Raw genomic sequence first — 498,146 nt, 5'->3', positions numbered from 1 at the left:
AAATTACGACATGTAAGCAAGACAGTATTAAACTTTCAAAGCCTGATTTTGGCTCACCCCATTCATACTCCATATCCCATATGAAAAGGGTAGTAAGATTGTCACAAAGGTAATACTTTTACTGTTGAGTGGTAATTTTAAGGTCTCTGGGAATACAGCTTTAGAGGGAACTTCTACCAGGCACCTTCACTAACACAATCTGAACTGCAGAATACACATAAAATCATCTAGACGGACTCTGCTAAGGTTTCAAGGTTATGTGTGTATATAACCACACAGGCACGTGGCATAGGTTGTGATGAAATTTAGAGAATAGGAATTTATCAAAGTCATGATCTCATTTCTATTTTTTTCATGATCTTTAATGGAACTATGATTCCGAATTTATTTCTTACGATATTCCTGATGCAGAGAGAAAAATCATCAGTGTAGGCATCACACACAACCTTTGGAATTTCTCGCCCACACCTAACTTCTCCTAGAAAAAGCAGAAGCCAAGCTTTTCTTATGATACAAAAGACCACACAGAAATTCTCAGTAATCTTTGGTTCAACTTATGGTGCTGCATTTTCAAAACCAAATGCTTTTTGCGATTTAAAATGCTTATTACAAGTTTCATGTCAAGGTCACTGTATGTCAATGGTAGCATCTGTGTGTTTCTGCACTCCAATACTGCCAACATTTCTCTAGTACTCCATTACTTCAACGCACTGGGTTAAGTTCAAACTGCAAGTTACTGTGACAACAGAGATAATTGTGGCTGCTGACCAGTGTGCTCCTCTGTAAATCACACTTTTAAGGGTAACCTTTCTAACGAAGCACTGTTTAAATTGTTTCAAAGTTACAGCAATTATGTTTCAGAGTGTAAACATCAGAGTAGAGAGAAAAGCAAGTTCAGTAACTCTAGACCAAGATTATAACAAGGCACACTACAGACAGATGCAGTTTTAGTGGGTGAGGCTCCCTGCTCCACACACACTGCTGTTGGTTCTGGGCAGAGTAATGCTGGCATCTCGTTTCAACCAGGTGTACAGAGTGGTAAAATCATCCATGCTGGTCTTGCCTTCCATTTCAACTTATTGTCATACTGTGATTTTTCAGTATGTTGCCATGGAAATGGCTTCTTTGATACAAATGAGATGGAAATAACTCATTTTCTACTATTAATTTCATCCATTCAAATGGCACAGTACTTAAAGGGTCACTTATGGTTCCAACTTCTTCTATATATTGCATGATCTCCCATGAGATTGCAGAGGAACAGGGCTGCAGTCATCTCATGGCTCAAATGGGCTGAAGGACCTGCTTCTAACATCATTCCCATCATTTCTGACAGACCGCAGTTCCTCATGGGCTGTTGGCATCCCTCAGTTCCTCTCCCATGGGCTCCTCCCCAGGACAGCTCACAGCACGGAAGCAGGCTCGCCCCGGAGCAAGTGATCCAAAGACGAGAGAGAAAGTATTCAAAAGGAGGGAAATTAAGTTCTACTTCTCGAAAATAGGAGGATCAAAGAATTTGTGGGGGCTTCCCTGGTGGTGCAGTGGTTGAGAATCTGCCTGCTAATGCAGGGCTCGGGTTCGAGCCCTGGTCTGGGAGGATCCCACATGCTGCGGGGCAACTAGGCCCGTGAGCCTGCGCGTCTGGAGCCTGTGCTCCGCAGCAAGAGAGGCCGCGATAGTGAGAGGCCAGCGCACCGCGATGAAGAGTGGCCCCCGCTTGCCACAATTAGAGAAAGCCCTCGCACAGAAACGAAGACCCAACACAGCAAAAATAAATAAATTAATTAAAAACAAAAGTACCAATGCCACCGTGGATGTGAGGATTAAATTAGTCAATGCTTTAAAAAAAAGAAAGAATTTGTGGAGATATTTTTAAAACCACATCAGAGTTATGTAAAGTGTCAACTAGTATTACCCTTCTGATACTTTTACCAAATCTATTGTGGCTAGGTAACAAATCTATTGTGGTTTTGTTGTTCTCTTGTATCTTTCCTTTTCTCTTTCTGCCATTCAACAGGTAGCTGGTTGACCGCTCGTTTCCTCTAGGGACTTACGTGGCTTGGGGAAAGCAGAACTGGCCTACCAATCTGCTTAGGCAAAGCAAAAGCATAATCCCTTAGAATATCAAATATTCTTAGACATTATTTTTTTTTTTTTTTGGCCATGCAGCTTGCAGGATCTTAGTTTTCCCAACCAGGGATGGAACACGCGCCCCCTGCCGTGGAAGCACGGAGTCTTAACCACTGGACCACCAGGGAAGTCCTCTTAGACACTTTCAAAAGGAGTGATATCTGCGGGTACAAACAAAATATTTGGGGGGAGAACACAGGAGGGAAAAAAAGAAAAGGAAGGTTCTAGGGAGGGCTAAGAAACGTTGGCACTGCACCAGGCTCTCCGAGCTACGTCATAGGCCATGAGATGTCAGAGAGAGGTGTGGCTGTGGTTCACCTGGAAGATGGCACATGGGTCACCTAAGCCATCGTACACATAAAAGATCCCCACATCATCACCAAAAGATCCCCATAGGGCTGGTGGCAGAGAAAGCTGAGGGAGCCTCCAGACCAGAAAGGGCCAAGGAGGCAAGACTAGTGATGCTGAAAAATGACCAAGAAAACTTCTCCTCCAATGCCTGCCACTCTTTGTCTCTGAAAACAAGGGAGGAGAACTGAAAACTGGAGGAGAACTGAAAACTGGCTTGAATAAACACTATGTTTGATTGTTAACTATTATAGTTACTGTCGCAATCATTACAACTAAAACCACATCACACTTAATATTAGGATCAACAGAATCAGAAACAATATACACTTAATGTGCTGTCTTTGTCTTTAGCTTCTAGGCACCCCTGAAATATTGGAGTCAAATACTGAGTCAAGGACACAATAAGAATTACCAGCAGTGTTTTAATCCCTGTGCAGTATGTGTAAGATTTTCCTTGCTTCACATCCTTTACAAACTGTAATTTCCATGATGTTCAAGTATTTTCCACTGTGACCTTTAGCATCAAGGCAGGGCCTTAGCAAATGAAAATTTATGCCATTTCATAATGTCTAGAAATGCAACAGGAATATATTAGTAATGAATCTTGTTTCAAATCTTTGAGTAATTATTACAGATTTCCTTTTCACTACATTTTCACCCAAAAGATACAGCACAGGAATAATAAAATCACCCAGAGACTCTGTAGCCAAAAAAACAACTATAAATTGGATTTCATTTATGGCATTTATCTATTTTTAATGTTGTAAATACTCAGTCTTTTTGTATTAGAAGGACTACCAGAACAGACATCTGAATGGATAGGAAAAGAGGTTCAGGACTTGTATTAAGCCATTAGTTCTGAAATAAGCAACCCCCTCAGGCAGTAGTCTCATCAGAAGGAGGCTGACGAGTGGGTGGGCTGCCCCCCACCCTTACTTGTCTATCCATTCAGAAGCTGCCATTTCTCCATTCAATAAGATATAAAGTAGGGGGACACAGGTTGATACCTGGGAGGGATAATTCCCACGAATGCTGTACTTCAGACGGAAGCAGAAAGTTTGCTATTAGTATATGCACATTTTCTTCTGTTTTATTTGCTCAGAGTACCAAATTGAAAGGAAAAAAATTCCAGAGAAAACATTCCCATCTCAGCACCCTGGAACTAGATGAATATGCCCAAACCTGGAAACTGGGTTGGAACATGCTCACGTGGACTTGGCCCCCAGCTATGGATCTGAGGGGGGTTCCGCCAGCATCCAAGGAGACTGTGAGTCACACCTAGGGGAATCCACTCACTTGCAGATGGACACTGAATCTAGAGTTCTCTCTTGTTCCAAAGGTTAATTTAAAAGCCTGCATGAAGGGTTCATCCTCAAGATTCAGAATGAGACTAAACTTTTAAAAACACGTACTTCATGAACCGAACAGTTTCCAAATTGTTTGATACCCTCGGTAGACTGCAAAAGTATTCTGCCTCTATTATATATTTTAAAAAGAACCAAAAGTCATAGGAACCAGTTGATATTAAAACAAAATTAGAAGTAAATGAAAAAGGAGATAACTGGGATAATAAAGAACTACAAGGAAACAAAATTACAATAGAATGTCTAGGGTCTGCATGTATGTGTTTTCCCCCAAATTCCTGTGTTGAAATCCTAATCCCCAAGGTTTTAGGAGGTGGGGCCTTTGGGAGGTGATTAGGTCATGCAAAGGCACAATGAAGGAATTTCTTTTGAAACTGATAAAATACCTGAATGTGAAGGTTACAGGTGTTTACTGAGATACAAGCTCAATCAATTCAACGACAGTATTACATCCTGAGTAAAACTTTCAATTACTGCCATGTAATTAGACCAAAATGTTTGTGATCCTCAGTCTTTACCACACACATTCAGCTGTTGCTTTACTTGTAATGTTCAAGTATTCATTTTGGACTGTGATGGATTCCAAGCCAAATGTTCCTCCTTCTCTAGTTCATCAGGGATTCACTGCAAAATCCCCTTCTCCATCTTGACGTAAATTCTATCAATCAGTAAGTGAAATATTGCAGTCAAAAAGACCAGTCCAGGGAGGTCATCCTTTTCTAGAAACATGATTCATCTTAAACTTCAGTCTCACTATGACTCAGAAAAACCACCCCAGCCAGAGGCCACTGGCATAAGCAATGCTTATATTAGAAACACAGCATATTAAGCTGAGGGTTGGTGAGCATATCTGGACATGAGGGCACACGTGCCTTATGTGCCCACTGCATAATATTCCTGCTGCACATATAGTCTCGTGGTATATAAATCCCTGATGAATGCTTTGGGATTTAAAGGCAAGCCAGTTCTTTAGTTTCAATACCAAAATCCAAATGAGAGTTAATGGACCAAGACTGAAAAAGAAAGGGAAAAAAATCTACAAAAGATCAAGCAGAAATTACCCATTATTTACAAATATACAAAAAAAGACGACTTAAAATGTCTCCCCAGCAAGACCAATTGGCAAAAGACAATGGAGCAATGTCTATGGAATTTAAGAGGAAAAGAATATAAACAAAGAATGTCCAGAAAGTCAGTCTCAGGTATGAAAATGCCCAGAAAGACTACACATAGGTTCTGGGGGGAAAAAAACCAAACAACTTAATAGAGTACTCCAACCAAGATGAATCAAAAATGTAAAAACTTTATAATGGCCCAGCTTTATAAAGGTCTCTTGAGACTTAACTTATTTAGTTAGAATTCCAAACTTGGAAATGCACTTGGATATGTGTTCTTAGAAGTATTCAATAGCCTGGGGACAAATCTTTATACAGTTAAACTTTCTCAAGTATTTCTCCTTTGCTTCTGGGTTGTTGGGCTTCTTCCCATAATTCTAGAAAATGTGTTTCTTGAGCCCCATTCTTCACCCCAGAGTTCAGCTGGAATCCTTTGTTTGCCATATTTAATGATCATTTGAAAGACTACTTGACAAAGTTGGGGTCCAGCAATGCTAACAGTGGCTAAATGATTTCCTGCAGTTATGACACTGACTGGGAGAAACCCATAATGGGAAGTTTCTTCTCTCCAAACTCTGTCTCCTCTCCCCTCAACACATAATCAGAATTTCCTGGAAATAAGTGGGAACTATTTTCATTGCCAAGTAAACTGAAAACTTATTTTCAATATTTTAATTCATTTTTGATGACCTAACTCATTAAGTTTTTCTATGAAAGATAAATAAACATATTATCTGTCACTACCCCCACTGCACAGCATCTTCCACCAAAGTTCTGTGATATTCCTCTGCTCATTATGCCATAAAAAATTACTATTTATTGTGTATTTTTCTTTCTTTCAGTGTTACCTGTATCTTTATTAACATGAGCCTCATCCATGATTTACATAACAATCCATTATTCATTATTAGTGTGCACTTTTAAATATACACAAATATGCAAAGAAAAAATATTATAATTAGAAGTAAACTATTGATAGTTGTTATCCCTGGGTGGGATTTGAGATTATTTTTATCTTCTTCTTTTTTTTATTTTCCAAATGTTCACTAATGTTACTACATTGCCTTCATCACCAGAAAGAGATGTTTTAAAACCAATTTATACAATTTATATGTCATACGATCCCGATTATTTCTGAATATAAACAAAATATCTGGGCCCGAATACACAGAAATAATATTAAAAGCTATTATCTCTGGGTGATGGATTATGGGTAGTCTTTCCCTCTTGTGTATTTAAAAATGTTTTTCTATAATGATAAACTATTTTATTATAGAAAAGGCTATCCTTATAAAACTTCAAGGGTACAGAATGGCTCTGAGGAACATGTAATCACCCATACCATAAAATATTTATTGTGTTTTATTTCTGTTTCACACTTAGAATTTAATAGACTGCAAGACCCTCTACAGAGAAGCCACCTGGTGCCCAACTAGCTATAATAAAACAGGCAGAAGCGGAGAGGTGACATATCAGGACTGTTTTGAGACGCTGCATATGTCACAAGAGAGCAAGCACTGCTTTAATTACTAGTCATTTGAATTTCCGATAGATATTATGGCAAAATTTAAATCTTGTTAATTTACTTTGGCAGCTTGACAAGGGGCTCATTTACAATCCTTTGAGGGAATTGCAAATGTCCCATGCTTCGATTTGGGGTGAGGTGGCATTACTCATACAGGAGCATGTGGTGGAATTAAGGGTTGAACATTACTCAGAATATATTTTTAACCCATCAGAAGCCTAAGTCATGATTTTTAATGTTTGGAAGAAATGGTACAGGAAAAAAAATCAGTTACAAGCTCATAAAAATTCAAACATGGTCCAACACTGATATTTATAACTTTTTAAATCTAAAATTTTATCATTGGAATATTTTCATAGAACTATAAGATAAATGCTAAGTTATACGGACCCCTCCCAAAAATCTTCCAAAATTCTTTTGACTAATATCTTGAGTAGTGTAGTTTCTTAAAAAAAAAACTGCACTTTTCCAATTTTAGAACTTAAACCCCACAAACACAGAAATTTTCCCTTTCTTCATGTTTACCTCCATCCAAGCCCCCCACTTCAATGCCATGAACATTTGGAATGCTAAATGAACTCTGTATCTCAGGAGTGGGGCAGAGGTGAGGCCCAGGCCAAGTTAAAGAAAAAAAATATGAAAAGATTCAAATGCAATTTGTGGATGCTTTGAGAACAGTGAAAACTTTTCATTCATAGAAGAGACTTAAAGCTTCCAGGTTTTGACTTAGAATCTTCTTCACACAGGCCAAATGTCAAAAGGGACTTGGGTTAACATTTATAAAGCAGAGGTGGAGGGGAAGATGGCGGAAGAGTAAGACGCGGAGATCACCCTCCTCCCCACAGATACACCAGAAATACATCTCCACGTGGAACAACTCCTACAGAACACCTACTGAATGCTGGCAGAAGACCTCAGACCTCCCAAAAGGCAAGAAACCCCCCACGTACCTGGGTAGGGCAAAAGAAAAAAGAAAAAACAAGACAAAAGAATACGGACGGTACCTGCACCAGCGGGAGGGAGCTGTGAAGGAGGAAAGGTGTCCACACACTAGGAAGCCTCTTCGCGGGCGGAGACTGCGGGTGGCGGAGGAGGGAGCTTCGGGGTCGCGGAGGAGAGCACAGCAACAGGGGTGCGGAGGGCAAAGCGGAGAGATTCCGGCAAAGAGGATCAAGGCCGACCGGCACTCACCAGCCCGAGAGGCTTGTCTGCTCACCCGCTGGGGCGGGCGGGGCTGGGAGCTGAGGCTCGGGCTTCGGTGGGAGCGCCGGGAGAGGACTGGGGTTGGCGGCGTGAACACAGCCTGAAGGGGTTAGTGCACCACAGCTAGCCGGGAGGGAGTCCGGGGAAAAGTCTGGACCCGCCGAAGAGGCAAGAGACTTTTTCTTTCCTCTTTGTTTCCTGGTGCACGAGGAGAGGGGATTAAGAGTTCTGCTTAAAGGAGCTCCAGAGACGGGCGCGAGCCGCGGCCAAAAGCGCGGACCCCAGAGACGGGCGTGAGACGCCAGGGCTGCTGCTGCCGCCACCAAGAAGCCTGTGCGCGAGCACAGGTCACTGTCCACACCCCGCTTCTGGGGAGCCTGTGCAGCCCGCCACTGCCAGGGTCCCGGGATCCAGGGTCAACTTCCACGGGAGAACGCACGGCGCCCCTCACGCTGGTGCAACGTCATGACGGCCTCTGCCGCAGGCCCGCCCCGCACTCCATGCCCCTCCCTTCCCCCCCCCCCCCCCCCCCCGCCCCAGGCCTGAGTGAACCACAGTCCCTGAAGCCGCTGCTCCTTTAACCCCGTCCTGTCTGAGCGAAAAACAGACGCCCTCCTGCGACCTACACGCAGAGGCGGGGCCAAATCCAAAGCTGAGCACCTGGGAGCTGTGAGAACGAAGAAGAGAAAGGGAAATCTCTCCCAGCAGCCTCAGAAGCCGCGGATTAAAGCTCCACAATCAACTTGATGTACCCTGCATCTGTGGAATACCTGAATAGACAAAGAATCATCCCAAATTGAGGAGGTGGGCTTTGAGAGCAAGATTTATGATTTTTTCCCCCTTTTCCTCTTTTTGTGAGTGTGTATGTGTATGCTTCTGTGTGAGATTTTGTCTGTATAGCTTTGCTTCCACCATTTGTCCTAGGGTTCTATCCGTCCGTTTTTTTGTTTTTTTTAATTTTTTTTCTTAATAATTTTTATTTTAATAACTTTATTATATTTTATCTTTATTTTATTTTACTATATCTTCTTTCTTTCTTTTTTGCCTTCCTTCCCTCCTTCCTTCCTTTCTTCCTTTCTCTTTCTATCTTTCTTTCTTTCTTTCCTTCTACTTCTACTAATTCTTTGTTTCTACTTTTTCTCTCTTTTATTCTGAGCCGTGTGGATGAAAGGCTTTTAGTGCTGCAGCCAGGAGTCAGTGCTGTGCCTCTGAGGTGGGTGAGTCAAGTTCAGGACACTGGTCCACAAGAGACCTCCCAGCTCCACATAATATCAAACGGGGAAAATCGCCGAGAGATCTCCATCTCAACACCAGCACCCAGCTTCACTCAACGACCAGCAAGCTACAGTGCTGGACACCCTATGCCAAACAACTAGCAAGACAGGAACATAACCCCACCCATTAGCAGGGAGGCTGCCTAAAATCATAATAAGTCCACAGACACCCCAAAACACACCACCAGACGTGGACCTGCCCACCAGAAAGACAAGATCCAACCTCATCCACCAAAACACAGGCACTAGTCCCCTCCACCAGGAAGCCTACACAACACACTGAACCAACCTTAGCCACTGGGGACAGACACCAAAAACAACGGGAACTACAAACCTGCAGCCTGCAAAAAGGAGACCCCAAACACAGTAAGGTAAGCAAAATGAGAAGACAGAAAAACCCACAGAAGATGAAGGAGCAAGATAAAAACCCACCAGACCTAACAAATGAAGAGGAAATAGGCAGTCTACCTGAAAAAGAATTCAGAATATTGATAGTAAAGATAATCCAAAATCTTGGAAATAGAATAGAAAAAAATGCAAGAAACATTTAAAAAGGACCTAGAAGAACTAAAGATGAAACAAGCAACGATGAACAACACAATAAGTGAAATTAAAAATATTCTAGATGGGATCAATAGCAGAATAACTGAGGCAGAAGAACGGATAAGTGACCTGGAAGATAAAATAGTGGAAATAACTACTGCAGAGCAGAATAAAGAAAAAAGAATGAAGAGAACTGAGGACAGTCTCAGAGACCTCTGGGACAACATTAAACGCACCAACATTCGAATTATAGGGGTTCCAGAAGAAGAAGAGAAAAAGAAAGAAAATATTTGAGAAAATATTTGAAGAGATTATAGTTGAAAACTTCCCTAATATGGAAAGGAAATAGTTAATCAAGTCCAGGAAGCACAGAGAGTCCCATACAGCATAAATCCAAGGAGAAACACGCCAAGACACATATTAATCAAACTATCAAAAATTAAATACAAAGAAAACATATTAAAAGCAGCAAGGAGAAAAACAACAAATAACACACAAGGGAATCCCCATAAGGTTAACAGCTGATCTTTCAGCAGAAACTCTGCAAGCCAGAAGGGACTGGCAGGACATATTTAAAGTGATGAAGGAGAAAAACCTGCAACCAAGATGACTCTACCCAGCAAGGATCTCATTCAGATTTGATGGAGAAATTAAAAGCTTTACAGACAAGCAAAAGCTGAGAGAGTTCAGCACCACCAAACCAGCTTTACAACAAATGCTAAAGGAACTTCTCTAGGCAGGAAACACAAGAGAAGGAAAAGACCTACAATAACGAACCCAAAACAATTAAGAAAATTAGAATAGGAACATACATATCGATAATTACCTTAAATGTAAATGGACTAAATGCTCCCACCAAAAGACACAGACTGGCTGAATGGATACAAAAACAAGACCCATATATAGGCTGTCTACAAGAGACACACTTCAGACCTAGGGACACATACAGACTGAAAGTAAGGAGATGGAAAAAGATATTCCATGCAAATGGAAACCAAAAGAAAGCTGGAGTAGCAATTCTCATATAAGACAAAATACACTTTAAAATAAAGACTAATAGAAGAGATAAAGAAGGACACTACATAATGATCAAGGAATCGATCCAAGAAGAAGATATAACAATTGTAAATATTTATGCACCCAACATAGGAGCACCTCAATACATAAGGCAAATGCTAACAGCCATAAAAGGGGAAATTGACAGTAACAGATTCATGGTAGGGGACTTTAACATCCCACTTTCACCCATGGACAGATCATCCGAAATGAAAATAAATAAGAAAACACAAGCTTTAAATGATACATTAAACAAGATGGACTTAATTGATATTTATAGGACATTCCATCCAAAAACAACAGAATACACATTTTTCTCAAGTGCTCATGGAACATTCTCGAGGATAGATCATATCTTGGGTCACAAATCAAGCCTTGGCAAGTTTAAGAAAATTGAAATCATATCAAGTATCTTTTCTTACCACAACACTATGAGATTAGATATCAATTACAGGTAAAGATCTGTAAAAAATACAAACACATGGAGGCTAAACAATACACTACTTAATAAGGAAGTGATCACTGAAGAAATCAAAGAGGAAATCAAAAAATACCTAGAAACAAATGACAATGGAGACACGACAACCCAAAACCTATGGGATGCAGCAAAAGTAGTTCTAAGAGGGAAGTTTATAGCAATACAATCCTATATTAAGAAAGAACAAAAATCTCAAATAAACAACCTAACCTTACACCTAAAGCAATTAGAGAAAGAAGAACAAAAAAACTCAAAAGTTAGCAGAAGGAAAGAAATCATAAAGATCAGATCAGAAATAAATGAAAAAGAAATGAAGGAAACAATAGCAAAGATCAATAAAACTAAAACCTGGCTCTTTGAGAAGATAAACAAAATTGATAAACCATTAGCCAGACTCATCAAGAAAAAAAGGGAGAAGACTCAAATCAATAGAATTAGAAATGAAAAAGGAGAAGTAACAACTGACACTGCAGAAATACAAAAGATCACAAGAGATTACTACAAGCAACTCTATGCCAATAAAATGGACAACATTGGAAGAAATGGACAAATTCTTAGAAAGGCACAACCTGCCAAGACTGAATCAGGAAGAAAGAGAAAATATGAACAGACCAATCACAAGCACTGAAATTGAAACTCTGATTAAAAATCTTCCAACAAACAAAAGCCCAGGACCAGATGACTTCACAGGTGAATTCTATCAAACATTCAGAGAAGAGCTAACACCTATCCTTCTCAAACTCTTCCAAAATATAGCAGAGGGAGGAACACTCCCAAACTCATTCTACGAGGCCACCATCACCTTCATACCAAAACCAGACAAGGATGTCACAAAGAAATAAAACTACAGGCCAATATCACTGAGGAACATAGATGCAAAAATCGTAAACAAAATACTAACAAACAGAATCCAACAGAACATTAAAAGGATCATACACCATGATCAAGTGGGGTATATTCCAGGAATGCAAGGATTCTTCAATATACGCAAATCAATCAACGTGATACACCATATTAACAAACTGAAGGAGAAAAACCATATGATCATCTCAATAGATACAGAGAAAGCTTTCGACAAAATTCAACACCCATTTATGATAAAAACCCTGCAGAAAGTAGGCATAGAGGGAACTTCCCTCAACATAATAAAGGCCATATATGACAAACCCACAGGCAACATTGTCCTCAATGGTGAAAAACTGAAAGCATTTCCACTAAGATCAGGAACAAGACAAGGTTGCCCACTCTCACCACTCTTATTCAACATCGTTTTGGAAGTTTTAGCTACAGCAATCAGAGAAGAAAGGGAAATAAAAGGAATCCAAATCAGAAAAGAAGAAGTAAAGCTGTCACTGTTTGCAGATGACATGATACTATACATAGAGAATCATAAAGATGCTACCAGAAAACTACTAGAGCTAATCAATGAATTTGGTAAAGTAGCAGGATACAAAATTAATGCACAGAAATCTCTGGCATTCCTATATACTAATGATGAAAAATCTGAAAGGGAAATTAAGAAAACACGCCCATTTACCATTGCAGCAAAAAGAATAAAATATCTAGGAATAAACCTACCTAAGGAGACAGAAGACCTGTATGCAGAAAATTATAAGACACTGATGAAAGAAATTAAAGATGATACAAATAGATGGAGAGATATACCATGTTCTTGGATTGGAAGAATCAACATTGTGAAAATGACTCTCCTACCCAAAGCAATCTACAGATTCAATACAATCCCTATCAAACTACCACTGGCATTTTTCACAGAACTAGAAAAAAATTTTCACAATTTGTATGGAAACACAAAAGACCCCGAATAGCCAAAGCAATCTTGAGAACAAAAAACGGAGCTGGAAGAATCAGGCTCCCTGACTTCAGACTATACTACAAAGCTACAGTAATCAAGACAGTATGGTACTGGCACAAAACCAGAAAGATAGATCAATGGAACAGGATAGAAAGCCCAGAGATAAGCCCATGCACATATGGTCACCTTATCTTTGATAAAGGAGGCAGGAATATACAGTGGAGAAAGGACAGCCTCTTCAATAAGTGGTGCTGGGAAAACTGGACAGGTACATGTAAAAGTATGAGATTAGATCACTACCTAACACCATACCCAAAAAGAAGCTCAAAATGGATTAAAGACCTAAATGTAAGGCCAGAAACTATCAAACTCTTAGAGGAAAACATAGGCAGAACACTCTATGACATAAATCACAGCAAGATCCTTTTTGACCCACCTCCTAGAGAAATGGAAATAAAACCAAAAATAAACAAATGAGACCTAATGAAACTCCAAAGCTTTTGCACAGCAAAGGGAACCATAAACAAGACCAGAAAACAACCCTCAGAATGGGAGAAAATATTTGCAAATGAAGCAACTGACAAAGGATTAATCTCCAAAATTTATAATCAGCTCATGCAGCTCAATAACAAAAAAACAAAAAACCCAATCCAAAAATGGGCAGAAGACCTAAATAGACATTTCTCCAAAGAAGATATACAGACTGCCAACAAACACATGAAAGAATGCTCAACATCATTAATCATTAGAGAAATGCAAATCAAAACTACAATGAGATATCATCTCACACCGGTCAGAATGGCCATCATCAAAAAATCTGGAAACAATAAATGCTGGAGGGGGTGTGGAGAAAAGGGAACACTCTTACACTGCTGGTGGGAATGTGAATTGGTACAGTTACTATGGAGAACAGTATGGAGGTTCCTTAAAAAACTACAAATAGAACTACCATATGACCCAGCAATCCCACTACTGGGCGTATACCCTGAGAAAACCATAATTCAAAAAGAGTCATGTACCACAATGTTCATTGCAGCTCTATTTACAATAGCCCAGAGATGGAAACAACCTACGTGTCCATCATTGGGTGAATGGATAAAGAAGATGTGGCACATATATACAATGGAATGTTACTCAGCCATAAAAAGAAACGAAATTGAGCTATTTGTAATGAGGTGGATAGACCTAGAGTCTGTCATACAGAGTGAAGTCAGAAAGAGAAAGACAAATACCGTATGCTAACACATATATATGGAATTTAAGGGAAAAAAATGTCATGAAGAACCTAGACGTAAGGCAGGAATAAAGACACAGACCTACTAGAGAATGGACTTGAGGATATGGGGAGGGGGAAGGGTAAGTTGTGACAAAGCGAGAGAGAGGCATGGACATATATACACTACGAAACGTAAGGTAGATAGCTAGTGGGAAGCAGCCACATAGCACAGAGAGATCAGCTCGGTGCTTTGTGACCGCCTGGAGGGGTAGGGAGGGTGGGAGGGAGGGAGACGCAAGAGGGAAGAGATATGGGAACATATGTATATGTCTAACTGATTCACTTTGTTATAAAGCAGAAACTAACACACCATTGTAAAGCAATTATACTGCAATAAAGATGTAAAAGAAAAATATTTATAAAGCATGTTTATTCATCTCAAGGGGAAAACTTTCAAAGCAAAAGACGATTTAGATATTTTTCTTTTTCAAAATGCAAATTCATCTTTTTCCTGGCTTTTTCGTCCATGGATGGTCAGTACTTGATTCTTTTCTTAAAAATCAATAAAGCACAAGTTCATAGGATGATAAAAGTAGGCAATAAATTTAGAATGATCGTATTTCTACCTTTAAGTTTTTGGATCACAAGAAAATCAACCCATTAAACCTAAGATCAGAAGAAGAATTAGCTCAGTACCTAAATATATGTTGGAACAAGATATTAGCTCTCTGATGAGAGTGTTTTCAACTTGATCATCATTCTCTCTGATTTCCAGGCACCTCTTGATGTAGTAAACTGTGTGCACACGCTGTACATTATTCAAAATCGACGACCTGCATACGGGAATAAATATGGATTGGTGCATTACTTTTGTTCATTTCTTCTTCTGAGTCTCTTATCTCAGTGGACTTTCATCTAACCTAGGAAGACAAAGCTAAGAAAGTATCGACCTTTAGCTTCTTAATAAGTAACTGAAAAGCAAAGACAAATGCAATTAAATAATACATTTTCATTATTTAGACATCAGTATTCTCATGCGATCAACTTTAAATATGCAAAGTTTAACTTCAATCTGCCAGCTTTGAAATTTGTTGTAGGTTTTGAAGAATGCCTTTTACTTCATTTTATTTTACTTTGGTATTTGGGGTCCTTGATTTAACAGCAGTTACCCAATTGCCACCTCGTTTCTTTGATGCTGTAAATGCCCTGGTCTGAAGACTCAGCCCTCTTTTCTCTAACTCCTGAGACTTGCAAAGTCCCTGCCATCAGGCATCTTTTCATCTTCTCTCTGAACATCAGTCTCAATTGGAGAGTTCAACACTGTGTAATACAAAAGAGTCAATTAGTTGTTATTGGTATAGACACTTAATGCTTCAGCAACCCAGACCCGTGAAATGATTTCCCCAATATCCCCCAGCGGCTGCAGATCGAGGGATTGAACACAGCCTCTCTAATGGGGACAGCAACGCTATTTCCTCTTTGATGTAGATCTGTGATAAAAACAAAAACAGAAACAAAACAAGTCTTATGCAGAAATAGAAAAAAAAGCCCCTACACAAATGTAAAGAGAGCTCTAATAAAATTAAGGGCTACCATTTATTAAGCTGGCATTGCTCTAACCCCTTTGATAGATTGAATGGATGCATTGTAATCCACATAGCAACCTTCTAAGAGAGGATCTATTCTTATCTCCATTCCACACATGAGGAGAGCAAGGCACTGAACACACTGTTCAGTTGCACACAGCTAAAAAGGCAGCATCAAGAGCCTGGACTCCAAACCAGATCTGGCCCAGACCCCATCCTCTTAACCACTGAGTACATGACCTTCCCATGACTGGCCTTATACAAACATTTTTTTTTAATGTTAAGTCATACATTGTCAATGTTTCCCGAATCCCAAATGAAAACACATACCTGGTTAAGTGACTTTTTTTAATTTCTGGATTTGCTTGAATAAAAATGAGTTTACTTATATTTTTAAAAGCCATAAAAACTAAGTTGCTCAGTTACATGATTAATGAATCACCTTAACTTGAAATGAATCAAGTAACATGAAAAGTTAAATGTCTGGTTGCCAGAGTCCAATGAAGGCATAAATTTGTAAATTAAAATGTATGTCAGCAATATAGCCCTAAATTTTGTTCACGGTTGGCCTTCTTTCCTTTTTTTGAAAAAAAAATAGGTCAAGCATGTTATCAGCGGGCATGTCTAAGTTTAAAGCATCTCAGTGCATTTGCCCTCTTTCTATTAGACCCAATTAAGTGCTAACATCTTCATTGTCCATCATTTTCTTTGCCCTTGGCTCAGTCACTTAATGGCTCTGATCCTTAGTACCTGTAGGGTTGTGGAACAGCTCTGAGATAATGTGTGTAAAGGGCTCAGACTGTACCTGCATAACAAATCTCAGTTATTATCAATGTTGTCATTTTCATGATTAATAATGCTTCTCTCTAGATGATATGTGGAATTTTTCTGCTCTGTTTGCCTCCCTTCTTACTTCTCCTGGCATCTGCACCTCCCACTCCCTTCACCTGAGCGATTCTCCCCAGCTCTGCAGGGTTTGGAGGGGCTGTCAGTCACAATGCCCACTCATTCTGGCTACAAGGGTGGGCTATGATTCATAGTGATCCAGTTGAAGGCTTACCTGGAATTCCCAAATGGGAGCTGAAGCCAAGTTCTTCTTTTACTTTGAATTAAAAGCTCTAAGGATGTAACTACAAAGCTGTCTAGGGTCACATTCATGTGACATACCTGTAAAGGAGCCAGAGAGACTCTGAAGCCAATTCATGGGCAGCTAAGCAAAGGGAAAATATACCTGAGTCCAGTTTAACCCTCAACCTTCCAGGTACAATAATCAATACTGCCCTATTTATATTCAGTTTTCAGAAACTTGCAATTGAAAAACTCCTGGCCGAATATATTCATGCCTTCACTCATTCTTTCTTGCATGTATTCGTCAGATGTTTATTAGATGTCTACCACATGTTGGATTTAAACGGAAAATCATATATCCTGTTCGTTTTTTTTAATATTTATATATTTATTTATATGTATATAAATATTTTAAATTAATTAATTAAAATATTTTAAATAAATATTTTGTTTATATTTATATATTTATAAGAACCTGAGCAGTTGGACAGTTTTCAGAGGAAAATTACAATTCTGGGTCTGTTTGAATTTTTTTAAGGTCTTAGGCTTTAGGGATGGTTTATGGCTTTCTGAAGCAGGGCTCTGAGCCTCAGTTCCATGTTGAAAGTAGGACCCTAAAGGCCAGGCTACCCTATCTCTCCTTTTTTAAAAATCTGAGTCCAAAAGTAATATATATTATGTTTTAGAATACAGAAAGTACAGGAAAACACAGATAAGAAAATAAAAACCATCTATAGACTAACCACCAAGAAGTAACCTCTGTTAATATACTGGTATATCTGTTTCCAGTAAGGAAATGTTTGCTTATTTTGTGAACAAATTCATGGGTCGGTATGTTGGAATTATTTTGACCCATCAAGATATTCTATTCATTTTCTTCCCTCTTCTGTCACAATGAAATTAGATGGCTGTTTAGGGTATAATAAAAACGCTTCAACTTGATAATCAGGGCAGCAGTTAGCTGTGCCTTCCCATTAGGGGACCAAGTCCTGCCTAACTGACAACCGTCCGCGGTCAGTTGGCTGTCTTCAGCAGGAGATAATTAGAAAAGCTGCCTGCAGCCGCCACTCGGGCGGCGAAGCATGAACTGGATGACACATGTGAAAATTTGTCCATCCTGGGAGGCCAAAGAGGAGGCAGCAGAAACCTGGAACATCTAAGTTTTGAGGCTTAATGAGAGCTCCAGCATCCTCTCTCCACATACAGAGAACACCAGTGGACCCGTTAGTCTGCCCATAAATGAGCTCCATAGAAACTGAGCCATTAGTTTCCTCATAGGATTTAAGGTCACCCAGTCCTGGCTGATGTTTTGACAAACTGTACAACTCACTGCAGGAAAAAAAGTGAACTTTCCCCTCCAGCTTAGGGATGAGTGGAATCTGTGACACCACATTCACCCAAATCCTCCTCAGAAGAGGCCTTGCTTCTCCAGAAGCATCAAGGGTGGATATGACCAGCCCGTTGCAGGTTTGGACTAATTCGCAGGCAGAGTGCACAACTTCCCCTTTCACATGGCATCCTTAGTCCTCAAGTGCTCATCCCAGTGAGGTGTTCCTGATAGTGAAATGAGCAGGCTCTACAGGTAGGTCCCTGGGTTCAAATTCCTGAAGCTGCTACTAATTTGATCCACTTTCTCTTTTGTTAATATTAAAAGAGCTCATACTATAAAGCTTTTATTATAGTACCTGGCACATAATAAGTGCTCAAGCAATGTTAACTGTTCTCACTATTTATCCAGCAACTATCACCATGGTAGTTACATGTTTAGAAGTATATATTACGAAGAATTTGATGTTTTTAAAACAAAGTACAAAATTAAAATGACCAGAAAGATATAGGATTTTCTCCTTAGGTAGTTGAAGAACTATTCTTACGATCCTATTGATAATATTCATTTCCTTAAAGAAATTACAGCTAAAGTTCTGTCTGAATTATCACAAATTCTGAAGTGATGGTATCTTAATTATTGATTCTGAACCTCTTTCTTAATGCTTATCTTTCACACTCATATAATGTTATTATGAAGTCTTGACTCTGGTAATGGTAGTATCTTCTTTCAGACTAACCCTCCTACCAACTACGTTATATATATATATATATATATATATATATATATATATATATATATATATATTCACACACACACACACACACACACACACACATATATATATATATATTACATATTCTAGACAAAATGTAAAGAGCAAACATTTAAAGTCACTGGAAAGTGACCCAAAGGAGGCAGAATTGGGAAGGCATTCAACGCTTAAAAGAGGCAACTAAAGTAAGACCCACGTTATTCTTTTTTTTCTGGTGGGCACACTCTGATCCTGGGCATGGAAGATAAGCTCCAGTAGAGAGCCTTAATATTACTAGCCTGAGTATTTGTGGACTACCATAGTAGCTAGAAATTCTAAGAAATCTCAGAAGGGAGTCACAATAGTGGGAGCCCCCAAATCTGTGCATTAACTACTCCCAAGTTCTCTGTTAACTTTTGAACTGTACTTGTGCAGGGTAAGATTCTAAGGACTCAGGAGGGAAGTGATAGCTGGAAAGCTGAAAGACCTGTGCATAGATTTCAGTGGCCACTCACCACAGGGGATACAGAGTTTGAAGTTCAAGACCCATCAAATTAGAAGGATTTGGTAAATGTCTTTGGCGTCAATTAAAACTCCAGAATGGCCATGCCCTAAGGACAAAGATTTCTTCTCAATTTCTAAAGTGAAAGAACCTAGATGCAAAAGCCACATATTTTATGATTCTATTTATATGAATGGTTAGAGAAGGTAAGTTTATAAACACAGAAAGCAGATCAGTGGTTGCCTAGGGCTGGGGGAGAGAGTGGGGATTAACTGCAAGCAGGCATAAGGGAGTTTTTGGAGTGATGGAAATGTTCTAAAACTGAGCTGTGGATAAACAAAATGGGGTATATATACACAATGCAATATTATTTAGCCTCAAAAAAAAGGAAAGTCTGACACATGCTACAACATAGATGAAACTTGAAGCCATTAGTATATTAAGTGAAACAAGCCAGTCACAAAAGGACAAATACTATATGATTCAACTTATATAGGTACCTAGTGTAGTCAAATTCACAGAGACAGAAAGTAGAATGGTGGTTTTCGTGGCTGGAAAGAACAGGGAATGGGTAGTTATTGTTTAACAGGCATAGAGTTTCAGTTTAGCAAAATACAAAGGAGTTCTGGAGATGGCTGCAGTAATAGTTGCCCAACAGTGTGAATTACTTAATGCCAATGAACTATACATTTAAAAATAGTTATGGTAATTTTATTTTATCTGTATTTTACAATTTAAAAACACTGTATTGTGATTATAGTTGCACAACTCTATAAATTTACCAAAAATCATTGAATTATATACTCACAATGGGTGAATGTTATGGTATGTAAACTGTGCTCCAACTAAGCTATTAAAAAGACCCTGAAAGAAAAATAAAGACCTTATCCCCAGGCTGAGAGATTTGCCTTAGGAATAATGACAACACTAAAACAAACCTACTCTGAGAAAGACTAGAACCAAGATTTCCCAGGCTCAAGGTGACCTTCCTGCAGTACAACTACCTGTTAGAACAAAATTACACACTCTTCAGAGGAAGATAACAGAATTCCCCACTGTCTATAATTTATTATTACTGTAGCAAGTATGTATGCAATTCAATCTCACTACATGTGGGAAAAATAGAAAAATGTGACTCATAGTCAAGAAAAAAAATTAGTTAATAAAAACAGGCCAGGAGATGGTCCAGATGTTGGAATTAGAAGAAAGAGACTTTGAAATCACTAAAAATATTTAAGGACTCTACAGGAAAAGATTAGTAGGAGAGATGAGAAGACACAGAATTTTAGAAGCTATATAGAATTTGTAGAAAATTTGAGAAAGAAAAGAATCAAATGAAAATATTAGAACTAAAAAATATAATATCTGAAATAAAATATTCAGTGGATCGCTCTAAAAGAAGATTGGCCATAACAGAGAAAATAATTGATGAATTTGAATGCAGCTCAATAGAAGTCATCCAAACAGAAGTGCAGAAAAAGAACATATTTTTAAAAAATAAACAGAACATGAATTATCTGTGGAATAGCATAAAGCAGCCTAAGACACATGTCATTGCAGTCCCGGAAGGAAAGAAGAGAAAGCACTGGGCAGAAAATATAGTTAAAGAAATAAGGACCAAAATTTTTCTAAAGTTGATCTCAACCCACAGATCCAGGAAGCTCAGTGAAACCCAAGCAGGATTAAAAACAAATAAAACCACACCTGGTAACCTCAAAGGAAACTTCTAAAAACAAAAGATGAAAGAAAAACCTTTAAAGCAACCAGAGTTTAAAAAGACTCATCCCATAAAGGGAACAAGAACAACAATTAGGGCTTTTATCAAAAAGAATAGAATTCAGAAGACAATGGAACCACATCTTTAAAAAACTGAAAAAAACCCCAAAACTGTCAAACATTCTATACCTAGCAAAAACATCTTTCAAAAATGGAGGTGAGTCTATACTACAAAGCTACAGTAATCAAGACAGTATGGTACTGGCACAAAAACAGAAATATAGATCAATGGAACAGGATAGAAAGCCCAGAGATAAACCCACGCACATATGGTCACCTTATCTTTGATAAAGGAGGCAGGAATATACAGTGGAGAAAAGACAGCCTCGTCAATAAGTGGTGCTGGGAAAACGGGACAGCTACATGTAAAACTATGAAATTAGAACACTCCCTAACACCATACCCAAAATTAAACTCAAAATGGATTAAAGACCTAAATGTAAGGCCAGACACTATCAAACTCTTAGAGGAAAACATAGGCAGAACACTCTATGACATTAATCACAGCAAGATCCTTTTTGACCCACCTCCTAGAGAAATGGAAATAAAAACAAAAATAAACAAATGGGACCTAATGAAACTTAAAAGCTTTTCCACAGCAAAGGAAGCCATAAACAAGACCAAAAGACAACCCTCAGAATGGGAGAAAATATTTGCAAATGAAGCAACTGACAAAGGATTAATCTCTAAAATATACAAGCAGCTCAATATCAAATAAACAAACAACCCAATCCAAAAATGGGCAGAAGACCTAAATAGACATTTCTCCAAAGAAGATATACAGATTGCCAACAAACACATGAAAGGATGCTCAACATCACTAATCATTAGAGAAATGCAAATCAAAACTACAATGAGATATCATCTCACACCGGTCAGAATGGCCATCATCAAAAAATCTAGAAACAATAAATGCTGGAGAGGGTGTGGAGAAAAGAGAACTCTTTGCACTGCTGGTGGGAATATAAATTGATACAGCCACTATGGAGAACAGTATGGAGGTTCCTTAAAAAACTAAAAATAGAACTACCATACGACCAGCAATTCCACTACTGGGCATATACCCTGAGAAAACCTAATTCAAAAAGAGTCATGTACCAAAATGTTCATTGCAGCTCTATTTACAATAGCCAGGACATGGAAGCAACCTAAGTGTCCATCGACAGATGAATGGATAAAGAAGATGTGGCACATATATACAATGGAATATTACTCAGCCATAAAAAGAAACAAAATTGAGTTATTTGTAGTGAGGTGGATGGACCTAGAGTCTGTCATACAGAGTGAAGTAAGTCAGAGAGAGAAAAACGAATATCATATGCTAAGACATATATATGGAATCTAAAAAAAAAAAAAAAGTTTCTGAAGAACTTAGGGGCAGGACAGAAATAAAGACACAGACGTAGAGAATGGACTTGAGGACACGGGGCAGGGGAAGGGTAAGCTGAGACGAAGTGAGAGAGAGGCATGGACATATATACACTACCAAATGTAAAATAGATAGCTAGTGGGAAGCAGTCGCATAGCACGGGGAGATCAGCTCGGTGGTTTGTGTCCACCTAGACGGGTGGGATATGGAGGCAGGGAGGGAGACACAAGAGGGAGGGGATATGGGGATATATGTATATGTATAGCTGATTCAGTTTGTTATACAGCAGAAACAAACACACCATTGTAAAGCAATTACACTCCAATAAATATGTTAAAAAGAAAAAAAGTCGGGCAAGATTAAGAGAAAATTTTCATACTTTTCCATTTTACAATGTGATTTGGAGATTCATCCCCACCAGTGCATAGAGGTGTTTACATTCCCTTTTTTATTCATCTTTTTTTTTTTTTTAGAAAATTTTCAAAAGATCTCCATTGGCCCAGATTGGTTGGTATTCTACCTTGTATTCTGTAAGTTATTTTACATTCTAAATAAAATTATCTTTCTACTGTTCTGCATCTTTCATGTGCTCACAAGGCACTGTTCAGGATCCCCTGCACTCCACTCCAGTTACAACTTTATTCTCTATCTCCTTGTCTACAGTACTAGCATTATAATGTTTGTGAATCTTCTCCAATAAGATGAAAATGCAACTCTTACATTGTCTGCCCAGTCCAAGACTTCCCCTGATCAGAGAGCTGCCTACATTTAGGTGAGCCTCTTATATTCACAGAGAACTCAATCATTCAACAAATATTTATTAAGCACATTCCATCTGCAGGGAGTGTTACAAGAGCTAGAAATCAGCAGTGAACAAGACAGAAAATAGCCTATTCTAATCCGGTTTTGGAGATAGACAGTCAGGAAGCAAGCAATAAATGCATGTTCTTATATATGGCAAAAATAAAATGGAATAATTGGATAGGGCGTACAAAAGTAAAAGGTACTTTATATTAGATGTCTATAGAAAGTGTCTCTGAGGTGCCGTTATAACTGACACTTGGAAGGTGAAAGAAAACCAGACACATGGGTACCCGGAGTAGAATATTCCAGGCACAGGAAACCATTGGACAAGGGAATGACTGGCCTAGCTCAGTAACAGAGAGAGTCAGAATGGCCAGAGATGGGGAGAGAACTGTGAGGTCTACGAGATCCCCTCCCAATAATGTGGAGCTAAGACCTACGAGAAACTAAGACTAGGGGTCCTATGAGCAAAATCATTAACTGCCCAACCTTTTGTGTTCTCCTAGACCTATCTTAGAATTGTCAGGTCACCAGAAAGCGTAGTCCCAGAATCACTTTATGTCAGTTTCTCAGTAATGGACATTCACCAGGTTTACAAACAATTATAAGACACACTATTTCGCTTCGGTTTTTTCTGTCCTGTCATGTCCTGTCCAACATAGTAACATCTCCGGAGGTAGAAATAAAAAAGCAAGCATAGAAATTAATTCTATGACACCAGATAATGGTGTTAGGGAATTAAATATTGTTATTGATGATTAAGTAACATCAGAAGAAGCCAGAAACACTGTATAAGCCCCCTTCAGCCCTGGGATAGAGAGAAGAGAGAGAAAGGATCCTCCAGGGAACCAGCATCAGATCCTGCAAGAATATTAGGGCCTTAACTCAGGAAAGGGTGTTGTTTAGAGGACTAGAGGGAAAGAGGACAAACTTGGTCACTCCCTGTTTCCCTTGGGTCAGTCTTTCCACTGGAGAAGAGAAATGAGTGTCAAGCATTTTTGTTGGAAGCATTTTTGCTGAAGACGTTAAAGCTGACTCTGGGTCTCAAACAACTAAATTAGCTGGAGAAGATAGAATGCTCTTTTCGTATTTTTATTTGTTGTTAAGTATTAACCAGCAAGCAAATTTTAAAACCAGAAATTATTGACCCCATAATTCTATCTTTTTAATAAAATTTAATTCAATAAAAATTTTAATTTTTTCAATCTCCATTTCCAGTCTTTTTTCTTAGACTCACTTATAGGTAACATTGTAGTAATGGTTTTATAGGTACAATCTCATGATTTTTAGTGCTGGGGGGTATTTTGAAAGGAGGAAATTGGCTCCATTTCTGGTCATCTGAGAAGAAGTAGGCTGGATGGTCTGGGTGGAACACAACTCTGGTTTTTCAATTTTCACAACAGAATGACAACTTTGCCTTCTGTGCATCTGGTCTCTAAGCATGTGGTTCTCACTTTTATCAGTAACATAAACTGCATGTAGAATAAGCACTTGTCAGAGAAATTGATTGTCATCCAAAAGCTCTTATATCCAATAGGACAGAATCGAATGGACAAGCACACCACCTATTTCTTTTAGATTTACCAAGCTCTATCTTGGTATTGTTAGATCAATAGAAAGTACAGGTCCAGAATCACACTATCTCAGCTCTTCATTTCACACTGTATTCTTTATAAAGGGTTGATACTGGAAGATTTCATGCAAGAAGTACCTTTGTCCCCTTTTCACTGTGAACTAGATTTACCTATGAAAAAAGATGCACACTGTAAATCAATTGTGAGTTTTCGTTCCAGAAAAATGTTGCTTTCTGCGGAGCTTTCTCATATGCTTCCCTTTTCTAAAAATTAAACCATAAAACGAGGATGATGTGACCCAATGCACCTCGTGGTTTGGCTCAGCTGCTTGGAAAGTCAGCCACGTTTGTGACCCAGTAGAGCAAACATTTCACCTCAGATTATCTGTTAACACCTCTTCCTGCTCTTTATAAACAGTTTTAGTTTTCATCATTAATTTTGCGCTGTGCTAACTTTTACGAGTCATATCGAATCTTCTATAATATATTTAATACGTACCAAAGGAGTGGACATACTCAAAGTCTAAAGGAATCGTTCAGGGAGTCAGGACAATTCTGTGGACCAAAGGCGCCAAGCTTTCAGTGACCTCATTGCAACTCTATGACTAGAGAAAGGAGGACATTCCTGCAGGAGTATTGCTTAAACAAATACAGTGAAAAAATATTCTCTGTAGCAGTGAATACATGCCTGACCACAGTGAAGGACTGGTGGGGGGAAATATTGAAGCAGGAAGCTGGAAGGGCATCAGGGTCGATCTGTAGAATGCTTTGAACATCAAGTTTATGAGTTTAATTTCCCGTAAGTAATTTTTGAGCAGGAAGGAGACTGATGAAATTACCTTGACGATTTTGACCAAGATGGCACCATTAATAGATCTACATCCCTCTGGAGGATAGGTTGTTTGTTTTATGGGATGTTGAGAGTTTATTTTTAGATATTAAATTTTACATCCCAGTAGGATATCTTGGTGGAAATGCCCAATAAACTCTGAGATAGGCATCTGAACTTGCTATCAATGTCAGAAAGACAGATTTAGGAATTATCTGTATAGAGGAGCATTAGAGAAGCAGTGAGAAGAGATGAGTGCTCTGGGCGCATTCTCCTTCAATAACCATTTTAAATAACCCCAGAGAGCTACCACATCCAAAAAGAAGACTAGACTCTGCTCAATTAGAGGGCAGGTGGTGACAATAGGGCACTCGAATGCCCTCAAAATGACGCCTCCTCTCAGTCCAACAGATAGGCTAAATTTAGAACAGTCTTTAGTTGCTTCATTACTAGGATTAAAGAGTTCATGAACAATTTTTTTTTTTGCAAGGGGGTAATAAATAATGAAGCTGAGATGCTGAATGAAGAAGAAAATGTATGCTGTCTATAAACTGAGAAAACAAATTCTTTAGAGAATAACAAAAAAGCAATACTGCCAACTCAGCTGGGGGAAAATGAATAGGAGGCAGTGCCTCAAGGTTGGTCAGTGACACCCTTAAATTGCAAATATTACCTAATGTCAAGGGAAATAAGCTCACACTCTGAGAAGCCACAGCCTGCTGTTAAAATCACTTGAGAGAATAGGAGCAAAGAGAAAAATAAAGGTAACACTGGCACCTTTATAGCAAATGTAAGACCTTTGGGAAGTGGGACTCAGGCATTATAAATGAGCAATGTAAGTTAAATTCAAAAATAGCCTGGTTCTAATTGTATATTGTCAGAACTGGTTAGCCTGAAGTTGGCCATGTGTAAAAGAGAATGTTGCAGAATGGGAAGCTCAGTGTGACCTACGGGGAGGTGAGCATTAGCGTGTGGAGATGAGGCTATAGGAGATGAAACTGGAGAATTAAGGGACACAATGACAGGTCAAAGAATTTGGCCGCCACCCTGAAGGTAATGGGATTTATCAGAAATTTGTAAGGAAGGGGAACAACAGATTCCCATTTATGTTGGAAAAGGGGACTCCAGTGCAGGTGCATACAACTGCCTGGAGTGGGCCAGAGACCAGCAGAGGGAGGCCAGCTAGAGGTCTTGCAATAAGCACTGCTGAGGACTTGCCCTAGGAAACCACTGGGAAACAAGCGTGGTGTGGGAAGAAGGGGTAAGTGACCATTATCCTTTTAGTAGAGTCATGGCTTTAGAAAGCCATTCTCTAAGTCATCTTTTTAATCACCATCCCTCTTATCCTACATGCTTTTTTACAGATCAGTCTTCCAGGCAATACAACTTTCTTGGAAGTGAGGAGAAAGGGCGTATAGAAGCAATAACACCTCACTTAGCAAAATATACTATAGAATCTTCAGGGTTATTGTAGAGCTCAAGAAAGGATGCTGATGCATGAAGTGTTGTCCTCAATTTCCTCTTCCTTTTGAGAGTTTTTCTTTTGATTCTCATGTTCCCAATACATGGATCCCAAAGGATGTGGAGTCTACCTTCAAGCTCTGATTATACCGGACAAAGCTCTTCCCAGGTTTCCTCTTAGCACTGCCAAGAAATGCTATGACGATGGAGATCCAAAATGGAAATCTGGAGAGAGACACCAGATCTTCTAAGCTCAGCCCCTGGAGCAAGCCTTCAGGTCAGATCACAAGTGTATTGGAAACTTTAGCACTTGAATGCATACAGACCTGAGTTAAGCTCAAATCCTAACTCTCCTAAATATTCTTATGACCTTAGCCAGGTCCTCAAATGCTCTAAATCAGTAATATATGACTCAAAGGGCAGTTGAGACAACTTAGAGATAGATACCATTTAAAAAGCAACTGACACTACAAGGGCATGTGTATAAGTTAGTAGTTTAATTTGGCTGCTGGCAAAAGAGATCCAACTCCAGTGGATTAAACACGCAAGGGTTTATTCTCCTACAGAAAAGAAGCCCAGGGGTAGGAAGTCCAAGGCTGGTATGACAGATCCAGAAGTCTTTAGGAGCCCAGACACCTCCTATTTTCAATCTCTTAAGTCAAGATGAAAGTCACATAGTCAAGATGGCTGCTGGGCACAGTGGAGGGGAATAATTCAACCCTCCCTTCTGGGAGCCTGTCCAGAAGTAACTGTCACTTACATCTCCGACCAGAAATTAGTCACACAGCGATACCTAACTGCAAAGTAGACTGGAAAACCTAGTTTTTCAGCTGGGCACACTGCCCTGGGTTCTTTTACAAAAAAGGAAGAATTGGCATTTGATAGGTTCTGTCTGCTACAACTTTCATTAAATGTTAGTCCCCTTCACTTTCAATATAAAAACATTCAATGTAGAATTTAATATCACATCCTTAATTTTTACTGATCAGTGACACACTAAATGGTCAAAGAATATTTCTGCATCTTTCAAGAAATTCTTAATATATCATCCAAAGTGTTCACTGTTCCTTGACTTAGGCAATAAATTAGTGCCAGATCAAAAATCCATTTCTTCTGATTGAAGAGATTTTCTGGTTTGTTTTTCTTTTTATCAGATAAGAGCTACATTTTGTATTTTCTTATATTTTGCTTTGGCTTACCATTGTGCACTTCCTTTTAACACAAACCTTAGTCTAAATTCCAGATACAATCATCTCCAATTACTTTCTTAATTGATTCTCAAACTTTTACTCTTATTTGAATAATTCTTAGAGAATTTGCATGTCGGATTCTTTTGAAAGTTTAAGGAGGCTGAGGTAACAAATCTGAAGATTTGGCACTTGTTCAGAGTTCCTTTGAAGTGTTCTTCAGCTCCAGCGCTTAAATAATTAATAGATAGTTGAAAACTTGGTTTCCAAGGCACTTTATGAAGAGAATTACCATTAAACTAATGCCAATAATGTCTTAAGATCTGGGAGTACAATTGTTTTCATTCATTTCAAATCTGATGTTACTGAGTAGGCAACAAACTATAGTGAAATCCATTTTAAGGAACATTAAAGCCTCATACAGTTTTCCAGAACTAGAACTCTGGTGATGGCCAAATACTTTTAAGGAACTAAGTCTAAGATGACAAGAAACAAGAATTGCTACATGACAGCACTGAATAAAATGGACATTTCAGAGAGGAAAGAAGATCACAAGAGAAATGGAAAAATTCATAAGATAAAAAGCAGAATGTGCCGTATGATGCTACTTAGAGGGCAAAATGCTGAAAAGTTAACAAATGAAGATTATTCAATGGCCCTGGCTTTAAAATAACAAAACACAAAAAAGTACGATTCATCTGCTTAGGACAACTGGAGACATTTCTTTTTTTCTCAGCTGCCCACTGTAAGAGAGCATATATTAAGAGATGAAGGAATAAGCTGAGACCAAAAAAAAAAAAAAAATGAGTTCTGATGATCTTCAACTAGAAAGAAAGCGGATTTTAAAAAATGAATCCGCTGTCCTTTCTCCTCACCTCACATGTCTCACCTGATTTCCCATGATGCACTCTAACTCCCTATCCTCTCCAAATTGACCTGTTTCCTCCCAGAGCCCCAGCCAAGCTGTGCACCTCTTTAATGTGCCCTATACATCCCTGTCTTCATGTCTTTCCTCAACATCTTCCTCCTCAGGAAATTCTCACGTAGCTATATCTTAACCACCCTTTCGGGACCAGCTAAAAACCTATGTTTTCTGACAGTTTCTGCCCTCATTATAATCTTTTCTCTAAATTCTCCTGCACTTGGGTCTGCCATAGAACACAGCCTGTGTACGGACTAATAGTTTTGAGGTTCTTTTACATACGCTGGTCTTTTTTAGAGGGGAGGCCACACATGGTATGGAAACCACATCCCATGTTCTGATGACGTAACTGTGCCTGACGCAAAGCTGAGCACAGATAGTGCTACTATAGAGAGGGCAATGCAGAATTCAGTGTTTTCTGGATGCATTTTCTCCTTCTCTCTCTGCATGCAATTATTAACTCTCCCAGTTAACAGTCTACCATTAGCACCTGATCATCTTTTGACTTCCTTGGTCTCCTCCTTGAGAACCAAAGCATCAGGGAGAGAGAGGTGAGTTGAGGGGTTTAAATTTCAAAGACTGAACTGGCTTTGTTCTAAAGTACTTTGCCCTTTGACACCCCCGAAGGATCCTCTGTCTCATCCTATAGGATTCTAACAGCCACACTGCCACCGTATTTGGTATTTGCCAGGAAGTCCAGGGATCACTGTATTTTATGGCCTTTTTTCCTTTATATCATTCCACAAATATTTATTGAGCACCCACTATATCTTCAAGGAATCATCCTATATACTAGAGATACAGCACTGATTAATATAGTTAAGCCCCTGCAGTGGGGTAAATAGTGGCCCTCCGAAAGATATGTCCATCTGGAACCTATAAATTCAATCTTATTAGGGAAAGGAACCTTTGCAAAGGTAATTAGGTGAAGGCTTTTGAGATAAGATCATCCTGGATTAGGATGGGTCCTAAATCCCACGATAAGTCTTTAGAAGGGAAGGGGAAACAGAGACACAGACACAGAGAAGCACAGGGGAGCAGGCCATGTGAACACGGAGGCAGAGATTGAGGTGATGTGCCTAGGAGCCACGCAATGCCAGGATTGCCAGCAGTCACCAGAAGCTGGGAGAGGCAAGCAGGCACTCTCCACCAGAGCCCTCAGAGGGAACTCAGCACTGCTGACACCTCGGGCTCAGCCCTCTGGCCTCAGAACTCTGTGAGAACACATTTCTGTTGTTTTAAACCACCAGGTCCGTTATCATTTGTTTCAGCAGTCCTAGACAACGAATGCATCCTCTCATGGTACTTATCATTACAGCGAAAAGACAAAATAAACTAACAAGGAAGTGCAATACAGTGAAAGGTAAGTGCATAAAGAGAACAAAGCAGGACAAAGTGAAAGATGTCACCAAGAGCTACTTTAGGGATGAGGAAGAATGACTGAATCTCTTCTAGTACTTCCTGGGAAATAATATTTGGAAAGAAAATTTATGAAGTCCAAATTAATTAACTTGTTAAGTAATTTTTCCATGGGATTTCTCGAGTATTTTCTTCTGGTCATTTTAAGGCATAAGTGAGGTGTTAGTTTTTCCAGATACCTGGTCTAGGGCACCATTAACACTTATCTAATGACCTGGAATGGACAGTACAGGTTACTCTGAGTGGTGGCCATATCATGTAACTTAAGACTAAAATAAATGATGAAATAAATCACTTATTCAGGAAATAGATAACAAATGTCATCACAATTAAACATCATCCACATTATATTTCTTCATATAACAATTAGTTGAGTACCCATTGTTTTCATGGTATTATGAAAATGTTGGGGATACAGAAAATACAGTAATATAGACGTGATCTTGTGCTAGGGGAGTCTGCAGTCTATGGGGAAATACTGACACTGAATAAGTAATTTCAAGTAAAAAAGGATGTTTAAATATACATTCCTTTTTTCATATATATATTCTTTTCCATTATGGTTTATCATAGGATACATACTTCAATTTTAAAAAAAAGAATGTTTAAAAATAAGACAAGTGGGAATTCCCTGGCAGTCCAGTGGTTAAGACTCTGAGCTTTCACTGCCAGGGCCTGGGTTCAATCCCTGGCCGGGGAACTAAGATCCTGCAAGCCCTTGTGGGATACCCATGGTGCGGCCAAAAAGAAAAAGAAAAAAAGAAATGATTTTAAAAAATAAATAAAAAATAAAAATGAGACAAGTATAGGATAAGGCAGGGGGTGGGGGTCATACAGAGAGGCGGACAGTAAAGACCTCCCTGGCTTGTATGTTTCCTGAATTCAGCAAATATTTCCTAAGGGCAACTACACCCCAGGCACTGTTTTAGTCATCTGGGATACATCAATGAACAAAACAAGCCAAGATCCCTGTTCTCATATGGATCCACCTACCAGGGGAGACAGGCAATAACAGACCCAGTACATGGATTACTTAGTGTTGTACAATAGGTAAATGCCACGGGGAAAGGAAAAAGTAGAGCAGGGTAAGTAATGTTGGGAGTGAGAGGTAGCAGACAGGCTTGCCATGTATATAGGACAGCAGGAAGAGTGTCATTGAGAAGGGGACATTTGAGCAAAGATTTGAAGGAAAGGATGAAGTTAGCCCAGCAGACATGTGAGCAAAAAGAATTCCAGCAGGAGAAACAGCCAGTGCAAAGGCCCTGCGGCAGAGTGTACCAGGCTTGTCCAAGGAACAACCAGGAAGCCCGTGTGGCCAAAGTGGAGGAAATGAGAAGAGAGTAGTGGGAGGCGAGATCAGAGATGTAACCTGGGACCAGATCCTTTAGGACCCTGAAAGCTATTGTGACACTTAATTCTCTCATGATGAACGGAGCGCCACCATGAGAAGTGCTCTTTCCTTATCTTCGTATAGTCTCAGTGACCTCACGGCTCAACTTTAATGTGACTCCTAACTTGACTATCAGAGATATTTGCTGTTGTCGACAGAAAGTTTGTAATTCCTTCCAGTAACAGCCACATATATTCTTCTCCTCCCCCCGGTGCTACCCACACGCAACTAGGAAAATTGCACCCCGATGAATAGAAGGGCTTGCCAGGACTCTGACAGGAAAATGGCATGAGTGCATTTATTACAGGTGAAAGAATAAAGCCCATTCATAAATCAAAGGGAGCTAATTTTCAAATGTCACCTAGCCCACCGTCACTCTGGGAAGGTGTGGGAGCAAAGATGAACGGTCTTCCAATTGACATGCGGGTCCGGGACATCTAAGCACCAAGTCACACGCCAGAGTGTTTTTCATCCTGTCAACAGTATGATAGAACTGGGCCAAGGGAACGTTTTTCACTTTCAACAGGACAATGAGAAAAGTGTACGCTGAAATACGAAGAAAAGAGGAGAATTTCTCCTCGTTTGGAAAACCATTCAAAAGCATGGCCCAACAAGAAAACAAAGTGACCCAGGAGACAACCAGGCTTTGATGTTGTTCTTCAGATGAAAGTTCTGAGAGAAACAGGACTGCCCTACTTGCCCAGAGGAGCGCTATTAGATGAGCCACAAGGAAAAGAGGAATCCTGCACAACAAGTTCTATTCTCCACGTAGAGGACCCACCTTGAACCAGAAACCGTGATGCAGTTTTCTTCTTCAAATAAAATAAAGGTCCAGAGTCTCTACAATGACATAATTGCAAGCCAGGAAAACTCCGGGGTAGGAACAGGACTTGCAGAAGTGGATCTCAGGCGAGGAGCCCCTTACACCTAGAACAAGCAACCCAGGTACCGTGCCCTAGGTATCAGCCACATAGCCCCACTACATTTCCAAAACAGGCTCAAATGTCTTCAGATACCGTGTTTGGCTTCCGGTTATAAATAAATAAGTCCTGGGGATATAATGTTCAGCATGGTGACTGTAGTTAAAAACACTGTATTATATGTTTGAAAGTTGCTAACAAAGTAAATCTTAAAAGTTCTGATCGCAAAAAGAAGAAGGTGTGACTGTGTAGTGATGGATGTTAGTTAGATCTATTGTGGTGGTTATTTCACAGTATATACAAATATTGAATCATTATGTTATACACCTGAAATAAACATAATGTTATATATCAATTGTATCTAAGTATTTTTAAAAATTACCCTTTGTATTTTTAGAGAAATTCCTTATAAATTCTTAACCTTGTCGGGGGCAGGGCAGTGGAGAAGGGGACGTTGTGCTTTGCTTTTATCTGAACTACAACTCCTATAACTGCGAACAATAAAAAACACATCAATCCCCATAAATATAGACTCTTCTAAGCAAAACGTCCTGGAGATTATCTTAGACAATACCATCGTTTTACTGAGGAAACTGAGTTCATTAAACAGTATATAAAAGAGTTCCATGTCTCTGTCAACTGGCTGGTGTTTTTAAGAGGTGAATTTTGAAGCTTTGAAGAAGTCAAAGTGCTAGAAACTCTGCTTAATTTGTTTCTCCTCATGTTAAAGTCAATTCAGTTCCAAACAGGGGTAATTGTACCATGGAACTCCAGGAGGTATCATTCATACTGTAGCCAACAGCAAAGCTCCTTCTGGAATTATGCAGTGCAGAGTCTGGGCAGATCTACTCAATGGTCCTTCCCCGAGATTCCCTTAGTTATTAGTCTTGGGTTAGGTAAAAGGATGCTTTGACTTTCAGTGCAGATTTTGAAATGAGCTGCTTTGACTTCATTCTTTCAGAAGTCGGTTAAGTGCAAAGTTTGACTAAAATAAAATAAGAAGAGCTATTCAGAAGACATTGCCTCTGTAGGGGAGGAAAAAAACTCTTCCTCTACCTTACTAGGTTCTCTGGCTGGGGCCCTAGAAATTAAACTGACAAAAGACAGATTAATAAGAGAAAAACAGTTAATACGTGCGGCACACATACACTCAGAAGAAACTGACAAGTAACTCAAAGGGGTGGTTATAACTTGGGGCTTATATAGCATCTTAACAAAGAACAGTGCATTTGTAGAGAAGTGACAAGACAGAGAAAAGGGGTTCAGCTTTTAGGGGCCAGAAACTGTGGAAAAATAAGTGTATGGGAGGAACTAATGGAAGATAAGGGTTATTTTAGTAAGGTTTGTTATGTAGATTCCTCTTGTTCTTCTCTGGGCTGATTAAGAGTCTAGAGTTGTCTCCCTTGACTAAGAACCTAAGAGGTGTCCTCTTCCTGGTATGAGAGGGTGAGACACCTTTACAAATGGAAATTTATGTCCTGCTTTTAGGCAAATGAGAGGAAAGAGGAGAGTTTTTTGAAATCTGCTGTTTCTCAATTGTCTTCAGCTCAAAATAACCTTTATACCAAAGCGGCGTATTTCTAGCTGAACAGTCGACAGCCACTGTGAATAGGAGATCATGGTCTCCCCAGGCAGAAATGATCTCCTCTTCTATTTCCACCGTCCCTATTCAGGCTGTCCTTAGACAGAGCTATTGCTATGGGTTCTTCAACGCGATACAGAGTTGCCTCAGCCTCATCCCCGGGCTGCTTTGCTGTTCTTACTTTATTAACACCAAATTGTAGCTCTCTGGAACCACCTTCCTGTTTTCTGCCTCTAAACTTTGCTCATATTGTTTCCTTTGCTTAGAACCCCTCCCACTCATGCATCACCTGGCCAACTCTCACGCATCTTTCAGGACTAAGTTCAGATCTGACCCTTCAGAAAGTCTTCTCAGGCATCTTCTCCTCAAACCACTGGCTATGAGAAGTGATCCTCCTTTAAGCAGAAGTACTCCATGCATTAAAATTTCTTGTTTCCTTCTACTAAGTCACAAGCTTCTTCAAATCATAGTTACAGAAATTGCGGAGATTAGCCAACACATTGTGTCTTTATATCCTGCTCCTGGTCAAGCTTTCATGCCCAAGCAACTGGGGAGTTAATCCTCAGATAGCATTCACCATTGGCTATACTCACTACCCCGGAACATCCCCAAGTAGGTTATAATCACATCATCTGATCGTTTCTTGTGGGCAATGAGTTGCATATTCTGACTCATTCCCTGATCCCCTAATATCTTTAACCCTGAGATTCCATGGCCAGTCAGAGAATCCATTTGGGGAAGTGAGTAAGCCAAATATTTAAAGTACCCAAGGGGTAAAGATGGCCTTGCTTATAGGTGTGGTCAGCCATTGCTCACCTATCTGGGTGACTTTGATTGTGATAACTGCCTTGGAGACTGAAAGACCATTATTAGAGATAAATCCCTGAATCAACGGTCAACTGATTCAGGGAGGACTAGTTCACGTTGCCCTAATTTTTACAAGTCTGGCTGTTACCAGAAAAGAAATATGTATTAAATTCCACTGGTCTTGCATGGTTTCAAAGGCTATTCGGAGAGCCAGATCAATAATAGTTCATGAATCATTCTCACATAGAAGGATGTTTGCTGACCAGGAGAGAAGACTCTCCCCGAGTCAAGTCTAAAGAAATATTGAAAATTTTGTGCCTATAACTGAAAGTTGTTTGTCATGGTTAGATAGAATATACTATGCAAAATTACTCAGAAAACTTTAAAGCAGTATATAATTATAATAATTAAATTCTTTCTCTCCAATTCCCCTTTCTCCAGATTTCTTGGTATATAGAAAAAATTATCCATCTTCTTTATTTCTTTAATATATTAGACATTGATTGGCATAGAGAAGGCATTCAAAATATATTTATGGGGTAAATGAAGTGACGAAAGAGCAAGAAAGATACAAATTAAAAACGACTGAATTACCTCCTTCTAAGAAACACCAGGAAAGCAGTGAGCACCATGGCTCTCAGTATCCTCATCTTTATCACGAAGGGGTTGAACTAGTGTAACTGAAAGTGGAGGCTAGCTGCTCGCCACTCAAAAGCCCAAAAGCCAACAAAGAGGCAAGCTTGGTGGAAAGGAAAGTTTGCTTTATTTCGGACGCCAGCAACCAGGGCGGGAGGGCGGGCTCCTGTCCAAAGGCCGACTCCCCCCGCCTGCCACTATCAGGGGACAAGAGTTTTTATAGGCAGAGGAAGGGGGCTACATGTAGAAACAGCACAGTCAGCTCTGACAGTCATCTTGAAATTGGTCATGTGGTGGTCTGACCAGTGTCATCGAGAGAGATTGTTTTAGGTACAGCTAATTTTCAGTTCCAGGGTCAGTTTGTTCCCATTTCTTTGAGGTCAGCTCTCGGAATTGTGGCAGCTTATGTCATGGCTACAGTCTGGTCATGATGTAGTTAACTTCTTCTGCCTGGTGGGGATTTCAGTATCTACAAGACAGCTCAAAGGACATGGCTCACAATATTATCTATAGCCCTTGAAGAGGAACTAAGGGTCCTTGACTATGCTTGATGATTAAACTATTATTATTTAGTCTTGTTGGACTGTTTTCCTCTGCTTCTGCATTTTCTCACTTCTCTGATTAAAATTATTCTTTGGCTAAAGTTCTTCCATAGACAAAAGGCAGACAGAGGACATGTGGGGAGGACCATAGCATCCTGCTCTGTTTCACTAGGTGATCTTGAAAGCTCTCTTCAAGAGCTTTGTGACCCTGGACCTAGCTTCTATGTTAACCATCTACTTTTTATTTATATTTGTTATTGTGAGGCCCCTTTCTTCTTTCAAGTTGCTTTCAGAAAATGCTAACATGCCTATGTTTACAGATGATTTTTCATTGGGAACACTTAAGGTAGGCTGTTTCCTAATAGCATCTAGACAATTACAGCTCTCTCATCAGTAAATTGAATTTACGCCTTACTATAAGTGAGTTTCCTCCAAAGAGTTAATATTGTTCAACAGATAAAGATTCATGGCAACTTCAACCAATGGAGATGGCACTGACTGACTTAAAAGATGGATACTATCCCATTCTCATATATACTCTGTTTCAAGTCCATTTCCATTCAACAAGTATTTCTTTAGGACTGATCGTGTGTCAGGCATTGTGCAAAGCACTGTCCCCTTGGTCCACAGCCTGTATTTAGTTTGCATTACATACACAAATTTAAAAAAATAAATTAATTTCCTGCATGTAAATAAACCTCCAGATAGTCTAAGAAACTAAGCTTTAAAGTGCTTTTTGTCAAATATATAATTACCTTGGAGCGGCCTTATAAGTCTTAAGAGGCCAACAACCCAAGTCACAGAGGACCATAGGCTCACTGCAGTGTCCCCTAATCTACCACGATTACCAACAATGATGCCTATCTTCCCTACACATTATGTGGACTGTGTACCGGACAGGGTATGTGTACCCAAAAGAATCTCGAAGCACAGCCTGGCCTTCAAGGATTTTATGACACTGTAAAGAATTCTTTGTTTAGTCAAACCTCAGCTCTGTTGAAGGTCAGCAATCTACACAACATGACAAAGGAAGAGCACCCACATATCCACGGTCTGCAAAGAGAAAACACACAATGGCTATCAAGAAGAAGCTGGAATGAGACAGGAGAGAAACTGGAAAGTGAGCTAGAGAGCTAATGATTCCACAATTAACAGAAGATTAAAATGCCTCAAAGAAATTTTTGCTTAGGGCATCCCAAATATCTACACTGCTGTCAGTCACCATTCCACGAGTTGTGAATTTTTGCACTTAAAACAGGATGTCCAAAGACACCATAAAATACTATGAGGGGCTTGTGGTATAGTCACTTAATTGTATCTGAAACAGAAAGTGACTAATCCTTATTAATGTTTCAGAAGGAAAACATTCATACCATCACATTTGTAATGTCAATATTTAATGCCTCACTTTTAATTTATTTATTTATATCTTTATTGGAATATAATTGCTTTACAATGGTGTGTTAGTTTCTGCTGTACAACAAAGTGAATCAGCTGTATGTATACATATACCCCCGTATCCCTTCCCTCTTGAGCCTCCCTCCCACTCTCCCTATCCCACCCCTCTAGGTGGTCACACAGCACCGAGCTGATCTCCCTGTGCTATGCTGCAGCTTCCCACTAGCTATCTTTTTTACATTTGGTAGTGTATATATGTCCATGCTGCTCTCTCACTTCGTCCCAGCTTCCCCTTCCCCTGCTGTGTCCTCAAGTCCGTTCTCTAGGTCTGTCTTTATTCCTGCCCTGCCACTAGGTTCATCAGTACTGTTTTTTTAGATTCCATATATGTACGTTATAATGTCTCACTTTAAAAAAAATCTTCTTAAAAATAATCTTCTTATGGGGAAAAATCCTTGCTACTTATTTGGTATACTATTGATGAAGAAAGAGAACGTAATTGGGGGAAGTTTAAGGAAAAGTGAGCAGAGAAAGAAAAGGTGTCAAATATTAAAGAAAAGTCTACCAGCTGTTCTTTCATAAAAGAATCTAGCTCTGGTCATTGTAAAGCTAGTTGACAACAGTTACAGTTGTATAACAGTCAAGTCTCATTAGTTTGGAATCCAGCAAGTCGGAGAAATAAAATCAACTTTCAGCCCTGGTGTGAATAATCCAGGGCGTCTTTTACCTGCTCTATAACAAAGAACCCACTAAGCCCTTCTTCAGCTGGGAAACTTTTGAATAAGACAAGCTGACAGTGAGAAGAATTAAATTATTCTGCTGTTTACACTCCCCTCCTATTGGCAAACCATGATCATTATTCATCGAACTTTCTTTTTCTAGTCTTGGCACTGATGCTACACTTATAAAAGCAGGCAGTTCTAAATACCTGTCATGCAGAAACTCAGGACCCTTTCCTGTTGGCTGTGAGATGCTTTCGGCTTTCAAGAAGGCATCACTGAACCCATCAAATATATGCCGCTAAGGCAATACGGGGATATAATAAATACTTTCAGGGGGTAGAGGGAGGAGAAAAAGAGAGAATGAGAAATAGAAGGGGGAAAAGGAAGAATATAGTGTCTTACATAAGCATTAAGATAATCAGGATGTAAAACACTTCTTTCTCCTGGATTCTAATACATCAACCTTTCTAACTCACTTAACTCGTGTAAACGGTTGTCACGAATTTCCAAACTCAGCTGGAAACAAGTAAAGGAAAACCCAGAAGGCACTCAAGTAATGTGTAGTCACCTCAGATATACTTTTACTCACCCACTTTTTTCAGGGAAGGCTTTTGTGAAGCCAGGAAGTTTAATGTGGCAGCAGATACCATACGGGAGAGTACGGAGATTTAAATGCTATTCCTGATTCTCTTCCCAATGCCCTGTCTGACCTTCACCTTTCCTTGATTCAGGTTTTCGCATTTATAACTGAACTTCTGAGACAGCCTTGAACTAGCCTCCCCGGCTCCAGTCTGTTCTCTGCTCAGTCATCCTCCATGCAGTGCCACGGTTATCTTTCTGTCACATATACCCACTCATGCTGCTACCATGATTGAAACATCTGCTACCGCCTCAAACAGATAGGATAAAATCTGGCTTCTTAGCAGGCCCTTGGCAATCTAATGCTACCAATATTTCCATCTTTATCTGCCACCTCTCCCCTTGTCCCATCCTTAAGCCACCCCATGTATCCATCCTTCCCTGAACACACCACACTTTTACTTTCATATGTGCTGTTCCCACTTCCTGGATCCCCTCCTTCACCCCCGACATCTCCATGGTAACATCACAGTCACGTGACACTCAAGGTCCTTTCAAACCCTAGATTTCACTGGGGACGCTTTCTCCAAGCTTACAGGGCAGCGTAGCCCATTGTTTTAAAATGCAGGTTTTAGTATTATTCAGGTAAGGCCAAACAGACCAGGAGATGATTGCTATTGAAAAGATAGCTTGAGAGAGGAGCTTTAAGATGGCGGAAGAGTAGACGAGGAGATCACCTTCCTCCCCACAAATACATCAGAAATACACCTACACGTGGAACAACATCGACAGAACACCTACTGAACGCTGGCAGAAGACCTCAGACATCCCAAAAGGCAAGAAACCCCCCATGTACCTGGGTAGGGCAAAAGAAAAAAGAAAAAACAGAGACAAAAGAATAGGGACGGCACCTGCACCAGTGGGAGGGAGCTGTGAATGAGAAAAGGTTTCCACACACTAGGAAGCCCCTTCACTGGCGGAGACTGCGGGAGGCAGAGGGGGGAGCTTCGGAGCTGCGGAGGAGAGCACAGCAACAGGGGTGCGGGGGGCAAAGCGGAGAGATTCCAGTACAGAGGGTCGGTGCCAACCGGCACTCACCAGCCCGAGAGGCTTGTCTGCTCACCCGCCGGGGCGGGCGGGGCTGGGAGCTGAGGCTCGGGCTTCGGAGCTTAGATCCCAGGGAGAGGACTGGGGTTGGTGGCGTGAACACAGCCTGAAGGTGTTAGTGCACCACAGCTAGGCGGGAGGGAGTCAGGGAAAAAGTCTGGACCTGCCTAAGAGGCAAGATACCATTGTCTCTTGGTGCTCGAGGACAGGGGATTCAGAGCACCGCCTAAACGAGCTCCAGAGATGGGCGCAAGCCACGGATATCAGTGCGGACACCAGAGACGGGCACAAGACGCTAAGGCTGCTGCTACAGCCACCAAGAAGCCTGTGTGCGAGCACAGGTCACTATCCACACCTCCCCTCCCGGGAGCCTGTGCAGCCCGCCACTGCCAGGGTCCCGTGATCGAGGGACAACTTCCCCGGGAGAACGCACGGTGTGCCTCAGGCTGGTGCAATGTCATGCCGGCCTCTGCCGCCGCAGGCTCGCCCCGCACTCCGTACCCCTCCCTCCCCCCGGCCTGAGTGAGCCAGAGCCTCCGAATCAGCTGCTCCTTTAACCCCGTTCTGTTTGAGCGAAGAACAGACGCCCTCAGGCGACCTACACGCAGAGGCGGGGCCAAATCCAAAGCTGAACCCCGGGAGCCGTGAGACCAAAGGAAAGAAAGAAGAGAAAATCTCTCCCAGCAGCCGCAGGAGCAACGGATTTAATCTCCACAATCAACTTGATGTACCTGCATCGGTGGAATACCTGAATAGACAACGAATCATACCAAATTGAGGAGGTGGACTTTGGGAGCAACGAAATATATATTTTTTTCCCTTTTTCTCTTCTTGTGAGTGTGTATGTGTATGCTTCTGTGTGTGATTTTGTCTGTATAGCTTTGCTTCCACCATTTATCATAGGGTTCTGTCTGTCCGTTTTTGTTTGTTTGTTTGTTTAGTATAGTTTTTAGCACTTCTTATCGTTGGAGGATTTGTTTATTGGTTTGGTTGCTCTCTTTGTTTTTTTTTAATTACTTAAAAGATTTTTTTTACTTATTTTAATAACTTTATTTTATTTCATTTTATTTTATTTTACTTTATTTTATCTTCTTCTTTCTTTCTTTCTTTCTTTTTTTCTCCCTTTTATTCTGAGCCGTGTGGAGGACAGTCTCTTGGTGCTCCAGCAAGGCACGAGGGCTGTGCCTCTGAGGTGGGAGAGCCAAGTTCAGGACACTAGTCCACAAGAGACGTCCCAGCTCCACGTAATATGAAATGGCAGAAATCTCCCAGAGATCTCCATCTCAACGCCAAGACCCAGCTCCACTCAAAGACCAGCAAGCTACAGCGCTGGACACCCTATGCCAGACAACTAGCAAGACAGGCACACAACCCCATCCATTAGCAGAGAGGCTGCCTAAAATCATAATAAGGTCACAGATACCCAAAAAAAAAACAGACGTGGACCTGCCCACCAGAAAGACAAGATCCAGACTCACCCATCAGAACACAGGCACTAGTCCCCTCCACCAGGAAGCCTACACAACCCACTGAACCAACCTTAGCCACTGGGGACAGACACCAAAAACAACGGGAACTACGAACTTGCAGCCTGCGAAAAGGAGACCCCAAACACAGTAAGTTAAGCAAAATGAGAAGACAGAGAAACACACAGCAGATGAAGCAGCAAGGCAAAAACCCACCAGACCTAACAAATGAAGAGGAAACAGGCAGTAAACCTGAAAAAGAATTCATAATAATGATAGTAAACATGATCCAAAATCTTGGAAATAGAGTGGAAAAAATACAAGAAACGTTTAACAAGGACCTAGAAGAACTAAAGAGCAAACAAACAGTGATGAACAACACAATAAATGAAATTAAAAATTCTCTAGAAGGGGTCAATAGCAGAATAACTGAGGCAGAAGAATGGATAAGTGACCTGGAAGATAAAATAGTGGAAATAACTACTGCAGAGCAGAATAAAGAAAAAAGAATGAAAGGAATTGACGACAGTCTCAGAGACCTCTGGAAAAACATTAAATACACCAACATTTGAATTATAGGGGTCCCAGAAGAAGAAGACAAAAAGAAAGGGACTGAGAAAATATTTGAAGAGATTATAGTTGAAAACTTCCCTAATATGGGAAATGAAAGAGTTAATCAAGTCCAGGAAGCACAGAGAGTCCCATACAGGATAAATCCAAAGAGAAACATGCCAAGACACATATTAATCAAACTATCAAAAATTAAATACAAAGAAAACAATATTAAAAGCAGCAAGGAGAAAAACAACAAATAACACACAAGGGAATCCCCATAAGGTTAACAGCTGATCTTGCAGCAGAAACTCTGCAAGCCAGAAGGGACTGGCAGGACATATTTAAAGTGATGAAGGAGAAAAACCTACAACCAAGATGACTCTACCCAGCAAGGATCTCATTCAGATTTGACGGAGAAATTAAAACCTTTACAGACAAGCAAAAGCTGAGAGAATTCACCACCACCAAACCAGCTTTACAACAAATGCTAAAGGAACTTCTCTAGGCAGGAAACACAAGAGAAGGAAAAGACCTACAATAACAAACCTAGGGATTCCCTGGTGGCGCAGTGGTTGAGAGTCCATGTGCTGATGCAGGGGACACAGGTTCGTGTCCCGGTCCTGGAAGATCCCACATGCCGTGGAGCAGTTAGGCCCGTGAGCCATGGCCACTGAGCCTGCGCATCTGGATCCTGTGCTCCACAACGGGAGAGGCCACAACAGTGAGAGGCCTGCGTACCGCAAAAAAAAATAAAATAAAATAAAATAAAAATAACAAACCCAAAACAATTAAGAAAATGGTAATAGGAACATACATATCGATAATTACCTTAAATGTAAATGGATTAAATGCTCCAACCAAAAGACATAGACTGGCTGAATGGATACAAGAACAAGACCCGTATGTATGCTATCTACAAGAGACCCACTTCAGACCTAGGGACACATACAGACTGAAAGTGAGGGTATGGAAAAAGATATTCCATGCAAATGGAAATCAAAAGGAAGCTGGAGTAGCAATTCTCATATCAGACAAAATAGACTTTAAAACAAAGACTATTACAAGAGACAAAGAAGTACACTACATAATGATCAAGGGATCAAGCCAAGAAGAAGATATAACAATTGTAAATATTCATGCACCCAACATAGGAGCACCTCAATACCTAAGGGAAATACTAACAGCCATAAAATGGGAAACTGACATTAACACAATCATAGTAGGGAACATTAACACACCACTTTCACCAATGGACAGATCATCCGAAATGAAAATAAATAAGGAAACACAAGCTTTAAATGATACATTAAACAAGATGGATTTAATTGACATTTATAGGACATTCCATCCAAAAACAACAGACTACAGTTTCTTCTCAAGTGTTCATGGAACATTCTCCAAGATAGATCATATCTTGGGTCACAAATCAAGCCTTGGTAAATTTAAGAAAATTGAAATCGTATCAAGTATCTTTTCCGACCACAATGCTATGAGACTAGATATCAATTACAGGAAAAAATCTGTAAAAAATACAGACACATGGAAGCTAAACAATACAATACTTAATAACCAAGAGATCACTGAAGAAATCAAAGAGGAAATCAAAAAATACCTAGAAGCAAATGACAATGAAAACAGGATGACCCAAAACCTATGGGATGCAGCAAAAGCAGTCCTAAGAGGAAAGTTTATAGCAATACAATCCTATATTAAGAAAGAACAAAGATCTCAGATAAACAACCTAACCTTACACCTAAAGCAATTAGAGAAAGATGAACAAAAAAAGCCAAAAGTTAGCGAAGGAAAGAAATCATAAAGATCAGATCAGAAATAAATGAAAAAGAAATGAAGGAAACGATAGCAAAGATCAATAAAACTAAAAGCTGGTTCTTTGAGAAGATAAACAAAATTGATAAACCATTAGCCAGACTCATCAAGAAAAAAAGGGGAGAAGACTGAAATCAATAGAATTAGAAATGAAAAAGGAGAAGTCACAACTGACACTGCTGAAATACAAAGGATCGTGAGCGATTACTACAAGCAACTCTATGCCAATAAAATGGACAACCTGGAAGAAATGGACATATTCTTAGAAATGCACAACCTTCTGAGACTGAACCAGGAAGAAAGAAAATATGAACAGACCAATCACAAGCACTGAAATTGAAACTGTGATTAAAAATCTTCCAACAAACAAAGCCCAGGACCAGATGACTTCACAGGTGAATTCTATCAAACATTTAGAGAAGAGCTAACACCTATCCTTCTCAAACTCTTCCAAAATATAGCAGAGGGAGGAACACTCCCAAACTCATTCTACGAGGCCACCATTACCCTGATACCAAAACCAGGCAAAGATGTCACAAAGAAAGAAAACTATAGGCCAATAGCACTGATGAACATAGATGCAAAAATCCTCAACAAAATACTAGGAAACAGAATCCAACAGCACATTAAAAGGATCATACACCATGATCCAGTGGGACCCAGTGGGATTATCCCAGGAATGCAAGGATTCTTCAATAAACACAAATTGATCAACATGATACAGCATATTAACAAACTGAAGGAGAAAAACCATATGATCATCTCAATGGATGCAGAGAAAGCTTTCAACAAATTTCAACACCCATTTATGATAAGAACCCTGAGAAAGTAGGCATAGAGGGAACTTTCCTCAACATAATAAAGGCCATATATGACAAACCCACAGCCAACATCGTTCTCAATGGTGAAAAACTGAAAGCATTTCCACTAAGATCAGGAACAAGACAAGGTTGCCCACTCTAACCACTCTTATTCAACATCGTTTTGGAAGTTTTAGCCACAGCAATCATAGAAGAAAAAGAAATAAAAGGAATCCAAATCAGAAAAGAAGAAGTAAAGCTGTCACTGTTTGCAGATGACATGATACTATACATAGAGCATCCTAAAGATGCCACCAGAAAACTACTAGAGCTAATCAATGAATTTGGTAAAGTAGAAGGATACAAAATTAATGCACAGAAATCTCTTGCATTCCTATACACTAATGATGAAAAATCTGAAAGAGATATTAAGGAAACACTGCCATTTACCATCGCAACAAAAAGAATAAAATATCTAGGAATAAACCTACCTAAGGAGAAAAGACCTGTATGCAGAAAATTATGACACTGATGACACAAATTAAAGATGATACAAATAGATGGACAGTTATACCATGTTCTTGGATTGGAAGAATCCACATTGTGAAAATGACTATACTACCCAAAGCAATCTACAGATTCAATGCAATCCCTATCAACCTACCACTGGCATTTTTCACAGAACTAGAAAAAAAAATTCACAATTTGTATGGAAACACAAAAGACCCCGAATAGCCAAAGCAATCTTGAGAAAGAAAAACGGAGCTGGAGGAATCAGGCTCCCAGACTTCAGACTGTACTACAAAGCTACAGTAATCAAGACAGTATGGTACTGGCACAAAAACAGAAATATAGATCAATGGAACAGGACAGAAAGCCCAGAGATAAACCCACGTACATATGGTCACCTTATCTTTGATAAAGGAGGCAGGAATACACAGGGGAGAAAAGACAGCCTCTTCAATAAGTGGTGCTGGGAAAACTGGACAGCTACATGTGAAAGAATGAAATTAGAACACTCCCTAACACCATACACAAAAATAAACTCAAAATGGATCAAAGACCTAAATGTAAGGCCAGACACTACCAAACTCTCAGAATAAAACATAGGCAGAACACTCTATGACATAAATCACAGCAAGATCCTTTTTGACCCACCTCCTAGAGAAATGGAAATAAAACCAAAAATAAACAAATGAGATCTAATGAAACTTAAAAGCTTTTGCACAGCAAAGGAAACCATAAAGAAGACGAAAAGACAACCTTCAGAATGGGAGAAAATATTTGCAAATGAAGCAAGTGACAAAGGATTATTCTCCAAAATATACAAGCAGCTCATGCAGCTCAATATCAAAAAAACAAACAACCCAATCCAAAATTGGGCAGAAGACCTAAATAGACATTTCTCCAAAGAAGATATACAGATTGCCAACAAACACATGAAAGAATGCTCAACATCATTAATCATTAGAGAAATGCAAATCAAAACTACAATGAGATATCATCTCACATCGGTCAGAATGGCCATCATCAAAAAATCTACAAACAATAAATGCTGGAGAGGGTGCGGAGAAAAGGGAACCCTCTTGCACTGTTGGTGGGAATGTAAGTTGATACAGCCACTATGGAGAACCGTATGGAGGTTCCTTAAAAAACTAAAAATAGAACTGCCATATGACCCAGCAATCCCTCTATTGGGCATATACCCTGAGAAAACCATAATTCAAAAATAGTCATGTACCAAAATGTTCATTGCAGCTCTATTTACAATAGCCAGGACATGGAAGCAACCTAAGTGTCCATCGATAGATGAACGGATAAAGAAGATGTGGCACATATATACAATGGAATATTACTCAGCCATAAAAAGAAACGAAATTGTGTTATTTGTAGTGAGGTGGATGGACCTAGAGTCTGTCATACAGAATGAAGTAAGTCAGAAAGAGAAAAACAAATACCGTATGCTAACACATATATATGGAATCAAAAAAAAAAAAGTCATGAAGAACCTAGGGGCAAGATGGGAATAAAGACACACACCTACTAAAGAATGGACTTGAGGATATGGGGAGGTGGAAAGTTAAGCTGGGAGAAAGTGAGAGAGTGGCATGGACATATATACACTACCAAATTTAAAACAGATATCTAGTGGGAAGCAGCCACATAGCACAGGGAGATCAGCTCGGTGCTTTGTGACCACCTAGAGGGGTGGGATAGGGAGGGTGGGAGGGAGGGAGACGCAAGAGGGAAGAGATGTGGGGACATATGTATATGTATAACTGATTCCTTTTGTTATAAAGCAGAAACTAACACACCATTGTAAAGCAATTATACTCCAATAAAGATGTTAAAAAAAGATAAATGAAGGCCCTAAAAAAAAAAAAAAAAAGAAGAAAAGATAGCTTGTTATTCACAGTTACCAAGTGAAGGAGGCAAGCCATGCCACACAGGGCCACACAGGGAAGCACGAGGGTCAGCTGGAAAGCAGAAGAATGAGGGAAAAATGTGAACAAGAGCCTTTATTGTCCTTTCTGCCAGAAAGGCAAGCCAGGGCAAGGTAAGAAGGCTTAGTGTTGGTTACCTTGAATAACTTCAGCAGGCTCTGGCGTATAGGGGATGTTTCTAGCTGTCTAGTACCCGGCCCTGGAGTGCTTAGGGCAGAGGAATATTATTAGCCCTGAGTCTGAACACCCAGTAGAGGAGAGTTGTGTGATCTCTGGATTGGTGAGTTTACATATGAAAGGCATGCTCTCTGGTAGTGAAGTTGTTTACTATTTCTAGGAATTGGCTATCTCTGGGAAGAGCAGCCTTTCCCAGCATCAGCAAGGCTCCAAGATGTCAAAGCACTAAAATTACAGAAAATAGGGCTTCCCTGGTGGCGCAGTGGTTGAGAGTCCGCCTGCCGATGCAGGGGACACGGGTTCGTGCCCCGGTCCGGGAAGATCCCACATGCCGCGGAGCGGCTGGGCCCGTGAGCCATGGCCGCTGAGCCTGCACGTCCGGAGCCTGTACTCTGCAACGGGAGAGGCCACAGCAGTGAGAGGCCTGCGTACCGCAAAAAAAAAAAAAAAAAAATACAGAAAATAAAAAGGCATGATTAATATCCCCCTCCCCACTGCAGTTTGTTCAGTACCTTTATAACATTTTATATTTAAATTGTTTGCTCCTCAAGAAGAGAGGTCTCACTTTTGGAGCTTGGATACATGAAGATCTAAATGTAAAGAAGCAAAAAAGTGAAGCAGATTGTCCTTGACAAAAAACCAGAGATGAATATTTTAAATAGTCTCCTAATGTTGAACTGCCCAGGGTTTTCAAAATCAAAACGTTTAAAGTGATGACTTTGCACTGGGAATATCTGTATATAAAGTCTACATAGTCAGCCATTGGAAGATAGCACCTGCCAAGTCCCAGGATCCAATGAGCTCTCCTTGAGATATGACTTCTATAGGCCTATGGGCCTGGCCCTCCATCACGTGTATGCACTGAGTGTACCTTATATCTATTCTATTTCTTCAATACAGGTTAAATCAATCACAATAGAAAACATAATATTCTTCTCTTACGTTGTTCACTTAATCCCCCATATGAATATCCATTAGCCCAGACTCAGTTTTTTCTTTTTTTTTTTTGCGGTACACAGGCCTCTCACCGTCGTGGCCTCTCCCGTTGTGGAGCCCAGGCTCCGGACACGCAGGCTCAGCGGCCATGGCTCACGGGCCCAGCCGCTCCGCGGCATGTGGGATCCTCCGGGACCGGGGTATGAACCCGTGTCCCCTGCATCGGCAGGCGGACTCTCAACCACTGCGCCACCAGGGAAGCCCCCAGACTCAGTTTTAACAAGAATAATAAACCAGGAGAGAGGATGAAACAGAGATTCCTGTTTTTCTGTGAAGCTATTTCTACTTTAAGAAACAAAAGGAAAAACATGCAAAAATAATTGCAGAATAGATCTCTCTTAATGATCTTGATTGAAGCCCATTAAATAAAAACCCCAGAGAGCCTCTGATGGAGCCCTGATTGGAGGAGAGCCTTGTATAACAAATGAGGTCTGAGGGCTTGGAGACACAGCAGGTTACCGATACATGATGTTAACCAGAAATAAAGAGAGAAGGGGTAAAGCAGATCAAGAAAATCAGCAGGGGGAAAGAAAACAGAACCAGGACGAGTAGGTGAAAAAAGAAAGAAAACATGTACTAATGAATGAGGTCATTTATTTAAGACCATCATTCACTGTGATTTGCAACTAGAAAAATATAGTCAAGCCTAAGTGAAATTCATTACTTCCATCCAGCAAAACCTGTAACAGAAACATCCAACTCGTCCCTTCTGCCAATGACAACATCTTCCTCTTTAGGTCAAATGGAACAATTTAAGGATTGTTTTAAATGAGACAATGTGTGTGAAGGCATCAGATGTTCTGGAGAGCAAACAGGGCTATTCAATAAGTGTTACTGTTTCATTCCCTTCCCTGCGCGCAATCTGAGAAGTGGCCGCAAGGCATCAAGTTTGTGGTCAGTGGATAAGTGTAGTGCTTATCCCATCAAAATTAAATTTCATGGTTGGCGAGAAATTAAAGACTTCAGAGTCATTAGCTCACAAAGGGACTCCATGTGTGGTCCTTTCCTACTATTACTCTGGCATTTTCTGGCATTGTCCTTGGCTCTTCCTCCCTGACAGCTGACAGCTGACAGCCTCACCCTTTTTCTTCGTGGCCAGAAGCTAAGTGAGTGCATGTTCATCCACTTGGCAAATGTGCTGTTTCCTTTGTGTCTTAGCCAACCAAAACATGCCATTAATGGAAGACATCAGCCAAAGATTTTCAGTGTCCGGCTCCCACAGGTCCCCTCACACCTGCCTTAGCATGTGGTAAATATACCTAATTTTCTACCTTTGATCTCCTTTGGGCTTTTTTCCACAGGAGAAACCATGCAACTGAGATTTAAATGACTCTAGTGAAGACCTCCTTAATTTCTCCCTCCAACGTTAATTTCACAATTAGTACTCATGCGTCTTATACTCATTGGAGGATATTAAGTCTATGTTTATCTCCTGGAAATATGTCAAATTATACAGAAACAGACTGCCCTAAAAGTAAAGAGGTCATCAGAGAGCTACCATGGCAGGTTGTACAAATAGTGCCCTGTACAAGGACTCCTGACCCAGGTGAGTGGGTTACGATGCAGGCTTTGCTCTGTTGCCAAGCAATGCTCAGATGGGGAGAATTTCCCTAATTTATGCAAAGATACCATATTGAACAGAGTGATCCTGGACATGTCAATATTAATGTAAAAAAAGAATTGAGTAAACATACCAAGCTAGGTGGACAAATAGATTATGCCAACAAGAATATCAATGAACATTCACATTTTCTTCCAAATTATCCCTATGCAAATTCATTTTCCATCCAATTTATTTATTGACTAATTAAAAAAGAATAATCTCACCTAATAAAAATATCTGGACCTAAAAAGCTAAAATGGTATAAAGAGCAAAATTCATAAAATCCATTTTATTTCTGAAGTATAAATACCTAAAGGTAGAAAGGCAATACCAATTCTTCTCCCTAAAGGACAAAATTAATTGTGAAAAAAGATTAGAGACGTGAACCGAGTTCAAGGGCCACTATAAATAATGTAACACCAAGTACAGTCTTTGTATTCCTCTCCCACCCAACTGACTTACAGCAAATCTGAAAACATACATTGACAGGATATATTTTTAATAAGACAGAAAATATTTTTGCCCACAGAACATTTCCAAACATTAAACTCCAAAATGGCCTACCAAAAAGAATAAATATTAAATGCAAAACACTCTACTTGGTAATAGGAAGGACAAGAAGATATTAAAAGAAACCATCCTCTACCCTCCAGGGACTAAAATCTTAAACAGAAACAGATTTTAAAACCCTAATATTGCTGTCATAGAAGTACACATGTATTGTGAAGGGAATGGGTGGGAAGGAAAAAGGATGGTCCTTGAGGGGTCAGAGAAAGGTTTTGTGACGTTTGAGCTGGTACCTGAAGATGAGAGAGACTGAAGGAGGGTTTACTTCTAAAGCTCCAATGTTCTACAGTCACAACACACTCAGGAAATGATGGCATTTGTGTGGCACATTGGAGTAAACTGAGGATGCTGATTCCTGCTGGGGCAAGGGCTCTAAGACTGGCTGTCCCCAGGGATGAATAGGTCTGTGACTCAGGACACCTGTAAGCCATTTTGGTCACACCAGGTTACCAAGGAACACATTGTTGGTAAGTTCTGTAGAGTTTTGAGAGTAAACTGGTAGTTCTCAATTTTTTGTGACACCTTATAATCACCTGAGAGCTTTAAAAACAATCCATGCCATTTAAGTCAGAATCACCAAAGGAGCAGCCTGAACATGGGAATGTTTTAGAAGCTCTCAAATAAGGCTAATGGGAGACAGGTTGAGAACCACTGGACAAAATTTTCCTTCTCTTACCAGAACAAAACTGGCTAAGTCACACATCAAGTTTTGAAATAAAAATAAATTAATAATAATAATAAACTGGTAGATAATTAGAAATTAAATAGTGTCTACTTCTGTTTCTGGCCATGAAGGAGTAACAGGATGCAGAATTACCCTCCTGTTGTAAACTAGGAAACTTGATAAAACACAGAAAAAGCTATTTTCAAACACTGGACAGTAGAGGATTGTGATCCTTACAAGTAGGGTAAAAAATAAGGTGAGTCCTACCATTACCCAGGTTTTCTGCTGAAAGACAGTCTCTAGATTGCAGGACAGGGAGGGTGAACCCAAACAGAGCCTAAGAGTTTAAGATTAAGAGACTGGGAATTGGGGAGGACAAGGCAGCTGGAATTTGCAGAGCAGAGTCCCCAAGAGGAAAGAGCTAAGCAGAGAAACAGTTTCAAAAATCTGCCTAGGAATCCTCTTGAGTCATTTGTCCAACACAAATGTATGCATGCAAGATTGAAAGCGTGAGAAACTAAGCAGAATAACTTCCAAGGAAAGAACATTTATTACTTATTCAGTATTGTACTACAGGCCTTAGCCAGTGCAATTAAGCAAGAAAAAGAAATAAGCATGCAAATTAAAAAAAATTTTTTTTAAAAGAGGTAAAATTCTCTTTACGTACACATGACACATAAAAACCCCTGAGAAATTTACCAAAAAACAAAACAACAACAAAAAACCTCTTAAAGCTTACAAGCAAGTTTAGAAAGGTTTTAAGATATAGGGTCAAAAAAATTAATTAATTAAAAATTAATTAATTAATTAAAAAATTAACTGTATTTCTATATACTAGCATCAAACAATTGGAAGTGGAATTTTTTTAAACTCCATTTATAATAGCATCCAAAACATGACATATTTAGGAATAAATAAAATAAAATATATGCAAACCTTTACTCTGAAAACCACAAAAGATTACTGAGAGAACATTCAAAAGGTTAAATAAATGGAAATATAGACCATATTTATGAACTGGAAGGCTCAATACTACAAAGATTGTCATTCTATCCAAATTGATCTGTAGATTCAACACAATTCCAATCAAAATCTCAGCCAGTTTTTTTTTTTTTTTTTTTGTAAATGTGTTTCTAAAATTTTTTGGAAAAGAAAAGGACTTAGAATAGTCAAATGATTCAAAATTGGGTGACTTACACTTCCTGATTTCAAGACTTACTGTAAAGCTACAGTAAGTCATCAAGAGAATGTGGTGTTGGCAGAAGAACAGACCTACAGATCAATGGAATAGAACAGAGAATTAGAAATAGACCCCCAAATATATAGTCAATTGATTTTCAGTAAAAATTAAAACGCCAATTTAATTCAACGGAGAAAGGAAAGTCTCTTCAACAAATGTTGCTTGGGGAAAAAAATGAACCTTGACCCTTACCTCAGGCAGTATAAAAATTTAATTCAAAATGGATCACAGACTTAAATGCAATGTTTAGAACTACTAAACTTCTAGAAAAAACACAGAATTCCATCCCTGGTCAGGAAACTAAGATCCTGCAAGCTATGTGGCACAGCCAAAAAACCCAATAAAACAAAACAAACAAACAAAAAACCATAGGAGAAAATTATTATGATTTTAGTGTAGGCAAAGATTTCTTCTATAAAACACAAAAAGTGTGAAATAACAAATTAAGTTAAAATGAAAGTTTAAATGAAATAACATTTAAAAAATAATTTAAAAAACATTAAAAAAATAATAATTTAAATCACATTTAAAAAATAATTTAAGTTAAATGAAAAGTTAAAATGAAATAACAAATTAATCATCAAAATTTGAAACTTAAGCCCCTTGAAAGACATTACTAAGAAAATTAAAAGACATACTACAAAATGGGAGAAAATATTCACAATACAAATATCTGACAAGGGACTTTTGTGCATAAATTATAAAGAATTTAGTTATAACTCATTAAGAAGGCAACACAATAAAAATATAGGCAAAAAATTTGAACAATTTACAAAAGAAGCTATATGAATGGCCAATACACACATAAAAAATGCTCAACATCATTAGTCATTAGGGGTATTAATCATGCCTTTTTATTCTATATTATTAGGGGTATTAATCATGCCTTTTTATTCTATATTTTTTATGTTTTAGTATTTTAGGTCCTTGCTGACCCTTATAGCAATCATTTCCTGATCTATTGACCTTGTTATACCTGAATAATAATAAAACCTATATTTTAAAACACAGGGAAATTCAAATTAAATGCATAATGAAATAGGACTCCCTACTCATTAGCATAGATAAAAATGTTTTAAGATGTCAATACCTAGTGTTGGTGAGAATGAGGAAAAATTAGAATCCTCCTCCTTCATTGCTAGTGAGATTGTGAAATGGCATAATCATTTTGGAAGGCCGTGTGATAGTTTCTTATAAGGTTAAACATACATTTACCATAAGACCCAGAAATTCTGTTCTTATTCAAATCTGTACTTACTCAAGAGAAATGAAAAGATAGGTCCACACAAAGACAAGTACACAAATTTATTCATAATAGCTAAAAATTGGAAATCAAATGTCCATCTACAGGTGAATGGATAAACAAATTATGGCATATCCATAGTGATACAGAACAGATATGGACTGAAATACTACTCACCAATAAAGAGGAATCAATTACTGAAAAATGCAACAGTGTGGATGAATGATGCTAAGCAAAAAAGTCAGACACAAAAGCATACATACTGTAAGACTCCATTTCTATGAAACTGTAGAAACGGTCAATTTAATCTACACTGACAGATGATCAGAGGTTGCCTGGTGTTGGGGTAGTGAAGACTGACCAGGAAGGGCCACAAGAACAATTTGGGGGACCGACGGAAATATTCTATATCTTGATTGTGGTGATGATTCCATGAGTATGTGAATGTGTCAAAACACATTGAAATATAGACTTAAATGGGCAGAATTTAATGTGTGTGAACTATACCTCAATAAAGTGGATTTTTTTAAAACAGTGTCCTTGAAATAGAATCAAATTTATGTCAATCTTATTTATTATTCTTTTACCCATAATGAGGTAATATGTCTGATTTTTCTGAAGACATCATGAAAAGAAAAAAATTATATTTGGAAGCAATTACTGAGACCAGATGGTTTCCTGTTCTTTCAGGAGTTAAGACATTATTAACAGTATTGCTTTATATGTCTGTAAAGAGCCTTATCTCTGTGTACACTGTATTATTATGCATCTATAAAATACCACTTTATAGCAGTAGCTGTACTTTACAAATCTCTTTCTACGTGGCTTAACTGATAACTCTGACATACAGGCTCTCTTATACATCCCTCCCAATTCCGAAATTAGGGGGCTTTGGCTCACCAGCTTCAACACAAAAACCATGTGCCAGTTCAAGAATTCACTGTCTGGATGGGTATCTGCCCTGCATTCCCCAAGAAGAGGGCTGGGAACTCTGAGCAGCTGGATGGACGCCCAGGAAAAGACTGTTCCCATCACTGCTTTTTTTAGGGGCAATGGGCAAGATAAAATAGGACTGCCAGATGGCTACAACTCATTACTGCCTGGCAGCAGTCAGGGTGAAATGAGAGTAAATTAATCAGCATTCAGAAGGAATGAATGGCAAAGGGGTGATGTGTATTGATGCTATTTTAGCGCAAGTCAAATTAAACCTGTATAACTGACAACATGCATTAATCTCCCTATTGCCTCCAATAGCTGTGCAAATGAGCTCCTAGTTTCTTTATACAAACAGCTGTTATTTTCCTGTTACCACCTTGGCCAAAAGTTCTAGTAATGGCCTTCTAGGTTACCCTTAGTGATTAATACAAACTTGTGCATTATACCGACTCTGCTAAGGAAAGAATTTCGCCTATGTTGTAGCAGTGAATCTCTAAACTGCAGCTCTCCGACAGAAAGCAGGGCTTGTGCAAAACGATAGATTTGTCAGTCATCTGCAAACTCTCAGACTTAAATGAACACTGGATTTACTGTTTGGATATTGCAGAAGTCACAAGGATTTTTTTTTTAAGGGAAATAGAAACAAAATTGTGGGGTTTTTCTCAAAGAAAATTTAGATTTAGATTTCAAAGGTCAGCTATAAACCTGTGTAATGGCATTACACTGGATTATCTTCTCGAGGATGTATATTTAAGCATAATGTTATATTGCAGGAAAGGCTGAGTCTTAATTTACAAAAAAAACCCCATAAAATCAATTGATGATATCTGGGTTAAATTTAATTCTTGCTTGGGTAAAGCTCGTCTCTGACATAGAGTCTGCAGAACCACTTTCACCACCTCCCCCTAAATTAGAACTGCCTTTAAGAGCCTCCAAATAGCCAGAGAGACCAATGAGAAGCTGTCAGCCTTCTGAAATTATGGCAAGAAGCATAAACTAGAGAAATTAGAGCAATGTTCTCCAGTACTTGTCTCAGGCTTTATTCTTCTGGAACGTTTCTCTTCTTACCCAGCAGCAGACCCAGGTAATACAGATCTGAAGCTTATACATTTTGAAGGTCCCTATTTCAGAGAAAAAATACAAAATTGAAAACACAAAAAACTGGATGAAAGTGAATATTTACGTAGACTGAGAAAAGAAGTAAATTACAAATTTTAAAAAGCTGACAAGCAAATTTTTTTACATTCTGGAGTTTCTGTCAATCCTTCAGTTTTTTATTTTGGCCTCCACTGGGAAATTTCCCTCTCATCATATTTGAATTTTGGTATAATCCATCATTTTGAAACACACAAGAAATAACCTGAAATTAAGGAATTCCAAGAAGAATTAAATGTGCTTTTAATTGCCATTATATTATGTTGTGCTATATAACCATATAATCAAATTTCCCTTATATTACACACTCGGAACTTTCAGAAATACATGTAGTTTTGTTATTGGAACACGGGTTTCCTCAGGTCCCAATTCAGTACTCTCTTATGTCCAGAACTGCCACACTTTGTCATGACAAGATCTATCATACACCCTAAAACGTAACCCGGTGCTTTGGGATCTTTAAAATGTGCAACATTACACAATGATGCACTTACTGTTTGTAGTATTATTGCTGATGGTTTTTATCCTCAGACACAGGAGTTCTGACAAATTCTATTCTACTCCATTAACACCAAAATGCATATTGTGTTTATAACTGTATACACTGCAGGAGAGAACCTTCCTCTTGACTGAGCAGGAATAAAAATCAAATCTTCCACTTATAATTCTACATGCATGAGATTTGGAAGAATTTTCCACAGCAGCTTCTGGCCTCATACATTTCAAATCCTATTTCTCTCCCACTTCCCACATACTTCCGAAGTTAAGTGCATAGGACATGTTCAAATTGTGATACCGCCTTTTGCCCCTGAAAATTCGGGTCACAATGCAAAGAATTACAGCACAGGGGCTTGTAGGAGTACCCCTGAAAGTCATTGCTACACCAAGACAGCTAACTACAACTTAACTATATACAGAAATAACTGCAAAACACATAAACTTTCCACCAACCCAAATTAAATGTGTCCCCAACTCATCTTCCCCCTAGAGCTGTCCCCAAAATTTCCATGGCTGCTCCAACACTTCCTGCCATAAAGAGTGTGAAAGATGGGAATCTGGAGTGGAGATATATCTATTGCAGCTAATACATCTTTTGTTTGCAAACTCTACAAAAACTAACACCACGTGTATATATTTTCGGTATCCCTCCCTGGGTCTTGGAAGGGTCCAGGCAAATGAGGGGTGCTGAAATTTAAACTTCATTAACTCAAATTAGCATATATCAGTCTCTGTTCTTATCTCTTATTTATATGAGAGATATAAAATAAGAGGTTATTTTATATCTTATTTGGTCATGTTGATTGACAAAAGCATAATGGGTGAATGGAGAGAAAAGCTGAATTGAACAGAATTTCCATCTCTGATGTTCTAAACAAGGAATTTTTGGTTTGTCTAAGTGCCCTCCCCTCCCTGGAGACCCTGGGGTGCAAACATTCATCCTTATACTACTCCCAGAGAGCTACCCTCTCCTGTCACAGCCCATTGCTAATGAAGAGAAACAGCTAATTTGTACCACCACCCCAAATAAGACAGGATTACAAAGAAACTGTCAGGTGGGCATGTTCCAATGACCATTTTCCCATGAACAAAATAAACTTGCAAAGAGTTTCATGAATGAGACAAGATCATTTTCCTATAAACAAAATAACTTTGTAAAGTGAGATGGGCTGAGACTTGAAGAATTTAATGAATCAGACAATGTTCATGCTTCTTGAATTGTTGGGGCCAGTCTGTGCTAGTACAATTCACAAAAACTGAAGTAAAAAAGCCCCGTAATTTCTCAGAATAACTTGATTCCTATCCACCATTCCCTACCTAAGAATACCAATCCTATACTTTGATACTTAGGGTTAGGGTTGATACTCAGAGCACCAAGACAAATCTTATTACCTAAGGGCCGATACCCAAAAGCATGTTCTGCAGACCGTGATCTCCTGAGATTCTCCTGGCAACAAGGACTCAATGGTCCAGCAAGTTTGGGAAAGACTCATGCTGTATTCCTCTTGGGGATTCACAATGCGCCCTACCAAATTATAGGCTCTAAGAAACCTTGCAGTAAAGAAATCATCTTACCCCAGTATTCTCTACATTTATTTAACCATTTTCCAAGCAATGCCTAATAAAATGCAGTAGAATTAGTTTCACAGACCACCCTGTGGGCACATTTTCTTGAGCAACTGTCAGTGTTGTCATGTTTCTAGATCAGAGTTTCTCAAAAGTGTATTTTCTACCAATTTTCCCCTTTCTCAATGTGCTCCAGCCACAGTAGGCCTCCTTCTGCATCTCCTATCACACCAAAAATTTTCCTATCTCAGGAATTTTGTACTTGCTGTTCTCTCTGCCTAAAACTCCATTCTTCTAAATATGCTCATGGCTCCATCTTTCTTCTCATTCAAGACTCTGCTCAAAAGTCTGCTTTTCAGAGAAATCTTCTGTAATGGACTGAATTGATTACTCCACCAAAATTCGTATGTTGAAGCCCTAACCCCCAATATGAGTATATTTGAAGATAGGGCCTTTTAGGGAGGTAATTAAGGTTAAATGTGGTCATAAGGGTGGGACCCTAATCCAGTACAATTGGTACCCTTATAAGGAAAGGAAGAGAACCAGGGGTGCCCGAGCACAGAGAAGAGGCCATGTGAGGTAACAGCAAGAAGAAAACCAGCCATCTACAAGCCGAAGAGAGAAAAAGTCTAAACAGAAACCAGCCCTGCTAGCACCTCAGTTTTGGATGTCCAGTCTTCAGAACTGTGAGAAAATTAATTTCAGTTGTTTAAGCTACCCAGTCTGTAGTATTTTGTTACAGCAGTTCTATCAGGCTAGTACTCCTTCCCTGACCACCCACCTAAAAGTAACACTTCCTGTTAGTCTCTTCTCTCCTTGCCCTTTTTTTTTTTTTTTTTTTCCTGCAGAGCACTTATCATGACTTGACACTATATCTCTAGGAGGTTGAGAGGCAGTAGAATATAATGGATAAGTGTTTGGGGTCTGGGTTCAAATTCCAACTGTGTCACTTTCTAGTGGTGTGATCACTGATGAGTTATGAAAGCTCCGTGGGCTTTATAGAATTGGTACTTACTTCAAAGGCATTGTTATAAGACCATAATGAGATAGAATATGGGAAGTGTTTATACTACTCCCTGGGGTGTATACTACTACACTCCACTGGAATGTAAGTTCCATAAAGACAGGGACTTTGTCATCCATGATTATGTTCACAGCCCCAAATCAGTGCCTCCAGGGCACATGTTAAACCCTCAATAAATATTTGTTACTTGAAATATGAATAAATGAAGGCCTGTAGACCTTTTCTCAAAGTTCACAAAGAATTTAAATTCTTCATTGTCACTTCCATGTCTCTTTTTATTGAAATAGTACCTTATAGGGCTTCCCTGGTGGCGCAGTGGTTGAGAGTCTGCCTGCCGATGCAGGGGACACGGGTTCGTGCCCCGGTCCGGGAGGATCCCACATGCCGCAGAGCGGTTGGGCCCGTGAGCCATGGCCGCCGAGCCTGCGCGTCCAGAGCCTGTGCTCCGCAGCGGGAGAGGCCACAGCAGTGAGAGGCCCGTGTACCACAAAAACAAACAAAAAAAGAGTACCTTATAACCTACCACTGCCACACGATTTCAGAGCCCTTATTTTTGTGTTGACTGTAACACTGGTGCCAAGTGATACTACTTTAATTGACATGGGCTAATGAGCCAAGTTCAGAAGGGCAGGTAACAAGGGTCAGAGAATATAGACTTTCCTACCCCAAAGGCCCACACTGGAGCAGTCCTTACTACACTTACAGTGAGCAGTACTTCATCAGCAAAGCATCACCCATATAATTAAATCAGAGCATTCATTTAAAATTTGTTAGTTTCATTTGTATTTATTCTTCTGTGTTGGTTTTGCAGCTGCACACGAGTTGATCCTCCAGATATCAGTCAACAGCCCTTTGGCACCTTCCACTGACGGACTTCAGAACCTTCACTGCTCTGCGCCATGTCATTGGAATGAGTCATCCTTTATGGCTTATTCAGATGAATACAGAATCCAAATCAGAGGCCTGGTGGGTTTGGTATCACCTTCCATAGGTCACAGTTATCTAAAAAAGGCTTTTGTCCAGCTGTCACTAAGAGCATAATAGGTGGTATAAGAGTAGTTCCCTAGGGACTCACATCAACATCTGCAATCACTTGTGCCATAAACTGTCATGTAAATCAACAGTGGGCTCATTCACTACTAAGGAAGTCAACAGGAGAATTTAACCCCAGATGGAACATGTCCCTCTATTTTCACAGATGTACATTTTCCAGTGACATTAATGATTACACCCACCACATGGTAAAAAGCTAGGTAAAGAATCTGCTGTCATTATGGTAACGTATTGCACACTCTATGGAACCCCACCCCAAATTCTGGTCAATCAAATAGACTGATTACCAGTGTTTCAAACATCTCTATCCTTCTACCTGCCAGGCCTACTTAACCCAAGCAACCAGTGTGAATTTGGAAAAGAGTCTTTATTGATAAAAGCTCTTAAGCTCTAAAGGTGTTTAACAAATCCTAATATGTAATCTTCTAAAAGTTCCCAGTGATGTGATATATTTAATAAATTAAGAAAACCTTTAATACCAGCAACAAACAATCAGGAATTGAAATTTTAAAAGCAACGCTCTTTACAACAGCATAAAATATGAAATACGTAGGGGCAGATCGGACAGAAATCTATTTGCTGTTTACTGCTTAGGAAGCCAGCTGGGCATCCCAGAGACCCTCCCCATTCTTATTGTTTTATAGATTAGGGTGCTGACTTTACAGCTGGGACTAAGACTCTGCATGGCCATGCAGAACCCTTGATGGAAAAACGCAGGAGGCATTGACAGCAGCACGCCCTTCATAGGGCAGCCACTCACCCAAGTGGCCATGGGGAACTGGGTGACAACATGAGAAGAGAAATCAGCCCAAGGAGGTGGCTGCCAAGCTCCCTCCCCAAGTTTTCCAAATCCCCCAGGAGGCCTTTTAATGATAGAAAGGATTTTTCAGTTGGTTTTAGTTTAGTAGACCAGTATCTTCAAAATGTTTTCACTAAAGCAGTGGATGGCAACTCAACTCAGTTTATAAACCAGCATCAACATAGTCTATTGTCCTTTTAATCTTTTCCCAGAAACTTGGTGGTTACCACACCAGCCACATCACTATCGTTCAGGGGGCACCTTCTACTGCTAAGGGTGGGCCACAGGACCGTGTGAGCAGGAAACAGCTGAGAGTACCAGCTACTAAAGCAGCAAGCACAAACTGATGCACTGGGGCAAGAAGGAACAGGGCCCGTATTACCATCCATTCCACCATTATGTCTTATGGCCATTCTCTCTCTCTCTCTGTCTGCCTCCACTCTCAGAGGGAAGGTACCATGACTTTTTCTTGTACATCCAGCATCTAGTCAAGAGGTTGGGTTGTAGTAGAATTAAATTTTTGTTGAATAACTGAATAAACGAGTATACCTCTCAGAAAAGCATTCGGAGTAGGACATATTAGGAAGAGATTTTATATATGGAAAGAAAATTGTTTCTCCTTCCTTGCTATTAGTTGTATAAACTATGTATGAAGGAAAATTCACTTTTTCTCAATACAGGTACATTAACATAGCTACTAATTAATATTTTCTCTGAAATTTAGAAAATGTAGGAAAAATTCTTCCTACGTCTGGGCATATATTGGTAGAATATATACAACAAGGAGGTTTGCTTAAAGTCAGGTACTTTTCATATCAGATAAACTGAATACAAAGAAATTTAGGTCTCCTGGTGTCATTCCCAACCTTGCCAGATAAATACTCATCTCTGGAATGGCCTGGGAGAATCACCTTTCAATTCCTCGACACTTTGTAGCTGAGTTACAGAGTAACCTGCCAGCAATCCTCTCAGAATTCATGGGGCTGTTTAAATAGAGCAAAGTCCACAAAAAGTTCCACTGAGATGTGCTGAGCAAAGGCCAGAGCCCCAGAAGAAAACAAGTGTGGACTCAGCGAAGCTGCCCTCATCTGAGGGCGAACCCCACCACCAGCCCGGGGTTGGGGGGGGGATCGGTGGTCTGTGTGATATGGCAATGAGCCCCGTACTGTCGGAGTTCCTGAGAGAGCTCCCAGGCTGGCTCCTGCTCTCTGGCATCTTCCTGCCCGTGACTTTGCTGCTGTTCCTTCTCATTGCCTACTTCAGGATCAAGCTGATGGAGGGTAAGTGAGAAGCCACACACGGCAGGGGTTAGAGTCCTTTCCCATGGCACACGTTTGGAACAAGTCCGTGTACCGTCCATTTTTCTGGGAGGCCTGGAGCCACACACCTTTTTGATATGTAGGTGCTTCTCAATACGCACCCCTCTTAAGATATCTTCCGTGGTGAACGTGGCAAAATTTGATCTTTCCAGCAATGTGGATGACGTGCTAGGCTCTGAAGGCCCGCCGTGGGCACCCTTAACTGCAGCCCCTCGCAGACAGGCGAACTGTGAATCAGCAATTGGGACAATTGCAATTGGGACAATTGGACAAAATTGTCCAATAAAAGCTCTTAAGCTCTAAAGGTGTTTAACAAATCCTAATATGTAATCTTCTAAAAGTTCCCAGTGATGTGATATATTTAATAAATTAAGAAAACCTTTAATACCAGCAACAAACAATCAGGAATTGAAATTTTAAAAGCAACGCTCTTTACAACAGCATAAAATATGAAATACGTAGGGGCAGATCGGACAGAAATCTATTTGCTGTTTACTGCTTAGGAAGCCAGCTGGGCATCCCAGAGACCCTCCCCATTCTTATTGTTTTATAGATTAGGGTGCTGACTTTACAGCTGGGACTAAGACTCTGCATGGCCATGCAGAACCCAATTGGGACAATTGGACAAAAAGCAATCAGTGATTGCTTGTCTGTGTCTCTCAGGCCGATAGATTCACAAACATTACAACGTGTTTCTTGGTCTGCCATCTCAACCTGACAGGTGTGTGTGTGTGTGTGTGTGCGCGCACGTGCCCGTGTGTTCCTGTGTGTGTGCACACAGTCCTCATCCGCTGAACTTCTACTAAGGAAATGTGCCAACATTGTGCTATCACAGTGTTTGGCAAATGTCAAGCCTTAATGCGTATTTGATGGCTTGATGTAAATTTACCATGAAAATGGGGTCTTAAGGTTGAAAGAAAAAAAACAAAGCCAAACCAAACCAAAACAAAACCAAACCCTCAGGAAGTTTAAAGTGACTGGGACAGGAGAAGCTGGGTCCTGGATTGAGCCTGTTTATTCCGCTGTAATTGAAATGAATGAAACTGCACTGTGATTTGATAGACTATGTGTTAATAAGGTACCCAGCAAATGTTAGATTAATATGAGAGGTTAATAGCTATTTTAGCAATATCAAAAACCAGTAATATTTCTTAAGTTGGATGATGTCATTAAAGTACTAAAAACAAATTTGAAAACCCCTCCTCAAACCATCCTTTGCTTATATTTCCCTCCTCTCCCAATGGGATCTGTGTATCCTTTTTCCTGATTACATTTTCCAGTGTTAGCAGATTGACTAGACATGTTTTCATTTTTATGTGGATGTGATCCCTTTAATTCCAAATTTTCCTTTCTTATTAAAAAACCCCTGAGAACATGTGGTTTTTAAAATTATAGTTCTTTCTGTAGCTGCTTTCCTAAGGGCAAGTAATAATATCTTCTCTCCAGTTTGAGGGCAAATGAGAACACTTGGCCCCAAATAAGATATCACCAGTTTGAATCTCTATTTAGCAGCTCTCACTTAAAAACTGTAAACAGATGGTCAAATGTCATGTCATTAATCTTGCAACCAGGGTTATGGCAAGTGTGATCATTCCTATTTTGTCCCTGTAAAGAAAGGGACGTTGACAGATAAACTAGTGTGTTCACAGAACCCCCGATTCCTGCGTCCTGAAACAGGAAGTCATGTTGCCTACCTCATAACCCTAGTCCATCAGACAAGAGAGGCATTTTAAGATGTGATGGAAAGCATGTGACGGTATCATAATCATTCATCATTAATCCCCATACTTCAAGGCTTAGGAGGTAATGGTGCATGTAAATTTAATTAGTATGTAGAGAACATCAATCTTCTCGCAAAGGAAGAAAGAAAATTCTTTAACATCCTGCACTCTTCAGTCTGTGTCAGTTGCCTTGAGGAGTAGCTCTTAAGGTGGAGGTCTGAGTGTTGAACTTTCCATCACCAAACCCTTCATCAACCACTGCCAGGGACATGTCACCTCTCCTCGGGTGGAAGTTTTGATTATCTTATCTCCCCAAGTCCTGAGATTCCTAAACTGCTACTTCCGGTGCCGCTCAAAATACTATCACCCCGATCATGAACAAATTGCTTGCTAAGATAACCAACATTGCCAAAAATAGTCACTATGGAAAAGAAATTGTGTCTCTTGAATGCCTGAAAGTTTTTGTATGAAGCCAGATGTAAGATAAAATAAAATAAGGCCAGGTAAGTGATCAGGTTCTGGACTTCAGCAACTGACATTCTGAAACAGTTAACTAAAGTATGGAAAACGTACAGCGTGGCTAGGCATCTCTCACCGAACTTTATACATAGGTTTTGATAGTCAGCAATCCAAAAGGAACCAGATAAGCATTTCTAAAAGTCAAGAGTAAGTTAAGGGTTAGCAGAGTGAAATTGTTAAGATCTCAGATGACAGAGTCAAACCAGATGGAGGTTTGAATTCCAGGTCTGTAACAATGGCCACGCTACCTAATCTCCTGAAGCTTCAGTTTCTTCACTTGTGAGATAGAAATAATAGCAGGACACAGCTGTAGGGTTGGTGCGGAGATTAAGTGAGACAATACACGTAAGGTTCCTAACAGTGCCTGTTCTGAACAACCGTTGGTCATTATGACCCCTGCTGACTTATAAATTCTAAGAAGGCAGTGTTTGTGTCATTATAATAACTATTATTAAAATATATCTAGTAGCTATTATTAAACTTAAAGATAAAATTATTGATCTTTATTTAGAAATAAAATTAATTATATAAAATTTACTTAAAATTAAGTCAATTACCCAAGGTCACTCACCGAGAAAATGGTAGAGACAGGATTTGAACCCTGGCTGTCTGGCTCCAGAGCTAGCTCTCTCAGCCAAAACACTACTCCTGGAGTATTGAACACAGAGTAGGTGTTCAGTAGTATCTGCTGAATGGAGGAATCCTCTTGGCCCAGGCAAATAAAACATCACCAACATGAGAGCCAACAGTGTGAGAATTGAACAAGGCAAGAATTTGATAAAAGTTTTGAAGGGACTCGATCAATCTCTTTCTGTAACAGGGCTAATTACTGATGATGGTGATTCCTCTGCATAAAGACTTAGCTCTGAGTCAAGAAGATTACATTTCTTCACCTGTGGCCCAAGAAGGAAAACTTCATGGCCTGCAGAATATTCTACAGTTACAAACTCAGATGTTTTCATGGCCATCTGGCTAATCTCACCTGTCTAGTCTCTGCACTGTCCTTAACAGACCCATTAAAATGAAATGATGGACAAATTGCAAGCTCTTTCAGGAGAAGGATAAATTATTTCTCTAGCTCTCTTCATTGCGCCTAGCACAGACATTTGGTTCACTTGGTAGATATAACTCATTGAGGAATGATGGGTTTTCTCTTGCTTTCTCTCCTAGTTTTCCATTTTCTAGTTCTCTTCTTTCAACGTCATTATTCAGGTCACCCATTTTCACTCTAGAATTTGTATCCTGGCTCCTCATTCAAAGCATTTGTTGTGCAGTTAGCCTTCAGTAATTAAGAATAAGAGAGAAGAAGTTACTCATATTTCAGTGAGTCTATAATCTAAGGCATGAGCTATCTCAAGCAATACCTTTGAATGAGCAATAACCTACGTGGAAAGGCAGTGAAACTGAGTGGCTGAGCGTGTGGGCTCTGGAGTCAGACTGCCTGGGATTGAATCCTGACTCCCTCAGTTTCTATGATGTTGGGCAAATTGCCTCATTTTGATTTCTCTATGCCTCTGTTTGCTCACCTGTAAAGTAAGGATAATAATGGTGACTACAACATAATTTCATTGCAAGAATTAAATGAGAAAAGGCTTTTCACGGTGTCTGGCACATAAGTGATCAAGAAACATTAGCTGTTAAGTCTTGAGCCTCATGTAACCTAAGACCTGTTACCATGCAATGCATATATACCCTCTCTCAATTGAGATGACAAGCAGTGTGGAATCAGAAAAGAATAGTTCAGAGAGAGTGCTCATGTCCTAGAGTACATGGCATATAAAGTGCCTGGCAAAGAATGAATTGCTGGGACTTGACGTGGGGACCAAAAAGAACATTTTCAGGTTCAATTCTATAAAATACATTATCTCCTATGAGATTATGAACTCCTTGTCTCCGGCTTGGATAATTTGATTAATTATAATTCTGAAAATAAACTTTTAAGAATAAAAAATAGTTTCAGTTATGCATGTTGGTGGTGGTGAAGAAGAGAATTTTTTTTTGGATGTACCAGGAAGATCTCAAAGGATAATTGTCAGGATTTCAGGGCTAAAGTTCAAATTTGCTATTGCCAGAGAGGTAACAGGTGAAGCTACAGGAGCAGATAAGAATACACAGAAAGATGATACATAATAAAAGCCAAAGGGAGGAGTGTGATTGGGGGTGGGTGTCACGGAAAGGGGGCTCGTGTCAAATGCTACAGCGGAGAAAACTGCGGGTTGGAAAATGCCACCAGATTTAGTAATTAGGACATCATTGATAAGGTTTAATATTTCAATAGCTTTAACTGAAGCTGTATTTTAAGGGGATAAGGAGTATGTAAGAGGCGAAAAGTTGACACTCAGTTTTCAGTCAAAGATGCCAAAAGGTAAAAAGGAGACTGATTTGACTCGTCTAAACACTTACAAACACCCAAACACATTTTTGGCAGGGAGGAACAGGACAGAGTCCCTGTCTTACTCATTTGCATATCCCCGGGTCTTGGGTAATAGACATGTTTAATAAATGCTTATTGAATGTGGGAGCCTTAATACATTTAATCAACACAATCTACTGAATATAAAATATACTTAGCATGTAACACCTTTTATTACAGTAGTAGGTTGCCCTCTCTAACCAGGACCACTCCTTAGAAATCAGCATTTATATTTCTTTTGGGAGTGGTTGAGGAGGAAAGGAGAGATGCTGCAGTAGGACTTGCTCTGATGACGATGACTTCTGTAACTTGCTGGGGCCACCAGGGTAGAAATGCTGGCCAATAATGCCTGAGGAGTTGTAAATGACCAGTGGCACTCAGCTGCCTCCACAGTATTAACTGGTATTTTTCCTTTCAGTTAATGAAGAACTGTCACAGACTCCTGACCACCAACACAATCGTAAGGCTAGCTCTTCCTGGTACCAGAGAGAGAAACGGACGTGACCGTTGGGGACTGATCAATGGCTGACCAATGGCTAAAGCACAGTCAATTTCTACTGGTCAGAGAGCGAAGGTCAATGGCTTAGCAAATAGTTAATAAACTATAACCACAGCAAGACAAAAAGAATACCAAGATGCTTGTTCTGAAAAGTGGTTCAAGAGGACCGCTCTGAGACTCGACTTAAATAGCAGTTCTTTGGCGAGTCCCAAGAATGTAAGATTTTGTTGGATGTGCTCTATGGACTAGGCACATTGTAACTTTTTAACTTTTATAGGACTATGTCTACTCTGAAGGGCACTGTTTTCAAACTAAAATTCTTAAGCATCATTATTCTATAATGCCATGGAAGCCCGCATTATTCTGACTTTGGAGGTGAAGATACTCTGGTAGAAATCAAATAAATAGCAGAAGATGAGCACCTGTGGATTCCTGCTGTGAGAGTTCCCACTTCCTCCCTTGAAGTTCGGCAACACTGAAATGACACCTTTTAAGGCATCATTTCTGGCCCTTGGTTTGCTTCTCCCCTTTTCCCAATTGCTTTCACAAATCGCATCATCATTGTGAGAACCCATAAAACAAGCAGAGCCTCTCAATACTCGGTATGGATCACCATGAAAGTAGTTTTCAGCATGACATGACTTGGAAGTATCGGCAATTTGGTGGGAAAAGGAAAGAACACAAAGTTCATGGGACTCATGTGGAGAATGACTCAAGACTTTGCCTCTAAAACCAAAACATCGGAGACCTACTCCTAAATATGGAAAGAAGTCAACATTTCACTAGCGCAATTCTTCTTTCAGTGGGAACCCCAATAGCCAACCTAGATAACTGAAAAGAAACATTTAATTCAAAGGAGTTCAAATAGATTGTGATTACTCCCGGGCTCTTCAGTTTTCCTAGCTAACATTAACAAAAGACACTTAACATGTCCTAAGTGTAAGTCTCATTGTATTCTTATGTTTGCATAGGAATCCAACAGGCTATTAGACTGATTAACTTTATAAAACATAATGAATTTGTTCACCTGTAAGAAATGCACCAATTTCTGCAGTGACATACAAACATGCAAAAGACTGGCCGACCCAAAGCAAGAATGTGCCACTAGTGCCAGATATTTTGTTTCTCTCCCCCACCCCAGTCTCAAATTCTTCACATGCATCCAGTGAATTATTAGTCTCCATTTGCACTTCTTACATAACATAAAACTCACTGTTCTACTGGAGACACTCGTTTCTGTATTTTACTGCATTTGATTACGATGAAAATGTCTCCTGGGGCTTCCAGACTGAGGTAATTTAGAATAAATGTGCATGCCATATGGAAGGAATGACAATATCCTTTCAATTCTGAGAGGGATCTCTTTTTAGCCTCTGGTGGAAATCAGCTTACGTAAAATGCTTTCTTGGACAGAAGGTGTGGAAAGGATGCATCATACTGCCAGCTGCCAGCCCAATCTGTGGCTCAGCCACCAGGGTTTGCTCCACCTTCTTCTGGAAACAGGCACAACAGAAGCCTGACTGATGACTCTGGTGGACGCATTCCACCACCTCTGCCTTACCAGGGAAAATGCATCTCAGCTACTATGGTAACAGAGGAGCTCGAAACATACACGTTCTCAACATAAACAAGCTGTATAAAGCAAGACCTGACTCCTTTGTTGCTGCTGAACGAGATGAGTACAAAGAATGTCCGCTGAGATCATGAGTAGAGTCATGAATGTTCTTTACATGTAGAGAGGAACAGAAACGTTCGTTTTCCTACAGAGAGACCAAGTCCAAGGGTTTTTCTACCACTTGCTTGAAGGCACTGTACTGGATTTGACTAGTCCCTCACAGAGCGCAGCCAACCAGCTGCCCGGTCATATCTTTGCTCTCCACCTGCTTAGAGTACAGGGGAAGAGTTCCTTCTGGTTTGGACTGCCTGCTTCCTTGTCATCGCTGCTGCCACCTAGACCAGGCTGGTGGTCTCCTTACTTATCCCATACTCTGTTTCCTCCTGTGCTCCAAAGCCTTTCATCAGGGGCCAAAAATGTTCCTAAGTGGTTTCACCTCAACAGTTCCTAACCTTATTTCTAATGTTCTAGTATCTGAACGAACTCCCAATTCTGTTTCCCCAACATGAGACCTTCAATAAAATACTTTAATGGGTGTTTTAAGTTGTTACATTGCCACTTATTCAATGAAAAAAAAACTTTTTTTACAGAGCTAACCTAAAATTGTTAATAACATCTCTCTCTCTCTCCTTAACTGTGTTGGTAATTTGGAAATGTGGCATTGGGACACTACAAGTCCATGACTGCTTCTTCACATTCTGAGCTTATACACGTTGATAAAACAAAACGGAGCAAGGAAGGGCACACATCATGTTCTCTGCAGTATTATTTACACCCCTTAAAAAAAAAAAAAAAAAACTTCCAAGTAATCTGACCAGGTAACAGCCACCAGTATTTTCTAGATATAACTTAGTAGCAACTGGAAAATTGAGAACAGATAAGCAAGTTCACACATCCAACAACAGCTTTTCCTTGAAATCTTAAGTTCTTTGGCAGAACTGTATCTCAGAATAAGAGCTCATAATGGTTAAAAACATTTTGGAAATCGATTTTCTGACTTGTTTATAAAAAGTTAGAATTTTCCAAACAAATGCTCTTGAGTCTTGCTTTCCGACCTTATAATTAGTGTGCTAATCAGAAGAGGCCTCTGCGTTTATCAGAATTTACGCAAAGGCATCCACCCTGGCAGAACATAAACAGGAAATATATATTCAAGAAATTTTATTTATAACTAACACCAGATTGAAATTCTTTCCATTAAAAAAATTTTCAAATCCATATTCCAAAACCCAGATTCTTAAGAGCAGAGAGTCCTAGCCTTTATTTAGGTAATAAAGAAACCTTTTGAGAATTTAATTAAAGATACGAATCATCATTTTTTCTGTAGGAAAAATGCATATACCCATGATTTTGTACATACTGTGGGAAAGCCTAGCCCCTTGAAGTCCATCAAGGAATCTGTGGTTAGGAAGCCTGCAGCCAGTCTTAGGAAAGGATTGTGCTGTCTTACACTAGCCACCTTAGTTGCCATACAGCACAGAATGAGTAGACCATAAGCGGTTCCTGACACTGCAGGGCTCACAAGGAAGTTGGGTCCACACAACTTCAAAGCCAAAACCTTCCCCACAGGCTTCCCAAGTAACCTAGTTCCTAGGGTAGAGGTCTATTCTGCAAGGTTCTCACAAGAACACAGATCAGACTGGCAGTATCTCGCATAATTTGCCTTTGGTGGGTTAACTCATGCACAGTGGTGCTGTTAGTACTCATAGCGATCACTTTTCTGGAGGGCATTATTGTGCCAGGAGCTCCACCAGGCACTTTATACATTTTTACTTCATCTAACCGTGAGAATACCCCTACACTGGGATGTATTACCACCTTCCCTTTATAGATGTTTAAGTACCTTCACTGAAGTCACATGGTTCAGTTACTCAGAGTAGGGCAAACACCCATCTGTAGGAGTCTGAAGCCAGTTTGTTCTTTGTTTTTTTGACATCTTTATTGGAGTGTAATTGCTTTACAATGGTGTGTTACTTTCTGCTTTATAACAAAGTGAATCAGCTATACATATACATATATCCCCATATCTCTTCCCTCTGGCGTCTCCCTCCCACCCGCCCTATCCCACCCCTCTAGGTGGTCACGAAGTTACTGAAGCCAGTGTTTTTGAAGCAAAATACTTTATACAACTTGAAGTTACTATAAACCTAACTGGGTATCATGACTATACAGAGGGTCAGTGTTTTTGACCCTGTGGCCAAGGGTCAGGAGTTTGACACCTCAGATTTGCCAGCCGACCGTGTTCTCTTCCGGGGCCAGCTCCGCATCGTGGCCTAATTCCGGCAAATACGTGAACAGGTGCACGCGCATGCAAGGATCCATGTGAGCCCTCGTAGACCCCGGTCCTATTCTCTAGTGCAAGTGCGTTAAGACTCTGCTGGAAACTGACCAGAGCACCATACCCGGAAGAGCAATGTACTACCTCACAGTACACGGAGACGGGACCTTTTTACAAAATTAACGGGCTTTATGGCATTTTTTAGTCTTTTACCATGGAATATTCTAACGGAATGATATCACGAACCCCCATTTACCGCTGCCTGGCTTCAGCAATCATCAACTCATGGCCAATCTTGTTTCACCTAAACCACGACTCACTCCTCCTTATCCTATTATTTTTAATTCTCAATTTACGATGTTCTCAGACACTATATAATTTTAGCCATGAGTAAGGGGAAAACATAATGAAGCCCATGCTGGGCAGCCATTATGCTACAGTTTGCTTCACTGCCAGAGTCCTGGGGACGCTCACTCCATGAACTGTGGTCTATGCAGTGAGGAATGCTATGTGCATCATAAAGGAAAACGGAAGCTGCTCACAACAGTGAAATACCAAAAATTCACCGACGCTATACATTTTTTTTTAACCACATCATTTTTTATCCTGCTGTGGCCTGTGGAAAAGGCACTGCTCTGTTTCCTGTGTTCCACACGGGATCGCTGGAAGGTTTATGTGAAATACTCATAAAAACCCCATACAACTAAAAGGAATTATTGCTTATCACCCCCAAATTATATTGCTTTTGACTTAAGATAAACAATTAGCGCCTGGACGTCTCACGGCAGTGAACCCTGTTGACCTATTTTCTTATTCTATCACTTGGGGTTTTGAACGCTCAGTTCAAGGAATGAGATGATAACATCATGAGAATTATTTTGCAGGAAATACAAAATACTAAAATAGACAGTCTTGCTGCCACAGTCACGGGTGGCGTGACCAACACTGTTTTCAGCTGCTCTTCAGGTACCAAGACCCCACAGATACTTCAGATGTCTCTGGGACCCCAAACTCTGTCCTTGCCATCTCAGCTGATAAAACCGAGCCCTGCCTGAACAATGCATTTCCTCTTCCACTGGAGCTGCTATAGACATACTTACCTCCTATCACTTCCTTCCATGTGGGAGGATATGGTTCTCAAAAAAGCCTGACAGATCAACCTCTGCTTTAAATACAAATGTTATACATACACACTTTCTGATGAAAATTATATTTACAGAGTCACATTTGGTTCCATAATATTTCTAAGGCTTGGCTTGCTGAGATATGCTTCCCCAGAGAGGAGCTGTTTTGTAATAATTCTAGAGAAGATGAGAAAGATCTTGCACAAGGTGAGAGATAATTCAGTGGGAACCGATCCCAAAGAAGAGAGTCATCATATTATATTAACATGCTCACTTTAAACAACTAGGGAAAGACATTCTACAGAACGTTTTAGATGGAATATACCACACCCTGTTGGTCATTTGCTATATAATGCTTTTAACGTTTGACAGAAAATCCAGCACTTCGTCTGATGTGTCTGGGCAAAAGCTTCACAATGAACCGTCCTGATGAGACACGGACGCAGCCCTCAGCAGAGCCCGTTCTGCCTGAGGCACTAAGACCCACTGGACTGTTACGCAAAACTGAAGCAGAGGACCAGGTTTCACATGGTGCAGCTAAGATATTTCCTGAAACAAAACAAAAAATACACAAAGAAAACAAGCAAAAATATGCCTTGGAGAACTTGTACAAGCTGGGGTGGATTACGTAACCAGGCAGAAGGAACTGGCATTCTAAACAGCAGACTTACGAACATGTGACACTGGTTTAGCCACTTGAAATCGGTGATGCTGGCAGCAGCATGAATTATAAAAGATCTAAACAACAGATTTTAAAAATGCTACGTCCCACAAAATACTAGAACTCTGACAGTATGACTTGAGCTTATCTTTTTAAACCTTCATAAAAAGAGAAGTGACAAGTTTAGAGAATAAACAAACTTTATTTTATAACAGTATTACAGAAAGCAAAATATCTTTTAATACAACTGGAAGCTGCTAGGCATCTAATCTGGCGTCATAACTATACATAGGGCCAAAGCAAAGCAAAGACTGTTCAATACAGTTAATAAGTCCCTATCAGGTCTCTGGTGTCAGCTTTAAATGGTGTAGCCTTCTTACAACCGTCAAAAAACCACCAAGGCCCTAACTCCTCACCCTGGCAACCTCACACCTGTGTGGATCATCACGCTATCTGAAAGAGATACACCTGCTCGATAACAAAAGGTCAGTTTTACATGGAGACAAGGAGGTTTAATACAAAGTGTTCTACACGAGTGTTCAAATAATGGAAAGCACTGAAATTTGGACATGTTAAGAAAGAAAGCACTACGGTTTTTAAGCTGCCTGAATATTTTAGTAGGAGGGAAGACACTGCTTTCTCTCCCCTCCTATTTCTGGAATGCTGCCGAAGAGCCCGTGTCTGAGAAGCATCGGCACTGTGGTGCAACAGGGCCTCTAAACACAGTGCGTGGTCAGTGAACTTCATCATAATTCTCCAGTTTGGAGATTCCCGGACTTTCTGCTACAAGTAAAAAGTCACGGTACTGGAAAGTCAAAAGGGTTCAATATCAAAAAATAGCCCCAATGAAATTCTCAAACATTAGGAAATTTTCACGATGTAAGAAACGCCTTTAATCTGCATTAATATTTTCTCATACAAGTATATTTACTGCAAACTGAGAACTCTGTAAATATTGACTTGTACGAACTCAATGGGAAGCATCCGGAAGAAGGAAAGCCACTATCGAAATTAGTCACAGAGTCTCCTTTCCGCACAACAGCACCTGTTCCAGTGAACAGCACCTTACCAGCTGGGGCTGGCTTTGTTCACTATCATTTGATCAAAATGAGTCACAGAAAGCAGGTAGTTGTACACAAAGTAAACAGGAAACAAAAAACGAAACTCTCTAACTAAAAAAAAAAACAAACAAAGAAAAGAAATAACCAAGAGTATTTAGAAGTGGTTATAAAACAAAATAATATATTAAAATGCGGGGGAACGGTATAGACCAGAGCTGTTAAGGTAAGGTTTGGTGTTGGCATTTTAATTCTTCAGGCTTCTGGCCATTGTTACCAGTCGTAGTATAAATTCGCTGGAGCAGTGGTGTGGCATTAAGACTTGGAATGGTCAAAATTTTTCAGGTTCACAAAGTTGAATGTTGTCTATAAAATGAATTTCTAGGAGGAAAAAAAAGAGACAAGGCTTAAATATTCCAAAGACAGGCTTGGGAAAAAAATGTAAGTAAGATTCACCAAATTCCAAATCAAGTAATCAACAGTTCCCATCTGCCTGGTTCTACAGTAAACAGTATTTTACCAGAAGACAAGCATGAGAGCCTGATCCACCCTTGAGGGCCTTAAAATACCTGAAGGATTGACTAGCACACGAGAAACAAGTGGCAAATAAGAATCTGACCAAAAAGTTAACTATAAAACAGAGGTAATTCATATAATAAAAATCTAAAAAAAAGAGAAAGCAATGTAGGTTTTAAAGTTAGATTCAAAGAAGAAGAAAAAGTAATTTTGACTTCACTGAAATGAATAAAAGCTGCCTCAGGTTGGGAGAAAAGAATGAGGAAAGATGCAAGGAAGTGAGAAAGTGCCTGATAGGTAAGATGAGTATACAGATGTACGGCGTGGAGGACAGGAATGAATGGGGTGGGGACACAGATTTCTGGATTCTTTGTCAATGCAAATTGACAGATATTAATTATTATTATTGTAATTAATTCAACCTACTTTCGACAGTGTCATCATTCACCTCGAGTTTGGATATGGTTATAGCTGTTAAGTATGAGTTATACTTTATGTTATCAGAATTTTGGTCAAGTAAACAAACAAACAAAAAAACCCCAAACCACTAATTCCTTGCTTCAGTTTCCCACCCCCAGACTATACGATGTCACTGAACATTTCTAACTACTAAAGTCACGTTCCTTAGCTTGTGTCCCCCTCTTTTGGCCAATGTGAGAACAGGTCAATGTAGCTGTTTCATCTAATCACAGGTCTAATTCTACGTCTAAATTTTTCAAGGATACATGCTGGTTGCCTACTTTGCCTTAAGTCTTTACAGAGTGTCCAGGGCAGTCTTCAATTTATCTTTCTCAGTGTGCCTGGTGAGCCGTGGGGAATCAGTCAAGCTCAAGCACAGTTCTATGAAGTCATCTGAAAAGCACAACCTCGGAGTTTCCAGAGACAGGGGCTCACATGGTCTCAATCTGGAGCGTGCTCTACTCCAGAAACTGATTTGGCGAACAGCAAATGTGCACTTAAAAAAAAATCATCCTCATGACAAGTGGTAAAGCACTCATCCAGAGGGGAGTCTCAATAAAAATGCAAAGCTGTGGCTTTTATCTGAAATAATTAAAATAATGAAGAAAACATACCCTTTCAGATTAATGAAGATTCAATTACCACAGGGCAGTAATATAGCCTGAGATTTTGAAAACGTGAGTAAATTATTTATGTAAGGCACAACGCAACTATTTCCTAAATAAATATGAGGTCCGTGTACTGCGGTGTGAAATTCGGCTTTAAATATGATAGTTTATGAATTTCAGTTATTTCTAAACTTTCATTTTATTCTCCCTTGGCTCTCAATTTGCATATTTAATTTTAAAACAGAATTTTCATTGTAAGAATATAAAATCCTAGAGCCAAAAATGCAAGTATGATAAATGTCTATGTGGTTAGACCAGGAAATAGTCAATTCTTACAATGTTTGTATTACCACTATAATTTAGACCCACCAGTTCTCAAATTGTGGTCTGTAGACCTTGGGGGTCACCATGACTCTTGCAGGGGGTTATAAAGTCAAAACTATTTCATAATCATCCTAAGACACTATCTGCCCTTGTCAGGTGTGGACATTTTCCCTGATGATGCAGAAACAATGGTGAGTAAACCTGTTGGCATCTTAGCACACACGGGTCAAGGCAGTGACACTAAACTGTACCTGAAGTCACCGCATTCTTTACCACCACGCACTCACAGTGAAATAAAAAGCAAGCAAGAAAGCAAGCCAGTTTCACTTAAGGATGTCCTGGATGAAACAGAAAAAAATATTAATTTTCTTACATCTCTACCCTGGAGTACATCTTTTTAGTATTCTGTGTGATGAAATGGAAAGTACGCGTAACACATTCCTGCTGCATACAGAGAAGTACAGGAGATGTCTAGGAGGAAAGTGAATTTGTATGAATGTTTGAATTGTGAGTTGAAGCTGCTGTTTTCATTAAAACTTGAGAGGATTACTGACAAACTACGCTGCTCAATTTGGGTATCTGGCAGGCATTTTCTTGAAAATGAGATGAGCCTCTCACTTCAAGGCAAACAATTGACAGAACTTGTTGCCAACGATAAAATTCAAGCTTTCGTGTGAAAATTATAACTCTTGGAAACTGTATTTTGGCCACCTTGAGCTTGACAGCTTCCCAATGTTTAGAGACTCTTCTAGTGGGGTCAGTGGCAACCACAGATCTTTTTACTGTCTTAGTCATTTTGCCTTTTCCAGGATGGCACAGAGTTAGAATCATACAGTACATGATACCTTTTCAGACAGGCTTCTTTCACTAGGTGATTATTTTTAACTGAATAAATATCTTGAAAATTATTTGACTTATAATAGAAATAGATCAAATTTCAATTAATAAAATTCACATAAACATAAAACTCTTTGGGCTCTTCAGTAAGTTTTAAGTGTTCCTGAGACCATTAAGCTTGAGAACTGCTTCTATGGAATCTGCTCCCTAACCTACTGGCGTTTCCTGCTCTCACAGATATTTGTGTGGCTTCTGAATACAGAAGGAAAAATGAAATCTAGTGTTTTTTCCTTTTCGGTCAAATGGCACTCAAAATCTCTTCTACAAATAATTCAGCAAAATGGTTTTGTATCCCTTGGTTTGCCTGGATATATTAATGCTCTTTTGGGGGTTGCTCTTTTCTTAGGAGGCTCTCATGTGGGCCCTTTTGAGGCTCATGTCTCAGATTTAGGTCTTTCAGGACAAGCTTGGCCCCCTGATCTCTGTCCCCTCTGAGTGCCAGATATATTGTGCTTGTTAACATACATGCCAACACAATTTCACTTCAAAGACAAAAATTCCGTTCAAAGTTTGCTAGCACCACAAGTCAATTAAGTATTTTTGCTTCCAGGAGAGTCAATTTTGAGATGTTTTCCCTGAAATTCCATTTGTTCTAAAACAAAACAAAACGAAACAAAAAAGGCTTGTCTCAGTTCTGAAGAACCTAGGGGCAGGACAGGAATGAAGACGCAGATGTACAGAATGGACTTGAGGACATGGGGTGGGGGGGAAGCTGGGACGAAGTGAGAGAGAGGCATGGACATATATACACTACCAAACGTAAAATAGCTAGTGGGAAGCAGCCGCATAGCACAGGGAGATCAGCTTGGGGCTTTGTGACCACCTAGAGGTAGAGGGGTGGGATAGGGAGGGTGGGAGGGAGACGCAAGAGGGAGGAGATATGGGGATATATGTATACGTATAGCTGATTCACTTTGCTATACAGCAGAAACTAACACACCATTGGAAAGCAATTATACTCCAATAAAGATGTTTCTTAAAAAAAAAAAAAAGGCTTGTCTCTGCCTCTCTTAGCTGCAGTTATTTCCCCTCCAGAGGGCGTTTTAGGAAGAGCATCTCCTTTTCCTCCCACCCTGTAATCATCAAAACTCTTTCCATTTTTAAGACAGTCATGCTCCCTTACCTCTGAGGAAAGGGTGAGCTGTCAGTGATCTCGGCAGGCCAATTAAATGGGTTTTCTTTAAAGCTAACAGTCATCTTTGTGTTAGAGCCTTTATGCACATTCCAGTCACTCCACCTAAAGAATTACTACACATACCGCAATTTCGGAATATCCTGTCAAATGAAAGCATCATCCATTTTGCCTCATTTTTAAACATGATTATTTTATAAAATAATGGTTTTATTGTTCATTTAGCTACATATCGTAGCTGCAATCTCAAAGACATTCTGTCCAAAATAAATTTTTCTACAATGAAGTGTGTTTCAACTACATCAGTGGGAGTTTGTTACTTGAAAGATTCCCATCATGAATCCCTCAGCAAAGCAATACGCAGTGTGGATTCAGACTGACGGACCGTCAACTCTGGCTCTGCTACTCACGGACTGTGTGACTGGGGGAGGGACTTAACCTCTCCAGGCCTCTGTGTTGTCATCTGCATCCTAAATGACTGTGAGAACTAACTGAAATAAATGGCAAAGTTCTCCAACAAAGCTCAGCACAGAGTAGGCACTCATTAAATGTGAGCTGATACTATTATTATGGATTTTCACATATGATATTTCATTCCTGGTTTTACTTCCAAACCCAATTCAACTCTACTCTTAAAGACAGAGATGGCCAGTTCAGTTTCCCCATTAATAATTGCATGAACCAGTATAATGGTTTCTTTACAGGGTACTTCATCCAATCAAGCATCCTTTCCATCAATCCTGCACACCACTGATAAATTAATCTTACTGAAGGATGGTGCTGAAAATGCTCTTCCCTTACGCAGATGACCTACAGAGCAAAGCCTAAACTAAGGTGCTAACACGGAATGTAATTCCCTTTGCAATTCGCCTCTGACAAATCTTTCCAGCCCCTGCTGGAATTCAACACACAGACACAACGTAGGATTTGCTTCTCCTGACGTCCAGCGCGTGGTTTTCCTATGTGCCCTCTCCTCTCTGCCCCTCTCTGTATGTTCAAATCCTCCCCGCGCTCTGCACACAGGAGCTTTCTGCTCCTTTTCGGGGAAGTCTTCCCTGATCTGCCAACCAGGAACAGTTTCTCCTGTTGACTTTCATAGCCCTTTAGCTAGGCTTCTATCTATCTATCTATCTATCTATCAATCTATCTATCATCTATCGCTGTGTTGGGTCTTCATTGCCCTACGTGGGCTTTCTCTAGTTGCGAGAGGGTGTTACTCTTCGTTGTGGTGCACGGGCTTCTTCTCACTGCGGTGGCTTCTCTTGTTGCAGAGCATGGGCTCTAGGCGTGCAGGCTCTAGAGCGCAAGCTCAGTAGCTGTGGCGCATGAGCTTAGTTGCTCCGTGGCATGTGGGATCTTCCCGGACCAGGGATCAAACCTGTGTCTCCTGCATTGGCAGGAGGATTCTTAACCACTGTGCAACCAGGGAAGTCCTAGGTTCTCTTTAAACACTATTTTTTTCCCTATATGTTATTTGTACACTTGTTCCTATGCATTTACCTTTCTCACAACTACCGTAGTCCCTTGAACGCAGTATGTTCCCAATATACATTAATGAATCCATGAATGAAGTAATAGCGACTAATCTGCAAGGCAAGGCCAGGCTGAAAAGCAAAGGCTTGGGAGGGGAAAAATAAACAGAATTGTATTCTAGGAACAAAGCACTACTGCCTGTCCTCACCATTAGTTTCATCTGCTGATTTAAGTGGAAAAAATTTCAGGTTCATTTTTCTGTTCTCTTTTGTTGAATAACTACTTCTGTGATATCCCAGGAGGACTCTTAGTTCTTTAAAAAACTGGTTTTCCCGAATCTCCCACATCTGAAGCTTTGAGAAAGATTTCTAATAGTAGTTAGTATTTGGCCGTAAAGCTAGAGGAAGGTCTTCTCATTCACCCTGCTGAGTTCAAATTTTGTGAGAACTTGATATGAAAGCATTCGACAAAATCTTAAAGCTTCTTTTAAATAACAAATGGACTACAGTAAGGCACACTCGGTATACTTTATTCTAGCTAAGCTTTTGTCAATCTTAGGTTCATGAGTAGAGATGAGAAAAATTTCTCTGTAGTATCAAATAAAAGTTGTGCTTTAAAAAAACAGTAACAAAACCCTTATCTTTTAGAAAAACGTCTTTGAACTATGTATGAATAGAACTCACTTAGTGTTCGTTTCGTATTTTCATTAAATAGGAAGGTTAGTGGGAATCAAAACAACTCATCTCCAGACCCAACTCCGTCACTTATTAGTTAACAATGTTTTCTGACCTCTTCAGCATCCAGTACGTTATTTTATACCTGCAGGACATCTCAATTTGGAATAGCATTTCAATGCTCAATTTGGAATACATTTCAAATGCTCAAGAGCCACACGTGAGTACTGGCTACCATGCCGAACAGAACAAGGCTAGATTCTCACTTGCTCTAATACTAACCATTTTGATGCATGAGAGTTAAAGAAACATAGGGCCAACATGTTCTGGCACTATAATCCTCATGAGCACAGGAGTATCTTAAAAACACACACACATACACTCAGACTTATTAATTCGTTCCCCCCGCAAAATTCTGTCCTAACCTACCCACAAGTTTACATTGAAATTTAAAATTACTATTTAAAAGCTAGTATCTGAGATATCTAACATTAGACAAGTTCTTGAAACAAATGAAACTATACTCAGCTCTACACATGGATGGTATTTGATGGTTCTTATAGAAAAGGGACCTATGGCAAATCTCTAGGATGCTATTTCCTCATAAAAAGGCGGATGGCGAGGAGAGAAGAAGATGGTCTATATGCAGTTTTAAATTAAATATTCTTTTAATTCCCATACTCTTAAATACACCCTGCACTAGGGTACAGTAAAGTCATAACCACCACCTCCACACTCCTCAGAGACTGGCTGGGTAACATGTAAGTAGGGAGACAGGGTACCGGGACCTCAACATGAAGAGATGGGAAGGAAGAGACACTGGGGACTTGGAGAGCCCCTCCTTCCCCTTAAGTGGCCGCACCTACTGAGCCACTGCAGCCTTGAGAGAAAGGAGGCTCGGTGTTAGAGCTTCTGATGTTTCTCGAATCGCTAGATATCTTCCCATTTTAAGCATTAATAATTAACTCAAATTCCGTGACATACTGTTTGGGCTGAAAAACAAACCAAAACTCTGGATACGGCCTGCCTGTGTCCTGTTGGTCAATTTTGTCTTGCTCTCTCCCCCCCTTTTTGGTGCCACTTTAAATTCCCCAAAATAATGAAAAACTGGAGAAAACATCCAGCATTTGTGACTAAGAGATTAATAACCTTAACTCTGTAAAAGATAAAAGATGATAAACACCTGAATAGATAAGTGGACAAAGGATACAAACTGGCAATTCAAAGAAATGCAAATTGTGTTTGTGTGCACATATGTGTGAATATGTGTACTGTGACCTCCTTAGCAATGAACAATAGTAACGATTAAAAAATGCTCTTTCCTCACAATTTAAAAAAAGGGGGGGAGGGGACAAATGCTCTTTCCTCACCAGGTTGGCAAAGACTTTTCAAATGTCGTATAATCTTTAGTGTTGGCAAGGATGTGGGGAAACGGGGATATTCTTAAACTGCTAGTGGGCGTCTAACTTTGTAGAACCTCGAAGGAGGGCAGGTGGGCAATATGTCAAAAAGAAACCTTTAGCACACCAACTCTAATTTTTAAAAATATCTGTCCTAGAGAAACAATGAAGTTAATGCCCCCCAAATGTACACACAAGTGTAATCTTTGCAGCTGTGAATTTACTTGTGAAAACTGAGGAACAGCCTAAATGCCCATTAATAGGGCTCAAGTAAACCATCCTGCATCTATTCGATGGCTGTTGGAAAATGAGATAATGATGGGCAAACTTATCTACAAGGTACTGTGAAGCGGAGGAAAAAGCCGGATATGTGATAGAATCAACAGGCTCAGCCTATATAAACAGAGGTGTGAGAACACATGGGAGTGCATCTGAGTATGTGCTCACAAGTATATACACTGTGAAAGGGATCATCTATCTCTAGCAGCAGAGCAATTATGGGCCACTTACATTTTCTACCATCTTTCCCTTTCAAAAAACTATGACCGCCTCTGCTTTTTTGTTGCCAGAAAAAATACATATGGTTTCATTTGTAAAAACAACAGTCGATAATGATTCTGTCCAAGAGCAAACTCCGGGGAATCAGTGACTCCCAGGTGCTAACGAATGGACAATGGCAGGGGCATCTGGCGCCTCTTCTGTTGGGTAGTTCAAATATACTGTGACTCACTGATAGCACCTGCCAGATTTATAAATGTTACACAGAGCATGCCCCAGCATTCCAGAGTGGAAACTCGCAGTGCCTAAAACTCACTAAATCCAAAATGGCTTTTCATTTCTATGTAAAAGTCTTCATTTTATGTTTGATTAACTTATATTGAAAACTAAGCTGTAATAAAATGCTAATTTCTGGTACAAGAGTAGTACAACTAGGCAAACTTATAAAATAAAAATGCAACACAACTGGAACCGACATGCCTGAAACATCCCTAAATTGAAAATCGGCATCTGGATGCCAACAGGCTGGTGCTTTTCTTTCAAGGACAGGGAGACGCTCGCATGTAAATGAGTAGCTCGTGATCGGCTAGAGCTCCGTTCGGCCAACGCCGTTCTTCTCTCCTGTCAAGGTAGTTAGACAGCTGATGCTCATTTCCTGTTGTTTTTGCGAGTTCATTTTGAAACCGTGAACATCACCCTGACTTTGAAATGTTGGTTGGTTGAAATGTTGGTTGGAACACAATATGATCTTGTTTAGAAACTGGTGTTCATAGATGCAGGCTAGCACAGACAGCAACACAACTAACTGAGAGTTATTTATTGTGGGTTGGGGACTGGAACTCAGGGTCCACCTAACAGTCTCCAAGGAATGATGGATGTACCAGGTTTTTAGTAATCACTGCACCAGCTCCAGTGGCTCTGTCAGACCAATGCTCTGTCTTCTCAGATGAAGGCAGGCAAGGCGGATGGAAAAGCAAAAGGCCAATTACTGAGTGTTCCTGCTTCTCGAAAGCACTCTGTGTAAACCCTATTTCCTCAACCTGTTACAGGCTCCATCTCCACTACTTGACTGAAGGAGCTGTGACAAAGCTCCCAGGTCGATTCTGTACCGACAATTCCAGAGGACACAGGCACCTGATTTCTTTGCCATATTTAAGGCTGATTATGCTCTCCTTGGAGCTAGCTTCTCTTGGAGCTTTCGTGGCCGCCTTATCTCCCTGTTTTCTATCTTCTTGCCCTTCTCACTCCTCCTGTAGCTCCTCTGTTCCCCAGGCCCCGACTCTCTGACCTGGTCCTGGGTAGGCTTCATCAGTGGATGACACATTCAGGTGTGTCTACCTCCTGCTCTGAAGCCTGCCGTTCTCTCTGTCTGTCTGTCTCTCTCTTTCTTCCTCTCGCTCTCTCTCTCAAAGCTCTTGGCTACTTCCTGGACCTCTTCATGAAGACATTTCACGTGCATCTCAAGCTCAACATCTCTGGGGTAGAAGTTTTTATTTGACTTTTAAGAGCAAAAAGGGTTCATGGCTGGCCTTCTATGTTATAAAAAGTTCTTACAACATGCCTTATTAACAAACCCTCTGTAGATTCTATTATCACCTCCAGTTCACGAGGCACAGAGAAATGAAATAAACGGCACACATCACGCAACTAAGAAGTAGATTTGAACCCAGCAAATCTGCTGTTACACTTCCTCTTAACACTCATACTATCTGGTAAGTTTCCAATTAACCATGTCGTGTGTGTGTGTGTGTGTGTGTGTGTGTGTGTGTAAGACAGAGCCTTATACATTCACTTCCAAGCTTCCACTATAATTCCCATGACAGTTGGTCTCTCCTATAGTACCAGAGAACAAAAAATGCATCTTTGCTTTAAGACAGCTAAACTGAAAGGACTGGCCACATTGCACATGACATGTGAAAAATGAAATCCATGTGTTCCACGACTGAAATTACAGGTATCACCATTGACCCGTTTGTCCAAGCCAGAAACCTGGGCGTTATCTGGCATTTTTCCCCACTCCTCTGTCCTCCCAACTCACTAACTTCCGTATCCTCATGCAAACGGTCAAAAAGTCACAAGCCTTTATCTCCTCACCATCTCTCAAATACAAAGGAGCACCCCTACAGCTCTTCAGGATAAATTTCAGCCTCCTGCTTGGCTTCTAAGACTCTTTGTGATCGGGCCTCTGCCCCTCTGCGCCCTCATCTCCCATGACTCTGCTACAAGTGCCCTGCGAGGCAGCTGCACCTGATTTGCCCTGTTCCTGGAGTGTCTGGTGCACAATACCAGATCCTGCCTGAATCGCCCCCTTTCCACGCCTTCCTTCCCTGGGCTCACTCCAACTCGCCGTGAAGCTCCCATGAGAAGCCATCTCTGATGCCCCATCCTGATTCAGAGATCTCGCCTTTTTGTTCCCACGAAACTCAGTCCAGAACCTCTGATGAAACTGGAGACTCCATGCTGCTACCACTGCTTTATTGTCTGTGAGTACAGACCTTGATTTGAAATCTCAGTGGTAAAACAGTAGATGATACCTAATGAGACTTCCATAATACCTGTATAATGAACAGTAACGACAAAAAGGAATAAAATGAGTGAATGGGTGAGAGGCTGCTCTTGCATCATGTGATCCTTGGGCCGCTCACTGCTTTCCGATGAAAAGGAGGCGTCCTTCACTTTTTCATGCAACGTCAATGATTACTCCAGGAGTCTGAGAGGTTCGTCTGAAGTCTGCGTTCACAGAGCTTACGGCACCAGCTGAAGCAGGGTCGCACATTCCCCCTGCTGGGGCTCCTTCCTTCTCGGGCCGTGCAGACCACACCCCCAAGCCTGGGCTCTTCTACCTTTTCATCAGGACCAGCGGGGAAACCATTCTAGTGGTGACGAGGTCAGTAACATTTTGTGTCCACTCAAGGGCTCATAAATATGCATTCAGAATAAAATAGCAGGAGGGAGTAGCCCTTAAGAGGAAATAAAAACGATACAGAGATCAAGGCAAGTGCTCCTCTAAGCGTTTTCTTGTTCGTGGAGCTGCACGCAGCCCCTCTGCCTCACCGCTGGCAACCGCCCAGCATGGGGAAGCAGACCGGGACTTCAGTCCTCGGCGCATTGTTCTTTGACCGTCTTTCTGTTTCCCTGCCTGCCACGCTCAATGCTTGATCGAGAGGTCAGAGCTACTCCAAAGGAAGAGGTCAGGTCAGACCAGGAGGAGAGCTTTTCACGCCCGAAAAGGGAGACGGGACCGATACATCACAAATAGTTCTTTCTTCTTCTTTTCTGACGTTGGAACACCGTCCTGGTCCTGCTCTTTGCCTTGAGCCACTGCTGCCTCTGTGGGATTCTGGCAGGGCAGCCAGAGGGTAGCTGCAACAGTGGAAACACATTCTTCCCAGCCCTGACGGGCATCAGCAAAGGAAATTTTTCAAGAACAAGTGCGGCCAATCAGGAGCGGAGATGCTAAAATGACTGTGAGAAGACACTGAGGTAGCTCCCATCTGTCCTTCAGATTGCAACTCAAATTCTATTTCTCAAGTAACAGGTTAAATTGATAACAGTTCAAGCCCCCCATCTGGTTCTCTCATCTCACATTATTTCCTTCGGAGCATTTATCAGATATGCAATTACATTCTATTTGTTAATACTGACACCTCCCCTCCTGGAGTGGATCCTTCCTGAGAAAGGGGACCGGGACTGTGCTGTCTACCAATGTGACCATCCGAATCCTCACTGCCTAAGCTGGCCTAGCATGCTGTGGCACTTGCTAAATATTTTTCAATGAATAAATGAATCTTTCCAAATTTATCCAGTTTGCTCATCTTACACGTGAATTTACACTTTAACCTCCTAAATTTGTTTAACAAGGCTGCTTATAAAAGATGGCCTCCGAGACAGGCAAACTTCAAAGGCTGTGTGTGTGTGTGTGTGTGTGTCCACTGAACAAATGAATATAAGGTGTTAAGAATCAATGACATAACTAATTTATTTTAAAGCTTATTAAAATACCACAAATGAAGGTGAAGTGCTGGTAATGCTAGTGGTCACTAATTTTTGTCTCATATTCCTGATTAAGTAACTGATTCATAGAATTTAGAGAGAAATACGCATTATTTTTACATTTGTACAACACTCAATTTTCCCATTCATTGTCATATTATATATAAGCAGAAAAGGTAGATTGTACCAGCCCCACTGACTTACCCAACGTCCCATTGTTTGAGATCTGGCAAGATTAAAACACAGTACTTGATCTTCTGACTCCTAGCTAAGAATGTTCTCAGACTTGCATGTAACATAGCACATTAATTCAGGTAAAACAGATACTGTGCTTGTGCTAAAACTTTAAGTGATTTCTGCTCATAGGCCCTTTATACACCCTGTGTTGAAAACGTCATCTAAAACATAAAGAGTAAGGTTGCTAGATATAAGAGCAGTATTGAAAAGTTAGTTGTATCTCCCTATGCCAGCAACAGCTTCTGGGGAAGAAAATTATACAATTTTATTGAAAGACATTAAAGAAGATCTCTATAAATGGAAAGATGTTAATATTTGTGGAAAACAAGACAATATCATAAAGACGTAATTCTCAGTATACTGAGCTACAGAGCAGATGCAATTCCAATCAAAATACCACAGGATATCTTAGAACCTAACACTCTGATTCTGAAATTTATATGTAACAGAAGGAGCCCAGAACAGCCAAGACATTCTTGAAGAGAAAGAACTGGGGAGTGTTGTGTTCCTAGATACCAATTCTCATTTTAAAGCTATATGGCACTGGGGCAGGGACAGACACACAGACTGATAGAAATGAATGTGCTCAGAGACACACCCACGCATGTAAGAAACTTGATGTCTGACCCGCAGACTAGACGGGGCAAGGACGGGCTCTTCAATAAACAGGGCTGGAACGCTGGCTGCTTATACGGGAAACAAACAAATCACTGTTTCTAATCACACAGAAAAAATTTCTGATAGATTGAGGATTGATCCATGAAAGGCAACATTAAAATTTCCAGATTGAAAATATCTTTAACACCTCAGGATATGGAAAAAGCATAAGCCATAAAGAAAAGCTTGATAACTCAACTATATTAATATATTAAATACTACATTCAATATATTAATATATTGCCCTATATTGATAATAAAAGACAAACCACAAACAAAGATATCTGCAACACATAAAACTGACCAAGGATTAGTATCCAGAATCTATCAAGAATCTGTATGACCAAGAAAGTTATATGGCACTAAGTTACATGTCATATGTCTTAAGTTGTACGCCATTTCATATCTGTCAGATTGGCAAACGTTAGTAAGTCAGAGGGGAGGCTGTGCACTGGTAGGACCCCTCACGCCCTACGACGGGAGAGCACTTAGCCTTGCCACAAGGAGGAAGACGGGTTATGTGACCAGCCCCTCCAGTGGGGATCTATCTATCAACTGACCAATGTACGGATCATTTTAAAAACAAAAATGCAATATTAAGTATATGTGCTGTGTGATAAAACCTGCTTTTTAAAACCCTAATACGTACATGATCAGGAACACTTACTCAGTTTTTAAGAACCCTTTAACGCAACTTTTAAAGGCTATCTGTACTTCGCCATCACATGGAAGCAGCATAATGTATAACCACTCCCTACCGCTGGCCATTTAGATTGTTTCAAATTTCTTGCTAGTATATATAAACATGTGATACTCTTGTAGGTAAATCTTTGTATCCGTCTCTGATTATTTAAGATAAATTTCTCACAGTGGTTTAAACGGTAAGCATGTCTGACGTGGGTTTTTGCCAAGTTGCCCTCCAGGAAATATTACTAATTGATACAGCAGCATAAGTATATTCCCCGCCCCCCCCACCTTCCCGACCCTGGCTAAAAACGTAAACTTTGCCAGATTCAGCAGTGAATTTTTCATTTGTATTGATGTAAACAATATGAGGCTGAATACTTTTTGCTCATTATTCACTTAGTTTCTACATGGTTTACTTGCTTAATCCTCTACTTAAGTGTTTACATTTTCTGATGACACATAAGAGCTTCTTAATATAATATATTCAGGATATTAATCCTGTCTCTGCCAGGTACGTTGAACTTTATCACTTACCTTTTACTTTTGTTTTTGTTGGTTTGGCTCAAATTTTTACCTCTTTATACAGTCAAAGCAATCTTTTCCTTTATGGTTCCTTCTCTGATACAGAGTTCTTAATGTCTCCATTTAAAAGATTAACTCATCTCCCCTTTGGGCCCCTACGACAAAAATCCCTCATCTAAACGAAAGCAATAGCACCTTCCTAACAGGCTCTTTGTGAACATTGAGATAACTTATATTAATGCGCTTTACAAATAGTAAAGTAACATATAAATGTTGATTATTAGCGGCTCTCAATACATGGCAGTTATTAACACCACACGATGCCCGTGGGTCCACAGAGTTTATAGTTAACTATATACAGGTCACCCGAGCAGATGTACTTGGAGATGAAAAAGTCTGAAAGATCAGATGAACTGTAGGAGACAGGCACCATGATGCAGACGTGCCTTTCACATCGCTCGGCAGGTTCAGGAATACAGAACAGTCATGAGAAAGGCCCCGATGACGAGGCTCTTACCTTACTCTTCCCCCTCGTCCAGCTCGGTTTCTTTGTGCACCACAACCCTCGTGACCGACATGTCGGGGTGCTGCTCCCTGGCTTCCCTGATGGCCTGGGCCAGCGCCTGCGGGGTCAGGAGAGAGCACTGTGAGTAGAGGAAGAGGCTCTTTCTCGGGATGGCTGTACACGAGCATAGCCATCACCTGGGATCCATCCCTCCTCCTGCCAAGACAGTTTCACTGCTGTATTTGAGGAAGCAAGAGATTTGAAATGGGCTCCTTTTTCATTTTAGAGAATGCATCTCATTTCCCCAGGTTTCCCATTTCTCCAGTCCACTGCCAAATAATGATACACGTAGGAGAAACACGCTGGCTCTGAATCCCACTCAGCCTGGCACGCACTGTGAGACGCGGAGAAAACAGAACTTCTCTGACCTTAGGACTCTCATCTGCAACCTGAGACTTATGCTAAGATTATAAAGATAATGTTAAGGTTCGATGTATGGACTGAAAGAACGATGTGAAGCCTCCAGGGTGGTGTATGCCCTCCACACTCGAATGATACCTGAAATTACCCAGTTGCCTCAAAACTCATGGTGCAAGAAATCTCTGGCATTCCTATACACTAATGATGAAAAATCTGAAAGAGAAATTAAGGAAACACTCCCATTTACCATTGCAACAAAAAGAATAAAATACCTAGGAATAAACCTACCTAAGGAGACAAAAGACCTGTATGCAGAAAACTATAAGACACTCATGAAAGAAATTAAAGATGATACAAATAGATGGAGAGATATACCATGTTCTCAGATTGGAAGAATCAACATTGTGAAAATGACTACACTACCCAAAGCAATCTACAGATTCAATGCAATCCCTATCAAACAACCATTGGCATTTTTCACAGAACTAGAAAAAATTTTTTCACAATTTGTATGGAAACACAAAAGACCCCAAATAGCCAAAGCAATCTTGAGAAAGAAAAATGGAGCTGGAGGAATCAGGCTCCCAGACTTCAGACTATACTACAAAGCTACAGTAATCAAGACAGTATGGTACTGGCACAAAAACAGAAATATAGATCAATGGAACAGGATAGAAAGCCCAGAGATAAACCCACGCACATATGGTCACCTGATTTTTGGTAAAGGAGGCAAGAATATACAATGGAGAAAAGACAGCCTCTTCAATAAGTGGTGCTGGGAAAACTGGACAGCTACATCTAACAGAATGAAATTAGAACACTCCCTAACACCATACACAAAAATAAACTCAAAATGGATTAAAGACCTAAATGTAAGGCCAGACACTACCAAACTCTTCGAGGAAAACATAGGTAGAACACTCTATGACATAAATCACAGCAAGATCCTTTTTTGACCCACCTCCTAGAGTAATGGAAATAAAAACAAAAATAAACAAATGGGACCTAATGAAACTTAAAAGCTTTTGCACAGCAAAGGAAACCATAAACAAGATGAAAAGAAAACCCTCAGAATGGGAGAAAATATTTGCAGACGAAGCAACTGACAAAGGATTTATCTCCAAAATTTACAAGCAGCTCATGCAGCTCAGTATCAACAAAACAAAAACCCAGTCCAAAAATGGGCAGAAGACCTAAACAGACATTTCTCCAAAGAAGATATACAGATTGCTAACAAACACATGAAAGAATGCTCAACATCATTAATCATTAGAGAAATACAAATCAAAACTACAATGATACAATGAGGTATCACCTCACACCAGTCAGAATGGCCATCATCAAAAAATCTACAAACAATAAGTGCTGGAGAGGGTGTGGAGAAAAGGGAACCCTCTTGCACTGTTGATGGGAATGTAAATTGATACAGCCACTATGGAGAACAGTATGGAATTTCCTTAAAACACTAAAAATAGAACTACCACACAACCAGCAATTCCACTACTGGGCATATACCCTGAGAAAACCATAATTCAAAAAGACTCATGTACCACAATGTTCATTGCAGCTCTATTTACAACAGCCAGGACATGGAAGCAACCTAAGTGTCCATCCATAGATGAATGGATAAAGAAGATGTGGCACATATATACAATGGAATATTACTCAGTCATGAAAAGAAACGAAATTGAGTTATTTGTAGTGAGGTGGATGGACCTAGAGTCTGTCATCCAGAGTGAAGCAAGTCAGAAAGAGAAAAACAAATACCCTATGCTAACATATATATATATATATATATGTGGAATCTAAAAAAAAAAAAGAAAAAAAATGGTCATGAAGAACCTAGGGGCAGGACGGGAATAAAGATGCAGACCTACTAGAGAATGGACTTGAGGACACAGGGAGGGGAAGGGTAAGCTGGGACAAAGTGAGAGAGTGGCATGGACATATATACATTACCAAATGTAAAATCGATAGCTAGTGGGAAGCAGCCGCACAGCACAGGGAGATCAGCTCGGTGCTTTGTAACCACCTAGAGGGGTGGAATAGGATGGGTGGGAGGGAGACGCAAGAGGGAAAAGATATGGGGATATATGTATAGCTGATTCACTTTGTTATAAAGCAGAAACTAACACACCACTGTAAAGCAATTATACTCCAATAAAGATGTTAACAAAAATAAAATTAAAAAAAAAAAAAACTCACAGTGCAAGACCAGGCTCTGCTCATCTTTGCCCTCTTAGGCTCTCAGTAATTGCTTGAGGAATGTTGCAGGAAAAATATCTATTAGCTTCTAGGACATAGAACAATTAAAACCACAAGCAACAATGACAACAAACAATCAGTAAAGCTAAAGAAAAGAGAGAGACTAATCTTTTAGATAATAAAATACAGCTCCCTATTTTACAGGTGGAAACAGTGAAGGCAAAAAGGTTAATGGGTCTTCCTCAGGACCATCCTGCCAGGGGGCTACAGGGCAGGAGAGGGCTGCCCCTCCACTGATTCATGGGCGTTTCCCTGGATGTGGCTGTGAGAAAGCAGACAAGATTTCTCTGAGTTTGATCAGAAAGTAAACTGTACACAAGGATTATGGCAAAGTGGAAAGATCCTGTTTTTCAGAGGGAAAGATGTTTAAAGAGGTCTCGGGGGAAAAAGTAAAAGAAAACTGCACGGAACAACACTCAAAATCTAGGAAAGAACTTGAAAACAAAAAAGAAATCCTACTAGGAGAGAGATTGCTGTATCTCATAAGGAAAACATACATTTGAAAAAAGCAGCACAATTTTCCTGCTGCGTTGTCACCTGCCTTTGGGGACAACTGCATTTCTTGTTTGCAATATCATTTCCGTCAGCTGGAAGGTTACTGAGCAAAACCCTGAGCCGCATTCCACAAAGAAAGATAAAACTACCCCCCAGAATTATTTTTACGCCAAAGACTTTTCACTCAGAAGCTTGGAAGACACTTGAGGGTGCTTACATTTCCACTGGGGAACAAACTCTGGCAACCTACCTGTGTTGGGACAAGAGAGGATCAGACAGGGGACCAGGCTTCCACTTAAGCATCAGCACAACTGCTTGCCACGTGGGGAGAGCAGGCAGCCCAGTGGGCAGGAGCAGAGTGGGGACCTCGTCTCAGAGCAGGACAGCAAGTGCTGCCGTGTACTAACTGCAGTGTGAGTGGGGAAGGCGACCAAGTACATCAGGGAGGCTCTAAGTCTGCGTTCAGAGGCAAGAGGGAGATTGGAACAATCAACACGGTCTAGTCCCTGCTGGTTTCTGGAATCCAATTTGAGAAAGGACAGCTCTGATGGGAGCCAACGTGGCTACAGAACAACGTCTCAGCTACTTTGAATTTATGTTCATTACAAAGACCTGCCTACATTAAACCCTGCACCTGTCAAAGAGGAAACATACATGATACCCAAGGGAAGGTAGCAGGCGTGAAACATGCTTTAGTTAGCAGAAAAGTAGGGAAAATGGAAAACTGCTATTATCATCTTCAAACATATTTGAAGTCAGTTTCCCCTTAGTTCCTTTCCTTCCATAATATCGGTACACGTAATTAAATACCGTAAAATGTTAACTTACTGCGGCAACAGTAAAGACTGTGAGAAAACTATCACATCGCACGGCCAAATTGAGAAGTTATTTTATTAGAAAGAAATACACTTTTCCGTGTTGTTTATGCCTCCCGGGTACGGAGCTGAGAGCCACAACTAGCACCGGGTGTAGAACCTGCAAAGCCTCTTTTATTTGCCAGCACAAAAAGAGATTCCTTCTTTTCCTATCCTGCTCAGATGAAGGGTTTCCTTCCACTATTAAAATTCTTTTAATGTAGGCAAGGAACTGAAAAGATGTCAATGACATTAAAGTCACTGCATGATCAACATCAGTTTGTGGCAGGGAACTAATTTCCCTCCTTTACTTTTAAATAGCTCCACCATCTCATTTACAGGCTTTAAGGGGAAAGCGAACTCATCGTGAGCTCCTGGTGACAAGCATACCAGAAGCCACAATTACATTTACTCAAAAACGTTTATGACATCTTATAAATAAACATGAAAAAGGTAAATATCTGTTCTCTTCATTTGGATATCTAACCTCAGTTTTGGGGTTTTTTTTTTGTTTTTTTTTTTAATCGTAGTTGACTTACAATGTTGTGTTAGTTTCAGGTGTACAGCAAAATGATTCAGTTATACATATATTCTTTTTCAGATTCTTTACCCTTATAGGTTATTACAAGATATTGACTATAGTTCCCTGTGCTATACAGTAGGTCCTTGTTGTTTATCTATTTTATACATAGTGGTGTGTGCACTTGTTAATCCCAAACTCCCAATTTATCCCTCCCCCCGCCCCCTCGCCCCACTTCAGTTTTAAAATGGGCTGAAGGTGTGCGTCCTCACAGCAACAGCTAAAGCTGCAGCGTCATGATTTTCTTCTAATGGGAGAGTTAGGAATTTTGTTATTTTGTGTTATTTTGGAACTTACGTTTCAGACTGTGTTTTTAATATCTGCCGTTCAGAAGCATTACTATCTAGATTTGAGTTTTCAGGAAAAACGGGACGAAAGAATACACATAAAATAAAGCCTGCAAGTAACCCCTCAAGGGAAAAAGTGGCATTTGAAACCCTAAAAGGGCCTTGTTTGGTGGAGACAGAGGGCAGACGAAACAAAGGCTGGGAGAGGACCCCGATTTTCACCTTCTACCAGGCCAAAGAATGTGGGTTCCTACCCAGCACACTGTAGAAATTCAATAAATGCTGAGCGAGAGTCCCAGAGGGAAAAAGAGTAAGAATACGGTTTGCTCCAACTTAAGGTCAGAGCAACTCAAAACTGCCCCAGTGAAGAGAAGTAGAATAAATCCTCTGTATGCGAAACCAGACGCTTGGTTTCCACACAGGTAATTCATTTTCTAGTGGTGAACAGACACATGTATAGTCATCTACTAGGAAGCTCTATTACTAAGTCAAAATTCAGAGTCACGCAACCTTTTAACCTATAATAACTGTCAAGGAATTTTTAAAAATACATTATGAGGGCTTCCCTTGTGGCACAGTGGTTGAGAGTCCGCCTGCCGACGCAGGGGACATGGGTTCGTGCCCCGGTTCAGGAAGATCCCACGTGCCGCGGAGTGGCTGGGCCCGTGAGCCATGGCCGCTGAGCCTGCGCGTCCAGAGCCTGTGCTCCGCAACGGAAGAGGCCACAACAGTGAGGGGCCCGCGTACCGCAAAAAAAAAAAAAAAAATAATTATGAAATATGTAAGTAAAATTATATATACAGGAGTTTTAAAAAACAGTAATTTTCTTTTTAGGCATGGAAGAAAATCTATTCTTGTTTGGCCTTTCTTACAGCAAGCCTTTCTTAAACGAGAAATTTTGTTCTCTAAAATTTCTGTGTTCAAAGCTGGGTGACTATCATTTGTTCCTACTCCCCAGCTGAGGACAACTGAACATTTGGTCAACTGAACATTTCCATTTCTTCAAATTATTGTAAAAGGAAAAGAGCTTGGTCTCCTTTAGAGCTGAGTTAAAATCACTCAGAAAATAACAAAACAAAAAATTCTCATCATCACTTGGGACTGCAGTCTAAAATTAAAGCTACTCTCCAAGTCTCCAGCGGTTCCATTCGTCACCTGTTCAGCTTAACAGTAGAATGGAAGTACAATTATTTAAAAAATCTTTTCTGAATACACATAAACTTTCACTTTGTAAGAGACCTTATACTACCTTTTCTTATCCTTCAATAATAGTAATAACTAGGAGAAAACATCTAGAAGTGAATAGCCCAACTTTTCTAATGCTATAAAAAAATACTTGATAAGTTCCTGAAAGCAGGCATAAGTCAAACTTAGTGGCTTTCCTTATTTTTTTGGAAGCCAGTGTCGTTTAACTGCCATTTATTCGTCAGTAACTGATGACTTGCCTTTAAACCAGGCCCACGTGAATGCCTGACGGTTGCCAAAAATCCTCTTGATTATCGTGAGCCAAAGGTGCATGTACAGCTAGTGTGAAATGAAAAACCACCCACATTTTGTGCTAATTCAGTGCTAGGAAGGCTGAAAGGACAGGTTGTGTCTAGACTGTGAAGGGTCTTTATGCCAAGCTTAGGAGGTGCATTCATCTAGGAAGGAGGTACTGAGAGAAGCGGTTTGATACAGGGACGTGACATGATGACAGAAACTTAGAAAATAAACGCGGCCAGTTTCAGAACCAGAAGCTCAAGTCTTTACCTGGTCGTGATCAATATCTGCATCTCCCGTGATCACTATGCGCTTTTCAATTCTTGTTTCAGATATTCCACCTTTTACAGTCTAAAGGTCATAAAGAAACAGAAGGGAGGGAGGATTAGCAATCACTAAAACATGTTTACACATAATCAGAGAAAACAGAGATGGCGCACACCCAGACCTTCCGATCATCCTTAAGCAATTCACACTGGGTGGGGAAGACTGATGTTCTAGAAATTTCTTTTATTTTTAAGCTCCATAGAGAAACCGATCGTTCAAAGTGTAGCATCATCTGTAAGCACTCCTAAACTGAAAGCAACCTTAAAAACTATCTTATCAAGATTCAGGTGAGATTAAGATGCAACAGATGCCATTTAATCCAAACAACTCCACTGGAACATTCCGTTACAGTTTCCTGAGTTTCTTCACTTCCAATTGGCCAATTTTTGAAAAGAAGCGAGCAAAGGAGAAGTAGTTGTTTGTTTTATGTAGAGTTTATAAGGAATGCTAATAATTTAGGCATCTAGTTTAGGTTTGGGAAATTGACTGGCATCATACAGATCCAATTGGTGATTTTCTTCATTTGGTTTAGTGCAATAATAAAAAAAGAAAAGAAGACTTGGACTTGGTTTAAGATAGGTAAGATGTGTGAGGGCGATATAAAGATTTTCATCCAGTGTTTGATTTGATTCTGCACGTGGCTGTGACATGGACACGGAATGTGGCTGAACAAAGGCTGTGAGGAGACCCGGGGGTAGGAGCTCCTGGGTGAACTGCCCACAGAGTTACAGAGTTACTGGCTTGGAGCGAGGTGACAGAAGCCTGGGGCATGATAGAGGCTGAGAGATCTTATGCCTGTGACACTCTAAACAATGAGCAAATACCAGTCCTGAGAAAGTGCACACTCAACCTCTACTACACTGATAAATTTACACACGGTCACAGGTATCGCACTTCACCCTAAGAAACAAGGCTGATCGCTAAGATCATTAGGTCTTAATAACTTGATATGCTTTAAAATGAACACCAATACCATCTTGCACTTATGGGACATTTTTTAATTCACAAAATTTTTTTTGTTGTTGAAATGTGGCGTGAGGAGGGCACAAGGGATACATTTGAGACCTTCAAGCACTAACCAAACGTGAGAAGCAGAAGCAAAAAGGAACGACTGGAAAATAATGCTGGGTTAGAAAGGTGATGACCATGTCACGCACTGGAATCACGTGGAGGGCTTCCTAAACACTCCTGGGGTTTCAGAAGATCCAGAGTGGGGTCACAGTATTCACACTGCGAACAAGTCCCTGGGTGAGACTGCCGCTGACAGTGCAGAGACCACACTTTGAGGATCGCTGGTCATCAGGTGTTAAACATTTAGAGAGTGATCTGGAGAAATGCTCCAAATCGACACACTAGTATCTTAAATCAATGGGGGAAATGTATATTATTTGAACAACTCGGTGAAAATTTTCAATGGCAGTCTTCACTTCCTTGCTTCAGTCAGGAGAGCTGACTTGTACTTACCAAAGCTAGGCTTCCAATTTTATTAGGTTCCCTCTGCTCCTACAGCTGTCTTAAGTATAGCTATTTAGAACGTATTTTTACCCCCTTGTACTTTACAAATTTGCAATTTGGATTTGGTTTAAATACAAATGTCAGTAGAGCCCAGTTTCTTGCACACTTTAAATCTAGGCATTTTTATTCCACTGGCACTGTGCGTAATAATTGGAAGTGTGAATAGGAACAAAGAAACCATTCAGAAAAGATTTTGTTGGCAGTGTACATTCCCCTGGATTGCTTTACCTTGGTGATGTGTGTGGTTGTCGTCGTCGACACGGACTCGGATGTGACGGTCTGTGCAGTCAGTAACGTGCCCGAGTCACCACCAGCCCCGCCATCAATCTTTGAAGAGTTGGGGGGAAAACACAAAGCAAAGCTTAACTTCCGTTACGTTGTCAGAAGACCCCTCCCCATTGAACATGCAGCTTTTAAGACCTAAGGAGTCCGCAGAAGACGCTAGCTGCCTATCCTCTGCATGTCTGTAGTGGTGATTTACTGATCAGAGATTGGCTGGCATTTATAACCAGAGTCAGGTCAAGGGCTAAATGCACATGGAGAAGCCAACCCTGGGCGGAGAGAGAAAAAACAAAGAACGGACGTAGAAGGTGGGACTGAGATCTACAGGGGAGTCGTGAGAAAATCTGGCTGAGGGCCATTTACAGAAGCTAGAAGAAGAAAGCAGAGAACCAAGCAGAGAAGTTTCCACAGTGACCAGAAGTGCTGAGTTTGTTGTTTTTTTAAGCGCAGGTGGGTAAAAATAAACGTTTTCTCAGATTACTAAGCAACAGAACCTGACCAGGATAGACTAAGCTTAAGCGATTTGGTTAATTGCTTATCTCTAGATTTTTTTTTTAATGACATGGTTCCTGTAATAGTTTGTGCGTATACACGGCTACATGTATTTCAATACGTATGCACACGTGTGCGCACATGTGCACACACTCTCTATATAAGTGTGTATATATATAGCTTATATATAAATCTTATACTATGTCTATATAGGGTTTAACTTCTTTACTTTGATACTAGAAGGTTCTAGAGTTTACCAAGGGAAATAATGAAGCACATTAATAGGCTAGGAGTTTATGCTAAGATCATCAAACACATTTATCTCCAGTTTCCTGACACTGACAGGAAATAACTGGAAAGTGCAGAGTCTTTCTTACTGTAAGTTAGGAGGAGATCTCTCGAACTTGGGTCACGCATCTCTACTTCTTTACAAGGGCACTTACCACAACAGAAACACGTGAGTACACGCTCTCCTACCACACCTGTTCATAAGAAACCTATTTGTGCTTATGTGGGATCTACGCACATTTACGGAGAGCATATCTAAAATGATTTCAAGGAATGTTTCACACATGAACGCATTACACCTTTAAAAAATATTTCGAGAGGACAGTAATCTGCCATCCTCCACCACGGTACAATCCTACTAGAACACTAAATTTCTCAGTTGAGAAAAGAGTTGTCCCAGTTTCTAAACGGTTCCATTTCGAAATGATGACTACTTTCCCCTTTTTTGTTACCCTTAAGGTTAAATATCATATTTCAAATCTTTACAGAATCAATGTGTGAATACCTAAAATCAAACACACGAATCTGATCATTATTTAGACGCACAGTATCACATTTACATAAGAATGGCGACATATGTTATTCAGAAAATAATCCCACATGAGGAGAAGAACAGGTGTGTGTGCATTGTGCGTGTACCTGTAAACAAGAGTGAGTTGAATGGCTCTGTCTTCGTGGAGTTGGAGGAGGGGATAAAAGCCTAAATTAAATCCTACGAATCCATAAATTAAATCAGATCCAACAAACTTTGTAAGATGATCTGTTTCCCAAGTGTACATAAACACTCCTGGATACATCAAGCCAGAGATGGCTCATAAGAATAATAAGAACAACATTGGTACTGCCTGTCCTAAAAAATCACATGTATGCTTCCCCCCATAATCAATGGGTCACCAATTTTATTGTAGCAAGTTACGTTGCTGAAGTAGTTATAAAATGGAGATATAAAAAGCTACGTCAAAGTCAGAAACATAAACTAGGAGAAGACAGAACGAAAACAGAAAGACTAAGTAAAAAAGAACTCAAACAGTCCAAGTCTAGAGACTTTGTACCTGTGGAGACTCATATGTGATGGTTTTGGTCTCAGTTTGGACAATAGGGACTTCCTTGGTGGAGATTTCTGTCCTTTGTGAGGCATCAGAAATTGTTACCATCTCTGTTTTTACCACTGGTGGCTGAAGTGAAAAGGAAGGGAAACATAAATTCTAGAGGTAATAAAATAAAAGTGCTTAATGGAGGCTTCAAAAATAACTGTAAGAAATATATCCAAACACACACTCATGAACAAAAGAAAAGAGTAAAAGGAAATCATCTAAAACAAAAGAAAAACACTTTCCTTCAAATAACATATATATGTGTATAGATATATATAAAGAATAAGCTAGTATAATGGCTCCCTAAATCGTGGCGGGCTTCAGATTATGATGGTCCCAAATTACTTACGTGTCAAGCCTGGCGTACAGTGATATGGAAACTTTAGCTTTAAGCAAGTAATGATAAAATTGAAAAGAAAACAAAACAGAATGAGCGATGAGAAGTGACCTGCCTCAATTTTTATTACAGTTTAAAGAAGCATATAGTTTGTGTGAAGGCTGTAAGGTTTGCGTGTGTGCCTTTAATTGGCACACTTGGTCAGTAGGCTAAGATTTGCTCTTTTCCCAAAAAGCCTTTTCTGCCCTACTGACAAGGAGATCCCATTTTCAGAAAGAATACCTTCATGCAGGATTGTTTTCAGTTATACCTGTCTAAATCTTGCAGTGTTTCTTCTGTATTACATAAGTTAAAACGTTATATACCTGTAGAGTCACTCCACCATTGTTGCATTAATGCTCTGAACCATTTAAAACATTCAAGGAGATGCCTGTTAACATTGCCTGGTAACATTGCCTGTTAACACTGCAGTCTGCTGAGCGTGTATCTTTAATACACCATCAGACTATACTACTACCAAAGCACTACAGTGCTTTCCTTGAGAGAAAATTCCCAAGTGTAATTATTTAAAGAGGAATAACCTGTATATTAAATGCAGAAAATAATAGTTCAAGGCATTCAAAGACTTTCAAAATGTCTTCTCTGAAGTGAAATCGGAAGTTTAAAAGTAACATAAATCCAGTTAATTATTATTTCAAGACAAAGTCACTTCAAGATTTTCTACCCCATGAAAGAGAGCAAATATGGATAATCCCTCTACTGTCGGCACTGAATTTTAATCAAGGAACACTCACATGGAAGTAAATCCTCCCTCAGCATAACTTTGACTCCCAAATCAGAGACACTGCACCTAGTGACCAAGACTTAAGCTAAGAGGAGTATGGAAAGTTCTCTTTCTTGAAGAGAAAAAGGAAAAGACCCAAACCCAATGGAGACGACTCACAAAACACGTGATCAAACTTGCAAACAATCCAGAATTGGTGAGAGGACAGAACGAGAAGAGAAGGGTATCCTGTTAGCTTCTCGCTGCCCAGAAGGAAAGCTACGTCTCCTGACCAGACCGTACAATCCCTGGCATCTGAAACCTGAAATGCCACGGGTATTCAAGAAATAATGTTTTCATCAGGCTAGATGCTGAATTCAGAGCATCGTGGTAATCGGAGCCCGCTGCCATTCTGAAAATCTTAAACTGGAGAGAGAGTGAGCCAGAAAGTCAAACCCAGTCGTGACACCAGCAACACACACACTGCCCGTTTTTCAACAATACATACACCATTTTCTAATGCACAAAAAGGCATTGAGTATGAGGAGACAGTGCAACTGAAGATAAACCATCAAAAACATCCAAAAACATGCAAAGAAAAACTTCAACGTGAAATGAGAAGGGAAAAAATGACACGGCTGCTGTCGGAAAGTTTATCGGGTGATCCAGTTGTGGTAAAGACGCCAGAAACCGTGACCCGAGAGGGCAGAAAATCGACAGAGCAGGGCCTTCCCCCTTCCTCCCGTGAGAGATCAAAATCAGAATCCTGTCGGAAAAGCTGAAGGAGACCTGGGAGGACAGGAGAAGAGAGGCAGGTGTGGCTCCGCCTGAGAGACAGCTCTAGCGTTGAGCTCCCGCTTGGGTCTCCCATTTACCTCTGAACAACAGATAATCTGTGGCAAAACATCAATGTCAACGGGAGCCACGTCTCCGTTAACTTTCTGTTGCTCGTCCTCCGCTTCTTCGCTCACGTCTTGCTTAACAGCGCCTTCGTTTACACTCTTCTCGGCAGGGATCTGGGGGCCCGCTCCCTTTTCCTGGGTCACTGTTTCTACTGTGCCGACACTGGCACCTGCTTGCGTGACCGCGCTGGCTGCTGGCACCGGGTCCTGCCTCTCTACTACCTTGGCTGCTGGGCCGGGTGCCTCGTCCACCTCTTCTTCGTACTCTCCCTGCTCCTCCCTGATGGCGCCCTCAGGCGCTCGGCGGTGGGGCCGGTACTCCCCCACGTCCTCCGCCTCCTCCTCGCTCTCGCTGCTGCTCTCAGAAGACAGGGGGGTGGGGTCTTTCTGCGTCCCCGGCTCCACCTTCCGCATCTCCCCAGGACCATGCCCAGGGGACGGCTCTTTACCGTTCATCTCTGCCGGGGTTACTCTTTCGTCTTTCCCAACCTCTGCCTGCTTCTTCTCCTCCACTATATTCAGAGTCTCAAGTGAACTCTGCACAGAAACAAAAATGGATGAGGGGGAAACAAAAATAGATGAATAAATCAAAACGACGGCAAGCAAAATTAACCGATGGCAGGTTCATGTCATGGAGGAAAGCAAAGATGATGATGATGATGGTGGACTGAAAGGGAAGCGGGTGAAAACGTGAGCGGGATTGGAAACGTCGGGCAATGGTGTTAACATGGAAAAGGGAAGAACCTTAACAGCATCACTGGCTCCGGCGCAAGGCCCTTCCGACTCAGGAGCGCATTTCTGCGGAACAAAAAGCAACCGAGGACACAGAATCAATAAAGGTTTACCTCGACACCCACCAAAACAAACATCCGACACCGCAAAGACAGAACAGCAAGAATCAACAGCTACAAAAACCTTTGCCCGAGGTCACATGAAGGACAATCCAGACAAATGCAAGAAGCTTAGGGAAGGAAACAAAAACACAAAAACTGCTAGCATCGTCCCAAAGAGACGAAATGGTTTTATTATACTTATATCTATAAGCTCCTTCTTGTTGAAAAGGTAGGGGGAAAAAATGGAATTATACCAGAGCTCACTCATTATTTTAAAGTTTAAATGTTAAGACTTTTAAAATCTATTCGACAGTTTGATTTTAATCAGACCAAAAAAAAAAAAAAAAAATCCTGGCCTGAACCCCTAATTCCTAAATGAATATAGTATTAATAAGATGATGCCTTTGTTTTTTGCTGGCTTGTTTAAAAATCAGCTTTAATTGGCAAAATTATAATTGTCTCAGACAGTTATTAACATAAAAATGTTGTCATTTCAGAAATGGTTATTAACATCCCAAACTGTGCGACAGATTAGCAAAAGGGATATTATAAATTAGGATGGATGTCAGTTATGGCTCCAAGTGTGTTCTCTTAGAATTTAGCTCCTCCATTTGAAAACTGAAATGGACCCAGTTTATCATTTGAGATGCACATTGCTAGCCTCTGCAGGCATCTACTTTGGGGGGACTAGATTTACTCCAGTTAAGTACAGGACCTAAATGTTCAATAAATGCCTGAAGACGAAATACATTAGTAAATAACTTCCTATGCTATAGTATTGATAATCAGGGTAGAAACTTTCTTACAAAGGAGTCTGTTTTTAAAGATTAAAATTTTCCTTATTTTTTTTTAAAAGGCTACTTTACATAAAGCCTAGCCAACTTTTTGACATTCGGGTAGCACTAATGCCTTGTGCTCTAACTTTAAAAATTCAGCTAGAGATAGTAGCCCTACTTATTCAAGAAAGTATCTCGATGCTGAATGAAGAGCACTGCACCCCTGAACCCTCTGGGCAGAAACAGGCCTTGCTGTGAAGTTGCCAAGACACTAACTGGGCTGGAGCTGTTTCCCAGAACGGATAACACGACCTCATGTTTATGTGCTCCAGCAACATGGACAACCATGAGCAAAAGGTCCTGAAAGGGCACCTATCAACATATACTCATACACTGTGTTTGATCTGCCCTGTTATTCTTTTTTTTTTTTTTTTTTTTTTTTGCAGTATGCGGGCCTCTCACTGCTGTGGCCTCTCCCACTGCGGAGCACAGGCTACAGACGCTCAGGCTTAGCGGCCATGGCTCACGGGCCCAGCCGCTCCGCGACATGTGAGATCTTCCCGGACCGGGGCACGAACCTGTGTCCCCTGCATCGGCAGGCGGACTCTCAACCATTGTGCCACCAGGGAAGCCCCATGATCTGCCCTGTTATTCTTAAAGGCATGGTAAGGGCATGTTTTCATTGCTCAAAATTAATACCATGTAAATCACGTTACTGACAGGCCAAGAGAGCCATCCTTCCAAATTTATTGAAAGCCCAGAGGTTTCAGATGTTAAACTGAAAATCTCTAAATCTATTTTGGTAAATGGATAACATTTAACTGTACCTACTTATAAACTTCTTTATAAATAAAGATATCCAGTGATCAGAACATTTCTAAAGGAGACATTTCATTATCATTATTTTTATTACTTAACCTCAGATGGCCAGATGGGTTCTGCCCAAGTTCAGGGAATCACTTAGGGGTCATTCCAAAAAAATGAAAATAATTATTTCATTGAGTATGGCAAGCACTTCAAATTTTCCATATAAGCAGGATTTTAAAAATAATAAACCATCAGAAGATGTTTAAAAGACATTTAGGCTTTGAAAACTTTTCTGCAAAAAATACTTAGCTTCTACTTGGTTGAAGGTTTCCCTCCACATAACAACTCAGACTCTGGGCCTTAGTGGTTTAAATGATTCTCTGAATTTAGGCAGATTGGGGTGGAGGGAAAGGAAGCAAGAGAAACATCCAATCAGTATCTTTTCCTCGAGTCCAAATTCTGTCGTCATTTCTTGAATGTTTCTCCCAGGAAGAGTTAATTGCACCAGTGAAAGAACTGGAGGAAGGGGTTCCTTAATACTCAAAAAATAAAAATCACTCTTATACGTGGCTTTTAAAAACAGGGGAAACAAAGTAAAATGCACCTCAGGCAACTGTGAGAAGGGCGAGGAAGAAAGCTTTTCAGAAGGCGCACTAGAGTTCACAACAGTGCCCTCTGCTGTCCAAGTGGTGGCTGAGGTGAAGGAGGCTTTCACGCTATCAGAAAAGCCCTTTTCACTAAACAAAATTGATGTTATCTCCTCTTCTAGGCTCTAGAGAGGTCAGAAAAGGAAGAGCAAAGAGTTAACAATAAGTCAGAACAGACAGCAGTGATCTATTGAAAGGAAAGGTTACGCAAGGAAGAATCACAGAGCAGCATAAACTGAAAGAAAGGCAAGGATTCTAAAAGATTCTGCAGCAGGCATCTGTGGCCACTGGCCTGAATGACAGCTTTCCACCCTGCTTGAGAATCGTTGATAGCTCTAACCTACAGAAACAAGCTAAAACTCTTTAGTGTCTCACTGAAACTTTATCACAAGCTGAGCATGACCAACCCACTCATCCGTCAAACGCTGCTCTGTATATTCTCGAGGGAGCTTCTCGGCGCGGGCCTTTCTGCACAGAACAGCCTCTTCGGTGGCCCCTGCACTTGCTACACTTGTTTCTGTGTTAGAGCTTGGGTGTCCCTAACCCCTTGCCTCCAATGCCCTTCCCCAGGCACTCTGGGCCTTACCAATCTTGTCATCTCTGAGGTCCACTTAATTATTCCACGTTTTGTGTATGGCCTTCACTAACCACTTCAGCTCCTACGACCTCTCCCCTGCCCCATACCACTCTGTCTGCACGGAAAGCGCTTTGACGGTAACCCACTGAAATTCCCTCAGACATGCTAAATATGCCATGGAATGAAGAAACAGTATCTTTTTTTTTTTTCAACAAGAAACAGGTAAAGAAAAAAAAACTCTAAACAGGAAGACAAACTCAGAGGGGGAAACTCTGAGCAATGTGAAAATCATCTATCCCTGAAAGGCTATTAAGGCGAATTTAATCTTCATATTTCTGGCCCTTAAATGACAGTCCTTAATCTGCCTGAGGGCACAACAGGTAAGCTGGGGACTATCCCAGGTACCTAGAATGCCAATGGTTAAGAGTCACCATGAAGCTCCCCCTCACGTCAGATGTGTGCCAGAATACTTCCTAATAAAACCCACTGCTCAGAGATCTTAAAGATAGATAAATGAATGAATAACTGAATGGCATTCTGGGATGCCCCTTGGGACAGTGCACTAACTGGGGTGAAGGGAAGGTACGACCAGATGAGGAAGGCGAGGTGCGTAAGCACAGTACTCAGGAGAGAAAATAAGCTTCTGGACAATTTCAGCTTAATTACAATCTCCAATAATTACATCATCCCTAGGGTCTGGTGGGTGGAGATGGTGTCCTAGCTGGTCAGAGATCACTGGAGAGTTAAAATAAGTGCCATGCATCTAATTATTCAATAAAATATCTCCAAAATTACCTTAAAAGTCCAGTGTATGTAATCTCTACTAGACTCAGGAGTTTCTATATAAAATATAAACTCATATTTTATACAAGTTCAAGTGTGTCATAATTCTCACAATACATAAGAGGATATACAATAGTTATTTGCCTATTAAAGACTAAATGATTTGGTTTCCAATTTTCTGCTCTACTCTCAAAATTATTCATAATGTACTGAAACCATTTTGAAAGTTTGATGTATTGATTTCTAAACAAGAAACTATTACTGTTCTTTTTTTTAATCTATAAAACACATATTACAGACATTTGGAAAACTTGGTCAAATTATACTCTTATGCGTAATTTTTTATTTTACATTTTTTTAAGGACTGCAATTTAAAGATAATCAGGACACCCTGAAAAATCAAGTAGCAAAATGAAGATGTAACAAAGACAGAAATTTAAAAGATATTCTGTTAAAAGTCAAAACACTCCAGCAGACTTAACTTTCAACTAATAGCAATGATGTGTTATTTGGCACAGGGCGGGTACAGTGTAAGTGGTCAAAAAATGTTTGTTGGGTGAATGGATGATTGCAGTTACAACAGTCCATATGTGTGTTAAGTACATACGTACGTATTTTCCTGCATGTGCTGGAGAGGAAAAGAATAAGAAAAAAGCAGTAACTTCAAGCGTAGATAAACTGTTTAGGAGCTTAACAGTGGATAAATTCCAGATTTAAATTTCACATAACATCATTTTAATGTTAACTTCTACAATAACGAATGGATGGTTTTCATTGTACATGGTTTATATTGTACACTCCCCTAAACGATGACATCCAGAAAAAATGATCATTTTAAACACTGTCACCAAAATCCCAAAGTTTCCTACTGCAAGGACATCACTTTAAATTGATCAAATGATGTCATCTGACTCGCTTCTAGGAGGATAGATTTTCAAAACTATGTAATATTTCAAAGCATATGATATTAAAGTCATCATTTTACACGCAGAGTCTGATTGGCTTTGGATTTCAAGCTAACCTTTAAAGTATATAAAGATGTCACTTGGTTTAGCTTTATGACGTTATGTTTCTCATTTGCAGTGTTCCAGAAATATTTCATCTCAACCAGATCTCAGATTCTCTTAGCGCAAGGCTTCATCTTCCACTTAATCTGCCTCCCCCACCATCCCACTGTATGTTCTGATGAGTAATACTCTCTACCAACTAACAAAATCAGACTTGGTGGAAGGGAAACACTTCCTCCTTATTCCAATCTGTGCTCTCGTTCCCATCCCCTATAATCCGTTCCTCAACCAGCACCAGAGGGGTCTTTGTCATAGACGTGGGATTATAGCACTACTCAGCTTAAAGCTCTCCAATAGTTTCCCATCACTCCTATAATGTAACTCCAAATTGTTAATATGTTCTTGAAGATCCTGCCAAGATCTGGAGTCTGACCTCTATGACTTTTCTCAGACCTTGTCATTTGGCCTTTCAGTCCTTTAAATTAATTCCTGTCTTGGGGCTGCATCTGCTCTTCCTTACACATGGAAAAAACTTCACACGTCCACCTCCTTCTCATCACTAAGGCCTCAACTCAAATGCTATCTCTTCCCAAGCCTTCCCAATCACCTTCTAACTCGACAAGTATTTCATCTCCTTAACACTTCTTAGCGCTCCAAATTTTCTAGTTACTAATTTGCATGTCTGCTATCTCCTCCACTAGACTCTAAGCATTCTAGTCCCAACAAACAATAAGCTGACCAGCTGGCTAAGCAAAATCACTAGAAATAGAATAACAATGTAAAAGCAACGGAAAGCTAACTTCCCTAGTAATGCCAGATATTTCATATACGCAGGAGCACAGAGAGATCCGAGGGGCTGCTTGCATACACCAAAATCTTTTAGCCCGTTGCAAATCTCAAAAAATAAAAATTCAAAAGGTTTCCAAATGCAATTAGTAGAACAGTAACCTAAATCACACGTAATTCTTTACTCTAACACCACCACAGTGTGCGTGGTACAAACAGTGCATTTTCGTGTGAAATCATGGTTTCCCAACTGCCAGCCACATCCATCAAAATAAGGGGCCATTTATCACCTACATCGGTTGAGATGTCTGCATTTCAAATTGTGGATTCTCAAATAAAGTACTTTTGCAATATGGTGCTTCTCATCTAATGATCCTATGTTTCTATTTTACTTTTTAAGCACTCAAAAGTTTATTTTAAAAAATTTAGGTTGATACACAAGGAAAAAGGAGTATCTTATGGCTGTGGACAGAAATAAAGGAAGAGGGGAAAAAGCAAGAGTAGATCCAAGGATGCAAGGTGAACACCTTGTCTGCCTCCTGGGCTGATTTCTCTTCAACTGTCCATGCGGCCGCCATCTGATGCTTCTCCGTCATGGATAAAATATCCTTGAAAAGATGGTCTCCTTTGCTCTATTGTTTTAAACAGTAGACATGATCAACAAATAAGACAAGTACAATTACATCTATAGCACCACAGACATAAAACGACTGTGTGGGTCAGCGGAACAAACCAGATGAAGCGGCACATAAAGAGAGGACACAATCCCAGCACGTCATCAGACACTGTTTCCCCAGAAAAGACAACGCTCTAGAGTTGATTCTGAAATACGGACATTAATATCTTCAGAAAAGCTGAAAATAAGAATTAAAGTTGTATACAACTTCAGAAGACCCTGCTATGGTGTTTTAAATCTTAATATTGTCAAAAGCTTTTTCAGTTTTTAGCAATCACTTTTGCTCATCTGCTTTAAAGAGCTGTTTTCCTCTCACTGTCACAAACTTAGAAATGTAAAGTAACCAACAGCTTTGCTTTTTAAGAAAAGGTGAATAAAAATAGCCTAAGAATATATAAATCAAACGCCTACAATTTGGTAACATTCAAGTCAGACTAGATAATGAATTTAAGGAGAAGAGAGGGGTGAAAGGAAAAGAGGAAAGAGGAAATTGTAGGGCAACACCTGAGCACACTTTTTAAGACTGCATAGTAAATACAGTACGATCACTGTCTCCCTCAAGTAAAGTGAACGAGCCCATGAATCTTGGCTGACAACAGGAGACATTTTGGAGCACAAAAAGAGCAGATAGACGAGAGTGAAGAGATATTTTGAGAACATATTCTAAAGGCAATGCTCATAGTGGTGGCGGAGAGAAATAAACCATGGAAAGAAAAAGAATGAGTTTGGAGAGACGTTATGGATGAAAATGTCCTTGAAGTACTAATCTACATTTCATTACTAAGAAGTTTCAGTATTAAGTTGTATAATTAACATTTTACAAGTTTTCAACAGGGCTCATCAGTCTTTAAAGCTAAATTTAGCTCTTTATCTTCACAGTAATTACCTTAAACCATTCTAAATATGGTCTACATTCCTACATCCCTTTAATCACTAACTCTTTAATTATTAAACAAACGCTCTTATTTCAGAAGTCAATAATTAACTTACTAAATACAATATACATCAGTTTCTAGGTCGCCCTATGTAATAATTCATCACTACCAATTTACTTGAGTAAAATAGTGAAACTATTCTAAAGGTATTTCGAAACCCATACAATTTACCCAAGAACTACATCAATAAGTATTACACATTATTAATAAATATTTAGTATTTTAAAAATTATTAGCAGTTACATTTTTTTAAAAAAAGGGAACATTTTGTAACGTCTTGAGAATCAACATAATAGATTAGCAACCTAAGTTTTACTGAACAGCTGGATTGAGACATACAGCCAACAAATAGCTAGTGACATACCCCTTGTGTCTGTAGGGACAGAGGTGTGATACGTCGTTTTTCCCATTCATTAGGGCGTGGTTCGGGTGTGGATTCCATAAAATTGCGCTTGAGTTCACTAATGCTAGCCTGGTGTTTCAGTATTTCTTCCTGGGCCTTATCCAGGTCCTAGCAATATGTAACGTAATAAAGGGGAAAAAATCCAAAAGGAAAAAAACACAAAAAACAAAAAAAAAACCCAATAGGATAAAAATAAAAAATGAAACCAAAAAATAAGACAAAGTAAACTTATGATTAAAAAAACATAGTAAAGCAAGAAAAATGCCAAGTCTCAAAAGCCATATCATCACCTAGGAATATGAGTTTGTCCAAATTTGAAAATAAAACCAATGTGCATTTTTTTTTATGATTCCTGTCTTAAAGGGTTCTGACTTCTTCTCTGTTTAGAATTGTTTAAGAAATCAGTAGAAGGAGGCTATGGAACTAATACTCAACATGGCCAATAACCCTTCTTTCTAATAGTTGGATTTGAAATGCAGCCCATGACTTTGTTCCTGCAAATTTACCTTTCTGATTAGGGTTACTACTAGAGTTGCACTCTGTAATATAATGAAGCAAGTGAAAATAGAGAAAGGTGGACTCAGAGCCCATTTGGCCTGACAGGAATCCAGTTCAGGATCATCCCAAAAAAGGGGGGTAGGGGGACCAACGGTTGGCTTTTTTCAGGAAATTCAGCAATGGTTTTTAATCCTTACGGAATAAACGGAACAGCTTCCAGAGGCTGCTTCTGTTTGGCCTTTCTCTAAAATAAATGAACGTCGTATTGGTTTCACGTACTTGCCAAGCACAAAAGCCACCCACATACCAAACAGTCCTTATAAAAAGATGCGAGGAAAACTACCAGGTCAATTTTCACTGAAATAGGCCCTGACAAATGTCACGTGTGGGATTTTTTAGATTGGCCCTGAGAAATGATACTTGTGGAAATAAAAGGCAGTATTCAGAAAACAGTTTTAACTGAATTTTAAATGTTTTCTTGTATTTCAAAAATCATGGGGCCACCTGTGGATTATAGCTTTCAATCCCACTACTCCCAGAGAAACAGGTCATGCATCTGATTAAATTAGATATTCCATATGCATGCACAAGCATAGTAGCTCATCTATGAGCTGCTATCGCCATTTGCAAAATCTCATGAAAATCTAAAAATCTTTGCATGGCATGGAAAAATGACTGTGGCTTGAGATCAGGCACATTTCTTGCACTTGTTCAAAGCAATGTTATGTATTACACTTCAGAGCATTTTAGTAAGTTATGCAAAAATACATTTCCAACAGTTATCAAAGCTGCTGAAAGCAACCGAACAGATTAGTCAAATTACTGAGGATTGCAGTTCTCCACTGAATACACTGCCATGTACTACCCAAAAAGAAGGGGGAAAAAGAAACAAAAAACCGTTCTCGTGTGACACGGGGAATACAATACATTTTACATTCCTAATTGGGTGGCTAGGTTTTTTTTTCCTCCTCTTTTCTTTCTTACTTTCTTTCATTTATTCTTTCTTTTTAATCAAAACAAACCCATTAATTAGCATACTCCCAAATGGAAGATTTTAAGTGGACCACATTCCTAATTGCATGGATTTTGGCACTCTCTCGCACCACCAAAAAAAAAAAAAAAATTGTGGACACAGGGCCAAATGACTTAATGCCAGATCAACAAATATTTGTTCTGGTGAACGTGCATTAAGGATGGGATCATGTTACTTCAGACTCTAAACCCTGGAGATAACCCATTAGGAGAAAATAGGTTTACTTGCAGAACTTCAAGATTAATGAATAAAAAGTTTATTCATTTGATTACACAGAATTTTTTTTTCCCAGTTGTCACTTTGAGAACTTATAGTAGATATATTCCTACCTAAGCCACTTTAGAAGAACAAAGCTGGACTGGTAACATGCACTCCCAAGGTGAACTTCCCCCATGCATTTCGTGCACTGTGCTTGAAAGGTGCCAGCCAGCCTGTGCGTGACCCCCCCGTTCACAGCAGCCTGGCAGCCATTAGGACAGAGTTGTTTTCTTAAATTATACAAACCTCCAACATTAAATTGCTATGTCTGACATAAATATTATCCCCTTCTACTCTCAAGGAATTTTTCTGTGAAATTAAATCACACACAGGGGGGGGGGAAAGGCAAATAAACATAAGTGTATCAATCAGCAAGCACCAGAAATGACTCAGAGTTGGATAGTCTAAGACATTAAAATAAAAGAGGAATAAAAATCTTAAGAACCTAAAGCCACAGCGAGCAAAACTCACAAATAAACCCTAAAAGTGCTCCACCCCCCGCACAAATGATAATGGCAGGCAGCAGCTACCAGGTATGTAACTTTGGGGGGGAAATATCCACCTCCTCCAGTTGTGTTTCCTCCTCTTCCGTCTTCGCCTGGAAGTCACCCAGCAAGCAGCCGGAGAGAAGGGGAGTATTAGTGGAAATGCTACCATCAGTGCAAAGAAGCTGTATTGAACTTAAATGGTGAACCAGCATTACCAACCTTTACTGTCTGGCCCTCAGAAGATGCAGACTATTAAGCCACTTTGGTCTTTCTTCACCTACAGTGTTGCACAAATGATGGAAATGGTCTTTTGCAAAGGTGGAATGGAGAATGGAAGCTTCACTCTTTCTCAGTCCCTAGATTATGCGCTGCTTTTTAATATGTTTTGACTCAGGAATGAAAACATGAGAGTGTAAAGATGGCATAATTCAATCTGTTCTAACTTGAAACATCTAAATCAACTAGTGGTGAGGGCAAAGTGTCATGATGTAAATTTTGGCTTTCACTTTCTATCAGGGACAAATGTTCACCCTATTATTTAGTTTTTTAACACAGATTTCTTTCCTTGGGGGGAAACTGGTTTATTTTGCTACTTTCATATAAAATGGTGGGTAGTTAAAAACACTCTTATATTTTATAGCCACTTTTCTTTCATAAAATTCTTTAAGCAAGAATACTTTTTCATAGTTGGACAGTTATCTAATGACCCGAAGAATTAACCTGTACATTTCAAACTAACATAAATACTGATGACTACTGACTCATAGAAGGGAATAGCATAAAAGAAAAATATTGGTTCGGATACCAAAGGAAAAGAGTTTAACCTTTACATGTTCATTTATAGCAGGATTATACATATTCTTTTTCTCCTTTACTGTAATAGACAGTGTCAAATCTGAGAGTTCAAAAGTGCTTTTATTTTTCTTAAACTATTCAAGCATTTTTGAGAGGTAAGCAGGGAACTCAGAGTATCTTTTGATCAGCAGGGAAAAATTAGACACACCCACTCAACAATTTGCTAGGAATCATCTTCCAATTCCTTGGTCAGCACTTAATTCTCGAAAATGTCGATCTGGCATTCTTCAGGTAACCTTCAGGAATCGTGGATTCTCCCACTATGCCTAATTATCTTCACATTTTCCTTTAGATTTGCTCTAAATTTTGTGACTTATTTTACGTATTAATAGTAACCACAGGATATGGGACACTAAGTCCCCAGACCACATTTAGCAAAACAAATCAAAAAGTACTACACATGTAAGCACTGCTTAGTACTGCAGAGGTAGCCCTATATTGGGGCAAAAATCCTCGGATCAAACCAGACACCTAACTTTAAATAAAAGAACACTAAGAGGTCCAGTCCAACCTTAGTACTACAGAGTCTAAATTTTCAAAATACTATGGTTCATTTTTCATACATATCTGTTAGAGAAAAGATAACAGAATAGTATCTTCCTTACAGAATACATGACGGTGACTCTTACATGATTTTGAGTTAAAAAAAGAAAACAAACTATCTGAACTTCATCTGGGCTCCAAAAGCTACAATAATAGGGAGACAAGGAGTTTCTGAGATTAGACCTATGCATGTCAGGAGTAAAGGTCACAGATGCATCCTCAAAAATGCAAGAACGAGCTTGGCTTTCTACCAGAGAAATAATAACACTAAGGAATTCTACTAATACATATCGATTACAGTTATGTCCAGTGCATCCTAAGTTCTATATCAAAATAAAGTTTCCATCCTAAAGGAACAGCATTAACATTTATCTGCAAAATGGACAGACCCAAAACAGATTATTAAGGGCAACATAGGTCCCCCTCTCCTTGTTTTTATGGCCTAGTACGGTTCAGGTATTTATAAAATAATCCTACAACTTTGCTCTTAACTTAGAATGTGTGGACCTAGTCAATTAATATCAGTGGAGGGGAAGTGTTTAATTACACTTATTTCTCATGTACTAAAAGGATGTGTGTGAAAGTGTAGAGATCACACTAATTTGAGGTTAACCAGTGATGGAATTTATGCACATGTTCACACTCTACATTACGAAGGGTATAAGATGAAGTGGAGTGTGGTTGACCGCACAGATTTAAAGCTCATGTAGGAGAGCCAGCAACTGCTTCCTCTTCCTCCGTTTTGTCATTCAAGTCACAGTCATAAGAAACAGTCAAGGAAGCAGCTTTTGCCTCCAGATAGTAGAGGGATAGAGCCAGAGGAAGGGAAAAGGTGAGAGAAAAAGGCACTGACTGAGACGCAGAGAGAAGGAGTCCAAAAATGAGGATGAGGGAGGGAAGGAACAAAGGGGAGGTGATGGGAACACGGTGCTGGATGTCGGTGGGGAGGAAGGAGACCCAGGCCTTGGGGAGGCTGGGGAAGGCACCATCCCACCATCATCGAGCAGTGAGGGGAAGCGAGGTGGAAAGCGTCTGCAGAAACTGAAGAAGCGCCCAAACTCTGAACCCTTGTGCTCAGCCTCTTTCAGAGGCTTCTCGTGGGCGGGAGGACAGTCAGTCTCAGGAGGGGCTTCAAGAGGATCCAAGCCAGAATCACAAGCCCCCCGCTCTGATGTTTCGCCCGGGGAAGGGAGCTCTAAGCTGTCTAGTGTGATCTGATCGGCCTCCCCAAAGGGGTCTCCCTCCCAAATGTCTGAAAGCAAGTCCATTTCAGGGGCTGGCAATACGTGTGGGGAAAGAGATGAAGCACAGCGGATGAGTGGTGAAGGTGGGCACGTGGAAATAAGCTATTCTCAAAGCAAACCCATGGTTGAATGTGAAATTACACAGCGGATACATTCAAAGGAGAACCGAAAGCAAGAGAGAGAAAGAGGAGAGAAGAAGTGCGTTGTTAGTGAAAATGTTTACTCAGAAGGACTGTATTAACACAGTGTCATTAGAAACTGAATTAAATGATCCATTTATAAAACAGGAAAACTGGACTACTTTTATCACATACAACTTATAGGTAATAGGCTGATTTAATTATTAATTTTCAACTGGTTGCAAACGGATCCTATGCAACTCAAATAGCATTATTACTTTTGAACCTGGTCGCTGACAAACCCTGAACGCATTAGTGAAAAGGCCAGTCGTTTACCAAAAGCAGGCAGAATTTCCCTTGGAATTTAAAGGAACTTTTCTTTTGTATCACATTATCTAGGCAGAATGGAACACAGACTTTCTGAGATTCTCAGCTCTCCTATTTCTGATGTAAGTAGCCACTCCTGGGTGTCTTGGTAGCATAATCATAACCTATCCTGACAACTTTTCCGTTACTGATAGATACCTTGTTTGCTGTGATTCCTGTTATTCTAAACTAATTTTTAATCAAATCCTTTGTGGAATATAATATTCACAAATTTTTTAACAAAGGAATGAAGAGGATCTAATGGCACGTGCTACCAGAAGCATCTGTCCTTGTAGCATAAGACAGGGCCCCCAGGGTGCCTGAGCCCTCCTCTCTGCTGGGTTTGGGGGCTGTCAGTGCAGGAAATCCTGAGACACTGGCAGTTACCTCATCTAGCAAGTTCTTTATAAATTCATGTTGCACATCTTTAAATTTTTCAAAGTTAAAATTTTGAAAACATTATAAATCCACAGGATGATTTCATTTCTTTTTCATGTTTACTTCCAATGTTACCCATTCAAAAGTTGCTTTGTGCAGACATGGAAAAGAGATCTGAAGAACTCAAAGCCACTTCAAATCAACTTCTAAGTGACTATACTTGCCCAAGGTAATATAAAATAACCCCGGCAAGTTTGAAAACACAATATAGATTACTTCTCTGTTCACTATGGTATACACACCAAAGAAGACTGAAAGCAACACACCATCTTCTCACTCAGTATTCAAAAAACAATTACTTAAAACTTTCTTCTTCATCAGTGGTAGATTATTAATGAAAAATCGTATTTTTCATAAAGACCACCTTTCTTCTTTTAAAAAATTCAAGTCAATACTACAATAAAATAATCAAGACATAGGCTACACATTAAAATTTACTTGAAACAAACCAAATATGAATTTCAAATCATCACAGCTTTTATAATTGGGGGCTTAATTAAATAGGATGATTATAAGGATGGACAAGAGATCAATAAATTACTTGCTTGTATTAAGGTAATTTACGCTGAAATATTTTGCTTTGAACACCAACCAGAAGACGGTTAGAGACTCAGTCCAAACCGGCAAGAGCATACACATACTTGAAAAGTGGGAAATTTTATCAACACAGAACATACAATGGCTGATTTTAAGATAAGTGAGTTCTGAAACAACAAATGCAATAGACAGCCTCTTGTCTAAATACACATTTAAAGCCACGTATTCAACTAATTAACCATACCTTTCCTTCAGTGAGTTGCACATGTGGGGTTTTAGCTGGGCTTCTAATGTCCCTGCTGCCATCACCATCTTGTACCACAGCAGGGCTCACAGCTCCAGGGCCACGTGCTGAAACCTCCCCAGCAGGGCCAGGAAAATCCTTCGTAAGACTTCGGTCCACACCACCAATCAGAGCTAGTTGAGAATGATCACACAGATTGCTTTAGGACACTTAAGCGATAAAATTTGATGAACGCCCTGCCTTCCCAGATAAACAGGCACCTTATAGACAATTAACAGAAATGGGAACACTGTTTGATCATGAAAATAATGTATCAAATAAACACATGTTTAAACTTTTAATAAACTCTGTAAGTATTCTGAATTGTAACCCAATAAATTAGACCGAGCTCTCAAGTCACAGATTTTTGAAGGATAAGACACTGATCATAGAATTGGCCAGTAGAAGGAGCTCTAAGACCAGAGGAAACACCAGAGTCAGCGTACTATGTCAGAATTACAAGGTGAGCAGTATTTTAATTCTCTGGAGTCTCTTTAATCTTACCTGAACTTATTTCTGAATCTACCTATTGCAACAAATAATTACCTAGTTATTAAAATGATTTGCTTCAATAAGTTTTCAGAATTCCTCCATAAAGGAACCTTTAATTAGAACACCAGTCGAAACTGCAACAAGACAGTAAGAGTAGATTTTAGAGAATCAAGTTCTATGTTTATGTTAATATTCTTCATTTTTTCTAACCTCTCTCCTGAATGCCTCAGCCTGACCTACAGTAAGTCTAATACATAGAAACCCTCTGCCTTAGCAAATCTGGCCTTATGTGTTCCCTTCATCTATCCTACAGATGTGCAGGAACATATATCGTGTTGACATTTCTGTCATATGGTAGATCAATCCAAGACGGCTTCAAATCTCAACAAGGCAAAGTGAGTAGCAACCCGCAAAAGCCTCTGTCCATCTGTAGTTTCTTCCCCAAAGAAGAAACCATTGAGGTCATTTCACCAGCATGAAACGTTCTTTCCGGACACAGTGTGGCTTGCTCTGGCCCCATGCCCCTAGGGAAGCCCACTGTTTAACTTTAGGCTGCAAGCTCTTGGAGGGCAGAGACTGTGTGTGACCCACCATACTGAACTTGGGCAACACCTAGACCTCTAATCCATGTGTTACTAGAAGCCTCTTAATCCACACCCCTCACCTGCCCTGTCCAAAACTTCCTTCTTCTCAGTCTTGACTTTTTGCCAAATACACTCTCATGCTTGCACCCAGTTACTCAAGTCAGATACCCTGAAGTCTCTTCCTTTACCCCTCAACAACCAGCAAGTCCAATAGAGCCCTTGGATGTATTTCTAAATGTGGCCGCTTGCTTCCATCTCTACTTTACCACCCGGGTCCCTTTTAAGGCTTTCACGGCTCTTAACACTCATACTTTGGAAAGCCCACAACAAATCATATCAAACATTAAAATGAAGTCACATCATACATTAAATATAATTATTTTCTAGGCTTTTAACTTTTAAAAAGACTTTAACAATTTTTCCTTGGAAAGTATATGAGTAACTCTTTAACCTATGATTATGGTTTCTAAGCGCCCATCATGCATACGCAGAGATTTACTGCAAAATGAGAAACTCTGACCTAGAAATGGCTTCAAATGTAATGATATCAAAATTTTAATGAATATCCAATTTAAAGTTACCTAATGAAGTTGGCAAAATATTGACCAATATTTTTATTTTTAACAGTAATACTTTTGTTAAACACTTAATGATTTCAGTTTGCAGCTAATAATTTTTGTCAGGTCTTAAACCGTGTAGAACCCTGAGAAGTTTATAAGCCCAAGGCACAGAACCTATGGTGCCAATGACTAATAGGTCTACTACCATTTGAGACAAAACCACCAGGACTCTCACACCAGGAGTATTCCTGACAAGTCGGCCTGAGCTTCCTCTCTCATCCTCTCTAATTGTTCTGGACATGGCATCAAGTGATTTTTGTTTTTTTTAAAGATAGATAGCACTGTACACATATGTGCCTCTATAAGTGTGTACACATGTGTATGTATGTACAACACACACCCTTCAATGGTTTCCTAGAATAAAAACCACGTTCGGCACCAAGAGAATGTGACGTGCAAGGCCCTGTGTGACCTGCTCCCAGCCTACCTCTCCCTATCACTAGTCAGTTCTGACTGCACTTGCCTTCTTTCTGCTCCTAGAATGTATCAAGCTGTCCCTAAACTTTTGATCTTCAGACCTGCTACTCCTGCCACAGAATGCTTTATCTCCTGTTCTACTCACGGCTGCTTCCTTCTCATCCTTCAAGTCTCAACTGAAATGGTTCTTCCTCAGATATGCCTTCCTTCCCTGATGACCCAATCTGTAATGCCCGATTATACTTTCCACTTCCAGGAAATCATCAGTTCCCCTGCTCTCACATGCATCTGGGGTGTTAATGCTCTCAATGACTGATTTGCCTCCTTTCTGGCTTGAATAGCAATCTTGGAATCTCACTGTTCTAAAATAGCTATCCTAGATTAATTTTTATTTTGACATTTGATCTTTAGATATCACATTGATTTTTACTTTCTACATAATCACTAAAAGACTTAACTTGTCAAATCTTAAAGTGAAGAATATTTATGTATTTAAATAGCCTGTTTAAAAACAGGAGAAAGAAAACATAACACATATCAACAACAACAACAAAAGGTATATGGATGGTGTGGTGGGGAAAATAGAGCTCAGTACCAGGTTACAGCCTAGCTTTGCTCTGGGGGAATAAAAGAACATAAGCTCTATCCAAATAGTTCCCTGTCTGGTCATGTATTGGCATGAAAAGCCTCCTATTTCTCACAACAACACAATAATCCTTTTGAATGGCTGGCCCATCTGATGAATTACAGTGTCCAAAACACAAAAGGAAAAATAATGGATTACTGTGCCATGTTTGTTGCTTTTACTTGTGAAAATCATTGTTTTCAGATACGGACCCACTATAACCCTCTGCGCTAACTGTGCATACAAGATGGTGGGCTTCCTTGAGCACAGTTTATATACCTCAAAGAAAAAGCAGTAGTTTACTGCTCTTTTTAAGCCCTAAAATTCGCAACATGAGAGTTATAAAAACCTCATAGTTTAAAACAAAGGCTAAAAAGGACAGTGTTCCAGAAAGAGGAATGATTTCTCTCAGGCATTAAATGACACTGATCACATTTATTCAGCACTTGTATAAATTCTCTGTGACAAGGGGCAAGACTTGTGAAATATTTACATAACCGGGCACATTTTTTGGATTTACTTGGAAAAAGTACTCAGTTGTTGATGAGCTAAAAGATACTCTGACAACTATCACGCAGTACTAATTCACTAAATTTAAATCACTGCATTTGGGAACGTGGACATTTATTTGAACCACAATTTATGATTCTGTTGCACATTTTTTTCTGTGGTCTCATAAAACTATATGAAAGATTCTCCAGAAGCAAGATTCAATAACTATATGTACCAAAATGCCCACCAACAAAACTTGGGAAGTATCTATGTGTCTGGCTGGATCTGTTTTCTAAGTTTATTCCAGGAAAAATAGATCAAGGCCAAGGAGTGTCAATTCTTCACTACTGAGAGAAGATTTTTATCTATTAGCATATCCAATCTGTTCAGTTCAGCTGATTATTTGAAACATAAGTTGTTCAAGTTCGTATTTCAGAAAGATATCAGTAATAACAATCAAAACCAGGTTTTTGCTGATAAACAGTAGTAAAATAGAAAATTTCCAATTTAGCATTACTACTTTTGTGTATATGTTTTGAGATTCATCAGCCAAAAAATGTTGGAGAACTACTTCTGGTAGAAAGGTATCCATACCAATTACTTGCTATTAGGTAGAAAGAAAAAAAAATTTTAAAGCATTCTAATATAAAATTAACCTCAGCTCTTTTATAGGAAATCTGCTATTAACCCAAAATTAGACAGGTAATAAGATATATATATAAAATGAAGGGAAGCAACATCAATTTATTTCCATGTGTAATTTATTTAAAAACTACATATATGTAGCTAAATGAGAATTCTAATAGAAAAAAGTTATACATGTCTCCCCTTGGATGTAAGAACAGATGAACACACTATATTTCCTTTTTGTTAAGCACTGTATTTAAACTAATCCTTGGAAGCTGTGAATGGTTTCCGGTATGCTAGAATGTCTGTTAAGCTTTAGTAAGGGTTTTTAAATTCAAAAATGTGATGATGCAATGGATGTTTTACGTTCCTTTGAATAAAAGTTCTATATATGCTATCACACCAAAACCCCTTGGAATTACATGTTTGCCATTACTTAACAAGTTCAAGAAATTAAGTCACATAACATATATCACGATTAAGTCAGACCAGTAAAAACATCTGTCCAACATCTCATCGACAAGAACTCAACTGATATTTGTGTGTATTTACAGTGCCAAGAAAATTTACGTTCAGAATGACAACTTCAAAACACTATAAAATTATTTTCTTATGAGTGTAAGTAACAGTATTTTATTTACTCAGGAAAAAAGAATGGTTCTCCCTCTAGGGTATTTCTGGGGATCTTATTAATAAGTAGATCAACATTTTCTGATCCCACTGGATTAGAGAAAGATTAATGGAATCCAGAATCCTAATAAGTGTGTTTACCTCCATCTAGGCTCCTGGAGACCCGCTTACTAGAAGTGCGTTCAAAGTGCGGTGCCGGCCTATCAATGAGGGTGCTGGCCTGGCGGGTCTGCACTTGGGTACGGCCACTGTAGCGGAACTTGGACCCCAAGGTCAGGAACTTGGCCTTTGGTGGCTGCTCTGGAGACACGAGCCTGTGGTGGAAAAAGGGAACAAAATTAGACTTTATGGATTTTTTTTTAACTTTGAAACTATATATTTTAATATCTCATTTCATTAAGTATGATTATTTGGTCCAAAAAATGCTGCCTAAACTTCCTAATAGAAATCAACATTATTTATAAACCCTCCTATATACAGAGCTTTATGACAATGATAAGATGAATAAATCCTCATTCACATATTCATGAATAATGTTTTCCTCAACCAGAGCAAAAACGCAGCTGTTTTCAGTGTATATCAAAGGTTATTTATTTGTATTAACTTAAATCATTTATATAAACACATATGTCTGAATTCTTGCTCCAAGCCAGAAGTGCCAAGCAGCAATCCATTGCCATTAGTAATTCTTAATATTTATGTCTATTTCTCTGGGAAAGAACGTCTAACTCAGGAATCTGTCCCATCAAGTGACGCTGTCCCATGAAGAACACCGCACAGTGGATCTGTAGGGATGACGAACACCCTTTCTTGCCAGCACAATTCTCCTGCTTAAACCCCAGGTCCGTAATGAATGAAGTACAACTCCTGATGGCAAGTACTTCCAGACTTACGTGAAAGCACGGTTTCAGTAAGTGAGCCAATCTTGTCTGGTATACAACTGAACTTATCTTGCCTTCACTGCCTGATGAAGAGCTGGCAAAACATCTTAACAAAAAAGATAATCCCAGAGCTCTTAGAGAATGTATTAAATAAGAAGACTGCAGTTGACAATTCCAGAATATGGAGAACTCCACCAAAATTTTTCCTATCATTATCCAAAGAGTGGTTTCTTAAAGAGTTCTTTACCGTTCCGAGTATTACTAGCATTTCTGCTCAACTTTTAGAAACCTTCTGCTTAACGAGCAATGAAAAGAGATTCAAGTCAAGGTAAAGCTACATGGTAATACAAGAGGTGCTCCCCCATCAGTTCAGGATTCTCCATCGTATCAACCCAGGAAAACAACGTGTTAGAATGAGACTGATGTAAAAAGAACTAATACGCTCTTGGCTTTAGTCTTGTCATAGAGGCTAGCAGAAGTGTTCCTTGAAAACTTCCATTTTCTGCCAATAGATTTTCAAAGGAGACAGAGATGATGTTGCTGAGAAAGCATAATCTGAAGACGTCAGTGCCTCAAACTGTACTTTGGAAAAAGCTCTATATTCTTAAATTAGAAAGCCGGAATACTAGACATTTAGACCAGAAATTAACTCTCGTCTGTGCTCTGTAATCTCTTTCTCTAACAGTGAATGAACCTGGGACGCTGAAAGATTAAATGTCTCGGCACACTCATAACGAGCACCAGGGGCAGGGTGAGAAATGTGGTCATTTACCATGCACTGTCTCCTGATGGACTGAATATGGTGGGTTTCCCTACCTTGCAATCCAGCTAGCTATGGTCTAAGAATGCCGTGTAAGAAAGCAATGATGTATAGAAAAAAGGGTCATTGGCAAGCTTATCAGTGCAGTAATTAAGAAATGCTCATTCTCCTTGAAAAACAAGTTGGCTAAATCACATTTATTTTATCATGCATTCATGAAGCATGCCCTGTAGGTACTGGGAGATCAACAAGTGGACAAAAAGAGACATTTCTAAAAAATATCTCACAGGAGAAACATGCATCATGACCCAAAAGGAAATACCCCCTCCTCCACAAAATTTTAAAAACTAAACAAAAGACAACAAGTGCTGGCGAGAATGTGGAGAAACTGAGACCCCTGCATACTATTGGTGGGAATACAAAATGGTACAGAAGCTATGTGAGACAGTAAGGAGGCTCCTCAAAAAATTCAAAATAGAACCACCACATGAGCCATCAGTCCCACATCTGGGTTTTTTTCCAAAAGATCTGAAATCAGGATCTCAAAGAGATATTAGCATTCCCATGTTCATTATACCACGAGTCACAATAACTAAGATATGGAAACAACCTCACCATCCATCTACAAATGAATGGATAAAGGAAATACAGGATATACATACAATGGAATACTATTCAGCCTTTAAAAAAGAAGGATATTCTGCAGTATGTAACAGAATGGACCTGTTACATTCTGGAATGTAACATCCTTGAGATGGAATGGCCCATCTCAAGGAGAGACCTTGAGAACATTACGCTAAGTGAAACAAGCCAGACACAGAAAGCCAAGTACTACATAATTCTACCTATATGATGTATCCAAAAGAGTCAAAATTCACAGAATCAATGACTGGAATGGTGGTTACCAGGGGCTGGAGGGAGGGTACGACGGGGAGTTGTTAATCACCAGGCAAAAAATTTCAATTAAATAAGATAAATAAGCTCTAGAAAGCTGCTATACAACACTGTACCTACAGTCAATAATAATATATTATACATTTAAAATTTGTTAAGTGATCTTGCCACAATAAAATAAAATTATTTAAAAGAAAAAAAAAAAGACTAGAGGCAAACAGGAGAGCGAGACTGGGTTATCTGCTACCCTTCTGCAGGTACACTTCAGTTGACTATATCTCAACCAAAGGCCACATCTTCCCAGAATGAGCAGCTCCATATGAGGATTTTCTCTTACTTCCAGTTTAAAAAAAATATAAATCCAAGAAGTGCAAGGAAAATATTTTAAAGGCAGATTTAAGTCATAATGCAAAAGAGGGAAAATCATTAACTAGAGGATTTTTATTCTGTTTATGTCAAACTGAGATAAAGTGCTTTCTTGCCCAACTGGCACTGGTGACCACATACACAAAGTATTAGATTACAGATTAATTTTCTGATCACAAAGAAATCCTTAAGCAATTAAGCTACAATTAAACAGAAACTAGTACCAAAACAAAAAAGTGTTGACCACAAACATTTATGAGTTCTCTCTAAAAGAATCTTTTTGGTGATTTAAGTCAATGGTAATATGACTCCTCTGAAATGAGTATATTAGAGCAGTTTTGAAAATAAATAGCACACTATGCTACAAAACTAAGAATAATGATGATAATGATAAACATTATTTCATACCAGAAATGGTTCTAAGTTTGTTTCACGTGAGCTATATCATTTAGTTTTCAAAACAACCCTGTAATATAGGCACTATTATCATTACCACCATCACACAAATGATGAAAGGGAGAGACTCACAAAGGTTGAGTAACTTACCTACAATCACACATCTAGTATGTGGAGGGGCAGCATTAGACCTTAAGGGTGCAAAGCAAAAACTTTAAAGATGAAGGGTCTAGATATCACAGCTATCTAGACTGCAGTAATAGGAAACTGAGGAAACAGAGAAAAGGAAGATCAGCAAACCACACTTTGCTAAGAAAAGCAATGTTAGTAAGTATGCCCCTGAATAAAAGTATGAAAGGAGACAGGACAAAAGCTATAGGAGGCTAAAAGGTCTAAGGAGATCTTCTGGGTTTTTTTGGTTTTTCAGGGAGCAGGACATGGACATGTTTATTGGCCAAAGAACTCATCGAAGCCACCCACTGGGGGCACATGATTTACAAAGCACAATCCTACGTGAGGCATGAAACAAGGGATCAAGGTAGAGGAATAAAAGTTCTATATATGCTCTTTCTTGAAACAGGAGAGGAAGAAAAGAATGAATGAAGGGAGAGGGAAACGATGCTAAATTATAGACAAAAAGAGAAAAGGAGAAGATGCATGAAACCAAGAATGCTCACGACCCACAGCATCTACTATCACCTTCCAATGAAGGGCATCTGAGCAGAGGGGCCAGGGTGCCCTGGGGCTCAAGAAGACCAGGAATACTTGTGATGGTGGCACTAGGATCCAGCTGACGTGGGAAATGATCTCTCTGTAACTGCACCAACCCAAAGCGCTGTGTGAGTGTGTCTGTCTGGATAGTTATGCTATTGAAAGCAACACGTGGTAGCACAGGTATAGAAATGGTGAGGTCGGGACACAGGACTCATCCAGGACCAGAAGAGTGGAGGCTGATGCGCAAAAAGGGACAGGGACTTAGCAGGGAGAACACTCCTAACACAGTAGCAAAGGGACAGAGCACAGGGCTCAGGGTTGGTCTGGCTGGGAAAGAAGTAAGACAGGAGGGAGCTGATAAGAGCAACTAAGTGAAGCCTAAGGTGAGTGACAGTGAAAGAGCGGCAGCTGGGGTGGGAGGGTATGCTGGTGAAGGGCAACTAGAGTGAGGGACCACTGCAGAGGCAGAGCAGTTCTGAGCCAGGACTAGCACGGCATGGTGACAGAAACAGATACACGAAGAGGGAGAGCAAAGAACCATAAAGCAGTTGTAGCTGCGTCTGCCACGCTATCCACTGCCCCCTCCTAGGATCTAGAGGGTACCAAGATCTGTTTTCATGAATCCCAAGCTGTTTTCTCAAAATTACCTGTAGAAAGTATGATGTTCCACGCACACTTTCCATAACCTTTTCGCTGCCCGATGGTTTGGCAGTTTAAAGCCAATGGTGCTCTCAAACTGTTCCAGCTAGAATAAATCCATAAAACAAATTAGCATATCTCCTAAGAGCTGATTAGAAGCTACTGAAAAACATGGATTATTCAGATATTTCACTAAGAAGTAATTGTTCTTCTTGAAAAAGGGCAAATATCAACTACTGACATAAATCAGCTATCCCTCAATGTCCACTAATTCATTTTACCACCTTCCTATCGATCTTGACCACTTAGCTGATGCAAAGATAAAAGAAAAATGAGCCCCCCCCAGATGTGGCAGGCACTGACTACTTTTCCTTTTCTGTGAAATTGTGGCTGTTGCTTGTTTTGTTTTGTTTTGTTTTATCAACAGGAATACATATATGCAAGTTTATCATCCAAAACCCTCTTTTTTTTTTTTTACCATGGAGGAATAAATAATAGTTCATTTTCTTAACATTCAATGGAAAAGAATTCTGGTAGTTCGTGGCCATAAAGGAGAACACTGACAAAGCCCGATTAGATATGCCAAGGGCTACGTGACTCTGCTTACCTCTGCTGGCCTAACTTTTATGTAGAAGTTACTGCGCTTATAGGAGATTTTCAGGATTTTCGGCCAAGCAAAACGATTGATTCTCAGTCTGTCTTTGTAGATGAGAAGCCCATTAGCACACACACCCAGCTTGATGTCCACGCCTTCTGAGTCCTGCCAACCATAAGCCATTTGACCATGGTTAGAGCTGTGAAAGTTATATAGGTAGGGAAGTCAATGATGCCCCTCAAACCATGATCAGGAACGCCAATTTAACAGGTCTGTATTTCAACTGCAGTGATCGTACACAAGTTAATAGAAACAGTAGGACATACAATACATCTTAAACCTAGATATTCCTCTTGAGGGGTCAGATTTGAGATATGGCAACATGACTACAGGACACAACATTCTTCAAAAGGCCTAACTAATATGTCCTCGAGCTCGGCTGTAAGAGCTAAAAGGGAGGAAAGGAAATAGACCTCAATTTAGACATCCTGAAGATACAGGAGATAAAACATGTTTCCTAGAGGCTATTCCAGCCCCTGGGGACAGTCTGTCGGCTTACCCTAAGGTGCAGTCAGCCATTTTACTGTAGGCAAATTTATCTCAGAGGATTATGCTAGCTAACAGCTGTTAAGTAACATCTATATGCTGGAGAACACCAACTCCTCATAGAAAATTTCTCTTCTAGGCTGACGGTGTTGAAATCTTTGAATTCTTCCAAGCAGTTTTTCAATAACACTAACTGCTGACATCCCGTTCTCATTGCAACGTTCCTTTGGCTGGCATATTTCAAACAGACTACAGACTATTCTTGAACTTATTGTTTTCTTTCCTCGGCGTTTTAATTTGGAAAAGATGACAATCTAGAATAATCGCCAGCCTGAAAGATTTTTTTTAAAAATCAAATAGGGCTTCCCTGGTGGTGCAGTGGTTGAGAGTCCGCCTGCCGATGCAGGGCATACGGGTTCGTGCCCTGGTCTGGGGGGATCCCGCATGCGCGGAGCGGCTGGGCCCGTGCGCCCGCTGAGCCTGCGCGTCCGGAGCCTGTGCTCCGCAACGGGAGAGGCCACAGCAGTGAGAGGCCCACGTACCGGAAAAAAAAAAAAAAAAAAAAAAAAAAAAATCAAATACATTTACAGACAAAAGTAAAAATCTGCCTCCTCACATTTCAAGTAGTGGTTGAAGATCTAATATGTACAATATTCAAATATCTTTAAGAGAAGAACTAGATCTCATTCAAGATATGGAAAATTGAAGATTATTATTCAGGGATATTCACATTTTTAGAAATCATTAACAACATGGAACAAATTCTCACAAAATATGCTGAAACAAACCCCACATAGTCTAGGTTCGAGTCAATAAAACTAAAACATTTCAACTGCCTTGTTACTGAGAACCATTTAACGCAATTTATTTCAGTTTTTTAAAAATAGAAATACAGTACTAGGTAACTGATGCCAATGGCATTCACTGCTGTGATATGTGAACAACTCATATACAAATAAAATTACATTAGACCGGGGCTTCCCTGGTGGCGCAGTGGTTGAGAGTCCGCCTGCCGATGCAGGGGACACGGGTTCGTGCCCCGGTCCGGGAGGATCCCACATGCTGCGGAGCGGCTGGGCCCGTGAGCCATGGCCGCTGGGCCTGCGCGTCCGGAGCCTGTGCTCCGCAACGGGAGAGGCTACAGCAGTGAGAGGCCCGCGTACCGCAAAAAAAAAAAAAAATTACATTAGACCATCTGAGCAGGTTTAAAAATCTCATCTACAAAGGTGCTTTATTCACCCATATCCTGACAGCCACAGTTCTCTCTAGAAACAGAGTAAAAAGCCAGAGTGAACCAGGCACAGGTGCCTAAGCAATTTGGCACCAGACACAAATGACGTGTTTGCCCAAAATATCACTGGCCAGGGACACAGGGAGCAGGCCGGAAGATTACCCAAGACAGCATGTTCTCAGCACAAATAAGGAGGCAACCCTCATTTGAAACATTAAACAAAGCTATCTCTAGTGTGAGGCAATCTTTCAACAGGACATTGAACCTATTTTATCTGACTGAAAAATAAACACAATCTGGATCCAAGTAAATCAGCTGAGGTTCGATTGTTCCACATATTGTTTTACAATTATCAGTATTTGTGTGAATAGAAATTACAGATTAAGGGAAAGAAGTTAAAGGGAAAAAAAAGCATGCCTTAGTTCTCCATATTTGACTTCTGCCATTCAGCAACAAAGTCAGAAAAATAAACTAATAAAAAAGGAGCATCTTGGGCTTCCCTGGTGGCGCAGTGGTTGAGAGTCCGTCTGCTGATGCAGGGGACACGGGTTTGTGCCCCGGTCCGGGAGGATCCCACATGCCGCGGAGCGGCTGGGCCCGTGAGCCATGGCCGCTGAGCCTGTGCGTCCGGAGCCTGTGCTCCGCAACAGGAGAGGCCACAGCAGTGAGAGGCCCGCGTACCGCAAAAAAAAAAAAAAAAGGTGGGGGGGGCATCTTCTCCACCTTGCTCACTGCCTTAGGAAGCTACCCCATATGGACATCAACAGGATCCCGCTCCCACTGACTTCAGCCAATGGAAAGTTCTTGAAGAAGATCAGAGACAGGGAGGAGGGCAAGGAGGTCAGGGTTTTTAATACCCAGACTCCTTCCTTGTGTGGTCACATCACGGTGGCTATCTCCTGGACCATCGCAGCTCCTCTCAAGACAGCCCTCTCCACACAGATCGCCCCCCCTGGGTTCTGGCAACTACTCTTTGCCTCACCCCCCGCCCCCCCACCCAGAGGGGTTAGGAGAGCTGCTGTTACCAGCTCATGGGCATCATTCTATTCTTGTGGTTTCCTTCTATCTTTGTCAAGAGCCCTTTTAGTCAACACCCTCACCTTGTCCTAACATAAGTGTGCCATTAAGGACTCTTCTGACGATAAAATATTAATTAAAAAATAATTTTTAAATATGATCTCAAGGTAATGAAAAACGTATACAGGCACAAAACTTTTAAATACATGAAAAGTTCTCTTACATTGCTACAGATTTTTTTCCCATGAGCTGCAAATATCTTGTGCATCAGATATTATCTAAGTCCACCAGATGATAAGTTGAATGAATGCGCGTTATTCTGATTTTTTCTAAGTGATCTACTCCTAACCACACAGCAAGAACTGAAATTACACTTATAACAAAACCAGCAACTTTTTAACTTTTCTAACATACAACTTCAAAAACAAGAATCCCGAAACCTTCCAGGACTGTCATCTAAGGACTGCGTTCTCACTAATGATCAACAAAAGCAGCAGATGTAAGATTCACGTGTGGCAAGAATAACAGGGTTTAGAGGAGAGGTGGGCTCTGGGCGTCTTTCTGATACCAAATCTGCTCTGTCCTCCCTCCCTTATTTCTGTTTGCCTGCTGACCCAGCCTATCCCCATCATACAGAGAAATGAGCTACAAGACACTCAAGTGTGGAGAAGATCTGTTTTACCTCCCAGTAGGATTTATCAGCAGACATCACACAGATGGGACTACTTTACACTGTGTGGCTTGAGGCAACAAGCCAGATAGTGTAACAAGCCATATGCATTCTGTTTTATGTAGTTTTCGTAAAAACAAAAACATCCGACCCTTAAATGAGATAGTGTAAGTGAAAGTACTTTTAAAAATTAAGTGTATACAGCACGTAGCAGTTAAAAAAGGTTGCTGCCAAAGACTATTTACTACCATGGAGAAGTGTTTATAAGAGCAAGTTTAAAAAAAAAAATTTATGAAATAATACTCATGGTATAATCTCATTTTTAAAATGTGAGTTCAACTGCTCAGAGATTTTTTTTTTAAATAAAACAAGAAAATACTAACAGTGCTTGTTTCTGCATAAAGACATTTCAGTCTTTTTATATTTTTCTGTTCACCTCTATTTTCTAGGATGAAGATGTATTACTTTTGTAATAAGGAAAAGTATTTAAAGAATAAAAAGGAAGGCACAGAGGCAAAAGGGGTGCTTTGCAAATATGAAGTACTATTAACACAAAAGCAAGAATTAGTAATCTGAGGCCAAGGGAAGGAAGATACCTTTGGGTGATAGGCCTTCCTAGGGATTTCTCACCAAGGGACGGACGGGTCCTTTAAACGCAGGCAACAATAGGTTCCCTCTGCATGTTGAGCCGACTCTGGACATGTTTTTCAAAACCAAGTGCATCTTTCATCTTGTCTCTTGTACTCCCCACCTACTGCTCCCGCCCCGACTCTCCCCACTACCTGATCATCCAAACAAGGATCATGAAGTAGGTGATGTTTGTTGCTGGCATCTTCCTCACCAAACCCTGCCTCTCCTATCAGCTACCTCCATGATTCCATTCTTTTCCATTCTTGCTCACATGGGACAGGTCTAATTGCCTGGAGCCTGGGCCAGCACAGTGTATCTTACAAGAAGTACAACAGACCTGTAGGGAAAAGCCCAACTCTAGGGCTCCTTCACCGGCAGTTTTTCGGAAAGTGGTCATATCCATGCTGCCTTGCCCTTTCATGGTGGCTAAGAGCTGCTCTCCTCTCCCAGGACACAGGTGGGAGACGGGGCTGGGACAGAGGCAGCACTTGCAAGAGCAAAAGCTGGGACAGAATAAAGGTAGGACGAGGGGTAAAGAAGGCTGATAAGGTGAGTCTTACCGTAAGTATATGTGAAAGGGTATCAACTTAAAAGACCAGGAAAAGAAGAAAGAATAAGAGGGAGAATCAATGATCCCTCCCCACAACCATAAACCCCCCCAATTAGAAACCCCAAAGAAATACAGTCCCTTGGGTGAGGGTGAGGATCCTTTTCTGAAAGTGAACTAGGCTAGTCTACAACTGGAGTCCTCTCAAAACTTCAGCCAACAGACCGGAAAGAGGCCCCCTTTCCGTTCCACGCACAGTACCTTGGCATGATGCAGGTCGACTCCATACATGGAAAGCCTCTTGGCATTTTCTAAGAACTGAGAATCAGCTTGTGCTGGAGATAAACCCCTAAGAATCAAAAGAAACAATATTATCTTACTGGTGGATGCAAAGCAAATGTAACCAAACTAGAGAAAGGGGTGCATGAGCTTGGAGAGTTTGGAGTGGAGGGAGTAGCCCAGCTAAATGTGCAGACAAGGAGGAATCAGGGAAGAAGGCTCAACTCTCAACCTCCAGCATTTTTCTCTTAAGATCCTCCGATATGAACCTACTCACTGCAAGGATGTGTCCCTCCACACTTACCCTTTTTATCTTAGAAAGTTGCTTTCACTTTTTTCCACTACGGAAAAAGCCCCAGCAATAGTGGGTACAACATAAATTCATTTTAAAAATAAAAGAATAAAAAAATAGAAAGTCATTTCATCTTTCTGAAATAGACAAATTCTCTCCTTAACCTAATTTCATTACGACTGACGACACTAAAGATGAGAAGTACTTGTGCTTGATGTTACACCTGACATGTCCCAACAAAACAAATTTTAAGCTCCTAGGAAGCAGGGCCCCGTTAATTTTCATATTCCCCAAGGCATTCCCCACGGCATCTACTGAACAGACCTGGAATGAAGTTAATAAGAAAATATTTAAAGTCAAATACTGCATTTTTTTTTTTTAAAGAAAAGTCAGTGAAGGCAGTCTGTTTAAAAACCTCTAATCTCTGAAAGTTCCTTTCAAATCATTTCAGTCAAAATTTTTGAAAACTTCAATTCTGCCATATGGGACAAGTTAGAATTTCGTAGCTGGGAGTGTTAAAAACTCATGCTTAAGAGAACCATTTGTTTTCACAGATATAAAAGTTCTCGAAGTGTAACACGGTATTTAAGTAATTAATAACCCTCAGTTAAACCAAAAGTCATCTTCTGAGGATAGAGAAACCACCTGTAGATTTACTACCCTTAACGCCCATTACCACTCACATTTCTGACTCAAATCCTGATGCCTCAGTATCTCCCTGGCTTTCTTATCAAATATGGTAATAAAAATAATTAAAAGGCAGAAGAAATGTATAATCAATGCCAAACAAGTACGTGGGTATGTTTGTTTCAGGTGTGTGTATGTGTATATGTGTGCACGTGTGTGTACGAAGGGAGAGGACTGGAAGTAGGGCACAGGAGATACCACAGGGAAAAGTAAATTTTTTTATTTTTTTTTTTGCTGTATGTGGGCCTCTCACTGTTGCGGCCTCTCCCGTTGCGGAGCACAGGCTCTGGATGCACAGGCTCAGCGGCCATGGCTCACGGGCCCAGCCGCTCCGTGGCATGTGTGATCCTCCCGGACTGGGGCACGAACCCGTGTCCCCTGCATCGGCAGGTGGACTCTCAACCACTGCGCCACCAGGGAAGCCCAGTAAATTTTTTTAATAAATGAAAACATTTAGTCTCATGAGCACAGTTCCTCATATTACAGTCATAAAGACAATGGAAGGCTGTCTCAATGACTCCAAGTTATCTTGACTAGCACTAGGTGAAGCTCCACAGGGCAAACTGAATAATCCCATCAACTATGGTCAAATGTCCAGCAAATGCTATAAGGGAAGCCATTTAAACCCACCACGGTCACTCTCTCCAGTAAGCAAGTCTACAGACCTGTGAGTCTTATGCAGCTCTGCCACTTTCTCTTCCAGTTCCTTCGTCTGTGTAGGGGCAAACTGGAAGTCACTGAGGTCATGACTGCCATGCTCTTCTGGGTCATAGTCCCCAAGTTCAGCCTGCAGTGTGTACGATCCCAGGAGGGCATGTGTCACAAAAGAGCAGGGCAGGCGGCCTGAGGCAATGTCCTCCCGGAGCTGAAGGCACAAGAAGTATCTGTGAGGAACAGGGGACAAAAGGGTGGGAGAACAGTTAGTTAAGATTGTAGCGCTCATAAATATGATTCTGATGTCTCTCTGAAACAAATATATAATATAGGCACTCTTCAAATGCAGAACAAAAGAAGTGTTTTGTAATAAGAAGGCCACCTTCCTCCATGGACTCCTAAACTTGTGACTTATTTATAAAAAATGCATCTAGAGGGCAAAGTAATAGAGAAATTCTGGAAATTCTGAATTGCTATTCAGGCAACAGTGTATTTTTACTATTACAAAAAAAGAGTTTTGTGACTGCAGGTGAAATTCTCATCACTTAGTCTCCTTGGCTTTAAAACTGTAATCAAGATTAGTATGCTCTTCAAAAGTTATAAAGACTAATAAAATTTAAGAAATAGCTACAGTTCTTCATTCAGGATTTACGTGAAAAGCTAAGGTCACCCACCCTTTATCCTCTCTATGCTTTTCATAGTAATTTCTTTTCCTGAGACCCTTTAACAACAATCTTAAGTCAGTCTCTACTTGGAAGCCCTTACTTGCCCATTTACCCCATCTATAGAGGCAGCTAATTCAGTTTACAGTAGAAAAATCATGGGCTTCAGAGCCTGGCAGAGCTGACCATGTGACCTTGAGTAAGCTAATTTACTTGCCTAAGTCTAACTTCCCACCTGTAAAATGGGAACAACTCTATTTCCCTTTAAAGATGAGGATAAAAAATTAGATAACATAAATAAAAGACATTGCGTGGTACCTGGCAATCGATAACTAGTAGCCATAATCATAATAGTGTTATTATTAGTTATAATAACAATCATTCAGTGTTCCAAGTGGATTATTACAGTTATAAAAGATTCTAGCTTTTATTAAATAACGTGCAAAAACACGTTACTTATATTTTATGAGGGTTGGGGGGGTCCCCCATCAACTCTTTTTGTTAACATTTGAAAACCTAATTTCTAGTCGTGAATTGAACCACTTGCTAAGGTTACCACTGACTCCTCCCAAGAAAATGGCAGCACCCTCCCCCCTTCTTGAAGAGACTGCCATTCCTGTTAGCTGGTGGCTTCTTCCTGTGGATGCTTTTGCCTGGCGGGGTTGTCATGGCTCCGCCCTCCTTTTGCCTCTACCTCCACCATGTTCAAAGGGGCACGCTGCCTGTGGTCCAGGGCTCTTGCTGTTGCATCAGAGAGCGTGTCCCAGAACATGGCATCAGCCATCCCCCAGTTACACCTGTATTACCACCCAAATCTCCTGTCAGGCAGGGCAGGGATTCTGTTTATCATCATCATAAGCCCACAGTTATTAGCAAAGTACTTGCCACATGAGGAGTGCTCCAGAATTTTCTAAGAATGAAACTCATCTCACTATCACTACAGTCTGAGTATTTTTAAGCACTGCAGTAGCTCTCTTTCCAAGGAGAAATATGTGTTTCCTTGACCCCTAGAACAACATGAGCATCACTGCTTTATTTTAGCAAACTAAATTTTAAACTACGATTCCACGTTATCCTCAAATTCTCTAGGTCTAATCAAGAATATCACTAGGTCTCCACATTTTACAGCACTGTTAAGACCTAAACACAAAGATTCCATCTATTACTAAAATCTTCTTGCTCCTCCTCCTATTAGTATATCTACTTTTCACATTGATCCTTTCTTCTGTTTTAAAGCCTATGGCTACGGCCCGAAAACTTCAAACAAAAGCCGCAACAGCCTCCTGAGTTTCCCAAGTCCATCTCCTTCATACGGCAGGACAGATCATTCTTCAGACATAATTCTGAACTGTGTTCTTGCCCTCCTCAAAAGCCTATCCCACCTTCTAGATGTTCACTCAAGTCATAGTGAAGATTTCAATCGTAATATTTAGGCTGCAAAGCTACAGGCTGATCTCAGGCTTTTAGTTAGCTCACTAGACTACTATTTCATTCTTCCCCAAACGCGCAGGGAGACTGTTCAAGGTCCCTCTAAAAAGAAAACCAAAGCACTTTACCTATGCTATAAAGTTGCAATCACCAAAGGATTATCATCCCCAAACGAATCACTGCAAGGAGGAATGTATGCACAAAGAGGGCGCTGGGTCACAAAGCCCCAGTTATGTGCACTGTTCAAAGGCCCTCCCGCAGTGAGGCCTACGTGCATATCCTACGCACGGCAACCTGTCAAGTTTCATGCTCTAAGCAGCTCACTGCGTAGTTACAAAAGCTGCTATTTATTATTTACTAGCTGAAGCTAATTCAATCAAAACTTAATTAGTATCAGTAAATCCTTATTCAGCAATAACCAGTAAAGGGCGGGGCGGGGGGGAAGGCCTGTCATTTACCCAATCTTGGAAAAAAATCTCCATTATTCCTAGTTCACATGGATATCACGCACTTGCTTAAATATCTACCCAACTTCACATCTGATGACAAAACTGGCCTAGCAGAAAACGTCAAGGACACAGGAACCACTGGAATCAAAAACAGAGTCTTTAGCTAACACCCTGTTAATTTTCCAAAAGTATATATACAGAATGCAGTTTTCCTTGGCCAGGTAAATAATCTTTTAAAAATATATACAAATCACTCTATAGACCTACTCTTACCAGAGCTAAGAATTCCAATCGCTGATACCCAGTTTAAATAGGGCTAAGATATCAAGGTACTCGTGGACTCTAAATGTTCCTTGTTCCCATTCAAACACTTAGTCACTCTCAAAATCAATAAATGCTCTCTTGCTCCTAAACTGAAACTTTTATTTGCAATTTAAGCATGTGTCTGTATTGTCCAGATAATCTCAGAGGAGATGGAAATGAAACAGCTACTGACTCTTACATAAGAAAGCCTACCTTATTAGTTTTTTATCCTGGGGAGCAGGGGTGTGTGTGTAAAACTTACAGTTCAAGAGACTTCCAAAAATTAACTTTTAAAAAGTTTTTCATTTTTCTACCTTTATATAACATTTGTAAGCTGAGATTAGTACACAGGCACATATGGGTTACACGATAAAAACTATCTTAGTATGAAAATCTGAAATATTAAATACCAGTGATTTTTGAAAGTATAACATAGGAAACAAAGCTGCTGCATTTTTTTTTAATATTTATTTATTTATTTGGCTGCGCCAGGTCTTAGTTGCGGCACGTGGGATCTAGTTCCCTGACCAGGGACAGAACCCGGGCCCCCTGCATTGGGAGCACGGAGTCTTAACCACTGGACTACCAGGGAAGTCCCTGCCGCAATTTTTAAAAAATATTCCATTACTTCAATATAAATGGGAAGTTAAAGAAAAGTGAATAAAATTTCTGAAACCAGAAACATTTCAAACTATTTTGGAATATCCACTTCCAAGGAAACTTCTAAAACTCAGCTTAAGAAAAAATGTTTTGGTTTTAATCCTAAAATTACCATCATTCCCCCCCCAGGACACTGAAATAAATGAGAGCTGTAAGTAAAGAATCATTTTTAGGGGCTTCCCTGGTGGCGCAGTGGTTGGGAGTCCGCCTGCCGATGCAGGGGACACGGGTTCGTGCCCCGGTCCGGGAAGATCCCACATGCCGCAGAGCGGCTGGACCCGTGAGCCATGGCCGCTGAGCCTGTGCGTCCGGAGCCTGTGCTCCGCAACGGGAGAGGCCCGCATACCGCAAAAAAAAAAAAAAAGAATCATTTTTAGTATAAATGTAAAGTACCTGGTGATATCTTCAGTCAACTGAGAAGGATCAGGAGGATAAAACTTCACATTAAAGCTGAAGAGCCAAGGAAGATCTGTAATTATTAAAGATCATGATTATTTATGCAACCAACACAATCACCATTTATACTGATAAAACTTAAAGGTCAATGTTCAAACAGTATAGATCAGTCCTGCTATAAATCAATTTAGAGAATTTTTTTAATTTAAAGAAAATATCATTTACAAAACAAAAATGAAGTGAAAAATAAAGTAAAAATCAATTCCATAAATAACCCATCATCAAAGAATAACAGGTTCACTTTTTTATAAACATTTACTGGTATGTCAACAAATGTTTTATATGGTGATCTAGTACGCAAACATTTTAATATAAACTTCATGTAATAGTTCTGAGATAAAATTTTTTAACCATAGGATCTCTAGATGCCAAATATTCTCCACACTTTAAAAACAACCAAAAAAGAGGGCTTCCCTGGTGGTGCAGTGATTAAGAGTCTGCCTGCCAATGCAGGGGACACGGGTTTGAGCCCTGGTCCAGGAAGATCCCACAAGCCGCGGAGCAACTAAGCCCGTATGCCACAACTACTGAGCCTGCGCTCTAGAGCCCATGCGCCACAACTACTGAGCCCATGCGCCACAACTACTGAAGCCCGCATGCTTAGAACGCATGCTCCGCAACAAGAAAAGCCACTACAATGAGAAGCCCGTGCACCGCAATGAAGAGTAGCCCCTGCCCGCCGCAACTAGAGAAAAGCCCGCACTCAGCAACAAAGACCCAACACAGCCAAAAATAAAATATATATTTTTTTAAAAAAGCAATTTAGGATTTTTATACTGTTAGGGGAAGAGGAGTAATGATCAAATGATCACTATAACTATTCAAGAAATGATGGGCTTCCCTGGTGGCACAGTGATTGAAAGTCCGCCTGCCGATGCAGGGGACACGGGTTCGTGCCCCGGTCCGGGAAGATCCCACAGGGCAGGTATTATTTTCGTAAAGGGATCAAAATAATTCCAATAGTCTGAATTCAGAGTTATACTCAAAGTTCATGGTATTTCCAAATAAAAACATAAAAACTGTGTGTGTGTGTGTTATTTCATTTCACACATATTTGAAGGCCTCACAGTTGCTTTCATTTAGGGAGTTGAAGAAAAATTTCTTGAATCCCATTCTCTTGCTCAATGGATCATTTTGTTCTTTTCTCACCATAGACACGCTAACTTTTCTCCTACTCAGAAGTCAATGAAGAGTTATTGAATAGCTACTGTGAATACACAGAACTCTTGCTGGATTTTGGCTCAATACATCATTCTTCTACTAATAACACAAACCCGCCAAATTTAATAAACAGATTTAAGTTCCCTCTATACATTTAAAACATCATAAAAAAGATACAGAACTTTCCTGAGTATTAAGAGACATGCCATTTCTTGGCCAGTAGCACCAGGGTGGCTGGATGCATATGTACTTCCTCAAGGTAATTACTAACCCATAATTAAGCAAAGTCATCACAGGATTATCATATCACTTCTTAATGGATCTTTATTTATTTGTTTCCTAGGTATTAACACCAGCACATGCTTACCTGGATACGACAACAGGGATAAGTTTCTGATAGAACACATATTTCAGGTTCTATTTCCAATTCTAAAGTTGATAAAGTTGTACTGATAATGCTAAACTTTTTATTTAGTTATGTAGTATCATTTTTACCTAGCTATATAAACAGTCTATCTAGCTATGGATTGTTTATATATTAATACAGGCAAGCCTAAGATATATAGCCTTATATATCTATATAGTCTTATTTGCGTACATTTGAGAAAATAGAGATTTTTAGGCAACTTTTACACAGAAACTGATAGGCTGTCAGCTGTCAAACGGAACTCAGAAAAGATTAATGTTTACCTCTGTTAACTGAATGACAATAAATCGCTGCAGAGGTTGGGCTAAGACAGAACAAACAGTTCTTTCACCCATTGTAACACAAGCAGAAAGGAAGAGGTAAAATGCAACAGCTAAAACTTCGTTTCCTCAGCCTACTTTCATGATCAGGACGGCACAGGATTCCATTTAGGGAACTAGTTCCAATAGTTTGAAAATGCCAAATCCTGTGTTACTGTTATTCCTCTTGCCAAACCACAAGGGCAAAAGTCCTGAAATAACTCTAAAAAAAACTTCACAAATAATCAAAACGTAAGACCGTGATTCATAATCAGCAAGAAAGAGTCTTGCCTTCCAAAAGTTAGGATGGCTCCATGACTCTGAAGTGAGAAGCACAGAAACATAATGCAACAAAAGCCAAAGCAAAACTATAGGAAACAAATTCAATGGAACATCAATCATGTTTCACAGGTTATCCTGTTCCGTCCATGGTTTGGGTCACTTGGCAAGTAGGGTTTCAGAGAAAGTGAAAGAACCAAGCATCCATACCTTTTTGGATTCATGCACTTTGCAGAGTTTTAACAACCGCAGAAGGGACTAGAAAAAGTTCCGAAGCTTTCTGGTACAGTTTCTTCCATAATATAAGCATAATGTATCTCTGTCTAATTACTCCTTTTCGCTACTTTCCCCCTTTTCTATTATGAAGCAAACATGAATGGATGAAACACCAAGATAAAAATGCAGGGCAGAGGGGTGAGGGAGGGAGGGAAGGATGGAAAGCCAGGGATAACAGTTAAAAGATAGGGTGACCAACCACCCCAGTTAGCACTAAAAGTCCCACATCCTCACAGTCCTGGGCAAATCAGGAAGGTCACTCTAATCAAAGATATTTTAAAAATGAAAAGAAAGATGAGTCTACAAGGAGAGGAAATAGGAAAAATAAGGTATACACTCAGTAAAAAAGAAAAAAAAAAAAAGGAGAGTAGAGAAGGAAAGAAATGATAGGAAAACTCCCAAAATTATTAATAATCTGAGAGAGAAAGAAAGAGAAATAAAGAAAATGTGGAGAATTAAAAATGAGATGGAAGGTAGACAGAAAGGAACCGAAGGGAAAAGCATAGATGTGTTCCAGTGTTTTAACGTTGGGAATAAATAAGCTGGGAATAATAAATAAGTAGGGAAATGAAACCAACAGCACAGAGAGCATCCTGCTCCCTGGACAGCTTCTCCCTGGCCAGCTCTGGGGCCCACCGTCCAAAGGGCTGGTGAGAATTTTGTTCTCTTGTCTGAACAGTCCAGCTGTTTGTGGCTCCCTCCCTTTTCTGCTTAAGTCATTCACAGACCCTGCAGTAATTTAAGTAGCCAGATCCCCTATCAGAGGTTGTTCTGAGGTGATAATGATTCGTGATGCAGATATCACAAAACCAGCCACAGGAGGGAACTGAAGCTGGTTAGATAGAGTGGGACACATAAGTCACTTAGGGAGACAACAGTAAGAACAAATGGGGAAATGGAAGAAAGGGACAAACAGAACTAAGAACAAACCCAGACTCAGAGCACAAAAAGTGGCCAAAGGAGGAGAGAAGGCAAACACCTCAGAGGACTCCAAGGATCATTTTGCAATCCCTTCACTCCTCAAACCCTCACTCCAGGACATCCAGCAGCAGTGCGTCCATATGCCTCTGGAGCCAGAGGCATGCTTACTAATTAAACTAACTGGACACACAGCCAAAATCAAGTAGACAAAGCAAGAGTAATAGGGCTCTCTTGGGTACATTTCATATAAAAAGGGAAAGTTACAGAAAAGCAGCTTCTCATACTTTCCCCCAGAGACAAAGATCAGGTGTTGCTTCACAGTGGTAGACACTGTGAGGGACTATTTAAGAAGAGTCGTCTACAACCTCTTGACCAGGAGTCCCTAAGCCATGACCAAAATAAACAGTCATGATTCTACAGAAATATTGTTGAGTCTCAACTTCCTATATGATATGAATGCAAAACAGAGCTGATGATTCTATCACTATCTTATTCTAGTTTACATTCCGGTGAATTTTAGTAAAGATAGAAAAACACAGATGTAAAGATTAACTTGATAACTTCAAAGTATGATGATTTAATACTCACTTCGCAGCTGTCTCTTCATTTCTTTTGCGGGATCTAGCCAGTTCTGCAGGGGGTGAAAAAAAAGGTTAATTAACCCATAAGAAGTAGTCCAGAGTCCAAAATGGAACAGTTTACAGTTCACATACTTATTTAAGTGTAAACATTTTAACAAAGTCCTACGCAAAGAGCTACTAGCATTCCACTGGGCTCAGTACTGATTTGTTTTTGAATGCGTGTTTGTGTGTGTTATAAATAAAATATTAAAACACTTTAAGGTGGGTCTCTTGGGCCTCATTTTCCTGGATGTGAAATCAAACATCTACCCAAATGACGAGACGTAATACATCTACGTCTAGTCTTTATTCTATAGTAGTACTGCCAGCAAAGAGCCCCTGTGGACACTGAAATGAGAGCTCAGTCAAGGACAATCATTGGCTCTTATTCATGGATAAAATGTGAATTGGAAACTATTGGTTAAAAGTACACATACCCCAATCAAACACAATTATCTCAACTCCTAAAGCCAATTCCTCCTTAAACTCTGTTTCTGCCTGCAACTGTACAACGCCATGGAGAAGTACTGTCAGATTGCAGCCAGTATTTTCCTTCCTGGAAGATCTAAACATCCTTTTAAAACTTCATTCCAAGTTGAAAGTCAATCATAAGGAACTCCCTTTCACTTTTCCTTTATTTCCACCCTTTGAGAAAGTTAAAAAAGATTCTAGGAAACCACTACAATATCTTAAAGCAAAAAAGATCAAATTTGAACTACTAGGGCTTCCCCTGGTGGCGCAGTGGTTGAGTCTGCCTGCTGATGCAGGGGACACGGGTTCGTGCCCCGGTCCGGGAAGATCCCACATGTCGCGGAGCGGCTGGGCCCGTGAGCCATGGCTGCTGAGCCTGTGCGTCCGGAGCCTGTGCTCCACAATGGGAGAGGCCACAACAGTGAGAGGCCCGCGTACCACAAAAAAAAAAAAAAAAAAATTTGAACTACTAGGTTCAAACCCTCTAAGGACATTAAATATTTGTTTTTTAAAGCTACAGGCAAAAGATGTATCCATTAAAAAAAATTTGCATATGTGTGTGTGTTTTATGTATATGCTATATATATGTTTATTTTTTTATACTTCTACCTTATCCTCAAGTCATTATTAAAGTTCACTTTATCTTCACCAATAGAACAATTACATTTTTGAGATATATTAAACTGACTCAAATAACTGGCTTCAGAATAAGTTTCACTCATTCTAAAAGCATCCCAAATCATGTATTGTAACATCTGTGTTTAAACAGAATTTTATTCAGATACATAAAGCAAACAATTAAAATGTTTACTGCTACATAGAAAATTATAACCTACTATCTTAACAATATGTTGAATGGGTACAACAGAACATTAACTTACACACTATTAAGAAACAGTAACAACAGGATGCTTTGAAAGCAAAGCTGCACAGACCCCCACGGGTCTTACTAAACCATTCAGGGCTTATACTGAGGGCAGCAAGGATCCAAGGTGTGCATGGCTCTGTTCTAACACTGGTTATATTCAACCCTCTCAACAAAGAGTTACCAGAGCTTGGTCTAAGTTTCATAGCACTGGTGGCCCAGCTGCATGGCCCACTGATGTGAAGGGCCAATGGGACCCTCTCACGGTACCTCCAGTGCTGTGTCAAGGAGTAGCTCTAATTCTCCCCCGAGAAGAGAGCCTGGCATTCAGCTTCCCGGCCCTGCAGCAGCTGTCCATGCAACAGCTGGCTCCCAAATGGCGGGCTATCATGAGGCACAAGAATGAGAAAAACACATCATTCAGCCTCTGGCCCAGACAGGGGAGTGGCTGGGGGAGAGGGACGGAGAGTCAAAAGTGTTTTGGTATTTCGTCCAAGGATGTAACAACCACAGTAAGAAAAACTGAATCAGACACAACTCATGCCAAACTGAAAAGGAAAAATATCCCTCAGAACATAAGCACAGAAGAAAGAAGAGAGGGGAGGAGAAACTACTGGTCTTATTAAAGGCCTAGACACACCCCTTCCAAATCCCCAGTTTCACTGTGTGACAATTGGTATAGAGGTCTCTCACAGAACAGCAAAAAAAAAAAAAAAAAAAAAAAAGACCTCTCTGTTCTCCGAGTAAGAGGGTGGAAGCAGCAGCATCTTCTGTAACCCCAAGAAGTAACCCTGTGTCCCAGCCACCCGGCACTGTCCATTCTCACATGAAGCACCAAAGCCTCATACAAGTCACCTGACAGTTTCTGCACAGCATGCAGAGAGTCAATCTGGCTCTGCAGACCCAGGAGTATGAGTAATAAGTTTCTGTGCACCAGCCAACCACATTCAGACTCGCTGTCATTCTCGGGCCACTTTCCACGACATTGCCAGGCACAATATCAAGACCAAAGCGGCTTATTCTCTTTATTTCAGAGCCCATCCAAAAACTGAGCGGGCAGAGTTTACCTGATATGATCAAACAGCGGCAGCAGAGAGGATTTGTTGCATCCACTGACCTGGTTTGCCCTTTGGTACCCATCTGCTAACCACACCCACTTCCACACTGTGAACTCCATTCCCACCCAAGAGTAAGGAGGTCTTTGCAAGGCCAGGATAGACCATTATTCCCTGCGTCCTTCACAGGACTTGGCAGTTCTAGGCAACCAGTGTAAGTACTAAATTAATACCTGTTGGCTGGTGGCCCACTGCTTGTCTCCTCCCTTTCCATGCTATGATCAATTTAAAAGACCCCAGGTTATAGTATTTGTCTTAGGTTTATTTTTATTTGAATAATTAGCTCCAATGAGCACTCAGATCATGAGTGGGATACAATTTTATTGCCTAGGGTCATAAATTCCTAAGTAAAAAAACCAAAAATGCCTTAACATGACTTTTAAAAGAAATATCAGTCTATTATCCGCATTATCAATTATAAGTAAATAGTAGACATAAAACTTTTTAACAGATAAATAATAAAAATGAATTTCTTGGTTCTGACACTTGAGCAGTGCTGGGTGGATCAAGCAGACACAAAAAGATGGAAAAAGCCATCAGAGAATGACGTAAGTGCACACACTCACACACACCATGACAGCTTAGAGCGCACCATTCCCATTTTTTAAAGATTTGGCTGCCACATACATAGACTTTGGAATCAGAACTACATGGAGTCAAATTCTGGCTTTCCACCGACTCTGTGACCTTGGGCTCATTCCCTGTCTTCTTTCAGCCTCGGTTTCCTCACCCTCAAGATGAAGATCATATCATCTACCCCATGGGGTTGTTCTCTTCAAACATTCATTCAAACGCTTCCTGAGGAGTAAGTACACATGCAATGGACTTTATCTAGTGCCTTAATGGTAGATGTTTTTTGGTAATGATAAAATTAAATTGTTCTATCACCTTTCAGTATATATCCCTTCTTCACATAATTTTTTATTTCCAAAGGAGATACATTATATATATTAAGGAAGTTATTATTTATGTGACTACTTCTACCCACAAAAAGTTAATAAATCAGACTCTGGATTCAAAAACTACGCTCACGGTAGTCATGGGCCAGATGAGATTAAAAATCAGACCCCTTTCTCCTTAAAGAATCCTATCACAGGCTTCCAACAAAAGTAAATTAAAATTAAAATGTGGTCCTAGAATGTCAGTGTTATTAAATCACCTTAGAACATGAAATCAAGAGTCTGTGAATCAGTTGGGGGGAAAAAATGTCACCTCTTTATCTTCATTAACCTTTAGCTGAAATTTAGCATTACTATTAATTATGAATGTAGGGGGAAAAACAAAAAAAACCTGGCTAGTATCAGCAGTGCCTTTAGCTTCGTCACTCACAGGAATCAAAACTATTTCCACAGCACATGAGAGTAGCTGCAGATCTTAAAATATCATTTATACTAATCGATATTTTTGAAATCACAGTAGGGATTAGCTATTGATGATGAATTTATCCCAATTTTTTAAATTAATATGTTGAGAATGTTATTTATTGGCTTCCTTTATAGGCCTGTTTTTTTATAATCATACATTTCAAACACTGTTCTGAGAAGCAGCCCACAGAATTCACTAGACTGTCAAAGGAATCTAGGCACAAAGAAAAAGTTAAAACCAAAAACCTGCCTTGGAAGGTTAGAGAAAAAATTTTTAACTAAGCAGCAAATAGCTATACACATTTTTTTTTTCCCACACTTAAGCCTTTCTGTCAGTTAATTAGAGAAGCTCCTTAATTCTGCTCTCTTACCCACTGTAAACCCGAGAGCGGAACAGTCTTGGTTAACACCAAGTCTTCTGGCATTTCCCTATAATATTTTCAATACTGGTCCTCAGAAAGTGTTAAATAAAGGTGATTCTCAATTATCTTACAACAACAGAAACATCTAGAAAAATACAAAAGTTTGATTATGAATCACTGTATTTATATTCATAGGATGTTGGTGTTAGAAAAAACCTCAGAGACTATGGTCCAAATGTCCAGGCTGACTGCAAAGAGCCTCACTCCCACGTAAGAGGCTATGAGTACCAGAACATTCCTGCCACCCGTGAGGACCTGGAATTCCTCACTGCTAACAAGCTTCTGAGTGGTGACAACGCTGCTGGGCCCGGCACCACCATTTGAGTAGTAGAACCAGAGATTTTTTTTGTGTGCAGAAATTCCTGTCTTTAGTGGAAGTCAAATGTAGAGAGACGTTTTTCAAGTCCTTCAACTGGCTTGTCAGGAAGACCTCCAGTCTTCACTGGTTAAATATTCTAATTGTTGACGGCCTCCTGCAGAAAGCCTGAGCAGGTGACTGCTTCCTCCCCATCACACTGAACAGCTGTATCAAATAATGTCAGGACCCACAGTCTTTACTCCACAGAAGTGCTAACCACTTTCACCTGGCAGACGTGAGCGCTCAGGCCCATCCACAAGCAGCATCTCATCAGCAGTCTGAACATGCAGCCAGCTGCCTGTCTTGGGCCACTGACCACACTGGATTTAGAAAACAACTCAAGATACAGTCACAAAATCTATCTTTTAATTCCCTCCCTCCCCAAAATATCTATCTCACCTAATTCTCCTTCAGGGTAGATGCTAAGACCCCAGAGTTAGAAGTTTTTAAAATGCCTAGCCCTGCCTTCAAAATTGGTGCTTGTCAATTTTGCCAGGTGAGAGAAATTAAACTTAATCCAACACACACCCTATTACCAAATGTTAAAAGTAAAGAATAATTTTGTCTAAAATCTGCATTTTCCTTTAAGAATTTATAGCACTGGGGCTTCCCTTGTGGCGCAGTGGTTGAGAGTCCGCCTGCCGATGCAGGGGACGTGGGTTTGTGCCCCGGTCCAGGAGGATCCCACGTGCCGCGAGCGGCTGGGCCTGTGAGCCATGGCCGCTGAGCCTGCGCTTCCGGAGCCTGTGCTCCACAATGGGAGAGGCCACAACAGTGAGAGGCCAGTGTACCGCAAAAAAAAAAAAAAAAAGAATTTATAGCACTGAAGCAGATCCCCTTTATTATACCTCTGTCTAAATTAAGTCTAAGAACACTGCCATCACGTTGGTGTTAGCAGAAACCTTACAGGCCCTCTGTTACATTGAAACATTCACTATGCATCTGGGAGAACATGATTCCAACACCTGTCTGCGGTATTATAAGGTGTAACTGGATTGGATATAGAATTTTATTAAAGAATAGTTTATATGTGACAAACAGTTTAATACGAGAGTTTTTAATTCTAGTTTCTGGGGGAGGAAATGGTCAGAGAAATGCGTTAACCAGTTTTCATAAAGTTAGCTGTGGATATCAACTACACTTCAAACAAGCTCCCCTTTCAATATGACTTGAAGCAAAATGACATTAAAATCCCTGGGCCAGATGCCAAACTCTGTTAACATCAAAAATTCAAGACAATATTTTCCCTTTAAAGATAGTCCAAAATCCTTAATGATGGTTCCATTTAGACATGAATACAAGAACTACATGGACTGGGAATTCTGTGTATAAAAGAAAAACAGGTTGCTTGATGTCACATATTTCTAACAAAATTTTCCATAGTAAAGTTTACATGAGTTCTCTACAGACATTAAAAAGTTCTAACACTAATAATGATAGATGTTCATACTCAAGAGTAAAGTGGAAGGCTTCCAAGCATGAGAGACACACAGCACTACACTAAAATAAGATGAGATATTCCTTTCCATGGAAAATTTTCATACAAATAACCATGGCTTTACATTATAATATCTTGAAATGATCAGTGACTGAAAACATCCATAAATACAGATAATATTCAGCATTTTATAAAGCAGTTTAAATTCCTATTTCCTATAGTATCCTATTGTTGAAATTGCATGAGCTGAGTTGGTGCAATAGTAATAATTTTCTATGGAAAAAAAGGACACGATACAAATCTATATTTGAAAAATAAGAGTTCTTTAGCCCAGACATCTTGAGGACTGGATTTTGTCTACATAAGCAAGAAGGAATAAAACAAAATATATACAACACAAAAGTTACAAAGGCAAATCAGATTATATATGAATGATTAAATATATTGCCAATCACATGTGAGCACTGATTTCCTGAAAAGTGAGTATTTCAGAAAGGACACCCTGCTGTTTATTCTCCCACTGTTCTATAGTTAAAGCCTAGATAACAAAGTGTGTGCCTAATTTTCTGAGCATTTTCATCTCGAATTTTGTAAGAGAAACTACAGAGTAAAATAAGGAATTATGAGTTCCCTGTTTAGTATTAGCTTTTTTGTCAATGAGAACCCCTCCAAACTTAACCTTATCTTAATAGTCTCTGCCCTAATGACCTTAGCCTCTCCTTGACCTCAGCCATCCCTTTTCATAGCTGAACACTCAGTCATGTCACCACACAGAGTTCTCCACCTCATTAGATGTCACTGTTCCATTCTCAGATGCAATCATTTCCTCTTTTAAGTCTTCTAGCCAGTTATTCTCACTGTACCTGCCTGTCGACTTCTTTGGACTTTCATCCCTTGGTCCCAGCCATTTTCACCCAGCCTATCAGCCCATTTCAGCTTCAGTTATGTTCCTGTGATCCTATGAATAATCAGCTTGACAACCTGTGCATCAGGATCTCCAGTTTTCTCAATCTTTTGCCCTCTTAACCATAACCACCGTGAACATAACCAACTCCCCTTTAATACCCCACTTCTCCACTGTTATACCCAGCGTGCAGAGAGCAATTAGAGAAGCACACAACAATGTATTCTGCTGCCACCACAGTTCTATGATCTCCAGTCTCAGCCGGATGGTCAACAGCAATCCACATCTCTCCTAAATCATGGGCTCGTCTACTTTCACTACCACAACCTCAACTGAGGCTACTTTTGTGCTTTGGGTGAGCAGACCTGCTCATATTCCCTCTCTCAGACCTTTTTAAAGGCAAGACTGGTTGTCTTACATCACTGTGTCAGCCTATCAGTGACTAATCATTTTCCTTAGGATAAAGGAGATCTCCCAAGCCTTGAAATATAGACATATAGCCTAGATAGCCCTGCATAATCTGACCCCTTATCAACACCCAGTCTCCCCCCATTAACCACAACAGATGTCTTTCCATTTAGCAAGCGGTCAGCTATTCCTGCCCAGGGCCCTGTGTGTGTGCTTCCCATGTCCCTTCGCCCAAAGCCCACTCACGCTTCAGATCTCTCTTTAAGCATCATTTCTCTCCTAAGAAGTCTTCCCCGTTAATAACCTGAATCTTTCCTGTAGAACAGTAATCAAAGTTTAGTAACTGTGTAATTCAGGTTTTTTTACTCCGTCTTCTCAACTAGGACTAAGTGGGGACATCCATGAAGGCAGGGTCTGTGTCTTAATTATTTACTGCTAGAGTTGCAGAAGTACACTGGTTTGCACACAGGTAGTATTTTTTTTAATTGTGGTAAAAAACACGTAACATAAAAATTTACCCTCTTAACCAATTGTTTGTGTACAGTTCAGTAGCGCTAACTATATCACATTGTTATGCAACAGATTCTAGAACTTCTTCATCTTGCAAAACAAACTATACCTATTGAACAACAACTTCCCATTTTCTCCTCCCCCCACTCCCAGGCAACCACAATTTTACTTTGTTTCCATGGGTTTGACTAAGGATACCTCAGATAAAGGACTCATACAGTACTTGTCTTTTTGTGACTAACTTCACTCAATATAATATCCTCTAGGTTCATCCATGTTATAGGATGAACAAGATTTCCTTCTTTTGCGGGCCTCTCACTGTTGTGGCCTCTCCCGTTGCGGAGCACAGGCTCTGGACACGCAGGCTCAGCGGCCATGGCTCACGGGCCCAGCCGCTCCGCGGCATGTGGAATCCTCCCGGACCAGGGCACGAACCCGTGTCCCCTGCATCAGCAGGCAGACTCTCAACCACTGCGCCACCAGGGAAGCCCAAGATTTCCTTCTTTAAGGCTCAATAACATTCCATTCACCACACCTTGTATATGCCACATTTCGTTTATCCAATTCATCCATCAAGAAACATTTGGGTTGCTTCTATCTCTTGGCTATTGTAATACTGCAATGAACACAGGTGTGCAAATGTCTCTTCAAGATCCTGCTTTCAATTCTTTTGGATATATACCCAGAAGTAAGACTGCTAGATCATTTGGTAATTCTATTTATAATTTTTTGAGTAACCTCTATACTGTTTTCCTAATAGCTGCACCATACTACTTCCCATCACCAGTGCATAGGGATTCCAATTTTTTCACATCCTCGGCAACATTTGTTATTTTCTGGGGTTTTTGTTTTGTTCTTTTATAGTGGCCATCTTAATGGGTGTGAGATGGCACACAGGTGGTATTTTAAAAATATTTGATAATGTCTAGATATACAGATGTTACACAGATAAAAGGTAAGGCCTCTACCCTCAAGAAGTTCCTAGAGCAATGGAGAGAAAGACTGATAAACAAATAAGGTTTGTGCTAAATGTCTACATGACTGAACTGTCAACTCAATCCTTGAGTTGGGGGCAGGAGGGATGGTGATGGAAAACAGTCAAGGAAAATCTCACAGGGTAGGATACCTAAGTTGGATCTTAAGGAAGAGTAGACATTCAGATACCAAAAAAATGAGAAGGATATTCCAAATGTAGGGGATAGTATGTTCAAGCAGGTATAGTACGGACTGGCAAAGCTCCCCTTAGGAGAGAAATTTGGAGTGTGTTCAATACGGACTGTATGTGAGAGGTTACTGAGAAATGGAGGTAAAGAAGTAGACACAAGTCACATGACCAGGACTGTAATTCACACTAAGAGGGTTAGACTGTATCCATTAAATGGTTTAAAGCCAATGAGTGCCAAGATGGGATATGCCTTCTCTCGAGTTCAATCTAGCAGCAAGGTGAAGAATGATCACAGAGGCCTGAGACTGGACAGTTAGACCAGTTAGGAGTCTAATAAAATACTCAAAGCAAGAGATGACAGGAGCCTAAACCAAAGCAAGAACTGTGCACAAAGAGAACCAGAAGAGGGATGTTAGCAGGTAGAAAAGACAGAACTTGTATAAAAAGTAGAAGGAACCTCTCCTCACTCTTCAGGGAACAAATGAAGTTTAAGAGGAAGATGAGGCGTTTGCTTTAAGACAACTGAGTGTAGTGTCCAGTAGGCAGTGAAGTATATGAGTCTGAGATTCAGGTGAAAGATACGTATTAGACATATAAGAGTCAGCAAAATAAAAAATAGTGAATCCTTCTATCTAAGCACCGCTTTCTCACGCAAATCTACTGTTCCAGAAATACCGTATGTCTTAATATAGCATATCCTATTTCTACTAACAGAACATGTTATTCTACATATTCTACAACATATTAGATGGTCTTCCTTTTTTAAAAAGATTAAATGCTCCTGTGAATGTACCAAAATGTAATCGCAGAAAAAGTGGGTAATGACAGCCAAATTTCCATCACTTTCTCTTTTGCAGCTCTGAGGGCCAACAGAAGGGCACATGGTTGCAAACATTATCAAGACTACCTTGTAATTTAAAGTCTAAAAAGAGCACCCAGTTTATTTAGTCGAATGTCTACTATGTTATTACTTCTAAGAAAAGTGCTCTAAACAGAGCTCTGATGAGAACGCTCACACACTATTCAGCAGGCCCGCATGCAATTTAATGGTCTTTAGTTTAATTGTAGAATTAAACCACCAATTAGGTATCAAAGGTTTCAAACTAAGTAAGTTGAGAAAATTTAATTTATATATAATTATCACTCTTAGTACCCTACATTTCATTACCAGGATGTATAAATACAAATAATGATGGCATGCGGGCAAATAAAATTTACAGCCTATATCCATCTACCAACTGACTGTGATGTGAATGTTAGGCGCTGGAAAGTGCACTGTGACCAAGTGCCCTGTGCATCCTCAGACAGAACGATCACAGTGCGTCTGCCCACAGCCACCATCTAACAGACTTAAAAGGGCTTCACTTTAGGGTGCAACCCTCCTTCCACCATGTGAGGACACCATGAGAAGGCCCTGTCCACGAGCCGGGAAGGGGGCCCTCACCAGACACTGAATTGGCTGGCACCTTGATTTTGACCGTCCGAGGCTCCCCAGCTATGAGAAACACATGTGTGCTGTTTATAAGCCACTCAGTCTATGGTACTTTATTACAAAAGCCCAAACTGACTAAGACACAAGGCGAGAGGTTAAAGTCTGGTTAATTGCCAGAACTGGTAAATATTTCTCTCTTTAATATGTTTATGAAACGGAGAAGCCCTGAAGGTCCCTGGAATTAGCATCAAGCATTAGAGCACTCTGATGATCCTGCTTAGTAGTAACTTGGGAAATTCCTGGAGCAGAAACAATCTCAACACGCTCCCAGTGCCAGGCAGATCTCCACAGGGTCCTGGCTGGTCAACTCTACCACCTGAGTCAGGCGGGGCCCTGCCTTTCTTTTGGCCCCCAATAACCCACACCACAGGGCAAGGAACACCTTCACCCCACACAACCACTAATCTGTTCAGCAAGGCAAACACTCTCTCCAGACAAGTACAAATGGGTTTCCCGTGACATTTCTTCCAATATGCCTCCTTCCCTGCTTTTCAGACAAGCTTAATTCCTAGCATACAGGGGAATTCAAGAGCTAAAAATTCAACATAAAAATTTTAAAACCGGTTCTTTCAGTTTCTAACAATTAACGTAGTATAAGATATTCCATTCTGTCTGCTTACGATATAAGTAGAAAAGCATACAAACACACAATAGCAAAAAGTTATACATGAAAACACAAGTTTTCAATCTTTCCAAATTTCTCCCATGAACATAAGATATGTCATAGTAAAAACATAAAGTAAGTTATTTGAAAGCTAAATTTTACACAGGTTACCCACAGTATTTTTCTAAGATGATATAAACAAACTTGAAATAACTCCACTTACTTTCTGCTCAGGGTTCTCCTGAAACACAAGTCCAAAGTAGTCCTTCTCCAAGAGATTGAGATGTTCACACACTCTGTCAAATAACACTTGTCCCTTAGCACGTTTCTGAGGAAAAAGAACAATATCTTTACTCTTCAAGCACTAATGAGTCTGTGAGTACTATAAACCAAGGGCATCATATCAGATAACATTATTTAGCATAAATTAATATGAAATATTTATATTCCAATCCTCTTTTATAACAATACCGAAGTGATTCATAACTTTTTCACTTTAGACTCCCCCAACACACACATAAAGCATAAATTCTAAAACAGAAGCACGATCAGCCTCTATGCTTTACTGTTACTCCATGTCAATATTTCAAAAACTAAAAGAAGTAAAATGCTAAGAGTTCACTTATTCGTTTTCAAATAGTTCAAAAATATGTCCAAGCTGCCTCCCTCAGTTCCTCAAGATGGCTCATGTCACGTCTACAAGGTATACTCTCCCCAGGAAAATCATTTAGCTCCATTCCTCAATGTATCCTAACACGATTCATCCCATCAGCACTTAGGTTTGATTTTTTTTTTTTTGCGGTACGCGGGCCTCTCACTGTCGTGGCCTCTCCCGTTGCGGAGCACAGGCTCCGGACGCGCAGGCTCAGCGGCCATGGCTCACGGGCCCAGCCGCTCCGCGGCATGTGGGATCTTCCCGGACCGGGGCACGAACCCGTGTCCCCTGCATCGGCAGGCGGACTCTCAACCACTGCGCCACCAGGGAAGCCCCTAGGTTTGATTTTTGTTCCAAGATATTTGTAGAGTAGAAATTATGTTTTTCAATACAAGCTACACTCTTTCTCAAGATGATTCACTCTTTAGAACAAATCTTAAAAATATAAGGGAAAGTGACTGAGACAATAAATCAGCTGTCTCTAAGGATTTAACCTATTTTTGCCTTGCTTTGTTGTGTTTTATTTTTTTTTTAATTGAAGCAGCTGCTATCAACAGAGATACAAAAGCCTGTGACAGCCATAGAAGAAAAGCTCATTATTTAATCAATGGCAAAACATAAAGTGGTGACTCCAACTGAGATGCGTGGCCCTGGGAACCCCCAACTGCAACGTCAGGTTAGACACACGCCTTCCTGCCCTGCGTGGATATAAGCAACCCCTGGACTGAGAGTGAGAAAGGAACAAGCCAGCAGACGTGTTCATCTTCAAGACGAATGCCCTCACACTATCAAAATGTCTACTAGTTAGTTCATCCAGTGTGTGAAAATGAATGTTTCCCACACAAACATCTTTAAAAATGGAACAAGATATAAAAGACATTTCATTTTCAAATCAGGACAACTCTGATAAGGGGTTTCAAAAGATAAAGTCTTCACAGAAACTCAATTCAAGAGTGTGTTTCTCTCCTCTAATCTTGTCTACCTCCTCTTGTTAAACCACAGGTAAGAAATCCATGCCTGAAGGACCTGTGAGGGAGAATCTGCAACTTTTATTATCAAACATTTTATATAGTAACTTTTTTTTATTAAAAGGTAGAATTACATTAAATAGTAGAGGGAAAAGGGAGAATGCCACACAGATTACATTATTTCAACATTTCAAGAAACGTGCTATCCACACCACTACAGATTCATGACTAAGTACATGTAAAACAGATATGTGTTCATGTGTCCACATATTTAAGTACGTGCAAATAATACTGTAGTAAATAAGAGTACTGGGCTCCGGATTCCAAATACCAATGTTTTAAATACCTTTCCATTATTTATAATCTATGTGACCAGGGGCAAGACACTTAACTTCTATTTGCCTTAATTTGTACATCTGTGAAATGGGGATAACAGAATATACCACACAGGATGTGGTAAGTACTCAATGAGTTATAATACATAATGAGAGCTTAGAACAGTGTGTGGCACACAGTAAGGGTTTAACCAATATTGACTCTTATTATTATAAGCTGGAGAGTTTTATAACGTGAAAAATGACTAACTCCACTTACCTGAAATTTTGTGTTGAACTTTTAAAATGAAAGGTTCTGAATTTCACTATCTGGTCTGCATGCAATGATTAATCTAAATAATTAAGAATGAGTTTGGAGGTATTTTAAATTAACTTTATGAGGAGAAGGTGACTCGTATCATGGTTGTTACTTTCTTAAATGTGCAGTAAAATCCATTATCTCTTCTTCATAAGAGCCTGGAGTAGACGTGAGGAGATTTGGTTGCAAACAACAGCAAAGAATGTTTCAAAGGTAATCAATAATCTACGATAGACTTCACTTTCTCTGACATTAATTTCAACAACATTGTTCACGCCTCAATCTCCAGTGAGAAGAATACCCAGCATAATAGGTGCTTGTTGAATCTCCTAAAAATACAATATTACAGTGTACTCTGTGGGACATACTTATTTCAAATGAGGTGACATTTACCTACTCAGCCTCATAGTGACTGACCATAGTTATAATTTCAGTGCCTACTTTGTAATTAGGAAGTGTCCTTGTCTAAGATAACAAAGGGAGAAAACTATTACAGCTCTTGTCGCATCTATCTATTTGTTCATCACACACTATGCATTTATAATGAGGTATAAAGGAGTCACAGAAGATATTCTATCTACTATAAAGCAGAGATTATCTTCTTATTTAGAAAGACACTAAGAACTCGATGGAAGCTTATATAAGAAGTTGGCCTTTAATCAGATATAGTTTCCAAACAAACTTATTACTTCTAGGAAACCTCTGACTAAACGACAACTACTTTCAAATAAGCTAACTACCGAAACTGATTCGCCGTAGAAATCATGGAGAAACAAGACAGCGTCGAAGGAGATTCATGCTATTTTGTTTGGTTGTAGTGCTGTTTGAAATTAGGGTAAAAAGGAGAGTCAAAACAACTTATGTCTATACATACATACCTCAGTTCAAAGAGAAAAACACATTCTGACATTGGCTTACAGTCGATTTTTATTAATAAATCATACTTTCTCACTGGTTTCCATTTCAAAAATAGAAACATGCTCTCATGGACAGCATTTCCCTAAAAGATGAAAACATCCGCAAAGCTCACCATCGCAATCTGGTGCTGGTACCGCTAGGCAGCAGAGGGAGGATGCGTCCGCATGGGGCTGCAGTCAGACTCAGTCCCTCCCTCATTCGACGTTGTGTAAGCTGTTTACTATTACTGGACGAGTGTGACCATGGGCGAACCACTTAGTCTCCTTAACCGTAAGATGAGATTGCAGCTCTCTCACAGCTCACTGTGAGGGTCAAATTAACCCAGTAAGAGAGTGTATGTCAAAGTGCCACACCAAGGGCTTCCCTGGTGGAGCAGTGGTTGAGAGTCCGCCTGCCGATGCAGGGGACACGGGTTCGTGCCCCAGTCCGGGAATATCCCACATGCCGTGGAGCGGCTGGACCTGTGAGCCATGGCCGCTGAGCCTGCGCGTCCAGAGCCTGTGCTCCGCAACGGGAGAGGCCACAACAGTTAGAGGTCCAAACACCGCAAAAAAAAAAAAAGTGCCTCACTCAATCACAGCTGAATTCTCTTCCCAACTGACTTTCATTAGCCCACATCTAACACACACCAAAGTATCTTCTAGATGCTCAGACTGCCCCTCTATGATTCCCTCCTTCCCTTCTCCAGGAAATAGATATTTTAAATGCTTGATAAGATCTTAACTACACACACGTATTACTTAAGCTTCCATTCAGCATCTCCACCCTCAATGAACTCAGAGACTGGCTGGGAAGACAAAAAAGCAACAATACTATGAGGCGTGTACTGAAAGATGCACGTACAAAGTGCATGGAGGAACACCAAGCATGGAACAGTAACAGCATCTGAGAAATATCATAGCTTTGGGTGTACGCAACTTTTCTATAAGCCTAAATTTATTTTTAAATAAAAAGTTATCCAAAAAAAAAGAAATATCATAGCTTCACCAAGACTGTGGCATCTGAAATGAATCTTAAACAAGGAAATGATCTTTTAAGATAAAGTAATAGCATATTCAAAAGAACTTACTTTTCACTTTGGATGTTTATAAAGTCTGACAGAACCAGTTTCTATTCAAAAGATACTGGAGGTTACAGAACGATGAACTCTCAGATGACCACAAGGGCTTGCCAGGCTAAAAAGCTCCACATACACTAATTCTGTGTCTAATATATATCAGTTCCTATGTTAAGACATTGAGGAAAGAACCATAAATAAGACACATATGGTCTCAGGAAGTTTACATTAGAATGGTAGACACAGAAAATAAAAAGGAAATCTACCCCCCCCCCCACGAAAAAAAAGTCATATGAATCTACCCCTCTAGACTGAACTAGGTACCTGGTCCAACTTGTCCAAAGAACACTGACCAGTGGCCTATGAGATATAAGAGCTCTACCCAACGACAATGTCTTACTCTGGGGATAAAGATTACCAGATACAACCACATCTTCCTTCAGGGAGTTTAAATACAAGATAGATACACACACACACACACACACACAGAGCCACAGCGTGTGTAAACACAGAGGCAGAGCCAGTGAGAAGGCAGTATGCAGAAGCCAAGGGTATCAGGGGGCAGACTTATATTTGCCAAAGTATGCTCTATTGTTCCCATTGGTCCCATGAGATGCTTCACATATATACCCAAATCCCCCAAAAAGGGAGTAGAGTGAGACAAGGAAAATTCTGCCTAATGTACACATCTACTGAGCATCAAAACTCCTATTTGCATATAAGATACCCCGAGAAGCTCTATGGTGGAAAAAAAAAAACAACTTGTTTATCATCATTCAACCTGTTTACCAAAATTATTTGGCTAAATAAACTACTATCTTTCTTTAATACAACACTTATTAACTTATTCCACAGCAGAATTACTGATCTACAGACACTACCTCAAGAAACGAGAGAGAGAAAAATTACCATGACATGGCCCTCAAGCAGATTTGGAGACTACTGTTAATCACATTATCTTTTTTATTCCAAAATGACACAAGAGAGAATTCAGTTTAAACTGGTCTAGGATTGGAGTACCCACATGACTGGCTAAAGCAAATGATTCCCATAGATAAAATCTCAACAAGTACAATCAAAAAAATCAAAAACACATAAGAAAACCAGTTACTATTATTGAACATTAGACACGATATCAGAATCAGATATTCAGAGACTGCAGACAATGGAATTATCAACTACAGAACACAAAATTAGTATGTCTTTATATGCTGAAAGAAATAAATGAATATTTTAAAATATCAAGGAAAAAGCAACTATCTAAAAGCAGATTCTGAAAAAAACCAATTAGAACATCTGGAAATAAAGCTATACTAATTAAATTATAATCCAAATGGACAGGGCTTGATACAGTTAAAGAGAAAACTGGTAGATCTGAAAAAGTTATCCAGAATATAGCACAGACAAACACTATGAAAGAAATTCACAGACATGTAAGATAGAAGAAGCGGTCCATATATACCTCCCCAGAAGTCTACACGAAGACAACAGAATAAGGGAGGGGCAATGTTAAAAGAGTAATGGCTGATAAATGCTGAAAGTCTCAAATTAAGAAAACCCAATGGACTTCTAGCCAGATAAAATAAAATCCATTAACCTACAATCACTTTATTCCATTAACTATTTACACACATTAACATTCAAAAGATTTTGGCATGCATTATTTTAAAATAATAGACATTATAAAGCCATCAAGACAAGAAGGAAAGAAACATGAGATAGGGAATAACAAGGAGTAGAGAAAGAAAATTGTAACAGAAAACCCAGAGAAGTTATTCTTTAAAAACCTAAAACTGATCTGCCTTGTAAGCTAATTCAGAAAGGCTAACAAAATAGTACATTTCTCCTTATCTCATAAAGAAAACACATCAGGGCTTCCCTGGTGGCGCAGTGGTTGAGAGTCCGCCTGCCGATGCAGGGGACACGGGTTCATGCCCCGGTCCGGGAAGATCCCACATGCCGCGGAGCGGCTGGGCCCATGAGCCATGGCCGCTGAGTCTGCGCGTCTGGAGCCTGTGCTCCGCAACGGGAGAGGCCACAACAGTGAGAGGCCCGCGTACCGCAAAAAAAAAACAAAAAAAAAACAAACAAACAAACATCAAATACTCAGGAGGCATATTAAATGATATACATTAAATGGACCAAGTTATTACATTTTATAAGTATTAATCTGTAATCAAACTTGCCTGAGTGTGCTCTGACAGCAATAAGACCCAGTGGCTCACAACTTCTTTTCTGCCTTCATGCTGTTCACAACTCACTCCATAAATAAAAATTCTCATCATTTGGGAAAGAGGAACCAAGACACAAATCATCATGCAAGTACATAAAAATATGTGTGTGTTGCTGGGGGGGGGGCGGTAATCCCCCCTGGTGGCAGTGGTGAGGACTCCACGCTTCCACTGCAGGGGGTATGAACTAAGATCCCACATGCTGTGCAGTGTGGCAAAAAAAAAATGTGTCGGGGCATGCATGTGAAATTGTTCCTTCTCCTCTCCCAGATTCTGGTATGTACCACCTTTCACAAGAATCTTCAAGTCTCAACAGTTTCCTAGAAAGGTACCACAGCAGAATGGTAGTAACATAGATCTGAACGCCAGCCCCACCTCTTAACAGCTCTGTAACCTCAGGCAAGTTACTTAACTTCATTTTGTCTCAGTTTCCTCTCTTTAAAATAAAAATATTCACCTTATGATGATGATCAGAGAATTACATGAAGTATATTTAAAGTACTTTAAAATGTCTGGAACATTACATGAATGCACTAAAAGGCAGCTGAAAGCACAGGACCTTTCTGAGCTGTTCTAAAATAATAACTGATTTTAAATATCATTATAAAGAGCTTTCACAGTTATTTCATCCAATCTCATTTCACAATAAGAACACTGAGGTTAGAGAGAGCTTAACTGCTCTAACTTTTCAGTCTCATTCGCTGAATTTCTCTTAAAGCAGGCATCCCCAACTCCGGGCCACACAGCAGGAGGTAAGCAGCAGGCAAGGGAGCAAAGCTTCATCTGCCGCTCCCCATTTCATGCATTGCCACCTGAACCATCCGCACCCCCATCCCCGACCCTGTTTGTGGAAAAACTGTCTTCCACAAAACTGAGCCCTGCTGCCAAACAGGTTGTGGACCACTGTTTCAAAGAACTGAATTCTTATCTGCAATATACATAAACATTAGTACTCTACATTTCTATCCAAGAAGGCAATTTTCTTCTATTATCATTGCTTTGATTTTTTATAAACAGCTTGAATTCTAAGGCATGGAAGGACTACAAACACACATTTGTCAACCAAGCAGAATACACAGATATTTTGCTTTACAATGTGCACCTAAGATACCAGTATATGTAGCTAGTTCTTTAGTTGTCATAGCTGCCTGTCCCAGATAAAAAGGTCTACTAACTCGCCAAGGTATACTCTAAATTTCTTTCCTACCTTTATTTCCAACTGTTGAAACCTGACCTCTAGACAAATCTCCAAATTCTCCTTCTCTGTGAAGCCTATTCCAAGCTCCCAATATTCACCTTTCTCCTTCAGGCACTTTATTTCACATGTATGTTGCTTAGTCTTAAATTCTACTCCTTTTTTTTTTTTTAAACTCTTAATTGGAAGTATTATTGTTTTATAATAGTGTGTTAGTTTCTGCTGTATAACAAAGTCAATCAGTTATACCTATACATATATCCCCATATCTCCTCCCTCTTGCGTCTCCCTCCCACCCTCCCTGTCCCACCCTTCTAGGTGGACACAAAGCACGGAACTGATCTCCCTGTGCTATGTGGCTGCTTCCCGCTAGTTACCTATTTTACATTTGGTAGTGTATATACGTCCATGCCACTCTCTCACTTCATCCCAGCTTACCTTTCGCCCTCCCCATATCCTCATGTCCATTCTCTACATCTGTGTCTTTATTCCTGTCCTGCCCTTAGGTACTTCAGAACCATTCTTTTTTTAGATTGCATATATATGTGTTAGCATACGGGACTTGTATTGCTCTTTCTGATCGACTTCACTCTGTATGACAGTCTCTAGGTCCATCCACCTCACTACAAATAACTCAATTTCATTTCTTTTTTATGGCCGAGTAATATACGATTGTATGGATGTGCCACATCTTCCTTATCCATTCATCTGTCAATGGACACTTAGGTTGCTTCCATGTCCTGGCTATTGTAAACAGAGCTGCAATGAACATTGTGGTACATGACTCTTTTTGAATTATGGTTTTCTCTCTGCTGGGTCATATGGTAGTTCTATTTTTAGTTTTTTAAGGAACCTCCATACTGTTCTCCATAGTGGCTGTATCAACTTACATTCCCACCAACAGTGCAAGAGGGTTCCCTTTTCTCCACACACTCCCCAGCATTTATTGTTTGTAGATTTTTTAACGATGACCATACTGAGAGGTGTGAGGAGATAGCTCATTGTAGTTTTGATTTGCATTTCTTTCATGATTAGTGATGTTGAGCATCCTTTCATGTGTTTGTTGGCAATCTGTATATCTTCTTTGGAGAAATGTCTGTTTAGGTCTTCTTCCCGTTTTTGGATTGGGTTGTTTTTTTGATACTGAGCTGCATGAGCTGCTTGTAAATTTTGGAGATAAATCCTTTGTCAGTTGCTTCATTTGGAAATATTTTCTCCCATTCTGAGGGTTGTCTTTTCGTCTTATGGTTTCCTTTGCTGTGCAAAAGCTTGTAAGTTTCATTAGGTCCCATTTGTTTATTTTTGCCTTTACTTCCATTTATCTAGGAGGTAGGTCAAAAAGGATCTTGCTGTAACTTATATCAGAGTGTTCTGCCTATGTTTTCCTCTAAGAGTTTGATACTGTCTGGCCTTACATTTAGGTCTTGAATCCATTTTGAGTTTACTTTTGTGTATGGTGTTAGGGAGTGTTCTAATTTCATTCTTTTACATGTAGCTGTCTACTTCTCCCAGCACCACTTACTGAAGAGGCTGTCTTTTCTCCCTTGAATATTCTTGCCTCCTTTATCAAAGATAAGGTGACCATATGTGTGTGGATTTATTTCTGCGCTCTATCCTGTTCCATTGATCTATATTTCTGTTTTTGTGTCAGTACTATACTGTCTTGATTACTGTAGCTTTGTAGTATAGTCTGAAGTCTGGGAGCCTGATTCCTCCAGCTCCGTTTTTCTTTCTCAAGATTGCTTTGGCTATTCGAGGTCTTTTTGTGTTTCCATACAAATTGTACAATTTTTTGTTCTAGTTCTGTGAAAAATGCCATTGGTAGTTTCACAGGGATTGCATTGAAGCTGTAGATTGCTTTGGGTAGTATAGTCATTTTCACAATGTTGATTCTGCCAATCCAAGAACATGGTATATCTCTCCATCTGTTTGTACCATCTTTAATTTCTTTATCAGTGTCTTATAGTTTTCTGCATACAGGTCTTTTGTCTCCTTAGGTAGGTTTATTCCTAGGTATTTTATTCTTTTGGTTGCAATAGTAAATGGGAGTGTTTCCTTAATTTCCCTTTCAGAGTTTTCACCATAAGGAATACAAGAGATTTCCGTGCATTAATTTTGTATCCTGCTACTTTACCAAATTCATTGCTTAGCTCTAGTAGTTTCCTGGTAACATATTTAGGATTCTCTATGTATATAGTATCATGTCACCTGCAAAGTGACAGCTGTACTTCTTCTTTTCCAATTTGGATTCCTTTTATTTCTTTTCAGTCTCTGATTGCTGTGGCTAGAACTTCCAAAACTATGTTGAATAACAGTTGTGAGAGTGGGCAAACTTGTCTTGTTCCTGATCTTAGTGGAAAGAGTTTCAGTTTTTCATCATTGACAGCGATGTTGGCTGTGGGTTTGTCACATATGGCCGTTATTATGCTAACGTAATTTCCCTCTATGCATACCTTCTGGAGGGTTTTTATCATAAACGGGTGTTGAATTGTGTCGAAAGCTTTCCCTGCATCTATTGAGATGTATGATCGTATGGTTTTTCTCCTTCAATTTGTTAGTATGGTTTATCATATTGACTGATTTGCATATATTGAAGAATCCTTGAATTCCTGGGATAAATCCCACTTGATCATGGTGTATGATCCTTTTAATGTGCTGTTGGATTCTGTTTGCTAGTATTTTGTTGAGGATTTTCACATCTATGTTCATCAGTGATACTGGCCTATAGTTTTCTTTTTTTTGTGACATCTTTGGTTTTGGTATCAGGGTGACAGTGGCCTTGTAGAATGAGTTTGGGAGTGTTCCTCCCTCTACTATATTTTGGAAGAGTTTGAGAAGGATATGTGTTAGCTCTTCTGTAAATGTTTCACAGAATTCACCTGTGAAGCCATCTGGTCCTGAGCTTTTGTTTGTTGGAAGATTTCTTTGTTTTTTTAAAATTTATTTTTGGCTGCATTCGGTCTTTGTTGCTGTGTGCGGCCTTTCTCTAGTTGAAGTGAGTGGGGGCTACTCTTCATTGCGGTGTGCGGGCTTCTCATTTCAGTGGTTTCCCTTGTTGCAGAGCACGGGCTCTAGGCCTGTGGGCTTCAGTGCTTGTGGCATGTGAGCTCAGTAGCTGTGGCTCGCAGGCTCTAGAGCGCAGGCTCAGTAGTTGTGGCACGTGGGCTTCACTGCTCCACGTCATGTGAGATCATCCTGGACCAGGGCTCAAACCCATGTCCCCTGCATTAGCAGCCGGATTCTTAATCACTGCACCACCAGGGAAGCCCTGTTGCAAGATTTTTAATCACAGTTTCAATTTCAGTGCTTGTGACTGGTCTGTTTATATTTTCTATTTCTCCCTGGTTCAGTCTCGGAAGGTTGTGCTTTTCTAAGAACTTCTCCACTTCTTCCAGGTTGTCCATTTTATTGGCATAGAGTTGCTTGTAGTAATCTCTCATGATCCTTTGTATTTCTTCAGTGTCAGTTGTTACTTCTCCTTTTTTATTTCTAATTCTGTTGATTTGAGTCTTCTCCCTTTATTCTTGATGAGTCTGACTAATGGTTTATCAATTTTGTTTATCTTCTCAAAGAACCAGTTTTTAGTTTTACTGATCTTTGCTACTGTTTCCTTCATTTCTGTCACATTTATTTCTGATCTGATCTTTATGATTTCTTCCCTTCTGCTAACTTTTGGGTTTTTTTATTCTTCTTTCTCTAATTGCTTTAGGTGTAAGGTTAGGTTGTTTATTTGAGATTTGTTTTCTTTCTTGAAGCAGGATTGTATTGCTATAAGCTTCCCTCTTAGAATGGCTTTTGCTGCATCCCATAGGGTTTGGGTCATCATGTTTTCACTGTCATTTGTTTCTAGGTATTTTTTGATTTCCTCTTTGATTTCTTCAGTGATCTCTTGGTTATTAAGTAGTGTATTGCTTAGCCTCCATGTGTTTGTATTTCTTCCAGATTTTTTCCTGTAACTGATATCTAGTCTCATAGCCTTGTGGTCAAAAAAGACACTTGATACGATTTCAATTGCCTTAAATTTACTAAGGCTTGATATGTAACCCAAGATATGATCTATCCTGGAAATGCTGCATGAGCACTTGAACGTGTATTCTGTTGTTTTTGGATGGAGTGTCCTATAAATATCAATTAAATCCATCTTGTCTAATGTGTCTTTTAAAGCTTCGGTTTCCTTATTTATTTTCATTTTGGATGATCTGTCCATTGGTGGAAGTGCGGTGTTGAGGTCCCCTAGTGTTGCTGTGTTACTGTTGATTTCCCCTTTTATGGCTGTTAGCATTTGCCTTAAGTATTGAGGTGCTCCTATGTTAGGTGCATAAATATTTACGATTGTTACATCTTCTTCTTGGATTGATCCCTTGATCATTATGTAGTATCCTTCTTTGTCTCTTGTCCTTCTTTGTCTCTTAAAGTCTGTTTTGTCTGATAGGATAATTGCTACTCCAGCTTTCTTTTGATTTCCATTTGCATGGAAAATCTTTTTCCATCCCCTCACTTTCAGTCTATATGTGTCCCTAGGTCTGAAGTGGGTCTCTCGTAGACAGCATATATACGGGTCTTGTTTTTGTATCCATTCATCCAGTCTATGTCTTTTGGTTGGAGCATTTAATCCATTTACATTTAAGGTAATTATCGATATGTATGTTCCTATTACCATTTTCTTAATTCTTTTGTAGGTCTTTTCCTTCTGTTGTATTTCCTGTCTAGAGAAGTTCCTTTAGCATTTGTTGTAAAGCTGGTTTGGTGGTGCTGAAGTCTCTTGGCTTTTGCTTGTCTGTAAAGGTTTTAATTTCTCTGTCAAATGTGAATGAGATCCTTGCTGGGTAGAGTAATCTTGGTTGTAGGGTTTTCCCTTTCATCACTTTAAATATGTCCTGCCACTCCCTTCTGGCTTGCAGAGTTTCTGCTGAAAGATCAGCTGTTAACCTTATGAGGATTCCTTTGTATGTTATTTGTTGCTTTTCCTCTTCTGTTTTTAATATTTTTTCTTTGTATTTTACAAGTTTTGATAGTTTGATTAATACGTGTCTCAGTGTGTTTCTCCTTGGACTTATCCTGTATGGGACTCTCTGAGCTTCCTGGACTTGACTATTTCTTTTTCCATGTTAGGGAAGTTTTCAATGATAATCTCTTCAAATATTTTCTCAGATCTTTTCTTTTTCTCTTATTCTGGGACCCTTATAATTCGAATGTTGCTGCATTTAATTTTGTCCCAGACGTCTCTGAGACTGTCCTCAATTCTCTTCATTGTTTTTTCATTTTTCTCCTCTGTGGTAGTTATTTCCACTATTGTATCTTCCAGGTCAGTTATCCATTCTTTGCCTCAGTTATTCTGCCACTGATTCCTTCTAGAGAATTTTTAATTTCAGTTACTGTGTCGTTCATCATTGTTTCTTTGCTCTTTAGTTCTTCTAGGTCCTTGTTAAACGTTTCTTGTATTTTCTCCACTCTATTTCCAAGATTTGGGATCATCTTTACTATCATCACTCTGAATTCTTTTTCAGGTAGACTGCCTATTTCCTCTTCATTTGTTTGGTCTGGTGGGTTTTTACCTTGCTCCCTCAACTGCTGCATATTTCTCTATCTTCTCATTTTGTTTAACTTACTGTGTTTGGGGTCTCCTATTCACAGGCTGCAGGTTCGTAGTTCCCGTTGTTTTTGGTGTCTGCCCCCAATGGGTGAGGTTGGTTCAGTGTCTTGTGTAGGCTTCCTGGTGGAGGGGACTGGTGCCTGTGTTCTGGTGGGTGGGGCTGGATCTTGTCTTTCTGGTGGGCAGGACCACGTCTGGTAGTATGTTTTGGGGTGTCTGTGAACTTATTACGATTTTAGGCAGCCTCTCTGCTAATGGGTGGGGCTGTGTTCCTGTCTTGCTAGTTGTTTGGCATGGGGCATCCAGCACTGGAGCTTGCTGGCCTTTGGGTGGAGCTGGGTCTTAGCGTTGAGACAGAGATCTCTGTAAGAGCTCTCACCATTTGATATTACATGAGGCTGGGAGGTCTCTGGTGGACCAGTGTCCTGAATTCGGCTCTCCCACCTCAGAGGCTCAGGTCTGACACATGGCCGGAGCACCAAGACCCTGCCAGCCACACAGCTACTAGAGCTGAAGGACTCCTGCAGAGGCTGGGGGAGCACAGTTGGGGCTCACCGCGGGGACAAGGACACTGGCAGCAAAAGTTCTGGGAAGTACTCCTTTGTGTGAGCTCTCCCGGAGTCCGCCATTAGCCCCACCAAAGGGCCTGTCGTTCTACTCCTTTTGATACTTATTACTTTTGAAGACTGGGTTCTTTAAGCAAAAGTTATGTCTGACTCATTTCAATGTCTCCCACAGCAGCTCCTCACTGAGTCACTTCACTCACTCGTGGGCCAAAAGATATGCTGGATGCAACAGCTTGGTGCTATAATGCCAGCCAAAAAGTTGGCAGAGTTGAGTCTAGAAATCAGGTCTTCTGGCTCTCAGTCTTATGCAATCCCCTGGCTCTAGCTCATGGACTACCAACCCACAGATATCCAAGGAACTAAGCCAAACACACACTGCCAACTAGATTCTAGGAGAAGAACAGCCAGAGTCCTGAATTTTATTTTCACAATTCTACATTGTACTTAGACTCGTCCTTAGTAATTAGAGCATTTCCAAATACTTCTTGGGAACCAGAGGGAAGACGTCAGCAGAAAAGCCAATCTGCCCCTTTCTCTTAAGAACTGACCACGAACCACCTTTATGCAAAAGGGGACAGTGGGATTTTGCAGTCTTTACACAGTCCTGCCCTAAGACATCAGTCGCTGTTATTTCTTCTTGCTATCTGAAGCATGCTTTTGCTTTACATCCCATCTTACACTAGAATCTTTAGAGAGTACAAACTGTGTTCATCTCTATTCTGATAATGTAGGACCAGTTAATTAAACAATTAAAACCATACAACAGTTAATCAACTTGCCAAGTACACTTCAAAAAGAAATCTTACATTCTATATTAAACGCCAACAAGCTTTACAATCTACTTTGCCCCTGTCTGCCTCTTCCTAACCTCACTTACACCATTGAACAGTAGTATAAAATCAATGGGCTGAAATTTTCAACAAGAAAACAAAGAGAGACAAAACAAGATAATTTAGGTGGATTTAATATATATTATTCAAGGATTGGAAGGCTAGCTTTGGGGAACTTTCTTTGGGAGGAAAGCAATTTATAGCAAACTGAGCGGAAGAAAGGCAGCCTGGAATCTGAGACGCTGAGCGAAGTTCCCGTGCCTGTGCTGTTATTTGTGGCATTCATTACTGAGGCCAAAACATGACATTTCTGGAGGCCTCTCAACTTGGAGGAATTTGTGCAACTGCTTACCCGGCGGATTGCAGTCAACACCACACACCATTGGCGTTTTATAAAACACCATCACTGTCTCCGTGTAGGCCCCTCCACACTGCCGTTATTGTGCACTGAGAGGACAGTGCTGGGAAGCGTACAATGCAATCCATACAGCACAGCCCTTGAGCTATGTATTTTGCACTAGCTCTAAACTACACTGTGCAAGTATAAAAGGCCAAGGAAAGAAAGGTATGCACAGAGCAAACACCACAACTGAGACACTGTCATGGGAGGTGGAGGAAATCAAAGATAACCAAACAGAAGGGGAAAGGAGTGTCTTAAAAAGTCTCAGGTCATCATTTATCGGATCATTATTTTCCTACCAATCTGAATGACACAACTCTGTCCCAAAATTCATTCAAATCCTGGCAAAAAGGAAGAAAGAAACCACATCCAGTGACTGTGTATATGTGTATTCAAAATGTAACTCCAGAAGTAAATGAGACATTTATACTAAAGGAAGATTTTAAAGTTCCCTGATTATTATTAAGTTTGAAAAAGTTTTTCTGACTGCTCAAAAAAAAAGTGTATTATATAAAAAATATATAAGCATACACACATAGATATGGTATATATAAATAAATATGTGTTTATATACACACATACACATGTATACACATACACACACCTATTGTTTTTTCTTTGAGTAGTTGAAAAAAATTTTCCAAACTTAATTTTCTTTAACGATCAGGAAAAATTTGTATATATGTATATCAACAGATAGACAGACATGCATTATCAAAATTACATAAGCATGTAGGTTTCTTAAAAGACACTACAAAGAATGATAAAAAGAAATCTTTCTTATATATAGTATTCCTTCAAGACCAGCCTCTAAAAGAAGAGGGAAGAAAAAGAAAAATCCTCTCATAGTTCATTACAGACTCTCTATTTCTTTCCATTCCACAGGATTCAAGGGATTATGCTTCAACACTGAGGAAATTCTGCAGTGCTGTTGACATGAATGACATAAAATACTATTCAATATAGTTTTAGGTACTAGAAATAAAAATGAAAAAGCTGCTACAAAACAAAACACACACTAGACCAGAACGCACTGCACAATACCCTCCAGTAACTGTGTCCTGCAATATTAAAGGAAACCCTAGTGTAGCTAGATGCATACATGCTCACCTTTAATAAAATCACATGCATACCTTAATTAACTCCTGAAGAACAGAGGAGCTTGCCTTTCTTCTATATTATAAAACCCTATTTCATGAGCTCAATGATTCCCATTCTATCCAAGTCTAAATGCAGTACTGAGATGGCATGCTTTTCTACCCCAGTCTGCTGGTGTTTGAAGTGTTTCATAATTCTTAACTGAGTACACAATTCATCTCATAAGCAACGAGGTAAGTTTAGATCGCAAACAAGATAGAAAAATATGTTTCACCTTTATGGTATATGGAAAATGGCAAACATATGCTAGTTTTATTTTTAATAAATAAAACATCAAACTTTTACTGTTTCATCCACAGCCACAACCTTCATTTCTAAGGTGGTTATAGTTTTTATTTTCCACAAACCAGAGGTTTTCATCTGTTTTCAGGACACAAGAATCAGCTAGCTAACCAAAGGGTGTCCTCTTGGAGGACTTCTATCTCCAGCTGCAGGACCGGCCTGCCGACGGCTATTCCAGAAGCCAAGTCTACTCCTCTCACCAATATGCTCGCTCCAGGGTAATCTGAAAGCCCAGCTCTAGAATGGAGCTTCAGAAAAATCTCACATAACCTCCAGAGCGATGGATCGTAAAGCCTGTTAAGCAGACTATTTATTGATGAAATGTAAATATCCGCACACACATTTTACACAAGGAATTATACTTATTTTTTCGCTTTAACTAAACGATAAGGAATAATAAACACCTCTGTCAGTTCTAATATGTGTCGGTTGCTCAGCTGTTTATAAAATGTGGTCCCTTAAATGCCTTCTCTTGGTAACAAAAGTTTAATGTAATGGTATTGTAGCGTCTGAGGAAAAAATCATCCAAATCTTCATTTGCTCTAAGCGAACAGCTGCCAAGGAGCCTGCGATTTCTCAGACGCAAAATCCAACTGTATTTCTATTCCTAGAGCTTAAAGTAGATAAATTGATCTTTGATGTTGTTTTCTTAATCCAGCTGGCTATGGCCAACGTTCCTCTTCTGACTCTCCAACAAGAGGATTAAGTCCTTGGACAGCAGAGATGGGTTTATTCAAAATTTTCAATACAAGATATACTGTTTTCAAATCTTGTTTTTTCCTCCTGCTTATAAAAATACTAACGTTTGATTTTTGAATCGAAGCAAGTTCTTTTAATTACAAAGTGAACATGATTATTGAAGTGGTATATGTTTATATTGTGGAACTTCCAAGTCACTAGATTATTGATAAAATATAATAGCAAGATATTGAGAATTCATCCAAGGCAAAGGACGTTAGCATTCTCATCAAATGTTCAAGAAAAATAGTAAGATCCTGAGAAAAAATATAGTCAGGAGTTTAAAATATGATGATGATGATAATTGCACCTAGTATTTATCAAGCCCTTACTATATGCTGGGCATTGCTCAAAGCAAATCAGAACCAGACAATGTCAGCCAGACAGACACTTAGTAAGACTTCCTGCAGTCTTACTGTAGGAGCTCTACTCCACTCACTTCCCTACTGCTAGGGGAAAATTCCCCACCAGCCATGTTCATATTTCAAGGAGGAGCTAACTGATCAATTCACCATATACCTGGGGAGCAGGTGCTCTGCCCGGGAGTGCCTTGGTAGGCAGCATGTTATGGCCTCTCAAAGTAGTTTTTAAGTCTGCCTGCACAGATGCTCAAGTCCAGCATCAGACCCACTGAATCAGAATCTTCAAAGATAGCACCTGGGCATCTGTATTTTTTTTTAATTTTTGTATTAGACTTTATTTTGTAGAGCAGTTTTAGCTTCACAGGAAAATTGAGCAAAGGATCCAAAGATTTCCCATATACCCTCTACCCCCCGACATGCACGGCCTCCCGAATTATCAGCGTCCCCCACAGAGCGGTACATTTGTTACAACTGATGAACCTACACTGCCACATCATAATCACCCCAAGTCCATAGTCTACATTAGGGCTCACTTTTGGTCTTGTATATTCTATGGGTTTGGACAAATGTATGATGACGTGTCTCCACCATTACAGTATCCTACAGAATAGTTTCACTGCCCTAAAAAAGAAAAAAAAAAGCCTCTGTGCTCTTGTATTTTTAAAAAGCTTAACCAAGGATTCTGACCATGAGGCAAGGCCGATACCAAAGTCGGCAAACAGATCCCCTCTCCCATGGTAAGACTATCTGCCCTCACACTCAAGTCCATCAGCTTTCTGTTTTCAGTCTGGCCAGGCACCATCCAAAGGAGCATACTCATCTTTTATCCCTTTCAAAGACCCAGACACAAAAGCCAGGACCCAACGCACTAACTGATATATCAATTGCTCAACCTTTCATTTAAAATCCTTTATTAAAAAAAGACTGTTTCGGGCTTCCCTGGTGGCGCAGTGGTTGAGAGTCCGCTTGCGATGCAGGGGACGCGGGTTCGTGCCCCAGTCCGGGAAGATCCCACATGCCGCGGAGCGGCTGGGCCCGTGAGCCATGGCCGCTGAGCCTGCGCGTCCGGAGCCTGTGCTCCGCAACAGGAGAGGCCACAACAGTGAGAGGCCCGCGTACCGCAAAAAAAAAAAAAAAAAAAAAAAGACTGTTTCATATAGCCCGATAATATAAAATTTATCTGACAATCTTTAATGACAACTGTATTTGAGACTACCTTCGAGAAAGAAATCACAAGGTAGAAAAACACAAGACACCTGTTTGACTACAGATCTTATCACAAATCAGGCCCAATGAAACTATTCTTACCTCTACTGGCCAGGCGTGTTTCAAGTATTTTTTAACAACTGACCAAAGTGGAAGTCAAGTTGTAATGCAGAAAACTCTTAATCACTTAAATATTTACTTTATTACTTCATTATCGTAAAACAGAGGCAAACAGGATCTGATACAAAGAAAGAGGTCTTGAAAAGGTTCTTAAGAAATAACAGTAATTTCCTTATACCTCTGATTCTTGAACTCAATGACAAGCAACTTCTGGGTAATCTGAGGGAAAAAAGTACATTTCATTTTGAGATATCTCAATTTTTAAACACTGATCTGAGGCAGCAGTCTTTCTATTCAGCTTGACATTTTTTTCCCAGGTAAAAGTTTTTCATTCCCGGTAGATGACTAACAAACCTAAAGTAAAACAAAAGACAAAGTGGCAAGGTCTTTGTTAACCATGGGCAAGTAGGGAGCAACAGATGAGTCTTCAAGACTCTGCTTGACTTAAAACACACACAATTCAACTACTTCAACTACATAAGAAAAAGTGGGCTTCCCTGGTGGCGCAGTGGTTGAGAGTCTGCCTGCCGATGCAAAGGACACGGGTTCGTGCCCCGGTCTGGGAAGATTCCCACATGCCGCGGAGCGGCTGGGCCCGTGAGCCATGGCCGCTGAGCCTGCGCGTCCGGACCCTGTGCTCCGCAAGGGGAGAGGCCACAACAGTGAGAGGCCCGAGTACGGCAAAAAAAAAAAAGAAGAAGAAAAAGTGTGAGGCATCAGAAACATGGAGGTTCAGAAGCAAGAAAGTTAGGGAGCATTTGGGTATGCCTCCCCAAAAGGCCACCTTACCAGCAGTATGTCCACCTGATCCAAAGGCCAAAAACCCAGCCCTCTACTGCCCTCACAAACTGCTTTCATTTTTTCATTTCCCTTGGCTTCCTGAGTGAAACTCTACCACTTATGATTCTTTAACGTGAACAGGCTTCTGTTAAAATGCAAATACCTCCTAGAAGGCAAACACAAGTGATCATCCACACAGGAGTCATTCACTCAGATTGCGGATCCTTTCATGATTTAGGTGAGAGATCGGCTACATTTGAGAAATTAGAGGAATTTTAATTCTGGACAGAGAAAAAGTAAGCAGGAAGCATCGGACATCTTTTGTATTATGATACTACAAAAGAGTAACAGAATATCATCATGGAACTAGGGACAAGAAAGTCTAGGGGAAAAAGCAACAGGAAATAGGAAAAGAATATGAAAAAAAAGAAAAGGGATTTTAAATTTTGGCCTGAGTTAGAAAAGTCGGGTAGAAATTCTGTCTTTATCTACCTGCTCCAAGATTTAGCACCCAGAACTCAGTTCAAAAACTTCAGACTTTTACAAATCGACTTGAAAGTCTAATCATTTGTGCCTTATTTCCATGGGAAAACATACTCTCCAAATAACGTACTGACATATACATTTATATAACCTGTTCATAAGCTGGAAATGTCCTTTATAATGCTTCTCTGCACATATGTATTCACATATCCAGATGGTCGCCTCAAAGCCCTCCTGTATTACTTCTGCCATAAAATGCAGCGTGACGTGTGACAGACAGCTACTCGAAATTCAGAATCTTTTCCAACAGAAATAATACTTTTACATGGTAAATGGGTTTCAGGCCAGTCATTCCCCTTCCCAACTTTAACTCCCATCCCCACACCTATTAGGTCAGTAACATGCCCAAATGTAAATACTAAGGTCCATCATAAATTTTCCAGCAGAATTTGAAGTTAGTTTAACATTTACTGGGAAACCTAAGTAAAAATCAACACGTGATAGATGAAATAATCTGACTGCAGGAGACGTAAGAAAGAAAGGTCTAAAGTGTTAGGGGAAGAAAGGGTAGGTGGCTGGGTTTATGTACAGATCCAACAAGGCTTCCTGAAGGGGGAGGCATGGGGAGAACTAGAAGTGGGAAGTTAGCAGTATCACTAGGAAGAAGGGTAACCTGGTCTGAAAGCACCATTATTCTTGACCTGATGGCAGATGTATTCACCCTCCACGGTGGCTTTGGATCAAGCTACAGGAGGCTAAAGACACCTGTTACTATGTTGATATAATACCCCTTGCTCTGAATTTCATGCTCACAACGATATCCTGAGATTTAGCACCATGTGACGACTTTCTTATTATGAAGGAAAGAATTAAATGACCAATAAATCTAAATGTTTCATTCTTCCTGGCAGTTATCTATCACTGTAAATTCATTTCCTGGAATTCTTATGTCTACATTTATAGAACTGATGAGCAAGGGCACTTTTCCTCTGCCTGACTCGGGCACTGTGAGTAGAGTTAACGTACATCCCAATGCTGAGCACCAGACCCTGCACAGTGAAATTCTCCCAAGTCCGATCTTGTTGAAGAACCCAACCTCCACCAACATTATCACCAATGCTTGGCCCAGAAATGTTTGATGAACAAAGCCACAAACTTTACATAATGCATAGCTTAGGACCCAAACCAAGTGGATAAGAACTAAACTATACCTATTAATTGCAAAAAAAACAAAATAACGTATGTTAAGTAGAATAGCATTTCCATCCATTCTTTTCCTATGACCTACCTCTGCTCTGCCCAATTAAACACACATGCAAAACAAAATGGACTATCTAGACACCTGCAGGAAATAGTGAATCAAGAAAATGAAAACTAACAAAAAGCATCTGTAAGAAAACAACGAACAACGTCAAAACAGATGCTACTAAAGCTACCACAACCAATTAAAAGTCTTTTTATAATGAGGTATCCAGAAAACTTCCTGGCTATATTGAGGGAGAGGGCCCACTTCACTTTATCCTAGTGATAAAACAGGCTCACTGTCCAGATTTTCCTAAGTAGAAAGTGGACTTCTAATTAAAGATGGTAGATTGAATATACACATTTAGCTCTGCTCCCTATGGAAGCTATTCTAAAATGAAGTGCTTAAGTGCACACATGAGCACAACACGCACATATTCTTTTCCCCCCGACAATGGAAAGGAGAAAGAGAATGGAATCAGTGCCAAAAAAATTTTGGAAAGCAGACTGGAAAAGGGTAAACAATAGAGTCCATGCATTTTTTTCTATTTTATGTTTACTTTGCAACCTCTCCTATGGGTGGGAGCCCACCTCTTCTTAACATTTAGCAGAAGTGAAGAGATTGATCCATTTGAACCCCAATGGTATTCCGGCTTTGCAGGAGGAGAGGATTCCTAGTTAAAGCCAAGCCACGCAAAGTCTGGGCTGAAACTGACAGCACTGGCCAGCATGGTTTGCTCCTAACAAAGTTTACATTTTATTATGTTATCCTTGGCATATAAGGAAGTAGGCAGGGGCTTCCCTGGTGGCGCAGTGGTTGAGGGTCCGCCTGCCGATGCAGGGGACGCGGGTTCGCGCCCTGGTCCGGGAAGACCCCACATGCTGCGGAGCGGCTGGGCCCGTGAGCCATGGCCGCTGAGCCTGCGCTTCCGGAGCCTGTGCTCTGCAACAGGAGAGGCCATAACAGTGAGAGGCCATAACAGTGAGCGGCCCACGTACCACAAAAATAAATAAATAAATAAAATAAGGAAGTGGGCATTCAAGCCTTTTCTCATAACCCCAAATTTCTGCTTGGATTTTACTATTCAACCATTTTCAAACGAAAAATGTACTAGGCTAAGTATTGCCGAGTTTTCCTAAGTACATCATTCTTCAAAGTCTAAGAGTTCCTTTCTCCTCAATGAAGATTTGTTTACCAACTCCAGCCCATAATAACTTAGCACTTCCGCACTTTTATCTAAACCATAAACAGTACTTTATCAACTATATGCGTATTCTTGTTTCACAGGTAAAGTTTACCTCTGAAAGTAAAATCTGTACTCAATTTAAGAGGAAAAATTATACCTCATACTTTTCTCTTTATCTTCTCAGACAGGAAACAAATCAATATTGGGGGGCAAAAATTACTTCTAAACTCACAATATATATTTAAATGAATACTATTTTGAGGCCAAATTCATAAAATACTGTAGAAATATGACTTCTTTAACTTTCTATTTTTCTTAAAAATTATATACCATCACTAAAGAAGGTCAGTAACCAGTCACTAAAGTAATTATTAAGAAGTGAAACTCCACATTCTTTTTGTCCAGCTTTTTCTCTTATTCACTTTGAACAGCAAAACTTGGAATAAATCTGTGAAAACTATACTCTCTTAAAAAACAGCAATGACTAAAAACTGTTAGATTATATAAAGAGGCTGGTGTCAAACCTCTAGCCAGATGAGCACACACCACATTTTCTAAGTATCTTTTTAAGAAACTGCCAAATACCATTTCCATTAAAACTTAAGTAAAGAACCGTAAGCAGCAAACCTCTGTAGGTTGGCAGATTCTCTGTGAACTATTTGCCTACAATGAATTTTGACATCTGATTCAGACAAGCTTTCTGTGCTATAGCAGAAAAGCTTATTAGAGTATTACTATTTGATTCACTTTAAATTGCTGCTGAAATACAGAAAGAGATCAGTGAATATAACAAACATCATAATAAGACTCAGATTGTTTCCTATGTTAATAACTAGATGATGCACAAAATTAGACAACTCATAACAGGTTAAAATGGCATATTCTGCAAATATAGCACAGTTATGAAACGTAGTTCAGTTAGTAGTTTTGAGGCTGTCTCTCTAGAATTAAAACAAAAAAAAGAATAATATTCCTAATCATAACAGAGTTGATGTGAAACTCTGTTGCAGAATATAACAAATATAAAAATAGGAATCTGACAGATCGTTTTTCAGTACTTTCATCATGCAGCCACCTTGCATGAAGAAACTGTTTTTCTGACTAATCCAGTGCTTTTTATAGACTGTATTTTAGTATGTTATATTGCATTTGATCCCTTTAAGATTCAAATGTTAGCATATTAAAGTGCTGTAAATAGGGATGATAAATTCTGTACATGTTTCCACTAGGCCACAGAGTCCTGATCCCCTGTGGAAAGGATGGATGGAAAGAATGGCCCCAGCTCGAGCTTCCGTGAAATAAATTCAACAACGCTCACAGGTAAAGGCAAGATTCTGAAATTTCTGTTCCTCCATTCAAGTTCCTGCACACAATCTCCACAGAAACCTTGGTTGGGGGGAATAGGGAGACAGGATCAAGGAGGAGAATATTTGGCAAAATTTCCTAAGAGTTGAGAAATAAAAACTGTCAGAAACATCTTTAATTTGCTCAGGAGAAGACTGGAAAAGAGACTGGAAATAAAACAGTAACGAAAACAGAGGGATTCCCAGTGCAAGGGGTTTAACAAAAGATACTTTGTTTCTTGTTGAATGAGAGAAAAATAAAATTACGTATCATTTGATGAACTCTGAAAAGGAGTTAAAATTTTTTTAATGCCTACTTATGTTAGAGAGCAAGAAAACATATCTGAACAGATTTTAAAGTACAAATTTTATTCTGAAAATGACTTTCCCCACTATTTCAAATGTTATTCAACCTTCAAATAATTTTCATTCCAAAACAGGAAAAAAAATTCAAAGATCTGGTGCCTGTTCTACCGTCACCCTCAGGTGAGAGTAAAACTTAAGTGGCAAATTACCGAGGAGTCAGCTTGCCTGGCAGCACGTGTGAGAAAGGGGCAGGTAGAGATAGACGCTGCCTTCAAAATTACCTCAGGATGGTTACTCATAGTGAGAAGTTACTTTCAAGTGTCAATTTAATGCTTTCAAAAACCACTGATGCAAGGGCAAAAACGGCAATCCGCAGATTTTGAAACCAAAAGTGGGGAAGACAAAGGAGAACGAATGTGGTTGAATTCTTGACGGCTGAAAAATTAAAACCATATCATTCTTTATTTTGCTCAAGAGAAAAGAGGAGCATTTGAGAAAAAGAGGCAGGAAGTAAATAAGGTGTTAATTATACTCTCCTCTCCAAGCCCAGCCTACACCCAGCCAGCCAGCCATCTGACCTGTGGCAGCTCAGATCTGTGTGAAAGAACTCTTAGGCTTCTGGGAGTCCACATTCTCTCTATGCTGTGAGATCCTGAAGGGCCAAGACCACTCCTTACCCACGTCTGCATCGCTCTCACGCCTCGTCGGTTCACAGCCTTTATAGAAATTTAATAAATCATTTTCATTTATTTAAACCCATGAAGTGTTTCTACAAGAAGTTAGCCTACTGTTTCTAAGCACTTAAAAAGCAGGGCAGCTGTGGATAGAAGTAGTAATATGAGAGGGTGGAGGATTACACACACACACACACACACGCACGCACACACGCACACAAATCGTTTCTAACTGGAAAGGATGGAGAGAAGAACTGGGAACACAAACGAGCAAACACAATCATTTAGCTTAGATATGGATAAAAGTTTTATACACGTATGAGAAAGCAGAGAGAAGTCAACAATAACTTTTTATGAGTAGCGCTAAAGGCAAAGTCCTGCGTTGATGCCCTATGGGGAGACAGAAGAAAGTTCTTTTTCTCAAGGAACTAACAATCCAGGTGAAGAAACAACATAAACATGAGAAAAATCAAACAATAATACAAGAGTTTAGCTGTTGTTCAACACAACAATACAAGAGACTCTCACAAGGCAGCACATGATTGTCCAACTACTGGTGAAAACAAGTTCCGAGGAAGAAAAAACATCCGGACAGCTGGATTTAAGCTGGACATTAGAAGATTGGGCGGAATCGTGTGGACGGGGAAACTGAAATGGCAGAGATGATCTGATCAGAAACTTGAGGGAAGAAAGGCCAGACAATTCAGTGCCTTCTTAGAAGACCAATTTGGCTGGCAAGGGAAAACACAGAAAATCCTATAGTAATAGATCAAAAGACCTCCTGAGGTCATATGCAACAGCGTCCTGAATGCCCAGCTAATGAGTCTGCTCTGCTCCTGTGAACCCCTCATGTTCTTCAAGCTGGACCAAAGTATTCAACTACTCACATGGCATGGCAACCTTTTCCCATTTACTAAATAAAAATTACGTTATTGGATAGAATTATCACCTTAAACTCCTTTTTGAGCTTAAGGGATAAATGGACAGTTAACCAGAGACATTCCATCTGGACCTATGTCACTGGAATTTTAAATGGCATATAATATATGCCAATTGAATTGTTCACAGTTCTATTTAAATCATATTTAAATCTAACGCTATTTTGCAGGAGTTTAGAGGGCCACAACTTCCAGATCCCCTACAAGATGTAGACAGTTAAAACTATTTAACTCGTAAACCTAGTAAGGGTCGATTATATAGAAGTCTAAAAGAACAGCCTTGGAGGGTGACAGTAGACATAAACAATCAAGTAAGTAAATAAAACCCTCAAAAGCAATGATAACAAATTGGATTTCTGAGGCCAGTACTCTGCACAAGAAAGGCAAGAAGACCTTGACACATTCTACCGCCTGATAAATAGTTTTATCAACAGAACACTGACGAAGAGCGCCTACATTCTGACAGCCTTATTCATAGCACTGAGAAAAAATGGCACTGACATTCCTGTGTGGGCAGGAACAATGCCCTCAATTCTCAGACAAAATCAACACGTGGGAAAAACTTTCAGATGCCAGAGGAAAATGTGAGCAACTCTAACTCAGAATGCACATTCACTCATGCTTCCGAAGTCTTACAGGGACTTTCACATTTATTTTCAGACTTTAAAAATATATATACAGACTTATCAGCTGTAGTAAAGCCAGCTCAATCCTAGAAATAGAGGAAGCAAATATTTTCATTCTTACTTTGCAATCTGAGAATAGAAGAAAAGAGGAAGTGACTTCCCCAAGACATCCAAAGAGTCAAAAGAAAAGTAAACACAGATCTCCTGACTTTATATCCATGGCATCAACTAAATCTTACTGTATTTTTCCTTAGAGGAAGGAGCCCTGCTGTTTTAACACATGGAGTATGTAAATGACTTCAGTGGCAATATCACAAGAGTCCTCCTATAGCAGAGTCCCTGGAACAAGCATGCAAAATCCAGGAGACTCCCGAAAATTCTTTACCATTAAATTCTGGTACCAAAGGGGCTTGTCACATACCATTGCATATCTCAATGAGATAAAAATAGACATATCAGAGAGTAGAAATTATAAATTTTCTTCATTAAAAACAATAATCTTGGGCTTCCCTGGTGGCGCAGTGGTTGAGAGTTCGCCTGCCGATGCAGGGGACACGGGTTCGTGCCCCAGTCTGGGAAGATCCCACATGCCACAGAGCAGCTGGGCCCGTGAGCCATGGCCACTGCGCCTGCGCATCCAGAGCCTGTGCTCTGCAACGGGAGAGGCCACAACACTGAGAGGCCCGCGTACCGCAAAAAAAAAAAAAAAGAAAAAGAAAACAATAATCTTCAAAGTAAAGATTTTTTTTTCCAAAAAATATTTGAGATCTCACTTTATTATCGAGATGACAGACTAGTATACAAATGTAAATTGTAATTTTTACTAACTTTAATGAAAAAATACTTCACGCAAAGATTTGGAACAAATGCACAAGAGACTCGGCCTTGCGTCAAAATTAATGCATGGCTTAGTAATAAGCCTGTTGTCACATAAGCCAGAAATAACATTAATTAAAGTCAAGCCATTTCCATATTGTTTTTGTACTTAACTAAAATCATTCTCCAAAAATGCACCATTATCCAATATTTATGCTCATAAATACTGTGTGTGTGAAGCATTTTTTATGCACTTAGTATTAACATATACTCTCTTCAAAAGAATGCAGACTTCAAAGATAACAGTTTTTGAAAACGATGTTGCCATGGCTCCCTGGGCAGTTTTCTCCACTTAATTCCTGAGGTTTGAGAATAGGTTCAGATGGCCCACGGGAGAAAGAATGTAGAAACAGAGAGCCAGGAAAGGGCAGGGGGCTGGAAGGAGGATAAAAAAGGATATATGGAGATCGATCTATCTATTTTAAGGGAATAATCTGTGAAGCAGAGATGATATTAAGACACCAAATAAACAAAAATATCCCCAAGAATTATGTTTCTTGATTTTAAAAAAATTATTCAGTTAATACAGTAATACTGACATTAAATGGTATAAAAAGGGTATTTTTGTTGTCCAAAGGTACTGACAGATAACAAAAACAGGAATCTGCCTAACTTTCCCAATGCTCTAATCACATCGATAAAACCATATCTATAAAGACCACTGGTGTGTAGCGTAACCAAGGCAGTGGATAAAAAAAGTCCCCCTTAAATTACTGCAGCCATGTTCTAATATCGAATAGCATTCTTGACTTTGCTAGGTCTTTTATACTAATAACTTTACAACCTCTGGTCCATTTCTTCCAGCTCCTTTTTGCTCTATCGATCAGTTTTAATCATCTTATCCTGGCATTTCTCGCCTTGTAGAACTTCATCCTACTCTACAAGGTCCCTATTAAGTCAGGCTGTTCCAACTCCTCAAGACCTCCCGTACAGGCAGGCCATGCGTCCCTCTACTGTTGTAGGTGCCCTAAGTGAAGGCATTTAGGCCCTCTTCAGTGGGCATGCTACAATCTAAAAATCTAATTGAAAATTAGATACATGTACATACAGAAAGAAAAACAGCAAGCAATAACTATAGGCCTCTAAAAAGCCATGAAAGACACAATCATCATCTTTAATGACAGTGAACAGCTGGAAACAAATCTAATCTCCCCAAACCAAATAAAGTAAAAGTATTTATTTCCCACACTGTATTCACTTCCTTAAGTACTTGCAACTTCATTTATAGTCACAGTTTCCCACAACATACTTCCCCCCAAGTAGCCCTCAGACACCCGTTTCCGGTACAAAGCTACAGAACGACAGCTAAGCAGCATCAGCACATCACCCCATCTGCCTAAGGTCAGTACTGGAACTGGGAAACGAGAGCGTGCTCAAACCACGTGATGGCTGTTCTCTGGGCTCTGCTCCTGATGAGGAAGTAGCAGCAGTGTGATCAGTATCAGATCCGTTCTAATGATACTAAGAACTCAAAGAACCTAGATAGGAAGGAGAACTGGATAAAAGAGAAATTAATCAAAAGAGGAAATACCACTTATAATGCCTGCATTGTAACAACTATTGTGACACTGATGAACTACAGCCTCTGGTCAAAATATACAGTCACTGCCTAGGTTTCCAGGTGCATAAAATCTGCTGTGCAGTCACATCACTTAAGTCTACTCAAATTTTGTTCTGCTTTGTACTTGACAGGAAAAAAAAAGTTTACACAACACTTATATGCTACAAGCTTATTTCAAATGTATCTATTACCCTCAAAAGTTCATTCTTATAATGGTATATTAACTAATCACTTACTAGCTGAAAAGACAACCTGTAAATTAATACAGTCATTGAAATAAAGACTCCTCTGCTTCTCCAACCAATTTAAGTTGAACCATAAGGGAATGAGAAAATATGAAAAACTGAATGGCAACTAAAAGTACAGTATTTCAAAACTTATGCATTCAACAAGAGGTACCTGAAAGGAAAATTAGAGCCATGAAAGCATAAAGCATACATTTTTTTCCAAATATTCAACTCAAGAAACTGGGGGAAAAAACAGAATAAACTCAAGGATAAAATAAAGAACAAAATGTTACAAAACAGAAAAGAAACAAATAAAACCAAGCTGCTTCTTTGAAAGATTAAAACGGTTAACTCTATAGCAAGAATGATGAAAAAAGCACAAATAACACAAGAAATTAAAAATGAATCAAAATCAAAGATACAAGATGAGAACACTACGAACAACTTCATACCAACAGATTTGTCAAGTTAGATGAAATGGGCAGTTCCACTAAAAATACGAATTACTGAAACTTATTCAAGGAAAACCAGAAACAGCCTATTGGAAAATCAAACCCATGATTTAAAGAAAAAAAGAACACCTCCCAACAATATTCTTCCCAAGACAGTTTTTTGTTTGTTCGTTTTGTTTGTTTTTTTTAATTTGGCCATGCTGTGGGGCATGCGGGATCTTAGTTCCCTGACCAGGGATCGAACCCGTGTCCCTTGCAGTGGAAGCGTGGAGTCTTAACCACTGGACTGCCAGGGAAGTCCCTCCAAGACAGTTTTAAAGGCAAGTTTTACCAGATCTCCAAAGAACAGTTAAATCCCTAATTTACGCAAATTTTTCCAGAGAATACTAAAGGGAAGCAACTTTATGAGATTAGTATATAACCCAGATAACAACATCTGATGAAGATAATTTGATAAAAGAAAAATAAGGCAATTTATGCAAAAACCCTAAATGAAAAATACAAAATCAATGTCAAATCATCATGAACAAGTAGTATTTATATTAGGAATTCAAAGACGGCTTCATGCTAGAAAACAATGTAAATTACAACATTAATAGATTACAAAAACATATGATCCTCTCAGTTGATGCAGAAAATACATCAGATAAGATTCACTACCTATTCATGTCTTTCACCACGTATTCATGAAACTTTCTAGTCTAGTCTTAGAAACTAAGAAAAGCATATCCTTAATCTGAGAAAGAATGCCTAGTTTTAAAAATCCTAGAGCAGTCTTAGAAACCTAAACAAAACTTATGAAATGATGCTCAGTCTCCTGAGTTGTAAATTATAGGATTATTTCCATGGTTTCAATTATTTACCATGCTCTTCCTGTGACAGGATCATACTTGCCCACCTACTGTCATCAACCTTAACCACAGGACTTGCTTGGTTAATGAGATGAAAGTGCAAGTGGTACCTACTACTTCCAAGCAGAAGATTCAAGAGCCACAGGTGTGGTTCTGCCATGTTCTCTTTCCCCTCTATTGTGAGACCAACATTTCCCAGGTGGAGCATACACCTTTAATCTTGGTCCAAAACTCAAGAAGACATGGAACAGAGCCCACAGCCAACCCACCGAGGGCATATAACATGAGCAAGGAATAAACCATTGTTATTTTAAGTCCAGAAGATTTGGAGGTTGTTTGTTATTGCTATTGTTGTCTTTATTGTATAACCTAGTAAAAGTTGACAGTGATGAAATAAATGCTAATTAAAATTTTGAGACGATATTTCACACCATTATGATAGGTCAAAATTAATAATTCTAATAACAAAAAGTGCTGATGACAATGTGGAAAAACCTAACAGTGGTTGCTGGTTGGAATTTAAATTGTCACAACCACTTTGGAGACCGCTTTGCCAACATCTGGGAAAACTAAAGAAGTAAAGCAGCATCTTAGCAACCTAGCAATTCCCTTCCTAGGTGTCTCCCCTGCAGAAACTCTTGCACAAGTAGATAAAGAAACATATATAATAATGTTCACTGAAGCACTGACTGTTATACTATATAAAAGAAATTGTGCCTCAGCAGGGGAATAGATAAAATGGGTTAGTCATTCAAAGGAATACTATACGGCAGTTAAAATCAATAAAGTAGATTTACACGTGATAAAAAGGCAAATGCAGAGAAAGAGGAGAGAGGGGAATAAGACTCTAGCAATATCTTTAATGCTTTATTTCTTTTAAAAAATATCTAAAACACACAGCTAAATGGTGACATCTGGTTAAAATTTTAATGATAAATATACAGCTCTCCTATTATTTTTATATTTTTGTATTTTTTAAAATATCATGACTTTCTTTAAATGACAGAGAACAAAAATAGATTTAAACCATAAAGCACATTGGTCAACCATGAGCTTTGGTGATAGATGACAGGGGCCTTCAAGATTATCTAAGTAATCCTATATTCTAAAGATAAAGTCAATTTCTGGGCCTCAGTTTGACCCACAGAGGTTGAGTAAGTGACTCAAGGTCACATAACAAGTTATCAACAAGTTTATTCTCAAAATCTAGACTTCCTAACTTCTATCCTAACTTCTAGGATAGGAAAAATGAGGGACATGTGATCAAAAACAATGTAACTGAGTCAGGTTCAGAACACGGTTCTACTGTTTCCTTGTTGTCCCTACCCCTACTACTGAGAGATATACAGTATTATTCTCTCTCTCTGAGAGCTTTAAGGATTTTTAATCATCTTTTGTACTCCTTTTCTCAAAACAACTAACATAGCAGAACAACTGTAACTAAATGAGTAAAATTAAGTTCTACATAACTGATACAAAGGTAAACGTTAAGGACCATGAAGCAGTCATCTTAGTAGTTCAGCAGTCAGGTTCACGACCTCCACAGTTAAACTGCTGGGGTTGGAATCCTGGTTCAACCACTAACTAGCTGGGAAACTTTGGGCAAGTTATTTAACCTCTTTAAAGCCTTACATTCCCTCATTTTACAATGGGAATACCCATAATACCACCTACCTCATACAGAGTCTTATAAATATTACACGACGTAACTCATTCAAAGTTCTTCACACAGTTCTTCAGTAAACATTAGCTATTAGTATACGTCATGTAAATAAAGTAATTTAGCTATGAAAAGCAACAGGCTCTTTTGATTGTCATAAAATAAGGCATTAAATGCTTTTAAAAAATTACATTGGCTTTGGTCAGCATCGGTGCTAATCAATTATATGCTTTGCAAATCAAGAGTGTTTTTTAATTAAATGAAACTAAATTAAATAAGCTAGATTTTAAATCATTATCTGTCTCGGGATGATAACACTTGGGATTAAACTGCTGAAATTTCATTACTCTGAAATTTCAACCTAGTGCAATGTTTCTCCTCAAGTGAAACACTTATGGCCATGGGTAATATTCAAACTATTTAATGCCCATCCACAACAGACACCAGCCAATACACATGACCAGTGCAGCCTGGCAGAACATCGGCCCTGCTTACCCTTAAGGGTCAGGAACTATCGTTTCTAATGGAAAGGATGACCCTCTTCTATGTTTTCTTGTTTTGCTTTTTTTTTAATGCAGAATTGAGACAAACTATCTTATAGGAACACAAAATCTATTCACTGTGCCAGGCCACAAATGAGGGCAGACGATACTTTTACTGTCATTCCACACATCAAGATAGTTCTCCTACCAGCTCCCAGTCTCACCTCCAGGTCACAGCTGTACTCGGTGCCACCTAGGAGGGTCACTTTGCACTGAACAGTTCTGGTCTTCTTGGTGGCTTTCTGAGAGGCCTTCTCTGCTTTTAGCTCATTGGTCTGAACTTCCTTTGTCTCCCTTTTTGCTGCTTCATCTGATTTGTCCTCCTGTATTTCCTTTACCTTCTCCTCTTCTCTCTCTTTACTTACTTCTTCAACAGGCTGTGGAGGAAAAAAATTAAGTTCATACTAAAGGTGACCATTTGCAGAAGGCAACACACAGAAAAGGAAAATCTTAAGTAAGAACTGTGATTGTTATAAACACTGCGAGCCTAAAAGACTTCAAAAACTTTGCCAGAAGGGGTATTTTCCTACATTTTCTTTCCCCCAGTCCACCTCCAATTTTCTCATTTTGCCAATTTGGCAACGTCAGCATTAAATGAGTAAAAGAAACTACGTCCCAGCAACCACAATTTAAATACCATGTCAAATACTATTTCTAATTACAATTTCATACCATGGCAAAACCTAGGCTTCATCAGGCAACCAAAAGGCACACACACACAAATCTACTTCTTCCTATCCACTGAACCCCTAAATAAATCAGATACAAAAGTGCATACTATTTAAAAGGAGAGGTAGAAGGATTCTGAGAGTACCTGTCTAACCCCTGATCTGCATATACAGGGGATTTTTTTTTTTTTTGCTTTATTATTTTGAAAGTTTTAAAAGGAATAACAGGAGAGGGCTGTGGTAGACCCTCTAAGACCCATATTCCAGATACAGTAAGCCAAAGCAGTATCTTAATATAAGATCACTGAAAATGATTCAAAACAAATCCTTTTTGTTAACATGGTTACTCCATCAATGCTTTCACTTCCAATCACTTCTCAAACACACTTTGTGTCTCCAGACTGCTCACCACAGGTTTCTCTTCCTTGACGTCGACCTTGATCTCCTGTTGTTTTCTCTGGGCTGTTTCTTCAGCATCACCCTTGGCCTGCCTTTCTTCTTCAGGAAGAGATTCCTCCTTATCTAAAATCTGCTCTTCCCCAGCAGCTTGGGTAGGCTCTTTTTTATCTCCTCCGTCTTTGGCCACTACTAAGTTATAGGACTTTTGTTTCTTAAGCCACGGGGGTATGAATCGAGAAATCCCCCTGCTCTCAGATGGATCTTTCTCTTTCTTCTGGCGGCGTGGACTACTTTGGCTTTCAGCTGGAGGAGGTGGCTGGGAACCTTTTTCCTCCTCGGGATCAGATGACTGATTCTGCTGATTTTCTGCTACTTCTTTCAGTTTCTCCTTGGTCGCATCTGCTCCTAACTGGTCAGATTCTTTCTTCACTTCAGATGCGGAGCCCACTTCAGTAGTCATGGTCACAGCTTATTCTATAAACAAAACAAAATCACCAAAGGTTATTTTACAAACTCTCCCAGTTTTAGTTTGGAGGCAAGGGGCAGGGTAAGGAAGAGTGGGAAGGGGAATGGCAGAAAGATGACAGGGAGGAAACAAATTTAGAAAAAGAAGGTTCAGAAGCACAAGAGACAAAGGAGACTGCTTCCCTTAAAGTTTATAATTCTCTATCAGAATCAAAGAACCAAAACTAGCACCACAATAGAATTAACTCTCCGATTCTGTACAGAGAAAACTTCAAAACATCAAAAGCTCTAGAAAGATTCCTTTTGTTTGATTTCATCTAGCTATAAACAATAATTCACCCCAAAAATTCAACTTTTTCAGGAAAATTCGATTTTTTCAGGAAAATTACTTTTCTCTATTCTTGGTATTCCTTATTCTACAATATGAAAATGTTACTGATAATGCTAGAAAATTCTGAGACACATTTCACTGCAATTTCACACATTAAAACCAAAACTTTTGGGCTTCCCTGGTGGTGCAGTGGTTGGGAGTCCGCCTGCCAATGCAGGGGACGCGGGTTCGTGCCCCGGTCCGGGAGGATCCCGCGTGCCGTGGAGCGGCTGGGCCTGTGAGCCATGGCCGCTGAGCCTGCGCGTCCGGAGCATGTGCTCCGCAGCGGGAGAGGCCACAGCGGTGAGAGGCCCACGTACCACAAAAAAAAAAAAAACCAAAACTTTTTAAAATGTTATTATATGTTATTATAAAAATGAATTTTAAGCGTTGGGGGCTTAACTGCGAGATAACTAAATCTGGAACAAAAATATCTTCTTTTTTGTTCCAATATTAAATCCCATAATTCACCATCACTATTCTAATGCAAAAATTAGTCTTCTAAGAAAGGCACTAAAACTATAATCAAAACTCCAAACCTCCATCCCACCCAACCTCATAGACAGTTTTCCTAGTATATGTGATTATAAGAAAAGTATCTAAGGGTCCCAAACTGAACCAAATGAAGACATCATAGGGGTGGGGGGGGAAATGCATCTAATAATCAATCCTATCATAACTAATGAAAACAAAATTGAAATTAAATCTCAAAGTATCTGGCTGTCTAAATTTTACACAAGCAAAGAGGGAGTTTAGAAGAACAGTAGCACCACTGACATAAAAAAACAACAGGCAGGCACTTGAAAAGATGCTCAACATCGTTAATCGGAGAAATAAAATTAAAAACACAATGAGATATCACCTCACACCCGTGAGAATGGCTATCTTCAAAAAGAACACAAATGACGAATGCTAACGAGCATGTGGAGAAAAGGGAACTCTCGTACACTGCTGGTGGGAATGGAAATTAGTGCAGCCACTGTGGAAAACAGTAGAGAGGTTTCTCAAAAATCTAAAAGTAGAACTACCATACGATCCAGCAATTCCACTCCTGGGCATATATCCCCAAAAAGCAAAACACCAATTTGAAAAGATACATGCACCCCAATGTTCACTGCAGCATTATTTACAACTGCCAAGATGTGGAAGCAACCTAAGTGTCCATCAACAGAAGAATGGATACAGAAGATGCAGTGTATATCTACAATGGAATACTCCTCAGCCATAAAAACGAATGAAATTTTGTCATGTGCAACAACATGGATGGATTTGGAGGGTATTGAGTGAAATAAGTCAGACAGAAAAAGATAAATACTGTATGATATCACTTATATGTGAAATCTAAAAAATAAAACAGATCAGTGAATATAACAAAAAAGTAAGAGACTCATAGATATAGCAAACAGACCAGTGGTTACCAGTGGGGACAAGGAAAGGAGGAGGGGCAGGATAGGGGTAAGGGATTAAGAAGTACAAACTACTATGCATAAAATAAGTAAAGTACAAGGATATACTGTACAACACAGGGAATATCGCCAGTATTTTATAATAATTATTAATGGAATATAACCTTTAAAAATTGTGACTCACTATGTTGTACACCTGTAACTTACATAATATTGTACATCAACTATACTTCAATTAAAAAATGAAAAAAAATTTTTAATAAAAAACAATAGGGCTTCCCTGGTGGCGCTGTGGTTGAGAGTCCACCTGCCCATGCAGGGGACACGGGTTCGTGCCCCGGTCCGGGAAGATCCCACATGCCGCGGAGCGGCTAGGCCCGTGAGCCATGGCCGCTGGGCCTGCGCATCCGGAGCCTGTGCTCCGCAACGGGAGAGGCCACAACAGTGAGAGGCCTGCGTGCCGCAAAAAAAAAAAAAAAACTATAGGCAGGGACAGCAGACACAGCACACTGTCTCCTCTCTTGCCAAGGATAAAAATACTCAAAGGCCTGGCACCCTGACTAATGGGAAATTTCACAGCTATCTTCAAAAGTGGTACAAACTTGAAAAGTTCAAAAAATAAAATACACTTGATTTTTCTTTTTAAAGATTTGACATATAATTCACATTCCATAAAATTCACCCTTTTAAACTGTACAGTTAGTGATTCTAAGCATATTCAAAAGGTTGTGCAACCATCACCACTGTTTAATCCTAGAACACTTTCATCATCCCCAAAAGAAACACTGTACCATTAATAGTTACTCTCCAGCCTCTCCTTCCTGCAGCCCATGGAAATCACTAAACTACTTTCAGTCTGTATAGATTTGCCTATTTGACATTTCAAATAAATGGAATCATACAACTTGTGGCATTTTCTCTTAGCATAACATTTTCAAGGTTCATCCATGTTGTAGCATATATCAGTACTATACTTGTTTCTTAAAATATTATTCACCGTCTTTTGCAAATCATATATCTGAGGAGTCCCGTATCCAGAATATAAAAAGAACTGTTACAACTCAACAATAAAGACCAAAAAAAGAAATTTTCTTGATGGGCAAAGGATTTGAGTAGAATTTCTCCAAAGAAAAAGTGACCAATAAGAACCTGAAATGATGCTGAACATTATTAGTCATTAGGGAAATGTAAATCAAAACCACTATGAGATACCACTTCACATCCGCTAGTATGGCTATAATCAAAGGCAGACAGTGACAAGTACTGGTGAGGTTATTGGAAATTTTGGAACATTGCTGGCAAGAATGTAAAATGGTACAGCCACTCTGAAAAGCAGTTTGGCAGTTCCTCAAAAAATTAAACATAAAGTTACTGCATGACCCAGCAATTCCACTCCTAGGTATATACCCAAGAGAAATGAAAACGTATGTTTACCACAAAACTTGTAAATGAACGTTTCTAACAGCATTATTTATAACAGTCAAAAAACGTAAACAATCCAAATGCCCACCAACTAAAGGATGGACAAACAAAATGTGATATCCATACAATAGAAAATTAAGTAGTCTTGAAAAGGAAGACTACTGAACCTTGAAAACATTATGCTAAGGAAAAGCCAGATACAAAAGGCCATTTGTATAAAATTTCCAGAAGAGGCAAATCCACAGAGACAAGAAGTAGATTAGTGGTTGCAAAGGGCTGGAAGGAGGCGAGAATGGGAGCAACTGTTAATGGGTACAGGGTTTCTTTTGGGGGTGATGAAAATATTCTGGAATTTGACAGCGGTGATGGTTGAACAGCCTTGTGAATATACTTAAAACCACTGAACTGTAAACTTTAAAGGGGTGATATCTCAATTAAAAAATAGTAACTTTTAAATTGTTACATACTTGTAATAGGCAAGCATAAAAACATTCATTCAGTCAGTCAGCCTATATTTAATGGGCCCCTACAATATGCCAAGTCCTAGGCACATGAATAAAAGACTACCTTAAGGAGCTAGCAGAGTCGGGGTATAAATAAATGAAGAGCATGCTGCTTAAAAAGCACAGCACAAACCCTTAACGTGGATTAGGAGAAGAGAGTCATTAGGCAAGCCTTTCTGCAAAAGCTGACATCTGAGTTGCTTTAAAATAATAAGTATTCATTATTCAGGCAAGAGAATCAAAATGGGAAGCACGTGCCAGGCATAGGCAAGGGTGTAGAAACACGAGGATATTCCTCCTGTAGGAAACTACAAGTACTGAACAACAAAACACTGTACAAGCCAAGTGGGGGCTTGTGAGTGGGGATGTGAGGGAAGGAGGACAGTGAATTGCTGATGATGAAGTAGGAGAAGTAGACAGGAGCCAGAACATAAAAGGTTTTACATGTCACGCTGAGAAAGGTCTGGAGGTTGATTTAAAGGCAATGAGAAGTCATATAAGCACTTTAAGTAGAGGAGTAAAGTAATCCAATTCACATTTGGGATAGCCCGACCTTGCTGTAAAGTACAGGATGAGAGAAAAGAATGAAACAGAAAGGCATCCAGGAGGCTGGTGCTATAATCCAGGCATGATAAGATAATGGTCTGTACTCTGGAGGAAGCAGTGAGGTATAGGATAAGAAATGAATCAAATGGTAAAGACAAAGACTGGACATGACGTGGTGTCTAACTGAAAATAGCAAGTCAAAGAGAAGAAAGAGTCCAGGAAAAGTCCCAGGTTATGAGAGCCTGGGTGATGGTAGAACCATCATAGAAATAGGGAACCCGAGGAAAAGAAGGTCTGGTTGACACAATTAAACTTGATTTTTAGTTCACTGCGACTGAGAAGTCTGCGGCCACTTGACACACAGGTCTTAAAAGGAGACCAAATACGCACTAGAGATACAGATCTGGGAGTTGTCATCACATGAGTGATAGCTAAAAGCACAAGTGACATTGACGCCACCTAGAAAAAAAGTATAGTTCGAGCTTAGAGGGCCCTGAAGAGAACCCTTATAACCACCAACATTTAGGGGCCAGGCAGAGGGAAAAGGCATAAGGGTGAGAAGAAATACACAGTGAGACAGGGAGATCAGGGGACAGTAATGTCCTTGAGGGCAATGCTACAGAAGAGTAAACAGTTACGTAACTATAACATACACATGTCCAATCTTACATCTTATTCTTATGCACTTGAAGTTCAAAATCATGTCTTCCAGTAAGACCCTCAAGAGTACTTGAACCGGCTCCATATTGCACAGAAAATCTTTTTTCCTTCTTTAAGGTACCATTTTACAGGTACCAATTAAGCGGAAAATATTATTTACATTGATCATGAAATGACCAAAGTTGACTTTCAGCACACATTCTCTAATTGCATTTTGAGAGCTGAATCAATACCCTGGTAAAATTAAAACAAAAATGCCTCACACTTATCTGAGCTAACCAAGATAACTGGCAGCTCTCTAATTACTTTGGCTGTGAGAAACAATCTGGAGACTGATCAACTAAAGCTGATTTTGGGTCAAAACATTTCAGAAGCCATGAAATATAAAACTAAAGTTCCCACTATTATGTTAAAAGCATTAATATCTGCATTTTCATCCTAAGCTCTATCACTCACTGCTTACTGGGTCAGACATCAGGCTTAGGATTTCTGCTCCTCACAACATCCTACAGGGTAGGTATTAGTCCCATTTTGCGGTAATAAATGAAAGAGTAGAAGTTAAGTGACTTGCCCAAGGCCACTGAATGGAGGACCACACAGCTGTGCACACCTGTACTTTGTAACGCAGTCACAACTCCACTGTGTATGAAAGAAGGAATCAACCAGAGCCCTTGGCTTAGTCCTCAAAGAAGATTCATGCCAGTCTGTCAAAACAACTACAGAACAACATGAATCTACTCCGTGATTTGCTATAATTAGCCCTGCCCCTCCCCCAAATAAGAAATATACCAATGAGTTCCCACCACCAAGAAAATCATATTTAAAGGTTATTACCTGGCCATGTAATCACAACTGAGCTGATGGATCAAAACCAAAGACAAGGGCTTCCCTGGTGGCACAGTGGTTAAGAATCTGCCTGCCAATGCAGGGGACACAGGTTCGAGCCCTGGTCTGGGAAGATCCCACATGCCGCGGAGCAACTAAGCCTGTGAGCCACAACTACTGAGCCTGCACTCTAGAGCCCATGAGCCACAACTACTGAGCTCGCGTGCCACAACTACTGAAGCCCACATGCCACAACTACGGAAGCCCACGTGCCACAACTACTGAAGCCCACGTGCCTAGAGCCCATGCTCCACAACAAGAGAAGCCACCGCAATGAGAAGCCCACGCACCACAAGGAAGAGTAGCCCCCGCGCACGCAGCAACGAAGACCCAACACAGCCAAAAATAAATAAATAAAATTAAAAAAAAAAAAAAAGACAAGGTGCTACTACAGACACAAAGAGCACAGGTAAACCACACCACACCACTGAGTCTCACAAGGCAGTCCTCCTCAACCACAACTGTACTTGCAAGACTTTTAAGTTTTATGAACTTTAGAGCTGAGCAGTGCTGTCCATGCAAAGGGAAATTACAAGATAAAATACAATGGAAATGGCTAATTGGATTGTAAATATTCAACAATAAGGGTAGATACAATTTATGTAAATAAGTACATTCTTAAAATAGTTTCAAGAGATCAACAGTGTTTAAATCAAACCTAAATACCATCTTCTTTGTTGACAAAATGGTTTCTTGAACAAATTACCACCATCATGAAAACATGATTATAGCACATCAGTTTACCATAATTATCATGCCTGTAGCGCTCAGAGTTTCCAATGTGGATAAGCCTTTAAATACCACTGCCCACTAAAATGGAAACTCCTGCAGCAGAACACAAGCCCTCTACTAAAATGAAAGCCCCCTGAGGGCTCGGATCTCAGGATCTTTCTCTTTTTTTCACTGCTATGTTCCCAGCATCTAGACTGGCACATAAGGGGCACCAGAAAGATATTTACTGAATGAGTGTTGTGAGATCATCTGGCCTAATACCCTCATTTTATCTTAACAACAAGGAAACTGAGACTCAGAAAGACTAAGAGATTTGCCTGAGATCACAAAGCCAGGTGGGCAAAGCCAAAAACAGAAAGAACTACAGTTTCCCAAACTCAAGCAATGCTCATGCTCATTCCACTAAGCTTTAATTACAAATATCTAAAATGCATCGTTAGTATCGTTATATAACATACTAAGTAAAGACCTCTCTACTTATCAGCAACCAAAAAGAACACTGCTGTGAACAGCCAGCCCATTAGACAGTCATGTGGTTTTTAACACAATTACCATGTTGGCATGCTCCATCCGGATTGACAAAAGTGTTCATTATTGTAACAGCTCCATGAGAAAAAAGCATGCATCATTTAACACACAACCAAGCAGAAAACCATCATCAGTAGAGAATCAGCACTGTTTAGGTACGGAGCTGTGTTATGAGAAACTATTCTTTTTTCTGATGCTTAAAAAAGGAGGTAAGTTCCAAGGTGCTGTCACTACCACTAGCTTAAACCACCTACCCTGTAACATTGTGCTGCTGGAAAGCGCTAGCCCTTAATCAGAGCACAACAGCAAGCAAAGCCAAGCAAGAAGATACACGCACAACTCTACATACTCATACAAAGAACTTCAAGCAAGAAGTTCATGCTAATTATTGGGTCCAGATGTTTCCTTAAAACCTTGAGAGAACCAGTGCTACTCTAAGAGACCTCACTGTGAATAAAATCCCTGAACAGGGTAGGTGCTGCTGCCAGCTGAGTGGCTCCCATCCTCTGCTGAGATCACAAGCAACAGGAGGTCTTTGATTTCTATCAACAGAGCTCAATCCATTCGTTAGGGGACTGAAGATTTACAAAAGGGGGAAATACGCATTTCTAAACTTGAAAATGCAGGTATGGAGAGAGGCTTTCCTTTGAGTTTTGAGGCAGGAACAAAATTGTGTGACAAATAACAATTAAACTTAAAAAATACTGGCAACGTGTACACAGTTCCAATTCGGTCATTTTCCACTCTGACAAATCCTGTTTTTATCCGTCGTGTGACCGGGCAGAGGATATGGTGAGCCACTTTCTGATACCTACGATCACTTGCTTATGTTCATCTCCCCAAACAGACTGTAACCCAAGAAAAGGGCTTTTAATAGCCCCACGACCTTCCCTTAAAGCGCTGTGAGAGAAACAAAACAGCAACCCCAAGAAAGGAATGATTCAGCAACCACCTAACTCTGCTTAGGAAGTAATAAGAGTGATGCTTCTCAAATAACAGCCAACATGTTTTTAAAAAGGGAAGGAGGGGGGCTTCCCTGGTGGCGCAGTGGTTGAGAGTCCGCCTGCCGATGCAGGGGACACGGGTTCGCGCCCCGGTCCGGGAGGATCCCACGTGCCGCGGAGCGGCTGGGCCCGTGAGCCACGGCCGCTGAGCCTGCGCGTCCGGAGCCTGTGCTCCGCAACGGGAGAGGCCACAACAACAGTGAGAGGCCCGCGTACCGCAAAAAAAAAAAAAAAAAAAAAAAAAAGCGAAGGAGGGAAAAGGAGGAGGAGGAAAGGGAGGAAACAGGAAAAAGAAATATCTGGAGAGGGAGAAGGAATAACAAAAACAGGCAGGCTGAGAGCTGACTGCAAGTAATTCCTCTCCCTTGTAGGTTTATTTTTCTTAAGTGTCAAAAGGTCTAGAAAATACTATATCCCATATCCAAATAAGTACAACTACATTCCAAAGGGGCTGTTATGTTAGTTTAAATTATCTATATGGTGAGGATAAACAAGAGTTACTTTTTACATAATTCAATGCTGCCCACCCTAGTTACCTTAATAACACATTATATCGCTTGTTTGGTTTCTTTAAAGGGTAAAGGACCTATAAGAGAGACAGAACTATTTCTATAAAGATATAAGCAAACATCTGGTTTAAATTAAAACCACATATACAAAAGATACGAAACTGTAGCCCTTTACTAATTCAAGTCTAGGCAGGATCGGGTTACATTCAGAGCATGAATTTTCCTCCAACCTTTCTACTTTTTAACAGAACTCAAATTTTGTTCAGCTTTTCTCGCTTTTCCCGCTGCGTGCCAGTGGAGGCTGACTCCAGGTCAGGCCACAAGGTAATGGTCTGCTGGTCTAGGGCAATCATGGTAGTTCCCCTTCCCTTTGCCAAAAAGACATGTAAAAGGTCTGCTGGTGGGGGCTCCTGGGGAAAGATTCCTCCTTCTAAAAAGAGCCATGAGACGGCCCCTCTTCTTCTTCTGAAGACTGTATACATGATTCCTAGAAAGGCTGTTACCATCTTGAATAATCCATGAGACGGGAAGGTCTAAAGACAAAGTAACATATAGTAGAGGGCATTGGCGAGAGGGTCACAGAGAACAGGACCAGCCCACTGCGCGTGCTACACGTGGCCAGGTCCAGCGTTTGAGCTTCCTGTTATGTGAGATAACATACTCCCCTACGGTTTAAACGATTAAGCCGGGGGTGCGGTTACTTGCAGCCACTATTAGCCTCTGTGTAACCTGAGTAAGCATTAGAAAATAAGCCCTAAGGAACTGGGAGCACATGCAGAACCATCTCAGTTAATTATTACTCCCCACTGCGTTTTACGGCCCTCACGCCTGAGAGCCATGGTTGTCGAAATGTTCCACTTTTTTCAGATGCTCCATTTTTAAAAACCTAGTCTTTGAGTTAATGTTAGTGAGATAAACCATTAATTCTTCATCCTAACAACTCTAAATAAAAATGAAACAAATTAAACTATCTTAGAGTTCAAAGTGTAAGGTTCCCCTCCTTCATATATTGGAGAGGAGGGTATATGAAAACCAAGGCAGGGCTTCGCTGGTGGCGCAGTGGTTAAGAATCCGCCTGCCAATTCAGGAGGACGTGGGTTTGAGCCCTGGTCTGGGAAGATCCCACATGCCGCAGAGCAACTAAGCCCATGCGCCACAACTACTGAGCCTGTGCTCTAGAGCCCACAAGCCACAACTACTGAGCCAGTGTGCCACAACTACTGAAGCCCGCACACCCAAGAACCCTCGCACCGCAATGAAGAGTAGCCCCCGCTCACCACAGCTAGAGAAAGCCCGCGCGCAGCAACGAAGACCCAACACAGCCAAAAATAAGTAAAAATTTAAAAAAAAAGAAAACCAAGGCATTATTCTCTACAATGTCCAAGTCAAATAACACCCAAGATAATTGCTAACAATATTATTTGTTAATAGCAAGCCCCTGCTGTTCTCATCAAGTCAAGAAAGAAATGTGTGCCAGGCAGTCTCCTCCACAAGCAGCTAGGTCATCCTAGGAAGAGCTGCCCTTCCCTGGAGCTCAGTATACCAGAGGCTGTGCATAAATCGTCAAGGGTCACAATACTGCACATCATTCTCATAATCAAAATGCATATAAACCTTGTCATATGGGGCACTGTGACAGCACACCCTCACCAAGTGACAGAGACATCCAGAACACTGCTGGCTCTTGATTAATCAACTACGCACACTGAGTTGTATGGTCAGAATTACTGATGAACTGCATTTGCTCAAATTCCTTCTCTCAGATGGGGCCCTGATTTTTGTAAAGGCCAGAGCTGGAGCTACATTCTTTGTGTGAGAAACGAACTAATCTTTGGATAAAATAACATGATGATTTGGAGATGAAGTCTGGGAACTAAACAGACCAGGATTAGAATTCCAGCTCTGTTTCATACTAGCCACGTAACCACGGACAAGTTATTTAGCGTCACTGAGTCTCATCTTCCTCATAAGTGAAACAGGGATATTAATACATACCTGCCCGGTGACCCTAAGGATTAAATGAGATGCTACACATAAAGTGCCCGGCACATAATAAATTCATAATAAATGGCCGGCCACTGTCATCATATAGGGATTCTATAAAAGAAGGGACTGTATCTGTTTCTTCACTAATGGTAGAATCAACAGTAAGGACAGAAATAACAATAAATAATGATAATATGAGCTATCAGTTGAGCGGTATTCCAGAGACTCTGCGTGTCGCAATTCCTTTAATTCACAACCCTCTGAGGTAGGAACTAAAATTACTCCCACGTTGCAGATGAAGAAGGTAAAAGGAGGATAAATAACATGAGCAGAGCTACACAACCGATAAATGGAAGAGGCAGGACCCAGACCCAGGCCAGCCAGCTCCAGAGACTTCAGGCAATCCTGCCACCAATCCCAAACAACTTCACTGTTCTACAACCAGCACCTAGCATAATGCCTTACCGTTCATTACTTGCTGAAAAACAAAAATCAATAAGCTATTACTACCATTTGGTAGTTTACAATCCTAAGCAACATGTTCTAATTGAGCCCCTGATAAGTTTTACCCACTTTCAGGATGTGGGTTATATCACTATCTAAGCCCCTTCTTTCAAAACAAATGTTTTCTGAGGACTTTCATAGCCTAGGTACCAGAGATCAGCAATACAGATGAAAGAAGCCCACTCCCAGCCTAGTGGGGGACAGAGGTACCAATATTAGCATTAACATATATTTAAACCACTTGTCACTAATTCAGAAATTTTGGTAATTTAGATTTCGAAATTAGTTTTGAAAAGCTGACATGGTTTTCTTTAAAACTACCACTGTCATCTCTTCAGGAAGTCACACATGGGAAAGCTTGGTTAAACACTCATAAAATACAAACAGGCATCATAATTTTTAAGGAGCACTTAATTCTCACTCTCAATTGTATTTGCTAGAAACATGTTTGCTCTCTAGCAAAACTTAAGTAATTTGAATAAAAAGCCAAATAAAATAGTACTGATTATAAATTCCCTCAACATCAAAAACTCCAAAACAAATTAAGTCGGCTAGGCTGACCAACCCCCCGCAATAGGGAAAAAAGTGGCTACTGGATGAGTACAGAGTTAACAGGAAGAAAAGAAATACAAGGGACACATGAACCCATGAGAAGATGCTTCCCACACCCATAGTAAAATAAATACAAGCTAAAAATTCAGAATGGAAAAATCCAAAAGCTCAGTTATGTAATCATTGATCAAGACTATGGCAACAGAGGCATTCTCAGAGAGCTACCAGTAGAAGAGTAAAATTATGTACGGATGATTCACTCTAACACTGCCTGTAACAGCAAAAGATCAATGTCCATCAATAGGTGACATTATGCTAAATTCATACGACAGAATACTGTGCAGCTATAAAGAATTAAAAAGAGGAAGGTTTCCACTCCCGTTATAGAAGTATCTCCAAGTTACCATGTTAAGCATAGAAAGCAAGATTCAGATGGCACATATGATATGCCACACCTTGTGGGTTGAAAGCAAAGCGTGTGGGAGGTGTAAATATGTGAACCCACATGCACATGTTTGCCTGTATATGCATACAGAAAATAGCAGGGATTATGGGCAATGGCGGTTGACCCTGGGTAGATGAGATACAAAGGAGCAGATACGGAGACAAAGTTTTCACTGAGCAGAAGTCTGCACAAACTGAAGCCCATAAACACTTTAGTAGGAAGGCAATACTTACGCATTAAAATATCTTACGCATTAAGTGAACCCAGCACAAGTGGTCGGCTTCCTTGGAGACAACCCGAATGCCACACTGCCACAAGTGACGGTGTCACCTTGCCCTGTCACATAGTTCTGGCCTCAGAACAGTCTGGGTGCAAAAGCCTTCCAGTCTATTCCAGCTTAGCAGCAGCATTAAGATAACCTAAAATGAAACTCATTTCCTGGCATATGATGTTTAAGATTATCTCTATATCCTCAAAGAAACCGATTTCTGCTAACCTCCGATTCAGCATACTTCACAAACCCACCTCTTACCCTGTACAGACTGCTCTCCAAAGTGGGACAAGCTCAAAACCTAAGCTTTTAGAGCAGCCAGACACCTTTTAAGAAGTATATCAAGTATCTATTAAAAATACAACTTATAGTTTTTCCTAATAGCTCCTTAGGAAACCTTGCTAGCTTTTTATCCTTCTCCTCAGCGTGGAGTTAAAACAAAAAGCTGTCTTTTGCGAACAATACTGGTGCCTATGCAGGTAGGCCAAAAAGATTATTCCTAAATTCTCTGCTGGAGGAGTTGGAACAGGGAACTTGGAAACAGGTATCTCTGCAAGTTGAGGAAATGTTTTCAAAGGAAAGTAAAACAGAATGGGAAGATTCTTACTAAATTCCTAAGCTGGTCACACACAAACATCTCCAATCTTGGTCAGCAGTTTCCTCACTTATAGGAAAAGGCAGGAATAAAATTGGCTTGACCAGCGCAAGGATGTCATGTTTCCTGTCTACACCCCTCCCCTGGCCACCATCTGCTCCTCTGCGCCCATGAAGGGGGGAATCTTCTGTGCAGATGAGTAACTGCATGTTCCCAGTGCACTGTTGTTATGCATCCGGTGGCTTCTCGATGTCTTTTGTGATGTTTCTAGTGTTCAGTGAGCATTTCTTTGGACCACCATCATTAGATAGAACATTCTAGAGAGAAGAAAAATACACTTATGTGCAGTTTCTTCTGATAATGTCATAACCAGGCTCAAAACAGAGCAAAAACACCACCAAAATTCCCTCCTGGTGGTTACAGATACCAGGGAATATACTTTGTCTGAGCTCATCCCACAACTACCTTCTGCATGGGATTCCTACTCAGCCCCATCGGTAAACTCACTTAGTATTAAGTGGTAATCTACAACCAGTCTAATACTATTTTTCTATGAATCGAACTCTAAATTCTTTAGCTAAAAAAATGACAGCGGTTCGGCAGGCTTTTCCCAAATAAGCTAACGACAAATCCACCAAGGTTAACTGCACAGGATAAATGCACAGGCTGCAGACGCTGCACTTTAATAGGTCATAAGACAAAAGCCTGTCAGACTCAATCAACTCCCCACACTATGACAAGGCCACCAGGCTGGAGCCTACACTGATCTCGCGCTTTCAAATCCTCTTCTCCATAAGCTTTGGAATGCTGCAGTTGACAGGCGTAAATATCTAAACCTTGTCAAATATAGAATTCACTTTTTAAGTTTTGGTCATTAGCTCTTCTGCCATTTTACAATATTTACAGCACTGCCAAAGAGTTATGTCAACGCATAGCATGTATTTTTAAAATATGAGACTATAAACTGAACGATTTTTCTCGCTTAGGTAAGCAGATCCCAGTGTTGACGCCAGTCTTCCAGTTGGTCAGCAGAAGGTGCCGTAGACTGTTAGCATGTGGACCCTACAAGCCTGGTATGATAAAAGCAACTTTCACCAGGCGGGAAAAGTTGTAACTACAATGGAATTACAGACATGCCATTTGGAATGCTTAAAAACTTTTTTCCCCCAAGTAGTTCTACTGTGAGCATTGGTTTAGTTCAAAACTACTCAGCAAAAGCTTCAAATAACTACTTTTTAGGTGGGGCTGGCCAGGACAAGTTTTTACTTTGGCTAAATATATTTGTTTCTTTGGAGGTAAGATTCTCAAAATTCAACACCTGTAAACGTGATTTGGTGGAGGAGTCTGCTAGAGAATATGCCAGGCATTCAACCCTTGGAATCCACCAAAAATTTCAAGCCAACAAAATGTCAAAGTTTAAAATTTCCCTTTCCAACTTTGTGATCCAGCTATGACGTTAAACTATAGGTCATCAATATACCATACAACGTGCAATGGAACATTCCAAAGGAGATGGTCCACAGGGGAGGTGCGGGTCCTATGAATGGCTGTCCAGATCATCAGCATCAACTCCACAGTCATCTATTCCCTCACCCGAGTTGCCAATAATTTGAAAAGACAATTCTTTGTTGAACCTAAAAATAGAAAACTTAAACTTCACAAGGATACATGCACCCCCCAAAAAAATACTAGGTAATTACCTCAGTCTTATAAAAACATTCCCTGCAGTGTCAACAATAAAGAAGGAACTTACAGAGGTCATCTGGCCATCACAGTAGTACTGCTTTTCACTTTGTTAGAAAGCAGCATCAAAGCAAGGTTCTTTTTGAAGGAAGGTTGTTAGACTGGTAAAGTATATCAAGAAAAAGCATGAAGACGATTTTTTCGAAGTCTGGATGCTTGAATCTGGGCAACACGGTGAGTTTTCACATTTCTTCAATGTGACAACAGATTAAATATTCAGTAAAAGATGTTGATACCTATTATTCAATTAATATTTACTTAGGCTGTGACAGCATTAAAACAATATACAATTCTTGATAGTTCTTAATGGCCACTCATCTGCAGATTCTAAAAACAAATTCAAATCTCTGCTAGCCACAATACATTTTTTTAATCAAAGGAGTTAATTTATAAAATGCTTCATCTTCATGCTAATTAAATTGAAATCTATCATCCTTTAACATGTTAAAAAAAATAACTGTACACTATTAACCTTACATATAGTCCTCACTGTGCTTTAGGAATAATTAACTTTCATATAGTGTACTGTACCACTGAACAAATCAATTGTGAAACAGCAGGGCAAATATATAAAACCAGCTGGCTTCATTATTCTCATAGGTCAAACCTAAAAAAGCAATTATGTTAAAGACAACCTAACAAAATTCAACATTTGAATTTTGCAAATAAATGGTCTAAAAGTACATACGTACGTTTCACAGTGCTTGGTTCAAATATAACTGAATATATTCCCTTGCCAGATAGTACACATAATCAGATTCCATCTACTCTGTACATTAGTATTATCCAAATTTTCAGTCTCCTCGATACTGATAGTCCCAAAGGCAAACTTTCTTCAAAAGCAAAAACAAACAAGCATGTATCACCAAACCTAACTGCTACAACAGAAATTTCCTAAAAATCTCCCCCTTCAAATACATACTCAGCTTTTAAAAAAGTACATCGAGCCCGTTGTCTGCTGTTCCCTGTCATTAGAAGACTCGAAAGCCGATGGAAATCCAGCTTCCAACAGCTTAATGAGCAAGACCGGCCCCACCCAGGCCAGACCCTGCTGGAAAAGGGCATGCTCAGTAGAAAAGCCCAGCTAGGTTCCAAGTTACTTCATTCCTCAGCTAGAAAATCCACATGGGTCAAAGAAACAGTCATCCTCCTGCTGCCGGTTCTACCCACTAAAGGAAGAACATTTTACATAAAGAATAGTTTTAACGGTACAATTGTAATCCTATGATTATAATTGCTTACTATTCTACTACTGCTAGGAATTCTTTCCTCATTTTTTTGTATCGTGTTTACATTGCTTTGGGTTTGCACCCCTCAACTTTGTTTTTATTTCGTGTCGTTTTAATCCACCCATAAATAGACACCAAAAGTACTGATACATGTGTACCACATATAGTCTAATCAGCTTTATTTATAAACTGATATATACATTTTGGTATTGAAAAACCACTCAAATATATAGATATTTCATTTTTAAATATTGAAAACTGGATTTTGATTCATTTGTAAAAGAATTTGCTTATTCACTCACACAGTATTTAAATGGAGGCTCATTTTAATCTAGATTTATAGGTATCATCATATAGTTACAAAGGTGATAAAGCCCTGTCTTATTATTATACTGTCATCCTAAACTGAGCAATGATGGATACAAAAGGTAATCCTACATCCATTTGTCATAATACAACTACATATGGAAGCAAAAACTTAAAGTCACTAAAGGAAAATAATTTAAGATTCAGGTCAGAGAGATCTGAAAAACAACCTATCTTCCTTTATTCTACAATACCAACACACACCCCCCTTTACATTTCCGCAATTTAAATTCTGCTTGTTTTTTCCCCCAGAATAGATATTTACGTTAACAAATCAGGACCAAGATAGTCAGACCCTTTATGGCTGGATCCACGTATGCATTTGTATAACTTGACCCTGCTACTGTACCACACTGCTCCCCTAACAAGCAATTCTTAAGTCAATGAGTATTATATGTTCACATTAACCTACCATAGTCTTAAAAAAAAAAAAAGAAAGATGTTTTTTATTACCAACAAAACACATTAGATACTTAAATAAACAAGGTATCGCTCCTAGAGAAAAGGTAAGGTTTGCTTTACAGGAACTTAATGAAAATATGTTTCAGTAGCAGCTCTGAAGAGATTAACCTCTGTCAAAATGAACAAACATAAAACTTAAATTAAAAAAAAAAGACATTCTATATAATGGAAGTAAACTTCACTATCCACCCACCACAAAGTTTTCACTGGTTCACAAAAGGGCAATTTGGTGAGTTTTTTAGTAGAGCCAATTTTATTCAATTCAAAGCATCTTTTATTCAGACTGTATTCCTCCTACATTGTTTAAATGCTGTATTTTTTCAATAAAAACCGCAGTAGAATGGCAGATTTACTTCAATATGCTTACTTGGAAAAATACTGGCTCCAAACCTTTTTCTAAAATGTATTGCTCCATAGAATGCAGAAGTCTCAGAACTACTGACATGAGCACTGGATCCAGTGAAGCTGACATCGGTAGATCTCTACAATCTGTCCCAGGCATCTCTCATCACCCCTGTGCCTCCTGCCTTCCTAACTCCCCTACTTCCATCGACTGAACTGCATCCCCCCAAAATTCATGCATTGAAGCACTAACCCTCAAAGTGATAGTAGCTGGAGATGGGACCTTTGAGAGATAATTAGATTTAGATGAGGTCATAAGGGTAGAGTCATCGTGATGGAATTAGTCGCCTAAGAAGGGACACCAGACAGCTTGCTCGTTCTCTCTCGCTCTCTCTCATCTCGCCATGTGAGGACACAGAGATCAGGCAACCACCTACAAGCCAAGAAGGGGGTCCTCACCAGAAAATGACCAAGCTGGTACTTTGATCTTGGACCTCCAGCCGCCAGAAGCATGAGAAACAGACTTGCTGTTTAAGCAAGAGAATATATGGCCTTTTGTTATGGAAGCCCAAGCTGACTAAGGCAGCTACTTTCTTAATTATAGAACCCAATGCTACTGCTCAAGGTCTTCTGCTGGCTTCAATCCTGCCCATAAGACATCAGAATCTCATTGTTTGAACAAAGGTTAAGAGAATTAAGACAGAAGGTGAGTTCTGTGGCACTATGTTTTGGAAAAAGAACAAACCATTAATACAGTGGATAAAAGAGAACCCAGAGAATTTAAATGAGTTTCCAAACTCATACACCCAATAAGTGGGAGAGCCAGAATTTATACCAATTTGGTCTGCCTCAAAGCCTACTAGTGGCGCTGGTGGTATAGAGGGGAGCATAGTTACCTTCCAAAGCCAATGCACTTTTCCACCAATGCTGCATTACCTCAATTTCAACACCCTTGCTTTCCAAATGAGTAAATTAAACCCAAAGAAGTGAAATAACTTATAAATAAGGTTACTCAGTGGGTTACTGGCAGAGAAGTTACTGAATACAAACGAGGTCCAGTGTCATTTAAATTATTTCCAGTAAGATTTTAAACACATTAAAGTACATAAAATACTTATGCTGAAACATCCACAAATGTCTAAATATAAAAAAATTGTTCATATGAACGTGTATCCATTACACCTGTCTTAGAAAGATCCTAAATAGCCTCGTTTTGACACTGTTTTGTTGCTCCATTAAAAAGGGAAATTAGACGTTTATCCTCAGAATATTATATTTTAAGTATTCAAGGGAGTTGGCTGGGAGCAGTGGGGGAGGAGGGGTTTCCTACATTTGTATATGTGAGTTTGATGTGTAAACAGAATCAAACCCAGTATCATAATTTCTTGACTTTTTAAAAGTGTCCTGGGACTTCCCTGGTGGTCCAGTGGTTAAGACTCTGCGCTCCCAAGGTAGGGGGCCCGGGTTCGATCCCTGGTCAGAGAACTAGATCCTGCATGCGGTAACTAAAAGAGCCCTCACACGGCAAGGAAGATCCCACGTGCCACAACTAAGACCCAGCGCAGCCAAATAAATAAGTTAAGTAAGTAAATAAATAAATATATATGTCCTACTTCCTGCCTTAGAGGAAAAGGAATGGAACTGAATAAGATGTGGAGGATGGAATAACCTGATGGTCACTCAAAGCTCCAAAACCATAAGGGACACAAACTCTGTGCAGAAAATAAAGTTCTCAGTGTCACAGAAAGACAATGAGGAAGATGGTTCCTTTCAGTCTCCCACCTTTATTCATCCAGCCTCCATTTGAGAAGCAATCATCATCTGTCAAACCAGAAAAAAAGCAAACACAACTTTCTGGCATAACCCTAAAATAACCTAAAAAGTACTGCAAAAAATAAAAAACCACTCCTCTGTTTCTGACTCTACTGATTTTACAGAGAATCCAACCTTCCTATATACCAATCATCATGCAAGACTATCCTTCCTGAATAAACATGGAGAAAAGTTTTACGACTCTCTCAATCTGGATGAACTTCAACTGGTCTATGGAATTTTCTAACAGTCCACGTTTCGTAGGATCATTGCTATCTGGTGTCAACAAAAGAGAAAAAAACAAACCAAACAAAAAAACAAAACAACCACTACACTACTTCCACAGCTTCTATGCCGAAGTTATCTTTTGACCACACACCAGCGCAGTTTAACTTCTCTCAGGCTCTAAACCCAGAATAATTTGCACAACTGCACATGAGCCATTCACAAAGTCTCTTTCCTACCACATTTTCTAACATGTAACGTTAGAAAGTATTACAGATTTATGAGACTCTGGGAAAGAAAAGTTCTGTATGACCCCAGATTTTTACAGGGGGTTTGGAGAGAGAGCAGGAACAGGTACAGGAGGGAAGAAAAAGAATAAAGGGATGGTGGTTGGGAATCTCTAAACAAAAAGTTAATGTTTTGAAACCATCTAAAAAGTGTTAGGACAAAGCAATAACTAATCCACCCCCCCCTTTTTTTTTTTAACTTCAAAACTCAAAAGCATCACTATTAGAATTACACATTCAGACCAGTACAGTAATCCAGCATTTACTTTAAAATGTATTATTTTCATTCCACTTACATCTAAGAAACATTTGCTGAGTTCCTCCTTCACTCCAGACACTGGTCTAAGCCCTGAGGATTGGAAAGTTTTCCCCACACCAGCCCGCAGGGAAGACAGATATATAAACAAATAATTATACCACATGTGATAAGGGCTATAACAGAGGTACAGGAAAGACACAGCAAAGTGGACAATTCCCTTGGGGAGGACAAAGAAGGCATTACGGGATTACAATGTTTAGGCTCATTCGTCTCTCATTTAAGATGAACAAATGCTACAGCTAATAACGTGGCAATGACCCTCCTTGCCTTACAGATTAAAAAATAAAAGTACTTATCACAAAGCCCGTCACACGCAAAGCAGAAACAAAGATCATACTAGCACCTGTGCAACACCCTACATATGACTGAGCAAAATGGGGTTCTTATAGAATAAAGAAATATAGAACCAAAAGAGATATCAGCATTTATGTACCTCTAGTTCTTGCCTTTCATACACAGGGAACCTGAAACCCAGAAGTTAGGTTACTTGTCCAGGTTACACAGTAAGTCAGGAGCAGAACCCAGACTAGATGTCAGATTCTGCCTAATAATTCCATTGCCTTTCCCTATTGCAGACTGCCCTGCCCGGATGTGAAGGAAAGGGACGAGACACTGTTGAGGAGACAACCAGCAATAGAGACCCTTTATGGCTGTCCAAGGCCCAGAAGAAACAGAGAGCCCTGATGCTAGACATCCAGCAGACCCCAAAAGCTCCCCAACTCTGCCCCACCCTCTAGACCCAAGAAAAATCCTACACCTTCCCACTCCCCCCAAAATTACGTTTCCGAAATAAAGAGGTCGTTGCCGAGAAATTATTTACTCTTCCCAATCTGCAGCAACGTTAAATTCATGCTCCAACAGTCTGGACGTATCTCCATGTTGTCACTTAGCTAACGAAGTCTGTAAAACGAAGGTACCAGGAGATAACCTGCCTATATAATTGGATTCTTGTGAGCATCACAGGATAGCCACCACAATAGCTACCGGTAAAGTGCAAAATGCTAAATGAATGCAAATTACTATTAAACACAGAATTTCAATCATCAAAAACATTCATCTAGGCTTTCTCCTCAAAATGGTTGAATATATCATTACATTTATTCTTACAAGTCAAATATTAACCTATAGTAATCTTCGACCATTTATTTAGGTTTTTTACTCAACTTGTAGAAGGAAAACTGTTCCCCCACCCTAATCTACCCTCCATCATTTCCCTTCTTTTCTTTCTTTCCCTTTAAAATGGCCACTACGATTTCCAAGACTCCCTACTAGAACCACATAAACATCAAACCTGTCAACACAAGTTCTTTTCAAAAACATGTTGTAGAAAGTTGAACACTTGAGACAAGCCGGGGAAATGTTAAGGTGTATGCAACATGCAGTGCACAGCTACACGTCATGCCCTAGGGAGGTACAACCCCATCTAGGGGTCTCCTCCTCACTTCACCTGCATCATAGCCAACCTTCAGCCTGATATCTGCCATCTACATGGTTTGGGCACTTGTCTGAGAATCCAGTGTACTTCCAACCCTCCACACTTTTATTAGCTCCATAATTTGAAACCGTAGCTCCACTCCTTTCTTTCCGTAGCTTCATCTTTAAAACTTACCCCTCCGAACTTGGATTATGAAAGAAAACCCTAAGCACAAGTGCTAATACATTCTCAAGCCACAGCCCCTACCCATCCAAAACAATAAACCAAGATACAACATTTATATTTACAACATAAACAATAAACAACATTAAGCTAGCGTATTCACCATTACCTGTGCCTATGAGATCTTGAATTCTGTACTTTTAGGTTTTGCTAAGATTTGTTCATCCAATGAGGAACTGCTCTTTGCCTACTGATAGCTGCTGACAATACACACCTGCGTAAAACTTGGCTCCAGCAGCGCAAGAGAAGAGTATTTAAATAAATAACTATATCCCAAAGAGAATAAGAGCTAAAATATAGGCATAAACATTTCAACAGTACAACTGACTTGACGAGGGAAGCATCCTGAGGTGACATTTGAGCTGACCTTGAAGGAGAAGGGGGAGCTTACTGGGCCGATTGTAAGCGGGTAGAAGCACACCCCTCACCATTGGAACACTAAGTGAAGGGCACGGAATCATGAAAGATAAAAGCACTGCAGGGTTTCCCTGGTGGTGCAGTGGTTGAGAGTCTGCCTACCGATGCAGGGGACACGGGTTCGAGCCCTGGTCTGGGAAGATCCCACATGCCGCGGAGCAACTAGGCCCGTGAGCCACAACTACTGAGCCTGCGCTCCACAACAAGAGAGGCCACGATAGTGAGAGGCCTGCGCACCGCGATGAAGAGCGGCCCCCGCTTGCCGCAACTAGAGAAAGCCCTCGCACAGAAACGAAGACCCAACACAGCCAAAAATAAAGAAAGAATTATTTTTAAAAATAGACTACTGTGTAGATAATTTAAAAAAAAAGAAGAAGAAGAAGAAGTTCAGGTTGCGGGAAGATATATATGTACCAGAGACGTTCTGGTTGTTTTGTTTGGTGCAGGTTTTTGGTAGGAAAGACAAAGTAGGGAGAGGTTTAAGATACAAAGGAGAAAAAGGAAAATGAACGTCAGGTAGTTTAGAAGAGAAAGAAAAACGATCAAAACCTCGAGAGAAGAGTTTAGTCTTGGACAGCAGGAGGGACACCTCTAGCCTGGAGACCAAAGAGAAGGTAACTGGAAATATACATGGGCTGGAAGAGGAAGAGGTTTAAGAAAGCTAGAAAGACAGCAGTGCACCTGGAGTCCTATTCTCCTTCCCAAATAACTTTGATAACTTTGAAGCATTTAAAAGAGGGGGAAAATAAAACAAGAGAAAATATAGTCAATCTCCTAAAATACATTCATTAATAATTCTCTTAGCATTCATGTCAACACAGGATTCAAGACGGGTTAAACTGAACAATTTTCAACATGACAAGTTATTGGCATTGTAAACATTTCAAACCTTGGCGTGCCCCACATAATCTGCTGTCTTCTAATATATAAACTGATTTGTAAATCAACATCTATTAAATTACCAAGAATATAATAAAATGAGTGCTATCTTCATATCTTCTGTATAGAGGCAGAAAAAGAAGCTAAAAAAGAAGTCACTGAAATCACAAGGTTTGGAGAGGGGTATTTTGTTTTGCTTTAATTATAGCATGTGCCAAGGGCTTGGCTAAATCTATTTTACAAGATACAATAACTATAACTGTAATTCCTATTCTCAAACTGTGAAGCCTATGTCTCAATAAGATGTCAGTTTAAAAGACAAGACAATAAAGACCACGGTCACCACCAGAACCCCATAAGAATATGTGAAAGCTTATAAAACAAAACTCCTTTTATAGAGTTGAATCCTTTCCAGGGTGGGTCTTTAAGACATTCTGACAGTACACACAAATACTATCTCTGGAACAAAACCAAAAAGGCACAGCTGCAAGACATCTTCCACTGCGGTTATAACTGACTCAATAGCAGTCCTTCCTTTGAGCAAGAGAGTCTATGAAAGCCAGAAGCAGAGCTATTTTCCCCTACAAACTGCTTAGTAGAATCACTTTCTCCTGATCCAAAATTGTAGCTTTATTAAAAAGCTAAAATAGACAACATGCAAGTACAACTTCATAATAAATTTATAAAAGAAAATATAAATAAAGCTTGAAAAAAGTACCTATATATGGTTTCCATTAAGAAAAATCCCCAACTGAACCAAAACTATCCTATAATACAAGGATATACACATTTTTTAAATTACAACCCATCACCATCACAAACAGGAAATTTGGATTTGCCTTAACAGAATTTTTTCCCCAAATCTCTAAGGAGTAGCAGTGACCAAAAAAATTTAGATGATTAGTGTTAATATTCTCAATACTGACTTGAACTTTTGATATCTGGATATTTGTGACAGCTAAGAATAAAAAAGTCAAAGACCTTTTGAAATCAATTAGGTATAACCCCAACATAAGAAAAACAATTCAAGTAACCAAATCAATACTTTATTTGTGATGCTTTCCAAGCTGGAGTTTTGACTACGTTTCTATAGCAACATCAACAAAATACTCTTATACAAATATGTCTGCACCCAAGATGAAAACCACTAACCACTTCTCTAGTTCATTCTTACTGGCTTCCAACCAAAAAAAATTAAGAAAAAAAAAAGAATCAGCCTTCCTAAACTTCATTCCAGAAACTTCAAAACCTAAGGCTTAAGTATGTAACAGTTGCAGTTAACCACAACTGTGAGATATTCTCAAATTCTTCAGAAGGGAGGTTAATGACAGAAGGTATAATTTTATTACTTTTCTGACAATAACACATTAGGAACAACAACAGAGATGAGAGTGGAAGAAATTACTAACAAATGACTTACTTGGAAAATTATCTAAATTCTAGAGAAATAGAACACTGAAAACTGTGCCAAAATGTAAAGCAAAGAAGTCAATATGCTAAAGCCAAGAGATAAGCAAGTTTCTCTGTGTAAGTTTCAGATATGCTTTCAAAATCTCTTTTGTTGGAATTGTTTTGAAGTAAACAAAATATTTTACTGGGATTAACAGGCCTGCCTATTTTGTGAGCAAGCTCTCTGCTGAGTTATTTCCAAACACCCTTATTTATGCCTCAAAACATCTCTGCACAGTAATTATTATCAAGTTCATTTTATACGTCAATAAAATGAGGCTCAGAGAAATGAAATAACTTCCCTTAATAAGCATGGAATGCAAAATACTACAGTAGTTAATCGTCAGTCCTGGAGTTAGACAAACCTGAACCTGGATTGTCAATCCTGGAGGTAGACAAACCTGAACCTGGATACTGGCTTAACCTCCAATTACTATGTAGGAGACAGATGCCTCAGTTTGAAGCCAATTCTATTTTATCTTAAATAAATTAGGTACAACTCCAACACATTATACATTCTTTACATTACAACACAATGCTCATGCAAATTCCCAGGTATACTTCACTCAACACCAAAATGCAGCCTTTACATAAACAGTCTCACTACCTATGCCTCACATTTGCACGTGGGCTTCACACAGGACTTTACTCAACTGTTTCTACTCTAATACAATACACTCTCTTAAAAAATATTTTTTAGAACTACATAAGGAAAACTGTAAAGCACAAGTGAAAATTCTGCATCTTTCTTCCAAACACATACATATAACTCAACAGATACTTACCTGGCACATAATGTTAATGGCTAGGTATACCATATCATGCCTTTCTTCAAAGCTCTGAGAACTATTTGGGAAGACCAGAGAAGTGCAAATGAAAAGCCATCCCTATAAACTTGTGAGTTAACTGTAAATACATAAAGTATATGCCTATGGGCACTACAAACACATATATCAGATTTCCCAAAGCAGTTCTGATTTCAAATATTCCGTCCCATTCTTCTAAGGAAACTTACACATTCCAGATCACACATAACAACTTTTTAAGTGAGATAACATGACCATCTAATGTAGGGATTTGGGACTAAGATAACTGCAGGCTAGAATGGTAAATAGAAAAAATTTGAACAGAACTTTGCAAGAAAGGATAGATTGTCCTCGATGGGAAAGAGGGACAGGGACATTCAAAATAGGCGAGAACAGTCCTTGGGCAAGTGAAGCAGCAAGATGCCCAAGATATTCTGGAGGTCTGGGGAGGCAGTGAGCAGGGCAGTGGGTTGGGTTGACTACTATCACTGGATCAGTCACATACAAAGATAAGTCAGAGGTAATGCTGAAATATGATAGCTGAGAAGATTGTGGAGGGCTTTGAAGACCAGTATAAGGACTCTAGGCTAAAAAAGATAGGTCACCTCGCCTAAAGTTTTGTTTTGGTGGTGTTTTTTTTGGGGGGGAGGGGTGGTAATAGTTTTATTGAAATACCGTACAAGTTACCCACTTTAAGCTTACAATTCAATGTTTTTTAGGATACTCAGTTGTGCAAACATTACAACGAACAATTTTAGAACATTTCATCAACCCAAAAAGAAACCCCAAACATCCCAACTCATTCTATGAGGCCTGATACCAAAGCCAAACAAAGATGTCACACACAACAAAGATGTCACACACAAAAAAGGAAACTATAAACCAATATTCCTAATGAATATAGAGGCAAAAGTCCTCAACAAAATATTAGCAAACCAAATCCAGCAAGATATTAAAAGGATCTCACACCATGAGCAAGTGGAATTTACTCTAGGAATACAAGGGTGATTCAACATGTGAAATTCAATCAATGTAATAAATCATATTAATAGAAGGAAGAAAGAAATACATGATCATCTCAATAGAGAGAAAAAGTATTTGACAAAATCCAACATCCTTTCATGATAAAAAAACACTCAAACTAAAAAAACTAAAGTAAAAACAAATAGAAATAATAAAAATTGAAGGAAACTTCCTCAACATGACAAAGGTTATCTAAAAAAACCCCACAGCTAACGTTAATAGTAAATGGTGAAGACTGAAAGCTTTCCCCCTAAGATCAGGAACAAGACAAGATGCCCCCTCTCACCACCTTTCATCATTCTATACAATTTTGTACTTTAAAGTTCAAGCCAGGTTCCAAAAAAGAAAAGGTCAAGCCAGGGCAAATAGGCAAGAAAAATAAAAAGCATCCAAATAGGAAAGGGAGACATAAACTATCTCTATTTGCAGATGACATGACTGTATAAATAAAAAATCCTAAAGAATCTATTTTAAAAAGCTAACAGTAGTTCAGAAAAGTTTCAGGATATAAGATCAATATGCAAAAACTCAGTCACATTTCTATACATAAGCAATAAAATCCAAAAATAATAACTCCACTTAGCATCAAAAAGAATAAAATACATGGGGTAAATTTAGCCAAGGAAGCATAAAACTTGTACACTGAAAAATACATAACATTGTTCAAAGAAATCAAAGACGTAAATAAATCCATGTTTATGGATTCAAAGATTTAATATTGTTAAGATGGTAATAATCCCCAAATTGACAGATTCAACGTAATCCCTATCAAAATTCCAACGGCCCTTTTTTTTTTACAGAAATGAACAGGCTAATCCAAAAATTCATATGGAATTGCAAGAGTCCAGACAGCCAAACTAATCCTGAAACAGAAGAACAAAGTGAGAGGATTCACACTTCCTGATTTCAAAACTTACTACAAAGCTAGAGTAATCAAAACAGTATGGTACGGGCAATAAGGCTAGATACCAGTCATTGAACAGAATTGAGAGTCCAGAAATAAACCCACATATCTATAGCCAACTGATTTTGACAAGGATGCCAAGCCCATTCAGTGGGGAAAGAACAGTCTTTCCAACAAATAGTACTAGGACAACTCGACATCCAAATGTAAAAGAATGACTCTGAACCCCTACCCCACACTATATACAAAATTTAACTCAAAATGAACCGAAGACTTAAAATGTAGGAGCTAAAATTATAAAACTCTTTAAAGAAAAAGAGGTGTACATCTTCATGACTTTGAATTTGGCAACACATTCTTAAATATGATGCCTAAAAAACAAGCAACAAAAGAAAAAAACATATGAATTGGACTTCATCAAAATTAAAAACATTTGTGAGTCAGAGGACACTATCAAGAAAATGAAAAGACAATCCACAGAATGGGAGAAAATAAATGTAAACCATCTGTTCAACTAGGGTATCTAGTATGCAGAATATATAAAGCACTCTTACACCTCAACAACAAAATGACAAACAACCCAACTAAAAAATGGGCAATGGACTTGAATAAACATTACTCCAAAGGACATTTCTCCAAAGAACATATACAAATGGCCAATCACTGTAGGAAAAGACGTTCAACATCATCAGTCATTAGAAAATGGAACTAAGAACAAGGTCCTACTGTATAACACAAGGAACTATATTCGATCTTATAATAAACCATAATGGAAAAGAATATGAAAAAGTATATATAACTGAATCAGTCTGCTGTATAGCAGAAATAAATACAACATTGTAAATCAACTATACTTCAATAAAATAATTTTTTTTTTAAAAAGAAAAAGAAAATGGAACTAAGACCACATGGAGATTATCTCCTCAAATCCACTAAAATGGCTATTGAAAAAAACAAAAGAAAGAAAATAACAAGTGTTGGTGAGGATTTGAAGAAATCAGAACCCTCATTAACTGCTGCTAGCGGGAATCTAAAATGGTACAGCAGTTTCAGAAGAGGAGGGGGAATGAGGTGTGATTGCTTTAAGGGATACAGGGTCTCTTCTGGGGGGATGAAAATATTCTGAGATAGTAGTGATGGTTGCACAACATTTTGAATATAATAAAAACCACTGCACTGTATACTTTAAAATGGTGAATTTGTTATATCAATTTAATCACTTTTTTTAAAAAAAGAAAAGAAAAGAAAGAAACCTTGTACTCTTCAGAAATAAAGAAACCTTGTACTCTCAGCCCCAGGCAACCACTAATCTATTTTCTGTCTCTATAGACTTCACTATTCTAGACATTTCACATAAATGGAATCATATCATATACAGCCTTTGGTATCTGGCTTCTTTCTCTTAGCATACTATTTTCAAGGTTCATCCAAGTTGTGTATGTATGTGGTATGTATCAGTACTTCATTCCTTTGTATGCCCCAATAATATTACATTTTATGGCTATAGCACATTTTTGTTTATTCATTCATTAATTGATGGGCACTTGTATTGTTTCTGATTTTGGATTATTATGAATAATGCTGTTGTGAACATTCATGGTACAACTTTTTTTTTTTTTTTTTGCGGTACGCGGGCCTCTCACCGCTGTGGCCTCTCCCGTTGCGGAGCACAGGCTCCAGACACGCAGGCTCAGCGGCCATGGCTCACGGGCCGAGCCACTCCGCGGCACACGGGATCTTCCCGGACCGGGGCACGAACCCGTGTCCCCTGCATCACCAGGCGGACTCTCAACCACTGCGCCACCAGGGAAGCCCCCATGGTACAACTTTTTGTGTGGACATATGATTTCACTTCTCTTGGGCATATACCTAGGAGTAGAATAGCCAGGTTAAATGATAGCTCTGTGTTAAGGTTTTTGAGGAACTACCAGACTGGCTTCCAAAATGGCTGCACCATCTGACATTCCCACTTGCAGTGTACACGGGTTCCAATCCCCGAATGTTTGGCTGCGGCCAAGCAGGATAACCACTAAATGTTGCTTGAAGATAAATTTGGGGGCCCTGAATTGGAAAGGAGAGATAGTAGAAGCAGGGACAGTCTAAATGGAAGGCTACATAAAAAGGTTCATGACGGTGAGGGAAACAGGGAGAAGTTGGTCACAGGGTACAAACTTTCACTTATGAGTAAGTTCTGAGAAGCTAGTGTACACCACGGTGACTACAGTTAATAACAGTGTACTGTATACATGAAATTTGCTAAGACAGTGGGTCTTAAGTATTCTCTCGCCAAAAAAACGTAACTGTGAAGTGATGGATGTGTTACTTTGATTTTAGGAATCATTTCACAATGTATACATACATCAAATCATCATGTTGTACACTTTCAATATATTACAATTTTGTCAATTATACCTCAATAAAGCTAAGAGAAAAACAGACTTGTGTGGAAGCAGCAGTAGCAATGATGAATAAAGGACTGATATTTTAAAAGTTTCAGAGAAAAAAATCCAGAGGCATTGATGTCTAAATAGACAGTAGATAAAGAAGAGGCACAACTAAAAAATAATGCCAAGCTTTCCAGCTCAAAAGACTGGAAGGTTCAAGATTTTGGAACTTTTAGGGACACTGAGTTTGAAGTGACGATGTGACATCTAAGTTCCTGGAGAGGATTCCAAAAATCAAAGAAAGAGATTATGATTTGGGAGAGAATAACCCTACTTCTAGCATTTGTTACTATTATTAATCTTCTACCTTAGTTCCAAACAAGTGACTATTCTTGAAAGTTTTGGTAATACAGTAATAGAGAAAAAAGCATCTTAAGAGCTAGGATTTCCTTAAAAAAAAAAAAAAAAAAAACTTTTTGACTGGCAGAGCATCCAAAAGGGCTAGAACTAAATAAAAGTCTGCATAACAAGAATGGAGTTCAAGGTACTATAACAACCAAACATGGCAGATGGAATCTACCTACTCAAGCAGATACAGCATCACCTACATGTGTTCTGTGAGGAAATATTCAGAAGGAAGTCTCAGTATATTAGGTTAATCTACCCAAGGAACACTGGCTACAAACCAGCTCAACAGGGCAAGATAAGTGCTAAGAAAGAAAAGATAGGAAACCCCGTATCAGATTATTCAGGAATTATTCATTCATTCAGCAAATAATTAAGAGCCCATTGACTGTCAAACAATTGTGAACACAGACGTGATAACTGCCTTTGTGGAGCTTATAACCTGATGAGGGAGAAAGGCAAAGCAAAGTCAATCGGAGAGGGGGGAGGTTATCTAAACAGGGAGGAGAGGGCCCAGTGGAAGGAAGAACCATAGAAGGAAAGATACCCAGAGGAAGCTATATCTAAATGAAGACTTGAGAGTAGAATACTGCTGGCAACATGCACATAAGTCTAGACATGAGAGAAAACCTGACATATGAGCAAGGAAACCCAATTAGTAAGTTAAAATCTAGAACAGCAAGAACCTCATAAGGTAAAAGCTACGTCACAAAGTTTGAGCCTCTTCTGAAAAGCAAAGTGGTACCATGAAAGGATTTTAAGCAGAAAACTAAAAGGACTTTAAAACTACTATTCTCACTACAACATGAAGAACAAAAATTTTCTTAAACTAGAGGGGAAAAAAAAAAACCCACGAAGACCAGACAGAACATTACATATTTATCCAGACAAGAAATGATAGCTGTATTAATGTTTAAAAAATAAAATATTAACAAATGGGTAGCCACAGTCTCTGCTCCCTCTCCCCCAAAAAGAATTCTGCCATTGTAATTTCAATTCTGAAAGCAACTTGACTGATATACTGTGGGATGGGCTCAATTACTATAGAAAAGAATAGATCTACAAAGAACACAGGGGAGACTCAAACTGTAACTGAGAGAGTTGGTGTTTATTGTTTGGGAGGAGACTGGCTGAAGGGAGGGAGTATGAGGGCTGGTTTTAAACTGTGATGAGGAAGAATCAGAAAAATTCATAAAGTGATGAAAAGAATTTTTAAGTTTTGCTGTTATAATGGAACCACCTTTTGGTTTTTCAAGAGACCAGAGTAAAAACGTAAGTGGTTTGTCAATTCTTTGTCAATGTTGAGACCTGTGTTTCTTTGGCTACCAAAGTTAAAACTGGACCATGAGGGCTTCCCTGGTGGCGCAGTGGTTAAGAATCCACCTGCCAATGCAGGGAACACGGGTTCGAGCCCTGGTGCAGGAAGATCTCACATGCTGCGGAGCAACTAAGCCGTGCAACACAACTACTGAGCCTGCGCTCTAGAGCCTGCAAGCCACAACTACTGAGCCCGTGTGCCACAACTACTGAAGCCCGCATGCCTAAAGCCTATGCTGTGCAACAGGAGAAGACACCGCAATGAGAAGCCCGTACGCTGCAATTAAGAGTAGCCCCCAGGCTTCCCTGGTGGCGCAGTGGTTGAGAGTCCGCCTGCCGATGCAGGGGACACGGGTTCGTGCCCCAGTCCAGGAAGATCCCACATGCCGCAGAGCAGCTGGGCCCGTGAGCCATGGCCACTGAGCCTGCACGTCCGGAGCCTGTGATCTGCAACGGGAGAGGCCACAACAGTGAGAGGCCTGCGTACCGCAAAAAAAAAAAAAAAAAAAAAAAGAGTAGCCCCCGCTCTCCACAACTAGAGAAAGCCCGCGCACAGCAACGAAGACCCAACACAGCCAAAAATAAATAAATAAATTTATTAAAAAAAAAACAAAACTGGACCATGAGAGAGCTTAGCTTTGTGCACGTTATAGTATCTGAATAGAGAAGGTGTTAGTGGAAGGAATGGATAAATTCAAGAAATATTCAACTGGTAGAATGATAAGAATTTGGCAACACGGGAGTCAAGAAAGAGATAAAGAAAGAGCAATTAATTAGGCAGCAATGTCATTCACTGAAATAGTTAACAAAGGAGGAACAGAGGGTTCGGAGACAAATTAATGAGTTAATTTAAATTAGTTAACAAACAAAGAGGTATAAAGGAATAAGTCAATAGTGAAGATAAAATGGACTCGAAGAAAAATACTCAATCCAGAGGAAAGCAGGAAGAGAAAAAGAAAGAACAGATGGGACAAACAGAAAACAAAGAGCAACGTGGTACTGGACAACACCACCAGCAATTAGATGAAATGTAAACGGCCTAAATGCACCAATTAAAAGACAGATTGTCAGAGTGGGTAAAAGTAAAACCCAATTCTACGCTGTGTACAAAAAAATCTACTTTAAGTACAAGGACTGGGAACAAGAGAAATGGCATGAAGAAGCAAAGTGTGATTTGTACAGAATGAATTGTGATGGCAAATCAAAGAGATGGCCCTGGACAGCAGAAATGAGGTGCTCTGTTTACTATAAGATTAAGGGAGAAAAAAGTCTAGAAAAAGAATTCATAACACTATAAATAACTGTGGTCCATATACTATGTTAGGGTGTAAGTAAACGTCCTGAAGGTGCTTAAAACCTAATTATACATGTAAATTTTTGTTACTAAACTGGATAATCTTGGCTCAAAGTCCATGACGTGGAAACATCAGCAGCTTTGAACCTAAAATATGTCCATTTTAAGGCTGTGGTACTCCTTTCCTACCTTATTTCCACTTTCCCTTTCTATTAGCTAACCTAGTAGAACGGGCACTTCCATGGCTATCTTCTTCCACACCTACACAAACCATGCTGGTAGTCATATGGGGGGTAGGAGAGAGCAATTTAATCTGTTACACCAAATACGCATTTACAGGGGCTTTACAGTTTACAAAGCCTTCACCTCTTCCCAATTACATTCATATTTAATAAATTTAAACTAAGAGACTTTTGACGTGTCTTATTTATCTTTTGTATAATAGAAAGCTCTTGTTATTGGGTACCCACATTTTAGTTTGCTTGTCTTCATAAATCTAATGCTATAGTAATATTTTTGTTCTTTGACTCCCAAAATGCCTATATTCTTTAAAACAGCAATGTCCAATGTTATTTGAACTTCACCACGTATGTACTTCTTTCTACCAAATTTTAAGATGTGAAATTATGGCCAAAAATTATCAATGAACATTTTGAGGGGTTGTGCTAATTACTAGGGGAGGTGGGAACAATATGAAGACCTAATATGCTTAACTTGTTATCTTTGTTTTACTCCTCTTTAGAAAAGGATATTTAGCATTTGCAAGAGAGAAGCATAAAAAATATTTTTTCAAGCTTTTATTCTAAGACTGTGAAAAGTTCACATCATGGTTATAATTTGTTTCTCTTGGATCTAAACATGCACCCACCCATTGGCTTCAGAAAAATGCTTGGAAAGAAACCCTAGGACAGTTATACTTCCTGGAAATTTCAACTGGGGGAAAAAAAAAAAAAGTATCCCTTCCCTGAAGGGATAGCCAGTAGCAAATGATGCAAATGTTCTTTTGTATTAATACCAATTTGTAAAAACCTGTTCTTACACAAGATACATTCATTTGGGCTTCCCTGGTGGCACAGTGGTTGAGAGCCTGCCTGCCGATACACGGAACATGGGTTCGTGCCCCGGTCCAGGAAGATCCCACATGCTGCGGAGCGGCTGGGCCCGTGAGCCATGGCCGCTGAGCCTGCGCGTCCGGAGCCTGTGCTCCGCAACGGGAGAGGCCACAACAGTGAGAGGCCCGCGTACCGAAAAAAAAAAAGATACATTCATTCATTCAACAAATATTTCTTGAACAACTATTAAGAAGGTAATTTACAAATGGATTCTCCCTCTCACATACTTGATACGTGGTATGATTTTATTATTAAGCAAAATGATTACGAAAATTTTATTTATCCAGTTTTGCGGGGCAATTTCCAGTCCCCAGAATGCTTCTCTCTGCTACTGACTGGCTGCCTCTCCATGTGAACAGTCAGATTCCTAGGGGCAAAGACTGCAATCTTACCACCATATCCCTCAGAGCCCAATACAATACTTGGCATACAGTAAGGTAGCCAAAGGAACATTTGATGAATGAATGAATGGATGGATGGATGAATCATACTCATTAAGTAGTACAAACAAAAATCCCAGTAAAAGAAGAAAATAAACTCAGTACAGGCGTCACTCCTGATCCTTTCCTCTCTCTTCATCCAGGCTCACTTTGTTGTCCTTTTCTCTATAGGTATTTCTACTGCTAAAATGACCATTTTTGAATTCCTGGTATCAGTTTGCCTCACTGTGAACTTATCGGCAACGCAGTCTTCTTCCTCATCTTTGAACGCCCAGCCTGGTGCACAGTAAGACTGGGCACAAATTTGCCTCATAATAAAGAGCAACAAATACCAAAGATACCTCCTTAAATCAGTGTGGCCAAGCTTCAGATTATTATTGTGTAGTAAAAACAATGTACTGAACTAGTAACGATGAGATTTACTATTAAAATTAAGTTAAATAAATGTTTGATCCTAGTCACTTGTACAATAAATACCACCCAAATCATAGCACCAGATTTTACCGAACAGAAATACACAAGTGCCTACTGGAGTTGGAAGTGTCACCTAGAAGCCATAAATAAAAGAAATATGAAAGGAGGCTTCCTCGGGCAGATACCTTTAACTGAGGGTAAAAATCACCAGCACAAATACCCAGGGAAATCTGGTAATTCTTCAGAAAACCTGGTGTGTAATGTTTCTAAAACACAGATATTTGTAATTATGCCTCTTACTTCAAAAAAATAATAGCAATGAAAATTTCTGAAAGGCTTCCAGTGGCTCTGCAGGGAGTACGGAGACCAAACTCCTCAGTATAACTGCCTGGGTTCAGCACCGACTGGCTCCGATCCAGATCTGCAGCTCGTCTTCTGCTTCCCATGCCCTCTCACACACACCCTGAACTCCAGCTATACCAGCCTCCTCAACACGAAATGCTTCCGTGTCCTCATTAATGCTGACTCTCCTCTGTCTAGACTGTCCACTTCCCCTGTCTACACTTGAAGAAAAAAAGAAAAAAAAAAATCCAACCCAAGCTTCCAGGTATAAGGTTAAAAACAGGCAGTTTGTGACCAAACCTAACAATAGCTCTGTTGCTGATTTTTAAACCACAGAACACTCAGAATAAAACTTTGGGGGTATGGATGGGGATCAAGTTATTTGTGAATTTATGGTACACACACTCTCTCACAAATCACAAGGCTCTGAAAGAGAAGTCTGGTACATGGCAAACCAGCCCAGCAGAGAGTGGCTACCACTCCAGCCATACCCACTGGCAGAGAAAGCAGGATGCCAAGAATGGCCAATCAAACTCAAATGGGCTAAGAGTAATGCAGTCCCTCCCCCAAGACGGCCCTGGGGTCTATGTGACTGATGAAGGCACTCTTCCCAGGGGACAGAACAAGGGGCAGTAAGATCTGATCAGGAATCACACTTCAAGGATGAGCTATGCCCAGAGCAATATTTATGGCTATGCGACAGGGCAGGGCAGAGCACTGTCCAGGTGGGAAATCTGAACAATGCAGCTGATCACTGACAAATGATCTGGATGGAAATGAAGCTAGAGGAATAAACATCACCAGTACACCGTGTTCTATGAGACAAGTCATTGCAACTAGATGAAGTAGGTCAACAGGACTTTGTATGGTCTGTGCTTCGGGAGGGAAGGACTGTACCTGCAGCTGACCTATGTAAGGTGATATACACACAAATATACATTATACTTAAATGTATAGAAATGTGTGTGTACGTACATATATATTAGTCAAAAAGGGTAAAATGTAGCACTCCTAAATAATCAACTTAGCTGCCATACCTAACTTCCCCCTTTGTCACCATCTCCCTGATCTTTTCCTCCCACCATAGTCAGCCACGCTCTATAAAGAATTTGGCTAGTTCTATTCAAGCCATTTGGGTTCAGCCATAATTCAGGTATCTCATATCCTCCTCCTTAATCCCTTTTTATCTCTTCCCATTATCCCCTGTAATTCCATGTTAACTATATATATCAGAACATCTAATTCAATAAATGTTGAATGAACAAACAAAACGGCACAGTTATAACAAGATAAGGAAATTTGTTTCTGCTCTCTTATCATCTTAATATCAAAAGTAATATTCTTCCCATTGGATCCTAGAGTAATAAGAACCAGGCTTGAGGTTCTTCTTGTCTTCTGGAGAAGGACTGGTCTGAGTATCCACCAATCGCAGGGAGAAGGTTTCCTCCCACCTCAACCTTTAATTATATAGGAATACCCATGTAAAGAAAGTTTATTTCTGCCATGGAGTTTATTGTAACAGGATCTGTCCTGTACCAATTGTATATTTATTTTTAAAAGAAACAGATGGAATGGGATGACACAGGGCTTGGTATCACTGTCTAAAACAAGCCCAGCTGATGGCTAGACATATACACACACTGTAATCCCTGTGTACCTCTGCCCCAGACGACAGGAGTCGGGCCACAGCAGAATCAGCTCTTGTTGGAAATCAGTGAGCCAGCTGTCCAGGACAAGCCAGGGCTTATGTGATCAGATCTTTACTTGTTTCAAAGGCTTCTTAACAGTTCTAATATAGACTTATTATGCTTTTATGATCCTGGAAAACATCCAAAATGATTAGCCTATCCTTTTCTGACTCGTATATCTTTAGGCAATAAATGCACGGACTTTCTACTAACTGAGAACTTTCAAGTGAGTCCATCTAATGCATGAATGCCCTACGGAGTAACATTCCCAAAATTAAGTACTACTATCTTAAGGATTTACAGGACTTCCCTGGTGGTGCAATGGTTAAGAATCCGCCTGCCAACGTAGAGAATGGACTTGAAGACACGGGGAGGGGGAAGGGTAAGCTGGAACGAAGTGAGAGAGTGGCATGGACATATATACACTACCAAACATAAAACAGATAGCTAGTGGGAAGCAGCCGCATAGCATAGGGAGATCAGCTAGGTGCTTTGTGACCACCTAGAGGGATGGGATAGGGAGGGTGGGAGGGAGACACAAAAGGGAGGAGATATAGGGATATATGTATATGTATGGCTGATTCACTTTGTTATAAAGCAGAAACTAACACACCATTGTAGGGCAATTATACTCCAATAAAGATGTTTAAAAAAAAAAAGAATCCACCTGCCAATGCAGGGGACAGGGGTTCGATCCCTGGTCCGGGAAGATTCCACATGCTGCAGAGCAACTAAGCCCCTGCGCCACAACTACTAAGCCTACGCTCTAGAACCGGCGAGCCACAACTACTGAGCCCGCGCACCTAGAACCTGTGTTCCATGACAAGAGAAGCCACCGCAATGAGAAGCCTGCGCACCTCAACGAAGAGTAGCCCCCGCTCACCGCAACTAGAGAAAGCCCGCGTGCAGCAACAAAGACCCAACGCAGCCAAAAATAAATAAATAAAATTAAAAACTTTTTAAAGAATCATTTAAAAAAAAAGGATAATGCTCTGATTTTAACCTATGTGTTCACAGATAAAACACTGGAAATGCTCAACCAAAATGGTAACAATGGTTGTTTCTGAATGTGGGCAATGGGAAATTTTGCTTTATTTGTATTTTTCTATATCACCAAGTTTTCTCCACTGAACATATTATAATTAAGAAATATCTTAATAGATTAAGTCCATTAAAATAAAAAATATGAAGTTTTCTCCCTTTATTTCTATACTCCTGCTTTAGCACTTTTAAAGCAGTACAAAACAGGATGACTAAGTCCCAGCAAAGTTATAATAAACTGGTCATGTGCCATGTGGTATAGATTTACCTAAAACACAGAGGTACATTCATGCCATTCTTCCTTGAGCTTGGCACTGTCTACAAGAAATTACTCTAAGAAGCACATGCTTTCAGACACTGTTACATCAGAGGCCTTTTTTTAAAGTTAGATTTTAACTGGATTTAAAAGAATGAAAGGAATTTCCTGGATTTTATCAGGGTAATTTCCCAAAAGATTTTTGCCCCACTTCTTACTACAAGGATTAAAGCCACTTAGCAAATTAGACTGTGTACTTGCCACTTAAAATGCTATTCAGAACATATAAATTAAGAGATCTTTAAAAAGCAGTACATGTCAGAAGAAGTTGTTTTAACAGTTTCCTATGAAGTTAGTCAAAAAGCATCAAACATCTGAGTGCAGGAGGGGTCTACTTTCAGACCACACAGCACTATAGACGGGGAACACGTATCTACATTGAATCAGGAAAGAACCTTTCTTTATTTTATCATCATATGACAAGTATCACTGTCAAGTTTTCACTACAACTTCATTAAAATACCAAGCCATACACACACACAATTTAACACAGCAGCAAGGAGGACAGCGACATATTTTTCAGAACTGCAAAATGGCATCTGCAGAATGTCTCAAAGGAATGACAAAGGCACTTCTTTAGCCCAAACAAAGAGAACAATGTTTCCACTAGGACATTACAGGACTATTTTATTTCAGGGGGGGGAGGCAGTAAAAATTAACACAAAACAGAGCTCAACGTGTAGAATGACAGTCTGTGGAGAAGAATTAAAAGAAACTATTGAGAATACAAGTTTCACTCATTATAGTACAGAAAAGTAAAAGAGTGCTTAAAGTTTTAAAAGTTGGGTAATTTCAAATTGTAAATCTGAAAAGAAAAATAACTTTAAAATTAGAAATATAAAATTACAGATCAGTTGAATTAACGATGTTAGATTCATAAACACTGTGCATCTATAATTCATTTTGTTTAAGAGATGGCTTATAAATAAGCTATGCCAGCACACTTATCATTTCGCTTAACTTCCCAAAGACATTGTATTAAAAATGTACTGTCAATGCCTCCATTTTACAGATAAGGAAATTGAGACTTGTAGATGTAAAATGACTCAGTATAAAATGATTCAGTAATGGGCAGATGTGAGTTTTGATTCCAACTCTTTCACTTATTAGCTATGAAATTCTGACTTTCTTTCCAAGACACCTTACTTTGAATTTCAAGACTAACAACATCAAATAATGTTCACGAGGATTAAAGACAAACTACTGTCAAAAATGGGACAAGAAATGTCCTAAAATAGCATACTGAAATGGAAGTAAATGCTTAATAAATTGGAGGTAGAGAGGAAATTGGGATACACCCACTCCATCAAGCAATGTCTTCAAAACACTGTTATGAGAAGGGCTTAAGAAATGCCTTCAGAAAAATAAACCAGCAAGAGAATGCCAAGAGCCAGGATTAATTACAAAATAAATATCTAAATATATTTGGTGGAGAAGGTTCCTCACATTTACCTGAAGTGTATGTACTTAGTTATCTTCAGTGGAGAATGCCCTAAAAAACAGTTTGATGATTTTTGTACTGTAGGAAAAAAACGCAGTTATAATTACAAACAGTAGACTCTGATTAAAGTAAGTAAAACCAATAAATAAACTACCAACAGGTAAATTTTTTCTCATAACTAATAGTTTCTCATAAATTTGTTAGCCCTACTTTGAACAGGGCTACCCACCTCATCTTCCTAAACTCCAGTTCTGATCACATAATTCACCTGTTTGGAAAACCTCAGTAACTGCAGGAAAAAAACCCAGTCTTCCACCTGACATGCAGGCCCTGATACTATCCATGATGATTTCTATTGTTGAGGAGGGAAAAGCCAAGAGACTCCAGGCTCACTCCTCCAGACTCTTCTGAGAAGTGAGCAAACTGAGAAGCATGCCCATCACCACCACCATCGGGCAAAATCCAGTTACCAGGCTATGGCCTTGCCAAAGACTTCCCTGCCATCCTTCCCTCCTCCAGATGCCCACAGCACTCCCTTCCCCGCTTCCAGAGCTCAGCACTTTTCTACAGTACTGGCCCTATGCCTACATCTTACCCACCATACTTAACAAGTCTGTCTTACTCATCATCTCTGTATCCCCCAGAGCAAAACACACACCACTTTGTACAAAGTTATGCTTAGTCCATTTGGGTAGAAAAAAATGAGGGCATAAGAAAACACCTCTAAAAACAGAAACCGAGGGCGCCTATTTTTCCAAACAATTCCAGGCATCATCATCTTATTTTTCTCTTATCCAAGATAATCACCTTAATGATTCAATAAAGTAAGCCTAATATTAAACTAAACGACACTCTGATGGAATAAACACTATTTTGGCACATTTATAATGAGAAATCTCATGCCATCTTTTAAGGTTCATACGAGGAAAATGTGAGGAGTTTAGGACTTACTATCTTCACCTGCATGATTGGTTCTCAGGGGTTAAGACTGACCTAAAAGGTTGTTATCTTCAAAAAGGTACTGAATTCTAAGAGAAGCAAGAAGAAAATAGAAATGGCTCTGAAATAAGTCCTATGATAATATGTTTGGGGATATACAGTCCTCCTGAATCATGTAAGTTTAGGTCTGGGAGGTGCCTGAAAAAATAATGTAGCCAATCCTTTGTATAACAAACACCAAAGAATCTAAGAAATTCTAAACTAAGTGACTGAGGGATTTTTTTTTTTTTTTAAAGAATATTGTAAGAAAAGGCAGCAACCTAACCTCCTGGCCAGGTATTTCTCATTTGCATGAACTTATTACATCAACCAGGTGATGAGCTCACGTTTCTGAATCAATTTGCCCCTCAGCATTTTCTCAAATGCAGCTCATTTTCCCAAAACATGCTTTCCTCTTGGTTTTTCCTTTCCCAATGCACCTCACACTGTGGAGCTTCCAATTCCCCACAGGCTTAAAAAACAGTAAAAAAAAAAATGTAGACTAGTGGCTACCTTTTTTTTTTTTTTTAAACTACAAGCATTGCCATAATCTCTCCTTCATGCAAAGCATTTATCAGATGGAAGTGTGCAAGATCTTCCTTTCACCGCTCAAGGTGGCACAGAAAATGAGGGCGGAAAGCAGGAACAAGGAAATAGTGAGGAGGTACCCGCGCAAGAGAGCAGCAGCCGTGCCTATCAGACCGAAGCCGTAAGACAAGAAACACACTATTTTATTCTTCTGGAACACTTAAATATATTGTGTAACAGTCACAAAGAACTTTTAGGATATACCTATATAAACACAATATAAGTTTATCTTCCAGAAAAGCCAACCAACCCAAATACCAAAATCTGGACCATATCTCAACCAGCTCTGCGGCTGGTACCTCACTGGTAGTCATCCTTTACCTACCTTTGCTGCATAACAGGGCCTTGTGAGATAGAATTCAGGGATATTCATTCCGTTTTAGGAGAATGACACTGTAAATAACTTAAATACCACTGCCTCTCATGTGGTCAAAACAGAGCATCTAAAGAAAAACACCGACTCACATTTACCAGGAATGGATTCACTGGGTAACCACCCGAACTCCTCGGAACTCACACGTGAAGCCCAGCTCTGCGATCACTGCTACCACCTTGCTCCCACCTTGCTCGCTGGCAGATCCAAGGACGCCTGGATTAAGATAAACGCCTTAAGTAGCAGTGCTGACACAATTCAGTTACTAACGCTTATGTCAGAAGCGGCCCAGCCCCAGGTCAGGAAATAATACGACTGATACTAGAACCCACTGGTAAGCATAAATATCTTTAGGAGGTAGTGTTCCTTTTCCAGTTGTAAAATTAATTCCCAAATTATTTTCCTCTTTTCACTGAACCAAACAGAAACAGGTGGAAAATAACTCCAAACAGCTGGAAAGTATGCAGAGCCATTATTACTTAAATATAATGAATTTAAAAAGACTTCGCAAGACAAATAAGATCACACTCCAGCAACACGAGACTTCTTTAAGGGAAAAGAACACACTTGTGTGCGCACACACATCATACAAGTGTACTTGGTCCCTGAGTGACGTGGGTGCTGCCAGCTCCTAGAATTGGTCTCCTTTTGCATCCCACGTTCTATGTCCTAACACTTCTCCACAGTGAGCAAGTTGGGTGATGGGGAGGCCTCCACACCTATTCTAAGGCAAGCAGCTTAGAGACAGGAAAAAAAGGAGTTGATCAAAAAGGAGATTCTTCACACTACACTGAACAAACTTTTTGGAATAAATTAAGCACAGCATCATAAGAAACGCAGAGCACTGCCAGAAAACAAAGAAAGAAACAGAATTTTCTTAATTCTGTTTCTTCCTACTTTAGTCACTCAGACTATTTCCATTTTATTCCTCCAACACTTAAGCTGTCATCTCTAGTGGAATTTCCCCACCCACCCCAATCATTTGAAAAACCTCTGGAAAAAAACCAAAAGTATAATCAACTTTGCCAAATGACATTCAGATTTTGTCCCCACCCTAATATTTGGCTATTCATCCTTATTTCTCGATCTCTTTCCATTCTTACTCCCTTTCCTTCTTCCCCCAACTACAAATATATCCCAGCAATTATTTCCTTTCTTCCCCACTCCCTACTCCTGAGATTTTCAACACTAAGTTTCTTCATCCCACCTTCAATTCTCTCAATACAAAAAGTCAAGAAATGTACAAAATCATAAGTCTTCAAGATGCAGAATTTAATACGCTGAAGACTTCTTGTAGAGAAATTTTTCCAAGAAAAACAAAAACAGGATTCTCCATCACCTACTTTTCAGACAGCCCTCCAGGAGCCCTCCCGTCAGCTGTTTTATATGGTTTCTTCTAGATTAACTAAGGTCAAACAGAGGTGACGGTGAGTCTGAGGCTGTGTGTGCCAGTATATTGTCTGAATCCATAACAACTGCCTTAAAAAGGACATCTAAATACCCACTGACCAAGGCAATGTGCAAATCATGCTAGACTTGCTTTTCTTGCAGAGATATTCCTGAAATCCGCATTACCCGCAGGACTATCAACTCACAGAGCGGAGAGAGGAGGCCATGTTCCCTAATTTGCCTTAACTGCGTTCAGAACTCTTTTACCAAGTTTTAGTAATAATAGGGTGAGCCTACAAGGCGCTCTGCTAGTACTATGGAGATGAGACAAAGCAGAGGGGAGAGAGGTAGAAGGAAAGAAGGAAAGTAACGAGACAACATCCTTGTCCTTGAGGAGCTGAAAGTCCAGACTGCTCATTCACACAACCCCGTGGAAAGTTAACATTCATAATGTGCCCACATTTCAAGATAACAGTTGAAGAAATGCCGTTAAGACTTGTGTGAGAAATTACCAAAGGAATTATAGAGCTAAGAACTACAGGAATTCAGCAAAATAAGGCAAATATAATTCCAGAGTAGAAGAAATCTGGCATAGGAGATGATAACTAACAGTTTGGCAAAACCACTAAAAAGTTTGAAGACATTTAGTGTTTTAACATGGCAGAAAAGAAACACTTCAGAGACACTTATGCTTAGTGTAAAACATACATTTTTCAGCTTCACTCCTTTCAGGTTCACATCAAATAATCCTAAAAGAGCAGCAATCCAGCCATCTCATAATGGTTTCTAAACTTCTCCAAATCACTTGGGGCAAATTAATTTAAGTACACAGGTGTGTGTGTGTAGTCTCAATGTTTCACTTCTTTTCAGACTCAAAGTTATATGAGATGGATTAAATAAATTCTCTGGGGCAATGCTTTCTAATTTATCCTAGAGGATAATACTTCACAAATTTTCACCAGTAAAATAGGCAGAATGGGATAGTTAAAAGTATACTGGGCTAGGTGGAACCAGTTCTGATTCCAGCTCTGAAAGTCATGGGAATTAAGAGCAAGTCATTTAACTTCATTTCACTAAATTTTCTCATCTATAAAATAAAGACAGGGAGGATTCATTACCTCTTAAAGTACCTCATAGTTCTAAAGTTCTACATTGTAAAAAAACTACTTGGCATGGCCAAACCAAACACACAGCATGAGCCCTACTTTGTGAAATGTATACAAATGCGCATTTACTGAAGGATTTAAACCACTGAATGTACGGTTATAAATAGTGAAAACAATGTAATAGTAAGTGATTGTGTCTGAAAATAGGAATGAGGCCGGCTTTTATTATTTGTTTCTCTGTATTCCAAGTTCTATTCAACAAACACATACATTTATCATGAAAAAGATTCAATCCCTTGAATCCAAGCTTGACATTCGGAATCAGAGCTCTTCAGCCTCTACGAAATACACTGGAAATCAGAGTTCTCTTGGAAACATGACAGGTCCATCTTGGATTAGGGGGAAAGTAGAGGGGGAAAGCCCCTCCACTTTGTTTTTCCACAACTACTGTTCTCATCTAGTCTGAATCCCCTCCTCTGTCCCTACCCTTCCCCGTAAAAATCTCTTGGGAGTGACTGAACGCGAGTAACCTAAAACTGGAATTTCTGGAAGTGCGTGGTTTTCCCAAAGCACTGTATTTTCATCTCCCTACTTCCACACACACACCCAGAATTGGATTTCATACTTATTTTGCAACAAAACCTCACAGCAGTACTTAAACGTCCTTAAAAAAAAAAAAGAAAAGAAAAAAAAAAAAAGGCATGGGCAGCCTATATTGGAAAAAAAAAAAAAGAATGATTTGGCACCTGTGGAGGTGATGTCATTACCAGCCATGGCTCTGAACTGTCTCTGGAATGCAGCTTAGGCCACCCAATGCTATTTAACATAAAACACAGTCTTTCCTCTGGCCCAAGAAACCTCACAGTCACACTTGACTGTACCCTGCTTAGGAATCCAGCATTTACAACTTTTTAGCTTTAAACATTTCGTAGAGCACAGCAGATACAATCAGCACCATCCTTGAAGGTCAAACTTGAGCAGCTCTAAACCGTTCTTTAACATCCAGCAGGCCTGAGAGGGACTAATTCTGCACGCCTGTCTATAGGCAATCCCTGACTCATGATCGGCCAGATTTTGAGTCACTGCCTTGGACGGAAAAAAAACCATACATGCACGCCAACCCAAGATGAAGTGAGGACTTGGTTGGGGACAGAGTGAGCACACTGGGGGAATGAGATGAGGATGACAAAAGTGAAGCTGGAGATGAGAGCCTCAATCCTTACTCTGTAAAATGAAGCTAAGAAAATCTAATTCCTGGCTATCTGTACAGGTAAGATAATATAGAATGACGGTTTCTGACATAAAGTAAACTCTAAGTAAATGTTAGCTATTATTATTTTTCCCCCGCAGAAACAGTCATTAAAGGGAATATTAACTCCCCAAGCCTGCTTAAGAAGGTCCAATTAATCTATAACACACCTGAAAGTACTTGAAAACTTAACTGCAAATTTTAACACTTCTAAGGAAAACACACATAAGGAGTTTCAACTAAAACACATTTGCTCCCCAGAAGAATGAGTGGGGGATGACCCTTTCTGCCCTCCTTCATTCATACTAGACAGCCCGATGAAGAATCCTGATCCCACCACTGCTCCAGCCAGGGGCCCACCCAGAGATCAGGTACCTGACCAGGGGTTGGCATGGCAACTCTTGGAAACTGGGAATAAAGATCCGCGGGAAACTGGGCCTCTGCCCAAACCACCTAACTCCCCACTTCACAGTGCCCTGATCCTTTAAGAGCCACGGAACTGCGGCCACCTGCTTCCCACTGCCAACGCCTGACCAACATGGTCCAATACGAAGGGAAACTCTCCACCTCCCAGAGTTCCGTCTAGAAAGCCACACAAGGCCTTACAATTTACTGTCAAGATTTTACTACTCACAGCAATGGGAGATGGACCAGGAACATCCAGATGTGTTTGTCTGCTTCACGTTTCTAAAGGCAAAGCCAAGATCACACTGGGATGCTGATGCTAATGTTTTTTAAAAAATCATCAAGACAGCAGAAGGAGAAAGAAGCCGGAACTTCTATCTCACAATTCCCACAACTGTCTGCTTGATCTTTTACTGAGTTTTGTCCCCTCACAACCCTCTAAAAATTAATTTTCAATTTTCTACGGCTGATTACGTGTTATGTGGTCACCGTAACTCTAAGTTGCAGAACGCTCTCTCCCTATGACCCAGAGCACATCAAAAGCCCCCTCTCCTCACCCCGCAGCTTTTCCAGAATTACAGGATCTTGGCGATGACCCACACGCCGACTTTTTTCCAATCTATTTCCCTCAGTCTGACAGGGAAGCTCCACAGACCCAGTGTTGAGCCAGAAGGTCAACCGATACCTGGGTCATACTTTTCTCTACCACCCGACCACGTGTAGCCTCTACTAGGGGAGAGGGGGGCTGAATCCCAAACCTAGAATGCATTCCAAATCGAAATCGTTTTTATTACCCATACTCCTACCTACTCCTTTCTCTAAGGCACAGAGCAGAAGAGCAGAGGGTGTGTGTGTGCGTGTGTGTGCGCGTGCATGCGTGTGCACGTTGGTTCCTCCTTTAAAAGTGAACCCCATGATCCTGCCCTCCGCACCCTCAGTTACCCATTCCCACGCTTCCCAAACACTAGCTTTCAATTTTTTTGTGACCCAGAGTAAAACATTTACATCCCAACCCAGTTCACAAATACACAGTAAACACACCCAGTTTTAATGGAAACACAGTTTTCAAATGGTCGCTCTGATCAGGCCTAAAGCCTAGGCAGTCTGTGCCAAATCCAGCCCCAGCCCCTCTCCGCAGTGAGCCTTCTCCCTGCCAGCGGGCTGCCTCAGCGGAAAAGGGGCACCTCTTTCCTTCCACTCCCCTTTCTCTTTCTTCTCCCAAGGGGAAGATTCCTGCAGTGGCAGAGCTCCGCTCCAGCCAGGGAGGTGGATCCAAAGTACGATAACTGCTGATGGAAAGCTTCTCCCAAAGGGGAAGCCTTCTTTTTTCACTTCAGGTAAAATTCTGTGTAGGCTAGATAAGGCCCCAACTCTCATGTTGTTTATTCATTTTCTAAATGCCAGCCATGACCTTCTAAAATGATTTCTTGGAAAATCCTGCCCCAGACCTCTATATGATTCTACCATTATCTCACTTTCGTTCGTCCCAACCTCTGATCCCCTTCCGCCCTGCTTCTTGAACCACCACCCCCAACTACTTTGGCCCTGAGCAGCCTGTGCCTCCACCGCTGCCCTGTCTTCACTACCCTCCTTCCGCAGCTTGGATTCCACGGGCCACCACTAGACCCTCAGCTCCCAGCCCTGCTGTCCTCCAGCACATCTGTGTGCTCTGTGGCTCCACCTAACTCTGGCCCTACTTCAGCCTTGCACCCAGGCCGCCAAACAAAAAACGTGATGATGATAACTTTTCTCCATTCAAATTCACGGCCACGAACTTTAACAGGACTCTTAGAGATCTCCAGATACATCCTACGACAGTTTCCTAGTCAACCCACACCGCCACGCACCTGGACATAGATTTCACACTTACACATAAAGCCAAAAAAATGACAGACAAAAATATATGACACTGGACATTGGATCTTCCTATGATCTCAGCCACAATCTTACTACAGCTGTCCTCCAATAAGGAAAACCAAAGAGTGTTCAACAAAGTCAATGTTATAAGAAATTAAAAAGTTACTAGCCATTCTTTTTCTTAAAAAATCTGCCCAGTACAAGGCTGACTTCCAATATTAACAAGTTTAAGGGCATTTAACCATTAGAGAAGAAAAGAATAAGTCTTGGTTTTCTCTTATCTTACAAAAATGTTTGGTAATATTCTCTCCTCAATTCTCTTACCAAAGTAGTCCATGTACAACTCTGCCCTGCCTCTCTAATCACTGTCAGGCATAACAGTTCATTGTCCAAATATAATTTGTTCAGCCATGCAAACACCTGTGCAATCAGGCATGTTCAATTTGCAAGGGACAAGTCCAACGGCGTGGCCACAGCGATAAGCACTGGTGCCTGGCTAGTGGGCCTTTTGCTGAAAGAAAACAGCTTTTCCCATAATTATCTCTATTTTGAATCAAAATGTCTAACAAATGTTTTTATGTAATTCAACAGAAAGACAAAACAGGTGCATTACAGAGTTGCTGTTTATTCTAACCCAGGCCACTAACAGTGGCACTCAGGCACATAATAAACCCCAGAGTAAAATAAAGCTGTGTCTCTTGAAATTCAAGGGCCAGGAGAAGTGAAAGCTAAGGAAGCAAATTTGCCCAAGGAGGCAATAAAAGGTCAAGACCAGAACTCAATGTGCTGTAAGAGAGCTGCCACAGGGAAATCACTGCAGGGTTTCAAGGGTTATTTCTATCACTTTAAAACTCAGTTCCTGTGACTTCCCTGGTGGCACAGTGCTTAAGAATCTGCCTGCCAATGCAGGGGACACAGGTTCGATCCCTGCTCCGGGAAGATCCCACGTGCCGCGGAGCAACTAAGCCCGTGCGCCACAACTACTGAGCCTGCGCTCTAGAGCCCACGAGCCACAACTACTGAACCCGTGTGCCGTAACTACTGAAACCCACGCACCTAGAGCCCGTGATCCACGCCAAGAGAAGCCACTGCAATGAGAAGCCCGTGCACTGTAACGAAGAGTAGCCCTTGCTCACCGCAACTAGAGAAAGCCCGCACACAGCAATGAAGACCCAACGCAGCCAATATCTATCTATCTATCTACCTACCTACCTATCTCAGTTCTTGCTGGAGGGGGGCCGTACACGACCTGACTACTCAGTTGAGAAATCTAGACTGAAATCACATATGCCAGAAAATAGGCAGATTTGAGAACATGCAAAGGCTATATGCCCTCCAGAGCAAGAGGGTAATTTAGCTTAGAGGAACCTCAGGTCAAAGACATGAACACCACTTAGACCTGCAGATATGGCCGAGGCCACGGGCTAGCCTTCCCGCCTCAGTCACCCAGACTGCTAACATTTAAAAAAAAAAAAAAAAACAATGTGCACAGCACAAGCAACACCAATAAGGTCATGTTAACATAACAATTCCCACCCTTCACTTACTTAGGCTCCTTTCCCAGCCCCTGAGTTTCCAAAGCTCTACCAACTGTCTTCTGTTACTGAGTTTTAAGATTCCTAAGGTGTTTCTTCCTCCTCCCTCCCCCTCCTCCTCCATTCATCCACTCCATGTGTGGGGAATGGCCACTATATACCGAGCACTGTGCTGGGACACATAACCTAGTAAGGGCCGCAGGAGAGGAAGCCAATGATTACAATTCACTCTGAGAAATACCTACTTAAAGCAACCTGCAAAAAAGCAGACGAGCAGAGAATGATGGTGAAATCCATCTCTGAAGGATGAAGATGCGAAGAAAGGAGGTACAGCATCCCAAGTACTTGCAAAGACATCAAGATACGGTACAGGTTGCTCCTTGCAACTTGTTACATTTAATCAAAATCACAAAGGTTAGGCCCAAGAATTCACAAGACAAAATGCAAAAGTCAGTCAATTTCCCTACCAATATGACAGCTATGCGATAGCTACTGGACCTAGAGATTTCTTCTTTTTCAGATTATCTGAAAATTCCATTCATCCATTCTATTTGTTTTCAGTTTACAAAAGCTAGTCAACAGTTGGCACTGTAGGTATGTGTGGGCCTATGAAGATCACTCACAATTGTAACCTCTGAACTCAATATAACGGTGGGAGGCACACTACGATCTTCATCCCAGTCAAAACTTTGGTGGGTATTCCTTCCATTCTTTTGCTTTTCTCCCACCCCAAGCTAAGGTATTTCATGTACCATTCTTAATAGGTAGTCAACTAATCCTGGCTAAGATAATGGCAGATAATAGTTGACGGTGTGACCTCGTCTAGGTCAGCATAGGGGATGAAGATAAGGAGCAGCTAGAAGACAGAATCCAGCACAAGGTCAACTTGTGTCATTTGGCTTAGGGCTAGGTGAGCAGACAGATGGATAGCCTCTTCCGCCACCTCTAGAAAAGAGAATAAAAACTTGCCAAATTAACAGAGTTGTTTTTTTATTTAAAAAAAAATTTCACAGGACTTCCCTGGGTGCACAGTGGTTAAGAAGCCACCTGCCAATGCAGGGAACGCGGTTCGAGCCCTGGTCCGGGAAGATCCCACATGCCGCGGAGCAACTAAGCCCAGGCGCCACAGCTACTGAGCCTGCACTCTAGACCCCGCGAGCCACAACTACTGAAACTCGTGCTCTGCAACAAGAGAAGCTACTGCAATAAGAAGCCCATGCACAGCAAAGAAGACCCAACACAGCCAAAAATAAATAAATTAATTAAATAAATTTTAAAAAATAAATCTCACAGAAACAGTTTCTAATAAGATTTGGTCTGTGCCCTATGTTAGCTAGGTCAGGGTATTTCAACCTCTGCACTCTTGACATTTTGGCCAGATAATTCTTCGTTGTCTGAAAAGCTGTCCTGTGCATCGTAGGATGTTTAGCAGCATTCCTGGCCTCTACACAGAGATGCTAGTTGTGCATCAAGTCATGGCAATCAAAAATGTCTCCAGGGCTACCCTGGTAGCACAGTGGTTGGGAGTCCGCCTGCCGATGCAGGGGACGTGGGTTCGGGCCCAGTCCGGGAGGATCCCACATGCTGCAGAGCGGCTGGGCCCGTGAGCCATGGCCGCTGGGCCTGCGCGTCCGGAGCCTGTGCTCCGCAATGGGAGAGGCCACAGCAGTGAGAGGCCCACGTACCTAAAAAAAAAAAAAAAAAAGTCTCCAGACATTGCCAAATGTTCCCTACAGAACAAAAATCACCTACCATCCCCATCCCGGTTGAGAATCACTGTGCTAGATTATGAGCACCAGCCTATTTACTAAATAAAGAAGACACTGATGTTCATGAACAGGGCAAAATATTAAAAGGGTGATGCCTTAATCAGCTATTGCAGTTTAACGAAAAGCTAATAGATATCCCCAACAGAAGAGGGAGGTCAAAATTAAGGCCAAAAAACTAAAGTCTGGAGCATTTAGGCAACAATAAGTATACAGATGCTCAGGTCTGGTGAAAGCTGCAACTGAAAAAGAGCTTAGTGAAAACATCAAAACTAAATCAAACCAAGTCTACCTTTATTCCACATATCCAAGCCCATTCTACCAAAAAAAAAATCTTTAACAGATTTTAATTCTACAAAATGAGTATCTGAAATAGTAACTATTCTGATACAATTAGTAACGCACAGACCAGACTCCAAATCCTGGCCCCTTTCAACCATTTTCTAGTTACCTGACACTTACCCTAAGCTTTTTCCCTCTCCAGAGAAGTAGACGACATGGCCAATATAAGGACATGAGCATGGAGCCCGGCACACTGTCAGTACCGTCAAGTAGTAATTGCCAGTAGTTTCACATATGTTTCATAAACATACTTCTAATACAAAATGGTACACGCCACCCAAGTGAACTAAGAAAACACACGCTTAATAAGTTAACTTTAAAAATCCATTCCTGTAAAAAAAATCCATTCCTGTAAAAACAACACACACCTTAGATGCCAAGATTTACCTACTTTTTTTTTTTTTTTTTGCGGTACGTGGGCCTCTCCCGCCGCCGAGCACAGGCTCCGGACGCGCGGGCCCAGCCGCTCCGCGGCACACGGGATCCTCCCGGACCGGGGCACGAACCCGCGCCCTCTGCATCGGCAGGCAGACTCCCAACCACTGCGCCACCAGGGAAGCCCTACCTGAACTTTTTAAGGCAGGAGAAAAACAGATTACCCTCCAAGCCCATGGTTACAGTAAAAGCAAAGTATAAATGCTGCCCTTTTTTAAGTACTACACTATGCACCACTTGGGCTACCTCCAAATATATTTCCCCGGGTTTTTATCCAAGTCAACCAAAACACCACTTTAAGCAGCTGAGTTTTAAAATTCACTATATAAAATTTCTATAAAGCCCAACAATCAAGTAGGAAAGAAGAGCATTTTCTCACACATACCCAGAACCAGTTTGCAGTTGCTGTTTTTGCCTCACAGAAGTTGTTTTCCAGCCACAAGCTACTACAAATTGTTCAGACCTTTTGGCAGCAACACAGGAAACTGCCCTTTTCACCCGTTCTCCCACAAAAATGTAGTCAATTTCTAGGCAGGCCCATCTCTCAAGGCTACTTGCTTTAAACGGAGCCAAATACACACCGTTTTTCATTTAGCCATATGAAATGGCCCCAAATATCTTGCATTTTTGTGAAGAAAGCTGAAAGTCACCAGAAGACCTGTGGGCAAAGCTCTGTATTAAGTCAGCTCATGAACTGCTAACCCCACACTTTACGCCGCATTTGAAATTTACAGGGCATTTGGCATCACAGCTGTTTCTGTTTTATCCAAATCGTCCGGGATGCAATAGGCAACATGTGAAGCCATTTCCTGAGCTTAATTGGCCTTGGCTTCTCACTATTCTCAACTTGTCATGTTTCAAATAAGTAGTCAAAGTAGGTACATCTGCCTTTTGATTAAAAAAAAAAACCTCATATCTTCTCTTTGAATCTAGGATTTTTCTACAGTCTTAAGGATCACATGAAGCCACAAAGATGAAGTTTGTCTCAGCTTAATATTCAGGCATACAAAATCAATCTATATTTTTCTCCTTCGATTATTTCAGCGGAGGTGAGGGCAGGAGGTGGTAAATTACTCAACAGCTGTAACATATTTAACTTCTAAAAATAAAGGCAAAATTGCCTTTTGAATGCAAAATAAAAGAAGAACCTTTGAAAACCAGGAATTCCTTTGTATCCCATTTGGCTTAAAATTTCACAGATCATTTATAAATAAACAAATCCAAAATAAACAAACAAACTGACCCAAATGGCAAAAAGGCATCTGCAGTTACTCACAAAATAAAGCTGGACACTACTCTGCCCTGGGAGAGTCAAATGCCAAAATGCAATCTGGTGTACCGAGCTCATAATTCACAAACTGAAAAAGAAAATCAGCCCAGTATTTTCCAGGGAACATTTCCTGTCTCCCCAGAATGACTTACAACCTCAAACAAGTTCCAATCATGACGCAAAGGTAACTTCTCCAAAAGGGTACAATGTCAGAAACTGTCCAGAAACCACACAGACAAAAATGATAAGCAAAGGAAACTCGATTCAATTACACACACCCATTGCTTTGATTTAATCAAAGACAACCATATTTTTCAGAGTCCAATATTAACAGTAATTTAAAATATGTCCAAGTTCAGAACTCCTTTTCAAAGGTACACTAATTTTTTCCAGCAAATAAATCCTACAGACTATACTGGGAAGAAAACTAGAAGGCAAACCGAGGAATCCAAATTGAAAATTCAAAGGCAAAATCTTACATGTCTAGTAGGTAAAGAGACCTGGCTTGCCTGAAGCTAGTAAGTACAGGAGGCACACCCTGTAGGTTATCTTTCCAATTTAAATAGATAAATTGCAGGTGTAAAACAAGCACTAATTGAGAACATGCTTTCATTCCCTACTTGCCTTAACCAGTAATAAGCCAGACCATCTTTCATCTCCTTCCACAAAACAGAATACCAAAGAGATTTTTGCACTACTGTTTATCAGCTTAACAGCATCTTCAAAGTACATCTAATTGTTAAGGTTTCTGAGAAAGTGTCTATTGAAGGAGTAGGAAGAAATGGCCTCCTTCTTAGAGATTTCTTTACGCTGGGGGGCCTGAGGTAGTCAACACCAGCATGAAACAGGCTGTAAGACAATCACCAAAGAAAGAAAAAAGAATCATTCCTTGAGTTAACTGCCTACATCTTCACAAGACTTACTGTCGAATAAGTAAACAACAACAGAAGAACAGCTGCCCCAAGGTTATCCAGAGGCTTGGCATAAAAAGTCAAAGCACTCAAGTTCACTATTCAAACACATGGGTTTTCTGGCCCATGTCAGAAAAGTTCAGCCTGCGAACTGTTTAATTCAGATTTGAGCTAAACGGGCAATTAAAGAATCTCTTTACTACTGTTACATTTTTAAATTTCTCACACCACTAGAAAACTCATCCTAAAATATAATTGGATTCTTTTAAACAGCAAAAGAGATGAAAAATGTAGAATCGGTCACTAATTTCTGTCAGTTCTCATCCTGCTTTCACCTATATTCAATTAATATTTGTTGTGCAGTTACTACATTAAAAAGCACAGCTAACACTGAGAGGGGTAAAGACTGCACAGGACAGAGGTGTATTCACTACCAAATAGGTGATGTCTGCATCTGTATTTTTTTTTTTTTTTTTTTTTTGCAGTACGCAGGCCCCTCACTGTTGTGGCCTCTCCCGTTGCGGAACACAGGCTCCGGACGCACAGGCTCAGCGGCCATGGCTCACGGGCCCAGACGCTCCGCGGCATGTGGGATCTTCCCGGACCGGGGCACGAACCCGTGTCCCCTGCATCGGCAGGCGGACTCTCAACCACTGCGCCACCAGGGAAGCCCTGCATCTGTCTTTACACATAGTAAGTTGAGGGTGTTTTGTGTGTTTTTGTTTTCTTAAGTATCTCTGTGTGGTTTACTTTCTATATGGCAAGAGCACTGAAGACCCTTCATGTGTCTAAATAAAAAACTCTATACACATTTGGTTTCAATAAAGCCAGCAGTCTCTTGAAGATAGGTTCCAGCCATGAATTGTCCACATTTGTGTGCTGGAAAGGGTGAAAAGGGCAGTTTTCTGTGTTGCTGCCAATGGGCTGAACAATTCGCAGTAGCTTGTGTTACAGAAGAAGACCTTCAAGCTGGCTTGCTATACTTGTGCAAAATAACATGCTTTTTCTCCATTTACTCTTATTTTGTTACACCTTTTCCAGTAAAACCCTTCCCTGGCATTTTATACTCATGGTTTTAAATGATCTTGCCTAGGAAAAGAGTGTTTGAAAATAACGCTTAACAGGTTAACTGAAAACCAATTTCAGCACACACCTAACATTTGAGCATTAAAAGTCTTTCTAGTCTTCTCCATCTATAATATTAATACAGTACTAACTTTGTCCAGGTATTCACTTCTGGGAAGTTCTTCCTGAATGCATCCGGCAAACATTTAGTAAGCACTCAGTAAGGAAACACACACATACACCACCAGGCTGTTTATGCACTGTGGAGAATACCAAAATGAATGAGAAAAGCTCACAGCCCTTAAGAAACTAATCTAGTAATGCAGAGAAAGAGAAAGGGCAGAACTCTGAGGCTGGAGGCGGGGGAGGTGTCAGAGAATCTGTTTTCTGTAAATTTACTGGATGGTTCTTGTGCATACTAAGGTTTAAGAACTAAGGTTTAATGTTTAAGAACTAAGATTTAGGGTTTGAGAACTGTATTCACCCCCGCCCCCAAAACGCAATAAATTAGTAAGTCATTATTCACTTAAAAAAACAAAAAAAAAAGACTCAACACTAGATCACTCCAATTAGACAGTCACTATAGCTATATTTAAAATATCACTCCTTATGCTGCATAAATTAAGTACACCTAGACATTAAATTGTGTATTGGAAAAATATAAAACTATGATAAAAAGAACTAAACTAAAACTCAGGTTAAGTCCAACTAATGCCACTTAATTTGAATAAGAATTAAAATCCTGCCTATTATCTCAGAAAGCAATTAGAATAATTAAGTGAAAATATACATGAAAATGTTTTGCAAAGTGCTTTAAAAGCTTAGCTTATTATTGGTCAAGGAGCAGCTCTGTTTATCATATCCACAGTAAAGAAGACCCTGTCAGGAATAAAAGAGGCAATGAACTAACACTGGTCGGATTTTAAAAATCTATTTTTGGCTTCCAGAACCTTTACTGATGAGTAGAAAATATCTGCCCAGGTTTGCATCTCTCAGTAGCCAGGTGGTGACATTATCTGACATAGCTTCAATACTGCTTTCATACTTAACATAAATATTATCATCACATTCATAGCCTGCATTTTTAGTTCAAGACTAAGTTTTTCAGATTTATCTGTGCTCATCTATGTAACTTCACGTAGTTCATATATTTAAGTCATAACATGTCAATGACCGCTTCTTCCATGTCTCCGTGCAAAGGTACAGGAATCTCTAGGGTTCCTACCTAGTGGAATGCGGGCTAGTGTGATATGGTCAATTTTACTTGATATTGCCAAAATGTTCTCCCAGGATGGTTGTCCCAATTTATATTCTCACCAACAGTGAATGATAATAACAATTTCTCTACATGTTCCCCACCACTTGATATTTTTAGACTTATGGTTATGGTTAAGTCTCTGTTTTAACTTGGATTTCCTAGCTATTAGTGCTTACTGGCCATTTGGTTTCCAGTTCTGTGAATTGCCTCCAGTCATTCTCAATTTTTCGATTAGGTTGTCTTTCTTATTAATTTATAGGAATTGTTCACATAAGCTAGCTTTTAATCCTTATAGGATACAGGCTAGAACAGACCATTTTTCTCATATTACTACAAGTATGGGAGTAAGTGATTCATGGCTGACATGCCTAGCCAAGAACGTCACCAAGGAACTGGCCTTTTTTTTTTTTTTTTTTTGGTACGCGGGCCTCTCACTGCTGCGGCCTCTCCCGTTGCGGAGCACAGGCTCCGGACACGCAGGCTCAGCGGCCATGGCTCACAGGCCCAGCTGCTCTGCGGCACGCGGGACCCTCCCGGACCGGGGCACGAACCCACGTCTCCTGCAACAGCAGACGGACTCTCAACCACTGCGCCACCAGGGAAGCCCGGAACTGGCCTTTTATCCTCCTGCTCTGCCATCTTTAACCAGTACCTTCAGCTTCTTCGTTGCAAGACAGCTGCTGCAGCTCTAGACATTATATCCATATTCCAGGCAGAAGGAGGGGACAAAAGGAAAGAGAAAAACCAGACCCCATATTCAGGAAGCAAAGCTTTCTCAGAAATTCTTAGCTTACATCTCATTGCTCACAGCTGATGACTTTTGAAGGACCTCAAAGAAGACAGCCATTTTTATTTTTTATTTATTTATTTATTTATTTATTTGCGGTACGCGGGCCTCCCACTGCCGCGGCCCCTCCCGTTGCGGAGCACAGGCTTCGGACGCGCAGGCTCAGCGGCCATGGCTCACGGGCCCAGCCGCTCCGCGGCATGTGGGATCCCCCCAGACCGGGGCATGAACCCGCGTCCCCTGGATCGGCTGGCAGACTCTCAATCACTGCACCACCAGGGAAGCCCAAGACAGCCATTTTTAAATGGGCATAAAATTAGTAGAGTTAGTAAAGAAAGACGAAAAAGCAAGGTAGGCTACTAGTAATGTCTTTCAAACATGCTTTACAAACATATTCCTAGCCCTGTCGTTCCACTGCAGTATATTTTCATGTATGGAAGTGTATTTTAATAGAGTAAAATTCCTCAATCTTTTCCTTTATCATTTGGGCTTTCTGCTTCCTACTCCCAAACAATGCTTACATTTTCTTCTAAGAATTTTAAAGATTGGCTTTCTGCCTTTAAGCCTATCTATAATGAATTTGGGAATATGAAGTAAGGAATTAAATTTCATCTTTTTCCTGTATAAGCAAATAAGTGGACATACCAGCCCTGCTGCTTTCACCTTTCCATACTGATTTAGACCACCTCTATAATATAACAAATTTCCTTCTATTAGTTTATATGAAGTTTCTAGCTTATAGCAGGTTCACTGGTCTAATTATCCTTGCCCAACAGTTTTTTGGTTTGGTTTGTTTTTTATAAATTTATTTATTTATTTTTGGCTGTGTTGGGTCTTGGTTGCTGTGCATTGGCTTTTTCCAGTTGCAGCAAGCAGGGGCCACTCTTCGTTTTGGTGTGCGGGCCTCTCATTGCAGTGGCCTCAATCATTGTGGAGCACAGGCTCTAGGCGTGCGGGCCCCAGCAACTGTGGCACGCGGGCTCAGTAGTTGTGGCTTGCGGGCTCTAGAGTGCAGGCTCAGTAGCTGTGGCGCACGGGCCCAGCTGCTCCGCGGCATGTGGGATCCTCTCGGACCAGGGCTGGAACCCGTGTCCCCTGCACTGGCAGGCAGATTCTCAACCACTGCGCCACCAGGGAAGTCCCACCCCAACAGTTTTAATAGCTTTGATATGTGTGGTAGGGCAAGTCTTCCCAACTTGTTCTTCAAAATTATTTTGACCATGCTTGAACACTTGCTCATTTCCACATGAATTTTTTTGGGTTTTTTTGTTTGTTTGTTTTTTTGCTTTTGCGGTACGCGGGCCTCTCACTGTTGTGGCCTCTCCCGTTGCGGAGCACAGGCTCCGGACGCGCAGGCCCAGCCTCTCCGCGGCATGTGGGATCTTCCCGGACTGGGGCACAAACCCGTGTCCCCTGCATTGGCAGGTGGACTCTCAACCACTGCGCCACCAGGGAAGCCCCACATGAATTTTAAGATCAACTGTTCCATAAAAACCCTGCGTGGATTTTGAGTGGACTTTCACTGAAATTATTGATGTGTTCAGGGAAAACTGGTATGCGTATAATAACAAGCATTCCCATCTATGGACAATGAACAGCTCTCCATTTACTCAGCAGCCATTGTTTTACATCCTTCAATGTTCCATAATTTATCCATAAAGGTTTTACACATCTTGTTAGATTTGTTCATAGATACTCTGCATTATTAGAACTAGAAATAAGATCTTCTTTACATAGCATTTTTAAGTTTGGCAATCCATGATTCAACTGAGTTTTGCACACAAATATTATATAAACCATGAAAAATAATGATTCTTCCTTTCCAATACTTATGCTCATTTCTTTCTTATATTGTATTGACAAGTTTCAAGAACCACATAAATAAAAGTAATTTTTTACTTTTAACTTAAGAATATTATTATATTGTTAAGTATAAAGTTAAATATTCTTTTGAAAAATATTATTTAGCATATTAGAAAATTATACTGCATTCCAAATTTAGTTAGTATTTTCAAGCATGTTGGCATTTCATAAAAGCCTTATCTAGCAAAACAATTATATGTTTCCCTTTCAGTTAGCAATATGATAAAATCTATTAAAGGAATATGAAATGGCATATTATTCTTACATTTTTGAATTCTACTTGGTTATAACAGACTTTTTTCCTTTTTTTTACTGGGTCCTTACATATATTTATGAGTGACATTAGCCTATAGTTTTCTTTCTTTTTTTTTTCCCCATTATTCTGGTCAGTATTTGTTATCAGAGTTATGTTGGTCTTAATATTTTAAGAACAATGCTTTGATATAGTTCTAGAACAGGGAGTTTTCTGTTCCATGGTAATATGAAAACACTTCCCTATAGGTAGGCCCAGCAATTTATATTTTTCAATCTTTTCTATGATTATTATTTTCAAGATTTTCTATATCTTCTGGAGGAAAAATTTATATTTTTCTAGGATTATTTCTATTTTGTTGGTTATTTTTTAAATTATTACCAGAAGTATATCTTCAAAATATCTTCCATTAGGTCTAAGGGTGTAAAATTTTTTTCTCATTTTTTTTCCAGCTATAATAGCTAAATGTTTATCCTTTATTGGGCAACTTCCCATCTCTCCCCCACTCACAGAATTAGCTCTTAGGTACCAACTTCATTTTTTTTCCTCTTCTAACTTTTGTTCTTGTCATTAATTCCCTCTTCCTTATTTATCAGGACTTATTCTTGGTTCTCTTTCTATTGTCTTAAATGTAATGCTCAGTTCATTTCAGTTTTTTTTTTCATTTAATATGACAGTAATTTAAAGCTATGAAAGTCTGGTTTCAGCTTTTGTGGCCTAGGTTTTGCTATGTAGTGTTTTCCTTGTTACTATGTTCTAAGTAATTTATAATTCTAGTTTTTATATTCTTCTTGACCCAAAGTGGTTTCATCTTCCTCTATTGCTTACACATATTCCAAGATGTTACAAACACTGGATTTATCCACAGTTGAATGAAATGACAACAAAAAGACCAGTGAATTGATTTTCCATGCATCTCTCTCCATATTTGGTGAGAGATGCCAATCGACAATTTAGGCTCACTCTCTATATGGCGTCAACTAGCCCATCGCTGATGATTATAATCAAAGTTGTTCAGTTTACTGATAGGATTTCCCATGAGCTCCTCGCCCTTCCGCTCTCACTGTGCTGCTCACACTCTTGAAACAATTCTTGAGCTCACCTTGACCCCACCCTCTCTCACCCACTTAACGTGGTTTAGTGAAGTTCACCCAGAAGAATACCATGTCATTAGTGAAGCTCACCTGGAGGAATAACATTTCAGCAAGCATCATCTCAAGACTGGAGGATTCCTATGTTATATGCTGGTGGCTCAAACTATCTGTTAGAAGCTATAGCAAGCAAGAGTAAATGAAAAACACTAAAAATCCTACATAGGCTCAAAGAACTGCATTCCAATACGCTCCTGAGCAAAACCCTGGTGAAAATCACCAAACTAATACAAAACAAAACAAACAAACAAAAAAATCAGGAAATATGGAAGGTATACACCCAAATACATAGCAACTTTTTTTTCTAAAAAAATAACAAACCAACCAACCAACCAACCAACCCTAAGGAAAGAGGGAATCCCCTTTAAAAATGGTAATAATAAGAGCATCAGCTAATACTTCCCTAACACTTCCCATGTACCAGGCATTCTGCTGAGAGTTTTTGCATATATTAACTGGTCTAATCCTTACTAAGACCCTATGAAGTCAGTTCCATTCTTGTTCCCCTTTCATAGATGATGAAACTAAAGCACACAGCTGGCTAAGTGACAAACCCAGGCATTCTAGTTCCAGTAGTGATCTAATTACTACACTATACACCACATGCTCAATACCAGCTCCCATGGATAACTGTCTATCAGCTCTATAGTCAAACCTTCATAAAGTCTCTCATCAAAGGGAACAATCTCTTAATTGCTTTATTTTAAATAATAAATTACTAACATGCTTGAGTTCAAAACCTGGCTCAACCAATCAGCTGCTATACAAATGATTTACTCTCCTCAGTTTCCTCATCTGCAAAATGAATTTTTTTTAACTTTTGTTTTAATAAATTTATTTTATTTATTTATTTTTGGCTGTGTTGGGTCTTCGTTGCTGTGTGCGGGCTTTCTCTAGTTGCAGCGAGCGGGGGCTATTCTTTGTTGCGGTGCACGGGCTTCTCATTGCGGTGGCTTCTCTCGTTGTGGAGCGTGGGGTCTAGGCACGCAGGCTTCAGTAGCTGCGGCACGTAGGCTCAGTAGTTGTGGCTCACGGGCTTTAGAGCACAGGCTCAGTAGTTGTGGCGCAAGGGCTTAGCTGCTCCACGGCATGTGGGATCTTCCCGGACCAGGGATCGAACCCGTGTCCCCTGCATTGGCAGGCAGATTCTCAACCACTGTGCCACAGGGAAGCCCTGCAAAATGAATATTGATAGCACCTATCTCATAAATTGAGTGTGGGCTTTAAATGACTTAAAACATTCTATTTATATTACAGAACCTGGTACACGGCAAGCAATCTGTGTCAGAACCATTATAAGAATAGTGTAATCACCATTAATCCATTGTTCCTAGGGGGTATTTCCTTCCAATTATAAAAAGTCATCATATGTAAGCCTTTTAAAAATCTTTTAAAAATCAAATTCTATAAGACACTGTGGATATTACATATATTAAGTAATCAAATATGTCTCTGGATAAAATTCTTGTGATATCATCATACCAGATTCAACTCTAGAGCATGATTTCCATGAAAACAGGAATTTGTGTCTGTTTTGTAAATCATTCTATTTCCATCACTTACAACACTGCTTGGCACCAATACGTGTTTGTAGAATAAATGAGTAAAAAAGTGCTTAATCTCAAGCAATTTAGAAGGAAATGAAGATGTTACGTCCTGGAAAACTATGTTAGATAAAAACTTTTCCACAAAAAGTTTCATGAAATGAAAGAATGGCAAAAGCAATCTTTCCATATTGATGAATGATATACTGCTATTTTAATATATAAGTAATTACTAAGTAGTAAATCAAACGCTTAAAAGATTTTATTATTTCATCTACCCTAAAAGTTAATACACCCATGATGACCTAAAAATCATCTGAAGGATGTAAACAGTTTTCCTATGTATTTCTTTTCCTGCTGTCCTTCATCTTCCCTCCAAAATTCCATCTAATCCTCAGGGAGCCAAAGATTTCAGTGGATACAAATGCAAACTTCCCTTTCTTGAAAAGAACTCTATGTCCACAGGATTATTTAACTTTCTTTTCATATCAAATAAATAAACCTTTTTAAAAACAAAATATTAGAGAAATCTTCCAGCTTATAAGTGGCAGGCGGCCATTATTATTTCACTCATTCAGGATCTATTTATTGAACACTCCCTGTGACTCAGGCACCGGGCTAAACTCTAAGAAAGGTAGAAGGTACGACACAACCCATGTTCTCCAAGCACTGATGGACACAGACATAAAGGCATAATTATAAAGCAATATGAAAGGTATACAATGGGCAGGATCACAGAGGAAGGAGAAGCCATCTGCTGCGGGGGGTGAGGGCAGTGCAAGAAAACTTCACTAGGATGAGCACCCTTTTAACTGAACTTTGAAGGTCAGTAGAAGTTTAACAGGTGATGACAAGGGAACACAGGGAGAGGGAGTAACAGATACAAAAGCCCAAGTCATGGAACAACATGGCATGTCCATGAGGAGAATGAGTAATTTGTATTTTGGTACCACTATACCATAGGGCTTACGGTTGAGATTTTTGGGAAATGAGGGAGCAGAGCTGCCAGGAAGAAGGGGTGCTCACCAAAAAGGGTCTTATATCCAGGCCGAGGAAGAGGCTAAGGCACTATTAAGTCTCCCCTGCTCAAGAGGTTCCCATTTCTGTCCTAGAATCACATGTGACAGATGGCGAATAAGCAGGACCACTAGCCAAAGCATTCACGTCAACTACGAGCACATGACAACTTATTTATGCTCTAACAATCAAGTTCCCAGACTAGACTGAGAGGTCTCTGACGTCTTATTACAGTTTATATCGCAAACATCTACTGCCGCAATTCCTTTACTTAACAGATGTCAAGAGCCTGCAATGCACTAGAAATTATAATTAGCACTGGACACTCATGGATCTTATACTATCTCATCCCAACTAATCACAGGAGCTCTCTGAGGAAGTGATATTTCAGGTGATACCGGAGAATGAGAAAAGGTCAGCCTACAGGATTTTCAATTCCTATCCTCTACTTACATCCTCAGATAACGTTTAACAACAAATAACCTCCTCCTTAATATGCTTCTACTTGTATTCAAAGTCATCCTTCTCTGAACTCTCCGGTTTCTTGGTCCACTTCCTCTATATTCCTCATTCTCTGAGCATCATTCCAAAACTCAGTACAGCTCATTTCCTTCTCCAGAGGCCTCATTCTACTCTGCTTATTTCAAGTTTGTTTTGTTTTGTTTTTAAAGCCATTTGCTTTTTTGATTGCTTTCATATACATTATCTAATTGAGAGGCAATACAATGTAGTGGTTAAGAGTGTAAGCTCAGTAGTCAAACACACCTACAAGTCCCAAATCTACCCTTGGTAAAAATGTGATCGTGGTTGCCTCTCTATGCCTGTTTCCCCTCCCATATAAGAGGGATAAGTATATCCAATTCCTACTTGTTTTGAAGATTAAATAAGACACTGCACACAGTAATCAGCATTATACCACAGTTAGCTATTTTATTATTAATCATTCAAGCCAACATCCTAAGGAACTTAAGGAGCTTTTAAACAGATGTGTCCAAGATCAGACAGCCATTATTTCTAATGGAGACGGCCCAAATGTACATTTCTGGCCTTAATCACCAAAGTCACAATATCAAACTACTGGCCCATATTCATCTCCACTGGGATGATCTATGGTGGCTTTGTCAAAAATCAATCATCAGGCTTCCCTGGTGGTGCAGTGGTTAAGAATCCACCTGCCAATACAGGGGACAAGAGTTCGAGCCCTGGTCCCAGAAGATCCCACATGCCGTGGAACAACTAAGCCCGTGTGCCACAACTACTAAGTCTGTGCTCTAGAGCCCATGAGCCACAGCTACTGAGCCCACATGCCACAACTACTGAAGCCCACGTGCCTAGAGCCCATGCTCCACAAGAGAAGCCACCGCACGCCACTACTAAAGAAAGCCCACGCGCAGCAACGAAGACCCAACACAGCCAAAAATAAACAAATAATAAATTTTTTTAGAAATCAATCATTTTCCCACAAAATCAACTTCCTCTTAGGCTTTCACTTCCGAGTTGCTTCTAACTCCATCTTCTCCTTCACTCAAGTTTGTCATCACTAGCACCTGTCACCTGTTGTTTGCAAAGGTTGGTAGACTCATCCCTTTGTCTTCATTCCCACAGCAAACCCCCACTCCTCCAAGCCCCCTAAAGTATGGAAATACTGTACAAGCAGAAAGGCAGCTCAGAGCCAGAATATCATGTGGGTAGACACTGACCCCGAGCTGACTTCCTGTTTGACTTCCCTGCCAGCAGTCCTGTCCTGTTTCATATTGTATGCAGTTCATGGGGGCCAAAGGAAACCTAAATATAAGATTATCCCGGGCTTCCCTGGTGGCCCTTGGGCTTCCCTGGTGGCGCAGTGGTTGAGAGTCCGCCTGCCGATGCAGGGGACACGGGTTCGTGCCCCAGTCCGGGAGGATCCCACATGCCGCGGAGCAGCTGGGCCCGTGAGCCATGGCCGCTGAGCCTGCGCGTCCGGAGCCTGTGTTCCACAATGGGAGAGGCCACAACAGTGAGAGGCTCGCGTACCTCAAAAAAAAAAAAAAAAAAAGATTATCCCTTAATAGCACAGAAAAATCAGAAAATGAATCAAAGCAAAAGCTGTGCAAAATCACCTAAAAGATACCAAACAACCCCCAGGTCACTAAGATTTACAGCACTATGCCTGAAGGTATTTAAATGACTTAAGAAAAGTTCGTCAACCTTAAGAGTGGCCAGCAATGAGAAGACAGAGAAAAGAAATTCAAAGAGAGTATGTGGTCAGACAGACCCACAGACTTAGTCCCTTCTAGCAAGAACAGCTTTATTGTGAGGATGGATGAGGGCAGGGAACGGGATCCATTTTGTTGATGGTGTATGAACACGACACAGCACCTAGCCCTGCAACAGGCATGTAACAGATACAGAAAATATTAATGAATTACTCATAAGCCCTCTCTTATCATTATAACCAACCTTCCAGTTCTGATTCCACACTCACCACTCCCTACCTGGCAGTGTGCCACATGAGCAACAAGCAGAACTCGCACTAGACAGGACGATGCGAATTTATTCCTCTTGCCCATTATTTCCCACTATAATAAACTGGCATTCTAATAATCGAGAACCTTCTATCTCTTATAAAATTTCACTGTTTGTTTGTAGGTGTTGGGTTTTGGGTTCTTGCTTTTCTTGCTTGGCAAGAGGAGGAAGGGCCTGATTCCTGTTTCCCAAGCCCCATTATTAACAAGATACTGACGGACGAGATCAAATTTGTCTCTCTAAGGTAAAGGCTCAAACTCTGAGCTAAAGTGAACTGAACACTGAACAACATAAACGTCATGCCATGAGGGAAGCCACCGGGCATCAATAAACCTGTCTCTCCTGGCGTTCAACACCAGTGCAGGTCTTTCACACCAACCACCCTGCACACCCCTGCCAAGTCTTATTCGTCTTTTTTAAATGTCATTTTCAGCTGGCCACAACTTAGCAGCTACAGCAGATCCCTACTGTCTCCTCTGGTTGCATGGAAGGCCTCTCCCCGTCCTCCGGCCATAGCCCAGACCCTCTGCGTTCATCCCAGTCTCGGCACAGATTGTACCCCTTCCACCTCCATTCTTCTGCTCCCCCATTTTCTAATCTGATTTATAAACTCTTCCCAAACCTCTTCCTGTACTATCAATTCCTTTAGGTACCTCAATAACACATAATCTGGTCTTTAAATCACGGTCTTATTTTATCTAATTAGCTCATTTTTGATGCTCATTACATAAGCTCAAGTACAAGAATTCTTACCGCTTTTATATCCATTATTCCAAGCATGTATGGGACGAAATACATAGGAAAAATACATGTTTTCCTAATGAATTAAAATACTTGATAATAACCAAATTTTAAAAAGTTAAATTTCTTGTCTATATCAGAGTTGGGTTTGACATTTTTTTCTTCCCTCTGCAAGCCAGAACCATTAGATGTAATTGAATTCTTTAAATCTAAAATACACTTGGTCTTAACAGTAAGGGCTACAATTCAGACTCCTATCTAAGTATGTATCACTCACATTCAAGTACGTATTTTAATACAACAAAAGTTGACAATAAGGCAAATCAGCTTCCTTTCCACAGGGCCAGGCTGTAACCATCATAGCTCTCCCTCTGGAACACGGCAGACTGCGTCTCGGTGGGCTGCTGTTGACTAGAAGTCAAACAATTATTACCCATTACCTCACAAACTTGCAGAGATGCAAATGTTTGCCAAAAAGATACAGGCCAATGGTGAATGCAGCCAATGATTAATAGTGGCTCCACAAGCCAAACGTTACAGCAGCAGAACTGGCATCACTCTGGAAAGATTTTACGGACATTATTACATCAGCAAAAATGAAATACTGTGGAGTGCCATAAGTTCTTGTTCCAATGTTTATCTCAAGATAACACTTCTAAAGGACAGCAGATTGTTCATATTTTTTAAATAAATGAAGTATAATCTCTGGGGACCGTTAATCCTTATTAAGTTTCCATGCCCTATAGTGAGTGACCAACCATTTCTCCACCACATCAGGAAAACATGTAATGCAACAGTGATGATTTCTCATAATAACAGTTTACAAAAACTGTTGTACGTGCAATTTCCTGGGTAAATGTGCATTTAAAATCAGCATTGCCTTTAGATAGTCCCCAAACTGGGAAAACTTCAACTTATTAAGCCCCCCAACAAAAAAAAACATTCATTCAACAAAAATGTACTGAGTTCCTAAACTAGGAATTAGAGATTTAATGATGACCATGAACCTGAGTTCCTTAAAATTTAAAGAATTACCTAAAAAGTATGTTTCTAAGAGTCTCAAAATATTTCAAGGTAAATTCAACTTTCTGCTCAATTTTAAACAGTTTATTCAAAACTGTCAGGATTTGAAATATTTCCTAGAAAGGCAAATTAAAACTTCTAAATCATAATTTATGTCATAAGTGCCTAAGTTAAATACAAACATCCACCATGTTGTATATTTATTTGTTGGCTGCCAAGATCATTTCAAAAGATCGGACAAAAAACTGCTAAGAATAAACAGAAAGCCAGCATTCCAACATGTTGTTATAAATTAGGTGTTTGAGTTTAAAAGCTCTTATTCACGAAGTAGATTTGTCCTTCATTACTACTATGAACAGAGATGATATTAAATAACCAATTCACATAACCAGTCACTCTAGAGCAACATCAGAATTATTGACACCTTCCCAGAATTAATACCTGTTTTAAAAGAGAAGACAAAGCAATTATTAGGCCCCTTAGAAAAGTATAAGCCTAAAGTATAAGTGGCATGGGCACAAAGCACTTTTCTGTTCTGTGTACAGAACTCATTTTCCCCTTCTGAGACTACCTAGTCATATGCTATTTGTCACTAATGGATTGGGTCATCCCTCAGTGTGACGATTTTGCTCTCTAGGGAATAAAGCAATGAAGTAAAAATGTCCCACTGTCTGATACTCAGGACATACTAGACTACACAAGAAGTTGACTCTTAACTGGTTTATGATTTTAAAAGGGAAAATGTTAACTGTAAATGATTATGGAACCATTAAATCTGATCCAGTACACTGAACATTAAAACACTGTATTGTCTAAAGTACACGTCCCTTACCAAAGCAGCCCTCGGACAACTGAATTTTCAATGTCTCCGTAATCGGAAAAAAAGAAAAGATCGTGCCATCTCTAACTCATACACCAAATTAACTAAGTCACATACTAAATTATACCAATTTCATGGAAAGGCCTTCAGGGCACATTACCTACTACAGATAAATACATACTTACATATATATTTTTCTTTTCATTATTGCTCTCCAATCATGCTTGAGTAATCAGATGACTCAAATGTTATAAATAATAATTATTGAACGCAATGTTTCTCACTCTGAAATAATCTGAACTTGTCAGGTCCTTATTCCTCACGTCCCCACTTCTCCATACATCTGATAAAAGTCCTCATTTGTGAACGCCCAAATTACTGAGGGGACACCATAATGACTGCTCAACTCAAATGCAGAGGGCTGCAAAGTAGAAAGGGATCTACTTGTAAGGTAGAGCAATTCTCCCTGCGAGTTTTGATGATCAGTTGCTTTTATCATAGAGCAAACGTTTCAACCTTCCAGTCTTCCAATCAGTATAACTCAGTGATAACACTCAAGAGAGAATACTAAAGGGAAAAAGAAAATCTAAAACATTCCATATTTACATGGGAATTTTCCTCCCTAGAAGCTCTCCTTTCCAAAATTCTGGGAAGGAAATACAAGACTTTATCTCCTGATGACTTACTTTCCCCTTTAGAGGGCTACACTTGGGAAAAGCATCAAGTGAATGCTGAGTGCTATCGTTTAGGACTGAAAAAGCTTAAAAGTTTAGTGTTTACCAAAACCTGAAAATATCACCTCACTCCATTCCTCACTTGAGCATTTGTGAAAGCATTTTTAGTAAGTTCTACCAGTCAAAATTCTAAAGAATCACCTGGGTAAATAAGTACATTCATCACTGTTCTTTCAAAAGTTAAATTTACATTCTATAATTTCATTCTATGCAAATATTTTTTTAAAACATGCAGAAAGGATTACATCTATTCACAGTTCTATTTTTAAATTGCAAAGTTAATTCCAAAAATTAAAAGGATATGTCCCTCCATGGAATCCTGACTATGATTCATATGCCAAAGAATGACTTAGATTTTATACATTTACTTTGGAAACTCTGAGATGCCTGTCAAATTACAAAGCAAGTGCATAAACATTCCAGTGACATTTAACTGCTACCAAACTGCTGAAAGTTGACCTTTAATCATCCACAGCTGTTGGTGGCCATACTACCTCAAAGTCTGAACCAAGATTTGACTGTTCTGAGCCCTTTATCCAACACTGAAATCCTCAGGGGAGGATTTTTGCTTTGTTTTGTTTTTCCCTCACAGCATCCTCAACCCAATGAGCTTAACACGTGGATTGCAGCCATCCACAAACACATGTAGACTCACAGTCACGCACACACACTCACACAACTATAACAACACAGCTAGTTACACAACTATTCAGAACCCCTGTTTCCAGTTCTTCAACTACCTTAACAAAAGGTCAGGGGTCCACTAAGAAGAGTATGGACTCAATTATTAGCTGCTCCATTCTGGGACCTATGCTATGTGCTTTCAGCAACCCTATGAGAAACCAGAGGCTCACAGAAGTGACAAGCTCCAGAGCAAAGCCAGCAAGAGGCAGAGGCAGATTCCGGTGCTGACTGATGGCACGGCTGGACCCCTTCCCTAACTGCCAGGCAGCACAGCCATTCACGCAACGGCAGCTCTCAGCCCCCCTCCCTGCTGCCTGAACCTCCTGCTCTCACCCCTGCCTCTCCTACCCGTTTGTGAAGTATTTAAAACCAACTGTTGGAACAGATGCTCCATAAATTGCCGCAACTATCAGTAACGCGGGGAAACCCCGAACGAACTTTCTGACCAAACCAATACACCAGCAGGCTTCTACTGAAACTATTTCTCCCTTGACTAAATCGTCAGCACTTAGTTGCATAACAGGCTGTTATATCTTCAGAAAGCAGAATGTTAGTGACAAGTTATTTTTACATAAGCTTTCCTTTGTATGGTAATAAGGTCAGAGTAAAATATGCAGCCTTCCCTGCATATTTTAGATCCGCAGTAGTCATTTCTAAATAGGCAGTTTCTCAAGCACTTACCTCAGTGGTCAATAATTTCCTTAATCTGAACCATTTATATAATGCCTCCACCAGACTCATCTTGTAAAAATGCACTTGCAGTCAAATCTAATTACATGTATATAGCAACAGCTGCTAATAAATTAAATGACATCCTTCGCCTAGAGGCACCAAAGGCTCTAACTGATTCAAAAGTTTATAAAGAGTGATAGAGAATACTGAAATGTAGCACAGTGCTAAATACCTTCTAGACGCCTCCAAAAAAAAGGCAAAATGATTGAATTGTTGGTTTAAGTACTTAAAGAGCAGATTTATCTAAATGCCCACTTAAACTAATGGGTAGAAAAGTAAGCAAACAAGTAAGAATGAGAAAATGTACAAAGATTAAACAAAGAAGGCATAACCAAGTAAGCCACTTAACTAATAACAATGAACGAAAATAAAATAAAATAAAATAATGCCATAGAAAGGGCTGACTAGGTAACCAAAATGGCTCCAAAATACAGGCAGCAAATTCAACAGGTTGTGCTAATAAGGAGGTTGAAAGAAAACAACGCTAAACTCGAAGCATTAGAATCATCTGATTTAATTCACTGGAAATTTTACTAGCTACAAATTAAATCCAACTCTTGGCCAATATTACAGTTCAAAACTTCCAGATTTCTTCATTCGATTCTTCCATGATATGAATTACAACAAAAAAAGAAAATAATTTATAAACATACTAAAAATTCAGTAGAATTATAAATATTTATAACCAAAAGAATAAGTAAATAATCCAACCCATGAGTTATTAATTACATTCACTCTAAAATGAACCATGGAAATTATGGATGTGTTTTCCAGAATTGTGACTATGAAGTTCTAACAATACATCGTCTACCTCAACCTTCCTCCAATTCTAAAGGCAGCATTTAATAAAAGATACCAAAGAGAATTAGAAAAAAATTTCTATTTTAATATTCACGTTAGTAGAAGACACATTTCCCTCTTTAAATGCCATGAAATGATTTCTTGAGGAAAATGAGGGTGTAACCACAAATGACAAAGTCGTTGACTCCGAGGGAATAATGTGTAAAGGAGAAGAGGAAACAGGCATCTGTTTAAACTATACAGCAAATCTCAAAACGGCTTTGATTCTGAGAAAGATGTCCCTAAAAACACATCTGAAAAGACAACCACTCAAAGAAATGCTGACCAGATAAACCCTTGACCAAATTTATGTATCAAATAGTTTCCTATACATGATATTAGGAACCACAGAGAAGGTACAGCCTTGAGACAGCACAGTGAAGTCTTGCTTAAAGAGAGTTAGCACAAGAAGTTTAGAAAGCTGTGGAACAGTACAAGCGCTTTATCCCTCCCTCAATTTCTTTTACCCATAAAATACGCTAACATTCATCTCCTTTCAGCTCCTGAGAATGTCAGAGGAATAAAGGAAATAATTTTGGATCCTCTAAAGAAAGTTGCTTATCTACCTTCCTTTTTTGTCTCACAATTCAAAAAGTGGCTTACACAGGTTACAATAACTCAATGGGCCAAAAGTAAAAAATCATCGACGGCAGTATCCACTTTACAAAGTACATTCAGATTCATACTTTAATCGCCAAGAACCAGTAGTGAGGCAGGGCAACCCTCAACTCAGCACATTACATGTCCTCTTGCCAGATTAACTGGCCCAAGGCAAGGACTCAGGTCCTGAACTTTAAAATCCAAGTTCCATTTACTTAATATCACTTAATATCCCAAGGTACAGAGAATTTGTATTGGTGAGAAACTGTATGAAAGAGGACGTCTTATCTACTAGCCCAGCCAAAATAATAACAGTAAGGTAACAACCTAACATATATACCAACATTGAGGTAAGTATACTTACCTCATAATGGTACCTTCCTTACTCATACTACATTTAAAAATCAAAGGCTAACAACAACAAAACAATTCAAAAACAGGCATAGGTATTGAAAAGACATTTCTCCAAAGAAGAAATTCATGTGCCAGTAAGTACATGAAAAGATGCTTGACATCATTAAATCATTAGGGAAATGCAAGTTAAAACTACATTGAGATACCACTTTATTTATACCCATTAGAATGGCTATTATAAATTCTTTAATGGAAAAAACAAGTGCAGGCAAGGATGTAGAGAAACTGGACCCTTTGAGAACTGCTGGTGGGCATGTAAAACAGTATAGCCGCTGTGGAAAACATTTTGACGGTTCCTCAAAAATTTAAGAATTACCACATGACCCAGCAATTCCAGTCTGAAGTATATACCCAAAACAACTGAAAGCGGGGACTCAAATATCTGTATACCAATATTCAAAGCACTATTATTCACAATAGCCAAAAGGTAGAAACAACACTAATGTCCATGAATAAATGGATAAGCAAAATATGGCATAATTTATAGAATGGAACATTATTCAGCCTTAAAAAGAAATGAAATTCTGTCACATGCTATGACATGGATGAATTCTGAAAACATTATGCTAAGTGAAATAAGCCAGACACAAAAGGACAAATATTATATGATTCCACATATATGAAATACCCAGAATAGGCAAATTCAGAGACAAAGTAGAATAAAAGTTTCCTGGGGCTGCTGGGAAAAAGAGAGGAGGAGTTACTGTTTAATGGATATGGAGGCTATGTTTGGGAAGATCAGAGAGTTCTGGAAATAGTAGTGACGTTGCACAACACTTTAAATACACTCAATGCTACTGAATTGTACACTAAAAAGTGGTCAAAATGGTAAATTTATGTACATTTTTATGTATTTTTATGTGTATTTTATCACAATAAAAATTAAACTCAGGGGCTAAATTTATAGTCAGCAACCATTACTTGAAGACATAAGCACAGAAAGGACTTATGACCATTAAAACATCCCCTATTGAATATGGGGAACCATAAAGCCAGCATTCCGGCTTCTGAATACAAGATTAATACTGTTGCAAATTGATACTACAGTTGTGTTTTCCCAAATAAATAAGAATATTACTTATGGTTTCATATCTACTAGAAACTGTGAATTTGATATCCGAGACCAACCAACATGGGGTGGGGGGAGGGCTGGTAATATAATCCAACTCATTAAAAATGAGAAGTGAAGGGGCTTCCCTGGTGGCACAGTGGTTGAGAGTCCGCCTGCCGATGCAGGGAACACGGGTTCATGCCCTGGTCCAGGAAGATCCCACATGCCGCAGAGCGGCTGGGCCCATGAGCCATGGCCGCTGAGCCTGCGCGTCCGGAGCCTGTGCTCCACAACGGGAGAGGCCACAGCAGTGAGAGGCCCGCGTACCGCAAAAAAAAAAAAAAATGAGAAGTGAAGAAAATGAAGCTCAGAGTTACTTTTCCAAAACCATACAACTTGTTAATGACAAAGACTAGAACAACTCAGGTCACCAGTCTCCTAAACTAGTGCTCTTTCTACACGCAGTTTAGCTTGACCATTTATTTTACTTATTCTACCTCTCAAGATATGCATAAACATTCATTTTACAAAAGGTTATTCAAATGTCCTGGGAATTATACTTCAAAGATCACCCTACAACCCTTAAATCTACCTCCCTTAACTGGAAGGGGCTCGTTCCCATACTCCTGATCGCTACAAAATTAAGCTGGCGCATTATTCTGTGGGACGTTATTTCAAAAGAACAAAGAAGACTAATAACCTCAAACCCTAGAAAAATGGGAAACCAATATGCCTAAAAGCTTAAGGGTGTCACTTTGCTAACAGGAAGAAGGAACAAAAGATTCTTCACACCTAACTGCCTGACTACAAAAGGACAATCATTCACATAACCCACATCCATAATCAAAATATACCTGCGCAGCTTCAGGATCCACAAGCTCAGAAGCACTCAGTTAAGAAGACAAAATTCAAGAATTTATTTGAGAAAAGTGTCCAAGACCTCTCTTGGTTAAAAAGACCAATCATATATGGAAAGGTATTTGCTGATACTCTGGTTGAGAGAGAAATTCAGGACTCCTTCAAGAAGGCAACACCCAATGCAACAAACAAAGCCAGAAAAGACAATGTGCCACTGAGATGCTTTTGCAAACTCTCACAGGTAGATAAAGGTACAATATCTCATTACAACCACTAAACACGGAAAGTTATAGAACTCTCCTGCCCTCATCATTCCATGGAAACTTCAGTCAACCCCATACCTACATCCCCTTCCTAGATCTAATGCCTAAATTTGAGAAAAGCTTCACAGGTCACCTGCTTCCTTCCCCACTGCACACTAATACCTTGACCCTCAAAGTGTGGTCACCGAGTTACGATCCTTCCAACTGAAATCAACAAGTATTTACTGAACTCTTCTATGATAGATGTTACAGGAAATACAAAGACATTTGTAAAGACATACAAAGACCTGTTCCTTGTTATCAAGAGATTTATAGTCCAGTGGAAAATAAAAGATGTTTCCCAGTAAAAGACTACAAACAGCACAGATGAGCTTTCCTTTGGGATAAGACCGACCTGAGTTCAAACCTAAGCATTGATCTTCTCAGACTTTACCTCTTTATACTTCAGCTTCTTTATTTCTATAATGTGGATAACAATACCTACCCTGTCATGTGGTTGTGAGGTAAAAATGAAATAAGCAATGAGTTAACTAGCTGACTAGTGTTCGCAGTTCTTCAACTAGTAAGCACTAGTAAATAAGCCCTCAAAGGTCAGTAACGTCATTGTTAATTATTATGAAGACAGAAGCACAAATGCTGGCACGAGACAATAAATAGCACCGAAGATTGGAGGCCAGAATAGACCCTCTGAGGTAATCAGAGAAAGTCTGAGAGAAATGCTAGAATGAGTTGCATCTTAAAAGAAAAAGGTTGTGTGAAAAGTGAACAAAGAGACCTGAGTGATAACCTGGGTCTGAGGCTGATTTGTTGTGTGGCCTGGGCAATAGGGGTAATTTAACATTTCAGAGTCTCAGTTTCTTCATCTATAAATTTAAAAGTCTGAATTAAATACTGCTAAAATAGTCTTTTTTTTTTTTTTTTTTGCAGTACGTGGGCCTCTCACCGTTGTGGCCTCTCCCGTTGCGGAGCAGAGGCTCCGCACGTGCAGGCTAAGCGGCCATGGCTCACAGGCCCAGCCGCTCTTCGGCATGTGCAATCTTCCCAGACCGGGGCACAAACCTGTGTCCCCTGCATCGGCAGGTGGACTCTCAACCACTGCGCCACCAGAGAAGCCCCCTGCTAAAATATTCTTGAGCTAACACTCTATGATTTGGTGTAGGAACCAATGGGCAAAGTGAAAGAAAGTCTAGGCACAGTTTATGGAATTTTCTTAAGAAAACTCAGAAAGACATATGACTGTACAAAAGACAGGGAAGAATCCTCTGGCTAGAGCATAGGAACCAAAGGAGGGCAGTGGGGTGAATAAACTTCTTATTTCAACTTTCCTTACAGCAAAAGGGAGCTACTAGAGGTGACTGAGCAGGAGAGTGGCGTAAGAACAGCATCTTAAGAACAGGAAAAGGACATGATAAAATAACAGCAAAGAAGACAGAATAACCTGGGAAATGGAGATTAAGGGGGTGAAAATCATTTAGAAGACTGAGTAGATGGAATTCAATGATTCTGGGGTGGAGAGATGGAAAATGGCAGCCATGGAGAAGATTTACAAATCCCTGAGTTCTTCCTCAAGTCTTTAATTAGAAGTACTGGATTAATTAATTAAAATAAAGTAAAACAAAACAAAACAAAACTTTCATTTCTTCCAACTCTACAATTCTATGATTCTAAGATTCGAATACAATCGATCTCTATTGCAGCCCAGGGTTTTTTTTCTAAAGGTCCCTAGATGACATTAATGTGTAACCAAGGTTGAGAACCATTGTCTAGAAAAAGGGAAAAAAGACACAGAACAGTTTAGCAGTTAACTAATATTAGGACATCTCTGAGTCAGCCCAAAGTGATGAGGACAGGATTCTAGGGCGTGAAGGGTAGGAGCTTACTTATCCACAGGATGAAAGGAGGCTAGCTTTTCCACTGAGGGGCAGGAAAGAGGAAAGGATGGGTGAGTCAGTGTTGGGTAGAAAAGCAGTTGTTATCAGCTGATCATCTGCATCTTCTCCATAAAAGAATCTGTTTCAAATTCTAACTATAAGTCAATTCACATTACTATTGTCACTTCAGAGGTTTCTGAACCATAAAAAGATTATCGAAATCAATAAGTATATTCACTTATTCCAAAACAAGCAAAATATTTAATAGTCTAAACTCTATTAAAACTTTAACGTCTGAGGTGGATAGACCTAGAGTCTGTCATACAGAGTGAAGTAAGTCAGAAAGAAAAAGACAAATACCGTATGCTAACACATATATATGGAATTTAAGAAAAAAAATGTCATAAAGAACCTAGGGGTAAGACAGGAATAAAGACACAGACCTACTGGAGAACGGACTTGAGGATATGGGGAGGGGGAAGGGTGAGCTGTGACAGGGTGAGAGAGAGTCATGGACATATACACACTAACAAACGTAGTAAGGTAGATAGCTAGTGGGAAGCAGCCGCATGGCACAGGGATATTGGCTCGGTGCTTTGTGACAGCCTGGAGGGGTGGGATAGGGAGGGTGGGAGACACAAGAGGGAAGACATATGGGAACATATGTATATGTATAACTGATTCACTTTGTTATAAAGCAGAAACTAACACACCATTGTAAAGCAATTATACCCCAATAAAGATGTTAAAAAAAAAAAAAAAAACTTTAACCTCACTTACTGGTCTTCATTCAATCCACAAACATCTATATAATGCTTTCCTCTATGCTGGTCACTGGGAATACACAAGTAATACAGGGTTGCTGCCCTGGAAAAATTTATATAGTGTAAAAAACTGACCTGTTTAGGATTTTGAAATCCAACCTGGTAACTTCCACTAGATTTCTTGGGAGACACAGAAAATAGAGATATTAACTGTACTTGTGGAAATTAGAAGACTTCACAGAAAATCTGACATACGAGCTGTATCTTGGATGAAATGACTCACTTTCACAGGGACCAGGGTTTAAAAGAACTGGCTCTTAAGAATATAAATGCCTGTCATTTTTTAAAACTGAAAAAAAAAATCAGGCTCAACTATTAATTATCACGATTTCCTTTTTTCAAAAATGTTATTCATCTTTATACTCTGAAGTGCCAAAACATTTAAGGATCGTGTTCATGGAAAAGAATCTTCAATAATTTCCAGCAGACATTTCAGAGAAGAGTAATGAGTTTATCAGTCATTATATTCTTTAAAAATACTTCTTATAGGGACTTCCCTGGTGGCGCAGTGGTTAAGAATCCACCTGCCAATGCAGGAGACATGGGTTCGAGCCCTGGTCTAGGAAGATCCCACATGCCGTGGAGCAACTAAGCCCGTGTGCCACAACTACTGAGCCCGCGCACCACAACTACTGAAGCCCACACATCTAGAGCCTGTGCTCCACAACAAGAGAAGCCACTGCAATGAGAAGCCTGCACACCACAACGAAGAGTAGCCCCCGCTTGCCGCAACTAGAGGAAACCCACGTGCAGCAACAAAGACCCAACGCAGCCAAAAATAAATAAATAAATTTATTTTATAATAAATAAATAAATAAAAATACTTCTTATGTAAAAATAAAACATATACAAATATAGACACAAAACATCAATAAAAATGTATGTCAGGCTATAGCTACAGCTTAAATATGCTCAGGAATAGAAGGTGTGTGGAGGGCAGATCTTTTGCTATTTTCTTTTTATTTCTAAATTTACCTGACTTCAATTTGTTTTTACTTAAGCAATTTTATCATATATATTCCCTGTATCTCAAATCCTGCTACAATGATGGAGAAAATAACTATCTCTCTAAATACATACACTGGTATTTCTCATGCAAGAGACACGAAGTCTCTATGGTCTTAAATAGACAATCCAGTACAGACTTCAATTGCACTAATTCACAATTCATTAATATTACGAATGGGAAGAAATGAATCAAATTCTTCCAGTTGCTGTCCCCATCTGGAAAATTCACAGAACGAGCTTTATTTACTAGATATAACAATATTCACAGTATCTGCAGTTAAAGAAACTTGACACATTTTTAAAGGGTTGGCTTTCATTAAAAAAGTTAATGGGGCTTCCCTGGTGGCGCAGTGGTTGAGAGTCCGCCTGTCGATGCAGGGGACACGGGTTCGTGCCCCGGTCCGGGAAGATCCCACATGCCGCGGAGCGGCTGGGCTGTGAGCCATGGCCGCTGAGCCTGCACGTCCGGAGCCTGCACGTCCGGAGCCTGTGCTCCGCAACGGGAGAGGCCACAACAGTGAGAGGCCCACGTACCGCAAAAAAAAAAAAAAAAAAGTTAATGATCTTTTCATACATATAAAAATGATCATTACAAACCAACCACGTCTAACACTGAAAAGAAATACTTCTATAACTAAAATACAGTATAGTCTTTTATTTACTCAAAAACTTAACTCGTTGATGAATAAATACAGAATTCCATAATAATTCTATTCTTGGAGAAGAAATCATTTTTCAAGGCAAAACATTTTGTTTTTATTAGTATGGTATGCAGCTGTATTGTTTGTACTTCTGCCCAACATTCAGTAAGTATTCAAAGCATTCAAAAAAACTGACCATTCATAACTAATTTGTAACCAAAAAGTCATCATAGTGACTCTTGGGGGCATAAGGATAAAACTGAGCCACACTTATTCTGGAAAGGAAAACCTACTAAATGGAAAAGAACTATTGCTTATGGGATGACCATTATCCACATTAAGCTACACTGGGAAAAGTCAAATTTCAAAACCAACACTTTTTTTAAATGTCACATGGTAACTTCCAGAGGTTTGGAAACGTAAGCATTGTGATGTTACCCCACTACAAAACAGGTCTGCACAAATTCAGTTATACAGTTAAACTCCTGATGAAACCTCATCTGTTTACTCAAATCAGAGGAAATAAAGCTGTCTGCAGGAAACGAGGCAGCAGCTTATTGATCGAGCATTAAAGGTTGACCTTCTTTATGTGGAATGTTTAGCCACATTTTATTGGGATAAAAGGCAAAGGTTAGGATGCAAACCCCTTCTTATTTCCTCTGAGGATGGACTCTATAACTGTGAAAACATGCTGAAATCCTCACATTTCCCAATTTACAGTCCTTTAATCCAGTCCTGGCCCAGGAAGCTGACTATCAGAATAAGAAGAAAGTAATAAAGACGTTGTTTAAGGCAAAATCTGACAACATTCAAACTCTTGAAATATTTTGTTCCAATAATAACAAAATAAAAAAACAATTTTATATATGGTAAAAGATAACAAAATATAAAATGAGAAGAGGCCTTAAGAGGTCATCTAACTTCACCCTGTTTCTCCTTGACAAATTAGTATCAGATTTTACTCTGCTCTTTGGCACTTTTCTACAATATGGATGCTTTTTGTGCTATGGCTGAGAGAGATTTGACCCTATTCTCCAAAGAAAATTTTACTGCCTTTAAACAAACATATTCCTTACTTTCAAAACCTGATAGGGTCATGTCAAAAGGACTTAAGAGCCAACTTGAAGGGTCTGCCCCTGGCCAAAGTTGGGACAATTTGAACATCAAAAAGAATGACTGTACTTGATTGAAATGCACTTAATATATAAAAATCTGCAAGCCAATCAAACAAACTTGAGACAACTATTATATATTAATGGCTTATTCTGAAATTTGGTAAAGGGAAAAATTAAGTTTGTAATTGTTCAATTGTTTAATTGTTTAATCCTGTACTTGAAATTAAAAACTATTTCATGGTAATCAAATAGCCCACATTGACGAGAAAAAGCTATTTTGCACAGAAAGTTGCAAGCTTATAAAGTTGAAGGAATGATAAAACTCTTAGGGTACAGAGTTCCAGTTTTGTGAGATGAAAAAGGCTCTGGAGATTAGTTGTGCAACAATGTCAATGTATTAATACTACTTAACTATATACACTTAAAAATGATTAAGATAGTATATTTTTGCTATGTACTTTACCGTAATTTTTTTTAAATCCCCTTTTATCACCGTTTTGCCACTCCCAATGAGATAACTGATTCAGGTAAGGAGCATCAATAGATATGAACATTATTAGGTGAAAGACTGATAAAGAACTAAATATCTGTATGGTGCTCAAGTCTCACTCCCCCAAGATTACTTGCCCAACTCAAAAGGGAAAGTATAACTTTAAATGAGGAGTTCAGTCATCATCTTAATCAATCTTAGTTTCACTAATAGTGGGATACCTATATTATGTGGATCCTGATCTGATACAATAAGAAGTATACAACTTGGCTATTAAGTACTCTTACCAAAAACGTTTATTCTGAATCTAATCATGCTTTTAGATTTAAATTCTACTTTGCAAAAAATTAAGAGGATAGAACACTAAGTTATATACCACCACATGGAAACAACCAGACAAACCCAGAAAAATAAAGATTCTACCAGACTTTAGGCAGCCATCTTGCATCTCTCCAACAGGTCACTGTCATAAGAAGACAGTGAAAAGAGAAAGGAGGAGGACTATTTTAGGTCACAAGAGACTTAAGTGACATAACCATATATGTGCTCCTTCATAGGGTCCTGGTTTGATAAATGAGCTATAAAGGAAGTCATGGGGATGACTGGAGAGATTTTCATATAAACTCAATACCGGATAATATTAGAGAACTACTGGCAATTGACTGTTATATATAATGGTAGTGTTCTGGTTAATAAGAAAATATTCATGTTTTTTACAAATATATAATGAAGAAATTGGGGCAAAATGTCATGAGTTCCATAATTTAAGTAATTCAGAGAAAAAAATATGGTTAGAAGCTAACCATACATTGCGTCTCTTGAAGCTGTGCAATAAGAAATAAACACCAACAACTATGAAGGATTCTCCAAACCACTACCACCACCACCAAAAACCAACTTTGAATCTTATTAAGACTCAGATCTACCTACCAATTAAAAGGAAATTCAGACAAGAGAAACATATTAAACACTATCACAGAAATGCAATCAACAAACTCCAGAAGGTGGGAAATTCTAAAGAAACAACAGTTTCTTCAACAAGTAAACTGAAAAAGAGGAGAAAGAAACTACATATTAAGATATCTAATAAGAGACATATCAACCAAATGTAATGTACAACCTATTTGGGTCCTAACTTAAACAAACCAACTATACAAACATTTATGAAACAAATGAAACAAATGGAAAAATATGAACAGTCACTGAATATTTGATATTAAGGAAATATTAAATTTTTTAGATGTAACAATGGAATTGTGTTTATTTTGTTTTTTTAATGCTTACCAGACATACAAAAAAGTATTTATGATGAAGTGATATAATGTCTGGGACCTGCTTTAAAACAATCCAGCATGAAACAGGGTGGGAACAGAGGGATTTGTGGGTACGTAAATGAGACAAAGTTGGCCATATGTTGATAATTACCTAGAAGATGGGCACATGGGAATTCATTATTCTACTCTCTCCATCTCTCTTCATTTACGTATGCTTCCATTACATAAAGTTTTTAAAACAGAAGGCAGAGAATGAAGCCTAATCACAGCCTATCTTCACTGAATAATAGAATCATCTTCACTGAATAATATAATCTTCTTCATCTACCACCTAATATAATAAACATGGACCAAAATAAAATAAAATAAAACCTAGCAAAAGATTTACCAACACTGACAAAACAAAGAAAAAAAGATGTAAGGGCTATGCCACAAGCCTCACAAATGAAACAAATGATAAGATTCTGGTGAATAGCGGTGTGACCCCATACCCAATTTTAGAAAATATACTATACATGAGAGGGAAAACACTAGAAAAAACTATGTGGTGGGGATATGGATATTCACTAGACTATCTTCGCTATTTATTTGTACATTTGAAATTTTCCATAATAAAAAGTAAGAAGAAGATTACAAATATCCTTCAAAAGGATCACCACAGAACACAATTACTTGATTCCCCACATATACCCCTTTCTGACTTGCCATCTTCCCATTTTTACTCTTTTACTTCCAACTGCCAAGGAAGAAGGGCATCGGGGAAGTAGTCACTGACAATACTTGCTTACTGGGTGGGAAATTTAACTAGCAAAACTGCAATGTTTCCATATTGTGCTAGAAAAATCAAGACTGACTTTACTGTAAAATGTCTCACTTTAACTGAAAACCTGGTTTGTGGTCTGAGGAAATTACTAAGGCATCTGCTTTCTCCCTTTCTTTTTTGGAAATGAAGCTAGACAAGAAACTCTTGTAATTTGTATCTGGATGTGGTGTTTGCAGAGGATTATTATCTTCCCAAACTTCTAAGTGGTTCCATCTGTTTTTATGGGGAATTTGGCTTAGGATGACTTCAGAAAATGAAGAACTAAGTAAGCAATCCAATCATCTTTACAATTAGCTTTGCTGTACTCCATGAGTGGTCTTAAGAAAGAACAGAACCGATAACATATTCATGCCAAAAAATATTTTAAAATTTGAACCTGAAGCTGATAAAAGCCTATGTATGTAACTGCCAATTTATGGGACAGAGGAACAAGTTAAAGTAAACCACAGGGATAGAATCGGAAAAATGAAAAATTGTGTGAATGACAGAGGACAAACAATCCAGTTTCTTCAAAAAACTAGATTACAAGGAAATATAAAAGAGACAAAACCTATAGATTAAAAAGAATCACTAAAAAAAAAAAAAAGAATCACTAATCGGATATGTGGATCCTAATTTGGATCCTAATTCTAGCAAAAAACTACGAAAGAAAACAAAAACAAATGGAAATTTGAACAGTGAATATTTGATATTAAAGATTTGCTGTTAATCTCTTAGGTGTAATAATGGTATTGTGGGTTTTTTTCAGAAGTCTTATTTTTTAGAGATACATACAGAAATATGTGCAAAGAGAACAGAAATATAGATCAAACGAGGCTGGCCATGAGTTGGTAGCTGTTAAAGCTGGGTGATAAGAATGCATGAGGGGTAGGGGTGTCATTATACTATTCAGTTTACTTTTGTATATATTTAAAACTTCCCAAATGAAGCTCTTTTGTTTAAAAATATGGAATAAAGTTAGCTAATAAAATTAAAAATTTTATCAAAATGAGAATCATAAAATCTTAGGCTCGTAAGACACCTTGGTGGTCACAAAGTCCCATCCCCCACCCAATGAATCTTTCTCCCACCTTCCAAGAGGTGACTATCAGCCTCTGCCCTGGGTCTTTCAAACCGTGGAAAAGTCACTCCGCCCCGTGGTAGCCCATTCCATTCTCCGCCTGCTCCAACCGTTAAAAAGTTCTTCTCGGGCTTCCCTGGTGGCGCAGTGGTTGAGAGTCCGCGTGCCGATGCAGGGGACACGGGTTCGTGCCCCGGTCCGGGAGGATCCCACATGCCGCGGAGCGGCTGGGCCGTGAGCCATGGTCGCTGAGCCTGCGCGTCCAGAGCCTGTACTCCGCAACGGGAGAGGCCACAACAGTGAGAGGCCCGTGTACCGAAAAAAAAAAAAAAAAAAAGTTCTTCTCATACCAGGTAGAAAACTTCCCTTCTCTGAATCTCTTATTTTCATCCATGGAAAAAGGATTTTTCCAACACAGATCAGTCCATTGGTAAGTTGTGAAATCAAGTTAGTGGTTTGTTGACTGGCATTTTATTATTATTAAGTAGAAAAGAAAATCTAAGCACAATGCACATAAGCTAGGCTAAGAACTAAATTTATGAAACTTGTTTGTTATTCACATATATACACACATAAACTTCCATATTGAATAACGTGTCAAGATATAAAATCTCTAAACGGATCCTGTCCTAAGAAAGTTAGAAAGCCAGTGCTCAAAAGACAGCTCTCAATAGGCTGCCTACCCCAGCAAGTCTTACCCCTTCAGTTATTTCAACAGCTAGTTCCTCATGCGCTATGGTTTCTCCTAACCTCAACATCCCAGGCACCCTTCCACGGACATGGACTCAGTTTGTCTAAGCTTCCACTCATTTTTATTGAACAAATATATACTTAGTGCACACAACATGCCCCTTAAAATGTAGTACCTAAAAATTAACATTGACATATATACACTATTGATCCTATGTGTAAAATAGATAACTAATGGGAACATACTGTACAGCACGGGGAACTCTACTCAATGCTCTGTGGTGACCTAGATGGGAAGGAACTCCAAAAAACGGGATATATGTATATGTACAGCTGATTCACTTTGCTGTACAGCAGAAACTAACACAACATGGTAAAGCAATTATACTCCAATAAAAATAAATTTTAAAAAATGAACAAAATATTCCAGGTCAAAGGAAAATAATCAATTAAAGCCCACATTCTGCACAAAATATTTCACATATTCATTTAAAAACTTTGAGATGTTGGCAGATTTCTTTAAGTCATATAAGGATCCAGAGCTGAAAAGGAAGACTTAGCCTGGAGAGAGATTTGAGTTAACAAACTAAGATTGTAGGTGAAGTCTTGGGTGATACGAAATTAGTCAAGACAGAATCAAAGGCTGAGAACCCTGGGAAACAGAGAAAAAACTGAAGGGATAGTCAGAGGAAAAGAAGCTTGCAAAGAACAGAAGGAATATAGAAAAAGAGCTCTAACAGTGTCAAGAGAGAATTTCGAAGACAATATGGTTGGTCGCTAATGTCAAAAATAATACAGGGGCGGGCTTCCCTGGTGGCGCAGTGGTTGAGAGTCCGCCTGCTGATGCAGGGGACACGGGTTCGTGCCCCGGTCCGGGAAGATCCCACATGCCGCGGAGAGGCTAGGCCCATGAGCCATGGCCGCTGAACCTGCGCGTCCGGAGACTGTGCTCCGCCACGGGAGAGGCCACAGCAGTGAGGGGCCCGCGTACCGCAAAAAATAATAATAATAATAATAAATAATAATATAGGGGAAAATGTGTTCAATAGACTTGACAATAGAGCCATCTATTACCTGGAAAAGTACAATTGCACTGGAGTTGTGAGACCAGAAGTCAATAAAAGGAATAAAAAGGCATCTACTACTTTTTAATAAAACTTCACATTGAAAAGAAGGGCCAAGACTACCCTGTTTCAGAACTCTTTCAAAGACCTTATAATTAAATAGACTTTACTTTTATTTCCAACAACTTTCATCTTATTTCAACCCATTTTGTAGCTAACAAGACAATCTGTACAAGCCTTATTTGGTTTCCCTACAAACGTCCATGAAATCTGTAAATCTGATCAGCAGTCCTCGTCTGTCATCATAAAAATTGCTGGCAAAAATATTTTGGATAGAAGATGAGAAAGGTTAAAATTTCAGTAACAAATACCACCACAGATTCCCTCCACTACACAGTTTTTTCCCAATGCTGCCATAAAGACACCATGAAAACGTTATCAAATGTTTTGCCAAAGTTCTTTGTCTATGTTTTTCCTATAAGGAAAGGCAATTACCTTCTCCACAAACAGAGACAAATGAATGAGCCACAGACGACATCTTAAATGGATTTGGACTTATGTCAGGGCAACTGAACCACTTAAGAGAAAAACAGACACAAGAGGCAACATCACTCGCTCCATGTCACGCTTAGTAATTGGTGAACTGGGACTGAAACTTGGGGCTAAAACAATTTTCTTTCTACCCTCCACTCCTTTGAGAAAAAAAAAGTGGAGGAGAGTATCAGGTATCTGGTTCGTTAAAATTCCAGTCACTGTAGACCCAGGACAAACTCCCACTAAAGTCTACACATTTTAGGAAAGCCCAACGATGACCAATGTTCCAACAATATACCTGGTACTTCAAGGTACTCAACTGAAGATTCAGTGGTACTCTGAAGTACTGGCTTCAGAAGCTCCTTTGTGACCTGTCAACAATACAGATGGGCTCAATGTTCCTTGGAGGGTGGGCGGGAGGAAGACACTTCAGCGGTTACCGCTTTACTTTCCACTTGCTTCCACTTTTCCCCTCTTCTCCTTCACAACTAAAGCCAGTAAAGGAACATGAGTAGAATCTCATTAACACAGCTTTCAAGTTTCTCAATGAAAAATACCCACCCAGTGATCAAATTATACCCTCATACAATAGTGTAGCATTGGCTCTGGTTCAAAATGGTTCCTCTGGGGAGGGAAATGCAAGTACAAACAGGGTACGAAGAGGAATTTACATATTCTCAGGTATAATATAGGAAAGTAGTTATGCCTATAGGCTCAAATGGCCTGGGTTCAAATCCTTGCTTTGCCATTAACTACTTGAGTGACCTTGAGCAATTTACTTAATCTTGTGGTGCCTCAGTTTTCTTATGAGGCAAACCTAGAATAACAGTACCTACTACCCAGGGTTACTGTGAGGATTAAATGAAAATATATGTAAAAGTGCCTATAGAATAGTGTCTGACACATATTAAGTATTCAGGAAATGTTTTCTGTTGTTATCAATATTTTCTATTTCAATATGTGATGTCTTTACGTTTTTATTAAAAAATCAAATTAAAATATAAAGTAAACTATCTCTAACATAAAAAGCATGCCTGTTAATCAGGAAAAGCATTTCAACTATTAAGTGTCAACTATTTCAACTATTAAGTGTCAGCTTTGTCTATTATGCCAACGTTCTAGTATGATTTCTCAATAGTATATGGCGAATTATTTTTTAAGTTTTTTTTTTAACTATTTTATTTATTTATTTTTGGCTGTGTTGGGTCTTCATTGCTGCATGCAGGCTTTCTTTAGTTGCGGTGAGCTGGGGCTACTCTTCGTTGCAGTGTGCGGGCTTCTCATTGCAGTGGCTCCTCTTGTTGCGGAGCACGGGCTCTAGGCGCATGGGCTTCAGTAGTTGTGGCTCATGGGCTTAGTTGCTCCGCAGCATGTGGGATCTAACCAGACCAGGGCTCAAACCCGTGTCCCCTTCATTGGCAGGTGGATTCTTTTAACCACTGCGCCACCAGGGAAGTTCAATGACGAATGTTTAAAGCATATACTTTCCCCTCTGTACAGCCACACAGAACTATACACATGGCAGGTTGCTGTGATTTCATAACTGCATAGTTCCATTAAATTTCAGTCAGCTAAAAAAAAATGTTTCACTTGGTCTGGTTCCAACATATTGCCACTAAACTATGCTAAGCAAAAGAATGAAAGAGACAGAGAAGGAGAGAAGAAGTGAGAGACGGAAAGAAAAAAGAAAAATCTAAAAACATTAAAATCACTGGATCACTTTGCTGTACACCTAAAACACAACATTGTAATTCAGCTATATTGCAAGTAAATAAATAAATAAAATGTAAAAATAAAAAAAAGAACATTAAAATCTAGTATTAACATAAGCAGGAACCATGGAAAAACAATTTATAGAACATCAACATTACCTTGAGAATATACTAGAATTTGAAAGTCAGTTCAGATTTGGTTTAGAAATTGGGTCTTTGAGAACTGGCTAAAGCATTTCCTTTATGTCCACAGTGCTGCATTTAGATGAAACTGCTTTCACGGATTAAAACTTAGATGAAATTGCTCTCACTGATCAAAACAATATTCAGATATTTATCCCAAAAACACAACTGAATATGCCATAAATGAACTAATTTCTGTAATTCTACAAAATCAGTAATGAACATGGACTTTATTTTGGTGATCACATGCCAATGCGGGGGGAGAATCTTACCTACTTACAAATGAAATTATATGAAATGAAATTATCTGGAATTTGCTTCAAAATCATGGGGGTGGGGTGTATCAATAAGATTGGCCGTGTCCTAGTAATTGGCAAAGCTGAGTGAGGCTACACGAGGTCCATTACACTACTATTCTCTCTACTTCTGAATATTTTTAATTGTTTCCATAATAAAAAGTTTAAAAAAGAAAAATACTTTTCTATAGCTGACAATGGTACAGTCTTTCTACAAAAAAACACTTCAGTAGATAATCAGATACAGTAAAAACATGGCTTAAAAAACCTAACAAGAACAACAAAAAAGGTCCTTTAAAAAAGAGCCATAATGGGGAGGGGAGAAAAAAAAAAAAAGAGCCATATTATCCTTCATTGCTACATGTGTGCTGCACAGAGCAAGTAACACACAGATCACAGATCTATAGAATGCTCTAGATTCCACCCTCGAGTCTTTCCATTTAAGCTGGTAGCACTGAGGATGAAAGTGAACTGGCCTCAATTAGGAGAAAAGTTGGAGCCACATATGCACTACACATGCTGCCCACAGCGACAGCCCTTCACTGAAGAACTGCACGAGTGAAGAATATCTTCCCTGCACCTTTATTTTTCTGTTTGGGGTGGTGAGAGATCTCGGAAGGAAGAATGTATTCACGTTCCCTTATGTTCGTAATTTAAAACAGACAATCTTAGCATTAAGGAAATTAAGACGCAGTCTTTATTGATGCTGATTTTAATGGCCAAGATCCAAAAACAGTTCTTGTTACAAGCTCGTGGATAAACTCTTGATTCCTTTGTCAGTGGACAGACCCCACTCATTACTTGTCACTCTCATCTTTCCCATACACAATTTGTATTCATTTTATTAAGAAAACAGAAGTTTGCCTTTTTCTCCGTAAGAGAAGTAAATTAAAGAAAACTTTTCAAGAAAAATGTTCATTTAGCAGCTTTTCTCCCAGAGGCTGCAATTAAACAGAGAGTACTGGGGAAAAGTAAAAGATTATCATATAAAAATGGGCTCCAAAATGAAGGCTAAGTATGCACCATTGTCTAGCATATGACCACAGTGCCACATTTGCTTTTCAAATACTTGTGAAAGCATTTGGCACCGTCTTCCAATAATCCCATAGGACTTTTCCACTTCCTTGTTTTTTCAATAGTATTTGAAAATGTTGACACATTTATTGAACTATTTTTGGAAGACCTAGCTCTGTCTACCTTCAGGGTTCAAGATACAAATATATAAAAGCTACAGGACAGCCCTCCCAGCTATAAAACTTGGCAGGCTTCCTAAGTTCTCCAAGAAAACTTCAATTGGCAAGTCCATTAACATCAAAAGAGGACACAGTAAAGGGAACAACTCTGGACACAGGGAGACCCTGGCCGTGCCTGAAGCTCCATTACTAAATTGCTCAATGGCTTTGAGTAAGTTTAACCCCTTCCTAACTCACTTTGCTTACCTGTCAGAACTCTGGTACAAAATTGGTTTAAGAATCGAATGATAAGATGTTCTGAGGACTTATTTTGAACAGAATACCAAAAAATAAACTTGAAAAATAAAAACTGTTAATTTCTAAAAAAGAAAAATTAGAAGTCTATGCCACAGTCAGCATATACAGTTTTCTGTTGTTATCTATCAGGAGAAATCTTATTTTAAACCTGCCCAAAGTTTCTCAGACTTTAGTAATCAGACCTACTTTATAATTTTGCCAAATCCAAACAGCTACTGTATTATTATTTATGTAATACTTATCCTTAAATCAAGTCACTTTAAAATACCTACTTCGGGCTTCCCTGGTGGCGCAGTGGTTGAGAGTCCGCCTGCCGATGCAGGGGACACGGGTTCGTGCCCCGGTCCGGGAGGATCCCACATGCCGTGGAGCAGCTGAGCCCGTGAGCCATGGCCGCTAAGCCTGTGCGCCCGGAGCCTGTGCTCCACAATGGGAGAGGCCACAACAGTGAGAGGCCCGCGTACGGCAAAAAAAAAACAAAAACAAAAAACTTACCTACTTTAGCCTTATACTAAGTAATATCAGTGTTTTGATATTACTTAGTAATATCATAGTTTTGAAGTACTTGGATATTTTTCTGATGCACACGTATTTAACCATTAAAAGAAAAAGATTCATCTGTGCACCACCTCAAATCATTTTAACATACCACCACATTTTGGGGAGATACTACTGTACTGATCTATTTGTCTATAACATCTTCTACATTAATGAATAGAGTATTTGAATTAATAAATCCCTAAAGCCCACTCGGCAACTTAACTGACACTAACCACATGCCCTCAGGAGCCCTGGGATCTTCCTAGAGCTTCTCAGACCTCACAGCCACTGCCTTATTCAGACCCTCCGTTTTTGTTTCACTTTCCCCGAAACTCATACACAAAAATTGCTAATGTGTGTATCTTTACATTAGTGTAAATCCCACTCTCTATTTATGCTCTAGTAATGAAATTTTTCACCCTTAAAGTATTAGCAGAATCCACATGAGTTCAAAGGTTCCTCTAATAACCAAAAGATATTCAAATAGTCAAAGAATATTCAAATTTATGTATGCCAATCGTAAGTCAGTCTAAAGACAGACAAACTAAGATACTCAGTAAACTCTAAAATAAGGTTGCCATTTCTGATACACATTCACCAAATTTGTTTTTATTGTGTATTTTTAAATCTAGTTCAAGTATATAAAATTTGTAAGTGTGTATACTGAACTAATCCTTGAACTATCACAAGAAAAAAATATAATACATTTTCTGAGCTCTTCCTAAGAAGCACTTTCTTATTCAGTCACATATCAGTCAACCACTCCCATCCACCCTAGATGTTAACTCAACCGCCTGACTTTTCTGTCTCTCTATATATACTGCTAAAGTTTGACTCAGCACTTGGCATGAGAAAAAGGACAATTTTATTATGGCTGCAGTTTTTACCAAATGTGAGTACCACAATAATCTTGGAAATTTATTTTTATCAGTTTAAAACCCTAAATCCAGTGGGTTGAACATGAGTTAATTTCTGCTCACTCCCAAAACCACACTAAAATGACAGAAAGAAAATTAAAGAAAAAAAGGTACTAACTCACAAAAAAAAAAAAAAAAAAAAAAGGGAGGGGACAGGCCAGCAGATGAGATATATCAACAGAATTTTAGAAGATGGAGAACAGATGTATAAAGTAACTGACTTAGCAGAGCAGAGGAAGCCTAAACTTGCATTGCTGTCTTGGTGGGGACCTACCAAAAACAATGTGATAGTTGGAGAAGGCTTGTGAGCCTTAGGAATTGGAAGTTCCAGAAACCTCTGAGGGTTGAGATGGGAGAGCAAGTTGAAGACAAGGACCTGTTGGAAATAAGGACACGTAACGTTTAAACCACACCCACACCCTCAACAAAACTTGGCAGCCAGAAGACAGGAAGTTCACTCTATAGCACTTGAAAAAGAAAGGCTCTGTGCTCAGAGGGCAAAGGTGAGGTTCTATACAGAAAACAGGGAGGTCCAGTCACTCAGTCAACAAATATTTACCAAGTGCCTACTCTGCACCAGGCACTGTTCTAGGTACTGGAAATACTGAACAAAATACACAAAAAGATTTGCCTTCATGCAGCTTACATTCCAGCGAGGGGAGAGTCAATAAACAAAAAGTAAAATATAAGGATATCAGATTTCAGCAATACACAGTGCATAAGTAAGAAGAGACAAGGAAGGGATTTAGGGCACCCTGGGGTAGGGGTGGGAGCAGGGTTGTACTTTCAAATAAATGATCACGGAAGCAAAGATCTGAAGGAGTTAAGGGAGTAAGCTATGTAGGTATCTGAGGGAAGAGCATTCCAGACAGAGAGAAAACAAGCGCAGGGGTACATCAAGATGGGCAGGACAGGAGAAACTATATACATGAAACAAGAAAAGGACATTATCAAAAAGAGAATTCATTAGCCTAGGAGTAGCTTCAAAAATAGGAAAGCAAAAAAGTTCAGTAGAGAGATTAGAAGAAAACTAATTGAAGAAATTTCCCGAAAAGAGGGACCAAAAGGACAAAGGGATGACATCAGAGAGAAAAAAGTAACAAACCTTAAGTCATGGCAGGAAATTCAACATCCAAATTAACAGAAGTTCCAGAAAGAACAGAGAACATAGAGGGAGTCATTATCATAGTGGAATATTTCTGAAAGACAAGAGTTTCCAAGCTAAAAGGGCCCACTGAGTGCTCAGCACAATGAATGAAAGACTCCCATACCATGGCACACCATCATGAAATTCAAAACAACAAGTTCAAAGATAAAATCCTGAAAACCTCTAAAGAAAACAAACTAGCTACATACACAGAATCAGAAATGGGAATCGAGTCAGTCTTCTCAACAGAACAGTGGGATGTGAAAATACAATGGAGCAACGCCTTCAAAATTCGGTGGGACAGTAACCATTAACTTAGAATTCTATACCCAGCCAAACTATAAATGCAATCAAACTGAGAGTACAAAGAGGCATTTTAAGAGTGGGAAAAGGTGCTTTCAGACATGCAAGGTCTCAAGAAATTCGCCTTCCATTTGCACTTTCTTGGGAAACTACTGGAGGATGCACTCATGTAAAGTAAGAGATAAGAAAGAGACACGAAGCCCAGGCACCCGGGAGCCCAGGAAGAGAGGAAAAGGGCAATTTCCAGAATACAGCTGCACAGCAGTTCTAGGAATAACCAGTCCAGGAAGGATGTCATTAATAAAAAAAAGAAAATGGTTTCCCATATAGTTTTCAACAAAGTTTAGAGCTAAATTAAGGGTAGGTACTAAGAAAACTATACAAATGAGGAAAAAAATAGGCAATTAACTTCAGGATAAAACAAAAAGTTGTAAAAGAAAGTATATGCAATCAAAGCACTATACACAGCTCAGCTGTTGCCTATATGTGCTGTGGAAGGAGAGAAGAGTGTGCATCTGTGCACAGGAAGAGGGAGTCTGTAAAGGAGGCTAACCCCAACCAAGGTAGAAAGTCAACAGCTATTATTGTCTAGAATAGAAAAAGCAAAAAAGCAAGAATATTGTGGTTTTAAACAAAACACACGGATAATAAAACCAAAAGAACTGAAAGCGGTTGCCTCTGAGGAGCAGAAATCTGTCATGAAGGGACATGAAAGGCGGGGTCTGCTGCTTTTCCTTATAATCCCTACACTATTACCTGACTTTCTTTTTTTTTTTTTTTTTATTTTTTTTTTTTAACATCTTTATTGGGGTATAATTGCTTTACAATGGTGTGTTAGTTTCTGCTTTATAACAAAGTGAATCAGTTATACATATACATATGTTCCCATATCTCTTCCCTCTTGCGTCTCCCTCCCTCCCACCCTCCCTATTCCACCCCTTCAGGCTGTCACAAAGCACCGAGCCAATATCCCTGTGCCATGCGGCTGCTTCCCACTAGCTATCTACCTTACGTTTGTTAGTGTGTATATGTCCATGACTCTCTCTCGCCCTGTCACAGCTCACCCTTCCCCCTCCCCATAACCTCAAGTCCGTTCTCTAGGAGGTCTGCGTCTTTATTCCTGCCTTACCCCTAGGTTCTTCATGACATTTTTTTTTTCTTAAATTCCATGTATATGTGTTAGCATACGGTATTTGTCTTTTTCTTTCTGACTTACTTCACTCTGTATGACAGACTCTAGGTCTATCCTATTACCTGACTTTCTAAATCATATACTAGCACCCTGGGGAATACTATCTGCACTGTAAATGAAGTAGCAAAAAGTATAAAACTGCTTGAAAGATAAAAACTGAAAAGGAAGAAGGCACACATTTTATTTTGACGTGTTTTATACCCTGGGACAGTTTTCTTACATTGAAACATCAGCCTGGAAACACTACACTAATGTGAAAAACAAGATGAAGGGCACTCGCCACTCCAGCTTGATTCAAGAATCACACAACTAACAGTAGTACTCTGCTTCACAATCACACCTTTACAAAGGAAAGTAGGAGGCAGAAACCAGTTAGGAAAGCAAGCTTATCTTTTGTTAAGTTAGATACTGAAGATGCCAACAAATTCCTAAAATCTTCAAGTTCTACAGAGTAACAGCATCAAACAATTAAAAGCAATAATTCACCCTCCCCTGCAGAAGAAACAGAAGTTTTAGCAGCACACAAGCTGGGTGCCCTTGAGCAAATTATTCTGATTTTAAGTCTCAGTTTTTCATCTGTAAAATGAGCGTACCGGCTACTTCAAGGTGTTGCTGTAAGAAGGACTGCGGATATTAACATATAATATATAAAGCACCAACTACAGTAGCTGACTTATCATCTGTGCTCCAAAAGTTTTTTTCTTCCTTTTTCACCTGTTTATTAACAATGCTTCTGGCCTTATCAGATTATATACAATGGAACCTAGAACAAAGCTGAGCCACTAGCGTAAAATCCACCTGTCCAGCACGGGTTAAAAAGAAGACAAAGAAGCTAATGGGACAGCACCTGAAGCCAGGATGAAGCCTGGCTTCATGGACGGAAAGCAAGCAAGAAGTGTCATATAGAAGCCTAAACCATGGAGGAACATTACAAAAGAAAAAAAAAGAAAGAAAAGAAAAACAGAAAGAAAATAAATTGAATTAGACCAATTTTCTAGCTCCAACTACTAATACAGAGGACAGAAGAACAGGTTAACTACACTAGAGGATTGAAATCAGCAAAATTCAGACTGTGAGAAACCAAACAGAACAACTAATCAAGTTTCTTCAACATACAAACTACTGCAAGGAAAGATAAGAGATGAAGAGGAAATTAAAGCATATCAGTCTTTAAAGAAACACCAACCAAACAACCTAAACGGCAAAAGAATTTGAAAAAGAACAGTTACATGGGGCTTCCCTGGTGGCGCAGTGGTTGAGAGTCCGCCTGCCGATGCAGGGGACGCGGGTTCATGCCCCGGTCCGGGAAGATCCCACATGCCGCAGAGCGGCTAGGCCTGTGAGCCATGGCCGCTGGGCCTGCGCGTCCGGAGCCTCTGCTCCGCAACGGGAGAGGCCACAGCAGTGAGAGGCCCGCGTACCGCAAAAAAAAAAAAAAAAAAAAAGAAAAAGAAAAAGAATAGTTACATATATATGTATAACTGAATCACTTTGCTGTACACCTGAAACTAACACAACACTGTTAACCAACTATACTCCAATATTAAATAAAAAGTCAAACAAAAGATACACCAACCAATTATAACATGCAAATCTTAACTGGATCTGGATTCAAACAAACTTTTTCAAAAATTGATACTTGAGGTAATTGGAGATTTGAATATCAACAGCTGAATATTTGATGATATTAAGGAATTTTTAGTGTGATGGTGGTATTCCAATCATGTTTACAAAAGAGTTACCTTCTAGAGATACATACTAAAATATTAAATGATGAAATGAAAAAAAAGTCCTCTAAAAAATCCAAATAACATACAAATAAGGTACAGCTATGGGCTGCAGTAGTGTAACACTAGGCTTCAGAGAACCAGGCAATCTGCTTTGAGAAGGAGTCACAAAGTCTGGGAGGAAACTAGAAAGAGCATTCTTTCCAAGTGTGACGGAGGGCCTACTGCATGCTGGGCTCCAGAAACCATGACTGACAGTGACCCAGAGGTCAGCCTTCACAAAGGGAGAGGTGGGAAATGACTGCTGGCCCTAGAGGTAGAAAAGCCCCACTGCCAGGAACACCTTATTGAAGGTCATATAGATTGAGTCCTTCTCGCATCTTCCAAATTGGTATTTAGTAAAAGAGATGCAAACTGGATAGTCTAGAGGAGCCATATATCTAATACGAATGAATGGGAAGGTCCAGCACTAAGCCAAAAGGCAATGGGTGGGACTTCGGCAAAGTAGGAAGATGACCTGTGTGAGATGGGGCAGGAACTCCTCAGCGCTGCAACAAAGGAGCGTGGGCCCAGTGTGGCCAAGGTCCTCCAATTTTCCCAGAGAAACCTAAAAGAAAGATATTTCTGTGAAACCTCCTGATTTCTTAATGTTGTCAACTAATTTAAAATTAAAACACTCTGTTAGGGGAAAAATATGTCCGCAGATCTATTTCAGATACGAAAAGATGTGCTGGATGTGAAAAGGTCACATTTTACTGTCACATGCAGAGACTTAAACACTATCAATAAAAATTCCACTAACAGCCTTCTTGCAGCAAGTTCACTGAAGCTGTAGAGTGAGCAAGTTATAATATAGCATATGCATACAAGTTTTACACTCCGAATCAGCTACCTCAGGCAACATAACAAAAAAGACTACCACCTCTCTGTGATGCTGAAATTAGATCCAGACAGTTTTACCATCTATATGCTTTTTGAGTACTGCCAAAAGCAGTGGATAGTTAAAAAAATTCTAGAGATACCATACTGAAATTGTTAAAAAGTGGTTTTAACTTGTGATCACCATAGGAAATTACAGTTTCATATCAAAGACTCTACTTCCACACAGATAATTATTCCTGACCACTGCAAAAAAAAAAACTGCTTACCACATTTTCACAAGCAACCCACTAAGTCTTTTCTTAACCTAACAATTTTCACAGAAGCCAGGCACTGCGTGAAGCATTTTATAAGCACTAGCTCATTTAATCCTCATCTAACTTTCTGAGGTAGGTTATGATTGTTCACCCCCATAGTGAAGATAAGGAAACTGAGGCCTTGAGAAATAATTTACCCAAGGTTCCACTGGCATAAGTAGCATTCTAACCAGCACCACAATGTGGACCTGTTACTGAGTCCCTTCTAATTAATATTTCCAACCAAGAAATTTGTGAGGAAATAAAGACACATTAAGTTCAAGGTAAGAAAATACGAAGTCAATATTATATCAGAATTCAGTTTAGGGCTTCCCTGGCGGCACAGTGGTTGAGAGTCCACCTGCCGATGCAGGGGACACGGGTTTGTTCCCCGGTCCGGGAGGATCCCACATGCCGCGGAGCGGCTGGGCCCGTGAGCCATGGCCGCTGAGCCTGCGCGCCCGGAGCCTGTGCTCCACAACGGGGGAGGCCACAGCAGTGAGAGGCCCGCGTACCGCAAAAAAAAAAGAATTCAGTTTAACCTTGACAACTGGCTAAAATCGGACAACCAAAAGAATTGAAAGGAAATAAGCACAACAGTGGGGGCATGAAAGTGCAATGGGGTAACATGAAAAAAATAAAAAACAGAAAGTCTCGTAAGACTTCGATCCTCTAATCTCAAAAACTAAGAATAGAACTACATCAGCAGTTTTCAGCGTTTTCTGCTTTAAAAAATTGCTCCCACAAATCACTCTCTCTCTCTCTCTCTCTCTCTCTCACACACACACACACACACACACACACAGCCCACTTTACTTAACAGTCGCAGTCAGTTCATGAGCCCCTGAGGCCACCCTGGGCAACACCTTTCCCACTAACCCCACACTTCCCACCTCAAGGTCAAAAATCTAAACTAAATGATTTTCACCCTCCCTTCTGGTACCCTAGGTGGATGAATCAAGGGTGAAAAACGAGTAGACTATTTAGAAAAAAGAAAAGACCTAAGAATTATGGCAAAGTTTAAACTACATATTCATTTAGTATCTTCAGGATACTGGGATGTGTACATATATTGATAGAATATAGGAAACTCAAAAATATGATTAAATTCAGCACTGCTGTTATCATGGTGGTAGGTCCAGCTGCAAATCTCATCAGGAGGTCTGGAAACCTGAATTCAGGGCTTGGAAAAAATGATTAGAGACTCGGTAACCAGACTTATGTGAAAAGTTTTTAAAATCACGATTTTCTTGGAAAAAGGCAATTAGAGGGTAACATAAGTCTTTTAAGTATTTGAAAATTCTTTCATGGAGGTAGATAAATAGGCCATAAAAAGAGAAAAGCAAGAGGAAACTGGCTTCCTGGTAAAAGCATGAATGATTTAAAAAGACAATGAACTTCCTACCTGACCCAGACAACAAGGTCCTACAGATGAACAAGTGACAAAATCACTTTAGAACTCTTTCCATGCCCTCTGGTTCTTAACCTGGAAAGAACTGAAACCATCCCCATGACGTTCAATTTAGTCACATATGTGAAGTGTCAGCTTGGCTACCTAAAGCAAACCTTACTTATGATAGTTCTCAGAGCAAATGAAAAGATAATTCTTATTCCCAAATAAATTCCATATTACCATAAAGATTATTTGTGAGGCAATCTATAATGAATTTAGACCTTTACGGTTCTAATACACTAAAGTAAAAAAAAAAAATGCAAAGAAGTATGTGTGATATGAAAACATATTTCTACTTTAAAAGTAACTAAGAATAGGAAATTAGTACAAATGCAATCTTTGAAAAAAAGCAGAAGCAGTATGAATGCACCCATAAGCCACCTGAGGTCTACCCTATACTAAAGGGAAAGCGACATCACTTTAAAAAATGAGAAAACCACTAAAATTCTCATTAAAATAAATGTTATCCCCAAAACGAGATATTTAGGGAAATATAGATGATCTACCCTTCTAGACATGAAAAACATGCATCTAATAAACCCACATATATCAAGACAACCACAAAACAAGGGGAAACAATAGCCAAGAGTAAGAAAAGCAAATCACCTATATGAAGTATAACCTACATGACATTTCTACATGAAACAGTACCAGGTTCTACAAAGTTAACTCCAATTTTCAACGAATCCTAATTAAAAGCGCCTCCACTACATCATATAAAGTTTCAACAAATTCATTCATCAAATTTATTAAGTACACATAATGGTATAGGTACTTCACATAACTCTACATATGTATTCCCTCTCTCATACAAAAGTCACGTACTTTATAGAAAAAACTAAAAAAAAACATTAGTTATCACTATCTCAGTTATTTCTATCTGATATTAAAAATGATTTCTGGGACTTCCCTGGTGGTGCAGTGGTTAAGAATCTACCTGCCAATGCAGGGGACACGGGTTTGAGCTCTGGTCCAGGAAGATCCCACATGCCATGGAGCATCTAAGCCCATGCGCCACAACTACTGAGCCCACGTGCCACAACTACTGAAGCCCGCGCGCCTAGAGCCCGTGCTCCACAACGAGAGAAGCCACTGCAATGAGAAGCCTGCGCACCGCAATGAAGAGTAGCCCCTGCTCGCCGCAACTAGAGGAAGCTCGTGCACAGCAACAAAGACCCAACGCAGCCAAAAATAAAATAAATAAATTTATTTTTTTTTAATGATTTCTTTCTTTCTTTTTGGCTTACCTGTAACATCTAAATAACTGCAGTATTTACACTTGGAGGCCATTCCCCTCCAGTTAATGATAGCAGGCATTAACTCCATTTTAGATTTTAGTTTGGGGCACTGCTCAGCCAGAGTAATGATAGAAATCTTATGACTATTAGGTTGCTGGTTTGTGCCAAAAAATGGCATTCCCAAAGAATGCTCTGTCTGGAATCTGTGGGGGAATCATATACAAATCTTCTATTAACTCAGACCTTCCAAAGAGGCTGGAAATGTTTGTGTGTTGGGGGGAGGGCAAAAGGGCTGAGAGTGGATTTGCTGACTCCTAAAGGTCCAGCCCTGAGATTCCAAGATTCTATAAAAGGGCAGTAAATTAGTGTTTGGCTAGTATTTGCTGACTATTGAAGCCAGCACAAACATTTACTTGAGGCTTTTAAACGTGTAAGGGTACCCAGTGGTTAGGTACAGTAATTCTGAATCCGAAAAAGACAAACAAGGCCGCTGGATATATTTCTAAATAAAGGTGGGGTAGGGAGGTATTTCCCCCATATTTCCTTTGCTTTCCCCAAGTAAACAATACAGACTTTTAGAAATGCAAAATTTGATTCTCATCAGTATTGATCCCTATAAACTATTTTATTGCCTTATAAAAATACTAGCAATTCATACTTTTCCAAAATGTCTACACACAGCTTTTAAACAGGCTACTTCAGTTCAAAAAACAAAGAAAAAGGCCCATACTTCCCTGTGGAAACAGAAACAAAAGCAAATCTTCAAAAATATTTAGCTTTCTGCTATATAAAATATAAACCCCACATTCCTAAATAAAGTGGCAAAGATAGAACCTTTGTAGTTCTCTAGTCAGTTATATGAGAGTGGTGATTCAGGGCAAAACCCGACCTTAAACATAACTATACAATATTACTAAATTACAGAGTAATTTTACCAATAAATATTCTGGTTGAAGACTGCTTTGTCATCTTTGCAAGTATTTTTAGTTGAAAGCAAGTGGTTGGGAAGTCCACGTGCACACGGTTCAGATTTTTAAAAATCTATTTTTAAGATCTGGTGACTGGATAGGTTTTCTAAACTCAATCCTTTCAAACTGGTAATTTGGAAAGGGTAAACCACAAGACGGTTAGTTAAGAAGCAAAGGACCTAACAAGCTCACCAACTCAGATCAGCACAAAACTAACTCAGAAACCTCCAAATCTAATGATGAGCCCAAACGGTCACTAAAGCCTACACATACACAAACTGTACTAAAAGCTACCTCTCCAGATACAGCAAGGGCTATCTGAATTCTCTTGTTTTATATTTCCATAGTTATTTTGGGGTGAGCCCTCTTCAGATTCGTCCCCTAAATCTGCAAATCTGCTTCTTTCTACTTGGAATTAAGTTTCAGATTTTAATGTACATAACCAGCTGTATATTTACCCAGTTTAATATACGGACCCAGCTGAGAATATTCTACAACAATTTAGATTTTTTACTGAAGTTAGTAATAATTTTACTGAAATTCGTTAAATGATATTTTTTTATCACTTTTAACCGTTTGAAGCAATCCCCATTCAATTTAGGTATCAAGAATCTGAAGTTGGGGGCTCAACTCATCCACATATTTTCTCTGGAAGGTCTAACTACTTTGACTAGAGATAAAAGATTAAAGCACTGTTATGACTAGGTCTTTCTTAAAGAGGGATGTTTCAAAAGGAAAGAAACTGTCCCCTCCCGTTAATCTAAATGAGCAGCCTCTTGTTCTCAGCAGTCCTTCTGCACACAAGACCACTACTGACTTCAGTGGGAATTCTGCCCAAGAAGTGAGGAAGACAGGATAAGATTAAATTAGCCCTAAATCCACGCCATTGTTCCAAGTCATTACCACTTGTACAGTTCTCCAATAGCCTCTATAAAGTAGATATCTGAGGTTTGATGGTGATTCTCAAATTGAATTTTAGGACTGATCCCTGGAACTCTGACAGGTGACACAGCCTAACTCTTTAAAAGTTGTGTCAGCCTGATGGATGTATTGAGTTGGCCCTTATCACAATTCAAGATTGCATTGCAATGCAGCCCCATCAGTGGCTGCAACAGCAATCCAGTGATTTCTCACAGCAAAGAGCCCTCCAAACAGAAACCGAATAGGATTAAGTGCTATTCGTTTCCCAGTAAAACCTGTTCAAAGACTGGGAATTCTAAATCCCAGCTCCTGTGGCCAAGAAATTGACTCAGTTTCCCTCTAGTCCTAAATCCAGTGGGAAATGTGATAGGACACGGGCCAAAATTCTAATTCTCAATACAGTACTATAAATAGAGGATACAAACATAATAGATTCCGGTGAGAAGAAAAAAACAATGGAAAAAATTAAAAGGTCACTGAATAAAACGTAAGGATAAAGGAAAAACTGTTAAGATTCATTTTTTAAAAAAAAGTTAAATAAGAGTAACAAGAACAAGACATCTAGCATACACGTGCCATTTCATATGCAAGAAGTTCAAAAAACTGAGGAAAAGATGTGATTCAGAAAAGAGAAAATATATCCACAGGTCCTCTAGGTTCTACCTTCCCTCGCACCCCACCAGGGCTCTTAAAAACAGGCAGCGGTGGTGGTGATGAGGAATGCAATTTAAGGCGTCCTAAGTCAATAGGGAGGGCTCCACAGAGACACCCCCCCAAAAAAAAAATAAGACTCTAGGCGAGAGCTCTTCTCACTTCACCAAAAAACCCTGACCTCAACGAGATGAGCGATCTCGGGAAGCATGATGACCGACGGCTTCCAGCAGACATCCCGGCTGCCGCAGGCAGCGTCTGGGGCTGGGGATTTACACTCCGATTCCAACCCTGCTTTTTCTGTTCTGTTCTCCTGGTCCTTCCCCTGCAGCTCAACTAACAACCCTCCCAACTCTCTGCCCTCAAATCTAGAGGAGAAAAAGAAGCCATGGGTGGTGAGATGGCCTGAGTGCCGGGACTGCACGGATCAGAGAGCAAAAAGTGCGCTTCTCTCCGAATCGGCCAGATCGCACCCGTCCTGCGGGACAGAGCGAGCGGCGGCGGGGGACGCGCACCGTGCTTGGGGCTGACGCGACCCTCGCCCGGCTCCACGCAGCGCCCACGCGCGCGGCCGGCCGAGGGACGCGCGGCGTCCTCGCCTGCGTTTCCTCTCCCAAAATCATCCGCCAGAAAGGCGACGCCGCCGCCGCGTACCTCAAGCCCCCGCGCTCATCTCCAAGAGTCGAAGGAAGACGGCCGCTCCGAACTGGGACAGGCTCGCGCGCCGCGGCCCGCGCCCAGGATGGAGCCGGATCCCTCCTGCAGCCGCTCCGCGGGGCCCGGGACGCGTGACCCTGAGCCCACCGCACCCCCGCGGGGCCGGTGCAGTCCTCACCAGGCCCCCACCTCTCCCGGCGCCGACGAAACGCGGCCCTGGCTCCCGAGAAGGGAGAAGTGGGGGACCGCAGTGGAGCGGGGAAGCAGGGATCCGGCCTGGAGCAACAACAGGACCCGGTCCCCGGGGCGGGAACGAGTAGGAGAGAAGACAGGGAGTCGCAGAAAACCCCAAAGCCGGCAGCCCTCCCCCTCCTGGTGGAACCGTCCCGCCACCGCTTCCTGCCCAGGATCAGCTTCCCAGCTGCAGTCTCAGGAAAAATCCGAGACGCCCCTGCAGCTCCGCAGGGACCAGACGCTCTGCCCGGGATACCCCGCCCCGGGCCCGCCATTCCGCAGCTCCGCACACCTCCTTACCCGGACGCCGCACTCAGGAGCTCGCTCGCCGCAGGGACCCGTCCAGCTTCAGCGCCAGCCGCCGGCCGCAACACCCGCCCCCTCCCTCCCGTAGGTTTCAAATTGAAATTCCCTGGCTGAGGCCGTCAGAGGACTCCGCGCGCCAGCCCCGCCCCCTCGCGGCGGAAGCCCCTCCCGCGCCCCCGCCGGACGCGCACCGGGTGCGGAAACCCCCGCGGGCTGCGACACGCCCCCTGTGCCCAGGCCACGCCCCCGCGCCAGCCTGGGCGACCCTTCCCTAGGGATTCGCCGCGCGCCCGGGCCGGGTACCCTGCGCTGGAAGGACTCGTCTCGCCCTCGGAGCTGCCCTGGATAATGAGTGCTGATGCCTGTGTGCAAGCCTTTGTTACCCGCGAATCCCGATCTTAAATGCCCTTTTATCAACTTTCAAAAGTTATTTCTTCAAAGTTAATCCATTGACTAAACCTTTACCCCAGGCTAGGCCCTGTTGATACAGAAATAAGGAAAACTAGATTCTCCTCAGTCTAGAGTGGAAGAAGTGCTTTCACAGAGAGGGCAGTGGCAGGGAACCGTTTATTCTTCCTGTGGGAGGGACAGGAGGGATTGGGGAAGCCCACTGGAGGAGGGGCTTTTATGCTGAACCCAAAGTGTGGGTAGGATCTCCAGGCGGGGGCCTGGGAGGATTGCAGCGCAGGATGTGGCTGAAGGCTGGAAACCTAGGTTCAGGCCGATTGTGGAAAGACACATACACACACAAAAGATACCTCCCCGTTCCTTTGTATAATTAGATCGCCTTCTTTCAGATTCTACTTATTTCTTCTTTTCTGAACCTTGGCATGTCAAACAGGCTGTCCAAGTCATTGCCTCTAGCATCTGGCACACATGTACCTCCTGTCCTTTGCCCCCTCGCACCTCGACGGAGGTCTTTAGAGACTGCACCTCGGCCAAAGTCTTCTTTTCTTTCCTAAACAGAGCCTTTTCTAAAATTAACAATGTCAAATCAAACCTCAGTTACAATGCCTTCCGTGCGTATGATATTTTCAGTTAACAAAGCACGTTAACATATTTATCATTTGATCCTCACAGGAACTTTATGAAAAAGGCAGGGCAAGTATTATCTTCATTACGTCAAAGAGAAAAGTAAGAGTCAGGAAGATAAGTTACTTGCTAAGGTCCTGCCAGGGAATAATAAAAATAATAAAAGCTAACATTTACTATGTCCTTTATGTGCCAGGCATTGTTGCCAGTCCCACACATGAGTTAACTTACTGCCCCCAATGCTAAACAGCCAAGTAAAACTTAATAAGGTGTGTTAACTACTGTAGAGGTATGTTAACTATAGAGGTGTGTTAACTACTATACAGGGGAAGGCTGACTAGAAAGCAGTTCTGGTAAAGAAAACCTGGGAATATTACAAGACAATACTATTACAAAGTTAAAGGCAGATTTACAATGAAATTCGTTCTTGAAACTACACAGGCCTTGAAACTATATGCATAATTTTATTACTCTTTTTAAAGAATCCCTAAAGTTATATAAGGTTTAGGGCCTACAGAACCTTGATCTACCTGTGATGAAACCCCTTTAAAATGTTAATGCAATATAATAACATAAATGTAGGCATGATTTATAAAACATAATGTCCTTATCATAGGAAATTATATCCCTACTATATCCTCTGTGGAAGTCTGCAAATCACTTCTGTACACCACCTTTTAGGAGGAATATCGACAAGCTAAATTATACTCGTAGATGGGTGACCTTGATAATGTGGGAGCCAGCAAGACTTAGCCTAAAGAGATAGATGATTAAAAGTGATGCAAAGGTTGTTATCAAATATCTAAAGGGTATCATATGGAAGAATTATACTCTGTGTTGGACACAGCCTTACTTGGCCCCAACATTTCAATGGAATGGAGCAGATTCAGTGAAGACCTAGCAGGAACTGAAGGTAGGAAAATCAAATACTAGGACCTATAAGGAAGTGAAGAAAACAGATGGAACATGGTACCATACAGATGTCAGTAAACAACAGGTGGTAGTCCAGGCAAGCAAGTCTTAACAGGGCAAGAAGAGGGGACTGGACAGACAGCAGGACAAAGTCCTGAACAGGTGACATCCAGAGACGTAGGCAGGCTGGAACACGGGCTGCCTGGACAAGGCCAGAACATTAATCCCTAGGGATAAAAACTGATAAGAGCAAGTCTGGGTCTTCCCATTAGACAGACTGGACTCACAGGCAAGACTGACACTGAGAACAAGACAGGAATAGATACCAGACCTGAGATTCACCACATCCAAGGTTAGCATCACAGCCTTAATCCTGGGCACCATCTGCAAGCAAAGCCAGCCTGGCAATTTGGATTGTAAATTCACCCAGGACTTCCTAGTGGTGTTACTTACCAACTCACTCACACAGGCATGCTCCTAAGGAATCTTTATCTCACTATACCAGTGATTCATTCTTTTATCTTTGTGACTTCTGGGTGCCAAGGCCAACCAGGTGGAAGTATCTGGGTGGCTCTAGATTGAGAACCTCCTCACAGGTTCTTGCCTGAGAACAGGCAAGAAGACCTGGCAATGCCCTCGCATGCTGTCTGATGGAGGCAATCTCAATCTTCCCTGTGAATGCACACATCCCAGTTCCACTGCCAGAAGCAACGAAGACACCATGCAAATACCAAGAGGAGTCACTCCATCACCTGGCCACTCACTGGAGCAGTTTCAGTTACCTGTGGCTGCATAACTCCAAAATTTAACGACAACAATTTTATTGCTTCCGATTCTGTGGGGCAGGCATTCAAGCAGGGCTCAGCAGGATGGCTCGTCTCTGCTCCATGTGGTGTCAGCTTGGGAGGCTCAACCGTGAATTAAGGATCCAAGATGGGCTGACTCCCATGTGCTGCCTGTCACCTGGGGAGCCTGATTTCTCCTCTACATGGACTCTCATCTTCCAGGGCCTCTCTCTTTCCATGCGGCGTCTTAGCTGGATAACCCAGACTTCTTTACATGGCCTCTGGCCTCTGAGAAGGTATAAACAAAAGCTGCAAGGCCTTTCAGGCCTAGGCCCACAAGTCCTACAGCATCACATATGCCCCATTCTGTTGGTCAAAGCAAGTCAGAGAACCAGCCCCAATTCAAGGAGAAGGATCATAGACTTCACCTCTTGATAGGAGGAGTGGAATGTGTGTGCAGTGATAGAAAGAATTGTTGGCAGCCATCTTGGTAAACAATTTACCATGGAAGCTGGGTTTTTCTAGTCTAGTATTTGAGTCTGCCCTCAAGCAACCCTTCTCCTTTCCATCTACAGTAAAATCTTCCACTGGTTTTTCCTCGAAAGTATCACAAGGCCCCTTTTCCATCTGAGTCACACTGAGTGATGATAATCTCCTTTTGAAAGGCCACTCCCAACTATTGCTAATGCTGCACGTGAGCATCTCAAGCCTGCCGAACTGAAGTAGTCCTTCAATCGTAGTTGGAGCTGTGCCCCACACACCCTTGCTTCCTCTGGCTCAGTGACACAGAAAGAGGCCTGGATATGCTGAAACTGGAACAGAATCTCCTTTTTCTCTTTAATCGGAGTATAGCTGACTTACAATGTTGTGCTAATGTCTGCTGTACAGCAAGGTGACTCAGTTATACACATATATACATTCTTTTTTTAATATTCTTTTCCATTATGGTTTATGCCAGGAGATTGGATATAGTTCCCTGTGCTCTACAGTAGGACCTTGTAGTTTATCCATTCTAAATGTAATAGTTTGCATCTACTCACCCCAAACTCCCAGTCCATCCCTCTCTCTCTCCCCCTCCCCCTTGGCAACCACACGTCTGTTCTCTCCGTCTGTGAGTCTTCCAGTTGCTTGCTATGGGATCTCACGGTCAATTGGTCCCTAGCACTGAAAGCAGATATAGAACAGGCCCAGTAAAAATCCCCCCCAAAAGTTACATTTGGAAAGGGTGAAACAAAGATGTATTATTTCAGTTTAACAATCTGAGTGTCATCATGTACCAGGACTCATGCCACGCTCTGAACATTCAGAAATGAATAATACATCATCCCTGCTATGGGGGAGTTCACAGTCTGGTAGACAACAAATTTGGTAAAGGGGGTCAGGAATTCTGGTTCTTATCTCTGCCCTCAAATTGTCCTCACCACCTGACACAGACTACACTTAGTCTCTGCCTCTTTAGTTAGAGGTTATATGAACTTGGAGAATAAAACAATGTTTTGTTGTTGTTGTTTTTATAATTTTATTTATTTATTCGTTTGTTTGTTTATTTTCGGCTGCCTCGGGTCTTCGTTGCTGCGCGCGGGCTCTCTCTAGTTGCGGCGAGCGGGGGCTACTCTTCGTTGCCATGTGAGGGCTCCTCATTGCGGTGGCTTTTCTTGTTGCGGAGCACGGGCTCTAGGCACACGGGCATCAGTAGTTGCAGCTCGTGGGCTCAGTAGTTGTGATGCATGGGCTTAGTTGCTCCCCAGCATGTGGGATCTTCCCAGACCAGGGCTCGAACCCGTGTCCCCTGCATTGGCAGGCAGATTCTTAACCACTGCGCCACCAGCAAAGCCCAAAACAGTGTTTTTTGCTGTCAATATACAAACATCATTGAGTCTCATTTTATACCAGTTACATTCGGACAGTAACACAGAGCAAGTTTATGAAAGTTTATATTTTACTTTGATTCTCAGTGATAAATAAAGAAAGGGTATAGAGCCTTCGTGTGTGCCTGATCTTCAGGACAGAAGGGCTTAGAGAAGTCCAAAGAGAAGGCTCCAGGCCCATTCACAGACATAAACCTAGAGTCTAAGGGAAAGAGGAGGCCGTGGAAAGAGGCTTAGGGGCCTGGATCCTCATTTTGCGGGGAGCAGGCCGATGTCCTAGGATGGGAAATGACTGAGACAGAACACCAAGCTTTGATGAAAATGGATTGCCATGTGACCTCCCCTCACAGGACTGGGGGCAGCAGACCCGAAGTCACTAAGCTCTTTCGCAAACGGTGAGTGGAGGGAGGGCTTGGTCAGGTGAAAGGAAACACTGCACTTCCAGTGCACACTTAATTAGATGTGGGGATTAGGGAGGCAAAATGACCTTGAAGCAGCATCACTGGACTTCACTGGACAGGCAAAGCTGCCCCCCCCAATGCTGCAGCACGCTTCTGAAGTTCATGGCAGCGAGAGCTCAATTCTTTGGGCACGCAGTGAGGGGCACCACGTATGGAGCATAATTTCTAAGTGGCCTCAGCAAGTACTGGTGAAACCCATCAACAGCTACAACAGCAGCAGCAGAAGAGACTGTTGAATAAAAGCACCAGAAGAAAAATTAGAAGAGCAATCCCCTGGATTAGAAGGGTTTTGCGGGTGATAGTTACATAGCCCAGACCTGATTGGCTAGTTTATAAAATAGCCACTGGAAATAGTAAAGACAGTGGGATTGGAGCTGGAATGTTGCAGTTTCCAACCAAATTCCTCCGTTTGGAAAACTGACCATTCTGGGAGTGGTCCTTAATTTATGCAAAACAGATGTGAGGTAGGAGGTTGGTATTAGCAAACCTTCAGTTCGGTTTTGTGTGGTTTCCCCCGAGCTACACATCTGTGTTCTACTTATTGGAAAACACTTAGAAGGATCAGGATTTTAAGGTTATGTATATGCTAGTGTGTCCTATGACCCCACTTCCAGAGGAATATCCTCCTGGAGAGTATAGTTTCAAACGGGTAAATTCCCAGTAAAGGGAATATTGGTTCCTACCTCTGCCCTCAAAGTGTCCTCACTACCTGACACAGACTACACTTAGCCTCTACCACTTTAGAGTATACATGCACTACAAGGGTAAAACAATTTTTTGATATCAATGTACAAACACCATTGAGTTCCATTTTATACCATTTAAATTCAATCTGAAACTGACTACCGTTTCAAAAATCCAACTATAATCTGAACACCTAAAATCTAAGGACAGAGAAAGATTATAGTAGGATTGAAAGAGGTAAACCAGGCAAATACTTACTAAAAGAAAGCTAATGTTGCTCTATTAATAATAGATAAAATAGATTTTAAGGTGAAAAGCACTACTACAGATAAGATGGATGAATATTATGGAAAAATAATTTAATTCACCAGGAAGGTATAAAAATGTTAAACTTGTAACATAGCTTCTAACATAGTTTGTAACATGCATCTTATAACATAGCTTCAAAATATATAAAGCAAATATAAATGGAATTCCCAGTAAAAGTTAATGAACTACTATCATAAAGGGAGAGTATGACAGCTTTATCAATATTTGACAGACCAAGCAGACAGAACTCAGTAAGATTATATGGTTTTGAAAATACAATGAACAATCTTGACATAATGAACATATGTAGAAATTTGCAGAAATTTCAACAACTGCAGAATATGCATTCTTCTCAAGCATATAAAGACCACTTATGAAAATTACATATCAGGCCATAAAATGAATCTCAGATTTCAAATTCAAACTCAAGTCTCAAGTTTCATACAACTGATATCATGTACCATATGTCATAATTCACAGCAATTAGGTAAGAAAAGAATAGTAATTAACTTTTAAAACTCCATATATTTGGGGGCAGGTACTTCTTAATAACTCATGGGGAAAGGAGTAAACATAATAAAAATTATGAATGCTTAAAATAATTACAAAATCATGAGAACAAGCATGGAATTCAGCTAAAATGGTGCTCAGAAAGAATTCATGGCCTTAAATATATGTACTGAAAAAGAGGAAGGCTGAAAATTAATAAACATCCAACTTACAGAATTAATTTTTTAAAAAAGAAAATATTCCATATGAAAGTAATACATATAAAATTGGAAATTAATGATCTAAGAAATATTCAGAAGAAAGAATCATTGCAGTCAAAATTTGGTTCTATGAAAATATTTATAAAATAAGTCACCTCTGGCAAGACCAATCTAGAAAAAAAGTGAGATGACACAAGTGAACAATTATAACAATAAGAAAAGGAAAGCAGATAAAGGAATTTAAAAGATAACAGAAAGGGCTTCCCTGGTGGTGCAGTGGTTGAAAGTCCGCCTGCCGATTCAGGGGACACGGGTTCGTGCCCCGGTCCGGGAAGATCCCACATGCCGTGGAGCAGCTGCACCCGTGGGCCATGGCCGCTGAGCCTGTGCGTCCGGAGCCTATGCTCCGCAACGGGAGAGGCCACAACAGTGACAGGCCCGTGTACCGCAAAAAAAAAAAAAAAAAAAAAGATAACAGAAAAATACTATTAACTTTAAGACAAATTTTAAAAGTTCAGGGGAAATGGAAAAATTCTTAGAAAAATTGTGGGTTGCTAAACCCAACTCAAAAAGAAAAAGAAAAGGAAATTTCCATGGGCACCACTGAAATTGAATCAGAAGTTTTAAAACTCCAAAAAAGAAAAAAATTTATAATAAAATAATAATAAATAAAACTCACAAAAAGGAAGCACTAGAGTGAAGTGGTTTATAGATAAGAGCTACCAAATATTCAAGGAACAAGAGATTACAAATTGTCTTTGCTCTGCTGCTACAGTACTGGGTGTAAGGGCTACAGATACCATGGCTTTTGTTGTTGTTTGTTTTGTTTTGTTTGTTTGTTTGCTTTGCGCTACGCGGGCCTCTCACCGCTGTGGCCTCTCCCGTTGCGGAGCACAGGCTCCGGACACACAGGCTCAGCGGCCATGGCTCACGGGCCCAGCCGCTCCACGGCATGTGGTATCCTCCCAGACCGGGGCACGAACCCGTGTCCCCTGCATTGGCAGGCGGACTCTCAACCACTGCGCCACCAGGGAAGCCCGGTACCATGGCTTTTTAGTTAATAGTTTGCTAGATTAAAAGGAGCCACATTTGATACCGATGGAGAAGACTGCACATTTCCCAGAGATCCTGTACATTGTGCTGGGTTCCATGACAGGACGAGACTTTGCGTTGTTTCCCTTGTAGAGGGAAGGTGCATGTTCTTTGTGTGGAAAGAAGGATAAAACAGGTATTTGCTGACAGAAGAATAGATGATGGCAGAGATAAGGCTATGTGACAAGGCATATTTTCTTTTCCTCTGGGGCACAAAACTGTCCACATCTCCGAGCCTCCTTTGCAGTTAAGTGTGGCCATGTGAGTGCGTTCTGGCCAATGGAAGGTGGGTAGAGTTTATGTAAACTGTCTTCAGGCATAGTTCCTATTAAAAAATCTCCCGCATGACCCTTCACACTGTTTATCTCTCTTCCTTTATTTGCTAGACGCAGAGGACCCAGAGGAGAAGTTCAAGGCCTTAGGAGATGATAGATCCTCTAGAATGTAAAGAGCCTAGGTCCCTGAATGTATGGAGCAGAGTCCCTCCTTATCCCCATGCAAAACCCATACTGGATTATGAGCAAGAAATAAGTGAGGAATAAACTTTCACTATGTTGCACCACTGAGATTTTGAGGTGAGTTTTTTTTCTTAATAATAGCAATTAGCCTATTTTGAAATTATAGCAATGCTAGACTAATTCTTCCAGAAAACAAGAAGTAACATGCTCCAAGTCATTGTATAATACCAAAACTCAAGGAGACTAGTACAATAGGGAAGATCTTGAAGTAAATCTCAAAAACAGGCAGAACAGTTCAAGTCCTAATTGAAGATACTAGTAATGTAAAGAAAAGAATGATAAATTCTGATTAAGGGTATCACGGAAATTAGAGTGGATGGGTAGCTTTTAAGAGAAAACACATGAGCAAAGGCATTAAGGCTTTAAAGAGGAGCTTGGGTTAGGATTCACTGAAGGTTTTCATAAGGGTGTTAGATTTTTAAGTGTTTTATCCATTTATTATTTTAAATATAACTTTCCCGGAAAGTCTTAGCTAAGCAAAAACCTCAAAGCATGATAATTCAATTCACTTAAATTTAAACTCAGTAAATTGAGCAAATATTTTCATTGTGATGTACCATGTGCTAAGTAGACAGGCAAGCCACATTCCAAAAAAGAGTAGCACTTGGCTTATAACTGTTTAATCCATTGATCAATGACATCTAAATAAGTAGTGGCTTAATGAAATTATTACATATAAAAAACAATGCACTTTTCATATGAGAGCCTCCTGTGCCCTTTGTAAGAGAATAATATTCACCCTAATGGGTTACACATGCCAAGTATTTAATATTCTAAAATGTCTGCTCCCGTAAGAAAAATTGAGATGAACTAAAAAAGTATGACTAAGTAAAATCCTCCAAAGGTGGATGGACATGAGTCTTTGAGATAAGTAAGATCTTACTATTCATCTGAGCTCAGTGATATCAATCAAAGCTGTCTTGCCAAGTTAAACTGGGCATTCCACTGACTGGAGTAGGAACACATGGGGAGAATTCCAGACACATGGAGGTTTTTCAGAGAACTAAAATTTACGATGTGAGAATAGCCTGAGTGGACACCTATCAGCTAAATTAACCACAAGCCTTGATAAATCTTATCAACCTGGTCAAGCAGCTTCCCTTGCTCCCGCACTGATACCTGTTCAGATCTCCAGAAACTCTGACCTCAGAAAACAGCTTGCCCAGTTGATTTCAGTTATAGCTTTAATATTAAAAAAAAAGTGTTTTGGTATGTCTTGGAAAAGGCTAACAGACAAGGATAGACTTTCAAAGATAAGAGTAGTCTCTAAACCTTATGCCACAAAGAAAACTAACAAGGTTGTCCAGAAGTTAACCCTGGGGGGCAAGGGCAGGAGAAAAAACCTACAGTGAAAAAAATAAAACTTCCCCAAGGGAAAGAATCATCTATAATATGCATGCAAATAAGACAGAGTAAAAGAAACCTATTAATCTGTGTCATTATGACAGCTAGATTTTTAGGTTATGATGTATGTAACTTGTCCCTTACCAATGGACATGTATGTACTTAAAATTTTTTGCTTCTATAAGCAATACCTACAATAAAACTAATATTCTTGTACATATGTCTATGAGTACATGTATGAGCTTTTTTGGTAAATATCCTTTATCTAATTAAAAATACTTTCTAATCTTAAACTGCCAAGACTTTACATTTTCTTTTTCTTTTTTAAAATCATGAACAGGTATTGAATCTAATCAAATGATTTTGTTTCTGAATCTGTTAATATGATCATAAATAATTTCTTTCCTTTATCTGATTATGATGTGAATTACATTAATTGATTTTCAAATGTTAAACCAAATGCAAAATTGGCTTAACAGGGACTTCCCTGGTGGCGCAGTGGTTAAGAATCCTCCTGCCAATGCAGGGGACATGGGTTCGAGCCCTGGTCCAGGAAGATCCCACATGCTGTGGAGCAACTAAGCCCGTGTGCCACAACTACTGAGCCCATGTGCCACAACTACTGAAGCTTGTGTGCCTAGAGCCCATGCTCCACAACAAAGAGAAGCCACTGCAATGAGAAGCCCAGGCACCGCATCGAAGAGTAGCCCCTGCTCGCCACAACTAGAGAAAGCCCACACGCAGCAACAAAGACCCAACGCAGCCAAAAATAAATCAACAAATTTATTAAATAAATAAATTAATTAAATTAAATAAATGATATCAAGTCCTTCAAATAACCACATAGGAAAAGAAATGAATCTTGACCCAAACTACCCTCCATACATAAAAACCAGTTGTAGCAGGATTGCAGACATGTGTAAATGGTAACAATAAAGCTTCTATCTACAAGATAATATAAAATAATGTCATCATATTGGAATAGGAAACAATGTCTCACAATTAGCACACACACCCACACGCACATGCACACACACAACACTAACCATAAAGAAGCAGATTGATCAACTACACTTCACTAATATTAAGAATTTGGGGGGACTTCCCTGGTGGTCCAGTGGTTAAGACTCCATGCTCCCCCTGCAGTGGGCACAGGTTTGATCCCTGGTTGAGGAACTGAGATCCCACCTGCGTGCTGCGCGGCCAAAAAAAAAAGAAATTAAGAACGTTTGCTCATCAGAAGACAACATGATGAGAGTGAAAGGCAAGCTGCAAAGTGGGAGTGTTGGAATTCATATATCTCACAAAGTATCCCCATCTAGAATATAAAAAGAACACCTACAAATCAATAAAATAAGCCAGAAAACTCAGAGAAAATGGACAAAAGGCATGAGAACGTCATAAAAGCAGGGTACTCAAACAGTCAACAAATATATGAAAAGGTGGTCAACATTATTAGTCACATGGGGAACGCAAAATTAAATCACAGTGTTGGGCTTCCCTGTTGGCGCAGTGGTTAAGAATCCGCCTGCCAATGCAGGGGACACGGGTTTGAGCCCTGGCCCAGGAAGGTCCCATATGCCGCGGAGCAACTAAGCCCATGCACCACAACTACTGAGCCTGAGCTCTAGAGCCCGCAAGCCACAGCTACTGAGCCCATGTGCCACAACTACTGAAGCCTGCTCACCCAGAGCCTGTGCTCTGCAACAGGAGAAGCCACTGCAATGAGAAGCCCGCGCACCACAATGAAGAGTAGCCCCCGCTCGCCGCAACTAGAGAAAGGCCGTGCACAGCAACGAAGACCCAACACAGCCAAAAATAAAATGAATAAATAAAATAAAAATTTTTGGAAAATAAAAATAAATAAATCACAGTGTTATGCCACTATGTACCCATCAGAGTGGCTAAAATTAAAAAAGTGATAATACCGAAAGTTAAGGATGGTGAGAGTACAAACTGGTAAAACCATTTTGGAAGACTATTTGGCAGTATATAGTAAAACTGGACATATGCATATATTATGCCTTCAAAATTTTACTCCAAGAAATATATTCTAAAGAAATATGGACATAAATATACCAAGATATGTATGCAGCTGTGCATAGCAGCGTTGTCTTGTAACAGCCCAAATAACAGAATATCCACAAACAATACAATTATGGTATATTCATATAATCAGTTATTATACAACAATTAAAACAAATGAATTATAGCAAATACAAGCAAACATGGATGTACCTCAAAAGTATAATGCTGAATGAAAAAGGCCACACACAAAAGAATATATACAGTGCAATTCTATTTATGTAATGTTCAAAAACAAGCAATAAGTCTATGGAGATAGAAATTAAGGATGATTTAATTTTGCTGGTGGAGTAACGACAGAGATGGGGTTCTGGGGTACACTGGCAAAGACTTATTTCCTGATCCAGATAGTGGTTACACAGGTGTGTTAACCTTGCAAAACTTCATTGAACAATAAACTTATGAGTGGTGCACTTTTCTGTATGAATGTTACACTTCAATTTTAAAAGTTTAATTTTTTTTTTTTTTTTTTTTTTTGGCTGCACCGTGCGGCATTCAGGATCTTAGTTCCCTGACCAGGGATTCAACCCATGCCCACTGCACCGGAAGAGTGGAGTCTTAACCACTGGACAGCCAGGGAAGTCCCGAAAAGTTTAATTTTTAAAAATTCTGAGAAAAATATGTGTATCTATATGGTCTCTAAGTGGTGGTGTCTCTCTGCTTTTATCGTAGGCCTCCACAGCAGAAAGAATTAAACAACTCCTCACTCTGTGAATGTATTTCAAATTGTCTTAAAAATATTAAAACCAGGGGATGGGGGGGAGGGATAAATTGGGAGATTGGACTGACATATACACACTACCATATATATAACATAGATAAGTAATAAGAACCTGCTATATAGCATAGGGAACTCTACTCAATATTCTGTAATGGCCTATATGGGAAAAGAATCTAAAAAAAAAAAAGTGGATATATGTGTATGTATAACTGATTCACTTTGTTGTACACCCAAAACTAACACAACATTATAAATCGACTATACTACTCCAAAAAAATTTTTTTAATATATTAAAACCAGTTTTAAAATAGCACAGATACTACCCTTAACATTTGGTTTAATAGGATTGATTTGTCTCCTTAACACCAACCTGTTACTGCTAAGTAATTACCAGCTTTTATTTTTATTTCTGAAAAATTTTTTTAAAGAAACATGGGGACTTCCCTGGTGGCGCAGTGGTTAAGAATCCGCCTACCAATGCAGGGGACACAGGTTTGATCCCTGGTCCAGGAAGATCCCACATGCCGTGGAGCAACTAAGCCCATGCGCCACAACTACTGAAGCCCACATGCCTAGAGCCCATGCTCCACAACAAGAGAAGCTACCGCAATGAGGAGTAGCCCCTGCTCGCTGCAACTAGAGAAAGCCTGCGCGCAGCAACAAAGACCCAATGCAGCCAAAAATAATAATAAATAAATAAATAAAAATAAAGTAGCATGATTGTCAAAATTAAATACGCTTTTGTCCCTCAAAATTATAATTTTAGGCCTCTTATTTAAATAAATATACTTAACATTTAATTCTTAACCGCAGTTTTGCTTTGTATTCAGGAATATCAATTACTGATTTTAAGATAAATACATGGTAGAAATGTATTTCTATCTATATGACCTTGATTCCCAAGGTATGTATTCATTTTTTCGAACAACATAACAATGTGAATTAGATATGATCGATCTTGTTAGGAAACTAGGACAATACCATAGTTATGTTTGTGTACATGTGCTCATCCGAAGAAATACATCCCTCATCACATATAGGTTCCAAAGCAAGAAGTAGTTTTTTTTAAATCACAGAATATAGGACACATAGCTTGTGGGAGAACTTATCTAGGCAAGGGAAGCCTTGTTATCTCCTTGTTATCCATCCAAAAAAAAAAAAACCACTAAAAACAAAAAAGGATTAGAAGACAAATCGAGACAAAAAATAATAGGCTAAGGAAAGTAAATGGTTTATTTTTTTCCAGTTTGGCAGCATGGTCCCTTTGTTGGATCACAGAACAATTTTAGTAAAGAGAATTCCCAGGGGAAAGGATGTGAAAGAAGACCCAGAAAACAATGTAATAAAAGCAACTGAAAGCCACTTCTAAATAAGTATTTCACCAATTGTTTGGGACTGAATGGGGTTAATTCTAAGCAGGTGGACCTTTCCACTACAATAATATTTACAGTATGTGCCTCCTTTAAAGTTCTTTAAGCTACACTCTAAAAGCCAGTTTACTATAAGGAGTTTAGAGCTATCTTGTAAATCCTTCTGTAAAAAAACTGTGGTTTTTGTACTCACACCAATACAGATGGAAAGGATGGTGATGATCAGTAGAGAGAAAGCAAGCTGTGTGACAGAGCTCCATCCAGAAGCGTGATAATAGTGAAAGTTCACCTCACACACGAAATGACAATGGCTACATGTGACATCTCTGCTGTGTCATCACATTTAAATTTCAAGTCTTCCTTTTTGTTGTTATTTTCTGTAGCCTTAAAATATTATCTGTCTTATACAGATTGCCAACAAACATATGAAAGGATGCTCAACATCACTAATCATTAGAGAAATGCAAGTCAAAACTACAATGAGGTATCATCTCACACCAGTCAGAATGGCCATCATCAAAAAATCTACAAACAATAAATGCTGGAGAGGGTGTGGAGAAAAGGCAACCCTCTTGCACTGTTGGTGGGAATGTAAATTGATACAGCCACTATGGAGAACAGTATGGATGTTCCTTAAAACACTAAAAATAGAACTACCATATGACCCAGCAATCCCACTACTGGGCATATACCCTGAGAAAACCATAATTCAAAAAGAGTCATGTACCACAATGTTCACTGCAGCTCTATTTACAATACCCAGGACATGGAAGCAACCTAAGTGTCCACTGACAGATGAATGGATAAAGAAGATGTGGCACATATATACAATGGTATATTACTCAGCCATAAAAAAGAAACGAAATTGAGTTATTTGTAGTGAGGTGGATGGACCTAGAGACTGTCATACAGAGTGAATAAGTCAGAAAGAGAAAAACAAATACCTTATGCTAACACATATATATGGATTCTAAAAAAAAAAAAAGGTTCTGAAGAACCTAGGGGCAGGACAGGAATAAAGATGCAGATGTAGAGAATGGACTTAAGGACACGGGGAAGGAGAAGAGTAAGCTGGGATGAAGTGAGAGAGTGGCATGGACATATATACACTACCAAATGTAAAATAGATAGCTAGTGGGAAGCAGCTGCATAGCACAGGGAGATCAGCTCAGTGCTTTGTGTCCACCTAGAGGGATGGGATAGGGAGGGTGGGAGGGAGACGCAAGAGGGAGGAGATATGGGGATATGTGTATACGTATAGCTGATTCACTTTGTTATAAAGCAGAAACTAACACACCATTGTAAAGCAATTATACTCCACAAAGATGTTAAAAAAAAAAAACACACTGTAACAGAAAAAAATATATTAGCTATCTTTATTTATTTATTTTTGGCTGTGTTGGGTTTTCCTTGCTGTGCAGAGGCTTTCTCTAGTCGCATCGAGCGGGGACTACTCTTCGTTGCGGTGCGCGGGCTTCTCATTGCAGTGGCTTCTCTTGTTGCGGAGCACGGGATCTAGGTGTGCAGGCTTCAGTAGTTGTGGCACATGGGCTCAGTAGTTGTGGCACACGGGCTTAGATGCTCTGCAGCATGTGGGATCTTCCCAGACCAGGGCCCGAACCCGTGTCCGCTGCACTGGCAGGCAGATTCTTGACCACTGGGCCACCAGGGAAGTCCCAAAATATTGTCTATCTTTAAAACAAATAAATCAAATTTTAAAAAATTTCTCTCTCACTGTCAGTCACAAGCCTTTTTTTGTTTTTGTTTTTAAAATCAGATCCCTTTCTGTAACTTTCAGACTCCTTGAGATTTGGGGTGTAACCATAGTAGTTGAGCATCTCATTAATGTTTCTCCACCCTTTTTCCCAAATGACTCTTCACCTTTTACTAACTCTTTAGTATTCACGTCTCCAACCTACAAATCTAGACTTTTTAATCCCCACTGTACAAATTGTCATTTGCTTTGACATTATCTCAAGTAAACTGTTTAACTCTGTTACAGAGTAGTCTGTGGGTTGACAGGCACTGTACTTGACCCTTTGTACCACAGAAAGTATCCTTTGATGTCAATAAGGCTTTTCAACATATCAAGTTTGCTGGCCAATTGGTAAACATTTAAAGAAAGAGATATGAACATGGGAAGTCATTTTGTCATTATTTCTATTTCATTTCCTTTATAATCTTACAGAAATGTCTATAATCCTGTATTTATTATGAGACTATAACCACGTAAACAACTTTGAAGTTATGATTTCAAAAAGCTTTTCAACATCATGAGGTCTAACAGGGCAGAGAAGGCTTGCTTTATTATAAGTCTTATTTAATCAGCAAAGAACTTTGATAATTTACAAAGTTTCTAAACAAAGTTATCTAAACATCTGGAAGCTATTAAAGAACTGAGGAAGTTATGCCACAGCTACATTTAGGAAGGTATTTTTACTGCAAATTCCTTATAAAGTAAGTCTATCAAAAACAAAACTAAATTACCATTACCATTTGACCCAAATTTCTCATATTAATTAGGCCTAGACATTTAAAAATATTGTGATTGAAATATAAAATTACCCTTTGGGAGAGCAATGACAGTGCTTATCTTATCATAGGTGTATAAATGCTGATTTTAATAATAATGTTAACATACTATTTATATACATTTTGATGTGTATTAAACATATTGAAATATTATGGACTTAGAATTCAGACAGAGTTAGCTTTAAGTTCCAGCTCCACCACATGTTAGTTGCATGAATTTAGGCAAGATTCGTCAACTCAGGAGCCCTGGTGTTTTTCTCTATATAGAACAGACATCTTTTTTTAATTGAAGTGTAATTGATTTACAATGTTGTGTTAGTTTAAGGTGTACAGCAAAGTGTTCAGTTATACATATATATCTGTATATATATATTCTTTTTCAGATTCTTTTCCCTTACAGGTTACTACAAAATACTGAGTAGAGTTCCCTGGGCTATACAATAGGTCCTTGTTATTTATCTATTTTACATACAGTACTGTGTATATGTGAATCCCAAACTCCTAATTTATCCCTCTCCCCTCCTTTACACTTTGGTAACCATAAGTTTGTTTTCTATGTCTGTGAATCTGTTTCTGTTTTGTATATACGTTCATTTGTATCTTTTTTATTTTTTAGATTCCACATATAAGTGATATCTTACGACGCTTGTCTTTCTCTGGCTTACTTCACTTAGTATGATAATCTCTAGGTCCATCCATATTGCTGCAAAGGGCATTATTTCATTCTTTTTAAAATGCAAGATGATTAAGTAACGTAACGCCTGGAAGAGCCTAGCACAGCCCCTCACACTGAGTTCATGCTCAGTAAATGTTTCCTGCCTTTTTTTCCTGTCTCTTCCATCTTGCTTCCTCCTCTTTCACCACTGTTGCTAGGATGTTACACTGGCTTTCCACTTTAGGGCCTAAGGGGATGTTGCATAAAAGTTTTTTAAAACTTCCACATACTTCATGCTTTTCCACTGTTATCAACAGTTTAAAACACTAGATCTCCTCGGGAGGATTACGTGTTTATTTCAGGGACAGGAGTGTAGGGGGAAAGCTGTGAGTATATATTTTGTTTGGCAGTGAGTCACAAATAAAAGAAGAAAACTCGAATCCATTGAGCCCTATTCTGAGACATACAATACATTACATTTTATAATATTTGCTCATTTTTATCCTCATACTAATCAGGTCTGCCTGCCTCTAAAGGTCATGCTTTTTTTGCTCAAAAATGCTGCCACCCGATTTTATAGATGTGCCTGAGGGACAAATAATCTCGTACAGTGTTAATAGAAAATGCACGTTGAGTTTTAAACCACTGACTTGCAAACAGATGTAGAGGGTCAGGACAGATCTGGGTGGGGGGCTGCTTAAAATCAAAAACAAAGGGAATTCCCTGGCAGTCCAGTGGTTAGGACTCTGAGCTCTCACTGCCGAGGGCCTGGGTTCAATCGCTGGTCGGGGAACTAAGATCCCACAAGCCACACAGCATGGCCCCCCCCCAAAATAAAAAAGAACCAAAGAGGGGACTACACAAGGCATATAAATAAATCAAGAGCAGTGTTACCTGAGAAACTGTTTGCTGATTCCCTGAACTATAGAAAAGAGACGAAAACAATAGCTGAGGATCAGAGTAAGGCCTGAGGCCGGGACGTACCAAAACACAGGGCAAACTGGATCAGCTTAGGCTGAGCTGTACGTGGAGACTGTCTTGAAAAGAGGTCAAAAATATATCAAAGAACAGGGTGTGGGGTGGATCAAGCCTGGTGACTCATGATTTAAACCCTCAGAATACAGTGGAAGCTCCCCAGATTGGGGACAGCTCCTTAAAGACCATCGATCAGGGACTTGGCTTGTGGCATAGTGGATAAGACTCCGCGCTCCCAGCGCAGGGGGCTCGGGTTCGATCCCTGGTCAGGGAACTAGATCCCACAAGCATGCTGCAACTGAAGAGTTCACATGCCGCAACTAAGGAGTCGGCAAGCCGCAACTAAGGAGCCTGCCTGCTGCAACTAAGACCCAGTACAACCAAATAAATAAATAAATAAATAAATATTTTTTTAAAAAAGACCATTGATCAGGCTGGACAAATTAAGCTAAAAGGAAGACACTCTCCTACTTAACAGTCAGCTCCCAGCCAGGTCCATTTTCTGCAAGGAGTGTTCCTACTCTTGGAAGCTATCCTATCAGCTGGTCAAACTTTATTATATATTTGTTTGACAAATGATGATACAAAACATAGAAGGAACAGATTTTATAACTCAGTGTGTATAGGTTTCTTTCTCTTGCATATACCTTTACAATGACACCTCCTACTTAACAAAAAGTAGGAGGGTAGATAGGGTAGATAGCTGTTAAATTAAAATATTGTTCTTACGTTTATCTAAAAAGTGTGTTACTAAATAGTGATGATTAGAATTATAGATTCTGATCAGATGGATCTGAGTTTAAGCCTTGGTTCTTTCCCTTACAAACTGTGTGACTTTAAGCAAATTACCTAACCTCTCTAAACTTCATTTCTTCATCTGTAAATATGGGCATTATTGAGAGTATCTATTTCAATTGGAGAGGAGCAAACTGAGATGTCAGTATCTTCTAGAACAACCGTCCTCAACCTTTTTGGCACCAGGGACTGGTTTTGTGGAAGACAGTTTTTCCATGGATGTGGCGGAGGGGAGGTTCAGGCAGTAACGCGAGCGGTGGGGAGCGGCAGATGAAGCTTCCCTCGCTCCCCCGCTGCTCACCTCCTAACAGGCCACAGACTGGTACTGGTCCTTGGCCCAGGGGTTGCAGACCCCGGTCATAGGACACTTCAATCAGACTGAATCATCACAACTCGTCCCTTTTTTGCTCACCCCTTATTGGATCCATAAGCATTGGCTTATCGACATTATCTTCACAATATTTCCACTAGATTTCCTTTCATCACCACTGCTCTTGTCTTGGTCTAAACTCCATCATCTTTCACTTGGATTATTGCACTAACCTCCTAACTGGTTTCGATATTTCTGCTCTTGCCCCCTTCAGACTTTTCTCAACATTGTACCCAGGATCAGCCTTTTCAAATAAAAGTCAGCTCATGTCAACTATCTGCCCAAACCCCCTCCCTCCCGATAGTTTTCCATGTTACTCAGAGAAGAACCAAAGCCCTCACCATGTTCTCCAAGGACTCACAGGACTTGGCCAACTTCTCTGTCCCCATCCCCTGATGCCCTCCCATTTTCTTATTCCACTCCAGCCTCACTGGTCCTTCCACTCATCCTGGAACACATCTTCACAACTACCTCACACAGATACTTTGCATTTGTTGAACTCTCTGCCTGGAATGTTCTTCCCTCAGATATAGGCATGACTTGCTTTTTCTCTTCATTCAGATCTTTATTCAGATGCTACCTCCTCAGAGACATCTTCTCTCGCTACTTTATGTAACACTGTGCAATCTCTCTCTCTCTCTCTCTGCTCTGCTTTGTTATTATTTTCTCTTGGCTTTTATCACCATCTAACACCCTATATGTTTTACTTGTTTATTTTTTACCTGATTCTACCAGAATATGAGTTCCACAAGAGCAACGGTTCTTATCTAGTTTATACCTAGCCTGTAAGACAGTGCCTGGCATATAGCAGCCACTCGGTAAATAAACATATAAATACACGTTGAACCAACAAATGAATGATTGGGTCATGTGGCTACAACGTGGCTCAACCATGTATCTATACTTATACCAATAGGATACAGCTCCTTGGATGACATTGCAACCAAGTGAAAACTCATTCTGATGTTCAACTCTGACCAAGAGGAAAATACCCCCCCACCCCCCACCAAATGTAGCCCCAGCTACTGGGGTGAAGATTCTCCAAGGTCCAAAGGAAGCAGGGAAGGAAAGGGAAGCTTCTAAAAGTCCTTAATCAAGTTAGAAGAGAGGAGGAAACACAGGGTGCAAACCCTCCCCTTTATACGCACGAACAGTGGAGCCACTAGCTAAGGAAGGGTAGTAAATTGAGGAAGGGGAGACCCCTGATTTAGACCAACCAAGCATTTTGGAGTCAGGAAATTCCTTTGGGAATAAAGACAGAATGTCACTCACAAAAGCCTCTTAGCTCTGAGACAAGTTACCTTGATATGGGAGAGAGATGCGGAAGGGAATTTCATCACAGGAAGGCAGGACTCCAAGACATTCTATAAAAGTCTTATAAACCTGAATGTTTTAGACTATTTCTGTTTCTTCTCCTAATTCACTCATTCAACTCTAAACTCTCAACTGCAGGAGGAGTTTGGTAAACAGCTTGAAGAAGTTCTTTCCAGTGCCCTGTTTACCTGCGTTTCATAGCCGCATACTGCTGATCTGTAACCGAAGAGTTGTTTGCAAAAGACAATGTTGAAATCATGAGTTATTTTTTTTCTCATTACATTCACTATAATTTCTGGGAATATGTTACCATGAGAAAAGATTTCATGTGGGAGAGAGGCAGAGAAGTAAGAGAGAGAGAGAGATGGAGGTGTGAGAAAGAGATTAATCAAGTTAATAACAAGCAAAGAAAAAGAGGCGTTATCCGAATTTGAAAGGAGTAAAATTTGCATAAATTGTCATGGAAGAAAAAGGGAGCTGGTGACAGTTAATGTACAGGAAGGACATTTGCTCTAGAATTATCTTACTACAAGCACTTTTTTTTTTTTTTTTTGTGGTACGCGGCCTCTCCCGTTGTTGTGGCCTCTCCCGTTGCGGAGCACAGGCTCCGGACGCGCAGACTCAGCGGCCATGGTTCACGGGCCCAGCTGCTCAGCGGCAATGTGGGATCTTCCCGGACCGGGGCACGAACCCGTGTCCCCTGCATCGGCAGGCGGACTCTCAACCACTGCGCCACCAGGGAAGCCCCAAGCACTTCTTAATGTCACTAAAAGAACTATATATGCGATTTTTCTTGGTCTGAACAAATCCTTTTATATACTGCTCTTTATGGCAGGCTGTATAGCATGAGTCAGAAATTCCAAAAGCATGATAACCTTCATCCTTCGTAGCACCTGCTCCAACATTATGCTAATCATTGGTTGATAGCCTTTAAGGCTGATACTTAAAGATACTTCCTACTGTTGTATCTAAAAATGTATAGTTACGATACCAGATTAAGTTGATGAGATTGTCATTACTTTTATTTTCAAACATTAATTTTGATTTCAAATTTTTCAGAAAAATAAATTCTAAACAGAGAAAGCATTATTTTTTTAAACAGCTTGAACATACATACTGATATTTAAAAAACTGAAAAATGTCATGCAAAGATATCACTTTCTAGTGACTTCAGGCTGTTGATAATATTCTAAGAACCCTTGTTAAATGTGATTTCTCTTTCACTGTTGCCAATTCATCTTCTTACTATTAGTTATGGTAGCCCTCATAACTAAGGAGCAGCTTCAATTTTCATTCAGAAGCACCACACTTACAAAGAGGAGGTTTCATTTTGTCTTCTTGTATTGTGATAAATATACAAAATATAAAATTTACCATTTAAATCATTTTTAAGTGACCAATTCAGTGGCATTAAGTATATTTACTATGTTGTGCAACCATCACCACAATCCATTTCCAGAACTTTTCCATCATCCCTAACAGAAACTGTACTCATTAAATACCAGCTAGCCATTCCCCATGACCACCAATTCCTAGCAACTTCTAATCTATTTTGTCTCTATGAATTTGCCTATTCTAGGAATTGCATATAAGTGGAATTATACAAAATTTGTCCTTTTGTATCTGGCTTATTTCACTTAGCATAATGTTTTCAAGGTTCATTCATGTTGTAGCATGTAACAGAATTTCTTCTTTTTCAAGGCTCAATAATATTCCATTGTGTGTATAAACCACAGTTCGTTTATCCATTCATCTGTTGATGGACCTTTGGGTTGTTTCCACCCTTGGACTGTTGTGAAAAATGCTGCTATGCACATTGGTGTACATTGTTTTGTTTTAAAATATGATAGTGTTTATTTTCTCTAGAGATTCAAGGAGATTTTTAAAAATATTTATTTATTTATTTTGGCTGTGCCAGGTCTTAGCTGCAGCAGTCAGAATCTTCGCTGTGCCATGTTTAGCTGCGGCATACGGATTCAGTTATGGCGTGCATGTGGGATCTAGTTCTCCGACCAGGGATTGAACCCAGGCCCCCTGCATTGGGAGCTCGGAGTCTTACCCACTGGACCACCAGGGAAGTCCCTCGAAGAGTTTTGTAAATTAACTGTTGCTTGGCCTCTTGTTAAATATAGCCCCACATTAAACCTTAAAATTCACAGCAGGTAGTGGACAATTTTGTATAGGCCAGTGTAGGATGGTTGGACTGTAGCCTGCACCTCTGAGGCTGCACATTACAATTTAAAAATACTGAAGCTTCAATCCTTGAACCAGAGCAACCAAATTAGAAGCTGGAGATGAGCTAAGGCATTGGTATTTTTCACCCTTCTCCCCCATGATTCTATTGTGCAGACAGGGCTGAGAACACCTAATCTAGGGTAATCTGATATCAGTCATCAGAGCGGCAAGTCTAAGCTAGGCTCCCACTGGAGCCCTCAGAGAACTAAGAGGAAACCTTATTTTATAGCCCATGTTCTCTATAATTAACCACAATAATATCACTCAGCTCCTACAAGAAATTAATTCATTTCACTAATTATGGCTACCAACTAAGGCTTGGATCAGAGCATTAAAGAACGAGTGGTGGGGCTTCCCTGGTGGTGCAGTGGTTGAGAGTCCGCCTGCCGATGCAGGGGACACGGGTTCGTGCCCCGGTCCGGGAAAATCCCACATGCCACGGAGCGGCTGGGCCCGTGAGCCATGGCTGCTGAGCCTGCGCGTCTGGAGCCTGTGCTCCGCAACGGGAGAGGCCACAACAGTGAGAGGCCCGCGTACCGCAAAAAAAAAAAAAGAAGAACGAGTGGTGGATTTCCTTGGTGGAGCAGTGGTTAAGAATCTGCCTGCCAGTGCCTGGAACACAGGTTCAACCCCTGGTCCGGGAAGATCTCACATGCTGCGGAGCAACTAAGCCTGTGCACCACAACTACTGAGCCTGTGCTCTAGAGCCCGTGAGCCACAACTACTGAGCCCGCGTGCCACAACTACTGAAGCCCACGCTCCTAGAGCCTGTGTTCCGCAACAAGAGAAGCCACCGCAGTGAGAAGCCCGCGCACCACAATGAAGAGTAGCCCTGGCTCCACGCAACTAGAGAAAGCCTGTGCGCAGAAGTGAAGACCCAACACAGTCAAAAATTAATTAATTAACTCACTAATTTTTTAAAAAAGGAATGAGTGGTGGCCTCTGAAGCCAGGATAACTGTGCCAGTAAAAATAAGACAGTGATTCCCCAAGGGAAAGGTGAATGTCTTATCCTGTGTTATGGACTGAATGTTTGTGTCCTTCCCAAATTCGTATATTAAATCTCCAACCCCTAATGTAATGGTTTTTGGAGATGGGGTCTTTGGGAGGTAACTAGGTTTAAATGAGGTCAACAGAGTCAGGCCTGGGCCAATGGGATTAGTGCCCGTACAAAAGAGGCACCAGAGAGCTTACGCTCCCTCTCTGCACACACACCGAGGAAAGGCCACGTGAGGACATAGCAAGAAGACGACTATCTACAAGCCAGGAAGAGAGTTCTCAGTATGAACCAACCCTCCCAGACTTTGATCTGGGACTTCCAGCTTCTAGAACTATGACAAAATTAATTTCTATTGTTTAAACCACCTAGTCGATGGTATTTTGTTATGATAACCCAAGCAGACCCTGTGGGTATCCTACTCACCCTTCAAAGCAGAGCCTGAGTAAAAAAGAAGAGAAAGCCAATAAAAGATGCTATCTTGCCAGGGCCTTTCAAAGAGCCTCAGAATTGTCCATTAAGGGAAGGAAGAGGAGCCTAGGACCTACTGGCTCCTGTCCCACACCAGCCAAGGGCTGTCCCCTGAAGCGTAAAACTCTCACACTTCCAGTCTGCATTTCCTTGAATGCCAGATAGGTCTTTGTAGACATTTCACCCTATGCTATCAGGGAAGCCCCAAGGGAAAAATGGGAGTTAAAGTAACTGAGGGGACTTCCCTGGTGGTCCAGTGGTAAAGAAACAGCCTTCCAATGCAGGGGACACGGGTTCGATCCCTGGTCGGGGGGAGGGGGGGAATTAAGATCCCACGTGCCGCGGGGCGGGGCAACTAAGCCCACACGCCACAACTACTGAGCTCGTGTGCCTCAACTAGAGAGCCCACATGTCGCAAATTACAGAGCCCACTTGCCCTGGACCCTGAGTGCCACAACTAGAGAAGAGAAAACCTGCATGCCACAACTAGAGAGAAGCCCGCGAAGAGCCTGCACACCACAACTAAGATCCCACATGCCGCAACGAAGATCCCGCATGCCGCAACGAAGACCCAACGCAGCCAAATAAATAAATAAACGTTTTAAAAAAAAGAGCAACTGAGGCAAGGTGCTAACTGCAGGTGCTAACTGCATGAAGCTGTTTGCTACAGCAGTGGAGTAAAAAATGTGCAAAATCACTTGAGGCAGGGAACAAGGGATGTTCAGTGCAGGGAATTTCTGGAGACTCTATTCAGGCCTATGGATTCCAGTGCCCACTCCAAACTCCAGTCACAGCCTTCACCTGAAGGTCCTCCCTCCATTCCAAAGCTTGGATGACTAGTGTCTGATTTTAGTACGAGAGCTGATAGATTTTCTCACCATACACCATTTATCTACCTTCTATCATGCTATCTACAAGTGTATTTCCATAATTTTGGAAATACAGGTGTAATGGTTAAGTTTGTGTCAACTTGCCTGGGCCATGGGGTGCCAAGATCTATAGTTAAGCATTATTTCTGGGTGTCTCTGTGAGTATGTTCCTGGAGCAGATTCCCCTCCGGAAAGGGTACCAATTCCGACGTGGTAGTGGAATGATAGCTACCTACCTAAGTAGGTAGCTATCATCCAGGAGCTCCTACGCCACCTTGATGTCCTAAATTCAACTCGATTCTGACACTGTCTACTCAGAGAGAGCATCTGATCCCAGTGGTTAAGGGTTCAGTCTTGCAAGCTGCCCCTCCCCCTCTGGATGCCAATCACAAACCCAGATTATCACCTATGCTGCTGACCAACTGACCGTAGATTGGAGGTTCCCACAACCTCTTCCTCAGGTTTGATTAATTTGTTAGAGCAGCTCACAGAACTCAGAGAGACACTTTACTTACTAGATTACCAACTTGTTACAAAGGATATTAGAGGATGTGAACCAACAGCCAGATGAAGAGATACAGAAGGCAAGGTAAATGAGGGAAATGGGGCTGAGTTTCTCTGTCCTCTCCAGGCACACCACTCTCCCTGCATCTCCAGCCTGGTGTTCACCAACCAGGAAGCTCTCTGAACCCTCTTCTTTGGGGGTTTTTATGGAGGCTTCATTACATAGACATGATTAATTAAATCATTGGCCATTGGTGACTAAAGTCAAATCTCCAGCCTCTCTCCTCTCCCAGGAGACCAGGGGGTGGGACTGAAAGTTCCAAACCTCTAATCACATGGTTGACTCCCCTGGCTACCAGCCTTACCTTCCCCACCATCTTTAGTGGATTTCCAAAAGTCACATCATTAACATAAATTCAGTTGTGGTTATGAATAACAGGACACCCATTTCACCTTCATGGCTCTGAAGCAACTTCAGGAACTGAGGACAACAGATCAAATATTAAACAAAAGATCCTTCCTTTTCTCTTATCACTCAGGAAATTCCAAGGGTTTTGGGAGCTCTGCGCCAGAAATGGGGACAAAGCTGCCCCCCTCTTCCACACACACACACACACACACACACACACACACACACACACACACACAATTTTTAAATCCAAAATGTGTTCATTGGAATGGTTTCCCACTCACCTTAGTTCAGGGTGCTTTCAGGGCTGCTTCTGTCTACAGGAGCATTCTTCCGTAGACCTTGCTTTTTTCCCTGTAGGCTGGCAGAGGACAGTGGAACAGGCAACACACAAAACCACCATTTGCGCATGGCTGAAGATGGTGGTGATTTTATAGAGTCCTGGTCATTCCACACCCATGAAGTAGGAACTGGGGCTCTGTACCAGGTGCTGCTTCTTGTGATTCCTCTTCTCCTCTTCTGGAGAGGAATGAAGGAGGTCGTTTGCAAGAGGTATGTTCTTGTGGGGGAGGTCATCACCACAGGAAACTATATTTCTTATTATAAATCACAATATCACACCTCCCCTAAGTAGGTAGCTAACATTCAGTCCTATTAAGGGCCTGAATAGAATGAAAAGGTGAAGGAAGAAAGAATATGCTTTCCCTGCCTTACTGCTTGAGCTGGAACATTGGTCTTTTTCTGCTCTAGGACTGGGACTTCCACCACTGGCACTTCTGGATCTTAGGTTTTCAGACTCGGACTGGAACTATACCACTGGCTTTCCTGGGTCTCCAGTTTGCTGACTTCAGGGCATGGGACGTCTCAGCCTCCATAATTGCATGTACCAATTTCTTATTAAAAACTCATATATATACACATATTATATACGTGTGTGTGTGTATATATATATATATATATATATATATATATATATATATTTCCGTTGGTTCTGTTTCTCCAGAAAGCCCTGATTAATACACAGGTCAGTTATTTAAAAAACAACAACAACCACAACAAAAAATAGAATCCAAGTATAGAGAGTTGTATGGGAAGAAATTCAACTTTCAGACAACATAAGGCTAAGAACTATGATGAATCTGAAGGGATCATGTCTTTATTTTTCATTTTTTTGTATGCAGTCATTCAGATCCTTCCCCTACGGATTGCTGAAATTACTCATCTAAGGAGAGGTAGGTCTACTCCATCGGGATATGGAACCCACATAATACTGTCTCATCTTTCTAACTCTTGGTATGAAAATATTTTAAATTGAGTTTTATACTTATTTTAATATTATATTACCCGCATCCTTCATGTTCATCTACAACTGTATTTTCTTTCATAGATAGTCATTTCATTGATCAGGGATTGACAATTTATGGTCCATAGCCTGTTTTGCATGGTGTGCAAGCTAAGAAGGGTTTTTACATTTCAAATGGTTTTTAACAAATAAAAAGAATAGTATTTTGTGGCACATGAAAATTATCTGAAATTCAAGTTTCAATGTCCATAAATAAAAGTTTATTGGAACACAGCCACATTCATTCATTTATGTACTACCCATGGCCGCTTTGGCACTGTCATGGAGAGTTAAGTAGTTGCAACAAAAACCATAAAGGCCCTGCAGAGCCTAAAATATTTGGTCCAGCGGTTTCCAGAAGTCTGCTGACCCCTGTCCTAGATGGCAAAAGGATGCCTGTTTAGTTTCTTTTGTATATTATCTAACCTTTCTAATGAAGGTTATGTGCCACTAGCATTGGTTTTGACCAGGCCACTCAAAATCTATTATGTAGGAAAGGAATCTAGCACATAGGGTGTGTATAATAAAGGTTTATCAGACAAATTAGTAAATTAGTAACTCCGATGAATTTGGAAGCTTGCAGCCTCAGCAAGAAGCTAAAGAAAGGCATACTTATTCCTGCTGCATATTTGCACACAGCCTGATGATGGATAATTCAAGAAGCACATCCATATCCAAGATTACAACTCTTTCCCAACAGATTTGTAGGATGTTAAAGTCGGGGAAACAAACACCCTGTTACTAGAGACAGTATCATAGAATAATAGAACTGGTACCCGAAAACAGTCTCTTTGTTGGTGTCGAGCCAGAAGATACAACCAAGCCAAAGAGTGGGAGAAGGAAGGATTTATTACTTGCAGCAATCAAGGAAAACACCTGGGATCTTTCTTAGAGCAGCGTCTCCCCAAACAGGAAAACTGAGGAAGCCTTAAGCTAAGGGTGTATGCATATTCATGAAGGGGCCTGAGCAGAGCAGAATGCAGCATAGAATTGGGGCAAAGGTCAACAGAGTCCAAGCCTTAGCAGACTGAAGTCTGGAAGGTCAACATCTTCATTCCATCCCCCACCTGGGTGGGGACTTTAGTTCCTGCAGAAGTCTAAGACTGTATCAAATTGTTATGCATATGCCTTGAGGAGGAACTAGGACTCTTTTATTGCTGAACTGTTTCTTAACTGCTTTTCTTTTGCGTTTGAATGCCCTTACTTCCCTTAAGATCACTGATTACTGAGACCTATTCAAGGGAAAGCACTGTAGCCAGGCTAAGATCACAAAATGACTTAGGGCAAAGATGGCTTCTCTTATGTCAAGAAAGCCATTCCTGGTTTTCTTTCTCTGGGGACCTCCTAAGTTATTTGCTTACAGAATGGAGGAGGGAAGCATTTCATACAGCTTCTGAATTTAAGCAGGACTGTATTTGAATCATTTCCAAAAGATGTTTGATCTGTAATAATCATAATAATAATCCATAGACACTTTACAACTTCCTGTGGTTATTTCAGAACGTCACAAATAAACTGTTATAAAGTACTTCCTTTTCTTCAGTTTTATTCTTCATGTAGCAATATAAACATATTATTTTGCCATAAAGTTTTGTAGTTGTGTCTCCCATCTTCCCAGTCATCTTATTCTCAGTTTGGGTGCAGTGCTTGGTATATTTTTTTGTGTTTAAAAGTTATCACCGGGCTTCCCTGGTGGCGCAGTGGTTGAGAATCCGCCTGCCGATGTAGGGGATACAGGTTCGTGCCCCGGTCCGGGAAGATCCCACATGCCGCGGAGCAGCTGGGCCTGTGAGCCATGGCTGCTGAGCCTGCACGTCCAGAGCGTGTGCTCCGCAACGGGAGAGGCCACAACAGTGAGAAGCCCGCATACCACCAAAAAAAAAAAAAAAAAAAAAAAGTTATCACCACCGCTATGTAACCATCCCCAATGCTCATAATGATTGGAATTAATAAATTGTCTGGTAAGAATAATGGGCTTGGAGTCTAAAAATCAAGATGTGTTCCGGCTTAAGATGGTTCCTATTATATAGTGGGTGTTTGGTGAATATTTGTTCTCTTCGGTCTTTTTCTCTGTGAAGCTGGGTGATTTATTGACTCTGAGCCTCAGTTTCCTTAACTATGAAATGTGAGAAGAAAACACTTTCTGGGATGATACGGATATTGAAGACTCTAACCCTATGAAACATTATATAATTATAAATTATTATAGGGAAATGAGAATTCAAAAATATAAGAAAAACGTCTACAAATGGCACTACTAATTAAAAGATCAGAGAGTCAACATTTGCCATTGTCTTTTCTCCACCCACATCTAGATTTTGAAGTGAGTGTGTTTACTCGACAAACAGAGAACTCTGGGTCTATACTGTAGACCAGCCTCTCTTCATTCAGGTCAATATGGCATTTCAGCAGTGACGCCCAGCGAATTGCAAATGAGGGTCCTGACTTGTGCTGAAATTTGCATTGGAGTTGTTTCAGAACAGGCAAACAAACAAACAAACAAAATTTTTAAATGTGCATCATTAGAAGTAATAACAAATTGTCAATCAAATATGGGAAATAACTTTGTCCAATCATGTAAAGAATACACAGATTTTTGTAAACAGTTTTTAAATTTAATTTTATTATTATTTTTTTATCAGAGATTGAAAGCAGCACAGCTCTGGCTATTTTATACTATAATGTGAAGACTGAGGGGGAAAAGTCCAGTTAAATAGTTATTATTTCAAGTCTCAGGAAAAAGTATTTGGCTTTAATGCTTATAAATACGTTTTAGTATTTACTTTTAGAAGTAAACTTAAAACTTTGTTTTATTGCTATTTATCTTTATTTGAGGGTGATATTTTGGCTGATCAGTAAGGTCTCTGTCCCAATTTTTCAGTTTGGTGTCGTAAGGTGAAAGCAGTCATAGATGATGCATAAATGAATGGGAACCGGCTAGGATCCCATTCAACTTTGTTTACAAAACAAAAAATGACTCTTATTCTTTGCTAATAAGTAAAGACCGAAAACAGCTTACTTTTACCCAGCAGTACACAAGAGTCCTGTCCCAAGGCTATATCAGATCTCCAGCTCTCTGTCATAATCTAGTCCACAGGGAATTTGATAGTCTTGTCACACCACAGGACTTCACACTGGTCCACTGTATATTAGTGATGTAATGATGATTGGAACAAGTGAGAAGAATTCACAGGTACCTTTATGTTTCTTAAGACCTCTGCCAGAGGGTGGGAGATAAACTCCTAAGAAATCAGGGCGTGCTAACTTGGTAAAGTGCCTAGGAGTCCAGTGGTTCCAGGCGTGTCCAGTTACCCAAGGGAAAGATTAGATTTCTGCAACTTGCATCTGCAGCCACAAAGAAACAATCTCTAATGTATACTTCATTTAGTCTCAGAACATTATCTGACTACCCTTAGGGTAATCAGTCATATCTTATTTGTTGGTACTTAGCACCATTTCCAATCCCTTTGATTCTCTCCCTTTCATTCATTGCAGGGACTGGATGAACGAGAACTACATTTTCCAAGTAGTTCCTTGCCAGATGGCTTACAAATACAGTTTAGATTCAAGAGAGATAGAAGCCATTCTCTTTCGTGGCAGTGGCCGTGGACGTGTGAATTTAAGATGGGACTTTTTGCAGCAACTTCCATATTTCCTGTCCAGCCTGTCACCCCAGGGCGGCAGGGCAAAGAGGATTATTGATTTCGGTCCCTTTCATCTTCCTGACTTCCGTATGAAAGCAAGAAGTTTCAGATTCAGTTTTAGTGAATCTGAAAGCTGGTGGTATCTCCTCTGACTTTCACCCCTTAAATCCTTTCAAAAGTTTATAAGTACCTATTTCTTGGTATTAAATGCCTTTAGCTTTAAATATTTAAATTGCTTTCTATTTTCTTGACTGAGCCTTGACTGTGTACAGAAACAGGATCTAATTCATTTTTGCATTTTCTATAATTCTCAACAAATATTTGTTGATGGAGTGCAGCAGGATGACTGACGAGATCTTTTGTATATATAACCACATTCCAATCATTTTATTTGTCATGAAGCCCTTTCTGGCATTGTTATATTTCTCATAATGGTACAGATCATTATTGTTTGCGTCGAAAGCTCAAGCTAACAGTCTTCCCAAGGGATTAGTACAGAGTATTATCACTCACTGCCATCTGGCTGTCTGATATAAAGAAATAAACAAGATCTTAGTTGAGATAAACAGTCCTTGCTGGTTTAACATCATGTACAATTTGATCCTATGTTCTAGGGGCACTTGGGTACCATCGCTTAGTAAATAACCTCAAGAGCATAGGTAATGTAAAATAATTAGAAAATGGTGTGTTTTAAATATTTATTATCTTTTTTCAAATAAAATCTTATTGAGATATAACTCATATACCATACAATTCATCCATTTAAAGGATAAAATTCAATGATTTTTAATACATTTATAGAGTTGTGCAGCCATCACCACAATCTAATTTTAGAATATTTTCAACATTCCAAAAAGAAACCCTATTACCATTAGCAGTCATCAACCCTTCCCCTGCCTCCCAGCTATAGGCAGCCACAAATCTACTTTCTGTTTCTATGGATATGCCTGTTCTGAACATTCCTAATTTCTCCACATGCTCACCAGTATCTGTTGTTGTTTGTATTTTGATTATAGACACCCTAGTGGGTAAGTACCTCATTGGGGTTTTGATTTGCATTTCCTCAATGGTTAATGATGTTGAAGATCTTTTCATGTGCTTATTGGCCATTTGTATATCTACTTTGGTGAAATGTCTATTCAAATCATTTATCTTTTAATTGGTTTTTTGTTTTTATTATTATCGAGTTACAAGAGTTTTAAAAAACATATTCTGGATACAAGTCCCTAACCAGATTTATGATTTGCAAATATTTTGTCCCACTGTATGGGTTGCATTTTCACTTTCTTAGAAGTGTCCTTTGAAGCATTAAACTTTTAAATTTTGATGCAGTCTGATTTATCTACTTTCTTTCTTTTGTCATTTTTACTTTTCGTGTCATATTTAAGAAATCATTGCCTAAGGCACAAAGATTGATCCTTATATTTTTTTTCTAAGAGTTTTATACTTACCATCTTTTAAAATTTATCTAACTATAATTTTTATAATTTAATTTTTTTCTTTTACTTATTTATTGTAACATCTTTATTGGAGTATAATTGCTTTACAATGGTGTGTTAGTTTCTGCTTTATAACAAAGTGAATCAGTTATACATATACATATGTCCCCATATGTCTTCCCTCTTGCACCTCCCTCCCTCCCACCCTCCCTATCCCACCCCTCTATGTGGTCACAAAGCACCGAACTGATCTCCCTGTGCTATGCGGCTGCTTCCCACTAGCTATCTATTTTACGTTTGGTAGTGTATATATGTCCATGCCACTCTCTCACTTTGTCCCAGCTTACCCTTCCCCCTCCCCATATCCTCAAGTCCATTCTCTAGTAGGTCTGCATCTTTATTCCAGTCTTGCCCCTAGGTTCTTCATGACCACTTTCTTTTTTTTTTTTTTCTTTAGATTCCATATATATGTGTTAGCATTTGGTATTTGTTCTTCTCTTTCTGACTTAACTCTGAATGACAGTCTCTAGGTCCATCCACCTCACTACAAATAACTCAGTTTTGTTCCTTTTCATGGCTGAGTAATATTCCATTGCATATATGTGCCACATCTTCTTTATCCATTCATCTGTTGATGGACACTTAGGTTGCTTCCATGTCCTGGCTATTGTAAATAGAGCTGCAATTAACACTTTTTTTTTTTTTTTTTTTTGTGGTACGCGGGCCTCTCACTGTTGTGGCCTCTCCCGTTGTGGAGCACAGGCTCCGGACGCGCAGGCTCAGTGGCCATGGTTCACGGGCCCAGCCACTCCGCGGCATGTGGGATCCTCCTGGACCGGGGCACGAACCTGTGTCCCCTGCGTCAGCAGGTGGACTCTCAACCACTGCGCCACCAGGGAAGCCCTGCAATGAACATTTTAGTACATGACTCTTTTTGAATTATGGTTTTCTCAGGGTATATGCCCAGTAGTGGGATTGCTGGGTCATATGGTAGTTCTACTTTTAGTTTTTTAAGGAACATCCATACTGTTCTCCATAGTGGCTGTATCAATTTACATTCCCACCAACAGTGCAAGAGGGTTCCCTTTTCTCCACACCCTCTCCAGAATTTATTGTTTGTAGATTTTTTGATGATGGCCATTCTGACTGGTGTGAGGTGATACCTCATTGTAGTTTTGATTTGCTTTTCTCTAATGATTAATGATGTTGAGCATTCTTTCATGTGTTTGTTGGCAATCTGTATATCCTCTTTGGAGAAATGTCTATTTAGGTCTTCTGCCCATTTTTGGACTGGGTTGTTTGTTTTTTTGATATTGAGCTGCATGAGCTGCTTGTAAATTTTGGAGATTAATCCTTTGTCAGTTGCTTCATTTGCAAATATTTTCTCCCATTCTGAGAGTTGTCTTTTCATCTTGTTTATGGTTTCCTTTGCTGTGCAAAAGCTTTTAAGTTTCATTAGGTCCCATTTGTTTATTTTTGTTTTTATTTCCATTTCTCTAGGAGGTGGGTCAAAAAGGATCTTGCTGTGATTTATGTCAAAGATATAATTTAATTTTTAATAGTAGCTGGGCTTAATCACCAGCTTTCAAAATTCCTGAAGTTCAACAATTGGCTATTGCAATTGTAATTTGGTATGAGTCAGCTCCAGCACACCATTGGTACTAGGAATATACCTTGCTGAGTGGTCCTAGAAAAAAGACAAATTAAAACTCTGATGTCGAGACTAATAGGAGAAAGATGCTGCTGGTCATTCACCCATGAAGGCAGGAGTGCCCAGGGGAATCTAACCCTGCTCTGAAAACAGATCTTCCTAACGGCAACTAGAAAAATAATCTAAGGCTAATCCCATGAGAAGTCTTAGGTGTGGTTCCAGAAACACCAAAAAGAATAGGATTCCTTTGGACTAACTGGGAAAACAAGTTGGGGTGGTGGTGGTGGCAGCATTAGATCGACCTATATTTTATAAAATTCCTCAAGAGATTAGGGCACAGGGAAGTAGGTTCTAACCTCAGTGAAAAAGCACTGACTGGTAGCAAATAGATGTGGCAGTGAGCCCAAGTCATGACATGGAGCTCAGAGCCAGTTTGTCACTGGACAGATCACCAGCCTTTGCAGACTATGAAAGCAAAGTCAAATGATACTAACTATTCTGGATTACACCTACTGACTGGCAAGGAATATGAAAAATTGGAGGAGATACCAAGGATACCAGATATCAGAGCCAGCAAGTAAAAAGGACTGAAGGACATATGGTTCTGATAGAATATCATTTGAGATACTCTGGATGACTCCCCCTCACAACATCATCTCCTTAATCCCTTGCTGCCAAAAACAACTAGAAATACTGGATAAACTACCTAGAAATATTTTTTAATGTTTCATGGAGCTGGCAAGACAGTAATGAATCTACAGAAACAAAAAAAAAAAAAAAAAAGAAGAAAAAGGAAAAGAAAATACTCCTAAAAGGTAAGTGATCTGTAAAGCTGATTTTCACACTAAGGGTCAACCTAAGGGACCCTGTATTTACATTTTGATAATTACATGGAGTGCAGAGGATAGCAGATAAAGCCAAGGATCTGTGGGAGATCACTGCATAGATCTGAGATTCTAATGAACAATGCTATCATTATAAGAATGAGCAAGAAATAAATCCACCTTAAAGAAGAAGACACTGAAAATTAACCTGTCTCAACCTTTGCCCTGGGAGAATGGAAAAAAAAATTCCCTGAGAATTCATAAACTTAAGCAAGCCCTTACATGAGTTTGAAGCCAATTTCAAGCTACTTATGTGTATGGTTGCCAGATTTAGCAAATAAAAATAGAGGATGCCCAGTAAATTTCAGATAAAGAACAATTCTTTAGTATATGTTCCAAATATTGCACTAAAAAGTGTTTGTTGTTTATCTGAAATCTAAATTTAACTAGGTGTCCTGTATTTTACTTGGCAACCCTACCTATGTGGTATGAAACATCAAAGAGCAAATTTAAACTGTTCCTGGTTAATAGTGCCCCCTGGTGACATAGAAACAAACCTCTATCTTTGTGGAGGAATGTAACTTCAAACCAGGTTTCTAAGAATTTCCTCAGATTAAAATCCAACATAAACTCACAATAAAAACTCACAAAATATATAAGAAGAAAAAGGAAGTATAAGTATGAATCAGGAAGAAAATCCAGGAAGTATAGTCAAATCCACAAAGACTTCAGAAATTCGAATTATCACATTTAGAATACAAAATAATGTGATTAACATGTTTAAAAACTTAAAAGGAGAGACCTGGAAACATGAGCAACAGACTTAAAAAAAATACAAGGAGACCTGAAAAAGAAACAAGTAGAGGCCTATGAATGAATGAAAAATATAATGCCTGAAATTCAAAACTCAGTAGTTGGGTAAATAACCTATTAGACAAAGTTGTAGGAAGGATTAGTGAACTGGAGAAAACATTTGAAGAACTTATCCAAAATGAAGGTGCTAACTATCCAATAAGAGGATTACCTATCATGGAAGGTAGAATGCAAAAGAAATTTTCTACTGCCAAAGAAAATAAAGCTCAGGGGATTTTTAGAGTAGAGAATATTCCCATTTGGTTGGAAAGATCAGATGAAGGAGACATATGAGATAGAGATTTAAGGAAGAACTGAAATTTTTTCTACAGGTAATGAAGAAGATATTTTAGATGAAGTTTACATCATACACTAGAATATAGTTGTTCAAGGATGCTTAGGAAATAGCTAATTTGTTAGTTTGCTTGATGTATTTGAAAGGTGTTAAACAATAATAACACCCTCCCTCCCCCAATAAAGAAGTGTGTAGAGATGAGCCATGGCAGGCCTTGAATGCAGAGCTGAAGAACTCACACTTTATTGGGTAGGCAATCCTGATTGTATGGGAGGCTTGCTTCCAAAGCTCATCACAGATAGCAATCTGGCTTTCAGAGTCTATGCTCTTAACCACTCCTATGCTGCCTATGGACAATGATGCCTGTTTATAAGATCCAGTGAATTTTTGGCAAATATTAGGTACTTGATAAATATTTGACCTTTGGAAAATTTTAGCATTGCTGATGATTTAAGAAGTGCAACTGTAAAGAATTAGGAAGTACCAAATAAATAATAAGCCCAATGCAGTGAGGGCTTTTGGGGAGCAGATGTCTTTTACACTACCTTTTTGTTTTTTTTAACCTGTAGAGCAATCTGATATACTACTAAACAAAAGTCAAAAAAGCAAATAAGTTTCTCTTAACTTGGTAAATTTACTTTTGATATATGCGTCAAGAAAATAATACAAAAGAAAGGAAAAAAAATCCAAGGATATTTGTAAGTGCCTTCTACTGGAAAGCCAACATTGTCAAAATGACCAAGCTTTAGTGACTGGTTAAACAGATGATGGTGTAATACAGTAAAACATTACGATATAGTGCAAATTATGCTATATATAAAAATACGCATTTGAAATAGCTATTAGAAAAATATTAAATAAAAGTGGTGTAAACTATTATACATTATTTGTCTACATGTACAAATTATGTCTATAAACTGTACTATGTTACTACAAAGTGATAAAGGTTGAAAGAGTCAGATCTTGGGCAGCTGATACATTATAGAGAGCGGATTTTTCCAGTTTTGTTGATTATAATTATTTTGGCTTTCTTTCATTATATAGATATGTGTCAATAGACAATGAAAGATATTCTTTGAATTGAAACCACATACTACCTAGGCAAAAAGCTGTTAGGTAGTGAATGTATTCAAATAGGTGACTATCAGTAAGAAAATCCTTTACTGTACAAGGGAGAATAGACTCAAGTTTCCTCGAACTCTGATTCTATTTCCTTCTGGGACTTTTAAACTCTATTTTTTTTTCTATTTCTTATGTCATCTACTTCTTACATTATTCAAAGAAAACCTCATAATATAATTGTCAATTATACTCTGATTGGCATGCAAATAAGATTAGTCTTGCCAGTGAAGTCTTGTGTAATGATTTAAATATCAATTACACAGGTAAAAAACGAGGAACACTCATGCCAAGTAAGCCATGAGATGACTAAATTTAGAAAGATGTGAAATCTACTAAGCCAGATATTAATATCCTATTAATATAATCCATGTTAATATCTCCCTGAAAATAACTGAAGTGAAAAATAACAAATTTAAACATAAACTGCATTAATACTTTCTAGCATGTGAAGAGGAAGATGAAACCAACAAATAATAATATACAGCCTTGATGACCCCAGAAAGTGGAATTTAACATACCTCTTAACACTTTCCTTTTAGTATTCAGGAGATCTGACTAGAGAGTAACAACAGCAAATCATTAATGCAGAATGCTCTACTGCAAAGTATAATGAAGGTTTACATGATGTGTATAATATAAAAAATAGCCAAGAAAACATAGAGTTTCAAGGTAAGAAATCCTATAGACTATCAAATGAGAAACTAATCCCCAGCACTAATCAAATTCAGGAAGCAGAATTAGAGCTGTTACATCTAATCTCCCAATTTGGCACGTGTCCAAAATGTGGTCAGGTGCACTAACTACTTTAGGGCAGAAAAACCGACATGATCTGTTTTTATAAAAACTAAACCAAATGATGATTTAAGAACATCATTATCTCTGAGTAATGATACAAACTAGCATATTCGTTACAATATGTAAATGTTCCCTTTTCACTTGACTGAAGAAGAATCATGTTCTTGATGAATATGTTCTTACAGCGATTCTGTCTTATTCTTAGCCAGAAAGAAAGACATGTGGTAAGCATGTAATAATCCAGGCAGCTGATGAAATGTTTTTTGTTTTTTTTAATTTCGATTGTTATCACAAAGATGGTGAAAGTGTTCCATCCACAGTCCCTTAACTCCATACACTCTCCCTGGGTGACCTCATCCAAACCCACAGTTTCAAGGACGATTTGTACATCTATAAAACTTCCAAATCGCAAGATTCTCCCTGCAGTACCGCCCTCTCCTTCCAGCAAATGTCTTCACCTATTTTCATTAGGGAAACTGACACCTTTAGAAAGCCGCTCCCTTAACCACAGCCCCATCCGATCGGAATACTTACCAAGATCCATCTAGCCCAGCTTACTTCCCACCCGTCTCTCCTATCTAAGATCAATGCTTCATCTGGCTCTGACTTTATACTCCCAATATTCCTCAGTCAATTTTCCTACTTTATTGTATCTCTGTCTTTCCGTGGGCATTTAAATGGAACCCAGCTGAATGTCACTCCTGCCCCTCAAGATCCAGTGAAACTGCCTCAAACTCTGATGGCATGTGAAAGTTCAAGTTCAAATTAGGTGCTTACAACCATAGGACCCTTCCAGCCTCCAAGCCCAGGAATTCTTGTGTGCCCTCTGTTCCTCAGCTTTCTCTTTGGTTTCTACAAGAAACTCACTCATACTTAAGATCAGTGGATTGAATTATTGACTTTACTGAAGACCTCTGAGAGATGGAGGACAGGGTCCATCATCCAGCACACATTTTCTGCCATCTTGCTCATGCACCCACCCCTCTCTCCATCCTCTCACTCTTCATCCTTTTCATTCCTGGTTGCTCTGGGAGCACTGGTTTCACCCCACTTCTACCTCTTTGTGCCAGCCAACCAATTTTCTCTTTCTCCACATTGTTGATTGCAAAGTTTCACCAACTATTGTCTTGCAATCTCTTAAATCTATCACTTTTGATTTTATTTCTAGCACACCACCTTAGCTTGGGTTTTTGATGCTCCCATGTCGATTACTGGAGTCCCACAGTGAACTGACTAGATGTGTGGTTTTGACTCAGCCCTCTCCAATAAATCCTGCACCTCAACGATGTGTCTTTCTAGAGCCATCCTTCACCAAGTCAGTCCCAAGGGAAGTTCTTTAACAAATCTTAATTCTTATGTAATAGAGTCCCAATTGCTTAGTCTGGCATTTAAGACCTCCTATAATCTGGTCCTAAACTAACTTTCTGGCCTTATCTCCCAGTCCTCTGCCGCCTGAACCAGTCAAACTGGGAGAACGGCTCTCCTTTGCATCTACTTGTACCGTCTCGCCTCCCAAGTCTTCAGTGTGTGACCCACCCCACCTGTTCTCACTCCAGCTCTCTTAATCCACTCATTTTCAGAGCTGGTCTCAAATACTACCTCTTCTTTCAAGCCTTTCCTGGTTCTCTAAGCCCAGAGAAATCTTTGGACACATGATCTAATTTCTCTCCATCTGTATGAGGATCAGAATTGTATCTGTTTCACCAGAGACTGAGAGGTTTCCTGGGACATGGGACCTGGAGTGCTAAAAATGAACAGCACTGGGCAAACTGGGACAATTGGTCACTCTACCTGTAATATGTGTGGCAGCTGTAATATATGTGGCAAGGGTCCTGAGGCAGGAAAGGAAGGCCATGTTTTTTGTGCATGCCTACTGTGGAAATTTAGATGTCAGGGCTGGCCACAGAAAACTCCAGGGAGAGAAAAGGAAGGGGGTGAGGACACTTTTTGGAGCTAAGGATAGGCCAACTGGGGCTGAGATCTTCAGATAAATACATAGCTAAAGGGATCCCACTTTTGCATTTTCCCTCATTTTAGCTCTCTTTTTTTGCTTAAGAAATTAAGAAAAAGAAGGGGGGATAAAAAGATACATTCTAAGTAGAGGAATTTTAATAAGGATGTAGAAGGCCCTATAAATAGTCCTGTGAAAGGAAAATATTTTTAACTGTTACAGCAAAGAAATATAATCATTAAGGAAACTTAATACATAAGACTATATACAAATTTTCAAATTCTGCATGCCAAAAACTACTGCACACAACTTAAAATGCAAATAACAAATTAGGGAAAATGTTTTCAATATATAAGACACAGGTTTTAAAATCACTAATATTGATAAATAGGGAATTCCCTGGTGGTGCAGCAGTTAGGACTCAGCACTTTCACTGCTAGGGCCTGGGCTCGATCCCTGGTTGGGGAATTAAGATGATGCAAGCCGTGCGGTGCAGCAAAAATAATAGAATCGTTAATAAATAGACAGATTTTATGAAGCAATAGAAACAGATAAACAACCTAGAAGAAAAATAAGCAAAAGTTTTTTATAGAGACATGCAAATGGCTCTTAAACACATTCAGCAATATTCAGATTCATTAACAGTTAAAGAAATTCAAGGTAAAATAACAAGCATTTTTATCTTTCAAATGAAAAATGAGCAAAGAACTTAGAATTTCATAAACTACTTACAAGCATGTAAATTGGTAGATAATTTGGCCATATATTTCAAAAGCCTTACAATGATTCATAATCTTTAACCTATCAAGCTTCTTTCTGGGAATTTGTTTTAAGGAAATGATAAAAAATATATACAAAGATTTATAGAATACAGTTTTATCATAGAGATATTTTTAATAATGAAAAAACTGAGATGTATTTAAATGAGACTGAACAACGATAATCAATAGGCAATTGATCCAATACACTGTGATACATTTATGTAAAGATTTAATATGCAGTCATTGAAAAAATAATTTTTAATGACATGAGAAATTTGTCACAATATGTTGCAAGGAAAAAAGCAGGCTAAAAGCCATATGCAAGATGATTCTATTTTTATAAAAATATACTATAATGGTGTGTGTATGCATATGTATATCTAGAGAGATAGACTTCTGGTTGATGTATTATAGATCATTTTAATGTTATTCCATGAGTTTTTCTGAATTTAAAAATTGTATAAAACAGTACAATTTATGTACATAAATTTGAAATTTGAAGTCAGAAATATTTAAAATAATTTAAAATGTTCACCCTGATATTTAATATTATCAGGCTCTTTAACTGTGTCTGGCTACTGAAATAAATCTATTATGAAATAGGTGTAGTGATTTCTTTTTTTTTTAATGTAATAAACATGGCCTCCCTTTGCCCCTTTATTATTATTTTTTAATGTAATAAAAATGATTTCTTAAACAAATACTATACTCAAACATTAATTGAAAAGCATGCACATTTTACTGTTAAACACATGTCCCTCTTCCAACAAAATGAAATGTCATCCTGAGTCACCTTGGGTCACCAAAGGTCTCAGTTGACTTTCTACTGGTATTTGACCATGTCCTGTATAACTGCATGACTTCATCCTCCTGTTACTGAATGCAAATTCCTGTGCCTGATGTACAGTGGGGCCAAACGAACCAAAATGTCAGAGTTTGGAGCAGAGAAAGGTTTATTGCAGGGTCAATGTCAGCGTTCGGAGCAGAGAAAGGTTTATTGCACGGTCAATGTCAGCGTTCAGAGCAGAGAAAGGTTTATTGCAGGGTCAATGTCAGAGTTTGGAGCAGAGAAAGGTTTATTGCAGGGTCAATGTCAGCGTTCGGAGCAGGGTCAAGCAAGGAGAATGGTGGCTCATGCTCAGAAAACCATGAAGCCCCTGATGGTTTGTTTTACAGAAGTTTTTATAGGCAAAATTTGGGGTGAGGGCTACAGGGTGTGTGACTTTTTTCTGATTGGTCGGTGGTGAGGTTACAGGGCAGTGCTCCAGGAATCTTGCACTCAGTCTGAAGTTACCACCCTCCACCGGGAGAATCTTCTGCAGAAGAACTCAAAGATACTGTTATGTAGATTCCTTGAGAGGAACCAGGACCCTGCCCCAAGGCTGCACGACCGTTTCTTGACTGTTCCTCCCTTTTTTCTGAATTCCCTCTCTTCCCTGATTAGCAACTGTTTGAATCTGCCTTTGGAACTCAGGGAGGGTCAAGGAGGCTGAATGAAGCCTATTTCCTACAAACAGGAAACGGGGGACACGGAAAGGATTTGTACCAGGAGGGCCCCACAGGGTCCTGCTCCATTTCACTACTTGATGAACATTTACAGCTGTAGTTGATGGGGAGGACCGAAGAAACTCCTAGGACCAGAATGAAAACAACAACTATTTTGGTTATGGGGACAGGACCACACCACAAAAGAGAATTAGGGAATTAAAGAGAGATCTTACCACACAGAAGGAGCCTGGCAGAACAAATATGCCAATTCAGCAGCAGGCCCTGGAGGTCGGAGGTCAGAGGTGGGTGGAGGAATAGGAAAAGTGTGCTCGCTTGAACTGGAACCCTTCCAATCCAGTTATCTTGGCAGTGTACACTGTCATCTGGGGAGAAAAAGGGCTATATGTGTGAATTGTTTAAAGATAAACAGAGGCATATTACAAATTTCAAGAATTTTTTGAGCAAAAACTCAATTCAAAACTGGCAACATCCAATCTAGCAGATAGAAAGGAGTTCCAAGGAGAGGTACCAAATGAAAGATTTTTATAGGCAGAAGGGAGTGGGAACAAGGAAATTATACTAGGCAAAAGATTGGGTCCGTTACTGCAAGGTTACTTCCCTTTGGGGGATGGCAGGGGTCTATCAGGCAGATTACCTAACTAGTGCTGATCAGACGATTCCTAATTGACTGGTTTTAGATTCCATTTCTGGGAGAATAGAAACTGTAAGTCTCTGGTGACGTGGGGCTTAGCATAAGCGACTCCATTTTGGGCCTGTTGTTTCATTTTTAACAAAAGGAACATGCTATCTCCATGAATTCTATATCTCTCAGAGGTGCAAATAATTTTCCTGGCATCAGTCACTGTGCCCTGTCCACTAAGCAGTGTAACATGTGGTGAAGAAATTGGTCTATTCATTTGCAAGAGATTGTCACCCTGAGGACTGAGAAGATCCATCATGACCAAGTGAACCACCAATCAGCTGATGTCTGGTGTGGACAGAGGACTTTCTGGAAAGGAAACTGGACCAGTGAGACAAGGACTGGGCATGGTGGCAGCCTGGAAGATTCATTAGTGATGTCAGGCACAGTATAAAACCCTAGATGTATTTTGGAGGGATTACACTAGGGGCTGGAGTTCTGGCTGGAGCAAATAGGTCAATTTAGCTATCCAGATTTAGGTATTAGTGTTAATATCAACCGATTTTTAGCCTCAAGCTGGTGAAGCTTTAGGACATTAAGATTACCCATGACATTGTTTCTTTTTTTGAAATTTATTTGGGTGTGTTGCTTTCTTTTTTTAACAAATACCAGTACAGGTCTGATGGTTATAAAACTTTTATTCATTCATTCAACAACTGTTCATTGAACAAGCTCTATGCACTTGGGAAAACAAACACTTTTAAAAGAGTCTGTGCCTTCACGGGAATTCCCTAGCGGTCCAGTGGTTAGGAACCTGTACCTACACTGCCTTTACAAGTGGAAATTTACGTCACCTTCACAAAGTAAAACTGATGCCCCGCTATTAGGCAGAAAGGGGAGGGCAGAGAGTTCTTCAGTATCTGCCGTTTCTCAGTTGCCTCCAAAAATTATCTTAATGCTAAAGTGGCATATTTTGATCCCCTTCAATGTTGACTGTGGATTCCTTTTTTTTCTTTTAGTGTATTACCTATTGCAATTTACTCATGTTTCTTTCTCTGCTATTAGGTGACCGGCTCCTTAAGGAAAAGACTTGTCTGATTCACCTGCACACCCTCAGGACAGAGTAGATTTTAGAGGAATCTGTTGTCCCTCTCCAATCAGCCCATAATTGCTATGGGTGTGCAAACCAGATACCCAACGTGCTAGAATTATTTTAGGGTAACAAGCTTTATGACTTCTTGTGTATGGTTTTGATGTCAACTATTGTGGCTGAGTGAGTTCCTTGCTTCCATTTCCATTCTAGGATGTATTCAAGATAAGTGTTATCTGGGACTTCCTGGTGGCACAGTGGTTAAGAATCTGCCTGCCAACGCAGGGGACACGAGTTCAATCCCTGCACCGGGAAGATCCCACATGCCGCGGAGCAACTAAGCCTGTGGTTGCCGCGCCACAACTACTGAGCCTGTGCTCTAGAGCCCGCAAGCCACAACTACTGAAGCCCACGTGCCACAACTACTGAAGCCCGCGCGCCTAGAGCCCGTGCTCCACAAGAGAAGCCACCGCAGTGAGAAGCCCGCGCACTGCAATGAAGTGTAGCCCCCGCTCACCGCAACTAGAGAAAGCCCGCGCAGCAACGAAGACCCAACGCAGCCAAAAATAAAAAAATAAATTAAAAAAAGATAAGTGTTATCATTTGCAAAATAGGGTACATTGATTTGTTGAGCGATGTACCTCATTTTCTTACTGCATGGTTTCTTTGCACTTAAAAGAAAACTACAGTACAATTCTGACCCAAACTCAAAAGTTTATTTTTATTAATTAATTTTATTAGTTAACTAAATTGTTTTTACTCATATTAGTGCTTTACCCTACAAACACCAGTAGCTGCTTTCCATTTAATTTCTAGGCGTGAAACCATTGTTAAAACTTTGAGATATCGCCACAATTTGGGGTTTTTTTTCCTTTAAAGCAAAGTAAATTATCTAATTATACAGATGGACAAGGTCTCGTTCCTATACATCTCGCTCTTCCCAAATATTTTTTAATCACAACTCTGTGTTTTGAAAGCCCTTTTTAAAACTAAACACATGGATCCTCAAGAGACCCAGGATCGGGGAACGCTTTCAGCCCAGGCCCAATCTCACCCCTCCAAACTTGGATGGTAAAGGCCGCGCCACTGGAGATTGCTGAGCGCCGCCAAAGGCTGCACGGGGGCCCGGCCGGGAGCGGGGGCGGAGCGTCGCAGCGCAGAGAAGAGCCCCCGGCCCTCCCCGCGCCGGGCCCGCGTCGCTCGCCGGAATCCGGTACCGCAGCCGCTGCGGGTCGGCCCCTTCCGCTCGTTCCGGGCTCCCGGCATGGGCATGCAGCTTCTGCGGGGACTGCGGCTCTGGGGGCTCGGCGCCTCCGCAGGCCTGGTCGCCGCGGCCCGAGCCCCCACCGCCCCCCCCTCCCCGCCCCGCCTCCGCGCCTCGGCCGCTGACCCCCGGCCCCGCCCCGGCTTCCGCCTCCGCACCCACCTCCCGGCTGGCCCCAGGTTGCAGCGCCAGGCCGCAGCCGCCTGCAGAGACCTGCCGCCAGCCAACGCCAGCGCTATGGAGCGCGCCGGAGCCGGTGAGCCCGGGTAGCCGAGCGGGCCGGGTGGGGTGACCGGAGCCCGGGGGCGTGGGCCCCGCTCGGCGCTCGGCCTCAGGGAGGGCCCGGCCTCGCCGCCCCCCTGCGCCCCCAGCGCTTGGAGCGCGACCCCACGCCTGCCCAGCTCGGGGCCTCCTCTCCCCGCTCAGCGCGGGACTCTGTAGCCGCTGGGAGCCCAGTGCAACCGGGGTGTGATCAGTGCTGCTTGTAAGCAAGCGTTTTCGTTAGTGCACGCACTGCTGGTGCGACCGGAGGCCGGGGGTGTGAACCCACGCTAAGTTTCACTTTGCTTTCCCGAAGGTCTTATGACCTTTTAGAAAGTTCATGCCTTCACACACCCTCCGACGGTGTTATTGTGTGGTCGGCAAACTTAGAAAAAGCTCAGTTTTTATACTTTATCACAAACAATCAAAGACCTGAACCACTACACTTGGGGTTTCCTTCTAGGATTTTATTCTAGGTGTAGAAATGACCTCTTTAAACTGGCGCTAGATCTAAAGTAGGGCTCAGAATTGATTTCCAGTTCAGGTCGGCATTTGCTGTGGACTGAACTTTGTGGGTAGAGCGAGTTACGGGTTGGACTTTTAGTGAAAGGGACCAACAAGCCAATTAGAGAAAAGGTGCTCTTCTGTGAGATTTTTGTAATATAAACGCATAAAAAGATATGAAAAGCATGAAAATCTTAAAACGTTATGCAGTAGCCGTTAACTAGTGTGAATATGTTTACAGTTGTTGAGGGAATGAAATGATGAAGACCTTGTAGGTGTATGCTGAGGGCGGGAGTTTTTTTTTTTTTTTTTTTTTTTTTTGCGGTACGCGGGCCTCTCACCGCTGGAGCCTTTCTAGCTGCGGAGCACAGGCCCCGGACGCGCAGGCCCAGCGGGCATGGCTCACGGGGCCAGCCGCTCCGAGGCACGCGGGACCCTCCCGGACCGGGGCACGAACCCGCGTCTCCTGCATTGGCAGGGGGACTCTCAACCACTGCGCCACCAGGGAATCCCCAGGGGCGGGAGTTTTTGAGATGCATTTATAAAGGGGGACCTGTAGGGGATTGTCAGTGTCAAAGAGAAAGGATTCACACCCCAGCTCCTTTAGTGTCTGGCCTTGCAACTGAGGATGCTGACGGCGTACTTTAAGATGTTTGTGGAGTTTACTGTCTTCTTACATTCCTTTTCAGATATTATTAACTTTAATCCATTACTCTCTAGTAATTTGGGTTATACTTTAGTTTCTGTTTTAACGATGTGGAAACCAAAGCATGGAGGTCAGGTGACTTGTTGACAGCTCTCAACATTTCTCCAGCTGTAAGATGTTTCTATTTTTAGTAGCCAGGCCAGGACTGACATGGATGATGGAATTGACTCTTTCTACTAGTTCTTGGGGAATATACCTACTATATACCTAGTAGAGTGAATAAAATAGAATCTTTCTCAGTAAAGTTGTACTTGGTTATCCAAATAGGAAACTACATTTTGTGTGACAAAGGGCAGACTATCCTTTTTCTCTTCTATTGGTCTTTGATGAAGGCATTTGCTGAAGTGCACATATATTTGAATATTAGTGTATACTTCATGTATGGTTTTATAATATATTTTAAATGTGTGCATTGTTTCCTTATAAAAGTAATATTAATTCTGTTTAAAACACTTGAATAGCAGAAATATATTGAGTGCAGCTCTGTCAGCCTTTTCATATATAATTGTAAACATAGCGCAAGTGCATAAGTAGTCTTATATCTGCTTTTCAAAAGGTCAGTACAGGTATCCCCTGCTTTTCAAAAGTTCACGTTATGTCACTTTGCTTTTACATTTATGAAAGACCTGCATTAGCACCTGTTTTCACTAATCAAAAGAAATCCTAACAGGATTTTTCAACCAAAGATAATTGCTTCTTCACTTGACGTCATTTTGGCTTAGCAAATTTTTCGTAGGAAGGCTCTGCTTTCAGATAGCAGGGAATCCTGTATTTGTTACGAACTTTTTTCAGCTGTTGTAGTCTTCCTAGCCATTATTCTTAGTTGTCATTATAGTGAGTATCCTTTGTTTAACCATTTCCCTATTATTAGGCATTTAAGTTGTTAAACTTTTTCTTTTTTGTTTAAACAGAGCTGAGGTGAATCTATTTTAACAAGTATGATAGACTCCCAGATATCTATCTGGTATCTGTTGGGGTAAGAAGAAAATTCTCATGGCTCCTGATTGCTTTCTGAAAGGATTGCCTCAGTTTACAGTGCTATAAACTACGTATGTGAACTTTCCAGCAGGGCATGTTGCTGGAAAGGGTGGGTTTTGGCCATTGAGTAACTGGATTCAAATTCTAGCCCCAAGACCTACTAGCTGTAACCTGAGGCAGGTTACTTAATCGGCTAGGGTGTAAAATGAGTATAATAAGAGTACTGCCTGATAGCATGGTTAAATGAGTTACTGTCTGTAAAGTGCTTCCAGCTGTGCCTGGCATAGGAAGGAGCTCAAATGTTAGCTGTTGTTGTTACTACTAGTAGTAGTTAACCAGTTTCACCTGTCTTCATAGTATTAATGCACTTAGCAGTGTTACTTTTATTTGGATTTGTACAAAAGATAGAATTTTATTTTAACTATAGTTAGACCAGATTTTAAGTACTTAAAATGGTGAATTTATAGTTTAAATGTTTTATTTAAAGGTTGGTTATTTTAAGGCAGTTTTCCCAAAGCAACATATTTGCACTTTTGTAAAAGAAAGTGTAGTTATGATGGCTGTGTTGAATTCAGGTCTGCCAGCCTTTGCCCAAACACTAGAGCTTAGAGAACTGGAGGAAGGCTTCCAGATATGAGTCCTGCTGAGAAACATTGTTCTATAGAATGGCCAGCAGTTCTTTCAAGAGTTACTTGAAAGTGGTATTCTTTTTTCTGAGTTAATAATTCATATCTACAAAAAGGTTTTCAACTATTCTGTAATTTAATAGAACAAAATTTGTATTTCAAGTTTTAGATGCTTGTTGATTTTGACATACCATTGTACTCAAGAGTTTATTTATTTTAAAAATTAAAAATCTTTTAAAAAAGATTTTATTGGCATATAGTTGATTTACAATGTTGTGTTAGTTTCAGGTGTGCAGCAAAATGATTCAGTTATACATATACATATCTTCATTCTTTTTCAGATTCTTCACCCTTATAGGTTATTACAGAATATTGAGTAGAGTTCCTTGTGCTATACAGTAGGTCCTTGTTGGTTATCTATTTTATATATAGTAGTCTGTGTATGTTAATCCCAAGCTTCAAGAGTTTACATGTACTTTATTTAACAAGATGGGGAATGATGTTGAGCAAGTCATGTTATACTTCAATTTTTATTTTTATGTCAAATAGAATATCATTTATTCTGTGAAAATGAATCTGTGATGTGCTAAGGATGCCATTAAACACCAGGAATTATTTTTAGGAGCACTGAGATAGCTGTGTGGCCATGGAGCTTGAGTAATTTATTAACCACTCCCAAATGGGTACTTACCTTTGTTGTTCAGTACAAGTGTATTGAGCACCTCCTGTGAGTTGGACACTGTGCTAGGCATTGAGGAATCAAAGGAGGATAAGACGTAGCACTTAAGGAACTTAGAGTAGGGCGACCATACAGACAGATAGGGGTGTAATTGGAAAAGTTCCCCGTTTCACTTTTCAAAGGAGCCCTGGTTTGGGCTGTAAATTATCTGGTCATTTTAGCTTAGAGTCTAATGGAGAAGACATGTAAGTGGACATCTATAACATGATGTATTCATGCTGTGATTGTATGTGGAAGGAGATTGGATTACCTCACTCAGCCCTGAGCTGGTCATCGGGAAAGATTTCCCTGCCAGTAGACGATTAATCAGAGTTTTTACTTTTAAGTTGATTGTTCTCAACTGTTAACATAATTTCTTAGTCTGGCACAGAATCAAGGTATGGAATAAGTGAAAGGGGAGCAGTGGTTTTCAAACTTCATTGCACGTTAGAGTCACCCTGCGAGGCTTTATAAAAGTGCAAGAGGCTGGCCTCATTTCCAGAGATTCTGATTTAGGTGGCCTGGGGTGAGACCCAGATGTTGATCATTTAAAAAACTCTTCAGGTGATTCTAATGTACAACCAAGCTTTAGAATTTTTCAACTAGGACAACCTTGTCATCTAATAGATGAGATAACTACTAGGGCCTAGAGAATTCACGCGACTTGCCCAGGATCACAAGTGAGTGGCAGGTCCAATACTAGAATATCTGTCTCCTGATTTTTAAAAAAAATATTTACTTATTTATTTGGCTGTGCTGGGTCTTACTTGCGGCACGGGAGATCTTCGTTGCCGCGTGCGGGATCTTTAGTTGAGGTATGCGGGATCTAGTTGTGGCATATGGGACCTAGCTCCCTGACCAGGAATTGAACCTGGGCCCCCTGCATTGGGAGCACAGAGTCTTAACCAGTAGACCACCAGGGAAGTCCCTGTCTCCTGATTTCTAGTCCCAAACCCTTTCTTTTATAGTAGCCAGCTTGCCTTGCATGTTACCCAAACACCACTATTATCACCATTGTCACTGCTCTATTGTTCTTTTGGTATAGCCAGAGTGATCCACATAGCACTTGTTCTCTAATTGTTGTTGATTAATTGGTTAAGATAAGGTAAACATTTAATTGTTTCAACAACATTTTTCATTTAAAAAATGACTAAATTTAATTCATCATGTTATTTAATTCTTCATCTTGCCTTCAAAACGTGAGCATAGAATTCAGCCTTCCTTCCCCATTCCACATATTGCCAAGAATCCAGTATATTTCCAAGTGGCACTTTGGAGCTAGTATTGAGATGTCACTGTTAAATGGGCCAATTTAATATCACTAATTTCTCCCCTCCTCAGCTTTATTGAGGTACAATTGGCAAATAAGACTGTATATATTTAAAGTGTACAGCGTGATGATTTGATAGAAGTACACATTGTGAGATGATTGCCACAATCAAGTTAATTAACGCATCCACACTTCACTTTTTTTTTTTTTTTGGTGAAAATGCTTGAGATCTCTCTTAGCAAATTTCAAGTATACAGTACAGTGTTTATTAACTCTAGTCACCATGCTGTACATTAGATCCTTAGAATTTATTACTAAGTTCTTAGATTAAGAGTAAAATAGAAAAATGAAAGTTGGGTTTATTTCATTTTGCCCAGATTTTCATTCAGCTTTGTGCACTTGTAACTGCACAAATACTCTTTGTTGCTAGCTTTTAAGTGTAAGCAACATGGTCAGTGATGATATTTTCTGCATAGCTGCATGTGCCCCAAAATATAAAGATATGTGTTGATCTATTAAAACTGTTGTTTAAATATAAGCTGCATTTGTATTTTTCAATGCAAGTGTAAACATAGAAAGGAAACATTTACTTGTTCTCACATGTTTCAAATAGTTGTGAGTTTGATTAGATTTAAAGTAAACTAACATTTGTTGAACACCTGCGTGCCAGGCACTCATACTCAATAAGGTTTGAACTGTAATATAAATAAATAGCATTATTAAGAATGTACTATTAATTTTTTTGATTTTGGTATTGAACATGATTAGCTGATATACAAAAAGCAACAACAAAAAGGTTTTATTGTCATTTTTTGCTTTTATCTAGAAAATAGGGGTGTGTGTGTGTAACTAATATTAGAGATTACCCAAATTGCAATAAAAATTTAGTTTTTTTTTGTTTATGTTAGCTATGACCTATCAGGATATTTATTATCTTGTATATTGAAGCCATATTCTTAATGGAGTGTGTTTTTTTAAGTCCTGATATATGAAAATAGAGGATTACAGCAGAATGAAATAAATGACTTCTTTAATATTGTTAGTGGTAAATTAATCTTTACTCAATATATAGAGTAGAAATTATATAAGTATCCCAGGATTTTGTTCAGTTCTAGTTCAAACAACATTTGTATCTGTCAATAAAAGCATGGAGAATAATAGTACTGGGGAGACCACCTACTGATAAACTTAGCAATTGACTATCAGTTTGAACAGACACCCTCTTTCCCTTAACCTCCTCCCAACGAATATGATTGTTCCACCCATAAAAACAAAACAAAACAAGGACCAGATGTGAAATGTGGCTCTAATATTAATGTGTATCCATGGGAGAGCTGTCGGGAAACTGTAAGATCTTTTTGCTTTTTAACCATTGAATTTCTAGAAAAGCGTATTTAAAGCTATGTGTTTTTAACGTTTGAATTTCCAATGTTAATATAATAATGGAGACAAAAAAACTTAAAAGTCTTTATGAAGAAAAAAGTAAAAGTCATAGCTTGTACAGATGAGAACAGGTAAGTGATATTGTTAAAAAATAAACATGAAAAAGACTGCCAAAACCTTGTTGGCTTGTTTTCAAAAGGTATGTGAAAAACTGTAGTTTTAGAATTAAGAAAATTCAGCTATAAAGGATCTTGAGGCTTGTTGATTAACTCAACTTCATTTAACCCTGAGTTGAGTACTGTGCGTCAGAAAATTATTAAAGCTGTTTAACATAAAAATGCATTTATAAAAATGGAGAATATGGTATAAATATTTATATAAATAGCTGTACAATATATTTGAATACCAGTTTTAGCATTTCTTAACAGATGTTAATTTATATTGAGTTCAGTTAGTTGAGTTATTGTAGCTTAGAATATGAGTTAAAATAAATAAAATAATATACTTTTCTTTTTGTGATGTTAAAGGAGGAATAAATTCCAATGAGTGTGAAAATGTGTCAAGAAAAAGGGAAATGTCAGAAGAATCTGAAGCCAACACAGTGGATTCTCTGGTAGATTTGCCATTTGCTACTATCGATATTATAGATGATTGTGGAAGTAAGTACTTTATTAAATAAATATGTGTTTAGAAGCAATGAATAGTAAATTTAGTGATACATATATTTTTTTCTTAATAATTACTTCACCTTAAGTACTTGTCATGTTTTTGAGTTTGGGTTGTTAATTAATAATTGTCTGTTGGTAGTCTATTGATAAAACTATCACAGATAATATTAAGGCATTCTCACAGAATTTGGGGCCAGATCATTCTGGAGTTTATAAGCTACTTCAGAAAACAATGGGCCACAACATTCCATGGTTTATAACCACCTCAGTTATTCTGGACCTACTGCTAATTCAGCAGTACCCATTCATCTAACAGATGTTTACTGGCCAAAATGATATGTATTGGAATATAAATAAATACATAAAAATATAAGTAAAGGTAAGTAAAATAAATAAATATATATATGAAATAAAATATACAAATGTATGTAAAAAGAAAATCTTTCAGAAATGTTGAGGAAGCAGTACAACCTGAACCACACCTTTGGCCCTGTAGGTTGAATGTTTTCTGGGAGAGAATCCAGCATTAGTGAGTTGCTGACCTGGACCTGGATGGGTCTGTTCTGTTTACAGGCGGAAGGGTCGTTGGTCAATTGGTTGGAAACCCAGTAAACCATCCAGAGGTTTGAGGTTGCTGTGAATCCTGCCTCTGAAGGTTGAGTGGGAGCGTGCAGTGGAGAGTCTTTCATTCTACTGCTGATAGGAATAACTTAGAATGCTTCCCACAGAGTGTAAAAATTTGTGGAGAGCTTTAGTTTAAATGACTCTACTCTCTTAAGATAATCACAGCCCTTAACTATGAAGCCACACTTAAATCAAGGTTCAAAACAGAGTAGTTCAGTGATTTTTTTTTTTTTTGTCGCATGTCTTTCCTAAATGTGGCATTCAGTTCTCCTCACTGAAATTACTGTAATCCTTATTTTAGCTCACAGAATTCTAGGTCTAACCTTATAATTATTGAAGATTTTAGAGATATGGGAAATTATCATTTTATTCCTTATTCATTAGCTAATACTATTAAGTAGTATATTAAAAAATACTTTGAATCTTAAGTATTTTAAAGTATCAATTGAAACCTCCCTTTACCTGGAAAAAAATTTTGTAACAGAAAAATGTGTATCAAATGAAGATTGAATCTCCGTACTTGGTATAGTAAGTGATTGTCCTGAGTCAATTTTTAAAAAAGGGTAAATTATATCCTGTACCTTTCTGTAATTTATGGGGGAAGCCTGTAATGCATATTTCAAATTTTATTGTGAAAGGACTTAAGGCAAATATTTGTCCCAAATAATAAAAAATAATTGGTATCTGGCAAAGGGTGTAAAAGATAAAACTCAGTAAACAAATGTATGGAAAATTATTCAACTTCATAAGTATCAAAGGATGCACGTCAAAATACAACTGTAACTTATCAGATTGGCAATATCTCTTAAAAATAATACTCAGTGATTTTAATGTTATATCTACATGGCTTCTGACAATGTACTGTTATAGTCCTTTTAGAATGGAGTTTGTTGGGATCTTGAGCAATGTTCATACATGGGGTAGAGTCACTCATGGAATTCCTACTATAAGGACATAGTCTTGTGGGAAGAAGTTTTATTTACAAATATGTGTGTCACAGTGTTTTTAAATAGTAAAATAGTATTTAGTTTTTAAATAGTAAAAATATTGGGGAAAACCCAAGTGTCCATTAGAGTGTGGTTGAATAAGCTATACTAGTGCCTTTAGACTACATAGTATGGAATTATATATTATTATATTATATTATATATATTTATTTATATAAATATATATTTATAAATTATAAATATATTATTAAATTATATTAAATATATTATTTATATAAATATATATTTATTATATATTTATATATTATAAAAATATTTCTGAAGACTATGTAATAGTGAACATTTCCTATATAAAATGCAAAGTGAAAAAGTAGGGGGAAAATATATGTGCTGTTTGTTTACAATTGTGTAAATACTTTAGGTGATTTGTCACCAAAATTCACAGTGGTTGTGTTAAGATGGGAGGTTTCTTTTTTCCTTTTTCTAATCTTCAGATTTTATAAGTGCTCTTTATGCTTTTTTTTTTTGTAAATTTATTTTTATTTATTCATTTTTGGCTGCATTGGGTCTTTGTTGCTGCACGCAGGCTTTCTCTAGTTGTGGCGAACGGGGGCTACTCGTGGTTGTGGTGCACGGGCTTCTCATTGTGGTGGCTTCTCTTGTGGAGCACGGGCTCTAGGTGCACGGGCTTCAGTAGTTGTGGCACTCAGGCTCAGTAGTTGTGGCTCGCGGGCTCTAGAGCGCAGGCTCAGTAGTTGTGGCGCACAGGCTTAGCTGCTCTGCAGCATGTGAGATCTTCCTGGACCAGGGCTCGAACCCGTGTCCCCTGCATTGGCAGGCGGTTCTTAACCACTGTGTCACCAGGGAAGTCCCTGAATGCTCTTGATACTTTTCATGAAAAAATATGATTAAAGCTTTTAGTTGTGGTTAGAAACTTGATTTTAAAGATGTAAGCTTCATCAATTCAGTAAACAGAGAACTAGAGAAACTCAGTTTTTTTTTTGATACTATCCACTAAGATATCACTAATAGTGTTAAAGTTAGGTGGTTAAAAGTGAGGGCTGTGGAGTCAGACTGTCAAGGGACAAAATTTGCTTCTACACTTTCCTATTGTGTACTTTGAACAAGTGTCTGGGCTTACTTTCATTATCTCTAAAATTGGTTTAATAATGGTAGTTATCTCATAGGGTTGTTGGGAAGATTCAATTTGTTAATGCTGTCCTTACAGTAGTGTGTGGCACAAACTTGCCTCCGTAAATTTTTATTAATTTAATCTTACCAAAATTTTTTGCCCAAATATATTTGTTGAATTAAGTATTAAAATACTTGCCCTTTGAGAGCAGTATTTTATAATAATATCATTGAGTGCTTCTAGCACATCAGTAAATGATTTATTATTTCTTAATCCTCATAGTGAATGAGAGGGGTAAATTATTTTTTTAGAAAGTTTTAGTAACTTGCCAAAGATTATTCAGAGTAATTCTATGAAATATAGAAGGTAATATTCTAAGCTGTATACTTAAGTTTTAAGAATGGTTACTTCAAAGATTTTGACTGCTTAAGTAACAAGAAAAAAGGAAAAGAATATAAAAGCAAAATCGAATTCATTCTCAGCCTTTTGGCTAACAGCAAGTATGAAAACAATCCACCAACAATAACAGATGGACTACCTCATTACATTAATTTCTCCCATAATTCATTCCCTTGTAGTTTTTCGAGGGAATTAAACAAACTTTAGGAAAATTAGTTAATTTACATAAAATGACATATGTGGTGCTTTAGGTAAAAAAAAGCCAACTCATGGATGAGAGAGTTACAGCCTTTGTCAACAAGACCAGATTCATTAGAGCACATTAAAATGGCTACTGAAATCATTATGAAAATTAACAAATGTAATAAATTTATGGGATGCATTTACAGGCTGTACTACAACTGATACTTTTTTTTTTGGCTAAACAATAAAGTTACTCAATAATCCAGTGAAAGATCCAGGGCATATTGCCAAAAGCTTTCTACATTTTGCTTCTATGGTCATTGATCTTTAATGTTTTTATTGTAAACTTGACATTACTTGAATACTTTGCTCATTGTATTTTCATATGCACTAAATAAAAAGTATAACAGTAAATTGTATTTTAGAACTTAGATTATGATTTAAAAGCTAGAAATAAAATGAAGTTCAGTAAGGAAAAGAGGGATTTTATACTCTGGCCATACAAATAAACCTGCAAATGAAAGGCAAAGAAGCTATGCAAACAAGTGTCTAGCAAGTTGACCATAAATCATCAGGACTCACAGAAATAGAAAGACAAACTACTTATAATGGTATATTAAACTGTACTATAACAGTAAATACTCACAGAATTCTTTCCCCCTTTTTTGCCCAACTCACATCAGATAATTTTAAACTTTACCCTGTCTGTGATGCCTAACAAAAGAAAAATGTAGATAATCCAGTTCAGAGGGAAGTTTAATAGTTATTGATAAGAGAAAGCTAAGGGAATTTAGAAAAACCCTGTACTTCTTTGTTTTTACCAGGAGGTTGCATTCTGAGTTGGGGGCTTTACTCTGTGTCATTCTCACAATACCAGAATTATTAGACCTATTTCACATTATAACTATTACCTTCAGAGATTATGATTTTCCTTCTCTGGATATCTGCAAAATGGACTTATGAAACATTTGAAATGGCAAAAATGAGTAGCTACAGACAGGAGGACACTTTAGTTTTAAACAGGTAATGTGTAAAACAAAATACTGAACACTCCAGTGGTCTTTTAAATACTGTTTTATTAAGTCTGTTCCTCTTCTTAGTACTGTTATATTGAGTAAAATACAGCAAAAGTGTGTCTTATGTTCAAAGTAAGAAATAGATTTTACATTGCCACCCAATATACATATATATGTAAAAAACTGAAATTTCATTAAGTAATACAGGTATCGTAAGCAGTGTACTGTTTACCATTCTGTCCTTTTGCTTTGCTTTCCTTTCATTCCAATCCATTCCATTCTAGTTATTAAAAAGTGCTTTTTTTTTTTTTTTTTTGTCTTCTAAGGTGATTTCATAACCCACTAGTGGATTGATACTTGCAGTTTGAAAAAAGAAAAACTAGACTATAGACTTAGGATTCTAGTTCTACTATGTTAATTTTGAGATAAACTAAAGGTTATAAAATCAGCTGGATTATTAGTTTGGACACCATTCTTTGTTTAATTTCACCGTAAAATGTCCTAATTAGTATAGGTAGTAACAGTTGGTACCTTTATTCCAAATCACAGAAAACTAGAACCAGAAGAGACCCCTAGTTACTAGATTATGCAGCTTTTGTTCCTCCCATGCCCCTGGGTTTTTTTTTTTTTAAATTTGATTATAGAAACTTTTAAGCATATTCAAAAGTAGAATAGTATAAATGAGCCTCATGTATTCATTACCTCTTCTTCACTGGATTATTTTGAGGTAAATCGCAGAGAGCTCATTTTTTCTGTAAATAATGCATATCCTTAAAAGATGAGGAATCTTATTAAGCATATAATAGTAAGCGTACTTGAAATATCCTTACTACATGAGAAAAATAATGGTAATTCCTAATGTCATCAAATACCTTGTCATATTCACATTTCTCTGATTGTATTGTAATTATTTATTTATTTATCTTTGGCTGCGTTGGGTCTTCGTTGCTGCGCGCGGTCTAGTTGCAGCGAGTGGGGGCTACTCTTCGTTTTGGTGTTCGGGCTCCTCACTGCGGTGGCTTCTCTTGTTGCGGAGCACAGGCTCTAGGTGTGCAGGCTCAGTAGTTGTGGTATGCAGGCTTAGTAGTTGTGGCGCACAGGCATAGTTGCTCCACGGCATGTGGGATCTTCCCAGACCAGGGCTTGAACCCATGTCCCCTGCATTGGCAGGCGGATTCTTAACCACTGCACCACCAGGGAAGTCCCTGTATTGTAATTTTTAAAAAGTTGGTTTGATTTAGGAAACAAAGCCTATGCATTATATTTGATACATCTCTTCAGTCTCTTTTCTAGGAGATCTCTAGATCTCCTCCTCCTTTTGTTTTCATTTGTGTGTGTGTGTGTGTGTGTGTGTGTGTGTGTGTGCATGCACGCGCGCACGTTTATCATTGAAGAAATCAAGTTGTGTAGAAGTTTACTGTTATGGTCATTTGATGTTCAAATTGTCCCATCTTTGGCCTGTGGGGGAACTTTCAAACTGGCTCTGGAGACCTTCTGACATGATCCCAGGAGTCTTTGAATTTCTAGCCTTCTCTTGTACATTTTATCCCCCAAACCTAGAATTAGCTATTTCTCCATGGATTGGCCAGATTTTTAAGTTCTCAGATAAAGAAATGAAGTAAATTGATGGAAAGATGCTTGTTGGAAGACTAGTCTTTGGGTCAGTGCCCTTTCACTATCTAGTGCTGCCTCTGCTGCATTGCTGGTTGTCTTCCCAGCAGCCATTTCCACTCCCCCTTTTCCTTTTGTAGATTACTTTTATGCAAAGGCATAGGCTGATAACTGTCAGATACCCCTGCAGTGGAAGCACAGAGTCTTAACCACTGGACCACCAGGGAAAGTCCCTAAGTCAATGTTTAAATGTTCCTATGAGGTAGCTATTATTATTATCCTCACGTTAGAGAGGAGGAAACTTAGGTCAGGAGAACTTATGTGACTTATCTAAGGTCACACAGCTAGTGTGTGGAGCCAGGATTCCAGCCCAGATTATGTTAAAAATGGTTTCCTTTTCCAGAGTGCCAGTTTACTAACAGCAGATGGAGGTGGGCTAGGAATGTATTTTAGAAGTGGATTTAAAATATGTGGTACTTCATTAGCATATTTTGTGGCTTTTGTTTAAAATTAGTACATTTAATTCATGTTACTACAATCAATGGTAGGACTATTTCTTATATATCTGAAATTACAAGCAGCTCAGTGTATTGATTTGATTTTCCATATGAAAAAAGCTGCATGGGAAATAAAACCCAGTGGCATCTTATGAGGCAATTCAGATAATGCTCGTAATACAGAGAATGCTACGAACTTTTTAAAAGTTCTGACAAGCTCACAGGTACAAAAGAAGCTAATAATTTATATTTCAAATATGTGTTCTCTGTGAAGATATATCATTTTAACCATGTTAATCATTATGCATATTGTTGAGAAATGTAGTAGAGAAATGGTTGCACAAACAGACTGGGTAATTTTGCCTTAACTCATTATGATACAGTCAGACTTATTACCCAGATCACCTTGCTCTTAATTTACCCCTGTCTTAAGTCTTTTTCTAGGGCTCACAGATATGTTAATCCTAGAAAGAAAGCATGTCTATTCCCACAGACTCTTAATTTTTAAATTTTAAACGTTTTCTACTATTTTTCTTAGAAGTTAGCATTAAAGTATTATTTGCAGCATTCATTTAAAAATTGTTTACTATTAATATTTCAAAGAACAACAGAATAAGGACATTTCCTTCCGCTCTTTGGTTTTGTGTGCAGTAGTAACTACTCATCTAGAACTGCGAGAGGGAAGCAGTTTGCTCCAGTAGAAAGTACACTAGAAGGAGACCTTTAAAAGGTCTAGACACCAGGCTTGACTCTGTGACATTGAGCTGCTTTAAAAAGGTTTTCTTCTCTTCTCTTCTCTTTCATCGTATGTAAAATAAGGAGTTTAGTTAGATGCACATGGGCCTTGTGCTCTTGGTCACTATGGTCTGTTAGAGTTGATCCCAAAGAGGAAACCAACTTCATAGGACTGAATGTAAGGCAAGGTGCTTCCTCCCTCATCTCCCTCTTTCCAAAATCATACCTCAGAATATACAATTATATTTGAATTTTTCAAAGTCTCTCTGATGTACTGTATTTTGAACAGTAAGCTACTGTTCAAGAAGGCACACCTGAAAAATAAATTAATGGTAGTTTTGCACGAGTAGGGAAGCCCCTCATAGAATTTGTAAAAGAGACAATGGCATTTCACGCTGATTTGGAAATTACTTCTGGGGGTATAGCTTCATAATAAGAGTTGTTGGGTGTTGGAAATGTCTTTTGAAGATGACCTTAAAAAGCATGCTAAGTGTTTCTCAAGTTATCTATGGTCAAGGACCATTTTTTTTTCTTTAATTTCTTACTTGTTGCTGACTGATACTTTTGTAAAATATAATAAAACATGAATTATTAGCAAAAAGGTGTTAAAGAAAAAGATCTATAAAATAGAAGCCAAACTTTGACAGACAAAATTACTTTGCCTAATTGCTCTGAAAGTTTATAAAGCATTCTCTCAGTTTCTGGAACAAATGGTTTGTAGTGTGACACTGGCCCTGAACCAAACTTTGAATGGCACTGCTGCAAGTGCTTTTGTTGTAGAAGTTACAAATATACATATACAGGATGGATGAAAAAGTGATTTTTCCTAGCATCATGAAAATTGTGGCAAGGGGAAGAGAATGGTGGTTAGTTATGCTTTAGATCAGAGGTTAGTGAACCCATGGCCCATGGGCCACATCTATCTGCTTTGTAAATAAATTTTTATTAGAAAACAGTTGTACCCATTCATCTGTGTTTTGTCTATAGCAGACTTGGGTAGTTTTGACTAAGACCGTATGATCTGCAAAGCCTAAAATATTTATTATGAGGTCTTTGGCAGAAGAGTTTGCCAATTCCTATTTTAGATTTGAAAATGACAGTTAAGAATGATTGCTACTTGTATAGTGCTTGTTTTTTTTCTGATTATATTATCTTTGTTTAAATGCATTAGACATGTTGTTTGACTTTTTTTCTCTAGTCACTGATGTACCTCAGATAAATTTGGAGAGAAGTAAAGAAAAGGAATGGAACAATAAAGATAAAATAAAGAAGAGGAAAAAAAAGCAAAAAGATGGTCAACCCAACTATTTCCTATCCATTCCGATCACCAACAAAGAGGTGCTATTTTTTTAAAAAATTATTTTTACTAAGTTTATTCTAAATTATATTTAAGGTACACTAAATGCTCATAAGCCCATTTGCTCTCAGCTTTTAAGAGTCTTTGGTGGCATTTTTAGCTGGGCCACACAGGGAATATAGAATATGTATAAACAGTAATTTTAAAAAACACTATTTAGGGCTTCCCTGGAGGCGCAGTGGTTGAGAGTCCACCTGCCGATGCAGGGGACACGGGTTCGTGCCCCGGTCCGGGAAGATGCCACGGAGCAGCTGGGCCCGTGAGCCATGGCCGCTGAGCCTGCGCGTCCGGAGCCTGTGCTCCGCAATGGGAGAGGCCACAACAGTGAGAGGCCCGCGTACCGCAAACAAAAACAAACAAACACTATTTAAACAATCATATTTAAACAATAATTTTGCAAAAGCCACTTGAAAAAGTGTTGCCAGGTAGCATGTCAAGCTCCTTTCTAAGTGTTTGTTCATCATAGTGGAGGAATCTTTCAGAAGCAGAGAGCTGGTAAAAAAAGATTCTGAAATCTCTGTGGGAAAAGTAAACTAGGATTTCCTGCTGCTTAGTCCAGTTCATGGTAATGATTATTGCAACGTAGTTTCTTTAAAAATTACTCATTGTTGTACCAACTTAATAGTGCATGACAAACTCGGTAGAAATCTATTAAAAGTCTGAAAAATTAATGTGGCATCGGTAATAGGAAATGGGACCAGCCAACTGGCCCACACTAAGAAACCCTTATATGTGACTGAGAGAGAAAACTGCAGTATCTAAGACCTCTAGAGCAGTGAGTTAGGAATTAAAAATGCCTTAGGAAAGAACACCTTATTCGGATGACTGACTGTTTTTATATCTTGGCCCAATTTCATATATCTTAAGAGATAGATCTGAATTTCTGTTTGATTGTGGGCTCTGATCTCTTAACTGGGCATGTTTTCAGGTTGCTTTTCCCTTTATTTAACTAAAATGTTTCTACACAATGCTAGTGAATTTTTAAAGATCAAAGCAAATGAAATTGAAATCAAAGAAATAAATATCAAAGAAAAAAATAAATTCTTTTAGGACACTCTAGGAAGTATCTAGTCTGTGAGATACAGTTTAGTTGGGGAGAGAAACACATAAAAAGAGAAATGGTATTACCTAGCAATACAGGATTTTAGAATTTGATACAGTAAAGAATCAGACTTTGGTTTTACTGGTACGTAGTGGCGGGTTAACAGTAAAATAGCCCTTAAAAGTGTTTAGCTGATGCAAAGTTTAATGCAATCAGAAATTATGTATTAAAATACTTGTGAGTTATTTGGACAGGTTTTCTCTGAGATTTAGGATCACGTGTACCTATGGGAATGAGAAGAGAGCAGGAAGCCACAGGTGGTGCTATTTAAGCAAGCAGTCAGACGGAGGCCAGGTCCTGAGGAAACTGCCTGTGAAACAGGCCATGTGATGTCCCCAAGGGCACATGATTTCTGATTGGAAGAGACGCCAGGTTCCTTCTTTTGATTTCTTGCTTAGAGATTGTTTCATTCCAGCGTCTGTGAGTGTAGAAGTTGGGTGAGCCCTTCTCTAAGTTGCTTTGCTGAGGTCCTTCCTTTCCTCTTGCTCCCTGCCTGCCTCTGTTCTTGGCCCTGCTGGTCAGAGCAGCAGCTCTGCAACTCCTCTGAGCCTGCCCCAGCCGCTTCCAGCCCTGTGCCGGCTTCCCGCCTCCTCCATTGAAGACTGGTGGGGTGATGTGCTGGGATAGGGCTGGCAGGGAAGGGGACCAAGGGGAAAGAGGGTGGAGAGATTCTTTTCTTCTGCTACTTATTTCAGGATTCAGGCTGCAAAGATGAGAGGAGGGGATGAGAGAACTGTTTGCAACCCTTAGTTCTCACCCCGCAAGCTGCTTTGTTTCACCCTGTAACCTTTGTTTCTGCTTCTCAACTTCTTGGAGGTTCTGTAGAAAGTGAGGAGAGTACAGGCTTTGGAACCTGACAGACCTTGTTCGGATACCAGCTGGATTACAAACTGCACTGTGGATGTAGGTCAGGTTACTTAATTGCTGTAGTTTCGGTGTCTTCAGTTGTTAAATGGAGGTGATAATGATTATTTTCTAAATCCAAATCTGGACACATCCCCTACATGCTTATCACTTCAGTATTTTCCCATTGTTGTTAGGATGAAGACAGAGGCTTTACCATATTCTAGAAGGTTCTACATGGCTTGGCCTTTTCCACCTCAGCCCTCGTTCCTTCTGCTTGAGCCCCTCTGGCCTTGTTTGAACTTGCCAGTTTCCCTCTGCCCTCTGGAAAGCCTTCTCTGGCTGGGAGTTTACTTTCCTCTCCTTTTGATTTTGTTAATGCCAAAATCTCAGCTCAAACCTCTCCCACCCGTGACCACCCTGACTAGGGCAACCCCTTCCCCCACCAAAAAAAACCAAAAAAACCCCAACAAAACACAACACTTTCATGGCTTTCCTTTTGTCATTTGTCATCCTTGAAATTTGACACTTGTTAATCTTCCTCACAAAGTTTTTCAGGTCGTTCCCAGTACCTAGAACGGAGTTTGGCAAGAGTAGGTGCACACACACAAAATATTGTCATTTCGGGGTGGAAGGTGTGTTTCTGGCATACCAAATTCCAACCAGAACGTTTATAAATAATAAGTACAGTGTTACAAATGCTGGTTTTATAATATAGGTTCAATGGCACTTTGTTTTCCAGGGGGTAGGGTGACTTGTAATAGTGGGGCACACAAGCTTCAAGTAACCTGGAAACCAAAGAATTTAATATTTCCCTCTCAAGAGACTTATTTGTGGGTAACAGAAAGCTTAATGCAAATATGGGGAGGAGGGCTAGGAATAGGACAAGATTAGGAGATACTTTTTTTTTTTTTGCGGTATGCGGGCCTCTCACTGCTGTGGCCTCTCCCGTTGCGGAGCACAGGCTTCGGACGCGCAGGCTCAGCAGCCATGGCTCACGGGCCCAGCCGCTCCACTGCATGTGGGATCTTCGCCGACCGGGGCACAAACCCGTGTCTCCTGCATCGGCAGGTGGACTCTCAACCACTGCGCCACCAGGGAAGCCCAGGAGATACTTTTCATATCTTTCGTATGAGCACCTTTTTTGTTTGTTTGTTTGAAAGTATCGAATGTTAATTTTCTGTTGAAACTACTTATGGGCTTTTGTGGGAAGGCCTGGGAAAAGGAGCAGCATTTATAACATTATTTCAATGGGAGACTGTATTCCAAGTTCCAATTAAGTGACCTGCAAACAAGCTTTTGGAAGCCAGCACATTGACAATGAGCTGCTCTACTTTTGGCCTCTTACTTGTTGGCACCTAGTTTTAAAGAAAAAAGTATTCAGACTTATAAGGGTCTTTGATTTTTAAACACGTTATTAGACATTTGGAATGCTTTAGTTTTGGAAAATCATGATTTTCATATTTTTAAGAAATAGAATTGGAAAATGAATTAGAATGACTGCATAAAAATATCCTAATTGCATGCATGTGAAAGTATGTTTCTCCACTACCTGCAATTACACATTAGTTTAAAAATAAAAAGATGAGAAATTTAATGGCATTATAATAAATCCTAAATATTTCTTAACTGGCTAGAATTGCTTAATTATTAGTTCTGGGTGGATTTGCCCATATGTTGGTTTTGTATGCTTTCTTACGAGAGGTAATAATTTAAGGTAAGTCAACACCGAAAAATGCAAGGGAACAATCAGAAGCTGATTGAAATTAGGAGTGTATTAATTTTTTTGGTAAGATAATTGTTTTATACTAATTGAAAAATATGATGCTCTTTAGGGGTTTTAAAAGGCATTTGCTACATTTAATTCTGTATTTCATCATTTTGTAATGTGAAAATTATTGGTCTTACGAAAAGATGAAAAATGATTTGTGCATTCTGTTCCTTTCTGGGAAATGTAGTTGTGAAAATACTTGATATCATCATGTATGTTAAAATACAGAAAATTCTCCTATTTTAGGATGTTTTTAAAATTTTTACTTATTGCTGTATCATTAAATTTTCAAGTTTTTTCCTTTGTGTAAACAATCAAGAAAAATGACTATATTCAGTTTTGAAGAAAAGTTAGGTAGCAAATTGTTGGGATAATTCTGTTAAATCTTAATGAGGCAGCAAATTTAGGAATAATTTATGTTAACAGCTTAGAAAAAATCCAAAAATAATGTCAAAAGATGAGGTCAAGGACATTCTCCTTCTGTGTGCTAGACTATAACTGCTGTCCCTCACGAACTAACTTGAAGGGTTTTTCTTTGAGCTCATGTATGGTTTGAATCAACTAGAAAGCTTAAAAGACAGAAAAATGAAATTTCTTCTTGTGTCATTTTTAGGCACGTGAAACATGGCTTAGTGGTGAGGTTTAGCAGATTCGTGTCTGTTTTTATTCTCTAAATACAAAGAAACTACTCAATGAATGAAATATTTAAGATTTTAATAAGCTTTTATTTTTTAAAGTTTCTTTTAATATTCTAGTTAAATATGGCTCTACAATATTAGGTATAAAAAATGTGCATTGTGCAATACTGCCAGTGGCTGGGGATTATGATGACAGATACGCTTTAAAGGCTTTGTAGAATTTTAAACAGGGACTGTAAAAATTAGTTTCCTTTGGCCTTTAATGACATTGGTACTTTAAAAAAAATTTATTTTTGACTGCGTTGGGTCTTTGTTGCTGTGCAGGGGCTTTTCTCTAGTTGCGGTGAGCGAGGGCTACTCTTCATTGTGGTGTGCGGGCTTCTCATTGGGTGGCTTCTCTTGTTGCAGAGCATGGGCTCTAGGCGCGCGGGCTTCAGTAGTTGTGGCAGTTGGGCTCAGTAGTTGTGGCAGACGGGCTTAGTTGTTCCACGGCATGTAGGATCGTCCCGGACCAGGGCTTGAACCCATGTCCTCTGCAGTGGCAGGCAGATGCTTAACCACTGTGCCACCAGGGAAGCCCGACACTGGTACCTTTTAAAATGGCATACAGAGAAGACTCTGAAGTAGTTTCGTTTTTTCTTTTTATCTTTTAAGAATATAATTAGTAATAAAATGCATTAAAATTTTTTTAAAGATGATATCAAGGAATATGTAAATTGATCTGGAGCATCAAAGCATAGTTAGAAATACATTACTTGATTAGATTATCTTTAGAATTTTCATAGATTAAGGTTATTTTTGCATTATAAGTACTGTATGACTTCAGAGCAATAGTCTTCAAAGTGTTTTACAAATTTTAATTTGCTGTTTTACAAGCTACTGGATAATTCAAAGATATGAATGGTCTAAAACTTTTTCACTAAATAGTAGGACATTGCACTAAAATGTGGAATATACAAATGGATGGAAATTTTTGAGCATTGTCCTGAATTTACATATAATTAGTATTTGAGCTTAGAATGAAGACTCAGTTTTTATGGAAATGCAGATACTCTACCACTAAGTGCAAGAGGTAAACCCCAGGTGTGACAATGAAAATGTCTTCAGGCATTGACAAATGTCCCCTGGGGTAGAGAACCACTGATTTTAATAATAGTGGCAGTGTTGCAGACCTTATATTAGGCAAATGGTGCAGAGCTTGCAAAGTGCTTTCCTGTAGCTTGTCTGCGTGACCTTTAACACATCCCTGTAAGTTTGGCAGTGCTTTACAATTGAAGAAACCAAGACTCACTGAGACTAGGTGACCTCTATGGGGTTCCACCCGCGGCAGACCTGGGGTAAAAATCCAGGATTTCTGATACAAGTCCAGTACCTTTAATTTGCATCACTCTGTATTAAAAAGTTATCATCCTAAACCACTTTTTCACGATCAGTTAAGCCAGAATTACTATTTGTACCAGCTAAGATTTGAAGATGTAGTTATACTGTTTTGAGGTCTGATATTCTTGATCTCGCGTGATTTACTCGGCACTGGCTAGGCCCTTCCGACGTGAACCTGGACCGTCTTGAGCTGCTTCATCATTCCTGAAAGCTGATCTCAGCACTTCATTGCACCTGGAAAAATCTCTCAAAAATTCATGTGTAAAATCCTCACAGAGTGGTGTAGACTCATACTAAAGGCTTTTATGAGAGGGCCTGTGTGCTCTATTGCACAGGATCCAGTAAACTTCCTCAGAATCTCCTTTAAATGCCCTTTTTTGCCTTGATGTTTCATGTCTTGAGTCACTACCCACATGTCTGCCCCTCTCCTTGTCTCCTCTTGAAAACACATTACCTGTACCTCTTCCTGCACGGCTCTCTGGCCGCTTCTCCTCACTCCTGGATCTTTTCCTCCAGGTACTTCCCTCATCTTTTCTCATGTATTGTAATTTATCCTTTTCTCAAATTCCTTTGCTATTTTGGGTATATGATCTTGAAAAGATTTTTTTAATCTTCTGTGTTTCAATTTATTTTAATGGAGACAGTACCAACATCTTACCTCACAGGATCGGCGGGAGGCTTCCGTGAACTAATATATGTAAAATGCTCACTCTAGTGCCTGGAGCCTAGTGACCACACAAGAAAGGGTAGTTACTGTTGTGGTCTCAGTGTTGTGTTTATTTTTATTATCAGGCACTGTGGCGAGATGGAGGGGTGGAAGAAATAGATGTTGCCCTCGGGGAGTTTACAATTTAGTTTTATCAATATAGAGGTAGAGGAAACGCTGACTCCGTAAGATCTTTGTGTACTATTGCTTTAGGAGAATTTTAATTATCAGGCTGTCAGTATTCTTTTGTTGGGTGTCGTGGAAGTGACATCTTCCCTTGGGAAGTCTTGTGTTAGGTGTTACTGCATAACTTCCTACCAGGAAAACACTGTTTCTCATTTTACTGTCCTCCAGGTTGCAAGGAATAGAGAAACGCTGAGGTTATTTTGGGTGATGTGGATTTATTGTAAAGATACGTGAGAAGTCAGATCCCAGGATAGTATCTCATGATTTGCCCAATTGCATTCTGCAGATAATGGGAACATTGTTCAGGATGAAACAGCTTCTTTAGTATCAGAACAGCCTGCTGTGCTCATGACTCAGTTGTTTCTTATCTCTGCTGTCTCCTTAGGGCTCTGCTTCTGTTGCCCGCCCCCTCTCTCTTCCTTTTCTCTCTAATTCTGCTGCCTCTGGGCTTCTACGTGGGCCCTTTTCTCTGGGGATTGCTTGGTTTGCTAGTCCATATTCAAACTATTTTCCAGTGCGCTCACATTTAGAAGTTGACTAGAGTTGTCTCCAACTGGAAATGGAGGAGGGAAAAGCCACCATTCCTCTTCTTTGTTCTCATTAGGTTGAGAGGGGAAGGCTGATGAGGGACCAGGGATTTTGCTTAGGTGCGGACTGTACAGTTTTTCTAACATACGCATTTACACTTGTTTGCAGCTCTCTCTCCATGGTGATGCCCCTCCTCACATGTCTGGGGAAATGACAGTTGTCATTCCTGTTGAAATTATTGCTGTCCTAAAAAATCTTAAAGGCCATGAAGAATGGGTTCTCAGACACATTCACTTGGGGACAAATAAATATTACTGCCAACAGAACTGGAATGTTGTCTGCCAGTTTGACCTTTCTGTGGCAAGAATAAAACTTTTATTTTTAGGAAAGATCATAATTATAGTGAGTCATACTGTATATTCCAAGGATACATTTCTGAAAAGATACATGGCCATTAAGAATTTTTCCACGCAACCAGTGGCGCAGTCTGTAAAAGAAGGGTGTTGGGCTTGATGCTTTTAAAATGGACAAGCATTGTGTGATTTTTTTTTTTTTAACTTAAACGTCCTATTAAACTCTCCAAGTCATTTCTCCAGGATATTTGAGAATAGTTAGACAATTAAGCATTGTTTGGCTGAAGGATCTTGACATCATTCTCATTTCATATGTTGCTTATTTTTCTTCTCGATTTCAGTGTTACCATAAGGAAATTTTGCTTACCTAATCTCTGTTTTGTCTGTGTGTGATTAGATTACAAAAGAAATTAAGATCCTGCAAAATGCAATAATACAACAAGATCAGCGACTGGCCAAAGCAATGAACAGAGATGGTTCCTTTCATATTACCCTGCTAGTGATGCAGTTATTAAATGAAGATGAAATAAACATGTGAGTAATACATCTTTCTGGAATATTGTTTTCCAAGTTATTACTGTAATGTGAGTAATCATAGCAGAACCAAAAGAGGCATTGAAATTCTAAAGAAGTATTCTTTTTTTTTAAGAAGTATTCTTTTATAATTTGTTCCAGTTAATAAGCCAACGTACAGAATTAGCCATATAAATATTCTTCCTGATCTACACTTTTTTGGGGGGCTGTGCTGCTGCGTGGTGTGCAAGATCCTAGTTCCCTGACCAGGGATCGAACCTGTGCCCCCTGCATGGAAGAGCAGAGCCCTAACCACTGGACCACCAGGGAATTCCCCTTAATCTATACTTTTAAACTGTTATTGTTATCAGATGCATTGGTTATGCAGTTATTTTATCTGTGTTAACTATGTAAGCACTCTGGAGTCTGACCATTTAGGTTAGGATTCCAGGTAAAGATTCTGGAACCGTGGCCCAACCATGTCTTAACAGCTGCCCAATTTTGGGCAAATCATTTACTTTTTAAATAAATGGAGAAAATAATAGTACTAATACATGTAAGAACTCTTAGTATAGGGCCTGGCACATAGCAGGCACTTGATATTATTAGCTATTAGAGCTGTCATTTACTAGAGTAACGGACAATTTCAGTTTTACTGCCTTCATTCCTAGAGTACCTGTACACCCTGAACCTCCAAACCCAGAGCTGTACCATAAAAGTTGAGTATTAGTCATTGATTACTGCTTTCCAGCCCGGAGTGGAGAAACCTTGCTCTTCCTCAAATTCTCTGGGATACTCTGTCGGTATGAGCACCCCTTGCCCTGTTTAGCCCTCTGGATTAAGCTTAAGCATAAGCTCTTTGGAAAGCCAAAACCAGAATTACAGGTTACAGGTTACTTCTGTTTTCTCCCCTGACATAGTCTCCTGAGGGAATGAAGAGCAAGGCTTGGATTGGGAAGGGGGCGACGAAAAGGAAAAATAGAGGGGAGAAAACAATAAATTAGTAACTCAAAATATACAGTCAAATTATGATTCGGGTAGTGATGTCTTTTTCAATAGTTAGAACTGCATGTCTTTAAGGATCAGTCTTCTGATCTCGCTCAACATGATCTACCCAAGAGCAGGTCTTGAGCACGCTGCAGTGACAGAGAGGACCAGAAGATTTTACTTAACTCATTTTCACTGTTCACTTTGCCAATCAGAAGAAAAAAGAAATACTCTGATGCTCTTAAAAGAAAAGAAGCCAGAGAAGATGTGACGCAAGATGAAAGCCTGAGAGAAAATGAGTGGTCCCCTGTGTGTTAGAATGGTGGACTAGTCAGGGTTCCCCAGAGAAACAGAACCAATAGGATGGATATCCATTTGGATATCCAAATATATGGATATATCTATATCTACAGCTGTAGCTATATATAGAGAGATTTCTTTTAAGGAATTAGCTCACATGACTGGGGGGGCTAAAGTCCACACTCTGCAAGGCAGCCTGGCAAGCGGGAGACCCAGGCGAGGGTTGACAGTATAGGCTCGAGCCCAAAGGCGGCCTGGAGGAAGAATTCCTTCTTCCTTGGGGGACCTCAGTCTTTTCTCGTAAGGCCTGCAACTGACTGGATGAAGCCCATCCACATTCTGCTTTACTCAGGGTCTACTGATTTAAATGTTCATCACATCTAAAAGAACTCCTTCACAACAACATCTAGACTGGCGTTTGACCAAACACTAGGTATCGTGGCCTCAGTTGACGAACAAAATTAACCCACACAAATGGCAGGAGCAGGAGCAAATACTGAGCTGGTCTCACGGATGGCAAGTAAGAGATGCTGAACCAGTGATTAATTCAGAAGAACTGCATGTGGTCAGTGAAACCACAGCCAGCTGGGAGGAGGGTTGTCGTCCAGGATGGGAAGGGAATCTAGAGGCCTTCTGGTGCTGGGCGGAGTGAGCAAATCAGAGGAAGAGGCACGAAGCCAGACACATCCTGGCTCCCCTTTTGGGGTTGACTGTTCCAGCCAGTGTTGGAGCAGAGAACTGGGAGTGATAGAGACACTCACCTTGGTTTGGGGTTCTCAGGGTGTAGCTGGGAAAAGCTCAACTCTTTAGAGGAGTTCCTGTTCAGTAATGCTGAAAGAATGTGCTGCCGAGTCGAGGGAGATTTCTAACACCTGCACCTGAGATGGTTCCTTCAATTCCCCATTGCCTATCAAGGTATATAGATGGATCCAGAAATTTCTTTGTGCCCTGGTGGGTAGACTTGGAAGGTCAGAGAGAATTGGTGGATCAGAAGGCACAGGATGGGGGACAGCGACACTGCTGAACATCCGTGTTTCTTTTCTTTCTTTTTTTTTTTTTGGGCAGTACGCGGGCCTCTCACTGCTGTGGCCTCTCCCGTTGCGGAGCACAGGCTCTGGACGTGCAGTCTCAGCGGCCATGGCTCCCGCTCCGTAGCATGTGGGATCTTCCCAGACCGGGGCACGAGCCCGTGTCCCCTGCATCGGCAGGTGGACTCTCAACCACTGCGCCACCAGGGAAGCCCTATCCGTGTTTCTTGATCGGAGACCCCAGCAGGGATCTTGTGCTTCAGGAGCACATGCCAGTGCAATGCCCAGAAAGAACAGGTGGGCTTTCACGGACACGAGTGTAGGGCACCCAGGGATATGACCAGACCAGTCGCCCTGAAATAGGAATCTCTTAGGACCCAAACAGCAAGCAGATCAAAGAGCTTTTTCAGTCCTCTTATAAGAGTATGCTGGATTCCCTGGGAAGGGGAAGGGAAAAACAATCCTGAAAGGACGTTTGAATTAACTGAATAATTGTACCCCAAAGAGACCTTTTTAAACCAGAGGAGACTGTTACCATTGATTGGTAAGTTTAGGGTTTATCTCTCTTATCGGAGATGGGTCTTGGCTATGGCATGTATATATATTTCAGTCTCTGTTCCTCAGCCACGATTCCCCAAACAAATGTTATTTTATTTTATTTCCTTAACAAGTGTTCTGAGTCGGGCAGCACAGAAGTGTCACCTTTTTTATACATTGGAGGAAACTGGCAGTCCTAGGAATTAAGCGAATGCGGGTCAGTAGACAAGCCAGAACTAATCAGTTTTCTATTATTATTCCATAGAGTGTGATTGTGAAAGATGCAGAGGTGGAGGGAGAGGAGTGGGATGGGGACAGGAGGGAGAAGATGAGCACAAGTGCATGAAGGGCGGGAGAGATTAGTCTGCTGGAAGTACAGACGGCCTCCTGTATCTCAGTAGCCTCTACTGATGGACACGTAACTGACTAGAAATACTGTTAAGTGGTGTGCAGTCGGGTTGGGGTGAGGGGTTGGGTATGTTCTCAATGTATTATAATGTTTACATTTCTCAGTGGAGGTGGGACTCCCTTCTCTAGGAGACTTTTTTTTTTTTAACGTCTTTTTTGGAGTATAATTGCTTTACAATGTTGTGTGTGTTTCTGCTATATAACAAAGTGAATCAGCTATATGTATACATATATCCCCATATCCCCTCCCTCATGCACCTCCCTCCCACCCTCCCTATCCCACCCCTCTAGGTGGTCACAAAGCACTGAGCTGATCTCCCTGTGTGATGCAGCTGCTTCCAACTGGCTATCTATTTTACATTTGGTAGTGTATATATGTCCATGCTACTCTCTCACTTTGTCCCAGCTTACCCTTCCCCTTCCCTGTGTCCTCAAGTTCATTCTGTATGTCTGCGTCTTTATTCCTGTCCTGCCCCTAGGTTCATCAGAACCATTTTTTTTTTAGGTTCCACATATATATGTTAGCATACGGTATTTGTTTTGCTCTTTCTGACTTCACTCTGTATGACAGTCTCTAGGTCCATCTACCTCACTACAAATAACTCAATTTCATTTCTTTTTATGGCTGAGCAATATTGCATTGCATATGTGTGCCACATGTTCTTTATCCATTCATCTGTTGATGGGCACGTAGATTGCTTCCACATCCTGGCTATTGTAAATAGTGCTGCAGTGAACATTGTGGTACATGCTTCTTTTTGAATTATGGTTTTCTCAGGGTATATGCCCAGTAGTGGGATTGCTGGGTTATATGGTAGTTCTATTTTTAGTTTTTTAAGGAACCTCCATACTGTTCTCTATAGTGGCTGTATCAATTTACATTCCCACCAACAGTGCAAGAGGGTTCCCTTTTCTCCACACCCACTCCAGCATTTATTGTTAGTAGATTTTTTGATGATGGCCATTCTGACTGGTGTGAGGTGATACCTCATTGTGGTTTTGATTTGTATTTCTCTAATGATTAATGATGTTGAACATCCTTTCGTGTGTTTGTTGGCAATCTGTATATCTTCTTTGGAGAAATGTTTGTTTAGGTCTTCTGCCCATTTTTGGATTGGGTTGTTTGATTTTTTGATATTGAGCTGCATGAACTGCTTGCTTATTTTGGAGATTAATCCTTTGTCAGTTGCTTTGTTTGCAAATATTTTCTCCCATTCTGAGGGTTGTCTTTTCATCTTGTTTATGTTTTCCTTTGCTGCACAAAAGCTTTTGTTTCATTAGGTCCCATTTGTTTATTTTTGTTTTTATTTCCATTTCTCTAGGAGGTGGGTCAGAAGGGATCTTGCTGTGATGTATGTCATAGAGTGTTCTGCCTATGTTTTCCTTTAAGAGTTTGGTAGTGTCTGGCCTTACATTTATGTCTTTAATCCATTTTGAGTTTATTTTTGTGTATTGTGTTAGGAAGTGTTCTAATTTCATTTTTTGACCTGTAGCTGTCCAGTTTTCCCAGCACCACTTATTGAAGAGGCTGTCTTTTCTCCATTGTATATTCTTGCCTCCTTTATCAAAGATAAGGTGACCATATGTGCATGGGTTTATCTCTGGGCTTTCTGTCCTGTTCCATTGATCTATAATTCTGTTTCTGTGCCAGTACCATACTGTCTTGATTAGTGTAGCTTTGTAGTATGGTCTGAAGTCACGGAGCCTAATTCCTCCAACTCCATTTTATTGGCATATAGTTGCTTGTAGTAATCTCTCATGATCCTTTGTAGTTTTGCAGTGTCAGTTGTTACTTCTCCTTTTTCATTTCCTATTCTGTGATTTGAGTCTTCTCCCTTTTTCCTTGATGAGTCTGGCTGATGGTTTATCAATTTTGTTTATCCTCTCAAAGAACCAGCATTTAGTTTTATTTATCTTTGCTATTGTTTCCTTCATTTCTTTTTCATTTATATCTGATCTGATCCTTGTGATTTCTTTCCTTCTGCTAACTTTGGGTTTCTTTTGTTGTTGTTCTTCTTCTTTCTGTAATTGTTTTAGGTGTAAGGTTAGGTTGTTTATTTGAGATTTTTCTTGTTCTTGAGGTAGGATTGTATTGCTATAAACTTCCCTCTTAGAACTGCTTTTGCTGCATCCCATAGGTTTTGGATCATTGTGTTTTCACTGTCATTTGTTTATAGGAATTTTTTGATTTCTTCTGTGATCTCTTGGTTATTTAGTAGTGTATTGTTTAGCCTCCATGTGTTTGTATTTTTTACAGACTTTTTCCTGTAATTGATATCTAGTCTCATAGCCTCGTGGTCGGAAAAGATACTTGATACGATTTCAGTTTTCTTAAATTTACCAAGGCTTGATTTGTGACCCAATATACGATCTATGCTGGAGAAGGTTCCATGAGCACTTAAGAATAAAGTGTATTCTGTTGTTTTGGGATGGAATGTCCTATAAATATCATTTAAGTCCATCTTGTTTAATGTGCCATTTAAAGCTTTTGTTTCCTAATTTATTTTTCATTTTGGATGATCTGTCTGTTGGTGAAGGTGGGGTGTTAAAGTCCCCTACTTTTATTGTGTTACTGTCAATTTCCCCTTTTATGGCTATTAGCATTTGCCTTATGTATTTAGGTGCTCCTATGTTGGGTGCATAAATATTTACAGTTGTTGTATCTTCTTCTTGGATTGATTCCTTGATCATTATGTAGTGTCCTTCTCTGTCTCTTGTAATAGTGTTTATTTTAAAGTCTGTTTTGTCACTCCAGCTTTCTTTTGATTTCCATTGGCATGGAATATCTTTTTCCATCCCCTCATTTTCACTCTGTATGTGTCCCTAGGTCTGAAGTGGGTCTCTTGGGGACAGCATATATACAGGTCTTGTTTTTGTATCCATTCAGCCAATCTGTGTCTTTTGGTTGGAACATTTAATCCATTTACATTTAAGGTAGTTATCGGTATGTATGTTCCTATTACCATTTTCTAATTGTTTTGGGTTTGTTTTTGTAGGTCTTTCCTTCTCTTGTGTTTCGTGCCTAGAGAAGTTCCTTTACCATTTGTTGTAAAGCTGGTTTGGTGGTGCTGAATTCTCTTAGCTTTTGCTTGTCTGTAAAGCTTTTGATTTCTCCATTGAATCTCAATGAGATCCTTGCTGAGTAGAGTAATCTTGGTTGTAGGTTTTTCCCTTTCATCACTTTAAATATGTCCTGCCAGTCCCTTCTGGCTTGCAGTGTTTCTGCTGAAAGATCAGCTGTTAAACTTATGGGGATTCCCTTGTATGTTATTTGTTGCTTTTCCCTTGCTGCTTTTAATTTTTTTTTTTTTTTTTTTTTTTGCGGTACGCGGGCCTCTCACTGTTGTGGCCTCTCTTGTTGTGGAGCATAGGCTCCAGATGCGCAGGTTCAGCGGCCATGGCTCATGGGCCCAGCCGCTCCACGGCATGTGGGATCTTCCCAGACCAGGGCACGAACCCGTGTCCCCTGCATCAGCAGGCAGACTCTCAACCACTGCGCCACCAGGGAAGCCCTTAATATTTTTTCTTTGTATTTAATTTTTGATAGTTTGATTATTATGTGTCTTGGCATGTTTCTTCTTGGATTTATCCTTTATGGGACTCTCTGTGCTTCCTGGACTTGATCGACTATTTCCTTTCCCATGTTAGGGAAGTTTGCAACTGTAATCTCTTCATATATTTTCTCAGACCCTTTCTTTTTCTCTTCTTCTTCTGAGACCCCTATAATTCAAATGTTGGTGCATTTAATATTGTCCCTGAGGTGTCTGAGATTGTCCTCAATTCTTTTCATTCAGTTTTCTTTATTCTGCTCTGCAGTAGTTATTTCCACTATTTTATCTTCCAGGTCACTTATCCATTCTTCTGCCTCAGTTATTCTGCTATTGATTCCTTTTAGAGAACTTTTAATTTTATTTATTGTGTTGTTCATCATTGTTTGTTTGCTCTTTAGTTTTCTAGATCCTTGTTAAACGTTTCCTGTATTTTCTCCATTCTATTTCCAAGATTTTGGATCATCTTTACTATCATTATTCTGAATTCTTTTTCAGGTACACTGCCTATTTCCTCTTCATTTGTTTGGTCTGGTGGGTTTTTATCTTGCTCCTTCACCTGCTGCATATTTCTCTGTCTTCCCATTTTGCTTAACTTACTGTGTTTGGGGTGTCCTTTTCGCAGGCTGCAGGTTCGTAGTTCCTGTTGTTTTTGGTGTCTGCCCCCAGGGGGTGAGGCTTGTTTAGTGGCTTGTGTAGGCTTCCTGTTGGATGGGACTGGTGCCTGTGTTATAGTGGGTGGGGCTGGATATTGTCTTTCTGGTGGGCATGGCCACATCTGGTGGTGTGTTTGGGGGTATCTGTAAAGTTAGTATGATTGTAGGCAGCCTCTCTGCTAATGGGTGGGGTTAGGTTCCTGTCTGGCTGGTTGTTTGGCCTGGGGTGTCTGGCACTGGAGTTTGCTGGCTGTTGGGTGGAGCTGGGTCTTAGTGTTGAGATGGAGATCTCTGGGAGAGCTCTCGCTGAGTGATATTACGTGGAGCCGGGAGGTCTCTGGTGGACCAATGTCCTGAACTCGGCTCTTCCACCTCGGAGGCTCGGACCTGACACCAGCCCGGAGTACCAAGACCCTGTCAGCCACATGGCTCAGAAGAAAAGTGAGAAAGAAAGAGAGAGAGAGAGATAGAGGGAGGGAGGGAGGGAGGGAGGGAGGAAGGAAGGAAGGGAGGAAAGAAAGAAAGATTATTAAAAAAAGTAATAATAATAATAGTAAAAAGAAAAAGAGAGCAACCAATCCAGTAAAGAAATCCACCAATGATAACAAGCGCTAAACACTAAACTAAGATAAACATAAAAATTAGAAATAAAACTGTCGCAGACAGCACACGCCATGTCTACAGTTGCTCCCAACATCCAACTCCTCAGTTTTGGGATGATTCATTGTCTATTCAGGTATTCCACAGGTACAGAATACATCAAATTGTTTGTGGAGCTTTAATCCGCTGCTCCTGAGGCTGCTGGGAGAGCTTTCCCTTTCTCTTCTTTGTTTGCACAGCTTCTGGGGTTCAGCTGTGGATTTGGACCCGCCTCTGCATGTAGGTAGCCCTCAGGTATCTGTTCCCATGCATACAGCATGGGGTTAAAGCAGTGGCTGATTGGGGCTCTAGCTCATTCAGGCCAGGGGAGGGAGGGGTACAGTATTTATAATTGGAATGCAGGGTGAGCCTGTGGCAGTAGAGGCCATCGTGACGTTGCAACAGCCTGAGGCGCACCATTTGTTCTCCCGGGAAAGTTGTCCCTGGTCTACGGGACCCTGGCAGTGGCGGGCTGCACAGGCTCCCAGTGGGGAGTGTGGAGAGTGGCCTGTGCTCGCACACAGGCTTCTTGGCGGCGGCAGCAGCAGCATTAACGTTTCATGCCCGTCTCTGGTGTCCGGCTTGTGCTTGTCTCTGGACCTCGTTTAGGTGGTTCTCTGCCTTCTGTGGGCAGATGGGGAAGGAATCCCCTCTCCTCATGCAGCCCGAAACAATGTTCTCTTGCCTCTTTGGCAGCTCCAGACTTTCCCAGACTCCCTCCCGGCTAGCTGTGGCGCACTAGCCCCCTTCAGGCTGTGTTCACGCCGCCAACCCCAGTCCTCTCCCTGGGATCCGACCTCTGAAGCCCGAGCCTCAGCTCCCAGCCCCTGCCCGCCCCGGCGGGTGATCAGACAAGACTCTTTGGCTGGTGAATGCTGGTCGGCACCAGTCCTCTGTGCGGGAATCTCTCCGCTTTGCCCTCCGCACCCCTGTTGCTGTGCTCTCCTCTGTGGCTCTGAAGCTTCCCCCCTCTGCCACCCGCAGTCTCCGCCCGCGAAGGGGCTTCCTAGTGTGGAAACTTTTCCTCCTTCACGGCTCCCTCCCAGAGGTGCAGGTGCCGTCCCTATTCTTTTGTCTCTGTTTTTTCTTTTTTCTTTTGCCCTACCCAGGTACATGGGGAGTTTCTTGCCTTCTGGGAAGTCTGAGGTCTTCTGCCAGCATTCAGTAGGTGTTCTGTAGGAGTTGTTCCACGTGTAGATGTATTTTTGATGTATTTGTGGGGAGGAAGGTGATCTCCACGTCTTACTCCTCTGCCATCTTGAAGGTTCCTCTAGGAGACTTTTAGAAATATCTTGGGGGTTATTTTTGGTTGTCACGATTACTGAGGAGTGCCGTGGGCATTTATGGGCAGGTCTCAGTGTTACTAAATCACCTGCAGTACATGGGACAGTCCTGAACTAGGAAGCATTGTGTTGCCTTTAATTGTGGCATCACTTGTTAAAGAGTTACAGTACAGAGAGAGCACAGTGACAGTCTGAGTCATTCAGCCCCATGTTTTACAATGTCTGTTTGCAAATTTCAGTTTTGTGTAAAAAATTAAATATTTAGCAAGTCTACTTTGTGTTTGAAGGATTAAAGTGACATTCCTATGCTACTTTATGATACTGGGAGTCACAGCTCTACTGGAGAATGATGACCAGATATTTGCAATTTAGCAATGATTCTTGACTAAGTTGTAATGAAAGATCTAAGTAATAGTTGAAGTTTGCTGTATAGACAAGATAGTATTTTACAGTTCGACCAACATTAATTTCCAACCATGTGTTAGGTACTGAGCTAAGTGCTTTGGCAAAAATAAAGATGAACCATGAATGGATCTTGTACTCATGGATTATACCAGGTAGTTGACTAGGTCATACGGACCCAAGTAGCTGTAATAGATAAATGTAAAAAGTGGTATGTTTCAGTTGGTGTAAGGTATTAATGGAATTGCAAAGGAGAGAAGATTTGCTTCTGGTTTGGGGAAGCAGGGAAGTGTTTGTGGCAGAAGTATCGACTTTTAGGTGATGATGAGATTCAAGGTGTGGCTTCATTTTGGGTAGCTGTATAGTGAGAGTGAAACTGATTGGATTTCCTGGTAAGACATTGTTTATATGAAGGATTTTCTAAGTCCCTAATTTTTAAATTTTACCTTTCATCCTATACGGTATAATATGCTAGAGACACATATTGTTGGTTTCTTGTTCTATATTCTTACTTTTCGAAGTCTAGTATCATATTTTAGGTGTTTAATAAAGTATTGATCAATGGATTGGATATGAAGTGTGCAGAAACTTTTTTTAATAATGAATTTCTTCAGGTAGTTATCACCCTTTGTGTCCTCACAGTGCAGAAGAAAGAATAGAAATATGTTAGCCCAGGTGCTGATTTGCAAAGACGCTGCCCTATTTTAGTTTTAAGTACAACCTTTGGGTCTGAACTCTAGTTTCAGAATTGTTTCCTACGTGCCTGTACTCTATTCATTTTACCATAAAGAAGTCTTTCCATAAACCGTTCTTGAAAAGATACTCAATTTAAAAGAATTTGAAAGTTAGTGGTATTTATCAATAGGCACTATGACTCCTTTCACTCTGTGACCAGTGACATCTCATTAGGACAAATTTATGGATTTATGATACTGAAGAACTGAAAAACTGGACTGAATTTAGATCGTCTGTATTTCTTCAAAGAAAAATGGGGTATAGAATTCACTGTCTCTGAAAAATCCTGACCTTCAGGGTGGCCTCCTTTCATAGAGAGTTACATTTAAAATGAGTGTATTGAATTCCCCTCATTTACGGTAGATGAGCCGGAAGTGGCTGATCTGTTTTCACATGCTTTAAGTTAGTGTGTGGTGAAGGACAGTATTATAGCAGAAGTGTGTCTTTTTGGATGAACATAAATACAGGTAGGCAAGATTGGATTTTTGGATGTGGATTTGGAGGTACAACGAGAAATGCTGACATTTCTAAAGCTATTTTGAAGTATTATGTACTGTTTTGACAGAGAAACAAGACTCAGCATGGGAGCTATGGATGAAAATCAGTTAAAACTTTTATACGAATACTAATTTAGAAATATGAAAGATCTAGAAAAATTCCTAAATTTCTTTTCACACATTTGACATAATTACTACTGGCGAACAAATTGCTGATCAAGATAATTTAAATTAATGGTGGTTCACCAGAAGGGTGTTTTAAACCCCTCTCCATAATGTAATGATGTCCTTATTTCTTTTTTGAGTAATTGCTGCCCTCTAGTGAGATTTTATTTTTTTTCTCGTAATAAAGTACCTATACCAAACTCCTCTTACTATGGAAATAATTGATCTTAATTTTCAAACTATTCCAAACTTTATAATGTCTAATTCACTAATATAGTAAACATTTATTTTTAGAAAGAAAAATAATGCATTTGAAACACAGAATAGCCCTTAGAGGCTATTTAGCCCATAGAGGCTAAACAGATAACAGCAAACTTATGTAGCTGTAGTTGGTAAATATAAATTGCACTTTGGTTGAACCCAAGTATAATAAATTATCTTATTGTGGAGACTATTATATTTTAAAGAGATAACGTATTTTAAATTTTAGTAGAGTGCCTCACAAATAGTAAATACTATATAAGTATTAGTACTTTTAACAAGAATCTAGAACTTTCACATAATCTAATATAATGTTTTGGAGGTATTAGGTTTTTCTGCAATATACTGTCTGTAATATTCTTTTTTAGTTGTCCATGCAGTATTTCCTTGGTTAAAAACCTTTTGGTGAACTATATCTTCTTTTGTGTCTTTAATATAAAATAAATTATAATTAGGTAAAGATTAATTCACTTCTACAGATTTTGTTAAAAATTAATATTAGTTTTATTTTGATCATATTGATTAGATTTTAAAGGTATTTTGAGCATTAAAGTAATTAGTACAAGTATAAAAATTTATCTTTCTAAAACTGTTTCTCATTTGGTTTTGTATATTTTATTGCTTAATATGTTACTGAAAAATATATTATTTCTTACCAGTGGTATTGATGCTCTTTTGGAATTAAAACCATTTGTGGAAGAAATCCTCCAAGGAAAAACTTTGACTTTGCCCTTTGAAGGGGTTGACACTTTCGGAAATCAGGTTGGATTTGTGAAGCTGGCAGAAGGAGATCACATAAACCCACTTTTGGAGATAGCAGGTAAAACAAACAGTGATATACTTACATGAAATCTCATCTGTTGAAGAAGCAATTTTTTTCTCCCAATTCTTATAATAGAGATTTGACATCTTTTAATTTTGGGGAGCCAGTGTAACCTCACTTTATAAGTGAGCTGCTTCAGCATTTGTTTGTATAGGGAAGTAGCCAAATAAAGGGTGGGAAAAGTTATCTTGATTCTTTGACCTGAGGAATATGTTGATTGTGGAAGATGATGGACTGGATCAGGTATTTGTTAGGACTGTCCTAATCGTAAGTGTGAAGGATCCAACGCTTATCATGACATTTGACGTGTAGTTGCCATTTAGTAAGTATTGAGTGAATTAATAAGAATCACCAGTTGCCTATGTGGAGGCTTCTGGGCATTGTCAGCTCCATTCCGGAGAATCAGTAGATGAATCAGCAGCATTTTTCTCTGTGCTACCTTTTTACCTTCCTGTTTAGGTAGTGCTCTATGAGCAGAAAGTCCATTGGTGGTGGTAGAAGGTCTCACATCCGTTGGAGAACACATTGCTTTGTGCAGCACAATTGAAAATGTCAGGGAAATAGAAGCAGGAAATTATAAGACCTGGTTGAGTGCTTTCTAAAGATGATCCAGAGATCATAATTTGGGTGTCAGTAAAACAATTGTTAATGAAACAATTTTTATTTTCATTTCCTCTCATATTGTGCCAGGTCATTTCATGTCATCTCATTTCAGATTCAATAATCCTTGATTCATAACACACTCTCATCATTGCTCCATGCTGGGTTTATTTTTATCTATCTGTTTATCTGTCTTAAAATAATATCATAACCATCTGGGAATCCACCACCCAAAACAAAAGCTAAGACCTTGGTAGTAAACTAACCATGTTGTCCTTTTCATTAATCTATCCTTTGGCCTTCCTTCATTTAAGCTAACCATCATCCTGAGGTCAGGGTTTATTTCCTTGTATTCTTCCCAAGTATATGTATTTTTAATTGGTTTTAATCTTATAAAAAGGATATCATATTGTATGAGATCTTTTGAGACATGCTTTTTAAAAAACTTAATATATTGTCTTTATGCAGTTTTTAGTTGCCCATTCAGAAGTGCACCTCTTTAGGGGTGAGGGAGGCATGAGGATCAGATTTCGTTTCATTGTTGGTTAAGTTTTTCTTTTGTGGAGCAAAGTATGTATAAACAACAAACAAGCAAGCAATTAAACAATAGTCATGAGTCAAGTAGGGTTTAAAATCAGTCGTTGGCCAAGGAGAAGGCAACTCTAACAGTTTTGATGGCAAAGCATTTGGGAACCCATGCCTTCAGTTAACAGACTTAATCTGTTCATCCTGAACTGCTCTGGAGAGAATGCTAGATTCAGGTCTTTCCTTTTGTAATATAAATATGTCTGAGCTCAAGAAACATTTCTAATTAGTCATTCATTCATTGTTCTTTTAAATAATTCAATGGGTGCTTGCAACATTGAGAATTCCATCCATTCTTAGCAATATTCCCACAAAGGCAGTTTCCAGTATTGATGAAAGAGCCATTGTGTGGTGAGGAATGTGAAATCTCACCAGCTTTAGCGTGACTCTGAGCTCAAGGGTGTTGGTTTGTCATTTCAGAAAAGGCCACTGCCCCTGTAATTCCTTTCTAGATGCCAGAGACTGTTTCTTAAAAATGTATATACTTTTCTAAATGTTTAAACAAAACATTACAAGAAATGGAAAATAGAATGGCACTCTGTCTACTCATATAATCACTTCCTTTTAATTTTGTGTGTATATTGTTGTTTTGGATTATGTTTTTTATTTTTTAATTTTTTTTAGCTGCGTCCTGCAGCATGTGGGATCTTAGTTCCCCACCAGGGATCGAACCCGTGCCTCCTGCAGTGGAAGCACGGAGTCCTAACCACTGGACCGCCAGGGAATTCCCTGGATTATAGTTTTTATGCAATTTTATAAGAAATCTAAATATTTGAAAATGTATATGGAAAGTTTCAGTGAAGTTTAGTTGAGCCTCAATTTGTGTAGAGTTCAGATAGTCCAGATGTTCAATACATGGAATTTTTGTTAATATTTTACTTCATTAGATTTATTTTTAAAAGAATGCCTCATTGCTTTAGTCCAACAGGATCAGTAAAATAATGTCATTTGTTTTTGTGTCATATTTTATAAACTTTTTCAAATATATTACAAATTTTAGAAGAATATATTCCATTGACCAGGGTAATACATTTCTTAGATCATTGTTATAAACTATGTATATGTGTATGCTTATACAAGAATATTAAACTCTTATTTGTTCAACATAAAGGAGGCAGAGCTAGTTGACTTAATCGAAAGAAGGAAATTTTTTTTTTTTTAAGAAAAGGAATTTATTGTTTACATCACTGAAATAGTCTCCCGTAAGAACAATACGTACCGTATTTATTTGAAAGAATCAGATTCCTTTCAGATAGAAAACTGTATAAAGCAATACTGTCAACACAAAACAGTGGTCATATTACACATCTACAGGCATAAGCATTGCAAATAAATTTTTCTTTTTAATCTTATGGCTAGATATTTTCACTGCAACACAGTGTTTGCACTTAGAGAAGACAGAGCTGGAACAGGACAAAAACTTTTTGTTCATGCTTTTTAGGGCTGAACCAGTGATACGTCCCATTTCAAAATGTACTGCCTTTAACTGCTTTTAGGACAGTGGTTTTAGGCAGGAGTGCTTCTACTTGGCTAGCACAAAGAAACACAGTCTTGTTCCTTAGTTTCATTCCTCATTCTCATGTTTTCTGTTTGTTACACTATGACATATCTATCAGAGCAGACATTTTCCAGTTTTGTTTAAAGAACACTGACACACATACACACCAAACTGAGACAGCTCAGAATTTAGAGATGTTAAGTAGTGAAGTAATAAGAGAAATTGTGTTTATGACAAAGGAATAGCTAGTGGGAAGGAATAAGAAAAACTCTCTGGTTTTAAGCATACCAAACTAGGTTTCTTACTAAAAACTTTTCTTATTTTGGTTTTAAAAATAGTATTTTCAGGTTGGGTTTGGGCTTAGATAAAAACACAGTGAGACAAAAACACAAGACATACTTGTTTCCAAAGTCACAAAATGACATTGTTAAGTATACGTTTTTGTCCACTTTTTGTGTGTGTGTGTGTGGAAAAAAACTCAGTACTCTATGCTGGAGAAAATGTTTTTCAGGAGTTACAGTATATTCATACAGGGGGAAAAAGGTTTTCTTTTTTTTTTTTTCGCATATCGCTATGATCTTCAAAAAATATAAAATTAAATTTACAAAAAACTGGAAGACCAAGTATAAGCAGTCTGGTATTTACTGCAATGTCCAGCACTATCATAATGATCTTTAGCATAAAAGTGAAAAGAAATTCATGGATCTCAAGCATCTTCAGTAACTGCCAGTATAGCTTGTAACTACTGTCCTTGCTTCTTTGAGAGATACTTTTCCCAATATTTGTGATTTAGGTCCAAAAAGTCATCTAACTTTGCTATTTCCTTGAGGTACTAGGTTAATTTTAAAAGTTCTTTGTCTTTATCTCGATTTAAGTGTGCTTTCATAAAAGGTCTTAGCTTTAGTCCATTCTGTGGGTTCATTAGAAAATTTCTTCCTATGTCATCAAACATGATGGGTTTTTTTGCTGTAAAACTCTGAAAACTTTCCCCATATAACACCAAGAGGCTTTACATCTATTAATCCTCTCCTTGGAGTATGCACTGTTATCATAGCAGCACTGTCCAACATGAAGATAATCTTGTAATTTGCATTTGTACTCACTCCCAGCTCTTTCATTTTAGCTTCAATCCACTTCAGATCAGATAACAATGTCATAATCCTCATATGCAGATGTTAGGAATTCATGAAGATATGGCCACATTAATTCTATCCCAGTATCTGCACAAGAGACTATGGTCAAATAATATATAATCAACACCTAGTACCAAAGGTTTTTTCCCTTCCCTGGGAGGATTCAAAATTTCCACTTTGTACTCTTTTACTCTGTGGGAAATTTTCAGTAGGTTTTCCTCCCTATTTTCTGCTTCAACTACTTCATCTTCAATATCAGAGTCGTTAACAACATCATCATTGTCAGGAGGTGGACCTAAGGCATCTTCCAAGCTCTCCTCATGAGTTCCCATCATCATGATTTTAGTATTTGGTTTCAGTTTGAGAGCTCCAAGCTTAACATCATTTTCTGCAGGTTTGCCTTTAACTTTGAGTCCAGGTAACTTCTGACATTTTGGTAACACTCCTGTAAGGGTCTTGAGAAATTGAGATCTAGCACAGTATCATCTTCTGAAAGTGTGGTCACTGAATATTCCTGTCTGCCCCATTTTACAATGATAGGAAGAGCCATCCTTGAAACATACGATGAGGCAGCTTGCATTCAGAAAAAGATACCTGGAGCGCGGCGGAACCGGCAGCAGCCCAGGAAAAATTTTTAAAGAACATAACTTTAATTATTAAAGTGTTGATAAAGAAGTTAAGTTTAAGTATATGTTATGAAATTAAACTAACTTGAAAAATAGTTGAAAATTATAGTTCATGAATAGTCTGATTTACCTAATTTTCATAGAGTTTTTCAATTTTCAAGTTAAAAGAAACAAATTCTTAATATATTTCACAGTTGTTACGAAAAAAGGACTGAATTTTAGATACTAATATTTGAACTCATTATTGAAAATTTACAGGGTAAAGAGTAATTTAGAATTAATGTGTAATATTGAAGAAAATTAGTATGCATTTTGAACTAATAAAGTCTGAATTGATGAGTTAGTAACTGTTATTTTTGGTAGTAACTGTTATTTTTGGTAGATGCCTGTGGGCTGAAGAGACCACGCCCATCTTTTTTTTTCTTTAATAATTTTTATTGGGATATAGTTGATTTACAATGTTGTGTTAGTTTTAGGTGTACAGCAAGATGAATCTGATATACATATACATATATCCACTCTTTTTTAGGTTCGTTTCCCATATAGGCCATTACAGAGTGTTGAGTAGAGTTCCCTGTGCTATACAGTAGGTATTAGTTATCTGTTTTATATATAGTAGTGTGTATGTGTCAATCCTAGTCTTCCAGTTTATCCCTCCCCCACCCCGTAACTGTAAGTTTATTTTCTACATCTGTAACTCTATTTCTGTTTTGTAGATAAGTTCATTTGCAGCCTTTGTAAAGATTAGTTATCTATTTTATATATAGTAGTGTGTATATGTCAATCCCAATCTCCCAATTTATCCCTCCCCACCTCTTTCCCACTTGGTAACAATAAGTTTGTTTTCTAAATCTGTGACTCCATTTCTGTTTTGTAAGTAAGTTCATTTGTACCATTTTTCTAGATTCCACATATAGGTGATATCATATGGTATTTGTCTTTCTCTGTCTGACTTCACTCAGTATGACAATCTCTAGGTCCATGCATGTTGCTGTAAATGGAATTATTTCATCCTTTTTTATGACTGAATAATATTCCATTGTATAAATGTACCACATCTTCTTTTTTTTTTTCTTGCGGTACGTGGGCCTCTCACTGTTGTGGCCTCTCCCGTTGCGGAGCACAGGCTCTGGACGCGCAGGCTCAGCGGCCGTGGCTCATGGGCCCAGCCGCTTTGTGGCATGTGGTATCTTCCTGGACTGGAGCACGAACCCGTGTCCCCTGCATCAGCAGGCGGACTCTCAACCACTGTGCCACCAGGGAAGCCCCCACATCTTCTTTATTCATTCCTCTGTCAGTGGACATTTAGGTTGCTTCCGTTTCCTGGCTATTGTACGGAAACACAAAAGACCATGAATAGCCAAAGCAATCTTGAGAAGGAAAAAAGGAGCTGGAGGAATCAGGCTCCCTGACTTCAGACTATGCTACAGAGCTACAGTAATCAAGACAGTATGGTACTGGCACAAAAACAGAAATATAGATCAATGGAACAGGATTGAAAGCCCAGAGATAAACCCACACACATATGGTCACCTTATCTTTGATAAAGGAGGCAAGAATATACAATGGAGAAAAGACAGTCTCTTCAATAAGTGCTGCTGGGAAAACTGGACAGCTACATATAAAAGAATGAAATTAGAACACTCCCTAACACCATACACAAAAATAAACTCAAAATGGATTAGAGACCTAAATGTAAGACTGGACACTATGAAACTCTTAGAGGAAAACATAGGAAGAACACTCTCTGACATAAATCACAGCAAGATCTTTTTCGATCCACCTCCTAGTGTAATGAAAATAGAAACAAAAAGAGACCACGCCCATTTTTGCGCACTGTGTACATGTAGGTTTATGGTGGTAGCCGCTTGAGGGAGCTGGTATACAGCAGCCAAAGACTGTGTCTCAGCTTACTACCTTGACCTTGAGTGATCCTGTTTTTCCAGAATAAAAAGCACCTTCTGCTTTCCAAGCAGTACACAACAGCTCATAGAGCTAAGAAGGTATTGAAAATTAGGCATTTACATGTCATTTCTCCACATTTTACAGTGATGAAATTGCACTGGAAGCTTTTTGCATAGAAATGAATGTGATTTCATTCATTTTTTTGTGTGAAATGTCATTTTGTTAAGAAGTGTATTAGATTGAGAGATTGCTAAAAATTTAGCCTGCTGGGATTATAATAGTCCTTGCAAATCTTTTTTTTTAAATGAGAAAAATGTGCTTGTTTAGCATGATAAAAGATTCCAAGTGCATTTATCTCATAAAAGGAAAAATGAAAGGTTTTCAGGGTGTTCATTTGAACATTACTCTTTCTCTTATTATGACCGTCATGTTCCCCAAAAGATGGAGAGTATATGCCCTGTGTTTCTGCTCCTTGTGGGGATTCTGTTCAGTTGCTGGTATCTTCGGGCCTTTTTCTAAGCTGTTCTGCTCTTGCACTTCTAACCACCACCGGCAGATGGGCATCCCAGCAGCCTGCTGACCCTTCCCCTTAATGGCTGGACTAAGCTGTCTTCAGAGACATCAGCACACCTTAGCCACACATCATTTAGAACTAAGCAAAGACAAGCTTTTCTCCCCAGCCAGAATGTCTGAATCACAGCCCCGCTCCCTAGAGGGCCCTCAGAGCCTCTTGTTGCACGCCCTGCCTCTGTGCAGGCCCTCAGGCACAAATCCTCATACTTCTCCCCTCTCACCTCTCTTTTTACCCTTTCCATTGTCCCGTATAGGGACAAATTGTTTTTCCTTCTACCCTCCTAGATTCTCCCCCAGGGACCCTGTAGACTTAGACTGACAACAGATTAACAAGGGAAAAGCAAAGAGTTTAGTAATGTGTCCAGTACACATCACATGGGTGAAACCTCAATAAAGAGTAACTCACGGGGGTGGCTAGAATGTGGGCTCATATAGCATCTTAACAGAAGAATAATAAATTTGTAGAGAAGTGACAAGACAAAGGAAAAGGGTTTTAAGCTTTCAGGGCGGGCAGACTGGGGGGGGGGGGCTCTAATGGAGTAAGGTTTGTGTGTATAGGTCCACCTTGGCCATACAAATTCCCCAGGAGAGGGGACTTTTGGCAGTCCTCATTTTTCACAAGTGTCTGCTTTTGGTCAGACAAGGGAAGCTCTGGGAAAGTTTCTTTTTGCATCTATTGATTCTCTTTGTCTCTAGCTCAAAATATGTCTTATGCCCAAGTGGCACATTTTGGGGTAGCATATTCCCCATATCTTTTATTTTACTTGATTTTCAGTCAGACACTTAAATGGATTTACTTTATGCTGCATATTATTCTAATCATCTTACAAATGTTAACCCTTTCAATCTTAACAACTATGTGAGACAGAGATGATTGTCATCACCCCCGTTTTACAGTTGGGAATCTGAGGCAAAAGAGGCTAAATAATTTGTTAGTAAGTGGTAGAGCCAGGACGCAAATCCAGGCAGTCTGGCTCCTTATTCTGTGTTCCTTTTTTTTTTTTTAACATCTTTGTTGGAGTATAATTGCTTTAAAATGGTGTGCTAGTTTCTGCAGTATAAAAAGTGAATCAGCTATACATATACATATATCCCCATATCTCCACCCTCTTGCGTCTCCCTCCCACCCTCCCTATCCCACCCCTCTAGGTGGTCACAAAGCACTGAGCTGATCTCCCTGTGCTATGAGGCTGCTTCCCACTAGCTATCTGTTTTACATTTGGTAGTGTATATATGTCCACGCCACTCTGTCACTTCGTCCCAGCTTACCCTTCTCCCCTTCCCATGTCCTCAGGTCCATTCTCTATGTCTGTGTCTTTTTTCCTGTCCTGCCCCTAAGTTCTTCAGAACCTTTTTTTTTTTTTAAGATTCCATATATATGTGTTAGCATACGGTATTTGTTTTTCTCTTTCTGACTTAATTCACTCTGTATGAGAGACTTGAGGTCCATCCACTTCACTACAAATAACTCAGTTTCGTTCCTCCTTATGGCTGAGCAATATTCCATTGTATATATGTGCCACATCTTCTTTATCCATTCATCTGTCAGTGGAAACTTAGGTTGCTTCCATGTCCTGGCTATTGTAAATAGAGCTGCAATGAACATTGTGGTACAAGACTCTTTGAATTATGGTTTTCTCAGGGTATATGCCCAGTAGTGGGATTGCTGGGTCTTATGGTAGTTCTATTTTTAGTTTCTTGAGCAACCTCCATACTGTTCTCCATAGTAGCTGTATCAATTTACATTCCCACTAACAGTGCAACAGGGTTCCCTTTTCTCCATACCCTCTCCAGCATTTATTGTTTGTAAATTTTTTGATGATGGCCATTCTGACTGGTGTGAGGTGATACCTCATTGTAGTTTTTTTTAAAAATTAATTAATTAATTAATTTTTGGCTGCATTGGGTCTTTATTGCTGCACACGGGCTTTTTCTAGTTGCAGTGAGCGGGGGCTACTCTTCGCTGCGGTGTGCGGGCTTCTCATTGTGGCGGCTTCTCTTATTGCGGAACACGGGCTCCAGGCGTGGCGCGCGGGCTTCGGTAGTTGTGGCATGCGGGCTCAGTAGCTGTGGCTCACGGGCTCTAGAGCGCAGGCTCAGTAACTGTGGCTCACGGGCTTAGTTGCTCCACGGCATGTGGGATCTTCCTGGACCAGGGCTTGAACCCATGACCCCTGCATTGGCAGGTGGATTCTTAACCACTGCGCCACCAGGAAATTCCTCATTGTAGTTTTGATTTGCATTTCTCTAATGATTAGTGACGTTGAGCATCCCTTCATGTGTTTGTTGGCAATCTGTAAATCTTCTTTGGAGAAATGTCTATTTAGATCTTCTGCCCATTTTTGGATTGGGTTCTTTGTTTTTTTGATACTGAGCTGCATGAGCTGCCTGTATATTTTGGAGATTAATCCTTTGTCAGCTGCTTCACTTGCAAATATTTTTTCCCATTCTGAGGGTTGTCTTTTTATCTTTTTTATGGTTTCCTTTGCTGTGCAAAAGCTTTGAAGTTTCATGAGGTCCCATTTGTTTATTTTTGTTTCCATTTCTCTAGGAGGTGGGTCTAAAAGGATCTTGCTGTGATTTATGTCATAGAGTGTTCTGCCTATGTTTTCCATTATGAGTTTTATAGTGGGCTTCCCTGGTGGTGCAGTGGTTGAGAGTCTGCCTGCCGATGCAGGGGACACGGGTTTGTGTCCCGGTCCGGGAAGATACCACATGCCACGGAGCAGCTGGGCCCATGAGCCATGGCCGCTGAGCCTGTGCATCCGGAGGCTGTGCTCCACAATGGGAGAGGCCACAACAGTGAGAGGCCTGCATACCACAAAAAAACAAAAACAAAAAACAACAACAGAAAAGAGTTTTATAGTGTCTGGCCTTACATTGAGGTCTTTAATCCATTTTGAGTTTATTTTTGTGTATGGTGTTAGGGAGTGTTCTAATTTCATTCTTTTATATGTAGCTGTCCAGTTTTCCCAGCACCACTTATTGAAGAGACTGTCTTTTCTCCATTGTATATTCTTGCCTCCTTTAAAAACAGTAAGGTGACCGTATGTTTGTTGGTTTATCTCTGGTCTTTCTATCCTGTTGCATTGATCTATATTTCTGTTTTTGTGCCAGTACCATACTGTCTTGATTACTGTAGCTTCGTAGTATAGTCTGAAGTCAGGGAGCCTGATTCCTCCAGCTCCGTTTTTCTTTCTCAAGTTTGCTTTGGCTATTTGTGGTCCTTTGTGTTTCCATACAAGTTGTGAAATGTTTTTTTCTCGTTCTGTAAAAAATGCCATTGGTAGTTTGATAGGAATTGCATTGAATCTGTAGATTGCTTTGGGTAGTATATTCATTTTCACAGTGTTGATTCTTCCAGTCCAAGAACATGGTATATCTCTCCATCTGTTTGTATCATCTTTAATTTCTTTCATCAGTGTCTTACAGTTTTCTGAATACAGGTCTTTTGTCTCCTTAGGTAGGTTTCTTCCTAGGTATTTTATTCTTTTTATTGCAGAGGTAAATGGGAGTGTTTCCTTAATTTCTCTTTCAGATTTTTCATCATTAGTGTATGCAAGAGATTTCTGTGCATTAATTTTATATCCTGCTATTTTACCAAATTCATTGATTAGCTCTAGTAGTTTTCTGGTAGTATCTTTGAGATTCTCTATGTATAGTATCATGTCATCTGCAAACAGTGACAGTTTTGCTTCTTTTCCGATTTGGATTCCTTTTATTTCTTTTTCTTCTCTGATTGCTGTGGCTAAAACTTCCAAAACTATGTTGAATAATAGTGGTGAGAGTGGGCAGCCTTGGCTTGTTCCTGATCTTAGTGGAAGTGGTTTCAGTTTTTCACCATTGAGAACGATGTTGGCTGTGGGTTTGTCATATATGGCCTTTATTATGTTGAGGTAAGTTCCCTCTATGCCTACTTTCTGGAAAGTTTTTATCATAAATAGGTGTTGAATTTTGTCGAAAGCTTTTTCTGCATCTATTGAGTTTATCATATGGTTTTTCTCCTTCAATTTGTTAATATGGTTTAGCACATTGATTGATTTGCATATACTGAAGAATCCTTGCATTCCTGGGATAAACCCCACTTGATCATGGTGTATGATCCTTTTAATGAGCTGTGGATTCTGTTTGCTAGTATTTTGTTGAGGATTTTTGCATCTATGTTCATCAGTGATATTGGTCGGTAGTTTTCTCTTTTTGAGGCATCTTTGTCCATTTTTGGTATCAGGGTGATGGTGGCCTTGTAGAGTGAGTTTGGGAGTGTTCCTCCCTCTGCTGTGTTTTGGAAGAGTTTGAGAAGGATAAGTGTTAGCTCTTCTCTAAATGTTTGATAGAATTCGCCTTTGAAGCCTGGGTCCTGGGCTTTTGTTTGTTGGAAGATTTTTAATCACAGTTTCAACTTCAGTGCTTGTGAATGGCCTGTTTATATTTTCCATTTCTTCCTGGGTCAGTCTTGGGAGGTTGTGCTTTACTAAGAGTTTGTTCATTTCTTCCAGGTTGTCCATTTTATTGGCATAGAGTTGCTTGTAGTAATCTCTCATGATCCTTTGTATTTCTGCAGTGTCAGTTGTTACTTCTCTTTTTTCATTTCTAATTCTATTGATTTGAGTCTTCTCCCTTTTTTTCTTGATGAGTCTGGCTAAAGGTTTATCAATTTTGTTTATCTTCTCAAAGAGCCAGCTTTTAGTTTTATTGATCTTTGCTATTGTTTCCTTCATTTCTTTTTTTAATTTAACTTATTTATTTTTGGCTGCATGGGGTCTTCGTTGCTGTGTGCAGGATTTCTCTAGTTGCGGTGAGTGGGGTCCACTCCTTGTTGCGGTGCATGGGCTTCTCATGGCAATGGCTTCTCTTGTTGTGGAGCACCGGCTCTAGGCACGTGGGCTCCAGTAGTTGTGGCTCCCAGGCTCAGTAGTTGTTGCTCACAGGCTCGGTAATTATGGCACATGGGCTTAGTTGCTCTGCGGCATGTGGGATCTTCCTGGACCAGGGCTCGAACCCGTGTCCCCTGCATTGGCATGTGGCTTCTTAACCACTGCACCACCAGGGAAGTTCCTCCTTCGTTTCTTTTTCATTTATTTCTGATCTTATCTGTATGATTTCTTTCCTTCTGCTAACTTTGGGGTTTTTTTGTTCTTCTTTCTCTAATTGCTTTAGATAAGGTAAGGTTAGGTTGTTTATTTGAGATGTTACTTGTTTCTTGAGGTAGGATTGTATTGCTGTGCAGTTCCTTCTTAGAACTGCTTTTGCTGTATCCCATAGGTTTTGGGTCGTCGTGTTTTCATTGTCATTTGCTTCTAGGTATTTTTTGAATTCCTCTTTGATTTCTTCAGTGATTTGTTGGTTGTTTAGTACTGTAGTTTTTAGCCTCCATGTGTTTGTATTTTTTACAGATTTTTTCCTGTAATTGATGTCTAGTCTCATAGCCTCGTGGTCAGAAAAGGTACTTGATATGGTTTCAGTTTTCTTAAATTAACCAAGGCTTGATTTGTCACCCAAGATATTATCTGTCCTGGAGAAGGTTCCATGAGCACTTGAGAAGAAAGTATATTCTGTTGCTTTTGGATGGAATGTCCTATAAATATCAGTTAAGTCCATCTTGTTTAATATGTCATTTAAAGCTTGTGTTTCCTTATTTATTTTCATTTTGGATGATCTGTCCATTGGTGAAAGTGGGGTCTTAAAGTCCCCTACTATGATTGTGTTACTGTCCATTTCCCCCTTTATGGCTGTTAGCAGTTGCCTTAAGTATTGAGGTGCTCCTGTTTTGGGTGCATAAATATTTACAATTGTTATATCTTTTTCTTGGATTGATCCCTTGATCATTATGTAGTGTCCTTCTTTGTCTCTTGTGATAGTGTTTATTTTAAAGTCTGTTTTGTCACTCCAGCTTTCTTTAGATTTCCATTGGCATGGAATATCTTTTTCCATACCCTCACTTTCAGTCTGTATGTGGCCCTAGGTTTGACGTCGGCCTCCTGTAGACAGCATATATACGGGTCTTGTTTTAGTATCCATTCAACCAGTCTATGTCTTTTGGTTGGAGCATTTAATCCATTTACATTTAAGGTAGTTATTGATATGTGTGTTCCTATTACCATTTTCTTAATTGTTTTGGGTTTGTTATTGTAGGTCTTTTCCTTCTCTTGTGTTTCCTGCCTAGAGAAGTTCCTTTAGGAGTTGTTGTAAAGTTGATTTGGTGGCGCTGAATTCTCTTAGCTTTTGCTTATCTGTAAAGGTTTTAATTTCTCCATCGAATCTGAATGAGATCCTTGCTGAGCAGAGTAATCTTGGTTGTAGGTTTTTCCCTTTCATCACTTTAAATTTGTCCTGCCAGTCCCTTCTGGCTTGCAGAGTTTCTGCTGAAAGATCAGCTGTTAACCTCATGGGGATTCCCTTGTACGTTATTTGTTGCTTTTCCTTTGCTGCTTTTAATATTTTTTCCTTGTATTTAATTTTTGATAGTTGATTAATATGTGTCTTGGCATGTTTCTCCTTGAATTTATCCTGTATGAGACTCTCTGTGCTTCCTGGACTTGATTGACTGTTTCCTTTCCCATATTAGGAAAGGAAACAGTAGTTTTCAACTACAGTCTCTTTAAATATTTTCTCAGTCCCTTTTTTTTCTCTTCTTCTGGGACCCCTATTATTCGAATGTTGGTGCGTTTAATGTTGTCCCCGAGGTCTCTGAAACTGTCGTCAATTCTTTTCATTTTTTTTTTCTTTATTCTGCTGTGCAGTGGTTATTTCCAGTATTTTATCCTCCAGGTCACTTATCCATTCTTCTACCTCAGTTATTCTCCTATTGATTCCTTCTAGAGAGTTTTAAATTTCATTTATTGTGTTGTTCATCATTGTTTGTTTGCTCTTCTTCTAGGTCCTTGTTAAACGTTTCATGTATTTCCTCCATTCTGTTTTTAAGATTTTGGATCATCTTTGCTATCATTACTCTGAATTCTTTTTCAGGTAGACTATTTCCTCTTCATTTGTTTGGTCTGGTGAGATTTACCTTGCTCCTTCATCTGCTGTGTATTTCTCTGTCTTCTCATTTTGCTTAGCTTACTGTGTTTGGTGTCTCCTTTCTGCAGGTTGCAGGTTCGTAGTTCCCTTTGTTTTTGGTGTCTGTCCCCAGTGGCTAAGGTTGGTTCAGTGGGTTGTGTAGGCTTCCTCTTGGAGGGGACTGGTGCCTGTGTTCTGGTGGATGAGGCTGGATCTTGTCTTTCTGGAGGGCAGGACCATGTCCGGTGTTGTGTTTTGGGGTGTCTGTGAACTTATTATGATTTTAGGCAGCCTCTCTGCTACTGGGTGGGGTTGTGTTCCTGACTTGCTAGTTGTTTGGCATAGAATGTCCAGCACTGTAGCTTGCTGGTCGTTGAGTGGAGCTGGGTCTTAGCATTGAGATGGAGATCTCTGGGAGAGCTTTCGCTGTTTGATATTACATGGGGCCAGGAGGTCTCTGGTGGACCAATGTCCTGAACCCTTCTCTCCCACCTCGGAGACTCAGGCCTAACCCTCTGCTGGAGTACCAAGACTCTGTCAGCCACCCAGAAAAGCTAGAACATGCTGAGGTTGTATAGAATATTCCTTGCAGCTCCTTTCTTTTGGAAGCCTTTTGATCTGCACTCTGCTTCTCCCTCCTTCTCTACTGTCTTCTTACAAATAACCTGGACTTTCCACCAGGGATGTTGAAGAGAAGACACATGGATCTACGCAGATCTCAGCAACCTCAACACATGATTTTCTTACTTTCCTTGGCAGAGAAATTTCATCTTTTCACTTCAGGGAAGCACTTTACGCCTTCTCTTTGGCGTATCTGAATTGCCAGTGTCACTCCTCTGGCACTTTGAGGCCATTATTAAGTAAAATCAGGGTCACTTGAACATAAGCACTGCAGTATCGCGAGGCATGAAGTGACAAACCTGTGTTCTTTTTTTAACAGTATTATGTATTATAACGTATGTGTGATATACAGTCTACATAAAGAAGAACATTTGGTACAGAATAAATGCCCAGTTAAGAAATGTTAGCTACCATTATCGTTGTCATGAAACAGTCTCTGAAAGCATTACTTTTATTGGTTGTATAATATTCTGTTGCATTATAATTTATTTTACTATTTCCCTCTTGTTAGATTTTTTTTTTAATTGAGCTATAATTGATTTATAACATTATATTTGTTTCTGGTGTTCAACATAATGATTTGATATTTGTATATACTGCAAAATGATCACCACAGTAAATCTAGTTAACATCCGTCAGCACACAGTTATAAAATTTTTTTTCTTGTGATGAGAATGTTTAAGATTTACTCTTTTAACAGCCTTCAAATATGCAAGACAGTATTATTAAGTATGGGCAGCGTGGTGTACATTATTACATCCCCAGGACTTTTTTTTTTAATAAGTGGCTGTTTGCATCTTTTGACCTCCTTCACCCATCTTGCCACTCCCACCGGATCCTGTGTTCATAATCACTATGCTGGTCTGTTACACTGTAAATGAACAACGGGACTCCTAACCAGTGTCCGGGAGCACCCGCTCTACCTTCCAGCCTAAGCTGAAGCCTGGCTCCAGTCTGAGATCATAGCTTCCTCGCTGTACCAAATGCCTCACACCATGGGACCCAGAAATGTCACCCACTTTCTCTTAGTTCTTTCTTGCTTTGGCCCTGTTTTGCCCTCACACAAAAGCCTTTTTTTATTGGTGGTTCATGGTGTCAGGTTTTGTTACCCTCTACCGCTCCTTTCTGCTGTTGTCTGAATATTTCCTCCTGGGCATTGAGGGCTTTGTTCGCTCTCTTGCTGCAGCACTGTGAGCACAGCCATCCAACCATCCTGGCTCACAGTGAGCTGTGGGGTCAGTCAGAGCTGATTGCTGGCCTGCTCCCTGACCCACAACACAGCCTGTGACCAGCTGGGTGACTTTAAGCAATCTATCTAATTCCTTACTTAATTTCCTTATTTGTAAAACAAACATAATAGAAACTATTCTCAAAACAAAATGAGATAATATACATGAAGTGCTTTGGTATAGTATTTGGCACATGTACAGTGTTAAATAGATGATAGCTATTATCATTAATAATAATAATAATAATAATTACCCCCCCGACTACTACCATTACAACTGTTCCTTTTCTTGAAATCCCTTGACTTCTTTGACAGTAGCCTCCTATACTCCACTCCAGCAGTTTGTAAGCATAGTGAAATCTTTGACTCTTCATCTGCCAGAATGACTCTGAGTATAGCTGGGTATAGCTGTCTGTCACAACTTTCCAGACTCCTTGCTATGGCCCACGGTATCCTTGTGTTCTGGTCTCCTGCTGAGGTCTCCTGTCTTACCCTGCTTCTCTCTTCTCCCTCAGTATGCTCCAGTTACACTGCTTCTTTTCAGGTATGGGAAGGAATTGAATAAATACAAAAAATAAAAAGTTAAAAATAGATAAAATTGTATTACTTAGGATTATAAAAGTATTTTCTCTTTATTATTCATTTTGATGTTCTTTTATACAGCCAAGTCTCCTTGTGTTTAAAATATACATTAAGAAATTGTTCTTCAGACAATTTGCTTCTTTAAATATGAGGTGAATTATATTATTTAGGGAGCATTCGTAGATGACTTTTGAAGGATATCTGATGTATTTGCTATGTGCTTTTCTATTTAGCGCTTCAAAGAATGTCTTTGGTACTAGGAGGAATTGAACAATTTATTAAAATATTCATAAGTTTCTCTTCCAGAACATGAGTTAACATAGATGAAAAATGACATGTGGTTTTTACACTAGCAAGAATTTTTCTGATCTCAAGAATGATATTTCTATAACCATTACCCAGTATTCTGGCTAAGCAATAGATTATACTTATAGATTATATTAGGAATATAGAGTCAGTCCTAAGAAATAACTTTCCCAAATGAAGGTGACATTTGTTCCCCATATTTCTATGTAGCTAGAGAATATACTCTGCTGGAAAAACACAGTAATAAAAATGAAATGTGCTTTGTGACAAATTATTTAAACCGGTATTGTGGATAGATATCCATCATCAAAGAGTTCAGGCCCAGTGAATAATGAGAACTCTTGGATCAAAATTTGATGTAACTGAAGCCAGTAAATCAGAAAATGTTGTTTCTTTAGAATCAATTTATAATAATATTGATATAGCAAATAAAATAATATGTAAAAACAAACGTAGATAGTAATGAACATTAAAATACCTACTATTTTGATTTCTGTTAACAAAGCTCCTTTCCTTATATCTCTTGTATTTTCTGATAATTCTAAACTTTGTCTTTCTCCTTCTTGGGCTAAAATCTGTCCCATGAGACTATAAACTCCATAAAAGCAGGGACTGTTTGCTGTCTTCAGGACATATTGTACCTGGCACATAGGAGAACTGCTCAGTAAATAACTTAACAAATGAATTTTACCTTTGACACTTTCTAGCCATTTCTATTTTGAGGGTTGGTGTGAACACGTTGCTAAGTTGCCATCTGAAGCTCTTCTATGTGATAATTCTTCAAATACTTGAACACTTAGAAGATAAGCCCTAATCTCTTTAGTCAAATTTTAGGGATTTAGTAAGTTAGTCCATTATGGTATATGTTAAACCATCAGACGTTGCCAATATTTGGCTGTTTTTGAGCAATAAAAATGACAGTTTTATAATATTCAGCTTAATGTTTTGATATTAGATGTGTTTAAAACAGTTGAGAATATGCCGAAATAAAGAAGTTTAAATCTGGGTTATGATAGGGTAGTTGAGAAAAGATATACCTGTTTGTGATTATGTGAACTAAAAGGTGATAAGTTAATTGTAACAGTACAAGCAGACTTCATTTTATTGCTTTTTGCTTTATTGTGTTTGACAGATAACTGCTTTTTTTTTTTTTTTTAACAAATTGAAGGTAACCCTATATAGAGCAAGTCTATCAGTGACATTTTTCTAACAACATTTGCTCACTTAGTGTCTCTATGTCACATTTTGGTAATTCTTGCAATATTTCAAACTTTTCTGTGATTATTATGTTTGTTATGGTGATCTGTGGTCAGTGATCTTCGGGGTGCCATGAACCGTGCGCATATAAGACGGCCAACTTAATAAATGTGTGTCTTCCGACTGCTCCACTGACTGTCCGTTTCCCCACCTCTCGCCCACTCTTTGGGCCTCTCTATTCCTTGAGACACAATAATACCGAAATTAGGCCAGTTAGTAACCCTCCAACGGCCTCTAAGTGTTCAAGTGAAAGGAAGAGTTCATCAATGCGGCAGACTTCACTGGTGTCTTATTTTAAGGAACTGCCGCAGCCTGCCCAGCCCTCAGCAGCCACCACCCTGATCAGTCAGCCGCCGTTGACATTGAGGCAAGACCCTCCACCGGCCAAAAAAATTAGTATTCACTGAAGGCTCAGATGATGGTTAGAATGTTTTAGCAATAAATTACATGGTTTTTTAGGTGTAATGCTATTATTGCACATTGAATAGACTACAGTATAGTGTAAATATGACTTTTTAATGTCCCCCCCAAATTTGTGTGACTTGCTTTATTGTGATATTCTGCTTTATTGTGGTGGTCTGGAGCTGAACCCTCCGAATCTCTGAGGCATGCCCGGAATTGGCACGAATACAGTCTTCTTTAAACACGCATATGCTGGATTGTTGTCCTTTCGTTTAGGTTGCCTAGTATCTAAACTCTTCCGCACTATCTCTCATGTCAGATATGTGCTTTCACAGACTTTTCTTTTTGGTGTTACGTGATCTTGCTTTGGCCCAGACTTTGAGTCAGAAGCTAGCAACCTGAGCAAAAAAGGACTGTGCAGAATCCATTGTGGGGATAGGTTGTGTCATCAGTGTCTAAAGCAGGTGACAGTTCTTGCCCTTTGTGTGTGTGCATGGCTTCAGTAGTGCCGTGGTGGGAGAGGTGGTGGCATCCTCAGACCTGTTATCCACTGTTGGATCCAATGTTGGGCATCTTGGCTTCCTAGCCTTCCAGGCTGCAACTCTAGTCCTCTCAGTGTTATTATATAAATTCCTTTCCTGCTTAACTCAACCAAAGTGGTCATCTGTTGCTTACAACTAAGAACTAGTGTTTTTTTTGTATTTTAATGGTCTATTGCTTAACCTTTTTTATTACCATAGAAGAGAGAGGAAAAATCATGGTGGCAGTGACTCACAGTGAATGGTTTTAGGACATGCCCCAAATTTACAAACCGATCAAAACATCACATTTAGCACATACTAGCACTTGGTAGATATTACAGAAGTAAAGTAACAAAGGGAGATTTTTGAAAATGTGGTGGGATAATATTTTGAGATACCAAGTTTTTATCTGTGTGTTTCTTGTATTCCTTCTTTAATGCCTAGCCCCCCATCCAAGCAGTGGCACCTCGTGCTCAGAAGAGAGAGAATACAGCAGAAAAAATAGAGAAAGGGCTTTGGGGTTTCAACAACAAAGGATAATGGTGTTTTTCCTGCCCTGATGCTAGGGAAGATTCCCTAGTTTGGGTGAAGGAGAGAGTCAGAGGCTAAGCTAGAGTGTGAATTCTTTTTTTTTTTTTTTTTTTTTTTTGACGATACGCAGGCCTTTCACTGATGTGGCCTCTCCCGTTGTGGAGCACAGGCTCCAGATGCGCAGGCTCAGCGGCCATGGCTCACATGCCTAGCCGCTCCGCGGCATGTGGGATCTTCCCGGACCGGGGCACGAACCCGTGTCCCCGGCATCGGTAGGCGGAGTCTCAACCACTGCGCCACCAGGGAAGCCCTGGAGTGTGAATTCTTGCCCCTCCATCATCCCCTGAATGAAGCAACAGAAACACCCTAAGTCTGAGAACAGAAGTGACCTGTGCTCTGTTTCTGAGACGTGTCCGTAGATGTAGCAAAGCCAGAGTGGCAGTGGAAGTGAAGAGAGGATGGTCTTGTGTGATGGATGGCTGTACAGTATTCTCACCAGTTCCACCTTTGCCCTAGGGAGCTCTACTTTTTCTGTGTGCTCAAGAGTAGTGGAAGGGGGCTTCCCTGGTGGTGCAGTGGTTAAGAACCTGCCTGCTAATGCAGAGGACATGGGTCCAAGCCCTGGTCTGGGAAGATCCCACATGCTGCAGAGCAACTAAACCTGTGTGCCACAACTACTGAGCCTGCGCGCTAGAGCCCGTGAGCCACAACTACTGAGCCCGTGTGCCGCAACTACTGAAGCCTGCACGCCTAGAGCCTGTGCTCTGCAACAAGAGAAGCAACCGCAATGAGAAGCCCACACACCACAACGAAGAGTAGCCCCTGCTCGCCGCAACTAGAGAGAGCCCGCACGCAGCAAGGAAGACCAAACACAGCCAATAAATAATAAATTAAAAAAAAAAAAAAAGGAGTAGTGGAAGGGTGGTAAGGGGCCTCAGCTCCATTGAGTTTATGAGTTTGTGAGCAATAGAATGAAATCTTGTGTACCTGCGAGGGCACAGAAATTACAGAGAGTCATTGTATAGGGGAACAAGGGAGGCTACAACTTCAAAAGCCAAGTCTGGTACATGTCTCAGGAGATGCCAGATGGTGACCCAAGACCCCATCTTAAACACTGTGACACTCCATTTAGCTGTCTTTCCTTCAAGTAATACATTTCCAGGGAAAGAGAAGAACACTTTCAATCTCCTGAGACTCAGTTGCTTTCACCAGGAAGACATGTATATTTCAGTTGAAATATAGATGAGTAAAGAAAGTTACTATCATACATAAATTTCCCTTGCTTAAAACCCTCAGAATTTCCCACCAACCTTAGAATACAATCCAAAGCTTTTGCAGTGCCTCGTAAGGGCCCCTGCCCACTTCTCTAAACCCCTTTCCTACCTCTTCCCCGATCCCCCGCTCATCCTGTTCCAGTTATCCTACCCTTTTTACTGCTTTTGGACCTACTAACCACTTTTCACCATGGAAGCTGTTCCTTCTGCCATGAGCACCCTCGCTCCAGATCCATACGTGATTCTCTTCTAGACCTCATCCAGGTGGCTTCTCAAATGTCTCATCTTCGGAACAGGATTCCCAGACCACCTTCTCTGAAATAACAACCCCTTTTCTTCCACATCACTTTGTATGCCCCTACTGCTTTATTTTTCTTTGTGTCACTTGTTGATACCCCGCATTGTGTATTTATTTGTTTGTGGCACCCAGTATAGTTGGATGCTCCCTGAGGGCTGGGGATTTATTTTGTCCATTGTGTCCCCGGCACCCAGAACAGTACCTGGTGTATCTTTTATTTTTAAGGACACATTTCCTTGAAACATTAGGTAATCTTTCACTAGGCTCATGGTTTTAATTGTTAGAAAAATTAGGTCATACTTAACATTGATGAGAATTAGCTGAACTTAAAAGGGACAATTTCTCACTGAATATTTATTTATTTATTTTTATGTCTTTATTGGAGTATAATTGCTTCACAGTGTTGTGTTAGTTTCTGTTGTACAACAAAGTGAATCAGCTATAAGTATACATTTATATATATATCCCCACATCGCCTCCCTCTTGAGCCTCCCTCCCACCCTCCCTATCCCACCCCTCTAGGTCGTCACAAAGCAGCGAGCCGATCTCCTTGTGCTATGCAGCAGCTTCCCACTAGCTATCTGTTTTACATTTGGTAGTGTACATATGTCCATGTCACTCTCTCACTTTGTCCCAGCTTACCGTTCCCCGTTTGTGTTCTCAAGTCCCTTCTCCACGTCTGCGTCTTTATTCCTGCCCTGCCACTAGGTTCATCAGTGCCGTTTTTTTAGATTCCATATATGTGCGTTAGCATACGGTATTTGTTTTTCTCTTTCTGACTTACTTCACTCTGTATGACAGACTCTAGGTCCATCCACCTCATTACAAATAACTCAGTTTCATTCCTTTTTATGGCTGAATAATATTCCATTGTATATATGTGCCACCTCTTCTTTATCTATTCATCTTTTGATGGACATTTAGGTTGCTTCCATGTCCTGGCAATTGTAAATAGTGCTGCAATGAACATTGTGGTACATGTCTCTTTTTGAATTATGGTTTTCTCAGGGTATATCCCCAGTAGTGGGATTGCTGGGTCATATGGTAGTTCTATTTTTAGTTTATTAAGGAACCTCCATACCGTTCTCCATAGTGGCTGTATCAATTTACATTCCCACCAACAGTGCAGGAGGGTTCCCTTTTCTCCACACTCTCTCCAGCATTTATTGTTTGTAGATTTTTTGATTATGGCCATTCTGACCAGTGTGAGGTGATACCTCATGGTGGTTTTGGTTTGTATTTCTCTAATGATTCGTCACTGAACATTTAGATTGAATGTGGGGACTTCCCTGGTGGTCCAGCTGTTAGAACTCTGTGCTCCCAATGCAGGGGGTCTGGGTTTGATCCCACATGCTGCAACTAAAGATCCTGAATGCCACAACTAAGACCCAGCACAGCCAAATAAATAAATAAATTTAAAAAATAGATTGAATATAGTCTTATTTGAGATTCAAAGATGTATTCTGTGTCCTATATTTTACCAGTTTCTATTTTGGTTTTTTTTTGGACATTATCGGTGGGATTATTGCTACTGAAGTGACCCTATATAAGTTTTTTGATCATTGCTTTTCAAACTTTCTTTTTGGTAAGGATTGGAATCCTTTAAAAAAATGAAATGGTACTCAGAAGTTCAGTGTGTAAAACAGGGGAACTTCTCGGACTGAAACCAATGTGTGTCGGCATGGTGGAAGGTGGCAGAATCCCCTGCCTTCCTCTTCCTCATTGAGTTGTTGAGGCAGCTTCTGTGCCCTTCCTTACTCCCAGGGTTCAAGCTGGGGTTTCAGCCAGCTTGAAGATGACAAGGGTAGAAGCTAGGGCACGTGGATCACAGTTCCTTCTTAACTGCTAACAAGGAGTGTGACCTTGAACATCTTACGTTTCAGTTTTCTTATCTTTAAAATTGACTTATGTATTAGCCCTGATTTTAAGGGAAAAAGACCAAATGAAAAGTTGTTTACCAAAGGTCTTTGAAAGGGATGGATTTTTCACTTGTGTGGCAAAGGACTCTCTCCTATTTGTGCATTCTGCTATGATGCTTGTGCACTCGTAGCAATGTTATATTGCTAACATATTGTCAGGTTGTTATTGTGCTTCTTATTCTTAAACTTTTTATTCAAAAGTAATACATGCTCATTGTAATCATTCAAACAGTATAAATATGTATAAAGAAAATATTACTGTTCTCTTCTGCCTCTATTCAATCTCAACCTCCATTCTAAGGTATTCTATACTATTTTTCTATGCTAATAAAAACATAAATATTTAGCATTTATTTTCTTTCTTTCTCTCTCTTTTAAACCATGAAATTATGTTATGGATATAGTAACCATGCAACTTGCCTGTTTTTGCTTAATAGATATCATGGATGTCTTTTCAGGTCAATATATGTAGCTCTAATTCATTCTTTTCATTATGATAGTTTTTAGTATGGGCCTGTGGTAATTTAACAACCATTTCTTTATTGATGAAGGTTATTTCCAGTTTGTGATAATTCAAACAATGCTAAGTGTCTTCTATATAGAATCTTATGTATTGGTACTTTTATTTATTTTTGTGTATTTTCTTAATATTGGAATTACTGGTTCAAAATGCTTGTGTAGCTTAAATTTCAATAGTTAACTGCCCAGATTATTTTCCATTGTGGTTGTGGTGTAGCTCTCATTCCCTAACAGCCATTAGTTTTTCAAGTATCTTCTCTTATCTCTTTCTCTCTTGCCTCTTTTTCAGGGACTCCACTAATACATATATTTGGCAACCTAAGTTGCCTCACAGCTTACTGATGTTCTGTTCCTTTTTCTTTTTTTCTTATTTTTCTTCTCTTTTATTTTGGGTGGTTTTTATTGTTACGTCTTCAAGTTCACTAATTTTTTGTTCTGTAGTGTCTAATCTGTTCTTAATTCCATCCAGTTTATTTTTCTCAGACCTTGCAGTTTTAATCTCTATAAATTTAATTTGGGTCTTTTTTTTATAGTTTGCATGTCTGAACTTAACTTTCTGAACAGAGAGAATACAGTTATAATAACTACTTTGAAGCCCTTATCTGCTAATTCTAACATCTGTGTTAGTTCTGGGTCACTTTTGATGAATTAAGTTATCTTCTCATTGTGGCTCATATTTTCCTGTTTATATGCCTGGTCTTTTTTTTTTTTTTTTTTTTTTTTTTGCGGTACGCGGGCCTCTCACTGTTGTGGCCTCTCCCGTTGCGGAGCACAGGCTCCGGACGCGCAGGCTCAGCGGCCATGGCTCACGGGCCCAGCCGCTCCAAGGCATGTGGGATCCTCCCGGACCGGGGCACGAACCCGCGTCCCCTGCATCGACAGGCGGACTCTCAACCACTGAGCCACCAGGGAAGCCCCCTGGTCATTTCTGATTAGATATCAGGCATTATAAATGTTACCTTGTTGGGTGTTGGATAATTTGTTTTACTCTAATTATTCTTGGACTTGGTTCTGGGACATAATTAAATTACTTGGAAATAGGTTTTTCCTTTGGCGTCTTGCTTCTAAGATTTGTTAGGTGGGACTAGAGCAGTACCAGGCCAGAGCTAATTTTTCCTCTCCACTGAGGCAAGACCCTTAGATTACTCTGCCCAGTGTCCCATGAATCTTGAGGTTTTCCAGTCTGGCTGATGGGAAAAGAATTCCTAACCCTGGGTGACAGCTGGGCATGTTCTCGCTAATCCTTTGGAGTGTGTTTTCCAGCCTCTGGTAGTTTGCTCACACACACATGCTGGTCAGTGGCTTAGCTGAATCCACTAGGGGGACCCTTTGTGGATCTCTGCAGTTTTCTCTCTGCAGGACTCATTTCTCTGGCACTCTGTCCCATGAGCTCCAGATGCCTTGGTCTTTTCTACCCTCTGCTCTTTTTTCTGAACCTAGTGTGATGACTGGGCTCCATCTGGGTTTCTCTTCCTTGAGCAGAGACCTAGACAACCAGGGACATAAGCTGGACAATTGTAGGGCTTACCTTGTCTGTTTCTCATCTCTGAGGGATCACCGACCTTCATTGCCTGGTGTACAGTGTCTTGCAAACCATTGTTTCGTATACTTTGTCCTTTTTTTGGGTTGTTTTAGATGGGAGGGTAAATCCGATTCCTGTTATTCTATCTTGGTTAGAAGCAGAAGTTTTAGATATGAGGGTTTACAGATAAGCTAGTCCTTTTTTACACATATGGACACCACTGGGATATTGTGTGAAATCTGCATCATACCAGCCAAGAGCTATTTATTCATTAAATGTTTCCTTGTCAAATTGTGGCTTTTGTGTGCTTTACCGAAAGTTTGACATCCCTGCAGATTTAACTGTCATGATGTGTTTGTTATCATACATGTTGTGTTTTTTCCTCTCTTAAAAAAAGTCTCAAACCGGTTTATAATCTTCCTTATAAGCTAATTTGTTATCTTTTGAAATGCCATTTTTATGATTAAAGACTGCCATGTGTTATAGTAGCATTTTTTTTGAATTTTAATTTTATTGGAGAATAGTTGATTTACAATGTTGTGTTAGTTTCAGGTGTACAGCAAAGTGATTCAGTTATACATATACATATATCCACTTTTTTAGATTCTTGTCTCATATGGTTATCATATGGTAACATTTTTGTGCTTCTTTTTATTTTCTTCAGATGCTGCAAAAAGGACATTTCAAGAAAAAGGTATCTTGGCAGGAGAAAGCAGAACTTATAAGCCTCATTTGACCTTCATGAAATTGTCCAAAGCACCATGGCTCCGGAAGAAGGTCAGTGGACATTTTCCCTATAAGCCCTGTTTTGTTAGCCACACCAGTCCTGAGCATGAGGGGCATTTGTAGTGCTTTTCGGCACCCCTGCCACTATTGCTCCTGGAATTCCAAGTCAGTCTGGTTCCAATTCCCAAGGATGCTGAGTTGTCTCAAGAGCCTCCATGGAGGACATGGCAGCTGTCCCCTCCTTTGCCACCATGCCTATTAGCCTCACACTCTGACTATCACTTACCGTTGCTTCGTCTGTTGCCACATCTGCTTCATCCCTTGAAAAGCCTTGGGGGCGGTGCCAGAGTTGTATTTCGCTGCGTTCTTTGCTTCTGGTTGTTTGCAGCCTGCTGCGCTCAGAGCTTTCTCCACTGGCCTGCATACACTGGGGCTGCTTCCTGAGGCTGGGTTCTTCAAGGTGGGACAAGCTCCGCCCCGCCCCCCTTTTACATAGCTCTTTCAAGGTTTCCAAAAAGCCACCTTGCTCTTTCAGCAGTTGTCTCCACTGAGGGTGTGGAACAAGTGTTCCAGGAACTGGGTAAGAGGGTAACAGAAGGGCTCCCCACTCCCCAGCTCAGTACTTAAAAGTACTTCTCCCTGAGAATGGTCAGCAGTGCCACAGCCAGGGGACATGTCTTTTGACTTCCCCTATCTCAGGGTGACTTTCTGCCTTCCTAGGCCACTGCCTCCTCTCTCAGAGGTTGGAGTGACTTTGGACTTTTCTCTGGAGTCACAAGCAGTTCGCTTGGAATCCTAAGGGCACCCTTCCTTTTTTTTTTTCCCATTTCAGCCTAGGGAGGTTCTCATGCAAATTAAGACATCTGCTGACCTGCTCTGATGTACCAGAGTTTTGGAGATGGGCATGCAGATTAGTATTCGTTCCTGCTCTCCATGACTCTTTGCTGCAGTTAAGACTGATTTGCAGCTCTATAAATGAAGGTCATGTTTATTAGTAAGTAGATCTTTTTTCTGAATTCAACAGTTTGTATTTAATGTCTCTGTGCTCAGAAAGTCTTTTTGGTCCTGTAAAAACATGTGTTTGGGTGGTTGACCATCCTGTGGTTATGAGTTTTCTACAGACTACTGTAAAAAATCCCCCACCCCAATAGCTTGCATGTTTTTTTTAATAGCTATGCCCAAATTAAATAATAACTATATTCCAGAATATTTAGGTAAAATCATTTGTATAAATCATAGATTTGGGAATTAGGAATGATAACAACTGACAAAACCTGTAGACTGACAGTTTCCTTTTTTTTTTTCCAGTTTACTTTTTTTACTCATTATCTTTCTTGTTTTGCTTTCAAATGGATTGTCCTCTTCCCAGTGGTATCAAACTTAATCACAGAATGACAAATCAGTGGTGAAGGTAATACCCACATTTCAAAATGTTTCTGTCTTTATAATATTAACTTTGAAATGAGAGCACCCAAGGACGTTTATCAAAGGGATGTTTCAATTAACTCTAGAATTTGTATTTCAACGTTTCAGACTGCGTGCATTTTAAATGATTTCTTGGCAGTTGATTTCACAGAATCTGCTCCTTTACATTGTAGAAAAGGGATCTGAGACTTAGAAGTTAAGTGACTGAAATGAGATCACATCGTCCTCAGTTGCAGAGCCCCGTCCAGAATCCCTCTTACCTCATTCTCAGTCTCATCTTCTTCCCTCCCACTTGCCAAGTCCTGTCCATCCAGTTTCATTTCTCTATGTGGGGAGCTCCTTGGTCCGAATCCTACTAATTCAACAACTATTTATCAAGTGCCTACTGTGTGTCAGACACTGGGTGCTGGGCATAGAGTGATGATCAAAATAGAAACAGTCCCTGCTTGAAGACTGTATAAAATCTAAATCAGGTTGTGTTTTGTTTTGATTAGAATGTTAATCTTTGGAAAATAAACTAAGATCTTACTGTCTTTCAGAAAGCCAAATAAGAATATTTGCCTTTAATTTGTGGAATCTGTCTGTTCCTATTTACTATTATGATGGTTAGTGTTTCTGAATGCTTAAGAAAATATGTCTTAAACTTTGGGATTCATGAGTCGCCTGGTGTACTTGTTGAAGCTGCAGATTTCCATTCTCTAAGTTCAGATCTGGAATTGGACCTAACACCTTGGCTTTCATTCAGTAAGTGTGACAGGGCTTTTGATCCAGATGGTCTGAAGAGTAGTATACTTTGAGATGTACGGGCTTAAAATAGCCAGTATTTTCTCTTTTTTTGTTTTTCATCTTTTTTGGAGTATAATTGCTTTACAATGTTGTGTTAGTTTCTGCTGTACAACAAAGTGAATCAGCTATATGTATACATATATCTCCATATCCCCTCCATCTTTAGCCTCCCTCCCACCCTCCCTATCCCACCCCTCTAGGTCGTCACAAAGCATCGAGCTGATCTCCCTATGCTATGCAGAGCTAGTATTTTCTTTATGCAGCAAATCAGTGGGTCCACTGCAGAAGTTAAAACCAATATGAAAAGGTGGCATACACATCGGTAGATTTTTATTATGCTTTGTGGTTTGGAATGTAGATTATTTTAAAATATGTGACTCTTCGTTTCTTAACTTGGTTTTTACATTTCCAGCTGTCTGTTTTCCTCTCTCAGCACTAATTCTCTTCTAGGTTTTCATTCTGGGTCCACTCATTTACAAGGGTGAGACAGACCATTGGTAAAGTCAGTAGTGGAATGTATTACCAGCATTCAGTTTACTTAAGATTGATAATGAAATAAAAGAGGGAGGAGAGAGAGAGAGAAGGGTGTGGAATACTTTTTTTCACTCATATTAGGAAGTTTGTCTCATTTCAGGTACTTGTTATTTTAAAAGTTATTTTAATTACAGAAGTGCTAGATGAATATATGCTCACTGTAAAAAATCCAAATATTGATACATACAAACCTACAGATTGAAAGATACATTTTTTTCCCTCATCACCAATCTCCCACTCCCTTCCTCCCAATATAATTTCTCTCTCTTAGGTACCGCTACTAGTATATCCTCCTGACCTTTTCCTGTACACTACCAACATACATAGAAACTCTCCTTCAAATTTCTCGGTATGGAACTTCCTCTGCTACAGCATGGTATTCTGGTTCCCAAGCTAGAGAACTAAGTTCTCTAACTGAGATTCTGGGAAACGTAAGACTTTTTTGGATAATTATATATTTTTCTAACACCAGGAGGCATTTAGTCAATGTGTTAATTTTACATCTTCTTAGTTTCATAGAATTCTAGTGGAATATATCACCTAAGAGAGTATTAAAAGTAGTTTATTTATTTTTTTGGCTGTGCCATGTGGCTTACGGGATCTTAGTTCCTTGACCAGGGATTCAACCCACGCCCTCAGCTGTGAAAGCATGGAGTCCTAACCACTGGACCACCAGGGAATTCCCTTGAAAGTAGTGTTGTGTATCGTAAAGCTGTTTTGATTATCACTGTGTTTTCAGAGTTGTAGTTTTTTAAATCAAATGAATGAAGCCTCAGAAAATCTTATTAAATTGCTTTGCCTCTGAAAGAGTAGCTAAAATTTATTTATTTGTGTAATTTCTTTAGAGTATATTTGTTTCACATGGTTAGACTACTACTTGTTTAGGTCAGTGCTTTTTTTACAGTACATTCTTTTGGATTTATTTTTCACATTGAGTGACGTATTTCTGTGATTTGAACATTGCAGAAACTGGTTGGTTAGAAGTGTGTGCTAACACTTGGTGGCAGAAGAAGACCAGTTTCAAATCAAACATGCATCTTAATGCAGATCCAGATTCCTCAAGAAATAAATGCAGTCTTTTCATGGATAGATCAGTTGTTTTTAAGCATGAATTCTTTTCTGGGTTTCTTAGATATCTTTCCTGAGTTATGACTCTTTCAAATGACTAATGTAGCACTTAAAATCAAAGCTGTAGGTTATTAATCGGCACTTCCTTATAGAAGCTTTCACAGAGTCAGTGAGAGAACTTTAGAATGAAAGAAATGATCTTTGAAATTGTTCGCTCCCCTTGTCACTTAGACTAGTTTGTTTTGAGTGCAGAATTCGATATGCACATAGCAAGGGCAGGGTGGTGGTTATTGGACCAAATGATGATGAGGTTAGGAGAATTAGGGGTGAAGATATATGGCAGGCATCAGTGGGAGTGGAAATGGGTAGTGGAAAAGAAGAGTGTGTGCTTGAAAATTCTGTTCTGACGGTACAACTAAAAGGAAAACCCAGTCCCTGAGTTATTTGGTGATTGGATATACAGGACCAAGACTGTATTTAAAAATTGGCCAAATTCCAACTTTCTTCTACGTCCTTCCCCAGCTAGGGCTCTCTGCTGTCATCTTTCCTTACGTATTATTTACTCGTTTATTTATCAGGTCGCATGTTTTCTCGGGATTTTGATAACTGGCCTGGTGTAATTTGGCTGCCACGCCTGTTCCTGGGTCTGCATGATAATGGGCCTTTATAAACCATTTGAAAACTCAGGAGTACTGACTATTCCTTCTCAAAGGAGTCTCTGTAATACATTGGAAGGAGCTTGAGTTTTCCTGTTTTATCTCTGTTGGTTAGCCCTGGACAAAATCTCATTACCTTTCTTGACTTCTGTACTCATAGTGAAAGGAGGAGCTTGGTCTTAATGACTTGACTCCTGGGCTCTTCTGACATGTCTTATGAGGTAAGCATTATGACCAAATAGGCTAATTTGGCTTGACGTGGAGAATTTTTTTTTTTTTTTTTGGTATGTGGGCCTCTCACTGCTGTGGCCTCTCCCGCCACGGAGCACAGGCTCCGGACGGCAGGCCCAGCGGCTATGGCTCACGGGCCCAGCCGCTCCACGGCATGCGGGATCCTCTTGGACCGGGGCACGAACCCGTGTCCCCGAGAATTTTTTTTAGATTGTAGATTAGCGTTCTTGTATGCATGGAAGGAAAATGACAAACAGGGGAAAGGTCTTTAAGTAGTGGTAGGAGTATGGTGGCAATCTTGCTACCTCTCCTCCTGGAAAACCTACAGTACAGTAAAGACAATTGGGAACATATCAGACTACATTTTTAGTGAAACTGGGAGATAGAGAAATCTATAAGTGCCGCATCACGTGCAGGTGTGGCCAGCAAGCAGCTGGGACCAGCAGGACTTGCGCGAGAAGCTGCTTCCGGGTGGGGAAGGCTGTGCAGGGAGGAGCAGGCCTGTTGGTGAGAGAGCTCAGAAATCACCCACAGATTTTCACTCCCAGTGGGTGAGCGCTCCACTGTAAGGAGGCACGGAAAACGTCAAAAGGGGACCAGAGGGGTTGAGTCTTGGCAGGTACCACCTTCAGAAAGGGAGGGGAGTGTCTTCAGGGCGGGTATTAGAGAGGTTGAGCAGGTCACTTTCACAGGGACCCTTATTGTGAAGAATAGCCCATCGCTGCAGCAGAAGAGGCCCTGCCAGACTGCACTGCCACTGTCTTCTCTCCTTCCCTGAAAGAAGGCACTCTAGGTGCCCTTAGTATCAGCGAACCTTTATTATTCCAGACAAAAGCTGGCCTTAGAAATACGCTTGGTACAAGATAAAGCAGATTGTTTCAGTAACCTATTCCCGAATCTCCCAATGCCAAATGACTTAATCACAATTTTTAGTTGTTTTTGAGTCTCTTTTCATACTATCAGGTGCACTTAGATTTAAGGCCATAGTATGGAATTCCCTTTGGATTTTTCTTAGTTACAAATCACACATTTTGTTTTAATGTGTTTTTTTTTTAAACTAAAAATTCAGTGAAATCTGCTGTGAGATGGAATTGTAATTTCTTCCGAGATTCTAGGTGCTGTTAGTCAACTGTATCATCTGTTGTGTGTCCGAGCACTATCTATAGCAACTGACTTGTTTTTTTTGTTTTTTGTTTTTTTTTTTTTGCGGTACACGGGCCTCTCACTGTTGTGGCCTCTCCCGTTGCGGAGCACAGGCTCCGGACGCGCAGGCTCAGCAGCCATGGCTCACGGGCCCAGCCGCTCCGCGGCATGTGGGATCTTCCCGGACCGGGGCACGAACCCGCGTCACCTGCATTGGCAGGCGGACTCTCAACCACTGCGGCACCAGGGAAGCCCTTCAGTTTTGTTTTGAATGCATTTTTCAACTTCATGCTGTCCTGTTTCCATATATTGAAAAAAACTAAATAAGTATGCTTATAATTGTTTAAAAATTGGAATGATATCTACAAAGGTAGACTAAATGTTCATTTGTAACCTTTCAGTAATTTATACGTCTTTGAATAGTGAAAAATATAGAAAATAATAAGCAGAAAGTGAAATTAGTTTTAAGGAAGAATTCTGGGAATTGATTAATGTCAGAATACCAAAATGGCTCCCGATTGACCCTTATTCTGTTAGAGATTTTGAAAAATTTGAAAACCCTAGAAGAAATGACACAGTCAACCTAATAGTAAGTCTGTGCAAAGTGGAATGGAGACTTGAAGTAAGTATCTTCATTGACATTTCCTGAAAATGTTGTCTCAGAACATTTCTCGGGATTTTATGTGAGGTAACGATTCTGTGATCAAATGCGTGCTAGCAGTGATGGGTTAAATAAAGTTAATCTGGGTCTTTATTTCAGGACTTCTTAGGATCTCTGAAAAGTGAATGTTTAGTGTGAATCTTAAGAGCTTACAGCAACAAAGGTTTAGTTTTTGCCTCTGGACATGGCTCATCTGTGGCTCTGGTCTTTGTTGTCTTTATTCAGGGTTTCGGCCAAGCAGCTTCCGTTTAGGACTTTGCTGGTCTTTGGCAGAAGGAAAAGAGTTGGTGATTCACAAACTGAAGGCTTCTGCTAAGTGACACACGTCATTCCTGTTCACATCTTATTGGCCAAAGCAGGTCATGTGGTCCCTTCTGAGTTCAGCAGAGCAGGAGGTGTAACCCGTGTGCAGAAAAGGACCCACCAGAAGGGCAGTGAATATTTTGAACAGTTATACATTCTACTTCAGCATCGTTTTCCAGATGTAGTTGATCAGCGTGGGCTTTTCTCATCCATCGTGTTGTAGCACTGGTGTTCGGCAGCACATGGTTTAGGAAATGCTGATCGTGATAACTCAGGCTTAAATGTTACTTTTGCTTCAAGCATACAGATTCTGTGGACATTTTTCCTTATTTCTAGCACTTGTATCCACAGGCAAAATTCTGATTTAAGTGTAATTTAAGAAACAGTTTTAGAGCTTGCATTAAAAGATGCAATGATGAAGTATTCAGGGTAATTAGAATTGCATGGGTTTGCCTTAACTGTATTCAAATATAAATGTTCTCTCTGTCTCAACCATTACCATTAGTGATGGCAACATTTTTTTCTCAAGTCATTTTTAGACATTTTGAGATCTCTCTAGATTTCATTTTTCTAGTCAAGGACAGAATGGAGCATAATGATCTTGTACGAAACTGGCAAGCCCCGTAGTGGGTTGATTATGGATAAAGGCAAAAGGGAACATATGATCAAGAAAATGTAAACTTTATTCCAAAATGGTGTTGCTGTAAAATCAGCTTGTTTAATAGGTAACAGCTAATTTCCAACCCACGTGAATAGTCACATAGAAGCAAACCAGCTAAAATTATCTGAATGGCAATGAGATTTTCTCTACCACTGCAAAGAGTGCCCAAGCTCACTGGCCAGTCACCTCTTGTTAACTATAATTAACTGCAAAATAAAAGAAGGTAAAGCTGTATTTTTCTTGCGAGCCCCATTTAGATTTGAGGGGAAGGTAAGGTTGCAGTCCAAAACTATAACTAGTTTACATTGGAATTATATTTCCATTCCTAAGTATGAGCTGATTTATTTTGACCATTCATTCGAATCTTATTCTCCCGAGGAGAGGTACCTTAAAAATAGAATATACTAAATTGCTCAATTCTTCTAATTGATTATTCCTGTAAATTAAAGAAAAAAAATGTTATTGGTCTCTTTGCCAGGGCAAAACTTCACATTAACTGTAGTTAAGACCTAACAAATCTAGCTCATATTGCCTGAGGGATTAGCCACCCTTGACTAGAGGAACTCCAGCTTGGTTCCTGCAGTAAGTGTTCTTTCTCTATAACCTACCTGATAGCAACATTTTTAATTGTTAGTAAACATTGTGACACCATTTTGGAGACCCATCTTTAAGGCCTTCTAAGTACAACTGTGTCTTTACACTGCCCTCAAGCTGATGGCCAGAGTGTGAAAGTACTTTTCTTCCTTCCTTGGCTACGGCCTTCCCCATAGCTGACTTTGACTACAACAATTTGTTACATAACATTATTTAGACCAGAACATTTCTTTCAGAGTGGTTTCACATTTGTCTTCAGCACTACTGTGGGATCTTTTTTTTTCTTCTCTAATTAATTGATTTACTTATTTTTGACCGAGTTGGGTGTTCACTGCTGCGTGCGGGCCCTCTCTAGTTGCGGCGAGCAGGGGGCTACACTCTTCATTGTGGTGTGCGGGCTTCTCATTGCAGTGGCCTCTCCCATTGCGGAGCACAGGCTCCAGGCGTGCGGGCCTCAGTAGATGTGGCACCTGGGCTCAGTAGTTGTGGCACATGGGCTCAGCAGTTGTGGCTCACGGGCTCAGCAGTTGTGGCACACAGGCTCCAGAGCGCAGGCTCAGTAGTTGTGGCGCACGGGCCTAGTCGCTCCGTGGCGTGCGGGATCTTCCCGGACCAGGGCTCGAACCCATGTCCCCTGCATTGGCAGGCGGATTCCCAACCACTGCGCCACCAGGGAAGCCCACTACTGTGGGATCTTAATCAGCCATTACCTGGGAGAATGTTCTGTGACTTCCTCTAGTGGCCCTGCACCTTTAGCAGTGTCCTCTTCCTATTCGTACCCATTCTGTTTTTCATGACTTGGTCCCTTTGGGTTCCATCTTGCTCCTCACCCTCCCTGGCCTATCCTGATAATCAGAGAACGGTAAACAGAGGACTTAGTGCTCTTGAACTTCCAGTGCAAATATTTCTAGAACTTAATTCAAAGGAATCAAGTGGGGACAGTAATCACCTGGGAATTAGCTGAATGGATAGGGAAATCATGTCAAACATACCTCCCAACAGATTGTAACTTTCTATCACGTGTATCCCTACTGGCATGTGCCTAGATTGTACAAAGTAGGGATGAGGTAGACGTGCAGGGGATGGTGTCAGGTTTGGCTGGTCTAGCTTTCCTGGGTGAGGAATGTACTGGGTAGAGCAGAAGAGCAAATGGAGTATGCCCGTGTATATGATCTTTGGCATACTATCATCCTAAGTTTCCTTCTTGTTAACTCTTCTATTTTTATTTTTATTTATTTTTTGCCTACTAAACCCGCTGCTTATTTTATTAGTCTGGAAGTGCTTCTGAAATTTTGAAGAGATTCTTAATTTTTAAAATCTCTAAAAATTACTGGCTGGTGTGTTTTTTTTTTTTTTTACTATACTTTTTGGGAAACAGTATGTAATTGAATACTCATATATTATGCTATGAGTCCAGTAGAGAAACTATGAAATCCTTTTAATTTTGTATTTCAAGAGTACACCGAAGGGTGATTTCACAATTGAATGTTAGATTGTTTGAAATGTGGTCAAAAGAAAGATTCCTATTGAATATTATATATAAAATTATTTTACATAGCAATCTGTGTCACATTGAAAAAGAAAATCTATGAATACATTTCTTGCTCTACCTGGAGAGAAATATTCATTTTGAAATTGGTTTAAGGGCTACACGTGATTCCCAGGATACATGTTTAATGACTGTTCTATATCCAATTATTGTGGGGGGTTTTCCCCTAAATCTCCTTTTATCTAATATGATATCCAGGGAATGTTTCCAACCAAGTAAGTGAAAAGGCTTGTATTGGTGAGCACCTTGCTTGCTTGCCCTGTTTCCTACCCTGTAGCACACTCAGCGTGAACCTTGGTGTCATTATTTCTTTCCCATTCCTTAGCTTAGTTCTTGTTGGGTTGCCTTTCTGTTAGGAAGGAGCTTTGTCCTAAGTGGTGTGCAGGGAATATGCCCAGGCAATTGAAAGAGGATGAGTTAGGGGAAGTAAGGTGTCCTCTGAGAATGAAGGGAGGGAGGAAGGAAGAATGTTGATGGGAGGGGAGTCAAGGAAATTGATTAATTCATAAGAAAGTGGGAAAAGAAGAAAGTACTAGATGCATAGGAGCCGAATGAGCTACAAAAACGCTCTAGGTGTTTCTTGCTTAACATTCAGTGCTGTGCTTAGTGATGTCTATGGATGCATTTAAAATATTTTGTCAATGTACAGTCCCTGCTACACTGTCTAGGTACTCAGTTCTCATTTAGGTTGAAGCTGAGGCTATAGTTTGGTCTGAAATTCTATCTGTGGATAATCCAACCAGTTTACAGGAATGGTTCCATGCTTCTGACCTCTAGGCTATAAAAGCAGAACGGATTCAACCACAATATATGTTGCGGTATATAGGCCAATGTTATAGGCCGAGTTAAAATTGTTCGTTAGGATTTTTCTATGAACTGATTTCTGAATGTGCTTCTGCAGAACACTTCACTGTCCTCTTCCGTTGTTGAGATCCTGAGAGTTTTTTGCACCAGTGGCTTGCTGGCATTACTTAATGTGGAGAGAACTGTTGATTAGAAGGGAAAGCTGTTGCAAGGAAGGAGGGAAACAGATTAAGTTATGTGTGTAGCTCGTATTTGGGGAGAGATTTGGGGAGGTGGGGGATATTTCATGTTTTATCTTTAGTTGATAGAAATAAATGGTTAAGTGGGTGAATTCAGGAGAACATGTCCTTATTTGCTCCAAAAAGCAAAATATTAAGAAAACAGAGGTGGTGGGAGGAGCAGGTTGTAGTTTGTTTACACCTGAGTGACCACAGGCTGCGCCGAGCCAAGAACTCAGCTGGAGTTTGATCAAGGGGAGCTGAGGGTCTAGCTGAGATTGGGCTATCAAGGAAGCATCCTTGGATGCCTGAGTTATGAGGCTCTTTGTTTCACTGGAATGAGAAAAGCCACACACAAATATCATAAACAGTTATATGTCCAAACAGCATCTGATTTCTTACGCTATACTTGGAGAAAGCTTGAGGAGGAATTGCGGTTTGCTAAGTAGACAAAGAATGAGCTTATATGGGAACAGTCTGTGTTGTAAATAAAGGTATTGAGACATCCCTGTGCTTGTTGCACTGAGTCTGCGGCCTTGAGAACTTCCTGGTTGCCATCAACCTGTTCTTTCCCAGTTAACGTGTCGTTAGTCAGTATAAATGAGCTACACGTTTGTGGACCAAATTCATGTTTCTTCCTCTGTTCTATTTGAGGCCAGCACCTCATGGAAGGGAACTCCAGGCCCAGGAAACAATACAGCATATTCTCTTGGTGCTTTTTGTGATGTGGCTTCTGCTACCAGGAGTTGTCTTATCACCTGCCCTCTGTGACAGCTTTCCTTGTCACTTGATAACCCCAAGAAGCCTCCGGCTCTTCTCAGTGTTAGGACAGGGAGAAGGGGGTGTCAACAATAGGTTAAAAATTTAGCTCTAGCAGCTTTGTTTCTACTTGTTATTTGCTGAAAGGTGCAATATTGTAAATGCTTGATATAGCACTAGGGTAAAAAGTTTCTACTTTTTCTTTCTCTGAAGCCTCCAGATTAAACAAAACGGTAGTGCTAAAAGCAAGTATATAAATAGAGGGATTAAGAGGATGACCTCTTTCAAAAGCCTTATGAGGCTTTTGAAAAGCCTCATAAAATGAGATGCATAGATGCTCCAGCGTAAGGTAAAATGAAGAACTGAGAAATACTGGATGCTCAAACAAAGAGTTGGTTTAAAAAACTCAGGTAATCTCTGCCAGTATTTTAGTTGATTATTTGCATATTTGCAGTATAAGAAGAGTTCTTTTTATAGGCTGGATTATTTGGGTAATTTTTACTATGTGGAAGTAGCATCTATGAATTCTTTCTCATCTCCCTTTATGAAATTCATTTACTATGGACATATAATTATCACTTTATTAATACTAATGCACATATTAAATGCAAGTATTTTAGATGCTCGAGATTCTCAAAGTAATTTTCATTGGTTTTAGAAATATAGTATATATGATTATATCTTAAGAATGATTAATATTCTTAGAATTTTAGTATTTTAAATAGTGAAAGAGCTTGAATATTATCATTCTGTTCTTTTCAATTTATCTGTGTTCTCCACTTATCCTGAATCTGAATCCAAGCTCTACTTCTTACTAGCTGTGTGTCCTTCGGTAAGTGACCTGATTTCTCTGTGACTGTTTCCTTGTCTGGGGATAATAATGGTACTAATCTTACAGGGTTATTGCAATTATTAAACAAGTTAATAAGTTCTTAGAGCAGTGCTTGAACACAGTAAATACTATGTAAGTATTTTCTATTATTGTTAAACTGATGGTAGGAAGCATCATTTTTTTCAGATTGGTACAAAACAATGAGCAAAGTACAACTGTTTTTTCTGTTTTCCGTCACTTGTTACTTTTTCATCTCTGAAGTTACTGACAGGCACGAGGGAGGGTGTCGGGGCCCCAGGCAGGTAGGAAATGGGCATTGCTGGACAGAGGGTCGAGGCAGAGCCCAGGCCCACAGGCTGGCCGAGAGCTGCAGGAGGAGATGGGAAGGCTTCAAGGCAGTTCTCACTCGGGGGTGCTGGGCATTGGCTCTCAAACCACCATGCTGTTCTAGAGAACATTAGCTGTGTGGTAAAGACTCCTAGTCTCTTTCCATCCCTGTCAAGAACAGGCTTGGGTGGAATTGAGCCTGAATGGGAAGTGTCTCCATTTTCCCCATTGAGAGGGGCTGAGGGAGGACTGCAGCCAACAAGGAGGTCATCAGGTGTCTGTATCAGGAGAAGGATGGCAATAAAAGAGTACAAGTAAGAGTGAAAAATGTAGTTTTGCTGAGAGATGGAGTCATTAAGAATCGTAAAGTAAGATTTGCTTCAGGGAAGCCCCTTGTCAATATATAATCTTTTTATAACTTTGAATCACCAGTATGTAACTTTTCACTAGGATGACTATTCATCATTAAAAATAATTTTAGTCTTTTAACCAATATCATATCACTAAAGATAAGTACCTGTTTTCCACTTATGAAAATGAGTGTAAAAGATTACCATATTCCTCTTTAATCAGCTGATGCCCCAAATGACAGGCCAATTTGCTTTGGCTCTTAGTTTGCATCCTGAATTTTTGTTTCATGTCATTATCACAGGAAACATACTTTTCTTTCATAGCTGTTGGGTGACAGGAATAAACTATTGGAAAACAACAGAGCTCCAGGAATATCAAGCTTAACCTCAGAAGGACACAATTTTTTCGATTGATATGCAGGCTGTTTATTTTTTCATCATGGAAGTTGCGATTATTATAATAAGATAACAAGTGGGCTTCCCTGGTGGCGCAGTGGTTGAGAGTCCGCCTGCCGATGCAGGGGACACGGGTTCGTGCCCCAGTCCGGGAAGATCCCACGTGCCGCGGAGCGGCTGGGCCCTGAGCCATGGCTGCTGAGCATGCGCGTCCGGAGCCTGTGCTCCGCAACGGGAGAGGCCACAACAGTGAGAGGCCCGCGTACCGCAAAAAAAAAAAAAAAAAAAAAGATAAGTAACAATATGAAATTATCTTCTATTACAAAAAAAGTTAACCTTCTTAACAAAACTCTCATTCCATTGTTTTTCTGATCTCAATAACTTTGTTGTAGAAACTAAAGATGAATAATAAGTATTTCATCTTTCAGAACCTTAACTGAATGATTTTCACACATTAATGTGATTTTTCATATTTTGTGGCTCTGTTTCCTTCCTATACTGAAAATAGAGTTGGATGCATAGTAATATAAGATTGAGCCCTCTTTGGTGCCTATTAAATTATACACATCATTTAACTAAATATAAATGATATGGTGAGTGCTTCCCGAGTAAATAATTTCCATTACCAGATGCAGCCATGAGACGATTCTAAAACTACACATCACACTCTCGATGGCATTTTTCATGTATTGGCTCTTTGCATGCCAAGTTACAATCAAGAATGAAGTTCCTCAGGGTTTCATGGTCCATTGTATCAGAAGTTACCAAGTGGCTTTGAACAGCACTGATAATTCTCCCTAAACAATACTTGAAACTAGGCCAAAGGGAAGTAAAACTTCAGTCATTTCTGAGGATTAATTAGGATAGTCTTGAAAAGTTTTTCTGTTTGATGTTTCTTGCCACTAATTTATTGTTTCAAAGTGTGCTGTTCTGTCTTTAACGTCCTATTTTCTCCTTCAATGTTATGATGCATAATTGATATGTCAGTTATATTGGGTACAATTATCAATATGAAGCCTTAAAAAATATACCCTGTTTCTGTTAGGTCCAAGGCAAACGTAATTTTCAAACATAGTACTAGACAATCACAAGGCATATTCAGTATTCCAGAAATGCAACACCCTTAGCGTGGTTTTGTTGAAGATACCCTACATATTGTTGGAAATAATCCCAACTCTCTCAGCCTTTACAGGTCAAATTTTCCTGGCTTTAACCATTTTTCTGTGGTTTTTCTTTGAGCTTTCCTAACATATTATACCTCCATCTTTCTTTAAATGACAAGGTACCTTGGAAAGGGTGTGGGCTGTGAAAAAGGGAAGCAAAGAGAAATTTGTGGTCCAAAACTTGAAAACCAGCCTTGTAAGCTTTAAAATATAACCTTGCCAGGGTGATGTCTCTGGGACTAGTTTGGCAACCCAGTGGATCCATTCAGAAAATAGGAGGCTGCCTAGTCTTACTCTAAAGACATGCAATTTTGATGTACTTGTTTATTTTCTTTGAATGATAGTCATTTCTTTATTATGAAGGAAGAACACCACCTGCTGCAGCTGGATGGTGAGACTAATTCACATAGATTTTGCTAGAACAGAGATGTATTGCCATGGGACACAAGAGCCTAAAAAAATCCTGCAAAATACACTGTCAAACAAAAAATTCCCCAGAGAACAAAGATCATGCTAATATTATATATCAGACAAAGCAGATTCTTATAGAATCTTAAAGATCTTCTAGATCTTTATTATTGAAGATGTTTTCTGATCAGGGCATATAACTTCAGTGCCTTCTAAGGCCTCATGCCTCTTTGAACCACAGCTCTCTCTATAAATTATGAGTTAAAGAATTAATTCCATTTCACTCTTTGGTAAAAAATAACTCCTTAAGATTCATGTCGGAAGTCATCTATGGAGAATTCTTGCAAAATAGTTGGTGCTTACTTTTTGCTAAAATTAAATTAATTAGCCTAACAGATTAGAGTAGCTCTTATGTTTCCCTTATTTCTTATTTTTTAAACAATGACATCTTACAGAACTGAAATGGAGATTATAGTGGCTAGACAGTGCTGGCAATGGTATCTTGAAAACTGAAGGTCCTGATTTTTCTGCTGACTTATCACTGATCTTCTGTCTGGTCAAAGGGAATGACACCCTTACTCCACCCCACCCCCACTCAATAAACACACACGAATGAAAAAGCATTTGAAAGAGAAATAAGAATGGTCAGTTTCCATTTACTCGGAACCTTTTCCCCCTGAAATCTTACCTATTATTTTCACTAATGGTAATTATATATATCAATATATTACAGCATTTACCATATTTCACTGTCTTAAGCACTTCTATAAATTTACTTGTTTAGTGCATGTAACACTTACAGGTAGGTAGTATTGTTAACCTCATTTTACAGATGAGGAAACTGAGGTCACATGGCTGAAAAGCAGCTGAGCCAGGACTTGAACTCATGCACTGACTGGCCCTCAGTATTAGGCTCTGCTGTCTCTCAAGGCATTCAACTCACCAAATCAAAAGAAATCCATTCAGTTTCATTCTTGTTGAACTCTGAATGAACAGCATTTGATATTGTCAACTATCCTCTTCTTGAAACTTTATCCTCCTTGGCATTTGTGACAATTATTTATCAAGCACTGCTCCATGTCAAGCACTGTTCTAGGCACTGGGGATATTTCAGAGAATAACAGTCAGATGAAAATCCTTGTGTGGAGGTCACATTCTAATGGAGAGAGACAGCTAATGACAGACAATGAAAATAAGCATAAATTACAGAGTATGTTAGAAGATGGTAAGTGCTATTAAAAATATACATAAGTGTGTATAAAGGGAGAAGGATAGAGAGGATTGGGGAGTACCTCCTGGGTGGGGGGAGTACAAATTAAATGGCATGGTTAAGTGAGGCCCTATTAAGAAAGTAATATTTGAGCAAGGAATTAAAGGAGATGGGGATGGGCAATGAGGAGGATATCTGGGGGAAGAGCATTCCAGGAAGAGGGAACAGGCAGCACAGGGGCTGTGAGGTGGATATGCCTGGCATGTTCACGGAAGAGCAAGGAGGTTGGGGAGGCTGGAGGGGGTCAAAGGGGAGAGTGGTGGGCATGAGGCCCAGGAAGTAGGGGGAGAGCAGAACAGGAGCCTGCAGGCCGGTCTGGTAATTTGACTCCTCCTTTGAGAGAAATGGAGACCTTTTGGAGAATTTTGACTAGAGGATGACCTGATCTGAATGTATGTTTTTATAAAATCACTCTGGCTTTAGAAGAGGCAACGGTGGGAAAACAGGAGGCTGTTGGGATAATCCAGGTGAAAGACAAAAGCAGAGGTGGCTCAGACAAAGGTAGCAGGAGAGTGGTGAGAGTTGGGTGTGTTTTGAAGGTAGAGCCAACAGGATTTGATTGGAGGTAGCATTGAGGGAAAGAGGAGAATCAAGGATGACCCCAAGGCTTCCAGTCTGATCAACTCGAACTGAGGTGGGAAAGAAAGTCTGTGAGTGAAGGGGTTAGGAAAGATGGGGAGCTCAGTTCAGACATAGAACAAAAACATGTATCAACAAAACATGTTAAATATAATATTAAAAGTTAAGACCAACCTAAATGTTCAACAATAAAGAATTGAATGAATAAATTATATCTCCATACAATGGAGTACTATGGAGATGTAAAAATATTTTGCACATCAATATATTATTTATTGATAGGACATATTAACTGGAAAAAAGCACTGGTGTCAGTTAGTACTCATGGTATAACTCACGTTGTGCATAGGAAAAATAAAATACATAGTAAAATTTTAGTAGTAGTAATTTGGGGTGATTTAGTATTTTTGTTTTTATATCTCTGTTTAAAATTTTTTTGTAACTTGTGAGTAAAAAGGGAGAGTATATTCTAATTGCACTTGAGTAAGATTTATATAAATATAATTTGATGATAATACATATGCATAAAAAGGATACTTGAAGGATATGCACCACAGGGTTAATGTGTTTTATATAAATAACAGAGTGATTTTTCTTTTCTTTTTTTCTAGATTCTTTATATTTTCTAAGTTTTAACAAATAACAGGTATTTCCAGGGCAATGTAAAAATATATATAAATTTAAAGAAAAAGTTTGCGCACGGTCAGCTGGTAAACTTGCCCTGTAAAGTACTGTATCTTCATCTTATGGACTATGTTTTTGGACTGTGAGATGGGTATAAGACCATGTATAGTAAGGGGAGGGGAAGACATTCTTTCCCATATTTGGAGGAACTACCAAGTTACCAAGGGCATCCCACTGTAATTTTTCAACAACCAGCCCTATTCCTGCTGTGAAAGTACACTGAGAATCAGGAGGGGCAGGTAAAGAAGAACTTGGAAGATCCATTGACCGCTCTACTCTAATTCAAATAACCTTTGTCTTTCAGATGATTTTTTACATAAGTTTAAAAATTGCATCCATTTATTAAAACATTTTACACACTGTAAAGTGTTAAGATCCATATCACTTTAAAAAATTCACCCATTGCTCCATTGTTGTTGGAGGTGATTACTCTTCCCATGGTATATCAAATTTCAACTTGATATACTTTATTATTTCTGAAGCTTAAAGTATATGAAGATTTGAAACTCAACGCTCTTTAATGATTTTTTAAAAAAAAAATACAACTCATTCTAGGCAGAGGGACTTTAAAAACAACTTTACAACAATTTTGTGGTATCCATTTTAAGATTCCAGTAGGCAGTCAAAATGTAATATCAGGTTCTAAGAAAGTGGTATAGATGTGAACTGATTGCTTAGGTGAAATGATTGATTGATGTGATTTTGTTTCGTTATTTCAAGGGAGTGAAAAAAATAGACCCCAAATTCTATGAAAAATTTATCAGTCACAGATTTGGAGAAGAAATGGTACATCGCATAGATCTTTGCTCCATGCTGAAGAAAAAGCAAAGTAATGGTTATTATCATTGTGAGTCTTCAATTGTGATTGGTGAGTGCCATTTAAAAATTACTCATTATCTTTGATTTTGATTTCTTTAGCATAATTTTGTTTTGGCAAATGTTTATGTTGTATGTTTTTCTCAACGACGTATTTTCCTAAATATTACGTTTTGACAGTAATACATTAAACATTTTGTGGAACATATTTAGTATTCATGTTTATTAATCAAGATTTTAGTACCTATGGTTTTTATACTTTTGTGCTTTAAACACAATCATCATGAAGTCTTCAAATGTTGATTCATAATTCATTTCAGTTTAATTTTATTTCGTGAATATGAAGAAAGCATTTTCTCCAGTGAAGGCCTACGTGACCACAGCATTCTATACCAGGCATTTTTGTGTTCACTGCTTCTAATTAGGAAGAGAATGTGCCAGGTCAGAAAGTTTCACTCTGGGAAGGGAAAGCATAGGTGGCCTGCAAAGATTGAAAACTTGTCCTTTAATTTCTTCCCTAAGAAAAATGTGTTTTAAGGGGAAACAAAGATTCATACATAAATGCTCTGTCATCATATCAGGGAGATGGCATGTGATGAGACAGGTTCATACACAATTATGTTTCCGAGTGCAAAGTGTGTACACAAATGAAGAATCTGAAAAACCAGAACAGGGGTATTTCTCATTCTTTGCAATGTGAATGTCTTTTAAAGGAGCCTGATCTGTTGTGATTAAAATATACAATTTCAAACTGGGCAGTCTTCTTACAAAATTGTGAACTTCAAGATAACCTGATTTGTATACTTTTGAAGTAACATGAAAATACTCAGAGAAGATAAATACCAATATCTAAATATTTCAAGGTCTTCAACCAAGGTAATTTCTCTCCACGTCAGCTTGAAGAAAACCTATGGAAATATACATCCTGAAAGAATCTTTATACTGAAGTTTAAAGTATTTTAAAAATGTTCAAGAGACACAATTTTGTTTTTAAATTCTCACTAGAGATCTTCAGAGAAGTCATTATTTTACCTTCCAAAGATCTTAGCAGCTATCTTAAACAGAAGATAATATGTCATTTGAATTTTATGTTCCGGAACATTTCAAGTGTGCTTTAAGGAAGATTTTTGTGCTTTCAGAATCTCTGTAAGAGAGCTGCCTTCCATCAAAGTTTTGATGAAGACCAAACATTGCTGTTTAGGTTCATTGTAAAAGGCAAATTTAAATGCTTCTTGCATAATATAGATTTTGGCTGGCTTTCCATATCTTCTCTGTAATTACTTTAAACCAACCTTGAAGGAGAACTCAGTGCTTCATTGCCTTTCCCACTCCCATTTTCTAAAAAAAGAGCAGAATGTAGATTTTACTGAAGGTATTGTGGGGCTGCATTATATAGCTCACAGCATGGGTCTCCTATATTGCCATTGCACGGCTCTGTTCAGGTCATCCCAGGTTACTGTGTTCCATTCACTGAGTTTTCTTCTATTGCTCTTTACCAACTTGGTTTCTAAAATTCCCCTTATTATGACAATTTCTCTAGATTTTTCTCTCAGGCTTCTTTCTCTCTCACGCTTTTCTACTTCAGAGCAATTTAGTTTCTTTCAAACTTCACCCATCTTATATCCCCATATCAATCATTTAACATTATTTAAAAAATGGTTTTTGCCTGTTACACATACTCTATATTCTCCTGCCTTTATGAACATTAAAGCAATATCTGCATCTAAAATGATAATTATTATTTAATAATTAGCCAATTTTACTACACACTAGAGTCTTGTATTTGCTATGGATAATGACTGATTTTCTTGATCTTACCTGAGTTTTACAACAGAGAATACTGGGCAGGACTCTATCTTTGTGAGTTTCATTTCTTGTTCAGATTTTTTTTTTTGTATTATCTTTTTTTAAAAAAAATTTTATTGGAGTATAGTTGATTTTCAATGTTGTGCTAGTTTCAGTTGTACAGCAAAGTGAATCAGTTATACATTACATATATCCACTCTTTTTTAGATTCTTTTCCCATATAGGCCATTACAGAGTACTGAGTAGAGTTCCCTGTGCTATAAAGCAGGTTCTTATTAGTTATCTATTTTATATATAGTAATGTGTATATGTCAATCCCAATCTCCCAATTTATCCCTCCCCTCCCTTACCCCCTCGTAACCATAAGTTTGTTTTCTATATCTGTAACTCTATTTCTGTTTGTAGATAAGTTCATTTGTACCCTTTTTTTAGATTCCACATATAAATGATATCATATGATATTTGTCTTTCTCTGTCTGACTTACCTCACTAAGTATGACAAACTCTAGGTCTATCCATGTAGCTGCAAGTGACATTATTTTGTCCTTTTTTATGGCTGAGTAATATTCCATTGTATATATGTACCACATCTTCTTTATCCATTCCTCTGTTGATAGACATTTAGGTTGCTTCCATGTCCTGGCTATTGTAAATAGTGCTGCAATGAACATTGGGGTGCATGTATCCTTTCGAATTATGGTTTTCTCCAGATATATGTCTAGGAGTGGGATTGCTGGATCATATGGTAGCTCTATTTTTAGTTTTTTGAGGAACCTCCATACTGTTCTCCAAAGTGGCTGTACCAGTTTACATTCCCACCAACAGTGCATGAGCACTCCCTTTCTTCACACCCTCTCCAGAATTTACTGTTTGTAGATTTTTTGACGATGGCCATTCTGACCGGTGTGAGGTGATACCTCATTATAGTTTTGATTTGCATTTCTCTAATAATTAGTGATGTTGAGCATCTTTCCACGTGCTTTTTAGCTATCTGTATGCCTTCTTTGGAGAAATGTCTATTTAGATCTTCTGCCCTCTTGTTCAGATTTAACTGGCTTCCGTTGGTATGGCTTCTCTTTAATTTGATACTAACTCAAATTTAATGTCTGTTTCCTGAACTTTGAATCAGTATTGTGTTGTTTGCATTAAAGAGTGAGACAGATTTCAGATCTTAAGATATTTTGTATTCAGAATTCTAGAGTGGAAGTTAGGCTTCAGGGACTCTGGGAACCTTCTGAAATTGTTTATAAAACTTTGTATGTAGGTACATATGTGGATTTTTCTGAGGAGAGAATTTATTAGATTTACATATTTCCTATCTCTTAATTTGTTAATGGTGCATTCTTGGAGAGCACTGGATTCCAAATCACTGATTTTCTTTTCAGCTGTCTCAGTTATATCATTTAGGACATTAAAAAGAAAACAGGGGCTTCCCTGGTGGCGCAGTGGTTGAGAGTCCGCCTGCCGATGCAGGGGACACGGGTTCGTTCCCCGGTCCGGGAAGATCCCACGTGCCGCGGAGCGGCTGGGCCCGTGAGCCATGGCCGCTGAGCCTGCGCGTCCGGAGCCTGTGCTCCGCAATGGGAGAGGCCACAACAGTGAGAGGCCCGTGTACCGCAAAAAAAACAAAAAAACTAATGACTATGCTTCATTTCCAAGATCTCCAGTTGATTCTTTTTCATCCTTTCCTGTTCTGATCTTTGCTTTATAGATGCTATTCCTTCATTTATTTCTTTGATGATGTTAATATAATTAATTTTGAAAATTCATGTTTTGAAAATCTGATTCCTTGGGTGTGAATTCTACTATTTGTTGGGTCTTTTGTGGCACTTGATTTCCTCTGGTGCTTTTAAAGTTTTTTTTGAGAGCTCATTTAATTGTGCATGTTTCCCCCTCATAACCCCATGTGTGGTTTTGCAGATGTCTCAGTTCTAGTCCCACAGGGTACACTACTTTGTATGAGGTTAGGAACTGGCAACAGCAACCATCTTTGTCCATAAGGAGTTGGAGTGCATTCTTCTTGTGTCTCTTACCAACTTGCGAGGTTTTCTTAAGAGTAAAGATAATTTGCCTTTTGCCATATTGACTTCAAATATTTTTCCAGGTTTTATTTTGCATTTAGTTTTGGTCACAAGATATTTTTCATATTAAATGTTTTTAATTTTTGTAAAACTATAGATAAAAAAATTCTGTGATTTCTTTAATTATTATGATAGCGTCATCTCCAAACCAAAGATTTGATACATTTTCGTTTATATTTTCTTCTGATTTCTTTGTTATTATTTTTGCATTTGAGCTTTTCATCTATCTGTTGGGATCATTAATTAAGTAGTCAGACATAGAGGATTAACATAGAAATCCAGTTACTAAAAGTGGTTGTGAAATAGAGATTTAGTTTTAGGAAATTTTTTTAGAATGTTTTTTTTACACCCCACCAACCTTACTTTGTGTTCCAAAGATCACAAATTAGCAGCCTTTCATGTTGTACTCAACTAACACAGAGTTTTTAAATTTGTTTTTATAATTTTAATTACTTGCCAATCTGGGGGTGATTTTATGTAAAAAATCTGGGTTTCTGATGCCTTTGAATAATCCAGAAATGTGGCCACACGTGCTCTACATTCTTGCATGCAGTGATTTCCTGGGTGGGGTAGTAGGCACACCTTGAAAGTAGCTGCCTTTCATCAACCCCTGACTCTTGTTCTTCTACAGTTTGCCTAACTCACTTGCACTACTTGATTGGTTCCTGAAGGCATCTGAGTTTGGATCCCCCGGCAGCTGCTGCTGTTCCCTGGGTCTACTTTTCATTTCCATGCTGAGCATTTTCCTCTCCAGCTTCTGCCATCATGCATCTTTATATGGAGTGTTAGGGGAGTTTGGTAGGATATGGAGGCAACAGTCACATGTTCAGATGCAAGAGAAAGGTACTACATTCTAATTCTCTCATAATAAGAAATGTGGTTGATATTATGCTTACCTAATATTGAGATATAACTCCTTCAAACCTAACTGCATTAATCAGCTAAAATTCAAAAAAGAAAAAAGTGAAAAACCAGTTCTTCCTGGTGAATCCAGGAATGAACTATAGCTCAGATATCCTAGAGTGGTGAAAGCTGTTGTCTGTGAGCTACTTACTGGAGTTGGGTGAATTAATTTTTCTCTTGCAGCTCTGTTCCATTTATATTTCCTTAGGGAAGGTAATTGACTAAATGACACCCTTTGTAAGATTGATGAGCAGTTTAGTGCTTGCAAAGACTAGTTTACTTTCAGCTGTCAGACGCCTCTTAGAGGAGGCAGTGGGGAATTTGGAAAGGTCGAGAAGAGATATATATATGTATATATTTATATATATATATATTTTTTGCTGGCCAATGTACTTCTTTATAGCTTCTGCAAGCAGAGGTAGAAACATGATTTTCTGAGAACCCCAGCTGTTTTTTGGTTTAATAATAATTATTCACCATTAATTTAATGAATGTTATTGAAAGTGTACAGTGTGTGCACTTCTCTCAGGTATAATGAGATACAGAGAAGTATAAGACATAGCCCTTAAGAGTGATATAGCGTTGGGGGGGTGAGGGAGATGCAAGAGGGAAGAGATATGGGAACATATGTGTATGTATAACTGATTCACTTTGTTGTGAAGCAGAAACTGGCACACCATTGTAAAGCAATTATACTCCAATAAAGATAAAAAAAAAAAGTGATATAGCGTCACTGGGGAGCTAAGACTATATCTGAGAAATGGAGAGGGAGGAGGAGTGGAGAAATAGGGCTTCATCCCTGACAATAATGGGCTTTGATAGGACACAGTGGAAGAAGCTTTAGCTTCTAGGAAAGTGGGGATGGGGCGCGGCAGAGCTTGGATAAATAGGATGAGGTGGATAGTAGAGAAAGGACACTGTCCAGGAACAATAGGTACAGTTTACGGGGGGAGAGAAGCAATAGATTGGGAGGCAGGGTTGGGGTAATATTAGTGATAATATTAAGTGATAGGAATAATAGTAATATTAGAGATAGGAGGCATCGTGACTGAGTCTACAGTCTAGTTAGCTGAGGAAGCTACAGAGGGGAGGTTTGTGTGTTTGAGGAGTTGGTGAGGGAGGTGGGAAAGGAGATGGGCACAGTTGAATATACTAAGTCAGTGAGTAAGTGATAAAGGAAACTGAGTAGATAGATGTGAGATAAAAAGAGGGTGAAGTTTAATACTCAAGAATGACTTAGGATTGGATCCTAAAGATAAGACCTTCAATTAGTTCTAACTGTAGAACAGAGGCAGTGAGAGGGTTAGGGTTGGGCTGACCATCAGCTGAAATAGAAACAAACAGGCCTATGCAGATATGGTGATAGAAGAGGACAGGGGTCATAGGCAGTAAGTTAGCGTCATCAGAGCTGTAGTCAGCAGTCTTGTAGCCAATGTCAGATAGGTCAGACCAACAATACACCAGACTCAGACTTTATGGGCTGAAATGACTATGGAGAATTCCAAGTGAGTTGAGTCAATGACTTTATTCTATCCAGGTGTCCCTGCTTTTTTAGAATCACTCTTAGACCTGGACAGCTTAGACCAGTCCTGTCAGTTTTAAAAGCCTTGTCATGGTCCATCCAGCGATTCCCGGTGGTCCTGTGTAGGTAGTGGTTCAGCCAAAAGGAAAGTACTTTTTGGGGTTACTTCTAAGGAGACCCTGAGATTTGACTGTGGTGTTCTAACCTTCCATGCTTCTTTACCATTAGGGGTCAGGGCAGAGCTCCAAAAGCTCTGAATCTTGCCCAGTTTGGTATGTAAGCGTGGGGGTCTTCTTTATGGAAGATAATGATGTCAGTGTAATTGACCCATTGGTTGATAGGGTAGGAAGGGGTGCAGGGAAAAGGAAGTCAACGGTTTTTCTTCCTTGGGTGAAAGGCGTAGCTAGGACAAATACCTTTCAGCTTTCTAGAATCCATAAATCTGATGAAAATGTTTATGTTGCTAAAATGTCATACATCACTTAAAGGTTTACTTAGTAGGTAGGGGTGTTGGCATTAGATATGTGCTTAAACGTCTGTTTTTGCTGACATGAATCATTTACTTTTTTTTTGTTTTACATCTTTATTGGAGTATAATTGCTTTACAATGTTGTGTTAGTATCTGCTGTATAACAAAGTGAATCAGCCATACATATATCCCCATATCTCCTCCCTCTTGCATCTCTTCCCACCCTCCCTATCCCACCCCTCTAGGTGGTCACAAAGCACCGAGCTGATCTCCCTGTGCTATGCATCTGTTTCCCACTAGCTATCTCTTTTATATTTGGTAGTGTATATAGGTCAATGCTACTCTGTCACTTCGTCCCAGTTTCCCCTCCCCGGACCCTGTGTCCTCAAGTCCATTCTCTACGTCTGCATCTTTATTCCTGTCCTGCCACTAGGTTCATCAGAACCATTTTTTTTAAGATTCCATATATATGCGTTAGCATACGGTATTTGTTTTTCTCTTTCTGCCTTACTTCACTCTGTATGACCAGTAAAAATGTGCTTCATTGTGCTTATCTTATGAATGATTTAATAGTCCACGGCTACACTTTTGTTGGGCTTTAAACTCTTATGGCTTTAATCACTATTTCTCGAAGTTTGGTCCATGGATCCCTGGCAGTCCCTGAGATACTTTTAGGGTCTGTGAGGGCAAAACTATTTTTATAATAATACTAAGATATTATTTGCTTTTTCCTCTGGATTATCATTTGCACTGATGATGCAAAAGCAGTGGTGGGTAAAACTGTGGGTTACCAGTGTGAATCAAGGCAGTTGCAAAAAAAAAAAAAAGCCAATTTCACCTAAGAATGGTCTTGCTGAGTAGTAAGAATTATTAATTGTATTTAATCTCAATCTTTGAGAATGTGTCTTTTTAATATTTGTGTGACAAAAATGGGAGGTGTTCATAAAGCACCTCTGCATATTGAAGTGGGAGAGTAACTCAGGGAAGAGCACTGTGTGGTTGTTTAAGTTGCGAGCTAAAATAGCCACTTTCCTTCATGGAACACCATTTTTTCTTGAAAATTGACCCATGGACATTTTTCATTTTCACACTTGGGTGTTCGGCAGACATCTTGAAAATAAATAAACCTGTCACATCAAGGACAACTGACATGATTTACTGCTAATGATAAAATTCAAGCTTTCAGGCAATAATAAGAATTTTAGAAAACTGTAATCTATTACCTTGAGTTGACAGATTCTTAAATTTAAAGACTTTCTCCCACTTTTAAAAAAAATTTATTTTATTTATTTATTTTTGGCTGTGTTGGGTCTTTGTTGCTGTGCACGGGCTTTCTCTAGTTGCGGCGAGCGGGGTTACTCTTCGTTGTGGTGCATGGGCTTCTCATTGCGGTGGCTTCTTTTGTGGAGCATGGGCTCTAGGCACGTGGGCCTCAGTAGTTGTGGCACGTGGGCTCAGTAGTTGTGGCTCGCGGGTTCTAGAACGCTGTCTCAGTAGTTGTGGCACATGGGCTTAGTTGCTCCGCAGCATGTGGGATCTTCCCGGACCAGGGCTCAAACCCGTGTCCCCTGCATTGGCAGGCAGATTCTTATCCACTGCGCCACCAGGGAAGCCCCCCCCACATTTTTTTAATGGAAAATTTTATACACAAAAGTAGAGAACACAGAGTAGAATAAGGAACTCCATTTTTCCAGTTTATCTATCACACTATCTGTCTTTACTTTATTGAGGTATAACTTATCCACGAGACTTGTACCTGTTTGAAGTGTATAACTTGATGAGTTTTTTTTTTTTTTTTAAGAATTTTATTTTTTATTTTTTTTGTGGGACGCGGGCCTCTCACTGTTGTGGCCTCTCCCGTTGCGGAGCACAGGCCTCGGACGCGCAGGCTCAGCGGCCATGGCTCACGGGCCCAGCCGCTCCGCAGCATGTGGGATCTTCCCGGACCAGCGCACGAACCCGTGTCCCCTGCATCGGCAGGCGGACTCTCAACCACTGCGCCACCAGGGAAGCCCCTTGATGAGTTTTTAACATATGTATGCACTTGTGAAACCGTTATCATCATCAAGATACTGAAAATTTCCTTCACCCCCAAACATTTTCTTGCTCCCCTTGGTAATCCATAAAGACTTACCTAATGAGGTGGTGTAATATTAATGAATTTTTTGATGTTATATAATGATATATGTCAAAATATGGAGAATCTGCATAACTCAGTGAATCAATATTTTTAAAATGACTGATGTGTGTTGTTACAAAGACATGCATGGATAAAAGGCCCATTGAAAGGTCAATATAGACCACAAGATTTGACTGTAAAGAGTATGAAAAGTTCATTGTTATGCTTTTAAGATTCCACATTGCAACTAAACTTTAAGAAACGACAACTTGTCAAGTTTTGATGTAATATCAAAGAAGAATATCTGCAGTTATCTGAAAAGGCTATTATTCTCTTCCTTCTAAATATACTTCTATGTGAGGCTGGATTTTTCTTATACTTCAAATGAAACAACATATTGCAACAGATTGAATGCAGAATCAGATATGAGGATAAAACTGTCTGATTAAGCCAGACATTAAAGAAAATTATGAGAATGAAAAATAATGCCATTCATTTCACTAGAAAAATTTTTAATTTAAAAAATACAGGTATTTTCACAAAATATTTATTATATAGTGGATTTATTATTGATATTTTGAAAGGAATGAATAAATAAAATTTTAAAAATTCTGTTTTAATTTCTAATGTAGTAAATATTGACAACATAATCCAAATAAACAAAAGCTCTTGGTAGGGAGAGATTGTAGATAAGTTTTAAGAGTGTTAAGGGGTCCTGAGGCCAAAACATTTAAGAACTCCCGATTTAGTTCATGTGTCCAAGAAAACTATGAAAAAATTTAATCCTCAGACAACATTCCAAACTTAATTTTGATCAATATTTCCTACTCTTTCTTTGAACAAATTAATTTTGATGGCTACTCAGTTATCTCTCTATAAAATATAAACTAGGTTGATTCCTCTCTCCTTAATGTTTTTGTTTATCCCTTTTAAGTTTCCATTTAAGCATTCTGTGGTAAGAATGTGACAAGTAGAAAAATACCCAAGACTGACAATAGCATAGCTATATGAAACGATGCATTAAAAAAATCATTATTATGTGAAATTTATATTCTATAATATAGGAATGCCTCTTTTGTGGTAGGCAGGACCAAAACATTTTGTCTTGTTTTCTTTTGCACAGGCTGACAGGGAGATGATTAAGAAAATTTCATCTCTAGTTAGACTGAGTAAGATGAATCTACCTCAAGCATGTTAGAAGAGGGAAAAGTGAAAAGACAATTTATCACCTAAGGGAACTGTACATTTTTTTTTTTTACTTGAAAACTTAATTATCAAGTAATTTAATAAGAGCTGAGTGCAAGGTATTTAATTACTTACTCTATGACACACAAATTGAATGGCCATGGAATTTATTACCCTGATGGATACTTGTAAGTGTACTACGCTGGGTTAAAAGAAGAAAACCAAGAGTATCCTGCTTTAAATGGGACTTACATCATCCTACCTAGAAAGCATAGTGTTCTTGAAAAGTGGAACGTTTGACGTGGTAAAATATTATATTTCAAATGCCAGTCCTGTTCCTTTTTGTAATCTAATTGTCCTCTTCTTACAATGTTTCCTTGATGAAACCTGTCTTCTAAAAAGAAAGTGAAGTTTCATTATTTATGCCCCTCATAAAATTGAAAAGCAACTGATAGTTGGAACTCTCAGCTTGTTTCTTTCCATCTGCTTGAGTTAGAGGAAGTTGCAGGGTAAGTAACTGAGCAAATTAATCATAATGATGGCTCACTGTATTTTAACTGGTATATCAGCTATTAATCTGATGCTAACACAGAGTGACAGCTGTGGCTCAGGCTATTTTGAAAATCCAACCATCCGTTGGCCTGGTTTCAAACCTTATGATTTATATTAGATGCCTTGAGAACCTTACCTATTAAAGGGGTAGTGCTATGTGGTAAATTTAACTATGTGACAAATTAAGCATCACTGCTAGAATGATGCAATGATAATTTGTGTTATTTTATGATTTATGTGTACAGCCTCTGATTTTAAGTGTATTTTAGAAAATGTGAAAGAAAATATTGAATTCCAAATAAAAAGAAAAATAAATGAATGAAATGATGGGAGGGCAGATTCTGCAGTCAAAAGAAGCCATTAAGATATAGGGAATTAGTCTTAGGAGAGCCTGCCTAAGTTGCCAAAAGCTATGGCTAACTGGCCCATCACGTTGCCTAATTGCCTCTGAACGTGTTTTTTCACCAAACTAATTAATGCTTATTAATGTTTTAAAAGTACTTAACACAGTGCCTGACATATAAAGTTATAAAAATGTTAGTTATTAAGATTAATGGCACTACTAGTTATACTAGAATACTTATTGCAACAGTATTCTTACTTTCCTAACATCAGAACACCCAGTCAGATTTTTATAAATTTGCCTCATTCCTAATGCTGTCCTTAAATCGGCATGGATTAATTGGTGCATTTCAAAAATAAAAATGCACATATACACAAATATATCTCTATCAAGTGCCTTTTATGTATTTATGTAATATTTTATATTGCATACACATATTTATATATAATTTATGTATAAAAATACAATGGTGAAGATGGAAAACTGACTTTTTTGGGGAGCTATGGGAAAAACACAATAAAGCGTTACCTATGTTTTGTATAAAATACCTAAAGCACTAACTGTAGCTAACAGGAAGAACAACATTTTGCCTATTCATGAATTGTGGCTCTATTTGATCTTCTATTGACTAGGGTATTCAGGGGAATATTCTGTTTTGATTCTGGCTGTGAGTACAGGAAACTACATTTGATTATCATGTTTTATTTTTCCTACCAGGGAACCATAGCTGCCAAATATACTTTCATTGCTAACAGCTCTGATCAAAGCAGAAGCTTTTACTTAAGAAGTCAATCTTGGCCTAATGTGGTTTAGAGAAAGGGAGTTCACAGTTTTGCTCCAACTATGCATTTTTAGCAAGAATTTAGTTGATAAGTGTGGCATACATTTATCTATATATGATAGATTTTTTTAAAAATCTGGGCTTCCCTCGTGGGGCAGTGGTTGAGAGTCCACCTGCCGATGCAGGGGACACGGGTTCGTGCCCCGGTCCGGGAAGATGCCACATGCCGCGGAGTGGCTGGGCCCGTGAGCCATGGCCGCTGAGCCTGCGTGTCCGGAGCCTGTGCTCCGCAACGGGAGAGGCCACAACAGTGAGAGGCCCACGTACCTCAAAAAAAAATAAAAATTACTATGCCACCCTTTATCGATTCACTTTTTAGGGCTTTTATCGTTTTTTGCTATACAAAATTATTTATAGACCTTTTCAAGAACTTTTCTAAGTTTAATTGACCAAACAGTAGATACCACATTTTTATTAAAAGTTAAATATAAAACTCTTCTGAGTTTTGCCTCTTCTGAGTCCATTCTTTTCCCACCCTGATTGCTGATTGACAGAGCTGTCCCTTCCCTGTGAGGCGGTGGGCTTTAGGGCACGTGGGCTCCACTTTTGCCCTGATTGGTTCCATTCTTCTTGCCAGTGATTAGTTTAGGAAGTGGCACGTGACCCAGTTCTGATAAGTGAGGGGAAGTCTGCTTGGGACCTCAGAGAACAGTTTTCTTGATGATGCATAATTTATTGGGAAGAGAACGTCATTTTTTAGCTGGAAATTGTTGAGTATACATGCGATCCCTGGACTTAGCAGCATCTTAACGACAGGGACACTAGGTGACTTCAAGCCCGTGTGCTGAGTATGGGAGACTAGTAGGTGAACCTTGATGATCTTAAGCCACAGAAATAACCAACCCAAATGTCATAGGAGGTAATGACATTTTGAAAAATTCGTAACCTCTTGAATCAGGAGTTTTTTGTTACTTGAAGCTGAATGCATCCTAACAGATACACATTTTGAATGTAAATTGCAAAATGTATTAACAGAAAATAGACTCAGTGTTTTGGGTTTTTAAGCACAGTTCTGATAGTTACTAAAACTTGTTAGATGAATCCGTAAACAGAATGAATACTGACATAGTGTATCAGAAGAGTGTCAGCCTAGACCATGGTGGATCATAACAGATCCTGAGACCTGCTGAAACCAATCTTGATTTAACTGCATTTCATCTAGTATAAGAGAATTTTCTTTTCATTATCTTGGGGATTCACTTTCATTCTTCTGTATCACTTTAAATGTTATTAGAGGAAAAAAACTTTAATAATTCTATACTGAGTTATTAAAGCACCTTTTATTTGAAGTCTTCAAATGCTTTACATAGCAGGAAGTGTGACTGTTGTCTTGCCCAAGACAAACAGTGAACCACTTTCAGAACTACACGTATTGAGGATATTCTACACAAAGAATTAGGACCTGTGAAAACCCCCCAATAAGTTGGGAACTGTAGAACCAAATTTTGTGTTGTTTACATTGTTAAACTACAAATAGAATCTACTTATTGGGTCCTTTTTGGCTTTTTGAAATACATGTTTTCTTCCTATGAAGGATGTTTCTTTCTCTCTGAAAGGTTCAGGGCATTAAAGGATTAAAGACACTTGAATGAGAAAGCAGCCATATCGGATAATACGAATACTGGCCAGCAGATTAAGTGTATTCTCTGCTTTTCTTTCTTTCTTTTTTTAAGTAGGTTTTAACATGCAAACATTTCACTTGTCCATGAGTAAGTAACTCATGTCAGTTTTTGTGAATTCATTGTTAATGCCTGCAAAGAAGGACAGACCGTAAAAAAGCAGGCCTGAACAGTATCTGTCCAGGGTAGATGACTGTCACCAGCCTTTGTCCTCCGGTACTGCACTGCCTTCCTAAAACTGTCAAATGGGATTTACCACAATGCAAATGCTGGGCTTCCTTCTGCTCCTTTCACGCGTGCCTGCAAATGTGGGCCCCCCACCTTCCTTTGACCCAGGCTTTCTCTCTCACCTCCTCTGGCAGCACCCCTCGACTCAAGAGTTAACTTCACCCCAAGAGCCGACGTGCTTATCACATTAGCACATACTCTGTGTAATAAATAGCACCTGGAATCAAATTGAATTGATAAAATGGTATAATACAAATTCAAGGTGTCCAGGTACACACTGGAACTTCTCAGCCCTTCTCCCAGCCCTGCTGCTGTCTGTTCTCTGAGCAGGGAAATAGATTCTCTGCCCTAACTGATTTCTCACCATTAAGGAAAGGGCTTCAATTACATACATTGTTTAAGGTTTGGCCACATACATAGAAAAGAACTGACTGAATAATAAGCAGGGTGGAGGCATTTGAAGCTTGGCACTAAGCTGGCATGTGTCAGTGGAGATTGGGAAGGTCATTATGGATTGGTAAGGAAGGACTTCCTTTGTACCTCTGGTTATCTGCTTGTTTCCTCTCCTTTCCTAAGTGCACATGGTATATTATGTTTTTCTCCTTGTGTTTCATATATAGGAAAAAACACATTGTCTTTCCAATTACATACTGAAATTGTACAGCATATGGCAGTTTCAAATACAGATAACTATAACTTTCAGTTTTTGAGAAAAACGGCTAAAGCACTGCAGAGAGAAGTTAAAAAGTCTTTGTTGAAAATATGACTAAAGTAGGAATAATGGTAAAAAATCTTGGCTCCCAAATTTCTGGTTGGTCAAGATTCTTTTAGCTGGTAATTAAAAAGGACTTTACTGGTGAGATTTACAGATTATCCTTAAAGTTTTTCAGTTATAATTTTTTAGTCTCTTTCCTTTGCAGACAGACACTCATGAGAACAGCTTTCAAATATCAATATTTAATGATGTAGTTTCAGAACCTTGCCCTTTGGGTACAAAATGGCTACGTAGATGTACCATGACTCAGAATGGAGTAGCATCTGTGTGATAGGTATATGCTTACTGTGGATTGATTATTGAGAATTAAAATTTGGTTTTACAGGAACATAGAGAAGCAGAATACAATATTAAGTCCATCTAAACTTCTTCAAGCCCAGAGTAACTGCTTGGTTTTTGGTACTCTGATGTCAACATAAAAAAAATTGGGATATATTCCAGAACATCCCAGTTTTCATGAATTGTGTTTCCATAAATTGTCAAGCATTTCTTTTTTTTTTTTTTAATTTATTTAATTTATTTATTTATGTTTGGCTGCGTTGGGTCTTCGTTGCTACGTGTGGACTTTTCTCTAGTTGCGGCGAGCAGGGGCTACTCTTCGTTGTGGTGTGCGGGCTTCTCATTGCGGTGGCTTCTCTTGTTGCGGAGCACAGGCTCTAGGCACACTGGCTTCAGTAGTTGTGGCACGTGGGCTCAGTAGTTGTGGCTTGCGGGCTCTAGAGTACAGGCTCAGTAGTTGTGGCTCACGGGCTTTGTTGCTCCGCGGCATGTGGGATCTTCCCAGACCAGGGCTTGAACCTGTGTCCCCTGCGTTGGCAGGCGGATTCTTAACCACTGCGCCACCAGGGAAGCCCCAAGCATTTCTTGAAGTTGTGTAACTTTTCACTGAAACTGTGACATTTCTTGGTGTAACAGTTTCTGTTAAAGAGTGCTACCTGCTTTATAAGGAAATCTTCCTGAAGTGTGCCTTCTGTGCTTAAAGGCATGTCTCCTAAGGCTTGGTTCCAGAATTTGGAGGGATAAAGCGTTTTCCCCCTCTTTTTACACTTCATGATTTGATGTCCTCTTTCTCTCCACTCTTTTGAATACAGGAACATTTACTTTTTCTTTTCTTTCTCATTTGCTTCTGTAAGTTGTCAAACTCAGATTTCCTTTCTTAATGAATGGGAGATCTCAGAAGAATTGGTAATCTGTACAGTTTTACAGAGTCAGAATATTACAGTGAGATTTTTTCCCTTAGAGTCAGACTTTTATAGCAAGGTTGGCCAGAAATCCAAATATACATGTTTTCAGTTATAGATAGAAAATAAAGCCAAACAGTGACAAAGAGAATAGAGTCTTTGATCATAGTTAAGAATTATATTTTCCCATTGGAGATAGTAATCAGAGCTGATATTTCAGAGTACATGAAGAAGAGGCAGCTGCTGCCCCCTCATACTTTTTAGTTTTATTCCTGCCATTTCAACCATTCTGATAAAAATTCAAACAGCTATAGCAGATATGGGCAACTGTTTTAACCATGATTTTTTTGTAGCAAGGCCTGTGAGAAAAGAAAACATGAAAAGGTTATGGTTTTAAATTTATGAACATGATATCAGATATTTTTTCTCATTGATGTTAACCTTACTTCTTTTTCTAATCTTCTAGTTATGGTAGATCTCTATATATTACTGAAAGGAGTCTGTTAACCCCCTAATAAAACCCTACTAATATTTTCTAGGATTACTTGCGAATGGTCCAAGTTGCTCCTTTTCGTGGAAGGTGAATGCTTCCCAGGGTTGTTCTGGTGCCCGTGTTCTCCCTTGAGTCATTTCCCCAAGGCATAGCAGGCAGCAGGGCCAGGCTCCAGCTCCAATAAAGGACCTGTCTTTAGGTCTTTGTTTTAAAATAGGATTTTAAATACTCCAGCACCATTAATAAAAGGATCTGGTGACAAAACATGAGAAACCAAGGCATTTACAACATATTACCATAGAGCTTGATTAAATAACTATTTTTCTGAACATTATTCTGAAATTGGAAGAGGTTTCATAAAGTATATACCTGATACCACACACAAATTGTGTTTAATAATAAGGAACTCAGCAATGAGATGCTCAGGGCTTATGCAGCCAGACAGATTGAATTCAAATCCCATTATTGTTACAGTTCTCTGAGAGATTTTGGCCAAGTTACTTTCCTGAGGTTAAGTTTTTCGCCTGTGCAGTGGGGATAGTAATTGTACCTGCCTCAGAGCCGTGGTAGGGATTAAATGAATGATTAAATGTAAAGCCCTTAGCAAGTGCCTGGTATATAGTAGGTGTCCAGGAAATGTTAGCGATTATTTTTAATTTTAACTTACCACTTGATTGTTTTGTGAGATAGGGATGGGTGAGGAGGGGCTTACATCTAAACTATTCAAGTTAGTTACATACTGACATACTGTTGTATTTCTAAATAATTGGGTAAAAGATGGCTACTTTCTAGGTCCTTTTGAATGATAGCTACTCAGATTTGCGGGGGGAGGGCGCATGGAATGGCAGGGAAACGGATCTATTTTTTTCACCAGAATTCCATATATATAGCTTGTTTCCTAAATGAAAACATACAGACACATGAATTTCTTAGTTATTTTTGAGTTGAAAATTTGTGTATATGAAAACTTATGAAATCTGTAGAAGGAAAATCACATTTAATTGTATGTTGAAGGAATCATCTTTATTGAAAAAATCCAAAACTATGCAGTGTGAAAACCATTCTTGGAAATCCTGAGCTAGGAGTAGTCATAAACCTACAGGGTGAAATTACAGCCTTTCAGAACTGAGAAAAACCTTAGTGACCTTGAACTCAGACTCCATCCCCTCTTTGAGGTTAAACGGTGTGCTAATTATTTGCACAATTAAAAGCAGTTTTAAAACTCCTGTCTTCAATTTCTCAGTTGTTTTCTAATCTTTTATTATGGTTAATTCACTTTTAACGCTTATGAAAAAAAAAGCCTCTAACATAGCCACGCCACCTGCCCACCCCACCTTGGATTGCAGGATATCCTGAGATACACACTGTTACTTAGCTAATGGTACAATTTATATCTTTCATTCTTAATTGTATGTTTTCAGTAGTAGTGCCAACAGGGTCTAATTAATAAAGTGAAGTTGGTAGGGTTCATCACAGAACGTTATCCCCTGGATGCTGCACTGGAGTAAGGGGTCTTCTTGTTTGGAGTTTCCATGGATAAGCAGTAACTCAAGATGGCAGCTAGGGGGGCCAGAAATTTGTAGAGGAGGAGGTGAGATTGCTAGCTGGTGTTGGAAAGACTGAAGTGCATGTGGATAACACTGCTTCCACAGTCTGTTCTCTTCTCCTTTCCCTCCTCCCAAACACTACCTACTTTGCAACAACAAATTAAAACTTTATATTGGGGCTTCCCTGGTGGCGCAGTGGTTGAGAGTCCGCCTGCCAATGCAGGGGACACGGGTTCGTGCCCCGGTCCACAAGGATCCCAACATGCCGCGGAGCGGCTGGGCCCCTGAGCCATGGCCGCTGAGCCTGCGCGTCTGGAGCCTGTGCTCCGCAACGGGAGAGGCCACAACAGTGAGAGGCCCGCCTACTGCCAAAAAACAAACAAAAAAACAAACTTTATATTGAACTTAGCAGATTTACAGATGAAGAAATCAAAACTCAGACAAAGAGGTCAGTGTTTCAGAACTGTTAATACCTGCTGTCAGGTATTAGGGTTAGGGTTAGGGTTATATCTGAGATTCAAACCTCTGGCTTTTTATTTCTAAAGGTTCTATCACTACACCAATGCCGGGATCGGGGGATGCCAGGAGTTGCTCATTTTCCTCAATGAAGAGTGTTCACTGCAAATATTTCTTTCTTTAACACAAAAAGTAATACTTAGGATTTTAAAAATTGACAGGTTTTATTCTTCCAGACTGCACACTCTTTTTGTTCAGATGAATAGGGAGGTAGACACACTGCCTCCAGAATTGCAGGCAGTTTTCATTATCATCCACTGCCCTCTCCTTTCAGTGCCTGGTGAATGGGTGTGAGTGCTTAGCTGGGAAGTCGAGGAGTAAAGTTAAGAATTTGGGTGGTAACCCTGACGCTGTGAGCAGTCTTTCCTTCTCATGGTGTCATAAAATAAGGCTCTTCCCTAGATAAGATAACAGATTTGGAACGATTACATGAAATCTTATGTCATGAAGTTCGAAATATATCATCATGTCTGGAAATCAATTGCTTTGTTGTCCCTGAATCTGCCTAACCACCTTGTGTGTTCATTAAGAAAGATGCTATTATCGCTGATCTTTTTCTCAGCGATGCTTCTAGATTTGGGGCATTTTCTGGGCTACTGACATACTTGATGCTCTAATTTTAAAATTCATAGTATTGGTTTAATGCTTTAATAGAGGAAGAAAGCAGTGTTTCAGAAAGCATGTATTTAACTTTAAAAGATAAGATGTAAAGTGCAGATGACAACTGATGTTCTTTTACCCCCCTACACCCCCCCCCCACCCCCCCCCCCCACCCCCGCATTTCTACCCTTATTGCAGCTTGAAGTTCGTGGTACTTCATTCAAGTTGTGTTTTCTGTGTTCTGCAAAGTCAGGTTCCCTATTCCTAAAACAAAGAAAGAAAAATCTCCTGGGGATGAAAGAAAGCTCTTCCTCTTTAAATGCAGACAGAAAATCTGGGGGGTTTTTCCCCTTTGAATTTCCCTGTGCAATTACCGCATTTGTCTGCAGGAGAAAGGACCGGTTGTGGTTTGTTCTCGATTACCTTTCTTAAAGACACGTCCGCAGAGCCACGCAGCGCACGTGGCACTCACCTCAGGGCGAGAGAGCTCCCAGTTTTGCGAGAATTAGGCGAGCGGAGGGCCACCTCTTTCCCCGAGAGCCAGTCCCAGAGCAGTTGCGTGGGTCTGGAGCCCGGGGAGGCGGAGCCTTTTTGCTCCCGGCGGCGAGTGCCCCCTCCTCTGCCTGCCTCCCTGCCTGCCTGCCTGCCGGCTGGCCGGGTATCCTGTGCAGCCACTCGTCGTGCTCCTGTGCTGCTCCGCGGACCGTGGGATAAACCGCAGTCGCTCTTTGGGGAGCCCTGGGAGAACACCAGGAAGGAGAGAGAGCGCGCTAGTGCCATGGGCCAGCTCTGCTGCTTTCCTTTCTCAAGAGATGAGGAAAAAATCAGTAAGTGCGATTTGTTCTGTGCCACATCCTAAGTGGCTGGCTATTTTATGTGGCTGTCTTCTAGGGATAGTTTTGGTTTTTTCTTATGGGAAACATAGCAGACTAATGAGCTGTGATTTTTCTTGTGCATTTACTGAAAGGATTGGTAGATGTGTAGTTAATAATTAACTGTCGAAGTACAGCAACTCAATGAATAGAGCTATGTTAAAGATACAGAATACCGAAGTCATTTTTCATTTTCTTCTGTTGGTATTTTACAGCTCGTTTTTATCACACTATCTAGAGTCAGAATTTAGTTTTGAGTTTCTTTATATCACTGCATACAATTTGATAAATTGTACATGCCAGACTTCATTTTTCTTATCTGAAATTGGGATGTTTTCAGAGCAATGCTCAATAATAACATATAGAGAAGTAAAGCTGCCTCGAAAATGACATATATATACATTTGCAGATATTTTCATGTGTCCTCTGCTTTGTTCTCCATGGAGGGAATTCGGGTGTAACTGTAAGATCCCTCCAAACAAGTGATGCCACTTTAATTTCTGCAAAAACTTCACTGAATGTTTTTAAACTAATGTCAGGCAGGTTCCACATCTGCTTATGGCTGAAAACAGAACTTAAATTGATGACATTGCACTGAAATTTCTTACTCACTGGCTTATGTGTGTGCACTTACATTTCAACTTTGTTAAAAACAGTACTGGCATTGCAGTTAGTTTGCTGAATAGAATTTGCCTTAAGGGCAGTTGCCCCCAAATACTGAATTTTTACTTCTTTTTCAGTAAAATGTTTACAGACATACTAATAAAAATTTGCAGCCACATTTATGTCACATCAGTGCTTTATTTAAATAAATTTAAATAGGTCAACAGAATCTCTTGGTATCTGATTCAGATACTCAAAGATACACATCTGGCTTGTATTTCCTGCTGCTCATTCCTCAGGAAACTAGCCAGGGACAGGTTTAAAAATAATTAATACATATCTTATACATATTCACTTGGGAAAATAAGCCAGGTTTTTTTTTTTTTTACAAGAAATCTTCTGAGAATGCTGTGGAATAAATGTTGGGAGGCTTTGGAGCGTTTGCTTATTAACAAGAGCCCATAGCTGTGCTCTAAATTTTACTTGTGAAAATGATACTGTACAGTAGGCGATGGTCCTGCGCTTAAAACCTGAGGTGACTTCACAACAGAATTGTTCATTTTCTAACAATGAGCATTGGTATTCATTTGGCAGCGTGAAACTTTTCAGATATTTGTCAGAATGATCCATTTGTAGTTTCTGAGGGTTTTGGTTGATTGATTCCTTGAGGAAGATCTCGATCTGAAAAACCTTGGTCTGGACAGATGTAGGGAGAGTGGATTCTTTCCTTACCTTTTTCCACTTCCTATTCCACTGCTCCAGGTTTTCTTGGAGTTCCTGCTTTCCTTGTGTTCTCTTTCTCTTTGTCCCCTGTCTGTAACTGAAGAAATCAAGTTTCACCTCAATGAGGAATTTGCTCTTTTCTGTCTTTCTCATCTGGGATCCTTGGAGTGCAAAGTCTTCTGTTTTACATACAGCCCTTCTCAGTATTGATCGACAGGAAGTGCTCTTGGGGGTTTACCTTCTCAAGTTACAAAATTTTAAAAAGAAAATGAAGATAAGACACTGTGTCTGAAGCGAAGTTCAAATCTGAAAGTGCAAATTATGGTTAGAATCAATGCATTTGTGCCCCGTTTCCTCTTCTTCACCCCTACTGGCCCCACATCTCCCCCGTTCTCTCCTCATTATTCTTTCATCTGTCTTTGATTTTGTCGTTACTTCACTGTTTTTCTCCTAATCTGCTCCACACTCTGTTCACATACCACATCAGCTGTTTTCTGGTGCTGTGTTTAATTTCTCTGCTACAGGATGGTCTAAAGAGAAGGTTCTCCGCCAGGCACTGCTGTGCTGCTGGTAATACATGTCTACCAGTACTTACAAAGGGAACTTGAAAAAAAAGGCAGAGAATTCCTTAGCCAGCATGCTTCAAGAAACATGTAAATCAGCACTAACTGTAAATATCCAGTTCATAAGCTGTGTTGATTGCATGTAAAAGAACCCATAGTAGACATTTGGGAGGGCCCGATCTTGCTAGTGGATTGTACAGTAACCGTCTGGGTCTTATGCATCTTCGTGACCCCACCTCATAGCCTTGTTAGCCTGCTCTGGGCCACATGCTCAGTGAGGCCCTCCTAGCCGCAGAGCACAAAAGTGCTTATGCCCACACCCTTCTGATTCTGCTGTAAAGGGTGATGGCCGTAGAATGTATCTTCTGAGAGCAGCTCAAGTGGAGAATTAAACAAGTTTTTGGTGAAAGTTGAAATTTATGGTTGTCATTCTCAAAACACAGGTGAGTTGGGAAGCCCATCCTCTATAGCCCTGCAGAGATACAGAAAGGAGGTGCCCAGCTGGCCAAGTGGTAAGAGTCAAGTGGTCCCTCTCCCCTCCTGCTATTGTTTTATCCTGCTTTTGTCCTTGGTGGTGGTGGTAGATAGAAAGTATTCTCCTTTCACTGATTTATTAGTGCTACCATTTTAATCTATTAAGAGCAAACAAAGTGATTTTTAAAAAATCAACTAGTTGTGTAAGGGCTATGTTTGTGTGGGAAGTTAACTGTATGCACAGCCAGAAATCTTGGTAATGGGTGAATAGTCAAATACAGTAGAACTCGTCATGGTTTATTTTTCAGTTAATGCAGCACAAAGCAGCTAGACCCTTTTTGTTTAAATCCCAGCAGTTGAACATTTTCTCAAACTGTATACTTTTTGGCCACAAAAGGTAGAATAGACTGACAATAAATGCATATTTCTTGGTAGATTAAGTACTTTCTGTTGCTACACAGGACCATATTTAACCTGAAACATTCCCGTAGATATTGTAGGATTAACAAATGTTGTAGATAGTCTCCAATATAGTTTTTGCTGAATTCTTCTATAGCGCTCGTGTCCTTTGAATTACCGCATGTCTCATAGTGAGCTTCCTGAAGGGAATGTTCATGAATAAGAATGTTGTTGCACAGGCTTACTGGCCCCTGCAGTTTATCAGACTCACTAAATAAACCTGAAAAGGAAACTTAATCACTAAAGAGATATCCCTGTAACTAATTTAGAAGACATTTTACTTGTTCCTTTCCTAGTGCAAATTTTCTTTCTTTCTTTTTTTTTTGTGGTACGCGGGCCTCTCATTGTTGCAGCCTCTCCCGTTGCGGAGCACAGGCTCCGGATGCGCAGGCTCAGCGGCCATGGCTCACGGGCCCAGCCGCTCCACGGCATGTGGGATCTTCCCGGACCGGGGTACGAACCCGTGTCCCCTGCATCGGCAGGTGGACTCCCAACCACTGCGCCACCAGGGAAGCCCCAAATTTTCCCATTTTGAAGTACATTTGTTTTATGTAGAATGAAACAGGTGAATGTCCAGAGATGAACCAAGCCTCCTCCCATGGTAGTTTGTCAAAGGGGGGATGTGTCATAGGGGAGAATGGGACAGCTAATGAATGGATGCACTGACAACTCAGTTACTTTCTAGCCCTGATCTTCTGTGATGCTGAAAATGAACGAGTATTAGTATGTATTTTAACAAGAAACATATCTTAATTTTATAAGTATGTGTTTAAACAATACACAGACATTTTACTTTTATATATGAAATATGTTTCAATATAGTCTTTTTATTTAAAAAATTTTTATTGGAGTATAGTTGATTTACAATGTTGTGTTAGTTTCAGGTGTACAGCAAAGTGAATCAGTTATGCATATACCCACTCTTTTTTCTTTTTTTTAGACTTTTTTCCATATAAGCCATTACAGAGTATTAAGTAGAGTTCCCTGTGCTATTCAGCAGATTCTTATTCATTATCTATTTTATATATAGTGGTGCGTATATGACAATCTCAATCTCCCGATTTATCCCCCCTACCCCTCCTGTAACCGTAAGTTTGTTTTCTACATCCATGACTCTACTTCTGTTTTGTAAATAAGTTCAGTTGTATCCTTTTTTTTTAAAGATTCCACATAGAAGTGATATCATATGATATTTGTCAGTCTGACTTATTTCACTCAGTATGACAATCTCTAGGTCCATCTATGTAGCTGCAAATGGCATTATGTCGTTCTTTTTTATGGCTGAGTAATATTCCATTGTACATATGTACCACATCTTCTTTATCCATTCCTCTGTTGATGGACATTTAGGTTGCTTCCATGTCTTAGCTATTGTAAGTAGTGCTGCAGTGAACATTGGGGTGCATGTATCTTTTTGAATTATGGTTTTCTCTGGGTATATGCCCAGTAGTGGGATTACTGGGTCATATGGTAGTTCTTTTAGTTTTTTAAGGAACCTCCATACTGTTCTCCATAGTAGCTGTACCAATTTACTTTCTCACCAACAGTGCAAGAGTGTTCCCTTTTCTCCACACCCTCTCCAGCATTTGCTGTTTGTAGATTTTCTGATGATGCCCATTCTGACTGGTGTGAGGTGATACCTCACTGTAGTTTTGACTTGCATTTCTCTAATGATTAGTGATGCTGAGCATCTTTTCATGTGCCTCTTGGCCATCTGTATGTCTTCTTTGGAGAAATGTCTGTTTAGATTTTGCACCCATTTTTGACTGGGTTATTTGTGTTTTTGATACTGAGCTGCATGAGCTCTTTGTATATTTTGGAGATTAATCCCTTATCGGTTGCTTCATTTGCAAATATTTTCTCCCATTCTGAAGGTTGTCTTTTTGTTTTGTTTATGGTTTTCTTTGCTGTGCAAAACTTTTAAGTTTATTTAGATCCTATTTGTTTATTTTTGTTTTTATTTTCATTACTCTAGGAGGTTCAGTATAGTCTTTTTGTGTGGGATGAGTTAAATGGACCATTTGTAGTATTTTATAAATATGAGTCAAATCTCAAGGTGGTTTGTTTCTGATGATTTGGAATTTGATGATATAACATTAATATATAAATTGAGGTAAGCAGTTTGTTAACGTCATGCCTGATGAATGCTTTCCTTTTTTGAACTGGTGGTTATTGTTCAGTTATACTCAGAGAAGCATTTAGATTTTCCAGTTTTCCAGAAGGCTTCCTATAAATCCTACAGCCATATACTGTGCTCTTCTCACTTGCACTTAGATACACTGACTTTAGTGTTATGTTTCATACATGTGCTCTGTTTCATCTCATAGATTTCAAGCAGGACCCAGGTCGTATACCTCTCTTCATAGCATCAGATCCCAGCAGGTTCTCCCTTAGACACTGCAGCATGGGCCCCAGGAAATGTGTGATAGGGAACCCCACATCAGTGGACAACAACATTCATCTTCCCTCCTTAGAAATGTGTTTCTGCAGGGGATACAGCGTGACTCCAGTCTCTTGCTTCCTGTTGAATACAGATGGCCCACCCCTTGGCATGCAGCTTTTACTATAGAAGGAGTACAGGACTAGGAGAAAGGAGACTTGGGTGATAAACCCAGCTCTGCTCCTGACATCCAGTCTGACACTGGGCAAGTTGCTAATATCTCTGGGCCTCAATTCCTCATATTTAAGAAGTGGGGGTTGAACTACCATGATCTTGGAAGTTTCTTCATTGTCCCTTAGAGCTAAGAGTCTAGAAAATAAATATTATAGATGCAGTTCTTCTTCTTCCTGGTCTTTCTCTCCACCTCATCTTCATTCTCTTCTTTTTAATTTATTGAATGCTTACTGTGTGCTAGGTACTCTGCCAGGGCCATTTGGAAAACTGCTTATAAAGTGAAACTGTTAGAAAAAAATGCTTCCCATCTGTCCCATTTAAGAGGGGAAGTGGCTGAAAGCTAGTAGTTTGAGGGACTTCTCAGTTACGGTCCTCCAGGGGTGCTGTGGGGCCAAGAGCTGGTAGGAGGCTGGGACGCCAGGCAGCCCATTATCTGCTACCTCCTTTCTGAAGCAGTGAAGCACAGCAAAGCCAGTGGTGCTCCGTGTAACCTGAGACTACATTGTGCCTAAGGTTTCTGTGGGTAACATTGTGGTAGCAACAGTAATGTGCAATATCAAACATTTAACCCTAGTCACTAAAAATTAGATTTTTCCTTTATTAAGTAATGTATACCCAAGAGGTTTATGTTTCCAAAATTAAGTATTGGAACATTAGAGCAAATGCTAATAGTTACTATGCCTGGTTCCCTTTGTTCATTCATAGGCTATATGGTAACTGAATTTTTTGTTGCTGATTCTATGATCAAATGCTGAGTAATTTTCATTGGGAGTACAAAGGTTGTAGAATTTTTCCCAGCCCCTAGTGCAGTCCTTGGCTGTTGTGAGCTCTGCCTAGATGCCCTGTCAAACAATGTGATGCTACCTGTCCCTGTATCTTCTTTCTTGGGGGCCATGTGAAAAAAGGTGGGGAATCTGATGTACATAAAGGTCTCGGTAAACAGAAGAAAGCCTCGAATGTTACCCCTTCCTGGGACATATGCATTTAACAAGACTGAATTATTCCAAGTGATCTTCGGAAGTATTTGTAGTAAAATAAATTAAGCTTCCATATTGACTTAGCCCAAAGTAACCTCTAATGAAGGAATTTCAGGCAACTAGTAAACTCTTCCAGGGCATCTGATAAGTCACTTCCTATAGATAGTTGCCTTCTGTTTAACTAAGTTGACCCTGCCTAATATGTAGATCTTTGAGCTTTCATCCACCAACTTCTGATGCCCACAGTAAAGAAACTCAAAAGAGCCCTTGAACTCTCAGTGCTGAAAGCAGAGGATTTTGGAGGCAAATGGACTCGGTTTGCATCCTTGACTCTAGTATTTATTATTCTAAGTAACTTCTCAAAGCCTCTGTACCCTCATTTTAAATGTCTACTTATCATAAGCAAATGTCTATAAAATGCCTGACACAGTGACTGGCTAATAATAGACCCAGTAAATATCTCTGTAATGAATGAGAATGTACTGTACAACCAAAGTCACCTTAGAAGGCAACCTGGCAAACTATGGTTTTATTTCCATCATGCCCAGGAAGGGAAACAAGGGACTTAGAATTTCAGACCTTGAATTGTTTAGCAGCCTTACAACATTTATCTTTGTAGCTTCCCTCCTCTTCTTCTTGGGGTTCTGTCCATCATGATGCCATGCTTCCCTGCCCTGGGAGAGACATGTGGTCCATGTGGAGTTAACCATAGCGTTCCCTAAGATTTGATGGAGGATCTGTCTTCCTTTCGGGTTGTGAGTGGAAAGGATGTAAGCGTAAGATTGCTAGCTGGTAGGGAGTGAGGGGGAGTCTTCCTGAGAATGAAGCACAGAAGGAGGCCAGAGAAGGAGAGAGAAAGAGATAGTCCTGTTGATATTGTTTGAGCCTCTGAGTTCAGCTTTGACTGAGACCTTATATTATGAAGCAATAAATCCCTCCTTTTCTTTGTTTAACTTGCTTGGGTTAAATTTTTGTCACCTGCAACCAGAAGGCTTCGGATATATTCTAGAAGACACTCAGTGTGTCTAAGGGTACATCCATTCTGGAGCCAATATTTCTAAACCTAGTGAAGAGGTAAAAAGTCTTTGATTTCTTCTCAACTTTCATGTTTCATTTTAGGCAATGAAATTTAGCCTTAAGTGAGAGCTGTTATGAAGAGTAATTCACTTCACTTCAACTAATAAATATTGTTGAGCATGTCACATTTGGAAAGCCCTGAGCCAAGTGTTAGGAAGATACAGTGATGATACATGGTCCCTATTGTTGGAGGATTTCTTTTTAATTTACATGACTTTTTAAAAAGAGATGTTTTGGGTCCCAGTATTTATCATGCTCTGAAGGGAGAAAGCCGGGATGAAAGATCTTGATGCTCTCAGTCTAACAAGCAGAGCCACACCCCTTCATTCCAGGAAAGTTACAGAGCTGAGTCAGCCAAGTCCAGTGAAAGTGAGTTAATTACCGCTCAGAGTGGAAGTTACCTCAAGCTCCTATCACAGGCAGCAGTTACAGCTTGACGCAGGCAACCACAGTTTCTACAACAAACATTTTAGCAAATAAAGTTTCCCTTAACAAACATTTATAATGTCAAAGGTACAAGTTAACGGAACTTAGAACTATTAACACCAACCTTTCTGTTGTATAGTAACGTTCTTTGCCCTTAACAAATAGTCGTAGGCAAAAACTGAACTATATGATGAAAATAAAAGAATGAGTATAGTTTTAACTATATAATGAAAATATAAAGAGTAAGTATAGTCTATGCTAACTAGGATATAAGTGATGTTAATTTTACTAAAGGCTGAGTCAAAGATATTTGAGGCTTATAATTTTCTGTTTTTACACACACACCCCCCAGAAACTTAGGTCTTTAGTCAAGGTCATTTGTAAACCTCAGATATATATACAGAAAAATTATAGTGCCAGGAGAAAGTGATGTAAAAACAGGTTGCTTGGAGTACATGGCGAGAACTCACCCAGTTGGTAAGAATCTGATGGAAAAGGGTGATTCACTTTTTTTTTTAACATGTCTCTGCTCCCCCATCCCCCCAACTTTGTGGTTAGATAGTTGGTGTTGGCATTTGCCATGTGAATTACACCAAGTTTCAGTTTGATACCTCACATCTGACTGTTAGAGCAAAAATAAAATTCACACTTTCTAAGCATTTAAAATATCCAGCTAAAGTTAGCTGTGAAGCTCAGCTTTTTGAGTTTTGATTGATGTTTATGATAACTAATAAACTGGCAAGCAGTTGATCTGTTAATCTAAAACTTTCTATCTAGATCTATGGCAGTCAGACCTTATTTAGAATTCTGGCAATCAGGAGTATGTCCTGAGGAGGGAGGCCAGGATGGTGAAGAGGCTGGAAACCACATCGTAAGAAGAAGGCTGAAGGACTGCAGCTGCTTAGCTAGGATGATAAATTAATTTTCTTAAAATATTTGTAGGATTCTTTAATGTGGAAGGGAAAGAAATTATTCTCTATGGCTCCAGGGTGGCAGAATTAGGACAGTGAGTGTTCATTTTAACACATTTCTTTTTGGTGATTTTAGGAGCCAAATGGTAAAGATATATTTATCCAGTAGTATTCTAATTATGTTTGCATAACTCCCGTTTTAAATAACGAAAATACTGAAATGGAGCCCTAAAAGAGAAAGAAGTTATCACAGTCAGATTTTACCTTAATACTTCTTAATACATTGCCTGAAAGAAGATATTTTAAGGTAGCGTTTCCAACAGTTGTAAGCCATCAAACTCTTTCTTTAAGTGGAAAACCAAAATTTTTATGAAAAAAATGCATGCCTCATTATTATTTCATATTTTATAATGACTGTTAATGCCTATTTTAAATGAGTACCTTTAGGATCAACAAACTTTGTTTAAAATAGAAATGTAACATACAACTTTGGGTTCGGGTCTAGGTACACTGTTGTATCACCTAAGCAGCACATAAAATGTTGATTACTGAACTTTGTAATAACAGCAGGCAGTTGGTATCAATAAGTCCTAGAGATAACAAGCTAAGGTATATGGCCTGTTGTATGATTGTCTTTGTGAATGAAATTTTTTTGAAAACATTTTGTCCAAATTTACATCTATTTTAAATTAATTTCCATAATATGGGTATAGTAAATATAAGATAAAAATTCATTGTGATGCTATTGTATACCCACTACTGTATAATATACACTATCCTTTACTTAATCTTCAATGTAAAGTTAGGTATACAGATTTTTAGATTTTATAAAACCTAAAAAGTATATGTAAAACTATATGAAATTTGAATATTAAATTAAAAGATAGTAAACAAATTATTTATTTTTTAAAATCTTTTTTTTTTTAAATCCCACATTTATTTATTTATTTATTTGGCTGTCTTGGGTCTTCGTTTCTGTGTGAGGGCTTTCTCTAGTTGTTGCAAGCGGGGGCCACTCTTCATCGCGGTGCGCGGGCCTCTCACTATCGCAGCCTCTTGTTGCGGAGCACAGGCTCCAGACGTGCAGGCTCAGTAGTTGTGGCTCATGGGCCTAGTTGCTCCACGGCATGTGGGATCTTCCCAGACCAGAGCTCGAACCCGTGTCCCCTGCATTAGCAGGCAGATTCTCAACCACTGCGCCACCAGGGAAGCCCAACAAATTGTTTTGTAGGGAAGCAAGTTCATGAAGTATGCAATTTTTAGCAATATTTTTTAAAAAATTAGCCTCATAGCTGCTCTTAACTTTGTACCTTTTGCCTTTGTCATTTATATCTTAGTCCTCTGTCAATGCAGCATTGTGAGGGGAAAAATACAGAAATAGTTTGTGTCAGTTAGGATCCAGTCAAGAAAGTCAGAGTGACACCAGTTATTTTAACAGAGAGAATTTAACACAGGGAATTCATTAAGTTTTGGAGGAACTTTTTTAAAATTACATGCTACAGTAATTCAAATTAATTGTTGATGTTTCTAGGGAAACCCCTCACCCAGATCAGTTTAACACACTTGAGGCTTTGCTTGCTGGTGGTGGCTGTGGCTTCCGGCATCCTCTGTGTCCTCACCTTCTCAGGTTTTACTCAGTGGTGGGGATATGACTTCCAGCAGCTCTGGGGAGTATTTTTACTGTTCAACGTTCAAGTAGAATGAGTTCTTCTCTTCTAATTCCCATATGTAAAATCTGAGGGAAGGTACAGGTTGTAAACTACACAAGCCTGGAGGGCACTATACATATCAGAGACATTGTAATTTATATATTATGGCATAAAGTACTTTTGTATACTAACAAAATATATTATGAAAAATTTCCAAGAGATAGAAATGAAGTATCTTGAGGAAGAGGCACTTTAAAAAAAATTATACCTGTATCATGTGAACCAGTGTAGCTCTGGCAGATCAGCAGCCCCACTGGAGCCATGTAGAATATGAGATGGGCAGTTACCTGAAGGGGAGAAGTGAAGTGGTTGTTTTTACCAGAAAGGCTGGAGGGTACATGAGGAAGGGGTTTGGGGAAGTGGATGTGGCCTGGAGCCCTGTGGGAGTGTCAGCAATGGAGCAGTCACTCTGATCCTAAAGGAACCATGATTTGCTCTTCCTACTTTTTTTTTTTTTTAAATTATTTATTTATTTAGGCTGCACCGGGTCTTAGTTGCGGCATGTGGGTTCTTTAGTTGCAGCATGTAGGATCTAGTTCCCGAGCAGGGAACGAACCCAGGCCCCCTGCATTGGGAGCGTGGAGTCTCACCCACTGGACCACCAGGGAAGTCCCTGCTCTTTCTACTCTTGACAAGAGGAACCACCATGTTTCCCTTTTCACTCCGAGTATCAGGAAGCTCAACTCCATTTCATGGCTCTCATGACCTGCACTTCTGTGATCCATATTTCCCTCTGTTCTTTACTTGTTACTGTAATCTATGTTTTTTCTTCATCCTGATTTTTACTTTTCATTTGTAGTGTACCTTTTACTGTATTTTTTTTTCTTGCCATTAAGTATCTCAAGTCTTGTGAGTATTTGACAATGAATGGATGAATGGATGGAAAGAAGCACTGCGACTGAAAGTATGTAATGGCTCTACTAGGAAGACAAGAGCAAACCTGAGGCTATGAAGGATTGTGACATTTACCACATGTGCATAACACACGTTCTAAAGTTGATATGTTCCTGGGAGGTTGCATATATACTAAACTTGATATGATTGTTTTTATCTATTGTGATTTTCAAGTACAGAAAAATCACTATTTTCAATGCTTCACCTTTCAGTTTGGTGCATCTAGAAACCTAAAACCATCTGTATCTCACTGTTTTGAGTACTGTCTGTTCATATGTCTGCTTGGAAGCCTTTTACAAGATTAATTAGCAGTAGCTCTTCTCTTTACCTAAGAAGGAACATCATTTCGTTGCAGAAGAATGTAAATGTAAACTATATAGAACAATGCATACATTTCTTGTTTGCAGTTATTCCAATTGTATAACGTGAATAGGTTGCCCATATCATGTTTGCTTACAGAGCCCTATAGCAGGGACCTCATAAACAAATAGCTTGTAGCCTTATAAATTAAAAGAGGGTCATAGTATCCCTTTCATTTAAATCAAAACAGTAGTAATAGTAGCTAATTTTGTTGAATATTTACTGTAAGAGGAGCACTGGGCTAAGTGCTTTGTGTTATTATCTTACTTAATTTTCACAACAGCCCTTTAGTATAGCACTACTGTTATCCCTGGTTTACAAATTAAAAAAGTGACCCTTAGAAGTGGTTAAGCAAATTTCACAGAGATACAGAGCTAGTGAATGGGGGAGCTAGGATTCTAGTCCAGGTATTCTGACTCTATAACTAAACAGGAAGCATTATAAATATTTTCTGGTTGGAAGTCTCATTTTAGAGCTAAAAATATCATAGAACATAAAAATAATTTCCAGTTGCTAGACATAAAGAAGCATGGTGGTATAATGGCAGAAGTGTGTTTTGAGTCTCAACTTGGCCATTCTTCAGTTGTGTAGACGCGGGCAAGTCTCATGGCTTTTCTAACTGTTGCTTTTCTCGTAGGTAAAATAGCAATAATAATAGTAAGCTTTTGATTTAAATGTGTAAAGAAAAAAGGCACATAATAGGCAGTTAATCGTAGGTTTATTATTATTAAAAGGATCCATAAATATAACTATTACAACTAAAGTTATGTGCTACGTGTCATGGAAACATAAGTATTGCAGAGTCTTGGGACTTGATATGCAGGACTTAACTGGGTCTTAGAAGAAGTTGGTGATGAAGGAACATGGCTATTCAGCCTCTAAGGCTCCTGGGAAGAGTCTCTAAGCAGCGGTGATGGGGGCAGCTCTGGTTTCATCCTCAGAGAGGAACAGTGGACACCGTGGAGATCATCTCTCATCTCCTTCTAAGCATCCTTTTGGTGCCCTGCTTTCCCCAGGGACATCAATCTTGCCTTCAGGGGACCTGGAGAGGAAGCCCAATGCAGTAGTGATTGTCGTTTGTCCACCCCGTACCACATGTGTGTGTTTCTACCCGTTTCCTGAAATTCCTTTGACTGGGAGCAATTCTTCCCTATTTAGACATCAAGAGCTTAAGAAGCAAACACCCACTGCTAGAAGAAATGAATTTACACTTACGGACCACCAGCAGTTAATTACTCAACAAGTTCAAATGCTCGTTCAATCTCCTCTAGGAGGAATTCACATATTCAGAGAACTTGAATGAACAGGGGATACCACCAAAGAGAACTTAAAACATCATTTGAGTTTTGTCGGAATGCTCTGTGGAAGCCTCTAGTAAATTGATAGTCTTCGGTCGAGAAAAGGAAAGTATATCCTAAACAATTACTTTTCTCAGTCATTCTTCCTGAGGCGAAAGCAATAAATTTAGGAGTTCACCAAACTTCATTTTTTTTTTTAATATAACGAGACCGTGTGTACTGAACACAGTGGGCAGCACAGGCAAAGGGCCGTGGGGGCTCAGGCGACGGGGTGTTTATGAGGACTGTAGTGGCCAGGGTGGTGGAGCAGCGCCTCTCCCCTCTCTGCGGACTCACACCATCCCCCTCAGAGCCTCTCAAAAGTTCTGTGGGGACAGCAGAGCAGGTGACTTGCCGCATTTTACAGCTGGGGAAACAGTTCCAGTGCTCGGAACTCAGTGCTTGAACGCGTGCTCGGTTTCTTTATGCGTTTTTATTATATGCCCGGCAGAATAGCCAAGGATGACTGTAAATGATCAGGTTTCTCCTGATTTTATTTTAACCCTTAATCATCTCATCTTCAAGTTTTCTTTAGCACAGAACACTCTTTATTTGACCCACCATCGTTGCTGATGTGATACCCACTTGACGGGGTCCACAGGTTTCTCAGTACTCACAAGCCAAATACATTGGCCAAATCGTCCTGTGCACCTGGATTTTCATGGCCAGACTTTAAAATTTAGGTCTTGGAAGCCATGAAAGGAAATGAAGAGAGGCAGTTTAACCTACTTTATGTGTTCGCCAGTTGAATAACTAGATGGTACATTTTATAACATAAAACGCACTCTGCACGCTCATCCCAAAAGCGTTTGCCTTTGGATTGGGCAGCTAGCTGCGTTAAAGTGAGCTACGTTTTGAATACTTGAAAAAAATGGGATTTCTTTCAGCCGGTGTGTGATATTTCAAGTATTTGTGATGTTCTTGATCACATTGTAGTTATGCTTAGATTTCGTCCCTGTCACTAAGTTTGATGACTTGGAAGCATTAGCAGGGTTGTGAAAATCTAATTTTCTTTAACATTATACCTCATGAGTCGAAATAAGCAATTCCTTGAAGACAAGCCTTAGTAATTTGTGTATATCTCAGAATCTAGAAGTGTCATTTGATGATACTAGATGCTCTAGAAACAAGACATGTACAAACTCCACAGCGTGTCCTACAGGAGCCTTCGTGGTCTCTCCTGTGTACATTCCCAGCCTCATCATTCTCCCTCCTTGCCACCTCCTCAGTCACCTTATACTAGGCCGAGTTCTGCAGTTTCCCAGACAGGCCAGCCTGGTCTTCCTTCCCTGTCATGCCTGAGAAACACTCATTTCACAAGATCCAGCTCAAGCATCACCTCCAGCATGAAACTTTCTTTTGATATTTTCTCCTCAGTAGAACTGATCCCTCTTTTCTTTATGGATCCACTCTGTATTGTACATCTTTCCTTCAGAGCATTCATGAGCCCTTATTTATGAACACACACTTGTACCTCTACTCACTTGCAGGTTCCCTGAAGGCAGGGCCCATTTCTGTATTCACAGCAACAATGCTTATCACAAATAGAGGGTGCTCAGGGACTGTGTGGATGGAAAGATGGAAGGAAGGAAGGGAGGGGGAGAGCAAGGGAGAAGGAAGACGGAAGGAAGGAAGGGATTGTACTACATTCATCAACATCCATTATTTAGTCTAAAATTTTCAAAAAAAAATAAAATAAAAATTTCAATCTGCTAGTGAAAGCTTCTGAATCTTTCTCTTTTCCAGTCAACCAATCATTAGATGATGTGGTGTTTCTCACATGTATACGTTCATTTCCCCAGGATGAGGATGCACCAGGGAGCTGTGGAGTATCTGCCGGGGTGGGTGCCCTGGATGAATTCATCTTCCTGATTTCGAGTGGGAGCTATGGATTCCCATGACTTTTGTGTGGTATTGTTAGGCAATTTATGTAGCCTTTTGTATCTCATTGTTCTTACTTGTAATATGGAAGAATAATACTTATTTTACCTCGTAAGATTTCTTTGAGGACCAAATGAGAGAATGTTTCTGAAAGCACTTTGGAAAGTATGAAGTGTTACCTAAACAGATGGAGGGATGCATTCCTGCTATTGCTATGTAGTGACCTGATACCGTGGGGTTTTTCTCAGCCTTTGGAACCTTCTGATCAGGGTGTGTCTTTATTGCTTATAAAAGAGGTAAAGTGATATCTACAATTATGATTTATTTCACCAGTTAGATTAATGGCAGCATTTATGCTGCTGATCTACGTTGGTGAACATTGCCTTCAAAACAGGAAAGTGACCTTTATTTCTGCTTGAATCAGTTCCCAACCTGGAACGTCAGCCTAGAAACAAAAGTATATATTATCGTGAGAAGATGTGTTCGTCAAACAAGTGAAAATTAATTCTAGTTAGTCGTACTTTTAAGTTTTATGTAAAACTCTCTTAAATAGAAGATAATAAATTACATGACCATAATAATTTTAAGATTCAAGGCTCATTTTAAGGCTCATTTCCTAGCCTCGTTGTTTTTCTGCCAGACAAGAGCATGATTATTTGAAAATCTATGCTTTTGACATGTTTGAAACTTATTTATTTCTTCTTTGTCGTAAGAATAGTTTTCCAGTGATAGCTGTACTTCTGTTGATACTTCTTTGCACCAGGACTTGTGTTTGGAACATCTGCTTCTTTTATCACTGCTCAAATTGCACTCCTCAATCATCTTTGCATAAAATGACATATAGTGGTCCTGAGCAAACAGTCAGGGATATTGAGAACTCCTTATATTCCTACCTGAACAAATACAGGAATCAAAATTTAGGGAGGAAACAACCACGGTTTCCATTGAATAGAGAGCAATTTATGATATAGAACAGCAGATAGACAACTACAAACAATACAAGGCAAAACAAGTGAACAAAACAAACCACAGTGAGTACAGTGCCCCTTGGAAATAGATTTCAACAACAGAGTGACGGTAATCACTTGTCAGTCAAGTACAGGGTACCAATTTAGTTTGCAGTCTTTGAGCAGATTGGAGCAAGTGATACGTGTCTGATACGCTGAGGAGGAAAATTAAAATGATTTGGCTTTATTCATGCTCAGAAACTACCCCAGTCTCTTTCACTGGAAATTATTTTCAAATTTTGATGTTGAGCACAAGAGAAAAAATATGATTCAGAAGGAAAGCACCTGAGAATCTGAGGCCTGCAGCTGGGAGAGATTGCAGATATCACAGTTGAGATGTGTATCTTAGAACAGAGAGAGGAGCTGAGAAAGTCATCCTTATTACTAGCTACCATGCTAATTGCAAAGAGTGATAGGGTGCCAGTCCATTCAGCGAGTCCACATGTTGAATAAACCTCTCCATAGCTCCTCATCACGGGGAAGAAATTGTTCTCATTAGTATTTTTTTAATTGAGGTATAATTTACATAACGGAAAATTCACTCTTTTTGTGTGTGTACAGTTCTATGAGTTTCAGTCAACACATAGAGTCGTATAACCACCACCACAGTCAAAATTGGGAACAGTTCCATCATCCTTCATATGCTCTCATGCCCCTTTATAACTCCTGTTCTCATCCTCAGCCCCTGGTAACCACTGGTCTGTTTCAGTGCTGATGGTTTTGCCTTTCCCGGAATGTCAGAAAGATGAGATCATGCGGTGTGCAGCCTTTGGACTCTGGCTGCTCTGACTTAACATAACACACCTTAGATTCATCTGTGTTGTTGCACGTATCAGTATTCATTCCTCTGTATTGCTGAGTACGATTCCATTGGGTGGGTTTACCACAGCTTATTGAGCCATTCACCAATTGAAGGTATTTCAGTTGTTTCTAGTTTGGGGCATTTATGAATAAAGCAGCTACAAACATTCATGTGTGGGTTTTCGTGTGAGCATACGCTTTCACTTCACTTGTTTTCAATTCTAGCTAGGAATGAGATTGCAGGGTTGCATGGTAAGAATATAGCCAACTTTCATAAGAAAAACTTTTAGTAGAGGTGTCCAAACTTTTTACAAACCAGCTATGCCATTTTTGCATTCCCACCAGAACGGGAGTTCCACTTGCTTCACATCCTCACCGGCACTTGATACTGTTTATCTTTTAAATTTTAATTTTAGTGGATGAGTAGTAGTATCTCATTGTGACTTTAATTTGCATTTCCCTGATGGCTAATAATATTGAGTATCTTTTCACATGTCTATTGGCCATCTGTATATCATTTGTGAAGTAATGCTTCAATTCTTTTTGGCTGTTTTTTATTTTATTTTATTTTGTCTTTATTGTTGGAGTTATTTTTGAATTCTGGATACACTTTCTTTATATGTATTATGTATATATTTTTGCAAATATTTTCTCCCAGACTGTAGTTTGCTTTTTTTGCCTTAACAGTATCTTAAGAAGAGCAAAAGTTTTACATTTTGATGAAATCCAATTTATCCTTTTTAGGGAATATATTGTGCTTTTCATGTCCTATTTAAGAATCTTTGCCTAATCCAAGGTTACTGAGAAGTTCTATATTTTCTTCTTAAAGACTTTATAATTTTAGCTCTTATAACAGGTCTGTGATCCACTTTGAGTTCATTTTTATATATGGTATGAGATAAGGGTTGAGGTTCTTTTTTATACATACCATTGTCCTAAGCACCATTTCTTGAAAAGATTATTCTCTCTGTTGAATTGTCTTGGTACCTTTGTTGAAAATCAGTTGGCCATATGTTTGTAAGTCTGTTTCTGGATTTTGTTTTGTTTCATTGATCTATATGTCTGTCTTTATACGTATACCACACTGTCTCTATTTCTGTGGCTTTATGTGAGTCTTAAAAATCAGGTAGTATAAGTTTTCCAACTTTGTTCTTTTTTAAAAAATTGTTTCAGCTGTCTTAATTCCTTCACATGTTCATATGCCTTTTAGAATTAACTTGACAATTTCTATGAAAAGGCCTGGTGAGGTTTGGATTGCAAAACTCTGTAGTTTTGCATTTATAGAGCAATTGATGGAGAATTGACGTCTGAACAATATTGAGTCTCTCGATCAATGAGTGTAGCTTATTATCTCTATTCAGGTCTTATTTAATTTCTTTTAGGAAATTTTGCAGTTATTAGTGTTTAGGTGTTGCATACATTTTGTTGAATTGTACCTAACTGTTTCACATGTTATGCTGTTAAAATGATTATCTTTGAAAGATACCTTTCTGTTATTGATTTCTTATTTGACTCCGTTGTGCTTCAGTCAATGCTCTGGATGAATGTAATAATTTAAAATTTACCGAGACTTGTTTTATGGCTCAGAATATGATCTCTTTTTGTAAAGGTTTTCTGTACACTAAAAAGAATGTGTGTGTTTCTGTTGTTGGGTGGAGCGTTCCATAATTATCAGTTAGGTGGTTTTGGTTACTAGTGTTGACATCTTACATGTTCTTATTGAATTTTTCTCTCCTTGTTCTGTCAACTATAAAAGTGGCCTTGCAATCTCAAACTGTAATTGTGGATTATCTTTTATACTTTCAGTTTTATTGGTTTTTGCTTCAGATACTTTGAAGCTCTTATTATTACGTGCATGCACATTTAGGATTTTTATATCCTTCCTCTTGATGAACTGACTCACTTATAATTGTAAAATATCCCTCTTTATGGCAGGTAATATTTTTTTTTCCTGAAACCTGCTTTGTCTGGTATTGATTCTCTAGTTTTCTTTGGATTAGTGTTAGCATGATACATCCTCTTCCATCCTTTTACCTTTAACCTTTCTAAGTCTTTATATTTGAAGGATTTTTTTGTTGACATCACTGTTGATTCATGTTTTTTATCCAAATTAACAATCTCTGACTTTTTATTGGAGTATTTAGAGCATCTTATGTTTTATATGATGATAAATATGGGTGAGTTTATTTTTTTCTTTTTATTTATATTTTAAACAACAGGTTCTTATTAGTTATCTATTTTATACATATTAGTGTATATATGTCAATCCTAATTTCCCAATTCATCCCACCACCATCAACACCCCCCTCACCCCCCCAGTTTCCACCTTTGGTGTCCATACGTTTGTTCTTTAAATCTGTGTCTATTTCTACCTTGCAAAGTGGTTCATCTGTACCATTTTTCTAGATTCCACATATGTGCATTAGCATACGATATTTGTTTTTCTCTTTCTGACTTGCTTCACTCTGTATGACAGTCTCTAGGTCTGTCCACGTCTCTACAAATGACCCAATTTTGTTCCTTTCTATAGCTGAGTCATATTCCATTGTACATATGTACCACATTTTCTTTATCCATTCCTCTGTTGATGGACATTTAGGTTGCTTCCATGACATGGCTATTGTAAATAGTGCTGCAGTGAACATGGGGGTGCATGTATCTTTTTGAATTATGGTTTTCTCTGGGTATATACCCAGTAGTGGGATTGCTGGATCATATGGTAATTCTATTTTTAGTTTTTTAAGGAACCTCTATACTGTTCTCTATAGGACTGTATCAATTTACATTCCCACCAACAGTGCAAGAGGGTTCCCTTTCCACCACACTCTTTCCAGCATTTGCTGTTTGTAGATTTTCTGCTGATGCCCATTCTAATCGGTGTGAGGTGATACCTCATTGTAGTTTTGATTTACATTTCTCTAATAATTAGTGATGTTGAGCAGCTTTCCATGTGCCGCTTGGCCATCTGTATGTCTTCTTTGGAGAAAGGTCTATTTAGGTCTGATGCCCATTTTTTAATTGGGTTGTTTGTTTTTTTAATATTGAGCTGCATGAGCTGTTTATATATTTTGGAGATTAATCCTTTGTCTGTTGATTCATTTGCAAATATTTTCTCCCATTCTGAGGGCTGTCTTTCCATCTTGTTTATGGTTTTATTTGCTGTGTAAAAGCTTTTAAGTTTCATTAGGTCTGATTTGTTTATTTTTGTTTTTATTTCCATTACTCTAGGAGGTGGGTGAAAAAAAATTGTGCTGTGATTTATGTCAGAGTGTCCTATGTTTTCCTCTAGGAGTTTTATAGTGTCCGGTCTTACATTTAGGCCTCTAATCCATTTTGAGATTATTTTTGTGTATGGTGTTAGGGAGTGTCCTAATTTCATTCTTTTACATGTAACTGTCCAGTTTTCCCAGCACCACTTATTGAAGAGGCTGTCTTTTCTCTATTGTATATCCTTGCCTCCTTTGTCATAGATTAGTTGACCTTAGGTGTGTGCGTTTATCTCTGGGCTTTCTATCCTGTTCCATTGATCTGTATTTCTGTTTTTGTGCCAGTACCATATTGTCTTGATTACTGTAGCTTTGTAGTATAGTGTGAAGTCAGGGAGTCTGATTCCTCCAGCTCCGTTTTTTTCCCTCAAGACTGCTTTGGCTATTCGGGGTCTTTTGTGTCTCCATACAAATTTTAAGATTTTTTCTTCTAGTTCTGTAAAGAGTGCCATTGGTAATTTGATGGGGATTGCACTGAATCTGTAGATTGCTTTGGGTAGTGTAGTCATTTTCACAATATCGATTCTTCTAATCCAAGGACCTGGTATATCTCTCCATCTGTTTGTATTATCTTTAATTTCTTTCATCAGTGTCTTACAGTTTTCTGAGTACAGGTCTTTTACCTCCTTAGGTAGGTTTATTCCTAGTTATTTTATTCATTTTGTTGCAGTGGTGAATGGGATTGTTGCCTTAATTTCTCTTTCTGATCTTTCGTTGTTAGTGTATAGGAATGCAAGAGATTTCTGTGCATTAATTTTGTACCCTGAAACGTTACCAAATTCACTGATTAGCTCTAGTAGTTTTCTGGTAGCATCTTTAGGATTCTCTATGTATAGTATCATGTCATCTGCGAACAGTGACAGTTTTACTTCTTTTCCAATTTGTATTCCTTTTATTTCATTTTCTTCTCTGATTGCCATGGCTGGGACTTTCAAAACTATGTTGAATAGTAGTGGCGAGAGTGGACATCCTTGTCTTGTTCCTGATCTTAGAGGAAATGCTTTCAGTTTTTCACCATTGCGAATGATGTTTGCTGTGGATTTGTCATATATGGCCTTTAGGATGTTGATGTAGGTTCCCTCTATGCCCACTTTCTGGAGAATTTTTATCATAAATGGGTGTCGAATTTTGTCAGAAGCGTTTTCTGCATCTATTGAGATGATCATTCAGTTTTTATTCTTCAGTTTGTTAATGTGTATCACATTGATTGATTTGCGTATGTTGAAGAATCCTTACAGCCCTGGGATAAATCCCACTTGATCATAGCGTATGATCCTTTTAATGTGTTGTTGGATTCTGTTTGCTAGTATTTTGTTGAGGATTTTTGCATCTGTGTTCATCACTGATATTGGTCTGTAATTTTCGTGTTTTGTAGTGTCTTTGTCTGGTTTTGCTATCATGGTGACAGTGGCCTCATAGAATGAGTTTGGGAGTGTTCCTTCCTCCGCAGTTTTTTGGAAGAGTTTGAGAAGGATGGGTGTTAGCTCTTCTCTAAATGTGTGATAGAATTCACCTGTGAAACCATCAAGTCCTGGACTTTTGTTTGTTGGAAAATTTTTAGTCACAGTTTCAATTTCATTACTTGTAATTGGTCTATTCATATTTTCTGTTTCTTCCTGGTTCAGTCTTGGAAGGTTATATCTTTTTAAGAATTTGTCCATTTCTTCCAGGTTGTCCATTTGATTGGATAGAGTTACTTGTAGTAGTCTCTTAGGATGCTTTGTATTTCTGTGGTGTCTGTTGTAACTTCTCCTTTTTTTAAAAAATTTTATTGATTTGAGTCCTCTCCCTCTTTTTCTTGATGAGTCTGGCTAAAGGTTTCTCAATTTTGTTGACCTTCTCAAAGAACCAGCTTTTAGTTTTATTGCTCTTTGCTATTGTTTTCTTTGTTTCTATTTCATTTATTTCTGCTCTGATATTTATGATTTCTTTCCTTCTACTAACTTTTTTGCTTTTTCTTCTTTCTCTGGTTCCTTTAGGTGTAAGGTTAGGTTGTTTATTTGAGATTTTTCTTGTTTCTTGAGGTAGGATTGTATTGCTGTAAACTTCCCTCTTAGAACTGCTTTTGCTGCATCCCACAGGTTTTGGATCATTGTGTTTTCATTGTCATTTGTTTCTAGGTTTTTTTTTTTTCTTGCGGTATGTGGGCCTCTCACTGTTGTGGCCTGTCCCGTTGCGGAGCACAGGCTCTGGACGCGCAGGCTTAGCAGCCATGGCTCATGGGCCCAGCCGCTCCGCGGCATGCGGGATCTTCCTGGACCAGGGCACGAACCCGTGTCCCCTGCATCGGCAGGCGGACTCTTAACCACTGCGCCACCAGGGAAGCCCCTCTAGGTATTTTTTGATTTCCTCTTTGATTTTTTCAGTAATTTCTTGGTTATTTAGTAACTTATGGTTTAGCCTCCATATGTTTGTGTTTTTTCATTTTTTCCCTGTAATTTATTTCTAATCTCATAGCCCTGTGATTGGAAAAGATGCTTGATATGATTTCAGTTTTCTTAAATTTACCGAAGCTTGATTTGTGACCTAAGATGTGATCTATCCTGGAGAATGTTCCATGTGCATTTGAGAAGAAAGTGTAATGTGCTGTTTTTGGATGGAATGTCCTATAAATATCAATTTAATCTGTGTGGTCTGTTGTGTCATTTAAAGCTTGTGTTTCCTTAGTAATTTTCTGTCTGGATGATCTGTCCATTGGTGTATGTGAGATGTTAAAGTCCCCCAATATTATTGTGTTACTGTCGATTTCCCCTTTTATGGCTGTTAGCATTTGCCTTGTGTATTGAGGTGCTCCTATGTTGGCTGCGTATATATTTATAATTGTTATATCTTCTTCTTAGATTGATCCCTTTATCATTATATAGTGTCCTTCCTTGACTCTTGTAATGTTCTTTATTTTAAAGTCTGTTTTATCTGATCTGAGTATTGCCACTCCAGCTTTCTTTTGATTTCCATTTGAATGGAATATCTTTTTGCGTCCCCTCACTTTCAGTCTGTATGTGTGCCTAGGTGTGAAGTGGGTCTCTTGTGGACAGCATATATATGGGTCTTTTTTTTGTATCCATTCAGCAAGCCTGTGTCTTTTGGTTGGAGCATTTAATCCATTCACATTTAAGGTAATTGTCGATATGTATGCTCCTATTACCATTTTCTTAATTGTTTTGGGTTTGTTTTTGTAGGTCCTTTTCTTCTCTTGTGTTTCCCACTTAGAGAAGTACCTTTAGCATTTATTGTAGAGCTGGTTTGGTGGTGCTGAATTCTCTTAGCTTTTGCTTGTCTGTAAAGCTTTTGATTTCTCCACTGAATCTGAATGAGATCCTTGCAGGGTAGAATAATCTTGGTTGTAGGTTCTTTCCTTTCATCACTTTAAATATATTGTGCCACTCCCTTCTGGCTTGTATAGTTTCTGCTGAGAAATCAGCTGTTGACCTTACGGGAGTTCCCTTGTATGTTATTTGTCGTTTTTCCTTTTAATAATTTTTCTTTTCTTTAATTTTTGCCAATATGATTACTGTGTGTCTTGGCATGTTTCTCCTTGGGTTTATCCTGTATGGGACTCTGTGCTTCCTGGACTTGGCTGGCTGTTTCCTTTCCTATGTTAGGGAAGTTTTCAACTATCATCTCTTCAAATATTTTCTTGAGTCCTTTCTCTTTCTCTTCTCCTTCTGGGACCCCTATAATGTGAATGTTAGTGTGTTTAATGTTGTCCCAGAGGTCTCTTAGGCTGTCTTCATTACTTTTCATTCTTTTTTGTTTATTCTGTTCTGTGGCAGTGAATTCTACCATTCTGTTTTCCAGGTGACTTATCCATTCTTCTGCCTCAGTTATTCTGCTAATCCGTTTTTCTGCCTCAGTTATTCTGCTGTTCCTTCTAGTGTATTTTTCATTTCAGTTATTGTATTGTTCATCTCTGTTTGTTTGTTCTTTAATTCTTCTAGGTGTTTGTTCTTTAATTCTTCTATGTCTTTGTTAAACATTTTTTGCATCTTCTTTTTTTTTCTATTTTTTTTTGTGGCCTCTCCCGTTGCGGAGCACAGGCTCCGGACACGCAGGCTCAGCGGCCATGGCTCACGGGCACAGCTGCTCCGCAGCATGTGGGATCTTCCCGGACCGGGGCGTGAACCCACGTCCCCTGCATCGGCAGGTGGACTCTCAACCACTGCGCCACCAGGGAAGCCCATTTTTTGCATCTTCTTGATCTTTGCCTCCATTCTATTTCCAAGGTCCTGGATCATCTTCACTATCATTATTCTGAATTCTTTTTTCTGGAAGGTTGCCTGTCTCCACTTCATTTAGTTGTTTTCTGGGGTTTTTATCTTGTTCCTTCATCTGGTACATAGTCCTCTGCCTTTTCATTTTGTCTATCTTTCTGTGAATGTGGTTTTCGTTCCACAGGCTGCAGGATTGTAGTTCTTCTTGCTTCTGCTGTCTGCCGTCTGGTGGATGAGGCTGTCTAAGAGGCTTGTGCAAGCTTCCTGATGGGAGGGACTGGTGGTGGGTAGAGCTGGGTGTTGCGCTGGTGGGCAGAGCTCAGTAAAATTTTAATCTGCTTGCCTGCTGATAGGAGGGGCTGAGTTCCCTCCCTGTTGGTTTTTTGGCCTAAGGTGACCCAGCACTGGAGCCCACAGGGTCCTTGGTGGGGCTAATGGTGGACTACGGGAGGGCTCACAGCAAGGAGTACTTCCCAGAACTTCTGCTGCCAGTGTCTTTGTCCCCACAGTGAACCACAGCCGCCCCCTGCCTCTGCAGGAGACCCTCCAATACTAGCAGGTAGGTCTGGTTCAATCTCCAATAGGGTTACTGCTCCTTCCCCCTGGGTCCTGATGCGCACACTACTTTGTGCGTGCCCTCCAAGAGTGGAGTCTCTGTTTCCCCAGTTCTGTCAAAGTCCTGCAGTCAAATCCCACTAGCCTTCAAAGTCTGATTCTCTGGGAATTCCTCCTCCCGTTGCTGGACCCCCAGGTTGGGAAGCCTGACGTGGGACTCAGAACCTTCACTCCAGTGGGTGGACTTCTGTGGTATAAGTGTTCTCTAGTTTGTGAGTCACCCACCCAGAGGTTATGGGATTTGATTTTACTGTGATTGCGCCCCTCCTACCATCTCATTGTGGCTTCTCCTTTGTCTTTGGATGTGGGGTATCTTTTTTGGTGAGTTCCAGTGTCTTCCTGTCTGATTGTTCAGCAGTTAGCTGTGGTTCTGGTGCTCTTGCAAGAGGGAGTTAGCGTACGTCCTTCTACTCTGCCATCTTGAACCAGTCTCCCAATATGGGTGAGTTTAAATCACCCAGTTTGCTTGTTGTTTTCTAGTTGTCTCATCTGCTCTTTTTTCCCTTTTGTCCTCTTTTATTGCACTATTTTATATTAAGAAGTTTTAGGATTTCATCTTAGGTTCATTATTAGTTTATTTAGTTATGCCTCTTTTTTATTTTTACTTTAGTGCTTGCTCCAGTTTTTCAAAATATACATCCTTAACTTACAATTGTGTGCCTTCAAATAATATTATGTCACTTCACATTTAACATAAGAAGCTTATGACAATTATTTCCATTTTCCCTTAGTCTTTGTGCTGTTGCTACCATATACTTTATTTCTACGAGTTTTATAAACCCCATTTAAAACAGTTATTTGTCTTTTAAGGAGATTAAGAATGAGGGAAAGTCTTTTATTTTCATCTATATGTGTACAGTTTTTAGTTCTCTTCTCATCTTTGAATAGATCCAAATTTCCATCTAGTCTCATTTTCCTGCTGCCTTAACTTTTTCCTTTAACATATCTTCTGGTGCTCTTTGGCTGATGATGGATTAATTCAGCATTTGTATGTCTGAAAAAAATATTTCTGTCATCCTCACTTTTTTTTTTTTTTTGCGGTACGCGGGCCTGTCACTGTTGCGGCCTCTCCTGTTGCGGAGCACAGGCTCCGGACGCGCAGGCTTAGCGGCCACGGCTCACAGGCCCAGCCGCTCCGCGGCATGTGGGATCCTCCCGGACCGGGGCACGAACCCGCGTCCCCTGCGTCGGCAGGTGGACTCAACCACTGAACCACCAGGGAAGCCCTCAGTCATCCTCACTTTTAAAATGTAATGTGTCCAGATGAAGAATTCTAAGTTGCCTTTTCTTTTTCTTTTAGTAAAGATGTTGTACTAGTGTATTTTGGCTTGCATTGTTTCTCATGCATAAGTCTGCTGTCATTCTTGTCTTTGTTCCTCTAATGCATCCTTTTTCCTTTGGCTGCTTTTACGATTTTCTTTTGTTATTGGTTTTCAGCAATTTGATCATCAAGTTCCTGGCCCATTGATGGGAAATTTAAATTTGGAGAGATTGTGAACAAGCCTGTGCAGATAGAAAATGGCAGAATTGTATTTCAAAGTCATATGTATATCATATTTTCCCCTCCTTGCACACATATTAGGAGTTCTGCCACATCACCACTGATAGTTCTATCACATCATCAAGATTTCTAATGAGAAATGACAGCATGACAGCAGAAATTGTGTAAAGAACAATGTGGATCATAGTGTGAACTCAGAAAACTGATGTTACAGACCGAAATGGAGAAGTCTCTCTAAAAGGCTATTGTGTATGTCTGGAAAGAGTTCTCTGGTAGACTGTTTTTGGCCTACAAACATCCAGGCCATATGTCGTGTCCCACCTCTGATATGACCATATGAAGGGCAATCTTGAGGGTACAAATCATAGAAATCATCCTCAGCCATGTGATTTGGAGGTTCCTACAGGGATGTGTGAGGGGTCTGGCTTCAGGCGGTGACTCGGGGAACAGTGGAGGAAAGGGAAGACTCTGGAGGTACCAGCTGTGTTAGCAAAAGACTCAAGGGGCTCAGAACCCTTAGTCATCATGACAGCTTTGCCTGGGGCCACCCGCATCATGCCTCTGCCCACTGAGGTTGCAGGTCACTGCCTTTTGGACCTTATCTCCTCTTTGGTTTCCCTCAAGGCTACTATTGATATTCAGTCTAATTGCAATCAACTCCTACCCCTCCGATTTAAAAATAGTGAGGGTGGAGTGTTGGAGTATAGTGCTCTCCAGAACCCCTGGGGGTTGTCCTTTTGTGCATAAAGCATCATCATTTTAAAAAAATCTATGCTGTGCTAGTAAATCAAGAATAAAACTTACAAAGGCAGGATTCTTTCCTCTTTGGACTTTATATTCTAGAAAATATTTAAAGTATGGTTTTGTTGTTTTAATTCTAACATTTTCTGGTGTGTTTGTGTTGGGGGTGGGGGAGAGTTCTGGTATTTGACAAGAAGAGGGGAGCTTTCTTCACAGCAACTCTGTTATCCGCAGTGTTGGCAGACAAGTGTTCGAGGACGGTGTCAGTTTAAATGTGTACTTGGGGGCAATTCTTGACCTGTCCCTCATCTCCAGTGAGTTGTAGGTGGTGTGCAAGGAAGCTGAGCGTGCCACCTCAACTTTCTGAATAGCCTATAGATCTATATTTAGTGTTTCTTTTAGTCTATGTAGGTGAAAGAAAAGGTAAGCTCAGCTAAAAAGAATTTTGCTTCTAAGGAGGATACATTACGCTGCAGGAATGAGAAGGGCAAGATTGTGCAGGTGATGGGAAGATGCTTAAGAAGCCTTGGTTCAGATACCAACTCAAGTTTTTTGATACTTGGGATGTCAGCAAGTGAGAATATTTTTTTTCTAGTTAAGACTTTATTATTTTTAGATCAGTTTCAGGTTCACACAGCAAACTTGAGAGGAAGGTACAGAGATCTCCCATGTACCCTCTACCCTTACACATGCATAACATCCCCATTATCAGCCTCCCTCACCAGAGCAATACATTTGTTAACAATTGATGAACCTATGTGGACACACTGGAATCACCCAAAGTCCATAGTTTACCTTACAGTTCACTCTTGGTGCTGTACATTCTGTGGGTTTGGACAAATGTGTAATGGCACATACCCATCCCTGTGGTATCATACGGAGTATTTTCACTGTCCTAAAAGTACTCTGTGCTCTACCTATTCATCCCTTTCTCCCCTCTCCCAACCCCTGACAACCACTGATGTTTTTATTGTCTCCATAGTTTTGCCTTTTCTAGAATGTTACATAGTTAGAATCATACAGTAGGTAGCAATTTCAGATTGTCTTCTTTCATTTAGTAATATGCATCTAAGGCACTTTCGTGTCTTTTCATGGCTTGATAACTCATTTTATTTTAGCCCTGAATAATATTCCATAATCTGGATGTACCACAGTTTATCTCTTCACCTAATGAAGGACGTCTGGGTTGTTTCCAAGTTTTGGCAATTGTGAATAAGAGTGCTATAACATCCCTCTGCAGGTTTCTGTGTGGACATAAGTTTTCAGCTCTTTTGGGTAAATACCAAGGAACATGATTGCTGGATCATATGGTAAGAATATGTTTAGCTTTGTAAGACTGCCAAACTGTCTTCCAAAGTGGCCATACTATTTCGTCTTCCCATCAGCAGTGAATGGGAGTTCCTGTTGCTCCACATTCTCACCAACATTTGGTGTTGTCAGTGCTCCAGTTTTTGCCATTCTAATAGTTGTATAATGATATATTGGTTTTTTTTTTTTTTTTTTTTTTTTTTTTTTTTCCCGTACTCGGACCTCTCACTTTTGTGGCCTCTCCCATTGCGGAGCACAGGCTCCGGACGCGCAGGCTCAGCAGCCATGGCTCACGGGCCCAGCCGCTCCATGGCATGTGGGATCTTCCTGGACCAAGGCACGAACCCGTGTCCCCTGCATCTGCAGGCGGACTCTCAACCACTGCGCCACCAGGGAAGCCCTGATATATTGTTTTAATTTACATTTTCCTGATGGCATATGATATGGAGCCTTTCTTCATATGCTTATTTGCCATCTGTATGTCTTTGATGAGGTGTTCATGAAGGTCCTCAGCCCATTTCTATAAATTGAGGTATAATTGACATATAACATTATATTAGTTTCAGTTAGGCAGCATAATGATTTGATATTTGTATATATTGCAAATGATCGCCACAATAAGTCTAGTTAACGTACATCACCACACATGGTTACAGGATCGTTTTTCTCATGATGAGAACTTTTATGATTTACTGTCTCAGCAACTTTCAAATGTGCAGTATAGTGTTGTTAACTATAATTGCCAGGCAGTACATTACATGCCCATGACTTATTTATAGCTGGAAGCTTATGCCTTTTGACTTCCTTAACCCATTTCACCTATGCCCAGCCCCCCGCCTCTGGCAACTGCTAATCTGTTTTCTGTATCTATGGGTTTTTTTTTAAAATTCCACCTATAAGTAATATTGTACAGTATTTGTCTTTATCTGTCTGACTTATTTTACTTAACATAATGCCCTCTAGGTCCATCTGTGTTGTCACAAGTGGCAAGATTTCATTCTTTTTTACAGCTGAATAATATTCCACTGTATGTATGTACCACAGTTTCTTTCTTCATTCATCCATTGATGGACACTTGGGTGGTTTCCTTATCTTGGCTATTGTAAATAATGCTGCTTTGAATATGGGGGAGCATATAATCTCTTTGAGTTAGTGGGGTTTTTTCCTTTGGATAAATACCCAGAAGTGGAATTGTTGGATCACATGGTAGTTCAGTTTTTAATTTTTTGCAGAAGCTCCATACTGTTTTCCATAGTGGCTGCACCTATGCACATTCCCAGCAACAAGGATTCCCTTTTTTTTTTTTTTTTTTTTTTTTTGCGGTACATGGGCCTCTCACCATTGTGGCCTCTCCCACCATGGAGCACAGGCCCCGGACGCGCAGGCCCAGTGGCCATGGCTCATGGGCCCAGCCGGTCCACGGCACGCGGGATCCTCCCAGACCGGGGCACGAACCCGTGTCCCCTGCATCGGCAGGTGGACTCTCAACCACTGCTCCACCAGGGAAGCCCCAAGGATTCCCTTTTATCCACTTCCTTTCCAACACTTGTTATCTCTTGGTTTTTTTGATAATAGCCATTCTGTCAGGTGTGAGGTGATATCTTATTGTGGTGTTGATTTGTAGTTCCCTGGTGATTAGTGATGTTGAGCATGTGTTCATGTACCTGTTTGGCCCATTTTTAACCAGATTGCCTGTCTTCTTGCTGTTGAGCTTTTAGAGTTCTTTGTACATTTTGGATAACAGTCCTTTATCAGATGTGTCTTTTGCAAATGTTTTCTCCCAGACTCTGGCTTGTCTTCTTATTCTCTTGACATTGCCTTTCACAGAGGAGAAGGTTTTAATTTTAGTGAAGTTCAAATTATCACTTCTTTCTTTCATGGATCATGCCTTTGGTGGTGTATCTAAAAAGGCACTGCCACCCCCAAGGTCATCTAGCTTTTCTCTTGTGTTTTCTTCTAGAGGTTTTATAATTTTGCTTTTTACATTTAGATCTGTGATCCATGGTGAGTTAATTTTTGTGAAGAGTTTCAGGTCTGTGTCTAGATTTATTTTTTTGCATGTGGATGTCCAGTTGTTCCAGCACCATTTGTTGAAGAGATTGTCTTTGCTCCATTGTATTGCTTCTGCTCATTTTTCAAAGATCACATTGATTACACTTGTCTGGGTCTATTTCTGGGCTCTCTGTTCTCTTTCACTGATGTTTTTGTCTGTTCTTTTGCCAATACCACACTGTCTTGATTACTGTAGCTTTATAGTTAGTCTTGAAGTTGGGTAGTGTGAGTCCTCTGCCTTTGTTGTTCTCCTGCAATATTGTGTTGGTTATAATGTTTATTTTTGCCTTTCCCTGTAAGCTTCAGAATCAGTTTGTTGATATTCACAAAATAATTTGCTGGGATTTTGATTGGGACAAATGAGAACTTTTAATGTGTTTGCACTCTTTCTCTCAGAGCTTACATGGCATTGTTATGAAGATTTTTTTGGTTCTCTCTTAAAAACTATTAATATGATTTATTCTTGTCAGGACAAATAGGCACCTAGATATTGGCATTGGGTGGAGGGTGGTAATGGTTTCTGGAGCCCTTCATGTGATATCAGTTAAGCAATTATTGGGTCAGCTCACATAAAAACAGCTGACCCACATTAATATTGACCTTAAATTATCACAGTAGGTAGCACATATTCTTGCTACCACAAAGAAGGTCACTTATTTTCTTTTTTATAATCACAGATATAAATTTTATCTATGTGCTGGCTTGGTATCAGCGATCTCAGGTAATATAAATAAAAGCTGAATCTTGGGTACATACCATGGATTAATTATGTTACAACTCTTACAGAGAGTGGAATTGCTTCCTTCAAATTTGTTGAAAAGTTTCTTAAGTCTGTTCTTTTAGGGACACTACTATGTTTGGTGGACTTGATAGCATTTCTCATTCCCTTTCTTTTATATTTTTAGTATTCTCCTAAGAAATTGATTAAAAATTTTCTGGGGGGGGGATTTCTAGAAAAACAGTGTCAAAGAGAAAGATTAATCTGTCATTTCAAATAGGTATGATAGTAAGTAACCTTGGTAGACCAAGAAAGAATATTTTTGTCGAGAGGGTGCTGCATACACTGGGAATATTTTTTAACATAAAAAATGCAGACATTTTATTTTATTTTTTTTTAACTTTTTATTTTGTACTGGGGTATAGCCGATTATCAATGTTGTGATAGTTTCAAGCGCACAGCAAAGCAACTTAGCCATACGTATACATGTATCCATTCTCCCCCAAACTCCCCTCCCATCTAGGCTGCCACATAACACTGAGCAGAGTTCCCTGTGCTGTACAGTAGGTCCTTGCTGGTTATCCATCTTAAATATAGCAGTGTGTACTTGTCAATCCCAAACTCCCTAACTATCCCCTCCCCCAACCCTTCCTTCCTGGTAACCCCAAGTTCCTTCTCTAAGTGTCTATTTCTGTTTTGTAAGTGAGTTCATTTGTATCATTTCGTTTTATATTCCGCCCACTGGGAATATTTTTTGTGTGTACTTTTGTTGGAATATCGAATGATAAATCATGTACCTTGCGGTGACACATTGAACTGCCATTGTTAACTAGGCTTCAGGTAAAATGAATGCCGTCGTTTATCTTAGAGGTCACTGTGGGAGACAGATGCCTTTATTCAAGTAGTGGTCAAAAGAAAAATACTTTAATCTTAAAATGCCTCTTTCAAGTAAGCTGAATTAAGTCTACTGAAAGTGGGAACACAAAAAAATCTCACTGGAACGAAGATATGCATTTCTTGAATTGCTGCGTTCTAGCAGGCCTCTGTGACGAGCCTTCCAATAGGCTTTTCCCTGGGCCAACGTTGATAGTCTGAGGATGCCTTTGTGGAAATCATAGGTGGGGCAAGAATACAGGACAGATCTGGAAGATTCATTTATAAATTTATTTTTTGTTGATTGGTTAATTCATTTGTTATTGTAGCTAGTTAATATTTGACCCATAGGCTGGATAGAGTTAAAGATGGTAATAATCTTGTTTTGAGCTTGGTTGTCTTGGTTAATAGTAAAAGCATAAACAGAAGTACGAAAGTCAGAAGGGAAAATTCACTTTTTGTGGGAAGATTTTTGTGTTTTAAATTTCTTAATGTTTGGAGTAATGGGACACTTTATTGTGTACTGAGAGAAATCACTGAAGCACACACTTCTTGACCTGAGATGCTTCTTGGAGACTGAGTGATGTTTAGACTCAAATCCAACCCTATTATCTTACTGGTGATGTATCAGTAATGTGACGAGTGATGTTACCTTAAAGCTGACTGGGGTCAGGAAGAGTTGCAAGAATGCAATCTCTGGCCTAGATGCAGAGCACAAATAGGGTGGCAGATGTAGAGAGTCGTTTCCAGTGTATTGAAGGGTACTTGAGAAGTATTTCTTCATGTGAAGTTTGATTTTCCCTCTTAAATTTGAAGAGCCACTAAAAAATAGTTCCAGGTAACACATCTGGAGGTACATCTATACAGTATAAACACTGTGTTGTAAGATTAATAGAATTCTTTAAATACCAGGCAATATACGCATTCATTCTTACTAATAAAAATAGTTTTAACTTGCTCCCAAGTGTGGTATTAGTAATGAATTTCTTTATCTTTCTTTTAACAATATCTTAACGTATTTAGTTTAGTAAATTCTGTATAGAGATCACTGAGTTGAAGCTTACTATCCAGGACTTTTGATCATGGGTCTGGAGTACCATACTGTCACTTTTGAGGGGAGAGCAGTTGCTAAGGCCTCCCACTGTAGCGTGTCCAGATGGGCCTTTAAACCATCCCTCTTCTGCTTGGATGTTGCTAGGAATGATGGTTATAAGCATAATTGGCCTCGGACATGTGTTAAGGAGAAGTGGTGGGACTCAGAAGGAGGGTTAGGAGCCAGTTCTCACCCTTGGCGTATATGCTTTTGTATTCCAATCCCTGTTACATGGGACGTTAGAAAATAATGTCCATCTTCCTGTTCACACCCTTTGTGTCTGCCTGTCCCGGACCTGAGGTCGTAAGTGTGGCATTGGGCTTTTGGCTTCTGGAGGTCATGGGTGATATTCCAAAACTGAGCTGAGGTTTAATGTGTGAGCGTTCTAATTACTTCTTTTTTTTCAGCTTTATTGAGATATAATTGCCATATAACATTATATAAATTTAAGGTGTACAGTGGTGATGATTTGATACATTTATATATTGTGAACGGTTTGCTACATTAAGATTAGTTAACATACCCTTCACTTCACATAATTATAATTTTGTTGCTATGCTGAGAACATTAAAGCTTCACTCTCATAGCAACTTTCAAGTATAGGATCCAGTATTGTTAACTGTAGTCACCATGCTGTACATCAGAGCCCCAGAACTTATTCATCTTATATCTGAAAGTGTGTTCCCTTTGACCAACATATTTTCCAAGCCTATCCCCCTCAGTTCCTAGCAACCTCCATTCTCCTTTTTCTATAAGTTCAGTGTTTTTAGATTCCATATGTAAGTGATATCATACAGTACTTGTCTTTTTCTGACTTATTTCACTTAGCATAATGCCCTCAAGGTTTATCCATGTCACAAATGGCAGGATTTCTTTCTTTTTAATGGCTGAATAATATTTCATTGTATATATATACACCACATTTTCTTTATCCATTCAACCATTGATGGACACTTAGGTTGTTTCCATGTCTTGGCTATTGTGAAATATGTTGTAGTGAACATGGGAGCACAGATATCTCTTTGAGATAGTGATTTCATCTTCTTCAGATATATGCCCGGAAGTGGGATTGCTGGATTGCATGGTAATTGTATTTTTAATTTTTTTGAGGAATCGTCATACTGTTTTCCATAGTGACTGCACCAATTTACATTCCTACCAATAGTGCACAAGGGTTCCCTTTTCTCTACATCCTCACCAGCATTTGTTATTTCTTGTTTTTTTTCCATAATAGCCATTCTAACATGTGTGAAGTGATACCTGATTGTGGTTTTGATTTGCATTCCCTGATGATGAGTGATTTGAACACCTTTCCATGTACTTGTTGGCCATTTGCATGTCTTCTTTGGAAAATGTTTATTCAAGTTCTCTGCCCATTTTTAAATAGGATTTTTTGTGGTTTTGCTATTGAGTTGTATGAGTTCCTTATATATTTTGAATATGAACCCTTTATCGGATATGTGATTTGCAAATATTTTTTCCTATTCTGTAGGTTGCCTTTTCATTTCGTTGATTGCTTCTTTTGCTGTGCAGAAGCTTTTTAGTTTGATGTAGTCCCACTTGTTGATTTTTTTTTTTTTTTTTTTGCGGTACGCGGACCTCTCACTATTGTGGCCTCTCCCATTGCGGAGCACAGGCTCCGGACGCGCAGGCTCAGCGGCCATGGCTCACGGGTCCAGCCACTCCGCGGCATGTGGGATCTTCCCAGACTGGGGCACGAACCCGTGTCCCCTGCATCGTCAGGCGGACTCTCCACCACTGCGCCACCAGGGAAGCCCCCACTTGTTGATTTTTACTTCTTTTGCTTGTTGTTTTGGTGTCATATCCAAAAAAGGCATTGCCAAGACCAAAGTCAAGGAGCTTTTCTCCTCTCCTGTGTTTTCTTCTAGGAATGTTATAGTTTCAGGCTTTAAGTCCTTAATTCATTTCAAGGTAATGTTTGTGAGTGGTGTAAGATAAGGGTCAAATTTCATCCTTTTGAATGTGGATATGCAGTTTTCCCAGCACTACTTATTGGAAAGACTGTCCTTTCCCCATTATGTATTCTTGGCTCCACTGCCAAATATTAGTTGACCATACATGTGTGAGTTTATTTCTGTGCTCGTGATTCTGCTCCATGGCCTATTATATGTCTTTTTTTATACTAGTACCATATTGTTTTGAAATCAGGAAGTGTGATGCTTCCAGCTTTGTTCTTTCTCATCATTGCTTTGGCTTTTGGGGGTCTTTTGTGGTTCCATATGAATTTTAGGGTTTTTTTTCTATTTCTGTGAATAAATGCCATTGTAATTTTGATAGGGATTGCATTGAATCTACAGATGGCTTTCAATAGTATGGACATTTTAATGATATTAACTCTTCCAGTCCATGAACATGGGGTATTCTTCCATTTATTTGTGTCTTCAGTTTCTTTCATCAGAATCTTACAGTTTTCAGTATATAGATATTTCACTTCCTTGGTTAAATTTATTCCTAAGTATTTTATTGTTTCTGATACTATTTTAAATGGAATTATTTTTAAAATTTCTTTTTCAGATGGTTCATTGTTACTGTATAGAAATGCAACTGAGTTTTGTATGTTGATTTTGTATCTTGAAACTTTACTGAATTCATTTATTAGGTCTTAACAGTTTTTTTGGGTGGAGTCTTTAGGATTTTCTATGCACAAGATCATGTTATCAGCAAACAGAGACAATTGTACTTCTTCCTTTCTGATTTGGGTGCCTTTTTTTTCTTATTCTTGCCTGATTGCTCTTGCCAGGGCTTCCATTACTATGTGGAATAAGAGTGGGGAGGGTGGGCACCCTTGCCTTGTTTCTGATTTAGAGGGAAAGCTTTCAGCCTTTCACCTTTGAGTGTGTTAGCTGTGGGTGTGTCATATACGGCCTTTATTATGTTGAGATATGTTCCTTCCGTACCCAACTTGTTGAGAGTTTTTATTACGAAGGGATGTTGAATTGTGTCAAATGTCTTTTCTACATATATTGAAATGATCATATGATTTTTATCCTTTATTTTGTTAATATGGTGTATCACATTGATTTATTTGCATATGTTGAACCATTTTTATATCCCAGGGATAAATATCCCTTGATTGTGGTGTATGATCCTTTTAATGTGCTGTTGAATTTGGTTTGCTAGTATTCTGTTGAGGTTTTTGCATCTAAATTTATGAGGGTATTGGCCTGGGGTTTTTTTGTTTTTTTTTTCTTATAGTATCCTTACCTGGCTTTGATATCAGGGTAATTCTGACCTCATAAAATGAGTGTTGGGAGTGTTACGTCCTCTTCGGGGTTTTGTTGTTGTTGTTGTTTTGGTGTTTTGTTTTTCTTTTTTTTTTGGCAGAGCTTGAGAAGAATTGGCATTAATTCTTCTTTATTTATTATTATTTTTTGCCATTTTACGGTTTTATTAACACAAACAAAACGTGCACACGAGCTGTCTATTCATTTTCTTCGCTGCGCAGCCTGGCGTTGGGCTTGGTGACTCTGATGGCCAGCTGGGCTGCTCTCTCCACAATGGCTTTGCGGTTCTTGGAGGAGATGTTGTGTGCAGTCTCAGCACAGTAAGATTTATTGCACATCAGCAGTTGGTCAAATTCACCCATAAAGCCATACTGTCCTGAGCTTTTATTTGTTGGAGGTTTTTGATTACTGATTTAATCTTAAATTTGTTATTGGTCTGTTCAGATTGTCTGTTTCTTCATGATTCATACGTGAAGGTTGTACGTTTCTAGGAATTTATCCATTTCTTCTGGGTTGTCTGATTAGTGACCTGTAATTGTTCACAGTAGTCTCTTATGATATTTATTTCTGTGGTATCAGTTGTAATGTCTCCTCTTTCTTTATAATTTTGTTTGAGTTCTCTCTTTATCTTGGAAGTCTAGCTAAACGTCTGTTGTTTTTGTTTTATCTTTTCAAAAACACAACCCTTATTTTCATTGATCTTTTCTACTGTTTTTCTATTTCATTTATTTCTGCTCTGATTTTTATGTCCTTCTGTCTGCTAACTTTGGGCTTAGTTCTTATATTTTAGTTTCTTGAGATGTCAAGTTAGGTTTTTTTTTTAAGAGTTATTTATTATTTATTTTTGGCTGTGTTGGGTCTTAGTTGTGGCACGCGGGATCTTCGTTGAGGCATGCAGGATCTTTCGTTGTGGCACGTGGGCTCTTCGCTGTGGCCCGTGGCCTTCTCTTTAGTTGTGGTGTGCAGGTTTTCTCTTCTCTAGTTGTGGCACACAGGCTCCAGGGTGCGTGGGCTCTGTAGTTGTGACGTGTGTGTTCCAGAATGCTTGGGCTCTGTAGCGTGCAGCACACAGGCTCTCTAGTTGAGGCGCGCAAGCTCAGCAGTGTGGCGCGTGGGCTAGTTGCCCCGTGGCATGTGGGATCTTAGTTCCCTGACCAGGGATCTAACCCACATCCCCTGCATTGAAAGGCAGATTCTTTACCACTGGGCCACCAGGGAAGTCCCAAGTCCGGTTGTTTACTTGAGCTCATCCTTTTCTCTTAGTGCAGGCATTTATTGCTATAAACTTCCCTTTTAACACTACTTTTGCTGGATCATAAGCTTTGGTATGTTGTGTTCCCATTTTTGTTTGTTTCAAGATGTATGTTTTTAATTTCCCTTTTGATTTCATCTTTGACTCATTGGTTGTTCATGAGCGTTTGTTTAATTTCTATATGTTTGTGAATTTTCCAGTTTTCCTCTTGTTATTGATGTCTGGTTTCATACCATTGTGGTCAGAAAAAGATACTTGGTATGATTTCAATTTTTAAAAATTTGCTAAGACTTGTTTTGTGACCTAATATATAATCTATCCTGGAAAATGTTCCACATGTGCTTGAGAAGAATGTGTATTCTGGTGCTGTTGGATGGAATGTTCTTTTTTGTCTCTTAGGTCCATTTGGCCTCAAGTATAGTTCAAATCCAATGTTTTCTTATTGATCTTCTGTCTGGATGATCTATCCATTGTTGAAAGTAGAGTATTAAAATCCCCTACTATTACTGTAATGCTATCACTCCCTTGAGATCTGTTAGCATTTACTTAATATATTTAGGTGCTCAGATGTCTTTGCTTCCAGTCATCTGCCTTCCTGGATCCGTAGCTCACTGGAAGGAGATGAAGGACTGACTGGGCATGAGAGATGAGCCCCTTAGCTTTTTTTCCTCAGTTAAGGGAGACAAGAAAGAGAATGAGTGGGAAATGTGCAGCATTTGAACACATGGCACCCACCCCTTTTACAGAAAAATGAAAGGATAATTTAACCTTGATCATCACTAGCAGGGAAGCAAAATGGCCATAAAATACTAACATCTAGGAATTTACTGTCATAATCCTAACTCTTCCTCGAAGAGTTTCCTATTTCTTAAATTACAGTGATAGCTCTGAAATTAAAAAGAATATTAGTTTTACAAGCTTATTTTAACCATTTCCTAGCAGTAGTAGTTGCTTTTGTCTTCATGGGAGGGCTGAGACTTTAACAACGATCCAGGCCAAGGGTTATAAAATTGCTGATCCTATGTGGCTAGTTGATTAGGAAATCTCAATTACCTGACGTTTGGTAGTGGTGAAGTAGAAGCAAATACATCTTGTTGGTGATTTCACATGTCTGATGAGGCTCCAGGTGGTGGGTATGTGGACTTTAGTAGTAGTAATCACTTTTGGACGAGAGAAAAACAAAAATCTCATGTAGAAATGGGGAACTTCCAGCATTGCTAGGTAGAATATTTTAAGATTGGGGCTAATGAACTGCTTTTCAACCTGAAGTCTTCAGGAACAGGCAGTCTCCTGCTTCTGCAAATACCAAATGAAAAGCCAAACCAGTATTCTTGGATTTATAGATCCAGTTTACCAGACTGAAGGACACTTGCTCTTTGTAACTAACTGAACTAGCCGGCCCCTGCATGCTGAGTTTCTGTGGCAATATGATCTCAGTGACCTGTCTTCTCTATTGTGGAATGTAGGTGATAAGAATGGAGGTGAGCCCGATGATGCTGAACTGGTAAGGCTCAGTAAGAGGCTGGTGGAGAATGCGGTGCTCAAGGCTGTCCAGCAGTATCTGGAAGAAACACAGAACAAAAACAAGCCAGGGGATGGGAGCTCTGTGAAAACTGAAGAGGCTGATAGGAATGGCACTGACAGTGACAACAACAGGAAATGAGACCCGAAGGCAGGCAGGCCCCCGCCGCTCCGTGAGAAGCATCCCTGCTCCCCTCTGCCGGGTCAATGGACTAATTTGCATTGTGCTATTTAAGTGTCTCTTGTCCAATCTGTGGAGATTGCCTAATACTTTCATGATCGATGTGTTTGCATTCCTGAAACACAGCAGAAGAGAAATGGAGTGCTGGGACTATCAGAGGAAATTAATTCATGAAGGAAGAATGGCCCAGGTTTTACGTGCCCTCAGCCGAGGCTCTGGGAGAGAGTATTTTGCGTGATGCCTCGTGGACTCAAAGGCCATGGAAGGGGCCTTGCCGTAAACGGAATACCACCATTTATATTGCTTAGCAGGGCATCTGACTACTTTATCTGAGGCCAGAACACACACAGAGCTAGCAAGTGCTATGATTAAAATGATCACTGTTGAAATTATTATCCATGTAGCTAGTCCATAATGTTCCATGTTTGTCCTATGTGTGCTGTCGCTATGCAGTGATCTTTATTTACAGTAAGTTTGTTTCACGTAAATGATATATTTTTGGTGAAATGCAACCTTTTCTATAAAATGTGGGCAGCATTTTAAAGGTTTCTTTTTAACTCTCTTTTGATAAGTCAGTGTACCATATTTAATGTTTTTCATTGGCATTTGTATGTAAAATGTATCATATAATTTTTTTTCCATAGGCCAGAAACCTATTGGAATCCGGGACTTAATTAATGAAGCTTTGCGTCGAGAGAGGATGGGTCTGCAGTCCAAAGTGAAACAGATAAAGGAACTTTTATTAAAGCCTGAGACTCAGGCCAAAATTAGGAGGGAGCTTTTTGAAGGAAGAGTCATTAACAACAGTAATGAAGGAAATGATGTTGATTTCAGCGCAATTTTGACGTAAGCTCTACGTTGCTATCATGGTACCAGAGTTTATGAAATCTTTTCAGCTCATTAAATAGCTCTTTGGTAAATACCACAGAAGTGTTCTGATAGAGTCTGCACAACAGCAAACCAACATTGGTAAGGAGTTAACAGTTTCTTACCAAAGAAAACTGATTCTGCACTGTTATTTTTAAGCTAGACTTGTGTTTTAGAATGTTTATCTCTATAATACCGAGGTTCATTATATAGAAAGGACTTCTTAATTAGCCATTGTGAGATGTTCGTTGGGTCCTCACAAATAAAATATACAGACTGTGGAAAATCATTTACAGACAAAAAGAAAAAACAGTATTTTAAGGGTAAGTTGTCTCCTGTTGACATGATTTTTGTTGTTAAATCAAAAGAAGCATTGTTCACATGTATCTATGCCTATTGTTACTTTTAATGAGACTTTGAATGTTTATTGATCACTAGTACTTGAATGAACATTTATAAATGTAATTATTGCAGTCACTGGTTAAGAATGTTTTATAATGTCCGTATGTATTACTTTTCAGTGATCAAAATGTAATTTGCTTTTTTTTTTTTTTTTTTTTTTTTTTTTGCAGTACGTGGGCCTCTCACTGTTGTGGCCTCTCCCGTTGTGGAGCACAGGCTCCGGATGCACAGGCTCAGCGGCCATGGCTCACGAGCCTAGCTGCTCCGTGGCATGTGGGATCTTCCCAGACCGGGGCACGAACCCATGTCCCCTGCATCAGCAGGCAGACTCTAAACCACTGCGCCACCAGGGAAGCCCTGCTTTTTCATTTCTTAATGAATGTTTGGGATTTTTATTTTCTACTTTTCTGAAGATAAGCCCCCGGTCTTACTGTATCCCTCATAATCTGAATTTGTTTGCACTGGTTCATTTTTAAAGAAAATTCTTGAAAAGTTTCCCTCCCATACGATAATCACTAGTAACAGCTTTTTCTGTAGTCAGTGTAAAATTGCTGCTACTAAGAGATTATGATGGAGGGGGAAATTATTAGAGATCAAATATGTAATCATTTTAAAGATAAAATCCAGTTTACTCATGGATTTTAGCTATTTTTTCACTGGGTAAATTATACTACATTTATTTATAAGTGAGTTTATGCATTTTCATGCCCGTTAATAAATGTATTGTTTTCCCTTGTTGCCTTTCTTCATTTTTTTTTTCCTCACTCTTAGAAGCTGTTGGATCTTTGTGAATATAGTGAAGTCAGAAACAGGCGCTCTGATACTTTAGTGTTTCTTAACTTTTACGTTTTTGTCCTTCACGCTAAGATAGCACAGCTGGGAGAGCACCTTTAACCTGAGACTTTTAAAGCTCTTCAAATCAGTCAGCTTCACAGAGAATTAACAACAGAACATTGAAGGCAAAGAAAATCTCAGTAGCATCTCATAAACTGCTAACAATGGGTCACTGAAGTGATATCAGTAGCAGAGATGAAGAGAGAGGGTCCATCGAGATACAAAGACCTGGGAGCTGCTTACCAGGAGTCCCTCCTGGGGGCGGAGGGCTTTACTGTTTGTAGCCGGCTTCCTTAAGTCAACCCTCGAAGTGGGAAGCAAAGATATTTGGGGGCTTGCCTTGTCTTTTAAGTGAGGAAACAGTCATAAGGAGATCAAGTGCCGTTTCCAAGGCCATTCTGCTGCTAGGGCACAGGACCTGAACTGCAACCCAGGGCTCCTCCCAGAACCTAAGTTAATAATATTTCAGGAAAAATAGCACTTCTTAACATACACCTATAAACCTCTTTATCCTCAAGGAGCTACTCCAACCCTTCCCAACAATTTGAAAGGCTTAAAAAAGTATCCTTTTTGCAATCTGAGGTTACATGCCCTCCTGTTCTTTTATTTAAGAATCATACCTCCCATCTGTGAAGTACCTGGCTGTGAGCGAGGTGATTTTGGCACATTATTACATTTCTTCCCCTCAGTGAACTTGTTAGGAAGTTACTGGTTCTCTTTTACAGATTAGGAAACTAGGAAACTGGGGCTCTAAATGGTTAAATGGGTATTTATAAAGCTAATAAAAGGTAGGGCTAAATTTAAACTTGGGTCTATTCTAGTTCAAAACCATGCTCTTTCCACAATGCGGCAGTTCCTCTCTCCACCGAGTACAAATCATTACACAAGTTAAGGATGTGGAACAAAGGGAAAGTCACTTTCTTTTGACCAGACCAGCTCCCTTGCAGCCCTGAAGTTCTATGAACATAGGAGAGTGGTCAGCTGATATGATGGAACTGGAAAAAAAAAAACCCAGATATTTAATTTAGGGATTAAAGATTCCAGTTTTGATCAGTGAAATCTTCATTTAAGCAGGTTTACAAAGACAATGGAAAGTGTACAGTAAGATAAATCTTCCTCTTGTTTCCATTTAAAAAATCTAATTAAGACATTAATTTGCAAAAATCAAAGTTTGGAATCGGAAATAATATGAAATGACTTTTTCCTCATTAGTCAAAGTCATAGAAGAATTGCTTGTTGGGTCACATAGATATACTGTGTTGTCCTAAATTGGTATAATATGTTATGTAGGCTAGTCTCTGAGAGGGAGGCTGCGTGGTTGGTGAAAGAGCATTGGTCTGGTCCAGTGGGTGGACCTGGGCCCACCACTGACGATGATTCTGAACAAACCGATTCACTTTTTTGTATTGAAACAGTGTGGTGCCAGGTGATCTCCAAGGACCCTAGACTCTTTTTTTTTTTTTTTGCGGTACACGGGCCCCTCACTGTTGCGGCCTCTCCCGTTGCGGAGCACAGGCTCCGGACGCGCAGGCTCAGCGGCCATGGCTCACGGGCCCAGCCGCTCCGCGGCATGTGGGATCTTCCTAGACCGGGGCACGAACCCGTGTCCCCTGCATCGGCAGGTGGACTCTCAACCACTGCGCCACCAGGGAAGCCCGACCCTAGACTCTTTGTGACTATACTTCGATGCTAGTCCTGCTGATTCCATGTCTGGGACAGCTACCCATGGGGCCTTCTTGACTGGGCTGCTGTAGTGCATCTGTTGTCTACAAGAGACTTAGAATTCTAGAAGGCTCTGTCAACGTCACATAGGGAAACCTAGTGGCACATATTGTCATTTATAACCAGATTCCCACATTTTCAGTCACTGGTAAAATAGTAGATCCTATATAAATAGTTTAAGGGATGTCAAAAAAGTAATATTTTCAACAGCAGGGCAAGATTCTGCCAGCTTTGAACTTGGTCCCATTTATACTAGATCATTATTGTATTAACCTACTTTTCAGTCTAAACTAACTATAAGCCTTTGAGATATTCTAGATTTATAGCTAGAGCATACTTAGGATTCAAACTATTCACTCCAAAATCCCAAATGTGCTTCTACCTGGTCATCCCAGCAACCAGATGCTCCCGTAGGGAGGTAATTACAGTAGTTTTGACTTCACACTCTAGATGCCATTTCAGACATAAGACTAATAAGGCATGTTGGTACCTCTATACTTGATCATCAATTCATAAACTAGCTATCAGATTATATAACAAATTAAGAATTTATTTCATTATATAATCAAAGAAAAGGAACCTATAGTATCTCCAAACCTAAATTGATGAATGGATAATCTATCATCATCCATTATTTTCATCACTTTCAAATAACGGTTTTATCATTGAACAAATTGTGGGTGCATTCCTGAATAACAGGTTTTCCAGGTAGTCATATAAAAAATAAATAAACCCAGTGTACTTTAAAAAGAAGTTTCCAAGCCCCTACATGAGTTTGATGGCAGTACACATTCTTAACAAGACAAACCCCTGGATTATTCATTCACAGTAAAAATGAATATTAGTGTAACCCACTCTGAGTCAGTGAATTTAAAATTCTGATACTAGCTAGAGCATTTCTTTCCTGGATCACTATTTTGGGGATAAGAAAGCTTGTTTATAAAGTAATTTGAGAGCAGATGGAAGGTGCTATTATCAGCTCTAGTATAATATCCTCAAAACTACTTATTTGCATTCATTAAATGTAACTGATAAATTCAGGCAACTTGGGATTATTTTAAAATGTAAACTGCAATACTTATTCCCCTGTGTAGTCCACAATTAGTTACTCATTGGAAGGCCATGAAGTTCTGTTATAGCATCAAAGATAGGAATAATTAAACTGAGAAATCGATTCATTGTTTCTGGGAAACTTATGTTGCTTTCCCTTTAGTGGTTCAAGTGACTTCTGAAAAGCCACTGTTCTGTGGCACTGCCCTATATATTTATGTGTAAAATTCTTTGACCCATTTGCTTACAGTCCTGTCCACTTAAGCTGCTATATGGTATATGGAGCTCTTGTTCTTAGGTAACCATACAGCAAATGGGTACAACACTTTTGATTACTCCCCACACTTCCTGCCAAAAACCACATGGACACAAAGTCACCATGATTATGCCTTTGAAACAAAGTGCACTGTACTTTTTTTTTTGCTTTTTTTAAAACCACATACATGTTATCTTACCCCATAATTAAAAGCATTTTTTTTTTTTTTGGTAAATGCTCATGTGAGATATGTAAAGGTGTAAGAGGTGAGAGGACAAAGAAATAAGAGGCGTAGAGCTGGACAGGAATTGCCATGCTGGGACTTCACTGGTGGTCCAGTGGGTAAGACTCCACGCTCCCAATGCAGGGGGCCCGGGTTTGATACCAGCTCGGGGAACTAGATCCCAGCAGCTAAGAAGTCTGCATGCCGCAACTAAGAGTCCTGCGTGCCACAGCGAAGATCCTGAGTGCTGCAACTAAGACCCAGTGCGGCCAAAATCAATCAATCAATTTTTAAAAAAAGGAATTACAGAGCTGAGGAAAGAAACAGCAGTGATAGGTAAGCATCAATCCAGAAAATATCTGATATGCTAACTGAGGTAGGGAAAATAGAATGAAAGTGCAACAGTGGGAGAGACTAAATGTATCTTTTTAAGATGCTATAAGACAATTTTGGAGGCTGTTTTTATCAGGTCCATGCTTGGGAAGTATCTTTATGGAGGGAAATGAGATGAGGGCTTTTGATGATTTTGTGGACATTTGTCACAGTTGACTGCTCAACATCTTTTGAACACCCTTCCTGTGTTTGGGGAACCTCCTACCCTGTGAGCCCTGCTTCCCTGGGTAGAGACCCACAGTAGAGGCCAGGAACTCACCTTCTCAGCCTCCTTTGTCACTGGGGTTTAGATGTGATCTGGGCTCCACCAAGCAAGAGGGAGACCTTGTGTGAAATCAGTCCATTCTGGTGAAGATGGTGGAGGGAGACCCAGGTCTCAGAAACTACAGTGGCAAAGGTGCTATCTGGGGGATCCCATGACCTGCATAGGTGGTACATGCTGGCAGAGGCTGGTGGCAACAGCATTTCCCTGGAGCATCTGGCAGTGAAATGAGGCATTTTTCCTGCTACTTGGCCACCCAACCTGATTCTCTGGACCTGCTGGGGATTCTGTGAGCTACCAAATATCCTGTAATGTAAAGTTCCTTTTCCACTTAAACTAGCTAAGTTATTCTGTTGTTTGCAACTAAAAGTCCTAATACAGGACGTACTCCGCTAAGTCAGTATATCAACACAAGGCACAACTGGCATTTTGAATTGGACACCTCTCTGTAGTGTGAGCCTGACCCCTAGGCGCTAAATGCCAGCAGCAGACTCCAGTTACTGTGACAACTAAACATGCCCCCCACACTAACCATCCCCTCCAGATGAGGGCACCATAGCCCCCAGCTGGGGAGCACACTATGTGCTCTCCTAACAGCATTAAAGAGTTAACAATGCTTCCTCTCCTGCCCATTCTGTCAAGAAGTAATTTAGGCCTTAAAAAGGATGTATTCACTTGGGCTTTCTTTGTATACATTTATCATGTCTCTGGGTAGAAATAAGAAAATGAAACCACCTGCGTATTTTAAGTGATATGGGTCAAAACACCTAGTAATTGCACGAGGAAGATGGCAGAAAGCATCAATTGTGATGGTAATGACACCATTGTTGAAAGAATTTTATTGGTTTATGTAATTTCGGGGGGCAGACTTAGAGATTGAAAACAGTTGACCTCCAAATTCTAAAACAATATGAGGTGATTGACATTATTATGATAGGGCTCTGTCTTATCCATTTTATTAAAAAATAAGTATTTTACATATGCTTAAGGACAGAAGTTTATAATAAATAGATGTAGGGATATTTTAATGTAAGAAATGTTAGAGATATTTTAGAAATATAAAAATTTTTAATATACCCAAAATATTAATATTCCCTGAGAGAATATGGTAGAAAGGTTTCAGCTATAGAATGGGAAAGCACTATTCCTATAGGGCTCTACTGAAACCTGGAGAAAGGTGGATTCCTGAGTTAAGTGACGCACGTAGAAATACAGACAAAAGTTCAATGGAGCATTCAAATCAAAGAAATGTAGTAAACAAACTAAAAATGAGTACATTACTATAGATTGTGGAGAATTCAAACTTCCTGTTTTAAGAGAAACTACCAGTCTTTAGTGCATTCAGAATGTGTCTTTCATGTTTATACTAAATAAATGTTTGTTGCTTAACATAATCAAACATTACAGAAGATCTATGAATATCCTAGACCTAACTACAAGGAAATGATAGAAAGAAGGATGTTTAGGCCTGGGGTAGACTGGATTATTGTTTCCAGTTCTTCTCCTTTCCCCGTATCCTTCACATGTGACTGCCTGTTTCATGTAACTTTACAGTGAATCCCACCAAAGGCATAATATATTTCTTTGCCCTACTGATGTTGGGCTTGGCCAAGTGACTTGCTTTGGCCAATGGGATGTATGTGGATATGAATCAAGCAAAGGCTTGAAATTTAGAGACATGTGAAGCCAACCTGAACCAGACCTATGGCCTAGAGCCAAGCCCAGCCAAGTGCAGTTGTGACTAGCAGACCCGCTTCTGCAGACACGTGAGTGAGAACCACATGCTCACTGTTCTTTGCCACCTGTTTTTAATTTATATTTTGGCTGCACAGCATGTAGGATGTTAGTTCCCCCACCAAGGATTGAACCCGTGCCCCCTGCAGTGGAAGCATGGAGTCTTAACTGCTGGAACGCCAAGGAAGTCCCACCTGTTTTTGTTGTTGTTGTTGTTGTTGTTGTTGTTCTTATGCAGCATTATTGTGGCAAAAGCTGACTAGTGTAGGACCTATGAGTCAAACTGAAACACAACAGCAAACTCGTGCTTAAAAAAAAGGCAATAGCATCCAGGGAGGATGTACCATTTTGGGGCTGTATGGATTTCATATCATATAATTTAGTTTATTTTTGTTTTTGAATAATATACATAATATATGTTTATATATGCATATAAAATGTTAACAGTGATGAGTTCTGAGATTACAAGTGACTTTACTTCCTAATTTGTGCATTTTCATATTTTCAAAATGTTATATGTTAAACATTCTTTTTTTTTTTTTTTCTCGGTACATGGGCCTCTCACTGTTGTGGCCTCTCCTGTTGCGGAGCACAGGCTCTGGATGCGCAGGCTCAGCGGCCATGGCTCACGGGCTTAGCCGCTCTGCGTCATGTGGGATCTTCCTGGACCGGGGCATGAACCCACGTCCCCTGCATCGGCAGGCAGACTCTCAACCACTGCGCCACCAGGGAAGCCCTAAACATTTATTCTTATAAATCAAATCTTAAATGCTATTTTAAAATAAAACTAACCTATTGAGATATCAGACAATTCATTGCATTGCAGCCATAAGGAAGTACTACATAATGATTGCCTTACTCAGAAATAGGGCCCATTCATTCATGCATTCGTTCATTCACTCACTTTTTGAACATTTCCTCGGGGCCAGATACTGGGCTGGGTGCTTGGTATGCAAAAAACCCATGTTGAAATGATACATGATGTATTGATATAGGTGTATTTATTCCTTTCTCTGTAATCTTTGTTTCCCCCATTTCAAATAAGACCCTGTCTTTGGTGGGAGGCTACCACCAAAATAGAGAAACAAAGGAGGCTGCTTTTTATAGCTTTGGCTTTTGGGCTCCCAGTGCCCCAGTTCTTGGTATAAACCACAGGTTTGGCTAACAGGATGTTGGAGTTGGTCTCTGTCTGCTGTCATTTCCACTGAGGCACTAGTAAGCTGATACAGAAGAAGGATGTGTGTGTGAGAGAGACCCTTCCCCTTATCATATGTACAAAGGGAGTGACACCCAGACCCGTCAGTGGGGTCAAGGACACAAGAAAGGGATAAAAAAGCATCTTGTGTGGAGGAGGTATTTGGAGCAAGCTGTGCTTTATACCTTATGCTCCTCCTGGTGGGGACGGCCTGCTGAGAACTGCAGAAACTTTTAGTATAGACAACTTCATCTAAACTTCATCCAAACGCCTGCACTAAGAGACGTAACCAAACTCCGCCATGACTTCTAGTGGCCTAAGGTTATGTCCCTGTGATGACCTAGTCCCCCTTGCAGTTCCTGTCTGGAAAAGGTCAAGGCTGCCAAAAGAATTTTACCATTTGTTCTACCCAACACCTGATGTAGGCCCCTGACCTCCCGTTCTTAGAACACTGACTAAAATGCTACTAAACTTATAGCTGTAAATATTTCCTCAGTCCCTTTGAGAAATATTTGTATCTCTTACAACCCAGGAGAAATTTCTCAGAGACCTGAAAGCCATTCCTTTGAATTGTACTCATCAGGAAGTAGAGGGCTTGTTCCCCATCTGTTGGGAGGGTAGAAACCTGTCTTCCGTAAGCGCCAGTGAGCAGACACAGCTGGCCTGATACCTTCATACTGACCCACCCTCTGCTCACCTTCTGTAAAGGTTCACTTCGCCAACTCTGCTCAAGTCCCCGCTTTGCTTCCCCTTCCCACTCCCTCAGCCTCCCTTTAAAATGCCAGTGACCTCTGTGCAAATAGGACTGGAGCTCAGCTGTCTCCCCTGCTGCAGTAGTTACCAAATAAAATCGTGGTTACCGCTTTAATCTCTGTCCAGCTTTGTTTATCCTTGAAGCTGCCCCCTCGCCTCATTCTCCCTGGGGGTTAGAGGCACAGAGGACCCTGCCTCAGGCATCTGAGACAACGAAGCCCACTGTGGCTGCGTTCACTCCCCCTGGGGAGTGTAGAGGATGAGAAAACGTTGACTCACCGCCTTGGGCCTGGCCTGGCCACCCAGGGTGCTGGAGAGGGTGAGAAGGCCTCAGCCAAGGAGGCCTGGGGAGGGACCGCTGGGCCTTCTCAGACGGAACTCTATCCTCTGGGCTGCGGGGAGGGGCTCGGGCAGGAGCCCGAAGGGGCCCCCAAAGAGGACACTTCCATCACCTGTTTTCTCGCTCGGGAATGCCAGCTTGAAACAGGTCTTGAGGGCATGAAGCCACCCAGGCCAGGACATACTGTTTTCTCCCCTCGTGTCTCCTCCTGCCTGAGCTGCTACTGTTATAGGGAGCGAGGAAGTCAGAGGAGTGAGTGGGGGGCGCAGGGGGAGGACTGTGCCTCCTTCCCCGCTCCTGGCTTTCAGCCCCCAGCAGCCCAGGCAGGGGCTGGGCGTGGAGTTTGACTCTCACCGGGACTGGACATGCTGATGACTGAAAAGAGATGGCGTGTGTTCCTCAAAGTGACTATGGGAATATATATATTCCTATATATATAAATAAAGAGAAAACACAAAATCCCCAAGGGATTTGCAAATATTTTTCCTGGAGAAGGAGAAGAAGAAGCATGGGCTGAAGTTTAAAGGGATGGGAAAAGAAAAACAAAGCTCTGCTGGATAATGTCACCAGTTCTATTTGTTCAACAAACTGCTCGCAGCAGGATGACTGACTGAATCCGGCTCTCATCTTCTCTGCCCAGGCCAGATAAGGGCCTCGAAACTGGGGGTGGGCCGGGGAGGGCAGGGGAGCAAGTGGGCAGCACTGTGTCCTCCACGCCTCTGCTGTCTTGCTCTGCTTGGGGTGATGCTAGGACCCTTCCCCTTTTTTTTTTGGCCGTACCACTCGGCTTCCGGGATCTTAGTTCCCCAACGAGGGATTAAACCCAGGCCATGGCAGTGAAAGTGCCGACTCCTAACCACTGGACCGGCAGAGAACTCCCCCGACCCTCCCCCACTTTAAGTTTGGGGTCTGAGAGTAGAGGCACCCTTGGCCCTGTATCTGGTGCGAGTGCCAGAGGTGGCCAGCCTGACATAGAAGTGCCCCTTTGCTGCGGTCCTGGACGCCATCTGTAAGAGTAGAAATGGCGATGGGGTTTGTTTGGACTTGAGGCAGAAAAGAGCCCGTGGCCCACTGTGGGATGAATTTTCTGAGGACTCACAGCACCATGAGAAAAGATCTGAATCGATCCCAGAATGGGCAAAAATATACATCGGCCAAAATCAAATATTGTATACAAAGTTGCAGACCTCACTAATAATTAGGTCAAACAAGTTAAAACAATAATGAGGTATCTTTCTTTAACCTATCGAAGAATAAAGATTTAAGTAAAGATTTAAAAGTTTGGTAACATATTAGCTTGGTGAAGTGTGAATCAGGAACTCTGGCATCCTTTTGGTAGGAATATAAATTGATACTATATTTTGGGAGGGTGGCTGGTGAAATTTATGAAAATGAATAAACTGAAAGTGTTGACCCAGCAATTAATTCCACTTCAAAAAGTTTTCTATAATTACACTTGCATGTCTTTGCAAAAATATGAGTACAAGGATGTTGACTGCATCATTGCTTATGATGGTGGCAGCAACAAAAATGAATAACTGAGAATCAATAAAGGTGTGATGAATAAGTTATGGTACATACCAATTATGCTGCTGTGAAAAAGAATGAAGTAAGTATATTTATTTTGAAATACAGAGATCAGGAAGCATATTAAGCAAAATGCAAAGCACAAGACAATATGAATAATATGCTTCTATTCGTGTGTGTTTTTCAAAAGAGTGTGTGTGTGTAAAGCATGTATATACAGGGAAAGTTCTGGAAAGATACCCAAGAAATCATTGAAGATGCTTCCTTTGGAGAGATGACTGAGCGTCAGGAAGCACACTGAGATTCGCGTTCCATCCGTGCACACTGGGTAAGATAAGCAACTCTCAGACCAACAGACTAGGAAACCAGAAGACAGAAGTCTGAACAGGGACGCCTTCGAGAAAAGTTCAGAGTCCCTGTTGTAGGGAATAAACGGAGTCACTGTGATGGACAAAAACAAGAAAGCAAGGGATGGAGGGCAACTGGGAAGAGGTAGAGATGCAAATATTAAGCTCTAAGAGCTAGTGATGGAAGGTGTCCAGAGATCCACAGTGAGAGACCTTGCGAACCACGATGAAATGAGTTTCTCTCCTAAGGTTTACCTTAGGGATCTGCTATTTGTACAGGATTTATAGGACATGGCTTGTAAATGGAATAGGGTGTGGATACTCCTATTCCAGAAACACAGCAAAATAGAAAATGCTCAGCCAGGAAAGGGTTTTCAGGTGGAGGTGATAGAGTGTGGACACCTAGACCCACGGTACACTGAAGTGGGAAGTCTTCCCTCTGAGGACTCTAGGTTTGAAGACAGTACTCTCTATGGCAATTGTGTGTGTTCAAACATACAATACCATACCAAGTTCCATTAACAACTTGACCATGGCAAAGGGGTAAGGAAACCAAGGAGAATGAGGAAAGGAACTACTAGTATACGAAAGTCTTTTTCAGATGCTTTATTCATGGCATCAATTCTGAACTTAAAAGTTGGTTTTATTTTATTTTTTCCAACTTTATTGAGAAATAATTGACAAATATAATTGTATTTAAAGTGTACCATGTGGTGATTTGAATACATATACATTGTGGAATGATGACCGAGATCAAGATAGCACTTCTATCACCTCACATGGTTAACTTTTTTTGTGTGAGAATGCTCGAGGTCTACTCTGAGCAAATGTCAAGTATACAATACAGTATTAACTATAGTCACCATGCTGCAAATTAGATCCTCAGATCTTATAACTGAAAGTATGTATCCTTTGACCTACCTCTCCTTATTTCCTCCTTCCTCAGCCCCTGGCTACCATCATTCTATTGTCCATTTCTATAAAATCAGCTTTTTTTTAAAAAAAAACAGACTCCACCTGTACGTGATACCATACAGTATTTGTCTTTATCTGGCTCATCTCACTCAGCAGAATGTCATCCAGGTTCATAGGTCCTGGCATTATTGATACCCCAGTTACAGGATAAACCGCTTCTCAAAAATGTGTGAATAGTAATTGTTTTATTACAATTTCTGGTTATTCTTTTAAAGAAGGAAGAGGGAAGGAAAAAATTAAGGGAATTTGTGGTGAGGCATACATTTTTGGTATAAGATAACAAAAATATCCTGTTATTTATGTATCTTGCTAGTTGTGTATTTTAAAATAGTGGCCTCAAAGTGAGAGAAAAAAAGTGAAAGCAGGAACATGGGAAGAGTGCTTCACACCAACAATTACTTTCCTTTGATTTATATTACTTAGGTAAGAGGCGTAAGAAGCTTACGTGGCACTGAAATAACAACGCTCTAATGATACAGAAAATAATGTTGTAATAACGTTCTAGTGATGCTGAAACAATAATACGCTATAATGATGCTGATTAAGACTGTAGGTGAGATGCTGAAAATTCAGCATCATTATAGCAAGGAGAATCTCATTGTTGTATTGCTACAAAATAGACACTAAAATTATTTCTAAACAAATTAAAAATTTTGCAAAATTCATTTTTTGGTGTACAGTTTTATAAGTTTTTACACATACACGGATGCTTATAATGACCACCATAGACAAGATACAAAATAATTTTAATACGCCAAAGAATACCTTCCAGCTGCCCCTTTCTATTCAGACCCTCCCTTCACTCCAAACCCCTGGCAATCACTCATCTGTTTTCTGTTCCTGTATTTTTGACTTTCCAAAATGTCACAGAAATGGAATCATAGAGTATGAGTTCGAGACTCATACCCATTCGAGACTGAGTTTTTCACTTAACATAATACAGAAAGATTTTTTTTTTTTTACTATTTTTGAAAGAATGTTTATCTTTGCTGAATACAAGATAAGGAAGGAAGACAAAAAAGATTCAGTTACTGCAGAACTCACATGGATAACATCTTGACATTCTAAAAGAAATGGAGAAGTAATTAAGATACTGCCAAAACACTGTTTTCCTTCATATATAACGAGAGCTTCGTCTATTTAAAGCATATGGATTCAGATTTGCCTTTTCTATTTTGGGCATGTTCAAATATATGTCCTCTAGAGGCACGTTGGAAGAAAATTCACCTCCCTACAGGCTTCCCTTAGTCTCTGCATATGGAAACATCATTATTCAGAGCTTAATTAAGTTTTTTATTTAGTTGGGCACTTGAGCTTATTCTATTGCTAGTGAGATGGTCCTTAGCAGCATATTTTCTTGTTCCCTGGAAAACCATTGACCTTCCAGACCATCATAGGTTTATTCAGCCCAGGCTGTGCGGCATAGCACAATTACATGCAACGCAAAATTGAGTTGGATCTATGAGAGTTGAGAAGAGCCATATTTTACTGCCTGAGGGGTATTGCCAGCTTCCATCAGTGTGCTCCCACTGTGGGTATAAGCAATGCATTCTCTTTGCTGCTGAGCTCTGCTCTTTCATACGATGGAAACCATTATTTAGGGAGGGAAGTAATATTGTGTTTTGGAATCTCATGGAGATGAACTTATTTAGCAGATAGTTCATACATATTGAGTAAATAAAAGCAACAACCTCCATTTCCAGCTACACACACACACACACACACACACACACACAAACACACATTCATATGTGCTGTCGGAGTCGGGGAGAGGTGACTTTCAGGGAACAATCTGCATTGCAAACAGGTTCACTACTGGGTTTTTATTAGTATGCTTCCATAAAGAAACAGATGTGTGTGAGATGTATAAGATGGGCTAGCGCCTAGAGAATGGCTATATGAAAGCTTGATGGCTTTCTTCAAATGGTTAATATCAGACCATTTGAATTGATCAAGTTTTGCAGTGGGCTCAATTCTGTACTTCCTAGGGCTTTCTTTAAAATGTGTTATAATTACCCATGAATTTGTTTTCAGTTTTAATTTTCGATTGCATTTCCTCTGAGGTTGATTGTATTCTCTATTTGCTTATTAAAAACTAAAGTTTGAAATTATGAAAAGTTTGTGATCAAGAGGCAGAGTCGTTGAATAACCAAGCAGAGCATTGAAATACAGTTTCTATTTTTATCCCCATTGTTGTGCCGAGCAGACTAGGAAACCCTTCCCTGGTTTGTCTTTCACACAGGAGAAAGATAAGGTACTGCATCAAAAACTAAAACATGACTAGATCATTGTCTATATTTCGTTGGGCAAATCAGATTGACTGATTTCTTCTGGCTGGGCTATCCTGTTTTGAAATCAGGAATGTTGTCATGAAAGATCTGTTTTGAATTGTATAGGTTTGGCTTTTACCCAAACAGCAAAAAAAATGCTTCATCTTTGTGCTCTGATTACACCTTGAACATACTCTTATAAGCATTGGCTTAATGTAGCTGTTTCTCCCTCGGTTGTCTAGGAGGCCTTCAGTGACAGGAACTTTTCTTTGTACACGTAGACATTCAATAAATATTTTTGAATAAATATTTACATATTGAGAATTATAGCTTTTCCATTCTTCCTAGTCTTAAAAGTCAATGTACTATGGCTATGAAAATGGAAGTTTGGGGGCTTCCCTGGTGGCGCAGTGGTTGAGAATCTGCCTGCCAATGCAGGGGACACGGGTTCGAGCCCTGGTCTGGGAAGATCCCACATGCCGCGGAGCAACTGGGCCCGTGAGCCACAACTACTGAGCCTGCGCGTCTGGAGCTTGTGCTCCGCAACAAGAGAGGCCGCAACAGGGAGAGACCCGCGCACCGCGATGAAGAGTGGCCCCCGCTCGCCGCAACTAGAGAAAGCCCATGCACAGAAACAGAAACGAAGACCCAACACAGCCAAAAATAAATAAATAAATAAATAATGTAAAGTGACATGTCATTTGAAAAAAAAAAATGAAAGTTTGGAAATCTAGTCTGCTATAAAAATGAGTCAGCCATTTTCCAGGTCATCGCTTCCTATATTGCAAGAACTTCTGAGAGGGCTTATCCAGTATTTTCTGCCCTAGCTTCTGTTTATTGCCATTCTTCTGCCAGGAAGATGCCCAAACGCCAGCGTCTAAGGCTCTATCATTCACTCCTGTGCTCTGCCATGCATGCCTCTGTTGCCCCTTTGGAAGAATGTTGCCCTGAGCAGGGTGGTGTTGTTTCTTCCATTCCCATGGTGGAAACCATTGAGGTGACAAAATGGTACTGCCTTCCCTTCAGTCCTCACTGGGTGGAGCCATGATTGTTCCTCAAGAAATAGAGAGCATGCCCCTTACCTCAACAATGTGGCATACTTCATCATCTAGACTTTTAAACACATTGCCTAGTCTCACAATGTCATCCATGAAAAACTACTCCAAACTTCCACTTTTGGCCATGATGAAATAGCAATGAACAGACATAACTTTCCCCCCAAAACAACTTGAAAACTGGACACAATATATTACACAACTGTTTTCAGACATTAGACAATAGGCAGCATAAGGTTGAAACCCTGAGGAAGAGAAACAAATCCTAAATGTCTCAGCTTTCACTCAAAGGCAAATTCCAGACTGGGAAGGGAGCCCCTTCAAAACACTGGTGGCCTGACTGAGTTGAAGATGGCAATCAAAGTTCAGGGAAGCTGACTGGACAAGTCTCAATAAATTTAAAAGGACTGATATATTGTAGAGTATATTCTCTGACCATTGAAGAATTGAGGTAGAAAGAAATAAGAGAAAGCTATCTGGAAAATACCTAAATATTTGGAAACAAAAAACCAAATTTACAAATAATTCATGGGTCAAAAGATATATTACAAGGGCATTTATAAATTATTTGGAACTGAATGAAAATAAAAATGAAGCATATTAAATTTTGTGGGTACATCTCAAGTAGTGATTAGAGGGAATTTTATAGCTTTAAATGTTATAGTAGAAAAAAGAAAGGTCTCAAATCAATGATCTAAGCTTATACCTGAAGCTAGAAAAAGAGAAAGAAATTAAACTCAAAGTAAGTAGAAGGAAATAAGAAAACAAGAGCAGAAATGAATGAAATAGAAAATGGAGAAACAATTGAGAACATTTTGAAAAACAACAAATCCTCATTCTATGTTTAAAAACCCAGTTAATTGGTAAGGCTGTTGTCAGACTCACCCAGAAAATAGAAAGAAGGTGCAAAAATGACCAACACCATGGGTGAAATAGGAAACATCTCTACAGATTTTATAGATATTAAAAAGATAATAAAAGAAAATTGAAAAATATATACCAATAAATGTAAAAACTTAGATGAAATGGACAGATTCCTTGAAAGATTTACATTACCAGAACCGACTTAAGGAAAAATAAAAAACTGTGTAGTGCCATATCTATTAATGAAATTAAATCCATAATTCAAACTTTCCCACAAAGAAGACTCCAGGCTCAGATTGCTTCACTATTGAATTCAAGCAAATATTTAAGGAAAAATTCATACCAATATTACTCAAACTCTTCCAAATAATGGAAGAGAGGGATTTTTTTTTCAATTCATATTATGAAGCCAGCATAACTTTGATTCCAAAACCACAGAAAATACAAGGAAAAAACCCACTACAGGCCAATATCTCTCATGAACAGACACAAAAATAACAAAAACTTAGCAAATAAAAGCTAGCTCTGTGTGTGTGTGTATTAAGTATGACCAAGTGTGGTTTACATTAAAATTGAAAGGTTGATTTAATATTTGAAAATCAATGTAATTTACCATGTTAACAAAATAAGGGAGAAAACTATATGATCATTTCAAGAAATGCAGAAAAAGCACTTGACAAAATTCAGTACCCTTTCGTTATTAAAAAAACATACCTCTCAGTAAACTAGGAAAAGAAGAGAACTTTCTTTTTTTAAAAAAAACATTTATTAATTTGTTTGGCTGCGCCGAGTCTTAGTTGCAGCACGTGGGATCATTGTCGTGGCATGCGGGATCTAGTTCCCTGACCGGGTATCAAACCCGGGCCGCTTGCATTGGGAGCCCAGAGTCTTAACCACTGAACCACCAGGGAAGCCCTGAGAACTTTCAGATAAAGGACATTTATTAAAAAGCTATCACTAATGTCATACTTAATGGTGAAAGACTGAATGCTTTCCCCATAGGACCAGAAATAAGATAAGGATGCCCTTTCTCATGATGATTTCTGTTCATTATTGTACTAGAGGTTCTAGCATGTACAATAGTCAAGGAAAAAATAAAAGGAATACAGATGGGAAAGGAATAATTAAAATGATTTTAATTCACAGAAGACATGATTAAATACTTAGAAATTCATTTAGAATCTATTAAAAAGCTGGAAGAACTAATAAGTGAGTTTGGCAAGGTCCTAGGATACAAGGTCAATACACAAAATTCAATTGTATCTTTAATATATTAGCAATGACAGTTAGATACTGAAGTTTAAGATGTCATTTAGAATAGCATTCAAAAACATGAAATACGGGGCTTCCCTGGTGGCACAGTGGTTGGGAGTCCGCCTGCCGATGCAGGGGACGCGGGTTCGTGCCCCGGTTCGGGAGGGTCCCACGTGCCGCGGAGCGGCTGGGCCCGTGAGCCGTGGCCGCTGAGCCTGCACGTCCGGAGCCTGTGCTCCGCAACGGGAGAGGCCACAGCGGTGAGAGGCCCGCGTACCGCAAAAAAAAAAAAAAAAAAAGAAATACTTAGAAATAAATTTTATAAAATATGTATAAGATTGGTACAGTGAAAACCGCAAAACTTTGCTGAGAGAAATTAAAGAAGACTTAAATAAATGGAGAGATATACCATGTTTATGAATTAGAAGACTCAGTACTGTTCAGATGTTAGTTTTCCCCCAATTGATTTATGGATTCAATACAATCCTTTTAGGTAGCGTTTGCTTTCACTTTAGGCAGGGGGGATTTTCCCTCTGAGTTGGTTCATCTATATGTTCTGCTGAGCTGGAATGCCAATGTTGAGCTCATGGTCTCTGGAGTTTGTGCTGCATGTAGAACATGATATTTTTTTACTTGGCTTCTATTAAATTTGATATCTTGGAAATATGCTTGTCTGGGTGGAATATTTCCTTTGGTAGCAAAGGTGAGGATATTGCAAAATTAAATTTTGTAAGATTTTCTGGTTTTAAATTAGCTCTCCACAGAAACCATTCAAGAAGTAAAAAGGGTGAGCGAACTAGTAATAAGTATCTGAGCTCAGTTATTTCAAGGTCATTTGTTACACTAATTGCCAAAACATACCTTTATTCCTCCTTTTCATAAAACAAGTCCAATAACTGGGGTCTCAGTTGGCAGTGGTTAAGTTCATAGTGATTTAAGATTCAGGATATTGTCATTGGAAATGGAGTTGACAGCAATGACCCCCTTCTTATTCTTTATTGCCTTACTTCTCAAAGGGCAGTCCATAGACAAGAAAAATGGACAACCCCAGGACACATGTAGAACCTCAGACCCCAACCCAGGTCAATTCAAATAGAATCTGCATTTTAACATGATTCACAGGTGATTCCCATGTATGTTAAAATTTTAGAAGCATTGAGCACTTATTTTCCATTACAAAGCCTCCAGCGAATCTGGGCTGGCCCATTTTGTCCTGGAGAGGAATAAATAGCAGGGATATCACCAATAAGTATTATAATCTCACTGGGACAACTTCTCAAACTTAACACATGAAGTCTCAAATGACTCTGATTCACTATCTTCCCTGACAAGATTTAGAATCATAAGGAATTGCTTTCAGTTAATATATTATTGAGGTTTCCCAAGCCTTACATTTTGGATTTGACTATATATATATAATTTAAAATTACACACGCTTTAACAAATTCACTACATATGATTGGGACATAGATAATGAAAATAATTTTATGACTTGCCTTCTACTTTAGAAAGGAACAATTAAAAAATTTGTGTACATCCTAGGTAGCAGTTCACTCATTCATTCATTCATTCATTCATCTATTTGTTACCTTGTTCATTCCTTGATTATCTATTCATTATCTACAGTGTATCAGGTACTGTATTAAATGCCAGGGATATGAAATGGGGTTAAAACATGGTCCCTACCTTTAAGAAGGTAACAGCTAAGAAGGAAGGAATTGCCATAAAGCATTGGGTACTATGATGGAGGCATCAACAGTGTCCTGGGGCTAAGGAGAAATTCTACCTTGTGGAGGCAGTGTTTAGGAGGGGCTCAATAGAGGAGATACAGCTTGAGTTGACTATTGAAAGGTACATTGAGGAGGGGTCAATTACATAGAAAAGGTGACCATGTTTTTTATTTTTTTAAGATTTGTTTGCTGTGGACCATTCTTAAAGTCTTTATTGAATTTGTTACAATATTGCTTCTGTTTTATGTTTTGGTTTTTTGGCCACTAGGCATGTGGGATCTTAGCTCCCCGACCAGGGATTGAACCCACACCCCCTGCATTGAACGGCAAAGTCTTAGCCACTGGACCACCAGGGAAGTCCCCAACCATGTTTTTTAAGAGCCGTATAGTGTTAAAGTCCATTCATTTGAAATAACATGTGTGTGTGGGGAGTGGGTATGTGAGTGGGTGAGGGGCTTTATAGACATAAAGAGAGTCATGAAAGGATGGCCATCAAAATGTTAATGGTACTATCTCAGGGTGCTGGCATTTTAGGGGAAAATGAGTAGACCTAGAAGTAAAACATTTCTCATTTTAAGAACAGGCCAATTTCTTTCCACTCTTTAATACTTAACAGTTATATACCCTTTTAAGACATTCCAAACAGATTACTTTTCTTGATTCTCATGTCAACTCTATGAATCTGGTAGCATAAGTGTTGTTACTTTTATTTTACAGATGAGGAGACAGAGGCTCATAGACTCTAGTGCCTTATATAGGGCCACATAGATAGTAAATAAAAAACTATTTACACTCTCCTGAATCTCAGCCTAGATAATCTTGTAAGAGTGGTCCCTGACTTGTAGTTAGCAGACTGGAAGCTGGTTCTAACAATATCCTGTGAGAAAGCAGCGTATGCTGTGAAATAATACATCTAAGCACTTGTTAGAATTTGAAGACCATTTTACATACATTACAGCAAACTTGTAAAATAGTTTTCTATTAACCATGTTTTACAGAAGAAGAAACTGAAGCTGTATGAGGCTGACTGGCCTAAAGGATGCAAAATAAGTGTGCGGCAGCCCTGAAACTCCATCTTGGTCTCCTGCTCTTTCAGTTACATCATAGTTGTAGAACCTCACTGATCACTCTTAGGTCACAGCACTGACAAGACCCAATCTTTGGAAATAACCATCATCCAGATGAGTAAATTTCAGTGAGTAACTTTCCTTCTTTCTTAGGATTTCTTCTCTTCTGTCTCACTCTTTTCCTGCAGATCTTTAGATTACATGCTTATTTACATCCTGATATATGCAAATTGCTTTTTCCTTTCTCATTTGTTTTCCAAGTTTGTCGAAGACTAGACAACATCTCACACATCTTCATATCATGCATAGCAGCCAACACAATGTCCTGCAAATATGAAGTGCTCAAGAGAGGGCTGTTAAGTGAGCAAACAAGTGAAAGAATGAATGGGTGAAGGAACACTGTGGTGATATGTCTAAGGTCACACAGAGACCAGTGTGAAGCAAAAGCAGAACGAAAGCTCCTGGCTGCAAATCTGGAGATAAAATGATACTGCTCAGCTTAGTAGCAAAATCTTGAGATGAAACAATTGCAACAAATGGTACCAAAAAGCCAAATTTAGACCTCTTGTCTGGTTCTTGTTTTGTGGGTGACACCTGGCAGATTCCATATTTGGGATTCCATTTCCATACAGAATTGAAATTTGATCAAGTTTTTAACCAAAGTAGTCAAAGGAAATGCACAATGACTGCAAATGCAATGCCTATGCCAGTATCCAGCCTCAGTGGTCCATCCATTTTCAACTCTGCCACCCAATATCTACTAGACATTACAGAATCCAGTTAACATTTTCAGACTTCAGTATTCTTCACAGCTGACCAATAATGTTTGTGTGGGGTGAGTGTTGTATTCCTAGATAACTGCTAGGAATTTTTCAGCTCTAGGGTTTTGACCTTATGCTGCCATGTATAACTGCCATTCTCTTTTCAATTGCTCAAAGACCATTTTTCTCAGATTTCATGTGTAATTATGGTGGTGGGTGTGCTGAAATTGAAGAGTTGTGGACAGAGAGGGTGCTCAAAGAAAGACTGCTAGAATAACGACTCCTGCTAGAAGTGCTCTAACTTAAAATATTTGTTTGACAAATATATATTGAATGCCTCTGGTGTTCTAGGCCCTGGGGTTATGAGATGAACAAAATAGTTATGCATGAAACATCATAAGTTAGTGAGAAGCCTCCTAAGGAGGGGGCTTAGTTCAAGGAAGGACAGCAAGTATGAAATCTAGACTTGGAGGAACGAAGGAAGCCAGTGTGATTGGAATGTGGAGAGTTAGGAGAGGGTCATGTGGGATGTGGCTGAGAGACTGATCACAGCTGAAATGACATAAAAGGTGCAGTCTGAAAATGTCCTTGGGGTTTAGCAACATGGTTGAGCTTGAGTGAGCTCCTGTCTTTGGAGGACTGGTGGGGCAGCAGTCACAGCAGAGCAGGTGGAGGATCGTCCAGGAGATGAGACCACAGATGTGATGAAAATGGGCACCATTTTGAGAAATTTGGTTGTGCAAAGGAGGAGGGAAAGAGGGAAATAGATGGGGATGAAATTTTTTGATTTTCTTCTTTGTTTTTAGGGAGAAAACACAGAGTAGAGAGGTAGAGGTTGAAGACATAGGAGAGAGAAGTGATGGGATTCTCACTAGTTGAGATACTAGTTGAGGAATGGGTTATGGGGCACATGTAGAAGATTTGGCCTTAGGTGAAGGGACATACTCTTGTATTGTAAACCCTGGACAGATCATGGGGAGGGGGTGGGGTTCTGAGGTTTTCCTAGTGGATCCCTGAAAAAATGGGTCCTCTAGATGCCAAAGTGATCAACTTGCATGAATGGTCTACATGACTCACCAAACCAACGGAGAACTATGAGATTATGACAGAGCCCCTCTGAGTGTATAGTACGGAAAGGAATGTTGAGAAATATCCGTGTGATACTCTGAGTAGCTGGAATCCTTGTTAATGTAGCTTGTCTTCTGCAGAACATATAATGCTTTGTTAGTTATTTGTCTCCACTAGTTTGGAGACTAAAACACTATAAACAGAGAGTTTGCAGTAAGATCTAAAGTAAGATAAAGATATTGATTATCCAGTCTCAAATCCAGGGATTATAGGTCTGTATCCTGTGATAGTTGAAGGTGTACTGAGTATCAAAGATAATCATTCTCCAGTTTTCCCCATTTCTACCAGATGCTCCTTTTCTATCCCACCCCGGCCTCTCCCGTTGCGGAGCACAGGCTCCGGACGCGCAGGCTCAGTGGCCATGGCTCACGGGCCCAGCCGCTCCGCGGCATGTGGGATCTTCCCGGACCGGGAAACGAACCCGTGTCCCCTGCATTGGCAGGCGGACTCTCAACCACTGCGCCACCAGGGAAGCCCGGAAGACACATTTTTTAATGTGACAAAGCATATCAATGTAAAATCAACAAACTAGAGCCTAATTCAATAGTGAAATTCAAAAACATTCTCTTTAAAATAAAAAAAAAACCCATAGATGATCCTTTACCAAAATTATTATTTAATTAATACTCTGGAATTTCAGGTCAATGTTATGAGATCTGAAACTGGATTAATAATTAGAAAAGAAGTCTCAACATTATTATTTCTGGATGACCTTATCACACACTTATCATACATTTTTGTACATAGACAACTCAAAGGCTTGACAGAAAAATTCTGGGAATTAATTTTAAAGTTCAATGAAATGGTGGGATACAGGATAATCACACCAAAAATCAACTTTTAAATGAATTTTAAAGGTTGCCAGAAATGAATTTTTTTTTTTTTTTTTTTTTTTGCGGTATGTGGGCCTCTTACCGCTGTGGCCTCTCCCGTTGCGGAGCACAGGCTCCGGACGCGCAGGCTCAGTGGCCATGGCTCACGGGCCCAGCCACTCCGCGGCATGTGGGATCTTCCCGGACCGGGGCACGAACCCACGTCCCCTGCATTGGCAGGCGGACTCTCAACCACTGCGCCACCAGGGAAGCCCGAAATGAATTTTAATATAATGAAAAAGGAAGTGGCACTCACAATTGCAACCGATACTTAAATTGCCTACCAAAGAACTTTACAGATTTCATAGTATTCACAAAATATCCCAAAGGAGTAGCTTAAGAAAAGTGCAGATTGTCCTCGTAATGATCTCTGGGGAGGAGTGGGGTGGTATGGCATGGATAACTTCCTCAGAACGAATTTGAAAGAAGTACAAAAGCAAATTTTTTCCTCGAGGTCACTTTGAATATTCATCAGGATATTCTAAGTTATAATCATGCCTAATGGTCGTATGGTGAAAACAGTGAAGGGGCCAATAGTGTATCTTGAATGTATGGTTATCTGATGGCTTAGATTGATTTAAAGACAGATTAAGAGAGAAGGACCACAGAATCGGCTTGGGAGGAATAGCTGTTGGGATTGGGTGACGTGTATAAGGAGGTTCATTATACTACTCTATTATTTTCTACTCTTGTGAATGTTTGAAATTTTCTATAATAAAAGATTAAACAAACAAAATTAAAACAGCAGGTCTTTATATAGGCTCAACTGATCCATAGAGGGATTTCAGTGGCTCAATAACCCTCCTGGAATCATATACAAAATGTTGTATGGGTGGACATACTTGCATTTTTTTCTAGGCAGTAGGTCCAAAACTCTGATCAGATTCTTAGGAGTCTATTTTGCTAACATCAGAGCAATTAGAGTAAATAGCTTTTCTAACCTTTAGCCAACCCTCCATGAGGATTATTTTTTGCAACTAATGTTTATAACTGCAACTGGGAAATAGAGTCTTTAAGGGTATGATCTCTTGCACAGACCCTGAAGTACAAATGAGACTTGCCAAACCATGAAGATCCTTGAAATTGTGTGATGAAGAATTCATGACTGAGGAACCCAAGACCTTATAGGAAAACAGAGTTGGGGAAATTGAGGATGCAAGTGAAACCACGAAAGCTGTTATAATATGCTGTAAAGTTGTTAAAACAACATAACTGGGGTGACATTAAATAAAGCAAGTGAAAGTAACATTTTATAAATCTTAAAAGAGTAATTATGGGCATTATAAAATAAATTTCTATTTACCGTTTCTAACTGGAGAAACTTATTCATCATCCCCCATTGAGCTGCTTTCAAATTCATTTACTTTGCTGCTTATAATGTGCATTCTAAAAAGCTCTCCCCCATCCTACCTCCCACTGCCTGGTTTGTCTCATTCTTGGTCCAAATGTTCAGACCTTTAAATATTGTCACTAGAAGTTGTTGATTCCCACCTCCCAAGCCCACGATGTTCTAAAGACAAATAGAGTGAAATAGCACTTAAGAATGTTTTAATACCCTTTCTTAGAAAAGACTGGATTCTAGGATGATTTTTTTTTCTCAACTTCCAATGAATCACAAATGGTTTCATTAGAAAACTTCTATTCTGTCATTTACTTTGTCTCTTTTCCTTTTATAAGTAAATTGTTTTAATGAATAAGCAAAAGTCCAAAATTACGTCTGTGATAATGATGATCGCTAATGATTACTCTGTGCCAGGCACTTTTCTATGTGCTTTGCGTGTATTAACACGTGCAGTTCTCATGTCAACCCTAGGAGGTAGTATCAGAAAAATTATCTGAAACTTAGAAATAGATAAAAGGGATAAGTGGGTGTCTTTCCAGGGTATTGCTGGACTTGCAAGTTTGATTTTCTATTGCCTAGATAGACTATTTTACACTTTGTACAGGCAGAGGTTGACTTGTAGATTTGTGTTGAGACGTAAATAATTTCTATTGTGTTGGTGGACTCGGGGTGGGGCGGGGGGTGGAGGGTAGTGATAATCCCAAAGGTTATGGTTTATTGTCCTCTTGGACATTAATCAATTTTGTTTCTAATCTGTCTCTTATCTGAACCTTTGTTTATTAAATTGCCCATAAATTCCTACCTTCTCAAATGCCCTTTGGTCCAGTTTTAACGTTTTACTCTTCATTAAGTAATGAGTTAAATAAAACCATTGACAGATTCATTTTTTTTTAACCCTTTGAAAATCATTCTCTAACACTAAGCATTTGCTCTATAATTTCTCATGATTGCATATTATGCTGTTTTGTGCACTACAGTCAATTTCCTCAATGTATTCCCCAGTTGTAGGATATTGAGATGGCTGCCAATATTTTTATTTTTAGGAAAAAATGCTATATTAAATATTTTGTGGCTAAACCTTTGTATTTTGTTGAATCATAGCAGTACAAATGAAATTTCTGGGTCAAAATTGTTAACATTTTAAAGACTTTTGGTAGACACTGCTCAGTTGCCCTCCAGAAATTTTGTACCAGTTTATACTTCAGCAGAATATGAGAATACCCACTTTCATTCCTCAGAGCCCTTCTTCCCTTAATGATCCCCAACAGGAGTGACTCATACATGTATTAAAAGAACTGATGAAAATGTATAATAAAAATTTTGAGAAAAAGGAACTTAGACTTGGGGATAATTTTCTGCATTACGAATTAAGGGCAGATTGTATGATTTGAGAATCAACTGAGTAGGGCTGACAATATTTATTTCCTAACTGATCTAACCAGTATGCCTGGATAACTGTCTAATTCTGCTTTGTGT

The 498,146-nt window shown here is 39.7% G+C and overlaps 3 protein-coding genes, 1 long non-coding RNA gene and 1 pseudogene across 40 annotated transcripts; 2 read left to right on the top strand and 3 right to left on the bottom strand.

The window, feature by feature from the left end:
* Window positions 1–14,481: 14,481 nt before the first annotated feature.
* EPB41L2 (erythrocyte membrane protein band 4.1 like 2) lies at window positions 14,482–287,625 on the bottom strand. 24 transcript variants are annotated; one of them, XM_067702088.1, is made up of 26 exons: window positions 287,477–287,559; window positions 280,397–280,486; window positions 226,603–226,726; window positions 185,085–185,548; window positions 184,172–184,384; window positions 151,571–151,675; window positions 140,200–140,242; window positions 136,186–136,261; window positions 132,302–132,520; window positions 130,640–130,727; window positions 125,750–125,902; window positions 125,151–125,248; window positions 120,634–120,806; window positions 115,967–116,139; window positions 111,695–111,730; window positions 111,379–111,441; window positions 109,305–109,451; window positions 107,857–107,961; window positions 104,134–104,301; window positions 101,858–101,911; window positions 101,087–101,650; window positions 99,070–99,192; window positions 97,184–97,282; window positions 95,384–95,464; window positions 88,743–88,848; window positions 73,273–74,529 (listed from the first exon to the last, which is right to left on the bottom strand). In XM_067702088.1, the coding sequence occupies exons 4-25, from the start codon at window positions 185,532–185,534 to the stop codon at window positions 88,744–88,746; spliced, it is 3,336 nt and encodes a 1,111-aa protein (XP_067558189.1). In that variant the 5' UTR covers window positions 185,535–185,548; window positions 226,603–226,726; window positions 280,397–280,486; window positions 287,477–287,559; the 3' UTR covers window positions 73,273–74,529; window position 88,743. The 24 variants fall into 24 exon arrangements, with proteins under 24 accessions (XP_067558199.1, XP_067558189.1, XP_067558196.1 ...); XM_067702095.1 differs by having other exon boundaries at window positions 226,609–226,726; XM_067702094.1 differs by lacking the exon at window positions 226,603–226,726.
* On the top strand, window positions 27,322–69,683 carry SMLR1 (small leucine rich protein 1). Its single transcript, XM_067702890.1, is given in 4 exon segments — window positions 27,322–27,394; window positions 61,965–62,086; window positions 62,089–62,221; window positions 67,332–69,683. Coding segments are annotated over 4 exon segments (414 nt in total). The 3' UTR covers window positions 67,418–69,683.
* A 4,114-nt stretch (window positions 287,626–291,739) lies between the features above and the next one.
* On the bottom strand, window positions 291,740–333,134 carry LOC137204539 (uncharacterized). Of its 8 annotated transcripts, XR_010933690.1 has the most exons (5): window positions 332,447–332,762; window positions 329,896–330,045; window positions 313,783–314,017; window positions 292,567–292,769; window positions 291,740–292,063 (listed from the first exon to the last, which is right to left on the bottom strand). It is a non-coding gene; the product is annotated as an uncharacterized lncRNA (long non-coding RNA). The 8 variants fall into 8 exon arrangements; XR_010933687.1 differs by having other exon boundaries at window positions 291,740–292,769; XR_010933689.1 differs by lacking the exons at window positions 291,740–292,063; window positions 292,567–292,769; window positions 332,447–332,762 and adding exons at window positions 302,736–303,065; window positions 332,819–333,134.
* On the top strand, window positions 332,570–473,447 carry AKAP7 (A-kinase anchoring protein 7). Of its 7 annotated transcripts, XR_010933685.1 has the most exons (10): window positions 332,570–332,912; window positions 339,630–339,761; window positions 348,113–348,252; window positions 356,176–356,312; window positions 368,397–368,557; window positions 394,124–394,236; window positions 412,307–412,454; window positions 430,612–430,686; window positions 471,212–471,915; window positions 472,092–472,217. XR_010933685.1 is itself a non-coding variant. In XM_067702081.1 (9 exons), the coding sequence occupies exons 1-9, from the start codon at window positions 332,657–332,659 to the stop codon at window positions 471,406–471,408; spliced, it is 1,353 nt and encodes a 450-aa protein (XP_067558182.1). In that variant the 5' UTR covers window positions 332,570–332,656; the 3' UTR covers window positions 471,409–472,235. The 7 variants fall into 7 exon arrangements, 6 of the variants coding, with proteins under 6 accessions (XP_067558182.1, XP_067558181.1, XP_067558184.1 ...); XM_067702081.1 differs by lacking the exon at window positions 430,612–430,686 and adding an exon at window positions 434,387–434,455 and having other exon boundaries at window positions 471,212–472,235; XM_067702080.1 differs by having other exon boundaries at window positions 471,212–472,235.
* LOC137204974 (ubiquitin-like domain-containing CTD phosphatase 1 pseudogene) lies at window positions 371,719–372,991 on the bottom strand (annotated as a pseudogene).
* Window positions 473,448–498,146: the final 24,699 nt, after the last annotated feature.

Source organism: Pseudorca crassidens, chromosome 13, assembly GCF_039906515.1.
Source record: "Pseudorca crassidens isolate mPseCra1 chromosome 13, mPseCra1.hap1, whole genome shotgun sequence".
NCBI classification, from domain to species: domain Eukaryota; kingdom Metazoa; phylum Chordata; class Mammalia; order Artiodactyla; family Delphinidae; genus Pseudorca; species Pseudorca crassidens.
The sequence above is the reverse complement of the archived record's forward strand: the minus strand, read 5'-3'. Positions and strand labels throughout refer to the sequence as shown.

What these genes read in the sequence shown, in the direction of transcription:
- EPB41L2 (XM_067702090.1), bottom strand. Translation starts at nt 185,534, where the DNA reads ATGACTACTGAAGTGGGCTCCGCATCTGAAGTGAAGAAAGAATCTGAC. An exon ending in AGGAGAACCCTGAGCAGAAA is followed by an intron (nt 140,243 to 151,570) that starts GTAAGTGGAGTT and finishes CACCCCCTGCAG; the next exon opens with AACTGGCTAGATCCCGCAAA. An exon ending in AGATTATCTGTTGTTCAGAG is followed by an intron (nt 99,193 to 101,086) that starts GTAAATGGGAGA and finishes TTTTCACTTCAG; the next exon opens with CCACCAGTGGTAAAAACAGA.
- AKAP7 (XM_067702080.1), top strand. Translation starts at nt 332,657, where the DNA reads ATGGGCATGCAGCTTCTGCGGGGACTGCGGCTCTGGGGGCTCGGCGCC. An exon ending in CCCACTTTTGGAGATAGCAG is followed by an intron (nt 368,558 to 394,123) that starts GTAAAACAAACA and finishes TATTTTCTTCAG; the next exon opens with ATGCTGCAAAAAGGACATTT. An exon ending in TGAGTCTTCAATTGTGATTG is followed by an intron (nt 412,455 to 430,611) that starts GTGAGTGCCATT and finishes TTATTTCTAAAG; the next exon opens with GTTCTATCACTACACCAATG.